The sequence below is a fragment of the Bubalus bubalis genome, chromosome 2, assembly GCF_019923935.1.
Source record: "Bubalus bubalis isolate 160015118507 breed Murrah chromosome 2, NDDB_SH_1, whole genome shotgun sequence".
Classification (NCBI taxonomy): Eukaryota; Metazoa; Chordata; class Mammalia; order Artiodactyla; family Bovidae; genus Bubalus; species Bubalus bubalis.
Window position 1 is genome coordinate 63,647,157 of NC_059158.1, and position 576,716 is coordinate 64,223,872.

The following is a 576,716-nucleotide window of genomic DNA, read 5'->3' on the forward strand; positions in this document are numbered from 1 at the left end:
CATGTTATTGATATTTCTCTCAGCAATCTTCATCCAATTTGTGCTTCATCTTGCCTGGCATTTTGCAAGATGTATTCTGCATATAAGTTAAATAAGCAGTGTGACAACATACAGCCTTGACATACTCTTTTTCCAATTTGAAACCAGTCCAGATTATAACTGTTACTTCTTGATCTGCATACAGGTTTTGCAGGAGGCAGGTAAGGTGGCCTGGTATTATCATCTCGTAAAGGATTTTCCACAGTTTACTGTGATCTACATGGTCAAAGGCGTTAGCATAGTCAATGAAGCAAAAGTAGATGTTTTTCTGGAATTCTCTAGTTTTTTTCTATTTTCCAATGGATGTTGGCTATTTGATCTCTGGTTCCTCTGCCTTTTCTAAATCCGTGGGATTTCCCAGGCAAGAATACTGAAGTGGTTTGCCATTTCCTTCTCCAGGGGATGTTCCTGACCAGGGATTGAACCCAGGTCTCCCACATTGCAGGCAGACTCTTTACCATCTGAGCCACCAGAGAAGCCTGTGTTTTTTGAGGAGAGAACATATATGAAAAGGAAGTGCTGCAATACTATTGAAAAACAAAGTAACTCTACATGTGGTTTTTATGCTTCCAAATATCACAACATTTATGATTATATTTTTTCCACATAGACATGTAATTTGTTGTTATTCCCTGATCATATTATGCACGCTTTATTCCAGGGTACAAGATAGAACATTTAATTGATTTTTGAGTAACAGTAAGTTATGATATGGAGAAGGCAATGGCACCCCACTCCAGTACTCTTGCCTGGAGAATCCCATGGATGGAGGAGCCTGGTGGGCTGCAGTCCATGGGGTCGCTAAGAGTCGGACACGACTGAGCGACTTCACTTTCACTTTTCACTTTCATGCACTGGAGAAGGAAATGGCAACCCACTCCAGTGTTCTTGCCTGGAGAATCCCAGGGACGGGGGATCCTGGTGGGCTGCCGTCTTTGGGGTCGCACAGAGTCAGACATAACTGAAGTGACTTAGCAGCAAGTTATGATAATGACTAGGTTTCTTTTTTTTTTTCCTCTCTTTCTAGTTAAACTCTAAATGACCCAGATATTTTTACTAAGCATGTAATCTCACCAGTCTGCTATGATAGTTTTCCTTTGTGCAAAACATATTATACATGTTTTCACACTTTATAGTCACATAGCCCACGATGGATATTCCGTGTGGGGGTGGAGTACTAAAACAAAGAATTTAAACTGAAACTCTAAAGAAAAAAGATGTATTTTCTCATATGGTAGTGTTAGGTGAAGTTGAGGAATAAAGAAAAATGGTAGAGAACTTCAGAGAAAAGACATACTTCTGCTTGGGTAAATTAAAGATAATTTTTTTCTCATTTGCTTCAATAACTTAGGACATTGTCCTCATAAAGGACAGAGTTGGGGAAATGAACAAGAAAAGCACACCAAATAAAACACAAAACACATTTTACATTGTATATTTCAGAGACAGTGAACTTACTAGTGGAAACCCAGGACATCTAGAACCATAAAGTGAAATTTTGCAACAGAATTATCAATAAGTAGGAGTAAAAAAATAAATGAGAAGAATGGGGGAGTTAGATATCAAGTATATTCCAGTTTCCTTTGCAATTGATACATTTCAATTAGATTTTTTTTAGAGTATGTTTATTCAATTAAGTGGGTTTATAATATTTTATATGAGAGTGAAAGACACAGTGTGGATATTTTCCAGGCATGTGAATTTCAGCTGGCACTAGATTTAGGAGGAACCTCTGTAAGAGAATGGGCTTCCCTGATAGCTCATTTGGTAAAGAATCTGCCTGCAATGCAGGAGACCCAGGTTCGATTTCTGTGGTGGGATGATTCCCTGGAGAATAGAAAGGCTACCCACTCCACTCTTCTGGTCTGGAGAATTCCAAGGACTGTAGAATCAGACACGACTGAATGACTTTCTCTTTTCTGTAAGTGAAAAGAGTGTTTTTTTGTTTTTTTGTTTTTTTTTTAGAATCCTCTTTCTTATCTATCCCATACTAACTGATCACATTGAACATTATAATACCAGACTCTAGACACTTGTTTTTTATAGGTTTACTTTATTATTACAGTAAGAAAAGGCATAAGTGAAAACACCATGTTGTCATTTTCCCTAAGCTCCTATGTTTTTTCCCAGGGCAGGCCATACTCTTGGATGGGTGTTCAACATCATGGTGGAGATGCCTGCTGATGGCTAATAATATGTGACTCCTTTTATATCCTAAACTAATCCTTACTTGTCAGCTCTTTTACTCTTCTTTTCTTCAAAGGGACAAACCAAAATGTTGAGTAGGATGTGACATGCCCCCTTAATAAGCAGGATCTTCAGACCGAGAGAACATATGACAGAAAATCAGCTTAAACACCAACAGAATTAATATGGGAGCCCAGAAAGTTAGCACATTATGTAATCAAGATACAAAATCCATAGTTTCTCCAATTAATCAGAAATTACAAGATACAATGTCTCATGGGTAAATTTTTTTTCAGATATAGCAAAAAAAACCCAAAAACAAAACCACATTAATGAATAAAATTAATATGTGTAAAATCTCTATGAAACTACTGAATGATAATTTTTTTAAGAATACAAAGAAGCTTTAAAATGTGCATAGAAATGCCATGTTGATGAATGGAAAGACTCAAAATTGTAAAAATTTTAATTCTCTATAGTTTGCTAATGGAAGTATATAAGTAACCATAATGTAATAATAATAATAATAATAACTTAGTAGAAAGAATAATAATACAATATCACAAAATAGGCATATATATGGTAACTTAACAGATGAAGTTATTCTAAATCAATGGATAGAGAATAGAGCCCCTATGGACTATAGCTTCCCAGGTTCTTCTGTCCATGGGATTCTCTAGGCAAGAACACTGGAGTCTGTTGCCATACCCTCTTCCAGGGGCTCTTCCTGACCCTGGGGTCAAACCTGAATCTCCTGCATTGCAGATAGATTCTTTACCCACTGAAGACATCTGGGAAGCTCATAAGGGTGATTACTGAGTGGAAGAAGAATTTCAGTAGAATTGCAGTCTACACTATGCTCAACAAACCCTGCCAGCAGGGGTGTTGTATCTAATTGGAATAAGACTTTTTTTCTATTTTCAACAAAGTGCCCAGTGGATTATAGTGACCCTGATGAAGGCAAAGGATATAGATAATTCACAGAAGAAATACACTGTATTTTTATTTTCAAAATCCACTTGTTCATAGTTGGTATACATGGAAATAATTAACTTTGTATGTTAACTTTATATCCTATAACCTTGCTAAAATTACTTATTCCAAGAGATTTTTTGTTGATTCTTTCAAATTTTCTATATAGTTAATCATACCATCTGTAAACAAAGACAGTTTTATTTCTTTCTTCTCATCTATATACCTTTTATTTCATCATCTTGTCTCCTTGCACTAGCAAGAACTTCTAATGCAATGTGATAAAGGAGTGGTGAGAGGATACTTCCTTGCTATGTACCTGATTTCTCAGTGTGAAAGCTTTGTAGATGGTCTTCATCAAGTTGAGAATTTCTTTTCATGGTTTGCTAAACCGAGTTTTATGAAGGAGAAATAAATATATATAATCAAGATAGAAGTTTTATACTTCTATCCAAATATTTGTTTAACTATCCATTGCTATGCTCCTATTGGAGGAGTATACATCCCACCCTACTAATTTTGGCTGGACCATTGTCTATGGAATGTTACTGAAATTGCACACATTTTATCTCCAAGCACAACTTTAAAGGTGCATGATTTGTTAGCTCCTTTTGTTCCTTATGTTATCTATTCCATGAGAATACCATGTTCCAGAAATGGGGGCTGCAGTTTCCGCCTGAGTTGTGGAATGAGAACACGTGGTGAGGAAATCTGCAGCATTACCCAGGACCTGAAGCAAAGTCTTGTCCTGCAAGAAAATCTATTGAGTTTATTATTATTGCTCTTGATCCTCTTGGCAAAGAGTAGCACATTCTAGATTTCTTAAGTTAAGAAAAGGAAAGTGAGTTAAAGAAGACTGAAACTGTTGATGATTCTGATGAACCCTCTATGTAAGAATATATTAGAATTGTTTTCCTTCCTATGCAGCTAATCTGATACTTGACAACATAAAACGTATCTAAGTTGTATACATATACTGTCTAGGGACATAAAAATGTTCCTTTAAACTTAAAAAAAAATAACCTTTTCAGGAACATGAAAAGATAATTAGTTTTATTATGCCTTAGGAAATTTCATAGATCTATTTCTTAAATATGGAAGATTAGAAAACAAATAAAGGACATGAAAATGTTAGCACTTAGATGATTTTCAAAATGCACATATTTTACCAAATTTGATTCATTTTTAAAAGGTCATCTATTCCATTTCTTAAATAAATTTACTTTCTTTCTTTGTTTTCGTCTATTCTAAATAATAAAAGTTACTAGCAATTAATTGGAGTATGTCAGCTGCTATTAGATGGAAAAAGATGTAGATTAATTTTCTTTAGCACAATTGCATAAATGTTATTTGATTGATTTATTGATTTCCTAAAGTTATTATTAAGAGAATATTATGAGATGAGTCTGCTACTGGAAACGTGAGAGAAATCTTTCCAAAACCTAAATATCAGAAAAGCAAAGATCGATAGCAGGAATAAATTCATTTTAAGCATCATATATGCACGAGAGATATAAGCTCTAAAGCAAATTAAATTCCCTAGAGCTGCTCATCAGCCAGCTATGACAGGTTTGAAGGTCATTGTTGCTGGCTATTTGGCAAAATTTCAAGTCAATTTGAGCTCTGATCAGTGATTCAAAACTGACCCACACAGATGGGCAACCATGTGGTGCCCCAGTGAATATTAATCAGAAGATTCCCATACTCCAAAAAGGAGTAGATCCAATGTTTGAAAGGAAACAGTGGGAGAACAAAGTGTGGAACACTGGAGTGATGTGCCAAATAATTCTGAGACACTGTGCATATTGACTCTTGATTCTGTGGTATCTTTTTGCCTCTAGGGAATTGAGACCCTAAGTCATTTTTCTATGTATGAAAGGAGCAATCAAGGAATAAACATTTGGTTCAAAGGATTTACAGAGATTTTAGCTCTATAGAATATAGGACAAGAAGATCCTTGGTGGTCTGGTGGTTAGGATCTGGTGCTTTCACTGCTGGAGCCCAGGTTCAATCCCTGGTCAGGGAACTGATATCCCAAAACCCACACAGCATGGCCAGAAAATAAGACTACAAGACATCCAAACTTGCAATTACTCATTTATTTTGTGCCTGACCCTCTTGATGCTCTAGGGGCTTAGTGAACTGAAAGTGTGACATAATCAAAGCATGAATGAATGTGTGTGACTTTGAGAATGCTGTTTCATTTTAAATCCAAATTTAAATAATGTCTATAATGGCTTAAAATATTTATATCTTTTCCATTATCTAATTATAGATTTCTGAAACTTTTTCCTATTTTCCTCAGTATGCTCTTTAAAGCCAAACACATGATAGATATAAACTAAAAACATAAAGTATAGTAAAAATTATTTGAATATTTTCTATTTTCATATATTCTTTTATTTCCCTTATAGATACACTTATAAGAAAATAAATAACTGGAATAATTTTATGACCAACCAAGAATACCTAATAAAGCAAAAGCAAAAAAAAAAGATTGTTATGTCTTCATATTATGGATAGAAAGTTTAATACAAGAAATACTGACTTTAAAAACTCACTTAACAATCAGTATCTAATCCTCAGATTCTGACAATCTCTTGCATTTAGACAAAAATTCCTTACAAATGCCTTATTTTGATAATTTAATGAGCCTTAGAGAGCAACTTTACTTTTTTTAGTAACCAGATCAACTTTATCAAACTTTTGCCCCTTTTTAATCATTGCTCTGCAAAAACAACAACATCACAGCAGCATTCTTAAATGTAGATATATAAACACTTCAGTAAAACCTAGAATTTCTGACTTGGCACTTTATCTCGTACTTTTTTTTTCTTATTATACCCTTTTGTTGCTATTTAATTTGTATGGCTATGTCTTATTTTTCCACAACATTACAAAATGCCTGTGATTTATGTCCTTCTTGAAAATCACAATTTTCTGTCTCTCTATTTTTATATTTCTCATTTTATAGATTTAGATTTTAAAAATAATATCCTCAAATCAAATGTGAGTAATAAAAATTTGCTTCATCCCTTGAGATCTTTCTCTTTGTGGAACCGTTGAATTGGTGCCCTGAGTTTCTATTCAATGAGGAATCATTCAAACTTTTTTCAGACTCAACCCTGTCTTGCTGCTGCTGCTGCTAAGTGGCTTCAGTAGTGTCTGACTCTGTGCAACCCCGTGGACTGCAGCCCACCAGGCTCCTCGGTCCACGAGATATTCTAGGCAAGAATACTGGAGTGGGTTGCCACTTCCTTCTCTGCAACACTGTCTTGTCTCCAAATACAAACAAGAACAGTTCTGAATTTTCCTGGAATTGTACCATAAACTTTACTTATGTTATCTGTTATATTAATCCTCACAGGGATCTATTGTATCCTACCATGGCACATTTTTTCCACCTCTTTTCCAATATTTATTACACTTGAAAGCATATATTCAGTTTCTACTTTTTCCATTTAATTTGTAAGTTTCAAGTTAAAGACAATCTTGATGTATGTCTGTCTTTTTAATGGGAAAATCCATACTAATATGCCTGTCACATAACATTTGGTCAATAAGCATTTGTTGAACAAATTAATGATTAGAAGAATAAGATATTACTACTGTTACAAGTGCAGAATCTGAGGCTAACCAGGTTTCAATAACTTCTCCACCATCACACAGCTAATCAGTAGCTGAGCTAGGATTCTAAGATTCATATATACCTTTATACAGTCGACTTAGATCTCCCTCAAAAGCTCCTAGACTTACCATAATAGTTTATGCAGATACAAACCATCCTTCTTAGTAATGACTTACCTTTGTCATGACTATCTTGTCATTTACCAAGACTCATTCTTTCTTCTTTAGCATTTTTTCATCTTATTTTCTCTTTTTAAATGTCCATTTATCCAATAACTATTTTATCTCAGTAGTTAGATAACTACTTTTTTTGTGCTTTACTTTTCTCTCTGATAATATAGCTAAACACAAGCACTAGCCTTAACCACTTAAAATACTTTCATCATTGTTTTATAACAGTTTTCAGCATAGTGTGTCATCACACAGAGATTCCAAATTGTACGCCATCTATGCTAACAGTTTTCCTGGAGTGTGGTGAATGGTAGGGCTGCAGGAGGTACACATACAATTCCTTCATCCCATGATTTTAACAGAATAGGTATGCTTTTGTCAGTTTTATATATTGGTTTAACTCTTTTAATTTGAAGAAAGGGTTCTTGTATGGTCATTAACAGCACTAGCAGTCGCAGTAGAGAAGTGGTAGCAGTTGCAGTAGTAATAATAGTGGAAATACTTATATTTTAGTTATCCTGCTACTGATGCTGCTAAGTCGCTTCAGTAGTGTCCAACTCTGTGTGACCCCATAGATGGCAGCCCACCAGGCTCCCTGGTCCCTGGGATTCTGGAGGCAAGAACACTGGACTGGGTTACCATTTCCTTCTCCAACGCATGAAAGCAAAAAGTGAAAGTGAAGTCGTTCAGTCGTGTCCGACTCCTAGCGACCCCATGGACTGCAGCCCACCAGGCCCCTCCGTCCATGGGATTTTCCAGGCAAGAGTACTAGAGTGGGTTGCCATTGCCTTTTCCTCATAACGCAAACTTTGAGCCAAAGGCTATATTTTAACTTCCTTAATTTCAATTATGCTCTTATTTTTAAAAATTTTATTTATTTATTTTTTTAGCCACGCCCCAGGATCTCTATGCTCCACCCAGAGATTGAACCTGGGTCATAGTAGAGAACACCCCAAATCGTAAACATTAGGCCACCAGAGAACTTAAAACATTTTAACTTTGTTTCTGGGTTCCTGTGCTCTAGCTCGCTGTGTAAAACACATTCTTACTGCATTGTAAAGTGCTCTCAGAGATGGATTATTCTTCCCAACTCAGGGATCCTACCCATGTCTCCTCCATCTCCTGCATTAATAGCATGGCCTAATCTAAGTCTTCGCTGTAGCTCAAATGGTAAAGAATCTGCCTGCAGTGCGGGAGACCCGGGTTTGATCCCTGGGTCAGGAAGCTCCTCTGGAGAAGGGATTGGCAATCCACTCCAGTACTCTTAACTGGAGAATCCCATGGACAGAGGAGCCTGGTGGGCTACAGTCTGTGGGATCGCAGAGAGTCAGACACGACTGAGCAATTAACACTACTACTGCTACTAATCTAGCTGGGTTTAGATAATTAATGTACATAGCACATAGAGCGAAATTTCCCCCTCATGGCTCAGCAACACATTATATTTTATAGTTTTCCTCTACCTACATTCATGACCTTTTCCTCTATGTAGAATGTGCACAGGTTTCTCTTTATTATCTACCATCAAATATATCCTTTATTTAAAGTGTTTATATCATTTTCTCTTCAAGACATTTTCTGCAAGAGTAAAGAGGAACTTCTGCTTGTTCTGAACTTCTATAGTCCTTGTCATTACCAATCCTATATATATATATAATATATATATATATTTTTTTCCCCTCTAAATTTGGGCGATAATCGTCTCATCTTGAAATGAAAAATATCTAGATACTATTGTGTTCATTTTGAGAAGAGGTAAATTAAAAGTTGTAATAAACATATTTAATCCTTTAATTTGAGGATTATTTTGATTATAACCTAGGATGAGTTATTAAAAAAAAATCAAACCTTTAACATGGCATATAATAGTTGATCATACCAACATACAGTATGGTAGATACTACAAGTTTCAATTTGTATCTTTAATAAAAGTAAAGCAATTAATAATAATTATATCCCAATTTTCTGTGTGAGATTTTGGAATAAATAAGTTAATTGTATATGCAATAAACTCTGACTGCATAAACTTGGAAAAGAAAGATTAAGAAAAACCCTCATGGGATTTCCCTGGTGGTCCAATGATTAAGACTCTATGCTTTCCTACAGTCATCAAGATAGTATGGTACTGGCACAAAGATAGAAATATAGATCAATGGAACAAAATAGAAAGCCCAGAGATAAATCCATGCACCTATGGACACCTTATCTTTGACAAAGGAAGCAAGAATATACAATGGAGAAAAGACAATCTCTTTAACAAGTGGTGCTGGGAAAACTGGTCCACCATTGTAAAAGAATGAAGCTAGAACACTTTCTAACACTATATACAAAAATAAACTCAAAATAGGTTAAAGATCTAAATGTAGGATCAGAAACTATAAAACTCCTAGAGGAAAACATAGGCAAAACACTGTCTGATATAAATCACAGCAGGATCCTCTATGACCCACCTCCCAGAGTAGTGGAAACAAAAGCAAAAATAAACAAATGGGACCTAATTAAACTTAAGAGCTTTTGCACAACGAAGGAAACTATAAGCACGGTGAAAAGACAGCCTTCAGAATGGGAGAAAATAATAGCAAATGAAGCAACTGACAAAGAATTAATCTCAAAAATATACAAGCAACTCCTGCAGCTCAATTCCAGAAAAATAAAAGACCCAATCAAACAGTGGGCCAAAGAACTAAACAGCCATTTCTCCAAAGAAGACATACAGAGGGGTAACAAACACATGAAAAGATGCTCAACATCACTCATTATCAGAGAAAGGCAAATCAAAACCACAATAAGGTATCATCTCAAGCCAGTCAGAATGGCTGCTATCCAAGTCTACAAGCAATAAATGCTGGAGAGGGTGCAGAGAAAAAGGAAACCCTCTTACACTGTTGGTGGGAATGCAAACTAGTACAGCCGCTATGGAGAACAAGAGTATGGAGATTCCTTAAAAAACTAGAAATAGAACTGCCATACGATCCAGCAATTCCACTGCTGGGCATGCACACTGAGGAAACCATAATTGGAAGAGACATGTGTACCCCAATGTTCATCGCAGCACTGTTTACAACAGCCAGGACATGGAAGCAACCTAGATGTCCATTGGCAGATAAATGGATAATAAAGCTGTGGTACATACACACAATGGAATATTACTCAGCCTTTAAAAAGAATGCATTTGAATCAGTTCTAATGAGGTGGATGAAACTGGAGCCTATTATACAGAGTGAAGTAAGTCAGAAAGAAAAACACCAATTTTTATACTAATGCATATATATGGAATTTAGACAGATGGTAATGATGACTTTATATATATGTGAGACAGCAAAAGAGAAACAGATGTAAACAGACTTTGGGGCTCTGTGGGAGAAAGCAAGGGTGGGATGATTTGAGAGGGTAGCATTGAAGCATGTATATTATCATATGTGAAGCAGATGACTGGTCCAGGTTCGATACATGAGATGGGGTGCTCAGGACTGGTGCATTGGGATGACCCTGGCGGATGGAATGGGGAGGGAGATGGGAGAGGGGTTCAGGATGGGGAACACATGTGCACCCATGGCTGATTCATGTCAAGGTATGGCAAAAACCACCAAAATATTGTAAAGTAATTAGTCTCCAATTAAAATAAATAAATTAATTAAAAAAATATTCAATGCCAGGTCCCTGGTTTGATCCGCAGTCAGGGAACTAGATCCTGTATGCCACAATTAAAAGCCCACATGCCTTAACAAAGCTTCAGTGTTACGAAAACTAAGACCTGGCACAATCAGACAAATAAATAATAAAATAAAATCAGCACATTCCTTGGAAAAGAAAAACTTTCTTCGCTCAGTCAGGTTAGAGTGGATTAGATAAAGAAAATGAAACATAAGTGGAGAAATGCTATTAAAAGACTCCCTCTTGTCACCAGCTGAAAGCTACCATATTTGGACCACAATTAGCATTCTGAATACGCACTAAACCGACAATTGTCACCAAATAACACCCTGCTTTTGATGTATAGGCTGACTAATCACAGCAAATCTGTGCGGGGAAAATTCAAGGCAGGTCTATTGGAGCCTACTGTCACTATTTTTAAATTTTAGTATTTTATAATTGGAACTTCTATTGTAAATTTTTTACTTTGAAATAATTATAAAACTCACAAGAAATTGCAAAGAAATCTACATGGAGGTCTTAAAGATTCTTAACTACACCATCATCACAAGACTTTCTATGCTATCTCTTTATAACCATATCCTCCCCTCCATTCCATCTCTAAACTCTGCAATCATCACTAGTGTGTTCTCCATATTCATAATTATTTTGTTTCACAAACGTTTTATAAGTGGAGTCAGTAATATTTATCCTTTGAGATGGCCTTCAGCATAATATCCTTAAGATTTGTTGAAGTTATGTTCAGTCTTTTTAATAGCTGAGTTTTATTTCATGCTATTTTATTGATAAAACCACATTTTGTTTTTCTTTTTTTACTCATTTACCCACTGAAGAATATTTGGGGACTTTACAGTTTTGGGTTATCACAAATAAAGCTACTCTAAGTGTTCATGTGCAATTTTTATTTGAAAATAGATCATTTTTTTCTGAGATATATGCCCAAGTGTGCAATTTCTGGGTCATTTGGTAAGTCCATTTTTTAGTTTAAGAAGGAATTATCAACCATATTCCAGAAGTCTGTACTTATACAAAGCTTCTAAGAAAATAGAAAATTTGAAGAACTTGAGATTAAGGAAAGATTTAACACCAAAAGAAAGATCAAATAAAATATGTACATTGGACTTCATCACAATTAAATATTTTTATTCTGTGAAAGATCTTGAGAAGAGAATGTAAAGACAAACTACAGAACTGAGAAGAAAATCTTTGCTAATCATATAATTGATCAAGAGCATGAATATAAAATAGATACAAAATTCTTAGAAGTCAGCCTTATTTTCCTAAATCCTTGAATCACATAGGTGCTTTACTTCTAGGAGGAGGGAGAGAAACCTGAGTTTCTCCAGAGAGTACAGGATGTAAAGAGCATACGGTTACACAGGACTGTATCATGAGCTGCTCTCTACTGAATTCCTCAAAAAATTTATCTGTTTTAATTAGGCTATGATCTAAATGAAGGAAAGAATCTAAAGCTTAACAAATAAAGTATAACAGGTGGAAACAGAATAGTTACAGACTGTGTAAACATTATTGGCTCCTTGCTTTTTGCAAGACAGTACAAAGCATCAGTGGGGAGAATTTTTCTGGAGTTCTGCATTCTAAAAAGTGAAGCAGATATTTCAAAAAATATATGATCAATGGTATATTTGTATATAGATATAATGGTATAACTATATATTTATATACATAAACTATGTATGATCAAAATATAATCAATTGTGTAAAAGAGGAATGATCATAGTGTTGCAAGATGACTTGCATGCTCTCTTGTTTCTAATTCTAGTCTTTAGGAAACTTTTTCCTTTCTTCCTCAGGAAACTACTTATATACCACAAACTGGGGCAGAGACTGCTTATGACAATGAAATATCTAAGCAGAAATATTAAATGGGGAATTCAAAAAAGAATCCAGTTTGAGAAATGTATACTTAATTGGCTTCCCAGGTGGCTCAGTGGTAAAGAATCTGCCTGCCAATGCAGCAGACAAGAGAGGTGGGTTTGACTCTGGGCTTAAGAAGATTCCCTGCAGTAGGAAACTGCATGCAATTCAGTGTAGTATTCTAGCCTGGAAAATTCCATGGAGAGGGAAGTTTGGTGGGTTGCAGTCCTGGGGTCAAAAAGAGTTAGACAAAACTGAGCAACTAAGAACACACACACACAGACACACACATACTAAGTTAGTAATAAAAATGATGCAGGAATTCATTGCATAGAAAAGCTGCATAGATCTAAAGGAAGATTAGATCAGGATAGGGAAAGCATTTCAAGAAGTTGAGATATTTTTAATAAAAATTGAGAGGAAAAAGTCAGTCATCAAGATTTAAAAGAATGATATAAAAAGGTTTGAGATAATTCATATTATCTAAATTATCCACTTTAATCATATATTTGTGTGTTGGTAATTTATGCTATTATCAAGTAATTCTTGTGAATCTTTTCATGGATCTTATTTTCAACATTATGCTATAATCAAAGTTCTTTGGCAGATGGTATTCAGAGGAGAGAATTGGCAGAAGGGGGCATATTTTCCATCATGCAATCCATTGTGTACACAGACAGCCAAATAATTTGCCATATAAATCCAGAACTGCAAGGAAATAAGCTATTTTTAAACTGTTAAGTCAAATAATCTTACTAGAATAAAATTACTACAAATCATTAACACGGAGAGTGACACAGCATGACCAAAAGTCTCTTTATAAAACTTTTAAACCATATGGTTTATTCATTTGTGTACATACTCCTATAAATTGGTCTTTCCGAAATGACTTTATTCTTTCAATATTTTTCACCTATATTTCATTAAATTTTATTAGAGTATACTGACTGTGTAGATGAGTTCTATATGTCCCTTTGACTAATTAAAAAAAAAATTGCCATTAAAAACCATGAAATTGCTTGCCATGCTAAAGTTATCCTAAGTAAACATTCCTTAATCAGCTTCGTTTTATGCATTTTATGTGAGTTTGTAGGAGAGTAAAATATATCACAGAGTGGGACAAATATCAGCTTTCTCCCACTCAATGACTTTTTGTGTAGTCATCTATAATTTATTTAAAGAATTTCATTCTGGCATAAAAATGATTCATCTGTTCTCTTAACAGTGGCTGAAGATATTCCACAAAATTGACAGATTGGGATTATTTCCCAAAATTGAACTTTAAAATGTTGTGTAGAAAACTGTATCAGAGATAATACTGTTCATTTGATGGCAATTTATCTTTTATTCTTCATAAATTTACTTATTTTTCAATTATTTCACATTGATATTGAATCACTCTAAATGATTACATCTTTTCAAAATATTACTGAAGGCACTTAAAAGGATAAATCAATGGATAGGTTTAGTGAGTTAAGAATAAGTAAAACACTTCCATTGTCCTCACATTTCTAAAAATAAGCTGCAAACTTTTTAAAGAAATTTGTTAACACATAACTGAAAGGATCATATATCTGACAGAATTATTCAACTTCTACAAATGTATCCTAGAGTTATATTTGTACATATATACAAGACATGCAAATCAATAGATAGGAGATAGAGTTATATAGACATACAAGTATGTATGTTAGAATAAATTTTCCCAACAAAACAAATATATTTAACCAATATATATATATATATATATATATATATATATATATATATATATATATAACATGGTAGTGAGTTATTGTTGAAAAATTAGATTTTTATATTTAATGTTCAGAGCATCTATATCCTTTCTGCATTCCCACCTGCCATACCCATCTCTACAAATTTATTGTTAATTATTATCTTCTTATAATCTTTTCATTCTACTTCCATTCAGATAAAAGTATAGATATAGATATAGATATAGATATATATAGGTATAGGTATATGGAGAAAGTGAAGAGGAACTAAAAAGCCTCTTGATGAAAGTGAAAGAGGAGAGTGAAAAAGTTGGCTTAAAGCTCAACATTCAGAAAACGAATATCATGGCATCTGGTCCCATCACTTCATGGGAAATAGATGGGGAAACAGTGGAAACAGTGTCAGACTTTATTTTTTTGGGCTCCAAAATCACTGCAGATGGTGACTGCAGCCATGAAATTAAAAGATGCTTATTCCTTGGAAGGAAAGTTATGACCAACCTAGATAGCATATTCAAAAGCAGAGACATTACTTTGCCAACAAACGTCCATCTAGTCAAGGCTATGGCTTTTCCAGTGGTCATGTATGGATGTGAGAGTTGGACTGTGAAGAAAGCTGAGGGCTGAAGAATTGATGCTTTTGAACTGTGGTGTTGGAGAAGACTCTTGAGAGTCCCTTGGACTGCAAGGAGATCCAACCAGTCCATTCTGAAGGAGATCAGCCCTGGGATTTCTTTGGAAGGACTGAGGCTAAAGCTGAAACTCCAGTACTTTGGCCACCTCACGCGAAGAGTTGACTCATTGGAAAAGACTCTGATGCTGGGAGGGATTGGGGGCAGGAGGAGAAGGTGATGACAGAGGACGAGATGGCTGGATGGCATCACTGACTCGATGGACATGAGTCTGAGTGAACTCCAGGAGTTGGTGATGGACAGGGAGACCTGGTGTGCTGCGATTCATGGGGTTGCAAAGAGTTGGACATGACTGAGCAACTGAACTGAACTGAACTGATAGGTATTGATCAAATTATAGATCCATCCTTCTCAATTTGACACACAACAGCAGTTTGATCATTACTTTTTATTATGATATATAAAGAACCTCCTTTGAAACCAAGTTTGAAACTTCACATTGCCCATGTATAATTACGTATTTTCTCTTTCAGATTATTTAAAGAAATTCATTCCTTATATGCTTAAATCATGTTTCAATACAGGATTGATGACTTTTTGTACAATAGATGTCTTCATATTCATTTGTTTTTATATAACAATGCTCTAACTTAAAAAGAACCCCAGATTTTAACTTCAGTAGTTAGTGGAGAGGACTTCCAGAATGGTGTAAGAGGCAACTGGTGGACACAGTCCCCAGCAAAACAATTACCAGTGAAACAATTCAACTGATGAAAATGATCAAAACAATTTTATATAGTAGGTAGATATTTCACTAATAGGAAGCAGTAAATGGAGAAATATTTATTCAAGAAGATATGTTATTAGTTCTTGGGTTTCCCAGGTGGTGGAGAGATAAAGAATCTGCCTGTTAATGCAAAAGATGTAAGAGACATGAGTTCAATCCCTGGGTTGGGAAGATCCCCTGGAGTAGGAAATGGCAACTCACTCCAGTATTCTTGCCTAGAAAATTCCATGGTCAGAGTAAACTGGCAGGCTACAGTCCATGGGGTTGCAAAGAGTCAGACATGACCAGGCATGTAGCACACATACTAATTCTCAGTAAAATAAGTGAGAGTATGTGGCGTTTGAGCCACAGCCTACCCCAATTTCCTGTTCTTCCCTTCTTCACAGCCACTCTTCACTGGCCAAATATAACCAAAAGACCTGACTGTCCTTCTCCTTGAACTTCTAGAGCTATAGTTTTAGTCCAGAACTATAGTTTTTATCCCAGGAGGGCCCAGTGCCAATGCTTATCTCCAACTCTACTTTGCAGGCGCTCTATCCCTAGTAAATGTGGCTAAGATGACTGTGGTTCCCTTAACCCACCTTCAAGCACTCATAGGGCCAGTGAAAGTGAAGTCGCTCAGCCGTTTCCGACTCTTTGTGACCCGATGGACTGTAGCCTACCAGGCTCCTCTGTCCATGGGATTTTCCAAGTAAGAATACTGGAGTGGTTTGCCATGCCTTCTCCAAACTCTATCCAAAACACGGTGAGAATACTGGTTCCAGACTGCCCCTTACTACAGGTTGCTCATAAGGTGGAGGTTCCCTATTCAGATGAGCAAGATACGAGGACCAGTTACTCTCATCCGTGGCTAGTTCCCTGTTTAAGCAAAAAGATGCCACTCAGAAAAGAGGCTGTGTGTTCAACCTCAGCCCCAGGGCACTGGTACATAAAAATAGGTTCTGTCCAGGTTATCAAAAAAGACTGCTTTTATTTTTATAATTTTTTTTAATTTTATTTTATTTTTAAACTTTACATAACTGTATTAGATTTGCATTGGAAGCTCATGACTAAAATGGGCTTTAAGTTCATGGCTAAGGTGGGGCTGTTAGTTCTATGATACAAACACTAAGATAACGAAAGACCACGTGGAAGTTTAACATAGGAAAAACTAGGGCTAGAGAAACCTAAAATGAATCCTATGGAATCAGTCTCAAAGAGTAACATCTTTTCCCCTGCGAGAGGGCCCAAATTGAATTGGATAAGACTGTGGAGCAATTTGGGCTCCATGGCGCTGTCAAAAAGAAAAAGCATCAACTAGCTATGAGAGGGGCTTCCCTGGTAGCTCAGATGGTAAAGAATCTGCCTGCAATGCAGGAGATCTGGGTTTGATCCTTGGGTTGGGAAGATCCCTTGGAGGAGGGCATGGCAACTCAGTCCAGTATTCTTACCTGGAAAATCCCATGGACAGAGGAACCTGGTTGGGTACAGTCTGTAGGGCTGCAAAGAGTAGGTAGGACACAACTGAGCAACTAAGCACAGCACAGCACAGCTATGAGGGAAGAGTTAAGTTCACTCTCTCAGTCATGTCTGACTCTTTGCGATGCCATGAACCGCAGCAGGCCAGGCCTCCCTGTCCATCACCAACCCCCGGAGTCTACCCAAACTTATGTCCATTGAGTCAGTGATGCCATCCAACTATCTCATCCTCTGTCGTCCCCTTCCCCTCTCCCCCTCAATCTTTCCCAGCATCAGGGTTTTTCAAATGAGTTAGCCCTTTGCATCAGGTAGCCAAAGTATTGGAGTTTCAGCTTCAACATCAGTCCTTCCAATAAACACCCAGGACTGATTTCCTTTAGGATGGACTGGTTGGATCTCCTTACAGTCCAAGGGACTCTCAAGAGTCTTCTCCAACACCACCGTTGAAAATCATCAATTTTTCTGCATTCAGCCTTTTTTATAGTCCAACTCTCATATCCGTACATGACTACTGGAAAGGCAAGAGTAACTGAGTGCAGTACAATAAAGTCATACCAGCACAATGTTTAAGATTGATCCAGGAGAACTGGGAGATGAGGGAAAGAATTACAGGGAGCCAGATGAAAACCACAAATTTTTCCTTAACGTTTACTATTTAGCTATTACAGTGTTACAAATCACACAAATACTTATACTTTGAAACCACAACAGTTAACTTAGCTGACAATTCTATGGATTGATTGTGCAGGAATTTTTGGTCTCAACTGACTTAAATGATGTCTCCTAGGCTCTCTCATTAATATGAAGGCATAATTTGTATTCTGGTTGGTGCCTGGATACCCTAAGATGCCTTCTCTCATACGTTAGGTATTTGGCTGAATAATTATTTTATGAGGCACCTCAGTTCTCTGACATTTGATGTTTCTTCATGCATCAAGCTAGCTCTGAGTGTTTACCTGGTGATTTCTGATTTCTGAAAGCAGCAAGAAAAATAAAAATTTAATACACAAGCACTTGTCAAGCCTTTGGTAATATCTCATTAATCACAATGCTTTAAAAATTTAAATTTGTTTCCACTTATCTTGATGTTGTTTTGCTACTCAAACTATTGTTTGCAGGCAACAGCAAGGATGACTCTGTGTGCATTAGAATAGCATTATCCCAAATGTCTAGGCTATCCTAGATATAACGTCAGAATCTGTATTTTAATAATATTTTGTGTGGTTGATATCTACATTGGAGATTGAGAAGAATTATTTAAGCTTATTTAACATAAAAGTACTTATCTATTTAAAGCTTTTGGATTTATAGTTAATATAAGAACAGATGCTATAACCATTTATTTTATAAAGAGTACTATAAATGTGTAATACATTGAGTGGGAAAAATGTGAAATTTTAGCATGAAATCTTATACTCGAATATTACAAATTTAAAATTGCAATATATAATATGTTTATTTTTTCAAGAATACTTAATAGGTGCTATTATTAGATTAATTAACCTATTATTCAAAATGTGCAATAAAAAAGACACTCTACAAAGCTGTTTCATTACATTACACATTTTAAAAGCATTGATTGATTTATCATCAAGTTAAGCACAGTAGATTACTAAAGTCTTTCTCTGCTATTTTTTTTGTCACACCACCAATCTCTCCAGACCAATTTTTTTTTTACTACTGCTCACAAAAAAACATTTTAATTCTGTCTGTCTAATTTTTCAGTATCTGGAATCAACTTTGAGATTATAATTCCAGTGCCTTTCTCTGACTCCAAACAGTTTCTGGATGATGACAATGATTTTTACATTTCTCTAAATGCCCACCCCTCCAAAATTTATAAGCCCTAACCAGATTGCTTCCTTGGGCACATTCCAGTGCATTTGGACATTTTAAGTCAAAGTCAAACAATTCATTACCAAGCTCATTTCCTGCAATTAATCTTTCCTAGCAAGTTCCCTGACTGACTCCCTCTTCCTCACTGGAATAAACATATTCCTTCAATGCATATTAATCACAAATACTTCTTTATTACATTATTTTGTGTTATCCTTTTACATTTTAGGAGAGAAGGTGTTTAAATATTCATTAAAGCAATACATATTTTAGTCTATTGTATATATTAAAGGTGCTTGCATTATGTTACTCACCTTATATCTTCGGTATCTGTATATTTAGTTAAAGCTGAATAAAGCGTACATGCACCAATACAATACAAAATTCAAAAACTTCACTGGCTTTAAATTATATACTTTTCCATCTGTTTTTCAGACTTTTCATTGGTTCAAGCCTGTTTTTATTACTTTATATTTTCTATTTATTTTCACTCAATCTAAATAAAGCACTTTACTAGCAGTTTTCTTTTATCTCTTGATTTCTTTTCTTTATGCCTCATCTGTTTTCTTTCTTTAGGATGTGTTCTCTATCTCCCATATCCTGTTCTTTCTTAGGATGTTATTTCCCCTACCAGGGATGGAACCCGTGCCTCCTGAAGTGGAAGCACAGTCTTAACTGTGGACCACAAGTAAAGTCCCTTATTCACTTCTACTCTTAGTAGGAACTGGAAGAGTCCTCTTTTATCTATTTACTTTCTAAGTAGTAGTAGTAGTGTTAGTCGCTCAGTAGTGTCCAATTCTTTGTGCCTCCATGGACTGTAGCCCGCCAAGGCTCCTCTTCTCCAGGAAAGAATATTGGAGTGGGTTGCCATTCCTTTCTCCATGGAATCTTCACAACCCAGAAATTGAACCCGGGTCATCCACATTGCAGGCAGATTCTTTACATCTGAGCCACCAGGGAGAACCTTACATGCTAAATCTACCCATGAGTGACAGTTATAATGTTATGAGACCTTTTTTCCTCTCCATAGAAACAGTGCCACATCATTCTTCCCTGTGTTTCCCTTTGGAACTGTGTTTATTTTCATTGGGCTTATATTGGCAATAAGTTTTTCAAGTTTCTCATATTTTAACATATCTGGAGCTCTTTATTTTTGTTCATATCTAACCTTCTATTTAATATCAATTTTTAATTTAATCTTCCTTATAACACAGATCTGCTGGCAATGAATTCTGTTTTCATATGGCTGAAAATCTTTTCTTCCTTCATTTTCCAAGATATTTTTGCACAGTGTAGAATTCTGAGTTGAGAATTATTTTCCCATTATTTTCAGAATTTTAAAAAGTCATTCCATTTTCTCTTGTTTACTCAGTTTCAAACTATAAGTCTGATCTACTTATCATCTATGCATGAAATGTGTCTTTTTCTTAGTCTGAACACCTTCAATACTTTAAATCTTTAATTTTAGCAGTTTAAATATGAAATATCCAGATGCTATCTGTGTGCAGGTGTCCATGTATGTATGCTGTACATCTTGTTTGGGTTTTGCTGTGATTGTTGGACTTAAAGTTTGATCTCTTTTTCATTATTTTTGGAAAATTCTCAGTCCTTACCACTTTAAATATTTCTTATTTCCCATTTTCTCTCTATTCTTTTCTGGGATTTCAGTTGTGTGTATGTATTTTTTGCTTTTCTTTAATTTATTCTGCAATTTCTGAATGTTCTCTTTTATTTGTTTATTTTTTTAACAACTCTTCTTCTCTGTGAGTTCAATATCAGGTAGTTTCTAATGACCTCTCTTCCTCAACCATGCTGAATCCACTCATGCGCCATTCAAAACAATTCTTCATCTTTGTTTCAGTAGCTTTAATTTCTAGCATTTCTATGTGACTTTTATTATTTCCATTACTTTCTGAAATTTCCCATTAGGTTATGTACATTTTCCATTAGTCCCATCGGAGAACTTAATGTTCATGTTGTACATTATACATCGTATACAATGTAAGAGTAATTTTAAATTCTCTATATTGTTATTCAATCAACTGGGTCCATATCTGAGTCTAGTTTTATTGTTTGCTTTATTTTTTAAAAGTGGACTGACAATTTTTTTTTCTCTTCATATAGTCTTATTAGGGTATTGGACATTGAAGTCTGGATATAGAACAGCAGAGAATGAAGTAAATAGAATTCATGCCTGGAAAAAGGCATATTTCTTTCTGCTTAATGGATATTGTTGGGATATAGTCAATCTAGAGTTAAGATGGACTTGATTTTGTTTAGTTTCGTTTTCCAGTGTTTACCTTTCTTGAGTCAGGGGCATAACATTCCTCTAGAATGTCCTTGTCCAACTAGATATACTAAAATATGATTTAATTAATATTCCATTCCACTCTGAGTGTTCAGTCTTCCATTTACAACTCTGGCCTAAAGTGGGTTTCTGTCTCTGATTCCTTCTGTATTAGAGTGTGATTTCTTGTGACTCTATCCTTGATAATTTATTTATTAGCCATAGCTGGAATTTTGTGCCGTTCACTTTCCTCCTCTGTTTTAATCAGGCCCTGTTCCCCAGTCCAAATGATTACCCAAGGTCAAAATTCAATGCAAAATTTTTCATGAAGATCATTTTTTTCCTTCCTTCAGATGAATTTCTACTTTTTCTTATGTTCCCATAGAACTTAATTTATTCCTTTTATTGATAATGTATATTTTGTGATATACCTGCATACATTTATCTCTTCTATAAAATGTTGAGACTCTAAGTCTTTATGGTGTCTTATAAGTCTTGAAATTCTGAAAATAGGTAGAACACAGTAAATTATCAATAAATATTCAAAGAATAAAATCAATGTGTAATATAATCCATGTGTGATGTATATTTGAAGCATATGCATATACAGCTCCATATCAACAGCTTATAACTTAAAATAACCATTCTAAAATGAACATTTTCATGTATAAAAAGAAAAAAAAATAGATGAGAAGGGGTTTAAAGATAGAATCACAGACTTCCATCCTAAGTTTCAGGCTTCATGTCAGGTTATTTCACTAAATTAAAACTTCTGGGTCATTCAAGGTAGGATGTAGATCTAATTTTTTAAAAGGCATAGTCTCACAAAGTTTTGATGACTCTGCAATGCTGATGTATTTTATTTCTTTGGAACACATGCTATCCAATGGGGAAAAAAAAGGATGATCTAGTGGTGCTATTGGATTGATATTGAAGGGGCATTTTAACTTCCATAATAGTAAGAGTCTAGCACTTTCATTATGGCTTAATGCCAGGATTCTGCATAATATATTAGAAATAATGTCTACTTTCTTAACTCCTTTCCATTAGCATTCACATAATATTACATTATTCATCATATAGGAAATTTAACTTTCAATTGACAGTGAAGGAATTTTGGGATTATTCAAAATTTGCTTTTAATTCTTTAATAGTCAATTTTACAAGTCTGCATTATTTTAGTAGGTAATTCTCTCTGCCTTGAAATGCTATGGTTGTTTGAAAAGTAGACTAAATACACTTTCTTCTTGTGGGAATTGACAGTGAAAATCTCAAATTTTGAATATTTTCAAAATTAAAACATGAGATCATTATAGAATAATATAAGAACCAAAATAAACAGTTAATTTATAAAATATTACTCTGTTTATTTCTTATGTAAAGTAAATGTGTCCCTGGGAAATAAAATAAATGATTTTAATAAAATATTACTATACACAGTAATTGTGATAAATGATGAACTAATTCCTATTTAAGGTACATTAAAGAAAATCTATTGAGTGAATTTCTCAAGACAATTCTTAGAAGAATTATAAAGTAAAATATAAATTATAAATAAATTATATTAATTTATGCAATCTTTTCTGTGACTGAAGTCTTTCGAAGTGTTTACTTCCAAAATGTTATTTATATGAAACCTCAAATATACTATTTCCCTGAAGAAATGCACATACATACACATGCACACATCTTCTTTTCCCTTTCTCACTATTAAAATATTTATTATGATTATTGAATTCCTTTTATTTCTTTTTCTGCTCTGATTGCTGTGGCCAAAACTTCCAAAACTATGTTGAATAGTAATGGTGAAAGTGGGCACCCTTGTCTTGTTCCTGACTTTAGAGGAAATGCTTTCAATTTTTCACCATTGAGGATAATGTTTGCTGTGGGTTTGTCATATAAAGCTTTTATTATGTTGAGGTACGTTCCTTCTGTTCCTGCTTTCTGGAGAGTTTTTATCATAAATGGATGTTGAATTTTGTCAAAGGCTTTCTCTGCATCTATTGAGATAATCATATGGTTTTTATTTTTCAATTTGTTAATGTGGTGTATAACATTGATTGATTTGCAGATATTGAAGAATCCTTGCATCCCTGGGATAAAGCCCACTTGGTCATGGTGTATGATCTTTTTAATGTGTTGTTGGATTGTGGTGGATTCATTTCTATATATGACAGAACCAATACAATATTGTAAAGTTTAAAAATAAAATAAAATTAAAAAAATAAAATATTTATTATTATTATTGAAATTGCCCCTTTGGAGAGATATCATCATTATATAACAAGTATAACTGCAATTTTAAGATTATTGTATGTGGATAAACTTACTTTTAATGTGTCCTGGACTTGTCTATCTGTACGTATGCTTCAAAAATTTCTTTCAAGACTGGTGTGTAAATTATATCAACATCTTGGGTAAGCTGAAATGTCTCTGCTACGCCTTTCTTTAGGGCCCCACTTCAAGGAGATTAGATGGCCTCATTATCTGTGACAATATAGCAGTGAATGTGAGTTTCCTATGGATGCGGCAGCAGTTGGTGAAATATATAATCTGCTCTTTTGTAGTTATTATTCCTTGGCATTTTTGCCCTGATGAAATGGTCCAACTAATCTATGAATAGGCAGTTTGCCACTCAGACAGATGGCTCTGACTGCAGCCCAGAGACCATGTATAGTCCAAAACTGCCGATGCTGACAGGATTTTCAGGCATAAAAAATCAAATGTCTGTCAGTCTCTTCTTAAGATGTGTCATAACTAATCCACTATTTATTGTGCTATGTTCTAATACAAAAATCTTTCACTCCCATAAGAGATATAAAAAGCAATATTTTAATGGGAAATTCAGAATATAACTGCCTGCTCCAAGAAAAATAAAAAGCCACATTTCATCTTCATCTTAAAAGAACAATAAATTCAAACATAAAGTATAATTCCATGGAATATTCAATACCATTCATACTACTCGACTAAATCTGGCCATGCCACCAAAATATTTAAATAGGTTTATTGACTGGAAAATTAAAAATTTCATCATAGCCTGAAATAGTTATTTGTTATGATTTTATCAACATCAGCACCAACAGAGCTAATAAGCTTATTTTCTGGCCAGTCCTCAGTTGAAGCTAAAGCATATCAATCACATACTGTTTGATACTATTATCAAACAGTATTTATAGTAAGTCATATTGGCTTAAATGTCAATATTATGGTACATGTAGACACTGATCTTATCATGTTATCTTGGTATAAAAGGGGATCATTTTGCTAAAATATCTCTGTTGTGATGTTTGACATGGATAACAATGTTGGACACAAAATTTTATTTTGTTGCAGTTTTCTTTAGGAAAAAACCTTTTGTCATGATGTTATAACGAATTCAGAGGAAATAGCTGTTTTATAGTACAGAGAAAAATGACTCCATCTAAATATTGCCCTTTCTAAATCCCAAATTTACTTGAAAAGTTATTTGATTCCATTTTAAACAGCCACTTCTTGGTCATTTTAAAGCTTGATTGAAAACAAAGATTAAATGAAAAAATAGAATTTACTTAATAAATTATGTTTAAAATGATTATTTGCAATTTCACTATTAAAGACAATAATGAGGACTGAATACTGGCAAATTTTGAAGTCACATGGTAAGGTTATCACCTTCATAGACTTGCAGCTTTAAAACAGGCTTCCCTAGTAACTCAGACAGTAAAGAATCTGCTTACAATGAGGGATACCTGAGTTTGATCCCTGGGTTGGGAAAATCCCCTGGAGGAGGGCATGGCAACCTACTCCAGTATTCTTGCCTGGAGAATCCCCATGGACAGAGGAGCCTGGAGGGCTAGAGTTCCTGGGATCGCAAAGTGTCGGATGTGACTCACCATAGCACAGCACAACTTTAGAATAAATATATTAACAGGCAGCAGTTATAGAGACTTCTTTTAGTAATCACAGTTTTAAGCTTTCTCCAAGATGCCAAATTACCAGTATGAGTTGCCTTGGGGCTCTTTAGCAAGAACTGCTAACATAAAGATAGGTGACTGGATGGTTAATGATTTATAGATATTCCCACATCATCATTGTGCAGAACCCTGTGGGAGAGGAAAATTATAAAATATAGGTCTTATTCTTTAGAAGTTCAATACACAGTTTGTGAGACAGGGCACATATCAAAATGAAGATGTAACAGAGTCAAACCCAAGTGAAGAGATATACAGAGTTTGATGAGTTATATCAAAATAACAGATTGATTAGAAGCCAGATATAAGAAGAAAGGAAATTCAAATATCTTATGAAAAGAGGATATTAAAAGATTTTTTTTTTTTTTAGAGTTGGCAGTTTCCAAACCATTGTTTAATGTGAGGTTGATAAAAATCTTATTTGCAAAAGCAAAATTTCTGAAAATATCTTTGATACTACTTTCTCATTCTTCACCATATCGTGTTTCCATTCCTTTCTATTTTTCAAATGGAACTGTCTCAGTCATACATCAGAGTATATTTATGTAACTCAGATGAACATATTAACTAAGATTTCAAAGAGCATGGGAATCCTACCCCAAAATTCAAGATTAACAAGGAACCATACTATGTCATTGATCAGTTGCTAAGTCATATCTGACTCTTTGAGACCCCATGGACTGCAGCATGCCAGGCTTCCCTGTCCTTCATTATCTATCTCCTGGAGTTTGTCCAAACTCATGTCCTTTGAGTCAGTGATGCCTTCTAACCATCTCATCCTCTGCCACCCCCTCCTCCTCTTAACCTCAATCTTTCCTAACATCAGGATCTTTTCCAATGAGTCAGCTCTTCCCATCAGGTGGTCAAAATATTGGGCCTTCAGCATCAGTCTTTCTAATAAATATGCAGGGTTGATTTCCTTTAGGAATGACTGGTTTGATCTTTTTGCAGTCCAAGGGACTCTCAAGTGTCTTCTCCAGTATCAAAGTTTGAAAGCATCAATTCTTCCATGTTCAGCCTTCTTTATGGTCCAAAACTCACATCCATACATGACTACTGGAAAAACCATAGCTTTAACTAGACACACTTTTGTCAGCAAAGTGATGTCTCTGCTTTCTAATACATTGTCTAGATTTGTCATAGCTTTTCTAAGGAGCAAGCATCTTTTAATTTTGTGGCTTCAGTCACTGTACACATTGATTATGGAGCCCAATAAAATGAAATCTTATACTGTTTCCACTTGTTCCCCATCTATTTGCTATGACTTGATAGGACCAGAAGCCATAATCTTTGTTTTTTGAATGTTGAGTTTTAAACCAGCTTTTTCCCTCTCCTCTTTCACCTTTGTCAAGAGGCTCTTTAGTTCCGCTTCACTTTCTGCCATAAGGGTGGTGTCATCTGCATATCTGTCTCCATGGTGGACTGTGACCCACTGGTGGCTGGTCATCTCCAGGGCAGCCAGTGGCAGCGGTGAGGCTGGGGGCCCTCTGTTCCTGGGCATCCTCCAACATTGGCTCAAGACTTCCCTGGACCCCCTTCCCAGCCACTCCAGCAGGGCCTTTGATTTGATACCCAGCCACATGTTGACTAACACACGATAGCCAGTGAAGGTTTACATGCTCAACCAGGACCAGCAGTGGGGCAACCAGGGCACCGGGCATGTCATCCAACTATGTTGAGCAGCTGAAGGGCATGTTCCTGTTAGTTAAGGCCTGACAAAATGTGGTCCACTGGAGAAGAGAATGGAAAACTACTTCAATATTTTTGCCTTGAGAACCCCATGAACAGTATGAAAAACCATGCTACAGAGTAGGAGAAAAAAAATAGCCTCAGAGACCAGTTTTCTTGATGAAAATGCCATGCAATAGTAAATCTCAGAAAACTATTAGCCAGCAAGAAATACACTTACTAAATAAATATGTAGCAATGGCACCCCACTCCAGTACTTTTGCCTGGTAAATCCCATGGATGGCGGAGCCTGGGAGGCTGCAGTCCATGGGGTCACTAAGATTCAGACACGACCGAGCACCTTCATTTTCACTTTTCACTTTCATGCATTGGAGAAGGCAATGGCAACCCACTCCAGTATTCTTACCTAGAGAATCCCAGGGACAGGGGAGCCTGGTGGGCTGCCTTCTATGGGCTTGCACAGAGTTGGACATGACTGAAGCGACTTAGCAGCAGCAGCAGGCGAGGAAACAGATACCTGCCTCGCATCAGCTGATTTGAGGAGTGGAGTGAACAGAGCTATGCCAGTATTCCACAGACTTGATTTGATTCAAAGTATTCCAGGAAACAAAGTTACATAAGAACATAGACAGCCCATACTTGCAGAAAGTAGTAAAAGTTGTGACTTATGATAATTGACTCTTTGCTTTGTAAAAGCCTATTATAATGCCCTGTGATACCACTTCCTCCCAAACTGGGATATTCTACAAAATAACTGATTCAGAAAAACTCAACTAATTCAGTAAAAGGTCATGATAAAAGGAACTAGCATAGCATCTTATAAAGATTTGAGAGAGTCAATTCCTAGGCATGTTGGTAAGAAGCCCAGGGGTCCCCAAGGAGAGAGGGGTCTGGAATTCTCAAGGAGAAGGAAAGGACAAACTTTTTTTTTTTCCTCTCTACATTCCTTAAGATTATATAACAATAATGTATTCTGGAAAAAACCTTCTGGCTAATCCTGTTATCTTAAAATGTAAATTATGGGCGTGGGTCTAGTAAGGTCTTTACAACCTCAAGATGTCCTTTTAATTAATTGTAATAAATAATTAAAAGGAATATAACTCCACTGCTAACACTAGCAAGGGGCCACTCTTTCTGTCCCCGTCTGATGTCTATGTCAGAAGCTTTCTCTATCTCTTTTATACTTTAATAAAATTTTATTACACAAAAACTCTGAGCAATCAAGCCTCATCTCTGGCCCCGGATAGAATTCTTCTCCTCCAGAGGCCAAGAATTCTTGCATCTTTCATGGTTCAGCAACAAGCTTTCAGATTCAATAATAAAACAGTAAGCTAAACAGCATCAAAGACTAATAGTTGAGGAACATTTACCAGAGGAAATACACACATCTAACAAATAAATGTTATGATTAAGCATTTCTCATAAATTCAAAATAATCAATGGAATCATAATCAGTTATGCTTTCATATATGTTAGTAAGTAACAGGTTCACTTTATTACAAAAAGAGCTATAAAAAACTTAATAAATTATTAAAACAAACAAAAAAAATCAAATATTAAACAAACAAAAAAATAAAGGATAATTTAAAAGAAAAGCCCAACCCATGTGACGACATTAGAGAATAACCAAAAAAGTCAGGAGTTGAGAAATGAGATTAATTAACAAGAGAGATTCTCGCTGAAGTGTGCCAGATGTTTTCCCAGCCTTGTTCTCTATTCCTCCAGAGAATATGCCCATTTGTGAGGCATAGAGATGTTGAGATGTGCCCTGCAGGCCTGCAATCCTTGCAGATGCCCAGTCATGAGACCAAAGAAAGAACCTGGAGTCAACGACAGAGACACTAGTGGTTTATTGGACAGAGACTCTTGCAAGTCAGAGGCAAAGATCCTGGAGCAACACCCCACCATGTATGGCCAATGGTGGGTAGGACAGGGCATCAGTCTTCACTGCACAGGGAAGGAAGAGGCTACAGATTACAGGGAGCATGGCCACTGAAAAATTTCTTGGTTTCTAGGGAACTGCTGGAACGCAACCCCCACAGCTCTTTGGATTAGCAAACTTTGCGAAGGCTGTTGATGACTGAACATACCAGAGCCATTCTGGTCTGAGTGCTAGAACAATTGTTTTCTGGAAGTCAAGCCAATCATATAGGTAGATACTGATTAAACTTTTAGCTTAGGAGGGGGAGGTAGTCATGTGTACAAGTACCAGGTCGGGCAGGGGATGTCCAGAGAGCAAGGGAGCAACCATCTTTTGAGTCCTGACCACACACTCCACCCCTGCATACCCTACGTGACCCTCACAATCTATCTGCAACATCCCTGGAGTCAGGTGTGTAGAGGAACACTGTAATTAGGTACCAGAAACACAACATGGACAGCAGCAGCTAGACAGTTTTAGCAATGAGATGCCAACTATATGGAAAAGTTATTCACCAAGAGGTGGAGAAATTTTGTAGCTAGGCACTAATAGGGTCAATTGAGAAAGTTTATGGTGGTGATATGCTGGTCTACAGCTTTCATAGCAGAGGAAATGTTGTGAGAATCATCGAGTGTATATACATAGCATTGGGCTTTGACCAGGGCACAACTATCAGCTTGTTAGCCCATCTGAGACTCTGAAGTTAGTGTGATATCATCAATGTAACAGAAGAGGAAAGCATTGCACAGAGAGTCCCACCTAGCCAGATCCACAGCCACTAGGCCATGAAAAATTTTGGGCTGTGTGATAGCCCCAGGGGAGCACAGCTTTTTTTCCTCCCAAGTGAATGAAATTTGGTCTTGGTGTGCAGGGGCCAAAGGGATGCTAAAGAAAGCATTGGAAAGATCAATAACAAAAATAAGTCCCTAAATGTTCATCACCTGGAGAACAAAGAAGTGATATTAGGCACAGTTGCATGTAAGATCAGAGTTACTTTATTTAATCCCCTGTCATCTACAGTTGTTCTCCAGGAGGCATTTGGTCTCCCTCCTAGCCACCTGTGGCTGTGAAAGCTCCTATGATGCTCCTGTGCTAGTTCTTTCTTGGTGCTAATGATTTCCTCCTTTCTTCCTGGAAGTCTATATTGTTTGTGGTTGGGGTAGCTTGGTCAATGTCCATCTGGCAAGGCCTCTTGTTTTGCCAGGTGTTCTCCTAGGCTGAATTCTCCCACAGTGGTTTATGAGACAAGGCCCACTATCACATCCACTCTTTGAATGTATGTTGGGACTGGAGCTGTGAATGTATCATAGCCCCTGGGGTCACAGTTGTGATGGGCCATAACCACTTTGACTCTCTGACTAATGAGTTATTGCCCCTTTAGCTGCCCTACCTGACAGGCAAAGGTCTGTCATTTCTCTTGATCCCACTGTGTAGTCAATAACATTTCAGTGGTTTCAGTTTGGGCCAACTTGATATTTCTCCTAAGCTTTAGATATTTAAAAATATCAAAACAGCCACAAAACAAAACTAGAAAGAAAAGAGGAGACAATAGGGGAATGAGGGGAAACAAATGAGAGGAAACAAAGTTTAGAAAAAGGGAATAAAAAAATATATAAAAAATTTTTAAAAAACATTATAAAACATTTAATAGATAAGAAAAAGACTTAATAAATCCTGAATATGTATTAATATTACTTTTTGGTAAAATAAAACTAAAACAAATAAGGCATAATTTATAGAATATTTTCTAAAATTAATGGTTTGAATTTGCATATTAAAATGATACTTCAGTGAAAAGACATTCAGATATTAAAAACTGAGAAAAAATACACTTTAATGGATTTCAAAGTTAAATAAAAGAAGCATTTTGAACAAATATATTTTGGATAGCTATACAGATATAAATATAAAATCACTTAAAAATAAATAGTCTGGTGTTTCAGATTTATCCTTAGAATCATTTATCACCAAAAATTACAATATCATGTAATTAGGGTGAAGAGATTAAGGAAATATGGTGTTTACACATAATGGAATACCATTCTGCCCTGAAGAAGAAGGTTATCCAGTCATTTGCAACAACATGGATGAAACTGGACATTATGCTAAATGAGATTTCCGTCATGCTTCAATAAGGTGTTTATTTAAACAAAGAAACTTATGTACTTATAAAAGCAATATCTTTAAGTGGCATTTTAATTGAGAAAAGTTAGTTGAGGACCAGCACATATATTATGTGAATATATGTTAAATATGAATAATTATATATATATATATATATATATATATATATCACTAAAACTTTTCAAAAAGGACCCAGGAGAAAGTAATAATGAGAGTTATGGACAAAGATGGAGAGAATTTTTCGTTACTACTATTTTATAGTAAACTTAAACCATCCAAATATATTCCAAAAACCAAATAAATATTTTGAAAATAAGCTCAAATACCAGCATTAATAATCTCTTAATGATTTGAATTTTTAATTTTGATATTTTTGTTGTTACTCTGTGCTTTTATAATGTGAAATACTTCAGCACACTCCTTTTAAAAGATATAAAGTCAAAATTAGTCAAAGTTGAATTCTTAAAAAACTCTCAAATTTGAAATCTCAGGCTTAGACCAAGGATCTCTCTTCATATATGATATGCATTTTCATGCTGCATTATTCTAAGCCAGAAAAAATGTGCAATATATCCTCATGTGTGAATTGTACACTCCTCTCTCCCCCAATTCCCATATAAGTCCTCTGTGCTTTCTTGAATTATTTCAAGCTGGACACTTTATTTCTTTTTCAATCTCACTTCTATTAAAACCGTCTGCAGGATACAGGATGCTTGGGGCTGGTGCACTGGGATCACCCAGAGGGATGGTACGGGGAGGGAGGTGGGAGGGGAGTTCAGGATTGAGAACATGTGTACACCCGTGGCAGATTCATGTTGATGTATGGCAAAACCAATACAATATTGTAAAGTAATTAGCCTCTAATTAAAATAAATAAATTAAAAAAAAAAAACCTGTCAAGTCCTGTCTTTCTCCCAGGGTTTTGTTCTAGTCTATTTAACCTTTGAAACACTTTGTAACAGTTTTCTCACAATTCAAAATATTTTAAAAAATCAATGAAACCCAGAAATCTGAGGTTGGGGCCCATTTCTGGGTACATGTATCACTGCGCTTCGGATCACTCTGTTTGTACTGGTACTGCTTCCTGCAGTGTCATTTGTATTAGTTCCCAAAAAGAACTCTTAATCATATGTGAGGAAGAGACACAGCAGCTAATTTTCTCTTTGTTTACAGTCATTTAGAAATTCTATTTAATCAGGAAAAGCAAACTTTCTCAATGTGAAGCCCAGTTTTGTACTAAGGAAGTTGGGCAACTTAACTCAAACAGTGGCATACACATGTTGAAGGAAAACCAAGCACATAATAGTTCACTAACTTAAATGTATTGATAGACAGGAAAAGATACTTTTATTCTTAGCACTTAATTTTACTGTAATTAATGCTGACTTCCTTTGTGTTGCTTTTGAATCTTTTAATTCTTCAATTATGCCACTCAAATTCTTGTATTTAAAATTGTGTCAGAAACACAAAAAGATTGATTGCCACCAGTAGATAATCAGCATCTTCCTGTGTGAATGTGAATTTTGAGAACATGATTCAGAATTTATCTGAAATCTCCAGACCAATTCCATATTGTTTGAATAATTAAACTCTCAATAGCTGTGGAATATCAAAAGCCCTGTGCATCTGTGGTTTAGGTTCTAAATATGGTGTTGTTAGCCCTTTCCTCGTATGCACAACAGCAGAGTTTCACTATCACAAAAAGTAAATTTGCCAGCTTGTATCATTGTTCTAATGACTTTGAAAACTCTTCTAACAAAAATATCATTGGATGGTAAAGAGGGCAAGTAACTAAAGCTCCTGTAGCTGTGAACCTAGTTAAGATACATTCCAAGAGCGCAATAGTAAAAAGGATCCCTGAGCTCTTTGTGTGTACTCTTGGATGCTCATCAGTTCGTCATGGCACATTATGCTTTGGTTGGCATTTGTATAAACTTCTGCAGCTCATAAGCACATTTCCTCTGCTTTTGTGGCTATGACCTTATTTATATCTCCAGGAATGCAGAATGGATTCTGATCGAAACCTCTCTCTCATTCTAAGATATCTTTAGCAACAGTTACATATATCTCATATATGTCCCATACTCCTATCACATTATGTGTGTAGAACATTTCTAACATTCTAATGTAAATCATTTCTAATGAGGCATGTATCCTGCGTTGAAAACAGTTGTATAGATATTCTATTGTCTATGTTATTTATCTTTTATTTAAGCCATTCTCATAATTGGTAGGGAGAAGGCATTGGCACCCCACTCCAGTACTCTTGCCTGGAAAATCCCATGGATGGAGGAGCCTGGTAGGCTGCAGTCCATGGGGTCGCTAAGAGTCAGACACGACTGAGCGATTTCACTTTCACTTTCCACTTTCATGCATTGGAGAAGGAAATGGCAACCCACTCCAGTGTTCTTGCCTGGAGAATCCCACGGACGGAGAAGCCTGGTAGGCCGCAGTCCATGGGGTTGCACAGAGTTGGACACGACTGAAGCGACTTAGCAGCAGCAGCAGCATAATTGGTATTCCCTTACTCTTTATTTTTCACAAAGATAAAGATGGTTGGAAACGTATTATCTTGTCTGAGCTATTAAACTTTACAATCCTGTGAAAAGAGGACTTTTGATTTGGGGTCTGAAACAATCATATCTTAACTTTCAATAGAATCATGAAGAGTATATGCTATTTAAACTGACTTTTAATGTAGTTTCACTTTTTTTGAAACACGGAAGTTTAAAGAACACATTTCAAATATTTTTTCAAAAGTAAGCATTTTATCTTGTTTCTTGAATAATATTAATAGTACCATGCTAAATCTAATCTGACTTCATGTTAAAGATAATACTGCTGCTGCTGCTGAGTCACTTCAGTCGTGTCCGACTCTGTGCAACCTCATAGACTGCAGCCCACCAGGCTTTGCCATCCCTGGGACTCTCCGGGGAAGAACACTGGAGTGGGTTGCCATTTCCTTCTCCAATGCATGAAAGTGAAAAGTGAAAGTGAAGTCGCTCAGTCGTGTCAGACCCTCAGCGACCCCCTGGACTGCAGCCTCCCAGGCTCCGTCCATGGGATTCTCCAGGCAAGAGTACTGGAGTCGGGTGCCGTTGCTAATTATGGATATATATTCAGATTGACTTCCTGTCAATATTGATTAATTTTTTAAAATTCTCAAAAGGTTACATAATCTTTTATGAATAAACTATAACTCAAATATTTTTATAAATCTAAAATATATATGATAATACCCAAATGCATAAGGCGAAAGCACCGTCCATGGGATTCTCCAGGCAAGAATACTGGAGTGGGTTGCCATTTCCTTCTCCAGGGGATCTTCCTGACCCAGGGATCGAACCTGGGTCTCCTGCATTGCAGGCAGACGTTTTAACCTCTTAGCCACCAGGGAAGCCCTAAGGTGAAAGCCAAACACTTCAAATTTATCTAGAGATGTTGAGAGAGTTATGAACAATATGAAAACACCAATTTATTGCATTTCAGTAGGTGTTTTAGTCAAAAACTTCAGTACATGTCCAGTATAACATATTTGACGAATATCACGAGGGCTGATGTCATTTTACTGTTATCCTGAAGCATGTGCCACTGTCCATGTACTAGTCTCAAACACAGCTGCTGCTGCTACTGCTGCTGTCGCTTCAGTCGTGTCCGACTCTGTGCGACCCCATAGACAGAGGCCCACCACGCTGCCCCGTCCCTGGGATTCTCCAGGCAAGAACACTGGAGTGGGTTGCCATTTCCTTCTCCAATGCTTTATGAAAGTGAAAAGTGAAAGTGAAGTCGCTCAGTCATATCCGACTCTTCGCGACACCATGGACTGCAGCCCACCAGGCTCCTCTGTCCATGGGATTTTCTAGGCAAACACAGCTAAATGTGTATAAAAACAGAAAATCAACTAAAGCATAACTAATTGTTGAATATGTTTTTAGAGTGATAATTGGGAAATAAAATCCAAGATGACATCAAAATAAAAATAAGTGGAACAAAGGGGGAAATATGTTTCTAAAATTACTGTTAGAGTTGTTGACTAGTGTTTATATGTAGCAAGGAATCACAAAAACACATGTTTAATACATTCATTCATATATTCACATACATCTTGACTAATTCTAGAGATCATTAAAGAAACAAAAGTTAAAATGTATGACAAAGTGTTAAATACAAATAACAAAAAGAGAATAACACACATTACTTTTAACTACTTGAGGAAAACAACAGTAAATAAAAAAATCTAAGTCACTCTAGTGTTAAATATTTTAAGACAAGAGACTGGAAAAATAAAAACATAAGAGTTAGAGCAATATTAAACTGAAATGTATCAGTAATTATGATGAATATGGATAAGTTAAATTTCTCTCTTTAATATAGAGGCTTTGGTTTATATAAAATAGCAAAATCAATATGCTACTTTCAAGAGAAATTCTGAAACCATAAGGAGGGTGATGTAGTAAAGACAGTCATGAAAATGAAATTAAATCAGTTTTAACTTTAATAAATAATTATACTAATTAAAAAGTCAGATATTATTTGATTCTACTTATTCAAATATTTCTAATATCATATGTAATATAGCAACTTTAATATCAGAACAGAATTCAAAGTTAAATCTTCAAAAAACAAAATATAGATATTAAACTTTGATAAATATATGAGCTTAAGTACAGGAGATTATAAAACTGATAAAAAAGAAACTAATCAGAATAGGTAGACTGCATAAGTATATACATACAAATTGAGAACTATTCAAAAATTACACAATCTTTGGTAATAAAAACAACACAATTAGATTGAAGCTTAACGTAGATAAATTTGTTTCTTTATTAAAACCTTTGCAGAATGAATTAGCTAACATGAAAGATTAGTCAATGAACTCTACTACTTCAAATGTCACATAGAGTAATTGTGCCCACTGAATGCAGAATAATCACGGTTCCAGGTTAAACTCTAGAGTACTTCATTAAGTGGTATGCTTATCATTAGTCACCAGATTTTATCTGCACATGCAAATGATGCAGATTGATTAATGATCATATAAGCAATGATCATCAACTGAGATGAGAGATTTGCTTTGGTGAAAACTGAGGTAAACTCTGACTTATTTTGTAAAGATTTTGAACAAGATTTGGTCAAAAGGATTGTGAAATTTTTACAATGAAATTGAAATTATTCCAAAACTAAGATTTCTTTAAGTGTGTATTCAAGTTTTAACTCCAATGGGCAGAAAATTTAACTGGAAATTGTAGGTAATGTATATGATATTTTTATGGAAGGTAGACAAACAAAACTATAATCATGATCAAGTAAGTGCTGAACCAAAATTAAAATATTGGAGAGTAATATAAGTGTCGGGGTCCAGCCCCGGCTGATCCAGGGTATTCAAAGGAGAGACAGCGTAGGCGACCTATTTAGTTATTTATTTATCAAAGATATAAAGAGTAATAGAATGAGGATAGCTCAGTAGGAAAATTCAGTGGAGAAAAGAAGCTGAGTAGCTTGGTTTACGCGGAAAATCAATATAACCTGTGACACCAGGTTAGCTCTGACCACGGAGGCCGCAGGCGCCCTCTCGAATAGCGGAAGGTGCCCCACCTTAGACACCTTCTCGATTGGGTCTTAGAAGGCCAGGCAAATAAATGGTCGCAGAGGATATCCGTGCTCCAGATGGTGACTCAGCTGGACGTTAAGGAGAAAAATGACATGGGGAGACCAAGCGTTGGTGAGCAAGGCCCGTAGCTTTATTTTCAACAGGGGCTTATATACCCTAAGTTACACATAGAGGATAATAGGGGATGCAAAGTCAGCAGTCTTTGATCCTTATCAAAAACCAGGGTTTCTTTCCTGCAAATTTATCGTATACAAATGGTTTAGGTGATTTACATCATCTTCTGGCCAGAAGGCCTATTAACATTTTATGACTCTTGACAAGGACTTAGCAACAAAGACTTATTTTCTCTAAGAGTAATTATTTTAAGGTTTGGCGCCATCTTCCGAAGATAAAATTACATTCCTATAGGGTGGATGTGTAATGGGTTTACAACAAAGGAAAGAATTTCTTACCTTAAGGGTCTAAAGTTACTAGCACCAAGGCCACTACTTTTTTTTTCTACATACCAACTATATTAATTAATACACATTCAAGGATACAATTCAGGGGATGTGGAAACTTGGCAACAAACATTGGCTCATTAATGAAATCTTTTACTAGTTTTATACTGACAGTTTCTAACTCTCTAAGAGGCTCTAAGCTATTTGAATATCTTAAGCTTCCCATGCCTCTCGAGGCTGGGAGACTGTAAACAATTGTATGCATAGCTGTAGGTGTCCGGGTAAACTTGTCAGGCGAGTTAGAGAGCCATCTGAGGGATTTGGATTTAAACACTCCTAATTGCCCAGGAACTTTATTAATTGGAGCTGTAGGTTAACTCTTTGACAGAGAGTGAGATGGTGGTGGGGGACAGCCCCCAGTAAAGTCAGAAGTGAGAGCACAAAGCAATAAAGTAGGCAGACTCTGGTTTTTTGGTGGTAGATGCTCGAGAATATCTGGGGGGACTCCCAAGGCTCGATCCCGCCTTTGCGTATGCCGAGCCTCCTTCCTCATGACTTTTGTCACGAGTGGAATGTCTCTCACCGGCTCCCAGCATATAAGGGTATCAAATTTCTGGAAAAATAGACATTACAAGTTATATAAATAGTACATTTCTATGAATTTTCACTTTAACTACTTTTACATTAACTAACAAACCATACATTTTGAGTGAATTTTCTTATTATAATAATACTCTTTGCTAAAAACAATGTAAGTGGTTCCTTAAAGTTTATATGATTGCTGATGAAAAAAAACACAGGTATAACATATGCATAAATTAGCTTTTAGTAGTATATAACCAGAAACCTTGTGGGTTTGTCTTAATGCTTAGCCTTCTTAAACTGTATTCCTAGGAAAACATTATGAACTTTAGACCAACTATCATGAGCAAAGTAATAAAACATGAAAATTGAAAACAACCTCCATAATTTGGGAAATTACTAGATAAATTTGATATGGTAAAATAAGATGCAGTCAAATTAAACATATTTAGAAAAAAAATTCAGGAAAAAATATATTTACGAATATACACATCATACCATTTAGTAAAGAAAAAGAAAGAATTGAATGTATAGTAGCAGCTGGCAAACATTTTCTGTAGAGAACCAGATAGTAAATATTGTACACTTTGCAGACTGTGAAGTATCTTTTGCAACTACTCAACTCTGCTCTTGTACTACAAAATCAACCAAAAGTAAAACATAAATAAATGGTGCAACACTGTTCTAATAAAACTTCATAAATAGAAAATAAACTCAGTCACTGGATTTAGCTCTAATTCATAGTTTGCCAGCCTCTGATAAAGATTACTATTTGTACTATTAAAAAATTCATAGAACAATACCAATTATCAATTATGATTGTTCAGAGCTGTGAAATTGGTATTGATTATTTAGACATTTATTGACATGTAATATACACTTTGAAATGTGCATTTATAAGTACACGGTTTAATAAATTCCCAAACTAAATATATATGTATAATCAGATAGTAAGGAATCTGCCTGCCTCTGCAGAGATGCAAGAGATGTGAGTTTGATCCCTGGGTTGGTAAGATCCCCTGGAGAAGGGAATGGTTACCCACTTCAGTATTCTTGCCTGAAAAATTCCATGGACAGAGGAGCCTAGAAGGCTACAGTTCATAGGGTCACAAAGAGTTGGACATGACTGAGTGACTAAGTGCAATTCAAGAAACAGAACAGATTCATATTTGTTGTTTATGTATACAGAACTTTCCAAAATTTACATATTGCCCATATATTTTATATGTATGATGCAAAATAAAGTATAAAAAATAAATAATCTTTTAAAATTTCCTTGCTATGTATAAATTATATAATATTTCTATTATTAACATCCCTACACATTTTTTCCTTTTTTTTAAATTGGAAGATATTCTAATGAGAATTAGTAGCAATTTTTTCAGAGGATGTCTTAGTAAATATCCTCAATATCATAAGATAAATTTGGGTGACTTCTCTATTTCCTGGATACCACAAAATTGAATATTTTCTCTCTATGTAAACTCTTTCAAATTTGACTACCAGCTCTACAAACCTGCCTATATTTAAATCCACTCTGCCTTCTCCTGTAATGACAATAAGTTCATATCTATTTCCTGCAATTCTTTTACACGGCTTTAGAGAAACTTTAAATTAACAAATAATCTCTTATTCCTCTTGAATATTCAAAATCTCTCTCAATGGCATCTTTCTCATTAGCTCTTATGCACAACTAATTCTCTCCTGAATTGAATAAAATATTTATCTTCATCCAACCTCTAACCCAATCTACCACATTATTTCTTGTTTTCTATTCAAAACATTTTCCTACAGTTGTCTCAAAGAGGTATAACTTGTTCATCCACTAGTTCAGATTTAGAAAATGAAATATTCTTTATTTTTAGAACTGACTTCTAATTTCTGACTCTGAGCCCCCAGTCTGTCTAATGACAGATAACTTAACTGCTTTCAGTTAAATTTAGTCCAATCCAATGATTAATTAATTTGAAATATATAAATTTGTTACAATCTAGTTAAACTTTTCCATTTTTATTCTCTCCCTCAGGTTCCGGGTTTTATATTCAGAAGTGGGGAAAGTGGATGGGAAGGGAAGTAACACACTCACGGTTGACAGCAGCACAATGTCTGAGTAGTGCTTGGCCCGTTTTATACACGACAATCTATTATCTCCTCTTCCAAAAATTAGAAGAAGCTCTCTAAGACTTCTGTAGAGTATCAAGTAAGAGTCTCATGTCTTCTGGTCAAGGTCATCTCACAGGCTACTCCCTGTCTGTGACAGCTAACCCTATTACATGGTCTTTTAATCAAGAAGAACTCTTGAGCCCATGGAGACTTCTCACTTGCTCCCCTGGCACCAGGGTGTTCTATAACTAAACACCAAGATATGGTTTTTCCACTAGTCATGTACAGATGTGAGAGCTGGACCATAAAGAAGGCTGAGCATTGAAGAATTGATGCTTTTGAATTGTGGTGCTAGAGGAAGACTCTTGAGAGTCCCTTAGACAGTAAGGAGATCAAACCAGTCAGTCCTAAAGAGAATCAATACTGAATATTCATTGGAAGGACCGATGCTGAAGCTGAAGCTCCAATACTTAGGCCACCTGACACAATGAGCCAACTTATTGGAAAAGACCCTGTTGCTGGGAAAGATTGAAGGAAGGAGAAGGGGGCAGCAGAAGATGAAATGGTTAGATAGCATCATCAATTCAACATACATGAGTTTGAGCAAACTCTGGGAGATAGTGGAGGGCAGAGAAGCCTGGCATGCTGCAGTCCATGGGGTTGTGAGGAGTCGGACATCCAGATGAAAAAATCAAGTAGGTAATTGGATTGTTCTTGCCTGCAGACATATTTTTGAAAGCTGTAAGCATATACATGTTATTTAGAGCCAAGAAATTGGGCAAGATCACAAAGAAATTGTGGGGAGAAGGACAAGATGTCTAACGACTTATTCCCAGGGTAGTACAGGAGCTGAAAGACCTAAGATATGAATAATCAGCAAAGAATAACAAGGAGTAAGTAAATAAGAAGAAAAATGAAAAATCACTTGTTCTGGGGGCAAAAAAGGGAAAGAAAAAAATGTCAAAGTGAGAGAGAGAGAAGCTAATCTCCCATGTCAAATGCAAGCACTGTTGTGAATTTTTCTGAGTAGAGTACTGAGAATTGACTATGTGGTTTAGCAATATGGAGATTTACTTTTTAAGACATTAAGAACAATTTCAACAGCTTCATAAGTGTGAATGGCTATTTGGAGTGAGTTCAAGTGAAAATACAAAAGGAATAGAAAAACATGAATACAGAAACTTCTTTGAATAGTTTTTTCTATAAACAGTATTGAGAAATACAGTAGGAGTTACAGAAACTGGTGGGGTTAAGTGGATTTTCATTTTAATTCAGGAGTTTATTGTGTGATAATGTGAAATCTCTAGTGGAGAGGGAAAATTGATTATTCAAAAGAGGAAAGTCATAAAATTTTTGTTCAAGTCCTTCAGTAAATGATAAAGAATAGTTTCTAGTAACCAAATGAACTATACAAAAAGGATCTTCACAACCCAGTTAATCATGATGGTCTGATCACTCACCTAGAGCCAGACATCCTGGAACGTGAAGTCAAGTGGGCCTTAGAAAGCATCACTACGAACAAAGCTAGTGGAGGTGATGGAATTCCAGTTGAGCTATTTCAAATTATAAAAGATGATGCAGTGAAAGTGCTGAACTCAATACATCAGCAAATTTGGAAAACTCAGCAGTGGCCACAGGACTGGAAAAGGTTAGTTTTCATTCCAATCCCAAAGAAAGGCAATGCCAAAGAATGCTCAAAGTACCACACAATTGCACTCATCTCACACGCTAGTAAAGTAATGCTCAGAATTCTCCAAGCCAGGCTTTAGCAATACGTGAATGTGAACTTCCTGATGTTCAAGCTGGTTTTAGAAAAGGCAGAGGAACCAGAGATCAAATTGCCACATCCATTGGATCATGGAAAAAGCAAGAGAGTTCCAGAAAAACATCTATTTCTGCTTTACTGAGTATGCCAAAGCCTTTGACTGTGTGGATGACAATAAACTGGAAAATTCTGAAGGAGATGGGAATACCAGACCACCTGACCTGCCTCTTGAGAAACCTATATGCAGGTCAGGAAGCAACAGTTAGAACTGGACATGAAACAACAGACTAGTTCCAAATAGGAAAAGGAGTACGTCAAGGCTGTGTATTGTCACCCTGCTTATTTAACTTAGGCAGAGTACATCATGAGAAATGCTGGACTAGAAGAAGCACAAGCTAGTATCAAGATTGCTGGGAGAAATATCAGTAACCTCAGATATGCAGATGACACCACCCTTATGGAGAAAGTGAAGAAGAACTAAAGAGTATCTTGATGAAAGTGAAAATGAAGAGTGAAAAAGTTGGCTTAAAGCTCAACACTCAGAAAACTAAGATCATGACATCTGGTCCCAACACTTCATGGCAAATAGATGGTGAAACAGGAAACAGTGTCAAACTTTATATTTTGGGGCTCCAAAATCACTACAGATGGTGATTGCCGTGAAATTAAAAGACGCTTACTCCTTGGAAGTAAAGTTATGACCAACCTAGACAGTTATTAAAAAGCAGATACATTACTTTGTCAACAAAGGTCCATCTAGTCAAGGCTATGTTTTCTTCCAGTGGTCATGTATGAATGTGAGAGTTGGGCTATAAAGAAAGCTGAGTGCCGAAGAATTGATGCTTTTGAACTGTGGTGTTGGAGAAGACTCTTGAGAGTCCCTTGGACTCCAAGGAGATCCAACCAGTCCATCTGAAGAGAAATTGGTCCCGGGTGTTCATCAGAAGGACTGATTCTGAAGCTGAAACTCCAGTATTTTGGCTACCTGATGCAAAGAGCTGACTCATTTGAAAAGACTGATGTTGGGAAAGATTGAGGACAGGAGGAGAAGGGAACAACAGAGGATGAAATGGTTGGATGGCATCAGTGGCACAATGGACATTTGTTTGAGTAAACTCCAGGAGTTGGTGATGGGCAGGGAGGCCTGGAGTGCTGCGGTTCATGGGGTCATGGAGAATCGGACACGACTGAGCGACTGAACTGCACTGAACCAAATGAAAGGGTTGGCATCGGTTTTGAGCATGGGCAGTTCATCTATAGTACAATAATAGAACAGAAAGCAGAACTTATATGCAAGTGGATTGATAGATCTGGTGGAGGAAATGATTTAAAGTTATTTTCTGATTACTTTTATTCTCATAGTGAAATAAGTCAAGAGGTGAACTGATGTTTGAGGAAATTTGGATAACATATGTAGCAGTTATCCATAAGAGTAAGAGTGAAGGGACTAGAACACTAGTCTCTAATTTTTTTGGCACCAGGAAGTTGTTTCATGGAAGACAATATTTCCACAGGCTGGAGCTCAGGGAGGGGTGGTTTCAAGATGATTCAAGAACATTACATTTATAGTGTACTTTATTTCTATTATTATTACATCAGTTCTACCTCAAGTCATTAGGCATTAGATCCCAGAGGTTGCAGACCCCTGGACTAGAGGAATAGAATATGATTGTGAGTCATCATGAAAGATCTATCTGAAACTAGCAATCACAGAATACTTTGTAAGCAGTTAGTATGGTTTTCTCCACCTCAGTCAGTTACATATTTCAAGTGTACATAAAGACAGAGTTGGATAATTACAACTGTGATTTTATCAAGCTAATTTTAAAAACAAGCAATGCATGGATACGAAGAAGTTCAGGGCACCTTCAGTATGTGAGTACAATTGACCCTAAATATTTAACCTAGGAATGCTCCCTGTCCTAGAATAGCTTTCCTTCTTTTTCTACATACTTTCAACAGTAAGTCTCAAGCTTTAGTACAGGCACGGCTTTGATTTCTTTTCTTCCCTTTCTCACAGCTGCCTGTTTATGTATTTTTCCCATCACTTCTCTCTCTTCTCAACTGGGCTGAAGTTATTGGAAAGAGAGGCTCAATTTCAATCACAATGTACATAGCACCTATCATGGTGCCTAATACCTAGGAAGGTATATGTGTGTTTGTGTGTGTGTGTGTCTGTGTGTGTGAAAGACAAAAGATATAATTAAAGAAGGAAGAAGAAAGGATGGAAAAAGGGAGGAAGGGAAGAAGAAAGTAGGGAAGAAATGAAAGAGGAAAGGAAGGAAAATGTAAAAATATTAGTTCAGGGGAAGAAAAGGAAAAATAAGAGAAGGGAATTATGGGCACCTCGTTATAAAAAAGAAATACCTTTCTAAAATCATAATGTGTCAATATGTAGACTAGACTGTTCTGTGAAGGAGTAGTTTGTCACTGACTAAAGTATTTAAAAAGAATGTGTAAGTGACTGTGAGGAATATATAAAAGATGGTGCTGCACTAGGCATTACTGAATGAATTCCAAGGTCCTGGAAGACACTTAATATTTCAGAATTCCTTTTTGAAAGTTACCCATTTTGAATTAGAGGTTATTATGCAAATTAAGAAAGTCTTAGAAAATCTTCTATTGCTCTTTTTTACTTTCCAATTTTCCTACATGTGAAGGTAGTCATATGATGTACATTCTTATTTATGAACAACCAGCTATATGAGTGCTAATTCGTAACATGAAAATTTAAGCCTCACTCTATGGTTTTTCCTGTGGTCATGTATGGATGTGAGAGTTGGACTGTGAAGAAGGCTGAGCGCCGAAGAATTGATGCTTTTGAACTGTGGTGTTGGAGAAGACTCTTGAGAGTCCCTTGGACTGCAAGGAGATCCAACCAGTCCATTCTGAAGGAGATCAGCCCTGGGATTTCTTTGGAAGGAATGATGCTGAAGCTAAAACTCCAGTACTTTGGCCACCTCATGTGAAGAGCTGACTCATTGGAAAAGACTCTGATGCTGGGAGGGATTGGGGGCAGGAGAAGAAGGGGCCGACAGAGGATGAGATGGCTGGATGGCATCACGGACTCGATGGACGTGAGTCTCAGTGAACTCCGGGACTTGGTGATGGACAGGGAGGCCTGGCGTGCTGCGATTCATGGGGTCGCGACTGATCTCTCTCTCTCTCTCCGTATCCCATGGACGGAGGAACCTGGTAGGCTGCAGTCCATGGGGTCGCACAGAGTTGGATACGACTGAAGCGACTTAGCAGCAGCAGCAGCAGTATTCATTTTTGGAGAAGGCGATGGCACCCCACTCCAGTACTCTTGCCTGGAAAATCCCATGGACGGAGGAGCCTGGTAGGCTGCAGTCCATGGGGTCACTAAGAGTAGGACATGACTGAGCGCCTTCACTTTCACTTCTCACCTTCCTGCATTGGAGAAGAAAATGGCAACCCACTCCAGTGTTCTTGCCTGGAGAATCCCAGGGAGGGGGGAGCCTGGTGGGCTGCCGTCAATGAGGTCGCATGGAGTTGGACATGACTGAAGCGACTTAGCAGCAGCAACAGCAGTATACATTTTAATAAGTGACATACAGTAATAGGAAAATAACTGCACATAAGTTTTCTGGGTATAAAATATTAAAATATTTTAATACAACTAAGATAACTTTTCATCATTAGAATTTAGCTAATTTCTGACATTAAGTTTCTTATGACTCATAAATAATTGGTTCTACACAGCTATTGTCAATCAAACACTTAAGTCATTGGAAATTATTGAGTAGAGTGCCAAAAAAAAGGAATTTTTATAAAGGTTGATGATTATACTAATTTTAACATCAAAATGACAGGCATTGGAACATTTGTCCTCGCAAAACAGCTGAAATATCAGAAAAACATATGTGCACAGAGACAACAGAAGGATCAAGCAGGAAGAGCAGCTCTCAATGAAGCCGAGAATTTATAAGGAACAGGGTAATCTCTATTAAAATCTTCCTAGCTTCATAAATTTGAAGCAAAAAAAAATATATATATATATTCTCTTTAGTACAGTGAGAAGTTGGAAAGGGTGCTTACTAAAGACACTCAATTTTAATATGATAGTTCTACATTTGTTGTTAAATTTGATACTACTGACCATTGGAGGGGATGGAATTGTCCAAAACACTCTATTTTCACTTTTTAATTCTTCTTATAATTATTGGAAGAATCTGGAAAAGGCAAAAGTGACGCAAAAAAGAAAATTGAAAGACCAGATAAACCTATTACTGTGGCATTGTCAATGGTGTGTTCTCACTGATATGTGTGTGTATGTGTTTGTGACATCACATAATCACTGCATCTTTAAGATGTACATGTATATATTAAATTAGTAAGTGAAAAATGCTGAGTATTGTCTCAGGGTATCATCATAAAAATACAGGCATTTTTAAACCTTTCAATTTGAGAGCCACTACTGACATCAGAACTTCGTGCACCATCAGCAAGTGATTACAGGGTGAAAAGTACCCTTAGAATGATGATGAATTTGAGGCAAAGCATGGGCCAGAGTATCAGCGAGGGAGATAGTACAAATAAGTCAGATCTTGGAAATCATTTGAAGTTTGGACCATCGGGAGTTGCTGATCAATTGAATGTAATGAGGTAGACAAAGTGAGAAATCAAGAATAAATCCAATATTTAGGTCCTTGTAATGATGACTTTTTAAAAAGTCCTATTCAAAGAGGTTGCCATTATCAAAAATATCAAAGAATCTCAGCCTAAATATGCATTTTAAATGTTGACTTACTACACATTTTCTCAGAAAATATCCTTAAATGAAGTCCAGTGTAATTCTTCTTCTTATTGTTCCATAGGTAAAAGTTTTTGTTTGTTGATTTGTTGTTTCCCTCTATCTTCTTTCCAGATTTTATTTTTGTCCTTGGTATTCTGAAATTTGAATATGATATGCCTAGTGTAGTTTCTTTGTTATTTAATCTTCTTGTTCACTGAGTTTCTGAGATTTGTGGTTTGGTATCTATCATTAATTTTGGAAAATTCCTGGCCTTTAGTACTTCAAAAATTTATTCTTCTTCATTCTCTCTTTCTTGTCTGCTAAGTCACTTCAGTGGTGTCCGACTCTGTGCGACCCCATAGACAGCAGCCCACCAGGCTTCCCGGTCCCTGGGATTCTCTAGCCAAGAACACTGGAGTGGGTTGCCATTTCCCTCTCCAAGGCATGAAAGTGAAAAGTGAAAGTGAAGTCGCTCAGTCGTGTCTGACTCTGTGCGACCCCATGGACTGCCGCCTACCAGGCTCCTCCATCCACAGGATTTTCCAGGCAAGAGTACTGGAGTGGGGTGCCATTGCCTTCTCCCTTTCTTGTCTATTTATTCCAAGTACATATAGGGTATGCCTTTTGATGTTTCCCTTTAGTTTTTTTTCTTTGCATTTCATTTTCCTAAGTACCCATTGATATCTTCAAGTTCACTGATTCATTTCTCATTCATGGCCAGTGTACTGATGAGGCCATTAAAGACATTTCAAATTTAGATACAGTGTGTTTTCTTTTTTATTTCTAGCATTTTCTTTTGATTCTTTCTTCGGGTTTCCACCTCTCTGCTTAAACTGTTTTCTGTGTATTTTTTACTTTTTCAATTAAAGTTTTATCATAACCTTATTTTCAATTCCCTATCTGATAGTCCCAAAATCTGTGTCACATCTGTGTCTGGTTCTGATCCATGTTTTGTCTCTTCAAACTGTGTTTTTTCTTTGCCTTTTAACATGCCTTGTTTTGCTCTGCTTTTGTTTTGGTTCATTTCATTTTTTTAAGCCAAACATGACTATTGGGTATAGGATGCAAAGGGAAGGAAACTGTGGTGTCAAGTTATATGTTCATGTGACTAAGAGTTAGCTGGTTCAAAGGTTTTTGTAACTCTAGGTACCAAAGACTTCAACTTTTCTCCTGTCCTTGGTTTTATCACTCCTACTGTCCTGAGATACCCAGGAAAACTTGTTAATTTTCAGTTTGTCCAGATTTATTCCTGTTCTTAGATTTGGAGGGGTGGCTTTCAAGCTCTTTAATGTAGGGCCTATGTCTGGAAATCTGTTCAAAGTATTTCATCTGGTATTTCCAAATCCAGGAATTTATCTTTAGAATCTTAATGCATATATATACAAGCATTTAAGTGAACAACTTTTATTGTGGTATTATTTGAAATAGAGATAAATAGGAAATAATCTATAGACCAAGAAAGGCATGTGAAGCTATTGCAATACAAATACAACATACTATACATCAGTTAACATCAAAATATGTGTGAAAAGGTTCATTATATTCTGTTAATGCCTGAAAAGGGCACTTATAAAACAATTTTTTAATGTCATATTACTTCCCTTAAAGTGTGTGAGGAGCCAAAACAAAAAAAGAAAGTGCAAATGGACTTATATACACAATAGAGGGTCATTGATGTACAAAACAAACATGATTACCAGGGGATGGAGGGGGTAAGATAAGTGGGAGATTGGGACTGACATATACACACTACAATATATATAAAATAGAAAAATAATAAGAACTTGCTGTATAACATAGGGAATTCTACTCAATACTCTATAATGGCCTACATGGGAGAAGAATCTTTATATATATATGTGTGTGTGTGTGTGTGTGTGTGTGTGTGTGTATGTATAACAGACTCACTTTGCTGTACACCTGAAATTAATGCAACATTGTAAATCAACTATACTCCAATTGAAAAAAAAGACAAGAAGGACATTCAAAAGTAGTTACCACCGAATAGAAGTAGCTTATATTTTGTCATTTATGCTTTTCTATTCTACTAGTTTCTTAAGTATTAAACATGGTTGTTTTTAAAAGATTATGGAGAACAGAGTGATTAAAAACTGAATCAGTGTGAAACTCAGGAAGATTATATTATTTTTAATTTAGATCATATATTAATTCTCCCTTCCAAAATCATATTTCTGTAATAATAATTTAGAACTCCCAATGTAGGTGTCCTTTTATCTTATTCAGTATAAAACAAATTATTGGTAAAAGAATAAGCATGGGATATAATAAAACTATATATTATTTCTAAAGATATAATTAATTGAAATTTTATATATCTATGATAAATAAAATTTCAGTTTTTGAAACAAAGACCATTAAATGTTTTAATAAATCTTTTTTTCATTCATATGCCTCAGAATAATTAAAGGATTTAGAGATTATTTTCACTCTATATATTTTATAATTTTCATAGCTATGAAATTGTACTTGAATACTTCAATGTCTGAGGGAAATCACTCATGGCCTTGATTGTTATTCCTCAAATTATCATTACCCTCATCATAAGCATTCACATTTTATAAATCAAGTCAATTAATACTATAGAATCATTTTCCCAAAATTTGTACATATGTACTAAATTGATCACTCATCTTGATAGCCATTTAATACATTACAGAATATGTTATTTTTAAAACTATCGTGATAAATAAAAAGATTTTTCTTTCTCTTCTTAAGTTGAAATAAGGTATTGAAATCTCAGAATTTTTATTTTTTCTTTTTGCATTATAGATAAAATAAGGTGCTGAAATATTTCAAACACCAAGTTTTACATAAGTTTACTTAAATATTTTTGATTCAGGAGTCAGAAACCCTCTAGTTAAAATTCAGTGTTTATACATTCTATGGGCATAGTTTTGCAAACATATGCAAAGCTCAAGCATTTGAAAATAATTTACTGTTAGTAAATCTTTGGTGAGGCATATTGCAAATCAATATTTTCATTTTTAGGGCATTATGGCTGAATAACTTAACTAAGGAAAATTTTTCTAAGGCCCTGAAGGAGTGAAAGGTTAATGGCAAAATGAAGTCTAACAAAATAAACAGTAAGACTTTTACCATCTTTCTTCAACCAATAAGTGGTAAATTAGCAGGTAACAATGTTTGCGTATGATATGCATTCACATGTCAATAAGCTATATTAAGAAATCACTCGACAGCATGATTAATTGAACTGTATGGTTTCTGTGCAGCTAACCAAGCAAAAAATTCTGGATAGGCAAGAATGAATATACTGTTACACCACTACCTTCTACATAGTTATTTCATGACCCAGGCATGTATTTAACATCATGTGAGGGAAAGCTGGGAATACATGACAAAGTCATGGAAGTAGAGGAAACCTGAGATTAAAAGGAAGCAGAGCTGAGACCAAAAAGGCGTTAGCTCAAGACCTGTGCGGATAAGGCTGCAGCTCCAAACATCAGCTAGTTGGCACTTGGATTTAATATCATGAAAACTCTACAGGATATAGCAAAGACTAGAACCTAAAATGTTAAGGCTTAGCCAGAGAAGCAAAATGTTTTTGCTTTGTATAGATATATAGCAATCTGTAGTCCTTAAAGATATAGGGTCTCAATTAAATCTCTCCAAAGGCTTCAGAGAGGTATATTATTAAAAATTCTTATATGGGTAATTTTTTTTTTTTTAACAAAAGACTGCTCTACCAAGAGTGTTTATATAATTGTATCAATAGTGACTTTTGAAACTGAAGGATACTGAAAGACCAAGAATCAGTGACCTGAAGGGTCATTGTTAAATTCTGTGTTAAATTAGAACATGAGACAAAAATGGATAAAATGAAGAAGATGATGAGATTTGGATGGGATGGCTCAGGCTGCCTTGGTTAATTCCAAGGGCATTAGAAAGGGGCAATGCCATATTTTTGTCTGAAAGATTTGCTATGGGATGTATTGTATGTGGACTTTGGGTCAGCATAGATCAAGCCCAAAGGTAAATCTTAGTATCGATGTACATCGTAAAATTATAAATTTAATACATGGTACAATAATCTATAGGAGAAATTTTTGTTTTGGTTATAATGCTAGCCTACTCTTTTTGAGTGTTTATGTCATAGACTCTTGTGAGATTATTACTAATTAATATTTAATATTTAATGAAAAGATAAAAATAATAAATAATAATAAATCATGAGGAGTTTGAAAGTGTTTAGGAATCTGGAATGCTATGTTTTCTAAGAAAAAAGTTGCAAAAAGTTTGTATGTGAAAAGAGATATTTCCTTTTTTCTAATTTAAATATATTAGATTGCATTTTGTGCAAGGAAAAAAATATATGAATAAACTAAATTATTCTTATTCTCCATTATCCTGTTTCTAATGCACATTCTTGAATATAAATAAAACAGCTAAGAACGAATAAAGAATCTACATGGAACAGGTCTCAACTTCTGATAATATTAAGAGAAAGCAAACATATAGAGGGCTCAGTGGTAAAGAATCCACCTGTCAATGCAGGAGGTGAGAGTTCCATCCTTGGTTGGAATGATCCTATGGAGAGGAAACGGCAACCCACTCCAGTATTCTTGCCTGAGAAATAGCATGAACAGAAGAGCCTGTCAGGCTACAGTCCATGGGGTCACAAATAGTTGAACATGACTTAGTGACTAAACAACAACAAAACATCTTATACAGACTGATCTGTGGTTGCATGATCCCGCTTGTTTAGATGGTGCTTTCAGTCTCAGTTCAACTCCATGGTTTCTTGTATCCTGCATATTCACAGAGAAGCATGACTCAGCTGTACCCTTCTAAAGACAGATTACCTAGGCAGGAGGATATTCCAGCTTAGAATCAAGGAATGTAGATTAGGAGGAGTGCATGGCTGCTGTCTTTACTTTTTCCTTTATGCTATATACTCTCATCTGCTGGATCATGGAAAAAGCAAGAGAGTTCCAGAAAAACATCTATTTCTGCTTTATTGACTATGCCAAAGCCTTTGACTGTGTATATAACAATGAACTGTGGAAAATTCTGAAAGAGATGGGAATACCAGACCACCTGACCTGCCTCTTGAGAAACCTGTATGCAGGTCAGGAAGCAACAGTTAGAACTGGACATGGAACAACAGACTGGTTTCAAAGAGGAAAAGGAGTACGTCAAGGATGTATATTGTCACCCTGCTCATTTAACTTATATGCAGAGTATATCATGAGAAACGCTGGGCTGGAAGAAGCACAAGCTGGAATCAGATTGCCAGGAGAAATATCAATAATATCAGATATGCAGATGACACCACCCTTATGGCAGAAAGTGAAGAGGAACTAAAAAGCCTCTTGATGAAAGTGAAAGAGGAGAGTGAAAAAATTGGCTTAAAGCTCAACGTTCAGAAAACTAAGATCATGGCATCTGGTCCCATCACTTCATGGGAAATAGATGGGGAAACACTGGAAACAGTGTCAGACTTTATTTTGGGGGGCTCCAAAATCCCTATAGATGGTGATTGCAGCCGTGAAATTAAAAAACACCTACTCCTTGGAAGGAAAGTTATGACCAACCTAGACAGCATATTCAAAAGCAGAGACATTACTTTGCCAACAAAAGTCTGTCTAGTCAAGGCTATGATTTTTCCAGTGGTCATGTATGGATGTGAGAGCTGGACTGTGAAGAAAGCTGAGCGCCAAACAATTGATGCTTTTGAACTATGGAGTTGGAGAAGACTCTTGAGAGTCCCTTGGACTGCAAGAAGATCCAACCAGTCCATCCTAAAGGAGATCAGTCCTGGGTGTTCTTTGGAAGGAATGATGCTAAAGCTGAAACTCCAATACTTTGGCCACCTCATGCAAAAATTTGACTCACTGAAAACGACTCTGATGCTGGGAGGGATTGGGGGCAGGAGGAGAAGGGGATGACAGAGGATGAGATGTCTGGATGGCATCACCGACTCAATGGACTGAGTTTGAGTGAACTCTGGGAGTTGGTGATGGACAGGGAGGCCTGGCGTGCTGCGATTGATGGGATCGCAGAGTCGGACCTGACTGAGTGACTGAACTGACTGAACTGATACACTCTCAACATGCTAAACTTTGACTTAACAGCCTACATTTTCTTGTTTTAAAATTTTTTAGTTTATATTGGGTTATAGCTGATTAACAATGTTGTGATAGCTTCAATTGAACACGAAGGGACTGAGCAAGACCTATATATGATTTCATCCATTCTCCCCTAAACTCCCTTCCTATCCAGGCTAAGAATCCTACATTTTCAATAGGGTTTATTTGATGAGCCCATTTGAATGGCCAAGAAAAAGTGAGATAAAATTTTTCCCCCAAATTTATATTTAGGCATCTCTGTCATCACCCACAGAGTCTTATTCATATTTAATCCACTAAGCAGTTCTATAAGGTAAGCACTAGTGTCCTAGGTAAGGACACTGAAGATTAGAAAATTTCAGTAATGTGCCCGTGTTACAGCCAGCTAGTAGTAAACTGGGATTTGAAGTCAGCCTTAACGTTTGGCGTATTGCCCTTTTATTGATTAATTCAGTCACTTATGAAATCCTCTGAAAGCCTGAAAATAAAAATAGCACTCAGGTATTGTTCCAAGACACAAAGCAGACTAGGAATAAACACATTCTAGGAGAAGCATTAAGACTCATTGAGGATAAATGTGGGTTATTATTTATATGAGGATAAATAATGTGGGATGGCAACAAAAAAAGAGAGAGAGAGAAATAGTTTATGGTGTTACAACTGATTTATAACTTTAATGCAAATTAATATTCAGAATCCTAATTAATTAAAATGTTTTCGGTTACTTAAGGTTATTGTTTTTTTTTTAAAGTTATTGTTTTAATCCAGATACATAACCATGTTTGCAAGAAATGTCTAAACAATTTGCAATTCAATAATATTTTATGATATTATACCAAAGATTATAAGTGAGGCTAAGAAAAATTATTTGATAAATGTGTATATTATTGTTTTATATATCTTCTAAATAAATTTTAAATTAATTTAAAAACACAGTAATAATATACATTGATTTTTAGAGCTACATAATTGAAATAAGTCTTCAGAAATGTAAAATGCATTTTGCTATAATCAAATCAAAAGTACCTATTAATTAATATTCTCTCCTTACAACATTTCTGGAAATGAACTATTGCATTGGTATCTATTATTTGTATTTGTAAAATGGAACATATATATAGAAGGGCCTTATAAATCATTGCATTCAGTCTCTGACATAATGTAAGAGTGACTTCTACAATACCCCCAAAGTGTGTCTTTGTAAGTATATGGGAATATAAGGTTTATGAGTTGTTGGTGTTCAGTCACTAAGTCATGTCCAACTCTTGAGACTCCACAGACTGCAGCACACCAGGCTTTCCTGTCCTTTACTCTCCTGGACCTTGCTCAAACTCACGTCCATAGGGTCAATGCTACCATCCGACCATCTCATTCTCTGTTACCCCCTTCTCCTCTTGCCCTCAATCTTTCCCAGCATCTGTCATTCCATCTCTTTCTTAGTATTATAAACTTGAAAACTTCAAATGAAAACCAAACAATATCAGTCATAAAGCTGCAAAAAGTTTTTTTCATAATTAAAGCAAAAAATGTTTCTGTGACACATATAATCATTTGTCGTATTTCCTGCCCTTTGGAGTTTAAAAAAAAAATCTACTCCCTCTTTGCATGATTCTAATAAAAGTATTTATTAAAAAGTGGAAATTTTTTATTTTCTGGAACTGTAAGGGAGAGCCCAGGGGAATTTCTTTCTGCTGTTTGCCTGCATGCAAACATAAACTGCTTTAAAAAGCTGAGCTGAAACATGGTCAGGGATCAACGTAATGAATACTGCCTCTGTAAAAATGACTAGTATACAGGAAACACAAAATAAAGAGCAGGGGAAAGTATCTAGGGAATTCAAAATAAAAGGAATTCTAGTTACAGAAGAAAATTCAAGATTTCTTCAGGGTATTCATACAAAATTTCTCTTATTATTCAGAGACAGAAAACCAGGGAAAGTTTATAAGAAAAATTTATCAAGGTACATTTCTTTTAAATAGCTGAAACAGAATAAATATAAGATATTTATTGAAAAATCTATATAGATATAATTCACCTGGGTTGTAAGTAGTATTTTTAATGTATTTATTTTACAAATTATAAAAAAGTACACAAACCAAAAGACAATAATGAACATATGAAATATCTAGATATAGATAGTATTAACATTTTGTCAAATTTGCCTCATATTAGTTTATATCAAGTGTACAATATAATTAATACCATCTACTCCCCATGGTATTCTCCCAGCATCTTATGGCACTTCCTTCTACCAAAGTGACTAAAAACAAGTACTTTGAAGTTTATTATAATTATTCTGAAGCATTTTCAGTTCAGTTCAGTTCAGTCGCCCAGTCGTGTCCGACTCCTTGCGACCCCATGAACCGCAGCACGCCAGGCCTCCCTGTCCATTACCAACTCCCAGAGTTCACTCAAACTCACGTCCATCAAGTCGGTGATGCCATCCAGCCATCTCATCCTCTGTTATCCCCTTCTTCTCCTGCCCCCAATCCCTCCCAGCATCAGAGTCTTTTCCAATGAGTCAACCAGTCCCTTCTAAAGGAGATCAGTCCTGGGTGTTCTTTGGAAGGAATGATGCTAAAGCTGAAGCATATTACTACACGTTATTTGTATATTTATATATTCATCAAAATGCATATTTTAACATTTGAATTGAGTTGTGGCAGCAAAGGCAATTTCTTTAGTCAACATTCTCTTTGCATATTTATGAATATTAATATGTTTTGCTCAAATTCATTTATTTTCATTATTCCATATAATTATAATAAATAGATTTCTTTATCAATGTATTTTCTGATGAGTGGACAATCATTTCTAAAATATTGTCACTGCAAATAGGGCTGTGATATAATTTTTCTAGGTTATATATATATATATATATATATAAATCAATAAATTTCTTTCTATAGAAATGGTTTTCCAAACATGTCTTACAGTTTTTAACATGAGTTAGGTAACATGCACTATAAAATATATGGTTACACATTTATTTGCACAAAAATGATTGTATTAATATATTTATGAAATATTCTATACAATCTAGAAATTTCTATCTAGGCAAGATTAACTTTCAACAACCCTAATTATCCTGGCTTTCTGGTTTTGACATTATAGTATGGTAGTAACTTTCACATACTTTTTGCATAGAGTCTTCTGCTTCTACATTTTATGCATACTAGAATGTCAGCTTCATTTTATTTTATGTGTTAATCTAGACCATGAGCAGAGAAGTGAATGGATTTTATGTAACTGTGGACAAAGGCAGCAATGATGTGAGAACTGCTCATCCTCAGTTTTGTAGTCTTGAACCTCTGCATCTGGCACAGTCATGAACCAGGCAAATCCACTTAGAATAGCTTGTGGGCTAGGGATTAATAGGTTCCCAGGATCAACATAAATAGCCTGAAGTGAGTTGGAGGGAAAGCAAATCTTGTAGCTGATGAAACAGAGCATAATCTTGGAATATTTTTCATTGTTCAAATTATGGTCCCAGCAATTATTTGTTATATGACGTGGGGTAAATTCTTTAATCTCAAACACTTAGTTTCTTTATATATGAAAGAGGAATAAGAGTTTCAAGTATAGATCATTGATAAATTGTAATGATGTATGACATGCATTGACTGTTCATTTGTTTCAAGCATTGTAGCATATGCTTTTAATACAAATATTCACTTAATGCTCTTATAACTCAATGAAGTAGTTGAATCTAAAGTTCCCCTTTAACATATAAGGAAAGGAAAGTACATACAAATGAAATAAACTGAAGAAAGTTACAAAGCTACTTTATGACAGAGGTGAAATATGACCCAAGTCATTTTGGATCCATGGCCATAACTCTTAACCCATTGAGGAATGTTGTCTCTTAACTTGTACCTTGTATTTCATTTCATTTTCTATATTGAAATACATTGTTTCCAGCTGCTGCCTTCAGAAGTCTCAAAAGTAGAGGTCTACAAAAGTATGCTTAAGTTATTCAAATAACAATAGGAAAATTCATATTTTGGTATTTCTTTTTTTTTTATTTTTTTAAATTTTATTTTATTTAACTTTACGATATTTTATTGGTTTTGTCATATATCAAAATTAATCCGCCACAGGTATACATGTGTTCCCCATCCTGAACCCTCCTCCCTCCTCCCTCCCTATACCATCCCTCTGGGTCGTCCCAGTGCACCAGCCCCAAGCATCCAGTATCATGCATCGAACCTGGACTGGCGACTCATTTCATATATTATATTATACATGTTTCAATGCCATTCTCCCAAATCATCCCACCCTCTCCCTCTTCCAAAGAGTCCAAAAGACTGTTCTATACATCAGTGTCTCTTTTGCTGTCTCGTATACAGGGTTATTGTCACCATCTTTCTAAATTCCGTATATGCTGCTGCTGCTAAGTCGCTTCAGTTGTGTCTGACTCTGTGCAACCCCATAGACGGCAGCCCACCAGGCTTCCCGTCCCTGGGATTCTCCAGGCAAGAACACTGGAGTGGGTTGCCATTTCCTTCTCCAATGCATGAAAGGGAAAAGTGAAAGTGAAGTTGCTTAGTCGTGTCCGACTCTTTGCGACCCCATGGTCGGCAGCCTACCAGGCTCCTTCGTCCATGGGATTTTCCAGGCAAGAATACTGGAGTGGGGTGCCATTGTCTTCTCCAAAATTCCATATATATGCCTTAGTATACTGTATTGGTGTTTTTCTTTCTGGCTTACTTCACTCTGTATAATAGGCTCCAGTTTCATCTACCTCAGTAAAACCGATTCAAATGTATTCTTTTTAATGGCTGAGTAATACTCCATTGTGTTTATGTACTACAGCTTTCTTATCCATTCATCTGCTAATGGACATCTAGGTTGCTTCCATGATCTGGCTATTATAAACAGTGCTGCGATGAACATTGGGGTACACGTGTCTCTTTCAATTCTGGTTTCCTCAGTGTGTATGCCCAGCAGTGGGATTGCTGGATCATAAGGCAATTCTATTTCCAGTTTTTTAAGTAATCTCCACACTGTTCTCCATAGTGGCTGTACTAGTTTGTATTCCCACCAACAGTGTAAGAAGGTTCCACTGATGAAAGAAATCAAAGAGGACAGTAATAGATGGAGAAATATACCATGTTTATGGATTGGAAGAATCAATATAGTGAAAATGAGTATACTACCCAAAGCAATTTATAGATTCAGTGCAATCCCTATCAAGCTACCAACGGCATTCTTCACAGAGCTAGAACAAATAATTTCACAATTTGTATGGAAATACAAAAAACCTCAAATAGCCAAAGCTATCTTGAGAAAGAAGAATGGAACTGGAGGAATCAACCTGCCTGACTTCTGGCTCTACTACAAAGCCACAGTCATCAGGACAGTATGGTACTGGCAAAAAGACAGAAATAAAGATCAATGGAACAAAATAGAAAGCCCAGAGATAAATCCACACACATATGGACACCTTATCTTTGATAAAGGAGGCAAGAATATACAATGGAGAAAAGACAATCTATTTAACAAGTGGTGCTGGGAAAACTGGTCAACCACTTGTAAAAGAATGAAACTAGAGCACTTTCTAACACCATACACAAAAATAAACTCAAAATGGATTAAAGATCTAAACATAAGACCAGAAACTATAAAACTCCTAGAGGTGAACATAGGCAAAACACTCTCCGACATACATCACAGCAGGATCTTCTATGATCCACCTCCCAGAATACTGGAAATAAAAGCAAAAATAAACAAATGGGACCTAATTAAACTTAAAAGCTGTTGCACAACAAAGGAAACTATAAGCAAGGTGAAAAGACAGCCTTCAGAATGGGAGAAAATAATAGCAAATGAAGCAACTGACAAACAACTAATCTCGAGAATATACAAGCAACTCCTACAGCTCAATTCCAGAAAAATAAATGACCCAATCAAAAATGGGCCAAAGAACTAAATAGACATTTCTCCAAAGAAGACTTACAGATGGCTAACAAACACATGAAAAGATGCTCAACATCACTCATTATCAGAGAAATGCAATCAAAACCACTATGAGGTACCATTTCACGCCAGTCAGAATGGCTGTGATCCAAAAGTCTACAAGCAATAAATGCTGGAGAGGGTGTGGAGAAAAGGGAACCCTCTTACACTGTTGGTGGGAATTTTGGTATTTCTAAACCAGATTTTAGCCTCACATGTGCTGTGTGCTAAGTCACTTCAGTCATATCCAACTCTCTATGCTGGAGTGGGTTGCCATGCCCTCCTCTAGAGGATCTTCTGGACCAAGGGATCAAACCTTCATCTCCTCTGTCTCCTGCATTGGCAGGTGTGTTCTTTATCACTAGCTCCACCTTGGTTTAGCCTCAAAGAAGTGAAGTCGCTCAGTCATGTCTGACTCTTTGCAATCCCATGGACTGCAGCCTACCAGGCTCCTCTGTCCATGGAATTCTCCAGGCAATAATACTGGAGTGGGTTGCCATTTCCTCCTCCAAGGGATCTTCCCGACCCAGGGATTGAACCCAGGTCTCCTACATTGCAGGCAGATGCTTTACCATCTGAGCCACCAGGGAAGGGTTGCTCTAATTCACAGAAGGCCTTGAGAAATTCACTTCCCTGGTGGCTCAGACAGTAAAGTGTCTGCCTGCAATATGGGAAACCCAGGTTCGATCCCTGGGTCAGGAAGATTCCCTGGAGAAGGAAATGGCAATCCACTCCAGCACTCTTGCCTGAAAAATCCCATGGACAGAGGAGCCTGATAGGCTACAGTCCATGGGGTCGCAAAGAGTCGGACACGACTGAGCGACTTCACTTTCTTGAGAAATTCTTTTAGCATTTATGGATCTCAGATATTTTCATTTATAAAAAAAAAACATGTTGAAAATTTCCACTTTCAAGCTAGCTTCAGTTCAGTTCACTTCAGTCGCTCAGTCATGTCCGACTCTTTGTGACCCCATGAACTGCAGCACGCCAGGCCCCCCTGTCCATCACCAACTCCCGGAGTCCACCCAAACCCATGTCCATCCAGTTGATGATGCCATGCAACCATCTAATCCTCTGTCCTCCCTTTCTCCTCCTGCCCTCAATCTTTCCCAGCATCAGGGTCTTTTCCAATGAGTCATCTCTTAGCATCAGGTGGCCAAAGTATTTAAAAATGTTCAGTAAAGTCATTGGTGTTTTCATACAAATATGTACTCAATATGTAGTCTTTCCGTTCTTTACAATACTCATAATTTACAAAAATAAGGCAACAAAAATCAATATTATTATATATATTTTGAAATTGTCTTGCAATCATTTGTCTTATGTGAGCAAATTCTATTTATAAAAAGATGTTTATACCAATATGTTAAAAAATGAAAGCTTTTCAAAAAAGATTATGTAGGTATAAAATGTGAGATTAGCTGAATACTTGTCATATTATTCTGTTTATTATGAAGGATATTGTTCATTTCTTTACTACTCCTGATTTGACAAATCCATTGACGCCAAGGTACAGACTTTCCAGAAAGATATCAACCTTGGCATTGTTGGCCTGAAATTCTACTCTCAAACATACATACTGGATGCTCATCTATGGTCTTCTGGATGCCCACACATGAATACCATTTGTTAAGTGATAACATATTAAATAAAAAAAATTTATATTTTGGCAATTTACACAGCACCAGGACTCTATGATGCAGTGTTTCATAATACTGAAGTCATATTTTTTTTTCATTTGATGGTATCTGAAGTTTATGCAGAAAATAGTGGCTTACATGGAAAAAATAGAGAAAGTGATTTGGGAGATTGTTTGGTTTCCCAGAAACAGGTTATGAAAATGCATATAATTATTAAATTTGCATACAATGTCAAATAACAAGGGCATAATGAATCTGACTTGTAAAACATGTAACTTTGGTGAATTCCTAATATTGGGACTTCTAACTATATAATAAAAACAAAATAAATCCAAATGTAAAATAAAATTAAATATAAATAATGAAATATTTAAATAAGAACCATATATATTTTCAAGCAGAGATATTTTGACATTAAAAAAATATTGTAACTTTGGGAGACATCATCAAAATGGCAGACTAGAATACTCCTGACTTTTCCTCCTTGCATGCATGTAACAGATTATAGCTACTCATGAATCTATTCTCTCTTAAATAATCCAGGCATTAGTTGAGTTACTTCTACACTTTGGGCAACTAAGAAAATACATCAAAACAGGTAGGAAGGGGTGAGACACAGTCTTATAAACACCATCTCTAGTACTGTGTCTTACAATAAGGAAGGAACCCTGGACTGCCAGTTTTCCCCTGAGGAGCAAAGGATTTGTACCACACATCGAGCACCTGAATTTTTAAGATGGCCATCCAAAGAACAGGCCCCCAGATCACCTAGATCTTAGAGGCAGCTGAGCTTAGTATTCATGAGTCCCACAAGACCATAAAAGCAAAGAAGTATTTTTTTAAATAGATGTGTGAGCATTTCCCATAGCTTTCCCTTCTAGGCTCATACTTAGCAGTAATTACTTTAAATGTAAATTAACTAAATTCTCTAATCTAAAACACAGAGAGTTTTCATGGATGAAAAAACAAAACAAGACCCAGTGCTGTCTACAAGACACTCACTTCAGATTTAGGAACACACATAGCCTAAAAGTTAAGAAATGTAAAATATATTCCATGCAAATACAAACCAAAAGAAAGTAGAAGGAGCTATATTGATATCAGTAAAAGAGATTTTATGCCAAAAACAATGTAACAAGAGACAAAGAAGGTTATCATATAATGATAAAGTGGTCAATTCCTCAAGAAAATACAACATTTGTAAATATTTGTGCATCCTGCATCTAAATATTTAAAGTAAATATTAGTGTGTATACAGGGAGAAATAAACAGCAATACAATAATGGCAGAAGATTTCATTATTCCACTTTTAACAATAGACTGATCATCCAGATAGAAAATCAGTATGGAAATATTTGACTTTACACATTAAACTAGACCTAACAAACATGTATAGAAAATCCTACCCAACAGTAACAGAATACACCTTCTTCTCAAGCACAGATGAAAATTCTCCAGGGAAAATCAAATATTTGGCCACAAAACAAAGTCTTAACAAATTTAAGGTTGGAATCATATCAAGCATCTTTCTGACCACAAAAGTATTAAATTAGAAATTAACTGAAAGAGAAAAACTAGAAAATTTACAAATATGTGTAAATTAAACATACTCATGAACACCCAAAAAGTCAAAGAATAAACAAAAACGCAAGTTAAAAAAAAAGATTATATACCATAAGCTTATGATATCATAGCTACTATTGATGGGTTTTAGTTTTATTTACATGCATTAAGATAAGCAAAGGTGTAGTGAATGTTATTAACTAATTACTAACAGACTGTAGAAAATTCAGTTTCTTATGATCCAAATATTTGGAAAACTTCATCAGCTGTATATTTCCTTTAGTTTTATATAGTCAGTATTAATTAAACATGCTAATGTATTTCTCCTAGATAACCATTTGGGAATATATAATTGGCTAATAGTCTTTATTAAAGTACTAGTATAATTTTTGCTATGGTAAAATAATAATCAAATAGACACCACCACATTTCCTTTGCAGATGGCCTTATTTTCAGATTCTCTTCAAATATGTCACTTCATAAATTTAATTGCAAAGCCAGTCTGACCAGTATGAAACTGTTTGGTAATATTTTTATAACCAGTGTGAAGCCCTTAATACATGTGTGTGTGTCTGTGAGAAATTACATCAAAAAGGGAATCATAGTCTATCTTTCCAGATGTTTCAGGATATATTAAGAATGAGCACAGGTTTCTGGGATGTATAATTTCAAACTAGATATTTAAAAATTGAATAAGAAATAAAATTTTATCCATATTTGGCAAAACTAATACAATTATGTAAAGTTTAAAAATAAAATAAAATTAAAAAAAAAGAAAGAAATAAATAAAATTTTGCCTCATTCCTTACTGCTTTTTATAAATCAAAGTTAACTTCAACTGTGAGAGTGTTGATAGAATCAATATCATCTGTAAAATTGTTTCCACCATATGCCGGTAATTGTCACAATTGTTTTTTCCAGACCAGCAGCCTCAGCATCCCTTGGAAATGGGCTGGAAAAGCAAATTCGTGGGTCCTAACCTAAATCCTTCTGAACCAGAATGTCTGGAAATAGATTCAGCAATCTATGCTTTAACAAGCACCACATATGTTTTTAAAGTCTGTTCTAGATTAAGAATAACTGCCCTATTCTATTCCCTAACCTCAGAGATAACAGCTTTCAAAAGGGGACTTCCTCAGTGATTTTGATGTACTGAACTATGAAATGGAAATGTTATGCAAATATCTTAGTTTTTCTACTCATTTTCATAAAAAAGGGGATTTTTTTCCTTACTTTATATTTATTAACACATTTAAGGATATATGCATGAAAATTTGAACTTTGTATCTGTTTACTTTCAAATTAGAGTTCTTTCTGAATACAGGTCCTATTAGATAATACTAAAATCATGAATACTGCACTTAAGAAATATGGTAATCTGTAGTCATTCAGGTGACTTTTGAAAACTCTCAGCATTAGATAATTTTTGTTAGGGGTTTGAACAGATATGGCTGAGAACATTTTCTGCATACACCTGCAAATTGAATACTCCAGATCTTGTTCTGTCCTCCTGTCCTCCCAATAACACTTTATGAACTGAAAAAAAAAAAATTTTCCTCCAAAGTATCCTGACCAGTTAATTTCACACATGGCCACACAGAAAATGCAGAAATAATAGAGAAGATCTCTTTAAGCAGTAAGTACAACAACTATAACATACTGGCAATTGGTGTCACATACCTGAGCCCGAAGAAATGGGGCATGACTTTGCAAGGAAAATTTGGTTTAATTGTCATTTATATAACATGGTATCATAACCTGGAGTGTGTAAAATATGAATAAACAGAAACTTCAATTGAACAGAGTCAGTAGATAAGAAGGGGGAACTCTCACAGAGCATGATAGCAGAGCCCACAAGGGCTTAGCCAATCAAAAGCACAAACTCTTTGCTACAGCTCCACAGCTTCTATTTTCCTTCTGTAGAAGAGTCTCCTTCCTCTGCCCTGTGAGGACTTAACAAGTAGCTTGCATGGTGACAGACACTGAATTGCAATTCTCAGCTGATCCCAAATAACCTATCTTTCCTGGAGAAATATCTGACAGTCTACTTTTCTGAGGTTAACAGGTTGTAACAACAATGATGAGGCAATGAACACTGAAGATGAACAGCAAGTATAGTATAGCTAATCATATGTGAAAACATTATTTTTTCCACTAAATCCAAAAGATAGATTAACCCAAATGTGAACATCTACTTCTTATGTCACACACGTTAATGGTCAAGTATATTGATTGAGAATACATGTTCATTATTAAAGTAAATTGAGAATAGTATTTTAAACATTGAGTCTATTCAGGAATACCTAATAATGTTTTAGAAATCATTTGCTTCAGCTCTAGTCCCAATAGTGACTATATCATCTTTTATGTATACACATAAGATAGGAATAGAAATTCAAGAGTCCATAAAATATTAATACTCGCAAGTCATTCACATCTGCGTTGGGATGTAAATGTAGCCCAGAGGAGAACACGCATGAATTAGATCGCCTCTACCTTCCATTCTCATCACTTGCTTGATCAGCCCCTTCATGCTGCCCAGAGTAGCCTGTGGAAACACACTCTTAGTAAGTACTTCATTTCACTGCAAGTGATGTGAATGAAAAGAAAACTTTTAGATGTCACAAAATGACTTAAAACCATAATTCAAAATGCTTGATAGTCTTGCCATGACAGATTTTAGGATGATAAGGAAGTAAGCAAAATATCTTAAAAAGAAATTTTTAAAACTATGCTTCAGTCTTTAAGGATATTTGATTGAGGAACAGAAAGACTACAAAGTGGAGAGAAAAATAAAGAAAGAGAAGCTGGAGTTTCATATAGGATTAACTGTTTCATTGTCCTTGCCACTATCAGTGAGGAAAAACTTTCTCTCTACCCACTTAAGATTCGTGATTGAGTCTCATAAATTAAATTGACAAAAAACATTAGCAGGAGAAAGGACAAAGTTTATTCACGTAGGTTTGTGGAAATTCACAAAGAAAGTGACACATAAAAGTGGCTAGACTTAGAGTTTATATACCCTCTTAATAGGATAAAGGCAAGAGAGAGAAAGGTCAGGTAAATGATGTCAGGAAAGACAGAGCTTTAGTATTTTATATGGGAGGTACAGTTATGTCAGGACCATGCTTGGTTATGAGATTTTTCGATCAAGTGCTGGCTTCTCTCCAGCTTTAGGAGTTAATTTCCCTTGAAGAGAGATTTATGGCAGTTAAAAACTTTTTGGAAGTCTCTGTTTTTTGGCAGATAAGGGAAGAAGTGTTCAGGAAAATTATCATTCTGCATCTGTTGATTCTCAATATTTTTAGCTCAAAATAATTTTTATGCCACAGTACTATATTCCAGATCCCTTCATCATTTTACCTTATCATTAATGGTCTCAACTTTCTCTAGGCTAAGAAAGTATGGAGAAAAAGTGTGCTAATCATACTTCTTGGTGTCATCAACCTGGGGTACTTGGCATTCACATTTCTTGTATTCCAATGCTATGCTATGCTATGCTAAGTCACTTCAGTCGTGTCCGACTCTGTGCCACCCCATAGACGGCAGCCCACCAGGCTCCCCGTCCCTGGGATTCTCCAGGCAAGAACACTGGAGTGGGTTGCCATTTCCTTCTCCAATGCATGACAGTGAAAAGTGAAAGTGAAGTCGCTCAGTTGTGTCCGACTCTTAGCGACCCCATGGACTGCAGCCTTACCAGGCTCCTCCACCCATGGGATTTTCCAGGCAAGAGTACTGGAGTGGGGTGCCATTCCTAAGGTGATATCTAAGCCTACCTGTTAATTAATCATTTTATATTTATTACAATATTTTAACATTGACCTCTTTTGCTTTCCAAATATCTAGTCCGCAAAAATCTAATAAATAATAAAAATAACTTTTTTTTTTTTACTTTACAATATTGTATTGGTTTTGCCATACATCAACATGCATCCACCACAGGTTAAATTTCTTATAACAGTGGATAAATATCTAAACAGTTATGTGAAGAAAAATTTCTAATCAATGGAATAAAGAAGCAACAATGGTATAAACTGACAAAATATACTTGAAAAAAAGATAATATGCTTGACTTTATCAAGAGTTTTGTTAAGGCCTAAGTCACTTGTATTAGTCTCTGAAAAATCACTTACCTCATAGCTCAGTTCAGTTCAGTCACTCAGTCATGTTCAACTCTTTGTGACCCTATGAATCACAGTACGCCAGGCCTCCCTGTCCATCACCAACTCCCTGAGTCCATCCCAACCCATGTCCATCGAGTCAGTGATGCCATCCAATCATCTCATCCTTTGTCATCCCCTTCTCCTACTGCCCTTGATCTTTCCCAGCATCAGGGTCTTTTCAAATGAATCAGCTCTTTGCATGAGGTGGCCAAAGTATTGGAGTTTCAACTTCAACATCAGTCCTTCCAATGAACACCCAGGACTGATCTCCTTTAGGATGGACTGGTTGGATCTCCCTGCAGTCCAAGGGACTCTCAAGAGTCTTCTCCAACACCACAGTTCAAAAGCATCAATTCTTCGGTACTCAGCTTTCTTCACAGTCCAACTCTCATATCCATACATGACCACTGGAAAAAACATAGCCTTGACTAGATGGACTTTGTTGGCAAAGTAATGCCTCTGCTTTTCAATATGCTATCTAGATTGCTCATAACTTTCCTTCCAAGGAGTAAGCGTCTTTTAATTTCATGGCTGCAATCACCATCTGCAGTGATTTTGGAGCCCCCCAAAATAAAGTCAGCCACTGTTTCCACTGTTTCCCCATCTATTTCCCATGAAGTGATGGGACCAGATGCCATGATCTTAGTTTTCTGAATGTTGAGCTTTAAGCCAACCTTTTCACTCTCCTCTTTCACTTTCATCAAGAGGCTCTTTAGTTCTTCACTTTCTGCCATAAGGGTGGTGTTATCTGCATATCTGAGGTTATTGATATTTCTCCTGGCAATCTAGATTCTAGCTTGTGCTTCGTCCAGCCCAGCATTTCTCATGATGTACTCTGCATAGAAGTTAAATAAGCAGGGTGACAGTATACAGCCTTGACTTACTCCTTTTCCTATTTGGAACAAGTCTGTTGTTCTATGTCCAGTTCTAACTGTTGCTTCCTGACCTGCATACAGGTTTCTCAAGAGGCAGGTCAGGTGGTCTGGTATGCCCATATCTTTCAGAATTTTCCACAGTTTATTGTGATCCAAACAGTCAAAGGCTTTGGCATAGTCAATAAAACAGAAACAGATGTTTTTCTGGAACGCTCTTGCTTTTTCGATGATCTAACGGATGTTGGCAATTTGATCTCCAGTTCCTCTGCCTTTTCTAAAACCTGCTTGAACATCTGGAAATTCAATAACCTTATAAAGCATCTGTAATTTTTAGCTACTGAAAAATAGTGTAATGATACAGACAAATCAAAATCACTGAAATGTACTTTTAAAAGGAGAACATTACGTAGTGGATTAACTATTGTATATTCTGCCTTTGGTATGGCAGTCTGCTTGTCAAATCAGAATTAAGACATCAGTATGTTACTCATTTATTCAAAAATGTCTTGACATATAGAAGCAAAGCTCAGGTGAAAATCCATTTCAGTCTCCTGGAGAGAAATTCATGAGCTAGTAGAATAGTCTGTTAATTAAAACTGCTGAAATGCCCATAAAAGTATTTAGTCCCTAAGAGCATAGTTTCTAAATTTGAGTCAACATTATAAACACAATATGGTAAGAAATTCTCCTTATTTTGTGTCTCAGTTGTTTTTGAACACAATCAATTTGACAAGGATCCCAGGAGTTACCGCTCCAGCAGATGCTCTCTATACTGTCTCTATCAGCTGTCCAGAGCTCCAGAAAATTAAGATAAAACAATTTCACACTTGTCCTTAAGAATCTCAGACACAGTGTTCTATTAAAGTATTTTCAAGTGAATTATTTTCATGAAACTGATGTTGTTCTAATAAACATATATAGATATATGAATAATTGCATAGGGTTTCAAAGACTGCATTGGTGTTTTTAGAAAAGTCTTTAAAAATCTCTAAGATTTTTGGCATCTTTCCTCTAACTTTAATATGTACACTTTTCTAAACATAATATCATGAAGAACACTAATCTATTGAGCAAATTAAATTGCTCTAAAAAATAAGCTTCATTTTCTACTCTGAAACAATCCATTAAATAACCCATAATTTACTAAGGTAAATGCAAGAAAATTGCTACATTTTGCTGGAAACACTTAATAATCTTGAACATGCACTATTTTAATATCCTTAACTGTAGTCATGCTAGTTTAGTTTTACTTTAGCAGACACAATAATGAAAGGGGAATTAAGAAGATGTCTTGAATTTTTCTATACTTCTCAGAGCAATATCTTACATTTAGCCAAAACAGTAGATAGGGGGTGAGGATAGTTTTCACGGAAGATAGACTGGATTTCAAGGGGAAGAAAACAAACAAAAATTTTTATAATGTAATCAAATCTTCAGTATTCAGCAAATTTAAAATGCTTTTAGTAAAGGTATACTTGATGTTAAATCTACATTACAGATTAAACTTATGCATTGAAAGAGAAGGAATAGTATGTTATCTGCATGGCTTCTGAAAAAATATCTTACTAATAGAAAATTAACAAATTTTTACTAGCTACCTAAATCAAATTACTTATTTCTTTGTATTTCTCCTCACTCTACTCTCATCCCTAATACAATATTTCAAACAGAAAGACATGTAAATAGATAATATAGGAATTTATAAGTTGAATATAGAACTATGGCATTTACAATAAAAAGTTATCTTGAGCGTTCAACATTATTTTTTCCTATCTTGATAAATATATTTTTCTCTAACTCAGAACATATTCAGAGCATAACAGCTCAGAAAATCAGTGCTATTCAGCATATGGACACCCACATTATTAATTTAATCATGGAAGGAAAAAATAAAATGTGATTATGTTTGCATTAGAAGTTCTTTTACCCTGATTTAAAATATTTTCAAAAATTTCTATTTGATATTTCTATACTGAGGAACTATCTTTTTCATTTAAGAAAGTTACCAATAGTTAAATACAGTTATTGAAAAAATTTAAGCATAATATTTTGTTAATATATTCTTAACATGTATATTCAAGTATGATATAATCTTGCTAGTATAGTATATTACTTAACCTCTTTATTTTCCCTCAGAGTGTATCCAGAGGCAAGGTTTCCAGTGAAAGTTTGGAAAATATTTATTTGGAAACTAATCATGGGAGAAACTAGTAAAAGAGTAGGAAGCATCAGTACCTGTAGGTGTCTAGAACTTAATTCCACTCAAGAATTGAGAGCCAGCCTAGAATGCATACCTTCAGTTTAACTTGCCTAGGCTGTGAGAGAGCTGTGGTACTTTCCACCAACACTCATTTAGCCTTGGTTGAGGATGGTTCATCACTGATTCTGCTAGGCTGGCCCACAAGGGTACAGAGTGTTCTTTTTCCACCAGAGAAAGTCCTCTGTTATGGCCTTTTTGATTTGTCAACTTGACCAAGCTGTTAGTCCCCAGTTATTAAGTAAAACATTTAAGTACAGCTGTTAAGAGATTTTGAGATGTAAAGTCCCTCTAAATTAAATTTAACATCATCTTAGATAATCTGGCTAGTCCTGACTAAATCTGTTGAAAGGCTCTACACGTGGGCCTGAAGCTGCTCTGAGAAATAGATGAAATTCTTCCTGTGTACAAGAACTTTTAACTCCTGCTCATGTGTTTCAGCCTACCTCATTCTTCCCTTCCTGACTGACTGCTTTAAAGATTTCAGACATGCTTAGCCAACTCCTGCAATTATGTAAACTAAGCCAATGCTTTGATGTGTGTGTGCATGTGTGTGTGTGTGATTTGTAAGCGTATTCTGCTTCTGCTTCTCTGGCTGAAACCTGACTGATATGCCCCAAGATGCGGTGGCTGGCAATTGAAAATAGAGCTGATGTGCATGGAAAAGATGTGTCACGTCGATATAGGCAGGGCAGTGATAGAATTCTGTCTGCCCAGACACATTCACAACCCATGTTAAATTCATTCCCTCTTATCACTGATTTCCCAAGGTGACTTCTAATGACATAATCTAAAAAATAAAAAGATTTACATTAGGGAGTTTAGTAGAATGAACTACAGTAGCTGCACCTAATTTGGTCCTGAGGATGCAATTGATAGTTATCATCTCCCTCCTCCACGGTCTATTCCAGATATTCCTCATCTTTAAGTTGATTGTCAATTTCAGTTGTATGCCTCATAGGGTAACCTAAGTGTTTTTTCCTGAGGAGTCTGAGGCCCTGGTTACTGTGCTCTTGTCATGCTGTAGCTGACTTGGTCCTAATCATTACTCTAGAAGTAGTAGAAGTGGGAAATGAGGTCAGATTTTTTTTTTTAAATATAAGATAAAAATTTAGTTCTTTTGACAAAAAATTATTTAGTAACTTTAAAAGCGAAAAAAAAAAAATTAAGGAGATCTTAATGAGGCCATCCACCTCATGTGTTACTTTTTCACGGATTCCAATCAAAGGAATCTTAATATCGTCTAGCAAAAGAAAGAAAATCATTTATAATAACCTAGAGAGTTCATGGAAATTTCAGGGTTCGAGATTTGCAAGTGTATCCACTCAAGTGTCTCTATTTCATCAGTGCCATTAGTTTTGTATAGAAGATGTCTAGTCCCTGTGCATGGAGGTTCTTTTGTTAATTCTGTTGGAAGAAGTCATCAAGAGCACCTGATTTGCCAGTTGACCCATGGGCTGGACTCACAGGCCCCTTATTTCCTCCTCTATTCTTTGAATATTCTGTCCATTATTCCCACAGTAGGAAATGTTTTCAAGAACATGACCTTGAGAGACCAGTGTGGTGTTGAGACCACCTGGACTGAATACATGCGGAACCAAGTTAAGGCTTCTGATATACCTTTAAGATTTCAGTGAGCATGTAAAAAGAACCACTCGTCTCACAACCACCCAAAATAAGTGTCATGTGTGAGTTGCCTTGTTTATTAATCCAGCCTTTTACCCCGTCTAGCATGGTCTGACTCTTTCTTCTGTCTTTCCTTGCTGCTAATGTATCGGGGCTGGTTTATGAGTATGGGTGAGAAGCTCTCAAGTATAAAACCCAGCAAATCCTCACAGTCAAATTTTAAGCCAGTTTTCTGCACAGTTTGCCCTCAGTTGCAGGAGATCAGGGTCTTGCTGCCACAGAAGCCTTGTGACTTTCATACTGTGCTCTGTTTGTAGTTGGCCGACTAAATTCTACTTGGTTATTTGCTTATTTTCTTTCTTTCAGGGAATCAATAGCAGTTAACAACAACAAACTCTATCCCTTTAATAATTTCATTGTTATGAAACAATGGGAAAATAATTGGAAAAAGAATAGATACAAGTACATGTATAACTGTAGGTCTCAAATATTGGAGATTCTAAATAAGACCTCATCCTTTTTTACCTGCATCCAGTTTCATATTGCCATGCCAGAGAAGTTACTACTTACTACCTTACTGTTGATATGTCCTCCTTTCATTTATCTTTTTATTTTTGAACTGCAAAGTGATCAAATTCTAGATTTCAATCCTGAGGTTTTGTTTTTTTCTGCCTGTCAGTGCAGGAGACACGTGTTCGATCCCTGGGAAGATCACATGGAGAAGGAAATGGTAACCCACTCCGGTATTCTTGTCTGGAGAATCCCGTGGACAGAGCAGCCTGGTGGACTATAGTCCATGAGGTTGCAAAGAATAAGACATGACTGAGCAACTGAGTACCTATGGACAATACTGTCTATCTTATATATGGTTTCTGCAGACACAGCCTAAGACAAAAAGATAAGTAGTTATTTAACAAAACAGCATGGAAATATTGATAGCAAATAATATGTGGACTTGAATTATTAGATAGAATTAGGATAGAACAGGGAAAATATCCAGCAAAGAGTATATTACAAAGTTATTTTTGGGAGGTTATATAGAACATATTCCTCAAAATCTTTCTACTAGATATGTAAAGCAGCTCCTGAGATATACACCAACTCTGTCAGTCTTTGATTATGCTGATGACAAGTTTCCTATTTCTCCAGATTTCTGGCTTGTAAATCACACAGGTAGGTGGTATATCCTTCAATTAAAAAAGAAGCTATTATACACAGCAGCATAGGTGTTAACAATTGCAAGGCAGGCAGACGTGCAAAAATCAAAACACAATAAAAGATAATAAATAACTAAGAGATGTGGATGGGCAACAGCAACTTCTATCACATCTACCTTAAGAAATAATGTTTTATGGTGGTGGTGATGGTTTGGTCGTTCGGTTGTATATGACTCTTGAAACCCCATGGACTGGAGCCCACCAGGCTCCACTGTCCATGGAATTTCCCAGGCAAGAATAGTGGAGTGGGTTGTCATTTCCTTCTCCAATAATGTTGTATACTGAACATAATAATTGCCAACCTCCAATTACTTGAAAAGGTAATATGTGCATTTGTACTCATCATTAAGGAAGTATATTTTTAACGTTTTATTTTACTTTGCAGTATAGTTGATTAACAATGTTGTGATAGTTTTAGCTATACAGCAAAGTGATTCTGTTATATATATATATATATATATACACACACACACGTGTATGTATCTGTCCTTCGTAAATTTTTTTCCTATTTAGATCGTTATATAATATTGAACAGAATTCCTTGGAAAGCACAGTAACAACTTTTGAGACAGTAATTGGGAAGCAATATTCATGATTAGTGCTTTTATTTTATTTTTTTTTAATTTTATTTTATTTTTAAACTTTACATAACTCTATTAGTTTTGCCAAATATCAAAATGAATCCGCCACAGGTATATATGTGTTCCCCATCCTGAACCCTCCTCCCTCCTCCCTCCCCATTCCATCCCTCTGGGTCGTCCCAGTGCACCAGCCCCAAGCACCCAGTATCGTGCATCGAACCTGGACTGGCAACTCATTTCATACATGATATTCTACATGTTTCAATGCCATTCTCCCAAATCTTCCCACCCTCTCCCTCTCCCACAGAGTCCATAAGACTGTTCTATACATCAGTGTCTCTTTTGCTGTCTCGTACACAGGGTTATTGTTACCATCTTTCTAAATTCCATATATATGCGTTAGTATACTGTATTGGTGTTTTTCTTTCTGGCTTACTTCACTCTGTATAATAGGCTCCAGTTTCATCCACCTCATTAGAACTGATTCAAATGTATTCTTTTTAATGGCTGAATAATACTCCATTGTGTATATGTACCACAGCTTTCTTATCTTATAAATCATGGGTAATGATGTATTTATATAGCAGCAGGGAAGCCCTCAATGGACATGAGTTTGAGCAAACTCCAGGAGATAGTGAAGGACAGGGAAGCTGGTGTGCTGCAATCCATGGGATTGTAAAGAGTTGGACAGGACTTAGGGACTGAACAAGAACAGCAGTCAAAGTGATCATCATGCAAATGATCCATCAGTAACATTAACATTACTTTTTAAAACATCCTTCTTATCTCAGATTCATAAAGACATTCATTTTTATCTTCAAAAATATAAGTATATAATTTATTTTAAATAGATTTTATAAAGGATGAAAATGTGAAAAATGGAAATTGTTTTTATTCTTAATATGAATATCATTCTTAGCAAAATACAGGGTCAATCCTAGGATATGAAGACCCTGGGTGAGTATTTACAATGATGTTCTCAAAAGTCATTATTGTGCTTTCTTAGTAACAACCACAAATGGACATTTTACCAAGAGTTAGTAAGAAAATGTGAATGAAAATTCCTTTTTTGCTATGTGAAATTTACCATTTTATAGTGTGGTATAAAACAACACATCTTCTAAACATGTTTACTCTTGAATTATTTAGGCCATAATTACTTCTAGAACATGATCTCTTCCAGTGATGACCACATACCAGCCTTCCAGACTCCATCAGAGATGATAGGTTAGTAGCTGTGGACAGAGAAGTGTGAACCCATTAAGGAAGGAATATCATCCCTGTTTTGGCAAGTCTTAAGATTGACTTGCTCATAGCTCAGTCAGTAAAGAATCTGCCTGCAATGCAGGAGACCCAGGTTCAATTCCTGGGTCAGGAAGATCTTCTGGAGAAGGAAATGGCAACTCACTCCAGTATTCTTGCCTGGAGAATCCAATGGACAGAGAAGCCTGGAAGGCTATAGTTTGTGGGGTCACAAGAGTTGGACATGACTTAGTGACTAAAGAGAGAGAGAGAGAAGACTGACTAGGGAGAAAATAATATCACTGCATCTATCATTAGTGCATGCCTGCATAGTTGCATCTGCCTCTCTCAAAACCCCATGGGTTGTAGCCCACCAGGTTCCTCTGTCAAGGGGTTTTCCAGGCAAGGATACTGAAGTAGTTTGCCATTTCCTTCCCCAGGAGATATTCCTGACCCAATGATGGAACCCATGTCTTGCATCTTTTGCATTGGCAGATGGATTCTTTACCACTGCACCACCCATCAAAAGGGCTTCCTAGGTGGTACAGTGGTAAAGAATCTGTTTGCCAGTGTAGGAGATGCAGCTTCGATCCCTGGCTCTGGAAGAGTACCTTGGAGTAGGAAATGGCAACTCATTCTAATATTCTTGCCTGAAAATTCCATGGACAAAGGAGCCTAGTGGGCTATAGTCCATGGGGGTCACAAAGAGCCTGATGTGACTGAACATACAGCACACCCATCAAAGACAAGAGGATATCAATTTAAGGAGTCTTTTGGCTTTGTGGAACTAGAGTCTGGAAAATTCTCAAAATAAATGTTACCATGACAGAAAAAAAAAAAAAAAAAAAAAAAGCCTGAACTGTGGTATGGAGCCTATTGAGTGGGTGGGCTCCAGATATTAGACAAAGAGAGACCAGGTGGCCTTAAAGGGAGACCAGGTCCTGGGTGATTAGGTCTTAATACTCCTATTGATCAGTCCTTATACATGAGGGTCTGGGGAAGTGTGTGAGCCTGATAGAAGTGGTTTTCTTTGACTGAGGCAATCTGTGAAAGAAGATGAAAGTAGAGGCTCTCTTTGAGCACAAAACTCATTAGCTGGGCTATTTAAGGAGTGCTTCATTCATGCAGGGGAATATGGACAGTATATCGCAGCATCCCTCACAGGCATTTTTTCTAAATACATTTTCTAACTATTGCTTGCAGGTTTATGGTAATGAAATTGGCCCTTTCATTTTGATTACACATCCAGTATATTTGCTAAACTTGATTATTAAATTACATAAATGGGAAAATTTCGATCTGAAAACTATGAATTACTTATTTTACATTGAACCAACTTTGAATTCTTTGAAAAATATCTAATAGTCATATACATTTATTTTTATACATTTAAAAATTTATTTTGCTCTATGTTTATGATTAGGCTTCCTTCATAATTCAGTTGGTAAAGAATCTGCCTACAATGCAGGAGACCCCAGTTCGATTCCTGGGTCGGGAAGATCCCCTAGAGAAGGGATAGACTAGCCACTCCAGTATTCTTGGGCTTTGCTTGTGGCTCAACTGGTAAAGAATCCACCTATAATGTGGGAGACCTGGGTTGGGAAGATCCCCTGGAGAAGGGAAAGGCTACCCACTCCAGTATTCTGGCCTGGAGAATTCCATGGACTGTATAGTCCATGGGGCTGCAAAGAGTCAGACATGACTGAGTGACTTTCACTTCACTTCACTCCATGTTTATGATTATTTTCAATAATTTATACAGTATTATAAGCATATTCTTTTAAAACTTTTTAGAATATTTCCTATGTATATTCTCAAAATATAGAATATAGGAGAAGGAAATGGCAACCCACTCCAGTGTTCTTGCCTGGAGAATCCCAGGGATGGGGGAGCCTGGTGGGCTGTCGTCTCTGGGGTCGCACAGAGTTGGACACGACTGAAGTGACTTAGCAGCAGCAGTAGCATTCTCAAAAAGAAATCTGATGTGAAATACTATAATCATCTACCTCTGACTATTTGTGGGAGCTTACAAAACAGCAAGGGTTGATTTTTTGATTCTTTGTTAGAGTAGTAATCTTGAATCAGCGTAAGACTCTCTGCAACACAAACACCATTATGTGAAATAATTGTGTTTTTATGTATTTAACTATAATCCAGTTGTTGTTTAGTTGCTAAGTTGTATCTGACTCTTTGCAAACCCATGGACTGTATCGATTTCTAGGCAAGAATAATGGAGTAGGTTGCCATTTCCTTTGCTAGGAGATCTTCCCAGACTACCTGTTGAAAATGTGTTTTTCTGCATTGGCAGGTGGATTATTTACCACTGAGCCTCCAGCGAAGCCCAATCCAGGTATGAGACATTTACAAATAAATTAGGTATAATTTATTTTAATTGCAATCTAAAAGTGTTTTATTTATTTGAAATGATTTTATTTTGTTACATTTATAAAATTTTTTTAAGTTTTCTCTCACAAATCATCTTTTATTAGAGCTAATTCATGAAACAATTTGAATAAGTCAGCACACTTCTTAATGTTCTCAAGATGTAAAGCAACTGAGATGTTTAGTGAATTAGTTTTTTGAAAAGTGCTATAGCATAAGATAGAATGTTTTAGATTATTCAATTTGATGCTATTACTTAATAGAGCTATGTGAAAAAGATTGTCAAAAGCTGAATCTTCTGAAGCAGTAACACTCAGAAAAAGCTATATAAATCCATTTGATTTACAGCTTGAAAACATATACAAATTTAGTGACATGAATTTTAATCACATTTCTTCCAAACAGCAAATATAAATAATTTGGGGTCAAAAATTAGTGCGTAACTAACAGATGATGCAATATTATTATCCCTAATTATTTTAAAGTAGTATCATTTAATAATAATCTAAGTGAAATCAGAATAGTATAAATCTATAGGAAAATGAGTTTTATGCTGCATAATAAATATAAAAATACTTTTTGTTATTTATAAATGCCAGATTTTTAAAAATTGTAATATTGTGGAAAAATATGAAGACATTTTTAATAGCCACCTAAGAATCAAAAAAAGATGTTTTAAGCAAAATATCCCTAAAAGTGCATTTAAGGTATTCTAAAAAATAAAAACTAGATTATTAAAAGACAAAGAATTAGTAGAACTGATATTAAATATATACACTTTGAGCTGTGCAATGTGCTCCAAGTTCTTACATAGCTGATGGTAGGTAAGTCTCAACCATGACTAGCAAATTTTTAAAAAATATTCTAATGGAATTAAAACAAAGTTTAAACTCATGTAAGTGAACCAAGACCTGGAATTGTCATGCCTATTGTAATTGTACAATACAGTAAGTTATTTGAAGGATGAAATAACTCCAAATTCTATCTGGAAACAAATAAAAATTAACATTGAAATTCCAGAAAAAAATAATAATTGCCTTAATATCTGCAACAAAAATAGGTTGTTGAAATAAAAATAGCTTTTTTTCTGTGGTTTGAGACAATTGAATAAATATATGTTATTAAAATATTAGCTATCCAAATATAATAATTATAAATGAAAACTTGGTCATACATTCACATGTAATAAAAAATACAATAACAAAATCTTTGAATTAAATATTTGTTATTGGCGACTTGGTGACTTTAAAAAAAGAAACTAAATCTAGTTTATCCTGAAGTATAAATAACAGGCTCTAATGACAACTAGTCAACATGTGATTGGATAAATACACAATTAGCTTTTAAGAAGCACTCAAGTCTTCTTTCATCTTCCTCCACTCCTCATTAATTGCCCCCACTCTAATTCACCCCCAGTGAAGATCAAAGGCAAATCCTCTCCATTTTAAAAGAGGAGAAGTGAAGAACTAATTTTGATCAATTTGATTCAAGCACAGGTGGTCAAATCAGTTTTTCAAAAGGTAGAGATCTTGAATTTACAAAGTCAGCATGTATTAATAACATATTTTTTCTTAGCTCTATTATACACATCTATGGTAAAAAGATCTTGATTAAGGGTCAGGCTTGGTTCAGGCTTGGTTTTTTTCTCCTTTGGATTTTGTGTCATTCAAGAATTTACTGGGGTATGCCGGCTGCCTATACTTGGTTGAAGATTGGTACTGACATCTAAGTTACCCATTTGGAAGCATTAAATACTACTACTTGCCCATACCTTCTTTCCTTTCTGATTTCAATGTGTTTTTTTCTGTTTTTGTTTGTTTGTTTGTTTGTTTTCAGGAAAGTGAGTACTTGGTCTCTAAGGAGCATCTGGGAGTAGCTAGGGACTCTTTGGAAAGACAAACAAGGCTTCTTGAGTACGTTGTGCCCTTTTGCTGACCTGCCCCATATACCTAAAGTCCATGGTAGATCCTGAGTCTAGAGAACCTTCACTAAAAGAAAGGAGGGTGCGGGATTCCCAGAGACAGTCTTCCACTCAGACAAGAAAGGCCAGTGCCCAGTGGGTTGGAGCCAGGATTCCCTTGTTAACAGTAGCCATGCCTGTCAACATGAGCTTCAGTTATCTGGCCCTTATGGTGGAGTCCCTGACTGGATAACTCTGTGTCAGAGATGCTGCTGCCATGGGATCTCCTTCCAAGGTGACACTAGGAAACTCCTCTCTGAGTCCATCCAGAGCAGTTGAGATGGAGCCAGGTTAACTGAAGGGCCCTGTTAGCTTCTTCCTCTGCACTTTCAAACAGCTGAGGTCTCTGCATTGGGCTGAAGGAACTGTGGGCTCCTTCTCAGGTCCTGGGAGAGATGGTGCTGAGGAGATGGGCTCTTCTGGCTGATTCAGAAGTTGATTATCAGTTCCCTGTGAGAAGGCACTGCTTGAGGTCTGGGGATCTCCAGCACCCTGATGTTTCTGTCCCACCTGGATCTTTTATCTGGTGACTGCCATATCCAGACTCTGCAGATTTGTGATGAAGCGTCTTCCATCACCAACACTGCATGCCTCTGGTAGTTTCTGCACCATAAATTGTTCCAAGAAGAAAGTCTATTCAAATGGCTCTGTCTTCAACCAGTTACGGTTCAGCGTAGCCCCTCTTTCCTGGTAGTTTGGATCTCTAGATCTATCACATGAAGCATCATTGTTAGGTCACTCACCTGGCACTGCAATGCCAGACTCATGCCCATCAGAGGACGAATCAAACATTAGGAGACCACCAAAGGGCTAGCTAGGATGCAGTGGAAATTCCAATAGAATGGGAGACCAGAAGGCTCACTCTGCCTCCATAATGCCAGTGCCTCTGCCACACAATCACAGGAGAATGCAGCTATGCCAGGGCAAGAAGCATCCTTCAACAATGGGCAAAGCAGATCATCTAAATGTCAAATAAAAGCCTGGGGAGGAGCAGTCAGGTGCTTGTTCAGCTCCTTGGCTCGCTGACTACACCTGTCCTTGCCACACTTGTTAAAGATCTGAAACCAGCAAGGCATAGCCCTGCCTGGTGATATAGGCCTTGGCCAGGAGGGAGTTCTCGGCAAGCTGTAGCCGTGCACATGGCTGCATCAGCAAGCCTTGCTCCAGTTCCTCCATTGTGAGTGGCTGCAAGAGCTCTCACCCTCCCCATGGCAGGCTGGCCTGCCAGATCAAACAAAAAGATCAGTGTGTTTTTATTAATTCAGTTTCAGTTCAGTCACTCAGTCATGTTCGACTCTTTGGGACCCCATGGACTGCAGCATGCCAGGCTTCCCTGTCCATCACTAACTCCCCAAGCTTGCTCAAACTCATGTCCATTGAGTCATACCATCCAACCACCTCAGCCTCCATCATCCCCTTCTCCTCCTACCTTCAATTTTTCCCAGCATCAGGGTCTTTTCTAAGGAGTCAGTTCTTTGCCTCAGGTGGCCAAAGTATTGGAGTTTCAGCTTCAACATCAGTCCTTCCAATGAATATTCAGGACTGATTTCCTTTAGGATTGACTGGTTTGATCTCCTTGCAACCCAAGGGACTCTCAAGAGCCTTCTCCATCACTCTCCTCCAACACTACAGTTCAAAAGTATCAATTCTTGCACATTCAGCTTTCTTGGGTCTAATGCTCACATTTTTATTAATAGGCATATTTGTTTTTTCCACTGAGTAAATTTTGAGTCTCATGTTTGGATTTAGCAAAATCTATAAATTGGGAGAAGGCAATGGCACCCCACTCCAGTACTCTTGTCTGGAAAATCCCATGGACAGAGAAGCCTGGTGGGCTGCAGTCCATGTGGTCGCTAAGAGTCAGACACGACTGAGTGACTTCCCTTTGATTTTTTACTTTCATGCATTGGAGAAGGAAATGGCAACCCACTCCAGTGTTCTTGCCTAGAGAATCCCAGGGACGGGGGAGCCTGGTGGGCTGTCATCTATGGGGTCGCATAGAGTCAGACATGACTGAAGCAACTTAGCAGCAGCAGCATAAATTGGAGAATTGTACTTCTTTTATTTTTAGGACTTGCAAACTGATTAAGTTAGCTAATTAAGGTTTCCTTCAAATGGCCTAGACAAATTGACAGTGCTCGGGAATTGGATTATGAGGCTGAAAGCAAACCAGTAATAAAGTGTTGACTTGTTTTGTTATTGTTCCCATACCTATATTTTCTTTATGTTGTAGAAAGAGGGGGGCATGACTGAAATCATATTGGGCATGTATCCTTAATTCTTATAAATATTTAAGAATAACCATATAAGTGTTTTACTGGAACACAACAAATAATATTCATAGGGAAGAGTGATGTTTATACTAAGATGGTAAAACAGGTTTATAATAAAGATATTGACATAAGGGAGACGGAAACTTGCTAGGCAACATGGGAGACATGTACTATGGGGAATTACCTCTGTCTCCCTTCCCTCTGTTAAGCCAAGAGCTGGAGGAACAAAAAGAAGAAGAAGAAAGATTTCTATAATATTGTATGGTCCAAATGGTACGGTTATAAAAGTGCTGAAAGACAACAGTACTGGTGAGAACAGGAGTAGTTGGTAAAGAAAACTTGGAAATTACAAGTCTTTGGATGGGAAAAAAGGTGGAAAAAAGTTCTGATCATGGAAACATAATGAAAAAACTAATTTGGTGGTAGTTGAAAATCAGGCAAATAAATGAAGGTTAACTGTTGTAGAAATTAGTAGTGACTTTTTAAGTCAGTGAATTGCATGAATAGAGCCCAATATTAAGATTCTTGTGGGACATAGGATGAGTTATAGGAAAGACAGATTCAAAATTTCTTTTCTAAATGTGTTACTCTTGAGGGCAATTCTGGAGTTAATCTGTTTGTTATAATGTTTCTATTTGAAAATGTCAAGTGATAGGTACAATAAAATATTTATCATTACTTATATTTATTTTAAAATGTTCAGAATAGATATTTTTAAAAAGTAAGATCTGTAACACCTCTACTCAAAACTCTCAGCTATTTCCCATTTTATCAACAGTAAAAGCCCTTAAAAATTCCACAAAACCTTACATATATTCTTTCTTTCCCATGCTCTCTGACAACATCTCCTATTTCTTCACTCTGTTCTAAAAATCAGCTTCCTTGTTCTTCAACACACAAAGCATGCTCTTGACTCAGGTCCTTGAGACTATGCACTGGGCCTGGAATAGTCATGTAGTTTTCTTGATTATCTTTTTCTGCAGGTCTCTGATCAAAAAATGTGTTCTTCAATTACATTATTTCAATCCTTACTCTTCTCTCAAACCAACATTCCTATCCTCTCTTGGTTGTTATTCAGTTGCTAAATTGTGTCTGACTCTTTGCAACTTTGTGGACTGTAGCACACCAGGCTCCTCCCTTCTTCACTATTTTTTGGAGTTTGCTCAAATTGATGTCCATTAAGTGGGTGATCAAAGCTAGTGGAGGTGATGGAATTCCAGCAGAGCTATTTCAAATCCTGAAAGATGATGTTGTGAAAGTGCTGCACTCAATATGCCAGCAAATTTGGAAAACTCAGCAGTGGCCACAGGACTGGAAAATGTCCATTTTCATTCCAATTCCAAAGAAAGGCAATGCCAAAGAATGCTCAAACTACTGCACAATTGCACTCATCTCACATGCTAGTAAAGTAATGCTCAAAATTCTCCAAGCCAGGCTTCAGCAATACATGAACCATCAATTTCCAGATGTTCAAGCTGGTTTTAGAAAAGGCAGAGGAACCAGAGATCAAATTGCCAACATCCACTGGATCATGGAAAAAGCAAGAGAGTTCCAGAAAAACATCTAGTTCTGCTTTATTGCCTATGCCAAAGCCTTTGACTGTGTGGATCACAATAAACTGTGGAAAATTCTTCAAGAGATGGGAATACCAGACCACCTGACCTGCCTCTTGAGAAATCTGTATGCAGGTCAGGAGGCAACAGTTAAAACTGGACATGGAACAACAAACTGGTTCCACATAGGAAAAGGAGTATGTCAAGGCTGTATATTGTCACCCTGCTTATTTAACTTCTATGCAGAGTACATCATGAGAAACGCTGGGCTGGAAGAAGCACAAGCTGGAATCAAGATTGCCAGGAGAAATCTCAATAACCTCAGATATGCAGATGACACCACCCTTATATCAGAAAGTGAAGAGGAACTAAAAATCCTCTTGATGAAAGTGAAAGAGGAGAGTGAAAAAGTTGGCTTAAAGCTCAACATTCAGAAAATGAAGATAATGGCATCTGGTCCCATCACTTCATGGGAAACAGATGGGGAAACAGTGGAAACAGTGTCAGACTTTATTTTTGGGGGCTCCAAAATCACTGCAGATGGTGATTGCAGCCATGAAATTAAAAGACGCTTACTCCTTGGAAGGAAAGTTGTGACCAATCTAGATAGCATATTCAAAAGCAGAGACATTACTTTGCCAACAAAGGTCCGTCTAGTCAAGGCTATGTTTTTTTCCTGTGGTCATGTATGGATGTGAGAGTTGGACTGTGAAGAAAGCTGAGCACTGAAGAATTGATGCTTTTGAACTGTGGTGTTGGAGAAGACTCTTGAGAGCCCCTTGGACTGCAAGGAGATCCAACCAGTCCATTCTGAAGGAGATCAGCCCTGGGATTTCTTTGGAAGGAATGATGCTAAAGCTGAAACTCCAGTACTTTGGCCACCTCATGCAAAGAGTTGACTCATTGGAAAAGACTCTGATGCTGGGAGGGATTGGGGGCAGGAGGAAAAGGGGACGATGGAGGATGAGATGGCTGGACTGCATCACTGACTCAATGGACGTGAGTTTCAGTGAACTCTGGGAGATGTTAATGGACAGAGAGGCCTGGTGTGCTGCAATTCATGGGGTCTCAGAGTCGGACACGACTGAGCGACTGAACTGAACTGAAGTGGGTGATGCTATCTATCTAACCATCTCATCTTCCATAGCCCCTTTCTCCTGCTGCCTTCAATCTTTCCCACCATCAGGGGCTTTTCCAATGAATCAGCTGTCTTGGTAACTGGATAGTAAAAATATAACTTGAAAATATGTTTTGAAGTATTTCCAGTAGTTTTCCAATCACCAAGACTGATACTTTGACTGGAGAGCTGTAAACTACTCAAATTCTGTCTTGTTAGTTTTCAGTTTCTATACTCAAGAATAATCATTAAGAATTCCCATCCTTCAACTATACTCCTTTTTCTTTTTTATAGTTAATGAATACTTTGTTTTGAACTTTGTTCGAATCGAACCCTTTTTTAAAAGAGTCTTTTCTTACTCTCAGTTTCTTTAATACATTAAGTCCTCATATGGATTAGCACCAACTTATCTTTGCTGAAGTTCACTAACCACACCTCTGTTAAGTCCACATAAGTTCTGTGTGGTATTGATATACCAACAAATCGCTACTTATTTATCCTGAGATTCCCAATTTTTTATATTTGATTTTTAATCATTACTTTATTATATTTAATGAGTTCTATTCAGGCACTCTTCTTAAGAGACAGTCAAACTATCCCATTATTTAGGTGAATGGACAGCAAATTTAAAGTAATTTTTAATTCTAACTTTGCACTTTTGATACATTGTAAAAATTCCCACTCCCTTTAACATGGGGAGCTGGTAAGATAAATGGTTCCTGAATAACAATGACTTAAAGATATATTTGCTGTATTAGTTAGGGCTCGTCAGAAAAACAGAACCAGCAAGATGTGTTTTCATAGATTTATTTTAAGGAATTGGCCGCTCACATAATCGTGAAGGTCAAGTCTAAAATCTTCAGAGTATATTGACAGTTTTGATTTCCAAGGAAGAATCACAGTCCAAGTCCAGAGGCATTTTGCAGGCAAAATGCAGGAAAAATTCCCTCTTGCTTGGGAGAGGGCAGTCTTTGTTCTGTTAAGGCCTTCATCTGATTGAATGAGCCCCACTCACATAACAGAGGCTAGTCTCCTTTATCCAAAGTACACCTATTTAAACGTTAATCTCACTCAAAAACACTTTTACAACAACATCCAGAAAAATGTTTCCCCAAATAGTTGACATTCCCTGGTGGCTCAGTGGGTAAAGACTCTGCCTGCAATGCAGGAGACCTGAGTTTGAGAAGGGAATGGCTATCAACTCCAGTATTTTTGCTGGAGAATTCCATGGACAGAGTAACCTGCTGGGCTATAGTTCATGGGGTCCCAGAGAGTTGGACATGACAGAGTGACTAAAATTTCACTTCTTCCAATAGTTGGTAATATGGCCCGTGTAAGTTGACACATAAAATTATCCTTAATATTCCTCTGAAACCCTTTACACCTTAAAAATATACTGTGTAGATAATTATGTAAATATGGCAATCATATGTATCTACACACATTAATTATTCAAATAATGTGAATCAAAAGACATAATAGTTCATCTTTTCAATCTTAAAATGGCAAAGGCTGTTTTTTCATAGTCACACGTTGAAAGAGCACAAAGTTGTTTTGCAAGCATTTTTTACCTATGTTAGCAGGCTATACTAGATGACTGAGTAATATGTAAAATCACAGATAGGAGATTATCGAGAATCACACTGCTGCCTTTTCTATCTTTTCCCATGAAAATGACCCAAGCATAAGCATTCAATATTTGAAAACTTAGGAAATGAGTACCATTAGAATCAGCTTGGAAAAAAAAAAAAAACAAAAAACCAGAAAGTGAAAGTGTTAGTCACTCAGTTGTGTCCGACTCTTTGCGACCCCATGACTCCTCTGTCCATGGAATTCTCCAGGTAAGAATACTGGAGTGGGTAGCCATTACCTTCTCCTGAGGATCTTCCCAACTCAGGGACTGAACCTGGATCTCCCCCAGTCCAGGTAGATTCTTTACCATTTGAGCCACTAGAGAAGCCCCAGAATCAGCCTAGATGAGGGTATAAAATGCAATGTGATTTGAGCAATCATCAAGTAGTCTGACATGAGTGAGCAACTAACACACACAGACACCCTCAAAATTATGACTTAGAAGTCATAAAATAAGTCAAGGAAAAAAAAACATATCATTATATAATACTGCTGTCTTGAAATACAGATATATATTTCTCATGCACTGCCATATATGCCTATCATCTAGATGATTGTTTAAATCATCAAGTTTTACTAATATCAGTGGATTTCAGTAATTTTCACTAAGTTGTTTTTTCTTTTCCCTCAGTGAAAAAAAACTGACTGGTTTTATTGTGGTTTTCATTGAGTGTTTTTTCTGAAAAATGCATGCCCTGTGTCCCAGGAAACCACTCACTCTTGGGCAAATGAGGGTTCATCACCATAAGACCGATGACTGATTAAGACAGTGACTCTCAATATGAAAGACATTTATAGGAGTGGGAAGAACACTGAGCAATTGTGCCCAAGCTTCAAGTTTCACAGCTTTAAAAAAAAAAAGATTGAAAAATAGGGCATGGCTTTTCTTTAGAATTTTACCATGAAAATCAAAGTCGCTCAGTCATGTCCAACTCTTTGCGAACCCATGGATTATACAGTCCACAGAATTCTTGAGGCCAGAATGCTGGACTGGGTAGCCGTGCCCTTCTCCAGGGGACCTTCCCAACACAGGGATCGAACCCTGATCTCCCACATTGCAGGCGGATTCTTTACCAGCTGACCCACAAGGGAATTTTACCATATAAGAGTACAAAAATATACAAAAACCCTATACAACTATCTTCGCTATCATTCAATTAAAAGAATCAGAGTTTAAATTTTAAATACAGCAAAATATAATCTCAGATTAAAAGACAATCATTAAAATTGAGAACATTGTATTTTCTCATTTTATCGCAGGATGCTACAAAATTCCCCCACTGACATTGTTGACCTGTATCAGTGAAATCTGCCTTATGAAACTAATAACCACTCTCTCTCTTCCTATCAGATAAGCCTGCTCATTCCCCTCAAGAATATGTCACATCTACTTTTTTTTCTTTGAAAATGAAAATAATTTTTCTCTAATCTGAAAAAATAAGAAATAAGGTGAGTGGTCCTTAATACTTGGAGGAGGATAGGATATATAACAGAATACTTATCTGGGGACATCTTAATACTTCAGGATGTGTATAATTCAAGAGAATCTACTTCTGAAAAAAAATAGATATATGTACACAAAATATTACCTATTATTTCATGGGCTTCAGAGAACCTCTAGAGCCCAGAGACCCTGGGACCAGAAATCTTGTTTAAATGTGGCTGACAAATGTTTAATTATCTTCTAGTCAAATATATTCAACTGGCTTCCTTCTGCCTCACAACAGCAGTGATGAGAAAATGTGTGGGCTTCTCTGAGGTCTCCACTGACACAGATCCTGAGTTCTGCCACGTCAAATACACCAGCCAGGTTAAGCTCATAATACCACAGTGTAAGACAGAGGGAACGAGGCAACCGGCCTGGATAGGTTTTGCAGAGGACATTACAATGAAGAGACTTTAAAATATTTAAATTTCAAACAAATATTAGTCTAAGGCATACAGAGGCTTTACATGTGAGTGAACAGAGCTTTGCTTTCTGTTAGAAAGACTCTGGTAGGTATTTGCTATTTAAATCTTTTCAGGTAATTAGTCCCTATGGTGCCTTCCATTTCAGGCTCCAGCTGTTCATGCTAATGAGATGTCACTTGGTGTCAGGAATTCCCATCCTCCAGCATTAAGCAGTTAACCAATAATGGGGTGCTTGTGAAGCTGCACACATAAAGAGAGGTGATGAACAACTTAAACTTAATTATCTCTGCTTTTATCCACAAAAAAGGGCAAAGGATATTTATAGTATTAGTGTTAGTAGAAAGTCCCCTCTCTGATGAAGAAAATTTCAAAAAGAAGAAAAGGGAAAAGTTTAACATTTCAGACATAATCATAGACAAGTTATTTCTTTAGATATACAACCTGATTTCTGAAAATATCAGAATCTACAGAAAGGATCAAATGTCTATCAAGCATCACCTTTTATCTCTCATGTTTACAGTATTTACATGAAAAGTGCTAGTTGGCCATCATATAGAGCTGTAAAAATAAGTTAGAAGTTCCATAGTATTTTACACTGTACCTCTGCAATATTGTTTTGACTGACTTGGCAGAGGACTGAGTGCATCATAGCTTTATAAATCATTTGTATAAAAATCTTGATTTTGATATTTAATTTATAATTTAAAAATCACACACTGTCACAGAGACACACTTAGTAAGTTCCAAATAAACATGTTTCAAAGATCATTCTGGAGAAGGCATGGCACCCTACTCCAGTACTCCTGCCTGGAAAATCCCAAGCATGGAGGAGCCTGGTAGGCTGCAGTCCATGGGGTCGCTGAGGGTGCGACACGACTTGAGCAACTTCACTTTCACTTTTCACTTTCATGCATTGGAGAAGGAAATGGCAACCCACTCCAGTGTTCTTGCCTGGAGAATCCCAGGGACGGGGGAGCTAGTGGGCTGCAGTCTATGGGGTCACACAGAGTCGAACACGACTTAAATGACTTAGCAAAGACCATTCTGATCAAAATGTAATAAAACAAGAAGCTCAATTTAGAGATATATAAAAAATTGAGCATCATTTTTCTAAAATAATTTCTGCATGAAAGAATAAGTGAACATTAAAAACACATGGTGAAAGTTGGAAATTATCGTGACTTAAATTCAATTTATGGATGTCATGAAAACGGATTTTATTCCTAAAAAATAAATAAATAAATAAATCCATTAAATTTTGAATGAAAGAAACAAAAAGAAAAATTAAAGTTTAAGAAGCTAATGAATATAAAAGAAAAATTAACAAATTACCATATATTAAAAAAAATTGACCAAGAAAGACCTAGATAGAGATCCTCAATGCTGGTTGTAAAAAGATACAGATGTTACAGAATGCAAAAGCCTGTGCTCAAGTGAGGTCACACAAACAAAACTTAGGCATTTGGGACAGAGAAAGGCTTATTGCAGGTGAGAACCTCTAGTGTGCGCCCCCAAAAACTCAAACTCTGTGGTGGTTTTGGGAGAAATTTTTATAGGCAAAATTTGGGGTGAGGGCTGTAGGGTGTGTGACTTTCTTCTGATTCCTTGGTGGTAAGGTAACAGGGTGATGCTCCAGGAATCTTGGACTCAGCCTGAAGTTATCATCCTCCACTTGGGTGGAGGCCTTAGTTCTGGTAGAAGAACCCAAAGATATCGTTATGTATGTTCCTTCAGGAAGAACCAGGATCCTTCTTTAATCTCTGCATTGTAGTTTCTTTTCTCTTGTGGATGGCTTGTTGCCTGTCTCCTATACAATGTCACGAACCTCCATCCATAGTTCATCAGGCACTCTGTCTATCAGATCCAGTCCCTTAAATCTATTTCTCACTTCCACTGTATAATCATAAGGGATATGATTTAGGTCATACCTGAATGGTCTAGTGGCTTTCTCCACTTTCTTCAATTTAAGTCTGAATTTGGCAATAAGGAATTAATCATCTGAGCCACAGGCAGCTCCTGGTCTTCTTTTTGCAGACTGTATATGGCTTCTCCATCTTTGGCTGCAAAGAATATAATCAGTCTGATTTCGGTGTTGACCATCTGGTGATATCAATATGTACAGTCTTCTCTTATGTTGTTGGAAGAGGGTGTTTGCTCTGACCAGTGTGTTCTCTTGGAAAAACTCTATGACCTTTTTCTCTGCTTCATTCTGTACTCCAAGGCCAAATTTGCCTGTTACTCGAGGTGTTTCTTGACTTCCTACTTTTGCATTCCAGTCCCCTATAATGAAAGGACATCTTTTTTGGGTGTTAGTTCTAAAAGGTCTTGTAGGTCTTCATAGAACCATTCAACTTCAGCTTCTCCAGTGTTACTAGTCAGGGCATAGACTTGGATTACTGTGATATTGAATGACTTGACTTGGAAACAAACAGAGATCATTCTGTCATTTTTTTTTTTTTTTTTTGCATCCAAGTACTGCATTTCAGACTCTTATGTTGACTGTGATGGCTAATCCATTTCTTCTAAGGGATTTCTGCATACAGCAGTAGGTATAATGGTCATCTGAGTTAAATTCACCCATTCCAGTCCATCTTAGTAGGCTGATTCCTAGAATGTTGATGTTCACTCTTGCCATCTCCTCTTTGGCCACTTCCAATTTGCCTTGATTCATGGACCTAACATCTCAGGTTCCTATGCAATATTGCTCTTTACAGCATCGGACCTTGCTTCTATCTACAGTCACATCCACAACTGGGTATTGTTTTTGCCTTGGCTCCATCCCTTCATTCTTTCTGGAATTATTTCTCCACTGATCTCCTCTAGCACACTGAGCACCTACTGACCTGGGGAATTCATCTTTCAGTGTCATATCTTTTTGCCTTTTCATACTATTCATGAGTGCCTGATGAACTGTGAATGGGGGTTCAGAAGATTGTACAGGAGACAGGGATAAAGACCATTCCCAAGAAAAACAATGCAAAAAAACAAAATGGCTGTCTGAGGAGGCCTTACAAATAGCTGTGAAAAGAAGAGAAGTGAAAAGCAAAGGAGAAAAGGAAGGGTATACCCATTTGAATGCAGAGTTCCAAAGAATAGCAAGGAGAGACAAGAAAGCCTTCCTCAGTGATCAATGCAAAGAAATAGAGGAAAACAATAGAATGGGGAAGACTAGAGATCTCTTCAAGAGAATTAGAGATACCAAGGGAACATTTCATTCAAAGATGGGCTCAATAAAGGATAAAAGTGGTATGGACCTAACAGAAGCAGAAGATATTAAGAACAGCTGGCAAGAATACACAGAAGAATTGTACAAAAAAGATCTACACAACCCAGATAAACATGACGCTGTGATCACTCACCTAGAGACAGACATCCTGGAAGGTGAAGTCAAGTAGGCCTTAGGATGCATCACTATGAACAAAGCTAGTGGATGTTTTGGAATTCCAGTTGAGCTATTTCAAATCCTAAAAGATGATGCTATGAAAGTGCTGCACTCAATATGTCAGAAAATTTGGAAAAACTGCAGTGGCCACAGGACAAAAAAAGGTCAGTTTTCATTCCAATCGCAAAGAAAGGCAATGTGAAATAATGTTCAACTACCACACAATTGTACTCATCTCACATGCTAGTAAAGTAAAGCTCAACATTCTCCAAGCCAAGCTTCAGCAGTACATGAATCGTGAACTTGCAGATGTTCAAACTCGTTATAAAAAAGACAAAGGAACCAGAGACCAAATTGGTAACATATATTTGATCATCAAAAAAGCAAGAGTCTCAGAAAAACATCTATTTCTGCTTTATTGACTATACCAAAACCTTTGACTGTGTGGATCACAATAAACTGTGGAAAATTCTTAAAGAGATGGAAATACCAGACCATCTGACCTGCCTCTTGAGAAACCTATATGCAGGTCAGGAAGCAACAGGTAGAACTGGACACAGAACAACAAACTGGTTCCAAATAGGAAAAGGAATACGTCAAGGCTGTATATTGTCACCCTGCTTATTTAACTTATATACAGAGTGCATCATGAGAAACGCTGGGCTGGATGAAGCACAAGCTGGAATCAAGGTTGCTGGGAGAAATATCAATAACCTCATATATGAAGATGACACCACCCTTATAGCAGAAAGTGAAGAGGAACTAAAGAGCCTCTTGATGAAAGTGAAAAAGGAGAGTGAAATTGTTGGCTTAAAGCTCAACAGTCAGAAACCTAAGATCATGGTATCTGATCCCATCACTTCATGGCAAATTGAAGGGAAAACAGTGAATCAGTGGCTGACTTCATTTTTGGGGTTCCAAAATCACTGCACATGGTGATTGCAGCCATGAAATTAAAAGATGCTTGCTCCTTGGAAGAAAGTTATGACCAACCTAGACAGCATATTAAAAAGCAGAGACATTACTTTGCCAACAAAGGTCCATCTAGTCAAGGCTATGGTTTTTCCAGTGGTCATGTATGGCTGTGAGAGTTGGACTATGAAGAAAGCTGAGTGCAGAAGAATTGATGCTTTTGAACTGTGGTGTTGGAGAAAACTCTTGAGAACCCCTTGGTCTGAAAGAAGATCCGACCAGTCCATCCTAAAGGAGATCAGTCCTGGGCATTCCTTGGAAGGACTGATGCTGAAGCTGAAACTCCAATACTATGGCCACCTAATGCGAAGAGCCAACTCATTTGAAAAGACCCTGATGCTGGGAAAGATTGAGGACAGGAGGAGAAGGGGACGACAGAGGATGAGATGGTTGGATGACATCACTGACTCAATGGACATGTGTTTGTGTACACTTTGGGAGTTGGTGATGGACAGGGAGGTCTGACGTACTGCAGTTCATGAAGTCGCCGAGTTTCACGCGACTGAGCAACTGAACTGAATAGTTTCTTGGTTGTTCCTCCTTTGTTCTAAATTTCCTATTTCCCTGTTAAGTAGCTGTTTGAATCTGACCTTTGGAATTCAGGGAAGGTACAGTTCAGTACAGTTCAGTACAGTCGCTCAGTCGTGTCCGACTCTTTGCGACCCCATGAATTGCAGCACGCCAGGCCTCCCTGTCCATCACCAACTCCTGGAGTTTACTCAAACTCATGTCCATTGAGTTGGTGATGCTATCCAGCCATCTAATCCTTTGTCACCCCCTTCTCCTCCTGCCCCAATCCCTCCCAGCATCAAAGTCTTTTCCAATGAGTCAACTCTTCACATCAGATGACCAAAGTATTGGAGTTTCAGCTTTAGCATCAGTCCTTCCAAAGAACACTGAGGACTGATCTCCTTTAGAATGGACTGGTTGGATCTCCTTGCAGTCCAAGGGACTCTCAAGAGTCTTCTCCAACACCACAGTTCAAAAGCATCAATTCTTCGGCTCTCAGCTTTCTTCACAGTCCAACTTTCACATCCATACATGACCACTGGAAAAACCATAGCCCTGACTAGATGGACCTTTGTTGGCAAAGTAATGTCTCTGCTTTTCAATATGATATCTAGGTTGGTCACAACTTTCCTTCCAAGGAGTAAGTGTCTTTTAATTTCATGGCTGCACTCACCATCTGCAGTGATTTTGGAGCCCCAAAAAATAAAATCTGACACTGTTTCCACTGTTTCCCATCTATTTCCCATGAAGTGATGGGACCAGATGCTATGATCTTACTTTTCTGAATGTTGAGCTTTAAGCCTACTTTTTCACTTTCCACTTTCACTTTTATCAAGAGGCTTTTTAGTTTCTCTTCACTTTCTGCCATAAGGATGGTGTCCTCTGCATATCTGAGGTTATTGATATTTCCCCCAGCAATCTTGATTCCAGCTTGTGCTTCATCCAGCCTGGTATTTCTCATGATGTACTCTGCATATACATTAAATAAGCAGTGTGACAATAAACAGCCTTGATGTACTCCTTTTCCTATTTGGAACCATTCTGTTGTTCCATGTCCAGTTCTAATTGCTGCTTCCTGACCTACATACAGGTTATTCTAGAGGCAGGTCAGGTGGTCTGGTATTCCCATTTCTTTCAGAATTTTCCACAGTTTATTGTGATCCACACAGATAAAGGCTTTGGCATAGTCAATAAAGCAGAACTAGATGTTTTTCTGGAACTCTCTTGCTTTTTCTATGATCCAGTGGATGTTGGCAATTTGATCTCTGGTTCCTCTGCCTTTTCTAAAACCAGCTTGAATATCTGGAACTTCTGGGTTCACATATTGCTGAATCCTGGCTTGTTTAGATGGCTAAAATCTTTAATCTGCAAATAAGAAATTGGAGACCCAGAAAGGTTTTTGTGCTTAGGAGGGCCTCAGAGATTTCTGCTGAGTTTCCCATAAATTACACTGAAAAAAACATTTTTTCTTAAAAAGAATTACCAATGAGAGAAAAGAGGGTGAGAGAGAGTAAAAGCAAATTACAAGGATAGAGAATGGAATTAAACTACCTATATAGGTAAAAATAAAATATTTCAAAGAAAAGAGATGATAAAATCTTGTCAATAATTTAAAAATCTAAGTTATAATAATTTATCTGCAGTGTGAAAAGATATTTGGTATAAAATTAAATAGGATAAACATTTATAGTCTAGTCTGCTACTGCTGCTGCTGCTGCTAAGTTGCTTCAGTCGCGTCCGACTCTGTGGGACCCCACAGACGGCAGCCCACCAGGCTCCCCCGTCCCTAGGACTCTCCAGGCAACAACACTGGAGTGGGTTGCCATTTCCTTCTCCAATGCATGAAAGTGAAAAGTGAAAGGGAAGTCGGTCAGTCGTGTCCTATCCTCAGCGACCCCATGGACTGCAGCCTACCAGGCTCCTCCGTCCATGGGATTTTCCAGGCAAGAGTACTGGAGTGGGTTGCCATTGCCTTCTCCAATAGTCTAATCTACTATTACTTAAATAATCTACTGTTTTTATGGAGATATATATGTATATGCGTGTCTTGTATATATGCAGAATCAAATATAGATATATAGGCACAAAAGCAACAAAAATTATCTTAAATATTTGACAAGTGGCTAGCTATTTTTAAAATTTTATTTACTTTTAATTTAAGTATTAGTGGTAAGTTTTGACAAGGAGAATAACTGACCATTACATTTTGTTTTCTATATTAAATGGAAAATTTATTTTACTTTTTTAATTCATAAAAAGACACATTAACAACAAAAATAAATCTAAAATGTATAGCTAAATTACTCAGCAGCATTTTAGACACTTAGAGATGTTACTTTTAATAATTATTATTAATATTATTATTTCTTTATGGGTAATATACTGCACATAGAATCACCAGCAAAAACCTCTAAAAAAATTAGAAAAACTTTACAATGGCACAATATAATTTGGGAAAAAATTATGTAGTAAAAGTAAAAACTTTTCATTATTTCTTAAGAATCAGAGGAAACTCCATTTTTGAAAAGTCAATTGTCATTTTCCTAAGTGATAGATCCAAATAATATCGTAGCAAAATCATTGTTTGCTATAGAAATCTGTAGTTCATTTACAAGGTAAATTCTACAAATTAATCTTATTCAAAACTCTTTCAAATGTTAGAAACTCACCTGCTGAATCTGAGGCGAAGAACCAAAAAATTCATGTCTTACAGGAAAACATTCAGATGTTTACTGCTAGGCAATCATCTTATAACTGTTCTTTTATTAAAAAAACAAACAAACAAACAAAAACATATAATAGGAAAATTCTGTCTTTGGGAACTGGAGCTTCATTGTTCTATTCAGCTGTCCTCTTTTGACTGTATTCTAACACAGAGATTCTCAATCCACATTGCATATTAAAATGACATGGGCAAAGTGTAAAAAATGTACTTAGTCAAATCACATGAAGTTTTACTATTTCAGAAAATTCGAGTACTCAGTGTCTACAGTATCCAATCAGTCCTAGAAATTCCCTAAGTCTTTATCAGTTTTTGGATAATTTTGAATATCCAACAATCTTTAATGTACCATCTTCCATGAAAGGGAGTTTTTCAGATGGCACATTGGTAAAATACCCCCTTGATAATGCAGAAGAGACAGAAGAGATGTGGGTATGTTCCCTGGGTCAGGAAGATCCCCTGGAGGACGGCATGGCAACCCACTCCAGTTTTCTTGCCTGGAGAATCCCAAAGATGGAGATCGGCGAGCTACAGTCCATGGGGTTGCAAAGAGTCTGACATGACTGAAGTGACTTAGCATGCACACACACAGGCACGCACCTGAAGAAACTTCCATAAAAATCCCATAAGTATAGGGTTCAGAGAGCTTTGGGGTTGGTGAGCACATCCATGTGCTGCAGGGGTGGTACGTCCCAACTCCATGGGAACAGAAGCTCCTGTGTTCAGGACCTTTCTGAACCTCATGTGTGTATCTCTTCATCTGATTCTTCATTCATATCATTAAATATCCCTTATGGTAGATAGTAATCTAGTAGGTAAACTGTTTTCCTGAATTTTATGAGCCACTGTAGCAAATAATCAGACCAAATTAGAGGGATGTGGGAATCTCTGATTTACAACCAGTCGATCAGAAACACAGATAGGAACCCGGACTTTCAATTGGCATCTGAAGTGGTGGTGGTAGTGGGGCAGTCATAGGGGTCTTTACTAATTCCAGTTAACATCAAAACTGAATTATATTATAAGACACCTGGTGTCTGAGATATGGTCAGTGTGGGAATAAACCCACACATTTGGTGATGAGAGTTAAGGTAGTATTGAGTGTTTGGACGTATTCTGTGTGTAGTGAGTAAATGAGAGGCAGGGAGTTTTTCCTAGACAGTAGTTTTGTGCCATTATACCTTTTGTGCTTTGTTTTTCTGATATAGAGTATTGGCTCTTTCAGAAACAGAGACCTTTTTCTTGCAATATTTGTAAGTATCCTTAGTAAGAGATGTTTGTTTCATATATAATGATCTTTATATATATATATTTTTTATTTGTTTTTGTTGTCCAGAGTTTGATTTTGTTCTTAATGTGTTAGTTTTCTAAGACGTCCAGAAAATATTTGGCTTTATGAGAGATAATGATTGTTCAAGTCAGAATATTTCCGTTCCAATTTATTTTCCTATTAAATACATTTTGCTATTAAATACTTTTTCCTGTGGTTATGTATGGATGTGAGAGTTGGACTGTGAAGAAGGCTGAGCACCGAAGAATTGATGCTTTTGAACTGTGGTGTTGGAGAAGACTCTTGAGAGTCCCTTGGACTGCAAGGAGATCCAACCAGTCCATTCTGAAAGAGATCAACCCTGGGATTTCTTTGAAAGGAATGATGCTAAAGCTGAAACTCCAGTACTTTGGCCACCTCATGCGAAGAGTTGACTCATTGGAAAAGACTCTGATGCTGGGAGGAATTGGGGGCAGGAGGAGAAGGGGACAACAGAGGATGAGATGGCTGGATGGCATCACTGACTCGATGGACGTGAGTTTGGGTGAACTCCAGAGACGGTGATGGACAGGGAGGCCTGGCGTGCTGCGATTCATGGGGTCGCAAAGAGTCGGACACGACTGAGCGACTGATCTGATCTGATCTGATTAAATCCTTTATTTCTGGTCTCTGTGCATTTATGAAAATAGAGGACAGTGATTACTTTTATGTCAGCTCTCAGAGATACTTTAAAATTTTTTGGAAAGTCTTCTGAAGTCAACCACTAAAGTGGGATCATTCTGTAGAAAATCTTGAGTAAAAAGGTAGCTCCCATGTGTATTTAAGAGAGTAGGAAAAGGGCCATAAGCCATATGAATAGGATTAAAGTACGGTATAGAACTTGGAACACAAGAGACATGTTCCCAGTGATTTAAAGGGTAAGGGTTTCTTTTCTTTGGTCCTTACCAGAAAGTCTTTGAGGGAAGATATTCTAGATTGAGAGCTTCATTTTAAAGTCTCAGCATAATAACAAAAAATTAACTTTCTTTTGATACTTGCTCACTTGCTCTCCCTTCTTTTCTAAGGGTTTTGTTAGGTGTCTGATATATGAAATGCCAAAACCTTCCCAGGATGGCCACTGAAATGTTAAATTATTGTTGTGCCATATGTCAAGATAATCACTGAATTCGGATTACAGTGAGAAAGCATCTTGCGGTAGACATTTTGCAGAGGTGGGAGAGAGACAAGTTAGAGGCCAAAAAAATAACTTTCTCACACACCCATGCACATATCATGACAGTGAGTTTCTACTAATACTTTATGAAACAGCATCTTGGATTATTGATTATTTCTGTCAATACTATATGACTAATGACTCAGAAACTTAGTCTACAAGCTATTGAAATAGAGAAGAAAAACCTTCTATATTATCAGAGTGAACTTTCTTGGGCAGGCAAGGCAGAGAATTTCCTCATTAGATTTTGTAAGGGACCCAAGTAATGTTTATAAATCATCATTACACATATGTGTAATGTTTGTAATTCATTGTTACATATGTGAAAACTTCTTGTCATGTAGGAAACCTCTTAATTTTAAAAAACACAGATTTATTTTTTAAAGGTTACTTCTACAACACTCTCCTAGGATCAAGTGCATAGCAAAACGACCCAGTCATTCTTTCTTCAAATCCTGTTCCTTTATAGGTCATCAGAAGATACTGAATATGATTCCCTGCTCTACAGGAAATCCCCACCACCCATCCACCCTATGTACAGTAGTCAACCTGACACTCCCCATCAGTCCCTCTCTCCTTCCCTACCCCACAACCACAAGCCTGCCCTCCATGTCTCCAAGTCCACTCTTGAACAGTACACACGTTCATCTATATCATTCTTAGACTACACACACACACACACACACACACACAGGCAATATGACACTATACTTCCCCTCTTTTTCTGACCTATCCCACCAAGAAAATACTCTTTGGGTCCATTCATGCCCCACAAACAGCAATACCATAGTCCCTCCCATGGCCAAGTAACATTCCCTTTACCCCTACACCACATCATCCCCAGCCAACCAGGTACTGAAGAGTTCTGGGCTACTCCCATCCCCCAGCCCCTGCTAACACTGCCGCAGGAACACCGGGGTACATGAATTCCCTACAGGTAGAGTCCTCTGTTACTTCGGGATATGAACCAAGGATTAGGACTGCTGAACCACATAGCAGCTCCACCTTTAGTCTTCTAAGGAACCTTCACACTGCCCCACAGTGACTACACCAGTTCACACTCACCACCAGCGGTACACGACTCCCCCAACCCTCCCCAGCACCTATCATCTGTGGACCTCTAGTTGACAGCCATCTGAGCTGCATGAGGCGATATCCCACCAAGGCCCCAAAACTAACTTTTCCAAAAATCAGCAACACCAAGCATTCCCCCAAGTACCTGCTGGTCATCCTCGCTTACCTCCTGCTCCCAAAAAATGCCAATCTGGATTCCTCACCCACTGTCCAATTAGGCTCTGCCCCCTTTAACACAGAGCGGCAGGACACCTCTGGACACCAACCCCCTGGCAGTGGCTCTGCCCTCATGTCTCCCTTTCTGCAGACTATCCCCTAGACAGAGGAAGGGTGAAGAACACAATTTTCTTTATTTTAAAATGATCATAAGAGAATATCTGATTACTAGATTGTTAATAAAATAAATGAGATGGCAAAAAAAACTAAGAAACAGATGATTCTTAAACATACAATAGAAATTTGGTATAAATGGAAAAAGAACAATGAAAAATTTAGCAATTTTTCATTGCTTACTCTGTCAGGAATTAAGAAAAAGTAATTTGTGAAACTATTCAACAAAATAGCCCATGACAAAAAATAAAATGTGTGAAAATTGATTAAATGATTCTCAACAGAATTGTCCAGATAGGTATGGATTTTATATGAATATGCAGACTTTCAGGAATTTAGAGATTCAATTATTTCTTCCCATACATACCCTTCATAAATGTTTATGTCTAGCTATGAATAAATATTGATCAGATGCTGCGAACGTGTCCTTCTTTCTTTCTTTATAGTGGATACAACAGAAAGGAACATTGTTAAACATGGCACTCACAGGAGAAAAGGTATTCAAGAAAACATTTGATTTTAGCACTGAAAAAAGAAACATATGGTTAAAGTATATCAATAACAGGAAAACAATATATGAAAGAAATAACATAATATTCTTTTATATATAATCTAATAATTCCACATAATGTTCTGTGCTTAGTCCCTTGGTTGTGTCCGATTCTTTATGATCCCATGAACTGTAGCCCACCAGGATCCTCTGTCCATGAGGATTCTCCAGGCAAGAAGACTGGAGTGGGTTGCCATGCCCTTCTCCAGGGGGTCTTCCCAACCCAGGAATCGAACAGGGTCTCCTGCATTGCAGGTGGATTGTTTACCAGCTGAACTACACAGGAACCCCTTTCATATAATGGTGACTTTTAAATCTGAAATTATGTAAAAATTATATTATAGTTTTCCTGAACTTACACTTTAGGAATTACTTCATCTTCATGATACATTGTATCAATGAGAGCACAACCAGAAGACATAAATCACAAATTCATATGGGGATAGTTTAACAAGAAAAATTATTTAACTGTAACAGGGGTTGACTAAGAACTTTCTCTAGGGGCTCTAATGAATAGCCTAGGAATCCCAGAGAGTACCTCAAAAATGGAACAAACTTGGACTGGAGTCCTAGTTCCAAAGCTGGGATTCAGACCTCATTGGAGAAGTGTGGCTACAACCTACTTCACTAGATGCTTTCTGACTTGTTCCAGATAAGAACTGGTGTGCAGTCATCAACAAGCAAGAAATAGCCTCTAGTGTGCAGATGAGGCAAGGCTTACGTACAGGAAACTGACTGGAAAATAGAAAACAACCTTCAGGCTATAGGTGGATTGTTTCTGGGATGCAAGTGAGATGCCAACTAGAAGAAAACACTTCCAGGCTGAAGTAAGCCAAGGTTGGAGGGCAGATGCAAGAAAGAAATGGAAGTGTCAAGAGCTCATGTGCTGGCTGGGTGACATGTAGTTTGGATGTGCAGTATCAGTTCAGGGATAGCTTCACTGAGGGTGTCACTGAGCTAAGGCCAAAGCTGTAATTTCCCTGAAGGACTACTTTCTCTAGGCTTCCAGCCAGGTGGAATATAACAGAATGTTCCCCAATATGCAACACTGGCAGTAGTGAGAGGAGGCGGAAAAATAAAAATGGAAGTACACTGGAATAGGAAAAGATGCCCTTTCTCTAGTTCTATATCTACATCACCATGTGCTGACAAAAGTAAACATATTGCTCTATGCCAAGGAAAAATGTTCAGAATCTAGCTCCATTATCACAAAATGGGGAGAAAACACTGGATTTGAAGCTGAGATAATAAATTGAAATTTTGCACGCACATGGTCCTTTTGGGATGCCAAATATCATGCTTCATTTCCCATCCTACTAGGATAGCAGAAAGAAATCCCTAACTATGGTGCTTGAGACAAGGACTCCAGTCAAGCCTAATATAAGCTTAGCCTTGGGACTTCCAAGTCAAATGAAGAATATTGACCTTTGGCTATAGCTGAGTTGTCTTTGTGCAACAGAGGATGAGATGGTTGGATGGAATCACAGATTCAGTGGACTTGTGCGTGTGCTTAGTCACTCAGTCATGTCCACCTCTGCAACCCCATGGATTGTAGCCCACCAGGCTCCTCTTCCATGGAATTCTCCAGGCAAGAATACTGGAGGGGCTTGCCATTCCCTTCTTCAGGGAATCTTCCCAATCCAGGGATCAAACCCAGGTATCCTGCATTGCAAGCAGATTGCTTACTATCTGAGCCACCATGGAAGCCCATTTACTCGCATATAATTTCTTCATGAGTTATTGGGCATAGTTTCACCACTGATAAAATTGAGATTAAAACACCCTTTTACAGACTTCTGGCTTGAGCTCCATCAATTTAAAAGTTGGAAATTCTTATGGTTTGATAACAATCTTTAGTGTGTGTGTTTTTTTTTTTAGTTGCTTTTTCTTTTTTTGTGTGTGTATGTATCTTCACTGTCATTCTCACAACAAGATAAAAATTTAGCAGACCCCAAATCACCAACTTTTGTTTAGATCCTCTGGAGAATTGAGGCCATGGGACAAACATCTTCCAGAAATCTAGAGAATCAACCAGATAAAGACAAGAACAGCTACGATCAGGATTAGCTTACCTGGAACTGAAGCAGCTGAGGCCATTAACTGGTGGAACACTTTTACAGTCACTTTGAAGAATTTGTGCAGGCTGAGGATGTACTGACTTGACAGTGTTAGTGTTACATGGTTAGTCATGTCCAACTCTATGCAACCCCATGGACTTGACAGTAACTTGACTAGAACTTCTCGGGGCCAATCTTAGAGGGGTCTCCCTGAGACTTTATAAATTTTACCTCTAGCAACCCCACCAGTAGCTCATTATAAAAACTGGAGAAATATCTCTAATATTTTGGTCAGGAGGAGGAGAAAAGTATCCATTTTGAAATACACCTAGAAAATAAGTAAGCATTTTGAAATATGCCTAGAGCTCTCTCTATAACAAAAGTTTTCCCTGAAGGGGGAACTACTTTACCAGAGCATTATCTGACCTGGAGGAAGGGCAATTAGACAGCTCCCAACTCCTCTGTCCATCAGACCTTCCCCCAAATGTACAGGGGGAAGAAAAATGTTTTGAAATGCTTCTGCATCTTAGCCCAGTAACTCAGGCCAACTAAAACTGAGATTTAACTATAAGACATTTTTATGCTTCTCTTTGCCCATATCTTAACACCACATCAACAGGGCTTCAGAATAATAACAGTGAATTGTTACTGAAAGAGCTGTATGATATGGAAATTCAAAGAAAATAGGGAGATAAAATTACATATGAAGAGACTAAGTCCTCTGGCACCTACATCTATAGAAAATATTAAACACAGTTCAGCACCTTCCCAGATTAACATAAAGTCTCACATTATCTGATAAATCATGTGCAATTCTCAACAATAACAGCAACAGCACAATGTAACACATGATAAAAAGACATGAGACAAAGCATCAGAACCAGAGTGAGATATGAAACTGATTTTAGAATGAATTTAGAGAATTTAAAATCATTATGATTAATATGCTAAAGGTGCTCATGAAAAAAAAAAGTAGGCAACATGCAAACAAACAGGTAATATAAGCAGAGAGCTGGAAACTCAAAGTGAAGATCAGAAGGAAATGCTAAAAAAGTCAAAAAATGTTTAATGGAAATGAAAATACGATGTTCATAATCACAGTAGTAGGCTGGAAATGGCAAAAGAAAGTACCAATGAGCTTGAAAACATGTCAATGGAAAATTTCTAACCTGAAACATGAGATGTAAATAGATAAAGGATGGGGAAAGATGAAGATTAAATCCACTTCTGTGATACACTTATTTAAAACAATGTAGATAGCATCATAATTAAGGTGAGAAACAGGATGCTTTCCCCCCTAAGATCAGGAACAAGTCAAGGATAACCCCCTCTAGGACTTTTAGTCAACATTGTACCACTAGTTCTAGTTAATGTAATAAGGCTAGGAGAGGAAGTTAAGATATGAAGACTGGGAAAGAAGAAATAAAACTTCTTGCTCACAAATGCTGTGATTGTGTATGTAGAAGACACTTTTCCATCACAAAAAATTCCTGGTTCTAATAAATGATTGTACTGAGATTGTAGTATATAAGGTTAGTATATAAAAGTCAATTGCAGAGGGCAGGGAAGGTGAGGGTGGGACAAATGGTAAGAGTAGCATGGAAACATACACACCACTATATGTAAAACATATAGCTAGTGGGAATTTGCTGTATGACTAGGGAACCCACTCCAGTACTCTTGCCTGGAAAATCCCATGGATGGAGGAGCCTGGTAGGCTGTAGTCCATGGGGTTGCTAAGAATCGGACATGACTAAGTGACTTCCCTTTCACTTTTTACTTTCATGCATTGGAGAAGGAAATGGCAACCCACTCCAGTGTTCTTGCCTGGAGAATCCCAGGGACGAGGGAGCCTGGTGGGCTGCCGTCTATGGGGTCGCACAGAGTTGGACACGACTGAAGCGACTTAGCAGCAGCAGCAGCAGGGAACTCAAACCAGGGCTCTATGAAAACCTAAAGAGGTGGGATGGAGTGGAAAGTGGGAAGGAGGTTCAAGAGGAGGAGACATTTATACTTATGGCATATATATGTTGATGTCTGGCAGAAACCAATGCAGTATTGTAAAGCAATTATCCTTCAATTAAAAATCAATAAATTTTTAAAAAATTAATTGCTTTTCTAAATACCAGCAATGAGTAATTGGAATTTGAAGTTAAGAGCAAAACATCATTTATTAGACATCTGGGCCGCCATAATAAAATACTACATGGAAGGGCTTTAACAATATAAATTTATTTTCTCATAGTTTTGGAGGCTGGAAGTCGAAGATCAAGGTGCCAGGAGAGTTGGTTTCTCCTGAGAACTCTCTCCTTGACTGGGAGGCATCTTCTCATGGCCTTTTCTCTTTGTGTACATACTCCTGACATTTATTCCAATTTTTATAAGGCTATCAGTTTAGTTGGAAGAAGACCCAATCCTTACAGCCTCATTTAACCTTAATTATTTCCTTAAAGGTACCATCTCCAGATACAGTCACAGTGTGTGTTAGAGCTTCAACCTATGAATTTTGGAAAGACACGATTCAGTCAATAGCAAATACTTATATTAGCACAATACAAATAGAAATGTCTGTGTATAAATTTGACAAATAAATACAGGATTTATAGATGAGAGTTACAAAGCCCAGTTTAAAGAAATCAAGATGGTCTAAATAAATAGGTGTTTTTATATTCATAGGTAGGAAGACACAATATTATTTAGATGTCAATTTCCCCTCCTTGATCTATAGATTCAGCACCCTGCAATCAAAATACCAGCAAGTTATTTTAGGCATATGGACAATGTTGTTCTACATTTTATATGGAAAGCAAAAGATCCAGAATGGTCAGCACGATCCTGAAGAAGAAAGTTGAAGAAATGACTACTTGACCTTAAAATGAAAGTGAAAGTAGCTCAGTTGTGTCCAACTCTCTATGACCCCATGGTCTATGTAGTCCATGGAATTATCTAGTACAGAATAGAGTGGGTAGCCTTTCCCTTTTTCAAGGAATCTTCCCGACCTAGGGATCAAACCCAGGTCTCCCACATTGTAAGCAGATTCTTTAGCAGTGGACCCACAAGGGAAGACCAAGAATACTGGAGTGCGTAGTCTATCCCTTCTCCAGGGGATCTTCCCGACCCAGGAATTGAACTGGGGTCTCCTGCATTGCAGGTGGATTCTTTACTAACTGAGCTATCAGAGAAGTGCTATGGTAATCTACATAGTGTGGTACTGGCAAAATAATGGACATATAGATCAATAGAACAGAATAGAAAGCCAATGGAGCTGAAAAGATCTGTTTATACAAAAACCTGAATGTGAATGCTTCCAGCAGTATAATCACCCAAAACAAGAAGCAACTAATATGTCCTTAGCTATATAAACAGACCCTGGGTGTCAGGACAGTCCCCTGGAGAAGGAAATGGCAACCCGCTCCAGTATTCTTGCCTGAAGAATTCCATGGACAGAGCAACCTGGCAGGCTACAGTCCACGGGGTCGCAAAGAGTAGGACACAACTGAAGCAACTTAGCACATATAAACAGACTGTGGTATATTCATATAATGGTGTGTAAATCTCCCACATTGCAGGCAGATTCTTTATTGTCTGAGCCACCAGGGAAGCCCTTTCTTGTGTAATCTGCGGTCAAAGAATCCATGACTTCTAGACATTTATTTAAAGTGCACTCCTGAACAAAACAATATATTTATTTTACCTATTTATTTTTCTCCAGTATTACATTGTTACCATACCCATGCCATATCTCATTGTTGTAGGAATAAACTTCATCTCCTTCTACTCAAGTTTCATCATTTGACTTACCACTGAATTAAATTATGTACGTGTAGTAGTAAATGCAATGTGCACGATGTGATTTGAGAACAAATAAATTTGAATCTTGGTAAGAAAATTATCAACCGCAGTGAGGAAAACTACAATGACATCATGTAGAATAGGTTCCCATTATGCCTTGGGCTTCAGTTTCATAGAAAATGAAGAATTTAATCACTCTAAGATGGAAATATGGATCTTTTAAGAGAGAAACTACTACGCAGGTCTAAAGTTCAAAAGAGATATCTACTAAAAAATCTCTACTAAAAAATTATCTAGAAATTTTCACCCTGATGATTTTAATTAAAGTCTTGGAAGGCTTGAGATTAGCCCCAAGGAGAATGTATAAAGAGAGAAATGGATCCTGAAATTAGAATACAGGCAATATTGAGGCTTGGAAAGAGGAAAAAGAAACTATGAGGAAACAGAGAGGATTCCACAGACGTAGAGTGTAAACTAGAGAAACATAGTACCATGGGAAAAATGGCAAAAGACAATTTTAAGTAAAAAATAAAGTACGCTAAGAATTGTCAATATCACTAGGTGCTTACATTAAAGAGAACCATGCATTTTTCATTTAATGGCCTAAGTCATTTTTATCAGTTTGAATATAGCAATTTTACTAGACTGGTGAGTCTAGAAGCCAGATTGCACTAAGTTTAAGAGAAAATTGTGGGCAAGAAAGGGTAAGCAAATGCTTTTGGAATATCTATGAAATGCAAAAAAAAAAATGCAACTATGGTTGTAAAGACTATTAAAAAAAAAAGATAGGCCATTCTGTATATTATTGGAAGACAATCCAATTGCAAATGGTTATTTTTGATTAAATGTATCTTTTTATAGATTCATTGATTTTCATTATATAAACAATAAAGCTATGTAAAAAACTATAAAAATAGTTTTAAATTTTATAGAACAGTAAGTCCTATATTATGATAAATAGTTGAAAATTTGACAGTTTGTCAATTAATTATGTCATATATTAGTCAATTTGGAGCTGGTGATGGACAGGGAAGCCCGCATGCTGCAGTCCATGGGGTTGCAAAGAGTCAGGCACAACTGAGCGACTGAACTGAACTGAACTGTTTGCAATTTACATTCCTCACATGGGCTTCCCAGATGATTCAGTGGTAAAGAAACTGCTTGCCAATGCAGGAGACACAAGAGACATGGGTTTGATCCCTGGGTCAGGAAGATCCCTTGAAGAAGGAAATGACAACCCACTCCAGTATTCTTGCCTGGAAAACCCCATGGACAGAGGAGCCTAGCAGGCTACAGTCCATGGGGTTGCAAAAATTTGGACATGACTGAGCGACTGAGTACACAACATTCCTTACATACTAACTTAAAGATATGAATGCATGTTTGGAGCATCCCTGGGCTCAAAGTCTGAGTTCTTGGACACTTTACAGCAGTTCATCAGAGTAGCCTCTGCTCACAGAGCTACATCTATTGCAGTATACAGGAAAGTTGGGGACCTCGTTAGAAGCTTTCAAATATAGGTTAGGTAATCTAACATTTCCTAAGGATCCATCATTGCACCCCCTACTGAAGTACATCTACACTGGAAATAAGGGAAAAAGAGAAAACACAATGAGAGTATAGAGCAAAAGAACAACATTGGAATACTGAAACTGAATTTACAAATATTTTCAATACATCACTATATTAGGATAAATTAATATCTATTTTAAAGTATTAATTGTTGCTCTCTTTCACCTCCTTTGACTTTCCGTAATTCAGTTCCATAATGCAATTGCAGTTGTCTGAGCTGTATAGAGAACTCATCCCATCAAAACCAGTAGGTTTAAAACCAGTAGATCTGGATTTTATATAAGCTTGACTCAAGAATTCCTACCTCTTGGCGGACCCAAGGATTCTTGCATTTTAAGTCACCATAACATTTGAGGGACACTGATTATAAAGTTGCTCTTAGTTGGGGTATGTGTCTATAGAATAGAGCGACATCAGTAGCATCTAGGAAACATTATCAATGAACAGAGTCACTGCTAAAAATACCTCTGTGGGCATATGCTTGACTGTTAATATTTTAACAAAAAGGTTCATGAAAATATTATTCAGAGCTGCTTTTTTAGTTCAAGAGCAAAATTCAGAAGAATGAAATTTAAACTAGATTTCCTAATCTCCATAGCATTTAGACACACAGTGGATGAAGATGGCTTTGGAACTGGGCTCTACCACCTACAATCAATGGGACTTGGGCAGATTAACCTCTCTGAATCTCTCTTTCTCCTAAGTAAAATGGAGTAATAATACCTACCTCATAGAGTTGTTCTGACAATCAAACCAAGGGCTTACACAGTGTTGGAAAATAATAAGCAGTCAGTAATCAGACACGACTGAAGTGACTTAGCATGCATGTATGCATTGGAGAAGGAAATGGCAACCGACTCCAGTGTTCTTGCCTGGAGAATCCCAGGGACAGGGGAGCCTGGTGGGCTGCCGTCTATGGGGTTGCACAGAGTCGGATGCGACTGAAGCGACTTAGCAGCAGCAGTAGCAGCAGCAGTGGTAGCTAATAACGGACATGAACTTGGGCAAACTCCGGGACATGGTGAGGGACAGGGAAGCCTGGCATGCTGCAGTCCATGGGTCGCAAAGAGTCGAAAGACTTGGTGACTAAACAACAAGCTATCATTCTCTTTAATCTTTCCTCCCTGCTATTGCATAGTTAATAAGAAGTAAAATCTAAAACAAAAATTTTTGTGAAGATGATTTACTAAAAAAAGGGCTCTCAGGAGAACCTAGGCAGGTAATGGGGAAAACATAAAAGGAAGTAGAAGTTAGAAAGAATATTATTTCCAGAAAATCTTATGGAGGGCAAATATAGCTGATCCCTCAGGCAAACTTGGAAGTGTAGGCTTCACTTCAGTGTTTTTCTTGATTAGCAGCATAATGAGCTTTCAATTCAAGCACCAGTCAATCACTGGCTAAGAGCAGCCATCAGGAAATGCAAACTCTCAGCCTCTTTCAACTCTCTGTAAGTGGAGGCAAAGTGGCATCAGTAGCCTAAAGGAAGTTTTCTGAAAAGCATTGCTAGTGCAGACCTTTAGAAATAAAATTACAGAGAAGCCAGGGGAGTGGTACATATAAAGAGGAAAAGAAGAAATCCCAGTGTCTGGAACACTGATTATTTTTACTTTTGTAGCTTACCTCATTAGAATCGTATAGCACTAGTTATTCTTCAAGTGGGATTTCTTTGACTTTCCCACTCTCCGCATCCAAAAGTTTCAAAGAATTGCTCTGTCTTAGAAGGAGATCTTAAGAAAATATTTTTATAAGGTAGAAGGTGTTGAAAAACAATTCTCCAGGTATCTCTCACATTTTTGTATGCCTTATAAGTGAGGTAGAGTGTGCTTTTGTTTCTGAATTCTTTTTTTTAATAATTTTTGAATAGTGAACAAACTTGGAAAAGAACTATAGTTCCTCTCCCTGGAGAAAAGAGTAAGCATGCTTACTGTTGATCATTAAAAGAAAATCTGTTTCTCTAAGCTCAGTGTTCCTCTTCTTCAATGCAACCAACTATGAGCAGATAAATCTGTACACCTATGTTTCACATGAATCTGCCAGAATGGGGAGTGGGAAAGGCTGCAACAAAATGCTGATACTCAGGCTAATGCTATTGCCCTGAATGAGAAGCATTGCCCTTCATATCTAACCTAACAGTCTCCTGTCTTCCACCAGAATCCATGAACCTGTTACAGGCTACCTTGTTATCTTTTAAGTAGGTTAAATCTCAGACCTTTCACAGCCCTTGACTGAAAAGATTTTGTGTAAACTATTTTATTCTTGGTTTACATTATTCTTGTTTATTTTAGTCACTTTCTCTAATCATCTTTGCTCCACTTTCCATGAATAAAGTATAATTAAAATAAAGAAAATATTAACCTAAAATATTTGAGCAAAAATTATTTCTATCTTAGAATAAATACATTGCTTATTCACAACAGGAAGAAACTTACAAAAAATAACTTTATTTAATGTAACTTTTTCTTTAATCACATTTATATGTTTATAAATAACAGGCTGAATAATTCCAAGGTGTCAAGTAATGTTGAAGCCAAGGCAAAATATTTAAAGGTAAATATTTATCTTATTTATAGATAAATAAGACTCTGCTGTCCATTACTATGGGCTTCCCAGGTGCCTCAGTAGTAAAGTATCCACCTGACAATGCAGGAGACATGGGTTTGATCCCTGTGTCAGGAAGATGCCCTGGAGGAGGGAATGGCTATCCACTCCAGTATTCCTGCCTGGACAATCCCATAGACAGAGGAGCCTGGCTGGATATAGTCCCTGGGGTCACAAAGAGTCAGACATGACTGAGTGACTGAGCACACAGCTCACATGTCATCCACTGCTGTGTAGAGGCTGGCAGACGTGTCAGAACAGATTGTGTTCAGATTCTCTTCCTTAATGGTCACTTCTGAAGCCTATTGAAGAGCTCTCACTTTTTAAAAATGCCAATAGATATATGAGAACAGAGATAGAAAGAGGAAATAGCACATAAAAACAATGAAAGAAAAGGCAAAGATAGTTGAGATGTTTGGAAACTTCCTTTACAGACCACTGACCACACATTAATGTATTTTCTTCATTCATTTTTTGGTATGGTAGGCTATATTCTTGTAGGGAAACAAACAAAAAAACTAACTGTGGAGTGGGTCAGGAACATAATGTTTATTTTCTAGCTACTACAATAACTTGTCACATGATATTTAACAAGGAAATCTTCCTGTGATTTAGAGATTTTCCCTATTATAATCAGACAGCTGAATTAAATGATCTTTAAATGAATGACCATATTTTGTAAGGAATTACATTATTTGCTCTAAATTATATCTCTATCCCTCACTGTATGTCCTAATTCTGGAACACTCAATAAGAAATTTTAAATTTAAAATAACTGACTGCAGTGTTTTTTTTTTCTTTTAAAGAGAACATACATCTGGAATAACAGCTAGCACATAATACATATTACATTCTGATACCCTCCAGATTCAAGATATGGGCTACCTTAGATGCTTTGTACAATGATTACTTGTCTACAGTAAATATTAAGTGATTTTTTGTTGCCATTTATAATTTATAAATATAGAATTTAACAGTGATTCAGTTCATCTGAAATATAAATACGTATTCCACAATTCTAACTTACTAACTTTGACCTGAAGCAATTTTGTACCCTGACAGTCTGGGCATAAAATAGATTATGAATGAGTCGCAATAATAGCATTGGTCATAGTCACTTAGAAAAATTATTGTTTATAAGAAAAACAATGTAGCTTTTACTCTTTTTATCTGTATTCTCATGATACTCCTAGAAAAGTAGAATGGATTTAATAATAATTTTTGTCTTTGCCATAAATCCCTGGTACCCCCAACTGAGATCCTGCAGAAATAATATGATTGAAAATCAGGTACACCTGTGTGTCAACAAAAGCACTGTTCTCTCTCTGGCGGCAAAAATAGATGGGGAGATTAAAATAAAGAACATTATAGGTGTTGTGACCCTACAAAGTTATCAAGCAAGGGGCAAAATATATTCATTCTTGAGCCAATTTTAAAACAAATTATAGTGATAAAACCATATTTCACATAATGCCAAAAGGTTGCATGAACAAAAATTATTATAGGATACCTTCTAGATGTCTATTCAATAGCCATTCTTGTATGGTGAATAATTCTTATCTGTGTTAATTCTGCTTTATGAGATAATAAATCTTCCTTATTGTTTGTATCTTATGAAATTGAGTTTTTTATTTTTGGTATGGTAACTTTCAGTTGAATAAATTCTCCATGATAGAGATAAATGGGTGTAATAAGTATATGGACATGTATGGAGTGAATTAATATTAAGTGAAGTTCAGTAATTTTCTTTTATATTACATTGATATATTTAACATTCTTACATTTTAAATTAATCTTCATATGAAATCTGTTTAACAATCCAAGTTTATTGACAAGCAAATTGCAGTTAAGAGAGAGTTGTCCAAGATCACATGCTAAATTAGTTGTAAAGGTGTGTGTGGTGTGCTTGTGTGTGTGTGTACTTAATTAATAGACTTTTTATAAAAGTTAAATAATACAGAAAAATTGAGCAGGTGATACAGAGAGTTCTCATACAGATCCCTTCACTATCACACAATTCCTAATTATTAACAGCATGAATTAGTGTGGTATATTTGTCACAATTAATGAATCAATATTGATATACTATTATTAACTAAAGTCCATAGCTTACAATGGATGCTTCTCTGGTGGCTCAGATGGTAAAGAATCTGCCTGCAACAGGGGAGACCCAGTTCAATCCCTGGGTTGGGAAGATCCCCTGGAGAAGGGAATGGCTACCCACTCTAGTGTTCTTGTTGGAGAATCCTATGGACAGAGGAGCCTGACAGGTTACAGTTCATGGGATCACAAAGAGTTGGACACGACTGAATGACTAACACTTTACTTATACAAGAAAAGATGACTTCATAACTTGAATGGGTAGAAAAAATATTCAGAGAAAGTGCCTTGGGCTTATAATACAATATTGGTGAATTTATTACCCAATTCAGAGAAGGCAATGGCACCCCACTTCAGTATTCATGCCTGGAGAATCCCATGGACAGAGGAGCCTGGTGGGCTGCAGTCCACGGGGTCGCAAAGAGTCGGACACGACTGAGTGACTTCACTTTCACTTTTCACTTTCATGCATTGGAGAAGGAAATGGCAACCCACTCCAGTAGTCTTGCCTGGAGAATCCCAGGGACGGGGGAGCCTGGTTGGCTGCCGTCTATGGGGTCGCACAGAGCTGGACATGACTGAAGTCACTTAGCAGCAAGATAATGGATTAATACATAATGTTTGGACTGTCCCAGTGTGCATCCGTTCCATAATGTGTGCTTTCCAATTCAGTCAAATAACTGACCACAAGCCAGCTCTGATTATTTCAGATATGAGAATTTTTACTACATATTCTTGTATTTGCAAGACAGCTCAATTTGGATATATTCTAGGTGTCTCAAATTTAATGTATCAAAAAGTTGAATATGTTATTTTCCTTTCTGCTAAGCTCTCCAACTTTCGTACACTTTCTTCCACTCTTGTATTATCTTTTTATTCTTGGTAAACGATCACATTGGCCAAATGGATCAGACCTGAGACTCAAATTTTATTTTTAAATCCACTCTTACTCTCTTTGAAAACTTCCCCTATAAAGTGAAAGTGAAAGTGAAGTTGCTCAGTTGTCTCCTACTCTTTGAGACCCCATGGGCTGTAGTCTACGAGGCTCCTCCGTCCATGGGATTTTCCAGGCAAGAGAACTGGAGTGGATTGCCGGTTATCTAACTGCTAGAAAATCCATTCAACATTATTTGCTTGCTGCTGCTTGAAACTTTCCTTGTCTTTCTGACATCCTTAACTATATCCTAATGATCTGTCTTTTGTTTATCTCTCAAGCCTCATCTAGCAAAAAGATCCCTTTTGCTCGTTTGTTTCCTTAATGTGGCATAGTCTCTTTCATAAAATATTGTTTATCATGTTTATTATATATGCAACCTATCATATTAAAATTGCCAATTTATTTATCTACTTCTTCCTTTCAATTCTAAACTCATTATTGAAAGGTTTTTTTTTTTTTTTTCTATCTCTGCCTGTCCAGCACCTAGTAGAGCCCTAGAACATAGTAGACATAAATGATCATAAGAGACACGTCAGCCTAAACAAGTTAAATTGAAGGTGTATCTCAAAATAAGAATACTGAGGTCACAGCCTGGAATTATATTAGGCAAAAATCGATTAGTCAGCCCCCTCATTGCTGATCAATACTGAAGACAAGCAACTTTACTATCTATTTATTCAATAATTTACTAGAATAATTACCATGGCATTTTCCAGGGAAGACCTAAAGAAACATGAGATTTATTGATAATGTGGAAAGGAATGCTTCTTACTGTCCTCCAAGGAGTTAGGAAAATTTTTCTCATCTTCACCTTATGTATCCGAGATTATATCCTTTCTCACCTCCTAATTGTGACTGTGGAGAGACAAGAGGATAGCATCTTGCTTAGGAGCCAACATCCAGGAATTCCAGGCAGCAACCATTAGGCAGTTCTTGAAGGGTGTATGGTATGTGTGCGTGTTCACGTGTGCACACATGTGTATGTGTGTGTGTTCCACAATGTATATCTGGAGACATAATACTCATCCTCAGGCCTGGAGTTTGGAATACCAATGTCTCTAGCTCTGTGTTCTTGTGGAATTAGGAGTGATGACCATCATGACCAGCTGAAACGTCTGCCGGTGCCCTCCCTGAGTGCTAATCCTAACTGAATGATTTGAACTTCAGAAAATGTAGTCCTTGCTGAAGCAGGAATGAGAGTGTTTTTCAAAATAGGATGAAGACTGTTCTATACATCAGTGTCTCTTTTGCTGTCTCGTACACAGGGTTATTGTTACCATCTTGGACTCTGAGAGAGAGGGAGAGGGTGGGAAGATTTGGGAGAATGGCATTGAAACATGTAAAATATCATGTATGAAATGAGTTGCCAGTCCAGGTTCGATGCACGATACTGGATGCTTGGGGCTGGTGCACTGGGATGACCCAGAGGGATGGAATGGGGAGGGAGGAGGGAGGAGGGTTCAGGATGGGGAACACATGTATACCTGTGGCGGATTCATTTTCATATTTGGCAAAACTAATACAATTATGTAAAGTTTAAAAATAAAATTAAAAAAATAAATAAATAAAATAAAATTATTTGACAAATGAAAAAAAAAAATAGGATGAAGATTTGAAGGGAGTTTGAGAGGAATGCAGCATATCTGAGTGCAAAGAGCCTGAATAGGTACTAAAACACTAACCTCTTGTTAATGGCTGAATTTATTTCTAAGGAAAGTCTATTCAGCACTTGATTTTAACATTTACCTTCTCACTTTGTAACCCCTCCACCCCTTTAAAATGTCCCAATATTTCCATTCAGAAAGTTCCATGTGTTCTTCTTGGAAGGCTTGAAAGGAGAGCATGACATAGAATCAGTGTGGCCTGTTCCACTTTCCCTCTTGACTGACTGAAAAGAGAGAGCAGCAATGTCCAAGGGACAATGTCTAAGATTTTCAGGGAGTGACTAGAATGCTGGACAATGCGCCTGGGACCAGAGGGAAGGGAAACACAATCGGTACTATACAGAGCTTCCAAGTTTCCAAGTACCTCGATTAAAAAATAACATGAGATTAAAAACCAAAAATACATTCCCTCACTCTGAGTTCAGAGTGTGTGAGTGAGTGTTAGTCGTTCTGTCATGTCCAACTCTTTGTGACCCCATGAACTGTGGCCTATCGGGCTCCTCTGTCTATGAAATTCTTGAGGTAAGAATACTGGAATGGGTTGCCATTTCCTTCTTCAGGGAATCTTCCCAACTCAGGAATCAAACCTGGGTCTCCTGCATTGCAGGCAGATTCTTTACCATCTGAGCCACCAGGGAAGCCCCAAGCAGTGAAAGCAGAGTTTATAGGTGTATTCAATTTAAATTTGTGTATAGTAACATTGCAGTGTATTACTTTCATGTAGAGAGAGTATTATATTTATACTCCATCTAAAACGCTATGTTCAAAGCCACTTAAGAAGCATCTCTACTCTTAGTAAACTATGATTGCTGTTCATATAGATGGTGACTCTAACAACTTGACAATATAACTATAATGAGCTTTACTGGCTACCCTAGAATAGTAGCTACACTTATCAGTATACAAAAACATTTCTGTAGAATCCTTTCTATGCTGGCACATTTAGGCAAAGATTATCTTTATAAAAGAACACTGTTACATTATCTGAATACTAGAGAAACCATCTGATTTCAATTTTACAAATAAATCTTTGTTTAGCATTTGAAAAAGATAGCGTCAAACTACTATTATCTATTAGAAGAACAGATAAGCAAGTACACTGGCAATTTTGGAAATGCAAAATGCAATTAAAATTGCTAAAGTTTAAAATGTATTTAAAATATTATGTTCCACACTATCTATCAAATGGTATGTCTTCTCAAAGATCATGGTCAGGAGAACTGCATTACAGAGTAAAAAATAGATTTCTCATCTCAGTAGAACATATTAATATTTCTATCAATTTTGTTTCAGTACAACTGTTCTAGAGATAGAAGCCATTTAATAAAATCTATAATCAGTTTTGGGTGTACCATTTTAATATGAAGATTAATGGCTTATAAACTTATATAAGTTAAAGTGATATCCACTTATAAAATCATTTAGATTAAAACTAAGTTAAAAACATCAGAAGATTAGCTGAAATTCAAAGCATTAATTTGAAACTTAGTTGTTTTCAAAAGTATATGGCAAATTTAATATAACCCACAATATTAACCCAACTGAAATGCTGGATTTTAAAAAATTCACTCTCCTTGAATTTACAACTTGGGCAGGCTCAGACCAAGAATATGTTGGAATTTGCAACACAGAAGGGAACACGATATGTAAGTCAATAAGCATTTTGGACTCCCTATAATTTACTCATGTACAGAGGTTAGCTTCAACAAGCACAACTAGAAGGGTCAAGGTACAGTGTCCAGGTAGCAAGTTTAGGGAACAACAAAATGTTGAATTAATTGGGATAACAGAAATAGATAAACACCGGAACATGATGTAGTGCTGATAAGAGTTAGGAACAAACTTAAGATCTAGTTTTGCATGTGCATATATCCCTCTTTTCTTGGATATAGGTACAGCTGATTTATTTTGCTATACAGATGAAACTAACACACCATTGTAAAGCAAGTACTCTCCAATATCTTTTAAAAGAAAATCTAGTTTTATTCTAAAGGAGATCATGGGCTAAGTAGGGAGACCAAGAAGTTTATATGTTGAGGGGATTTTCCTGTTAGAAGCCCAGTTGTTGAACTAAGCCCATAAAGCAAGATGAAATGAGCTGTTTCCAAGAGCATTAATCCTAGTTCTTGTTGGTAAAATGAAAATTCAGTTCTGGCTATAGGTCCTGGTTATAGGAATTATGTACTGAAGAGAATAAGAGAACTTTTCGAAGAGCTTGAAGGGTTAATGTAAGGCATGTCATCAAAGCTCCTTATCAATAAATATACTGAGGAATGAAGCGAAATTAATATTCCATGAGGGAATTAAGATAGTCTTAGAGATAATCAATACAAACTAGATATGGAAGGTAATAATACTAAACCACAAAGTATAACTAATTCCACTGAATGTAATGAGACTTATTTCTTAAAATTAAAATATATTATATAATATTCTAAATAACATGAATATATTAAAAAAATAGAAAATATACATGATAAAAATGTTAGAAAGTAATCTACAAAAAGTTTAAACATAGAAGTTAAAACCAGAATCCTAAAAAGGAAAATATTATGAAATATGTAAGTAATATACTCAAAATATTACCACAAAAAGGGTAAAAAAATGAAAATAGGTTACTTAAAAATAAGATTTAGGAGAATAAAAGAAAAGAAAAGCTTGTTATAGTTTCATACCAGGAGCTTTCAGGCTCATGTATGTTCCATAGCCTATGTTCCCAAGTGTTGAAATCTCTGAGCAGGTGCTAATCTAAAAGATGGCTCTATGAATAAATAAAGAGGCATCCCAGGTGGTGCAGTGGTAAAGAATTCACCTGCCAAGCAGGAGACATAGGTTCAATTCCTAGGTTGGGAAGATCCCCTAGAGAAGGAAATGGCAACCCAATCCATTGTTCTTGCCTAGAAAATCCCATGGACAGAGGAGCCTGGCGGGCTATAGTCCATGGGGTTTTAAAGAGCTGGACATGACTCAGCAACTGAGAAGCCATGCACACATGAATAAATAAAAAGATATTGCCCTAGGCATTTGGCTTAGTGAGCAATGGTGCCTTTGAGTGAAGGAAAAATAGTTGCTTTCTCTGTAGCAATGTAGCCCATGCTGGGTCTGGGGAAGGGGACAGAATCCACAGGGCTGCCAGATGGTGAGCTAGGTTTCAGTCATACGCAACACCTCAGAACAAATTGCACAGCCTTTTACTGAAGCCTCTAAATCAAGACTTGGACCTCAACTAATAACCTAAATAAGCCTTAAACATTTACCATTTTATTTGTAAGAGAAAGTAAACAGCTTATTAGAAAGCATCCCTGGTAGCAACTTTCACTCCCAAGGACCGTGGCTCTTGTAGGCAAATAAACAGAGGGGAAGAAAAGTAAAAACAAGAATAGAAATGGAAAATACAGTACAGTGGGGTGGGGTGGGGGAAGGCATTGGTAAATATAAATCAACATGTTTTGATAGACCAATATTGACAGAGCACACTTTGGGTAGCTCAATATAAGATTTTGCATGTCTGCCTATTTTACTGGATTTGAATGTCTGAGTAGTAGTTATGTTCTGATTTATTTATACCTATATCTAGTTTTGTGTCTGACAAGATATGTTAATGTCTAGTGACAAGTACAAATAGAAAGATGAAAAATAGGTAGAAGGTTGTGCTTTCTTCCAAGGCTAGTAAAAGTGTTCAAATCATGCTTTCATGATTGCTTATTTCTATTTTAAATAATTCAAAATTCCATTAAATATAAGTTCTTCATGCTAACTGGTGCTTTGAAACCCTAATTATTTTGGGAAAATATATTTTAATTTGGACTTATGACTGATTTAGGACCAGTTTGGTGTAGAAATGGGTAACGGTTCTGGAACTTTGCAATACAATCTGCATAGCTTTTAATTACATTCTTCCAACTCATTAAAAAAATTTATTGAGTGTTTACTATGCATCAAATGCACTTGGACTTAAGGAACTATTAATCCAGTAGATTTCAATAACAAGACAATATATTCAGCACTGAGAATACTTCATAACAATCAGATCAGATCAGTCGCTCAGTCATGTCCGACTCTTTGCGACCCCATGAATCACAGCACGCCAGGCCTCCCTGCCAATCACCAACTCCCGGAGTTCACTCAGACTCACGTCCATCGAGTCAGTGATGCCATCCAGCCATCTCATCCTCTGTCGTCCCCTTCTCCTCTTGTCCTCAATCCCTCCCAGCATCAGAGTCTTTTCCAATGAGTCAACTCTTCTCATGAGGTGGCCAAAATACTGGAGTTTCAGCTTTAGCATCATTCCTTCCAAAGAAATCCCAGGGCTGATCTCCTTTAGAATGGTCTGGTTGGATCTCCTTGCAGTCTAAGGGACTCTCAAGAGTCTTCTCCAACACCACAGTTCAAAAGCATCAATTCTTTGGTGCTCAGCCTTCTTCACAGTCCAACTCTCACATCCATACATGACCACAGGAAAAACCATAGCCTTGACTAGACGGACCTTTGTTGGCAAAGTAATGTCTCTGCTTTTGAATATGCTATCTAGGTTGGTCATAACTTTCCTTCCAAGGAGTAAGTATCATTTAATTTCATGGCTGCAGTCACCATCTGCAGTGATTAGGAATCACAGAAAAATAAAGTCTGACACTGTTTCCACTGTTTCCCCATCTATTTACCATGAAGTGATGGGACCTGATGCCATGATCTTACTTTTCTAAATGTTGACCTTTAAGCCAACTTTTTCACTCTCCACTTTCACCTTCATCAAGAGGCTTTTTAGTTCCTCTTCACTTTCTGCCATAAGGGTGATGTCATCTGCCTATCTGAGGTTATTGATATTTCTCCTGGAAATCTTAATTCCAGCTTGTGTTTCTTCCAGTCCAGCGTTTCTCATGATGTACTCTGCATAGAAGTTAAATGAGCAGGGTGACAATATACAGCCTTGACATACTCCTTTTCCTCTTTGAAACCAGTCTGTTGTTTCATGTCCAGTTCTAACTGTTGCTTTCTGACCTGCATACCGATTTCTCAAGAGGCAGATCAGGTGGTCTGGTATTCCCATCTCTTTCAGAATTTTCCATAGTTTATTGTGATCCACACAGTCAAAGGCTTTGGCATAGGCAATAAAGCAGAAATAGATGTTTTTCTGGAACTCTCTTGCTTTTTCCATGATCCAGCGGATGTTGGCAATTTGATCTCTGGTTCCTCTGCCTTTTCTAAAACCAGCTTGAACATCAGGAAGCTCACGGTTCACATATTGCTGAAGCCTGGCTTGGAGAATTTTGAGCATTACTTTACTAGCGTGTGAAGTAAGTGCAATTGTGCGTTAGGTTGAGCATTCTTTGGCATTGTCTTTCTTTGGGATTGGAATGAAAATGGACCTTTTCCAGTCCTGTGGCCACTGCTGAGTTTTCCAGATTTGCTGGCATATTGAGTGCAGCACTTTCACAGCATTATCTTTCAGGATTTGGAATAGCTCAACTGGAATTCTATCACCTACACTAGCTTTGTTCGTAGTGATGCTTTCTAAGGCCCACTTGACTTCACATTCCAGCATGTCTGGGTCTAGGTCAGTGATCACACCATCATAACAATATATGAGCACAAAAATTCTAGGTGAAGATAGAGGACAGGAGGGTAACACGTGGATACTGCCAAAATCTGGGTAAGAATCCCTTAAAAAAAACTGAAACACATTGTTGCTCATTAGTAATTAGCCAAGTGAAGAAAAACAGGCAGGAAGGCATTGCAGGACATAGAACATGCTCACACAAACTTGAAGATGATTGTAAATAGAATAGATGAATTCTGGAATGGATGATGCTAAGTAGGAAAGCTGGCACCTGCTTCCCCATAGATTTTCTGTGACATGCTAAGAACTTTGATGTTTATCTTGAGAATAACTGAGAACTCAGAAAAGCCATCAAAGTAGAGGAGAGTCATAATACGATTTTGCTGTGCTCATGTGCTCAGTTGTGTCCAACTCTGTGTGACCTCGTGGACTGTAGTTCATCAAGCTCTTCTGTCCATGGAATTCCTCAGGCAAGAATACTGGAGTGGGTTGCCCTTTCCTACTCCAGGGGATCTTCCCAACCAGGGATTGAACCCATATCTCCTGTGGCTCCTGCATTGCAGGCAAAGTCTTTACTCACTGAGCCATCAAGGAAGCCCCAAAAATGGAGCCCTGGCAGCAATGGGGGACAGAGTGTATGAATAGGAAATTGGGAAAAGAGACATTAATTTATAAAAGCAATTCAGCAATTCAGCTATGAACTACTAGGACTAGAACTATATAGAATATACTAGTGAGAAGTATCAGAGAAAAACTTAAGGAAACAAAGCATAAGTCTTCATTGATTGACTTTACATGGGCATACTAACACTCTGGCTTCTGACTTGGAACAGTTTTCATTTATTATAATAACATTCACAGAGCTTTGGAACACAGGACAAATAATAGGTTCCAGTGGTACCTGTAATGGAAGATCATGGATTTGAGTTATGGGTTCAAAATACGTAGCAGATACATAGGTTGAGATGTCTTGTGCACATGTTATACAGGGCTTCAACACTTGATATGCAAAATCTGAGAGAGAGGAGGGAGGCAAAAAAAATTGTGCTAGTTGTGGATGAGTTTCCTGATTTCCTTCCTGTTGTGCAATGTGAGTTATTTGTCATTTGGCTACAGTAGTTACTTGTTACTTTCCATGTTAAGGTTTTATTCTCTTCAGTATACCCCAAATCACTCTTCTTTATGATAACAAATGCTGTTAGCAATTCCTATAAATAGCAGACCAGATATAAGAGAGTAAGAGATTGTTCAGTTCAGTTCAGTTCAGTCGCTCAGGTATGTCCAACTCTTTGTGACTCCATGAACTTGCAACATGCCAGGCTTCCCTCTCCATCACCAACACCCAGAGCTTACTCAGACTCATGTCCATTGAGTCAGTGATCCCATCCAACCATCTCATCCTCTGTCGTCCCCTTCACTACCCACCTTCAATCTTTCCCAGCATCAGGGTCTTTTCAGATGAGTCAGTTCTTCACATTAGGTGGCCCAAGAGTTGGAGCTTCAGCTTTAGCATCAGTCCTTCCATTGAATATTCAGGACTGATTTCCTTTAAGATTGACTGGTTGGATCTCCTTGCAGTCCAAGGGACCCTCAAGAGTCTTCTCCAATACCACAGTACAAAAGCATCTATTCTTCAGTGCTCAGTTTTCTCTATAGTTCAACTCTCACATCCATACATGACTACTGGAAAAACCATAGCTTTTACTAGATGGACTTTTGTTGGCAAAGTAATGTCTCTGCTTTTTAATATGCTGTCTGGGTTGGTCATAGCATTTCTTCCAAGGAAAAAGCATCTTTTAATTTCATGGCTACAGTCACCATCTGCAGTGAATTTAGAGCCCCCAAAAATAAAGTCTGTCACTGTTTCCATTGTTTTCCCATCTATTAGCCATGAAGTGATGGGACCAGATGCCATGATCTTAGTTTTCTGACTATTGAGTTTTAATCCAAGTTTTTTACTCTCCTCTTTCACTTGCATCAAGAGTCTCTCTAGCTCTTCTTCGATTTCTGCTATAAGGGTGGTGTCATCTGCATATCTGAGGTTATTGATATTTCTCCCAGCAATCTTGATTCCAGCTTGTGCTTCATCCAGCCTACCATTTTGCATGATGTACTCTGCATATAAGCTAAATAAACAGGGTGACAATATATAGCCTTGATGAACTCCTTTCCCAATTTGGAACTGGTCTGTTGTTCCATGTCTAGTTCTAACTGTTGCTTCTTGACCTGCATACAGATTTCTGAAGAGACAGGTCAGGTGGTTTGGTATTCCCATCACTTTAAGAATTTTCTCTAGTTTGTTGTGATCCACACAGTCAAAGCCTTTGGTGTAGTCAATAAAGGAGAAGTAGATGGTTTTCTGGAACTCTTGTGCTTTTTTGATGATCCAAAGGATGTTGGCAATTTGATCTCTGGTTTCTCTGCCATTTCTAATTCCAGCTTGAATATGTAGAAGTTCATGGTTCATGTACTATTTAAGCTTGGCTTGGAGAGTTTTGAGTATTACTTTGCCAGCGTGTGAGATGAGTGCAATTTTATGGTAGTTTGAACACTCTTTGGCATTGCCTTTCTTTGTGATTGGAATAAAAACTGACCTTTTCCAGCCTTTGGCCCCTGCTGAGTTTTCCAAATTTGCTGGCACATTGAGTGCAGCACTTTCACAGCATCATCCTTTGGGATTTGAAATACCTCAACTGGAATTCCATTACCCTCACTAGCTTTGTTCATAGTGATGCTTCCTAAGGCCCAGTTGCCTTCTCATTCCAGGATGTCTTGCTCTAGGTGAGTGAACACATAATTATGGTTATCTGGGTCATGAATATCTTTTTTTGTATAGTTCTTCTGTGTATTCTTGCCACATCTTCTTAATATCTTCTGCTTCTTTTAGGTCCATACAATTTTTGTCCTTAATTGTACCCATCTTTGCATGAAATGTTCCTTGCGTGAAATGAAAACATTTCATCTTTGGATGAAATGTTTGCATGAAATGAAAAGAGATGCTGTTAGAATAAAATTTCCTAATTAGATAGAATGTAAAGTAATTTATACCTGGATGGGACTGGGATTTTAGCTCCAGGATTTATGGACAAGCCATCAGACAGTGCCCAAAGCTACTCCCAGAATAATGCTGCTATACTGGCCTGACTCCTGCCACCACTAATATGTGCTTGACTGATAATCCTCTCATGGCCTCATTGCTTAATACGTCCACTCTGACAAACCTGTGTAATTGCTCTGCTCATGGCTGATCTTCAGTCAGCTTATAATTACCTTTATTTTGGAGTTGGTGTTATCAGAATAGATGAACAGGTGTGTCATCATAGGTTCGTTTTGAGTCCTGAGAGTATAACAGATGCCCAGACTATATAAGCAATATCTTATCAAAGATATCAAGTATCTAAATGGATTCTTAGCAGTAAGAATGGCTTTAACATACTCAACTAACATTCTTTTGTTGTTCAGTCACTGGTATCCATGAAAACAAATCAGTTTGTCTACCAAGGTGAGTTTCAATTAGTCTTAAGTGAGAACATTCCTCATCAAACTTTCTAGAAATATCTATTGTATAGTAACTGAACAGATATATTCTGCTACAACTAAAGTTAGACTACCTAAATGTGTTATTTAACAAAAATAAATGTAAGTGAGCAACAGAATTGAAGACCAACTAAAAGGGTGATAATGGAGAAAGAAGCAGAGGATACCCACACATGATAAATACAAATGATTTATATAGTGACATAAAGAAGGAAAAGATCAGGGGGAAAAAGAACTAAAGAATAAGAACAAAGGGTAGGAGGTGAATGTGTGGGATGGTTGTCAAAAGATGACAGAAAGAAGGGGGAAATCTGCATATTTTGAAGTGAAACACTTGGTTTGATTTTAAACAGCAGAAGCAACAATTCTGCTCTGTTATTAAAGACAAACTGGGTCAGCATTCCTCAGTAGATGTTCCCATCTCTTAATATATTATCTTCAAATATAGTTTCAAATATTTTGCTTGGGGAAAAAACACCCATTCCAATTTTAATTATCATTTTTAGAACATGTTATCTTAGAGTGTTTGAAATAAAATTTCTTCTCATTATTTTTCATTCTTATTTGTCAATCACACAATCTTACACAAGCATTTTGCAGCAAAACCTTTAAATCAATGATTATTATTGCACATAATAAAGGAAGTAGACAACAGATTTTTTTCTCTCTTATTTCTCCTGTTAAAGTAGAATTCAGTATATTATTCTGCTCTGGGAATATATGCTTGCACTAAATATTTTTAGGGTAACCCACTTCTTACAGCAAATTTATGAAATAGCATTTCTTCAGTGCAGGATCACTTAAAAGTTGCTCTCTCTTTAGATGGACTCGTTTGGCCTCTCTTTTCCTTGGATTCATTGCTAGGCTACCATAATCCTTCATTGTTTGCACTTAGTGAGTTGAATTTTCTCTATCAGGCATGTAGACTTTGTCTTAACAAGTGGCATGCACTGGGGCAGGTACGTGTTAGAAAACTGTCATGGGAAGTGTGATAGTCTCTATTTTTCTATTAAATAATTATATTCTTGAGTACACATAGAAGCAGCATTTGAGTGAATGAAAATGCAGAGGTCATTAAAAATAGAACAGAATCTGGAAGGGTAATGTGAAGACTTTCTAATTGTTCCTTGGTGATTTGGAAATATGATAGAAACATGTCTACTAGAAAGATTTGCAGAAGGAAGAGCTATTTATTTACTCTTTTCCCACTTCAAGATTCTCAGCTAAGAATATGTCCAGGCTGTGTTTATGCCATTCTTCGCAAGGTGTTATATAATGGTTAGTGGTTAATTAAACTTATTCCTTAATCCATGCCAACATTCTTATATATGTGTATTTCCTGCAATAATTAAAAACACAATACATTTGGTAATTTTTGACATACAAAAATGTCATAAGAACTTATATTGGTTACTTGCTATGTCTTATCTACTAGTACTGTTTTATAGTCCCGGGAAGAATACTAAATACTTTGCATATTGTAGTTATTTGCTTCCACTCCACCAAATACTAACATTACTTTAACAAGAATTTCCATGGCTCATTATTTAGATCAAGCGTTCATGAAATATAGTAAACTCTGAGTATATGCAACAGTATGAAAAACAGAAAAGTGAATAGACTTGTTATACTTATTCTGAAAGACAGTATTTTAGTATAAGTACCGATAGAATGGCAAAGATTCTTTGCTGAACCTCTAAGGTTCAGAGATGTCAATAAACAGAGGAAACAATATAAATTCAAAACCTATTGTTACTATACAATCCCCAGTGAAAATCAACTAAAAACAAGGTTTTGATTTACTTAAATATTTAACAAAAATTTATTGCAAGAGATATTTTTCACTGAATTTACAGTTTCAAGGAACATGGTACAAAACATAGTGCCATCAGCTTTGTCTAAACATTAAATAGGTGCAAATACACAAAGATTAAAAAAAATGAAGGGCATACTTTACAACATAAATTACAGTACTATAAATATATTTTATATACATTATACATACTCTTAAGACATCATTTTGATATACAGCATAGATTATATTGATTTTCAAACTATTCAGTGCCTTAATAATATTATATATCAGAAGCTTAAGAATTTATTTGCATCATTACACTTATAGTAAGTGATTTCATATCAATGAAGCCATATTTGAGCTAGTTTATTTCCACCATTTAAATAGGCTATTATCCACTTAATGAGCATTAACACATATGGCAGTAGTTTTCACATGGATATTTTCTTTCCCTCTCATGGTGATGACTAGAATAGGGGCTGCAGTGGGATGACGGTAGGGTGGGGAGAGAGCAGCGAAGGGAAGAGGGCATGGGGCAAAGGTGGGAAAGCCAGATGGCTAGGATGAAGGACGGAAGCTGGGATGATTGGCACCTGAGGAGGAGCAACAAAAGCTGGCTGACTCCCAGGACAAAGCCTCGGTCCTACTGGTCCTACTGAGATCTGAGGTAATGATGTTCTGGTGAGAGCTGGGACGTGGGACAGAAACTGTTGGCGTGGTTGAAGCACTTTAAAGGTTCCTGCAGCTGCCGCTGCCGCTGCCGCTGCAGCCGCTGCCGCATGCTGTTGTAAAACAGTGTGGTGGATAGTAGAGACAGAGGTAGAACACAGGGGCTGCTGCAAAGGCAAAGGCTGCAGAGGTGTGCTGGGGGGTGCGAGGGCGGTTGGAGGAAAAGTGAACTTGACCTTGTTGGCCAGCATGTTTGGCGGTAGGATGTGCTGGTATACTTCACATGGTAGGTTTTTGAACTTGTCATGGTTTTCTATCGGAATCAATAATGCCTGTTCTGGTAAAGCTAATGGAGCCAGGATCTGCTCTGTTGTTACAAAGGTATGGCCACTGACATGTGCTTCTTTGAATGGCAATGGTGGTTGTGCATTAAGGATTCCTGAATTAAAACACAGCCACTCCGTTGATGCCTCATTCATCTTGCCTTGTGGAAGGGCTTCAGCCAGTTCATAATGACAAAGGAACGATTTAGGTTGTGACTGTCTAAAGTTCCTTTCAATATTAGGCACCTTGAAAGGAATTTGCTTTTCATTGACATTTGTATCCTCACTTCTTTCTTTGTGTTCAAGCAAGGTACTGTCTATTCCTCCTTTTGCTGGGGCACTAACTGTATAGGTTGATGTGGTGGGTTCACTGGAAATCTCTGACAGTTCACCAGAAGTGGTCTCCATTACAACCTGCTGAGTTTCATCATTGGCTTCAGAAGGAAGAGGGCTGCTGGTGGGCACAGCCAGTTTGTTTTCTACTTGGTCTAGTTGTTCTGAGTTCCTTTTGACATCTGCAGTTTCCTGTGGTTTTACTTCCTCTTTTCCATCTTCACTTACTATTTTATCCTGGTGATGTAAGGAAGAATTGCCTTTCTTGGGATAATCTGTTTTCTCTTTGAGTTCCAGAGCTTCAAAACCCATGTGGAATCGATTTCTTTTTCTCCTCTGTTTCCTCTTAGGTTTGCAAGGAGCAGAAGCACGACGTGACGTCAAGAATTCTTCTGGTAGATAATTCTGTCGATTTAAACTTTCGTCTGAAGAATAAGAATATGAATGTTGTCTACGCTTTCGATGGCATCTTTCTGATTCATTAATGAGAGAATTATAACCTCTTTTAACAGCCTGGCTCTGACTCATGCATTTCATTTCATTCTGAAGAACTAGGCATCTGTGATCATGACCACAGCTGGACATTTTAGCTTTCCAACTACAGTATGTTCTGGAGTATGTTAAATTATGTTTTGCAGAATGTATCATTGTAGAATTGGATTGTCCATTTAAGACAACTGAGCTGTTTTTGCAGTAGTTTTTAGAACTGATAATAGTATTATTATTGTATTCAGTGTTCCAGGTTTTACACATTTCTTCATTTTCACTTAAGTATATGGATGTAGATTTAGGCCTTTTATCAGGTAATTGCTGTGAGTCCAATAGTTGCTCTGCAGCTGAATACTGTTTTTCTGAAATTGTTTCCAGTAGATTTTTCCTAGTTGTATCAGTGTAACTATTTTCTGTTTCCATTTTGAAGCGTGTTTCTGATTCTTTGGTTTTCTCTCCATAATTATGGTGACATAACTTTCTTTTTTTCTTTCTTCTACTTTTATGGAACCAACGTTCATGAGTATTTTTCAATCTTATTTTGTTGTATTTCCCATCTATAGCATCTGGCTTTATCTGATTTTTAGTAAAAGTATATTTTTTTGTTTTTCTGATCCTACAGGAAATATTTTTATACCTCTGACCCATACTCTCATTTTTTCCAGAATCACAGCTATTGGAGACAGTATCATCAGTCAGATGAGAAGTGACTTGGGTATGTTCATTTCTGCTACCTCCAATTTCATAATCAGTGAGTCCTGCCATAGATGTATCCTTGCAGTCCAAAACTGGGTTCTTGTAAATTTCTTCTCCCTTCTGCTGAGAAGAAAGATCACTTAAGGGCAGCTTATTTTTATCTAGCTTGTTGTTTAATTTAGTGGACTTGAAGTCAAAACAGAGAGGATTACAGCTATAGGAAATTGATGGTTGAGTGGTGGTATATGTCAGCATTTCTGATGGCCACTGAAGAACTGTGGATCCATCTTTGTTAAGTACAGGTATAAATGGCTCACATGGTCTTTTATATAAATCTTTTTGTGTGTGTAAGGTTATATTATCCTCTTCAGAATTTACAGGGGTCAACACGTCCAGACCGTGATTTTTATTTTCAGCTTCAATTGTGGATGTCACATTGTCCTTAACAGTTTCCTTGGTGGTAGTCTGCAAAGACATGTTGTCATTAGCCATATCAAGAACTATGGATTTATTTCCTAGCAATTCAGAAGTGTTACCATTTATAGGTATGTCTTCATTAATAAGAATATCTTCTGGTGAAATCTGATCTGCTGAAGGGACTGAAATTTGACAATTATCTGCATCAGATGATGAAGGGAGCTGAAACTGGCAAAATGGAGGTAATAATAATGGATCTTTTTCACTAGAAACTTCTTTCATCTCTTGAGTTTGAGTAGTTTCTTTGTCAGTGCACATTCCCTCTGGTGGATGAAAAGAGTTTGCTTTCTCCACGGAATTCAAAAGCACATCTGTTGGTGAAGATAGTTGAAGATGACAAGCACCCGGGACAAATCTACTTTTTCTGCTAAATCCTTTTTCCGCAGAGGCATCATCATTGTATTCAGAGAAGGCTGCAGCTGAGGACTCCAGTTTCACGGATGCTTTCTTTGGAAATGCAAAAGAAAAGCCAATTTTGTGTCTGTGAATCCCCTGGGCTTGATCTTCAAGTTGGTTATTTTTGGCCATATAACTCTTTGTGCTTTCTGGATCTGCAGCAAGAGTGGTAACATCTTTAGCCTTCTCTTGGCTATGAATCAAAGTGCATTTAAAATCTTCCTGGTTATTAACTGAATCCACAACAGCTCTTTGGGAAATTTCATTACAATTTTCTCTCACAGTAACAGTCGTTGACTTGAACATAGGACCACTTCCAGGAGCGCTACAGAAAGAAACAAAAATATGTTTTCAGATAAGACACTTTTGAGGAAAAACAAGTATTTACATCTTAGAAATGTCATCATAAGATTTCTTTCAAGTTCTTAAATCTTTGTAAGATAATTACATTCATGTAGTGCAATTGACTTCCATAGTATCGCAATTTAATTTAGTTATTGGATATTGTTTGGGATCACTTGGAGATGACCTCTTCAAGTTACTTTTACTGCTATTAACAACAATGGTCAAAGACTTTCGGCCAGGGTTTCCAGAATAAAAATGTTTCTTTCCCCCCATCAGTGACATTTTGGGATACAGAATTCTCTTAAAAAATACTTTTAATTCACAAATATTTAATATCAGTGATCCTATATGGAGAATATGAAGAAAGTTAAAAGAAAAACTCTGTCATGATGTAAACAGGACTGGGAATTCAGTTCAACAATTCAACCAATGCTCATTAAGTGTCTATCAAGACTCTGTGATATGCTCAATGAGAGCTTTAAGTCTTTTGGAATTGCCATTCTTAATATTGAAAAATTATCCTGAAGTTATCCATTATAACATTATATAGAATAAATATAGGTTGTGGTTTCTATTTATTTGGCATCACAGGATACCATAAATAGTGAGTTTTTATAAAAAAGAACTATACTGTCCAGCACATAAACAAAGAACTAACTAAATATCATCTTTGCCCCAAAAGAATCACGCTGTGCAGAATTTCCCCTGATTTTCTAAAATGTTAGTTTCTGAGAGATAATAAATGGTCTCAAATTTTTTAATAAAATTATTTCTTTAAACTTTAATACAAGGTACTTGTTCACTGTTTTGTATGACAGTAAGAAACACCACTAATTCTTAATTTGCATCTTATTAGAGGCACCAAATTATTGGGAAAAATGGTGTGTGTGTATGTAAGGTGAAATATGTACTGTATGCTAAGAAAAGTAACTTAGATAAGAAGTTTTGCTTCTTCTGTACATGTCTTATTATCAAGTCTATTTCTTTTAAAATATTATACTTTACATTTGCAAAGGATACTTATAGGGCATTAAATTACATAGGTACTATAATAGTCTGAAATGTAAACTTGCACTTGTATAATTTTTCATTTTTTACTGCACAGAATAAAAATACCTGGTTGGTATAATTGAATAGCGGTTTTGTTTGGTTTTAACAGTTCACTATAGGATTCCAGATATATTTACACTTTATTTTGGCTTTTAAAATCTGACATCTCAAACAATGTTTTGATATGTCAGTATTCCCTAACACTATTTCTTTTTCTCCTTCCATATGTATTCTTAAAGATCATTTCAAATAAAAGTTCTCCAAATTTTCAATTAAAAAATAGCTTCCACTTAGAACTCTACTTATAACAAGGGCTATGAGATGGTGCTTACATCTCTTCTTTAATCAAATGTTTTGAATTTCAATAAGAAATAGAATGGCTTTCTATTAACACAACTTGATTAATAATGTAAAATTAATTTTTAGAAACTAAAATTGCAGCAATTTGGTTTTTTGTTGAAATGTGCATTAAAAAGGTGTTTGCCTAAATCTCAAATTCAATTTACTGTTCACAGGCCACAGAAAGTTATGAAAATGTGATTGTCTTATTCTGGGTACAGAAATAAATAGATTTGTGCCCTTTATTCATTTCCTTTTTTTGTCATCATGTTTTAAGAAAACATTTCACTGCACACTCACCATACAGTTTCCTTTCTTAGCTCGGCCAGCTTGTGCAGGCGTTGGAGTGCCTTTTCCTGTTTTCTTTCATCTTTCCTGGATTTAGATGCTACATTTCGAGCAAATTCCCTTTGTTTCAGTTCTTTGAGCCTCTATTAAAAAATATGAAAATGATTAATAGCATTTGAGTCTATAGTAATGTCAAAGTCATTATTATTGTTATTGAAATTTTCTAATGCATCATCTTTGATCTCATCTAAGGAAAGTACAGCATTTGTGACAATCTACTTCTAACAAAATACGTTCTTGCATTTTTGGCTTGTAAAAAGAGTGCCAAAACACATCATTACATGGTATTAAAAGGTATGCCTATGCCTTAATAAACTGGAAATTTTATCTTTGCTTATTGATTGTTGCCTGCCAAGGTTCTCTGCCTAATTCAGATGAAGTGTTGGAGTCTTGTGCGTGTATGTGTGCTAAGTTGTTTCAGTCGTGTCCGACTCTGTGCCACCCTATGGATTGTAGTCCCCCAGGTTCCTCTGTTCACGGTCTTCTCCAAGCAAGAATACTGGAGTGGGTTGCCACGTCTTCCTTCAGGGGATCTTCTCAACTCAGGGACTGAACCTGTATCTCTTACGACTCCTGCATTGGCAGGCAAGTTCTTTACCACTAGCACCATCTGGGAAATTGTTGGAGTCTTAAAAAAATAAACTAATTTTTAAAACAAATCCAATTAGCTTGTGTATTTTAGTTGTGTGTAATAAATTCCATCGTTTTAAAATTTGTCTTAGAGTACAGTTGCTTTACAATATCGTGTCACTTTCTACTGTACAGGAAAATTAATCAGCCATTTGTATACATATATCCCCTCTTTTTTGGATTTCCTTCCTATTTAGGTCACCAAAGAGCAGTAAGTAGTTTCTTGTGCTATACGAAAGGTTCTCTTTAGTAATCATTTTATACATAGCGATGTATATATGTCAATTCCAATCTCCCAATTCATCCCACCCCTCCTTCCTTTCTTGGCATCTTACATTTGTTCTCTATGTCTGTATCTCTATTTCTGCTGATATGCTCTACATTAGAAAGGTATCTGATCTTTTTCATATTTTCTAAGAAGAGTAAATGTCTTACATGGATCTACAAGGCAAATTCCCACTAATAATGTGATTTAAAATAATCCCATCCCTCAAATATCAGGCATATTTCTCAAATAATTCAAGATCTAGGAAGAAAATTAGCAGTATTATTGTGAAAATTCTTGTTACATTGAGCATATGTTTCATCCTTATTAAAGGAGTTGAGGTTTGTGATTGAAGGATAGAAAAATAACATGTCAAGTTGAATAAAACTGATAAATAGCCATGTATGTGGCATGATTTAAGAGATACCAAAGCAGTCCCATGCCCCAAATATTTTCACTATAGTCTTTTCACAGAAACAGTATACAGCCATTAAAAACTTTAAAAAAAAATTTTTTAAGTACTGTATTTTCCTGTGGAATTCTTGTCATGCCGTCATGACATATCAGAGTCTTAAAATAGGAATTTAAGAGAATAAAGCATATACTAATCACATTTCCATGAAGTGATTGAACAAAAACTTTTGAGACAATTTGCATTGACATATTTGTGAAGGAGTTTATTTAAAGCTGAATTTAAATAAAATAAAGACCATGTCATAAATGTCTAACTTGTGCTGCTGCTGCTGCTAAGTTGTTTCAGTCATGTCTGACTCTCTGCGACCCCATAGACGGCAGCCCACCAGGTTCTGCTGTCCCTGGGGTTCTCCAGGCAAGAACACTGGAGTGGGTTGCCATTTCCTTCTCCAATGCATGAAAGTGAAAAGTGAAATTGAAGTCGCTCAGTCATGTTCAACTCCTAGTGACCCCATGGACTGCAACCTACCAGGCTCCTCCGTCCATGGGATTTTCTAGGCAAGAGTACTGGAGTGGGTTGCCATTCATAAAAGTAAAATTTTGATATATTATTGAATTGATATAACAAAAGTAGCTGCAATTTTATAACACATATTCAACCATTTATAGTTTTTGAAAATATGTAGAATTAAAGTATAATAGGGCAAGAAAGTTTTAATTCTAAATTTTAAATGTTCATGGTTTTGGTTATCTCTGTCTCCTAAAATCTTGAGGTCATATCAAAATTCATTCAACAACTTATTGATCACCAGCCGTGGTTACTCTGTTAAATGGCTAGGATATTTTTAAAAAGGTAAAAGATGTGTTTTTACCTTTATCTGGTGTGTGTGTGTGTGTTTGTGACTGTATGTGTGGACAAGTGAGTGTATATTTATATACATTTCACAAAAATAGGGAGAAAAGGCACACAGGAAAAGATAATGGCAATCAGTGGTTGAGGAAATCTTTTTGTGACCTATGAGGACAGTACAGGGGTGCACCCAAAATCCCTAGTTAGGCTCCTGAGAAAAGCCACACTTGATCTAGGTTTTAAAGATGTAAAAACATGAAGAAGAAGGGTTGAATGTTGGAAGTGGGAGGATATTTCAGGGCAAATAAACCAGTTTTGTATAACACAGAAATAAGAGCATGCAGATTCTGAAAAAATGCATGATTTAAAGAAGCATGGCTACAGCAGAGTGTATGTGTGGAAGTAGCAAGACTTAATGAATTATAAGGTCCAACCATTTCCTGGGGGACCCTGTCTAACATATGACTTAATGTGACTGTAGAAAACATTAAGGGGAGTTTAAAAAATTCAATGTCACAATACGATTTTCTTTTTATTTTGTTTTGCCATGATACAATTTTCATTTTATTAAGATTCTTTTGGCATCGTTATGCATGAAATTTTGCCATGGAGTAAAATTAAAGACAAAGTGACCAATAAATAGAATTTTACAATGAACCAGCTAAAAACATTAAAAACCTTTTCTAAAGGAGTCACAGTGGAGAGAAAAAGTAGAATTAGTGATTTATTGGGTGTGCATAATTGAATGACCTAAAGGATATGCATTACCTTTACTGAAAAATAACACCTGCCATTTTAACAAACAGACAGTCAATCAAGAGAGGGTTTGGGTTAGGAGGAGGATGCTAAGAGAGAATTTGAAGATAAATTCTCTAAACATTTTAAAAATCAAAGTGCCACGTGAAATAAAGCAAGAATGCTGCAATATCAATGAAAGAACTAACAACTAACATTCAAAGTTTTTAAGAAGTTCTATTTATATATAGCAATATTTTAGCAATGACATAATTTTTCCTACTAGATCCTTCAATTAAGAAATCCTACAATTAAGAAAAATAGATGACTATTTTTAATAACATTTTTAGAATAAATGTTAATTTCTGATATATTTGTTATATATGTGTGTGTGTATATATATATATATATATATATATATATGCAAGTTAAATGTATAATGCTTCTAACAAAAAGCAAAGCTTTTCTAAAGCAAGTATATGAAATTGCTAGGAATCCACTGTTTACAGTTTCAAATTAACCATTATGATTTTACTTAATCCATTTCTACTGATATAATAGTTAAATATCAAGGAGTCTGTCAATTTTCAAATGCCAAAACAGTTGTGGTATAGCTGTGAAATAACTGAGTGAGTGACATGGCAGAATCAGCTCCTAAATGATGATTTAGAGAAGAATGCAGATGTTGTTTTTGTCTTGCAGAGGTTGTAAGTTCAGTTCAGTTCAGTCACTCAGTCATGTTTGAATCTTTGCAACCCCATGGACTGCAGCATGCCAGTCCTCCCTGTACATCACCAACTCCTGGAACCTACTCAAACTCATGTCCATTGCATCGGTGATGCCATCCAACCATCTCATCCTCTGTCGTCCCCTTCTCCTCCTGACTTCAATCTTTCCCAGCATCAGGTTCTTTTCAAATAAGTCAGTTCTTCACATCAGGTGTCCAAAATATTGGAGTTTCAGCTTCAGCATCAGTCTTTCCAGTGAATATTCAGGACTGATTTCCTTTAGGATGGACTGGTTGGATCCACCAAATTACATTCAAGTAATGTATTGAATCTATTGATCTCAATCTCCCTTTATATACATAAAAGTTTTCTTATCTCGGTGATAGACTTCCTAATATCAAGGTAAATAAACTTGACTAATATTTAGGGACTACTTAGTTGTAGAGGTTATATATGCTGTGTGTGCTCAGTCACGTCCGACTCTTTCTGACCCTATGGACTGTAGCCTGCCAGGTTCCTCTGTCCACAGAATTCTCTGGGAAAGAATACTAGGAGTGGGTTGCCGTTTCCTTCTGCAGGGGAATCTTCATGACCAGAGATCAAATTGGAGTCTCCTTCATCTCCTGCATTGGGAGGCAGATTATTTCACCACTGAGCCACCTAGGAAATTGCAGAGGTTATAGGTCTGGCCAAATACTTTGGTCAGTTTTAGGATAGAATTTATCAGTCTTTATATCCTTTCTTGCATTTTTCTGCAGCAAAATAAAGTCCTACATAATATTTTATAAGTATAAGAGTAATTTTGAAAGGTAAAAAAATAGAAACCAAGTGAATTCTTCTGAGAATGCCAAATGGAAAGAAAACTTAAGTTCCACACAAAGGAATATACAAGATTTTACCAGTGAGGCTTATGGAAATATCAATGTTACTTCAAAAGCTTCCTCAACAATTTATTGAGAATCACTCCTAGAAAATTCTTGGTGATAAATGTCAAGACAGGTATGACAGTCAGCAAGAATTAGAAAATTAAAAGTATGTTAAAAGGAACTTGTGGGTGGATGTGGTCTGTCTACTGCATTGCAAAACAAATTGTAATGTATGCTCACATATAATTCAATATATACTTTAAAAATATGCACTAAAGAAAGAAAAAACAGAAATCAATATTCTTTGGTTATGATACCATCTCAGAGGGTCTATTCTACTTTCCCACTAATTTACTTCTCTTAGTCTATAGAGAAACAGAATATCACAAGGGCAACACAAGGTCATTAATCCTCAGATATGGTCTCAGGAAAACCCATGGAGTTGGATGGTTGGGAAAGTTATAACAATCCTGGCCTCAAGTTAGTGATGGTGTTTAGAGAGTGGCAAAGGTTTAATCAATGTGAGAAATAGAGAAAAAGCAAGAGAAAGGAAAATAGCACTTAAAAGACTCAGCAGTTTCTGTGCAAACATTTAGATAAATTACATTGTTTTACAATTGCAAACCAAACTTTCATGAACATTCTTATATGTATATTATGTACACCTGTCTAATTATACCCAAAGGACAGGTTCCTACAAGAAACACTAAAATAAAGATCAAAATGCACTTTTTGAGATTTTCCAAACTGCTGTACATAGCCTTATACCATCATTGTACTGTTCCCAACAGCATATGAGAATATATACCTTATCCAATACTGGGCAGCATCCCTCTAAATTTGTTTAATTTAGAGGGATGACAGACAATAAGTGATATATTATATATATATTATGATATACTTATTGGCAGCCAATAAGTGATATATTATTTAATGTTTTGCTATGATTCATTTGCTTACTAGGAAGTGGAAATATTTTTACATACATAACAGCCACTTGTATCTCTTCATTTAAAATTAATACTGTTCCTTAAAATTTATTACACAGTATTATATACATTACTTTGAAAATAAGCATGAAAGCAAACAGACCTAGCCTTATTATCCATATTTAGAGATGACAAAGCGAAAGTTAAGCAAATTTTAGACTTGTTCAGAGATGTGTGCAAGTGGTAGAACCAGACTGGAATCAGGATTTCCAGGAACATTTCATGTGATTTATCTCCTGTGTTTACTCTGCAATATGTTATTCAAGATGCCTAACTCTTTAGGTCAGGTTCATTGGGATGTATTGCAAATATTCATTTATCTTTCAGCAAATACTTCTTGAATGCCCATTACCTGTCAGCTGTTATTCTAAGCACTGTTGATATATCTGTAAAGGAGGATAAAAGCTCTGTTCGTTGCATGAATTTTTTGTCACAGTTGAGAGAAACGTACATTAAAACTTATAAATAAGTCAGTTGTATAGTACAGTAGATAGTGAAAAGTGCTATGGATGAAATGAATTTAAGCTGAGGGTGTAGGAAGTAAGGGCTTCCCGGGTGGCTCAGATGGTAAAAAATCAGCCTGCAATGTGGGAGATCTGCATTCGATCCCTGGGTTGAGAAGATCCCCTAGAGGAGGGCATGGCAACCCACTCTAGTGTTCTTGCCTGGAGAATCCCCATGGACAAAAGAGCCTGGCAGGCTACAGTCCATGGGGCCACAATTTCAAATAGAGTGATTAGGGAAGGTTTTTTTATTAGGCTTATTCTTTATTTCTGTTTTAAAAATCACCACAAATTTAACAGCTATAAATAGCATGCATTATTATCTCCATATTTCTGTAGATGAATATGCCTGTTCTGTGCTCAGTGAAGTTGTTGATCAAGATGTTTTCTCATCTGGAGACTTGTGTTGGAAAAAAATCATCTCACAACCTCCCTAAGGTTGTTGGTAGAGTTAATTTGCTTGTGTTTGTGGGACTGAGAACCCCAGCTTCATACTGGCTATGAGCCAGGGCTACTCTGGTTAACACTCTGCCCACTCTGCTGGTAACAGAAATCAACACTGAGTCCCCAAGATGGCATTGTTCCCTGGAGTGATCAGCCATTAGCTGGTGGCAGGTTAATTACACTGGGCAGCAACCTTCCAAAAAAAAAAAAAAAAAAAGATGCAGTAGTTTTGCTCTTCCTGCAATAGACATTTACTCTGGATATGAACTTACCTTCCCTGTAACACTTCTGTCAAAGCTACAGTCTATGTGGACTTCTTTTGTTGTCCAGTGGTTAAGAATATGCCTTATAATGCAGGGATGCAGGTTTAATCCCTGGCTGGGGAACTAAGATCCTACATGCTGCAGAGCAACTAAGCCTGTGCATCACAACTAAAGAGTCTGTGAGCTGCAAGGAAAAGATGCCACATGATGCAATGAAGATCCTGTGTGCCTCAACTAGGACCCAATGCAGTCAAATAAACAAATAAAATTAAAAACAACAGCAACTGCAAACTATGGGCCTACAGAATGCCATTTCCATCATTATGGTACTCCACGTTTATGATCATTGCTCTGATTAAGAAACTGTCTTCACAGCAAAGAAAGAAAAAGTGTGGAAGTGGGCCCATGCTCATAGAATTCACTGGTCTTACCATGTTCCCCACTGTTTTGAAGTAGCTGGTTTGAAAGAAGGGAGGAATGACCTTTAGAAGGCTCAGTTATATCTAGAGTTAAATTGCTAGGTGTTGATACCTAGCAGGGCTGGAGCAATGTTGTCCAAGAGGCTGTATGTCCTCTGAATTAGTGTCCAATATATAGTGTTATTTTTCTCATAACCAGGACTGAAGGATTCAAAATCAAGGGGTAGAAACTGAGGTGGCATCACTCACTACTATCCCTAGTGGTCCACTAGCAAAATCTTTGATTTCTGTACCCACAAACTTATGCTTTTCTGTCCTAGAAGTCTTAGTTCCAAATTGGAGGATAATTCCACCCAGGAGATACATAGATTATTCCACTGAACTGGGAATTAAATTTTTTGCTTTGCTGCTTTGGGCTTTTTATACTGAATCAACCTGCAAAGAAGGGTGGCACTGTGCTGGGTGAAATGACTGATCCTGATCACCAAGGAGACAATGAACTACTAGCCACAATAGTGGTGAGGAAAGTTGTCTGGAATACAGGAGCTCCCTTTTGGTGTCCCAGAGTTATCATGCCCTGTGATTAAAGAAGGTCAATGGAAAACTACAACAACTCAATTCAGACAGTACTAGTAATGGTCCAGTCCCCTCAGGAATGAAGGTTTGAGTCATTCCATCATGGAAAATACCATGATCAGCTAAGATGCTTGTTGAGAGCAAAGGGAATGAGTAGTGGAATAAAGCAGTTAATAATATCAACTATGATCACATGACTAGCTATATTAATTAATATAATTGTCATGGGTATTTCTTCCTCCTTTAGTTATGAAATACATATACATTTTCTTTCTTCATTTATTCTGTTATCATATAAGATATATTGAATTTATATCATAGTATATAACTAACAGGATTGCAAGAAGAGCTAACATTACCGAAGAATTTTAATCCTCTTCTAGGGAGCAAATTAGTGCTTTTTCAGTTGTATACAGGATGCGTTTATTTTAGGAAGCAAAGTACCTATTTTTGTCTTTGTTTAGACATTAAATATAATTTAAGGGGAGAAGGAAATGGCAACCCACTCCAGTACTCTTGCCTGGAAAATCCCATGGATGGAGAAGCGTGGTAGGCTACAGTCCATGGGGTCGCAAAAAGTCCGACACGACTGAGCAAAGTCACTTTCACTTTCACTTTTAAGGGGATATCATGAGTTTGAGCAAGCTCCAGGAGTTGGTGATGGATAGGGAAGCCTGGTCTGCTGCAGTCCATGGGGTAGCAAAGTTGGACATGACAGAGCGAGTGAACTGAACTAAAAGAGATATCTGTGGGTGCCAAATTGATGAGGGAAAGACTTAAGATAGTTAACTGTGCTTGTCAATCTGGCTAGGCCATAGAACCCAGATATTTGGTCAAATACCAGACTAGATGTCAGATACCACTGTGAAGAAACTTTTTAGATGATATTAACATTTAAATCAGTATATTTTAGACATAAATCTAATCTAAGATCATTTTTACATGAGATAAACTTTAAATTAGATAAGTAATAAGATTTATTCCTTAAATCCTAGTAAAGCAGATTACTTTCCATAATGTGGGTGGGCTTCATTCAGCCTGTTGCAGACAGCCTTTAGACTTTAGACTACAACATCAGCTCTTTCTTAGGTTTCCAACCTGGCACATTTTGGACTTGTCAGCTCCCACAATGTGTGAGCCAGTTCTTCAAAAGAAGTGAACAGACCGAGAGAGACTGATAGATAGATATTCTATTAGCTCTATTGGCTTCCCTCATAGCTCAATTGGTAAAGAATCTGCCTGCAATGCAGGAGACCCCGGTTCGATTCCTGGGTCAGGAAGATTCCCTGGAGAAGGAAATGGCAACCCACTCCAGTATTCTTGCCTGGAGAATCCCATGGACAGAGGAGCCTGGCAGGCTACAGTCCATGGGGTCACAAGAGTCAGACGCAACTTAGTGACTAAAGAGAGAGAGAGAGATTAGCTCTGTTTGTCTGGCAAACCCTGATTAATACAGGTTTTCACCAAAAGATGAGTATCTAGATATGATATTTGTGGTGAACAATGCAAATTGCCTTCACATTATATCCTTCATCCTTCTAATTCGTTAGTAGAATTCCAATTTGGGGGGAGGGACAGAAGGATATTCAATTAAAATAATAAAAATTTCAACCTCCTTGAAATGTGTGGGTATGTGACACAAACCTCACTAACAGAATTGTAAGCAGATGCCTCTGAGGAGCATGTACCTAAAAAAACAAGTCTCATTAAAAAAATATATGTTTTTTTAATTATGTTTTTCACTTCCTACCCATGTGCAATTGTGAGTCTTAGATGAGAAACAACCATCTTTTCAGCTGCAAAGCTGTCAGCTTGACAGAGAAGGCCTAGATTCTGAAGATAGCAAAGCAAAAAATAAAAAAGATTCCCCCTCCCCTAATAGCATCATTGAATTATGTATTATACTAGGATGGATTACCTATGTAGCTTGCAAAAAAAAAAAAAAAAGCCAACTTTACCTGATTTTACTTTTATTTGCAGCTGAATGAAATCTTAGCTTTATATATTGACTTACTAGATGTATGACTGGATAATTACTTTCATATTCTTAGAAATTTGTTCCCTCAGATGAAGTTGCTGATGATATCTAAAGTTCATTCTAGTTTTTACATTTCAAGATTGATGTTTTCAATGTCATCTTTTAAGATGGACTTAGTTTTTACCAAATAAAATGTGTATTTAGAACAAAAATAATAATTACTTTGTTAAGTGTTTTCTCCACTACAAGTAAATGCATTACTCCTTTAAACTGGTTCAATACTTCTGTTCCTATTTTCATGTACCTTAGTAAGTCAATATATTGCCCAGTATTACTGTTTCCACAGGCTTAAGATTTCCTTTAAATTTCTGAGAGTTGTTTCTATAATGAACTATTTTTAATGGTTTTTGAAAAATCTAAGTATGCTTTCTATCTTACACAGAGTAATACCTTCAAAGAATTACAACTCAATCACCATCTCTATTTCCTGAATCAATTTATCTCTCTTGGAAGACACTATGCCCTGGGTTCTATTAGAATGTTAGCAAATATATTTCTTCAGGGAGGTTAAGATATTCAAGTGAATGGTATCACACTTCAATGTGTAATTTCCTTCTAGTCATTATCTAATCAATGGTTTTAAGCTGAGTGAACCTGTGGAAGCTTCTTTTTAAAATTTCTTTTCCCATTACTATCATGAATGCATATCTTTTGGACTTTTCTCTTGGCAGCTTTAGAGGCATCTAATCTCTTAATGGCATATCAGATCGGAACAATATCTTTCCCCAAGGCCTCTCATTCTTTGGATTCCATTAACTGAAGTTTCTCATTATGGACAAAAACTCATTCTATTTCTAATATAAAACTCTTTGCAATCTGTATGTGTTATGTCTAAAACTGATTTTTCCAACCATTCAGTTCATTTTCTTAAGTGCTGGAGCAGAAGCGTCTTGCACATTGTAAGTACTCATGAATGCTTGTCAAATTGAATTGGCACAGGATTGCAGTGATTAACTTCTCAGACAATAGGAGGCTTTGAAAATTTGTTAGCAAAAAATCTCAGTAAGATCTTTGGTATACAGACAAAGCAATGGAAACTTGAGTCTAAGAAATATTGACACTTTTATTTTAAAAAATACACAAACAACTTCAGTAGCCAAAAGTATATTCAGAATTATGGTTCAATTTCATAAGGAAATACCATGCAGCTATTAAAGAACCTCTTGATGAAAGTGAAAGAGAAGACTGACAAAGTTGGCTTAAAGCTCAACATTCAGAAAACTAAGATCATGGAATACGGTACCATCACTTCATGGCAAATAGATGGGGAAACAGTAGAAACAGTGTCAGACTTTGCTTTTCTGGGCTTCAAAATCACTACAGATGGTGATTACAGCCATGACATTAAAAGACGCTCACTCCTTGGAAGGCAAGTTATGACCAACCTAGATAGCATATTCAAAAGCAGAGACATTCCTTTGTCAACAAAGGTCCATCTAGTCAAGGCTATGGTTTTTCCAGTGGTCATGTATGGATGTGAGAGTTGGACTGTGAAGAAGGCTGAGCGCTGAAGAATTGATGCTTTTGAGCTGTGGTGTTGGAGAAGACTCTTGAGAGCCCCTTGGACTGCAAGGAGATCTAACCAGTCCATCAGAAGGAAATCAGTCCTGGGTGTTCATTGGTAGGATTGATGTTGAAGCTGAAATCCCAATAGTTTGGCCACTTGATGCGAAGAACTGACTCATTGGAAAAGACCCTGATGCTGGGAAAGATTGAGAGCAGGAGGAGAAGGGGACGACAGAGGATGAGATGGTTGGATGTCATCACCAACTCAATGGACATGGGTTTGGGTGAACCCCAGGAGTTGGTGATGGACAGGGAGGCCTCACGTGCTGTGGTTCATGGGATCACAAAGAGTCAGACATGACTGAGCGACTGAACTGAACCACCAATAATGCTAAGAGTTTAATATATCCGGAATATTGTGTATTATAATGCTAGTTTTTAAAATGACATGCTTATGATTTTACAATATAAAGGTATCTGTAGCTATAGAGGACTTCCTAGGTGGCGCTAGTGGTAAAGAACCCGTCTGCCAATGCAGGAGATGTAAGAGACGCAGGTTTGCTCCCTGGGTCTGGAAGATCCCCTGGAGAAGGATATGGCAACCCACTCCAGTATTCTTGCTTGGAGAATTCCATGTAGAGAAGAATCTGGCAGTCTACAGTCCATGGGGCTGCACAGAGTCAGACACAACTGAAATGACTGAGCACAGCACATCAGTAGCTATAGAAGACTAAAAATGCTAGAAATACATAAATGCTAATGAATTTTTTCTTTGTAAGGTAAAATCAGAAGTATTATACTTTTATTTTCCATTATATGCTATTTTGCCATTTTTTTCCTTGTTAGCCTGTTTTACTATGAGGTTTTTTAAATTTCAATTTGAAATATAAATAATAGATATACTTTAAGGCTGAAACAAAAATTATCATTGTATCTTCCTATCATACATTCATCTTTATGTGCTTAGTCATTTAGTTGCATTCAACTCTTTGTGACCCCATGAAATGTAGCCCGCCTGACTCCTCTGTTCATGGAATTTTCCAGGCAAGAATAATGGAGTTGATTGCCATTTCCTTCTATAGGGTATCTTCCCAACCCAGGGATTGAAGCTGCAGGTGGTTTCTTTACCACTAGTGCTATTTGGGAACCCCACATTCATGTTGATGGCCTAATAAATAGTGGTGCTAGTGGTAAAGAACCCACCTGCCAATGCAGAAGACATAAGAGACACAGGTTTGATCCCTGGGTTGGCACACTCCCCTGGAAGAGGGCATGGCAATCCACTCCAGTAGTCTTGCCTGGAGAATCTCATGACAGATGAGCCTGGCAGGCTATAGTCCGTAGGGTCGCAAAGAGTTAGACACGACTGAAGTGACTTATCACACAAATAATTAGAGTGTTCCAAATACTTCCAAGATCTTTGAACATGCACAGGTAAATCATTATATGCAATACAAAATGATAAAACAAATCTGGTGGAGTTTTACATACATGATCTTTAACATCATGGAATAATTGTGGGTTGGTTAATATTTTAATCATCTTTTTGGCATATGTATGGCGGGAAAATAATATGTAGGAACTGCTGCTGCTGCTAAGTCGCTTCAGTCGTGTCCGATTCTGTGTGACCCCATAGATGGCAGCCCACCAGGCTCCCCTGTCCCTGGGATTCTCCAGGCAAGAACACTGGAGTGGGTTGCCATAGACAGTAGGACTCAAAATATGTGAGAAATACAGTATCACATTATATAGAAATAGATATGTACTTTTTCTATTTCTCTCTGTTAATAATATATATATAATTATGAAAGATTTATCATGTATTTATAATAAAAAATGATCAAAGAGTTGGCAAACATCTTCTCTATAGAGTAATTTAACCTTGGTGTAACTTATAGTTATTTCTTACTGCTAAGTCGCTTCAGTCGTGTCTGATTTTGTGCAACCCCATAGACCGCAGCCCACCAGGCTCCCCCATCCCTGGGATTCTCCAGGCAAGAACACTGGAGTGGGTTGCCATTTCCTTCTCCAATGCATGAAAGTGAAAATTCAAAGTGAAGTCGCTCAGTCGTGTCCGACCCTTAGCGACCCCATGGACTGCAGCCCACCAGGCTCCTCCGTCCATGGGATTTTCCAGGCAAGAGTACTGGAGTGGGGTGCCATCACCTTAGGCATATAATAAAGATGGAATATTGTGTTATTAGGCAATTTTGCTTATAACTGGAAATAACTCCTATTTTGAAAACTGCATTTGAGCTGAGAGGAGTGTGAAGGATTTATTAATACTTGGTGGGAAGCCATAACTGGTGACTTCCTTAAGTGCAAATCAGGTTTGTCCCTTGCCAGGACCATGGAATGCTATGGTACATATACACAATGGAGTATTACTCAGCCATTAAAAAGAATACATTTGAATCAGTTCTAATGAGGTGGATGAAACTGGAGCCTATTATACAGAGTGAAGTAAGCCAGAAAGAGAAACACCAATACAGTATACTAATGCATATATATGGAATTTAGAAAGATGGTAACAATAACCCTGTGTACGAGACAGCAAAAGAGACACTGATGTATAGAACAGTCTTATGGACTCTGTGGGAGAGGGAGAGGGTGGGAAGATTTGGGAGAATGGCATTGAAACATGTAAAATATCATGTATGAAACGAGTTGCCAGTCCAGGTTCAATGCACAATACTGGATGCTTGGGGCTAGTGCACTGGGACGACCCAGAGGGATGGTATGGGGAGGGAGGAGGGAGGAGGGTTCAGGATGGGGAACACATGTATACCTGTGGCGGATTCATTTTGATATTTGGCAAAACTAATACAATTATGTAAAGCCAGTCCAGGTTCGATGCACGATACTGGATGCTTGGGGCTGGTGCACTGGGACAACCCAGAGGGATGGAATGGGGAGGGAGGAGGGAGGAGGGTTCAGGATGGGAAACACATGTATACCTGTGGCGGATTCATTTTGATATTTGGCAAAACTAATACAATTATGTAAAGTTAAAAAATAAAATAAAAAAAATTAAATCCAAAAAAAATAAATAAAATTAAATAAAATTAAAAAAAATAAAAACTGAAAAAAAAAATTTTGGAATATTTTACATTAAAAAAAAAAAGAAACTATACCCACAGAGCCTTTTAGATATAATCGTTCAGATTTGTGAGATATGCAAACTTCTAAGCCACAGTGGGTTTCACATTCACTCCTGTGATGTCTCTTGGCAATAAAATGGTCACTTGAAATTCCAAGGGGAAATGGAAGGACTCATGCTGGAAAGGAAAAAAAAAAAACCTGGTGTGGGATACTGGCTTATAACTTTCTAAGTGAACCTAATGCTGAATAATCATTCAAAACTTCACATGTGGCAGGACAGGCCTGCCCAGGATAAGCTATGTTCTAGGCACTGAGACCAGAGCTGGGCATTGTGATCTTGCTGACCTGTACCCTGGGGGCTGCTTGAATTCTGCTTCACATCTCAAGAGCATGGAGACAGAGGCAGCCAAGAGCCAGAGAACAAGCATGGAAGCAATACTTGAGTATCTGGTATGAAATCAGCTTGAGGAGTCAAGGTGAGGAATCTATGAGACCCTAATAGATGGCAGATCTCATAGAAAAGAGCACTGGCCATAGTTAGATCGCAGGAGAAACATTACAGGAATGCGATGCTGGGATTTTAGAGCTACATGGCTATGTGAAGATTGTTGTTTAGTCACTCAATCCTGTTCAACCTTTTGGAGACTCCATCGACTAACCCACCAGGCTCCTCTGCCCATGGGATTTCACAGGCAAGAATACTGGAATGAATTGCCATTTCCTCCTCCAGAGTATCTACCCAATCCAGGGATCAAACCCACGTCTCCTGTGTCTCCTATATTGGCATGCAGATTCTTTACCATTCAGCCACCTGGGAAGCCCCCTACATGAAGATACAAGTTAAAAATATTTCCAAATGTTTAGAAACTATTATTGTGTGATGTCAGTGAAAATGGCAGAGTAAAAGTTCTGGGAAGCTGACCCTACGCAGAAACAAAAAAATAAGTAAAAATTTTCAGAATCAAAATTGTCAAACTCTTTGTCAAAACTCTGGAAAACCGTCAAGCTTTAATAGCAACCAAGCAACTGGTGAATCAAGAAAAAGATGATTTAAACACAGGAGAGCTTTCTGGCATTTTAATTCACCTTTGTCCTTCCTACCTATCTGCGGAAAAAACAAACTGTTGATCAAAAATACTATATCTGGCAAAATAATATTTCAGAAATAAAGAGTAAAATTAAGATATTACCAAATAATCAAAAACTAAGGGAGTTGCTGCTAATAGACTTGTCTTACAAGATTTTTAAAGCTAAAGGGAGCCCCTCAGGCTGAAGTTAGAACATGAAAGAGTAACCTAAAGTCATATGAAAAAATAAAGTGCGCTGGTAAAGGTAACTCCATAGGTAAATATAAAAGCCAGTATGATGTATTTTGCTTTGTAACTACTCTTTTACTTATATGTGTTTTAAAATACAAATCATAATTCAGTAATTATAAATCTATGTATTTTGTATATAATGTAGGAAAATGTAACTTATAACAATAACTACATGAAGGTTAAGGCACAGAGCTCTATCAGGGCAGAGTTTTGAACACAATCAAAGATACCCAACACACCATTTATAAAAATTAGTTCAACATGGATCAAAAACTGAATATAAAAGCTAAATCTACACAACTCTGAAGGCAATCATAGGGCTAAATCTTCACAACCATAGTTTCGGCAATGGTTCTTGCATATGACACCAAAAGCAAGATCAGCAAAAGAAAAGCATAGATAAATGGGAATAAATTAAGATTAAGCACTTGTGTGCATCAAAAAAAAGTAAGTGAAAAGATAACCTACAGAATGGGAAAAATACTTGCAAATAAAATAACAATTATCCAACTATATATGGAATCTAAAAAGTACAGCAAACTAGTGAACATAACAAAAAAGAAGACTCATAGAGAATAAATTAGTAGTTACCAGTGGGAACAGGGGAGGGGCAGTATATGGTGGGAGGGATGGAAGGCACAAACTTTTGGGTGTAAGTAAAATAGCCTCAAAGATAATGAACACATATAGCGAATGTTTTATAATTTTAAAGTTTCAACAACCAAATATTTAAAAATGGGCAAGATGTTTGAACATTTATCTGAGGAAGCTATGAAAATGGCAACAAGGACAGGGAAGTATGCTTAGCAATGAGATTGCATTTCATAATTATTAGGATGGATACTTTTTTTAAAAGGAAAATAGCATATGTTGGCAAAGATATGGAGAAATTGGAACTCATTTTAATTGCTATTGGTAATGCAAAATGGGCAGTTGCTATTGAGTATTCTCTGGCAGATGCTCAAAAATTAAACATATAATTATCTATAATCTAACAATTCCATTCCTACATATATACATAAAGTGTTTCAAAACAAATTAAAAAAAATGCTTGCACACAAATGAACACATAAGCACTATTTGCAATAGTCAGAGAGGAAAATAATCCAAGTGTCCATCGATAAATGGACAAACTATGGTAATCCATACAGTGGAACATTATTTACCCATGAAAAGGAATATACCATATGGATATACTTCAAAAATGTTGTGCTAAGTTAAGCCAGACATAAAAGGTCACATATTATATGAGTCCATTTATGTGAAATTTTTATAAAGCAAAACCCATAGATATAGAAAGCAGAGTGACTTTGGGTTGGGGTAGGGGAAAATGGGGAGTGACTCTTTAAAGTGTATGGGGTCTCTTTTTAGGGTGATGAAAATGCCAAGCTAGATAGAGATGATAGTTTCACAGAATGGTGAGTGTACTAAATGCCGCTGAATTTATGAGCAATTTGTATAATAAAGTGAATTGCTCACTTTATTATGGTGAATTTTATGCTATGTGAATTTCACCTAAAAAGTAAAACATGCATTGATTTTTCTCATATTATTTATATAATCAATATTTTATCCAAGATTTTCCTTAATTGGTTAAAACAAAATAAGTTAGTTTTAAGACCCTCAAGCAAAATTGCCAGTTGGGAGAAGGTAGAAATAAGAGGATCAGAAGATGTGAAAAAGTAATAATAAATATAAAATAAAAAATTTTGTTTTGGCTTACTCACTCATTTATCTGATCTATTTAAAAATCATCGACATTAAAACTACTACATTGTTTTCTTTTCTTCTTTTTAATAAATAAGCATTTTATACTCCAAAGTACTGCTTTTCACTAGCCTATGGGCAAGTAATTTAAAATGCTTAGGATAATATCTAATCTAAGAACTATAGATATCTCTTAGTGATTTTCAGAAGACTCCTGAGAACTACAGACGGATTTTAGGGACTTCATTTCCTGCCACTTGGTCTTAAGAAAATGTAGGAAATCTCTAGGGGGCTAGATTTTCAGTATTTAATTGAGTACATCACTATCCCCCCCAAAAATGGAATTTAAGCTATTCAGAAAACTTCCCAAATTCTACACTCATGATAATATGTTAACATTACATAGTTTCACTGTAAACATGTCATATTATTCTACAGGAAGGATAAATTACGAGTTTGAGGATACTTCAAGAGATGAAATTTGACTTCACCATTTGCTGTCTGTGTGACCATTGGTGATCCTTCCACCATTTGTAAAATGAAGAAAACAAATATGCAAAGCACATTTATTTCCTTTCACTCAGTAAATATCATTTTTTTTTCCTCTTCCTTATTCTAATCCAAAAGTTAAAGGGTAGAAGTTTATGGATTCTATAGGGATCTCATTTGAGATTGAATTCAATGACTCAAAGACTACTTTATCTTGCAAACCTGCACCAAAAAACTCTTTGTAAAGTTTAAAAAAAATAAAATTAAAAAAAATAAAATAAAAATAAAACAGTGAAACAGTGGAAAAAAATAAAATAAAAAATGCTAATTAATCAAGAGGCATAATTGTATAAAGAAATATCAGAAAGTTTATTTAAGCCAGTTTAATGTATAAATAAAAGTTTTATTAACATATATGATATTTAATTGTGTAACATAAATACTAAATAATTTCTGAAGGTAGATCTTCATTGCATCATGTGGGTCTTTCACTGTGGTGCACAACTCTACTCGTGTTTCATGGGCTCCAGAGCATGCGGGCTTCAGAAGTTATAGTGCAAGCTTAGTGGCTCCATGTCTCGTGGACCTTAGTTCCCTGACCAAGAATCGAACCCTTGTCCCTTGCATTGCAAGGCAGATTCTTAACTACTGGACCACCAGGGAAGTCCGTAAAGTCTGTTAATCTTAATACTAGATAAAACCATTGATACAGCGGCTCTTATAATTCTAACCAAAGGTACCTTTGATGGAAAGAAAACTGGTTCCCTTAAATGTTTCTATCTTAATCCCCAGAATATGCAAATATACTACCTTGCATGGCAAAGGGACTTCACAGTTATACCTAAACTAAGGACTGTAAAAGGGAGAAATATTCCTGGATTAGCCAGGTAAGGCCAGATATGATCACAAGCATCCTTAGAAATGAAAGAGGGGACAGGAGAGTCAGAGTCACATGACATCTGATCATAGAAGCAGAGGTGACGGATAGGAAGAGAGGGAAAGAAAGAGAGAGAGAGAGATGGAGAAATTTGAAGATAGTATCCTCTTGCTGACTTTAAAGATGAGGGAAAGGGTTATGATCCAAAGAATGAAGGCAGCTTCTTAAAACTGGAAAAGGCAAGAACATTGATTCTCTCCCACAGCCTCTAGAAGAAACAAAGCCCTGATGACATGTTGCTTTTAGGACTCTGACAATTTGTGTTAAATTTGTAATAATTTGGTATAACAGCAATAGAAAATTAACACAGTATCTAAGAAATCTTCCCTGGTGGCTCAGACGGTAAAGCGTCTGCCTACAATGCGGGAGACCTGGGTTCAATCCCTGGGTCAGGAAGATCCCCTGGAGAAGGAAATGGCAACCCACTCCAGTATTCTTGCCTGGAAAATCCCATGGACGGAGGAACCTGGTTAGGCTACAGTTCATGGGATTGCAAAGAGTCGGATACGACTGAGCGACTTCACTCACTCACTCACCTAAGAAATAGTTATTTTTTTCTAGCAGAAGCTTACCAAAACAGGTGAATATAAGATATGTGGGGGAAAGATTAGGTTTAAGTTACAAGATAGATTGGATATGATTTATTTGTAGTTATCTCTATGACTTTATGAATCATATTGTTAAAAGTTTATTTCCTCAACTATTAAATATGAACTTTCCAGCTTTTAGAATTTTTACAAAATCAAAATAAAATAATAAATATAATGTCTTTCAAACTACTAAATATTATATCCTTATATGACATAATATTGTTATTTTATTATTTAGATGATGAAATGTCTGACAGTTTCAATTTGAAAACCTAAACCTCTGTCATCATTCATTTATTTGAGAGTCAACAATATGATATTTTCTATTAAAATATTTCATCCATTTAAAGGAGTATTCTTAGTTTGTTAGTGTCAGTACTTGGAGTGTCACAAGTTAATTTAAGAGTATAGTTTTCTCTCAGCAATATAAAATTTGGCAGAATAAAATACATCATATATGAGATACAGAGCCATTTTTTTTTCAGAAGATAAGAGATTTCAAGTTTCCCAAAAAGGATTTATGAAGAAATGTAAAAGCTTTGGATACTTGTCAAAAACAAAATAAAACAACAACAAAAAAAAAAACCCAATATAATGAAATATAATGAAAATCTTTAAGAGATAGAAGAAAGGACATCACAGGTAGTTTTCAAATCAGAAACAAAGACATGGAGCTATAGAATGAATGTTTAGAGTTTAAAATAAGAAATGTAGAACGATGAGAGAATGTGTTAATTTTCTATATCTCTCTGGAAAAAAATCACACAAACTAAGGGATTAAACTGACACACTTTTATTTGTTATGGTTCCTATGGTTACGTGTCAGACACAGTGACTGTGCTCTCTGCTCAGAGTAGACAAAACTGAAATCAAGGTGTCAGTTAGCACTGAGTTTTCATCCAGAAAGAAGTGTGTTAGTCACTAAGTTGTGTCTGACTCTTTGCCATCCCATGCACTGTAGCATGCCAGGCTCCTCTGTCCATAAAATTATTCTCTAGGCAAAGATACTGGAGTGGGTAGTCATTCCCTTCTTCAGTAGATCTTCCCAACCCAAGGATCAAACCCAGGTCTCCTGCATCATGGGCAGATTCTTTATCATCTGAGCCATCAGGGAAAAATGTGTTCCCAAGTTAAATCTTGTTGTTGGCAAAATTCAGTTCTTTGTGGCTATAGGACTATTTCCTTGCTGGCTGTCACTCAGAGACCTATGAACTATTAGTGTTTGCTGCATTTTTTCCATAGAGCCCCGTACAACTTCAAAGCCAGCTGGCTATCACTGTCCTCTATTCTCTCCCAGAGTTTCCTCAAACTCATGTCCATTGAGTTGGTGGTGCCATCCTATCATCTCATCCTCTGTCACCTCCTTGTTGCATTGCCCTCAATCTTTCCCAGAATCAGGATCTTTTCCAATGAGTCAGCTCTTCACATCCAGTGGCCAAAATATTGGAACTTCAGCTATAGCATCAGTCCTTCCAATGAATATTCAGGGTTAATTTCCTTTAGTATTGACTGGTTTGATCTCCTTGTAGTTCAAGGGACTCTTGAGAGTCTTCTCTTTTGCCATTTGAGTGGTATCATCTACATACTGAAGTTGTTGATATTTCTCCCTGCAATCTTGATTCCACCTTGATTCATCCAATCCAGCATGTACTCTACATTTGGGCTTCCAGGGTGGCGCTAGTGCTAAAGAACCTGCCTGCCAATGCAGGAGACCCAGGAGAAGGGGGTTCAATCCCTGGAATGGGAGGAAACCCTGAAGGAGGTCATAGCAACCTACTCCAATATTCTTGCCTGGAGAATCCCCATGGACAGAGGATCCTGGCGAGCTACAGTCCATAGGGCTGCAGAGTTGGACACAACTGAAGCAACTTAGCACATAGGCACTCCCTGTACATATAAGTTAAATAAACAGTGTGACAATATACAGCCTTGACATACTCCTTTCCCAAGTTTGAACTATTTGTTTCCACGTCTGATTCTATTGCTTCTTGACCTGTATACAGGTTTCTCAGGAGACAGGTAAGGTGGTCTGGGACTCCCATCTCTTTAAGAATTTGGCACAGTTTGTTGTGATCCACACAGTCAAATGCTTTAATGTAGTCAAATGAAGCAGAAGTAGATGTTTCTCTGGAATTTCCTTGCTTTCTCTATGATCCAACAAATGTCGGCAATCTGTCCTCTGGTTCCTTTGTCTTTTCTAAATCTAGATTGTATGTCTGGAATTTCTTGGTTCACATACTGCTGAAGTTTATAAGATTAGGTTAAGCCTAATGAGATCATCTTAAAGTCAACTAATTTGGGATCCTAATTGCACATGCAAAATCACTTCACAGTAGAACAGAGATAAAATTGTAATTGAATAATAGGGAGAAGATGTGTATATATAAGGGGCCAGGAATTTTGAGGGTCATTATAGAATCCCACCTGACTAGGAATAAAGCACTGAAGCTATAAAGATGATATTAAAATGGAATGTACTATTCTTAAGGGCAGAAAGTCTTAAATGTTATGTTAATATGCTTAGATTATATTCTACAATTATACAAAATTGGGGCAATGACCCTTCTATATATTATTTTATGAAGTTTTTAAGGAAAACAAAATTTCAAGTAAGTTGAAAAATGTATGATCCAGCAACTATTTTCCTTCCTTGTCTTTCCAGTGACCAAATAGAGATGGCAAAACACAATTAAGAAAAAAGAAAAATAATAAATGTTCCTCAAACCCAGAAAATGAGTCAGAATTGGAACTGAATATTTGAAGAAATCCAGATTACATGGCCAAAGAGATTGGATTGACAGGAAATACATGTAAGGAACACGGCAGCTCAGAACACTGAGATAATTGTGGTGATTCCAAAGGGAAATTATGAGAATATGCACACTGGGTGGGAAAATACAAAAGAGAGGAGTGGGCCCTGATGTAGCTATTAGACTAATTTAAACATTGAATTCTGAATAGCTAGGCCAGTGGGATTCATCCAGCAAAATAAGGACCTCCTACTTCAGCAATGAAAGGGGCACCTACCTTCTCGAGCTAGATTACTCACCACAAAATCACCCCCATGAAAACATGCCTGTAAGCACTCTTTGCCAATAAACACAAAACCCACCAAGAATCTGCACTCAGCTCTCTGTACTGATTTATCTTAGTCCTTCCAGAGGAAAAAAGTAACACATTACCTATGAAAAGTGATACTGAAACTGACATAAACAATAATACTGAATGACAGAAAGTCGAAAAATAAAACCTAAAAACTTACTAATTCAAATTTCTAAGGGACGATTATTTGAACCCAGAATTTTATATACTTAGGCAAATGTAAAGAGAAAAAAAAGTACTTTTAAACATCCCAGAGCAAAAAAAAAAAAAAAGAAAAATTGTCATCTGATTATCATAAATATGATCTTTTGTCAGGATAAGCCACAGTAAAAGAAAAAGAAATACCTAAGAAAGGACAACATGAACCAAACGAATCAGCAGCAATTGAGTATTATCAAAAAGAATCAAAGAAAGCTTACAAGAAGTTAAAAGGAGGGCTTTGAAACTTGAAGGCAGAGATGGTCTCTTTCAAGCAGCAGGATTTAGTAACAAAGGATTATGTTCCCTTTTTTATGTGTTCAGTCAAGACTTGGTTCTGTAAAAAGTACTGACTTAATCATAATACTGTATACATTCATGTGGGGCATAAAGTGATTCAACAGAAAAACAGTGCACTGAAGACTTAATTACAGTTGTAGAAACAGAGTAAATTTTATGGTATTCTTTAATAGTTTTGAATTGATTAACTTGCAAAAACACTGAAGTAAGGAAAAAGTTAAAGTGCAGGCAGACTAAATTCTTTATCTTTTACATCAATGGGGCAATATACAATGCCTAAAGTTGATATGAAGAAATAAATAAGGAAGAAAATATTATTTAAAATTATAAGAAAACTACTAGGTATCATATGGATAATAGTATATTTCATAAAAATTATAGGTGAATGGAGCAAAGTAGGAAATAAAAATACTAATTTTTTTATCTTTCCTAATAGTCTAAATCAACAAAACATATATAATACTTGAATATATACTTTTAATAAGAATGATCTATAAATAATTACATTTGCTTACCTCTTAGATCTGGAAATACAATGAAGAGATAAGGACAGGATTTTTATAAATAATTCTGGATCATTCTATTTGTATATATTCTTCTATTAAAATTTAAAACTTGTTTTACATTTTAAAAAATAACTCACAAATTTAAGGTCAGGAGAAAACATTTAACATATAATTAAAATAAACTGAAATATTTTATAGGAACATAATTTAATTGTCCCTAATAGGAACCAGAGATCAAATTGCCAACATTCGTTGGATCATAGAAAAAGCAAGAAAATTCCAGAAAAACATCTACTTCTGCTTCATTGACTATGCTAAAGCTTTTTACTGTGTGGATCACAATGAACTGTGGAAATTCTTAAAGAGATGGGAATACTAGACCACTTTACCTGCCTCCTGAGAGACCTGTATGAAAGTCAAGAAGCAATAGTTAGAACCGAACATGCTACAACGGACTGGTTCAACATTGAGAAAGGAATACATCAAGGCTGTATATTGCCACCCTACTATTTAACTTATATGGAGAGTATATCATGTGAAATGCCAGGCTGGATGAAGCACAAGCTGGCATCAAGATTGCTGGGAGAAATATCAATAACCTCAGATATACAGATGAGTTATACATGATTATAAAACCTGAACTCTTTCTAAGCTGATAAAGCCTTTCCTCATTGACTGAAAAAGGTACTATCTACACCTCTAAATTATATTTGGGCAATAGTTGACAATATGGGACTAGAATCAGACCTTTGTTAAAGCTCCCCATTCTACCACTTTTTAGCTGTTTTATCAGTTTCCTTATTTATAAAATGGATATAATAATTATAACTACTTGATACAGTTGTGGTAAACATTAAATGAACTAAAGCATCCAAAACATTTAGTATAATTTCTTGCTTAGAATAAGAGCCCTGAATTATTACAAATTTTTAAACTATGTGTCTGCATGTATGCTCAATTGCTCAGTCATGTCCAACTCTTTGTGACAGGATCCTCTGTCCACGGGAATGTCCAGGCAAGAATACTGGAGTGGGTTGCCATTTCCTCCTTCAAGGGGTCTTCCCAACCCAGGGATCAAACTCACATCTCCGGCATTGGCAGGAGGATTCTTTACCACTTTACCACTGTGTCACCTGGGAAGTTTTAATGACCTTTATAATAGCCTTTAATAACCTTCATATGCCATAAACATGGGTATCTAGTTATTTTTATTTAATTAGCATTAAATCAGACATATGAATTGCTGGCATGGTGAAGTAGAGGACAATAAAAATAGAAGGAGCTGGTAAAGCCAGAAGACTGTAGATCTTTAGAGCCAGGAAACTGACCTGCTAGGGCTTTGCAATTTGGCCAAGCTATAGCTAGTGGTAGTTGACAACTCTTTTGAAAATAGTTTCTAATGGAAGGGATTCCTTCTTCATTATAGCTGGATAATATTCTATTGTTTCTCACATTTTTTTTGTCCATTCATCTGTCAATGGACCCTTAGGTTGTTTCTATATATTTTGGCTATTGTGAATAATGCTGCAATGGACAGATATGTCTTTGAAAGACTGATTTCACTTCCTTCATATATATACTCAGGAGTGGACCTGCTGGGACATATGGCAGTTCTATTAGTTTTTGAGGGACCTCATATTGTTTTTCTATTCGCTGCACCAATTTACATTTCCATCAACAGTGTACAAGGGTTCTCTTTACCTCACACCCTCTCCAATACTTGTAATTTCTTGTCCTTTTTATAATAATTGTCCTCACAGTTGTGAGATGATATCTTATCATGCTTTTGATTTGCATTTCCCTGGTGATAGTGTCATTTGCAACAGTATAGATAAACCTGGACATCCAAGACATGATGCTAAGTGAAGTAAGAAAACACAGAAAGTCAAATCCTTGTATGTATGATATCACTTCTATGTAAAATCTAAAAAACATGTTTAACTTATAAAAGCAAAGAGTAGAATATTGGTTGAAGGAAATGGGGAGATGTTGGTCAAGGGGGGCACAAACATTCAGTTATGTAGGATGACTGTGTTCTGAAGACCTAATGTACAGCATGGCGACTATAGATAAATAATATTGAAATAATATACTGTATACTTGAAGCTTCCTAAGAGAGCAGATCTTAAATGTTCTCACCACAAAAAAGTAACTGTGGTTGATAACTATAATTATATTTGATAATGTATATGCTAATTAACTTGATTTGGTAATCATTTTCAATATATACCTACATTAAACCATCATATTATATGCCTTAAAAAACATCATGTTACACAACTTTTTTGTTAATAATACTTTAAGAAACCCAGAAAAATTCCTAGTGAAGTTTCTCTGACGAATTTCTAGAGAACACTGCTCACTACTCAGGGGACACTTAAGACATAAGAACAACACCAAAACAAAACAATACACTTTCAGGTGACCAAATCTGTATGAGTCATATTCTGGTACTGTCTTTAAGTACAATTGAGGGGGAAAGGTAGCCAAATGTGTATATAATTTGTAGGTATGTAATAAATCAGTATATGTATACAAATGGAAAATAAGCTAAAATGTCATGCAATATTGCACAGCCACACACACTTATAGATAAATAAATTACCTCAAATCTCACTTCTAATTTGAAAATATGCCATTATAACATAGCAAGTTCCAAGTCAATGGTTTGTATTGAACAAACCATAAAAATGTAAATAATAATAGGGTAAAGAAAGCTCATTACTTCCATGATTATTTATGCATATGAACAGCTTTATAGACTTTACAATAACATTTAGAGCAAAAATAGTCATGGATGTTTTATTAAATCACAGAATCTTTCATAAAAACCTATTGACACCTTTAGGGACTAGTAACCAGAGTGATAGGCTTCCCAGGTAGTGCCGTGGTAAAGAATCCACCTACCAATGGAGGAGACACAAGAGACGTGGGTTCAATCTCTGGGTTGGGAAGATTGCCCAGAAGAGAAAATGGCAACCCAGTCCAGTATTCTTACCTGGAAAATCCCACAAATAGAGAGGTCTGGCAGGTTATAGTGCATGGGGTCATAAAAGAGTTGGACACAATTTAGTAGCTAATCAACAACTGGATGCCACTACACGCTATTTAGAAATGCTAAAATACTCAAATCTGACAATACCAAATATTGGCAAGGATATAGAATAACAAAATCTCCTTTTCACTGCTGCTGGGAATTTACAATTGTGTAGTCACTTTAGAAGGCAGTTTAGTGGTTTCTTATAACACTAAAGATGCTCAAAATGCAATCCAGCAATTGTGTTCCTAGGCATTTAGCCCCAAAAGTTGGAACTGTTATTCATTGCTGATAGCAATGCAAAATTATACAGTCATTTTGGAATAGAGTTTGCAATTCCTTAGAGAGTTAAACATAATTTACAATTCAGCAATAAAACTCTTAGATATTTAACAAATTCAGTTGCAGTGTATGTTCACTTTAAAATCTACATACAGATATTTGTAAGGAGATTTATTTATAATACCAAAAGTTGGGAGCAACCAAAATATCTTTCTCTGGCTAATGGATGAAAAACTGTTATGTCCATACAACACAGTGTTGAGTGAGTGAGTGATAGTCGCTCAGTTGTGTCCAACTCTTTGTGACCCCCATGGACTGTGGCCTACCAGGCTCCTCTGTCCATGGAATTCTACAGGCAAGAATACTGAAATGGGTTGCCATTTCCTTCTCCATAGTAGAGTGTTATTTAAAAAAAAAAAAAAATGAGCCATCAAGTCACTAAAAATGTAGAGGAAACTTAAATGTATACTGGTAAATGAAAGAAGTCAGTTGGAAAAGATTATATACTGTTTGATTCCAATTATATAAGATGCAAAAGACAAAACTACAGAGGGAGTAAGAAAACATCAATGGTCACCAGGCATTCAAGGGAAGGAGGGACGGGATAAACAGATGGAGCATAGGAGATTTTTAGTGCAACAAACTATTCTGCTTGATACTGTAACAGTGGATACATGACATTATGTATTTTCCAGAACCAATAGAATTTAAAACATAAAGAGCAAATCTTAACATATGCAAATTAAAAAAAGTTTAGGAAGTTAGAGATCTTATAAAAGAATGCAGACTATAATAAGAAAAACTAACTGTTTTATACATACATGAAACAATCTCACTGAAAGGGTGTATGAAAAAATGCTGACCTAAGTAACTTTGATAATTGACAAATTAAAGGTAAAAGAAACTGTTTACGTACTCTATTTTAGATACTACAGATCCCCATGGAGTATGAGTTAGCAATTCTGACACTGCCATACTTGTACTTTGGAACTGAACAAATATGTAAATGGATTACAGATAGTGGAAACCAATTTCTCAATGTGGGATGGGAATATACAGATAAACCAGGAATAGCCTAGAACAATCCACATCTTAATAGATTGTAATTGGAGAGCAGTAAATACAGATGAATATATAAAGAAGTAGAATATGAAAAAAGTATAGGAATTTATACTTAAATAATTAAGCATGCATTACTATATATAAATATATCTCCTTTGTTCTGTAGCTGAAATGGTTAGGAACATTCATGGTCACCTGGCAACGAGTAGAACTAGAGCCCAGATCTCGCTTTCTAAAACTACTCTCCAAAAACAGTAATCCAGTCCCTTGGGGCAATGGTTGATTCTAGGTTTGGGGCAATAAATATAAAAGAAAATATGGACATAAGAAGGTTAAGTAGTACTAAAAACAAAGGGAGAATCATACAGGAAATTTTAAAAAATGATAAGGGAGAATGGGGGTATGTGGGGAGAACACAAGAGCCAATTGAAAAAAAGAGTTCCCAATCTCCAAAGCTGGAATAACTTGAGCAAGAATATAAGATAGTATTAGATTACCACCCAAAGTATAAAGTATCCATACTGATGCAAATAAATGACTGCATTAAATAAATTAATGTGGAAGAAGGCTCAAGTGTCCCAAGCAGTAAAATTTCAAAATAATTTATGTAGATACATTTTCTCAAGGAGGTGGGTCATAATACCTCATTCATTAGATGTAGGCTGCACAGGCCTATTTCATCCAAAGAATTAAGGTTTGAGAAGGGGAAAAAAAGAGTAAATTTACATTGGAAAAATCTGACAAACACTACCTCACCCAGGGATTAAGTTAAAACCAACTCATGATAATTCATGATGATAAAATGCACCACTGGAAAAAATTACACTTTATCTTTGTTATATACTCCCCTCCAAAAAATAACCAAATGTAATCATTAAAAAAAAAAAAAGAATATGACAAATCCCAGTTGTGGGACATTATACAAAATATCTAATCAGTACTCTTCATACCTGTAAAGATCATTATAAACAAGCAAAGTTCAACAAACTGTCACAGCCAACTGATGCCTAAGGAGACGTGATAACTATACGAAATGTGGTATCTTGGAACCAAAAAATAACATTAGGTGAAAACTAAGGAAACTAGAATAAACCAGCATATCTACTGTTCAGATTTTTAGCTAATAGTGGTATCAGTTCAGTTCAGTCGTGTCCGACTCTTTGCGACCCGTGAATCGCAGCACACCAGGCCTCCCTGTCCATTACCAATTCCTGGAGTTCACTCAGACTCATGCCCATCGAGTCAGTGATGCCATCCAGCCATCTCATCCTCTGTCATACCCTTCTCCTCCTGCCCCCAATCCCTCCCAGCATCAGAGTCTTTTCCAATGAGTCAACTCTTCGCATCAGATGACCAAAGTATTGGAGTTTCAGCTTCAGCATCAGTCCTTCCAATGAACACCCAGGACTGATCTCCTTTAGAATGGACTGGTTGGATCTCCTTGCAGTCCAAGGGACTCTCAAGAGTCTTCTCCAACACCACAGTTCAAAAGCATCAATTCTTCAGTTCTCAGCTTTCTTCACAGTCCAACTCTCACATCCATACATGACCACTGGAAAAACCATAGCCTTGACTAGATGGACCTTTGTTGGCAAAATAATGTCTCTGCTTTTGAATATGCTATCTAGGTTGGTCATAACTTTTCTTCCAAGGAGTAAGCATCTTTTAATTTCATGGCTGCAGTCACAATCTGCAGTGATTTGGAGCCAAAAAAATAAAGTCTGACACTGTTTCCACTGATTCCCCATCTATTTCCCATGATGGGACCAGATGCTATGATCTTAATTTTCTGAATGTTGAGTTTTAAGCCAACCTTTTCACTCTCCTCTTTCACCTTCATCAAGAGGCTTTTTTGTTCCTCTTCACTTTCTGCCATAAGGGTGGTGTCATCTGCATATCTGAGGTTATTGATATTTTTCCCAGCAATCTTGATTCCAGCTTGTGCTTCTTTCAGCCCAGCATTTCTCATGATGTACTCTGCATATAAGTTAAATAAGCAGAGTGACAATATGCAGCCTTGACGAACTCCTTTTCCTATTTGGAACCAGTCTGTTGTCCCATGTCCAGTTCTAACTGTTGCTTCCTAACATGCATACAAATTTCTCAAGAGGCAGGTCAGGTGGTCTGTTATTCCCATCTCTTTCAGAATTTTCCACAGTTTATTGTGATCCACACAGTCAAAGGCTTTGGCATAGGCAATAAAGCAGAAATAGATGTTTTTCTGGAATTCTCTTGCTTTTTCAATGATCCAGCAGATGTCAGCAATTTGATCTCTGGTTCCTCTGCCTTTTCTAAAACCAGCTTGAACATCTGGAAGTTCACGGTTCACGTATTGCTGAAGCCTGGCTTGGAGAATTTTGAGCATTACTTTACTAGTGTGTGAGATGAGTGCAATTGTGCAGTAGTTTGAGCATTCTTTGCCATTGCCTTTCTTTGGGATTGGAATGAACACTGACCTTTTCCAGTCCTGTGGCCACTGCTGAGTTTTCCAAATTGCTGGCATATTGAGTGCAGCACTTTCACAGCATCATCTCTCAGGATTTGAAATAGCTCAACTGGAATTCCATCACCTCCACTAGCTTTGTTCGTAGTGATGCTTTCTAAGGCCCACTTGACTTCACATTCCAGGATATCTGGCTCTAGGTGAGTGATCACACCATCATGATTATCTGGGTCATGAAGATCTTTTTTGTACAGTTCTTCTGTGTATTCTTGCCACCTCTTCTTAATATCTTCTGCTTCTGTTAGGTCCATACCATTTCTGTCCTTTATCGAGCCCATCTTTGCATGAAATGTTCCCTTGGTATCTCTCATTTTCTTGAAGACATCTCTAGTCTTTCCCTTTCTGTTGTTTTCCTCTATTTCTTTGCATTGATTGCTGGGGAAGGCTTTCTTATCTCTTCTTGCTATTTTTTGGAACTCTGCATTCAGATGCTTATATCTTTCCTTTTCTCCTTTGCTTTTCACTTCTCTTCTTTTCACAGCTATTTGTAAGGCCTCCTCAGACAGCCATTTTGCTTTTTTGCATTTCTTTTCCATTTCTTTTCTAGATCCCTGTCTCCTGTACAATGTCACAAACCTCCGTCCATAGTTCATCAGGCACTCTATCTATCAGATCTAGGCCCTTAAATCTATTTCTCACTTCCACTGTATAATCATAAGGGATTTGATTTAGGTCATACCTGAATGGTCTAGTGGTTTTCCCTACTTTTTTCAGTTTAAGTCTTAATTTGGCTAAGGAGTTCATGATCTGAGCCACAGTCAGCCTCTGGTCTTGTTTTTGTTGACTGTATAGGGCTTCTCCATCTTTGGCTGCAAAGAACATAATCAATCTGATTTCATTGTTGACCATCTGGTGATGTCCATGTGTAGAGTCTTCTTTTGTGTTGTTGGAAGAGGGTGTTTGCTCTGACCAGTGCATTTTCTTGGCAAAACTCTATTAGTCTTTGCCATGCTTCATTTCGTATTCCAAGGCCAAATGTACCTGTTACTCCAGGTGTTCCTTGTCTTCCTACTTTTGCATTTCAGTCCCCTATAATGAAAAGGACATCTTTTTTGGTGTTAGATCTAAAAGGTCTTGTAGGTCTTCATAGAACCGTTCAACTTCAGCTTCTTCAGCATTACTGGTTGGGGCATAGACTTGGATTACTGTAATATTGAATGGTTGCCTTGGAAATGAACAGAGATCATTCTGTCGTTTTTGAGATAGAATATCAACATTGATTCATTAATTGTAGTGAATATATTGTGCCAATGTAAGATGGTAATAATGGGAGATATTGCAAGAATAATGCATGTATATGGGAATACACTGTACTATCTTGTTAATTTTCTTTGTAAATCTAAAACTGTGTTATGAATAAATATGCATATATAATATAGTAATGATAACAGATGAGGAAAAAAGATAATCAGAAGAAAATATGTTATGTTTAGAAATTGTAAAAAATATAAATATATTATGTTTAAGAATCAATTTTATTAGAAAATATTCAGAGATGAAATGAAAATGTTATATAATAAGCAAAATTTTCAGCATGAAACAAAAGCAGTAAGACAGTTTTTGACAATTGTCCGTGTTAAAAACTGAGAAAGGCTAAAACTCTAAGAAGTTTCTAAAAAAGTGATAAATTAAAAAAATAGAAGAAACGCTATCTCTCCAGTATCCAATCACATATGTTCATGGTAGTAATAACACCATGCATTTTTATATTACCAGAAAGTATTTCTAATTGGTCTGTGCTGCATCCCTAAAGAATAAAGGATTACAGATTTAAAAGAGGGATTTAATGTCCAAATATTGTAAAGAGCATAGTAAAAATAAATGAACTTTGTTAAGAGGACTTTTTTAAGGAATTGAATTGAAAGTGAAATTTAAGATTTGCTTTACCATAATGAGATTACTGAACATTTAAAAATTGGACACAGAAGAAAATGAATGTTTAAGTTCCTTGGTGTTTCTTTGTGAGAGTTGGAAACTTTAAAAACATTTTCTTTCACTAGTTCAGAATCATTTTAATTAAATGACCTGAGAGCATACTGGGAAAGATTAGCTGCAGAATTAAAACTGCTTTTAGACTAGTATTGGATGAGAAAACAGTCAGCAAAATTCTCTTCGAATGAATATATCTTGTTGTTTACATTTGTTTCTGTTTTAATGAACACCTAGCTACATAATTTATTTTTTTTTAGTAATCTCTCTTCTTTTGCTAATGATTCAGCATTCAAAATGAACATCTCACTGGGATATTCAAACTTAAAAATCTCTGCAAATGATTTAGTAGCATTTTCAGCTCATCATTATTGCTATGTGTCAAACAGAGCATCTGGAAAGATTGCTTAATTCCAATTTTAATCATGTTTCTGTTTAGTTTGATGTTATTTTTAAAATTCAAATGAAATAATATTTTATCCACATTAAGACTCTGTAAAAGGAAATGAGGGTCATTACCAGGGTAGAAGAGATTCTGTGTGAATAGGAAATTAGCTAAATCCAATATGTATTTACATTATTTTGAAATTTAGATAAGAGGAGGTACTCTGATAAGAGACAGAAGGAGAAAAAAATGATCTGCATTTTTAGTACCAGATTGTTTTTTTTTTTTTCTCTCACTAAAGGCACCATACTGTACATTAAATCTCAAGGACTCATTTGTTTTATGACTGGAAGAAACTTTTCAGGTATTTAATGGCCCAGTGAATTACTGAAGAAAAAGAAGTAATTAAAAACCACATTATAAAAAATTTTGGAAATAATTTGAAAGAGTTGATTTTAGACGTTTGCAGAAATATTTTGATCAGTTCATAGGATGAAGAAGAATAAACAATGAAAGACTTTAGAAAACAGCAAGTTAATACATATAATTGAACCAACTATTGTGTGTTAAAGGTAAAGTTCTCTATTAGGTTAGATGAGCAGTCAGAAAATCTGGGAAAGATTGAAGGCAGGAGGAGAAGGGGATGACAGAGGATGAGATGGTTGGATGGCATCACCGACTGGATGGACATGAGTTTGAGCAAGCTCCGGGAGTTGGTGATGGAGAAAGAAGCCTGGGAAGCAGCAGTCCATAGGGTCACAAAGAGTCAGACACAACTGAGCGACTGAACTGAACTGAACTAACCAGTCAGAATACTTCTCAGTGTACTAATAGAAAGGCAGGAGCAAGATGGTGTAGTAGGAAGACCCAGAGCTCAGGTTCTCCCACGGACACACAAAAACTACAACATACAGAAGGACTCCTTCTTAAAACAATCTAGAGATTAGCAGAATGGCTCTTCTACAACTAAGGATATAAAGAAAAAACACAGCAAGATGGGTAGGAGGGAAAGAGAAGCAATCTAATGAGGACCCACAACTCCAGCAGGTGACTCACAAAAGGAAGGGAAATCACAAACTCAGATATACTCCACAGAAGTGAGGCATTTGAGCCCCTGGCACATGGCACCCAGCCCTGTGAAGATGAATTCCCTTAACTGGTCTTGAAAACCAGCCGGGCTCAGGACCTGGAGAATGGAGGGCTGCAGGAAACTGAGTCTCTACTCTTAAATGGCACATGTACGAATTTACTTGCTACAAAGTCTTAGCACAAAGCAGACTGAAAAGTCCCTGGTGCTCTAGACAACGGACCCCCGCATGCCCTTAGCCTTTAACAGGCTCCAGCTCCTGGCCCATCTCCCTTGAGTAAGGTGACAGCCCTAGATGCCCCATCCCATCTCTGTCTCTGGCTCCACCCCACCCCACCTTCAAGTCAGCCGCTGCCAAGGTACTGGGAGAAGCTCTGGCCAGTGCTAAGTTCCTGTTACAGCCCCTCTGGCTTAAGCTCCACTACTCCCCAGGAGCCATTATCAACAACCCCCAGTAGAAGTCCCTGGGGGTCAATCTGTGGCTCCAGCCCCTCTGGCTCTATCCCCACCCCCTCCTTGTAGTCACTGGGGACAATGGCACACTCTGCAAAGGCTCTGACCTGTGCTCACTTCATGTGTCACCCACCTAAGAAAATTACTTGACACACAAAACTGAATAGGGACCTTTCTACACAAGGTAACTGATTTGGCTAATTTCATTCAAACAAAATTAGAATATAGAGAATTATTTTTCAAATAAAAGAACAAGATAAAACACCATAAAAATCCAATGAAACAGAGAAAAGTAACTTACCAGATAATTTATAATTTTCTTGAAATGCATTGTAAATAATAGAGGGTTCTTATTTTATAAAATCTTTATTCTATTGGTTCATGCTCAAAATGATGGATGAAATGAGAGAAAAATTACATTAAGGTCATAGTACTTAACAGTAAATGATGCATAATCTTTTTAAATTTTCACTACTCATATTATCATGTAGTAAATGGCTTCTTTATAGATAGGGGGATATAAAATTACTGTATCTTACAACCAAGGTTTTGCTGTAATTTCAACTATGAATCTTTGTAGGTAAAAAAAATCAGTCTGAACTTCAAATATTTTGAATACTTGGCTTTAATACAATTCTACACAGAATAAATTTTCAATATTAAGATTTCCCCAAAGTAGACTAATGAGAATGAATAGATTAACATATTAATTGTAGGAGATGCAAAGAATAAAAAAAGAGCAGACCCCGGAAAGGGCCTCAAAAGAAATTTATAATCATTAATAAACTGGATGCTATAAGGCATGAAACTCTTGGAACAAGTCCTGAGGGAACAGTTCATAATCTTGAAAACAAGATATGATACTGGAGTCAGAAAACCAACCCTAGACTGTTTGTCAACTGGCGTCTCAGAGTCACATGTTTTATGTATCTGGTGGAAAATCTATAGATAAGAATATAAGTCTTAGTTATTGATTTGTTATTGATTACTGTTTCCTAATTACTCAATGGTTAATGATCATTTTGCTCTTTGGCCCAAGGCCACATGAGTTATAGTTTAACTCCCTGTTTATTTTTTCATTCAAGCTGAAAGTATAATAAAGCTGGCTTGGATTCAGTTTCGGCACCTTCACCTTGGAGTGGTGTTGGTCCCCTGATCCTCGCTTTTTTCTGAATTCTTGTATTTCGTTTCTCACTCTCTCCCGTATCCCGCTTTCAGAAATCCTGCTTGTCGAGCTGATCTCCACAAGTGGCGCCCGAACAGGGACCCGAAAGTGAATCCAGCCTCCGAGGCTAGCTCCTAGCGGGAGAGAAAGCACAAAAATCCGGCCAGCTCGGCGGACGAAGAAAAGTACTTGGTAAGTACACCCCTGCGGATTTGTCAATCAGGGTAACAATGGGGCAAAATCCTTTTAAACATAGTGACTATATGCAAGTGTTATGTACAGTTTAAAAAATAAAATTAAATTAAAAAAAAAAACTTTGTTAAAAAGTTCAGGTGTTGAGATTTCTCACTCTTCTTTTAAAAATATGTTTTCTGCCATTGGAAAATATTGCTGCTAGCTAGATCCAGATAAAGAGACTTTGAGGCATGAGGAATGGCAAGAAGTTGAGCATTGGCTGTGCCATGCCTACCAATGCGGCAAAAAGATTCCTTTGTCTGTATGGTCAGTAGGAAATCTTATTAGCACAGCTTTAAGACTGCTGCAATCCAAAACCTCGGATTCAGGAGATTGTATAGAACAAATGGAGGAAATGAATTTATATGACAACATAGGTGATGAGAAAGAGAAACAATAAATAAAAATGAAAAAGAGCCAAAATAATAATAAAAGTCAAGAACAGATCTTTCTCTCTCAACCAACTGCACCTTTGGTGGAGCCCCATCTTTTCAATCCTGAAACCCCTTGGGATGACGGATTTGCTTTTAAACTACAGATAACTGTACCTAATAAAATGACGCCTTTACAAAAGGGAGTTCGTATGACACAATTGCAAGGGGATGAAGACGCTTTAGTTCTCCCTGTGGCTGTAACTCAAATCCCACAAGATCCTCAATTCCCACAAGGAAGAATGCATTATGATTATAATGCCATACCATTTAAAACCACAAAAGAGATGAAACAGATATGTACCCAATATGGAACTAATTCTCCTTATACCATGGGACTAATTCAGGGACTTTCACAAGCTGAATGGTTAATTCCTTATGATTGAGAAATGATAGCCAGAATTTGCCTATCCACCTCAAAATTTTTACAATTTAGGACCTGGTGGCAAGATGAGACAAATCAACAACCTAGCAGAAATGTGACAGCCAACCTGCCAGTTGCTATAACACTTGATCAATTAATAGGTAGTGGGGCACATTTTGACATTCAAGCTCAGTTACAATTTGATGATCAGTTACTCACTCAAGTGAGAATGTATGTTTAAAAGCCTGAGAGAGAATAAACCCACCCGGACAAGCCTTGATTTCATTTACCCAAATTAAACAATTAAATGGGGAACCTTATGTAGATTTTATTGCCAGGCTAAGTCAAAATTTAAATAAAATAGTCTCACAACCAGGTTTGAGAGATATGCTGCTGCAAGTTCTTACTTATGACAATGCTAACTCAAAATGTAAAAAGGTGATTCAGCCTCTCAAAACACAGGGTGCCCCTCTAGAAAAGTATCTTAAAGTTTTCCAGGATATTGGGTCAAAACCATATAAAATATAACTTCTAGCTCAAGCATTGTCTAGGGCTAATAAAAAGACAGATATAAAATGTCACCAATATGAAAACTTAGGACACATTAAAATAGACCGTAAAGAAAAAAGAAGGTAGTCAGTTGATAAATTATACTATTGGCTCTGATGCCACTCTTATTTGTATTGGTTTTGGAAGTATATGTCTTAAAACAGGGTATCAAAAGTGGCTGTCAGTTGTCAAAGAATCAAATGAGGATAAGAATGCCCAATTTCTGTTAGGTGCCCTTACTTTTTTTAAAAAAGAGGAAACTCCAGCATGATAAATCCACCTGATCTTCCTGATTGTGTTGCTGAAATTAGCCATGGTATTGAAAATTGGTTAAGATGAAAATTATGTAAAAGATCAAAAGGTCACTTATTATTAAATGTTGCAGAAGGCTCCATTATCGATTGGGGACCCTGAAGAACCCCTAAACTTATAGAATCTAAAGTGTCTTCCCCATGGATATATAATAAAAAGACAATTAGTACTTATGGTAGTCAACCCCTCATATGGCATGGGGTAGGATTAGCTCCCCCTGTGCCTCTTCTAGATCATTATCCTATTGGTGATGAATTATAGAAAATACCCATGATATTAAAAGAACTAATTGCTTGGAAGAGATGATATACTGAATATATTTTAAATGACCCAAAAGCTACCTTTAATTTTACAAAAAACTCTACCTATACTATTCAGACTTGTGTAAGAATTCTTTTTGTTTTTATGATTAGACCAACAAAATATGATCCTAACTTGGGATTAGTAACATGTATTAACTGTTCATTTTATACATGTGTAAATAATACCATTCCTTTTGATGAAAGTTGGCAGAGTATTTACATTCTTAAAACCAGAACTGACATATGGGTTCCAGTTGATTTACAACAACCTGGACAAGAAAGCCCTACATTATATGTTATTGAAAAATCTAAAAAAAAAAAAAAAAGAAAAAAGAAAAATCTTAAACATGTTAAACATTTTCTGAGATTGCTAATTTGCTGCCATCTTAGACATTATTGCTATTACCACTACGGCAGCCGTAGCTGGAATGGCTCTTCATAAATCTGTACAAAATTCAGTTCATTTTATACAAAAATGGTGTAAAGATGCCGATGTCCTTTGGACCACTCAACAAAAAATTGATAGAAAGCTGGCCTCCCAAGTGGCTGACCATCAACAATCTGTTATTTTATTAGGAGATGAATTAGTCAGTTTACAAAAACAGCTGAGACTAAGATGTGCTTAAAACTATACTTGCTTTTGTGTAACGTCTTTCAAATACAATAAGACACAATTCAATTGGGATAAAGTTAAACAACACCTATTGAACCAAGATAATATTTCTGTAGATATTCAAGATCTACAACAAGATATTCAAAAGCTATTTAACTTATATGCAGAGTACATCATGAGAAATGCTGGGCTGGAAGAAGCACAAGCTGGAATCAAGATTGCCGGGAGAAATATCAATAACCTCAGATATGCAGATGACATCACTCTTATGGCAGAAAGTGAAGAGGAACTAAAAAGCCTCTTGAAATAGAAAGTGGAGAGTGAAAAAGTTGGCTTAAAGCTCAACATTCAGAAAATGAAAATCATGGCATCTGGTCCCATCACTTCATGGGAAATAGATGGGGAAACAGTGGAAACAGTGTCAGACTTTATTTTTTTGGGCTCCAAAATCACTGCAGATGGTGACTGCAGCCATGAAATTAAAAGACGCTTACTCCTTGGAAGAAAAGTTATGACCAACCTAGATAGCATATTCAAAAGCAGAGCCATTACTTTGCCAACAAAGGTCTGTCTAGTCAAGGCTATGGTTTTTCCAGTGGTCATGTATGGATGTGAGAGTTGGACTGTGAAGAAGGCTGAGCACCGAAGAATTGATGCTTTTGAACTGTGGTATTGGAGAAGACTCTTGAGAGTCCCTTGGACTGCAAGGAGATCCAACCAGTCCATTCTGAAGGAGATCAGCCCTGGGATTTCTTTGGAAGGAATGATGCTAAAGCTGAAACTCCAGTACTTTGGCCACCTCATGTGAAGTGTTGACTCATTGGAAAAGACTCTGATGCTGGGCGGGATTGGGGGCAGGAGGAGAAGGGGATGGCAGAGGATGAGATGGCTGGATGGCATCACTGACTTGATGGACATGAGTCTGAGTGAAGTCCGGGAGTTGGTGATGGACAGGGAGGCCTGGCATGCTGCGATTCATGGGGTTGCAAAGAGTCGGATACGACTGGGTGACTGAACTGAACTGAATAAACATCTTGATGTAATTTGTAGATCAGATTTTCTTGATACTGTTGCTGATAATCCTTCTTCTCTTAGTCCCTTAAAACCGGTCAAGACATTTGGATACAAAATTGCTCTGGTTATGAGAGTGCTATTAATTATGTGTTTTTGTTTCTCTATAGTCTGGAGAAAAATGATCAAGAGGCAACGAAGCCAACAACAACAACTAACATTTCTCACCATTTCTCATCACGTACAAAATCAAAAAGGGGGAGATGTAGGAGACAAAAAGAATAGAACAAAAGCAGGCCCTGGCAAGTGCCACAAAAGAAATTTATAATTATTGATAAACTGGATGCTATAAGGCATGAGACTCTTGGAACAAGTCCAGAGGGAACAGTTCATAATCTTGAAAACAAGATTTGATCCTGGGGTTGGAAAACCGACCCCAGACTGTTTCTCAACTGGTGTCTCAGAGTCACAAGTTTTACATATCTGGTGGAAAATCTATAGATAAGAATATTAGTCTTAGTTACTGATTTGTTATTGATTGCTGCTGCTGCTGCTGGTAAGTCACTTCAGTTGTGTCCAACTCTGTGAGACCCCATAGACGGCAGCCCACCACACGCTCGTGTCCCTGGGATTTTCCAGGCAAGAACACTGGAGTGGGTTGCCATTTCCTTCTCCAATGCATGAAAGTGAAAAGTGAAAGTGAAGTCGCTCAGTCGTGTCCAACTCTTAGCGACCCCATGGACTGCAGCCCACCAGGCTCCTCTGTCCATTGGATTTTCCAGGCAAGAGTACTGGAGTGGGGTGCCATTGCCTTCTCCGTGTTATTGATTACTGTTTCCTAATTACTCAATGGTTAATGATCATTTTGTTCTTTGGCCCTGAAGGCCATATGAGCTATAGTTTAACTCCTCGCTTACTCTTTATTTCACGGCTGAAAGTATAACAAAGCTGGCTTTGATTCAGTTTCAGCACCTTTACCTTGGAACAGTGTTGGTCCCCTGATCCTTGCTTTTCTCTGAATTCTTGTGTCTCATTTCTCATTCCCTCCCATATCCCACTTTCGGAAACTCTGCTTGTCGAGCTGGTCTTAACAGTTAATATCACTTGATAAAAGGTAAAGAATAAAATATTCTAGTCTAAGAAGGCTTGAAAATGATAAAGCTTAGATGATGGCTTTATTTGTATTTTAAAATATTTTTAAAATATTATCCCCAAATTTTGACTAACACAAATGGTCTCTGGTCATACATTTTAGCTAATTGTTCAAGCTGTGAATGAAATAATCCAATGATTTTAAAAGATAAAAATGACCAATATCATCAATTATAAATTAGCTTTATAAAGCAAACTCTAAAATTACTTAATTACCACATAATGTAAACAATGAAAGGTTTTCTAAATGTCTACTCTAGATTTGCATTTCATTTACTTGTCTCCTCTAAAGCATTTTTTTTTTTTGGTAATCATGGTAAATACCAAATACTTTTCTCTCTAAATTAATAAAATAATAAATCTAATATCTAAAATATTTTGATTTAAATTATTTTCCAAATTTAATAAATTTACTTTTTATGCTAATTGAAAGTGAAAGTCTTTCAGTCATGTCCTACATTTTGTGACCCCATGGACTACATTCTCCAGGCAAGGACACTAGAATGGGTAACCTTTCCCTTCTCCAGGGTATCTTCCCAACCCAGGGATCAAACCAAGGTCTCCCACATTGCAGGCAGATTCTTTACCAGCTGAGCCATAAGGGGAAGCCCAAGAATACTAGAGTGGATAGACTATCCCATCTCCAGTGGATCTTCCTGACCCAGGAATGGAACTGGGGTCTCCTGCATTGCAGGTGAATTCTTTACCAATTGAGCTATCTGGGAATTAATTTGGAGCTAATTAAATTAACTTTAAATCAGATATTAATTCACAGCTAATTAAGTTCACTTTAAAAAGTTCATTAGAAATGTGTTAATAGCAAAATAATCAATGCTACTGTCTGATAATACTAAACAATAAACATGAAGCAAGAGATACTAAAGGAAGGAAAAAAGAGTGGGGATAAAGGGAAGGAGGGAGAAGAAGAGAAAGGAAGGAAGAAAAGAAGGAAGGTTTTAAAAATAAACATTTGTCTAATGGATGAATTTTATGGACTAGGTATTATGGGCCTTAGTTAACAACTCTGAAACTACTGGTGATTCATAATAAAAAAAAATTTTTTTTCAACCTTCTGGAAACATGAAGGATTATAGAAATAGTCACCATCAGTTAGACATTACTCCATGAAATAAATTTCATTAAAGGTATTTTATAAATGACAAAAAATCATCATACAATATAACAAATAACTGGTACATTCTCATCAAGTGATATTTCAAGATAATATTTATAAAGGCTCATATAATACAGTATCAGAATTAAACACTTTTTCATGGTTTATCCATTGTTATGTAGTTTTAAAATAAAACTATAATGAAGTTACTAGATAGTCAAGAATATCTTAATTCTTGTATCTATTGTTGATAAAACTTGTTCCTTCAGGGTTTTATAAGCCATGTTGGGAAAAGGTTTAGAAAGGCATGAGTTTATAAGTAATTAATGTGCATTTGAAAAATTTAACATGATACATGATACGCTTTTAGACAAGTCTAGGATTTAACACAACTTGGCAATTTATAGACAATAAAAACCATTATATGGTATACTTCTATACAAAAAGAGCATATAATCTTAGTGTTTGAAAGTTTAGGATATAATTAAGAGATGTTAATCTAAATATTTAAACTATAACACTAACAACTGAGTATGTAAAAAAGTAACAAGTAACTTTGAGTACATTATTTTTAATGTCAAAGTATGTTACATTATTGCCAAAGTTTTTCACATTTTCTGGAAAAATCACATATTATTAGATAAATACACTTACTGTTTAACAATATGTAGTATTATGTTGGATTATTTTAAGAAACAATTGTTGATGCTGTACCTTATATATTAAATTGAAAACAAATAAAAAATGAAAATGTATCCTTAACTGCCTATTGGGGCACTTTTAAAGCGTGTTTCTGAACTTTAAACTAGGTTTGAAAAATTATACTTAGTAAAGATACAGTTATCAAAACAGTGTGGTATTGGTGAAAAAATAAGACAAATAGATCAATAGAGCATAAGAGAGAGTCCAGAAACAGGGTCTCCTGTGCTGTGCTGTGCTTAGTTGCTCAGTTGTGTCTGACTCTTTGTGACCCCATGGACTGTAGCCCACCTGGCACCTCTGTCCATGGCATTACTCCAAGCAAGAACACAGAGTGGGTTGCCAAGCCCTTCTCCATGGGATCTTCCCAATCCAGGGATTGAACCCAGGTATCCTGCATTGCACATGGATTCTTTGCCATCTGAGCCACCAGGGAAGCCCCCAAACATAGTCAACTGCTCTTTGACAAAGGAAAGATAGCACTGCAGAACAAATATAATCTATTTAATAAATGATGCTGAAACAACTGGACACCCACATGCAAAAAAGAAAACTCCAGACACAGACATTTTACAAAAATTCATCCAAGATAAAACATAGATCTAACCATAAAACACATAAGAGAAAACTCCTAGAAGATAACATAAAAGAAAACCAAGATGATTTGGGTAATGCCTTTTTAGATACAACATCAACAACACAATTTATGCAATAACTCATTGATAAGCTGAGTTAACTTTAACTTTATTAAAATTAAAAGAGAATTAGAAAGCAAATTGCAGACTAGGAGAAAATATTTGCAAAAGACAACATAGCTAGTAAATGATTGTTATAAAAAATACAAAAAAATTCTTAAAACTCAACAATATGAATACAACCAATCAACCAAAAAGTTTAACAGACATCCCACCAGAGATATATAGATGGCAGATAAGCATATGAAAGATACTGTACATCATGTATCATCATAGCAATGCAAACTGAAACAATGAGAGAGATAGAACCTCATAAGAATTAGAATGGCCAAGACCCATAATATTGACAATACCAAATGGTGGTGAGGATATGGAGCAAAGGGAACTTACATTCATTGCTGGTGTGAATGCAAAATGGCAAAGCCACTTTGGAAACTAGTTTTCTACAAAATTAAGTATATTCTTACCATAAAATCTAGCAATGAAACACTCCCTATTAACTACTCAAAGAAGTTGAAAACGTACTCACAGGCAAATCTGCCTAAACAAATATATAGCCACTTTTTCATAATTGCCAAAATTTGGAAGAAACAAAGATATCTTTCTGTGTGTGAATGGATAAATAAACCATAATACGACCAAACAATGGGATATTATTCAATGCTGAAAAGAAATGAGCTATGAAACCATAGAAAGGTATGGAGGAAACATAAATGCAAAGCTAGTGGAGGTGATGGAATTCCAGGTGAGCTATTTCAAATCCTAAACGATGATGCTGTCATAATGCTGCACTCAATATGCCAGCAAATTTGGAAAACTCAGCATTGGCCACAGGACTGGAAAAGGTCAGTTTTCATTCCAATCCCAAAGAAAGGCAATGCCAAAGAATGCTCAAACTACTGCACAATTGCACTCATCTCACACTAGTAAAGTAATGCTCAAAATTCTCCAAGCCAGGCTTCAACAATATGTGAATCGTGAACTTCCAGATGTTCAAGCTGGATTTAGAAATGGCAGAGGAACCAGAGATCAAATTGCCAACATCTGTTGAATCATGGAAAAAGCAAGAGAGTTCCAGAAAAACATCTATTTCTGCTTTATTGACTATGCCAAAGCCTTTGACCGTGTGGATCACAGCAAACATGGAAAATTCTTAAACAGATTGGAATATCAGACCACATTATCTGCCTCCTGGGAAATCTATATGCAGGTCAGAAAGCAACAGTTAGACCTGGATGTGGAACAACAGACGGGTTCCAAATCAGGAAAGGAGTACATCAAAGCTATATATTGTCACCTTGCTTATTTCACTTATATGCAGAGTACATCATGAGAAATGCTGGGCTGGAGGAAGCACAAGTTGGAACCAAGATTGCCGGGAGAAATATCAATAACTTCAGATATGCAGATGACACCACCCTTAGGGCAGAACGAGATGAAAACTAAAGAGCCTCTTGATGAAAGTTAAAGAGGAGAGTGAACAGTTTGGATTAAAGCTCAACATTCAAAAAACAAAGATCATGGCATCTGATCTCATCACTTCATAGCAAATAGATGGGAGAACAGTGGAAACAGTGACAGACTTTATTTTGGGGTACTCTAAAATCACTGCAGATGGTGCCTGCGGCCATGAAATTAAAAGATGCTTACTCCTTGGAAGAAAAGTTATGACTAACCTAGATAGCATATTAAAAAACAGAGACATTACTTTGCCCACAAAGGTCCATGTAGTCAAAGCAATGGTTTTTTCCAGTAGTCTTCTATGGATGTGAGAGTTGTTGTATAAAGAAAGCTGAACACCAAAGAATTGATGCTTTTGAACTGTGGTGTTGGAGAAGACTCTTGAGACTCCCTTGGACTGCAAGGAGATCCAACCAGCCCATCATAAAGGAGATCAGTCCTGAATATTCATTGGACAGACTGATTCTGAAGCTGAAGCTCTGATACTTTGGCCACCTGATGCAAAGAACTGACTCATTTGAAAAGACCTTGATGATGGGAAAGATTGAAGATGGGAGAAAGGGACAACAGAGGATGAGATGGTTGGATGACATCGCCAACTCAATGGACATGAATTTGAGTAAAGTCCTAGGTTGGTGATGGACAGGGAGGCCTGGCATACTGCAGTCCATGGTGTTGCAAAGAGTCAAACATGACTGAGCGACTGAAGTGAACTGAACTGAAGTGAAAGAAGCTAATCTGAGAAGGCTTCATAATGTGTGATTCCAACTATGTGATATTTTGGAAAAGGCAAAGTTACTGAGGCATTAAAAAGATAAATGGTTGTTAGGAATGGAATGAAAGATGAATATGCAGAGCACAGAGAAATTTTAAGGCAGTGAAAATATTCTATATTATATTATAAGGATGAATATATGTTATTCACTTTTTTCCAAACTCATAGAATGCACAACACCAATAGTAAACCCTAATGTGAATTATGGACTGTGAGTGTTGATGATGTATCAATCCTTGGTAAAAAATGTACCATTCTGATGAGCAACATTAATATAGGGAAGGTGCCATGTGCATGGACAGCAATATATGAGAAATCTTCATACTTTCCTCTCAGTTTTACTGTAAATCTAAAACTAATGAAAATAAAGTCTTATAATTATATTTATTCAATTAAAATGAAAAATAATGTCCTGGTTGTGTTAACTCAATAGGTTCATCTATCGCGTTCCTGTTGGTCATTTTCACTTTATAAGGAAAGAATAAAACCATCATTATCAATTACAACATAGGCAATAGTGAATTAAATATAATGAGAAATAAAACCAGGTGGAATTAAAGTCCCCTTATGGTGGCAGACAAATATTTGAGACAAGAATTCCAGGTTTGTTTGCAAAGAAATATATGAAAAGCAGAAGGTGGAGAAAAAAATATTCTTATGGCGTCTTTCCTTTTGCATCATTTCGCATCTTCTTTCATTCAATCCATACAGCTTTTTGATCAGCAAAGAACTGTGTATTAACCTTGTCTTTCTCTGACTCTAGCTACAGGCACACCATGTGGTTTGGCTTCACTAATTATAATGTGAAGGACATTTGATTGAAAATGCCCTTTCATGTCAAATGCCAATATTCTTTGGAATAGAATCTCAGTAAAAGACAAAATTTGTGTGAAAACCCTGCTTTGATGTCCAAAAACAAATGATTATGAAATAAACTGATGAAAAGAATAAAGAACTTTCTTCAGATAAAGATGACCTGCTGAGAATTCATGAATAATCTGTCAAATATTGTTTGTTTGTTCTCTTTATTTCTGTTCTGCCCAGAATTTCAGCAAATTTTTCATCTGTCAGCAGTTTGAGTTTTCCTAGAGGTATTGATTTCAAGTCATTTTTTATTTTAGGAAAAGCACTGCAGTTTGGCATGTGTTTTGCCAAAGTCATACAATGTATAACTTTGAATTAGTCAGCTTCTAGACAACCAAAAAGGATACTACTCTGCATATCAATGTAATTATTAATCTTAGGTATACCTTTGAAGATTGTTAGGAAAATGTAAAACCTGGACAGAACAAATAAATAAGAAAAAATTTTTTTTCCATCCATTTGATTTCAGTACCTAGATTCTGGGAACAAAGAACATGGGAAACTGCCTTGAAATCAGAGAAATAAAATGGACCCCTTTCCTGAAAACAGAGGTCAAGAAAAAACAAAACAAAACAATAGGAGGTCCCTGTAGAGGATAATGACTTATAGACATCAGGAATTATGTGTCAAATAAATATATGAGATATATGAGAACTCACAAAAAAAGTGACTTATATTACTCTATTGCAAAGCTAGTGAAATCTAACACTGCACTATATCTTATAAAAGCTCTATCTGCTTTCATTCTCTTTCTTTACTGCTAATATATTCTGCAGGCCATTCAGTTCTAAGAAGTATTTGAACAGCAGAAACTGAACTTACTGAACTCCTACTTAAACTTGGTATAGTCAGGCATTTGTCTTCAATCATTCCATGAAACCTCTCTTGTCAAGTTTTCCACATTTCCAAATTGAAAAATCAATCATCTCTCTTTGACTCAACTGTTCATCTCTGCTCTTGACTGCCTTGTTTTCCTTTGGCCTCACTGCCACAGTTGTTCAAGCCCCAAAGTTAGGTCTTCTTTATTTTCTCAACTTGTAAATACATACCAAGGACTCATTCTTACCACATTTCATCCCTCTCTCTATTTATTCCCTACCTATCAGTTTTATAGTTTTAAACTCTAGATTACTATGTCTACCGACATAATCATTATCTCCATTTAGATGCTTAGTAGGGATCTCAAACCTGATATACCCACAATGAAATGCCTGACTCTGACCTTGCACTATTTTTTTGGTTAGGTCCGTGGTGGCTCAGAGGTTAAAGCATCTGCCTGTAATGTGGGAGACCCAGGTTCGATCCCTGGATCAGGAAGATCCCCTGGAGAAGGAAATGGTAACCCATTCCGGTATTCTTGCCTGGAGAATCCCATGGACGGAGGAGCCTTGTAGGCTACAGTCCATGGGGTCGCAAAGAGTCGGACACGACTGAGTGACTTCACTTTCACTTTTCTTCAGCACCATTCACTTAAATGTTCTCATAAGAATCTTGAGGGCTTTCTTGAGCTCCTTTCTTTTACACTCAAAATCTAATGCATCAGCATATCTGTTGGCACTTCCATGACATTTAATATTCAGATTCTGACCACTCCTCACAGTAAATACCACTATTCCCTAACTCAAGCAACTGTCATCTGTATCTTCACTTGTAGCATTAGCCTCCCACTAATTTCCTTTCTGGGTTTCCTAAGTGGCTCAGTATTAAAGAAATCACCTGGCAAGGCAGGAGATGTGGGTTTGATCCCTGGGTCGGGAAGATCCTCTGTAGAAGGAAATAGCAACCCACTCCAGTATTCTCGCCTGGAGAATCCCATGGATAAAGAAGCCTGACAGGCTACATACAGTCCATAGGTCTCAAAGAGTCAGACATGTCTGAGCATGCCAATTTGAGGGTTTCCCTTCTACCACTTTTACTTTTGTTCTCCCAGTTTATTTTACACATAATAACCAGAGGGATTTCTTTTTTAAAAAGCAGATCACATGATCTGACTTTCCAGAAGGAAACTTACCATCCTAGAGCTTTAAAAGTATATCCCATAATCTATACTATGGCCTACCAATTTTTTTTTCTCTTTTAAATTAATTTTTATTAGAATATAGTTTATTTACAATGCTGTGTTAGTTTCTTCTATATAGAAAGTGTTCAGTTGTACATATAGGCTTATGTACCACTCTTTTCAAAATTCTTTTTCCCATAGAGGTCATTAAAGAGTATTAAGTAGAAGTTATTAGTTATCTATTTCATGTATAGTGGTGTGTATATTTCAGTTCCAATCTCTTAATTTATCCCTCCTCCCCCTTTTCCCTTTGGTAACCATAAATTTGTTTTCTACATCTGTGACTCTATTTCTATTTTTTAAATAAGTTGATTTGTATCTTTTTATTTCTTTTTAGATTCCACATGGAAGTAATATCATATATTTGTCTTTCTCTGACTTCATTCAGTGTGACAATCTCTAGATCATCAATGTCACAGCAAATGGCCTACCAAAATTTACCTAATCTGGCCCCAAGCATCTTTTCCAAATTCATCTCCTATAGACTTCCTTAGCTTACACTTTTTGCCAGTCACATAACTTCCATTTTTTATTGAAACAAGCCAAACACAATCATGCCCCAGTTTATTCTGGGAAGTATTCATAAGCATCTCTCTCTCACTTGTTCACTCACTTTAAATTTCTACTTGACTGTCATCTCCTCAGAGAGGTCTTTACTCATTTACTTATCTAAAATAATAGCTATACCTCATTTAACTCCTATATTTTTATTTTTCTTCCAAGATGTAAATATGTAAACTTAAATAGTGAGTTTTGAGTCTGCTTCTTGACTCACCAAAATTAAATTCTATGAAAGAAAAATCTTTTTTTTACTATTGGTATTCACCTAGATTAGTTCCGCATATGTATGTACAGTTAAGATCTGAACCAGTTATGATTTAATCATTGCCTGGTTCCTGTTTTCCCTTGCCAGTTACTTTTATAATTTTGGAAAATACACATAATCAATATAGTTACAATAAATTTATTAGACACATGCATTATATTTACAGCAAATTAAATAAAATCATATATAAATTATATTTCCCCTTCTCTTATCTCCCAGTGACAGTCTTAATATTATTGTTCTCACATGAAAGAAAAAGAAAAGATAATCCCTTAATAGCTATCACAGTGTAAAATTATAAAAGCTCAATCTCAAAATGAAGTTTCCTGAATCATAGCATGGCTTTCATTACAGTGATGCTTCGTGATATATCAGCTACTGATTTGAGAGACATTGCACATACCATAACTAAGGAGCATTGTACAAACCCACAGTAAAGTTTTCTTTCAATTACTTGAAAATCCTATAATGTGGGTGTTACTGTCACTCTTGCATTAAAAGTTATGATTTCCAAAACTTGGAAAGTCAAAAGAGTATACAGTATTTTCAGTTAAATGCTGGTCATTATCTAAGGAACCTTTCAGGAATAATCTGATATCTATATTGGTCATCTTTGTTTCTGTTTCCATTGATAAGGCTATTTTAGAACTTATGAAGTTAGTTGTAGAAAATGGAGAGAAATGTCAATTATTATTGTCCATTTAAATGCAAATATATTTTATCCAATAAAAACACAATTAATTTTTGTCATTTAGAAAAGATAAACCCAATATATTTTATTTTCCTACCAGATATAAACCAGTTTAGATATATTAAAATATTAATATCAGCATTCCTGCCTAATTATGTAGTATTCAACCATATAGAAAAACTATATAGTTGTTCTTTAAATGATTCTTTGAACCAGTCTTAGTTTCTTACTGCTTTTTAAATTAATAAATAAAAGGTTTAAACACATCATTTTATATTTTATGATGGTCACAATTTTACTTTTTGAGGGAAAGAAGGTAGCAGATATCCAGACTTCTATACACATATACATGTATATGTTTTTTATATGCATATATGTATATATATTTATATATGACACTTTCCAAATAAAATTTTTGTAATTTTGCTTGTTGTGTTTCTCTGTCTTATCTCTATAAAAAACATTGGGGCCAACGATAAACTAAATAAAAGCTGTGTGGTGTTTTGTTTAAAATATTTTGTCTTGACACTTTTTGACATCATGCCTTATTTCTTTTTATAGTTCTGCTTATGTGAATCACATTTAGATTGCAACATTGATAATAACATTTATTATAGATTCAAGGGCTAATGAGTTTCTTTAGCCCACAGAAATATTGGGTAAAAACAAAGTTGGGGTTAACATCTAGCATATTCTCTTTTATCAGGCACCACTTAAGCTTTTAACATGGATATTTGTTGATATAAGACAACAGTGACATTTTTATATTAAATAAATACACTGATCTGCTGAGAAAAGCAGTTTTAATATTGTGTAGAGGGTTTTCTTAGCAGATTTTGTGCCATGGATCATGCTTCCGTGGTTTGAAAATATCATGCTGATGATTTGAACTTTACCTTCAGTTGCCCTTGGGGAATATCAATAAGACGTGTCAACTGTTTCCCCATTAATATCCCTGTTTATCCTACAAATACAAGCAGTTGTCTGAGTACATAGGCGGACTCTTCCAAATAGCTGCAAAAACATCAAGATAACTTTTGAACAGGAGTAAAGATGAGGGGGTATTGCACCATATCATATCAAAGTTTCCTAAAGAGTAAAATCTGTATAAAGAAAATGCTTTGGGGATGAATATATTTATTTTGACAGATTTTTTAGTTAAACATATTTTATATGCATTGTAATGCCTATTAGATACAATGCATTTAGTTAGGCATGAAACTGAATATGAAACAACATTAAATAACAGTGACAATGGTTTTCTCATCAACACAAAAAAGCAAAACATATAGACATACATATTTGTGTGTGTATACTTTTAGTATTGTTGTGTTGTTTAGTAACTAAGTCATGTCTGACTCTTTTGCTGCTCCATGGACTGTAGCCCACCAGGTTCCTCTGTACATGGGATTTCCCAGGCAAGAATACTAGAGTGGGTTGCCATTTCCTTCTCCAGGGGATCTTTCCAATCCAGGGATTGAACTTGCATCTCCTGCATTGGCAGGCAGATTCTTTACCACTGAGCCACCAGGGAAACTGCACACCTACAGTGATATCTATCTATCTATATATACTTAAATGGAGAAGGAAATGTGTATATATATACACACATATATGTATATGACATTGATCTCTATTTGTAAAGCAGCTCGTTTTACCTGTAAGAAACTCTGGACCCCAAGATTTTGACACAATGCTATTCCAAGTTTAAAGCAAAACAGCACAGTTTCAGGTTAACCTCTTGAAAATTTGTGTACCTCATTTTGGGTTTAGGTGTTTATGGTCATAATACAGATCAGAAAACACAAAAGCAGAGAATCAACAAACAGAAAAATTGAGCAAAAGATTTGAAAGAGCAACTTGCTGTAGTGGGGCTTAGAGGATAGCAGACTCTATCTTAAAATGGGTTCTGCATATATTCTCCAGTGGACACGCACATATTTCTTATGCATTTGCTATTCAACATCTGGGTAGGAGATGGAGATGAAAGGTAGGATATAGGGTGGAGGCTGGGGGGAATTCACGAATAATTTCACTTTACTTAGAGCAACTTTCAGCATTACTTTTATGTGCTAATTATCATAATGCAATGTTAAATAATGGCATCTGGATATATTCCAAGGTACATTTTATGCAGATCTAGCTTTACATAGCATCAACTATTTTTAAGTTGTCTTTAGACAATTTTTTACATACTCGGAAAATAGATTTTGAATACTCCTGATTGCACTCAGAGAAACGAAGGCAAAGCCATGGTGACACACATAGTACAGAATAAGGAGCTGTTAAAAAAAAGTCCTTCTCTGCAACACTAGGAACAGAGCACCATCATTAGGAAAACGTACTATTTTCCAATAGATTCGATAATATTGAAATTAGAAGGGGGAATATTGGAAAATACAAAGTGTTAAAATTCCCAATGATTAGCCTTGTGTGTTTTAGAAGGAAAGGATCTACTTAAATGCTCAGACTAAAATGGTGGGAAAATGACTAGAAACTTGTTTTATGGAATATGAAAAGAATGACTACTATTTGCAAGTCATGGTCATTTGAAAGTTTCTAGCGTCTATGGGGTTGCAGAGAGTCGGACATGACTGAAGCGACGCAGCAGCAGCAGCAGCATTCTGAGATACAATCATGGACAATCTATATTATTTTAGCCTGTTTCTTGTCTTTCTTGGAATAAACACTTCTATTAGAGTTACTGTAAAGTCTATATAACAATGTTATGATAATCATACATGACATCTCAGAAGTTGTCTGTCCATAGAATGAGCACAGTGACACAATAGAATTTCAGCATATGAAGAACTGAGGATACCAGCTTACATAATAATTTGTCTTGGCCAATAATATGACTTCTCCAAAGTTCATATTTTAAAAGAAAAAGGTGCCATAATTTTGGCAACTTGAAAAAGCAGAGATGATCTATATATGCATTAAAATAAGAGCCATTTGTTTCAAAAGAGGAAATATTTCTTAGAGATAAGGTTGCAAACATCACCATGTTCTGCTATCAGAAGGTATAATCATAATAAAAACCAATCTTACAAAAATTCAGTGAGTTGAAGATTGCCAGAATTCTTCTTTGTCAAAGAGATTTTAATTACTTATAGGTATAAATAACTATAGATATTAATTACTCATACTGTAACCAACCTCAAACAACCAAGATAGCAAATATTTATATTCCTGGATAATGGAAGAATGAAGATGAATTGAATTATATACAACTACCCTGATAGCTCAGTTGGTAAAGAATCCACCTGCAGTGCAGGAGACCCTGGTTCGATTCCTGGGCTGGGAAGATCCACTGGAGAAAGGATAGACTACCCACTCCAGTATTCTTGGGCTTCCTTTGTGGCTCAGCTGGTAAATAATCCGGCTGCAATGCGAGAGACCTGGGTTTGATCCCTGGGTTGGGAAGATACCCTGGAGAAGGGAAAGGCTACCCACTCCAGTATTCTGGCCTAGCGAATTGCATGGACTGGATAGTCCATGGGGTTGCAAAGAGTCAGACACAACAGAGCAACTTTCACTTCTTTCAACTTTCACCATATATATACAAATATATATGTATATAAATATTTTTGTGTCTCGGAGAAGACAATGGCACCCCACTCCAGTACTTTTGCCTGGAAAATCCCATGGATGGAGGAGCCTGGTGGGCTGCAGTCCATGGGGTCGCTGAGGGTCGGACACGACTGAGTGACTTCACTTTCACTTTTCACTTTCCTGCATTGGAGAAGGAAATGGCAACCCACTCCAGTGTTCTTGCCTGGAGAATCCCAGGGACGGGGAAGCCTGGTGGGCTGCTGTCTATGGGGTCACACAGAGTTGGACACGACTGAAGTGACTTAGCAGTAGTATTTCTGTGTCTCTTTAATAGTTCTCTATTTCTGTGCTAAGCCATTTCAGTTGTGTCTGAATCTCTGAAATCATATGGACCATAGCCTATCAGGCTCCTCTGTCCATGGGTTTCTCCAGGCAAGAATACTGGAGTGGGTTGATTTGTGCAATACAGAAATAATTCATTCTTACACAAATTATCGATATATTGAAATTAACTTATGTTCAAGATACTATTTGGTAATTTCTAAATGTAATAGTTCATTTTATCCTTAAATATAGGTATGTATGAAAGTTAATATTTAGGTACATTTTAGTTTTTAAACATGATAGAAATCACTGCTTATAAATGTGTGATTTTTTTTTTTTGGTGCATTTCTCTACTGTATCCTACTTTTTCTTTTACTCTTTTTGGCATAATTATATCTAGGTGACATGGAGCAGAAACCTTTGCTTAAAGTTGTAGTATTTTTCACCTACCCTGAACATTAACTGACTCAATAGACAGCCAGCAACCTAGTAGATGGTGGAAGATGGGAGAGAAAGAGACTGAGCTCCACTAGGGGAAGTGTAGGACAGTGGCATTAGTTCAGATACTAGAAATGAGTATTTTATCCAGTCTGGCACAGACTCAAGAAAGGACAAAACTTTCAGTTTAATTCTATTCAAATCATGGCTTTGAATATGACATGTCAAGATAGTACAGTTCAATGAAGATGAAGACATATGTGTGTCCTTCTCTTGGGGCAGTCATTTTGGGCAGTGAAGATGCTCTGTAGAAGGAACTTTAAAATTTTTCTTTTGTTCTGATACTCCAAATGGTTAAAAATAAGTGCAGTTATATTGAAAACACCCCACAGGAAGAATTCCAGGAAGGATGAGTGAAAGGATTGAATCATGAATTGCTTTACCTGTATCTTATATCTTCTTACTAACCTTTCAATATTATTTTGCAAGCAAAAATTGACACCCAAATATCAAGAAGTGATTTTTTTTTTCTCAAGTGTCACATTACCGAACAGAAGCTTAAATGATTAGTAAACGTTCAGATTTGAGAACAAAGCGGCTCCATTTCTATAGCAGTCTTAAGTCCCTGCAGGACAGTGAATTCCAACAACCCGGCCTGCCAGTGACTTCCTCTGGAGCAGAATGAAACAGCAGGCCATAAAGCACAGAGTCTTGACTTGCTGGGTGAAGGTCACTTCGATGCCTTTTGGGAGATATTTCAACCACACTAAAACCGGTAAAGTAAAAATCAAAATGTTTGAGGGGCAGCAGCAATAGGGCGATCATTCCCTTTTCTATCTTTTCATAGCATCAGCGTGACAAATCTCTTACAGTGAAAATAACTCTGAATTGCCCACAGCTGCCAGGTGAGAAGACAGACAGTGTAGCTTCGGTTTCGGGCAGATGAACAGGTAAAAGGGTTTATAGGAAATCGTTTCTTTTTTACCTGATAGTGAGTTTTACACTTAAAAAAAAAAAAAAAAAAAACTCAATGACTAGAATTCAGAATAACAACTTCAGTGAAAATATTCTAATAATCTTTTTACATGAGAGAATCACTTAGAAAAATGTGGAAGTGAGAAAGAAGTATGTACGGTTATTTATGACAAACACATATGTCTTAACTGTATTGTATTTGATACAGAATCCTCAAAATTTAGATCCAGAAAGGCCAATGAAGTCATCTGGTTTAAACTGTCTGTATATAGAGCAGAAATAGAGGGCTGGGATGATTAAAAAAAGGTAAAAAAAGTTGTCCTTACCAGAAGTTCATGATGGAGCTTGCCTGGCCTCTTGACTCTTAAGTGCACTTGTTACATAATCAAACGTATGTTCATATGATTTCCTCAAGCATAAAATGTACATGCTAAGTATGTGATCTTTTAGACTTTTTAAAAAGTTCTGTTTGACATTTCTGAGTTTGGGTAAATATATAACTAACACGTAGGATCAGGCTTCCTATGGCATTTCCTTTAAACTTTCATCTTTCTAAAATGTAGCCAAAAATGTTACTGCTGTTCAATAAACATATCTATTGTAATCATGTTATTTATTATTTAAATAAGGACTTTATTAAAAATTAAACTAGGATGACAGATATAAAGTGAGACAGTCCTAGGATAGTGGGATGTTAATTGTACTTAACCACTCTATTTTCTGTTATGAAAAACTAATTTCTATGTTTTTAAAATAATAAATTAACTATTATTTTGTTTGTTTATGTAGCTTAAATGCATTTGAACTGTCACATATCTGTATATAATAAGGTTTTATGTATGCTAATAAAATCCTGTGCTTCTCTGGGCTTTTGAGTAAAGCATTCAATAAAAACATAAGTATAATTAAAAATGTGTGCACTTTATACATTTATATTAAGGTGTGATCTGGTCAAATGATAATAAGAAAGAGCAATGGAAATGTATCTCTACCTTATTTATCTTTTCCTGGAAATTCTGATACTGTTTGAAGTTTAAAAACAAGAAGATTCTGATAAATTACTAAAGGAGATCTGTGCTTACTTAAAAAAAATGGTGAAATATTTGAATGGCACCTGGAAAAACTAAAATTAACTTCAATTATAATTCTCTATTTAATATTGGATGATTTCATTGCAATTAAAACAGTTCTGTAAATATGATGGAATAATTTCAGAGACTTTAATAACATAACATTTGTCTGACTATGATATTTCTTTTTTAAATGATGTAGCCTGTAGTATTTCATATGTGCAATTATATGAAACAAAATACTAAGTTGAATAATAATGATCCCATTATTCAGTTTAAGAATTAGAACATGTAAATACTTAATATACTCATGTAATATACTCATGTGTGGATCACAATAAACTGTGGAAAATTCTGAAGGAGATGGGAATAAGAGACCACCTGACCTGCCTCTTGAGAAACCTGTATGCAGGTCAGGAAGCAACAGTTAGAACTGGACATGGAACAACAGACTGGTTCCAAATAGGAAAAGGAATACGTCAAGGCTGTATATTGTCACTCTGCTTATTTAACTTAAAGGCAGAGTACATCATGAGAAATGCTGAGCTGGAAGAAGCGCAAGCTGGAATCAAGATTGCCAGGAGAAATATCAATAACCTCAGATATGCAGATGACACCACCCTTATGGCAGAAAGGTAAAGAAGAACTAAAGAGCCTCTTGATGAAAGTGAAAGAGGAGAGTGAAAAAGTTGGCTTAATGCCCATATTCAGAAAAATAAGACCATGGCATCCAGTCCCATTACTTCAATGCAAATAGATGGGGAAACAGTGGAAACAGTGTCAGACTTTTATTTTTGGGAGCTCCAAAATCACTACAGATGATGATTGCAGCCATGAAATTAAAAGATGCTTACTCCTTGGAAGGAAAGTTATGACCAACCTAGACAGCATATTAAAAAGCAGAGACCTTACTTTGTTAATAAAGGTCCATCTAGTCAAAGCTATGGTTTTTCCTGTAGTCATGTATAGATGTGAGAGTTGGACTATAAAGAAAGCTAAGGACTGAAGAATTGATGCTTTTGAACTTTGTTGTTGGAGAAGACTCTTGAGAGTCCCTTGGACTGCAAGGAGATCCAACCAGTCCATCTTAAAGGAGATCAGTCCTGGGTGTTCATTGGAAGGACTGATGCTGAAGCTAAAACTCCAGTACTTTGGTCATCTGATGCGAAGAGCTGACTCATTGGAAAGGACCCTGATGCTGGGAAAGATTGAGGGCAGGAGGAGAAGGGGATGACAGAGGATAAGACGGTTGGATGGCATCACCGACTCAATGGACATGGGTTTGGGTGGACTCTGGGAGTCGGTGATGGACAGGGAGGCCTGGTGTGCTGTGGTTCATGGAGTCTCAAAGAGTCAGACACGACTGAGCAACTGAACTGAACTGAATCCTTTGGAATCCTTATACTCTTTAAAGGAACCACCATCCTGAGTTTCATAGTCACCATTTCCCATTTCCCAAAGAGGAATAAGTCACATTTATAATCTTAAAAATAATGACATCAAGTTTTGCTTTTTCTCTGAATAAAATAAAAAGTGTGTAGTCTTTCACACTGTTTTGTTCAACCAATATTACATTTTTAAGTTTGTTTCTTGTTTTATTTACTATAGTTAGTTTATTTGTGCTGCAGAATAATTTTGCATTGCATGAATATATCACAATTTATTTACAAATTTTGTAGTCCACTTATATTATTATTATTATTAATAAAGGCTTTTTTGTTTCACTATGTTAATACAAATTTGAAAGATTGTTTTCCTGAGCAGCCAAGTCAATTCACACTTTCACAAATGATGTATAAGATTTTCCATTGATATACATCATTATTACTTGATATCATCAAACTTACTTTATCAAATTTGGTGTGTGCAAAATTATTCCTCATGTTGAACAACTTGTAATATATTTGTGGCCTTAAGCTTTTCTTTTTTTGCAAATTCCCCCCTTATTTTGGTCCAGTTTTCTCTGGGTTGTTTTCATTTTTCTTATGCATTCATATTTTTAATAAGATTTGAATGCCAAGTTTTTATTAGTATATGTATTACAAATATATTTTCCCAATTTCTTTACTGAAAATTTCTTATAATAAAAGATTTCAGTGTAGTTAAACTTATCAATCTTTTCTATAAATTTTGTGCTTTCAATGTCTTATTTAATACATAATTGTATACTGCTCTGAAATCATAAAAATATTTTCAACACTTCTAAATTTTAAGTTTTTAATTTGTATTTTAACTCTTTAATTCACTGACGTTGATTTTGCTTGTTATGTGAAGAAGGAATCAATCTCTTTTTTAAGGAAATATAATGAATCATCACATACTATTTTTTGAAAAGTACATATTTTTAACCACCAGTTCTTCCTGCCTTTGTTATTTAACAAATTTGCAAACATAAATGGATTTTTGTATCACAGCTTTAGATTCTGTTCCATTAATCAATCTTTCCATCACTGTACCAATAGAGATGTATATAATCTTGGTATCCAAGACAAATCTTCCCTCTTTTAGCTGATTTTTTAGGATTGTATTCATTCTTACATATAAATTGTACAATCAGTTTGTAAAGTTCAGTATTAAAAAATTGAGGTTTTGATTAGAGTTTCTGATGTTTGATTATGATCCCTGATTTTATAATCACATTCAGTGGACAGTCTATTTTAAATTTGATTTTTTTCAAGGGTTTTATATGTTTCAATCAAGAACTATGGGAAGTATTCATTTTCATTCAGAAGTCTTAGTCAAAGTTTACCAACTGCTGTCCGTGGTTCATTTCCAGAGTGCAAAGCTCATAGTGGGAGTTTCTCTTCATTGAGTTTCACATTTTGTAGGTTATTATTACTATATGCCCAGGTTTCAGCCAGTAGCTTCCCCTTCAGCAATCCCCCACCCTGTGGTGGTGGAATAACTCTTTAGAGGTACCACCTTTCCTAGAAACTTAGCAATTCAAAAAAAAATTTTATATTGTAGAGGATCTATTTGTTTCATGCACAAGAGCACAAGAGTCCATTGGAGCATTTTGTGTTATCCTATTGAAAGTGAAACCTCTGAGGTAGTTCTAAAAGTATTACTTGCTTTTGATAATTTTCTCACTTAAAAAAATACAATAAAAATCCAAAATACATTGATAGTAAAAAAGCTTTAAATATAGGAAAACTTTAGAGAATATACACAATATATGCTATTTAATCTGTTGCTATATTATAATCAGCAACATTACTTTTATAAAGGAAAAATACTCATAAATGAGGAAGAGTTCAAAATACTCATCCAATTTACAAGTCACTTAGTCCTCCTATATAACATACTCCTTACAATTAGTTTCATCTAAGTATAAATCTATAAATAAGTAATTTTATTCTTTTGAAACTCTTACCTACCTCAAAGCTGTGGTTTAGTACAAAACCTCAAAAGGAATTTGAGTTGAGCCTTTTTTACATTTATTTATATGGGAAGCATTGATTCAGTGTGTAAACTGTACCAAATGCTGCAATAGATGCTGTCAAGAATAAATATATAAGGGAAACAATCCTTGCCATTAAAGGGTAACAATCCAAAGGCTTTCAAGTTTTAAGGTAAAGAAAAATATTTCAAAAATGAACTCTAATTCATGAGCTACTGTGATCATCTCCATACACCCGTGCCTCTTCCTCTTTTTAACTCCATGTTAGTGAGTCTTAGTGGTAAGAGCACAAGGATAACCCTGAAAGTTATCCAAAGAGTATGTGGATGAGACAAACAGATTTTTCTATGAAGCTTAGAATTCTAATGCAAAACATCCTGCCATAACATTAATTTGCAAATCCATATACGGGAGGCAGGCAAAACAGCTCTGAGGTCAAGATTATCTGCCTATGTTTCAGACTCTATTAACCTTTATGAAGTAAAAATAGATCCTTGGGGAAGCCTATATAAAGAAAAGTCTCAAAGGCGAACTATCAGTGTCTCAAACATTTTCAGTTCAATTCAGTTCAGTCCCTCAGTCGTGTCCGACTCTTTGCGACCCCATGAATCGCAGCACGCCAGGCCTCCCTGTCCATCACCATCTCCCGGAGTTCACTCAAACTCACGTCCATCGAGTCGGTGATGCCATCCGGCCATCTCATCCTCTGTCGTCCCCTCTTCCTCCTGCCCCCAATCCCTCCCAGCATCAGAGTCTTTTCCAATGAGTCAACTCTTCGCATCAGGTGGCCAAAGTACTGAAGTTTCAGCTTTAGCATCATTCCTGCCAAAGAACACCCAGGGCTGATCTGCTTTAGAATGGATTGGTTGGATCTCCTTGCAGTCCAAGGGACTCTCAAGAGTCGTCTCCAACAAACATTTTAGGGGAAATGAAATTTTGGTAAGTCGTATAATAAAAACTAATTTAATGTTTACTATTCTTTTACATTTTGAAAAGTGTGTTCATGTGATTCTCTCATTTATTCTTCCTAAGAATGATCAAGTTAACTGAGGCTTTGTTTATTTTACCCAAAGCAGTGAGTGGCAGGGCTAAGGCTCATTCTACCTTTCACCCTGCATCAGGTGGCCCTGCAGAAACATCTCTGGAGGAAGAGAATGTATCACATGTGAGGTCTCTTTGCCTGTTTCTAATTCCATTGAAGAAGTGTCCTAGTAATGTGTAGGTTTTCTTACCTGAAAGTTAAGTTACATGGACCTTGAGTATAAATATTTCTTATGTGGGTGTTTTCTACAGCAGGACATCAAAAATGTTGCTTTTTCCACCGAGACAGGTAAATATTTTACTTAGAGCTTTTTTTTTTTTTTTTTTTTTTTGCTTTTTAGGTCACAATAGTAAGTATTAAACTTGGGTTTGGTTTAGGGGTTTCCTTTTAAGTTCATTTATTAATAGCAAGCTGAAGTATCTCTCTGAATCCAAGGAAAGGATCTGCATATAAGTTACTGTAAAGACTGTTTTGTTTTGTTTTTTTCTGAATGCCTTTCAAATTCAAAACTTCTATTTCCATACTAAGTTTCCTTCCATTGTCACATGGCCACACAGATCTCATTTTCCGTGTGCTTGTTTTGTTCTTTCTTTAAGCAAACCAGTTTTCTCAACTTTTCAATGCATTTAGCCATAGCACAGGATTACGCTTTTCAAGTGTGAGGTCCAGTCATAATCAAAGAATAGAAAGATTTTTTGTTTTGTTTTATCTTGATTTCAGTTTTCAAGAGAAAAAAAGAATCTGAATTGCTCATCCCTAAATGTTGTTCCCCTCTACTCAATTTGAAGTGGCCAAGGTTTGGGAATCTTGTGGTAAAAACAGAGCTAGCTGTGATGGGATGAGGTCTCTGTTCAGAAAAGAGAGTGCATTGTCCAGGAAGATTGTCTCAAACATGTACCACTATCGTATGGGGAAGGGATACGATCATCACATAGATTTTAAGTATTTTCTGCTACTGTTACATAACCTAAAGTTAAATCAATCAGTTAAGTTTCCGCTATCTGCCAGAATTCATGGTCATTTAGATAATCTGTCTCTAGAGCCTTATGTCCCTGAGAAGTATCAAGTGACTGGACCTTCAAAAGAACAAACCAGGTTTATCCTGAATTCCCTTATCTGTGTACAGTGTATAGTATCTTAACTTCATTAAGAATATGGAGATAGAAAGGTCCTCATGATAATCTAAGTGAATTTGATTTTCCAGACAACCTGTGGCTGAATGAAGTATTCTTTGGTAAAGGATTTAATACATAGTCGGTAAGATATTCTTAAAATACATGTATACACAAACACATACATTCTGAAATACCTAGTTTATACCATGAAACATACACAGGTTTGCTCTTAATTGCTAACATCAGATGTTAATTCATGAATGAAGCCAAAAAGAATTTGTAAACACATTTCAATACCCTGCTAATAATATAACATTCTAACTTTGTACTCTTGTAAGGAATACAGGAAGATATTGGAAAAATCAGAGGAATAACTGCCTTCAATTTACCACATCAGGAACCATGTTCCAGAACCTTTTTATAAAACAAATGCAAGTTACAGTAGAATGAAATCCATGCTATTTGCTGATGGATTTTAATGTTCAAATCAAGCAGTGATATACTTATATATATGCATTTTTATATAAGAGGACTGGTATTTGCATCAAAACCTTTTCCTTAACTAGCGTGCCAGTGGATCTACTACCAGGGAAAGAAAGACAGGGGCAGATCATTAAGTTTAGTCTGCATTAATTAGTGACATATGTAAATAGAGGCTAATGTTCTCCCTGCAATAGTTTCCCCAAGCACAGATTTGTTGGTATGAGAAATGAAAGAATTGACAATAGAAAATACATGTCATTGGTCCATAAGCACTTAATGTGATCATTTCTCCCTACCCTTTTCACATTTACAGTAAATGTTAATGGAAAGTTAGTGCAAATTCAAGGGTCAAAATGTACTTTTTATTAATACCAAAATGACATTTGGATGATATTTGTGAGTGATAGCTAAAAAGGAAAGTATTTTTAAGTTGATAACTAAGCCCATTGTATCATATCAAGTAAGCTAAACAGCGTATGCTATTGCATTGATAGAGGTAAAGCATATGAGGAAAACAGAATCTATATTATGAATGTCATTTCTGATGTCACTATCTATTTTAAACTGAACTTTATACATAGAGTGTTGAAAAAATAACAACAACAAAAAATAACCTTTGATTTTCTATCAATAGGGAAATGATTAAAACACCCTTGCATGGAGAACCTGAATCTGATTTTACAGGAGACTCAGAGCCATTTCTGGAAACAGAATGCCCAAGGGCAGAGCCGACTCTGCAGCCACCAACCCTGATGCACGCTATCAACGTGCTCCCCCAGTCAAAATTGACTTCCCTCACCCTGTTGTTGTTTTTATTCAGTTTTGGTAATATTGTTTCATTTCACATTGTTAATGGTATTCTGTACTTTGTTTTTTAAACTTAAGTCATAAAATTTATGTTCTTTCCATTAAAAAATAGAGAAATGGAATAGTATTAAAATAAACTAAATCATATACTTATTATGTATTTATTTAACTAGTAACCCTAGATTATTTTTAACCATAGCGAAACTTCTTTCATCATTTGTTAATGGTAGCTTAAAAGAGAAATGCCTTCTCTAAATAATTATAAATAAATTCATTTATATTTGATAAATGTCTTTAGTTGATTGACATATTTAGAAATTAATACATTTTAAATTATTTAAAGGATCACCACCTGAAGAATACAATTTTCAAACTGCTGTCAATCACTAAAAGGCGACTGAATAGCATTTCTTGATATTGGTTATTTATTTCAGACTTGACTTTTGGTGGTTTTTTTTTTTTTAATGTCTTTTATATAAGTCATTAAATTATCACCCCAGACTGGCATCTTTAAAAGTTTCATAGCAAGATAAATATATTATATTCATGCAGTCTACATAATTCAAATTATTACAAAAGTTCAGAAATATTAGAGGTTTTTTGACACCTCTTTCTTACCTGCTTGTGAGCGTGGTCATATGAATTAATATGATTATCAAATTCCTGATGCTTGTAGTACTGCTTGTCACAGAGTTCACAGTAAAAATTGGCCTTCAGATCTTCCAGCGCTTTGGCTATGGTGTTCTCCTTCTCAGCATAATCCTGAAAAACAGAATTTTGAAGAAGGAAGCAATTAGTTTTCCTCTAAGGTTCCTTCCTTCTGACAGTTGACAGCTTAGTATAGTCATTAGAATTAAAAATAATATCACAGACAAAGAGATATATAAAGCAAATACCAGCAAAGCAAATTAGAAGAAATTATCAGTTAAAGAAAATTAAAGATTAACAGAAGAGATCAAAATAAATAATGGAAAGAATATAAATATGGAGAAGAAAAAAAAATCACAGAAGAAATAGAAGTCCTTGCCTGAACAAGTTCCTATGCTATGTTAGCACAGAAGAAATATGAAACTCATACAACTGTTAATTCAACTGTCAATTTCTAGCTACACTGTCTATGTTTAGTTAACATAAAACTTCTAAATTATGAACATCTAAAATATGTCCTCCATATTGGTGTGCAAATATTCAAGCTTGGTATTTTTCTTTGCTTCCCCAAAATATCTGTACAGCAATTTATTCATCCCAAGTAGATTTCATTTGACTAATGTTTTCATCTTGACCCACATCTGTTTAGGTTGCACTTTTAAAATTCACTAGTCTTTGGAAAATGAAATTCATTCCTGCAAGCTATTTACCTAAACTGAAAAGAATTAAACTGTATAAACAGATTGCTTTCATCATGCTGATAGTAAATAAATATCACTATACAATCAAACTCCTGAAAATATGAAAAATGCAGTGAGTTATCATTAGCTTTCATTTACAAAGCATAAAACAGGAAAATGTGTGTAGCACTTAGGTTTTCTTAAATCTAAATTTAATTGCTATTTCATGCTTGCTTAAATGTTAATGATGTCAGACATGAATAAACACTGAATGCTGAAACACTGTCCAAGTCTTTCACTGAAGTACTGATATAAAGACCTACATTTCAATCCCTACCATAGAATATATTTGTTTCTAATTTACAGATTGTCTCATGTTCAATTTATTTAAATTCAAAACAACTATACATTCAAGCCTCTTATGTGCTACACTCCCTCAGGCACTAGAATGTGGAGATGAAACGACCCAATCTTTTCTATGTCAATGGCAGTAATCCTCTCACTAAATATACAGGCTAGAAAAACTCATAGTTTGAATATTTAAATTCTAAAAAATTTGAAAGTGATTTACTAACTGTAATTTCATGAGTGATTAATATGTTTGTTACCTTATTTTGCTATATATTTGTATATGCATCATTTCATAGTGTTCACCATCATTCTTGGTAAAACTTGTAGTATGTCTTGTAGCAATGCATAATACATCTGCATAATCTGTATGTACATAGTCGTCTTTCTTACTTTAAAGACAGTGGTTTGTCATTATGTTTGATTAATTTTATCAATTTCACAGAAAGAGGTAATAAATTGCAGAAATCACTCAAATTGTTCATATATGAGTTGTCAATTTGAATAATTTACCATTTTGCAGCAGATTTCAGAAATATTCCCCATTATTCTTTTTGCTTGCATCCAATATGTTTTTTTTTTAAGTTAGTTTAAAATGATGAAAATGACTCATACAGATCTAAACTGCTTACTGAATTTTTACAAAATCTTCAAAATAATACTTTGTAGATCATCCAATTTAAATGAAGCAAAAATTAAGTACCATGATTTCATGGCAAAAGTGTGCAAAGCAGAGATAAAATTCTAATCAATATGAGTTGCGTTAATATTATAATGGCAATAGTCTGGTTCAAAGCATAATTAACTTTCAAAACAATATTTTTGAACAGCAATTTCTTTGCAAACTAGTTGATTTTCCTTATTAATTATAATTACAGTTAAGTGACTTCCTCTCTCTAAATTTTTGGTTATCTCTTATTATGGTATTGTTTTTTCCTTCCTAAGACTGATCTTTTTCCAGAGAAGCAATAATTTTTCCTAATTTTTCTTTCCTCAAAAGTGGGAAATTTTTGAGTAAAGCAAACCGAGATTCTTAGGCTAAATTGCATTCTTCAAAAGTATAAGCCTTAGCCTAGATTTGAAAGAGGAAAACAAATCTAAAAATAATAGTCAAGATTTAATCAGTACTTTTTTAGGATCAGTTGCTGATTAAGGTTTGTATATATTAACTCATTCAATCATGGTCAAAATGATAAAAATGTGCATTCTAGACATTTCCTCATTTTACACGTGAGAGTACTAAAGCAAAGGAAAGTTAAATATCTAGGCTAATGATATATAAAAAATAAATGTGCAGCTAATATTTGAGCACAAATAATTTGATCCATAACACTTCATTATGTTTAAACTTTTAAGCAGAAAATAAAGTAGAGAGAACAATACAAGAGCTCCCACATACCCATCACTTGGCTTCAACAATTATCTTTAACTTAGGGCCAACCTTGTTTCATTTTATCCACTCCTACCTCATATCCTTTCCCCTGCCTCAGATAATTTTTAAAGACAGTCCTAAATTCATATTATGTTATCTGTTAATCTTTCAGTGTGTATTTCTAAAATAGAAGATTAAAAAAAAAATCAGAAAACCAATATCAGACCTAAAAAAACAAAAAAACTACATTCAATTCTTACTATCATCAAATAGCCAGTCAGTTTGTTCACATAACTGCAATTGTCTAATATTTTAAAATAGTTGTTCAAAGCAAGATTCAAATAAGGCCCATACATTACCTTCATCTGATATGATTCTCAGTCTCTTTCATGCTATAGGCTGCCACTCTTTGTTTTATTCTTCATGGTATTTTAGTTTTCAGGTTTTTTTTTTGATTATACCTTACATTTTGTAAAACATTCAGAACTATAGAAACATTACAAGAAGATGACAAAAAATTTTATAAGGCCTTCTCTTTAATAAAATAATTGTTAATATTTTGGCATGTGTTTGTTCTCTTGCTTTCTCTCTATATCTTCCTCTAAGATGTTAAAAGCAGCATGGCATAGCTGCAGTTAAGGTTGCAAACAGTTTCACAGTAATAAATATTTTTAGGCTAGAACTTTCAACTTGATATAAACTGCTGGAAGAAGTCAGGGCTGTGTCTTACAAAACATCAGTAGAATAGAACGACTGGTTATTGAATGTGTCATAAGGGAAAAGAGTCATATGTACTTTCATTGATTATACATTTTTAAAAATGTGTGTAAACTGATGGATCCTGGAAGATGAGGAAAGGGTAGCTGCTGTGTGTGCAAACAGGGAGAAGCAGCATGGAAAACAAGGCTTCTAGTATCTAGAAAAAAAATTTAAGTATGTATGTAGACAAAATCAGCCCTCATTAGGTTGACATGCCCAGTGCCCATGACCCTTCTCCTTCTCCAGTGCAGATGGTATTGAAAGAGGCCTTGACTGGTATCATAAAGTATAGTATACAGACATTCAACACAGCTACCTCCTTGCATAAGTTAAGAAAAGCATTGAATAAAATGGAAGAGTAACACAGCTGCTCATATTTCCTTCTCAAACTCAAACTCTCCCCTCTATCTGGCAAACACATTCTGTTCAATAATGTACACATTTACCAATGCCCCACTAAGTATGATGGTAGAAAGTGAAGAAAGGATGAATTCTTGTAGCTATTAAATCCTCCAAACTCTTCACAGTTTGCTGCTGCTGCTAAGTCACCTCAGTCGTGTCCGACTCTGTGCGACCCCATAGACGGCAGCCCACCAGGCTCCCCTGTCCCTGGGATTCTCCAGGCAAGAACACTGGAGTGGGTTGCCATTTCCTTCTCCAATGCATGAAAGTGAAAAGTGAAAGTGAAGTCGCTCAGTCGTGTCCGACCCTCAGCGACCCCATGGACTGCAGCCCACCAGGCTCCTCCATCCATGGGACTCTCCAGGCAAGAGTACTGGAGTGGGGTGCCATGGCCTTCTCCAAACACAGTTTACATATACCTAAAGACAGTAAAAGTTGAATCCTTATTTTCAGGGATCAGATCAGATCAGATCAGTCACTCAGTCGTGTCCGACTCTTTGCGACCCCATGAATCACAGCATGCCAGGGCTCCCTGTCCATCACCAACTCCCCGAGTTCACTCAGACTCACGTCCATCGAGTCAGTGATGCCATCCAGCCATCTCATCCTCTGTCATCCCCTTCTCCTCCTGCCCCCAATCCCCCCAGCATCAGAGTCTTTTCCAATGAGTCAACTCTTCACATGAGGTGGCCATAGTACTGGAGTTTCAGCTTCAGCATCATTCCTTCCAAAGAAATCCCAGGGCTGATCTCCTTCAGAATGGACTGGTTGGGTCTCCTTGCAGTCCAAAGGACTCTCGAGAGTCTTCTCCAACACCACAGTTCAAAAGCATCATTTCTTCAGCGCTCAGCCTTATCCCCAAGTTACAAAGTCAATAATCTTTTCACATGCAACCATAGCAATTCTGCAGGGCAAGAGTTTTTGCAGAACAGCAAATTGAAACAAGGTAACAGTTTATCTAGAGTCGCAGGGTCATTCCACCTATCCCCTGCTGCTGCTGCTGCTGCTAAGTCGCTTCAGTCGTGTTTGACTCTGTGCGACCCCACAGATGGCAGCCCACCAGGCTCCACCATCCCTGGGATTCTCCAGGCAAGAACACTGGAGTGGGTTCCCATTTCCTTCTCCAATGCATGAAAGTGAAAAGTGAAAGTGAAGTCGGTCAGTCCTGTCCGACTCTTAGCGACCCCATGGGCTGCAGCCTACCAGGCTCCTCTGTCCATGGGATTTTCCAGGCAAGAGTACTGGAGTGGGGTGCCACTACCTTCTCCTATAGTACCCAGTAGGACTTTGAAGGGAAAACCTCTCTTTTCCAAAATGATGCAACTTATGTTGGCTTCAGCATAACACACGGTGTCAAATGCTATTCAGCCCCTCTTAAGAGTCATCCGTTGGAGAAGGCAATGGCAACCCACTCCGGTACTCTTGCCTGGAAAATCCCATAGATGGAGGAGCCTGGTGGGCTGAAGTCCATGGGGTTGCTAGGAGTTGGATACAACTGAGCGAACTTCACTTTGACTTTTCACTTTCATGCATTGGAGAAGGAAATGGCTACCCACTCCAGTATTCTTGCCTGGCAAATCCCAGGGATGGGGGAGCCTGGTGGGCTGCCGTCTATAGGGTCGCACAGAGTGGGACATGACTGAAGCGACTTAGCAGCAGCAGCAGCAGCAAGAGTCAACCGTAACTCAATGCCATCAGTAACCTTCCCTGAGGAACATGAGCTCCAGGAGAGCAGGGATTCACTCCTGCTTTGTTGACTGTGATATCTCTGAGCTTATAACAGAGCCCAGCACTAGCAGACACTTGACAAATAATAATAAGGAATACCAGCACTGTCCTTTTAAATTAACATGTATATAAAAAACAAATATGACAAAAACGAGCAGCACTAAGAGATACACTGTTATTAAAGTAGCCATGTTCACGTTTGGGCTTTCAGTACCCAGTCATTTGGGGGACATCTTTAGAGCTAACAGCAAATAATATATAAATTATCATTGCTAAATAATAGTTGTGATCATATATTACATCCAAGATTTCTGCCAGGAATGCTCTATTTAAAGTAGCTAAAGTTGTGAAGGTATAAATAGATCAGGCACTGTCAGTATATAATTATTTTCAGAACTAAAAAATATTTGTATGTAATTAACACTTAAATACTTTGGAAAAATCTCTCTTCTCTGTCTCTATCTCTCTCATTGCTCCTGTCAAGAATAAAAGTATCCTTGTGATTTATATCCATAAATTTCACTATAGGTTCTCTAAAGAGAGAAAAAGTCTGCTAAAATTTGATTGTAATGAAACTATTAACCAAGGAAGAGTTCACAAAACTGTTCTAGTTTAAGAGGATATTTGATAGAAGGCATTTCATCAGAAAATCCATAGTCTACACATTCTGTAAAATACTGCACATCTTCTGGGCCATATCTCTTGTCCCAGTTAGTATCAAAGTGACAAGTTCTGACACAGTCTCCATCAGCCTTCTGTAGTACCACTTGGCTGCAGTTGTCCCCAGGCTGCGTTGAGGCATCACATCCCATCCAGTGGCTTCTCTGACTCATGATATAGGAGCTTGCAGATTCCCTCTTAGCACTAACAAATATACAACCCAGGAATGTTGAGCAGTTAACACCATACAGGTCCACCCTTGACCTTCGTGGACAGTAAGAACTCAAGGATAAGCTATTTCCCCTTTTACCTACCAGACAGATAATTTTGAGACACATTTCTAAGATTCCACAGAGATTCCCAGTGGGAAGGAGCACCAGTTACTTGTACTAGTGACAAACAGTAAGTATATCCTTATATTAGCTTTTCTTACCTTTTCCACTTCTGTGGAACTTCATTTCTGCTTCCTGGGCTCATGTCCCAAGTAAATAAGTACTTGTCTCAGGGGAGAAGGATAGGGGGAAAGGGGACTTAAGAAGTTGGAGATCGACATGTATATACTGCTATATTCGAAATGGATAACCAACAAGAACTTACTGTATACCACAGGGAACTCTGCTCAATGTTACATGATAGCCTGGATGGGGGGAGGGTTTAGGGGAGAATCAGTTCAGTTCAGTTTAGTTCAGTCACTCAGTCATGTCTGACTCTTTGTGACCCCATGGACTGCAGCATGCCAGGCCTCCCTGTCCGTCACCAACTCCCGGAGTTTACCCAAACTCATGTCCATTGAGTTGGTGATGCCATCCAACTATCTCATCCTTTGTCATAGCCCCTTCTCCTCCTGCCCTCAATCTTTCCCAGCATCAGGGGCCTTTCAAAGGAGTCAGTTCTTCACATCAGCTGGCCAAAGTATTGGAGTTTCAGCCTCAGCATCAGTCCTTCCAATGAATAATCAGGACTGATTTCCTTTAGGAGGGACTGGTTGGATATCTTTGCAGTCCAAGGGACTCTCAAGAGTCTTCTCCAACACGACAGTTCAAAGCATCAATTCTTCAGTGCTCAGCTGTCTTTATAGTCCAACTCTCAGGAGAATACATACATATGTGTGAGTCCCTTTGCTCTTCACTGAAACTATCAGAACATAGCTAATTGGCTATACTCCAATATAAAATGAAAAGTTAAAATAAAAAATAAATAACTAGTTGCATAGAAGCCTTTGTCTTGGGTTTGATTTTAAGATGAACTGGGAGAAGACTATCAGTTTTCTGGTATTTTCTATGAATGTCTTTCTGACAAGACACATTTTCTAGAATAAAATAAGATGATACCATATTTCAGCTCAAAATTCCCTAATAGCCCATCATAATTATTAGAATAAATGCTTTTATAATGACCCACATGTGCTCTTCCACCTGTTACTTGCACTACGTCTTTGTCATCAATTTCTATCATTCTCTCTCTTCTACTTTGCTTTCAGTTCACTTCAGTTCAGTCATTCAGTTGTGTCCAACTCTTTGTGACCCCATGGACTGCAGCACACCAGGCTTCCCTGTCAATCACCAAGTCCTGCAGCTTGCTTATACTTATGTCCATCGAGTCAGAGATGTCATCCAACCATCTCATCCTTTGTCATCCCCTTCTCCTTCCACCTTCAATCTTTCCCAGCATCAGGGTCTTTTCAAATGAGTCAGTTCTTCACATCGGGTGGCCAAAGTATTAGAGTGTCAGCTTCATCATCAGTTCTTCCAATGAATATTCAGGACTGATTTCCTTTAAGATTGACTGGTTGGATCTCCTTGCAGTCCAAGGGACTCTCAAGAGTCTTCTCCAACATTACAGTTCAAAAGCATCAATTCTTTGGCGCTCAGCTTTCTTTATAGTCCAACTCTCACATCCATACATGACTACTGGGAAAACCATAGCTTTGACTAGATAGACCTCTGTTGGCAAAGTAATGTCTCTGCTTTATCATATGCTGTCTAGTTTGGTCATAGCTTTTCTTCCAGGCAACAAGCATCTTTTAATTTTATGGATGTAGGTACTTTGCTTTACCTACCCTTATTTCCTTAAGATTTTTGAAACTTTAATTATACAATCACTTTGACACTTGGACTTATCATTTATTTTCCCTTGAATGTTCTCATACCAGGTGCTTGCATGAAATACTCATTCACTTCTTGCTGATCTCTGCTAAAATGTTCTTTCCTCAAAGATGACTTCCCTTATCAACCTTCTATAAGAGGAACACTTTATTCAGTTCTTTCCTTCTTTTATCTTTAGCTTTAAATTTAGGATGAGAAAGTTTATTCAGAAAGAGAACAGTTATAGAACACCATTTGGCATTGGAGACTGAAGGCTATATTAACAGCATGGGAGAGACAGGGTACATGCAAGAGTAAACAGGTTATGTAAACAAATAAATGGAAATTCCAAGAAGGAATTTTTAAAAAATGCAAGAATTAAAAAAAAAACATTCTAATTGAAATGAAGAATACTTTCAGGGGACTCATCAATAGACATGGTACAGCTGAGGAAAATGAAATTGAAGATGTGCCAACAAAATCTTAAACAAACTAAAATTTAAGGAGGAAAGAAAGAAAGAAGAAGCCAGAACACAGGAATGTATAAGAAATATGGGATAATATCACAAGGTATAATTAATTTTTTTTAAATACCAGAAAGAGAAAAGAGAATGCAGTGGAAGAAGTATTTGAAGACAATTGGCTGAAAAGTTTCCTTATTAATAGAGATGCCAAATAACAGACCTAGGAAGCTCAGAGAACATTAAAAGGATATAAATAGTACAACGACAAACACCTTAATCTTAAACAAACTAAAATTTAAGGAGGAAGGAAAGAAAGAAGAAGCCAGAACACAGGAATGTATAAGAAATATGGGATAATATCACAAGGTATAATTAATTTTTTTTAAATACCAGAAAGAGAAAAGAGAATGCAGTGGAAGAAGTATTTGAAGACAATTGGCTGAAAAGTTTCCTTATTAATAGAGATGCCAAATAACAGACCTAGGAAGCTCAGAGAACATTAAAAGGATATAAATAGTACAACGACAAACACCTAGACATATCATATTTATACAACAGAAACAAAGAGAAAATCTTCAGATTCAGCCTCTATCAGATATACTAACCAAATCATCATCAATGGATCTTGCCTGTAAGTAATTCTTTTCTTCAATATAGGAAAAGTTGGAGAAGGAACAAATTAATGTAAAATAGATATATCCAAACATCTAAAAAGTTAACTTTGTTTAAAACAACAATATCATCAATGAATTGGGTTGTTACAACATATAAGTAAGCAAAATGAGTCACAGCAATGTCAGAAAGGAAAATGTGTGCTCAGTTGCTCAGTCAGGTCTGACTCTTTGCAACCCTTTGGACTGTAGCCCACCAGGCTCCTCTGTCCATAGGATTTTTCAGGCAAGAATACTGGAGTGGGTTGCCATTTTCTCCTCTAGGGGATCTTCCAGATCTGGGGATCAAATCCTGCATTTCAGAGTCATTGGGGAAGCCTACTGTATAGAACAAGGCACTCAGTGATCTGTGGTGACCAAAGTGGAAGGAAATCCAAAAAAGAGGGGATATATGTATACATATAGCTGACTCATTTTTCTGTACAATAGATACTAACACAACATTGCAAAGCAGCTATATTTCAATAAACCTTAATAAAAAAAAAAAAAAAAAAGAAGGCACTGGGGTAAAGGAATAGTCTCCTAAAGGGCACCTGCACTGCCTGTGAAATGGTAGAGTGCTATGTGACACTGGACTTAGATTAGTAAGAATGCATGTTAGAAACTGCAGACAGACCACTAAAAAGGTATTAAACTAAGGGAAGAGATAAAATTGAATAATATACATTGTTTAATTGCTTAATTAAAGCTTGAGAAGGCAGAAAAAAAGGCCAAAAGAGAGAGAAACAAAGAATAAATTTAACAAATAGAAAACAAAGACAAACAAGGTAGTTATTACATCAATTGTATAAAAAAGTCATTTTAATTACATCAATTAAAAGAAAAAACTGCATAAAAAACAGACTAACTATCATGTACAAGAAATCTGCTCTAAAGACCCAGGATAAAAGTAAAGACTGTTATGAAGGAAGTTGCTACAAGGGCAAATGAAGCTTGTTCATGTTGGAAACCCTGGACCCTGCTGCTGCTGCTGCTGCTAAGTCACTTCAGTCGTGTCCGACTCTGTGCGACCCCATAGACGGCGGCCCACCAGGCTCCCCTGTCCCTGGGATTCTCCAGGCAAGAACACTGGAGTGGGTTGCCATTTCTTTCTCCAGTGCACCCTGGACCCTAGTGGAGAGCAAAAACCTGGGAGTTTTGTATTTATAGGGTCAGGGACCAAAGCTATTTATCCAACAAATTCCCTTAAGTATTGGCCCATGGCAGTTTTCAGAGGGCATTTACACCTGACACTATATACAGAAAACACTGTACCTATATTATAAACACATGTTACCCTGACTCGATGGACGTGAGTCTCAGTGAACTCCGGGAGTTGGTGATGGACAGGGAGGCCTGGCGTGCTGCAATTCATGGAGTCGCAAAGAGTTGGACACGACTGAGCAACTGATCTGATCTGATGCAAATAGAAACACACACACACACACACACACACACACATATATGTATATACTCACTACTTATAATTACATGAAATATCTGTTGTAATTTCTCACTATTATACGTTCTCTGAAAGCAAGGCACTTATAGTCTGTTTATTGCTATATCCCCAATGCCTAAAGAATGACTAGAACAAATAGATATTAAAAACGGTTGTTTAATAAATAAGTGAATAAACTAACTATATTTTTGGAGGTTGTACATATCATTTATTGTTTATAGACTTGAATCATGATTTTGGTGGTGTGTACTATTTGAGGGGATGGAAAAAATATGTTTGAAATACCCAAAATACACATATTATTTTTCTAATAAAATTAATACTTATAACTCATGCTATCTAAGTACCTGTGCAAAATTCAATGCTTCTTATACTATAAATTTCTGAAGGATAATTTGTAAGATTGCAATCTAGATTCCCTAAAGCTAGATATTGCTGCTAAGTCATTTCAGTCGTGTCTGACTCTTAGCGACCCCATGGACTGCAGCCTACCACGCTCCTCCATCCATGGGGTTTTCCAGGCAAGAGTACTGGAGTAGGGTACCATTGCCTTCTTAGTTATTTAATATTTTCTGTTACTTATACATAATTTCATCCAATTATGTTTTCTTATATATCAGTTTATTCTATTTTCATTGTTAGCTACTTTAAACATAGCATTATACAATAGATCAAAAAGGTCAGAACTATGATTTATTACACCATAATAAAATTAAAAGGAAATAATAAACATTTTAAAATTCCAAGTGCTCTGAAGCTTATAATACCAATACAGATATCCAGTTTCCCTCTAATAACTTGAACTGGAAGGGTTCACGACAACATTCAACAAGGCTATTTAGAGGCCAAGATTAATTCTTTTGGATTAGATGAGAAATTTGTGTATTTTCTCATACTGCATTTTGAGAATAGAAGATCTAAGAAGTTTTGCATATTTGTTAACATATGTATTACTTTAAAAGATGGCCACATGGAAAAGAGGAGATAAAAGCACCTAAGAGTGTATGTGTATATTGCATACAGATACGTATAAACTGCAGATTTTTGGAAGGAAAAGGTGAATTGTTAATTAATTTTAGACTAGTTCTACTTCTTCCTAAAGTCAAACAGTTTTCTCTCCTTTTCCCCCTTTTCTTTTCATTTCCTGGCTACAAATGAAATTGTCTTGCTGAGAAGAAAATAAGGTAAAATAATAGTCCTCGAAACTTTGAGCCTTATGCATTTTTAGAAAATATTTTCCCCAAAAGCAAGCATGCCACTGTACGTGTCGCATCGGAGGAGTTCCCCAGATGCCTTGCGAAGATCGTAATGCAACCATAGCTTCCATAATAAGAGGAATAATACATGGAGACCTGCTGTCCCTCCCATTAGTGCCTGCAGGCTCTGCCCCTGTGGTTAATTCTGCTTTGTCTTGAACTCCAAACGGGAGTGATATTCTGTGTGTTTGATATATTGTTAGCACAGCAGGGAAAGCCCATTTGAAAATAATCATATGTTTCAGGTATCCAAAAGAAAAGGGACATTTTGCAAAGAACAGCATTTTAACTTGAAAAACTTAGAACTAAAATTTGGGTGGAGAAGACACAGTGAAGAAGGTAAGAACATTAACACATATTGACTACCTCAAATGAGCACTACACGTAAATTATCTCAGGCCTGACAATATTAATCCTCAGGTGAAAACTATTAGCCCCATTTTACATATGATGAAAACAAAACTAGAAGGGAAGAATAATTGGCCCACAATCCTATACAATGTGATGTGGAGTCTGATATTTTGTTTACTCTTGCTGAGCTACCCATGAACTTTCTTTCCATGCCTGACATTGTTTTCTTTTAGGAGAAATCAATAGCGGCCTAAAAGAATTAACCCAGCAAAAAAGATACATGAGAAATACAGATTTTTAAAGACATTAAAATTTTAAGAAGAAAGTATATTTTGTTAAAATATAAATTTAGTTAAAATTTAAACATATGATGATGTAAAACATTTAATACTACTAGGATTACTTAGTGAACATATATACTTAAAACTATGAGAATGCTAGTTTGAATAATAAAATGAGCAAGATATGATTCTTCAGTGATTGAGGCTCTGAACAATGTAAGGAATGGGGAAGGAAGTGACCATGTAACCTACATGAAACCATAACCAGGTGACTTGATCACATCATTGGATAAAATTTATACTCTAGTTTTCTAATATAAGGGAAATACTATGCAAACAAAGTTTTTGATCTATTCAGTTTCTAGAAAATATAATACAAGTGCATTTTAAGAATAAATAGTGAACTCGCTAGTTAATATTGAAATTTTTCTACCATTGAGATGATATCCCTGCTTTTTATTTTAAAAATCCTAGGCTGCTATTTATGGCTGTAATTTGATAAAGATATCTATAGGGTTCATACTCATGCTATGACAAAAGATTTGAGTAAGGCAAAGAGAAAGAATATCAAAATGTTCTAAATTATATTTGATGAGGAAATGAACCTATATATTCTGGAACTGGAAGAAAAATTCTATTACCAAAAAAAGAAGAAACTTTCTGGAGATATCTTCAGAATACATAATGACAATGCTAATAACTGAATATTTCTACAGTATGTACTGCATGCCAGCCTCATTTCAGGATACTTCATGTATTTCACATCATGTAATTCTCACAACTTAATGTGGTGGGTCCTCTTATTATTGTCAACTCACAGATAAAGGCACAGGGACACAGAGAATTTAAGAACCTGCCCAAGATCAGATAGTTTGGGTGGCAAAATCAGTACATAGGAAATCTGTACGTAGGAAGCTTGGCTTCACTTTTGGTTATAATGATAGAAACTGATGACAATGAGCTATAAAAACAAAAACACAGCACAATTCATGATTGTCCAAATGACTGTGCTTTAGAGCTAAAATTGGGATCATAAGGACAATAATAAAAAAGCATTTTTGTTTTAAACTCCTACCTGCTGTTTCAGTAGCCTGACTCCCTGCAAATACTCCCCAGAGAGAAACTCCTGTGTGCCCAGGCATGCTTTTTTTCTCCTTTACGAAGTCCTGCCTCCAGAAACGTCTGCTGCCAGGGCTCCTCTGCCCACTGAGCCGTGTGACCAGCCTTTTCCTGCTGTTCTTCCCCAGGCAGGTTCCCAAAGGCCCCAGTGATCATACTAAGGGTAATAACTCCTGTCATGATCAAAGCCACTGTGGAGGCCTCCACTGCTGTGGGTTAGAGCAGAGTCTGATGTTCCAAGCACGTAGTAAGTGTAGAAATGTTTTCATACCTTGTAAAATATGATCTGAGCTTTCATCTACAGCTTTTTTTTTTTTTAACACAGAGATGACATTTAAGTACAATTAAGTATTTACAAATAAATTCAGCATGAAAAGTACATAATATTTTTCTTCAGACTATTTTTGTCTTTTTTTTTTTTTTCTAATTTACAGCATTTAAATCTTTCTGTAGTGAATTGCTAACAACTTTGCTCTGTCTGTCTGTCTCTGTCTTTAGGAACAAATCACTAGGAAGATTGTATCTTTTATTATATCAGTATGTGCCACAAACAATTTTTTTTAATTTTATTTTATTTTTAAACTTTACATAATTGTATTAGTTTTGCCAAATATCAAAATGAATCCTCCACAGGTATACATGTGTTCCCCACCCTGAACCCTCCTCCCTCCTCCCTCCGCATACCATCCCTCTGGGTCGTCCCAGTGCACCAGCCCCAAGCATCCAAATATCAAGACTATCAGACTGGAAAACCATAAAAGTCTGAAAAAAATATGAGAATGGTAGTAAATATGAAATGTGAAAACTATATCTAAAAGAAAATAAACTATCATTTCTGATTTAACCATAAAAAGTATTAAAATAAGTCAAACTAAGGCTGGAAATGGAAGCACTGCTGGCTCAGTGGTAAAGAATCTGCCTGCAATGCAGGAGACACAGGAGACATGGGTTCGCTCCCTGAGTCAAGAAGACCCCTTGGAGGAGGAAATGGTAACTCACTCCAGTATTCTTGCCTCGATAATTCCATAGACAGAGGAGCCTTGCGAGCTACAGTCCAAAGGGTTACAAAGTTTTAGACACTACTGAGTAACTGAGCACGCGAGGCTGGAAAATATGTTATAATTTGGAGACTAAATTAGGTGTGTTACCTCAGAAGCTATATACTATTTGTGACACAGAAGTACCCAGTTCTGTGTGTGACCTATTGTTGACCAAGCAGTATGCTAGATGGATTCTGTGCTTATGAAGAAGGATAAACAGGGTTCCTGGAGTAGAGGAATACAAGAGCTAGTGAGCTAGAAGGCCACATAAAGAGACGGTGTCAACTTAGTAACATTAAGTGCTATGGTAAAGATTTCACAGGACACTTTGGAGTACTTTAGGGTCAAGTGAGGCTTCTGGGGAAGGTGACAAGTGAACTGAGCTGTAAAGAAGCAGTAGCAATTATCCAAGAAAAGAAATGTCTGAATAGGTTCCCAGAAAATGAGATACAATGTACATAGTCACAGAGGTTTGAACAAACTTGATGAGGTCAGGGAACAAAAGCAGGGTATTAATAACAGGGTTTAAAGCAGTAGGCAGAGCGCTTAAAAGAAAAAGCATGGAGAGTAAGTAAAAGTGTGACCACAAAGTCTGTGGCACAGGAAGGACCAGGCAGCTGTTTGGGTTACTTATGATAATTAAGAAGAGAAATTGGGAATAGGGAAGCTTGGTAACACACTTTTACAATTGCTCAAGCAAGAGATGGTGAGAGCCTGTGTTACAAAAACCTATAGGTAAAAAACTGTTCGATTCTAAGATCAAAAGTCACATTGATTTTAATAATACAATTCTATCATATATTTATACCTAAACAATTTATAAACAATGAGTTTATCAAATCTTACTTTGAGGACTCCATCTAATAGTTCTATAGATTTAGTGTACATAGTCACTGGTTTTAATCATGAAGTCCCACTATCAATCAACTCTACATTACTTTTCTCTCTAAAGTACTGACTCTGCATCCTGCTGGCCATGAGTCACTCCCAGTGTCTGTGACTGTACGTGTGCACAAGCAACTCTCCGAGCTTTGTGAATATGGGTGGACTTCAGGCCTGGGTGGCTACTTTTGGTTAAGAAGCTCCTTGTGTTCAGTAATAGGCATCCCAGGAAGTGCGGCTCTGCCACACTGTCAATCATTGTCTAGCCTTGTTCTCTTTTCCTTAGGAGATATTTCACTGTTACTAAACAATCCCATTGTAAAGAACAGCTACAGGGTGCTAAGAGCCATGCTAGGCATTTCTGAATTATTCTTTATGAAAATTCTACAAGATTGATATTCTTAATCTTAATTTATAGATAAGGGGAAGGAGGCCCAGAGATTAAGCAGCTCTTCCAAATTTCAGAGGTACTGGGTCGCAGCATTAACATTTAAAACCACACCTGGTTATCTCAGCTTTGAAGCCCTGATCATTAATATGTAAGCCTGAGGTATGCAATTCAATTTAATACCAAAAAAATCCTTGGGTACCTGCAATGTGTGAGACCAAAAGAAGGTGTGGAATGGAAACATAAAACCAAATTGTTCCCTCCTCAGCAAACTAGTAGGGTAGGAGACAGTCCCAAGAGATGGCTATAATGCTGTGGCATAACTGCTATTAGACCACAAGTGAGAGAGAAATCACTTACTTAACTCAACAAGGAAAGAAAATAAGAGAAGGATGAAGAGGAGATGGCTTTAAACAGAATTCTAAAGAATGAAGAAGAGACTCCAACTCAGAAAGAGAACATTTGTCAGAAGGAACAGTAGGGATTATGACATGGAGTTGAAAATACTGGAGTGTGTTGGAAACAGCAAGTTGTTCAGAGTTGCCAGAGAGTTTGTGAAGATATATTCAGAAAACAAAATTGGGGACAACCATGCTCTAAGGTTCGGAAATGGGAAAACTTCAGAAGTTTTAAACCGGCAAAAAGAAAGGATTACAACTACCTGGGCGGGTAATATAACTCTCAACACTTCTTTTTTCAAGGTAATTTTTAAAATGCATATGTATCCTTAAGATAATTATATTTATATATATATATATATATATATATATATACACACACACATACATACATATTATATAAAATAATTTTTTCATGATGGTTTCAGGTTTAATTTGATTCTGTTGTCAATTGATAGAAAATGTTTCATAATAATTATAGATCAAAGGAAGGGAAAGTAACAGAGAGGAGCTAACTGCTTCCTCAGCTTTGGATTCAGTTGCACTCAGCCTTTTCTGCAGAGTGAATGGATAGCTCATATGCTTAAGTTCTATCTTCCTTTTATATCAATGTATCATTTTAAAATATTCTTCATGTGTTGTCCTCAGTACAGTTTTTACAGTTTTATATTTTTAAATTAGAAGGGAAAATCACTGAAAGCAATTTTTGACAGCAAATCATTGTGATATTACTATTACATGACCCAATCTATTTATTTTAAAGAGAAAAACATAAATCTATACATGTAAAAGGATTTTGCAAAGGTTATTATTTGTTTCTTGTTACAGAGTTCTAAATGGTTCTCAGTTTTTTATTCATTAAACAAGTATTTACTAAATGCCTATACTATGAGGTCTCCTCAACAGCACCCTTCAATATTCCAAAAACCACAAGTAATAACTTTTCCTCTTAGAGTGAAGCAGAGAGAACCAATAAACTTTGCCTCTTGTCAACTTACAAGAAAAGTAAACAAGAAAATGATGATTTTTTTATCCAGGCAATAAAACTACATAATAAAGAAGTTTTAAAAAAGAGAAAATAGTTATAAAGCAGAAATAAGGCATGAAATGCCTGAAAATTTCTTGATAAAGTACTTTTTTTTAATTTTGTTTTTTTAAAAGAAATTCTGCTAGCTTATTGCTAGGTCTCCATCTTAGAAAAACAGGACACTTACCCAAAAACGTCCCCAGTGAGTTAAGAGAGATATGACTGTGTTATCAAAGACACAGTTTTTGACCTGTGTAATGGAAGACTCTGAACTTTTCCCCATTTTGACTGTGAGAGCTGAACTGCAAGGCATAGGTAACTCATTCTTTTTGCCAGCTTTTATTTGCCAAGTAGAAATGAGATCTTGAGGCCACAAACCATTAGACAAACAGATTAATTAACAAATACTGCCTAGTATTACAATTGTCATAAGAAAAGGGTGATGAAATCTTTTAGGCCAGTCTGTTCCTTAGTATTCTGAATTTCCCCCTCACTGAAATGATGAAAAAAAATAGAGAAAAAATTACACATGGTCCTTGTCTTTATGGAGCTTACATTCTAATGGGGCTGAAAGAATGAAAATGAAGAAAATAAGCTCAAGATTGCAAGAAGAAAATAATTACAAACTGTTATGTTTTCTAAAACAATAGTTTGTAAGGAAAAAAAGTGTTAAACCAGACAGATATAAGGAAACAGCAAAGATTAATGCAGAATTAAGTGAATAGAAAATAGATAAATCATAAACAAAATCCCCCAAAAGTGGTTCTTTGGGAAAAAAAAAAGAAATTGGCCAATGTTTTGCTAGATTTACCAAGAAAATGGAGAGGAATGAAAGAGAAGATATCACTACCGAGTTTATAGAAACATCAAAACTTATAAATTTGTACAACAAACAAAACTGCCAGTATATTAGGTAACATTGTTGAAATGAAAAAAATCTTGTGATGACACAGACTGCTGCACCTTATTCAAGAATAAATAGAAAATTTGAATATATGTAAAACATAAAGAGATTAATTAGTAATTTTCAAACAATAAGCAAAGCAAAACTCAGACCCAGATGGTTCCACTGGTGAAGGCTATCAGACATTGATGTAATTACACTACTTCACAAATTCTTCCAGAAAATAGAAATGAAAACTTCCCAACTAATTTCATGAGGCCAGTATTACTCTGACCCCATGGCAGAGAAAGACTTCAAAGAAAAATACATCCTAACCTAGACAGCATATTAAAAAGCAGAGACATTACTTGGCCAACAAAGGTCCGCCTAGTCAAGGCTGTGATTTTTCCAGTGGTCATGTATGGATATGAGAGTTGGACTATAAAGAAAGCTGAGTGCAGAAGAATTGATGCTTTTGAACTGTGGTGTTGGAGAAGACTCTTGAGAGGCCCTTGGACTGCAAGGAGATCTAACCAGTCCATCTTAAAGGAGATCAGTCCTGGGTGTTCATTGGAAGGACTGATGTTGATCTGAAACTCCAATACTTTGGCCACATGATGCAAAGAACTGACTCATTTGAAAAGACCCTGATGCTGGGAAAGACTGAAGGCAGGAAGAGAAGGGGATGACAGAGGATAAGATGGTTGGATGGCATCACCGACTCTAAGGACATGGGTGGACTATAATGGACATTATGGACATTATGGGTTTGGGTGGACTTCGGGAGATGGTGATGGACAGGGAGGCCTGGCGTGTTGCGGTTCATGGGGTCACAAAGAGTCAGACACGACTGACTGACTGAACTGAACTGAAGTTAACTCAATGTTTTTTAGGAATAGAGATGTAAAATTCCCCAACAAACTATGTAGAAATAAACAGAATCAAATATATAAAATGCATGGGACACTATGACCAAGTAGGCTTTATCTCAGGAATGTAAGATTGGTTTAACATCATAAAACCAATCAATGTAATGCATCAGTTTTAATAGAATGAATGACAAAAATCACAAGATCATCTCAATAAATGTGGAACAAAGGTTTGACAAAATTTCATACTTCATCATAAGTACATTCCTCATCTTGATTTTCTACAAGAGTGTAGAAACAATTCATTGGAGAAAAAAAAGGTTTTTCAAGAAATGGAACCACCAGACATTCATGTGCAAATCAGTGAAGCAGTACTGCCATGTTATATCATACACAATAATAAACTAGAAATAGATCATAGACAATAATGTAAGATTTAAAACTATCATTTCAGTTCAGTTCAGTTGCTCAGTCATGTCCAACTCTTTGCGACCCCATAGTTTATAACATATTAGTAAAAAAATAGCAGGTACTAGATCTCTATGACCATGATTAAAACTTTTTTAGTTACAACAGTAAAAACTCAAGTAACAAGAAAAAAATAGGTAAGCTGGATATGAGCAGAATTTTTAAAAATTCCTTTTTTATTGCAAAAATTAAACCATAAAGCATAAATGTGAAAAGATAGCCTACAGAATAGAAGAAAATATTTACTAAATGAAATGTCTACAAAAATAACATATTATATAATTCCATTTATATGAAAAGTCTAGAACAGACAAATTTACAGAGAAAAAAATTGTGTTGTTATTGCCGAGGACTGGGTAACTGGTGGGAGGGGATACCTGCTGTATAATTTCTTTTTTGGAGGTGAATTAAAAGTTCTAAAATTTGATTATAGTGATGGTTGTACAACACCATGAATATACTAAAAACCACTCAATATAAACTATAAATGTATAAATGTATGGATTGATTGTATACAATCCATACTTTGTATGGTATACAAAGCATATATAATACCAAACTTTGCACAGTATACAAAGTATTACTCAATGAAACTATTTATATGACAATATAGTTTTAGCTATGGTTTTTCCAGTCTGTCATGTACAAATATGAGAGTTGAACCATAAAGAGTTGGTTGAGTGCCACAGATCTGATGCATTTGAACTGTGGTGCTAGAGAAGACTCTTGAGAGTCCCTTGGACAGCAGGGAAATCAAACCAGTTAATGCTAAAGAAAATCAATCCTAAATATTCATTGGAAGGATAGATGCTGAAGCTCCAATAATTTGGCTACCTGATGTGAAGATCAGCTCACTGGAAAAGACCCTGATTCTGGGAAAGATGGATGGCAAAAGGAGAAGGGGGCTACAGAGTAGGAGATGGTTGGATGGCCTCACTGACTCAATGGACATGAGTTTGAGCAAACTGCAGTAGTTGCTTATGGACGGAAGCCTGGAGTGCTGCAGTCCATGGGGCCGCAAACGGTCAGACACAACTAAGTGACTGAGCAACAACAACAACAAACTTTAAAGTATCACTTTGGTTCTGCTGATAAAAACTTTATTGTATAAGATGAAAATTAAGTACAGCCAAATATTGTCTTGGATTGTGTAAGAATCCAGTTTCATCCAGAGGTAATTTTTTAATCATGTAAATAAAATAGGTTTATGTAAATAGAATTTCTTTCAAGAAAAGTTCATATAGGAGAATTAAGATCAAATCTTTTATTTCTATGAGTAAGATTATCAAATTATTAGGGCTAATGCTTCCAATGGAAATGAATTAAAAAGTTGAATAAAATAACAAAATCTCCTTTCAAAAGAATTGCAAAACTGATAGGATGATAAGAAATCTCCAGAAAAATAACTTAAGAACCAAGAGAGGAAGTAAATGCAAAAAGGTACTTTTGCTGTGAGTAATTTCTGGATATTTCATGAACTTGGATTTAGTCTCTGAGCCCTCAGCAAGGTATGTAGGTAGAAATCACCACTCTGGGTCTGCCTAGTTTAAAGTCTCATAGGTTACCTACTACCCACAAAGACTGGATTCAAACAAGTTTTATCATCAGTATCAGAGTAAATCAGAGGTTATCTTAGTCTTGACACCAATAAAGAAAAGAAAAATCATTAACATAAAGCAGGACTGAACTCTAAAGAATAGGGACTAAGACACGACTGAGCCCTCTCTTGTAGGATATTGGACTAGAGTTCAATATATCTGTATGAACTGAAGAGAGATAGAGACATTAGAAAGAAAGAGAAAGAAATAGAGATAGAAAGCATGCATTTTCTAGCTCTGTTCACTGAGAACGCTTAGAAGCAATGACATTCCAGTAGAAAACAATACACTTAGATCCCAGATATTTGTGCCTTTATTGATCACCAGAGTATCTTGAGTAAATGAACGATTCTAGGATTGAGAGAAGAAAAGGCAAGATAAGACTGGAAAATGATGTGGAGATGGCCAGAGAGGAACTGCCTGAAGAATGATGGGACACATCAGAATAAACAGAGCCAAAATGAACTGTCACCCACTAGCTAAATATTGAACATATTTAGCATTAAAAAAGTAATGAAATTTAATAGTAAGCAGTATATAAAATAGGAATCCATAACTATATATTAATATAAATAGGTATATGATTATAAAATGTTGGAGAAGAAAAAAGTGTTTTTAGATAGTGTGATGCTGACTGCTAGATGAGGAAATGTTTTTGGAATCAGGAAAATCACCATTTCACAAACATCACAGTGATAATTGGTTTAGGCAAGAATCATTTACAGATGTTAAAATAAGACAATGAAACATTAATGAAAATGTGATTAGAACTAGGATACACAATAATGGGACCAACTGGGCTCATGTGTCTCCTGATATGATGCAATGAGAAGAACATTCCATCACTTCCATGACACTCCTGTGAAAGATTCCATGATTATCAAAATAAGGGATTTCTACTTAAAAGAGAATGATTTAAAATTAATAGATGGTAAACTAGAAACCTTTCTTCTTTCCCATCTCTCAGCTTTCATAGAATTGAAGACTGTTAAGGTCTTGCCCTGGATTAGACTATGGCTGAAGGGAATGTTGTGGGGGGTTTCATCTTCTATCCAGACCACTGAAACTTTCTCCATAGCAACAGTTAAGCTTCCTTCTCTGTCTGATATTTCATGTGTTTACTGGAGTAGCACTTTTAATTTCCTTCAAAATCTTCCCTTTGCCTTTACAACTTAGTTAACTGGTGCAAAAGGTCTAACCTTCAGCCTATCTCACTTTCTGACATGCCTTCACTAAGCTTAGTCATTTCTAGGTTTTGATTCAAAGTGAGAGACACTTTTTTATTTGAACATTTAGATGCAACTTTAGGGTTATTAACTGGCCTAATATCAACATTGTTGTGTCTCAGGGAAGAGGAAGGTCTAAGAAGAGGTAAAGAAATGATTGGTCACTGAAACAGTCAGAACACTTGCATTTACCAATCAATTTTGCCATCTAATATGGGCATGGTTTGTGAAACCTCAAAACAATTACAATAGTATCATCAAAATCACTGATCATAAGCAAGTGTAACAATATGACAATGGAAAAGTTTGAAATACTGTAAGAATTTCAAAATGTGATGCAGAGACATAAAGTGAGCATATGCTCTTGGAAAAATGGTGCTGTTAGACCTGCTTGCTTCAGGGTTGCCATAAACCTTCAATTTGTAAAAAACTCAATGTCTGAAAAGTGCAGCAAAATAAGTTATGAAAATGTACCTGTATTGTGCACACATGCACATTTAAGAATATTAATTAAAGGAGTTAGAATTAGATGCCTTTTGGAATTAGGATCAAAGATAAAAACAATAGAACAAAACAGTGAACTCTTAAATGAATTAAGGATAAAAATGTGCTATGAATCAGGAGTATGATTAACTCATTTATTGACATCTAGTCTCAAAATTAAAAAAAAGAAAATAACTAGATTCAATATTTAGGCCAAAATCTCTGTAAAGATTAAACAACCTACATGCTATCTGTATTAACTGATTTTATTAGAGTCTGTGGTCACAATAAAAAGAAAAAGTATTTATTTTGCTGACAGAAATATGCAGTAAAAATGAGCATTTAAGTAAGACAGTATAACTTCTGGAAAGAACTTGACATTTCTCTAAATTAAGTTCTATTTTTCCTACTGATCTTTTGTACTGTACAGACTTAAAATAGGGTTGAATCCTAAAGGAACCATATAAGTCTACTTGTTTTTAAGCACACAGTAAAGTCCTGCTGTGTCAATAATTACCAAAATAGGAGCTCTTTGGCTAGTAGGACCCCCCACTAGCCAAAGTACCAGTTTGTGATAGACTCTCAATAATTTCTTATGGACTGAAGGAATGGATGTAATGATTATGATGTGGATAACAGACAGGGACAAACTGCATAATTAATTGGCATAGCCCAGTATACTTTGATTAATTGATAGGTCATTGAAATAACAGAGGCTGCTTAAAAGCCTTAAGAGTATAATGAATTCTTGACTGACATTGTATCCCTGAAACTGGTTATTTTTCTATATGTAAGATTAAAGAACTGAGGTTTCTCTCCAGTCAAGTGTAGCCCTCAGTGTCAAAAGTTTAGAAAGAGTTACTGACTTCTACAGTGAGATATCAAGATTCCACTTTTGTTCATGGCATTATTCAGGAATCTGAAACAGATAGGGTATTATCATTGGGAAGTAAAATGTTTCCAAAATGGATTCTTCCCATCCCCCTCACTGTCTTTTTGCTGGCATGGTGGTTGTTTAGTGTTTTGGTAACGGCAACTTCACATATGAAGATATCCCTTTTCTTCAGATAACAGTTATTAAGCTAACTGCTGAGGCTGCTGCTGCTGCTGCTAAGTTGCTTCAGTCGTGTACGACTTTCTGCGACCCCATAGATGGCAGCCCACCAGGCTCCCCCGTCCCTGGGATTCTCCAGGCAAGAACACTGGAGTGGGTTGCCATTTCCTTCTCCAATGCATGAAAGTGAAAAGTGAAAGTGAAGTCGCTCAGTCGTGTCCGACTCTTAGCAACCCCATGGACTGCAGTCTACCAGGCTCCTCCATCCATGGGATTTTCCAGAGAGGCTACCAAATATGTGTACTTCAAATCTCAATAATATGCATTTGAAACACCTATCAAAGTCCAGACTTTGATTCAATAGGTTTAGTTGAGGCTTGGGATTCAGAATTGTTAAGACATTCTCAAGCAACACTAATGTGACTGTAAAGCAATTTGAGTGGAAATTTAAATTACTCAAAAATTAATGCTTCAAATATAACATCAATATCTCCCTTAGCTGAAACCCATGCATAGCCAATAGTCAGTTCCATTCAGAGAAAGAGCAATTAATTGAATAATCAGATGTTTTTCTAAATTTTAAAAGTATAACACAGTAAAATATTTTTAAATTAATATTAGCCCCAAAATTTAAACAAAAGGGGTTATTAGCATAATACTAACCATTAAGATGAATACAAGTTTACTTATCAATAATTTGCATACACGAATATGCAGGTATATAAATAGGTGGTGCTCTACCTTTAAAGGAAAATCTGGTTTTTCACCTCTCAACGTTTAAAACCAAATACACTCTACAGTCCTTTTTCATTTTGAAAGTAGCTTTCAAAAATGTATGAAATACACCACTTTTTCCTGTAGAAGTACTCTTAAGATTGTAAAACATACTTTGTAGCAGAGTTTTATTCTAGCAGAATAGCTACATATTTGCTTCTTTACCTCCTAACTTACTCCTACAAATTGAGGCTACCACTAAAGATAATTTATATTTTATTGTGTCATGTAAGTTTTTCAGGAGCATCTAGTAAAATTTATAGCCATTTGTCCACCCAAACTGGATTCCATTCCATCTAGTAAAAAGGTTCATTCCAATGGAAATCTTTTCAGTGCCTCAGAGACTCAATTTAGTTCTTTAGGAGAGGACGGAGGATAGAAAGTGACTGTCCATACAAGACTCATATTAAAGTGACTAGATGCTGCAAGGTGCTCTCAATGGTATACTAACAGTTTTCTTTTTAAATTCAGTTCACTACTCATGAATTGCCAGATGGATCAAAGTTACTTGACTGCTAACTAAAACAGAAGGCCCATCTTAGTAGTTCATGGCATCACTGATGCACATAAATTTCTCACCTTAATCACCTCACAAAGACATAAGTCTGTCTCAAATGATAAAATACTCAAGTTAACATTAATGAAATAACCTCTCTCTTTAATCATGTGTCTGTGTGTTAGTCAAATAGTCACGTCTGATTCTTTGTGACACCATAGACTGTAGCCCAATGGCTCCTCTGTCCATGGAATTTGCCAGGCAAGAATTATTGGAGTGGGTAGCCAAAAACTAACAGTTACACTTGGAACCAACACTTTGTGAAAAGAATCTGCAGGCTTTATGCTTGGAAAAAATTTTTTATTATTAAACTTTAGACTTGTGAGTTAAGCAAACATATGATATAATTCTCCAGGTATACAACTGGTTTATAAATATTTTAAAGCTTGTTTCAATATAGAATTCTCACAATAAAAAAACAGGTAGATTGCAAAAATTATCTATTAAATTGATAAAAATCATAAACTGACACATTTTACCAGCAAGTAAATTCTGAAAATATATATTAGCTCCACAGACTTACAGTTATATTCTACATAATTAATATTTGCAAAATATAAAATTTTGTCAAGTGGATTAAAAATGTTTTTCTTATTTTGTAAAGTTAAAAATGAGAAAATTTCTAATTAGTTGGCTTCCAGAGATTAAAAGATTATCTATAAATTGCCTAATTAAACTTCACTAAAATAATTTGTCCCTTAAAACTTGTTTTTTGTCTATGTCAGATATAAATCTAGATTTTTTTTTAATTGCAATTCGAATGGTAGCCAACTGAAATTCTTTTGGAAGCAAACTAAAAATAAGTATTATCTTAGAAGAGAGAGTAGATATTTTGTATGGCACTGTCCCAACTATCTCAGGAAATGCCTTCTGATAGATGGAATATGTTCCTTGAAAAATCCAACTGACAGTTCTTATACTTTTATCTTAAAAATACAGTGACAAGATCAGTACAAAATTCAAAAGGTGATTTAAAGTCTCTATGTTTATTAATATGAGAGTTTTGTGATACTTAAATCTTTTAAAATGCTTTATTTTAAAATATATTTCACATTATTGAAAATATTATATAAAGGATTTTAATTTTATTGTAGCTACTTAATTAGATCATGTCATGGACAAACAATCCAAAGTGAAATAAAATATGTTAGAAATGTGGAATTTATATAGCTTCTCCATTTATTATATACAGTATTATAGCTTATAATATAATTTTGTTTACAGCTTACTTAGAGCTAATGAACTTAAGTTTTATTATCATTATTTTTGTATTCAAATATTTCTTAATAAAAAATTACCATCAGTAAATTTTGTTTTATAGACAGTATGTATAGAAAGTATTCTGTGATAATTAAGCACACATGTTATACAATTGACTCATTGGAAAAGACTCTGATGTTGGGAGGGATTGGGGGCAGGAGGAGAAGGGGACGACAGAGGATGAGGTGGCTGGATGGCATCACTGACTCGATGGACATGAGTCTAGGTGAACTCCGGGAGTTGGTGATGGACAGGGAGGCCTGGCGTGCTGCAATTCATAGGGTTCCAAGGAGTCGGACACGACTGAGCGACTGAACTGAAGAAAAGCAAATTCGTTTGAATCTAATGTTTACATTAATATTCCTTTAAGAAACATAGTTTTAGTGACTTAAGATGGTATTTTCTTTTTTTACAGGGCCACTACCTTTTTCAGTAATAAATATTTTCATAATGCTGCTAAAAAGAACTAAGTTGTGTCAGACTCTCTGTGACTCCATGGACTTTAGGCCAAATTCCAAATCCTTGGGATTTCCCAGGCAATAATATTGGAGTTGGTTGCCATTTCCTTCTCCAATTTTTCATAACAATAAACTTTGTTTGTTGATAAAAATATCTTTTAGATTCAAATTAGAAGTAATGAGAAAAAGATGTTACTATAATCCCACAACAGAATATAAATATAGTAAAGTCTAAACATGTAAGTCGCTTGCTCCTTGGAAGAAAAGCTATGACAAAACTAGATAGCATATTAAAAAGCAGACACATTATTTTGCCAAAAAAGATCAGTATAGTAAAATTATATCTTTCCAGTAATCGAGTATAGATGTGAGAGTTGAACCATAAATAAAGCTGAGCAATGAAAAATTGATGCATTCCAACTGTGGTGCTGGAGAAGACTCTTGAGAGTCCCTTGGACAGCAAGGAGATCAAACCAGTCAATCCTAAAGGAAATCAACTCTGAATATTCTTTGGAAGGACTAATGCTGAAGCTGAAGCTCTAATATTTTATCCACTTGATGTGAAGAGCCAACTCATTGAAAAAGACTCCAGGAGATAGTAAAGGACAAGGAAGCCTGGCATGCTGCAGTCCATGAGGTTGCAAGGAGTCGGACATGACTTTGCAATTGAACAAGAACGAAAACAGATAAGCATAGACCTGATGAAGCTGATAAACTCTAATTTCACCATTAATTACTGTTTATGTAACTTTTACTTTATTTTTGCTTGACTATTAAATGAAATAGATAATAAGAGAATATGGTAATAATGTTGGATTTTCTGAATACAAATTGTTTTACTGTGATTATGCACTCTGCAGGGAAGAAACAAAAATAGTATAAGATATTGGGGATAACAGGCAGGTGTAGTTTAGAAGCATAAGAAATCTAGTTAATTAAATTTAAAGGAAATAAAATTGGTCTAAATAAAATCACATCATTGCAATAGAATATATGTTGATCAGCATTATTTTGAAGTTTGTTTTCTTTCAGGAAAAGGAATTTTTCACACAATCTCACTAACTGGGACAAAAAGAAAAATCAGAACATTTACATATTCACTTATGAGATGATGTGTCCAAAGTGTGTGTGCATGTGTATGCAACATGTGCATACACATATTATCATATACCATTAAAAGTGAATGAAAGAAAGTGGAAGTGAAACTGAAGTCATGTCCCACTCTTTTCGAACTATGGACTGTAGCATGCCAGGCTCCTCTGTTCATGGGATTGGCCAGGCAAGAAAATCCAGTGAATAGATACTAGATTAGATAGATAGTGAACAGTGAATAGACACATTTATTTTGGTATTTTCACATAGTGGACTATCACTCGATCATAAAAAGGAACAAACTACGGATTCACTCAACAAAGAGAATGAATTTCACATGTATTGAGTACAAGACAGTGAACACAAACTAGTAAATATTATTTGATTAAAGTCTTCCCTGGTGGCTCAGATGGTAAAGAATCTGCCTGCAATGCAGGAGACTGGGGTTCAATTCCTGGGTCAGGAAGATCCCCTGGAGAAGAGAATGCCAACCCACCACAGTATTCTTGTGTACAGAATTCCATGGAAAGAGGAGCCTGGGAGGCTACCATCTATGGGGTCAGAAAGAGTTTGACATGACCAGGTGACAAACACACACACACACACACACACACACACACACACACATTGTATGAACATCTAGAGCATGCAAACTAATTATTCATCACCTGGAGTGAATGGTCAAGGGATAGTGGGAAGACTGCAAAACATCTGAGTAAACTTTCAGGACAGAGATTAATATTATATATTACAACTGGAGTGGCATCTACACAAAAGTATGCATTTCACGAAAGTCATGAAAAATTAAAATATGCTAGTATTGAGGTATGTAAATTGTGCCTACGTGTTGATTTAAAAAGGAGCTATATATGTGGGGGATACTGATTTCTATGTAAAAATATACAAGACTTTTCACAATTAACATTATATAAAATTATCTAGCCCCAAGAAGCAATATTCAGTTCAGTTCAGTTGCTCAGTCGTGTCTGACTCTTTTCAACCCCATGAATCGTAGCACGCCAGGCCTCCCTGTCCATCACCAATTCCTGCAGTTCACTTAGATTCATGTCCATCAAGTCAGTGATGCCATCCAGCCATCTCATCCTCTGTCATCCCCTTTTCCTCCTGCCTCCAATCCCTGCCAGCATCAGAGTCTTTTCCAATGAGTCAACTCTTCGCGTGAGGTGGCCAAAGTACTGGAGTTTCAGCTTTAGCATCATTCCTTCCAAGGAAATCCCAAGGCTGATCTCCTTTAGAATGGACTGGTTGGATCTCCTTACAGTCCAAGGGACTCTCAGGAGTCGTCTCCAACATCACAGTTAAAAAGCATCAATTCTTCAGTGCTCAGCTTTCTTCACAGTCCAAGTCTCACATCCATACCTGACCACAGGAAAAACAATAGCCTTGACTAGACAGACCTTTGTTGGCAAAGTAGTGTCTCTGCTTTTCAATATGCTATCTAGGTTGGTCGTAACTTTTCTTCCAAGCAGTAGGTGTCTTTTAATTTCATGGCTGCAGTCACCATCTGCAGTGATTTTGGAGACCCCGAAAATAAAGTCTGACACTGTTTAACCATCTATTTCCCATGAAGTGATGGGACTGGATACCATGATCTTCGTTTTCTGAATGTTGAGCTTTAAGCCAACTTTTTCACTCTCCTCTTTCACTTTCGTCAAGAGGCTTTTTAGTTCCTCTTCACTTTCTGCTATAAGGGTGGTGTTATCTGCATATCTGAGGTTATTGATACTTCTCTCGGCAATCTTGATTCCAGCTTGTGCTTCTTCCAGCCCAGCGTTTCTCATGATGTACTCTGCATATAAGTTAAATAAGCAGGGTGACAATATACAGCCTTGATGTACTCCTTTTCCTATTTGGAACCAGTCTGTTATTCCATGTCCAGTTCTAACAGTTTCTTCCTGATCTGCATACAAATTTCTCAAGAGGCAGGTCAGGTGGTCTGGTATTCCCCTCTCTTTCAGAATTTTCCACAGTTTATTGTGATTCACACAGTCAAAGGCTTTGGCATAGTCAATAAAGCAGAAATAGATGTTTTTCTGGAACTCTCTTGCTTTTTCCATGATCCAATGGATGTTGGCAATTTGATCTCTGGTTCCTCTGCCTTTTCTAAAACCAGCCGGAACATTTGGAAGTTCATGGTTCACGTATTGTTGAAGCCTGGCTTGGAGAATTTTGATCATTACGTTACTAGCATATGAGATGAGTGCAATTGGGCGCTGGTTTGAGCATTCTTTGGCATTGCCTTTCTTTGGGATTGGAATGAAAACTGACCTTTTCCAGTCCTGTGGCCACTGCTGAGTTTTCCAAATTTGCTGGCATATTGAGTGCAGCACTTTCACAGCATCATCTTTCAGGATTTGAAAGAGCTCAACTGGAATTCCATCACTAGTGATGCTTTCTAAGGCCCACTTGACTTCACGTTCCAGGATGTCTGGCTCTAGGTGAGTGATCACACCATCGTAATTATCTTGTTCTTGAAGATATTTTTTGTACAGTTCTTCTGTGCATTCCTGCCACCTCTTCTTCATATCTTCTGCTTCTGTTAGGTCCATACCATTTCTGTCCTTTATTGTGCCCATCTTTGCATGAAATGTTCCCTTGGTATCTCTCATTTTCTTGAAGAGATCTCTAGTCTTTCCCATTCTGTTGTTTTCCTCTATTTCTTTGCATTAATCACTGAGGAAGGCTTTCTTATCTCTTCTTGCTGTTCTTTGGAACTCTGCATTCAGATGCTTATATCTTTCCTTTTATCCTTTGCTTTTTGCTTCATTTCTTTTCACAGCTATTTGTAAGGCCTCCTCAGACAGCCATTTCTTTTTGCATTTTTTTCCATGGGGATGGTCTTGATCCTTATCTCCTGTACAATGTCACGAACCTCTGTCCATAGTTCATCAGGCACTCTATCTATAAGATCTAGTCCCTTAAATCTATTTCTCACTTCCACTGTATAATCATAAGGATTTGATTTAGGTCATACCTGAATGGTCTAGTGCTTTTCCCTACTTTCTTCAATTTAAGTCTGAATTTGGCAATAAGGAGTTCATGATCTGAGCCACAGTCAGCTCCTGGTCTTGTTTTTGTTGACTGTATAGAGCTTCTCTATCTTTGGCTGCAAAGAATATAATCAATCTGATTTCGGTGTTGACCATCTGGTGATGTCCATGTGCGGAGTCATCTCTTGTGTTGTTGGAAGAAGTGTTTGCTATGACCAGTGCATTTTCTTGGCAAAACTCTATTAGTGTTTGCCCTGCTTCATTCTGTATTCCAAAGCCAAATTTGATACTCCATATCAAATTGATACAAATACTCCAGGTGTTTCTTGACTTCCTGCTTTTGCATTCCAGTCCCCTATAATGAAAAGGACATCTTTTTTGGGTGTTAGTTCTAAAAGGTCTTGTAGGTGTTCATAGATCTGTTCAACTTCAGCTTGTTCAGCATTGCTGGTTAGGGCATAGACTTGGATTACTGTGATATTGAATGGTTTGCCTTGGAAACAAATAGAGATCATTCTTTCATTTTTGAGGTTGCATCCAAGTACTGCATTTTGGAATCTTTTGTTGACCATGATGGCTACTCCATTTCTTCTGAGGGATTCCTGCCCACAGTAGTAGATATAATGGTCATCGGAATTAAATTCACCCATTCCAGTCCATTTTAGTTCGCTGATTCCTAGAATATTGACATTCACTCTTGCCATCTCCTGTTTGACCACTTCCAATTTGCCTTGATTCATGGACCTGACATTCCAGGTTCCTATGCAATATTGCTCTTTACAGCATTGGACCTTGCTTCTATCACCAGTCACATCCCCAGCTGGGTATTGTTTTTGCTCTGGCTCCATCCCTTCATTCTTTCTGGAGTTATTTCTCCACTGATCTCCAGTAGCATATTGGGCACCTACTGACCTGGGAGTTCCTCTTTCAGTATCCTATCATTTTGGCTTTTCATACTGTTCATGGGGTTCTCAAGGCAAGAATACTGAAGTGGTTTGCCATTCCCTTCTCCAGTGGACCACATTCTGTCCGACCTCTCCACCATGACCCACCCATCTTGGGTGGCCCCATGGGCATGGCTTAGTTTAACTGAGTTAGACAAGGCTGTGGTCCTAGTGTGATTAGATTGACTAGTTTTCTGTGATTTTGGTTTCAGTGTGTCTGCCCTCTGATGCCTTCTTGCAACACCTACCCTCTTACTTGGGTTTCTCTTACCTTGGACATGGGGTATCTCTTAACAGCTGCTCCAGAAAATTATATTATAGTTATAATAAAATTATATTATAGTTATAAACAATAAAATATGCAATATTATAGTCTTATATATCTCACTTTTAATAACTAGATCATTTACTTTTCTATAGTTTAATAAAACTAATTCTATACTCCGTCAAACACATTGACCACTTTCAAATTGAATACTTAAGACATTTGCTGTAGAAATTGCCTTAATATTTAATAGTTTAAAGATATTCAGACAGATTAACAGTATACTTTCTTAGGTGAATTGATTGAATCTTGGTAAGTAGGACAAATTTTATGAACAAGGTTTCATGTATACTTGCTAAGATTAAGTAAAAAGAATATAGAGTTTAAAAAGTCTGAAAGTTTGATAGTTGGGACTTAATTGTTTCCTAGGTAGTTCCATTTATTGTTCTTCAACAGATTAGTTTTAATGTTGTTTCCAAGTGAAAACATGAATTTGGTGTGAAAGCATACAAGGATAAACAATCACAGCAGGTTTTGATGATATAATACCTTTTATAGGTTTTTCTGAAACTCTTCAGTTCATAAGTTTCAAACTGGGACTCCAGTGCCTATTAATAAAGTTTCAAGAACCTATTAAAAATAAAAATAAAACTCTCATTTTAGAGAAAGTCAATTAATAATAAGCAATCTCACAATTACCCTATTTGCTTCTTTGCTTGCAGTTTTAAGAATCAATTAAGAAGGAAGCCATGGAGATGCAATAATTTTGATTTTATTTAACGACTGCCCACACATACACACACACAATATGACAGAATGAACTCTGTTCATTTAGGCAAACCATGCAATATCACAGTAATCCAAGTCTGTGCGACAATCACTAATGCCAAAGAAGCTAAAGTTGAACAGTCCTATGATGATCTACTAATACCAAAACAAGAAGTCCTTTTCATCATAGGGGACTGGAATGCAAAAGTAGGAAGTCAAGAAATACCTGGAGTTACAGGCAAGTTTGGCCTTGAAGTACAAAATGAAGCAGTGCAAAGACTAACAAGTTCTGGCAAGAAAATGCACGTCATAGGAAACACTCTCTTTCAACAACACAAGAAATGATTCTGTACATAGATATCACCGGATGGTCAACACAGAAATCAGATTGCTTATATCTTTGCAGCTGAAATGGATAAGCTCTTTACAGTCAGCAAAAGCAAGACTGGGAGCAGACTGTGGCTCAGACCATGAATTTCTTACTGCAAAATTCAGATTTAAAATGAAGAAAGTGGGGAAAACCACTAGACTATTTAGGAATTACCTAAATCAAAGCCCTTATGATTATACAATGGAAGTAACAAATAAATTAAAGGTATTAGATCTGATAGACAGAGTGCCTAAAGAACTATGGACGGAGGTTTGTGACATTCTACAGGAGGCAGTGATCAAGACAATCCCCAAGAAAAAGAAATGCAAAAAGGCAAAATGGTTGTTTGAGGAGGACTTACAAATAGCTGAGGAAAGAAGAGAAGCTAAAAGCAAAGGAAAAAAAGGAAATATAAACCCATCTGAATGCAGAGTTCCAAAGAGTAGCAAGTAGAGATAAGAAAGATTTTCTCAGTGATCAAGGGACAGAAATAGAGGAAAACAATAGAATGGGAAAGACTAGAGATCTCTTCAAAAAAATGAGAGAATCCAAGGGAACATTTCATGCAAATATGGGCACAATAAAGAACAGAGATTTTATGGACCTAAAAGAAGTAGAATATATTAAGAAAAGGTGGCAAAAACACACAGAAGAACTATATAAAAAGGGTCTTCCTGACATAGATAACCACGATCGTGTGATCACTCCCCTAGAGCCAGACATCCTGGAGTCTGAAGTCAAGTGGGCCTCATGAAGCATCACTACAAACAAAGCTAGTGGAGATGATGGAATTCCAGCTGAGCTATTGCATATCCTAAAAGATGATGTTGTGAAAGTGCTGCAACTCAATATGCCAGCAAATTTGGAAAACTCATCAGTGGCCACAGGATTGGAAAAGATCAATTTTCATTCTAACGCCAAAGAAAAGTGATGTTAAAGAATGTTCAAACTACTGCACAATTGCACTCATCTTCTTGCTAGTAATGTAATGTTTAAAATTCTCCACTCCAGTGTTCTGGCCTGGAGAGTCCCAGGGACGGTGGAGCCTGGTGGGCTGCCGTCTATGGGGTCGCACAGAGTCGGACACGACTGAAGCGACTTAACATAACCTAACATAACATAACATAAACTCAGTTTAAATAGGAGAACAGAACACCCGAGTCCTGTGTTCCCCTTCCAATCTCTCCTTCGGGTGGTCTGTACTGGGTCTCATTGATAGAGCGGTTTTTCAAAGCTCTTCCGGCAGCGACGCTCGAGAGCGCGGGTTCTCGCGAGATCGCCGCCGGAAGTGGGTGGCTGCGGAGGCTCAGAGACTTCTCTCCCCGGAAGCCGCTCGTTTCTTCGGAGCTGCTGCAGCCGTCCGCCCCTTGGCGCTCTCCCCAGGGAAAGAGCTCACCGGACGCGGCCCTTCCCAGCGCCGAGCTCGCCCCTTTGGCTTCACCAGCTGTACAGAGGCGCGGCCCAGCCGGCTGAGCCCCCGAAATCCCCGGCTCCTCCCTCCCTTCGTCTGCTGCAGTTAGGCCGCGCCCAGAGGCCCAGTCCGCGGCAGCTCCTGCGGGTGATGCCAAATACAGCCATGAAGAAAAAGGTGCTGTTAATGGGGAAGAGCGGGTCGGGGAAGACCAGCATGAGGTCGATTATCTTTGCCAATTACATCGCTTGCGACACCTGGCGCCTGGGTGCCACCATTTCTGTGGAGCACTCCCACATCCGATTCCTGGGCAACTTGGTGCTGAATCTGTGGGACTGTGGCGGTCAGGACACCTTCATGGAAAATTACTTCACCAGCCAGCGAGACAACATCTTCCGTAATGTCGAGGTTCTGATTTACGTGTTCGACGTGGAGAGCTGCGAACTGGAAAAGGACATGCATTATTACCAGTCGTGTCTGGAGGCCATCCTCCAGAATGCTCCTGATGCCAAAATCTTCTGCTTGGTGCACAAGATGGATCTGGTTGAGGAAGATCAGCGTGACCTGATTTTTAAAGAGCGAGAGGAAGACCTGAGGCGTTTGTCTCGCCCTCTGGAGTGTGCTTGTTTTCGAACGTCCATCTGGGATGAAACGCTCTACAAAGCCTGGTCCAGTATTGTCTATCATCTGATTCCAAATGTCCAGCAGCTGGAGATGAATCTCAGGAATTTTGCCCAGATTATTGAGGCCGATGAAGTTCTGCTGTTTGAAAGAGCCACGTTCTTGGTCATCTCCCATTACCAGTGCAAAGAGCAGCATGATGTCCACCGATTCGAGAAGATCAGCAACATAATTCAGCAGTTCAAGCTGAGCTGCAGTAAATTGGCCGCTTCTTTCCAGAGCATGGAAGTTAGGAATTCTAACTTCGCTGCTTTCATCGACATCTTCACATCAAACACGTACGTGATGGTGGTTATGTCGGATCCGTCAATCCCGTCTGCGGCTACTCTGATCAACATTCGCAATGCCAGGAAACACTTTGAGAAGCTGGAGAAAGTGGATGGTCCCAAGCACAGCCTCCATATGCATTGAATATTGCCAAAATACGCTCTCTGAAAATGCTTAATTGCCTCACCCCCCCCCTTTTTTTTTCAATATTCATAATGTTGTGTGCTTATAAGTGGGCTTTGAAATGTGTGCTGCTTATCATTTTCATCTCTTTCTTCCCTTCTCCCCAGTCTTTTGGACTCTATTTACTCAGTTATCCAGTAGAGCTTTAAAGATGGCCTTTCTGAAAAGTTGGTATGGGGTAACACTAAAGTGGGTGGTGATGTATGTGTGTATATGTGTTCTGATTACCTGGTTATAGTAGATATACACAAAGCCTTTACAATATCTTCTGTATTTCCTTACAAGGTTGCAAAGATGGAATGTTATTTTATCAGCAAGGTATTAAAATGCGTTTATAAATTCTTCCTGGCTTCAATCATGAATAAACATTTGCTGTTAGCAGTTTAAAAAATAAATAAATAAAATCTCCAAGCAAAGCTTCAATAGTACATGAAATAAGAATTTCCAGATGTTTAAGTTGGATTTAGAAAAGGAAGAGGAACCAGAGGTGAAATTGCCTACATCTGCTGCATCATAGGAAAAGCAAGATGATTCCATAAAAACACTTACTTCTACTTTATTAACTATGCCAAAGCCTTTGACTGTGTAGATCATATCAAACTGTGGAAAATTCTTAAATAGATTAGAATATCAGACCACCTTATCTGTCTCCTGAGAAATCTGTGCAGGTCAAGAAGCAACAGACAGAACTGGACATGGAACAACTGAAGAGCTCCAAATCAAGAAAGGGTTACATCAAGTCTGTATATTGTCACCCTGCTTATTTAACTTATATGCAGGGTATATCATGTGAAATGCAGGATGAAGTACAAACTGGAATCAAGATTGCTGGGAGAAGTATCAATAACCTCAGATACGCAGATGACAATAACCCTTATGGCAGAAAACAAAGAACTAAAGAACCTTTTGATTAAAGTGAAAGAGGAGAGTGAAAAAGTTGGCTAAAACTCAACCTTCAGAAAACTAAGATCATGGCATCCGGTCCCATTGCTTCATGGTAAATAGATGAGGAAACAATGGAAACAGTGACAGACTTTATTTTGGGGGGCTTCAAAATCACTGCTGATGGTGACTGTAGCCATACTTTAAAAGCTATACTTTTAAATTAAGCCATGAAATTAAAAGATGCTTGCTCCTTGGAAGAAAAGCTATGACAAGCCTAGACAGCGTACTAAAGAGCAGAGACAATACTTTGCCAACAAAGGTCTGTCTAATAAAAGCTATGGTTTTTCTAGTAGTCATGTATGGATGTCAGAGTTGGGCTATAAAGCTGAGCACTGAAGAATTGATGCTTTTGAACTGTGATGGTAGAGAAGACTCTTGAGAGAGTCCCTTGGACTGCAAAGAGATCAAATCAGTCAATCCTAAAGGAAATAAGCCCTGAATATTCTTTGGAAGGGCTGGTGCTGAAGCTGAAACTCCAATACTTTGGCCACCTGATGGAAAGAACTGACTTATTGGAAAAGACTGATGCTGGGAAAGACTGAAGGCAGGAGGAGAAGGGGATGACAGAGGATGAGATGGTTGAGGATTTTGTATACCCAATCTATGCAACATTTTCCCACTCAACTTCCTCCTTTCAGTCCCTACTTGTGATGGCCATTTTTCTACTTCTCTCATGGATTAACTGATATATAATCTCTCTTTTGTTCTTCCTAACACAGTATTAGCAATGTTGACAGTGCATTTTGTTAACTGCAAATCTTAATTATTCACTGAGCTAATGTTTTTAATTACCCAACATATTTAGAATACATTTCAAGATTTAGAATACATTTTCAAGGTCGTTGTTTATTTCTGTTAGTCTCTCAATTGTATCTGACTCTTTGTGACCCCATGGACTATAGTCTGCCAGGCTACTTTGTCCATAGAATTCTCCAGGCGAGAGTACTGGAGAGGGTTGCCATTCCCTTCTCTAGGACCCAGGGATAGAACCCAGGTCTCCTGCATTGCAGGTAGATTCTTTACCATCTGAGCCGCCAAGGAAGCCCAAGATCATTAGTTTATCACAAAAATAGTCTATAATCTCACCTCTCCTGGTCTGAACACCCCCTCTAAACACTATGCTCTACTCAAAATGATCTATGAATCCATAATATCCTCATCCAAGTAGAAGAGTGAGGAAGAGATTTTAAAAATGAAACAAAACAACAAGAATAAAACAAGACACAGCAGTGGGAGACAATATATTCAAAATTTTCATAAAACTTTGGTAAAATAGTAACACTGGAACTCTAAGGAGAGCTTGATTGGTAAATGAGACAAATCTGAATACATTGAATCTGGGCATAAATTAATCAATTTAAAAATCAAATTCTAGAGAAATCATGAAGAATGTAAGAAAGAACATGTTTGCCAATGCACAACTATGTTATGTGACTGTTTTGTGCATTTAAGACTGAATAATTGAAAAATAAATAGAAAAAGCAGAAATTTCTTAATTTATGAAAGAACAATAAATTATTATGCTTTCACAATCTTACAAGTACCTAAAAAGAAACAGAATTCACTTCTCTTAAGTTCTGAAATCCCCTGCAGAAAATGCCACTATACTATAGCTGCTGCTCTCCCAAGGGTAGAACTGTAAGACAGGACTGATAGCCCATTTCCCTGTGTACAAGGCAATTTTATCTTAAAAGAGACATCAAACAATCACTTGGGGGAATTAGGTATCATTGTTGCCTAGTGCCTTGGTGAATCCATCTGGGGACAATTTCCATGTTCTTTGTTTAAGCTAATAAAGTTGCGACCTAAAGTTGTATTCCATTAAGGAATCTCTGGAGTCTTTTATTGCCTAAGGGGACCTAGAATCAGCAGTGAGGAAAATGGGATGGTGAAAGATGTTATGTTCCTGGCTCTGTGTTCACAATGCATTTATCAAATGACAGCTTGTGTACTGTACTTGTATATTTTAAAATGACATTTTAGAGATTTAAGGCATTTGGTGTTCATATGTATCAAAACAAGAAAAATTGACAAGGGGCCATAAACTAACATGCTATAGTGACACAACAACAAAAATCAAAGCAAATATGTGGCTTTCTTTTACATGCACCCAGATCTCATTTCTTCATCTTGGTAAAGTCAGGGTGACAGCGCTTCATTCACTGTAAGGTGTTGGCTATCTGTATTACATGGTATAATTATTTTAAGATTAGATTACTCTATACAGCAGACACTGTTGTGGTTTCTATTCCTGAGACTCATCCCTGTATCCTGACATTTTGGACACAAGCAAATTTAAAATAAATGAGCAAATAAATGACTGCTTTAAAATGAACAAGTTAATAACTGCTTTTACATTAGATATTAGAAAATAAGCTACCATATACTTTGATTTTATAACATCCCTATTTTATAAATATTTTTGAAATATGAATTGTCAAAATAATATCAAGTAGCAATACAGGCATACCTCATTTTACTTTGTTATTTTGCACTTTGTAGATGTTGTGCTTCTTACAGATTGAAGATTTGGGGCATCCTTGCATCAAACAAGTTTATTGGTTCAGTTTTTCTAACAGCTCATGTTCACTTCCTATCTGTGTGTCGCACTTAGTAATTCTTGCAATTTTCAAACCCTGTGCCAGCAAAAAGATTATGACTTACTGAAGGATCAGACTAATGGCTAGAAATTTTAAGCAATAAAGTATTTTTAGTGAAGATATATACATTGCTTTTTTGGACAGAATGTTATCACGTACTTAACAGACTACAATACAGCGTAAACATAATTTTTATATGCATTGGGAAACCAAAGTAATTTGTAAATTGCTTTATTGCAATATTCGCTTTATTGAAGTACTCTGTAACAAATCCACAAAATCTCAGAGGTATGCCTATATATTATATTGCTCTTATTTTGATAACACTTTACTGCCATATATCTTAATCTGTAATTCTATCTTACTCTGATATATAATAACATGTATATAATTATGACCATAGCAAAATATCCTCATTATTTATTAACTTTTCTCATGAATGCAATACTCTAAAATAAAGTAAGGACTATCTAGGAATAACAAACATTTTGTGTACTCCAAATGAGGGTTTTACTCTTAGCATATACTATTTGAGAAAATATTAGATGACAAGATCTATTATAGATTTAATAATAATTATGTATTTTACCATTTTAAAACAGCATCTATACATATCTAAAAAATATGAACATAGATAATTGTTTTGTGTGGGTTATATGGGTTTCCCAGGTAGTGCAGTGGTAAAGAATCTGCCTTCCAATGCAGGAGATGCAAGAGACAGACACGGGTTCGATCCATGGGTCAGGGAGATCCCTTGGAGTAGGAATGGCAACCTACTCCAGTACTTGTGACTGGAAAATTCTGTGAACAAAGGAGCCTGGGGATACAGTCCATTGGGTTGCAAAGAGTTGGAAATGACTGCATGACTGAGCACACACGCATGTTGTGGATTATATGCATCTCTTGACTTCTCACAATACTGAATTGTGTCCGTGATTTTTATTTTTATTTTTAATGTTTTATTTTGTATTGGGATATAGCTGATTAACATTGATGTGACAGTTTCAGGGGAACAGTGATGGGACTCAGCCATACATATAAATGTATCCATTCGCCCCAAAACTCCCCTCCCATCCAGGCTGCCGCCTAACACTGAGCAGAGTTCCATGTGCTGTATGCTGCTGCTACGGCTAAGCTGCTTCAGTTGTGTCCGACTCCGTGCGAACCCCATAGACGGCAGCCCACCAGGCTCCCCCGTCCCTGGGATTCTCCAGGCAAGAACACTGGAGTGGGTTGCCATTTCCTTCTCCAATGCATGAAAGTGAAAAGTGAAAGTGAAGTCACTCAGTCGTGTCTGACTCTGAGCGACCCCATGGACTGCAGCCTACCAGGCTCCTCCGTCCATGGGATTTTCCAGGCAAGAGTACTGGAGTGGGGTGCCATTGTCTTCTCCCATGTGCTATATAGTTGGTCCTTGTTGGTTATTCATTTTAAATATATGTTAGTGACTTTTGAATTCTACAAATTAGTAACTGCTTTTCAGACCACTGATGTGAAGAGCCAATGCATTGCAAAAGACCCTAATGCTGGGAAAGATTGAAGGCAAGGGAGAAGGGGGCTGCAGAGGATGAAATAGATGGTTAGATAGCACCACTGACTCAATTGACAGGAATTTGACAAAATTCCAGGAGATAGTGAAGGATAGGGAAGACTGGTGTGCTGCAGTCCATGGGGTCACAAAGAGTTGGCTGTTACTTGGCGACTGAACAACAACAATCTGACCACTAACATTTATGCTAAAACACTTTAAAATGTTACATTGTTTGGGTTGGAAAATTTCTTCAAGCATAATTTTAATTTTCTGTAAAGAAGTTCCTATATACCCCAATAGAGAAGGCCATGGCATCCCACTCCAGTACTCTTGCCTGGAAAATCCCATGGATGGAGGAGCCTGGTGGGCTGCAGTCCATGGGGTCGCTAAGAGTTGGACACTGAGCGACTTCACTGTCACTTTTCACTTTCATGCATTGGAGAAGGAAATGGCAACCCACTCCAGTGTTCTTGCCTGGAGAATCCCAGGGACGGGGGAGCCTGGTGGGCTGCAGTCTATGGAGTTGCACAGAGTTGGACACGACTGAAGCAACTTAGCAGCAGCAGCAGCATACACCCCAAAGTGGAACTCAGAGCTGAGACTAATAAATATCTGTCCTTTATAGTAATGATCTAGTGTAGACAGGACTTTAAAATGTTAGGTCCTTGATAGAAGAGATTATCCTTTATATTCAGCATTCTACCTAAACAAAAGAAATGCTCAAAGCCATGCCTATTAAACCAACAGTTATGCAAGAGCAACTACCCAGGTGAAGGAGATCTCATTTACATATGTCAAATTAAATCCCCATGTTCCAAAAAAGATGCCAGAAATTTAAGTGAGTTTTAAATAGGTCAGGAAAATCTACTCAAGTTTAGAAGGGCCTCTCAGCTACTAGACAAGTGATTATATCCCAGGCAGCACTTGAAAGCCAGAAACTGCCATGCTGTGCTGAATAAATTCTCCCCAATGACCTTTCCATGACAGTTTTCTCATTTCCTATAATGTGGAGACAATTAGGTGTTAAATTACGTGTTTGTGGAGCAAAGAAGCAACCTTTGAAGCAAAGGTTTTGCTAAGGAATGTATGGGGTGAACGTGTAACAATAGCTCCTAACAAGTAACGTAGTTGTACAATGTCCAGTTCCTTAATTTAACAAATGAGAAAAACTGATGTCCAAATTACTTCACTGACTTGATGAGTGTAACTCAGCAATTTTGAGTCAGAATAATACTAGAACTGACAGTTAAACTCTCAGTCTAGTGATCTTTCCATCAAAATGTTAGTTTTGTACTTTCAAGTGATTCAAGTTAGCTCTTTGTCTTTCTAATCATTCATTCACCTAACAGCAATTTACTGATGTTTGTGAGGCAAATCCCAAACCTGAACCTGCATGGCAGTTTCTAGCTTTTCAGAGATTAAAAATACTCCTTCAAAGATATCATGTTCATCAATCAAGACATATAGAATTTTGAGAAATTTCTGTGTTTAAGTACCATTTCAGGTGTTGGGCATAGAGCAGTGCAGAAGACAAAAAAATCTGCCTTTTTTATTGAGCATAGCCAATAATTACAAGGGTGCAAAAGATCCTATATTTAAAGTGTACATTAAGTGTTTTAAGCATATAGAGGTAAAGAACCCCCATATATTTTAGCATCTGAGAAAGGAAAGGGTCAGAGAAAAGTTTCATCTTGGTTGGACTAATAGAGGCTAAAAGAAGAAAATAACCTAAATAAAAGCAAAGCTAGGAAGAAACAAAAGCAAAGCCAGGAAGAAAAAAGTATGTTTTGGGACTTTTGGGAGGTTAGCATGGGAGAAAGTGGAGGATTCTGGGTATAGACCTGTAGAGTTAGGCAGATGTCACATACCATTAAAATTGCTTTAAAAAGTTCTTCAGTTCAGTTCAGTTCAGTCGCTCAGTCGTGTCCAACTCTTTGCGACCCCATGGAATGCAGCACACCACAGATGGTTAAATAAAATGATAAATGAGAAAGTAAACTATGTAGTTTCATTCACTTCATAAACTTACATTCATTGAGAATAAAAATTATCTTTGCTCAGCCCCTTTAATTTTCCCCTAGTAGTTTTTACTACATTACTAAATTAACACCCTCTCAAATCTAATACTAGGCAAAATCTAGTATAAGGTTGCCAACAAAAATTTGTCGTTTCTTTTTCCAGAAACATTCTACCTTCTGTTAATTTAAATTCTACCAAATTTTCAACAGCCAACTCACACCCAGTTTTCCCAGAATTTCTGATTTCACCATTCAGAAACTAGCATTTGTCAGTTTTGTTATAGGTCTTTTCATATTGGTTATCTTTACTTCCCCAAATAAATTATAAGCACAAGGAAATTGAAAACTAATCTTATACATTAATTTGTGCATTCTCATAGGAGCTACCAGAGTGTCCTATAATGATTAAAAAATATTTGGCAAAACCAATACAATATTGTAAAGTTTAAAAATAAAATAAAATTAAAAAAAATAAATAAAAAGTTTGAACCAAAAAAAAAATAAAACACAAGTAATTCCTCTCTATGAATAATTTACTGGCCAAAATGCACATGGAAACAAATTGGGTTGGGCCAAAAGTTCCTTTAGTTTTTTTAAGTAAAACTAAAAGACATATTTTCCATTTTCACCAAGAACTTTATTGAACTACATATTCACTGTTTTGTTCCGTTACCTCCTACCATTTTTCAAGCAGCTTCATAATTCTAACTTTCCAAAGCTTTTTTTTTTTTTTCTTTAATCTTTTTGAGCAGAGAACTATTCCAGGTGCATTTTATAGTTTTCCAGAAAATTAAAATTTTTTTCTATTAAGAGAATTTTGTAAACACAAAAAGAAATGAACATCCAAAGATTCAATGTCTGGTGAATATGGTGGATGAACCAGAACTTACCAGCCAAGTTGGAACAGTTTTTGCCTGGTCATCAAAGAAACATGCAGTCTTACAGTATCCTGATGGAAGTTTATGTGTTTCTTGTCAGCTAATTTCAGACACTTTTCATTGAGTGCTGTTTTCAATGGTCTAAGTGGGAGCAGTACTTGTTGGAATTAATCATTTGGTTTTCTAGAAGGAGCTAATAATATGGGACTTCCTCCCAATCCCACCATATGCAACACATCACAGTTTTTGGATGAAGACTGGCCTTTGGTATGGTTGTTGGTGGCTCATTTTGCCTGCTGCACAATCTCTTCCGCTCCATAGTATTATACAGTATCCAATTTTAGTCACCCTTCTCAATTTGTTTTAAAAACAGAACATTTTCCTTATGTTTCAATTCAGAATCACATGCAGAAATATAGTCAAAGAGCTTTTCTTCACTTAACTTTTGTGGAACCCAAACAACAAAGTGATTAACATAACCAAGCTGGTGCAAATGATTTTCAGTGCTTGATGTGGATAATTTGAGTATGTCAGCTATCTCCCACATGGTATAACATTGATTGTTCTCAATGTCCTGATTTGATCACTATTGATTTCAATGGATCTACCCCTCCATGGAATGTCATCCAGTAAGAAATCTCCATCATGAAACTTTGCAAAACATTTTTGACACCTTCTCCGTAAACAGAACAAATCTTTTTTTTTTTTTTTTGCATTTCAGTTTGCATTTTTTTCTTAAAATAATGCTGAATTTCTTAATATGCTGAAAATGTTGCTTTTTTCCCTTCTGTCTTCAGTATTAAAATGCTTACACAAAAATTTACCAATTTTGATCATTTTTTAAAAATGTATGCTGATATGAAGCTGTCATTATACATTCCAACAAAATTGTTTTGAATGAAGTTAAAGACAACTATTGTTTTCCTCATGGAAAACAAACCTTGGTAAATTCTTTGAGAGATGGGAATACCAGACGACCTGACCTGCCTCCTGAGAAATCTATATGCAGGTCAAGAAGCAACAGTTAAGAACTGGACATGGAACAATAGACTGGTTCCAAATTGGAAAAGGAGTAAGTCAAGGCTGTATATTGTCACCCTGCTTATTTAACTTATAGGCAGAGTATATCATGTGAAATGCCAGGCTGGATGAAGCACAAGCTGGAATCAAGATTGCTGGGAGAAATATCAATAACCTCAGATATGCAGATGACACCATCCTTATGGCAAAAAGTGAAGAAGAACTAAACAGCCTCTTGATGAAAGTGAAAGAGGAGAGTGAAAAAGTTGGCTGAAAGCTCAACATTCAGAAAACGAAGATCATAGCATTCGGTCCCATCACTTCATGGCAAATAGATGGGGAAGCAGTGGAAACAGTAGCAGACTTTATTTTGGGGGGTTCTAAAATCACTGCAGATGGTGCCTGCAGCCATGAAATTAAAAGACACTTGCTCCTTGGAAGAAAAGCTATGACCAACCTAGACACCATATTGAAAAGCAGAGATATTACTTTGGCAGCAAAGGTCCGTCTAGTCAAAGCTATGGTTTTTCCAGTAGTCATGTATGGATATGAGAGCTGGACTATAAAGAAAGCTGAACACCAAAGAATTGATGCTTTTGAACTGTGGTGTTGGAGAAGATCTTGAGAGTCCCTTGAACTGCAAGGAAATCAAACCAGTCCATCCTAAAAGAAATCAGTCCTGAATATACATTGGGAGGATTGGTGTTGAAGCTGAAGCTCCAATACTCTGGCCACCTGATGTGAAGAACTGACTTATTGGAAACGATCCTGACGCTGGGAAAGATTGAAGGCAGGAAGAGAAGGGGATGACAGAGAATGAGATGGTTGAATGGCATCACTGACTTGGTGGACATGAGTTTGAGCAAACTCCAGGAGTTGGTGATGGACAGGGTAGCCTGGTGTGCTGCAGTCCATGGGTCACAAATAGTTGGACACGACTGAGTGACTGAAGTGAACTGAACTGAAAGACAACTAAGCACTACTAGCGCCAGCATACAGAATGAACTAAATGAAACGTTTGGCTCACTCGGTGGTAAAACCCAACCATAATGTGATTTCCCTGTCAGTTGACTCTCAGACTTATGGGTCTTTCATCCCACTTCACTGATGTTGTTTACCTCACAATAAGAGAAACATGCAGTTTATATGACTAAATATTTATATTAGTCCTCACATACACTATTGGCAAGATGAGTTGCTTGGCATAAACACTAGTGTTTCATTTTAAACATGTTACTATTTCTATTACTTATTTGTTTTTATTTATTAATCCACCAATGATACTAAGTATAAAAAGATCAATGCTGCTTGCATTTTCTGGAAAGCAGAAACAAAACAGCCTCCAATCTAGTCAGAGTAACAGCCTGTTAATCAACAATATTTTTCTTAGTTTTTGCATATTAATATAGTCTTATCTCTTTTTCCTAGAAAAAAATTACTTTAGAATATCAAGGACAGACTCACTTCCAGAAAGTGGAACCATGTCTTGTCTTGATTTTGGATGATGCTGCTAGAAATTGTATTCCCTTTGTTCCTTGCAACTGAAAGCTTTACTCGCTGTTGCCTACAACGTTTCCTAAAGAGTATTGTTCTAGACTTTCCCTCTTGATATCCCAAGGTCAAGTCTGACAGAGAGCTGTCAGAAAAGAGAAGGAAAAAAAAATTCATACCATTGGTTTTTTTTTGAGAGGTTCAAAATTTATTTTTTAATATAAATTTATTTATTTTATTTTATGTATTTATTTATTTTTTTGGCTAGCCTTAGTTCCATAACCAGGGATGGAACCTGCATTTCTGGCAGTGCAAGTGCGAGGTCTTAACCACTGGACTGCCAAGGAAGTGCCTCCACTGTGCTTTTTCCTTCGTCTGAGCTAGAACTATTAAGAGGGAAGGGATTATTTTGTTCTTTTTATGTCTGAGTAATATTCCATTGGCTATATGTACCACACCTTCTATATCCATTCTTCTGTTGATGGGCGTTTCGGTTGCCTTCATGCGTGGCTATTGTAAATAGCGCTGTAATGAACACTGGGCTGCATAAGCCCTTTTGAGTTATGGTTTTCTTTGGATATATGCCCAGGAGTGAGATTGCTGGATCATAAAGTACCTCTATTTTTAGTTTTTTATGGAATCTCCTTACCATTCTCCATAGTGGTTGTGCCAATTTACATTCCCAGCAACAGTGTAAGAGGGCTTCTCATCTCTTCTAAAAGAATAGCAATCTATTTGTAATGCTTTTTTGTAATTCTCTGCTGAATTACTCTGCAAAGCTAGAATACAAATTCCTAAGATGATTATTTTGACTGCTATGTTATAATTTTTTAAATTGGAGCATAGTTGATTTTCAATATAGTTTCAGGGGTACAATGTAGTGATTCAATATTTTTTTATATTATACTCCATTTAAAGTTATTAGAAAATATTAGCTATACTTCTTGTACTGTATAACATATATCCTCATAGCTTATTTAGCTTGTACATAGTAATTTGTACTTCTTAATTTTCTATCCCTGTCTCGGTCAGCCTCCCTTCTCTCTCCCAACTGGTAACCACTAGTTTGTTCTTTATATGTGTGAATCTCTCTCAGTTGGGCTGACCAAAAAGTTCATTCAGGTTTTTCCATAAAATGTTATGGGAAAATTTAATGAGCTTTTTGACCAACCCAATATTAAGCTATATACATTCATTTGTATCATTTTTTAGATTCCACATATGTAACATCACATAGTATTTGTTTTTTTTCTGTCTGACTTCATTAAGGATAATATTGTGTCGGTCCATCCACATTGCTACAAATGACAGAATTTCATTTTTTTATATCGAAATAATGTTTCATTGCATATGCATGTCACATATTCTTTATTCACTCATCTTTTGGTAGACACTGGGTTTCTTCAATATTTTGACTATTATAAATAGTGCTGCTAGAACACTGGGATGCATGTATCTTTCTGAAGGAGTGTTTTTATTTTCTTTGGATGTATACTCAGGAGGGGAATTGCTAAAACATATAATAGATAGTTCTACTTTTAGCTTTTTGAGGAACATCCATACTGTTTTCCACAGTGGCTGTGCCAGTTTACATTCCTACCAACTAGGGTTCATTTTTCTCTATACCCTTGCCATATTTTGCAAATTTTTCTTATTAAATATTAATTAACTTAGAGGCTGACATTCCATACAGATTTAGATATATTAAATTTGGCTATTTTATTTCTAATATAATCATGATACTACAATGCATATAATATTGTGCTCTATAAATCACAATAAAATTTTTAAAAAGATATTGATAGTAGATTACATATCTAGAAAATCATGATACTCATATACCCAGCAAAATATGCATGTGTGTGTGTCTATGTATATATACCAGGGCTTCCCTGGTGGCTCAGATGGTAAAGAATCACCTGCAATGCAGGAGACACAGAAAACCCAGGTTCAATCCCTGGGTTGGGAAGATCCCCTAGAGAAGGGAATGACAGCCAGCTCCAGTACTCTTGCTTGGAGATTCCCATAGACAGAGGAGCCTGGCAAGCTACAGTTCATGGGGTCGCAGAGTTGGACACGACTGAGTGAGTAACACATGCACACACACGACAGGTTTATAAAAAATGAAAACAAATGATTACCATTTGTCCTTGAGTCAATTTACTAATAAACTGAACAATAAATGATTTTATACTTGAACAATATAGAAAGTAAATTACAACAGGAGGTTATTGACAATATAAAGGAATGAAGAGTGTGATATTAGTATGCAGTAAGCAGATGATAATGTGTCTTTCCCTCGTCAATGATTTTGATTTTATGTACGTGATGGGCTTGGCTGAATCCAAAACATTTAACATTTAATTGTAATCATAATTTGCCAGGTCTATAGTATGCCATCCTTAAAATAGAACATCCAACAAATGCAAAAGCAGATTTTTTACTGGAAATTTGTAACACCTCAATGCCTATCATTGGGAAATTTATTTGCAAATCCAATATCTTATTATTTCTTAATTTAAAAGCACTTAGGAAAAAATAACCCTAAGAAAGAAAAGAATTATATTGTAAAGAAAGTACTGGTAACATTTGACACTTAATGACAGTTTCCTTTGCATATGAAGGCACATTTCAGAGATTTTTTGCAGTAAACACTATTTCTACATTTCTTATTCTTTTAGAAATTTACCTAGTACAATGATCTTCAGTATATTCAATCAATTTTATGGGGAAAGAATATCTCCAGTTTTAGGGAGAACTAGTGATAATGATTAGTTTTCCAGTAGTCATGTATGGATGTGAGAGACGGACTATAAAGAAAGCTGAGCACTGAAGAATTGATGCTTTTGAACTGCGGTATTGGAGAAGACTCTTGAGAGTCCCTTGGACAGCAAGGAGGTCCAACCAGTCCATCCTAAAGGAAATCAGTCCTGAATATTCATTCATTGGAAGGACTGATGCTGAAGCTGAAACTCCAATACTTTGGCCACCTGATACAAAGAACTGACTCATTGGAAAAGACCCTGATGCCCAAAAAGATTGAAGGTGGGAGGAGAAGGGGACAGCAGAAGATGAGCTGGTTGGATGGCATCACCAACTCAATGGACATGAGTTTGAGTAAGTTCTGGGAGTTGGTGATGGATAGCAAGGCCTGGCATGCTGCAGTCCATGGGGTTGCAAAGAGTCGGACACAACTGAGTGACTGAACTGAACTGAAGTGATAATGCTTATTATTATAATGAAATAGTTATATGTCTGCACAATTTGAGTGTTAAGGAAAAAAAATTAGAGAGCACGTTTGTGTTCTTGTGACTGTGTGACTATGTCTATGAATGTGTATACTGAGTATAAGAAACAGCTGTGAACATATATAATTGGCTTACTAATAACCTAAAAAGCAGACAAATCTTACAACCCTGTATGATAATCATCTATAGCAGAGGCTGGCAAGCTCTGTAAAATTAGTAAGCATTTAGACTTTATGGACCATATGGTATTTGTCGCAACTCCTCAACTCTGTTATTGTCGTGGGAAGAGTACTCATAGGCAATACAGAAACAAACCGGTATGGCTGTGCTTTAATAAGATTTTATTTACCCAAACAGTTGGCAGGTTGGTCTTGACTCATGAGCCAAAGTTTGCCCATTCTTGATCTATGAACAGAAAAGCTAATACGTGTTTGACTTAACAAATGATTTAAGCTGAATAATTATAAGAACTGATCATTTTAATCCATTTTACTACCTTATTTCACTGGGGAATTTAATGAGGGATTTGTTGAAAATCAATAGATAGCTAGTAGGAAGATGCTATATAACACAGGGAGTCCAGCCCGCACTTTGTGACCACCCAGAGTGGTGGGATGGTGGGGAAAGGAGGCTCAACAGGAAGGAGCCTGTTGTATGGCAGTTGTATGGCAGAAGCTGACACTTCATTGTAGAGCAAATACTTTCCAATTAAAAATAAAAATAAACCGGCTTATATTTTGCAAAAGGAATTGGGATTTTAAGCACTTATATTGTATTTCTGACATATAAAGTAAAAATACAAAAGATACCTGAAGAATCAAAGTATTGATGTTATTTTAATAGCTTATATAATGTATATTTAAATAAATTTATGCAAATCAATACACATGTATATATGCACAGTGATAATTTTATCAGCATATTTTTAACCGTCACCTTAAAAACTATACACTCAATTGACTATATTACTATGAATATATATATACTTATATATTAAATATATATATTTAAAAATCCTCAGCATAATATTTATAAGTACAGTATTGATATGTAGAAGAAAATTAAATGGTTATATCTTGATATTTAGAATACTTTAAGTGTGTCTTCTAAGTTACTAAATGGCATCTAAAGCAACATACATTTGTTTTATAATCCCCCCAAAATATTCAAACTTCAGGAATTCTGAGTACTATTTTTTTCCAGAGAAAGACACATGTCTAGAGCAGATCGTCTTAAGGAACATTCTTATAAACATATATGCCAGAGGTGGAAGATAAAAATTAATTATTATAAATAATGTTTTAAACTTTAAAAATCACTGTGCTGCATTTTGTAAAGGATTTTGTTAAATTTTAGTTCTTATTTCTGAATTCTAAAATAGGTCTTTACAAAATATTTAGGGTCTTTTCTGATGGCTCAGTAGTAAAGTATCTGCCTGCCAATGCAGGAGACTTGGATTAATCTCTGGGTTGGGAAGATACCCTAGAGAAAGATATGACAACCCACTCCAGCATTCTTGTCTGGGAAATCCCATGGACAGAGAAGCCTGGCAGGCTACAGTTCATGGGGGTCCTGAAAGAGTTAGACTTAGGCTCTACGACATGACCTAAAGACTAAACAACAACAAATATGTAGGCTTCACATTTCTACTTAACTTTTCAAGTGGTATTTAATGCCCCTTTAAACATAAAAGTTTATTAATGCACAAAATGTTATAGTTTTAAACTATAATTTAAAACACTTGAAATAACTTGTGACACATGCAATATATGTTTTAGCACTAAGCTAAAACAAGCTACAATTCAAAATTTCATACCTGCATTATGCTTTACCTGGATATTAAGTTAAACTTTATACCTTGCTTTAACTATATGGGCTTCACACTTTTCCCTGAAAGTCACTTAGCTTTTCATATTTGAATTATTTAGCATCACTTCTGTCAAAAAAAAAAAAAAAGTGCACAAATCAATTCAATATTCCAATGAATAAAAATTAGACAAAAAATAAAATGTAGTTTTTAGAAAGTAAAAATTTAAGCTGTCAGTGAGTAGAGGAAACATATACTTAAACTATTCTAAAGCATACTGTGAGATTAAAAAATAATCTATATTATAAAATATTGTAGAAAATATGAGATTACATATAATTATATAATATATGATAACAATTAATAATTATTTATTACAATTATTATTGTTATTTATTAATAATAATTATGTAATATTTACATAAATAACTATGAAAAGATGCTTAACATCATTGATTATTAGAAAAATGCAAATCAAAACTACAATGAGATATCACCACACACCAGTCAGAAAGACAATCATCACAAAATCAACAAACAATAAATGCTGGAAACAGCATGGAGAAAAGTAAACCTTTTTGCACTGTTAATGGGAATGTGAATTGTTACAGCCACTAAGGAAAACAATATGGAATTTCCTTAAAAAAAACTAAAAATAGACCTACCATATGACATAGTGACTCCACTAGCGGGCATATACCCATAACAAATCACAATTCAAAAATGTATACTTATGCTGATTCATGCTAATGTTTGGCAGAAACCAGCACAGTACTGTAAAGCAATTATCCTTCAATTAAAATTAAATAAATTTAATAATTAAAAAGATATATGCAACCCTAATGTTCACTGTAGCACTATTTACAATAGCCAGGACATGGAAGCAACCTAAAGGCCCATCAACAGAAGAACAGAAGATTGACTAAAGAAGATGTAGTGTGTATATATATATATAAAGGAATATAACTCAGCCATAAAAAGGAAATAAATTGAGTCATTTGTAGAGATACGGATGGACCTAGAGACTGTTATACAGAGTGAAGTAAGCCAGAAAGAGAAAACTAAATGTCATATATTAACGCATATATGTGGAATCAGAAAACAATTGGTACAGATGATACTACTTTCAAAGCAAAAGCAGAGACACAGATGAGAATAAATGGTATGTGTTAGGTAGTTAAAAATAGGAAAAAGGAGTCCAGAATGGCGATGGCTAACATTCTGACAAAATAGAACAAAGGAAGGTCCAAGGACTTGAGTGAGGACCTCAGGTAAAGCAAACAGCATCCGTGGCTAGCCCAGTTTACATAGGGTAGGCCCAGCGGGGGAATAAAAACATATAAAAAGAGGAGCCAAAGGGCCGGGGGGTCTCTCTCTTCTCTTGGCGTATTTGGATCGCATGCCCTCATGCCTCAAAGACGTATTTTCCTTTATTTTCTAAATAAAATGGAGCTGTAACACGGAGCTGTAACAGTGTTCTGTCTGAAGGCTGTAACAGTGGTTTGTCCAAGGGCTGTAACACTGGTCCATCACTTCAAATTTTTGTTGTGATGAGACAGGACTGAGGAAATTACACACTCCCTGGACATATGGATACGAAAGCGGAAAGAGGGGGTGGTGAATTGGGAGATGAATTGGGAGACTGGGATTGACATATAGACACTATTGATAGTGACGTCACTCAGTTGTGTCCGACTCTTTGCGACCCCATGGACTGTAGCCTACCAGGCTCCTCCCTCCATGGGATTCTCCAGGCAAGAGTACGGGAGTGGGTTGCCATTTCCTTCTCCAGGGGAACTTCCTGACCCAGGGGTCGAACCCAGGTCTCCTGCATTCCAGGCAGATGCTTTAACCTCTGAGCCACCAGGGAAGTCCGTGTATAAAATGGATAACTAATGAGGACCTACTGTATAGCATGGGGAACTCTATTCAGCTCTGTGGTGACCTAAATGGGAAGGCAATTCAAGAAAAAGAAGAGTGTATATGCATATGTATACCAGATTCACTTTTCTGTACAGGAAAAACTAACATAACATTGTAAAGCAACTATACACCAATAAAAATGTGAGAAATAAAATAGATGAACTGGCTACCTGATAGCTTCATATTACCTGCAAACATTAATATTGATTTAAACTTTTCCCATGAAATTAAGGTATGTGACCTTTCAATTGGTAATTCTGCAATTTTTATAAATTAATTTTTACATATATATAATTATAAAGTACCAATTTTCACTTTAAAATGAAAATATATATGAATAAAAAATAATTCCAATACTTATATTCTAAATCTAATATTGAATTCAAATTTATTTCTTTTCCTTCTCATTAAGTAACATTGATTTCTGCACAAATATTCAAGGCCAAAAGGGGCAGCTGGAAAATTGAATGATTTTAATAAGTGTTTTTCCTAGGTCGCACTGCTATATTGGACACTTAATTACAAGCAGCACAAGTTATATTCTATAGGGACAATCCTACTCATCAATCATGGAAATAGACTACAAAAAAAAAAAAAAAAACTATGGTTTTTTTTTTTCGGTTTAATTTTAAAAGTAGAAACATTGTACAATATCAAGGCAGCTGTTTTACACTTTTTATTTAGCATTTTCTGAGCTTTCCTTCAAGCTGTGTAGGTAATTAGGTACTTTTATTTTTTTGCCCCATATGTGAAGACAATAAGAAAGCTAAGTTCAACAAACAAGATTTCATATGTTCAATATTTATGCTGAAAAATATTTTTTCATCTAATTTTGATAGAAGGAGGACTTTACAAGTATCTTTCAAACATGCAGCTTTATCCACTCTCATCTCCCCCTCCTTTTCTTTCACTCAAAATAAAATTGTGAGCAATTAAATCAAGTTTCTATATTTGGTGCATCCAAACTTCAGGAGTTGATAGCTTAATGATTTTAATAACTACTTTAAGTGTAACATGGTGACAAGTTGACACCTGAGGTTTGTGTCCTGCAATTTTATTTTCTAGCATTCTATTGTTACACTACAGGAATAGTAATATGATTAGAGTAAGGATTACGATGTTTTATTTGCATCTCATTTAGATATGATATACAAATGTGGCATATATTTTTTTCAAGACATTCAAGGTAAAACATGTATTAAATTGGAAATGGACTATCTGTAAAGAATACAGGTAATATTTTGTTATAAGACTACTCAAAGTATTGTTTCCTCATTACTGAAAGCAAAACATATAAACATGATTCCTTCATGATTTTCATAATTCATTAGAATTTCATTTGAACATAGCAATGTAATTTTGTTCTATTTAAATAAAGGTTTTAATATAATTGACCTTTAATTTTCTTTTTAGTCACTGATAATCCTATGGGAAATTTTTATTTTTCATTCAGAAAAAAATTTTTTTAACCATTTTAGTGAAATAGAGCAGGTCCCTAGTGCACTTGCCCCCAAGTCCTTCACCTGCCTTTTGTCTATAGAAAAACTTAGGTCAAAGAATAAGTTTAATCAGGGAAGTGAGAAAATGCAGAAATAAAGGAAAACAGTCAAAGGGACAAAATAGTAATAGTTTAGTCATTAAGTGAAGTCAGGGGCCTTCAGCTTCTTCTCAGATAATATTCTGAGCTATATCTTGTGAGCTAGTTTATAGATACTGAAACCCCCACCTGGTGGAGAAGTTAACTACATGATGACCAGACTGTAGCGATGATATAAGCTACCACAATTCCAAGAAATGGCCTCAAGAAGTGGAAACAAATCAACCCTGGAACTGAATATTAGCTGTACGTAAGAAATCAAGATGACGCTGGTCAGACTACTGATGACCAACTTCCTGACACAGCTGACTGTACTGTTTCCGCATATAGTCCCCTCCCTCAGCCCATAAAAGCTCTTGTCCACTGATTATTAAGGGTCTTTGGACAGGTGTCTGCCCTTTGCATCCCCCCTCCCCAAACCTCCCCCTTTGCTGATGTCCAGAATGAAACAAACGTTCCTTTCCACCAACCTTACCTCTTTACTGGCTTTGGAGTGGCAAGCAGCCAGACTCCACTTTTGGTTACATTAGAACCCAGGCTAGTACAATAAGCTTGCTTTTTTCTAAACTTATTTAAAAAATAGAAATAACAATTTTGCCTAAATGTACATCAACTATAAAGATGGTGTATCATATACACATATATTTTATATTATATATACAGCATACGTTAAAGAACATAGCTGCTCTTATTACATATATGTCATGGCAATCTGTCCTATTTTTAAAATCTTGTTTGTAATCCTTGCTCATCATCCTGATCATAATCATCAACTAGTAGTACTTATCAAAATATCACAAAAATTATTTCTATGTGAAATGTGATTTTTAAAAATCACTAAAATGTTGGTAAAGTCCATCCAAATTAAATATACACATGTTTATTTATTTCACTAAAATTCAGTGTATTATAATGGATAACAATATTAAATTTAAATATTTCTATTAATAATCCCCCACTGGAGAAAATAAAGTCAGGGAAAAAAGGGACTTAGGAATGGATAAAAGAATGGAGCTACTCTGCTAGCAGTAGTGGCCTCACAAGTGTTTCTTCTTTGTACTGGTTTGGAGAACTCACTCTATTCTGAATTGCTCAGAAATTGCTCACTTGCTTATTCAATGCCATTTATTAAGTGCCTTCTACCTGCTAGTGATGGATACACAAAATAATCACTAGTTGTACTATAAATATTCCAGGGAACCAAATGGACATTTTCTAATTTCTTTTTATATGAATATTTCTTCTATGTCTGTTTGGTTCAGAAATGATTAAAAATTTCAAATCCTTTGTTCAGCTTCTTGAGCCTCTAGAGAATTGTAGATGATATATGCAAATACTAAAAATCCTCTTTATTGATATACTTCCATATATCAGCTGGAAACATGATTTCTTATAAGAGATATTTACTTCCTGGATATTTCAGAGAAAGTAAATTTCTTGGCTTGAAAATTCACTGACTACTTTTTGAATTCTTGACCATAAATAAAGGTCAAAACTTCAAATTCAACAAATATTTCCACATCTCTCCATAGTTCAATTTCTAATGGCTTCTTATCCTGAAGTCTGAAATACCCTTACTGAAATAAAGGCTAAAACATTTTAGAAAAACAGAAGGTCTTATTGACTTCAAAATAATTAAAATATTTTGACCAAAATAATGAAGTGCCTACATTTCCCCTGTTGAGATCTCTTCAACTTTCTATTAGGGACATCTTTGAAGGAGATTTTGAAATATTTAGAAAAAATCTTGAAATATATCTCTGAAGGCTTGAATTATCTGCCATGGCCAACTAAGCTATGGTAGGTGATTTAAAATTATATTCAGCACCATTCATTAACAGCCACATTCCAAGGCTAGGTCCCCATTTATAAGTATCTGAAAATACTATTTAAGTGCTTACCAAGACATCATGACAGTTCTTACAAGGAAAGACAGAAAACACTGTTGAACAATAATATTAACAATTTTGATTGCTCAAGAAAGTCCTACATTTATCAGCCCAGATCTTCCACATCTAAACATTGCTTTCATTTCTACAACCATCAATTTTTCTTATAAGTAGGAAAATATTTATATGTCATATTTCGTTTAAAAGAAATATGAAAAGAAGGAGGTACTTGCGGAATTTTGGAAACTCAAGAAACTTAGGTGTTTTTCCTTTATGAGCATGTTTATCTAGATGCTTTAAGTAAATCTCAGCAGAACTTTTTTAGTGTGGTCCCTGCACACATCTTGACCTGGGACCATGTTAGTACTAAAACTTATGGGGCCTGCTCCACACCTACTAAATCAGAAACTCTGAGAGTGCCCATCAAAATATCTCATTTACCAAGATCTTCAGGTGATTCTGAGGCACTTCAGATCTGAATGCAGTTTAAGAAGATGCAGCTGACCCCAGCAAAGTTCACTGCTTTATTTATAGGATAGGTTTCTTGTTCTTGTATAGCTCACTTGATCAAGTTTTCCTTCCTCTATAGATTGCCCGAGTTCTGTGCTCTGAATTCATTAAACTATTCACCTTCCTTTGCTTTTCAATTTATGTAAATTGCCTGCCACTTATTTTCATAAGACTTGTAACACTTACCTTCTTTTTGTTTCCAATTTATATAGACACCTAATTTCTCTGTTTATCTAGATTCTGTTCCACTCTTTTCTACATTCAAGAAATCATGATTTCTTGAGCTTGAATGTGCATATTAACAAGTAAAGATTTTGTTAAGATACAGATTGGACTCAATTACATGAGTGTGGGACCCGAGATTCGGCATTTCTAAAATGTTCCTGGAGAATGTTCATGCTACTGACACAGAGATCAGACTTTGAATAGCAGAGAAATTATTTCTAATACATCTAGATACAATTCAACAAGTGTTTAAACAGTGAAACCAAATGATACTATCTAGAGTGGATTGAATGGTTGTTCTCCAAAAAGATATGGGGAAAAAGATCTTTAATTAAATCTGCAGACTCTTTTTCCTAGTAAGGTCATATCTTGTAATTAAGATTTCTATTACCACACATTAAAGTTCACTCTGTGCTATACCATCATATGAGTTTAGCAAATGCATATTGCTATATATCCACAGTTACACTATCACACAAATTAATTCTACTGCTCTAAAAATTCCTCTGTGTTCATCTACAGAACCTCTTCCTTTTACCCAGAATCACTGAAGTAATTTTGGAGCCCAAGAAAATAAAGTCTGTCAGTTTCCATTGTTTCCCCAACTATTTGCCATGAGGTGATGGGACCGGAGGCCATAATCTTCATTTTATGAATGTTGAGTTTTAAGCCAGGATTTTCACTCTTCACTTTCATCAAGAGGCTCTTTAGTTCCTCTTCACTTTCTGCCATAAGGGTGGTGTTATCTGCATATCTGAGGTTGTTGATATTTCTCCTGGCAATCTTCAATCTGGCTTGTGCTTCAACCAGCCCAGCATTTTGCATGACTTCACATATACTTTACATATAAGTTAAATAAACAGGGTGACAATATACAGCCTTACCATACTCCTTTTTCAATTTGGAACCAGTCCATTGCATATCCGGTTCTAACTGTTATTTCTTGACCTGCATACAGGTTCTACAGGAGGCTGGTAAGGTGATCAGGTATTCCCAAATCTTAAAGAATTTTACACCATTTGTTGTGATCCACACAGTCAAAGGCCTTAGCATAGTTAATGAAGCAGAAGTAGATGTTTTTCTGGAATTATCTTATTTTTCTATAATCCAATGGATGTTGGCAATTTGATCTCTGGTTCCCCTGCCTTTTCTATAACCAGTTTGAACACTTGGAAGTTCACTGTTCAGATACTCTTGCAGCCTAGCTTAGAGAACTTTGAGCATTACTTTGCCAGTGTGTGAAATGAGTGCAATTGTGTGGTAGTTTGAATATTCTTTGACATAGCCTTTCTTTGGGATTGGAATGAAAATGACCTTTTCCAGTCCTGTGGCCACTGATGAGTTTTCCAAATTTGCTGGCACACTGAGTGCAGGACTTTCAAGCATCATCTTTTAGGATTTGAAAAGGCTCAGCTGAAACTCCATCACTTCCACTAGCTTTATTTGTAGTGATGCTTCCCAAGGCCCACTTGACTTCACATTCCAGGATGTCTCACTCTAGGTGAGTGATCATAACATCGTGATTATCTTGGTCGTGAAGATCTTTTTTGTATGGTTCTTCTGTGCATTCTTGCTACCTCTTCTTAATATCTTCTGCTTCTGTTAGGTGCATACCATTTCTGTCCTTTATTGCACCCATCTTTGCATGAAATGTTCCCTTGGTATCTCTAACTTTCATGAAGAGATCTCTAGTCTTTCACATTCTATTGTTTTCCTCTACTTTTTTGCATTGATCACCAAGGAAGGCTTTCTTATCTCTCCTTGCTATTCTTTGGATTCTGCATTCAAATGGGTATAACTGTTCTTTTCTCCTTTGCCTTTCACTTGTCTTTTTTTATTTATTTGTAAGGCTTCCTCAAACAACCATTTTGCCTTTTTGCATATCTTTTTCTTAGGGATGTTCTTGATCACTGCCTTCTGTACAATGTTCTTCAGGCACTCAGTCTATCAGATCTAATCCCTTAAATCTATTTCTCACTTTCACTGAATAATCGTAAGAGATTTGATTTAGGTCATACCTGAATGCTCTAGTGGTTTTCCCTACTTTCAGTTTAAGTCTGAATTTGTCAATAAGGAGTCCGTGATCTGAGCCACAGTCATCCTCCAGTCTTGCTTTTGCTGACTGTATAGAGCTTCTCCATCTTTGGCTGCAAAGAATATAATCAGTCTGATTTCGGTATTGACCAGCTGATGATGTCCATGTGTAGAGTCTTCTCTTGTGATGTTGGAAAAGGGTGTTTGCTACGACCAGTGTGTTCTCTTGGCAAAAATCTATTAGGCTTTGCCTTGCTTAATTCTGTACTCCAAAGCCAAATTTGCCCATTACTCCAGGTATTTCTTGACTTCCTACTTTTGCATTCCAGTCCCCTATAATGAAAAGGACATCATTTTGGGGTGTTAGTTCTAGAAGCTCTTGTAGGTCTTCATAGTATGGTTCAACTTCAGCTTCTTAAGTATTACTGGTCTGGGCATAGACTTGGATTACTGTGATAGTGAATGGTTTGCCTTGGAAACGAACAGAGATCATTTTTGAGATTGCATCCAGGTACTGCATTTCAGACTTTTTTGTTGACTATGAGGGCTGCTCCATTTCTTCTAAGGGATTCTTCCCCACAGTAGTTGATATAATGGTCATCTGAGTTAAATTCACCCATTCCAGTCCATTTTAGTTCACCGATTTCTAAAATGTCAATGCTCACTCTTGCCATCTCTTGTTTGACAACTTCCAGTTTACCTTTATTTATGGACCTGACATTCCAGGTTCCTATGCAATATTGTCCTTTATAGTTTTGAACTTTACTTCCATCACCAGTCATATCCACAACTGAGTGTTGTTTCCACCTTGGCTCAGACTCTTCATTCTTTCTGATGCTATTTCTCCACTCTTTTCCCTTAGCATATTTAGCACTTATTGACCTGGGGAGTTCATCTTTCGGTGTCACATCTTTTTATCTCTTCATACTGTTCATGGAGTTATTAAGGCAAGAATGCTGAAGTGGCTTTTTCATCATTCAGCAATTCCATTCACCACTGAAGTGAATTCCCTTCTCCAATGGACCATGTTTTGTCAGAACTCTCCACCATGACCCGTCCGTCTTGGGTGGCCCTTCATGGCCTGGCTAATAGTTTCATTGAGTTAGACAAAGTTGTGATCCATGTCATCAGTTTGGTTAGTTTTCTGTGATTGTGTTTTTCATTCTGCCTGCCCACTGATGAATGAGTATCAGAGGCTTGTGGAAGCTTACTTGTGGGAGGGACTAGCTATGGGTAAAGCTGGGTCTTTGTCTGGTGTGAGGGCCATGCTCAGTAAATCTTTAATTTTCTGGTGATGGGTAGGGCTGTGTTCTCTCCCTGTAGTTTTGCCTGAGGCCACTATGGTAGGGGTTATGGGGGTAATGGTGTCCTCTTTCAAAAGGACTTATGCCAGAACACTGTGGCTCCCAAGACTGTTGTAGTCAGCGCCCCTGATCCTATGACAGGCCACTGTTGACCCACACCTCCGCTGGAGACTCCGAGGTACTGACAGGCAAGTCTAGCTCAGTCTCTTGTGGGGCACTGCTCCTTTCTCCTGTTACTGGTGTGCACATGGTTTTGTTGTGTCCTCCAAGAGTCTGTTTCCCTGGGTGTTCTCAGTCCTTTTGCCAGATCCCTAGGTTGGGAAATCTGTTGTGGGCCCTAGAATTTTTCCAACAATTGAGAACTTCTTTGGTATAATTGTTCTGCAGATTGTGGGTCATCTGCTCGGTGACTCCATTGTTGGGCTAATGGCAACCTCCTCCAAGATTACTTATGCCACACGCCTTGCCTCCCAGGTCTGCTGCAGCCAGAGCTCCTGTCCCCATGGCAGGTCACTGCTGAGCCATGCCTCTGCAGGAGACACTCAAACACTGAGACAAGTAAAGGAGTGAATAGAAGATAAGCAGGCTCTAGGGTCAGTTGTAGATATTTGAGAATATATGTACTGAATGGTGGTATCCCTGCCAAGATTTATATACTGAAGCCCTAACACCTCAATGTGATATTTGGAGGTGGGGACTTTGGGAGTAATTATGGTTAGATTAGGTCATGAAAGTGGGACACTTATGGTGGTATCAGTGCTTTTATAAAAAGAGGAGACACTTGACTACCCTCTGTGCAGGCAGAGTGATTTGATGACTATCTACAAACCAAGAGGAGTGTCCTCACCAGAACCTGACCATGCAGACATTTTTTTCTAGAAATGTGAGAAATCAATTTCTAATGTCAAAGCCATATAGTCTATCGTGTTCTGTTGTGGCAGCCTGAACTGAGATGGAGTTTTGTTTATGGGGACAGAAACTCTAAGACTGCAACTTTGTAGGGATACTATCCAATGATTCCCAGATTTTTATGAACAATTCAAATCTTTATTTGACAGCAACTTTTACATATGTAACATTTGTTGCCGGGAGCCAGCGTGAGGAACTCCTCCCATGGCAAAAGTCGTGAGGAAGGAGGCTCGGCATACGCAAAAGCGGGATCGAGCCTCAGGAGTCCCCCTGGAAATCCTCGAGCATCTATCCCCAAAACCAGAGTCTGCCTACTTTACTGCTTTATGCTCTCACCTACACCTCTGACTTTACGGGGGGCTGTCCCCACCACCTCTTTCGGAGAAGGAGTTAACTTAAAGCTCCAGTTAATAAAAATTCCTGGGCATGACAAGAGTGTTTCAACCTACAAACTCCTCTGAAGGTTCTCTAGCCTGCCTGACAGGCTTGTCCGGCCACATGTGATTGTTCACAGCCTCCCAACCATGAGAGGCACAAGATGCTCTAAACTTTCTAAAAACAGATTCTTTTGAGAAGTTAGAAAATTATTAGTGTAGTATAGTGGGCTGATTAGAAATTGTATTGGTGAAGGGTTTTTCATTTGTGAGCCAGTGTTTACTGTTAAGTCTCCACATCCCCTGCCCTTATACACATTGATGAATATATAGAAGAAATAAGTATTAACCTTTGATATTAATCACGTTAGACCTTAGGCTAAGCAAATTCTTTCCTTAATTAAAACCCACTGCACCCTCACCCTATAAGAATGTAACCTTATCTGGCGCCTTTGGAAGGTGGCGTCTGTTTTAAGAATAATCACCCCTGGAGAAATAAGTGTTCTGGCTGACTGACCGCTGTCACACGGAGAGGGTCATAAATTGTTAGTAGGCGCCCTGACCAGATAATGTAACACCCCTAAGACCTTTGTATACATTTGTATGAAGCACCTGATTTTGATAAAAGTCAGGACTGCTGACTTTTGTATTACATCTCTGTGTATAAAAGCAGACCCTGAAAAATAAAGAATGGGATCAGTTCCTCGAAAGACTGATCTCCTCATGTCATTCTTTCTCTCATTTTCTGGCTGAATTCCCATCTGGAGCGTGGTGGCCCATCAAGCCTACTAATTTTGCCTGGGCTTCTAAGATCCGACCGGGGAGGCCATAGTGTCTCCTCTCCTTCCGGAGAACAGAAGGATGCCTGCAGCCTACGTAGGTGATGCAAATTTCTTGCCTTGAAATTTTATTGGTTTTACACATAAACCAAGTTATTCAGCCTCTTTTCTCCACTGAATTTCCCTGCTGAGCTATCCTCACTTAACCACTCTATAAGCCTCTAGTTAATATTTAATCTAGCAGTTGTTTCCTGATGGAAGCTGATGCCATTCCCCCTTCGAGTTTCCCTGGATCCACTGGGGCTGGATCCCGGCAATATGTAGAATAAAAGTAGCAAAGGTGAGGAGGTGGGTAAGGTCAGGGCAATGAACAGATAATGAAACCCACATCTCCAGCAACTTGATATGGGAAGCACCAGGAAAGCTTCTACCTAACACCCAACTCCAAGTTTATCCACCACTGATGGAGGTGTTGGATTCTACTCTTAGAACTTCTGATACTGTTGCTTTTCAAATACAAATATTCCTGATAAGGGTTATATTTAGCAGAAATTTGTTAAAAGTGGTAAGTTAAGAAACTGGAAAAAAATTCCAATCATTTCAGAGAGAAAAATCTGACAACATGTGTCTCAGGAGGGCAAAGTTTAGAGGAAAATATCAGAAGTTCCCAAAAGTGGAAGACTGGGGTACCAAGAAACTTTCTCTTATTCTACATTTTTGCCTGATTCCAACTTAGAATCACAAGGGCATGCTACTTTGTTAGGACAATGGTTTTTCATACAAGCTGTTAAAACACATAATTTCAGTTGCTGAGAATCAAACCTATTCCCCACAGCCTTAGATATTTAAAAGAGAAAAGAATTTTCAGAGATCACACTGAAGAATGAAATAAAGAACTGGGTAGTAAGTATAAAGTAGAACTTCAAGAATATCCCACATTTTCATTATAAGTGAAATACACAATATAATATGTATTCCTAAAAAAGGATAGAGATATGAATATCTATTTATTTAAGATTTTGGAGCTTCCCCCAGAGACTCGGTGGTAAAGAATCTGCCTGCAATGCAGAAGACACAGGAGACATGGTTTTAATCCCTGGATTGGGAAGACCCCCAGGAGGAAGGCATGGCAACCCACTCCAGTATTCTTGCCTGGACAATCCCAAGGACAGAGGAGCCTGTTGGGTTACAGTCCATAGGGCTGCAAAGAGTTGGACACAACTGAAGCAACAGAACATGTATGCATTTAAGATTTCATGTAGCAAAAATATTTTGCTGCTAAAAAGAAGTTTGAAATCAAATACATTTTTAGTATCATTAAGAATTATCATCTTAAGTCATTCAGGTTAAGACTATCTTCAATGCTTAAAAGTCAATACAGAACACATTTCCAAAACTATATTGAGCCACTTAGAAGACATGAAGTATTTCTGAGCACCTTATTTGTGTTTCTTTGTGAATCAGTATTATACTAGCTTTCTTATAACCAAACTAGACATTTTCATAATGAGAATTTCACTCATAAACACTATTTTGAAAGAAAACTAGAACAATGACATCCTAGATCTGGCAGTCATGTGAAAAAACACTTAATACTTTATTCCATCTTAATGAAATAGTTATTTTAACATTATTTCTTAAGGCAATGTACCACTGCTGAAGAGGAAGCCTGCTATTTTAGAAACTGACAAATCTCTTGTAATTTCAACAGGTACAGACAGCTTCTTGCCTAATGGGAGGAGGAGCAATAGCGATGTCGTCTCTTAAGGATCCACTTGTGGAAAATAAATGAGAGACTCTGACTCCAGAGCTGAGGCATGTCATGCTGAGGACACTGTGGCACTGACAGAATGACAAAGATTCTCAAGTTCTAAGGCAGGATTTTATTGACTTACAGAGGAAAACAGAGAAGTTGACTCATGTGAAGGTTTCCTAGTTTGAGATATCAGAAAATCATAGCAGAAGATGGAAAAGAGAAAAGAAATGGAAAGGGAGACAGACTGGTTATCAAATTTAAGTGCATTTATTATGTAATAAGAACCTTTAGCTCTGTAGACCTATCCTCTTACAGAGTAAAAGGGAGGGAGATAAAAATAACAAAACTTACAATTTATTTTATAGTGATTGTTTAGTGTATGATAAAATTTCTATTGCTTTTCAAGAAAAAATTCCTAGAAATGTATTATCTTTAATTGTTGCAGTTATATTTTAAAGGATACTTAAAATTTAACATATAGGATAAAAACATGTTTATTTAACATGAAAAGGTTGGAATGTTGTGATAACCATTTGCCTCATTAATTTTTATATGGATTTCTTGAACTTTTGGGCTCTGGTATTTTTCTGACTCATCTTGTCCACAGCTGTGGCAGTTCACCTACATAAAGTGTAGGGTTGCGAGCATGCATGCACGTGTGCTCAGTGCTTCAGTTGTGGACGACCCTGTGACCCCACGGACTGTAGCCCACCAGGGTCCTTTGTCCATGGCATTTTCCTACCAAGAATACTGGAGTGGGTTGCCATGGCCTCCTCCAGGGGATCTTCCTGACCCAGGCATCAAATCTGGGTCTCATGTGTCTCCTGTATAGCAGGTAGATTCTTTAGTCGTGCGTCCCCAAGGGAAGCCCTGTGGGGTAGAATCATTCATCTTTAAAAATGGATTACCTTAAAAAAATCAATTTACTTACAGAAAGCTTTGCGAAAGCATGGAATAAGTCATTATATATATATTTCAAAAATTAAGACTTTGTGCACAAATATCACAGTTTGGGAAAAAAACAGTAATACTGTAAAAACAAATTTGAACAAAATATAGAATGAGGTAGTTGGGGAATGTGCTAGATTGTCTACATGGTAATCAATGCAATTCTAATTTGTGTGCTTATTCTACAGTTGACACCAAGACTAGAAAGAAGGAGAATAGTCCAGGAAAAAAAATCTCTTTGGCTATAAAACTAAATGGTAAAAGTTTTTTGTAAAATTCTGTTATAAGCTAACTTGTGCAACCTCCCTAACCCATATGTTGAAGTTTTAACCTCTTTATCTCAAAATGTGACTGTGTTGAAGACAGAGCCTTTAAGGAGTTTATTAAAATTAAGTACACTCATAGGGATGGGCCATAATCTAACAGTACTGATGTACTTTTAACAAGAGGAGATTAGAATATGGACATGCACAAAGTGAAGCTGCTGTGAAGACACAGGAGAAGATGGCTATCTACACACAAGGAAAGAGGCCTCAGAAAAAATCAATCCTACGGATAACCTGATCTCAGACCTGAAACTTCTAGAACTGAGTAAATACACTTCTACTGTTTAAGCTATCTAGTGTCTATTACTTTGTTATGGCAGCCCTAGAAAGCTAACACAAATGCTTTCATGTTTCTTCCCTCTCTGTTCTGATTATGAAAAGGGAACATTTCAGAAAGATGTTTCTCTTGTACTATGATGATGCAAGGAAGAATTTAGAGTAAGCTAAAGTCTTTCTTAAAAGTATTATGGTGTAGTCACTGATGAGCTTAGTTTAACAGGGAAAATAGAGTCAGTAATAGAAAACCTCTCAACTCTCAACTCCAGGCAGCCAAAGTGTAGCGTGGTACCCCTAGGAACTCATATAACACAGATATCCAAAAAAGATTTTAAAAGTTTTCCTTAAAACAGAATGGTACTTAAACCAGTGTGGTATTATCAGAGATCATTAATAGTTGAAATTTACTGAAGTGGTAGTTTATCTTTTTTTTAAGGTGCAATTTTGTAGGAAAATATAAATGAAGTATGTATTAAATATTATTTAACAGTTATTTTCTCCTAAGGAAAAGCATAGCCAGTTGTCCCTTATTGCCCCAAATTGGCATTGGATGGCAAGAGGCATTGTGTCCAAGAGAAAATAAAGCAGCATTTACTTGGACCATTACAGAATCAAAATATAATAGAAATTGCCCATTAAGTTATTAAGATAAATTAGTGCACGATCACATGCATGAGTTCATTTCCTGTAATGACATCTCTGTTTTCTCAAAATCCTTGGCATTCTGGAGGGATGAAAATGTGTATATTGACTGGTAAGATCTAAGTCTTAGGGAGGAGGAGGAGCCACTCATCCTCAAGGATGAGTGGCTGTATATTTCCTAGATTTTCAGGACGAGAAGACAAAGGACATGGAAAATACCTACTCAATCAAACTTCACAGAAGTTATGTTTTTCCCCTGCAAGCTTTATCTGAAAAGAACATAGGCAACTGGAATTTCCGGATTTCAGAAGACCAGTCCTCTCCTAGGGAGGAATTTGAGATGCAGGGAATGAAAAACATTGATAGTTTGTGTTTGAGAGAAGGCTAGAGCTATAATTAAAATCTCTACCTTTTAGTTCTCGTTTCATTATATTACCTTTGCACTTAATCCACCCTTGAAGAGAATTTTAAAAGCATAACAGACCTTTTGGACCTGGATTCCTGGTTTCATGATGACTGGGGAAAGGCACAGTTTCTCCACCACAAGTATTCTTAGTTCTACTTCAGTCATTACAGAAGCTCTGGAGTTAAAACCTTGCTCAGAGTTTGTCTTGGATCCTATTAATGTTTCACCTCTGAATTTTGAGTTATTTTTTCACTTTTCTTTGATTCCATTACTCCAATCTACGATTAAGCTTTGATTTTTCTCTGAAAAGCAATAAGCAAAAATGGAAAATAAATACAGGAAGCACTCTTCTGAGTTGCTCCTCAATGTTTTCACATTTAAAGCAGAGATAATAATGGACAACCTCATCATCATCTAAGTCTATTTTAGCTAAATAAGAAAACTTTAAAATTCAGTATATAAACTATTATCTGCTAATTCTGCTAAGAATTAAATCTTTTTGGTGATGACTTAGCCTTAGCTTTGTCAGCAACTTTGGTTAATACAGCGTTTGGCAGTATCAGCATGACTTTTGGCATGAAATTTTTTCTCGGATATGACATAATATCACCAGTTCTTCTAAAACTTGGCACACTATGTGGGAATCCTTTACTGGACTTGTTCTTAATCAGGATTAAACTCGATTTTGTAATATAATGGATATGCCACAGTCTAAACTATACACACACTGTGAACACATCCACATTTGGGGATGTCTAGAATGGTAATGACGGAGAAGGCAATGGCAGCCCACTCCAGTACTCTTGCCTGGAAAATCCATGGACGGAGGAGCCTGGCAGGCTGCAGTCCATGGGGGCGTGAAGAGTCAGATATGACTGAGCAACTTCACTTTCACTTTTCACTTTCATGCATTGGAGAAGGAAATGGCAACCCACTCCAGTGTTCTTGCCTGGAGAATCCCAGGGACAGGGGAGCCTGGTGGGCTGCCGTCTATGGGGTCACACAGAGTCAGACACGACTGAAGCAACTTAGCAGCAGCAGCAGAATGGTAATGAATGAACCTATGGAGGCTTACTTACTTGATGAACCACTGTATCTAATGGGAAAAATTATTGCAAAATTTATTTATACTGGAGGCAGTTTCCCCGAATTAAGACCCTTGAATCAGTCCACAGGATAGGAAGGAGAAGGTGGGATGAATTGAAAGAGTAGCATTGACATATACATATTACTATGTGTAAAATACCTAGTGAGAAGCTATCTGGCACAGGGAGCTCAGCTTGGTGTTTTGTGATGATCTAGAGGGGTAGGACATGTGCAGGGAGGCTCAAGAGGGAGGGGTTACACGTATACATGTGACTGATTCACATTGTTGTATAGCAGAAACCAACACAACATTGTAAAGCTATTATGAGAACTAAAGCAATAGTCACTCAGTTATATCCTACTCTTGGGACCCATGAACTGTAGCCTGCCAAGGCTCCTCCATCCATGGAATTCTCTAGGCAAGAATACTGGAGTCGGTTGTGATTCCCTTCTCCAGGGGATCTTCCTGACCTAGGGATCGAACCCAGGTCTCCAGCACTGCAGGCAGATTCTTTACCTTCTGAGCCACCAGGGAACTATATTTCAATTAAAAAACAAACAAATAAACAGAAAACCTTTGGTAATGCATTGATTTCCTTGCCTTTGCTATAACTAATTACCATAAATTCAGTAGCTTGAGGCAACAAAATGTATTATTTTACAGGTCTAGAGGTCTGAAGTCCAAAATGGGTCTCATCAGGTTAAAATAAAGGTGTCTGCAGAGCTGTGTTCCTTTATTTAAGCTCTAACTGAGACTTCAGTTCTCTATCTTTTTCAGTTTCTAGAGGTTCCCTGCATTCCTCGGCTATGGCTGCATTCCTTCAAAAGTAGCAAAGGCCTTTTGAGTATTTCTCACTTGACACCACTCTGACTCTTCTTCTTCCCCTTCCACATTTAAGGACCCTTTTGATTACAATTAACTCAACTGGATAATACAAGCTAATCTCCCTATCTAAATGTCAGCTAATTAGCAACCTAATTCCATTTGCTATCCTCATTTCCCTTTGCCATTTTCATTTCCCTTTGCCAAGTAGCCTAATATATACACAAGTGCATGTGTGTATGCTAAGTCATTTCAGTCATGTCAGACTCTTCCCGACCCTCTAGACTGCAGCCTGGAGTTTCCCAGGTGGTGCTACTCGTAAAGAACCTACCTGACAATGCAAGAGATGTAAGAGACATGGGTTTGATCTCTGGGTTGGAAAGATCCTCTGGATGAGGGTATGGCAACCCCTTCTAGTATTCTTGCCTGAAAGAGCCTGGCAAGCTACAATCCATAGGGTCACGAAGAGTTGGACACTACTGAAGTGGCTTAGCACGCGCACACACACACATGGACTGTAGTCCAGCAGGCTCCTCTGTCCATGGGATTCTCCAGGCAAGAATACTGAAGTGGGTTGTCATGCCCTCATCCAAGGGATCTTCCAGACCCCAAGACTGAACCTGTGTCTCCTATGGCTTCTGCACTGCAGGTGGATTCTTTACCTCTGAGCCCTGGGGAAGTCCATATTCACAGATACTTGCAGTAAAGATGTAGGCATCATGGGGAGTCATTCTTCCTTACTCTTGCAGAAGAATCTTAGGAAATTGAGAACAAATGCAACAAATAAATATATCAGTTGCTATGAAACTAAACTTCTTGCTTGAAAAAGAAAACAGAGTGGCAACAGAAGAGGTCTGTGGCTCAGAAACCATAGATGAAAGGCCAATCTGAGTTCAGAGTCATACAGGTTGTCAGGTCACATACGAAAAGCCTGTCTATAAAACTTCCATTTTCAGCTTCAGAATATTGTGTTCTAGTGACCTGAAAACTGTGAGGATACTTTTGGAAGAGCAAGAGAAAGGAGAATGTTGTCTTATGGTAGCCTTAAGAACTACAAGTGAGAAACACTGGTGAAATTGTGTTGGTAGATGCTGAAACAGTAATTTACAACTTCATTCCTCTCCCAGTTATTCATTCTCAACTCTGACTCCACACTAAAATAATCTACAGGGACTTTGAAAATGTTTAATAAAAGTATTAACTTCTTTCCCAAAGATTATTCAGTAGACTTGGGATCCTAAGATGCACATGTCAGGTTTGTCCAACTGTTCAGTTCCTAACTTAAGTTTAAGGTTTATATTGTTTTTCTCTGTGCTTCTAGCATTGATCACAGTGCCCAGCACATTCCACATACCAAGCAATGTTTGTACAATGAGTATACGTAGAAGCACATTATTCAAATCTCATGTGGCCTGAGAAGCAGGTTATACTTTGAAAGCTAAACTCTTGCCATAGTGTTTCTTATTAATTAGCAGGAATCCTAGCTATTAGGTGGATATTTGCCAGCTAGACTCTTGCTGATTTCGAGTTTTTTTTTTAATGGTATTAGAATTATGAAGGTGATACAAACAGCACGTTTTCCCTGACACCCTATCTAGAGGAACACCCATAATCTAGTCCATCTCATTCCCATTTTCTGTTCTATTTTGTCTTATAAACAGCTGACACATATGAGTTAGATGGTTGACAGACTTTCATCTCTCCATTAAGTCCAATAGCAAGTGGGGTATTATTAGGCTTTTGTGCTGTAATTTCCCTAGCATCTAGAACAGTGCCTCCTGGAAATTATGCACCCAATAATATTTATCAAATGAAAAAATTATATAATGTGAAAGTAATAAATCACTATAACAAAAAGGATCTACCAGTAATTTGCTCAAGTCAAAAGCTTTTTATCTGTAGACAAAGCAAGAAAATATTCAGGAGTCATGGGAGCTTTAACATAGTTTCTTGGCAGCTTAATGCTAGAATTAGTTGGAAGCAAAGGGTGCATATTTTTATTCAAATGTAGATTCCTCTAAACTGTAGGGTAAAGTCACACTAGAGAATCTAACATAATCCTGTAAAACACTGTACTTTGATTATAATTTTGTAAATGAATTATTAATCACATACATCACAATATGCTATTCATCTATTGTATTTTGATGCTCACTGAATATACTCAAAGGTTTTCAGTTCAGTTCAGTCGCACGTCTGACTCTCTGTGACCTCATGAACCGCAGCACTCTAGGCCTCCTTGTCCATCACCAACTCCCAGAGTTTACCCAAACTCATGTCCATTGAGTCAGTGATGCCATCCAGCCATCTCATCCTCTGTCATCCCCTTCTCCTCCAGCCCTCAATCTTTGCCAGCATCAGGGTCTTTTAAAAAGAGTTAGCTCTTCGCATCGGGTGGCCAAAGTATTGGAGTTTCAGCTTTTTTAGCTACTATTTTAAACAACTCATCAACATCATTTTTAGGGAAATGACTGGCTGAGATTTTGGAAATATTTCTTTTTCAAAGGGAAAGTTTAAACAGAAATGGGTATCAGTTTTCCCTAAAATTAGATACTCTCCTCCATCAAATTAGAGAAAACTAATTTTAGGTTTATGTATTTCATTTTGTGAAGCTTTAACAAAGGTTTTTTTAATATAAATTTATGTTTTAATTGGAGGTTAATTACTTTACAATATTGTATTTGTTTTGCCATACATCAACATGAATCTGCCACAGGTATACACGTGTTCCCCATCCTGAATGCCCCTCCCTCCACCCTCACCGTACCATCCCTCTGGGTCGTCCCAGTGCACCAGCCCCAAGCATCCAATATCATACATCGAACCTGGACTGGCGATTCATTTCATATATGATATTATACATGTTTCAATGCCATTCTCCCAAATCATCCCACCCTCTCCCTCTCCCACAGACTCCAAAAGACTGTTCTATACATCTGTGTCTCTTTTGCTGTCTCACTTACAGGGTTATAGTTACCATCTTTCTAAATTCCATATATATGCGTTAGTATACTGTATTGGTGTTTTTCTTTCTGGCTTACTTCACTCTGTATAATAGGCTCCAGTTTCATCCACCTCATTAGAACTGACTCAAATATATTCTTTTTAATGGCTGAGTAATACTCCATTGTGTATTTAACAAAGTTTTGCAGCTAATGTTGAGTGTTTAAGTTCTATGAGTTTAAGATCTGCAGTTCTGAGTTGAATGAGTTATCAGCATGAATGCACCCTGAAATTTTCAAAAGGAAATCAAATAATACATATTTGCTAACTCTATCCACTTAAAGACCTAGAAACAATTTAAAAAATGCAAGTAGCAATCAGCACCACTGAAGTCACAGACTGTGGTCTTTAAACATTATTTCCATTAATAATAACCTAAGAATGAGTCTATAAGTATATCAGAATAGAGGAAAGCAGCAAAGTTATAAAGCATTACCAAGGTCATCTCAAAAAAAACCTCAACAGCCATTTTAAAGAATCTCCACTGGCCAAAGATCTTCTAAATGGGCATGAAAGCTTTGATGGATTTAAGCATATCATATATGTATAAATTCATGAGTTCATAATGGTTACATTCATGTACACACATACATAGCCCCATTATCCCTTTTGAAGGATTCAAGGAACCAAATGATAATTCTCAAACTGGTAAATAAAGGGGAAAATATTGCATTTATTCCACCTTTTCCATTTGAACTGCCTTTAGGTGGCAAAAGAGCTGGTGAAGGCAGTTTCCTTTTAGAAAGTATTCCAAATAATAAATGAAGAGGAGCACTGGTATTGCGTAGTCACTCAGTCATGTCCAACTCTATACAACCTCATGGGCTGTTGTTCACAAGGCTCCATTGTCCTTGAAATTTCCCAGGCAAAAATACTGGAGTGGACTGCCATTTCCTACTCCAGGAAATCTTTCTTACCCAGGAATTGAACCTGCATCTCTTACATCTATTTCATGGTGTTGATAAGCATGATCCCCTGTTCACTGTGTTGCAAGTTGGATGTGAAGGCATGTGGTTCAAGAATACTTCATTGAGGTGTTTCATTGATGGAAGCATCAGGAGGCACCTGGATGGTGTCTGTCTTTCTGTGTAGTTGTACCATGATGATGACTTTCAAAATATACCAATTAACTAGGGGCTTCAAAATGGCAATATCCTAGTTTTATAATAAATGAAGAAGTAATGATAAAACCAGAATATTACTATTGCAAAACACAATCCATGTGCCTCCTGATGGAACACACATGAGTTAAGTAACCTGAACCATAAATCTTCACACCCAACTTATAACACAGTGAAAAGGGGACCGTATTAAACAATACTATGATATATCAGAAGTCATTCAAAAAGAAAGGAAAAAGAAGATGATGGAAAACTCTGTAGGATAAACAACTCAAAGATAAAATACATGTTATTAAATTATTCAACAAATAAACTGCCATAAAGAAGAGGGAAGGATGGAGAATGAAACTATAGATTAAAACAGACATGCTAGTAAAGTAATGCTCAAAATTCTCCAAGTCAGGCTTCAGCAATATGTGAACTGTGAACTTCCAGATGTTCAAGCTGGTTTTAGAAAAGGCAGAGGAACCAGAGATCAAATTGGCAATGTCCGCTGGATCATAGAAAAAGCAAGAGAGTTCCAGAAAAACATCTATTTCTGCTTTATTGACTATGCCAAAGCCTTTGACTGTGTGGATCACAATACACTGTGGAAAATTCTGAAAGAGATGGAAATACCAGACCACCTGACCTGCCTCTTGAGAAACCTATATGCAGGTCAGGAAGTAACAGTTAGAACTGGACATGGAACAACTGACTGGTTCCAAATAGGAAAAGGAGTACGTCAAGGCTGTATATTGTCTGCTTATTTAACTTATATGCAGAGTACATCATGAGAAACGCTGGGCTGGAAGAAGCACAAGCTGGAATCAAGATTGCCGGGAAAAATATCAATAACCTCAGATATGCAGATGACACCACCCTTATGGCAGAAAGTGAAGAAGAACTAAAAAGCCTCTTGATGAAAGTGAAAGAGGAGAGTGAAAAAGTTGGCTTAATGCTCAACATTCAGAAAACGAAGATCATGGCATGTGGTCCCACCACTTCATGGGAAACAGATGGGGAAACAGTGGAAACAGTGTCAGACTTTATTTTGGGGGGGGCTCCAAAATGATTACAGATGGTGAGTGTAGCCATGAAATTAAAAGACGCTTACTCCTTGGAAGGAAAGTTATGACCAACCTAGATAGCATATTCAAAAGCAGAGACATTACTTTGCCAACAAATGTCCATCTAGTCAAGGCTATGGTTTTTCCAGTGGTCATGTATGGATGTGAGAGTTGTATTGTGAAGAAAGCTGAGTCCTGGAGAATTGATGCTTTTGAACTGTGGTGTTGGAGAAGACTCTTGAGAGTCCCTTGGACTGCAAGGAGATCCAACCAGTCCATCCTAAAGGAGATCAGTCCTTGGGTTTTCTTTGGAAGGACTGATGCTAAAGCTGAAACTCCAATACTTTGGCATCTCATGCAAACAGTTGACTCATTGGAAAAGACCCTGATGCTGGGAGGGATTGGGGGTAGGAGGAGAAGGGGATGACAGAGGATGAGATGGCTGGATGGCATCACTCACCTGATGGACGTGAGTTTGAGTGAACTCTGGGTGTTGGTGATGGACAGGGAGGCCTGGTGTTCTGAGATTCATGGGGTCACAAATAGTCAGACACAACTGAATGACTGAACTGAACTCAACTGAATAGAAATTTATAAACAAATGCATGGCTCATGTGGATTCTCATCTAATCAAATAAGTTGTAGGATGTGTTTTTTAATTGCTTTGTTTTTAAATTAGGGATTAGCTTCCTTTAAATAGCACTAAAGAAAGTGAATACAGTCATCATTATGGACTAGGATCTTGTCCGCTGGTATGAAGAAAAGCTACTAGTACAAGAAAGGAAATTAAGATGATTGTGAGAAAGCAGTTCAGACACATCATCGTCATTTCAACAATGTAGAGATAGAAAACACGTCAGAAAGGCTAAAAGAGAGTCAATAATCTGGTCGGAAAATATTAAGGTGTTGAAGTCTTTCTGAGATTCAGGAGCAAGTACAGTGGCACTATAAACTGAGGCTATGAAGGATAAGAATTATCAGAAGAAGAATCAGAAATTAGGATGAATGACTTTAAGATTTACGAGTTAGTACATCATTGGGACTAGTTGATTATTATGTGAATGGGTGACTGAGGATGTAGAAGTAGACTTTATTGCAGTTTAGGGGATGAAAGAATTAGGAAGTAATGAGAATGCCCCATGAAAGCAGTCAGCAAAAGGAATGAAATGAAGACAAAACCAAATATCAACATTTTTTTTACAAATATACTGGAATAATTCTTAGATCAGAGAGTTCTCTGTTTTGTCTTACATTCAGATAAACAAGAAAGGAGAGAGCTATGGATGCCATTGACCGTAGTAATCAAGATTTAGCTGTGTCTCACATAATAAAATATGTTTAAAAAATTAAAACATGACTCCAGCTCCAATAAAAATAAAGAAGCATTACATAATTTTTATACTCATTAATTAATCAGGAAAACATGTTATAACCAGTTCAAATAGCATTTACAAAGCTAGGCAATGTTAGGATAACGGGGTAATGTTCAATAGAGCCATAAATTCTAATCTCTGGTGTTGTTAGTTCCATCTGGAGAAATATGCAAATTAGTATACAACTTCACAAAGTCTAGATCCTTTAATCAATAGCAATAATGAGTAAACTAATTACATTTCCTAGATAATCCTCAGGTGACTTTTGCTTCTTTTATGACATTGGGAGGTGTCTCCCAAATATGTCTTATTTCAAGAGGTATGAATAACTTTTTGACAATTAGAGAAAACATTCATTCTGAAGAATTAGCTTTTATATAGCAGTTTAAAAAAGATAATGAAGTTTATATAAAACAGCCAACAAAACTTGAACCTCACAAGTGTCATCTATTCACCCTGAATGACAAGAGCTTGTTGATAGAATGAAGTTAACAAAATTTTTAGATTATCTCTATTTCTGCTTCTACAATCCACTATTAACTCATTCTCTATTGGTTCTTCTCATTTCAAAATTTGTTCAAGACCTAATTTCTTATTCTTCCTTCAAATAAACCTCCTTTGAACTATTATGTATCCACTAGGCACTTTCTGTCACAAAACCCTGTTTCATTTTATTTATTGCACATATTACCATATATTTTCCCATTTGTGTGTATATCTCTTTATTTATTGTTTAACTGTTCTCCTCACTCCCCTAAAAGTAAACCACTCTGGAGCATAAAAATTTTCTCTCTTATTTTCCCACTGTATTTCCAGTGTTGTCTAAAATAATACCTGACACAGAGAAAAAGGTTAATAAATATCTGTGAAAAAGAAACAATTCTAGTTGTACCACCTCTGTAAACACCATTCCCTGGTTGCTCAGCTGGTAAAGAATCCACCTGCAACACGGGAGACCTGGGTTTCATCGATGGGTTGGGAAGATACCCTGGAGAAGGGAAAGCCTACCCACTCCAGTATTGTGGCCTGGAGAACTCCATGGACTATAGTCCATGGGGTTGCAAAGAGTTGGACATGACTGAGCGACTTTCACTTTAAACACAGTTAATGATTACAATGAAATGTAATAATATTTCAAAAAAATATTCTGGAGAGTCATTAGTTTTACAATTTTTGCATTTGATGACTCATCCATGAAATACTAAAGTAATTCTAAGTAAAGATTTGCTCTCATACCCAAACATCTACTGCTCCACACCATTTACCCATCTTCATTTTTGGTAATGAGAATTAGTACCATTTTATCTTGCTTCATGACTAAGAAATGCTTTAGCAGTACAAATCTTTCACCATGTCACTATAGATAAACAAACATTAAAGCTTCTGTGGAGAATTAAATTACAGAGAATAGCCTGAGGGAAGCAATCTGAGAATATGGAAAGAAAAACAATTTGTTTTTTACTAATATCCCTAACTCCAAAAGTAGAGAAGTTTGTTGTACAGTAAACATTTACAAAACCAATTCAGCAGTTTGTGATAGTGTAACATTCAAATAGGGTAACTCTGCTTTCTCTCAAGTAGGAGTTTAGGACCCAAGAGTGTCAGCCTCCACTGTGCAGACTCATAGCAGGCAACTAAGACTGATGTGGAGAATAACATGGCTTCACTATTTAAACTGTGACATTGCTTCCAAAGACCGTCTCTACACTTGGCTCTGTTTTATTAAAATTAAGATTCTCTGCTTTCTTATTGATTATCATGTTTTCATATCATGGCTTACCAAATTAGATAAATAATCTTTCTTAAGACAATCATAACCAACTTGATTTTCAAAAGAACCTATGTTTAGTGAGCTATTTATCCATTTGAATATTTTAGATTTTGCCTAAGTACATGCTTAGAGTTCATAAAGACTGAAAAATGATTTTAGAGACTGTTGAGGAAACTGTACACATTAAATAAGCTCAGAATTACACATTTATGTATGTTTTACAATAGACAAGAAGGAAATATTAGGAAATGCAGGTTAAACTATCTCAAAATTAATATTTCCCAGATAGTAAGGTAATTCTGTTGTAAAATAAATCAATAGATTTTTATTTTGCTTTCATGTAGAATGTTAAAAAATCTGGTATTAAGGATAAAAAGAGAGAATAATCAATCCCTTACCTCATAGTGTTTAGTCACTTTCTTTTTGACTATACATCATGTTTAAGGATCACTAATAATATTATTGACATCCAGCAGGCATGTGCTGCAGTGCTTTAACTTTCTTACTCTTTGATTTCCTCCACATACCTTTATACTCACTGACCCTTTCCTCTTTCATTAACACCACCTCAAATCAGGCAAAAATGTATTGCTGAGATCAGATGTAAGATCTGTCTCTAGAGCAAGCATTTTGAATAAAGGAATTAAAAATAGAACTTATTCTTCTTCAAAAACTTTATGAATGAGGAAATGATTTTGTTGCTGTTGTTCCGTTGCTAAGTCACGTCTGACTCTTTGCGACCCAGTGGACAGCATCACACCAGGCTTCCCTGTCCTTCACTGTCTCCCAGAGTTTGCTCAAATTCCTGTGATAAAATGATATGTGCTGTTTATTCATCTTAATATGCAAACTGCCTTTATGAACTGCAAGAATGAACCTGGAGAGATGTATTAATATAGTTCATTTTGCCACAGATGGGGAAAAGAAGACTAGAGATGCTCAAGTTCAAGCATGTATTAAGCAGGAAAGATTCCCCTTTCACAATCTCTGACCAAATCAATAAAAAAAAATAAACTTTAAAAGTTCTACTTCTCCACTTTTTTCTGGCAAGATTTTTTTTTTCTTACCCTTGAGAACCATCCACAAAGAAAGAAATAACATTTTCAAAACACAATCCTATATACGCCCAGTAAAAAAAGCATACTGTTAACATTATATGTTCTCACTTTTTGTCCACAAGAGCAAGATATATTTGCATACACGATTTTCATTTGTCACCCCTGACATTAGTTGCCACTGCATTATATAGTTTACCAATTACCTTGGGGTAGATGTTACTTGTTTAAGATTCACTGGCAAAAAGAAAAAAAAAAAAATGTTTAGCTATCACCAGCAAAGCCACATAATTAAATTTCATGTACTTTTCATAGCATTTACTTTATGAAAACGTAGGACTACCTTCCTAACATTTACCCAATACTCAGATTACATTAAAGAAGCAGGATTTCAGAGAATTTGATTGCACAGAGAGCTCTGAATAAATATCTATGGAGTACCACAGACCATGTAAGCATTTTTTTCACTTTGATATAGCTTTCTATACAGATTCAATATGCATATATGAACTGCATGATCAATAATTCCCTAAAGTCTTCCAATTTTCCTCCTGAATTTGTGTTAATATTTAATAGTAAACTCAGATAAAGTATTTTCCCACTTGCTTCCAGACTACATAGTTACAGCTATAAGTCTTGATCAGTTACTTGGTTTACCCTCCCTAAGCACTACTAAGTGATAGGTAGTAATGCAGGTACCAGTTCTCTCTCTGTCTCTCTCTCCTCTTGCTCTCTCTCTTTCATACATACACAAACACATACACATACACACACACATATGCACATGCGTACTCTGTCTCTATCTCTCTGTTCTGGTAGAGCATCAGTTGGAAAAGAGACCAGGTACAATGATTCACCAAGATTTCCATTTGAAGTAGTGCATTCACATTGCACAGATGAGATAAGGCTATTGGTTGCTGAATATCATACAACCAATCTGCACATCATAGTGCAGTCTCACTGATGCTGTTTTTTAAAATAACATGATGAATAATAGCATACAGAAGAGTAGTTGAATCACAATGAATTTTCACCTTGTAAATATCCATATTTAAAACAATTATCGTTCATCAGGGTAATATAAATTAGAACCACAATGAGAGTCACTTCATACCCTCTAAAATAATTATAACCAAAAAGACAGATAATAACACAGATTATCATGGATATGGAGAAATTGCAATCCCTGCATATTGCTAGTGGGGATGCAAAATGACGCAGCCTTTTTGGAAATAGTATGACAGTTCCTCAGAAGTTTAACATAGCTTTATCATATGACTCAGAAATTTTCCTTCTAATATTATAGTCAAGAAAAATGACAACATAAGTCCACACACACACATACATAAAAAAAAAAAAAACTTGTACATGGATGTGACTTTAATTTGGTTATATTTTATGATTAAAGTGATGGGGTATTATTCCACTGATTATACTGTTACTCTATTTTGCTAAAGTTTTCTCATTTTCTATAGGCTCTGTAGGAGCTGAGGAGATCAGTCCTCCACCATACAGTACTGAATGCTGCCAATTTGAGTGAGCTTGAGTAGACTCCTCCCTAACTGATCCTACAAATGAAGTCAGTTCAGTTGACACCTTGATTGTAGCCAAGTTACTTTCTTAAGTAGAGAATGCAGCTAAACCTTGTCACACTTGTTACTCCCAGAAACTGAGACATTTTTTTTTTTTTTTTTTTCTTAACCCACTTAAGTTTATGGTGATTTGTTATATAGCAGAGGGAAAGTACTAACACTGTTATCTGAGAAGATTCCTTTTTCCCCTTCTAGGCACTACAGCCCAATTCTCAAAAGTAGCTGGTGCCTTCATTTATAACATGTTGAAACGATCAGTTCAGTCGCTCAGTCATATCCAACTCTTTGTGATCCCATGAATCACAGCACGTCAGGCCTCCCTGTCCATCACCAACTCCTGAAGTTCACCCAAACTCATGTCCATCAAGTTGGTGATGCCATCCAGCCATCTCATCCTCTGTCATCCACTTTTCCTCCTGCCCCCAATCCCTCCCAACATCAGAGTCTTTTCAAATGAGTTGACTCTTCGTATGAGGTGGCCAAACTATTGGAGTTTCAGCTTTAGCATCAGTCCTTCCAAAGAACACCCAGGACTGAACTCCTTTAGGATGGACTGGTTGGACCTCCTTGCAGTCCAAGGGACTCTCAAGAGTCTTCTCCAACACCACAGTTCAAAAGCATCAATTCTTTGGCACCCAGCTTTCATCACAGTCCAACTCTCACATCCATACATGACCACCGGAAACAAACATACCCTTGACTAGATGGAACTTTGTTGGCAAAGTAATGTCTCTGCTTTTCAATATACTGTCTAGGTTGGTCATAACTTTCCTTCCAAGGAGTAAGCGTCTTTTAATTTCATGGCTACACTCACCGTCTGCAGTGATTTTGGAGCTCCCCCCAAAATAAAGTCTGACACTGTTTCCACTGTTTCCCCATCTATTTCCCATGAAGTGATGGGACCACATGCCATGATCTTCGTTTTCTGAATGTTGAGCTTTAAGCCAACTTTTTCACTCTCCTCTTTCACTTTCATCAAGAGGCTTTTGAGTTCCTTTTCATTTTCTGCTGTAAAAGTGGTGTCATTTGCATATCTGAGGTTATTGATATTTCTCCCGGCAATCTTGATTACAGCTTGTGTTTCTTCCAGTCCAGAGTTTCTCATAATGTACTCTGCATATAAGTTAAATAAGCAGGGTGACAATATACAGCCTTGACATATTCCTTTTCCTATTTGGAACCAGTCTGTTGTTCCATGTCCAGTTCTAACTGTTGCTTCCTGACCTGAATATAGGTTTCTCAAGAGGCAGGTCAGGTGGTCTGGTATTCCCATCTCTTTCAGAATTTTCCACAGTTGGTTGTGATCCACAAAGTCAAAGGCTTTGGCATAGTCATTAAACAGAAATAGTGTTTTGTTTTTTTTTTTTTTTTTTTCTGGAACTCTCTTGCTTTTTTGATGATCCAGCGGATGTTTGCAATTTGATCTCTGGTTTCTCTGCCTTTTCTAAAACCAGCCTGAACATCTGAACGTTCATGGTTCACATGTTGCTGAAGCCTGGCTTGGAGAATTTTAAGCATTACTTTATTAGCGTATGAGATGAGTGCAGTTGGGCAGTAGTTTGAGCATTCTTTGGCATTGCCTTTCTTTGGGATTGGAATGAAAACTGACCTTTTCCAGTCCTGTGGCCACTGCTGAGTTTTCCAAATTTGCTGGCATATTGAGTGCAGCACTTTCACAACATCATCTTTCAGGATTTGAACTAGCTCAACTGGAGTTCCATCACCTCCACTAGCTTTGTTTGTAGTGATGCTTTCTAAGGCCCACTTGACTTCACATTCTAGGATGTCTGGCTCTAGGTGAGTGATGACCATTGTGATTATCTTGGTCATGAAGATCTTTTTTGTACAGTTCTCCTGTGTATTCTTGCCACCTCTTCTTAATATCTTCTGCTTCTGTTAGGTCCATACCATTTCTGTCCTTTATCGAGTCCATCTCTGCATGAAATGTTCCCTTGGGATCTCTAATTTTCTTAAAGAGATCTCTAGTCTTTCCCATTCTGTTCTTTTCCTCTATTTCTTTGCATTGATCTCTGAGGAAGGCTTTCTTATCTCTCCCTTCTATTCTTTGGAACTCTGCATTCAGATGCTTATATCTCTCCTTTTCTCCTTTGCTTTTCACTTCTCTTCTTTTCACAGCTATTCGTAAGGCCTCCCCAGACAGCCATTTTGCTTTTTTGCATTTCTTTTCCATGGGGATGGTCTTGATCCCTGTCTCCTGTACAATGTCACGAACCCCCGTCCATAGTTCATCAGGCACTCTATCTATCAGTACTGCCTATTTTAAATTCATATGTTTGGAATCAGAGTATAAATAACCTTCTGCCTGATTTTCCATGCTCAACCTCTTGATAGTGTGGCCTTTTCCTGTGTGTCGTATTACCTTGTTCATCTTCATTACTGTACAGCGTTCCACTGTGTGAATGTACCATACTTTATCTAGCTTATTTATTATTTAAAGAAGATCTGCTTTCAGTATTCAAGTTATGCTGCTCTGAGCATTCTTTTCCACACACCATCACCTTCTGACTGTGTCCTCACATGGTCTTTCTCTGCATACACACATTTTTGGTGTCTCTTCCTCTTTTTATAAGACACAAGGCCTATTGGTTTAGGGTTCCATTCTATAAGCTCATTTAATCTTAATTATCTCCTTAAATGCCCTGTCTCTAAATACAGTCACAGTAGGGGTTAAGGTTTTAGCCAATGAATTTTGGTTTAACATATATCAGTCCATTATCAAATACTTTCATTACTTGGTTATTGTGGATAATATTGCTATTGATCCCTGAGTCAGGAAGAGCCCCTGGAGAAGAAATGGTAACCCACTCCAATATTCTTGCCTGGAGAATTCCATGGACAATGGAGCCTGGCAAACTGCAGTACATGGGGTTGCAAAGAGTTGGACATAACTGAGCAATAACACATACACACAAACGTGAGCATGCAAATATTGCTCAAGTTATTTTAAATTCTTTTAAAGTTATTATTTAATTCTTTGAGGTACATAACCAGTAGTGGAACTGCTGAATCATATAATAACTCTCTTTTCAAATTTTTGAGGAATCTACAGTGTTTTCCATAGAGACTTCAGTCTTTTACATTCCCACCAACAGTGCACAAGAGCTCCAAGATTCTACATCTAAACAACACTTGTTGCTTTCTGCTTTAGTTTTTATTTCTTGATATTAGTCAACCTAATAGATGTGAGGTGATATTTTATTATGGTTTTACTTTGCATTTCCCTAAAATAGTACCCACTTGAAAAACAATTTTACTGAACTTTAATGAAGTGAAAGAGTGATTATTGCCACTGTCAAATGAAGATAATTGCACTGAATTAAAATTCAGTATTTTATGCAGCTCACTGTGAATTGATTTCATCAGCAGTGAAAGTAGTAAATTCAGTATAAACTTTGTTGTGAGCATGACACATCTAGAAGAATGCCTTCAGGAAACTTCAATTTCTAACCTACACTGAATCCATGCCATTAGCATCATTTCTTATAGCTAAATTACCAAGAAGTTTTACTAGCCTCTGGATTTTTTTCTTAATCTGTATTGAAATTGAAGCAAAACTCTTGAGTTACTTCAAAATGGGCTTTATATTCTGCTTCTCATTTTAAATAGATATTGATTTCTGTAGCACTTTAGAATTTTGAGTTGCAATTAAGCATAATGAGTCTGTTAACATAACAGACCATGTCTCATCTATCAGCTCTATTTGTAAATGAAAGATAACTTTCCAATTTGATAATTAGAATCCATAGACTATTTTATAATCTATGTGAAAATATTGTCGTTAATGAAATGCTGCTTACATAGAAATTTTAATTGCAATATAGTTTAAACTATGTAGATCTAATCAGCATCTATGCTGTTTAAGCATGCTACAAAGTTTCTTATATTTGAATTAACTTTCCCCCAAAAGTGATATGTAAATATAATATCCAATTGAGAAAAGAAATAATGGACTGACTTACAGAAAGAGGTCAGAGATATAATTTTTCATTTAGTCAATAAAGAAAATTCAGATGAAATTAATAAAGAAAATTAAAGGAGTAGTAGAAGGCAATGGCACCCCACTCCAGTACTCTTGCCTGGAAAATCCCATGGATGGAGGAGCCTGATAGGCTGCAGTCCATGGGGTCGCTGAGAGTCGGACACGACTGAGCGACTTCACTTTCACTTTTCACTTTCATGCACTGGAGAAGGAAATGGCAACCCACTCCAGTGTTCTTGCCTGGAGAATCCCAGGGACAGGGGAGCCTGGTGGGCTGCCAGATGTCTATGGGGTCGTACAGAGTCGGACACGACTGAAGCGACTTAGCAGCTGCAGCAGCAGCAGCATCAAATAACGGAGAAGGCAATGGCACCCCACTCCAGTACTGCCTGGAAAATCCCATGGACGGAGGAGCCTGGTAGGCTGCAGTCCATGGGGTCGGACACGACTGAGCGACTTCACTTTCACTTTTCACTTTCATGCACTGGAGAAGGAAATGGCAACCCACTCCAGTGTTCTTGTCTGGAGAATCCCAGGGACGGAGGAGCCTGGTGGGCTGCCATCTATGGGGTTGTACAGAGTCGGACACGACTGAAGTGACTTAGCAGCAGCAGCATCAAATAATGATTAATTTTATATTTTTTTCATTTTCAGTTACCATAGTACCCAATTATGTATCTTTCAACTTTGTGTGTGTGTGTGTGTGTGTGTGTATGTGTATGTATGTGGTATGTGAGGACTGAGACGCTAGGTACAATTGATGTTTTTATCACCTAAAGAACATTTAACATAGGATATGCATAGCAGTTTTAGTCAAAACCTATTTAGTCTTTGTTTAGGACCCTGTGTCTAATTACATTTTGTTACTCATGCTTTTGAGCATAAATAATATTCTTCAAAGGATTCTGCTTCATTTTATAAATTCTTCAGTTTCTAAACAGCTGTCATTGCATGTGTTAGATTAAGGGTTTTTATTTTATTTTTTCATCAGTTATTCAAAAGTGCTCTAATATTAATCACAGAAATATCAGCAAGGCATACATTGAGATAGAGTATGTTTTTGTGAATAAAATTAAATGTCCATAGCAATTAAGTCGATGTTGCTCAAGTATTACTTTATAGTCACTATATGATGCATTTAGTTGGGTAAACTTACTAGTTCCCAAATACTCCAAGATAAGATTAAATACTCATTTTGAAAATGAAGCTTTGATTAGCCTCTTCATCAATATTTATATATTTCCTAATCAAAAATCATATCAGAAAAAAATAATCTTAAAAACCTTTTGAGTCTATTTACAGCTTTTGAACTGTGTTTAGTCCTAGAATCAAGGAACTATTATCTAAGTGATGATGATTCTAAACAATGGCTTCAGGATATTAACTACATTAGCTACTAAGATTCAAAACCTCTGAATGGCTATCTTATAACAAAAAGTTGATTTGATATTAAACCAGAAAAATAATTTTGATTTGCCAATGTAGGAATTCTAATAAATCAAACTTAACAAGAAGTTAATAAGCAAGTTTATATGTATAAATCCTTTTTAAGTGATATATTGCATATTATCATGTATTTTTTGAGGAAAAATAATGGCCCACTTTCCTCTAAATTAGAAACATGCCCTTTCATTTCTACAAGAAGAATTTTGTTCTGCTGTTCTGGACAAATAACATACAGGCAAGTGCTATATTGATTTTTCTAAGTAATGTTTCAGTATACAACAGATACATAACTCTGCTTGAAATTGTTAAATACACAGAGACTTATGGGTGCTATTATTGGTGGGAAATATTTTGGGTCCCTTGGAATTATAAGAAAATGATGGAAGTGGAAGAATTGACTTCTCATTCAGGAACAGTCTCCGTGGCAATGTTGTTTAGCAGCATATTCCAATTTAACCCTGTTTCCTTGTTCCACTAAGTCAGTTATTCACAAGCTAAAATTCACAAGGTAAAATTGGATTATTCACACCTGTTTAATGACTCTCTACAAAAAAATTTTCAGAAGCAATGACATTAGCATAATTATAATGTTATAAATATGTTGAAAACACACAATTCTAACCCTGGCTTAAAATCACTTACTTGTACACTTGTATTTTCAAAATCAAATTCAACTTTCAGACATTTTCTTAAAGCAAGAACAATTTTGACAGTTTTGTTTTTCCTAGATTAAAATGTCACCTATTTACTCTAGTAGCTTCATAAGTTCTTTGAAACAGTTATATTTTAAAATGGCTAACATAAATTATATGAATTATAAAATTCAGACATTTGAAACAGCATAAATTAAATATATCTTTTTAAGATAAATTATTACATTGATTTAATTTCAACTCATTTATAATCGACAAATGTTCAAGGAATGACTTGGTGCTATGAAAACTGTCTTATTGTCATAAGCTTTTATACTGTATATAGTCTATTTATAGATGTGATGTTTCTGACTGGCAGTGTAGATGCACCTATATAAATTAGGGTTGTGGCTCTTTCCTAAAAGGAAGTGAAAAATCATGCATATGGATTATATGACAAATAGCTAATAAAGCACTGCTTTCAATTCATGGAAGATGCAAAGCCCAGTTGCTGGCCAGTTTTTATGTCCAGCTTAAAACCTGAAAATCAAGTCACAGTTTTCTCCAAGACTGTGTTTGATGGTTAAGGGCTCAAGAAAATAAAGGTGGCATGTTCATAATGAGAAAATAAGAAACATGACACAGAATACCAAAATTCCTTGAGTTGATTTTATGAGTCTTTTAATTCAGATAATCAATTTAGACAAAACTTTGGCTATAATTAATGAGCCAACTGATTAAATGTTGTCTCACATAACCCTAACCAAAGATAGTTTAATGATTATTTTAACGAGGATCCCTTCAGCATGTAGACCAGAAAAAATGAAAAAAAAATTACATGGCTTTTATGTTTTTATTTATTCAAAAGGTGTTTTGATTTTAATAACAGTCCTGTATTTAATTGGGTTTTATACCACAGATTCACTGAACCATTCAAAAAATAATTGAGCATTGACTATAAGTTTAAGGGATAGAGATTCAAAGTAGTGAAAAAAAAAGACCCAGTTTTGTGGGAGGAGATAAATATGAGTTAAAGAAACATACAAGAAAAGGCAAAAGCTTTTTGAAGAAAAAGTGATAGTTGTGGTGAGGTATCTTATATTAAATATTCAGGAAAGGTAATTAATGAATTTAATAAGGGGTGGGTTTACCTAGGAAAAGCTTGATTTTAGATGGCTTGGAGAGAATGAGAGAGAAGAAAGGCCTAAGACTGATGTTTAGAGAAAATGTATTTCACAGGAGAGAATTGAAATATAATAATTAAGGAGATACACTGAGTAAGGGTGTAAGCCTTGATTTTTCATATTTTCCCTCACTAATAGCATTTATAAGAATGCAGGTACTATGTATAAAATAGATAACTAATGAGAACCTCTTCTATACCTCAGGGACTCTACTCAGTGTTCTATGGTGACCCAAATGTGAAGAAAATTCAAAAAAAGAGGGCTATGTGTACACATATAACTGATTCATTTTGCTGTACAGCAAAAACTAACACAATTTTTTAAAGTAACTATATACTCCAATAGAAATTAATAAAATAAAATGAATTATAATCACTAGGAAAACAACTGCAAGTTTAAACATTAACTACATAATAGTCATTTAATTTAAAAATTGCCATTTCTTTTTCTTGAAAATTCTATTTGAAAGTTCCTTAACTTAGCTATACATAATTCTATAATTTACTTATTCTATATGTTATAAACTTCTACTTTGGCGAAAAAGAGTATGCTTACATTTATAATTTAAATTGCTATTCAGTGTCATGTAATTTGCAATAGTTAACAACTATGAAAGTGAAAGTCACTCACTCTGTGTCCAACTCTTTGAAACCCCATGGACTATAGAGTCCTTGGAATTCTCCATGCCGGAATACTCGAGTGGGAAGCCTTTCCCTTCTCCAGAGGATTTCCCCAACGGAGGGATTGAACTCAGGTCTCCTGCACTGCAGGCAGATTCTTTACCAGCTGAGCCACAAGGGAAGCCTCAGAATACTGGAGTGGGTAACCTATCCCTTCTCCAGTGGATCTTCCCCACCTAGGAATCAAATAGGGTTCTCCTTCATTGCAGGTGGATTCTTTACCAACTGAGCTATGAGGAAGCATGTACAACTATAGCATTTTTTAAAAATACCAGAACTATAAAAAGAAACATTATGCTTTCAATTAATTATTAATTTATTACCTTATCTACTTTATCATGATATTAATTTATGAGACATAATTTAACTATATATCTCCAAGTAATTTTACTTTGATTACCAAAAATTTTAGTAGCTGTTTTCCTCTGGATTGAAACCTTATATCCTATACATCTTGGTAAATACCCAGACTATATCCTGACTTCTTGGTAAATTGGAAATCCTGCTTCTTATTTTAAATATATATATTGCTAATTACTATAGACTTTGAGAAAATTTCAAGGATTTTCAAAAATTTTATAGGAGTCTTTGTTCCTATTTTTAAACTCAATTCAATCTTGCTATTGATAATTCTTACATGACATCTTAATTGAAAGCAGATTTTATAAAATTATAGCTTTATGAGCAATCATTTTTGATTCTTGTTTCTCTACCTATATTGGGCAACTCAGCATATACTGTGAATTATAAACTGTTTCCTAAAAAGATATGAAAGGTCATATGCTATATACACCATTTAATAACTTTATATTATCATCACACTTTCCCAAACTGAAAACAAAATACAAAAAATAAATTTTAGTATTAAATATTATTACCTTATGTTTAGTGATCTGCTTGCAATATTGCAAATTCAACATATCTCTTAAATGGCCACAATTTGAATACTTGGTCAAAAAATCCAGCTATTCTAGACACAAAACTCTTGTACCAGTGTATGAGAATTTATTAATTTCAAAATGCATTTCCTTTCTGGGAGTCATTGACTAAACATATTAGATTTTAAAGAGAGCTATTTTTATGTTATGTGTATATCTATAATATATATCATATATATATATTATGTTGCATTTTATACTTTAAGTAAAATAAATGGTTAATAAAAAAAAAACAAGCTTATGATAATGTGATTGTTGTTTGTTTCAGTTCAGTTCAGTTCAGTCATTCAGTTGTATCTGACTATTTGTGACCCCATGGATTGCAGCATGCCAGGCTTCTGTATCCATCACTAACTTTCAGAGCTTGCTTAACTTATGTCCATGATTCAGTGATGCCATCCAACCATCTTATCCTCTGTTGTCCTGTTCTCCTCCTACCTTCAATCTGTCCTAGTATCAGGGTATTTTCTAATGAGTTGGCTCTTCGCATCAGGTTGCCAAAGGACTGGAGATTCAGCTTCAGCATCAGTCCTTCCAATGAATATTCAGGGCTGATTTCTTTTAGGATGGACTGTTTGGATCTCGTTGAAGTCTAAGGGACTCTCAAGAGTCTTCTCCAATACCACAGTTCAAAAGCATCAATTCTTTGGCACTCAGCTTTCCTTATAGTCCAACTCTCACAACCATATATGACTACTGGAAAAACCATAGCTTTGACTAGATGGGCTTTTGTTGGCAAAGTAATGTTTCTGCTTTTTAATATGCTATCTAAATTGGTGCCAGTCCAGGTTCGATGCACGATACTGGATGCTTGGGGCTGGTGCACTGGGACGACCCAGAGGGATGGAATGGGGAGGGAGGAGGGTTCAGGATGGGGAACACATGTATACCTGTGGCGGATTCATTTTGATATTTGGCAAAACTAATACAGTTATGTAAAGTTTAAAAATAAAATAAAATTAAAAAAAATAAATTGGTCATAGCTTTTCTTGCGAGGAGCAAGCATCTTTTAATTCCATAGCTACAGTCACCATCAGCATTGATTTTGGTGTTCAAAAAAATAAAGTTTCTCACTGTTTCCATTACTTCCTCAGCTATTTGCCTTGAAGTGATGGGACCAGATGCCATGATTTTAGTTTTCTGAATGTTGAGCTTTAAGCCAACTTTTTCACTCTCCTCTCACTTTCATCAAAAGGTTCTTTGGTGCTTCTTTGCTTTCTGCCGTAAGGGTGGTGTCATCTGCATATCTGAGGTTATTGATGTTTTTCCTGGCAATCTTGCCAGCTTGTGCCTCATCCAGCCCAGTGTTTCGCATGATGTGCTCTGCATATAATTTAAATAAACAAGGTGACAGTATACAACCTTGACACACTCCTTTCCTGATTTGGAACCATTCTTTTGTTCCATGTCCAGTTCTAACTATTGCTTCTTAACCTGCATACAGATTTCTCAAGAGGCAGGTCAGGTGGTCTGGTATTCCCATCACTTTCAGAATTTTCCACAGTTTGTTGTGATCCACACAGTCAAAGTCTTTGGCATAGACAATAAAGCAGAAGTAAATGTTAGGAATCTACCAACTCAAAATCAATAAGGGAGAAATATAGATTAATAAAAATTTGCAATAAAATGTGATAAATATATTTTGCAGATTCCTAATTGGAATTCAGAAGAAAGTTAACCTAATTCAGTCTAGGAGAGCAAAAGAGCTTGCACACATGGTGAATTCTGCATTACACAATACTGCATGACAATATTTCTTTGGCAATCTTTGTGAGTGCTGCTCCTAAGGATAAGCACAACACAGTCTTACAATAGGACCTGGCAGTCATGTATTGTATAATCCAAGTTGTTTCTGTTGTTGTTGTTCGGTTGCTAAGTTGTGTCTGACTCTTGTGACCATATGGAAAATAGTCTGCCAGTCTTCTCTTTCCATGGGACTTCCCAGACAAGAATACTGGAGTGGGTTGCCATTTCTTCTCCAATAATCTAAGTTAGAAATAATGAAACCCAACCTCTTTCTTCTCCTGCACAGAAAGCTTTCAAATATTTAATATAATTATTTAGTCTCCTTTTAGTTTTCTCTTCTTTCTTAGCATTTTCAGACACCCTCAGTCATTCCCTTTCCCAGCTCCTCACAATTTGAAAATTCAGTGATCTGTTGGTATTCTTAAAATGTGATATTACAAAAATCTCAAATTGTCTTTTTCCCTGCCAACAGAAAAAAAAATTCATTCTTTTTTTTAATTTTTTTTAATTTAATTTAATTTTATTTTTTAACTTTACAATATTGTATTGGTTTTGCCATATATCAAAATGAATCTGCCACAGGTATACATGTGTTCCCCATCCTGAACCCTCCTCCCTCCTCCCTTCCCATACCATCCCTCTCTGTCATCCCAGAGCACCAGCCCCAAGCATCCAGTATCATGCAAGTCTAGATTTATGTACCAATTTATTTACTTCAAAACAGAATGGCATTGAAACATGTAAAATATCATGTATGAAATGAGTTGTCAGTCCAGGTTCGATGCACGATACTGGTTGCTTGGGGCTAGTGCACTGGGATGACCCAGAGGGATGGTATGGGGAGGGAGGAGGGAGGAGGCTTCAGGGTGGGGAACACATGTATACCTGTGGCGGATTCATTTTGATATTTGGCAAAACTAATACAGTTATGTAAAGTTTAAAAATAAAATAAAATTAAAAAAACAAAACAACAACAACAACAACAAAAAAAAACAAAAAAACACCTCAAGTCAAAATAACTTCCTTCCTTTGCATCTTTTTGCATGCATGCTCATTTAAATTCAAACTGATTTACTTATACTGTAAAAATACTTGTTTCATAAGTTTCTCTTTTCCAGCAGATGACAAAATTATTTGGTAAGAATCATATCTCACTTTTTCTGTCACTCAGTCCCAGTGTTTCATGAAGGGATAATCTCTAAAAGATCTGTGATAAACACAATGTTTCAGATATAATATGAAAATTAAGCAATTTACCAGTCAAATAAATGAACATAGCTTTAGCTATGATTAGGGTCTTTCACATGAAGTGGCATTTTTTCTTTACTAAAACTACACATATCTTTTGCATTCCTTACTTTCTGTGTATCAGTTAGACCCTATCTTCCTATCTTCCAGTTATTTTTAAGTCTTTCTTTCCTCTAATTATGTAACTGCCCTGGACATTACCTCCATCTTGGCTAATATAGTTTTAAAGGTGTGACTCTTTCATTAAACTATTGCCATACATGTGAAGTATTAATATTTTTAGTCCGTTTCTATGGGGCTCCCAAAACAATTCATAAAAAAGAAACTGAGGCACCCAACATGAAAGTTTAGTCCTGTCTTTGAGTTGTTTTGCCCTTAAATAGTCACATCTAATACAAAAGATAATTAATAAGCAGACAAATGAATGATTGAATAAATTAACTTCTCTTGCAAATAACACACTTTAAACTTGAAGTATATGATGTCTTGTAAAATAAAGAGAATATCAGTGAGAAAAGAAAATCAAACTCTGTTCCTTGATTTTTTTCTTTGTAACTTGTATTACCTTATGAGATGTATTCTTTTAAACCCAAATATATATATATATATATATATATATATATATATATATATATATAATGTTTTGTATGCTACTGTATTACTAGTACTGAGAACAGTGCTCAGAAAATAATAGATGCTCAATAAAAATTTGTTGAATGAATGAAGACTATGAACAAAGAATAACAACATTGTTATACAAAAGAGGGAGAGAGGAGGAAAGGAGAGAGAGAAAAAGAAACAGAATACTGAAGGAGACAATGTGATAAAAGGAAGAGACATCATGGAATATAATAGAAATATTTCTTCTCAGCATCTAATCCTCATATTGGCAGTTTGAGGAGTAACACCTTCAGAATAGGCTTCTGTTGGGTTGCAAGGATTGAGGATACAGTCCTCATGACAAAGTCATATCAAAAGCTTAGTCTCATAATCCCAGTCTCAGAATCTCACTGGGGCTCAGGATAACTAGCAGCCAAGAACACTGTCAGATCCACATAAGATACCTGAAGTTCATCCCGTGTTCTGGTTAACAGATAAGACCTTGACATCCTAAGCAACTTCAGATAATTCTCTTGTATATGTCTTGTCCATAAACACACTTTCATTGCGCCCTGTAAAAATATTACCCTAAGTTTACTTGCCCAACTTGGGTGACATTTGGAGAGTGGATAACTTGTTTTCATTTGTTCTAATTATATGTTGCTATTCCCTGTTTGCCTTCCAAGCCTCCGACAGAGTGACTAGCATCTAAAGAACTCAATAAACAATTGCTGGATTGATTTTCCCATTATGTTTAAAAATATGTACCTGAATAGACCATTATTAGTAGTAAATTGTATTTCCAATCTTGCCTTGAAAACTCATAATGCTTTTTTAATCACTTTCTGTACATCAAACTAACCTATGAAAGTGCCTAAAAACCATTATTAAAACTTTAAGATTCAGCATTATCTGGCTGAGCACAATTTGATTTACAAATGTATCCTGACATTCAAAGAAAGAGATAACAAAACTGAGGAAAAACAAGTTTTTTTTTTTTTTTTTTCATACAGCCTTACTACATTTACAAAAATGCAAACTTGACAGACTGAAAATATCCCAACTGTGCTTGCCTGTGTGCATAATGGTTTTATGGCCCTTTTATGTTTGGCAAAATTTCTATAGAAATCACAAACCAGCTTTATCTCTTGACTTTCAAACATACCTCTAGCAAAATGTGCTGAAGTATTAAACTTAATTTCTGTGAAAAGTATTTCCAGTAAGAACTCAAAAAGGAAAACATTATTTGGCTCACTAAAGCTTACCAACTGCTCTGATATTCACAAAAATAAAAATGGTTTAATTTATATGACAAAGAGAAAAGCAAATTAAATGGAAGTTAATTTATAAAAATAGAAACCTTGGTCAAATTTGCCATGTGTTAGGCAGTGAGGTAAGCCCTTTACAGGAGACAACATTGAAGCTGGGAGAGTAAAAGGTCCCACATATTTGATGAGACTATGGGGTTTGACCACTCCAGTACTCTTGCCTGGAAAATCCCATGGATGGAGGAGCCTGGTGGGCTGCAGTCCATGGAGTCGCTGAGGGTCGGACACGACTGAGTGACTTCACTTTCACTTTTCACTTTCATGCATTGGAGAAGGAAATGGCAACCCACTCCAGTGTTCTTGCCTGGAGAATCCCAGGGACAGGGGAGCCTGGTGGGCTGTTATCTATGGGGTCGCACAGAGTCGGACACGACTGAAGTGACTTAGCAGTAGCAGCAGTAGCATGGGGTTTGAAGCCAAGACAATCAACAAGTTACAGAGAGAAAAAACAGAATCAAAAAGGAAAAAAAAAAAAAAAAAAGGGAAACAAAAAAACTAAATGCAGCAAAAACCCCTGCTATTATAGCATCTGTTTAGCCTCAGTCATCTCTGCGTCTTCCAAGCTGTTGCTAAATGCAGCCACCCTGTAATAAAATGTGCCTTTCAGTTTCTTGAGGCAAGAGATGGAGATGAGGGTTTGTACACATGAGATAATGCATGGACATTTTAGCCTTGTTTTTCATTTTAAGCAGTCTTTTATGGATTGCTGCTGCTGTCTCACTGCTAAATTGTGTCTGACTCTTTGCAAACCCATGGACTGTAGTCCACCAGGCTCCTCTGTCCATGGGGTTTCGCAGGCAAGAATACTGGAGTGGGTTGCCATTTCCTTCCCTAGGGGATCTTCTGGACCCAGAGGTGGAACATGTGTCTTCTGCTTGGCAGGTGGATTTCTTACCACTGAGCTACCTGGGAAGCCCCTTTTTTGAATATTAGATATTTAATACCATATTCTGTCTCCAAAAATAACAACAAAAGTAGCACTTCTCTGCAAACCTGGGAAATTTATACATAAAATGAAAAAGAAAATCTTAAGGGTTAAGGCACATACTCAAGTATTCTGCAGGTATATCAATCTAAGTGAAAGTTCAATATATCATAACCACAAATAGTCATTATATCAAATTTACCAAAATATTTTATTATATAATGAATATACAGCTTTAACCAAGAGGTAAAACATATAGCATGAAAATCTGTTGAATTATAAGTCTGGAGTATGAAATTGATACTCATAAACTCTGAGAACAATATTTGCCTTGGCCTTCTAGTAAAAATGTGCTTATGTTTACTCAGTTTGTTTTTTGTAAAAGTTAAATACGGTGGAACAAATTAATCTCTCCTTAGACAATAAATAAATTATTATATGATATGAAGAAAATAAGAATTTTAATAGTTATATGACAAAATTTAAATAAATGACATGATGTTTCCAATATAATCTCTCCTCTGAAAGTGAAAATCATGTCCAGCTCTTTGCAACGCCAGGGCTATACAGTCCATGGAATTCTCCAGGCCAGAATACTAGAATGGGTAGCCATGCCCTCCTCCAGGGGATCTTCCCAAACCAGGGATCAAAACCCAGGTCTCCCGCATTGCAGATGGATTCTTTACCAGTTGAGCCACCACTAGGGAAACCCACGAATACTGGAGTGGGTAGCCTATCCCTTCTGCAGCAGATCTTCCAGACCTAGGAATGGACTGGGGTCTCCTGCATTGCAGGTTGATTCTTTACCAGATGAACTACTGGGGAAGCCTCTCTCCTTTACTAAGGGCAAATTTTAAAAAATTATGTTAAAGCATTGTAGGCCATTATAGAGCAAAGCCACTAATTAGGAATGCATCTGAAGTGAATAAAGTCAGAGGGAGTACACAATTCTTTTTCAAATGCATCCAGAACTGGTTATTTTATATTAATACCAGGTTTTAAAATATTCAGTGCTAAGAATCAGGTGTGTTCAGATTTTTATCTACAAATCTGTAGCTACCAACCAATAAATCTTTAAATCACAGCACTTATATCTCTCAATATAATTTTAAGAACACTACAACCCATTTTTATTGCCTTCTAAAATTTAGCATTTAAATTCAAGTAAAGAAAAAGAAAAGAAAAACAATATAGGAAGCATAAGGGTTCATCCCACAGCCTCATAAATATGTGGAGAACACAGTACAAAAATAACAAGTGGGCAATGAAATATAAAATATGAACATGACTGCCTTGGGGACATAGTTAGGTGAATTGCTGGAGTTACATGAGGCTCCTGTGAACTATGGAGGAAAACAGACAAGAGACAACACCCAATTCAAAGAAAGGCTTCCCATTATAGAAAGTTCACCAAAATTGACTCTATATTCTTAGGAGAAGCCTTATTTTCCAATAGGTCACTAATACTTTACAGAATTAAACATCTCTGGAACATGCTCACACAACATAGATCTATGGTTCACAACTCATATTTCCCAGAAAGAAGGGCCATTTTATGTGATGAGTACAGCAATCTCAAAGACTAGGTTTGGCTTATCTTTCAATTTTTTCCTAACATAAACTGAGGGTCCTCTTTAACACTAAGATAATTCAGCTATTAATTATTTCTATTGACATTTCCACAACTTTGGCATTATTTATATGTTATTATACTATGAGAAAATTAGTCTTAAAAGGCAAATAAATAGTAGAAATAGAGAATGTTTTTGAAATTTATTTATTCTAAATATCCATGAATAAGTGACCATGAATGACAGATATCTGAAGCAACAATGTGCATGAGGAAGGCACTAGACAGTTAAAGGAGAAAAAATGATGAAAGGGTTAGATAAAGGTAATGTAAGTGCGTTCAGATATAAATATAATTTTTTCAAATCATTAACTCCTTTACAGATTGATATTTTTAATCCCACATATTTCACAGATTGGCTCAGTGTAAAGAATCCTCCTGCCAGAAATGCAAGAGATGTGGGTTTGATCCCTAGATCAGGAAGATCCCCTGGAATAGGAAATGGAACCCCACTCTAGTATTCTTGACTGGAAAATTCCATGAACAGAGGAACCTGAAGTTCATGGGATTGCACAGAGTTGGACATGATTGAGTGACTAAGCACAAAGCACACACATATCACAGTTCACAGATTGGTATTGGCCTATAAGTGAATGAAATTATGGCTAGGCAAAAATGTGCTAAGTTGGAACGTTATAACTGAGCTGTTGGATACCTACCCAGGCTATTTTTCCAGTGTTCCACAGGGAGCACTTTGCTTATGTAAGACATGGACACAAACTGGGTACAGGACATAAGGTAAAGGATACTGAGAATAGTCTTAACCCATGCAAGTTTATGTCTCAAGTAAGGCTGTAAGAATTAATTTAATTCTAAATTAATTTAGAATACTATATTAAATTTCATTCAGAAATGTATCTACATATTGTATCTACATCTACAAATGTATCTACACATATACCTATATCAACATCTACCAACATTAATATAGATATTGATGTAGTGTGTGTGGTGTGCTCCATGCAACATTTGGGATTGTTGTTGTTTAGTTGCTGTCTTGCCCGATTCTTTTGCAACCCCATGGACAGTAGCCTGCCAGGCTCCTCTGTGAATGGGATTTCCCAGCAAGTATACTGGAGTGTGTTGCCATTTCCTCCTCCAGCAGATCTTTCTGACTCAGGAATCAGACTCATCATGTCTCTTTCTTGGCAGGCCGTTGCTTTACCACTGAGCCACTAGGGAAGCCCTATAATTGAGATATACTAAAATGTGTTTATCTACAAGTCAAATCCAACTGGGTATCCTGTATTTTAATGTGATACATGGCAACTCTAGTCCCAGAATACTTGGTAAGGAAAAAAATAAAATTTTATCCTTCCTCCATATGTTAACTTAAGACTTACTTCCTTCATGAAGACTTAGTATAATATTTCTCTAAGCATCTTCCCCTTTTCAAAAATTTCTATCAAAATAAGTCTGGAGATTATTAAAGTGGATTTAGGACAATATTCAAAGAGAAGTTGCTAACATTGCTGATTTATCACATGAACAATCCATGACAGGTATCCATTCCCACAGGTAAAACTGAACTATCAGGACACCTATCTGCCATATGGTAGATTTCAACCAGAGATAACAGAGTGGTAATGGTAGAGTATTGCATGCTATCCAAGAAAGGCAAGTTTAGCCCCAGAAGATAATATGCAGCTGCTTTAATCACATTTTTAAAAATGATGGACAGAACTACATTTTGTAACTTAAAGAGGATTGATATTGCAAAGACTAAGAGACTTGTGGGAGATGCATACTCATACCATTCAAGGTTGTTTTCCAGATTATATTTATGGCTATGTTTAAATTCTGCTTTCATTTTAGGACACCAAGGAAAGAGGAACTCTCCAATGTGTTGCCTTCAGAAGCAAACCTCATGAAGTTTCATGCCCCAAATTTATAATTAGTATCAAATTTTAAAATACTTTTCTTGATACAAGAAAACATGATATTAAACAAGTCTACACCTGTAAGAACAAATATCAGAACCCTAATTAAATAATTTCATCAGTTAATCTTCCATCCCAGATTTCAGAATCATGGACTCATTACTTCTACCTAATGAACACAACGTGGACTCTTCCTTTTGTGATGCTCTCCATCTATATTTTAACCCCAGTTTAGGCCATCATCACTTCATACCATAATTTATATTACTGCCTATGTGAATTAATCTTCCTGATTATGTCTCTAATAGCAATGGATCACAGATAAAACCCAATTAGTTTTTCAAAATTAAACATAAGGTAGTGATTTTCATAGTACAGGACATTACTGGACAAATATTTTTTTCACTATAAGACTTTCATTGCTAATTCAGTGACAGCAAAAGTGAGCCTAGCCACACAACTATGCCATACTCAACTGTGAATAAGATCATATTCTTTGTCATCATCATCTATCCACATTAGCTTACAGAATGAAAGAAATTCATAAGACTAGGTTATCACTAATCTAGGAATTCCAAAAATAACACTTAAAAAATACAAACAGGTATAAAACAAAAACTTAATAAAAAGAAAGAACAACCCATTCTATATAGTATGCAACTTTGGTAACCACCAATTTTGAAGTTAACCATCATGTATTAAAAATAATTTCAGGACTAAGAAATTATATGAAGAATAATTACTTTTGTAAAATTTCTAATAAAACTCTGTCAACCATGAGAATTAACACCTTCTTTATATTTTTATGAGATCTTATATCTTTTGTAAGAGTCACTTAATATTAATCAATTAGTGAGAAACTCAAGTGAAAACTAAATATATGAAAAATCAGTATTTTATTTGAATACCATATTACTTAACTTCTGTGGAAACTATAAAAGAAATGAAATACAAGAAATGTCATATGCTCAAAAAATTATTGGTCTCTTTCAAAGGTCAATAAATAATTAGAATTGTGAACTATACTTATATATTAGCTTCTTAAAGTATAAGAGAACAATTATTTCAATATAAGTATTAATAACAATGGCTGTATGCTGCTGTAGATAAGTACCTAAGTACATGAGTAGCATTCACTATTTGATATGAAAATATTTTGTGCTTAAAATAAATAAGAATGTATATATTAAACTTAAACCTATTTTTAAGCATTATTCCTCTTTTCCATTTCTAGTAACATTAGATAAAAGATCGTTAAGTTGTTCACAAAACATGTAATGTATGATCAATATATTCCATACTTGAAAAGTTATTTTAAATATAAAAATTGAATACATATTATAAACTTTTTTTTATGTTTCAAAAGGTGAAAGACGAGTACTATTCTGTTTTCAAAGTATTTACATATATATGCAAATTTCTAATTAGTTTCCTATATATTTCATAATTCATCCACACAAGCAAAAAAGATTGCAGTGCAGGTTGTTCACTCTTTAAAAAGTCTAATTAAATTTTACTTACATTATTGCTGAGGCAGTTTTTTTTTTTTTAATTTAATTTAATTTTATTTTTAAACTTTACATAATTGTATTAGTTTTGCCAAATATCCAAATGAATCCGCCACATGTGCTGAGGCAGTTTTAAAAAATTGCTAACAAAGGAAAGTTACTGAAAATACATTAAAGGCTATAAAAAACAGATTCTTGTATGATTCTGGTAGGGGAATTTGGGTTTATTCAGACAAGCTTTCAGGAGCCAGGTAATCCTTTGTGTGCTTGCCTGGAATGAAATAAAAACAAATCTTTTCAGGCTGATTCGTCATAAATACAGTTTTTTGGATTTAAGATCTTTTTTGGAAAAAAACCTCATTCTAAAAAGCATGAGAACAAATCTTAATTTAATATTGTCAGAGTTTCTTATATTTGTGACAGAAAAACTATTTACATATACTTTGAATAATGCATATACCATTTGATATCTTATATGATACAAACTGATTTTACTCATTGTTATAATTTGTTTATTCAATATTCCAGTATCTACTCTGTCATAGATATTATGCCTGGTGACAAAGAACATAATATGATTAAGTCATAGTCTTGCCCATGAGAAGTAGAAATCCAAGTAAACTATTTGTTTCTGATACTGGCTCCATATTATGCTAAGTAAATGAAACATTCTATTAATAACAATGGGATATTTGCTAATGCCTAGAGAAAAGAAGAAAAGCTAAATATTCATGAATTTATGTTCTGTTTGTAAGACATTTGGTTGGAGGACATTTTTTTCATATGAATAACACTTTAGTCTTTTGTTCTTGATGTCTCAACACAAATAAGTTACTTTAAATATGATTCCTTAGGGATGGTGATAATTGCTTTCTTGAAAAAAAATGTCAGTAGAACTTTGAATTAAATAATATTAAAACAAATTAATTATTGTTCTTGAAAAAAATATTGAATCTTCAAATTTTTTCTATCCTGAGAACTTTACCTTGTATACAGGGTAAGTAATATAGCCAAACTTATATTTATAGAATATTCATCCATATCATTGCCCTAGTGTCATCATTTGTATCAAAATTACTTCTCCTTTTAGCACAAAGCATAATGTCAGACTGAATACATTTATATTGTATAATAATATGATAACAATATCTATTATTTTACAGCAAATACTATGCATCTTACATGCTATTCTTAATTTATACTAAAGTGGTATAAAAACAGCTATAATATACTAGGCATACTTCTTACAGCAATATGAAATGTTACATAAAAATTCATATAACCTTCAAAATAAAAAAGCAAAACAATGTTTAGATCTCCACTGAACATATTTGAAATAACTTGCTGGAATCAAGATTGCTGGGAGAAATATCAATAACCTCAGATACACAGAATGACACCAACCTTATGGCAGAAAGCAAAGAAGAAGTAAAGAGCCTCTTGATGAAAGTGAAAGAGGAGAGTGAAAAAGCTGGCTTAAAACTCAACATTTAAAAAATGAAGATCATGGCATCTGGTCCCGTCACGTCATGGCAAATAGATGGGGAAACAATGGAAACAGTGACAGACTTTATTTTGGGGGGCTCCAAAATCATTGCAGATGGTGACTGCAACCATGATATTAAAAGACTCTTACTCCTTGGAAGAAATGCTATGACCAACCTAGACAGCATATTAAAATGAAGAGACATTACTTTGCTGACAAAGATCCACTAGACAAAGCTATGGTTTTTCCAATAGTTATGTATGAATGTGAGAGTCAGATGACAAAGGAAGCTGAGCATTGAAAGACTGATGCTTTTAAACTGTGGTGTTGGAAAAGACTCTTGAGAGCCCCTTGGACTGCAAGGAAATCCAACCAGTCCATCCTAAAGGAAATCAGTCCTGAATATTCTTTGGAAGGGCTGATGCTGAAGCTGACACTCCAACACTTTGGCCATCTGATGGGAAGAACTGACTCACTGGAAAAGACCCTAATTCTGGGAAAGATTGAAGGCAGGAGGAGAAGAGGATAACATAAGAAGAGATGGTTGGGTGGTATCACCGACTCAATGGACATCAGTTTGAGCAAACTCAGGGAGTTGGTGATGGACAGGGAAGCCTGATGTTCTGCAGTCCATAGGTCACAAAGAGTCGGACATGACTGAGCGACTGAACTGAACTGAACTGACTACAGTCAAAAACCACTTATATAGTAGACATAAAATTATATTTATAATACAGGGGTTTCTTAGTGTATTGACTGAACTATTAACGATTTTACTTTCCTTCCTCACAGATGATTATTTAAGCATAGGGTTGGTTCGGTTCAGTTCAGTCACTCAGTCGTGTCCCTCTCTTTGCAACCCCATGGACTGCAGCATGACAGGCTTCCCTGTCCATCACCAACACCAAGAGCTTGCTTAAACCCATATCCATCTAGTTGCTGGTTCCATTCAACCATATCATTATCTGTTGTCCCATTCTCCTGCTTTCAATCTTTCCCAGCATCAGGGCCTTTTTAAATGAGTCAGTTGTTGTTGTTGTTTAAATTTTATTATTTAAAAAAATTAAATTATTATTATTTACTTTACAATATTCTATTGGTTTTGCCATACATCAACATGCATCCGCCACGGGTGTACACCCATGTATCCTGAACCCCCCTCCCACATCCCTCCCCATACCATCCCTTTGGGTCATCCCAGTGCACCATCCCCAAGCTTCCTGTATCCTGCATCGAACCTGGACTGGCAATTCATTTCTTATATGATATTATACAAGTTTTAATGCCATTCTCCCAAATCATCTCCCCCCCCCCCCAACAAAGTCCAAAAGACTGTTCTATACATCTGTGTCTCTTTTGCTGTCAGTTCTTCACATCAGGTGGCCAAAGTATTGGAGCTTCAGCTTTACCATCAGTCCTTCCAATGAATATTCAGGACTGATTTCCTTTAGAATTGAGTGGTTTGAACTCTTTGCTGTCCAAGAGACTCTCAAGACTCTTCTCTAACACCACAGTTCAAAAGCATCAATTCTTTGGTGGTCAGTTTTCTTTATGGTCCAACTCTCACATCCATACATAACTACTGGAGAAACCATACCTTTAACTATATGGATCTTTGTTGGCAAAGTGATGTCTCTGCTTTTTAATAAGCTGTCTAGTTTTAGCAGAGCTTTCCTTTCAAGGAGTAAGCATTATTTTTTAATTTCATGTCTTTTGTAGGGCAAATTTACTTGAAAAAAATATAGGAGTTGTTTTTTAAAAAATAACTATGCATAATTATACAAACATTTGTTTGGTGGATAGGTAATGCTGGAAATAAGATGTTAGTTTCATATTTACAGTCACTTAATTCAATTTTACAGATTCTTGTAAATTAATACTTACCTGCACTCAGAGGAAGCCATTATACCATATTTGAAAATTTTCTACAATAATACCTTACATTTGCAATTACATTGCTTTGCACTTAAAAACGTTAATTGTAATGTGTTGTATTTGGTCTTCACAATAATGTGTGAATTGATACGAGAAATTCATAGAGAAAGAAAAAGAAGGCTGGAGAGAAAAAGACATTTGTCTCAGCTCACATGACTAGGAAGTGGTAAAGCGCAAATAGAAAAGTTGTCTACTTCTTGTTATTTTTGCCCATTAACAAGTGAATAGTCCATATAGTCAAAGCTATGCTTTTTTCCAGTAGTCATGTATGGATATGAGATTTGGACCATAAAGAAGGCTGAGTGCTGAAGAACTGATGCTTTCTAATTGTAGTGCTGGAGAAGACTCTTAAGAGTCTCTTGGACAGCAAGGAGATCAAACCAGTCAATCCTAAAGGAAATCAACCCTAAATATTCATCGGAAGGACTGATGCTGAAGCTACAATATTTTGGTCACCTGATGGGAACAGGTAACTCACTGGAAAAGACTCTGATGTTGGGAAAGACAGAGGGCAGGAGAAGGGGACGACAGAGGATGAGATGGTTGGATGGCATTCCCTACTCAATGGACATGAGTTTGAGGAAATCCTGGGAGACAGTGAAGGACAGGAAGTCTGTTGTGCTGCAGTTCACAGAGTCACAAAGAGGACACAGATTAACTACTGAACAACATCACAACAACAGGTGAATGCTTCAAGCAAAATTAAATTCACTATGATGTATATTAATAACTATATATTACTATACACTTGACATTACTATGGGCAGCTCAGTTCCATGGTTCGGTTTCACTCTGGTTGTTTACATTCTTGGCACATTCTGGAACTAGGATACAGATACCAAAATAATGATGAGCACACATTCGATTCCTGGTTTGGGAAGATCCCCTGGAGAAGGAAATGACAATCCACTCCAGCACTCTTGCCTGGAAAAATCCCATGGATGGAGGAACCTGATAGACTACAGTCCACAGGGTTGCAACGAGTCAGACACGACTGAGCGACTTCACTTTTCACACATTACTTCTAGGATTCCTCAGGCAGCTAGTTATCCTGCTAAATTCTCTTCACCTTTATATTAACAATCCTAGCCTGTGTTGATTTTTACTGCTCTTGTTTCTCAAAATATTATCTATTTGCAGCATTTCATGGTGATACAGTGGTAAAGAATCTGCCTGCCAAAGCAGAAGACACAAGACATGCAGTTTCAATCCCTGTGTGGGGAAGATCCTGTGGAGTAGAAAATGGCAACTCACTCTGGTGTTCTTGCCTGGGAAATCCCATGGACAGAGGAGTCTGATGGACTACAGTCCATAGGGTGGCAAAGAGTCAGACACAACTGAGCACAAGAACGCGTTTTTGTTCCTCAAAATATCATCAGTCTGCAGCATTTCCTATTTTATCCTACTAAAAATTAGAAGTGGTTTCATTAATAATATATTAAGAAAAAATATATACATAATATGTCACCCTTAAATATTAAATTCTGCCATTCTACTCAATACTCAGTTCAGAAAAGCCAGCGTCCTCCTCAGTGGTCAGGACTGGTAAGGCATGCATTTGAAGAACCCACACTGTGGGCAAGACGAAAATGCTAAACAGGTGAATAAGGCAGTATGATTTTGGAGTGGAATTCCTTCTCTTGGATATAAATCTGTTTATTTATTTATTTTCTCCAGTACTCTTTGGACAATGTTCACTTGAATCAGCCTTTCTAAATCTGTCAAATACTAATATGCTTCTAGGAAAACCTCCACACCTGGTAACATCTCACTACAGTAGCAGATCTGAAAATATAAGGGATTTTTAGTCCATTGTCTGGGTTTCTGGGTATCCAGTATTGATGCAGGTATTCATTTGTATCCAAATGTTTGGAGGATTTTAAGAGAATGAAAATGGAAGAGAATGTGAACTAGTTTTGGTCACTTTTTTAAACTTCCTCATAAGTTTAGTTCAGTTCACTTCAGTCACTCAGTCATGTGTAACTCTTTGCAACCCCATGGACTGCGCACACCAGGCCTCCCTGTCCATCACCAACTCTCGGAGTTTACTCAAACTCATGTCCATTGAGTCAGTGATGCCATTAAACATCTCATCCTCTGTCATCCCCTTCTCCTCCCACCTTCAATCTTTTCCAGCATCAGGGTCTTTTCCAGTGAGTCAGTTCTTCCCATCAGGTGGCCAAAGTATTGGAGTTTCAGCTTCAACATGAACACTAAGGACTGATCTCCTTTAGGATGGACTGGTTGGATCTCCTTGCAGTCCAGGGGACTTGCAAGAGTCTTCTCCAACACCACAGTTCAAAAACATCAATTCTTTAGTGCTCAGATTTCTTTATAGTCCAACTCTCACATCCATACATGACACTGGAAAAACCATAGCCTTGAATAGATGACCTTTGTCAGTAAGCAATGTCTCTGTTTTTTAATATGCTGTCTGCTGCTGCTGCTAAGTTGCTTCAGTCGTGTCCAACTCTGTGCGACCCCATAGACGGCAGCCCACCAGGCTCCCGCATCCCTGGGATTCTCCAGGCAAGAGCACTGGAGTGTGTTCCAATTTTCTTCTCCAATGCATCAAAGTGAAAAGTGAAAAGTGAAAGTGAAGTCACTCAATCGTGTCTGACTCTGTGCGACACCATGAACTGTAGCCTACCAGGCTCCTCCACCCATGGGATTCTCCAGGCAACAATACTGGAGTTGCCATTTTCTGCTCCAATACGCTATCTAGGTTGGTCATAAATTTCTTTTCAAAGAGTAAGTGTCTCTTAATTCCATGGCTGCAGTCACCATTTGCAGTGATTTTGGAGCCTCCCAAAATAAAATCTGCCACTGTTTCTACTGTTTCCTCATATATTTGCCATGAAGTGATGGTACCGGATGCCATGTTCTTCATTTTCTGAATGTTGAGTTTTAAGCCAACTTTTTCAAGCTCCTCTTTCACTTTCATCAAGAGGCTCTTTAGTTCTTCTTCACTTTCTGCCATAAGGGTGGAGTCATCTGCATATCTGAGGTTATTGATATTTCTCTCAGCAATCTTGATTCCAGCTTGTGCTTCATCCAGCCCAGCATTTCTCATGATGTACTACGCATATAAATAAAATAAGGAGGTTAACGATATACAGCTTTGACGTACTCCTTTCCTAATTTGGAACCAGTCTGTTGTTCCATGTCCAGGTCTACCTGTTGCTTCCTGACCTGCATACAGATTTCTCAAGAGGAACATCAGGTGGTCTGGTATTCCCATCTCTTTCAGAATTTTCCACACTTTATTGTAATCCACACAGTCAAAGCCTTTGGCATAGTCAATAAAGCAGAAGTTGATGTTTTTCTGGAACTCTCTTGCTTTTTTGATGATCCAGCGTATGTTGGCAATTTGATCTATGGTTCCTCTTCCTTTTCTAAATCCAGCTTGAACCTCTGGAAGTTCATGGTTCACATATTTTTGAAGCTTGGCTTGAAGAATTTTGAGCATTACTTTACTAGCATGTGAGATGAGTGCAATTGTGTGGTAGTTTGAGCATTCTTTGGCATTGCCTTTCTTAGGGATTGGAATGAAAACTGACATTTTCCAGTCATTAAAAGATAATTAAATTCTGGGGATTTGAAGCTTATTTCTCTTATTTTAACATTTTATTTAATATATATTATATGTATGTATATAATATATGCTTATATAGAGATTTAACAATTTAGTATAATGTACAGAAATTCAAAGCTTTGACATATATTTTAATGTGATATTTATTAAGGCTATTAAATATGGTGCCATATGTTGCATTCCAATGTTCCAATTTAATTTTTTATTTTAAAATATTTTCTTTACTTTTATCTTAACTTTCTCCATCTTCATCTATTTCAAATATTACTGCATCAAGAAAAAAACATTAATAGTAGTGTCACCTAGAAAGCCCCTAAGAAAGAATTTAGGTTATAATTGTTTCCAGTTATCAAAATTAATGCCTAAGCAACCATAGCTCAATGAGACACTGACAATGAAAAATATAAAGAAGTAAGCCAGGAACACTATTCCTGTTAGAGATAAATAAAAACTAACAGATACATTTAGGAAAACTTGCTGATTTACTGGATATGTTGAATAATGGAAAGAGAAGAATTAAGGATAATATAGATTTATTAGACTTAGAACAAATGGATCATTAATGGTGCAACTTACTGAGCTAAGGAAGCCTGGAAACATTCAAATTTGGTGGTATGGAGAGGAGAAAGAGAGCCAGTCATGTTAAGGTCTGATAATTACTAGTAAATCAGACAAAAAGATGGCTGCATCTGCAAGCCATAGATCATAGATCCAAACTAGATAGCAAAGATATGTACAGGAGATTGATGGTGCCTCAGAGAGAAAAGCTTTCAAACATAAAGACTCAGTATTAGACAGACTGGCAGAGAGTAACATCTATGAATCTGAAACTGGGAGCTAAATAATAGTTTCTATGTGCATGCAACTTGGCTCACTCTCATCAGGTTATCTGAAATCCAACTTCCTAGAAGTCAGAAACTGTATCTATAGTCTCCACCATTAGATTCCAAGGACCTAGTAGATTCTGATCAATAAATATTCAGAAATGTATATTGACCAAGCAGTTACCAAGCATGTTCAGAGGTAGTTAAATTCAATGAGGGGAAAAAAATGCTAAAAAAATAAAGTAGTTTTACTAAAAACTTAGGCTATTTTTATAAAAGTACCATGTAACATGCAAAAATATCTTATTCTTTCTTAACATATGATAGGTTGTCAGAATCAACTTTGTTCTAGCCTTTTTTCAGTCCTACCCTACACTTGACTCTTTTCAAATACCTACAAAACATATTCAAAAGCAGCTGTCAGATATTTTAGACTGAATACAAAAAATAAAATTGAATACAAGAGACTATATTACCTTAAAATTTTAAGCCATAAAATTTTTCAGAATTATGGTAATTGAAACACTTGCACAGGTTTAACAATGCAGCATAAGATATACAACAGCTTTTATCTCTTTAAGCTTATTATCATAATGATTGAAATGAATGCACAAAAATACTTGTTGTATAGTTACACAGCATATCTGAGACTAACTGATTAAAAAGAAAGGTTATGTCTTTCAGAATGATATGCAAATTTGTACTTTGCATTTGCACTTTATGCCAACAGTGCTACTTTTTTTTTAAAGCACAGTTTGAATCTTATTGGCAGAAATCAGTACCTAAAATTCAATATAGACAGACTAAAAAATAAAAACTAGACAACATAAGTACAAAATGGTAACTATATGGCTCATCTATACTTTGAAAAATGTCACTTATTATCCAGAAAGGAAATGAAAATCTGGTTAGTTGTAAGCCAAAACAAAAACTATTTTCATGAAGTTAACATTTTTTTCTAAAAATATTACCAGTTTACTTCAAGGCAAAATATATGATAAACACTATTAACTATTTAATAGAATCAGTTCAGTTCAGTCACTCAGTCATGTCTGACTCTTTGCGACCTCATGAATCGCAGCACACCAGGCCTCCCTGTCCATCACCATCTCCCAGAGTTCACTCAAACTCACGTCCATCGAGTCGGTGATGCCATCCAGCCACCTCATCCACTGTCGTCCCCTTTTCTTCCTGCCCCCAATCCCTCCCAGCATATGAGTCTTTTCCAGTAAGTCAACTCTTTGAATGAGGTGGCCAAAGTACTGGAGTTTCAGCTTTAGCATCATTCCTTCCAAAGAACACCCAGGGCTGATCTCCTTTAGAATGGACTGGTTGGATCTCCTTGCAGTTCAAGGGACTCTCAAGAGTCTTTTCTAACACCTCAGTTCAAAAGCATCAATTCTTCAGTGCTCAGCTTTCTTCACAGCCCCTTAACATGACTGCTTTTTAATATGCTGTCTAGGTTTGTCATACCTTTGTTTTCCAAAGAGCAATCATATTTACATTAAAGGATCTGGACATCAAGGCTCCAGCAAGCTATCCTGGTTGGTGACATTTTGAGTGTTGTCAACCATGACTGCCATAAAAGTTAGTGTTGTCCATGACTTCATGGGGAGAGGATAACTGGAAGCTCTACTTGTATATATGTTACTTCTTGGACTTGGCCTCAGACATCCCTTCTCTTGGGCTAATTTTAATCTGTATCCTTTCACTGAAATAAACTGTTAAGTGCGAGTTCTACAGCTTTCAGTCAGTTCAGTGAGTTTTCTTACAAATTATTGAAAATGAGGGTGGTTCTGAGAACCCCTAAAGTTTCATTTTATATCAGAAGTGGTGGTCTTGAGGATTCCTGAATTTGCAGTGGGTATCACAGGTGAGGATAGTATTATAGATTGTTTCTAAATTTTGCAAATATTAAAAGTACTTTAATTCTCATATTTATAATCCTATAACTAATGTTTATTAACTATATCAATCAATTATTTAATTCTTGTAATATACTGCTGAATTAAGTGTTATTATTGAGCCCATCTTACAGATGAAGCAACTGAAGTGGCCAAGTAATTTATACTGGTTTTGTGGCTGAAACCCCCCATACCAACTTAATGATGATATTAATTCACATAATAGAAATTCTTATTTCAGAACAAGTAAAATATAAGATATAGAATGGCTCCCCTAGTGGCTTAGTGGTAAAGAATCTGCCTGCCAAGCAGGAGATGTGGGTTCGATCCCTGGGTTAGAAAGATTCCCTGGAGAAGGAAATGGCCACCACTTGAGTATTCTTGCCTGGAAAATCCCATAGACACAGAAGCCCCAGGATTTACAGTCCAAAGGGTCACAAAAGAGTCAAACATGACTTAGCAACAAAAGATATAGAATATTACTAAATTTTTTAATTTACAAACAAAAAATAAAAGATTTTAATATAGAAACTCCTCTCTTTTGTCCTAATAAAGAAATGAACATGTGATTTAACTGTGCTTTAAAAAGATATCATCCTTATAGTAAGTTTTCTGAGACTTAATCATAAGGGAAAAAAAATTTTTGAGAAAAAAAAATAGAACCTTGGTGTTATGCTTGGGAATCAAAAGATTTGGCTTCTAAAATATTCGGTGTATTGAGATCTGTCTCAAAAGTCATCAGAAAGTCAGAGTACAGCCTTTGGATAATGCTCAGTAAATATACAACATAAGGACCATCTAGATGCTTTTTAACATTCTCGTAACTCCCATATCTCCCTTCCTTATAGTGATCTTGTGAATCAATTGGTATTTCTAAAAAACATTTACCTGGTGTTAATCACATTTCATATCTCTAGCAGAATGCACATGAGACCTATTCTGAAAGGAGGTAACCAGAGGAGTCCTAATATATATATATATATAGTGCTATGCTTAGTCACTCAGTGTTGTCTGACTCTTTGCAGCCCCACGGACTACAGTCAGCCAAGCTCCTCTGTCCACGGAACTCCCCAGGCAAGAATACTGGAGTGTGTAGCCACTCTCTTCTCCAGGGGAACTTCCTAAACCAAGGATTGAACCCTGGTCTTCTGCATTGCAGGTGGATTCCATACTGACTGAGCCACAAGGGAAGCACTATGTATGAAATTTCATCTAAGATTTGACTGAGAATTACTACTCATGGTACTATAGCATCAACAGTTTGAGACAATGAGCCCCTCAAAAAATTGACATGAAAAGAAGTATTAAATGAATGGCAGAATTCATTTTCCCAGATATGAATAAAATTCTAACAGATTATTGACTAAAATAAAGAAAAAATAACAGTGATATATCTTAGGAAATAATTGTCTTGCATCTCCTGGCATTGAAACATGTAAAATATCATGTATGTAATGAGTTGCCAGTCCAGGTTTGATGCACAATACTGGATGCTTGGGGCTAGTGCACTGGGACGACCCAGAGGGATGGTATGGGGAGGGAGGAGGGAGGAGGGTTCAGGGTGGGGCACACATGTATACCTGTGGCGGATTCATTTTGATATTTGGCAAAACTAATACAATTATGTAAAGTTTAAAAATAAAATTTATAAAGTAAAAAAAATAATAAAAAAAGAAAAAAAAAGGGTAGATGAAAAAAAAATTCAACAACTCAGTTAATGTTCTAAAGGAAAATTATATTTGGATATGGCAATGGATGCTGGATGACGTCTTCACTGGCTATAATAATATTCTGATTTCAGTTGTTTGATTATGCTTTGCTTAGGAAAGGCTGACACATTCAGGGAGAACAAAAAGGCTAAAACATACAAAGTTTGTGGTGGAGATTGACTATTGTATTAACATTTCCATACTTAATACTTTGATGCAAAGAATAGTTAAGTATTACATCTTATTGGTAATCAAAAAACATATGAATACAGCACAGAGTAAATTGTTATCTTATTTGGTGAATGAATAAATGGCTATAGTTTTGGGTGTTTTTTTTTGCTGAGCTTGCAATTAATTATATGACTGTACATATTAAAGGACTGATACTTCACCTGCTGAGCTGCTTTTAACATTCTATTCAAAATAAAATACAATGTATATTAAAAAAAATTGATACAAAACTTTCGATATTTTAATACAAATATTTTTCCTGTTAATCATGTTAGCTAAAATAAGATTTCAAACTTTGAATACAGAAGGACAATGAAAAGTTTACTTTATCACTTCTTATTATTTAGACTATAATCAAATTGCAGAATCATGTGTAAAATTTTAGACACATATTTCTGAATTTTTATTAACGATCCTCCAAATTAGAGGAAATAAATAAATTGAGTGTTTTGATAACACATGTTAACTGAATTTCAATTAGCAATTATTTTCTTTGTTTCTTTCCTGTATAAATTTGTCTCTGTATGTTCCATCTGCAAAACATACATAAAATTAAAACTGACTCAGATCCCTCTTTTTCCAGCCCATAGTGTTTTTTTTTTTTTTAAGTGTTGCTTCAGTTTTTATTACTTATTTATTTCTTTGGCCACTATTCTCCAAATAGTGTTTCCGAATTTTGCATGGACAAATCATTTCAAATTTACTTTGGAGTCCTAGATTGAATCTCTTCCTGAACTTCACTTGTTATCTTGATAAATCTTCAGTGTACTTACAAAGGTGGGATTCTTGGAATCACCAATCCTTCAGATGCATAGAGGAAAGTGAATGCTGCAAATGAAGCATAAAAGGACTAAAAGAATACATTAAAGCTAAGCTGGTCAAGGGGTGCATAATGAAATACGTTCTGATTTACTACAATGCCACAAACCTGTGCATAATAACCTTATCATTATTCTTTTTTTCAGTTGTGTCTGACTCTTTGTGATGCCACAAGCTGTAGCCCACCTGGCTCCTCTGTCCATGGAATTCTCCAGGCAAGAATCCTGGATTGGGTAGTCATTTCCTTCTCCAAGGGATTTTTCCAACCCAGGACTTGAACCTGCATTTGTCTGAGCCACCAGGGAATCCTTCATCATGCTTAGGTAATCTAATTTGCCTATAGAAGGACATCAGAGACAATTTTCTGTCAACATAGTCCATGAATTTTCAGTCTCTATAGTTCCCAAAAGGGACTTCCCTGTGGCTCATCAGTAAAGAATCCACCTTCAATGCAAGAGACATTTTCAATGCAAGATTCTTGGGTAGGGAACATCCTGGAGGAGGAAATGGCAACTCACTCCAGTATTCTTGCTGGTACAATCCCATGCAGAGAGGTGCCTGACAGGTGACAGCCCATGGAGTTGCAAGGAGTCGGACATGACTGAGTGACTGAGTGACTAAGCTGCATACATGCATACCATAGTTCATCAAAGCTATCACAGCCACTCCTGAATTTGGGCAACTTAGCCAATATAGAGTTTTCATCTCAATATTCCTCATTCATCAATTTCTCAAAATTTATTTTACCCTTGTTTCAACTTTCCTTGCTATGGATCTCTATTGCTTATTTTCCTATTATAACTTACACTTTATTATCTTTCATTCTTCTTTGGATCTAATTTCCTTGGTTTTAAAAACATATATTCTTCTCAAAAGCAATTCCAGACACTTACCCAGTCAAAACTTATTCAGGTCAAGAAATTCATTGTATCTAGGCTAAACAAATGAATTTAATCACTCTGGATGCCCAAGATTTGTGAGTGAATGCTTATTCCACCTTAGTCATTACATATGGCATGGACCATTAAAATTTGAAGTAAATATTAGGAAGAACAAGGGACCCACTATTAATTAAAATCAAGTCTATACTTGAGTAATCAAAGCATATACATACTCAATTTAGTTTGAAGAGTTATTAATGATGATCATATAAAAATGTGGCTAAAATCAGAGAGGTTTGTATTGTCAATGCTACTATCATCATGTATGGATGTGAGAGTTGGACCATAAAGAAGCCTGAGTCCTGAAGAATTGATACTTTCGAATTGTGGTGCTGGAGAAGGCGGTTGAGCATCCCTTGGACAGCAAGGAGATCAAACCAGTAAATCCTAAATCCTAAAGGAAGTTGCAATTTATTGCCCTGATAAATTAAGGAAGAAAAAAAGGACAATTTATCTTTATCAGTTAGTACAGAAAACTCAAATGACAAAGTTTAATACTATTTAATGATTTTTTAAATAGGACACTGAAAGATGAACTCCCCAGGTCAGTAGGTGCCCAATATGCTAATGGAGATCAGTGGAGAAATAACTCCAGAAAGAATAAAGAGACTGAGCCCAAACAAAAACAACACCCAATTGTGGATGTGACTAGTGATGGAAGTAAAGTCTGAAGCTATAAAGTGCAATATTGCATAGCAACCTGGAATGTTACGTCCATGCATCAAGGCAAATTGGAAGTGGTCAAACAGGATATGGCAAGAGTGAACATCAACATTTTAAGAATCAGTGAACTAAAATGGATTGGAATGGGTGAACTTAACTCAGATGACCATTATATCTACTACTGTCAGCAAGAATACCTTAGAAGAAATGGAGTAGCCATAATGGTCAATAAGACTCTGAAATGCAGTACTTGGAAGCAATCTCAAAAAAGAAAGAAAGATCTGTTCGTTTCCAAGGCAAACCATTCAATATCACAGTAATCCAAGTCTATGCTCTGACCAACAATGCTTAAGAAGCTGATGTTGAATGGTTCTATGAAGACCTACAAGACCTTCTAGAACTAACACCCAAAAAAGATGTCCTGTTCATTATAGGGGACTGGAATGCAAAAGTAGGAAGTCAAAAAATACTGGAGTAACAGGCAAATTTGGCCTAGGAGTACAGAATGAAGCAGGGCAAAGGCTAATAGAGTTTTGCCAAGAGAATGCACTGGTCATAGCAAATACCCTCTCCCAACAACACGAGACAACTCTACACATGGACATCACCAGATTGTCAACACTAAAATCAGGCTGATTATACTCTTTGCTGCCAAAGATGGAGAAGCTCTATACAGTCAGCAAATACAAGACAGGGAGCTGACTGTGGCTCAGATCATGAACTCCTTATTGCCAAATATAGACCTAAACTGAAGAAAGTAGGGAAAAAAACTAGATTATTCAGGTATGATCTAAATCAAATCTCTTACAATAATTGAATTGAATCTACAAATAGATTTAAGGGATTACATCTGATAGACAGATTGTCTGAAGAACTGTGGATGGAGGTTTGTGACACTGTACAGGAGGCAGTGATCAAGACCATCCCTGAAAAAAAAAGATGCAAAAAGGAAAAAAGGTTGTTTGAAGAGGCCTTACAAATAGCTGAGGAAAGAAGAGAAGCAAAAGGCAAGGGAGAAAAGGAAAGACATACCCATTTGAATGCAGAGTTCCAAAGAATAGCAAGGAGAGACAAGAAAGCCTTCCACAGTGATCAATGCAAAGAAATAGAGGAAAACAATAGCATGGGAAAGACTAGAAATATCTTCAAGAAAATTAGAGATACCAAGGGAACATTTCATGGAAAGATGGACACAATAAAGGACAGAAACGGTATGGCTAACAGAAGGAAAAGATATTAAGAAGAGGTGGCAAGAATACACAGAAGAACTATACAAAGAAAGATCTTCAGGATCCAGAGAGCCATGATGGTGTGATCACTCACCTGGAGTCAGACATCCTGGAATGTGAAGGCAAGTGGGCTTAGGAAGCATCATTACAACAAAGGCAGTGGAGGTGATGGAATTCCAGCTGAGCTATTTCAAATCCTGAAAGATGATGCTGTGAAAGTGCTGCTCTCAATCTGCCAGCAAATTTGGAAAACTCAGCAGTGGTCACAGGACTGGAAAAGGTCACTTTTAATTCCAGTCCCAAATAAAGGCAATGGCAAAGAATGCTCAAACTACCGCACAATTGCATTCATCTCTCAGGCTAACAAAGTAATGCTCAAAATTCTCCAAGCCTGGCTTCAACAGTATGTGAACCATGAACTTCCAGATGTTCAAGCTGGATTTAGAAAAGTCAGAGGAACCAGAGGTCAAATTGCCAACATATGTTGGGTCATCAAAAAAGCAAGAGAGTTCCAGAATTACCTCTACTACTGCATTACTGACTATGCCAAAGCCTTTGTCTGTGTGGATCACAACAGACTGTGGAAAATTCTGGAAGAGATGGGAATACCAGACCACTTGACCTGCCTCCTGAGAAATCTACATGCAGGTGAAGAAGCAATAGTTAGAACTGGACATGGAACAATAATGGGTTCCAAATTGAGAAAGGAGTACATCAAGGCTGTATATTGTCACCCTGCTCATTTAACTTATATGCAGAGTACATTGTAAGAAATGCTGGACTGGATGAAGCATAAGTTTGAATCAAGATTCCTGGGTGAAACAGATATACAGATGACACCACCCTTATGGCAGAAAGTGAAGAAGTACTAAAGAGCCTCTTGATGAAAGTGAAAGAGGACAGTCAAAAAGTTGGCTTAAAACTCAACATTCAGAAGTCTAAGATCATGGCATCTGGTCCCATCACTTTATGGCAAATAGATGGAGAAACAAAGAAAACAGTGACAAACTTTATCTTTTTGGGCTCCAAAATCACTGCCGACGATGACTGCAGCCATGAAATTAAAAGACCCTTGCTCCTTGGAAGAAAAGTTATGACCAGCCTAGACAGCTTATTGGAAAGCAGAGATATTAGTTTGCCAACAAAAGTCCATCTAGTCAAAGCCATGGTTTTTCCAGTAGTCATGTATGGATGTGAGAGTTGGGCTATAAAGCAACCTGTGTACTGAAGAATTGATGCTTTTTGACTGTAGTGTTGGAGAGGACTCTTGAGAGCCCCTTGGACAGCAAGGACATCCAACAGTCCATCCTAAAAGAAGTCAGTCCTGAATATTCATTGGGAGGACTCATGCTGAACTGAAACCCCAATACTTTGGCCACCTGATGTGAAGAACAGACTCCTTGGAAAAGATCCTGATGCTGGAAAAGATTGAAGGCCTTAGGAGAAGGCGACGACAGAGGATGAGATGGTTGGATGGCATCACTGACTCAATGGAAATGAGTTTGGGTAAACTCTGGGAGCCAGTGATGGACAGGGAAGCCTGGTGTGCTGCAGTCCATGGAGTCACAAAGAGTTGGACACCACTGAATGACTGAAGTGAACTGAATAATTTCTTTTTTTAATTTTATAATTTTTTGACATATCTCATTTTTTATATTTTTTATTTATTTATTTTTAAATTTAAATTTATTTATTTTAATTGGAGGCTAATTACTTTACAATATTGTATTGGTTCTGCCACACATCAACATGAATCCGCCATGGGCTAACCTAGTGGTAAATGGGACTTTTCACAATTTGATATAAGTAATATCAATACCTAATCTTATGCTTAATGAATAAATGTTTAATACATTTCTGTAACTGAAGACAAAGATATTCATTAATGCCAAAACTGTTTAATATGATATAAGGGTCTTAGTCATCACTGTATAGAAAAATAAAAAGAAATAATGGATTGAAATATTAGACGGTAAGAGAGATGTCTTATGATTTTTAAATGATGAAAATGTCTTTCTAGAAAATTAATGAATATTGAATTAAAAATACAGACACTATAATACTAAGTATTATTACTTATTAGTATCACTATTCGGAGGAGGAGATGGCACCCCACTCCAGTACTCTTGCCTGGAAACTCCCTTGGACAGAGGAGCCTGGTAGGCTGCAGTCCATGGGGTCGCGAAGAGTTGGACACGATTGAGTGACTTCACTTTCACTTTCCACTTTCATGCATTGGAGAATGAAATGAAAACCCACTCCAGTGTTCTTGCCTGGAGAATCCCAGGGACGGGGGAGTCTGGTGGGCTGCGGTCTATGGGGTCACACAGAGTCGGACACGACTGAAGAGACTTAGCAGCAGCAGCAGCAGCAGTATCACTATATTAGTTACACTGTATTAGGATAAAAATTATATTGTAGTACCAGAATATTAAGTATTATTTTATGAAAATATAGAATAAATAGCTAATAAGCATATAAAATTTTGTCATTTTAATTTCAAAACTAGAAAGGATAAAATATCAAACAAAATATCACCAAGAAAGGGCAGCTGGCAAGACTGTCTCTCCCTCACTCTACCATGAAATTTGTAAGGTCAGATTACATCTGAATCACCTCTGTTGCCCTGGGCTGTGTTTTTCATCTTGTAAGCAATCAATAAAAAGCTGAAGTGTAGCCTAGACATCAAGGGGCAAATGTATGTGTTGGAATCAATCACAGGAGATGAGCATCAGAGCTGCAAGACATGAAAAGTCTACGTAATCAGTCAGTCAAGCTTTTTCACTCAGAATCTGGTATATTTCCCAACTTACAGGCTATTTATATCTCACAAGAATGCAGTGAACTACAATGACATAAAAAGGAGTAAGAGAGTTTATTCAAACCACTTTCTGTCCCTGTGCTGAGGCTAAAAGCATACAAAGAAATTTTAAGATCTTTTGCTTCTCTGTTTCTCACAAATTTCTTCAATGTTCTAGATTCTTCCAGTAATACTATGCATGCATATTCCCATTACTTTCCTTATTTTAGTTTATTTCCTTAGGGAAAAAAAAATACGAATCAGCACTAATCTGAAAACTGAGCACTTTCTTTCTCCAGTCAGTCTTCAAATATCATTATTTTTTACCTTCAACTCTGAAACTAAAATTTACTTAGTATTATGTGCATAAGTCATAAAGTTTATTTTTGTGGATAATATAAATATTCCTTTTAATGATCAGGCTGTAATTGTATTTAAATCATGATTTCGGGAGTATAGAATAAAGAACGAATAATTTTTTTAAATGCACTTAAAAGTAACCAAGTTAATGAAAACTACTGTTTGTAGTCAATTTGCTAGAAAACAGTTTAAGCTTCTGAAACTATAAACTTCTTAAAATGAGCAGCTTAAATAATTCCTGAAGTTTAACTGAATTTTATGTCAAGATTTTTAGGAATTTGGACAAGTAAAGGTAACCATTTTGATAGTTACCATAATAGAATAAGTTACTGTTTATATGCCAGGCCCAATACTAGTAATTCCCATGAAAATATCTTAATGACATTAGTATTTAAGACAAACAGGTGAAGAGAAAGTTACACCATCAAAATCTAATAATAATTTCTAATGCCTGATCATGCAGGGTGATTTATTTTTGTGTTTGCTTTTCAACAACTCAGTATGCCATATGGTATTCCTATAAGTTTGGCCAAAGAATATAGTGTTTTATATTGGCATGACACATTTGTCGCAATGTCTAGACACTATAGTAATAAGTGGTATATAAATACATAAAGTTGAGGAAAAAATGTGTCAATGACGAAATTATTTCTATATTCTACATTCAACATTCAATTAAGTATATCATTTCCGACAGACAAATAAATCTGTCTTCTTGCAGTTTTGCATTCAATACTTTGCACAGCAACATGATTTTTTGATTACTTGAGCTTTAAAAATTGGCTTACAGAGAAGAACATTGAGGAAATTAAAATACTTTAAAAATAATTTTGAAAACAAGAAGCTGAGGGATGAATTGAGCCAACTGAGTGATTTGAAATCATGGATCCATTTCAAATGTACTATTTTTTAAAGATGGTTTCATAATTGACATTTACTAATATGTATTGTACAAGAGATCAAGTGCTGTGTCCTAGGTTGAAATCTTCTCATTCCATAAAGTAACATCTTATCAAAGGGACAAAGGAGATAAACGCAGGGTGATTATTTTCTATTTTTCTTAAACAAACTAATGAAGATCTTTAAGCCTTTTTTGTTTGTTTGTTTGTTTGTTTTAATTTTATTTTATTTTTAAACTTAACATAACTGTATTAGATTTGCCAAATATCAAAATGAATCCGCCACAGGTATAAGCCTCTTTTTAAGAATCAGATCAGATCAGACGCTCAGTCATGTCCGACTCTTTGCGACCCCATGAATCGCAGCATGCCAGGCCTCCCTGTCCATCACCAACTCCCGGACTTCACTCAGACTCACGTCCATCGAGTCAGTGATGCCATCCAGCCATCTCATCCTCTGTCATCCCCTTCTCCTCCTGCCCCTAATCCCTCCCAGCATCAGAGTCTTTTCCAATGAGTCAACTCTTTGCATGAGGTGGCCAAAGTACTGGAGTTTCAGCTTTAACATCATTCCTTCCAAAGAAATCCCAGGGCTGACCTCCTTCAGAATGGACTGGTTGGATCTCCTTGCAGTCCAAGGGACTCTCAAGAGTCTTCTCCAACACCACAGTTCAAAAGCATCAATTCTTCGGCGCTCAGCCTTCTTCACAGTCCAACTCTCACATCCATACATGACCACAGGAAAAACCATAGCCTTGACTAGACGAACCTTTGTTGGCAAAGTAATGTCTCTGCTTTTGAATATGCTATCTAGGTTGGTCATAACTTTCCTTCCAAGGAGTAAGCGTCTTTTAATTTCATGGCTGAAGTCACCATCTGCAGTGATTTTGCAGCCCAGAAAAATAAAGTCTGATGCTGTTTCCACTGTTTCCCCATCTATTTCCCATGAAGTGATGGGACCGGATGCCATGATCTTCGTTTTCTGAATGTTGAGCTTTAAGCCAACTTTTTCACTCTCCACTTTCACTTTCATCAAAAGGCTTTTGAGTTCCTCTTCACTTTCTGCCATAAGGGTGGTGTCATCTGCATATCTGAGGTTATTGATATTTCTCCCGGCAATCTTGATTCCAGCTTGTGATTCTTCCAGTCCAGCGTTTCTCATGATGTACTCTGCATATAAGTTAAATGAACAGGGTGACAATATACAGCCTTGACGAACTCCTTTTCCTATTTGGAACCAGAGGTACAAAGAAGGCAACAGCCACTTAATTTACTCAATTACTTTCTGCAAATTATGCTGGTTTGTTCTTCACGTAACTATATAGAAAGAAACTTTTCTTTCCATGTGACAAAAGAAATAAGAAAGTTATGATAGTTATCTACATGGCTCAGACTTATGCACTGAAGAATCAGATCACTACCCATCTATGGAAAGTAGTTTGTCAGATGGAAGAAATCTCCAGGGACAAAGCCATTGCACTTTTTTCCTAGTTGGGTTGAGATATAGTTGATAAACAGTATTGCATTAGGTTAAGGTGTACAACATAATGATTGGATAGCATTGACTCCTGCTCAAGTAGGAAGCCTAATTGGAAATCTGGGAACCACAGAGCCCATCCTAGAACTGTGCTTGGACAGTCAACCAGCAGTCCTTGAACTTTTTCATTGCCCACTCTCAAATAACAGGTGCAAAACTGGAAGCAGAATGCATACTTCCTATTACTAGGAACTAGTCTGATTGTCCATAGAAGCAGTGATACAGACTGACTGATCTCGATCACTTAGTGATTTGGGTTTTCCCATTTATTGCAATTAAAAATATCCAACTATGGCATAGCTTCAAGTGGTAAATCAGCTTTAAACTTTCTGTATCCCTACGTAACACTTTATTGATATTGGCATCACATTGATAGATGTCTATTCATATTGGTATTGAGAAAAATTGTTGAATTATTTCTATTTCTGGTGGTTTCATGTATCATGTGTTTCCTGTCCATAAGAGCAGTGTATTTAAATACACTCCTAAATTCATCTCTTTTATAAAATGACTATTTTATTTGAGGGCTTTATTCAAAAGCTTTAATCAAAGCAGCATACTTCTAGGTATGGGAATTCTCACTGGTATATCTTGGTTATTTCCTGTCATAGTATTTGATGAGTATCCAAGGTTATTTTTAATATGTTCTCAATTCACAGACTGTGTTTGTTACTGACTAGGTGTATGTATGTTCTTGGGTAACTTGTTCTCTGAGTTTAATTTTCAAATGCTAATAATATAAATATGAAAAGATATTCTGAATATAAACTATCCAGCATGAGGTATGACACATTGTACATGTTCATAAACGGAATATTCTTGTCATTGTATTTTATTACAAGCAAAACTCTTTAGTGTAATTACAAACAGCATCTGGCATTCAAATTTATACTATAACATCTTAAAGCATTGCATGCAGTAATTATTTTCTGAAAATTATTAATATCATATATAAAATCACTTCTATTTATGCTTAAAATATTTCCTCTGGTATAGTATTATACTAGATCTTTAAAGCAATACTGAAATAAAGTGAGTTAGAAATGATTTATCAACTATAGACACAATAGAAGAGTAATATAAAATTCACAATATCTTATGCACAAGTATTGGAATAAATTTAGTATCATGAGTTAGTACAAAAATGATGAGACATAATAATAGTTCAGATGAGTACTTGAAGTAGGAGTCTATTTCATTTCTGAAGGAAAAGTCCAACAATATTTGATTACTCTAATATGTCTAGCTATATATTAACACCTTTGACTTTAATTGCTATGATTAAATTTTAGTACTAAGACAATTCTTTTATACTGCTTCTACTATTTACTTAATGAATAATACATTCTCCTGGAAAAATATATCTTCTCTGTCATATCAAGCTCTGTTAGAAAGGTTAATGTGGTATTTTATAATGCTCAAGATGTGTGAGGTAGTGAAATTCTATTCAGACAAGCAGAAATGCCAGGGCATTTTTAATAAGACCCTAAATTAAATGCTAACATATGTTCCAAAAAATTTCCTTTAAAGAAATGGAAAGGAAATGTTATGTGGGTTTTTTTGTACTATTTTAGTTACAGATAGGATTTACTTTCGTTAAATTACCAAGGAAACTATTTTCCAGTGCCATGTAATTTCTCAATGTTAGTAATACTAGAGAATCTAAATTATGAGTTTAGGTTATATTAACACATTCTATAATAAAAAACAATTGTTCTTTAAAAATTTTGTTAATATGGACAATTTTTCAAGAATTTGTTACAATATTACTTCTGTGTGATGTTTTGATTTCTTGACCTCCAGGCATGTGGGATCTTAGCTCACACCTCCTGCGTTGGAAGGTAGAGTCTTAACCACTGAACCACCAGGGAAATCTCTTAAGTAACTGTTCTTTTAATATGTTTTGCACATAGACTTTTTTTAAATTAGGGAATATGAAATTGATCCTTAGAATTCTTAACTGTTACTAGGCATATAATACTTAAGACAGTCATATACAAGAAATACAACTGTATTTTTGAACAACAACTTTTTAAGGTGTACAACATGATGGGTTGATATACATATATAGTGAAATGATTACTAAAGCCAAGCTAATTAACACACCCATCTTTTCACATAGTCACAGCTTTTTGTGTGTGGTGGGAGCACTTGAAATCTAAACTCTTAGCAAATTTCCAATATCCTCAATAGTAGTAGTATTATTAACTAAAATAATCATTTTATAGACTTATTGATCTAAAATAATTGCAAATTTGCACTCTTTGACCAGCATCTCCCCATTTACTCCACCTTCTCACTCGTGGCAATCACCATCTACTACATTTGCTTCTATGTTTGACATTTTCTAGATTCCACACATAATGAGATAAGTTCATCACTTTTTTCCCTTTAGTGAATGCTTTTCTTGAAGATAATTGATAAAATTATGTATTTTCTCGTGGGAATGTGAAATATTATGTCACTCTAATCCCAAAGTCTGGTTTGAGTCTCAACCAGCTTGAGATATCAATAGATCTTTATTTTCTCTTGTGTTTCTTCAGTTCCGTGATAACTTATAGCAAATTCACTCATTTTTCCCAAATGTCAATTCTATACTTTAAAGAGACAAAGAATTTATTACATATCTGGAAATATGTTTCTATTAAAATGAATATTTTCTTTTGATAGAAAACAGATTAAGACCATAATGAGGTATCAAAAAACATACAGTAAAACATTTAAAATAAAAAAAAATGGTGACAATATTAAATGTTGGTTAGAATATGAAAAAAACTGCCATATATTGCTGGTGCGAATTTATGTGCTTAAAATCGTATGAGCACTCTAAAAATAACTTGGAAAAGTCTTAAAACTCTACAAATATACATTTTATATAATCTTGTAATTGTACTTCTAGGCATGTACAGAACATATGCCCAATGAAATACATAAATGATTGTTAACTACAGTTTCATTTGTGATAGGCGCCAAAGTGGAAACAATCAAAATGTCCTAGTTAAGCAAAATGTTGTAAAACCATACAGTGGAATACTACTCAGTAAAGAAGGCTATGTACTACCAATAAAAACCGACAACTTTAGTAAATCTCAGAGACATACTGAATGAAAAAAGTAACATAAAATATTATTTAATTTACATAACGTTCTTGAAATAAGTGAGAGAGAAGGAAAAGAACAAAATGGGATTGTTTGCCGGGATTTAGGAATAGTGGGTGAGGGAAAGGGTTAACATGACAACAAAGGAGCAGCATCAGGGCGATCTTAAGGTGACTAAATGATACTACATATTGATTGAAGTGGTGGTTACACGCATTTACCCACATGTGGCAAAATGACACAGAATTATGCAGTCTATCTTTGTCATCAGTTCAGTTCATTTCAGTCGATCAGTTGTGTGCGACTACATGTGACCCCATGCAGCACGCCAGCTTCCCTGTCCATCACCAACTCCAGTACTGTGCTCAAACTCATGCCCATCGAGTCGGTGATGCCATCCAACCATCTCATCCTCTGTTTTCCCCTTCTCCTCCTGCCTTTTATCCTTCCCAGGATCAGGGTCTTTTTCAATGAGTCAGTACTTTGCATCAGGTGACCAAAGTATTGGAGTTTCAGCTTTAGCATCAGTCCTTCCAATGAACAACCAGGACTGATCTCCTTTAGGATGGACTGGTTGGATCTCCTTGCAGTCCAAGGGACTCTCAAGAGTCTTCTCCAACACCACAGTTCAAAAGCATCAACTCTTAGGCTCTGATTTTCTTTATAGTCTGAATATCACATCCCTACATGACTACTAGAAAAACCATAGCTTTGACCAGACGGACTATTGTTGGCAAAGTAATGTCTCTGCTTTTTAATATGCTGTCCAGGTTGCTCATGGCTTTCTTTCCAAAGAGCAAGCGTCTTTTAATTTAATGGCTGCAGTCGTCATCGGCATTGATTTTGGAGCCCAAAAAGATAAAGTCTGCCACTTTTTTCATTATTTCCCCATTTATCTGCCATGGAATGATGGGACCAGATGCTACAATCTTAGTTTTCTGAATGTTGAGTTTTAAGCCAACTTTTTCACTCTCCTCTTTCACTTTCATCAAGAGGTTCTTTAGTTCCTCTTTGCTTTCTGCCACAAAGGTGGTGTCATCTTCATATCTGAAGTTATTGATATTTCTCCCAGCAATCTTGATTCCAGTTTGTGCTTCATCCAGTCCAGCATTTCGAATGATGTACTCCTATATAAGTTAAATGAGCAGGGTGACAATATACAGCCTTGATGTATTCCTTTTCCAATTTGGAACCAGTCTGTTGTTCGATGTTCAGGTCTAACTGTTGCTTTTTAACTTGTATATAGATTTCTCAGGAGGCAGGTCAGGTGGTCTGGTATTCCCATCACTTGAAGTATTTTCCACAGTCTGCTGTGATCCACACAGTCAAAGGCTTTGGCATAGTCAATAAAGCAGAAGTTGGTAGTTTTTCTGAAACTCTCTTGCTTTTTCGATGGTGCAACAGATGTTGGCAATTAGATCTCTGGTTCCTCTGCCTTTTCTAAATCCAGCTTGTACATGTGGAAGTTCACAGTTCACATACTGTTGATGCCTGGCTTGGAGAATTTTGAGCATTACTTTGCTCATGTGTGAGATGAGTGCAATTGTGCAGTAGTTTGAGCATTTTTTGGCATTGCCTTTCTTTGGGATTGGAATGAAAAGTGACCTTTTCCAGCCCTGTGGCCACTGCTGAGCTTTCAAAATTTGCTGGCATATTGAGAGCAGCACTTTCACAGCATCATCTTTGAGGATTGGAACTAGCTCAACTGGAATTCCATCACCTCCACTAACTTTGTTCATAGTGATGCTTTCTAAGGCATAATTGCCTTTGCATTGCAGGATGTCTGGTTCTCTGGTGGGTGATCACAGAAGCGTGGTTATTTGTGTCATGAAGATTTTTTTGTACAGTTCTTCTGTGTATTCTTGCCACCTCTTAATATCTTCTGCTGCTGCTAGGTCCATCCCATTTCTGTTCTTTATTGTGCCTATCTTTGCACGAAATGTTCCCGTGGTATCTCTAATTTTCTTGAAGAGATCTCTAGTCTTTCCCATTCTATTGTTTCCCTCTATTTCTTTGCATTGATCACTGAGGAAGGCTTTCTTGTCTCTCTTTGCTATTTTTGGAACTCTGCATTCAAATGGGTATGTCTTTCCTTTTCTCCTTTGCCTTTTGCTTCTCTTCTTTCCTCAGGTATTTATAAGGCCTTCTCAGACAACTATTTTGCTTTTGTCATATTCTGGTTTTAATATCATACTATGGCTATAGAAGATGCTACTATAAGGGCAAATGGGTGTAAAGTACACAGAGAATCTCTGTACTGGTTTTGCAATTTCCCGTGATTATAAATATTTAAACATAAACATTTCCAACATTTCTCATTGGAAAATGGTGGGCAGCAGAAAATTATCCCACTAGGCAGGCAAATTTACTCAAATTGATGTCAGTGTCATTATATTTAAACTCATTTTACTTCAGTATGTAATAAATATCTTGTCATGCATGATTATAATCTCAGGATATTTAAATTTTACTAAAAAACAGAGAAGATAATACTGATGCTTGCAGATCCAGAATTATGTTTTCAACATTTTCCTGATAATAATAATAAATAGCTAATTAATATTATATCTTAACATGTATCAGTTCTTGCATGTTTTTTGAACAGTTGTGGTTCAGTTCTTGAAGATTTTATTTATGGGTAAGCCAATTAAATTATTTTATGGGTAAGTAAGCCAATTAAGGAGAAGGGAATGGCAACCCAGTCCAATACTCTTGCCTGGAAAATCCAATGGATGGAGGAGCCTGGTAGGCTGCAGTCCATGGGGTCATGATGAGTTGGACACGACTGAGTGATTCACTTTCACTTTTCACTTTCATGCATTGGAGAAGGAAATGGAAACCCACTCCTGAATTCTTGCCTGGAGAATCCCAGGGACGGGGGAGCCTGGTGGGCTGCCATCTATGGGGTAGTACGAGTCGGACACGACTGAAGCGACTTACCAGCAGCAGCAGCAGCAAGCCAATTAAGCTACTATGGGCAGGAATCCCTGAGAAGAAATGGAGTAGCCATCATAGTCAACAAAAGAGTCCAAAATGCAGTACTTGGATGCAATCTCAAAATTGACAGAATGATCTCTGTTCATTTCCAAGGCAAACCATTCAATATCATGGTAATCCAAGCATATGCCCCAACCAGTAATGCTGAAGAAGGTTCTATGAAGACCTGCAAGACCTTTTAGAACTGACACCCAAAAAAGATGTCCTTTTCATTATAGGGGATGGGAATGCACAAGTAGTAAGTCAAGAAACACCTGGAGTAACAGGCGAATTCGGCCTTGGAGTACGGAATGAAGCAGGGCAAAGGCTAATAGAGTTTTGCCAAGAGAACGCACTGGTCATAGCAAACACGTTCTTCCAACAACACAAGAGAAGACTCTACATATGGACATCACCAGATGGTCAACACTGACATCAGATTGATTATATTCTTTGCAGCCAAAGATGGAGAAGCTTTATACAGTCAGCAAAAACAAGACAGGGAGCTAACTGTGGCTCAGATCATGAACTCCTTATTGCCAAATCCAGACTTAAATTGAAGAGAGTAGGGAAAATGACTAGACCATTCAGGTATGACCTAAATCAAATCCCATACGATTACACAGTGGAAGTGAGAAATAGATTTAAGGGACTAGATCTGATAGACAGAGTCTCTGATGAACTATGGATGGAGGTTCGTGACATTGTAGAGGAGACAGGGATCAAGACCATCCCCATGGAAAAGAAATGCAAAAAAGCAAAATGGCTGTCTGGGGAGGCCTTACAAATAGCTGTGAAAAGAAGAGAAGTGAAAAGCAAAGGAGAAAAGTAAAGATATAAGCAACTGAATGCAGAGTTCCAAAGAATATCAAGGAGAGATAAGAAAGCCTTCCTCAGCGATCAGTGCAAAGAAATAGAGGAAAACAACAGAATGGGAAAGACTAGAGATCTCTCCAAGAAAATTGGAGATACCAAGGGAACATTTCATGCAAAGATGGGCTCGATAAAGGACAGAAATGGTATGGATCTAACAGAAGCAGAAGATACTAAGAAGAGGTGGCAAGAATAAACAGGAGAACTGTACAAAAAAGATCTTCACGACCCAGATAATCACGATGGTGTGATCACTGACCTAGAGCCAGACATCCTGGAATGTGAAGTCAAGTGGACCTTAGAAAGCATCACTATGAACAAAGCTAGTGGAGGTGATGCAATTCCAGTTGAGCTCTTTCAAATCCTGAAAAATGATGCTGTGAAAGTGCTGCACTCAATATGCCAGCAAATTTGGAAAACTCAGCAGTGGCCACAGGACTGGAAAAGATCACTTTTCATTCCAATCCCAAAGAAAGACAATGCCAAAGAATGCTCAAACTACCACACGATTGCACTCATCTCACATGCTAGTAAAGTAATGATCAAAATTCTCCAAGCCAGGCTTCAGCAATACATGAACCATGAACTTCCAGATGTTCAAGCTGGCTTTAGAAAAGGCAGAGGAACCAGAGATCAAATTGCTAACATCTACTGGATCATCGAGAAAGCAAGAGAGTTCAAGAAAAACATCTATTTCTGCTTTATTGACTATACCAAATCCTTTGACTGTGTGGATCACAATAAACTGTGGAAAACTGTGAAAGATTGGGAATACCAGACCACCTGACCTGCCTTTTGAGAAACTTGTATGCAGGTCAGGAAGCAACAGTTAGAACTGGACATGGAACAACACTGGTTCCAAATAGGAAAAGGAGTATGTCAAGGATGTATATTGTCATATTTAATATTACAATATATTATTTATTGTCCTGCTTATTTATCTTATATGCTGAGGACATCATGAGAAACGCTGGGCTGGAAGAAGCACAAGCTGGAATCAAGATTCCTGGGAAAAATATCAATAACCTCAGATATGCAGATGATTCCACCCTTATGGCAGAAAGTGAAAAGGAACTAAAAAGACTCTTGATGAAAGAAAGTAAGAGAGGAGAGTGAAAAATTTGGCTTAAAGCTAAACATTCACAAAACTAAGATCATGGCATCTGGTCTCATCACTTCATGGCAAATAGATGGGGAAACAGTGGAAACAGTGTCAAACTTTATTTTGGGGGGCTCCAAAATCACTGCAGATGGTGATTGCAACCATGATATTAAAAGACGTTTACCTCTTGGAAGGAAAGTTATGACCAACCTAGACAGCATATTAAAACATAGAGATTACTTTGCCAACAAAGGTCTGTCTAGTCAAGGCTATGGTTTTTCCAGTGGTCATGTATGGATGTGACAGTTGGACTGTGAAGAAATCTGAGTGCCGAAGTACTGATGCTTTTGAACTGTGGTGTTGCAGAAGACTCTTGAGAGTCCCTTGGACTGCAAGGAGATCCAACCAGTCCATTCTAAAGGAGATCAGTCCTGGCTGTTCTTTGGAAGGACTGATGCTAAAGCTGAATCTCCAGTACTTTGGCCACCTCATGTGAAGAGTTGACTCATTTGAAAAGACTCTGATGCTGGCAGGGATTGGGGGCAGGAGGAGAAGGGGATGGCACAGGATGAGATGGCTGGATGGCATCACTGACTTGATGGACATGAGTCTGAGTGAACTCTGGGAGTTGGTGATGGACAAGGAGGCCTGGTGTCCTGCAATTCATGGGGTCGCAAAGAGTCGGACACGACTGAGTGACTGAACTGAAATGAACTGAAGCCAATTAATGGGTAAGTACTGTTGTTCCCATTTTATAGAAGATGAAAGTTAATTTTTTAAAATCTAAGAAATTTCCAAAAGTCATTTTATTTCTAACAGGCAGCCCTAGATCCAAAATCAACATTGTTTGTTTCCATAATTCTAGTGGTTAACCATCGTGTGGTATTTCTATGGTAATGAGCATTTTAATTCTTAAAAAATTATAAATGTCCCTAGGGAAAATTCCATATATTTGATGTTTAAAAAATTATCTGTATAAAGAGAAATGTGTACTGTTTTACTTTATTCTTATCATATAATTTAAGCTTTGCATTAGTGCCCTAAAACCACCACTTTTTACATTTCTCTAACCAGAATTTTTTTTTAAATGCTCTTATTCTTTATTGTAGAACTATTTTCCTATCTTTCTGAAAAACTCTTATATATCCTCCATCCCTTCTTTATCTGTTATCCCTTTATAAAGTATACGTTTCTAATATTCCTCAAAATGTAATTCATTTATTTACATGTCCTTTATGAAGAGATAAGAGCTCCCTTAAGAGTAGAATTACTTCCTATTCATATTTGTAGAATCTGTACTACGTACATATTTAGCAAGAGTCTGGTGAATAACATGGTGCTGCTGCTGCTAAGTCACTTCAATCATGTCCGACTCTGTGCGACCCCATGGTGACTGTGACTCAATAGACCAGGATAACTAACCTTCCCAAAATGTGCCCCTTTGGCATGTGATTATTCTGAACTAAAGCAATTGAGACCGCTGGGCTCCAAAGAAACTTCTATCCCTCCCTTAATTATTTAGAAAACTTTAAATTGGAAGTCTTTCCCAGAATGAGAATTATTTCTAGAGATAAATTTGACCTGAGTGGCCCATCTGTTTGTCAGGAAAAACATCAGTTACCAAACGTCTGCTCTTATTCTTACTGTCCTGCAAATTGCCCTTCTCCTCTTTGAAGCCCCAGGATCCTTTCCATTCAGGTGGCATATATACATATTCACACACACATACACACATACACACACACACACATACACACACACACATTTACTTCATTGTACCTTTCTGTCTTCAAATCCATCATGTATGTGGGTTCCTGTATGTACAAAATTAAATGTGAATTTCTCCTGTCAATCTATTTCATATTAATGTCATCAGACCAGCCAAAAAAACAAAGGGTAAAGGAAAATTTTTTTTCTCCAACACCAATATCAGTATCATGTTTAACTTGCGTTGTTTCTGAGGCAATTTTATTTAACACACATCATCTTATGTTTTCTCCTCTTTCTGTACAGGACTTTATTCGGAGATTCTCTGATTTTTGCCTGATTTTCAATATTCTGTAATTCCATCAAATCTGTAATTCCCTCGCCTGCTTTCTAGATTTACCATGATTTCAAACTCATACATATTATTTTAAAATGTAGTGACTATAATTTCCTCTTCATTTAAATAATGAGCATAAAGTATTACATGCATATATTCTATATACTTCATTTACTTATATAAGGTAATGAATGTAAATTCTAAGTAATTTCTTGTTCCATCTTTAAGAATTTATGAACATCATTTTATTAGTATGTTTCTTTTACTACAAGCTGCTTGAGCCAAGATTATAATGGCCTTTTCCTGGTACAGAGCTTAGGCCATTAAGCTTAAATTTATTTATTTATTTATTTATTTTATTTTTAAACCTGAAACACTGTATTAGTTTTGCCAAACATCAAAATGAATCCGCCACAGTTATATAAAAGTGTTGAGAATTTTGAGAAGGGGAAGTAAAATTAAAACAAGAAGAATAAACATATATGTATGAGGGATACAAAACAACTACTAAAAGTATGTTGAACCTCACAAGTTAAACATTAGAGATTCTGTCAGTTTGTAATACCACATAGTGATTTATATTCATTTTCAAGACATGTGCCAATTAAATGATTTTTCAGAATAAAAGAATTTTTTAAAAATCCATCCATTCATCTAGTCTATCATTTATAAATACTTGAACAAAAAGCAAAACAATTAATTGCTTGAATATAGAGATCCTCAAACTTGCAGATGATTACAAGCCAAAATATTGGAAAACACTAAAAGTCTTAATGCTGATCACTGCAGTTTTTCCGTGTGCTGTATAACATTGACACTTACTGTATGGAAAGCAGCTGCTGTGTTCATGTGATCAAAATGTGCATTTAATAGAGTAATAGTGAGCTGAAAGCAATAAGGTAGATGTGTTTGAAATAAACAGCTTACTTTAAAAAATATCTTCATAAAAGTATATGACAGTTTTCACAATTTCAAATCAAAATACTAAGGTGTACCCTAAGAGGTTAAGATGTGTATAAAATAATGAGACTTATGCAAGATTATAGTCCCTATATCTGTAGTTATATTATGTCTAAAATAACGTTCATAATCTATATAAAATAAAATAAGCTTTTAATCCAAATATACCTGTTTTAATTTTTTCTCTGCAAATAGGTTTTATCTTTAAAGTTTTTGCAAATCATTTTATGATAATATCGTTGCTGTCGTTTAGTTGCTAAGTCGTGTCTGACTCTGCAACCCTAGGACTGTAGTGCACCAGGTTCCTCTGTTCATAGAATTTTTTCAGGCAAGAATACTGAAGCAAGTTGCCATTTCATATCGAACCATAAAATGACTATTTTCTATAGGGGAGAAAAAATAAATTTCCCTCTACACTTCTAGGTTGTTGGCTGAGAATAGAAGACAGATTAACGAGAGAAAAACGGAAGTTTTACAACATGTATACCTCCTGTGCACATGGGAGATACCTAGGAAAACTGAGTACAGGCATACCTCAGCGATAATGTGGCTTGAGTTCCAGACCACTGCCGTAAAGTGAATAACAAAATAGTCACACATATTTGTTTGGTTTCCCAGTGCAAACAAAAGTTACATTTACACGATACTGTAGTGTATTAATGTGCGACAGCATTATGTCTAAAAAACAATGCACATACCTTCATTAAATATATTTCATTACTAAAAAATGCTAACCTTCATCTCAGTCTTCACTGAGTCATGGTATTAACAAATGGCCCTAGCCTTCACCTTAAATACCATTACCTCCTAAAGATAGATCAGAAGACATTGTGGAGCAGGGGGCGGGCGGGAGAGGGGAGTCAGTTGTGGGAGATTATAGGAAAAACACAGTAAACAAGGATAGGGTTGTGAAGCAGATTTAAATCAGCTGCCCTCTCCATTGATGAGAGTTTCTAGAGATCTAGTATTCCTCCTTTCCATGGTACGGAGAGGGAGACAACTTATAAATGGAGATTTTCCTTGTAAAAGTAAATTTATCATACAAAAGGGTAACTTCTGACTTTTTCAGAGCTTCCCCTGCATCTTCTGTTTCTTCAAAAATAAGCAACTCAAGGTAATCCTTAAGAAGTATATTTTGGGCTGGTATTCCTGCTCCTATTCACTTCCCTTTGGAGAATATCCTCATCTGCCAATTATAGTGAAATATGCAGATATAATACTGAGCATGTGACATGTGTCAGACAATACAGTTTTTAAAAATTCCTATCATGTAGACCATTTTCCACTTAAGTGTATGATTTCTGTAAACATAGTTTTAGAATGAGTTTTTATTTAAAAGAAAGATTCTTTAATGTGCTTATGTGCCTACTTAGCCTCCTGGGCTTGTAATAAGCTTTAATACTATACAGGGCTATTTACCAGATAATCCATGTTATTTTATACAGCCTTTAAAAATCCATAGTAAAACAAATCCTGCCCTCCAGATCCTGTACTATGCTAGATGATGTCTTTACAGTAATATGCTCTTAAATTGGATGATTACTTTAATAGCACAGCAAAGTTATGCTGTTTAAAATGGCTGCACACTGTAAATGAAGCCAAAACTTTCATGTAGGGTAAATACTATTAACATGAAGCAGTTTTACAATTATTTTATGATGTCTCTCAATGCCAAAGTTCTGCACTTTCATGAAACTTTTTTGGGGAATAATTATTTCTGTAAATTAATTATCACATCTAGGAAAGACAAAGCACAAATTCACCTTAATTATCTGTATAGAGCTATACAAACAAAAAACAACTTCTTATTGTTGAAGTATTTCAGTGACATTATTTGACTTTCAGAATATATATTTAACCATTTCATGTTCAGATCAGATCAGATCAGTCTCTCAGTCGTGTCCGACTCTTTGCGACCCCATGAATCGCAGCACGCCAGGCCTCCCTGTCCATCACCAACTCCCGGAGTTCACTCAGACTCATGTCCATCGAGTCAGTGATGCCATCCAGCCATCTCATCCTCTGTCGCCCCTTCTCCTCCTGCCCCCAATCCCTCCCAGCATCAAAGTCTTTTCCAATGAGTCAACTCTTCGCATGAGGTGGCCAAAGTACTGGAGTTTAAGCTTTAGCATCATTCCTTCCAAAGAAATCCCAGGGCTGATCTCCTTCAGAATGGACTGGTTAGATCTTGCAGTCCAAGGGACTCTCAAGAGTCTTCTCCAACACCACAGTTCAAAAGCATCAATTCTTCGGCGCTCAGCTTTCTTCACAGTCCAACTCTCACATTCATACATGACCACAGGAAAAATCATAGCCTTGACTAGATGGACCTTTGTTGGCAAAGTAATGTCTCTGCTTTTGAATATGCTGTCTAGGTTGGTCATAACTTTCCTTCCAAGGAGTAAGCGTCTTTTAATTTCATGGCTGCAGTCACCATCTGCAGTGATTTCATGTTCAATAGTGAGTAAAACATTCTCACTCTAAATTCTCCTGAAGTTAACTGTGGGCAATTCTGAAATAATTATAAATATAATTGGTAAATTAAATTTAGTCTGGTTTAATAATAGATGTAAAAATTTCAGAAACTAACCAGTTTTGGGGAAGACATTCCCAGTAGCTTCTATTATATGTTCACATTTTCTAAGTAATTAGTTTTAACACAAAATTCCTAAAATCTAAACTTTCAAGATGGAAAATATTTGTGTGCACCATTTATTTTCCAGTCACTTTAAACAAAGCACACATACAGAAGAAAAAAAACTTCTCTGAGGGCTCACTTACATTGCCCTAAGTATTAATTACAACACGTGTGTTTAGTCACTCAGTTGTGTCCGACTTTATTGCGACTCCATGGACTGTATAGCCCAAAAGGCTCCTCGGTCCATGTGATTTTCCAGGCAAGAATATTGGCGCAGGTTTCCATTTTATCCAGAGGATCTTCCCCACTCAGGGATCCAACCTGGGTCACCTGCATCTCCTCCACTGGCAGGTGGATTCTTTACCACTGAGTCAAGAGGGAAGCCATTAAAAACAATTCCGTGTTTAAATTGGTTTCTGCAGATATGGACCTACAAATAGATTACAGTTGACCCTCCTTATACATGAATTTTGCATCCCCCATTTCAACCAATGCAGATTGAAAGTATTTGAAAAATTCCATAAAACTCTAAAAACCAAAATTTCAATTTGCTACACCAATAATGCTGGCAACTATCTAGATAGCATTTACATTGTATCTAGAGGTGATTCAAGTTAAACAGGATGGGGGTAGGCTATATGTAAATTCCACACTATTTCATATTAAGAGACTTAATCATGCATGGACTCTGGTATCTGTGGAGGGGGGTGGGTGCTGGAATTAATCCCTTCGGATACAAAGAAGTGATTGTATTTAGCATAGGAAGACCAGGTCAGCAGTGGTGAGACTGGACTTATTTTCACGCAGCACTCTGTGGGCAAATTGACTTTGGAACAACTCTTTCCTCTGAAACTTAAAATTAACTGCTGTAGACCAAAGAAACCATATTTTACTATCTAGAAAAATCATCTTTACTTTTGCTGCCAATATTTCTCTAGTTTCTCAATTTATTTAAAAATACATGTAATTATGAGCATTCTAAGGAAAACGAGGATAGGTTTCTTTGACGACTTGTATGTAAGGTGATAGTTCCTTTCATCAGTTCCTGGAATGTAGGGCAGCAGAATAGAATCTTACTTGCATGAATTCAAAATTTCTTTCTTCTCTCCCATATCATTCTCTTAGGGTCTGGACATTTACTATGAAGAATCTAACAATTAGATGAGGTGAAACTCTGAGATATCTATAGTTATCAATACTGTATTTTATACTTAGAAAATTGCTTAAAGGTATATTTTATGTTAAGTGATTCTATTAAAAAAAAAAGAAGTGAAGAGAGAAGGAAGAAAAACTAGTTATCAGAGGAAATTTGGCAACGAGAAAGTAAATAAAAAGATTCCGTGGCTGCTGAAAGACAAGAAAGATCTTGAGGGAGACACATATAAAAACTCATTTTAAGAAGCTTTAGGGAACTTCCCTGGTGGCCCAGGGGTAAAGAATCCACCCTCCAATGTAGGGGATACCAATTTGATCCTGTCAGGGAACTAAGATGCCACATGCCACAAAGCAACTAAGCCTGTGCACCACAGCTAGAGAAGCCTGTATGCAGCAATGAAGACCCAGCAGAGCCAAAAAAAAAAAAGCAGCTTTGTACTATTATATGAATAGATTTGGGGGGGGGTAACTTTTTCAGCAGGTTACCATAAACAGTTATTCACATTATTTCATAATGTCTAATTGCTTTGTCCTTAAGTTTGACACTCTGACAGGGTGAGATGCCTGAAGTGTTCAGGTTTATGTGTTACAATTTTAGAGGAGTTATGATAGCCTTTCTGCATAGGTTCCTCCAGAGTGTCCTATACTGTGGCCATAAGAGGACAGTTGTTGGGGTAGAAATCTTATTAGTGTATATAAAACACAAATGATCACACGACATTTAAATTCACTTAATTATTCCCCTTTATCCATTTATACTAGTTGCACCCCTCAATATTTTTGCATGCATCTGCAGACATGCACATACCAACCACAGATTTCTTAAATCCACTTCTGGGTGAGCTCTTGTCTAGTAATAGAATATGGACAACTGAAGGTGAGTGATTCCAGTATCCACACACCTAAATATCCAGTAACTATTTGCTTTAAAACTATATGATATCTTTACTGCACGACTAAGATCTTTATGTCATTCACCTTTTTACACTATGAATCTTTCTTTTTATTGATCGTAATTTTTAATGATTTGACTAAACCATCAATTATGAGAAATTATACAACTATTACATCAATTATTCAGGTATTATAGCATTATTTTAAAAAGTAACATGATTAAAATGCTTGTATTAAATGTTAGCTGGACAAAGCAGAATACAAAACAAAACTATCACAGCAATCTAATAGTACCACCTAGGGGAAATGCATGAGGAAATTTGTCAAATATTAATAATCATGAACAACAGTAAGGTATATGAAAATATGGTTATATTCCTCAGTTAAAAGCCTAGTGATTCCAGAACCTAATTATTTCTTTGGCTTTTGAAATAATTATTTTCCCATTTACTAAGGTTGGGACTTCCCTGGTGTCTCAGATGTAAAGAATCTGACTGCAATGTGGGAGACCAGGATTCAATCCCTGGGTTGGAAGATTCCCTGGTGAAGGAAAGGGAAAACCACTACAGTATTCTTGCCTGGAGAATTCCATGGGCAGAGCTTCCTGGCAGGCTACAGTCCATGGGATTGCAGAGTCGGACACAACTGAGCAACTGACAGTTTCTGTACTTAAATTAACAACTAAATAATATGACCTGATAATTATGTCAAAGAGAAGTGATTTAAACACACAATTAACTACTCATAAGTTACAAAGTTTAAAAGTATCATGCAATTCTAATGGATTTGTTCACAAAAATGTTACCCTCAGATAGCCTTAGTCCTGTTAGCATAAAACAGTATTTGAACATCTGCTTGAAATCTGTATTCTTTCAATGAATGCCTATTTTAGGCCAATATCTATGCAAGGCAAAACAGATTCAGTGAATTACCAATGTAAAAATCTTCTATTAGTCTAAACACAATATAAACACAGTTTTTCTTTTATATATAAAATTATTTACAAAAATGACTAAAATATTGATGAACTTACAAAAATATTTCAGAGAATTACATACCAATTACCTTTTTAAAAGTATTGTGATTATGTCATTTATTACTCTTTAAGGTAAGTGTAAAGAACTACAAAGCTCAGTTCCAAATTGGGGCACATTTTCATAGAGATGAACACTTTATACTTTCAACAGCTTGAGTGCTCACCCACATTGCTGGTGTCACACAGTTCCATAGCCCAATAATAATATGTTCTCCAGTTTTCTCTCTTAATACAGAACATTAAGTATAGCAGAACTAGTAGCATTTGATGCCTCAAACTTTTTTGAAGATTGTGGGCTAGAAAAACCTTTCCTCTGTAGACTTTTGCAATATTGCTTTAAAAATGTACAGTTTTCCTTAGCCCATTGCCTCCAATGGACAGATTGTTGCTTAGTAGCTCAGTCATGTCAGACTCTTTGCAACCCCATGGACTCAGCACACCAGACTTCCCTGTCCTTCACCAACTCCCAGAGCTTGCTACTACTCATGCCCATTGAGTCAGTGATGCCATCCGACCATCTCATCCTCTGTCATCCCCTTCTCCTACTGCCTATTCCCAGCAGCAGAGTTTTTTCCAATGAGTCATCTCTTCACATCAGGTGGCCAATTTATTGGAGCTTCAGCTTCAGCATTATTCCTTGCAATGAATATTTTGGGTGTATTTCCTTTAGGATTAACTAGTTTGATCTCCTTGCAGTCCAAGGGACTCTCAAGAGTCTTCTTCAACACCACAGTTCAAAGGCATCAATTTTGGGGGGCTCTGCCTTCTTTATAGTCCAACTCTCACATCCATACATGACTACTAGAAAAACCATACCTTTGACAATACAAACCTTTGTCAGCAAGATAATGTCTCTGCTTCTTAATATTCTGTCTAAATTTGCCACAGATTTGCCACTTGTTTCTTATAAAGGAACAAGTGTCTTTTAATTTCATGGCTACAGTCACCATCTGCAGTGATTTTGGAGCCCAAGAAAATAAAGGCTATCACGTTGTCCACTGTTTCCCCATCTATTTGCCATGAAGTGATGTGACCAGATGCCATGATCTTAGCTTTTTGAATGTTGAATTTTAAGCCAGATTTTTCACTCTCCTATTTCAACTTCATCAAGAGGATCTTTAGTTCCTCTTTGCTTTCTGCCATATGGGTGGTTTCATCTGCATATCTGAGGCTGTCGATATTTCTCCCAGCACTCTTCATTCCAGCTTTTGCTTCATGCAGCCCAGCATTTCACATGATGTACTCTGCATATAAGTTAAATAAACAGGGTGACACTATACAGCCTTGATGGACTCCTTTCCCGAATATGAACCAGTCTGTTGTTCCATGTATGGTTCTAACTATTGCTTCTTGACCTGCAAAAGGTTTCTCAGGAGGCAGATAAGTTGGTCTGGCATTCCCATCTCTTGAAATTTCCAGTTTGTTGTGATCCACACAGTCAAAGGCTTTAGTGTGGTCAATGAAGCAAAAGTAAATGCTCTTTTGGAATTCTCTATGATCCAACAGATTTTGGAAATATGATCTCTGGTTCCTCTCCCTTTTTTAAGTCCAGCTTGAACATCTGGAAGTTTTCCATTTATGTACTGTTGAAGCCTAGCTTGGAGGATTTTGAGCATGACTTTGCTAGCACGAGAAATGAGTGCATTTCAATTGTAGTTTGAACATTCTTTGGCATTGCCCTTCTTTGGGACTAAAATGAAAACTTACCTTTTCCAGTCCTATGGCCACTGCTGAGTTTTCCAAGTTTACTGACATATTGAGTGCAGCACTTTAACAACATTTTTTAAGGATTTGAAATAACTCAGCTGGAATTCCATCATCTCCACTAGATTTTTTCGTAGTGACACTTCCTATGGCCCACTTGACTTCTCACTCCAGGAGGTCTGGCTCTAGGTGAGTGATCACACCTTCATTGTTATCTGGGTCACTCTCTTTTTTGTATAGTTCTTCTGTGTATTTTTGCCACCTCCTCTTAATAACTTCTGCTTTTGTTAGGTTCATACCATTTCTGTCATTAATGTGCCCATCTCTACATCAAATGTTCCTTTGGTTTCTCTAATTTGCTTGAAGAGATTTCTTATCTTTCCCATTCTATTGTTTTCCTCTATTTTTTTGCATTGTTCACTTAGGAAGGGTTTCTTATCTCCTTGCAGTCCAAGGGACTCTCAAGAGTCTTCTCCAACACCACAGTTCAAAAGCATCAATTCTTTGGTGCTCAGCTTTCTTCACAGTCAACTCTCACATCCATACATGACCACTGGAAAAACCATAGCCTTGACTAGATGGACCTTTGTTGGCAAAATAATGTCTCTGCTTTTCAATATGCTATCTAGGTTGGTCATAACTTTTCTTCCAAGGAGTAAGTGTCTTTTAAATTCATGGCTAAGAGAGCAAATAAAGCTCCTTTGTTTCTTTATAAAATGTACCCAGACTTGGTTTATCCTTCATATAAAGAAATATTTACCTGCATTTTCTTATTATAAAAGCTGATAAGGCTTTATTATTTGTTTCAGTGCTCATCCTAAGCATCACAGCCCTAAACCCACTCTTCACATTCACTCTTTTTTGCCAGGGTTGCACAAATGTTTATCTTGTAGTGCTTTCATCCCTGGGGCTTCCAGGCAATTCTAGTGCCAATGCTGGAAACATAAGAGACACATGTTCGATCCCTGGGTCAGAAAGATTTGCTGGAGGAGGGCATGGCAACCCAGGCCAGTCTTCATCTATAAAGTAAAACTCTAGAAGGCAAGAATCATTAAGATCTTTTTAAAGATTCAAAAATTTGAGGTTAATACAAAGCAGTAATCTATTTATCACCTTTATCTCAGAGCTTCCCAGGGCTTCCCTGGCAATTGGTAAAGAATCTGTCTGCCAGTACAAGAGACACAGGAGAAATGAGTTTCATCCCAGGATCAGGAAGATCTCTTGGAGAAGGAAATGGCAACCTGCCCCAGTATTTCACCTCCGGAATCCCACAGACAGAGGAGCTTGGTGGACTACAGTCCATGGGACTCCAGAGAGTTGGACAGGACTGAGCAGCTGAGCACACACACACACCTCAGAGTAAGCTGTTCTTTCCCAATAATGCCATGGGGGGGGGGGGGGCGGGGCGGGAATCAAATTCAGACAGAATATGGACTTCTCATTTTCCTCATACACAAAAATGAGGGTTATGCTCTTGTGGCCCGGCTTTGATGATTTTAATAGCTTACCAGATAGAATCTGAGATTTCTGTTTGTGTTTAAAAATATGATGGAGGCTCAAGATGAAGGGAATATATGTATAATTATGGTTGTTTCCCATTGTTGTATAGCAGAAACCAACACAATGTTGTAAAGCAACTTTTCTCCAATTAAAAAAGAATAAATATAATGACATGGAGCACATTACTTGTCTATGAACAGCTTTGCTATCAATTTTGGTGTGTGTGTGGGGTCTTTGTTGAATGTACTCTCTAAACGTTTTGGAACAGCTCACAAGTTCTAGAAGTCATCTTTGAAAATGTGCTGCATTAGATTTTTTTTTTTTTTTTTTTTTTTACCAAACTTGAATGTATTTAGATGGTAAAGAATTTTCCTGCAATGTGGGAGACCTGGGTTCAATCCCTGGATCAGGAAGATCCCCTGCAGAAGGAAATGGCAACAACATTCCAGTATTCTTGCCTGGAGAATTCCATGGACAGAGGAGCCTGATGGGCTACATTCCATGAGATCACGAAGAGTTGAACATGACTGAGCAGCTAACACACAAATATGTCTTAACATACAAAATAAAAAAAAAAAATGATACCATTCATAAAACTTAGATATGCAGCTTCTAGACACAAATGGTAATGCATATTTAATAATTTGCAGTGATTAAAATAAAATAGAGAAATTTAAATGTTGGCAGCAAAGGAATAGTTTATACATGTGCCTATAACTTTGTTTCTGCTGATTTGAAACTGTCAGAGAGAATGAGATAAACCATAAATGATGACGGAAGAAGACATCTGAATTTCTCTGGATGGCTTTTATATTTTAAGTTCAACAAGGCAACCACTTAGAACAGATAACCCATCTTACAATAGGATTTAAAAATTAAAAAAAAAATGATACAGTAACAAGTAATTCTAGTTAATCAGAGGATTTTAGAGTAAAAACATTAAAATGCAATGGAATGATTCATTATAATTTTAAAGATGTAATCCATTAAATTGCTACACCAGTGTTTCCTAAAAAACCTTAGTGTTTAACCTATTTTTTAGTAAGAGTCTGCACATCACTAAAATGACTCAAAATAACCTCATTTAATTCCTCATGTGTATTAACTTAAATATGCAATTACCCAAATAAAAATTTAATTTCCATCTCAAAAGGCACATCATTTCCTCTTCTGCATTAAGGACAATTTTTTATTACCTTGGACTGACTGTGAATTTATTTATATATATATATATATGTATGTATGTATGTAAAAAGAATAATATTAGTATAAAAGCAATATTTAATAATTATGATTAATACTTTCTATAATAAAATATCTAAGAAAAATGTATCATTAGCATTTTCATTGCCTAGGATTTTAGCAATACTCTTGTAATCTAATTACACTTCCATTTCCTCTCAAGTGAAGTGAAAGTTGTTCAGTCATGTCCAACTCTCTGCAGCTCCATGGACTATAAAGTCCATGGAATTCTCCAGGCAGGAGTGGCTAGCCTTTTCCTTCTCCAGGGGATCTTCCCAAACCAGAGACTGAACTCAGGTCTCCCACTTTGCAAGCGAATTCTTTACCAGCTGAGCCACAAGGGAAGCCCAAGAATACTGGAGTGGTTAGCCTATCCCTGCTCCAGTGGATCTTCCCAACCCAGGAATCGAACCAGGGTCTCCTGCATTGCAGGCAGATATTTACCAACTGAGCTATCAGGGAGAAACAGATGCTGTAAGACATAAAGACATATATAGCACATATATACTGTTTTGAGGAGCTTATGATATAGAGGGAAATATGAAATACAAAGATGGGACTTGAAGGATGAGTTGAATACTTCTATCAGGTGAGGTAAGTTTCAGAGAACTAAATCCAACTCAGCTTATTAAAAAAATGAGCCCTCTAATAGAGGGAACTAGGTGCATATATAGTCAATGGAGCATATGGAAAATGGGTTTGCCCTGAAGTGGCTCTTAGAACAGCATACGGAGTTGGTACATGAAGGAACTGCAGTCTCTGTCACAAACAAAAAGCTGCGAAATCAAGAAGTAGTACCCTAACTACAGGCAAAAACATACCAGTTCAGCACCTAACATGACTACTTTGAAGGTATTAAAATAGAGATTCTTCCACTGTGTTAAGAAAAGAATATGGAATGACAGATACAAATTAGATACTGATGTCTCATTCCCTCTAATAAATGCTATTGGAATTTCTAGTATGGAGCTCATAAAGCCCATAAATAATGTTACACATACATAAAAAATTATATGTACATAAAAGAAACAAAATAATTCCTATAATTTATGCTCTTATATGTTTAATGTTGCACAGGCTCTTATAGTGAAAATACATCTGGATGGCATTAAAATGTGTAATACCACAAGAAAAAAACTAGAGAAACTCTAAAGCTATATACTATAAAGCTTAGATTTAGAGTAGAGAATTAAGAAACAAGTTCATTTCAACACAAGTAAACTTTTATATCTGGAAACCACCTGTAAGTGTGTGTTAGTCACTTAGTCAGTCATATCCTACTCTTTGCAACCCCATGGACCATAGCCTGCCAGGATCCTCTGTTCATGGAATTTCCCAGGCAAGAATATTGGAGTGGGCAGCCATTCCTTTATCCAGGGGATCTTCTCAGCTCAGAGATCCAATCCAGGTCTCCTGCACTGAAGGCAGATTCTTTACTGTCTGAGACATCAGGGAAGTCCAGAAACCACCTGTAGGGATCACCTACTATAATATCTAATTCATTAAAATAAATATTTTTAATTTAATAATTTGATGGCAGAAGACCATCAGTTGTCTTTTTAAAATCCTTAGACACAGTGAACTTTACACTCATCACTCACATCAACTGTATCATTTTACATTATTTTAAATATACAAAAGAACTTATATTCAACTGTCAGTGATATTTGAGTCCCACATACATGCTTACTTATGGATCACTTCAGCAAAGGAGGATTTTAGTAATGAAGTGAAGAGGATGACTCATTCTGTTAACACCAGTCTGCTTCTTTTCCCAGCCATCCCTGTCATTGTCTGTTAGGCTTATGAACAGAGTGGCCATGTTGGCAGGAATGGAGGTTATATCAGTTATCATTTTGTTGTTCAGTTAGCATCCATGCAATAATAGCCATTATTTTCTGTTTTTAAGCCCTGAACCATATTTTCTTCCACCTCAAGCTATGAAATATTCACATGTAAAAATTCATAGCTACTGTATTTGGGGGTGGGGTGGAGATTTATTTTTGCATTAAAAAATTATAGAAACTCTCCAAAATGAACTTTTGATCACAGAGCATAATATTACATTTCTTTCTGTAAAAAAGAAATAATAGATATCATGATTCTTTTGGAGAAAAAGCCATCCCCTGACCCCTTGGGGTACATAAAAATGATTAAGGTTATTAATTGTAGTTGTGTTCTGAGATAGGAAGCATAAAATAGATTTACTAAATGTGGAAATCAGAATATTACATTATCTATTTAGCAACATTTTCTATATGCATGGTTAGACAATCTTTACCAGTTAAATCAATGCATTTTGAATTCTACATCTAAGCATATTTACCATTAAAATCTGCTCCAGAAAAAAAAAGTGAACAAAAAAAATTACTTCTTATGAAAATAGTGTTACCATTAAAATTAGGCTAAGAAATGTGATATCATTTTTGTTGCCTTCTATCATCCCGTATCTGGTCACCTGTTAGTCCTTGATATATTTTTCCCTGGTGGCTCAGATGGTAAGGAATTTGCCTTCAGTGTGGGAGACCTGGGTTCAATCCCTGTTTTGGGAAGATCACCTAGAGAAGGGAATGGCAACCCACTCTAGTATTCTTGGGAAGATCCCGTGGAGAAGGGAAAGGCAACCCACTCCAGTATTTTGGCCTAGAGAATTCCATGGACTATAGTCTATAGGTTTGCAAAGAGTTGGACACAACTTAGTGATTTTCACTTCACTTCACTTCAGTCTTCTAATAGTCATTCTTTTAATCCCACTGCAAATATTACTCTGCTAAAGAAAATCTTCATATGTTTACCTAAACTATTTAAATATTTTTTCTAATTGTGCATCCTGTATGTAGTATATTTTTCTCAATTATGTTGCCATGCAGTTTTCCTAAAACATCATCATATCAGAAATCTCCTAAACATTTCTTTGCACCATTTGCTTCTAGTTCCAACTCTGCTATGCTCTAATCAACCTCAAATAGGTACAATCTCACATTGCTTCATTTTTTTTTTTTTGCCTAATTTACAGACCAAAAAAAGTAGGGTTATTAACAATTCATGGGGTGAATATTTAGTCAATGTATCTTGAGAAGAAATGGTTAAATTATTCTTACTTTCTCCTTTCTCTCTATGGGAAATAGTCCTGACATGGTTTATAGGGTTTCTTGGGTTACCCTATCAAGCACCAAGCATCAGTCACATTTATAAGTGACCAACTTAGTTCCTGCTCTTTCTCCTCCCCCTGCTTCAATCTCTTGTCCCTTATTTTTTGTTCTTTGAAATGTATTCCCTAAGAAAAGAGGAGCATATAAGCTTGTAATCCAGGCTTAAGAACCCTGGCAAAGACATTAGATTTGGACTTGTACTCTCTTAAAAAAAAAAAAAAACAAAAAAAAACAAAAAACTTTACTAACGAAAGTCCTAAATAAGTCTTTAATTCAAAGGATTTCACAAGTTGAAGACTTTCTACCTTGCTGATTTACTTTCCTACATGAACTTACTTAAACTAAACTATTACTATGAGCATCTTTCTAACACATTCTATATTAACGTCTCTCAATGTCTTTACTTTCTCTTTCTTCTTTGGAAATCTTACCTATCACTCCAGACTCATTTGAAAGTCTTTCACAATGCCTTTCTGTTTTTTTTTTAATTTATGTATTTTTAATATAAATTTATTTATTTTAATTGGAGGTAATTACTTTATAATATTGTATTGGTTTTGCCATACATCAACATAAATGCACCACGGGTGTACACATGTTCCCCATCCTGAAGCCCCCTCCCACCTCCCTCCCCATACCATCCCTCTGGGTCATCCCAGTGCATCAGCCCCAAGCATCCTATACAATGCATCGAACCGGGACTGCTGATTCATTTCATATATGATATTATACATGTTTCAATGCCATTCTCCCAAATCATCCCACCCTCTCCCTCTCCCACAGAATCCAAAAGACTGTTCTATACATCTGTGTCTCTTTTGCTGTCTCGCATACAGGGTTATCATTACCATCTTTCTAAATTCCATATATATGCATTAATACTATACTGGCGTTTTTCTTTCTGACCTACTTCATTCTGTATAACAGGCTCCAGTTTCATCCACCCCAGAACTGATTCAAATGTATTCTTTTTAATGGTTAAGTAATACTCTATAGTGTATATGTACCACTCATCTGCTGATGGACATCTAGGTTGCTTCCATGTCCTGGCTATTATAAACAGTGCTGCGATGAACATTGGGGTACACGTGTCTCTTTCAATTCTGGTTTCCTCAGTGTGTATGCCCAGCAGTGGGATTGCTGGGTCATAAGGCAGTTCTATTTCCAGTTTTTTAAGGAGTCTCCACACTGTTCTCCATAGTGGCTGTACTAGTTTGCATTCCCACCAACAGTGTAAGAGGGTTCCCTTTTCTCCACACCCTGTCCAGCATTTATTGCTTGTAGACTTTTGGATTGCAGCCATTCTGACTGGCGTGAAATGGTACCTCATAGTGGTTTTGATTTGCATTTCTCTGATAATGAGTGATGTTGAGCATCTTTTCATGTGTTTGTTAGTCATCTGTATGTCTTCTTTGGAGAAATGTCTATTTAGTTCTTTGGCCCATTTTTTTGATTGGGTCATTTATTTTTCTGGAATTGAGCTGTAGGAGTTGCTAAAATATTTTTGAGATTAGTTCTTTGTCAGTTGCTTCATTTGCTATTATTTTCTCCCGTTCTGAAGGCTGTCTTTTCACCTTGCTTAGAGTTTCCTTTGTTGTGCAGAAGCTTTTAAGTTTAATTAGGTCCCATTTGTTTATTTTTGCTTTTATTTCCAATATTCTGGGAGATGGGTCATAGAGGATCCTGCTGTGATTTATGTCAGAAATCTTACCTGTCACTCCAGACTCATTTGAAAGTCTTTCATGAAGCCTTTCTGAAACTCAGTCTATAAGTGCTCTCTCTCTCCTTTATATTCCAATAAGTATAGTAAGTTCACTTATCAACTAGGATCTTATCTTGAATGTATGAACCTTGGGGGATATGTTACCACTATATCTCTCATTAAAGTCATTAATGTAATGAATCATATGTCATATTTTTCATATTTTTGAGGTAAAAAAGTAATTTATACTGAAAATACTCTGATTTTGAAATAAGCATGAGCTTCTGAACTTTATCATGATGATTATCTGGTTTTACTTGGAATCAACAAATTTTTCTTCAAAAAGAACTATTCTAGATTTTATTAAACATTATTTTAAATTTGGCATTTCCCTCCATAAGATAAATGCACACCTGGTCTCTCTACATTGTACCATTTATTCAAAATATACAGCTCCTGTCTGGAAGCAATTCTTCTACTAATGCATTTGTATTTGGCGATATGTTGTTTATGGCTGTGTTTATTTTAATTGAGACATTATGGTTCTCATTCATACCAGCTGAGTTCTCCACACTAAATAAGACAATACATAAGCTGTTTTCTACCTACAGTGATTATTGCTCTGAAAAATATATATGACACTTGGAATTTTAACAGTAAATAGTAGAATTTTCCCATTAAAAGTATTTACGTAGTAAATTCTTCATGAACGTGCAAGAAAAAAGAAGCTATCATGGCAAGCTCTAATGTTTATGCAGCAGCATAATTGCTCATAATCAAATGGGAACAACTGTGAAAACAAAAAGAGCCAGACAGAATACTCTCTATGCATATTATGACCTAAGCATAGCAATCAAAACCCCCAGAGATTCAAATAATGTTTACCAAGATGTTACAATATCAATGTTTATAAAATTGACTGTCAAAATGGGAAGGGGCAAAATTTCCATTACTTAATAAATTTCTTTTAAAAATATATCTGTATCCATATAAATATACTTACAGGTAAAGCAAGTAATTAATGGATATAAATATGAATCTATAGAGAAATCAAATAACTGTGCCTCAAATATTAACCATGTCAAATATTAACTGTGTAAATTGTTACATCCAGCCATCTCATCCTCTGTCATCTCCTTTGCCTCCTGCCTTCAATCTTTGCTAGCATCAGGGTCTTTTCTAATGAATCAGCTCTTTGCATTAGGTGGCCAAAGTATTGCAGCTTCAGCTTCTGCACAAACATATTTGTCACAATGATGACAATGATAGTAAATACGTATCTATTAGAAACTTTTTGCTGAATTTTCTAATTACCATCAGATTGCAAATTTACACTAGAATGAGAGCCTATGCCTTTTAGAATCAACCCAGATTTCTTAAGTATGAACACACAACGCAGTGTTTTCCAAACCCTAAATTCAGTGTGATACTATGTGGAGTTCATAAATTAATCTAGTTACAAATAATCTTTTACCTTAGCCCCCAAAAGTTCTGGTGGTTTAGCTACTCAGCCTCTTTCTTTTTTCTTGAAATAGGCTCTAGTAGCATTTAGCAGGAATCAAAAACAGAACAAAACAGAAAATCATCAGTCCAGATTAGATCTTTGAAGTGAAAGTAACATGGTTCATTTTCTTCTATGAAAAAAAGTGAAATTATAATACAGAGATACATGACACTATGAAATATTTAAATACAGATGTCTTTTTTCCCCAGTCTCTTATCATTTAGGACTCCTTAAAAACTCTAGTGTCTCTCCACACTCCGTTTTGTACCCTGTTTCTAAAGCAACCTTTCTAAAATACATGCGCCATTCCACAGCTTAAAGAACACGACAGCTTTTTCATCAGGCACAAGATAAAGGCCAACAACTTTAGCACTCCATACTGGGACTCTGATGATAAAGACCTTTCCACTTTCCCAACTTTAGCTCCCATTTGTCTCATCCATATATCTTATTATGTGGCCAAGAAGCACTATTAAAACACAATTTAAGTGTCATCACTCTCAAAGGCATTTCTTATTCCAGCCAAACAAGGTGAAGTGCTTCTTCTCTACTTATGACCCTGATTCTTTCACAGTCAAGGCCATACTACACTGGATCATCATATCTTCATATCCTCCAATAGGTTATAAACTAAGGGCAGGGAGTGCTGTATACATGTGTGTGTGTGTGTGTGTGCACATGAGTGTATATATATTTTTTCTAATTGGAAAAAGCCATTATTATCAGATAGATTATACTCTGTAAGTAAACTCAATTTATGATAGTCTATGTCATAAGATTAATTTATTGAAGCAAAATACTAGATGTTATATTCATTTTTGTTAAATTTACCATATTATTTGAGGGTTTGTCTGTCTTTAGAGATACTCTAATTCTTTCATCTGTTGTACAATTCTTCCTGAAAAGCTTGGTAAAAATTGATTCTAGGTCTTTATCCAAGTATATTAATTAAGAACTTCAAATTTTATAAGGATAGTTCTAAAGATTTAGATTTGAGAAGCTACCAAGTACTATAAGTAAAGTGCTAGTCACCTGGTAATGGTTTAGTCACTAAGTTGTGTCTAACTCTTGCAATGCCATGGAGTGTAGCCTGCCAGGGTTCCCTGTCCATGGGCTTCTCAAGGCAAGAATACTGGAGTGGGTTGTCATTCTCTTCTCCATGGGATCTTCCCAAACCTGGGATCTCCTACATTGCAGGCAGATTTTTTTTTTTTTTTTTAACCATCTGAGCCACTAGGGAAATCTGGTGGGAAGAAAAGTTATTTTTAAAACAATAAATTTTAAAGAAAGTCTTGAAATAAATTTTAAAGTGTTTCAAAGCATTGTTATTTAACTAAGATTTTTGTAATTCTGCATTTAGTTCAGCATTTAGTTTCACTGTTGAAGGTTTAGCTAAAATGCATTATACATTATTTTTATCAATCTCTTTAGAGAACTATAGGTGGACAGACAGGAAAAGAGAGAGAGAAATAAAAAGAGAGCACTGTATGGCCTTTAGAGAGTTCTCACGCCCCCTTTATTCTCATTGTAGCCTAGAAATTCCTGATTTCTGTAGTACTTCTGATTCATTCCTGGTTACTTATTTTTCTTACCCATAAATTCATATTTCTATATTATGCAGCTTTATTTCAATTATTTCATCAAATCAAACTTGACAGACTCCTGAAGGAGATTAATATGGATTAAGGGTCTATACAATCCTTAATTATAATTAAATATATACTGATATCTATGGATTTCTGCAGACATATCAGAGTGAAAAATTCAAGATTCTTTTTAAAAAGCACAGTTTTAATTTTACAGATAGCTTAGAGTGATTTTCCTTACAGCTCTTATTTAAAGTTAGAAGTGTAGTTGAATACCCCAGAGGACCTATAATTGCTCTGAATTTATAAGAGTCTAAACTCCAAAGAACTCCTTCTGACATCAAATCACCTTATCCAATGAATAATCATTAAATATCTTCCTTTATTCACTCAGAGAATCTTAAGATTAATGTAAGGAACATGAAGTCTGGGTTCAAACAATTTTAGCGAGGTAGAGCTGCCTTACAATACCACTCAGGTATCTCTAATTGCAGTAATTTGTTCATGGTTAGCAATTCTGCACTAATAGTATTTTCCCAGGGAGACTGTTCTATGAATTTACAACATTTCATTTGCCTTTAGATTTTTATGATATTAAGTTGCAGGAAAAAAATGAACCTGATTTCTAAGAAAATCAAGCTGCTAATGCCACTTGATTATTCTAGAATTCCAGTGGCACTAAATCATTTTTTTTCCTCTTTAGATAAAATGTTTCTAAGGTATAATAAAATGACTGAAAGCGTTGGCAAGCGAAGTAGCAAACCTTATTTGAATCAAATTAGATGTTAATTTGCCCTCTTACCACTGATTTCAAGCAACGGTATAAATTAACTGAAATACAATTTGAAGGGAAAAAAAATGTATACATTCAAATTATTTTGGAAAAGTTTTGTAACTGAGAGAAATAGAACATTTATTTTAGCAGAACGAAAGAGCTGTGTTGCTTTTCTATATTGTCTTATAAGGTATGTTTCTATTTATTCTCTAAAATTTTACCCTAGAAATGCTGCATGTCTTTGGCTATATTCTGCTGTAATTATCATTTCCATACCTGGTGGTGGCGGTTTAGTTGCTAAGTCATATCCAACCCTTTTGCGACCCCATGGACTGCAGCCTGCCAAGCTCCTCTGTCCATGGGATTTCCCAGGCAAGCATTCTTTACCACTGAGTGACCTGGGAAGCCTGATGGTATTTTATTCACTATAAAACTATTAATTTTAGAAAGGCTTAATCATTGTTTTATATGTCAATATAAAAGTGCAAACACTGAGAAAACATTTCCTTCATTAACTCTTTTAGGTTAACAGTGATCAAGGGTCATTTTTCAGTGTGCATACATATCACCTACTATTTAGGATATTTAGTTGTTATTGTTGTTGTTTTCTGTTGATGCAGTTCTAACTTGGTACAAATAGTGCCCCATGTCAAGTGATAACTCACCTCTTTCCACTCAGCACATTTCCAAACAAAGTTCAATCCTTTTGTTGATTACATTTTTCAAAATCGCTGTCGTCAGTTTGCCTTTTTGTCATTTAAGGCTGTCTTTGATGGGATTTACAGGCAGACCTCAAAGATACTGCTGGTTCAATTCCAGATTACCGCAATAAGGCAAATATCACAATAAAGCGAATCATAATATTTTTTTATTTCCCAGTGCATGCAAAAGTTATGTGTGGAAGAGCACTGTCTCAAAAAGTACATATCTTAATTAAAATATACTTTATTTTTAAAAAGTGTTAACCATCAACCAAGCCTTCAGAATCCTAGTAGTAACATCAAAGATAACTGATCACAGATCACTATAGCAAATAAAAGAATAATGAAAAACTTGAAATTGCTTTTAGCAGAAATTGCTGAAATGTGACATCGAGACAGAAAGTGAGTAAATGTTTTTAGAAAAATAGCACAATAGACTTGCTCATACAGGCTTGCCACAAATCTTCAATGTAGTATCTAAAAAATGCAATAAAGGGATGCACAATATAATGAGGTATGTGTGAAATTTGTGGGTACCCTGATGTCATTTCTTAAGTCTTTCTTTTATGATTTAAGCCTGCATTAAATATATACATATATATGGCTTGCCAGGTGGTGCTAGTAGTAAATAATTTGACTGCCGATGCAGGAGGTGAAAGAGACACAGCTTGGATCCCTGGGCTGGGAAGATCCACTGGAGTAGGAAGTGGCAACCACTCCAGTATTCTTGCCTGGAAAATTCCATGGACAGAGGGACAGAGGGACAGAGGAGCCAGGTGGGCTACAGTTCAGTGGCTGCAAAGAGTCGTACACAACTGAGCACAGAGCAAATATATGTTGTTTATTATTTTACTGTCAACCACTTTAACTTTTATCACCTTAAAATGGACTTTATATGATTCTTAATATTTAGTTTTTGTTACAGTTGGCTTTCTGTTTTCAGAGATTCTGCATCTACAGATTCAACCAATTATAGATGAAAAAATAGTTTTAAAAATCCAGAAAATTCCAAAAAGCAACACTTGAAACTGCCATACATTTACATAGCATTTTCATTGTACTTACAACTGCTTACCTAGCATTTTCATTAGACTTACAGCTATTTACATAGCATTTACTTGTACTAGGTATTACATATAATCTAGAGATGATTTAAAGTATACAGCAGGATATACTTTGGTTACATACAAATAATACACCAGTTTTAATATGCCATATTATGTGTGACTTGAGCATCCTCAGATTTTGGTACCAACAGGTTTCTATATAGGCTGTTGAGAGCTTTGGTCTTATATGCATATGGTCTTATATAAGTTCCCAGTATCCTGAAAAATAGTTTTTGTAGGAAAAATAGTTTTCAGTAATACAAGGAAAATGTAGGACTGACAGAAGTATTTCTATCAATCTCTTAAGTGAAATGTATTTACTTATTCATTTGCATTTAAGAAGACCTTTTTATTCATTAGGAACACTGTACATCTATTAAAAACATTGGACATAATTTTTAGGAGAAAAAAATTGAGCCAAATTGAAAATAAGTTTATAAATTTGATTTTGGAATTCTGGTGCTATTCTTATGAAATTACACAAAATGCATTTCCAGATTCTCCAAGTACTATGTAGTCTGGAAATGAATGGAAGCAACATAGCTTTAAAAGATTTCATTCAGTGATATAAATAAGCACATACTATACTATGAACAGAAAATTAACTCACTATTTAAATGATATACTAAAATAACTTATATACATTCATTTTTGCAGCATCTAGAATATTAAAAAAAATTAAAATTTGCCAAATAATTTCATAAGTAAGTCCATAAATGCCTTTCTCATTTCATCAGTAAAGCCAGGTCTTCATTTGAAGTTATATATTTCTCCTTTATGTCTCTATTCGAAAAGATGCTATGGTACTAGCAGAATAGCATAATATAGTATGTGGGCTCTGATACCATGTTACTTAGGTGGTATTACCCACTTTGCTACTTACTAATCACATGACTTTCTCATCCTTTCTGTGACTCACTGGTTTTTCTCATTGATAAAATGAGGATGATAACAGTAATAACAGCCATTTCCTTCTCCAAATAATAACAGCACCTGCCTTCTATATTTGTTGCAGAACTTCAATTATATTTGATCACTTAAAGTGTTGCCTATAAGGCTTCAGTAAATATTGTCTATCAGTGCTCATAATCTATTTTATATCTTCATTGTTTTCATCCAATCTGCTCATTTAAATTATTTTGTATGATAATCATGGCAACATTAGCTTCATTTTCAAGAATACATATTGGTTTCTTGACATACCACTCAATGTCATACAGGGTTCCATGCTAACAGTACTTAAATAATGGCAATATAAGAGTAGTTGTGGATGTGACTGGTTATAGAAGCAAGGTCCAATGCTGTAAAGACCAGTATTGCATAGGAAGATGCATTGTTAGGTCCATGAATCCAGGTAAATTGGAAGTGGTCAAAAGGAGATGACAAGAGTGAACGTTGACATTCTAGGAATCAGCAAACTCAAATGGACTGGAATGGGTGAATTTAACTCAGATGACCATTATATCTACTACTGTGGGCAGGAATCCCTCAGAAGAAATGGAATAGCCATCATAGTCAACAACAGAGTCCAAAATGCAGTACTTGGATGCAGTCTCAAAAATGACAGAATGATCTCTGTTCATTTCCAAGGCAAACCATTCAATATCACAGTAATCCAAGTCTATGCCCTGACCAGTAATGCTGAAGAAGCTAAAGATGAACACATCTATAAAGACCTATAAGACCTTCTAGAACTAACACCCCAAAAAGATGTCCCTTTCATTATAGGGGACTGCAATGCAAAGTAGGAAGTAAAGAAGTACCTGGAGTAACAGGCAAATTTTGCCTTGCAGTACAGAATGAAGCAGGGCAAAGGCTAACAGAATTTTGTGAAGAGAATGCACTGGTCATATCAAACACCCTCTTCCAACAACACAAGAGAAGACACTACACATGGACATCACCAGATGGTTGATACTGAAATCAGATTGATTATATTCTTTGCAGCTAAAGATGGTGAAGCTCTATACAGTCAGCAAAAAGAAGACAGGGAGCTGACTGTGGCTCAGATAATGAACTCCTTATTTCCAAATTGAGACTTAAATTGAAGAAAGTAGGGAAAACCACTAGATTATTCAGGTATAACCTAAATCAAATCCCATACGATTACACAGTGGAAGTGATAAATAGATTTAAGGGACTAGATCTGATAGACAGAGTGCCTGATGAACTATGGACGGAGGTTCATGACATTGTACAAGAGACATAACCCAAGAAAAAGAAATGCAAAAAGGCAAAATGGCTCTCTGAAGAGGTCTTACAAATAGCTGTGAGAAGAGAAGCAAAAAGCAAAGGAGAAAAGGAAAGATATACCCATTTGAATGCAGAGTTCCAAAGAACAGCAAGGAGAGATAAGAAAGCCTTCCTCAGTGAACAAGGCAAAGAAATAGAGGAAAAAAATAGAATGGGAAAGTCTAGAGATCTCTTCAAGAAAATTAGAGATACAAGAGGAATATTTCATGCAAATGTGGGCACAATAAAGGACAGAAATGATACAGACCTAACAGAAGCAGAAGGTATTAGAAAAGGTGGCAAGAATACAAAGAAGAGTTGTACAAAAAAGATCTTCACGACCCAGATAATCACGATGGTGTGATCACTCATCTAGAGCCAGACATCCTGGAATGTGAAGTCAAGTGGGCCTTAGGAAGCATCACTAGGAACAAAGCTAGTGGAGGTGATAGAATTCCAGTTGAACTATTTCAGATCCTAAAAGAGGATGCTGTGAATGTGCTGTACTCAATATGCGAGCAAATCTGGAAAATTCAGTAGTGGCCACAGGACTGGAAAAGATCACTTTTCATTCCAATCCCAGAGAAAGGCAATGCCAAAGAATGCTCAAAGTACACCACAATTGCACTCATCTCACACACTAGTAAAGTAATGCTCAAAATTCTCCAAGCCAGGCTTCAGCAATATGTGAACCGTGAACTTTCAGATGTTCAATCTGGTTTTAGAAAAGGCAGAGGAACCAGAGATCAAATTGCCAACATCCGCTGGATCATGGAAAAAGCAAGAGAGTTCCAGAAAAACATCTATTTCTGCTTTATTGACTATGCCAAAGCCTTTGACTGTGTGGATCACAGTAAACTGTGGAAAATTCTGAAAGAGATGGGAGTACCAGACCACCTGACCTGCCTCTTGAGAAATCTGTATGCAGGTCAGGAAGCAACAATTAGAACTGGACATGGAACAATAGACTGGTTTCAAATTAGGAGAGGAGTACATCAAGGCTGTATACTGTCACCCTGCTTATTTAATTTATATGCAGAGTACATCATGAGAAATGCTGGGCTGGATGAAGTACAAGCTGGAATCAAGTTTGCTGGGAGAAATATCAATAACCTCAGATATGCAGATGACACCACCCTTATGGCAGAAAGTGAAGAAAAACTAAAGAGCCTCTTGGTGAAAGTGAAAAATGAGAATGAAAAAGTTGGCTTAAAGCTCAGCATTCAGGAAACTAAGACCATGGCATCTGGTCCCATCACTTCAATGGAAATAGATAGGGAAACAGTGGAAACAGTGGCTGACTTTATTTTTGGGAGCTCCAAAATCACTTCAGGTGGTGAATGCAGCCATGAAATTAAAAGACCCTTACTCCTTGGAAGAAAAGTTATAACCAACCTAGACAGCATATTAAAAAGCAGAGACATTACTTTGCCAACCTAGGTCCATCTATTGAAGGTTATGGTTTTGCCATTAGTCATGTATGGATGTGAGAGTTGGGCTATAAAGAAACCTGAGCATGGAAGAATTTATGCTTTTGAACTGTGGTGTTGGAGAAGACTCTTGAGAGTCCCTTGAACTGCAAGGAGATCTAACCAGTCCATCCTAAAGGAAATCAGTCCTGAGTGCTCATTGGAAGGACTGGTGTTGAAGCTGAAACTCCAATACTTTGGCCACCTGATGGGAAGAGGTGACTCATTTGAAAAGACCCTGATGCTGGGAAAGATTGAGGGCAGAAAGAAAAGGGGATGACAGAGGATGAGGTGGTTGGATGGTATCACCGACTCAATGGACATGAGTTTGAGTAAACTCCAGGAGTTGGTGATGGACAGGGAGGCCTGGTGTGCTGCAGTCCATGGGGTCACAGAAAGACAGACACGACTGAGCGATTGACCTGAACTCAACTGAATATAAGAGTTGCCAGTCCAGGTTCGATGCACGATACTGGATGCTTGGGGCTGGTGCACTGGGACGACCCAGAGGGATGGAATGGGGAGGGAGGAGGGAGGAGGGTTCAGGATGGGGAACACATGTATACCTGTGGCAGATTCATTTTGATATTTGGCAAAACTAATACAATTATGTAAAGTTTAAAAATAAAAAAAAAAAAAAAAAGAGCTGGCTAAAACCTCCAAGTGGTCAAGGACAGGGAAGGTCTGCAGTTTGGCAAAGGCTTTAGTCATTATCTGTGCCAAATTCCTGAGGTCATTTGGTTACTTGGTTTCAGCTTTTAATTTTCTCTCTAATCAATGTATCATTAAGCATCATGATGCCTAAATATTTAACTCATTGAAAGTATTCAGATTAGTATTACCAATGCAAATCTGTTTCTCTATTTTCAGCTGATTTCTAACAAAGGTTTAAATGGTTAGAGAAGGCTTGGGTAGGAATGCCTAGAGTGACATTTGAGAATTCTATTCAAATTCAGATTAGTTTTGCATTGTCTGATATCATTACCATTCATAATCGCTGATTATAAACATAGCCATATGCTGTGGGCATTGTGAAGTGGACACGGATATTTGCCTAATCATCACCCATTCCTGCTCTCTCTTTAGTCATAGATTCTAGATTTTATCCAGGTGGCTACTCCCATGCACCATGCACACAGCTATGCATTTCATGGTGAAATGAACCTATATGCAGTCCCCATAGAAGGCAAAGTTAGTTCAGTTCATCTTCCTTGCATTGACTGGTAAAAGTATAGTCATGTGAGTGAACTCTAATCCATAAGACATGATGGTAAGTCAGCAGGATTTCTTCTACAAAAGCACTGATATCTTCTATAAGAAAGACTAGGAAGTTACCTTTATTCCCACTATCTATGGACATCCCTGGGTCTGGATATAACACTCAGAACTTCTTTAGACATCTTGAATGTCTAAAAAAATGTCATCAACCCTGAGAGCACTAGACTAAAATAGAGAGATCTTGGGTCATACAAAACATAATTGAACTGCTGAACTAACAAACCTCAATATCTACAATATCTCTGCAATTTCTATATATGTGATAATAAATTTCCTCATTGATTAAGTTAGTTTAAATGAGCATTTCTTGCAATTTACAAGATATAGTATCATTAACAACACAAGATAGAAAGAATTATGTTATATTAGTTAATTCTTGGCTCACAAGACAGATAAAGGTACAAAGATTCTGGAAAGGTAGGTTAACTCAGTCAAAAGCTTTTTTAATTTCAGGCTGCTGAATGATTTTGTATATTTTAAATGGTAGTAGTGATGTATTGGAGAAGACTCTTGAAAGTCCCTTGGACTGCAAGGAGATCCAACCAGTCCTTCCTAAAGGAGATCAGTCCTGGATGTTCATTGGAAGGAATGATGCTGAAGCTGAAACTTCAATACTTTGGCCACCTCATGCAAAGAGTTGGCTCATTGGAAAAGACCCGGATGCTGGGAGGGATTGGGGGCAGGAGGAGAAGGGGACGACAGAGGATGAGATGGCTGGATGGCATCACTGACTTGATGGACAGGGGTTTGAGTGAACTCTGGGAGTTGGTGATGGACAGGGAGGCCTGGCATGCTGTGGTTCATAGAGTCACAGAGTTGGACACGACTGAGTGACTGAACTGAACTGAACTGAACTGAAGTGATGTATTTATTTTTCAATAATAAGCTTGAAACATTTTTCTAGACTTCAAGCAGAAGTTATCAAAGTTACAATGTTCCCAACCATAGAAATGAATTTTAGGGATTAAAATTTGTCATAAAAATTTAAGAATATCATCTGTTTATAATGATTGAACTGTTCATGATCTCCATATCCCAAACTACTCTGTATATTTCATACACATAATTATGATGCAGTGAGCAGAATGCTCTCCTAGCATTTTTAGAAGACAGATCTTCAAGTGCGCACAGTGAAGAACTGTGGAGGAAAGAACTTAGCACTTTTGGAAGATTCAGTGTTGGTTTTGAATTAACCAGTATGTGAACTTGACTGCAATAACCATTAATTTCTCACATATAATATAAAATATGCTCAAATGAAATCTGAAAATTTCACCTCCTTATTAAATCATCTAAAACTTTTTTTTTCCCCACATAAAATTCCAGGCAAAAGTCCAGTATACACGGACTACAAAGTAGATGGGCTTTGGTTCCAATGGGAGCAGAGGAACTAGAACACTCAGTAGATATCAGCATCATACCCTGATGTCTCCTTGGTGAAATCTGTAAGCTCTGCTAAGGATAGTTGAAAAGCCTCTGAACTAGATAGATGATCTCTAAGCCCTTTTCTAGCTTTTACATTATGAGTCTATAAATCAAATGGAAAATTAGTTCTTAAAATATTAGAATACATGTTGATGATTTTTATGTGTGTCTGAGTTATTTTTCTGGTTATAACTTAGCAAATTATTTAACTTCAGAAGAACTAGACACTCAATTTTGATAAGTAGTAATTCTTTGAATTACTGTTTCTTGACTAGCGTTTTTTCCTTAAGATCATCTCCTATGGATGATATTCTGTGTCTCTGACACTGAGCTTACATTTACATATGCGTAAATTTTATAGAGTTTGGGGATTCTATATACTGTTATAGAATTAGCAATATATTCTGATGTTCCAACATTATAAATGGCTGTTGTTACTTTATCATCTGGGATATCAAATTCAGGAATTCATTTGGATTTTTTGCTTCATACAGAACCCATGAACAAAAACAAAGGTGTGACATAGAGAGGGAGACTCTACTCTTCATGTTACAGACAATGGTTTTCCTGAGCTTCATCAGTTCAGTTCAGTTTAGTCGATCAGTCGTGTCTGACTCTTTGCGACCCCATGAATCACAGCACGCCAGGCCTCCCTGTCCATCACCAACTCCCGGAGTTCACTCAGACTCACGTCCATTGAGTCAGTGATGCTATCCAGCCATCTCATCCTCTGTCATCCCCTTCTCCTCCTGCCCCAATCCCTCCCAGTCTCAGAGTTTTTTCCAATGAGTCAACTCTTTGCATGAGGTGGCCAAAGTACTGGAGTTTCAGCTTTAGCATCATTCCTTCCAAAGAAATCCCAGGGCTAATCCCCTTCAGAATGGACTGGTTGGATCTCCTTGCAGTCTAAGTGACTCTCAAGAGTCCTCTCCAACATCACAGTTCAAAAGCATCAATTCTTCAGCGCTCAGCCTTCTTCACAGTCCAACTCTCACAACCATACATGACCACAGGAAAATCCATAGCCTTGACTAGATGGACCTTTGGTGGCAAAGTAATGTCTCTGCTTTTCAATGAGCTTCAATACCCTTCACAAATCTCATAGGTTCTCTTGATTTGTTGACGACCTTTTAATGCAATATTACATGCTGTTTAGTTCTCTATCTTGTAAAAATAATAGCTAGGTTTTTAAAAATAGAACTTGCTGTAATAGAATTTAAAATAGCTCATCCTTTCACACACCAAGAGATCATCATATTTTTTCATTGTGAAAATAAAATTTATTTTTAATTATTATATTCACTATTTTTAAAGTCTTCAGTAATAAGAAACAACTTGAAATACTGAATTAGCAGCAATTTTTATTTTAGGTTCTGAGTTACATTTCTTCATTACATTTGTTTCTATGTTTTCTAATTATTACTTGCAATAAGCAAATATTTATTTATAATCAGGAAGAACAGAAACTTTAATCAGCATATTTAATGTTATATACACCAATTGATGAAAATTATGTAAAAATAATACACACAGCAAGAAGTCAGGAAGAGAGTAAAAAAGGGTTAATAGTTGTTGCCTTGGAATGATTAACTAAGGACAAATTTCTTCCTGCGCATTTTCATAATTTAAATTCTTATGAAGAAATGTATTTTAATATTATAATATATAATATTGTCAAACTATTTAACAAGATAAGTTACTTGATTTATTTAAATAATACAAAATGTTATTTAGATGGGAAGTTTGATGAATGATATTGCATTTCCTGAAATACTAAACATTTTAAAACAATTTCTCTGTGAGTGAGGCAGCCCTTTAATTTCTGGTCCTTTAGAGCAAGCTTCAGAAATTCAACTCAGGTAGTCCCAGTCACACGTAAACTTCCCCAAAATGACCCTTCATAATGTATCTCATAATTCCTCTCTAACTTGCCTCACCTCTGTACTTTGTTCCCACTAGAGCCTATACCTGACTCCATGCACCTGAGGCTTCAATCTGAGCTTGAACTTGTTGTTTCCTGTTTCCATCACTTGAAATCAGTCATTTTCTATTGAAATTCATTTGGCCTTCTCCTTTTTCTTATCTCAATTTTGCCTTTGTTGTATTATTTTGACCTGTTTTCAGCTGCTTAGATGCCAACTCTTTTGTCCTTTGACCAGGCAAATGTCACTTAGCATAGAGACCAATGTGTTGTGCTGTGCTGTGCTAAGTTGCTTCAGTTTTGCCCATCTCTTTGGGACCCTTTGGACTGTAGCCCACCAGGTTTCTCTGCCCATGGGATTTACCAGGCAAGAAAACTAGAGTGGGTTGCCATTTCCTCCTCCAGGGGATCTTCCCAACCCAATGACTGAACCCATGTTTCATGTCTCCTGCATTGGCAGGCAGATCTAGCACCACTTGGAAAGACAATAGAGATGCACATACATAGCATATTTTGCTAAGACCTAAATATCTTTGAAATTAACATTAAAAAGTACAGAAATGAAAAATTTACATCAGTAGAAATAAACAACCAAAAAGATATTACAATATAATTGGTCACTCCAGTTAAAACTCTTATATAGTGTTTACACAAATTAAAACTGATTTAGAGAGTATAACTCTTAGGAACAGATAATAACCTAGTTATCTCACTCTGTTCAACAAATCATGCAATCAAAGTTCTGTAACAATAATAAGCAAAGGATGCAATTGTCTTAAACATTTAATTATGAGATGTCTTAAATGCCTGCTACAATAAGGCATTCCTTATGACTTCTTGGTAACCAGAGTCTGTATGATAGGACGAAATTAGGTATTTTATATTTGGCAGGGAAGATGAGGTACTTTGGTAGGTTTATATGCCTAAACGCATAAATATGTCTGTATTTAATGTGATTGCTACCCACTAAACCAGAGAAGGCGATGGCACCCCACTCCAGTACTCTTGCCTGGAAAATCCCATGGACGGAGGAGCCTGGTGGGCTGCAGTCCATGGGGTCGCACAGAGTCTGACATGACTGAGCGACTTCACCTTCACTTTTCACTTTCATGCATTGGAGAAGGAAATGGCAACCCACTCCAGTATTCTTGCCTGGAGAATCCCAGGGATGGCGGAGCCTCGTGGGCTGCCGTCTATGGGGTCGCACAGAGTCGGACATGACTGAAGCGACTTAGCAGCAGCAACCCACTAAATACTCAAAGCTACCACCTTCTCTAGAGACTTGCCCTTGTCGAAATGGGAGTAATCAATCCAGGAGGTTAGAAGGGCAATTCCAAAGAATGTTCAAATTACTGTACAGTTGGGTTCATTTCACATGTTAGCAAGGTAATGTTCAAAATCCTTCAAGCTAGGCTTTAATAGTATGTGAACCGATGTACAAGCTGGATTTAGAAAAGTCCGGGGAACCAGAGATGAAATTGCCAACATATATTGGATCATAGAAAAAGGAAGCGAATTCCAAAAAAACATCAACTTCTGCTTCATTGACTATGATAAAACCTTTGACTGTGTGGATCACAACAAACTGTGGAAAATTCTTAAAGAGATGGGAATTCTTTACTACCTTACCTGTCTCCTAAGAAACCTGTAGGCAGGTGGAGAAACACCAGATATGGAAAAATGGACTGGTTCAAAACTAGAAAAGCAGTACATCAAGGCGGTATATTGTCACCCCGCTTATTTAACTTCTGTGCAGAGGACATCATGCAAAATCCTGGGCTGGATAAATCACAAGCTGGAATCAAGTTGCCAAGAAAAATATCAACAATGTTACATAAGCAGACGATACCACCTTAATAGCAGAAAGTGAAGAGGAACTAAAGAGCCTCTTGATGAAGGTGCAAGACAAGAGTGAGAAAGCTGGCTTAAAACTCAACATTCAAAAAACCAGATCATGGCACCTGGTCTCATCACTTCATGGTAAATAGATGGGGAAAAAAAAGAAAACAGTGGCAGATATTATTTTCTTGGTCTCCAAAATCATTACAGATGGTGACCATGGCCATGAAATTAGAAGACCCTTACTTGCTCCTTGGAAGAAAAGTTATGACCATCTTAGACTATTACGAAGCAGAGATATCACTTTGCTGACAAAAGTCCATATAGTCAAAGCTATAGTTTTTCCAATAGTCATGTATGAATGTGAGAGTTGGATCATAAAAAAGGCTGAGTGCTGTGGAATTGATGCTTTGGAACTGTGATGCTGGAGAAGACTCTTGAGAGTCCCTTGGACAGTAAGGAGATCAAACCAGTCAATCCTAAAGGAAATCAATCCTGGATATTCACTGGAAGGACTGATACTGAAGCTCCAACACTCTGGCCACCTGATGTGAAGAAGCAACTCACTGGAGACCACCCTGATGCTGGGAAAGACTAAGGGCAGGAGGAGAATGGGGCAACAGAGGCTGAGATGGTTGAATGGTATCGCCAACTCAAAGGAAATGAGTTTGAGCAAACTCTGGGAGATAGTGACAGGGAAGTGTGTGGTGTGTTGCAGTCTGAGGGGTCACAAAGAGTCAGACCCAACTTAGTGACTGAACAACAACAATCCCACCTCTCCCCTACAGTCTGCAGCTACTCACTGAGCCATGCTAGTACAAAAGCTCAGACTCAGTGCGGGACCAGCTTCATGGGGGTAATTCAGACCGCCCATACAATCAGCACTGCCAAAGGTTCAGTGAAGCCTGGATCCAGGCTGCGCACTAATACTGTACTTTTGCTCAGTTCTTTCCCTTCCCCGATCTGTCTTTACTACCTCTCTCTTAACTAGGGTCATCAGATCAAAAAGAAGGACTCTGAGGTAAATTTTAATTTAAAAAAAATGAATATTATTTTAGTAGAAGTATGTCCTGCATATTTCATGTAAATATCTGTTTATCTGAAATTCAGATTTCACTAGGCATGCCATGTTTTTATTTGCTAAATCTCATATTCCTATTCCTGGGAGCTCTTCTTCAATAAATTATGCGTACTTGAAATTTTGCCTCAGAATCTGCTTCCAGGAAATCCAACCATAGATAATACCAATTATATACTGATAGGTTATTAAACATGTATTTCAAAACTATGTATCTCTCTAAATGCACATATATATATATATATATATATATATATATACACACACACTGTTCAATATATATAAAAACATGTGGGAGTTGTATAAAAATAGTAATGAATATACAAAAAAGTATTCCTGGAATCATGAATCGTATGCTTCTAAAAGTTACCCATGAAAAAAGACAAATTAGTGAAAGAACTATTTGTGGAAATCTTCATTTTACACTGAAATTCTCATATTATCTGAAGTTTACAACAGAATGTTATAATTCCAGTATATAACAATAAAGATAGAGTTAGCTGTTTCATTGATTTTGTTCCCACAGCAGTTAAACACTCATGAGATATTTTTTTTCTTATTTTGTTTCCTAGTTTTTCACATTGATATCCACTGACTCCAAACTGACATCATGTGTAGCAAAGTGAGAAGGGGTTGAAAAAGATTTAAAAGGTATAGGGAAATAATTTATCAATAGGAAAACAACACTAGCTATATGCACATTTCAAAAAGAAAGCAAAATGAAAACAGAGAAAGCAATCTTAGACATAGATGGAAGCTATTGTTTTGTAAGTAGGCTTAAAATTAAATATATGTCAAAGTTAAGACATAAGCTTACTGGAAGTCAATATTAAGGCAAAGTTGCATCCTTCCTCCTAGGAATATAGGAAGTAACAGGAACCAACTTCAACGTATCCTGTATGTATGAATATTTATTATGACATTCAGTTGTAGAGAAAATGGCATATGAGTGCAATGTAACAAGTGATACAATATGAGTGTGGGGTTATAAAATACAAGTAGAAATAACCTTGGACTAAGAGGCAAAAAGGTATGACATTTAACTCTCATATTATTAATATTAGGTTACCTTGAACAAGCCATTATGGGTATTGTTTTTTCCTTCTTTCTTTTTTTTTAATAAAATGAAGTGTATGTAATGTATGGTTTTTAAAAGCTCTTCAGTTCATAAATTCTATGATCATTCAAAAAATATAGTTGAGACTATCTTATTCTAATAAATTATTTTAATCTCATATTTTTCTCTAGCAATACAAGGAATGTAGTAATACAAAGAAATAAAAACCCTACATTTTAGTAAACATGTTTGGATGATAAACAGAAATAATATGTATTCTGACTCTGCAGTGAATTACTATTGTACTGCCTCCTTTGTCTTACCTGATCAGACTTTAAGATGTGTAACGTCAATCCAAAGATTTCTAATTTGAAAATAATATTTTCATTTATTATTTGAATGTCAAAAGGCATACAATTTTATAATACTTTAATATTAAACTACTAAGTCTTTGTAAGGTGATAACTATGTATATATTTACTGTTTTTCTGAAAGCATGCTTACTTTAGATCTTTATATGCACTATAGGATTCAGAATCACAGTACTGAGTACTTGTTGGTTAAGTGCCATGGAGCATTCTATTATTAGAATGATATGGTAAATCTTTAATGTAAACTTAATTGGTTAAAAATAGATGAGATTGTTTAATGGACCCTTCACTGAATAATTAAATATATTTATGGGAAAATAAATAGCATAGATCTATCGTACCAGCATCCTACAGCCTTCTTTCAAACTGTAAAAACTCAAGTTCTACTGTGAGACATTGAAAAGACATGATATTACACATAAATCCTGGGGGCTGCCACAAAACCAGAGTCAGCCGTCAGAATCTATAAACCTCCAGCATCACTGACTAGGACTAATGCTTATTATTTTTAATACACTGCTATGAATTATTTCCACGGGATAATTCCTTGTCTTTGTGCTCACAAGGAAGGCCAAACAAACAGTTATGGGTGGCTAGCAATAAATCTACATCTGTGAATAAACTCTCCTGGGATCCTATGAAAGACTGTAATGAATTCAACACATGGTGCTGGTCCTAGAGGCAGACACATTCACACTGTGAGGGAAGGCAGTTAGGGTTTTTTTAATAAAAATTAAATGCTGAATCAGTGTGTGTGAAGCATTGCTGCTACTAACTGTGCGCTCTGGATTTAAACACACACACCAGTTAAAGTGTATGAAGACACGCGTTGATGAACAACTGCTAACTTGTTTGCTTTTGTCTCCAAAAATATATTTCTATGCCCAGTTATTTTTTCCAGGCAAAACATACATAATTGAATATTAACTTTTAGGAGGCTATGTAGTTCAATTGCCCTTTTAAAGCAAGTAATATCTAAAATATACCTTTAGTAACTATTTTTCACTTATATTAATAAATCATTTTGCCCATAGGTTATCTAATCAAAAAATTGTAAAAGAGTCCTCACTTTTTTTCTCATCATAAAGTATGGATCATTTCTCTGAGCTCTCTTCTGTTCTATTTCCTCCAACTGTTATTTGCAAGAGTGTAGGGGTAACTATGCCCTCACTTACGGCTCCTGAAGAGCCACAGTTACCCCTTGGTATTCGCGGGGAGTTGGTTCTGGGAGACCCCTCAAATCTGCCCGATGCTCAATTTCCTTACACAAAATGTGGTAGTAAAATATTTTAAAAAGTGTACTGAAAAGAAAAACCTAATAAAGTAGAAATATGCAGTACTTAATTATGCTTTATTTTAGCCTATACAAAGAGACAAAAATAAATGCTGTTTCAAGATAACATAGTCAGATTAAAAGGACTATACAAAGATGTCATTAAGTAAATATCTGTTGATTTAATGAATGGCTTACCAAAGTAGTACTAACAATTTTTCTATGGAATGATCTGGGTAACATTTCACACTGCAGCCGGCAATATCATTAGACTTTTCCATCAAGAGAATTTCTCTTGTGAATTAAAATATTTTACTAAAAGTCAATTGCAAATATTATATCCTAACAGGTTATTGCCAGCTCACCTAAACTCATTAAAGAGTAGTTTATCAAATTATTCATAAGTCACAATACAAGGATTATAACTGAATAAATAAAATACAAGGCATTTGATGGATAACTAGAACAGTAATTTCAATCATGTTGTATAATCAAGCTTTCCTTCTGTCTTTTCATATTCTTAATTAGAAAATCTACACATTTCCTTATATCTAGTGATTCTTAAATGATGTTTTATAAGTAAATGGGTACAAATTGTTCTTTTAGGAAAACTTTTGTGTTAAAACCTGAGATATATTCCACATCTTTGCCATCTAAAAATCATGCCAATCATTAGATGGCATGATTTTTCCAAGAAGAAAAATCATGCCATCTAATGGCTAACTGCCCAATTCTTTTATTACTATGTTACAAGTTATTTTGTGTACGATCAAGGGTTTTATACCATAGAGTGTACTCTAAGGCTATACAGAATATGAGAGAAGAAAAAGAATCTGGGAAAATTGTAAGGAACCACCTGCACATACTCATGTTTTGTTATGGAAGTCGTGTGGAAGGGCAAGATTTTATGTCTTAAACAGGATGTATGAAGAGCTGAAGATTTTATGTTTATAAACATATCATTAAATATAGCTAACTATATCACATATTCCAATGTAGTAAAGATTAAATTGGTGATGCTTCCCAGATGGCTCAGCGGTAAAGAATCTGCTTGCCAAGCAGGAGACAAAGGTTCAGTCCCTGGGTTGAAAAGATCCCCTGACAACCTACTCCTTTCTTGCCAGGGAAATCCCAAGGACAGAGGAGCCTGATGGTCTACAATCCATGGAGTTGCCAACAGTCAGACATGACTTAGTGCCTTAACACCAGCAACAGCAAAGATTACATCACTTATCTAGAATTAACTGATATCTTTTCCTTAATAGTCACCCTAATATTATGACAAAACTTTAAAAATTACTTTATATGATTGCTTACCAAGAGCTTCCGAATGAATTTTCTTTTAAATTCTTTTAGAAACTTTCAGCAACTCTAGCTATTATGAACATATTTATCTAATAGATGTAATAACTGTAGAGACCAAATGCATGTCCAATGACCATATAATTATGAAAGGGGAACACTAAAATTTGAACACCAAAATGTTACTTAGCACGATACTGGATGCTTGGGGCTGGTGCACTGGGACGACCCAGAGGGATGGAATGGGGAGGGAGGAGGGAGGGGGGTTCGGGATGGGGAACACATGTATACCTGTGGCGGATTCATTTTGATATTTGGCAAAACTAATACAGTTATGTAAAGTTTAAAAATAAAATAAAATTAAAAAAAAGTTTGTATTTATTTTATTGTGAGAAAATTTAGGTAAATGTCATTTGAAAATGAATCCTTTGAAGATGAAACAATTGTACAAGAAATTTCATATATGGAATATTGCTCAATATATGAATATTTTGAAGTGAGAGATGCTTTGACTTTGAGAATTAACATTATCAATTCAGTACTTGAGAGAATGACTTATTACCTGATAGATGTCTTATATCAGTTAGTGTATACAAATGTGTATTTGAGTTTAGTAATTATTTATACTAATCTGTTAGTTTATACTCATAGATTCATAGTCATGTATCCAGTTCTGTAAGTTTTATAAATTTATAGGTTTTTAGGGACAAAAGGTCTAGATCTTCTCTCCAAAATAATTATTATTGCAATGGCATCAGATTAACACTGCTGTTTATAAATCACTTGTTTTCATTTGCATTTTCTTAGAATAGGCAGATATGTAGCATACCTCAAAGGGAGACTTTTGAAAATAGATTTAAGAGTATCATTAAGTGTGCTTTACTTGTTAATTTTAAAATTGTTCCTTTTAGCACAAAGATGCATGATTTAGTTTAATTATTCATGATGCTTTACACATTAAAATGGATATGAGATACCAAAAATTATTTTATATCCCTAGGGAAGTAAATATTAAAAACAGTATTAAAGCATTATGTACTGAGGAAAATTTAAAGCACAAAATTATTGATAACAGTTAAAATACTGAAGTAAGCAAGAATGGCAAGGTAATTCTAACCTTCAGCTTGAGTTGAAATGAAGGGTTAGGTAAAATCTTCCTGAAGAAAAGAAAGAGATTTAGTAACCTGAAAGTCATTTTCTAAATAATTTTTCAGCTTATTATCAAAGGTAAGATGGATTATATATATACAGGTATTAAAACATATTGCTAATTTACTTTGAACAGAGAGATAGAGAGGAGACACACATACACACAAAGAGTGAGAGAGAGAGTGCTCCATTTGTACATACCTTTTGCCTACAACCGCTGTCTAAAATCCTCAACAAAGAACAGGGGGGAAATGTACCTGATTCATCCTACTATTATACGAAAAATGCTTATTTTATATTGGGTTTGCACTATGACTTAGAAGGGGTTCAGTTCAGTTCAGTCCCTCAGTCGTGTCCGACTCTTTACGACCCCATGAATCCCAGCACGCCAGGCCTCCCTGTCCATTACCAACTCCCGGAGTCCACCCAAACCCATGTCCATCGAGTCGTTGATGCCATCCAACCATCTCATCCTCTGTCATCTCCTTCTCCTCCTGCCATCAATCTTTCCCAGCATCAGTGTCTTTTCAAATGAGTCAACTCTTCGCATCAGGTGGCCAAAGTATTAGAGTTTCAGCTTCAATATCAGTCCTTCCAATGAACATCCAGGACTGATCTGCTTTAGGATGGACTGGTTGGATCTTCTTGCAGTCCAAGGGAATCTCAAGAGTCTTCTCCAACACCACAGTTCAAAAGCATCAATTCTTCGGTGCTCGGATTTCTTTATAGTCCAACTTTCACATCCATACATGACCACTGTTAAACCATAGCATTGACTAAATAGACCTATGTTGACAAAGTAATGTCTCTGCTTTTTAATATGCTGTCTAGGTTGGTTATAACTTTTCTTATAAGGAGTAAGCGTCTTTTAATTTCACGGCTGCAATCACCATCTGCAGTGATTTTGGAGCCCAGAAAGATAAAGTCAGCCATGGTTTCCACTGTTTCCCCATCTATTTCCATGAAGTGATGGGACCGGAAGCCATGATCTTAGTTTTCTGAATGTTGAGCTTTAAGTCAACTTTTTCACTCTCTTTTTTCACTTTCATCAAGAAGCTCTTTAGTTCTTCTTCACTCTCTGCCATAAGAGTGGTGTCATCTGCATATCTGAGGTTATTGATATTTCTCCCAGCAATCTTGATTCCAGCTTGTGCTTCTTCCAGCCCAGCGTTTCTCATGATGCAGTCTGCATATAAGTTAAATAAGTAGAGTGACAATATATAGCCTTGATGTACTCCTTTTCCTATTTGGAACCAGTCTGTTGTTCCATGTCCAGTTCTAACTGTTGCTTCCTGACCTGCATACAGATTTCTCAAGAGGCAGGTCAGGTGGTCTGGTATTCCCATCTCTTTCAGAAGTTTCCACAGTTTATTGTGATCCACAGAGTCAAAGGCTTTGGCATAGTCAATAAAGCAGATATAGATGTTTTTTCTGGAATTTTCATTCTTTTTCGATGATCCAGAGGATGTTGGCAACTTGATCTCTGGTTCCTCTGCCTTTTCTAAAACCAGCTTGAACATCTGGAGGTTCACGGTTCACATATTGCTGAAGCCTGGCTTGGAGAATTTTGATCATTAATTTACTAGCATGTGAGATGAGTGCAATTGTGTGGTAGTTTGAACATTCTTTGCATTGCCTTTCTTTGGAATTGGAATGAAAACTGCCCTTTTCCAGTCCTGTGGCCACTGCTGAGTTTTCCAAATTTGCTGGCATATTGAGTGCAGCACTTTCACAGCATCATCGTTCAGGATTTGAAATAGCTCAACTGGAATTCCATCACCTCCACTAGCTTTGTTCATAGTGATGCTTTCTAAGGCCCACTTGACTTCACATTCCAGGATGTCTGGCTCTAGGTGAGTGATCACACCATCGTGATTATCTGGGTAGTGAAGATCTTTTTTGTACTGTTCGTCTGTGTATTCTCGCCACCTCTTCTTAATATATTCTGCTTCTGTTAGGTCCCTACCATTTCTGTCCTTTATCGAGCCCATCTTTGCATGAAATGTTCCCTTGTTATCTCTAATTTTCTTGTTGAGATCTAGTCTTTCCCATTCTATTGTTTTCCTCTATTTCTGTGCATTGATCACTGAGGAAAGCTTTCTTATCTCTCCTTGCTGTTCTTTGGAACTCTGAATTCAAATGAGTATATCTTTCCTTTTCTCCTTTGCTTTTTGCTTCCCCTTTTTCACAGCTATTGTAGAGCCTCCTCAGATAGCCTTTTTGGTTTTTTGCATTTCTTTTTTGGGGATGGTCTTGATCCCTGTCTCCTGTACAATGTCACGAACTCCCGTCCATAGTTCACCAGGCACCCAGTCTATCAGATCTAGTCCCTTAAATCTATTTCTCACTTCCTCTGTATGTCATAATGGATTTGATTTAGGTCATACCTGAATGATCTAGTGGTTTTCTCCACTTTATTCAATTTCAGTCTGAATTTGGCAATATGGAGTTCATGGTCTGAGCCACAATCAGCTCCCCGTCTTGTTTTTGCTGACTGTATAGAGCTTCTCCATCTTTGGCTGCAAAGAAATAATCAATCTGATTTCAGTATCAACCATCTGGTGATGTCCAATCATAGAGTCTTCTCTTATGGTGTTGGAAGAGGGTGTTTGCTATAACCAGTGTGTTGTCTTGGCAGAACTCTATTAGCCTTTGACCTGCTTCATTCCATATTTCAAGGCCAAATTTGCCTGTTACCACAGGTGTTTCTTGACTTCCTACTTTGCATTGCAGTCCCCTATAATGAAAAGGACATCTGTTTTGGGTGTTAGTCTAGAAGGTCTTGTAGGTCTTCATAGATGAGTTCATCTTCAACTTCTTCAGCATTACTGGTTGGGGCATAGACTTGGATTACCGTGATATTGAATGGTTTGCCTTGGAAATGAATAGAGATCATTCTGTCATTTTTGAGATTGCATCCAAATACTGCATTTCGGTCTCTTTTGTTGACTATGATGGCTACTCCATTTCTTCTAGGTGTTTTTTGAGTATATATTCATAAATGTCTTCACATTTGTTATGCTTTCCTGAAAATTTTAACGTGTTAAAGTTTGCATAAACATAAAAATTTACCTTTATAATTAAGTACAAAATTCAGTGACATTAATTACATTCACAACATTGTACAGTCATCAATATTGTATATTTTCAAAACTTTTTCATTACTACAAACAGTAACTTGTAACCATTTAGTAATGATTCCTATTTTGCACTCCTCCAAGTCCATAGTATAATAGGTTGCATTTTAAAATTTCACTTTTAAAACAAGGCAGTGAATTTTAATCCTTGTATTAAATTCTTTAAACAAGTATGAATTACAATTCCTCAAAGATTTCAACATACTGTCATTATTGCCTCAAGTGTTGGCTTGACTTAATCTTCAATAAATCTTTTAAAATAACAACAGATGCTGAGTAAATCAAATATAAGTAGGTATTGACCTTTGACAACTTCTAGCAAGATATGGACTATCATTCTTCATATGTAAATACACAATGGTCGTGGTCTAGTCTCTAAGTAATGTCTGACTTACTGCAGATGGTGACTGCAGCCATGAAATTAAAAGATGCTTACTCCTTGGAAGGAAAGTTGTGACCAACCTAGATAGCATATTGAAAAGCAGAGACATTACTTTGCCAACAAAGGTCCATCTAATCAAGGCTATGGTTTTTCCAGTAGTCATGTATGGATGTGAGAGTTGGACTGTGAAGAAAGCTAAGCGCTGAAGAATTGATGCTTTTGAACTGTAATATTGGAGAAGACTCTTGAGAGTCCCTTGGACTGCAAGGAGATCCAACCAGTCTATTCTAAAGGAGATCAGTCCTGGGTGTTCTTTGGAAGGAATGATGCTAAAGCTGAAACTCCAGTACTTTGGCCACCTCATTTGAAGAGTTGACTCATTGGAAAAGACTCTGATGCTGGGAGGGATTGGGGGCAGGAGGAGAAGGGGATGACAGAGGATGAGATGGCTGGATGGCATCACTGACTCCATGGACTTGAGTTTGAGTGAACTCCAGGAGTTGGTGATGGATAGGGAAGCCTGGAGTGCTGCGATTCATGGGGTCGCAAAGAGTCGGACATGACTGAGAGACTGAACTGAACTGAACTGAATATCTGACTCTTATGACCCAATGGACTGTAGCCTGCCAGGCTCCTATGTCCATGGGATTTTCCAGGCAAGAATACTGGAGTGAGTTTCCATTTCCTTCTCCATAAACATACAATATTTACTAAAAAAAGAAAATACAGACTTTATAAATATAATGGACTTCAGAGTTTATAGAATATATAAAGGTCCCCACCCAATAAAATCAAATGGAGTTCCATTAACCCTATATAAATTTAGTTTCAGGATTTCAAATTTCTCAATCTGTACTAATTGGATAGTTATTAACAGTGATATTTTATTGTTTTAAATTAATTCAATTTTCCACTCAAATATATTACTTATGTACCCCTGCTGGCAGGAAATGCAATATTCACACAGAAATGCAGGTTCTTTATTTTTTAATATCAGTGTTTATATTCAAGTTTTTCTATCATCATGAGACTGAAAAGCATCCTATACAAGTTGACAAATCATAGATTATGCCTTGGGCCAAGATAGTTATAGAGCCACATCTTCAAAAGAAGCTACTTCCTTATCAGAAAAGAATCATTCCAGAGCCATCTGCCTGCTTATCGTTACATCTGGCCAGACTTATGTTTTAAAGGAATAGCTAACTAAATAAGGAAGAGAAGATCAAGCTAATAGACGTTTCTGGCAGTCAACGAAAGGTTACAGAGGAAAAATAACCACACATGCCACAAAAGAAGCTGAGTAGTACAGGATGTTATCTAGAGCAAAGGACAATGATGAGGCCCCAGTTAGATGTTATTGAAGACATTAAATGGCAAATAGGATGAATACTGACAATTTTACAAGTGAAGTAAAGTTCCTGCTATATTAACAAGAAAATTATATATTTTACCTAATATAATTATTTTAAAAATAACTATATTCATGTATCTCTGGGTATACTACCAAGCTCCTAAATTCAGCATTCTATAATTTTGTTTTATTTTTTCATCCCCTCCTTACTTTGCATCAATTTGTATACATTTTTCCATTTAGCAACTCTGGGTTAGAACCTGTTCTAGCCATTGAAGCTGAAGGAGAAAAAGTGATGCAGTGCAAATTTTGAAAAAAAGAATTGGGGGCAGTGATTTAGGGAAATAAATATGTGCAATAAATTGCGGAAAGGAATTACTATGGAAGTAAGTCCAAAATGGCCATGTTTGGGCTTATCATTTGTTTTGCTGGCAACATTCAGTATATATGACATAGGTGGGGGGAAAAAGTACTGAAATGCCAAGTATGAAATTCTAGTTAAAACATTAGCTATCAGTTTATCTAGCTCATTGAAATCTAGAGAAACAATTTTCAACATCCCTTGGACAACTAAATTATTTTCAAGAGTAATAGCAAAGTGAAACAAACAAAAAAATGTGAACCAAATGTTTACTTTTTGTAAACTGTGTTAGAGAGATACTCCTTCAACAAAACCATTTTGGACTTTTCAACTGGTAAAGTTTTTTTATACTCAGTGTTTTTTTTTTCATTTTACCTAATTCCCTAAATCTTTTGCATGTAGATGATTGTGTATATTTCTCATGATAGTCCCATTTCTATCGTCAGGAATTGGTTTACCCATCCAAATCTGACCAACGAATTGTGAAGGTGACTCTGATGATAAGAGAAAAAAATGATTCCTTGTCATCTTTTAGATACTAAAATGCTGTTTGAAATTATTACAATCAACACAATGAATGGCAGATGAGAAAACCAGAAGAAAATTATGTTTCTGGTGATACCTCAATAAAGTACATCTGAAATCTCAATAAGCTCTAAAATTTCTGTTATATGACATGATACACAATGTATACTTTAAGCCAAATTGATTTTGCATTTCTATTGGTTGTAGACCAAATTATCAGATTGAATATACCCAGTAATGATAAGAGAAAGTTCTCTTTTTATTTTCTGTTACTACATTGATAGAATTAATGTTTATAGGTAGAGGCCATCCATTTTTACCACCTTATATTTATGCATCTAGTAATTGTACCCATAAACATATAAGATTTCATTTCAATTATAAAAAGCCAATGAGTGTTTAATAGCAAGTATTATAGATTTATCCCATCCTTAATACTGTCAATCAATTGAATAAGTTTAAGTATTAACAAATATGTATTTGTTAATAAAATCAGCTAAACTTGTATTTATCATTAAAGGTTTTTAAATGTTTTTAAATATATTTTCAATGTTTGACCTTTAAGGTTTGAAAAAAGGGAAACAAAATAAATTTATTCATATAATTTACACTGCATAATATTTAACAAAACAGTAAACTTGATATATTTTTCTCAGCATTTTTTCATTAAAAATAAACTTTTAAATATTCTCAGGGGATGAAATTATATTAACTTTAACAAATAAATTATTTATGAAGAATCATTATAATGTCTATGAAAATGTTAGCCACTCAGTCCTGTCTGAATCTTTGCGATCCCATGGACTGCAGCCCACCAGGCTCTTCTGTCCATGAGATTTTCCAAGCAAGAATACTGGAGTGGTTTGCCATTTCCTTCTCCAAGGGATCTTCCAGACCCAGGAACTAAACTAGGGTCTCCTGCATCACAGGCAGATTCCTTACCAACTGAGTCAGCAGGGAAGCCCATAACTGCCACCATTTATTTGCTTTTATGTCATTATGACAGTAATTGTATAGTGGTATGAAATTTAAAAACAGTAGAAGTGTTAGCATCTCAGTCTTGTCTAACTCTTAGCGACCCCATGGACTGTTACCCACCAGGTTCCTATGTCCATGGAATTCTTCAGGCAAGAATATTTAAGTGGGTAACTATTCCCTTCTCCAGGGGATCTTCTTGACCCAGAGATGGAACCAGGGTCTCTCTAATTCAGATTCTTTATTGTCTCAGCCACCAGGGAATATAAGCTATAAATGTATATACTGTCACTCTTTCCAGTATTGTCACATTACTGAAACAGTAAACAACTGTTTCTATTTAATAAATGTTCTTAAAGTTTTGATGACTAAGACATAAAATATGAACAATTAATAATACTATATGTACTAAAATGTATATACATTTACTTTTCTAGGTAATATATTTTTATCCTTTTTCAGCTCCATTTAGTGAGGAAAGACTTATCCAATGATAAGAAAAATGATAGGAAAAATAGAGGCAGAAAACAGATATTAAAAATAAGGTACTAGGTTATAATTATCATTTTTTTTACTTAGTAGCTAAAAAACCATCAGAATATTAAACTTCTTTGTACTTACTTTCTTATTCCATAAGATAAAGATCAAAATAGTAACTGTTAAATGGACTGACTTAGTATAGGTAAAAATTTACTCCAGCAGTATCTGACATAAAACTAAGGTTCAAAATTTTTTTAATTTTATAAATTCAATACACTAAAAACAATGTAGGTGTCAAAATTTTTGCCCTATATTAGTAGTTTATTTTTATTATCTTTAAAAAGTTATCCCCATATACGTGTAACAAAATACATAATTTTAATATTTAATAATGTTGGTTTTTATACATGTGAGTTCTTCCTTAAAATTTTGTATTTGTGTGTATGTGCAAACATAAACAAATCATATTTAATGCTAAAGCAAGGATAAAGTGAACAAAGAACTAGTAAAAAAAATCATGTTTATATTTCTGTAACATTTTTTGGTAATATGTAAGTCTTTTTTCTACAATTTTACCTAAGTGATTTTCTAATAACTCATAATTATTTTTGAGGAAAACGGTATCTTGTATGTGTGTTGAAGTTCTCTTAAGATTTCAGTTTATTAATTTCAGACATTCTCTTAATCCTTTAATAAAAAATTGCTTGAGTGAGAGCTCTAGGTTATGGAAACGGGACACAAGAATAGGAAGAGTAGTAGCAACAGTAACAACATTGGGAATTACATTAGGAAATCCATATTCAATGCTTCCTATATGCTAAATATCTTACCTATGTTATTATATTTAGTTGTCACAATAATTATATCAAGTAAATATGATTATTATTCCTTATTAGAGATGAGGATTTTGAAGCAATAAAAACCGAATAACTTGCCAAGTTCACACAACTAGCAAGAGGTGGTGACAAGATTTCAATTAAAGTATTGTGATTGTAGTCAGTCAGTTAATCTAAACCTCTATTAGTATAATTTCCAGAAACTAATATAATATACTTAGTTGCAACTTCACACAGCTAAAAATATAAATAGCATTTGGATTTCAATTAAACTTGTAGTTTGTTAAATTAAAATAATGATGATGATTTATGGGCTTCCCTGTCAGATAGTAAACAATCTGCCTGCAATGTGTGAGACCTGGGTTCAATCCCTGTGTTGGGAAGATCCCATGGAAGAGGGTATGGCAACCAAATCCAGTATTCTTACCTACAGAATCCCCATGGACAGGGAGTCTGACAGGCTATAATCCATGGGGCTGCAAAGAGTCAGACATGACTGAGCAACTAAGCACACACAATGATGATATTTTATAACAATATAATTATAGATTTTTAATAAATGCAGTATTTATATTTCATTATATATGAATGTGCATGCATCCTATATATATGTGCATATAAACATATACTTACATTCTCTGTAAACATAAACAAGCACATGCATATGTATAAATATACACACAAGCAAAAATACATGTATCTATCTTCTATCTAATTACCTACCTATCTATCTATACATATATATATGTACTTATACCCACATGTACCCATAAACACCTATACGTGGCTAAGAGTCCTTGATTGCTTTTATTAAGTGGGTGGATGGGTATGGACCACTGACACTATTTTACTATGTTCAAGACTGACACCCGTGGTGGATTCATGTTGATGTATGGCAAAACCAAACAATATTGTAAAGTAATTAGCCTCTAATTAAAATAAATAAATTTTAAAAAAGAACAAGACTGATTCAAGAAACATTAGATAAAATGTATGTTTTTTTATTTAAGCAATACATACACAGTTAGTGACGTGAAATTTTATCTTTCTTAACAATGTGCACATTCTATCTTCTTACTTAGATCTTAGTAAGGATTTTTTTAGATTCAGAATATTGTGTACAATTTTACTTAAATTTATGTGTATTCCTGTCCTTCTGGCCTCTAAATCAGAAAACACATAAGTTTTAGGTTGGATCAGCATTCTCTTTCCTCCACACCTATCTTTTAATTTTCTAGCTGTATCCATTCTACAGACCATGTTATCTTCCTTGTCTTTCCCTCAGTCTTCATGTTATACTTGTATATAGTTAAATTATCCCATTACTTCGTCACATCCTAAAATTAATTTCCCACAATCTCAATTTTCATTATGATTTCCAATCTGATTTTAATTTTCTCTTTGAAATTTAGCCTCTTGCTTCCTTTACATTACATTGCTTTGGAAAAAATTATGCATTTCCTTTTCTCTTGGTCCTTATGGTTTTCTGTTTCTGTTTCTTCATTTTCATGACTTCATGCATCATAGAGATGTACTTTCTTCCAGTTCTTGCAAGCTAATTTGAAATATATGGTTTGTCTCATATACCTCATAATTATTGTGCCTCTATCATATTTTGAGAAAAATGAAGCCAGCCAATATAAAAAGAGCAGAAGTAATAACGCATAAAAATCTAAAATTTTGACAATGTAACATTTAACTACGTATTTAAACTGTTGCTCTGAGATGCAGCAATATGAAGAAATTAAAGGAACACACACAAAACAATAAGGACATATTTTAAATTTGCACATTTATAAGAAAAAATATAAGCGGACAGGTTAGGATGGTGAGAGTTAAACTCTAAAAGTGTCATTTTCAAAATATCTGATTGGTCATGAATAAATTAATAAAACTACATTACGGTCAACAGCAGGTAAAATAAATTGTGTTAGTTATAATATAAAATATAAAAGTAAAACTAATGATTTTAAAATAGAATTCAAGTCACTCTTTTACCTATTTTTCTAGAAGATATTTTAATACAATTCTTTTAAGTTATTTTATTTACAGTCTTGGAGGTAGTGGCAAAAATTCAGTTTTATCTAATAAAATCATTCTATCATATTTACATTCTAATTGTGGTTTTCCCTTTACTTTTTTTCTTTGATAACCTCTTTTAAAGGTAGCAAAACATAAAGCAGTAAAATAAATAAATAAATAAAATCAATAATGAAAGAAGAGACATACAAAATAATACTTAATGGATTGTCAGCTCATGAAGGTAATTTACCATCTGTAGCAAAATGATTTCTGTGCACAAAAGAAATCAATACTTATCCTAGCATCATTCCCGCTGCACTGCAATTTATCAGTAAACTGGATACTGTCACTTCTCATAGGCCTTAGACAAGTAGTTGCTCTCACAGGCAATATCTATTCTGCCTAAGTTTCAGCACAGCTGAATCTGACTTAAGCAAAGCAAAGCTCTCCCGACAACTGAACAATCGGATATGGTAATACTCAGTATGATTTGTGATAAAGTTACCTGAATTAAAAACAAAAACCATGTGGAGCTGTGGAGATTCTAAACATTGGGAAGGGACAAAAAGAGGTTAATTACAAAGCATAAAAATGGGCTCCCAAGTGCATTTGAATACTAAACACAAGCAATGTCTTTTTTATTTGGTAAGAGTGTCAAACATGAGAATTAAGTTGACTGAATTTTCTCCTTTCTTCTCTTCCCTTCCTTCCTTCATCCATGTCCATCCTTTTCTTTCTTTCTTCATTTGTAATTATAGGAAAAATATTTCTTATATTTAGTAAAAAATATTTCTTATATTTAGAAAAAATATTTCTAAATATAGGAAAAAATATAGTTTTCCTATATTTTTCTTCCTTTTACTATGGTGAGATTTCCAAACATCTGTAGAACTTAAGTTTACCCCTTTGCCCATCTGGCAAATCTCCATACTTGCTTTCTTTTCATTAAAAAAAAAAAAAAAAAAAACTTTATTCTTAAAAAAAGAACTGTGCAACTGAAAATTAAAGAAGTGGATTTAATAAACTTCAATGCTAAAATTTCCAGTTATCATCTAGAATCCAGGGTTTTTTTTAATAATAATATGTTATATCATTATCATAAAACAAATTATTTAAATAAATCCCCACTGATGTTTTCAGAGCATGTATGTACATTGGGGCAGGTTTGTAACTTAAATGATCAACTGTTAGGAACTTTAGGGTATGGAGTAATCACAGCAAGCAAGGATATTATAGAAACAGCCCAAGAGTTGCTGATGGATGAGCCATGTCTCTACAGGAGCTCTCTGTTCTCTCTCTGCCTGATCCTAGAGCCATGCTCCAATTCATCTCCAGTTTCTCACACACTTACTGAGTTTCTGTTCTGAATCTGTCAGGACCCTAGGGCATGAAATCATGCAACAAGAAAGGAAATGGCAAAAGTAGCCTATTTATCTTTATAATTGTACTCCTCCCACACCATTTTAGGAGTTTCAGTGTTATCACTAAATGGACCTTTAAAAACACTTGTTCAACTTTCATTCCCATAAAAAGTTCCTTAGATAATTTGAAGTTATTTTTCCCCACCTATCACATGTGCAATATCTTAAGTTTTTCCTGCTTCAAAAACATTAATATTGCATATATGTGAAAAAAAGTAAAAGTGTTAGTTGCTCACTCAGTTGTATCCGACTTTTTGCAACCTCATGGATTGTAGCCCACCAGGCTCCTCTGTCCATGGGATTCTCCAGGCAAGAACACTGGCTTGCGTAGCCATTTCTTTCTCCAGGGTATCTTCCCAATCTAGAGATCGAACCCAGGTCTCCCAAACTGCAGGCAGATTCTTTACCATCTGAGCCACCAGGGAAGCCCATTGCATACAGAGAGGGAGTCAAAATGTCAGTCACTATAATATTTTAATTTCATTTTCTGAACAACTAACTTGCTCCAGGCTCTGCTAATAGCACATAGCAATGAGAAAGAATAATAGCATACTATAATAAATCTTATAAAGTGAATTGAAGCAGATAGGTATAGAATAGAAAAATAAAGAGATAAGTGGATCTGAATGTGCAATGAAACCATTGCTTCAGAATCAACCAAGGGATACTAGCGAATTCCTGCAAAGAGATATTCCATCAATCAATCAGCAGGAAAGAAGTGGCACACTGATATTAAGATAATTCAGGAAAGTCTAACAAAGGGACTGATTGTCAAGCAATGTAGCAAAAATAATTTACCATAAGGGAAAACTGTTATCTATCTAGACACCAAGTTATGAAAGGGAAGAGTGTTATACAACATGGAGCATAGGTTCATACAATTAAAAGTAGTTTAATTCATTTGAGATAAAGAGCCAATCCCTCTGCAGAACTTCTCCAAGTTTCTTCTGCCAACTCAGGAAAGTACCCAAAGTAATAATACCTCATCCATTCTCTCTTTCTTCCCGTCCATCTCTGGCTGTGTCTTCCCATGGCTGAACCCAGTCAATAGTTAGAGGACATGGAAGACAACTGATAGGCTCCACCAGGATAGCATCCTTGAATAAGATCATAATTGATCTTACAATAGTGAATAGGGGGCAACAGAAGATCTAAATAGGGAAATGAAAGTATGACAGTGTCCAGGTTTACTGACTCAAAACAAACCTGAGGTGAAAACGGATGAGAAGCCTGGACTGATCACTGTTTAGGTTCTGAGTTATTATATGAACCTGATCACTTTATAAAGACTGGTAACCAGTTCTAAGTCCATAAATAAGACCTGAACACTTGTTTATCAATTAGATAGTTGGCAAGTTTTACTATTTGACTGAAATGACCAAGATTGTACAAGAGCAAACAAAGATCAAATTCCTTTCCTGATTGAAATTTCCTATTATTTAAAACAGCTAGAGAGAATGATGTATCTGCAAACAAAAAGAGAATGTATTATGTCAACAGAAATGGTAAATCTGTTTTTGAATTTAATTCATTAGCACTGTAACTACTATTGCCCTCAAACTGATGAGCCTAGAGTTAGACTTTGGAATTTGTTAAGCTCTAGTGGAGTTTTTTATATCTCATTCTGGGTTGTAGTCTCTATTTTAGTTCTCTAATTCCCTACTTGAGTGTGACTGTTTCAGATATTATAGTGCCTACTGAATTATTTAGATGACTACATATATTTTTACATACTGCAATTTTAATATTTCCACTTAATATTTTCATATTTCCACTTATTCATCTGTATCTATTGAATAGAATTCAGTATTTTCTTATGTGTACGGATGCTAAACTTTTTCAGGATTCTAAATTTACTTATTTTACAGCACTCAAATATTTGCTAGAATAAGCATATCTTCTATTGCTTATTTGTTGGTCATTTTTTGTATTGGATTTGAGTATGCTAGTTGTAAATTCACCTTTAATTTTTCTGTGTATGTGTTTGTGTATGTTTGTGTGTATGTGTTGTGTGTGTGTGTGTGTGTGTGTCCCACCTTCACTTTCAGCTCCCTTTTTCTTGTCTGGTAGATTTTCAGTTGACTTCTTCTCACCCCTGTGGTTCTCAATCAAACCAAGTTATAGTTTCTATCTGGAATCCATTCCTGTGGTAATATTAGATACATTACAGATTTGCTATCTCTCTAGTGGAGAGATATCAACTAGTCCTTGAAACAACTATTTTCCCTTTTTTCAAGGATGCAAAATAGGATATTTCATGATTCTTTAAACCTTCTGAGTGGCTCCTATTGCTTCTAGTAACTAAATTTCCTGCCAAGCTTTTATTGTGAAAAAGAAACAGTAAACTATAGGTTTTGTTTTAAAAATTGGTGGGTGGAAGAAGAAATAATGTTACTTCAATTATATAATCAACTAAACTTTGATATTGTTTAAATGCGATTGTAAGAAAAAAAATAAACAAAATGCCATTTATCATTTACTATAAACACGTAGAAATTAATAAGTCTTTGAATTGTTATGGAAGCTCACAAATGAGCTTTTAAGTAATCTTCCTTAGTTTACATCTGAAATAACTGGAACTCAATTTTTCTAAAACTGAGTCTTTTAACTTTTGTTAATCTTTTTTGAAGAGATAACACTAAAAAATAGTTCACAGTTCAAGAGATCACATTGCCTCAAAGTAATGAGTACTGACTATAAGAAAGCTTAATCTTTTGACATTTTTAAAGATTCTTTTTGATAATTTGAAGATATATTGAAAAGAATATAAGTTTTTCATTTTGGCTGGTTAAGTTATACTACAGTTTTTTAGAAATTTTAAAGGATTTTCACATGAAAAAATATTTCATTTAATCTTCACAGGGACTCCCTGATATGTGAATTAACATGTGTGTGGCCATACTACATATAAAAACATGGAGATTTATAGAGATTTGGTAACTGTGTTGTTACAGTTAAAAACCTAAGAAAGAAGCAATGTAACTCAAACAAATTGTTGATTTTAACTCTTCAAAAGCTTTTCCTCTTCTAATATGTACATGAAAGTTTGAGGGCCTTTTTGTAAATGTCACACCTCTAGAAGGATATGCTCTTATGCGCTGCACTACTGCTTCCTTATTGCTCTCAGAATAGTGTCCTGAACATAGGAGATCTTCAACCATAATTTCAGATAACATAAATCATTATACATCAGTATGTGTGTGATAGATTTTACCAAAGTTAAAAATCTAATTTGGCTAACTGGTCAAAGAAAGAACAGTGATATAAAAAACCATCAATTACTCAACTGTGTATCACAAATGCTGAACATCCACTAAATCAAAGAAATAATGCTAATGAAAATACTGTAAACTTGAATTTTGAAGTGTCAAGGAAAATTAGGATTTTTTTAAATAACTAAAGATGATACTAATTAATGAATAATATAAGATAAATCAATAGGATAGACTTTAAAGGCTACCAATGGAAAATTCAGTATGCAGCACTAAAATACAAATTAGAGTCAAATTCTTAGATTTCCTACCTCATACCATGCATTTTAAGGAAAGTGTATTTCTTAAAATAATTCAAATTATCTGCTACTTTGGATTATTTGCCTTCCTGGACCCTCAATGTTATAAACATTAGAAAGGTAAATGTATCATTATTACAATCAAAATCAAAATTTATATGTGGCTAACCAGAAGCTGTGAAACTACTTCCTAGATAGACAGTTTTCTGTAATTCAATTTGTGTTGCAATGTATTCTGTGAACAAATATTTTCTGGTTAAGACACTCAAGGAAGTAATTTCTGACACTGATGTAAAGGGAATAACTAATAAATTTCACGTGCACATGAACACTATGATAGACTACTGTAAATTCAAAATTAATGTGTCAATTTCCCTCCTTCGCCTCTGGATAATTGGCACAAATTAAATTTTATGCTAATCTGCCTGAGATGACAGCATACAATTTGGAAATTTAGAATTTTCACTGATCATGAGAAAACATATTCATACATCTGTTGCAATACAAAATGACCATAAAAATCTTTTAAACACAGTGTTTAACTGTATTATAACATATAATTAAAATTGGGAGTGTGTGGATTTAATTTCTCATCTCAGATATTGATCAATTATTAATTTTGTTATTTGTACATTTTTTTCCTTGAATTGAACTAGTTGAAAATTTAGAGTACCTATATTTTGAATCTGGTGTAAAAGATTATAATATTATACTTGTAGATGTAACATACTTCTTAGTTATTTCTGTGTTTGCTTTGGAATGAATATGTCTCCTTAGCTTCTGATGAAAGAGTATATTTGTGATGCTAATATAAAAGACCATCTATCTGATTTTTTTAAGTCTAGTTTATAATATACAATATTAACATCTACAATAAATAAAACATACATTTGCATTCAGTTATTTTTCCTTACATGGAAATTGCTCTGTACATGTTTATTGTTGAGTACAGGAAATATTTCAAAATAAATAAACATTTTGTATTAAATGTACAAGTCTTCTTTGAAAAGCAACTGTGATAAGCAGAATTTTGGCTTCCATCATCACCACCTCTTGGTGTAATTCCCGTTATTATATATTATGTTACATTGCAAAATGAACTTTGCAGATATAACAAAGTATACTAACTAGCTGATCTTAAAATAGGGAGATTATTCTGTATTATCTAGGTGAGTAATTACATGAGCCATTAATAGTAGAAGAGGATAGCAGAAAAGGACGCCAGAAAGAGATGTGACCAAGGGGATAGTCATTAAATTCAAAGCATGAGGACTCATCATGTACCTTTTCTGAATTGAATTATAACACTAAGGGTCTAAGAAGGCAAGTGATCTTGCCATATGAGAGAAACATGCAGGCAGCTCAAGGAGCAGTCCCTGACTGACAATCAGTGAAGGAACAGGGACCTGAGTCCAACAAACTCGGAACTGAATTGAGCCAACAGCCCTAGTGAGTTTGGAAGTGGATTAATTCCCTAGATCCTTCAGATAAAAGCCCAGCCCTTCTGACACCTTGACTTAGAGTCCATGAGAACCTGCAGAGAATCCAGCCATGTCATGCAAGACTTCTGACAAACAGATAATAAATGTGCATTGTTTTAAATTGCTAAATGTGTAGTAATTTGTTACAGAGTGAGAGAAAATGAATATAGTAACTCAAGTCCATATCTTCAAATTAAAATTCCCATCTTTATGAGTTCTTTCCACAGGGGAGCAAGATGCCCAGGTGAAGAGAATGGATTATTTTTTTATTGTAAGATCCTTGAGATAGCAGCATGGAAATAGCATACTTCATAAAAACAGGCTCCCTTTGCATTCTAGAATTCCCATAGACAGCTTCATGATCATAATAAAGTATGTCATAAAAGCAGCAATTTTAAGTCTCCAAAACTGAACTCTAGCTCTTGGGTTCTACGTGCTTATAATCTATTACTCACTAATTACCTTTCTAAAACTTTGAATTATCTTTAAGTAATCTGAAAATGTTTTGCCTTTAGTATTTAAGTAATAAAAAAAGAGTTTGTATGTGTGTAGATATTTACGTTGCTCTCTGAAATATTTATGATGTAGTTTCAAATTTTGATTGCTATTTTAAAAAGTGAAATTAATTGAATATTAGGTTATTCTTTCAGAGAAGGCAATGGCAACCCACTCCAGTACTCTTGCCTGGAAAATCCCATGGACAGAGGAGCCTGGTAGGCTGCAGTCCATGGGGTCCTGAAGAGTCGGACACGACTGAGTGACTTCACTTTCACTTTTCACTTTCATGCATTGGAGAAGGAAATGGCAACCCACTCCAGTGTTCTTGCCTGGAGAATCCCAGGGACGGGGAGTCTGGTGGGCTGCTGTCTATGGGGTCGCACAGAGTCGGACACGACTAAAGTGACTTAGCAGCAGCAGCAGGTTATTCTTTAAAAATTATTATAATAAAGGTTTAGAAATATTTCAGGATTCTGGTATACCCTGCTTATTTTAAGTTCCAAAGTTCCATATTTACATTTAGAAACATTTACATCAATATTTCAATTATTTAATTAATAGAAAAATGAACATAATTATAGTCTATAAAATATAGAGAACATGGCCACAAAAGTTGTATTAAGGAAAATATTGTTGTATTGCAAAGCAACCACTGCTAGAACAATACTTCCTCTTGCTCAAAAACTTTCTGAAGTAGAAGAATGTAGACGGGATAGTATATTGAAATTAATTAAAGTGCCTGTGTCAAATTATTTTTCTTTACATGATATAACCAAAGAAGATGAACATAAACTGAGAGATCAGTATTATTGCTGTAAAACAATAAAAAGTTAAGTATCCAATTAAGATAGGAGATTATTAGATAAAAAGTTTGAACATGGAATTAGGAATTAGTTTACCAATCCTTCACATAGTTTAAGATGAGAATTATTAACAGGAAAATATCCATTCTTCATACTGAAGAATATATTTATAAATATATCATTAGGTAGATTTAATTTTGTGGATTTATAAACAACTGTTAAATTAATGCTGTTTAATTTATCATTTACACTGCATAGTATATATAGTGAATGAATATCTAATTCAGTGATTTGTATTTGCATATAAATTTCTTTTAGATGTGTAGTTTGGTCCCATTGTTTATTTGCATTACTTTATTTATACTTTATGAAATATAAACACTTCTAAAAATAAAATGTTTGCATTGCTACAGATACTGTCATTTATCTCTGGTTTACCTCACTGCGTTCTTTGAAAGGCAAATGAATGTCTTCACAAACTAGGCAGGTAACAGAAATAAAACACATGGGAAACATATGTTCTACACAAAGATGTTTAAATAATTTGTTGCTAAGTCACTTCAGTCATGTCCAACTCTGTGTGACCCCAGAGACGGCAGCCCACCAGGCTCCCCTGTCCCTGGGATTCTCCAGGCAAGAACACTGGAGTGGGTTGCCATTTCCTTCTCCAAATAATTTGTTAACACTAGTCAAAAAGACAAAATATTCAATATGTCCTCATGATAAATTCATCATTCAATTTACAACTTTGTGACATATATAACTATTCGTGATTGCCTTCTATATTCTAATTTTTTCAATGTCTTCTGCATACATCTTTTCATTAAACGATCATCACTCCACTTAAAAAAATTGTTCAATTAAGCTATATCTTCCGAAGGATGTTAAAATTAATACTAGGCTCCCAAAAAGAACACTCTTCCCTCTCAGTGCTATTGATCTACTTGCAATATTGCAGGGGAGAAAATGAGGGAGTGGCAGCATGCATGTGGTTGCCGTTCCAGTCCTAATTCATACAGGCAGCCACTTACTCTTAAGATTTATTTTCCAATTATTCATCTTTATTCACGTTTATCATGTTTTCCAATTTCTAAATCAGATTTTTGTATAGGCAAATGAGCATCTGTTATTAAGTTTAGATAGATACGTTTTCTTCTACTAAAATCTAACAAAGAGTTTATAGAAAAAAATGTAGTTTGGAAATTCTTTAAAAATCAAAATCAAGCAGAATAATTAGTAATTCTACTTTATCCAGTGACTCTGAGTTTCATTATTTATTTTCAAAAACAATATTATAGTGCTTTTTTTGCTTAAACATGGCACAATAAGAATAGATATTATTTTATATTTTCTAACTCCTGCATGATAGAAGTTATCATAACAAGATATAAAAGCACATAATGCAGATTTTACCTCATACTGGAAATGGTGACTTTATTCTCCTTGACAAAGTACATTCATTCTGGAAAGCTCCTCTCTTCTTCCTCCCCATTGCCCCTAACAGTATACAATGATCACAGTAAAATAAGAACAAATTTATATTGAATCGAAAAGATGTTGCAAACAGTCTGTTAGAAACAAAATGAAAATTTTGATTCCTATGAGAAAATATCTGAGAGGTTACACTACAGAGAGAAAAAGAAGAAATATTGGTTAATCTGAGGAAATAGATGGACATTAAAGACAGACTGATTAAGACGGGGTCTCTCCCTAGAGACTCATTGTTCATGTAATTCTCTCTGGCAACTTGATTTAACACTTAGTTTAATAAACATCAAATAAATATTCTAATATTTCAATATATTACAGTATTATCATCTTAAGAGAAGCCTACTTCAAGTCCGTTTTGAGATTCTTAGGATATAAACACTACCAAGGGTTTGGCATTGAAAGAAGGTAAGAAATACACTAAATAGGAAAACATACAGAGTGTTATTAAAGATCTGAAAAATGCTTTAAAATTATACCACATGACAACTAATGTGTGATGTGCAGCTGGAATCTGCATCAAAGTAAAGTGACACAACACACAAAAATGCACATTCAAAGCAAATTAGGGCTCACTAGATGGAGGGTATATAATAGCTAATACAATATTAAGGATAAATATCTTGAGTGTAAGCCCTCCTCAGACAACCATTTTGCCTTTTTGCATTTCTTTTCCTTGGGGATGGTTTTGATCACTGTCTCCTGTACAATGTTACAAACTTCTTATGTGAAAGTTAAGTGAACAATGAAAAGAAATAGAGGAAAGCAATAGAGTGGGAAACACTAGAGATCTCTTCAAGAAAATTAGAGATACCAAGGGAGCATTTACATGCAAAGATGGGCACAATTAAGGACACAAATGAAATAGACCTAACAGAGGCAGAAGATAGTAAGAAGTGACAGGAATAAACAGAAGAACTATACAAAAAGGTCTTAATGACCTGGACAACCATGATAGCATGATCACTCACCTAGAGCCAGACATCCTGAAGTATGAAGTCAAGTGGGCCTTAGAAAGCATTACTATGAACAAAGCTAGTGGAGGTGATAGAATTCCAGATAAGCGATTTCAAATTCTATCAGTTTTGCTGTTAAAGTGTTGCACTCAATATACCAGAAAATTTGGAAAACTCAGTGATGGCCAGAGGACAGGAAAAGGCCAGTTTTCATCCCAGTTAGAAGAAAGGCAATGCCAAAGAATATTGAAACTACCCCCACAATAGCACTCATTTCACATGCTAGCAAAATGATGCTCAAAATTCTCCAAACTAGTCTTCAGCAGTATGTGAACTGAGAAATTACAGATGTTCAAGCTATATTTAGAAAAGGAAGAGGAATCAGAGATCAAATTGCAAACATTTGTTGGATCATAGAAAAAGCAAGAGAATTCCATAAAAACATATACTTCTGGTTCACTGACTGTGCTAAAAGCCTATGTGGATCACATAGTCAAAGCTATGGTTTTGCCAGCAGTCACGTATGGATTTGAGAGATGGACGATAAAGAAAGCTGAGCACCAAAGAATTGATGCTTTTGAACTATGGTGTTGGAGAAGACTCTTGAGAGTCCCTTGGACTGCAAGGATATCAAACCATCAATCCTAAAGAAAATTAGTGCTGAATATTCATTGGAAGGACTGATGTGAAGCTGAAGCTCCAACATTTTGGCCACCTGATGTGAAGAACTGACTCATTGGAAAAGACCCTGATGCTGGGAAAGATTGAAGGCGGGAGGAGAAATGGACAACAAAGGATGAGATGATTGGATGGCATTACTGACTCAAAGGACATGAGTTTGAGCAAGCTCAGGTGTTGGTGATGGACAAGGAAGCCTGACATGCTACAGTCATCGGGCCGCAAAGAGTCAGACATGACTGAGAGATTGAACCGAACAGAATGTGGATCAAAACAAACTGCAGAAAATTCTTAAAGAGATGGGAATAGCAGACTACCGTAACTGCCTCCTAAGAACATGTATGCAGGTCAAAAGCAACAGTTAGAACCAGACATGGAACAACAGACTGGTTCCAAACTGGGAAAGGAGTATGACAAGGCTGTATATTGTCATCCTGCTTAGTACACTTTTATGCAGTGTACCCCATGCAACATGACTAGCTAGATGAAGCTCAAGCTAGAAGCAAGATTGCTGGGAGAAATATCAATAACCATATGGCACCCCACTCCAGTACTCTTGCCTGGAAACTCCCATGGATGGAGGAGCCTGGAGGGCTGCAGTACGTGGGGTCGCTAAGAGTCGGATACGACTGAGAGACTTCACTTTCACTTTTCACTTTCATGCATTGGAGAAGGAAAGGGCAACCCACTCCAGTATTCTTGCCTGGAGAATCCCGGGGATGACGGAGCCTGGTGGCCTGCCGTCTATGGGGTTGCACGGAGTCGGACACGACTGAAGCGACTTAGCAGTAGCATGCAGACAACATCACTCTAATGGCAGAAAGCAAAAAGGAGCTAAAGAGCTTCTTGATGAAGATGAAGGAGGAGAGTGGAAAAGCTGGCAAAAAATGCAACATTCAATAAACGAAGATCATGGCATCTGGTCCCATGAATTCTTGCCAAAGATTGTGAAACAATGAGAACAGTGAGTGACTTTATTTTCTTGGGCTCCAAAATTACTGTGGATGATGACTACAGCCAAGAAATTAAAACACTTTCTCCTTGGAAGAAAAGTTATGACAAACCTAAACAGTTCATTAAAAAGTAGAACCTTTGTCAACAAAGGTCCGTATAGTCAAAGCTATGGTTTTTCCAGTAATCATGTATGGATGTGAGAGTTGGACCATAAAGAAGGCAGAGAACTGAATAATTGATGCTTTCAAAATGTGGTGCCTGAGAAGACTCTTGAGAATCCCTTGGAATGCAAGGAGATCAAACCAGTCAGTCCTAAGGGAAATCAATCCTGAATACTCATTGAAAGGACTCATGCTGAAGCTGAAACTCCAATACTTTGGCCACCTGATGCAAAGAGCTGACTTACTGGAAAATACCTTGATGCTGGGATAGACTGAAGGCAGCAGGAGAAGCGGGTAAGAGAGGATGAGATGGTTGGACAGCAACACAGATTCAATGGACCTGAGTTTGAGCAAGCTCCAGGAGTTGATGATGGACAGGGAAGCCTGGCATGCTGCAGTCCATGGGGTCACAAAGAGTCGAACACGACTGAGCGACTGAACAACAACATCATGAGTGTGATAATTTTTGGTTATTTAGGAGAATGTATTTGTTCCTTGAGATAGCTGCTGAAAAATTTAAAGGTGAAACATGATGTCTCAAATATTTCTTAAATGATTCTGCCTGCACACACATATGAAATGTATACAAATACAAAGAGAAGTAAAGCAAATGTGCTAAAATGTTATGGATTAGAGAATCTCTGTTTAAAGTGTTCACTGGAATACTCAAGTATTCAAATATTTTCAAAATTTGTTATAGAAAATTAATAAATGAGTATTACATCTATTTTATATAAATAGCAGTCTAAATATTTCTCTTGAAGTTTTCAAATACTATATTATTAAAAATATATTGAAATGAAAAAGTAATGCTTTATTCAAAAAGACTTAGTGGATTGAATTAAGAATTGCCCCATGGCTAAATAGCATGACATATCTAATACCACTTTCTACCTTTATCAAGTCCTTACTCAATTTTTTCTGAGATTGTATGTGCTGTGGTCCTGAATTATGATGCAAGTTTAAAATGATTTTATATAACTACATTTATGATTTACTACTCTGTATTTTCATATAACTATTCAAATTATTTTGATATGAGCTTCAGATAAGATGATAAATCTCTGTGCAGATAATAATGACAGAATCTTCTAATGAATATTTTATTTAATTAAAGGTACAGTAAATGAAACATTAAGTATCCTAATTGTAATGAATTATCATCCATATATCATGCAAATATTTAACAATACTATTCAGTGGATGATATGTTTTTAAATAACCATAATATGGGGACTCTATAAGCTTCACTTCAATAATTTTATGTAAGCAAATAACAAAATTGTTTAATAATTATATAATACATTCTCAGTTGAATAATTCAGTTATTTTAACGTGTAAATATTTGTGGAAAAATAAATATTTTCAGAAATATTCATATTTTAATTCCATTTTTCTTCCCTCTTTCATTCTTTATGTTTCAGCTGTAAATTGGTCTTATTCCTGATTTTACTTTTTTGTGCCTTTGCAACCTGAAGTTTCAATACACCTTATCTGATGAAGTTTCTTACCCCAAATTTGCACCAAGAAATTTAGCTTAAAAAACTGGAAATAGAACTGCCTTATGATCCAGCAATCCCACTGCTGGGCATACACACTGAGGAAACCAGAAGGGAAAGAGACACGTGTACCCCAATGTTCATCGCAGCACTGTTTATAATAGCCAGGACATGGAAGCAATCTAGATGTCCATCAGCAGATGAATGGATAAGAAAGCAGTGGTACATATACACAATGGAGTATTACTCAGCCATTAAAAAGAATACATTTGAATCAGTTCTAATGAGGTGGATGAAACTGGAGCCTATTATACAGAGTGAAGTAAGCCAGAAAGAAAACCACCAATACAGTATACTAACGCATATATATGGAATTTAGAAAGATGGTAACAATAACCCTGTGTACGAGACAGCAAAAGAGACACTGATGTATAGAACAGTCTTATGGACTGTGAGAGAGAGGGAGAGGGTGGGAAGATTTGGGAGAATGGCATTGAAACATGTAAAATATCATGTATGAAATGAGTTGCTAGTCCAGGTTCGATGCACAATACTGGATGCTTGGGGCTGGTGCACTGGGATGACCCAGAGGGATGGAATGGGGAGGGGGGAGGGAGGAGGGTTCAGGATGGGGAACACATGTATACCTGTGGCGGATTCATTTTGATATTTGGCAAAACTAATACAATTATGTAAAGTTTAAAAATAAAATAAAATTAAAAAAAATTAAACATACTACTCAAAAAAAATCAAAAAACATACACACAAATGCATTTAAACAATATATTTTCTCATTTGTTGAGTTTGAGCTGAGAAAGAAGATTTACAGCCCCTAACATCTTGGAACTAGGGTGGCATTCACAGGTAAGCCTTCTTGTTCTCCTGCTGAAGATAAAACATTTTTCAAATCATCAATACCAAGTAAGGCCATTCTATCACCATTATGAGTCAAAACAAACATAAGTGCTATCTATAATCATATCTGAACACAGACAGAATCATGAATATTGTCCAAAACACAAAAATGATCAGCATCTTCCAGTAATATGAATCACGGCTACTTCCTTACTAATTACAGATTTATTCTTGCTCTGATTTTCCCTTCCTCTTGACAAGATTTAAAATAGCCAACCATAAAAACACTTCAGCTTCTTAATTCAAACAAAGACCACTTCCTTAAGTCTTTCCCTAAATCATGGAACACAAGTCCAAACCCTATAAAAAGTCATTCTAATATTCTATTACCAATATTTCCTCATAATTCCCCATGGTCAGGTACTCCAGTGAGCTGCATGAGCAATAACGACTGCTTGTTCTAGCTCAGATTTGTTCCTGATAACATTTGGCAGAAGGGCAAGGACAGATGAATTGGAAGTTCAGAGAGTATATTACTAAGAGTATTATTTCAATGAAGCTTTGTTTTATAACAGCCAGAGTCTCCCTAGAATTTTATATTCTAACAACAAAAAAAGGGCTCCACAGAAAAGCATAATATATTAAAGGATAATGAATCAAAACAATTGGAAGCGACAACAAATGTAAATAATCGAAAGTGTAGCTTATGTTAGGTTTGATTCAATAGTGACAGTACCACTAAAACTGTGTCTATTAAGTAGCAAAATTCCATTTCTATCTTAATGAGGTGATTTTGATTGATTGGATAAGAATCATATTAAGAAATTTTCATAGAACTTCTTTATTCTCCTTTTTCTTTTGTTTACCCATCTGTGGATTTTCTTGTGAAAATTAATTTAAGGAAAAGCATCAGTTAAAGACAACATGAAAATGCCATTTAAACTCTATATGAAAATGGCAATGAAAGAAAAAAAATCTAACAATGGCATTATTAAAGCTGAACAGCAAACTTAACGTAACTTTACATTCAACAATGGAAATTGTTTGAGGTTTCAACTTACTGTAATTTTATAGTTATAAATTATAATTTATACACTTTATACTTTATGAAATTTTAACTTATTATTGCTAAAAATGTTGAACTTCTCTTTCTAGGTTAATGCACAGTAATTATTGAGGTAAATTTTGTCAAAAATAATTAAATATCAGAAAAAGAACAATGTTTTGTCTTCAGTTGCATCTCCAAGGTGATAAACCACCAGAAAAAATACAATAAAAGTAATAATGTCATATGATTAAATTGGCTTTCAATTCAGTAAAATGAACAGTCCTGCATTAGGCAAGACTTGTGCTTTGTTCAAAGGAAGTATGTAAGTTTTGTGTGTATGTGAAAATAAAGGCATCATATAAAGGAAATCTATACCACCTGTAGTACTTCAATATGATTTCATTTCATGTGCTGCTTAAGTGTTGTAAAATTTAATATTTATTTTTATATATATTTTAACAACTAGGGAAAGATCTTATTACCATGGAAAGTATTGTTTCTTTTAGCATCATCACCCAAAATCACTTTTCTCAGCAGAAAATATTTATCAATTTATAACTTTAATTTCAAGTTGTGAAATCTAATGCTTATTTGGAAGACTATTTTATTAACTAAGATGGAAATATTATATTGAAAATGACAACTGCTTCTTTTAGCAGTATCACCTACCATTAGCTTTTATTACCAGAAAACATGTATCTTCTTAGTAAGCTCAATTTTGCACTACATCTAGAAAATGTGTTCTCCTGGCTTACAAATATTGAGGTAACTTTTACTGATAGTCCATTTTTTACTCTGGAAGTTACTCAAGATAGGAGTGATTAGGTATAATGTTGCACATGTTCCACATTATAGTGCTTTTCAGTGTTAAAATGGAGACATTTTACTACTTCCTAAAATTCTTGATATCCCGTTAAAAAAAAAAAAAAAAAAAAAAAACCTTTCTCTGAAACTTCCCTTATGTGAATCTGAGAATATAAATTGTTTATTAAAAACACACACACACACACACTCTCTAATGATTGATCATTTAAAATATTTTTCTCCATGTTCTTCAATAATTTGGATGTATTGGTAAATAAAATAAAACAAAGATTTGGGCAAATTTTAAGAAGTTATAGTATCTAAGTCTTATTTTAACGAAAAATACTAGCTAAGTCTTTTATTACGGAAGGATGGGCAAATATGAGACTCTAATATATATGTATATACTCTAAAATATATATATAAAAAGATGAAAGTAAGTTTAGCTTAGAGAAAATACATGTCCCATGACAGTGTTCAACATAGAATAGGTTCTTTTTATAAAACTTTTTAAATCCCTTGATAAAAAGAAAAAAGTCATGGCCTCATTGAAATAAAAGACAAAAGACTTAGATGAAAGAAAAAAAAAAGACAAAATAAATGGGACTCAGATATATTATTTAAAATATAATTTAGGACTCCCTGGTGGCACAGTAGTTCAGAACCCACCTGCCAATGCAGGGGACACGAGTTTGATCCCTGCTCCAGGAAGATCCCACATGCCACAGAACAACTATCACCTGTGTGCCACAACTACTAAGCCCATACTCTGGAGCCCACAAACTGTAACTACTGTACCCCCATGTGCAACTATCGAAGCCCATGTGGCCTAAAGCTTGTGCTCCACAACACAAGAAGCTGCTGCAGTGAGAAGACCACACACTGCAGCAAAGACTAGCCCCTGCTGACCGCAGATAGAGAAAGCCCACACACAGCAAAAGACCAACCACAGCCGAAACACACACACACACACACACACACACACAGAATTTGGGAAAAATGGAGCTAGATACACAATAACTGTGGAAATGCTGACATATATATATGTATATACATGTATATATACACATACACACTCACACACACACATATATAATATGCACACACATACAGAATTTGGGAAAAATGGAGCTAGATACACAAGAACTGTGGAAATGCTGACATATATATATATATATATATATATATATACACACACATACACACACATGCACACACATATAGAATATGCACACACATACAGAATTTGGGAAAAATGGAGCTAGATACACAAGAACTGTGGAAATGCTGACAAATATGTATGTATATACATACACACACACACACACACACACACACACACGTATGAACAAACCACACCAGTTAGAGTAGAAATAAAGTAAAAAATCATAATTGAACTTAATTTTATTCTTATTTAACTCATTTATTTGGCCATGCTATGCAGCTTGTGGGATTTTAGTTCACCAACAAGAAATAGCACTTGGACCACTAGCAGCAAGAGCTCAGAGTCTAAATTGGATTCCACGAAGTATTTTCTGATCATATTTTTCTGATCAAAAGTTTCCATGAATATAATTTTCTGATCATAAATGAAACTTGAAATGGCAAATGATAAAGGCGTACTGTGTTCCCAGTAAAATAGTTTAAAAAAAAAAGAGAGAAACTTCCAGTAAGTATTTGGAAAGTTAAATAACTCGAACATTAAACACACTAGGTAATTTAGAAACAGTTTGATCCTCCAAACCCAGATTATATTGATTCATGGGTAGAAGAGAAAAAAACCTTGAAGATGGAATGAAAACCCAATAAATAAATGATTTAGTTTATGTGTCCCAATGATTTAAGTTACTAAAAATGGTATCTTCAGTTGTCTCCCTGTATAAAGTGGTGGGAGACAACTGAAGATACCATTTTTAGTAATTTAAATCATTGGGACATATAAACTAAATCATAACCTTTGTAAACTTGCAAAGCAATTAATATCAGGAACATTTTAAAGATTTTTACTTTCAAAAATATTGAATAAATTAAAACAATCAGATAAGAAAGCTTATACAGCAAGTGAAAGACTAAAAAAAGAATCATATACAAATAAACTACTATTAATAGGATAATAACATGATCAGCAAAATAAGATCAAAAATAAGTTTTGCAAGTTTATAAAAATAAGTGAAACTCAGAAACAAAAATAAAGAGATGTTTACATTGAGTTTCTAAAAGAAAGTTAAATTAAGCCTTTCTCTGTTGCATCATTTGCAAATATTTTCTCCCATTCTGTATGTTGTCTTTTGGTTTTTTTATGGTTTCCTTTGTGCAAAATGGGCTTCCCTCATAGTTCAGTTGGTAAAGAATCCACCTGCAATGCAGGAGACTCTGGTTCGATTCTTGGGTCAGGAAGATCCACTGGAGAAGGGATAGGCTACCCACTGCAGTATTCTTGGGTTTCCCTTGTGCTCAGCTGATAAAAAATCTGCCTGCAATGCTGGAGACCTGGGTTCGATCTCTGGGTTGGGACGATCCCTTGGAGAAGGGAAAGGCTACCCACTCCAGTATTCTGGCCTAGGGAATTCCATGGACTGTATAATTCATGGGATCACAAAAAGTCAGACATGACTGAGTGACTTTCACTTTCACTTTTGTGAAAAATGTAAGTTTGATTGTGTCCCTTTTATTTATTTTTGTTTTCATTTCTATAGCTTTGAGAGGCTGAGCTAAGAAAATACTGGTATAATTATATCAGAAAAATGTTTTCCTATGGTCTTTTCTAGGTGTTTTATGGCATCATGTCTTATGGTTATGTCTTTAGCCATTTTTAGTTTATTTTTGTGCATGGTGTGAGGGTATGTTCAAACCTCATTGATATGCATGCAGCCGTCCAACTTTCCTAGTAGTACTGCTTGTTGAAGAGACTGTCTTTTTCCCATTTTATAATCTTGCCTCCTTTGTAATAGATTAATTGACTATATGTATCGGGGTTTACTTCTGGGCTCTATATTCTATTCCATTGATCCCTTTATCTGTTTTCGTACCAATGCCACACTATTCTGATTACTGTAGCTTTATAATATTGTCTAAAGTTTGGGAGAGTTATGCTTCCTGCTTCCCCCAACGCCTCAGGATTGCTATGGCAATTCTGGGTCTTTTATGGTTTCATATAAATTTTTGGATTGCTTGTTCTAGTTCTATAAAAAAATGTCATGGGTATTTTGACAGGGATCACATTAAATCTGTAGATTATTTTGGGTAGTACTAATATTTTAACAATATTAATTCTTCCAATCAAGAACATGGGATATCATTCCATTTCTTTGAGTTCTTTTTAACCTCATTTATTAATGTTTTATAGTTCTTGGTGTATAAGTCTTTCACCACCTTGGTCAGGATTATTCTTAGGTTTTTCTTTTTTTTTTTGCTATTTTAAAAGTTGTTTTTTTTTTTTTACATTCCCATTCTGATGTTTCATTGTTAATATAAAGAAATGTAATCAATTTTTGAATACTAATCTTAATCTCCAAAATATACAAACAGCTCATGCAACTCAACAACAACAAACAACCCGACTGAAAATTAGGCAGAAGACCTATTTTGTGTGTGTGTGTGTGTAGTAGTTTTAATTTCTCCAAACAAGATACATGGATGGCCAGTAGGCACATGAAAATATGCTCAACATCACTAATTATTAGAGAAATGCAAATCAAAACTACAATGAGCTATCACTTCACACTGGTCAGAGTAGCCATATTTTAAAAGTCTATGAATAACAAATGCTGGAGAGAGTCTAGAGAAAAGAGAACCCTCCTGCACTTTGGTGGGATTAAGTAAACTGGTGCAGCCACTAAGGCAAACAATATGGATGGGGGTTCCTCAGCAAACTAAAAATAGAATTACCCTACGATCCAGCAATCCCATGCCTGGGCATATATCCAGACAAAACTATAATCTAAAAAGATTCATAAATTCTCACACTCATAGCAGTAGTATTCACAACAGGCAAAACATGGAAACAACCTAAATGTCCATTAATAGATGAATGGATAAAGAAGACGTGGTACATATATACACTGGGATACTAATCATCCATAAAAAAATGAAATAATACCATTTGAAGCAACATGGATGCAACTAGAGATTATCATAGTAAGTGGAGTAAGTCACAAAGAGAAAGACAAATACCATATGATGTCATTTATATGTGGAGCCCAAAATATAGCACAAAAGAGCCTATCTACAAAACAGAAACAGACTTACCAAAAAAGAGAACAGACCTGTGGTGGTCAAAGGATGTGGGGTGGGAGAAGGAAGGAACAGGAGTTCAGGATTAGTAGGTATAAACTATTATATATAGAACGGATAAACAACAAGGTTGTACTGTATAGCACAGGGAACTATATTCAGTACCTTGTGGATAAACTCTATTCAGTAACTGTGATAAACAAGAAAAGGATATTAAAAAGAACACCTATATGTGTATAACTGAATCATTCTGTTGTACAGCAGAGATTGGAACAAGAGTAAAAATCAACCATACTTCAAGAAAAAAAAATTTTTACAAAAGAGAGTTAAATTAAGCACAAAAAAATAGGTTTACTTTATCAGTCAAAACAGAGTTTTAACAAAAATGTTTGACAAGTATGGATGAATTCAGTTAAACTAATCTATAAAAATTTTATTAAATAATAAATAGAATGCATAAAACCTTATAGAATTACAGTGATACTACTGTAATGTATGGCTTACTGATATCAACTATGTTATAAAATCAGTGTAACAAATGTTTATAGAAAACATTTATATTAAGCACTTAATAGGTTATTAGAAGACTGAATAGAGATAATGAGTAACAGAACAAGTATTATGAGTATGTGTGTGTGTGTGCATGAGTAGTTTTAATTCTCAAAAGAATTATACCTTCCTTTTAAGTAGCTATGGAATAAAATTAACCAAATACTTTTCCACCTCCCAAAATATAGTAAAATTTGCCAAACCAGAAATTGTAAAAGGTGCAATACAAATGAACCAGACTTAATAATCAAAATGTAGCAAAAACAGCTCCCACTGCCCCCAACTGAAAATTATTAAAATAATTATCACAATATTAATTAAAGAAAGGGAAAGTGCCTTAAATTACAACTGTGTGGGAATGAGGGATATGATACATTTATGCTGGGATTTGAAACCACTAAAAATCTATTTCTATCACTAGAGATACTGATGATGCTATATTATTTGAATATGCAATTTTATATGTAACATGATTTCAACCTTAGAAAAATGTATATGCATACTGCATAGCAAAAGCATTAAAGTAATATTTTACTATTTGTTGTTATTTGAGTAGTCTTCATTTATATCCAAAATGGCTTTGCATTACAGAGGTAAAATATATACATTTAGGTGTTCAGGAAACTTGCTTATATAAACATTTAATTTTTACTTTATTATATAGACCATTAAATGAGAACACTTAACTGCTGTTTGACTGCAATCAAGCAAAATGACTTTAACTGCCATTATATCAATTGACCCTATAATGAGGAAACATAAAAGAACAAAGTAGAAAGAGTAAGAGAAGATTGAAAGGTAAATCTACCCTTAACAAAGCAGGAGGAAATGTTCTTAAAAAGATACTGGAGAGGTATGCTATTTAATAAAGGAATGCAAGAGGCCCTTTTTCAAAAGTAATTTAACTGCCTAGAAATCAAACAATCAAGGATTTCATCAGAATTTCACAGTCTCAAATTCCAATGAATGAAACAATTAAAAGGTTTAAATATAGTTAATTAAGTGATGTTAGGGTCTTACTGTCACAGTTTTAATGCTCCCTATCTGTTACCCACTCCCTTTAATGTCATAAGCATTTTGTTTTAAACTCAGTGTAAAGCCTTTTCCCCAACTATTTCACCAATTAAACATTTAAACACACACACAGATAAATGTACAAAGAAATCATGGTACATATATACAATGGAATAGTACTCAGCCATGAAAAGGAACACTTTTGACTCAGTTTTAATAAGGGGGATGAACATAGAGCCTATTATACAGAGTAAAGTAAGTCAGAAAGAGAAAGACAAATATCATATTAACGCATATATATGGAATCTAGAAAGATGGTACTGATAAACCCATCTATAGGGTAGCAGTGAAGATGAAGACACAGAGAACAAACTTGTGGACACAGCAGGGGAAGGAGAGGGTAGGACAAATTGAGGGGGTAGCACTGAAACGTATACATTATTCTATGTAAAAGTGGGCATCCAGTAGAAATTTACTGTATGATGCAGGGAGCACAAGTCCAGTGCTCTGTGACAACCTAGATGGGGGGATGGGGTGGGAGATGGCAGGGAGGTTCAAGAGGGAGAGGACATACATATACCTATGGCTGATTCATGTTGATATATGACAGAAATCAACTCAATATTGTAAAGCAACTATCCTCCAATTAAAAAATAGCTATACCTAATAAATTAATGGGCTTCCCTGGTAGCTCAGGTGGTGAAGAATCCACCTGCAATGCAGGAGACCCCAGTTTGATTCCTGGGTCAGGAAGATTCCCCGAAGAAGGGATAAGCTCCCCAATCCAGTATTCTTGGGCTTCCCTGGTGGCTCAAATGGTAAAGAATCTGCTTGCAATGCAGGACACCTGGGCTCAATCCCTGGGTTGGGAAGACTCCTTGGAGAACAGCATGGCAACCCACTCCAATATTCTTGCCTGGAGAATCCCCATAGACAGAGGACTGTAGCCTGGTGGGCTACAGTCCATGGGGTCACAAAGAGCTGGACGTGACAGAGTGAATAAACACAGCACAGCAAGAAATTAATATTTTAAAATGAATAGTCTTCTATGAAGAATTAAGTCACTTTAATTATCTTGCTAATAAACATTTGAAAGCAAAAGAATATTATATATATATATATATATATATATATATATATATAGGAGATATGGATTGTTTTACCAGAAATGAAAATGCAGAAGTCATGCATAATTTAGTAAATATGAAAGTACTACAGTAATCACAGTGATGCCTTTCATCATCAATTTTAAAACAAATATGCAAGAGGTATCTTATATTAATGTGTTTTTATTATTTACAGGATTTTAGATGATCTGGTGTACAAAATTCTTTGCTGAATCAGGGGTGTCTCTGTATTAGCTTCTCACAATTAAACTACAAACAGGAAATAGTTTTGAAACCAAATATATGAAGAAAAAAGTATAAACTTCTCATTATTATTTTAAATAAAAGCCAAACACAAGGTACTTGTGGTAGACTTTTAAGAAAAGTGATCTTGCCATCTGCTACCCCAGTGTGGTGCAATATTAAACACATCAGAGACTTGAACAGAATAAGAAGAAAAATACCTGCCCAACACATTTCCCTAACACAGTCATTTCAATAGTTTAGAAATGAAAAGCAAGTTGAGAAGTTTCGTAAATTTTTGAGAAATCAGCATCATGTAAATCTTTTCAGAGTACTGAAACACTTTCATATAATGAGAAAGAGTATTTACATGACAGATTAAAAAGGAACATTTCCTATATCAAATAGTTAAATATTAGTGTAGTATTTAATGATTATTACATAACATAAAATGTACTTAGAGGTTTGTTTTTTTCTGAAAACATAAAATTTGATGTTTGTCAGACATATTGTAGATGTTATTATTTATAAAGCAAGATGTATTTATATGCTATTTAATTTTATTTCACTTTGCAATCAGTTCTTCTACACTTAATAATAAGAGACTGGTTAACAAAATACTTGCTAAAACACAAAAAGGTAAATTTATATACACACAAATATTTTTGTTTATGCATTAGTTCAGATTAAAAATGACATTTAAATGATCTAGTTAATTTTTCCCTTCAAAATGCAAGAGATCATGTGATGTGTTTACTATAAACTTTTTAGTTGTTTTGCAATTTTCATATCTCTCCTTGGTTCTTGCCTTTCTGCCAATGATTATTATGATACCTCTAACCCTGACAGCTAAATTTCTGTTATTAGGTTGGTGCAATCATAATTGCAGCTTTGGTCCATGAATTTTAAATCATTGTAACTAGGCTCAAACATATCTTTATTAATCAAAATAGGAACCATTACAATCAACACATTTTTGCCAACGAAAAATAAGTTGGCTTATAAAAATTCAGTGTTTCAGGATTTGATGAATTCTTTAAAAACATATGTTCTTCGTGTTTGTTCGGGAAGCATTTTCCTTGAGAAAAATTGTTGAGACTCTTGAAGAAGTGGTAGTTCGGTGGTGAGAATGAGAGGTCAGGTGAATATGACAGATGAGGCAAAAATTTGTAGTCCAATTTATTCAACTTTGGACTTTTGGGATTCCCTGATAGCTCAATTGGTAAAGAATACACCTGCAATGCAAGAGACCCAGGTTTGATTCCTGAGTTGGGAAAATCCTCTTGAGAAGGAAAAGGCTACCCATTCCAGTATTCTTGGGCTTCCCCTATGGCTCAGCTGGTAAAGAAACTGCCTGCATTTATGCAGCAGACCTGGGTTCGATCTCTGGGTTGAGAAGATTCCTTGGAGAAGGGAAAGGCTACCACTCCAGTTTTCTGGCCTGGAGAATTCCACGGACTATATAGTCCATGGGGTCACAAACAGTTGAACATGACTGAGTGACTTTCACTTCATTTTGAAGCATTGCTTGTGCAAACTGTGGTCAGCATTGTTGTGGAGAAGAATTGAGTCCTTTCTGTTGATCAGTGCCTACTGCAGGAATTGCAGTTTTTGATGCATCTTATCAATCTGCTGAGCACACCTCTCAGATGTAATGGTTTCATTGGGATTCAGAGAGGTGTAGTGGATCAGACCACCAAAGAGCATCAAACCATCAAACAGTGACCATGACCATCTTTTGGTGCAATTTTGGGTTTGGGAAGTGCTATGGAGCTTCTTATTGGCTTCCCTGGTTGCTCAGATGATAAAGAATCTGCCTGTAATGCAGGAGATGCAAGTTAGATTTTTTGGGTCAGAAAGATTCCCTGGAGAAGGTAATGGCCACCCACTCCAATATTCTTGCCTGGAGAATCCCATGGACAGACCATGGTGTCACAAAGAGTCAGACAAGACTGAGTGACTAATACTTTCACTTTCACGGAGCTTCTGCATTCAGCCACTGAGCTGGCTGTCACCAGTTGTATAAAGTCCACTTTTCATCATAAGTCACAATCCTATTGAGAAATGGTTCATTGTTGCTGCACAGAATAAGAGAAGATGACACTTCAAAATGATGATTTTTTTGATTTGCAATCAGCTCATTTATTGAGCTTTTTTCACATTTCCTATTTGCCTCAAATGCCAAACAACCATAAGATGATCAACACTGAGTTCTTGGGCAACTTCTTGTGTACTTGTAAGAGGATCAGCTTCAGTGATCCTCTCAACTGTCGTTGTCAACTTCCAATGGCCAGCCACTATGCTCCTCATTGTCAAGGCTCTCATCTCCTTTGCAAAACTTCTTGAACCACCACCTCACTGTATGTTCATTAGCAGATCTTGGGTCAAATGTGTAGTTGATGTTACAAGCTGTCTGCATTGCTTTACAAACCATTTTGAACTCAAATAAGAAAATTGCTGGGACGACCCAGAGGGATGGAATGGGGAGGGAGGAGGGAGGAGGGTTCAGGATGGGGAACATATGTATACAGATTCATTTTGATATTTGGCAAAACTAATACAATTATGTAAAGTTTAAAAATAAAATAAAATTAAAAAAAAAGAAAATTGCTTAAACTTGCTTTTTGTCTAAAATCATTTCCATAGTCAAAAATAAAATATATGGCAAGTAGTAAGTCATTAGCAAAAAAGCAAATAAATCGAGAAATGTGCATTAAACTGATGTATAACATAACCACATTTAGGAAAGTATTCCAATATCAAATGGCAAAGCTCAGCAATGCAAAACTGTAAATGCTTTTGAACCAACCTAATACTTAACTTCACTATTTCTTTTTTGTAAAGTAGGACAAGGGGTTCCTAATGCCATATACTATACTCTATTCTCTCCACTAAAAGCAAGTAAGTGGATTAACATGATTAAAGTGCCTTTAGGGTACTTTGAGAATTTTATGATAAAATTTTAGAATCCTGCTAATAATGGAAGCTATTTTGTATGGGCTATTCCTGACTCCAGGGAACTCATATTGTTTTAACAGAGAACAAACCTGAATCCCTATTGGATCTATTCTTTTAGCTGGCTCTGCTTCTTTGTTTTCCTCAATAAGTAAAAGAATGTTGCTTATCACCTGAAATATACATCACAGTCCTTTCTCAAGGACTGTCTTCCAGGCTTAAAGGTTTAAGGCCATAACACTTTTTAATTCACATAGAGATAAAAAGTTGCAGAACAGAAAATACCAATTTCCTTGTTGGAGGTTTATAGGCATGTTCTCACCAGACCTATGTGGACAGGTGAAAGAACAAAGAATTATCACACCTACTATGGGCAGGGTCTGGCCAACACTAAGAAGTCTGCAACAACCAGACACAACCCTTTCCCTTTCAGTATAAAAGAAGTTGGAATTCTAACTTGGGTAAAATGATTCTTTGGGAAAGTAGTCCACCATCGTCTCAGTCTGCTGGCTTTATGAATAAAGTTGCTATGATATTCCTTGCCCCAAAGCCTCATCTCTTTCATCTCTTTAACGGCCTATCATGCTAAGAGTAGTATAAGCATGACCTTGGTAACATTGTTAGTTATACTGTACTCAGTTTCCCAGTGCTTATTTTTGCATGTGTTGTTCTACATTTTATTTCAACATATATATACGTATACTTGCCTTCTATAAGATTAGTCCCTTTCTCAATAAGCAATATTAAAATTAGAAGAATAGGAAATAAAATGATTTTTATTGGTGCTATGCTCTTCACTATGGGAAGAAAATTTATAAATACAGTTTTATTTGCAGTTTTAAACATGCTTATAACACCAGTAGTTTATCACAAATATATTGTAAGATTAAGATAAAATCATAAAAATGGTACTTAAAATGTGTACATCCACTAGTTAGTCAAAGCAAATTTATAGAGTATATTTTATGTTCTACATAAATTCACTGTAAGGAAAAGACTGCTAGTAAGTATTTAATTTTTATCTACAAAAGAAAGTTCAAAATATTTAGATGACCAAATCATGACTAATAAGTAACAAACCATAACTAACTCCCAGGTTTATTCTTTTTACTTCAATATTCCCTATATACCAACATACTGCACTTCATCATAAAAAGAAAATAAATAAAAAAGAAAAGTAGTGAGGATGTATTCAATGCTTAAAGGAAAATAAACAATAGGGCCTTAAGTGACATTTTTCAATCAGGATATCATGCTATATGCTATGCCAAAAAATGGGTACCTATGTTTTTCTCATGTGAAGTTCTATAATTTTTCACCTGGTATTACCATTCTAGATACATATGACACTCATTATCAAAGTAGTAAACCAATAAAATAGAACTATACTCATTTTTATACTTATGTTAATATTAGATAATGTAATGAGAAATCCTGGGATGGATGAAGCACAAGCTGAAATCAAGATTGCTAGAACTATCAATAACATCAGATATGCAGATGACACCACCTTTATGGCAGAAAGTGAAGAAGAACTAAAGAGCCTCTTGATGAAAGTGAAAGAAGAGAGTGAAAAAGTTGGCTCAAAACTCATCATTCAGAAAACTAAGATTATGGCATCCGGTCCCATTATTCACTGCAAATAGATGGGGAGACAGTGAAAACAGTGGCTGACTTTATTTTTGGGGGGCTCCAAAATCACTGCAGGTGGTGATTGCACCCATGAAATTAAAAGACGCTTGTTCCTTGGCAGGAAAGTTATGACCAGCCTAGACAGCATATTAAAAAAGCAGAGACATTATTTTCCCAACAAAGTTCCATCTATTCAAGACTATGGTTTTTCCAGCCATCATGTATGGATGTGAGAGTTGGACTATAAAAAAGCTGAGTGCCAAAGAATTGATGCTTTTGAACTGTGGTGTTGGAGAAGACTCTTGAGAGTCCCTTGGAATGGATGAGATCCAACCAGTCCATCCTAAAGGAGATCAGTCCTGAATATTCATTGGAAGGACTGATATTGAAGTTGAAACTCCAACAGTTTGGCCACCTAATGTGAAGAACTGACTTATTTGAAAAGACCCCGATGCTAGGAAAGATTAAAGTTGAGAGGAGAAGGGGACGACAGAGGATGAGATGGTTAGACGGCATCACCAACTCAGTGGACATTAGTTTGGGTGGACTTGGGGAGTTGGTGATGGACAGGGAAGCTTGGCATGCTGCAGTCCATGGGGTCGCAGAGTTGGACACGACTGAGAGACTGAACTGAACTGAGATAATGTAATGCTCTTAAATACAGCATGCTAAGTCACTTCAGTCGTGTCCAACTCTGTGCGCCCCCATAGAAGTCAGCCCACCAGGTTCCCCTGCCCCTGGGACTCTCCAGGCAAGAATACTGGAGTGGGTTGCCATTTCCTTCTCCGATGCATGAAAGTGAAAAGTGAAAGTGAAGTCGCTCAGTCATGTCCGACTCAGCGACCCCATGGACTGCAGCCTCCCAGGCTCCTCCATCTGTGGGATTTTCCAGGCAAGAGTACTGGAGTGGGATGCCATTGCCTTCTCCAAAATACAGCAAACCATCATCAACTATTACATCAAGAAAATGTGAAGGCTATCATTCTAAAAGATCTTGATTTTAATATTGAAAGAATCCAGCTTTAAAAGTTATAGGAACAAGAACTGAGAATGTGCTCTCAAATATGAGCTCTGCAGACTTCTTCCATCTTTGGCACACACGAGCTTCTGTAATTGTCATGTCTAAGTTGTGTGCATAGGGCTTGGGTAGGAGAAAGAATTAGCTGGGGATGTTGCCAGAGTCACTAATGAAACTTGGCTGTCTGAGCAACTGGTTGCCATATGCCTACATGAGATAAAGTAGAGAGAGAGAAAAAAAAAATGAAAACAGAAAAGAGGGGCAAAGAAGTGAATATATTATCTGACTTCTACAGTTCTTTTACCTGTTATATTCTAAGTGATGTGTTTTGAAAACTATTAGCTTAAGTAAACATTGGCCTACAGAACCAAGCAATCCTTAACTTTAAAAGGGATATTTAAAAGCAGATATGAAGCATCATCCTGTTATAGAGAACAGTAGTAAACCTTTAGCTAGTATGTTTTAGATTAAATGAGTAAGAAAATATTATTTGAAGGGGGAGTAAAAAATAATGGAAGAGAGACGCTTTTGGTGTACAGCAAGAGTGTTAGATGGGCACTTAAGGACAGATTAAGTATAAACTAAAAAATAAAGGAAACACTGTTTTTCCTAAATACCAAAGTTAGAGAATCAATTAAAACAGTTTAATACTATTAAAAAATCAGAAAGAAAACTAAAAGTACGGGATAACATAATTAAACTCAGTTACAAGAAAAAGCAACTATGTCTTCAAACAGTACAATGTGTACATTGCCTGAGGCCTTTCTGCACTGGAAGAGAAACCCTAGCCATGTGAATGAGAAGCATATCAAGAGTGTGTGTGTGTGTGTGTGTGTGTGTGGTATTTGTATATGTGTGTATGTACTGAAATGACAGACATTCAGAGCTAAATGAAGGCATTAAGAGGAGATGTCTCAGATTATAAAGTCAATCAGAGAGAAGTGTGACTTTGATTTATTCTTTCAATATTCTGTTTTACCCCAACAAGTTTGTTGGAGTGAAAGATCTAACTTTCATTAATACAGAATATTTGATTTCTTTTTTTTTATTTTTAACTTTACAATATTGTATTGGTTTTGCCATATATCAACATGAATCCACCATAGGTATACATGTGTTCCCCATCCTGAACCCTCCTCCCTCCTCCCTCCCCATACCATCCCTCTGGGTCATCCCAGTGCACCAGCCCCAAGCATCCAGTATTGTGCATTGAACCTGGACTGGCGACTCGTTTCATATATGATATTATACACATTTCAATGCCATTCTCCCAAATCATCCCACCCTCTCCCTCTCCCACAGAATCCAAAAGACTGTTCTATACATCAGTGTCTCTTTTGCTGTCTCGTACACAGGGTTATTGTTACCATCTTTCTAAATTCCATATATATGTGTTAGTATACTGTATTGGTGTTTTTCTTTCTGGCTTACTTCACTCTGTATAATAGGCTCCAGTTTCATCCACCTCATTAGAACTGATTCAAATGTATTCTTTTTAATGGCTGAGTAATACTCCATTGTGTAAATGTACCACTGCTTTCTTATCCATTTGTCTGCTGATGGACTTCTAGGTTGATTCCATGTCCTGGCTATTATAAACAGTACTGCAATGAACATTGGGGTACACGTGTCTCTTTCCCTTCTGGTTTCCCTGGTGTGTATGCCCAGCAGTGGGGTTGCTGGATCATAAGGCAGTTCTATTTCCAGTTTTTTAAGGAGTCTCCACACTGTTCTCCATAGTGGCTGTACTAGTTTGCATTCCCACCAACAGTGTAAGAGGGTTCCCTTTTCTCCACACCCTGTCCAGCATTTATTGCTTGTAGACTTTTGGATCACAGCCATTCTGACTGGTGTGAAATGGTACCTCATAGTGGTTTTGATTTGCATTTCTCTGATAATGAGTGATGTTGAGCATCTTTTCATGTGTTTGTTAGCCATCTGTATGTCTTCTTGGAGAAATGTCTATTTAGTTCTTTGGCCTATTTTTTGATTGGGTCATTTATTTCTCTGGAATTGAGCTGTAGGAGTTGCTTGTATATTTTTGAGATTAGTTCTTTGTCAGTTGCTTCATTTGCTATTATTTTCTCCCATTCTGAAGGCTGTCTTTCCACCTTGCTTAGAGTTTCCTTTGTTATGCAGAAGCTTTTAAATTTAATTAGGTCCTATTTGTTTATTTTTGCTTTTATTTCCAATATTCTGGGAGGTGGGTCATACAGGATTCTGCTATGATGTATGTCGGAGAGTGTTTTGCCTATGTTCTCCTCTAGGAGTTTTATAGTTTCTGGTCTTACGTTTAGATCTTTAATCCTTTTGAGTTTATTTTTGTGTATGGTGTTAGAAAGTGTTCTAGTTTCATTCTTTTACAAGTGGTTGACCAGTTTTCCCAGCACCACTTGTTAAAGAGATTGTCTTTAATCCATTGTATATTCTTGCCTCCTTTGTCAAAGATAAGGTGTCCGATTTTGTTCCATTTCTAATGCTAGGCAATCAATAAAGGCAGAAAACAAAATGTAAAGAACTTCTTTATAATGAAGGAAAATATTCTCATTGCATATGTTGCAATTAAAAGTCTAGAAATGTAATATGAAATACTATAAAGATAATACATATGCTGGAATCTTTCATGGCAGAATTACAAATCCCTACTATTTAAGAAATAATTGGTTATGCTCTTTCAGAAATAATTTGCTATTAAATACAATGATTTATATTTTCTATACCATAATAAGGGGCTTCCCAGATGGTGCAGTGTAAAGAATCCACCTGCCAAAGCAGGAGACACAAGAGACCCAGGTTCAATCCCTGGGTTAGGAAGAGCCTTTGGAAAAGGGTCCTTGGGTCAGGAAGATTCCCTGGAGTAGAAAAAGTCAATACACTCCAGCATTCTTGCCTAGAAAATTCCATGGACAGAGGAGCCTGGCAGGCTACAATCCATGGGGTAGCAAAGAGTCAGATGCAACTGAGCATGCGCACATACCTAATAAAACAATGCACTTTCTGTTTAAAAATCAACATTTTGAAGTACAACTTAACATATGATAAAGTGCACTCAGTGTAAGCATACGTGTTTATGAATTTGACAAATGTATATATCAACTTGATGGTGACTACATCAAAATACAAAACCCTTCCGTAACTCTAAAAAGGTCCTTTGTTTAAGTCCCTAGTCAGTTCTATCCCTAGCCTCAGGCAAAAACCGATCTGCTTTCTGTCACTATAGATTATACTTCTTTGTCTAGATGCTTTTCTCAGCATAGTATTTTGAGATGTATGCCTCCTGTTTCTTGTATCTATTGTTTATAATTTATGTTACCAAGTAGTACAACATTGAATCAAAGTCAGTGGACATTCTTGTCTTATTCTCAAACTTAGAAGGAAACAGTCAGACTTTCATCTGTATTGATGGCTTAATTGTGACTTGTTTACAGATGCCCTTTTCAGCACAGGGAACTTCATTTTAATTTGTTTAGAGCCATTATCACACATAAATATTAACCTTGTCCAAACCTTTTTTCTACATCTAAAATAATGATAATTTCCTCCCTTTTTCTAATAAATTATTATATTTAATAATTACAAGTACACAAGAATTTGCCCAAATATTTTTATTAAATTCTAGCAAATTAAATAATTTTTAAATCAACCCCACATTCCCAAGATAAACTCCATTTAGTCACCGGTTATGATGTACTATCCTTTTTATTTACTGGTTTATTAAAGAACAAATTTTTCTTAAAAATATTTATAACCTTCTTTAAGAGAAAGATTGGTCTGCAGTTATCTTGTATTATTTTTGCTTACTTTTGGTACCAAGAAATGGTGCAACATTCAGAAAACTAAGATCATGGCATCTAGTCCCATCAATTCATGGCAAATGTTGGGGAGACAGTGGAAACAGACAGACTTTATTTGGGGGGGGGCTCCAAAATCAGTGCGGAAGGTGACTGCAGGCATGAAAGTAAAAGATGCTTCTTCCTTGGAAGAAAAGTTATGACCAACCTAGACAGCATATTAAAAGGCAAAGACATTACTTTGCCAACAAAGGTCCGTCTAGTCAAAGCTATGGTTTTTCCAATAGTCATGTATGGATGTGACAGTTGGACTATAAAGAAAGTTGACTGCCAAATAATTGATGATTTTGAACTGTGGTGTTGGAGAGGACTCTTGAGGGTCCCTTGGACTGTAAGGAGATCCAACCAGTCCATCCTAAAGGAAATCAGTCCTGAATATTCATTGGAAGGTCTGATGCTAAAACTCCAATACTTGATGAGAAGAACTGACTCCTTGGAAGAGACCCTGATGCTGGGAAAGATTTAAGCCAGGAGAAGGGGATGCAGAGGATGAGATGGCTGGATGGCATCACCAACTCGATAAACATGAGTTTGAGTAAACTCTGGGAGTTGGTGAAGGACAGGGAAGCCTGGCTTGAGGCAGTCCATGGGGTCAGGAAGAGTTGGACATGACTGAGTGACTGAAATGAACTGAACTGAATTGAACTGGTACCAAGAACACACTGGCTACCTAAAATAAAATAAATTGAGAAGTATTTACTTCTCTCAGTTCAGTTCAGTTCAGTCATTCCAATGAATATTCAGGACTGATTTCCTTTAGGATGGACTGGTTTTATTTCCTTGCTGTCCAAGGGACAAGAGTCTTCTCCAACACCACAATTCAAAACCATCAATTTTTTGGTGCTCAGATTTCTTATGGTCCCACTCTCACATCCATACATGACTACTGGAAAAACCATAGCCTTGACTAGATGGACCTTTGTTGGCAAAGTAACAAAGGTCTGCTTTTTAATATGCTGTCTAGGTTGGTCAAAACTTTTCTTCCAAGGAGCAAGCACTTTTTAATTTCATGGTTGCAGTCACCATCTGCAGTGATTTTGGAGCCCAAGAAAATACATCCTTTCACTGTTTCCATTGCTTCTCCATCTATTTGCCATGAAGTGATGAGACCAGATACATGATCTTAGTTTTTTGAATGCTGAGTTTTAAGCCAGTTTTTTTCACTCTCCCTTCACTTTTATCAAGAGGCTCTTCAGTTCCTCTTCACTTTCTGCCATAAGGGCGATGTCATCTGCATATCTGAAGTTATTGATATTTCTCCCGGTAGTCTTGATTCCAGCTTATGCTTCATCCAGCCTGGCATTTCGCATCATGTACTCTGCATATCAAGACTTCCCTGATAGCTTGGTTGGTAAAGAATCTGCCTGCAATACAGGAGACTCTGTTTCGATTCCTGAGTAGGGAAGATCTGGAGAAGGGAAAGACCACCTACTCCAGTATTCTGGCCTGGAGAATTCCATGGACTCTATAGTCCATAGGATTGCAAAGAGTTGGACGACTGAGAGACTTTCACTTCACTTCACTTCACTTCACTCTGCATATAAGTTAAATAAGCAGGGTGGCAATATACAGCCTTGATATACTCCTTTCCCAATTCTGAACCAGTCTGTTATTCCATGTCCTATTCTACTTGTTGCTTCTTGACCTGCATACAGATTTCTCAGGAGGCAAGTAAGGTGGTCTGATATTCCCGTCTCTTTAAGAATTCTCCACAGATTGTCATGATCCACATAGCCAAAAGCTTTAGTGCGGTAACTTAAACAGAAGTAGATGTTTTTCTGAAATTCTCTTCCTTTTTCTATGATCCAACAGATGTTGGCAGTTTGATCTCTGGCTTCTCCGCCTTTTCTAAATCCTGCTTGATCATCTGGATGTTCTCAGTTCATGTACAAATGTAAATTATAAATTTATACAAAAATAACTATTGTTCTGTAAAGATGAAATATGAAGCTAAAGAAAGGTAAGAAGTGTGTTGCAAGAAATCAGTAGTTTCTAAATCACTGGAGACCACATTACAGAACCTGGGCTTAGTTCTCCTAAGTGACTGTGAAAAATGGAAGGCATACCTGAGTTTCAGATTAAAGAATCTTTCAGCTGGGAAAGGCTGGAAGGAGGGGTGCTATTTAGACCAACCTCTCTCTAAAAAATGACAAGCACTACAACATTCCCGTACAGAAATCAATACTGTGAACATATCATGTTTTAGTGTTTGGAGAAGTGAGTGAAGTCACTCAGTCATATCTGACTCTTTCCAAACCCATGGACTGTAGCCTACTAAGTTCCTCCATCCACGGGGTTTTCCAGGCAAGAATACTGGAGTGGGTTGCCATTTCCTTCTCCAGGAGATCTTCCTGACGCAGGGATTGAACCCAGGTCTTCCACATTGTAGGCAGACGCTTTACCATCTGAGCCACCAGGGAAATCCATAGAAGATGAGTTGCAATTCTGTGAAATTTATTTCACTTAAAGCATTTCATCTTCTAATGATGTTAACCATAATAAGATCAGATCAGATCAGATCAGTCGCTCAGTCGTGTCCAACTCTTTGCGACCCCATGAATCGCAGCACACCAGGCCTCCTTGTCCATCACCAACTCCCGGAGTTCACTTAGACTCATGTCCATTGAGTCAGTGATACCATCCAGGCATCTCATCCTCTGTTGTCCCCTTCTCCTCTTGCCCCCAATCCCTCCCAGCATCAGAAGCTTTTTCAATGAGTCAACTCTTCACATGAGGTGGCCAAAGTACCGGAGTTTCAGCTTTAGCATCATTCCTTCCAAAGAAATCCCAGGGCTGATCTCCTTTAGAATGGACTGGTTGGATCTCCTTGCAGTCCAAGGGACTCTCAAGAGTCTTCTCCAACACCACAGTTCAAAAGCATCAATTCTTCGGCGCTCAGCCTTCTTCACAGTCCAACTCTAATATCCATACATGACCATTGGAAAAACCATAGCCTTGACTAGATGGATCTTTGTTGGCAAAGTAATGTCTCTGCTTTTGAATATGCTATCTAGGTCGGTCATAACTTTCCTTTCAAAGAGTAAGCGTCTCTTAATTTCATGGCTACAGTCACCATCTGCAGTGATTTTGGAGCCCAGAAAAATAAAGTCTGACACTGTTTCCACTGTTTCCCCATCTATTTCCCATGAAGTGGTGGGACCGGATGCCATGATCTTCATTTTCTGAATGTTGAGCTTTAAGCCAACTTTTTCACTCTCCACTTTCACTTTCATTAAGAGGCTTTTTAGTTCCTCTTCACTTTCTGCCATAAGGGTGGTGTCATCTGCATATCTGAGGTTATTGATATTTCTCCCGGCAATCTTGATTCCAGCTTGTGTTTCTTCCAGTCCAGCGTTTCTCATGATGTTCTCTGCATATAAGTTAAATAAACAGGGTGACAATATACAGCCTTGATGAACTCCTTTTCCTATTTGGAACCAGTCTGTTGTTCCATGTCCAGTTCTAAATGTTGCTTCCTGACCTGCATACAAATTTCTCAAGAGGCAAATGGGTGGTCTGGTGTTCCCATCTCTTTCAGAATTTTCCACAATTTATTGTGATCCACATAGTCAAAGGCTTTGGCATAGTCAATAAAGCAGAAATAGATGTTTTTCTGGAACTCTCTTGCTTTTTCCATGATCCAGTGGATGTTGGCAATTTGATCTCTGGTTCTTCTGCCTCTTCTAAAACCAGCTTGAATATCAGGAAGTTCACGGTTCACTTATTGCTGAAGCCTGGCTTGGAGAATTTTGAGCATTACTTTACTAGCGTGTGAGATGTGTGCAATTGTGCAGTAGTTTGAGCATTCTTTGGCATTGCCTTTCTTTGGGATTGGAATGAAAACTGACCTTTTCCAGTCCTGTGGCCACTGCTGAGTTTTCCAAATTTGCTGGCATATTGAGTGCAGCACTTTCACAGCATCATCTTTCAGGATTTGGAATAGCTCAACTGGAATTCCATCACCTCCACTAGCTTTGTTCATAGTGATGCTTTCTAAGGCCCACTTGACTTCACATTCCAGAATATCTGGCTCTAGGTCAGTGATCACACCATCGTGATTATCTGGGTCGTGAAGATCTTTTTTGTACAGTTCTTCTGTGTATTCTTGCCATATCTTCTTAATATCCTCTGCTTCTGTTAGGTCCCTACCATTTCTGTCCTTTATCGAGCCCATCTTTGCATGAAATGTTCCCTTGGTATCTCTAATTTTCTTGAAGAGATCTCTAGTCTTTCCCATTCTGTTGTTTTCCTCTATTTCTTTGCATTGATCACTGAGGAAGGCTTTCTTATCTCTTCTTGCTCTTCTTTGGAACTCTGCATTCAGATGTTTATATCTTTCCTTTTCTCCTTTGCTTTTCACTTCTCTTCTTTTCACAGCTATTTGTAAGGCCTCCCCAGACAGCCATTTTACTTTTTTGCATTTCTTTTCCATGGGAATGGTCTTGATTCCTGTCTCCTGTACAATGTCACAAACCTCATTCCATAGTTCATCAGGCACTCTATCTATCAGATCTAGGCCCTTAAATCTATTTCTCACTTCCACTGTATAATATAAGGGATTTGATTTAGGTCATACCTGAATGGTCTAGTGGTTTTCCCTACTTTCTTCAATTTAAGTCTGAATTTGGCAATAAGGAGTTCATGGTCTGAGCCACAGTCAGCTCCTGGTCTTATTTTTGCTTACTGTATAGAGCTTCTCCATCTTTGGCTGCAAAGAATATAATCATAACCATAATAAAGGGCACATTAAAAGTGCAGTCTTCCAAGTTAGGTAATGCAGGAGATATTATTATTTAACATCCCCAAATTTTTTAAGGCTTTTTATATAACATCGTATTTTGAAACATTACCGTGAAAGATTTCCTTTGGTACACTGGTACTTGTTAATGTAAATATTAAATTGTGATGAAGAAATAAATATCTGATCAAAAAATGTAATATATTAGGGAGAAACACAGGTTTGAAATATAAAAATGAAATAATGTTCTAGCATCAGTGGATAGTAAGTAGTAATGATTAGATGAAGAAAGAAATATCCATTATTTCTACAGCTTTGTAGCATTAATTCTTATTTCTTCTCACAAAATACACAGAAAGATTATCCTATTATCTTTATCAAAATGTCCAGAATAAAAGTTTGCAGGAGTTTTCTTTTTGGGAATTATAATGCCATTTCATCTTCATGCTCTTAATTTGTTTGCTTATATGCTAGTTTTTAAACAAAATACCATCTAAAATGGAATATTTAAGGTCACAGATTTAGTAGCATACACTTATTGAAATAGTTGGTAGATAAAAATATGTGAAGGGAATACTGACAAAAAATTTCCAATTATGTGCCTAATTCCCAATAAGAAAACTCCTGCACACTTATATTCTGGGCATTTATATAAAGATAATAGGATATATAGAACAATTTTAATTCAGTTCAAATATTCTGCAATTAAGAATAAGATACTGAATTATTAATTAATCACTATCCATTGAGCTCAATTTATTAAGCTGAATTACTAACTAATTCAGGTTTAGTAAAGTATAAAGGGTTAGACTGTAGAGATTATATTTCATTTGCTCTCTTTAATAAAACTTTTGCCATATACAATGTATTATTACTATCTCCCATACTTGACTGTGAAAGGTGATTATATACTTCAAACAGGGGTAATTAGTTATTTTGTGTAAGGCTTACTAACTTCTAAATAAAAACAAGTAGACAGGTTTATAATGTTATTGCCAAGCTACTCCTTATTTTTGAAGTGGAGCATCTAGTTTGACTTAATTGCTAAACTTACACAGGAAATCATTTCCGGTGTTAGATAAACAATATGTGATTATTTTAGATGAGAAAGTGGTTGTGTTGTCAAAGAAAAGAAACTGTCTTGTTGAATGTGTATATATTATCCTCCCAGCAGATACCCAAAATTAAAGAAGAAAATTAATTGCAAAAGCTCTATACATCTCTGCTAAATGCTTCCTAAAGGATAAAAATCTATTTGACAAACAGAACAGTAGATTTAATTATTTCAGAAGAAGAAAAAGATGCAGCAAAATTTAACAACTCTTCTGTGAAAAGGAAGATCCACTTTCTGTAGGTCTCATGTTTATACAGGCTTCTCTGATAGCTCAGTTGGTAAAGAATCTCCCTGCAATGTGGGAGACCTGGGTTTGATCCCTGAGTTGGGAAGATCCCTGGAGCAGGGAAAGGCTACCAACTTCAGTATCTTGGCCTGGAAAATTCCACGGACTGTATAGTCCCTGGGTTCCCAAAGAGTCGGACATGACTGAGTGACTTTTACTTTCATGTTTACACAGCATTTTATTTTAAAAGAAAAAGAATATAAAATTATTAATAAAATTCAAAAAAAGAGATATTAATCTTCAGAAAAATATAAATAAATGAAATTTAATGCTAACAACTACCACAAATATTTTCTTTCAATTTTTATTAGTTTCCTGTTGCTGCTGCAATAAATTACCATAAACTTGGGATCATATTGAGCTCACCCAGATAGTCCAGGACAATATCCCCAGCTGAAGACCATTAATTTAATCACAAATGTAAAGTCACTTTTCTAATACAAGGTGATATATTCACAGGTTTCAGGGATTAATACGTGGACATCTTTGGGGGCTATGATTACTCCTAGAACACAGATCAAGTGTTCTCTTTCTTGTCCACCAGATTAAGGCTGTTCTACTGTAACTGAATTTGGGTGTGATTGATAATTGTTTAAAATATATAAAATTTATCAGAAGTGAATGAGTTATTTGGGCTTCCCTGGTGACTCAGATGGTGAAGAATTCACCTGCAATGTGGGAGACCTGGGTTTGATCCCTGGGTTGGGAAGATCCCCTGGAGAAAGGCATAGATACCCACTCTAGTATTCGGGCCTGGAGAATTTCATGGACTGTATAGCCCATGGGGTAGCAAAGAGTCCAACACGACTGAACAATTTTCAGTTCATTTCATTTCACTTTTGGGCTTCTCTGGTGGCTCAGATTGTAAAGAATCTGCCCACAATGCAGAAGACATGGAGTCGATCCCTGAGTCAGGAAGATCCCCTGCAGAAGGGAATGGCAACTCACTGCAGTACTCTTGCCTGCAGAATACCATGGACAGAGGAGCCTGGCAGGCTTCCGTCCATGGGATCACAGAGTCGGACACAACTGCGAGACTATCACTTTGACGTTCAAGGAGTTATTTAAATGAGTTAAAGAGTAATTAAAATGAATACAACAGAGCAATTAAATTTTTAAATGACTGCTACATTATGTTGAGCTACATAATTCTGAAAACAATTTATTCTTCCCAACTGACTTATTGAATAATTTGAAATTTGGGGAATGTCAGTTTTATAATTTCATGAAATTAAAAGATGCTTACTCCTTGGAAGGAAAGTTATGACCAACCTAGATAGCATATTGAAAAGCAGAGACATTACTTTGCCAACAAAGGTCCATCTAGTCAAGGCTATGGTTTTTCCAGTAGTCATTAATGGATGTGAGAGTTGGACGGTGAAGAAAGCTGAGTGCCAAAGAATTGATGCTTTTGAACTGTGGTGTTGGAGAAGATTCTTGAGAGTCCCTTGGACTGCAAAGAAATCCAACCAGTCCATTTCATTCTAAAGGATATCAGTCCTGGGTGTTCTTTGGAAGGAGTGATGCTAAAGCTGAAACTCTAGTACTTTGGCCACCTCATGCGAACAGTTGACTCCTTGGAAAAGACTCTGATGCTGGGTGGCATTGGGGGCAGAAGGAGAAGGGGACGACGGAGGATGAGATGGCTGGATGGCATCACCGACTCGATGGACATGAGTCTGAGTGAACTCCAGGAGTTGGTGATGGACAGAGAGGCCTGGAGTGCTGCAATTCATGGGGTCACAGAGTCGGACACGACTGAGCGACTGAACTGAACTGAACTTTACCCTCAGTCCATTTCACTATTATTGATGATTGACTGATGTTGCTTTTTCTGGAACCATTAGATTTTACACAGCACAAGAAATGTTTGATATATCAAGGTACTACCTATATCTTGGGGAAGTTGAAAAGGAAAAATAGTCTTAAACAATTTCAATTAAAGTGAAGTCGCTCAGTAGTGTCCAACTCTTTGTGACCCCATGGACTGTAGCCTGCCAGGCTCCTCCATCGGTCTGATTTTCCAGGCAAGAATACTGGAGTGAGATGCTATTTCCTTCTCCAGGGGATCTTCCTGACCCAGGAATTGAACCTGGGTCCCCTGCACTGCAGGCAGACTTTTTACTGTCTGAGTCACCAGGGAAGCCCCAATTTCAGTTAAAATAGCTCACTATTGCAAATTTTACAAACATATGGCTGTAGAAACACATTACAAGGATCTGTCCTAGAGCTTGAATGGGACATGTTCAAATGGGGATGATGGGTAATTCCAAAGCTTGGAGTAAAGTTAACTTCAACTCATTCCCTCATATTAAACATTCAGGTTATTTTTACTTTATTTTACTTGTTTTTTATGAAAAATGTTAAAATGTATAGATTTGTATCAATATCTTTGTGTACGTGTGTGATTATATTCTTAGGTTAGGTTGCAAGATGCAAGAGTATTATCAGGATGAGTGGGATATTTAGTCCTCAAAACAAGAAACATATCAACCTCATAATCTGAAGAACAACCAACATGTAGGCCTACATATAGCCACTCAAGGTCACTACTTGAATAAGTTTATTTTATTACTCAAACTTACACTTACCCCTTTCCACTGATCTAGTTTGGGCTTCCCAGGTGGCACTAATGGTAAAGAATCCACCTGCCAATACAGGAGACACCAAGAGATGCAGGTTCAATTCCTGGATCAGGAAGACTCCCTGGAGGAGGAAATGGCAAGCTACTCCAATATTCTTGCTGGGAAAATCCCACAGACAGAGCAGCCTGATGGACTACAATCCATGGGGTCGCAGAATCGGACATGACTGAGGACTGAGCACGCATAGCATATACAGAATTCATCCAGTTTATCTAAATGAGGAAGGGAGGAAATGCTGTGCTCTCCTGTGTCTGCTGGGAAATACTGAAAACCTAATGAGATGAACTCCAACCAGCTCTTCTGCAGCACCTCATATTAAGGAAAATCCCAAAAGAATCACTTACAGAGATCGGGGATGTTTGCTAGAGGGAAGAACTGACACTCTATTCCCAGGTGAGAATTCTGCTTAAGCAGTAGACCCATTTATTTGCCCCTGGTTACAAAAAGCAGAGTTAAGAAAGCAGGATAGAAAGAGGCAGAACTTATAAGATTACTGTTGGAGACAGCAATGTAGGACACATATCCTGTTAGTCAAGTAGACACCACAGAAGGATATGGGACCTGAACCATCTTTCTGAACCTTTACCCAAGAAGCCTGTCTATAGAAAAATGTTTCAGGAAGAGTTCCAGGTAAGCAAAATTGAGATCAGGTTACAAAGGTTAGGCTTCCTTTAGATGTCCTCCATTAGGGGATCATGAAGTAAAACAACCAGACATCACCTTTAAAGAGTTCAGATCCAACAGCCCCGTGTATCTGCTCCACAGAAACACATTATAGGCAGTCAGTGTTACACTCAAAAGAGTCATACATGACTAACAGGCTGCAACTTGGACCAGACAAGGGAAGGGATACTTATTTATTCTGTTTTCCTTTTCCCTTCTCCTACCCCAACTGAACTGGATCCACTGAAGTTTAGTAAGATGAAATAAGGCAGTCTGGAGATTTCACTTGAATATCAGATTGACAATAAAAGCTAAATGGTATTTACTGTAATAAGTAAAAATTATCACATGTAGTAGGATCTGCCAACTTAATCATTAAAGCAAAGTGAAGACCAATATAGCATAATATAGTTGAATTCACTGATTAAAATATGAAGCAATATATTTATACTTTGCTAGAGAATACTTCGGAGAAGGCAATGGCAACCCACTCCAGTACTCTTGCATGGAAAATCCCATGGACGGAGGAGCCTGGTGGGCTGCAGTCCATGGGGTCACTAAGAGTCAGACACGACTGAGCGACTTCACTTTCACTTTTCACTTTCATGCATTGGAGAAGGAAATGGCAACCCACTCCAGTGTTCTTGCCTGGAGAATCCCAGGGACGGGGGAGCCTGGTGGGCGGCCGTTTCTGGGGTTGCACAGAGTCGGACATGACTGAAGTGACTTAGCAGCAGCAGCAGCAGCAGAGAATACTTCTCAGAAATTGTTACAAATATAATTACTGTAGTAAAATGTATGAAAATTTAACATTTCTGATAGATACCTCTTCACTTACAAAAATAATGTTTCATTATATAACCCTACTAACCACTTGCTAAAGTGTTCAGTTTCTAGCACCAGTGTGGATATCAAGTCTTGGCAAGCCCAATATTCTAATATTATTTAGTGATGTTTCTAAGGCAAACAGTGAGCTTTTGTATCTTTATATTTTACCTGACTTTATATGTCTGCTTCTATATGCTAGCGCAGTATCTATTTCACCCCTTTTCATGGGAATCTATTTCCTTGATCTAAATAACTTCATATTCTCCAAATCCAAGTATCCTGCCTCAGAGGTTTATAAAGTTTTTACTAGCTTGATATACTATTTGCTTTATTTCAATACAGAAAACTGTTTTTTTTTTTGTTTTGTTTGACTTTTTGCATCATAAATTAAACATTCATTTTTGGATGGGAAAAAGATTAAAATTCAATTTAATTTAACAATGTGATTGATGTTTCCCAAATTTCATTTAATTTACCTGAAAATGTGGATAAATCTCTACCTTCAGCTTGATATTAATTATATACCAAGCATAGGTTTTAATGCTGACTATATCTATTTTATTTCATCAGTGCCAGTGTTATTATATTGAAAATACATATTGAAAAATCTCCAAAATTTGCCATTAAATAAGTCTCATTACTTCTGGTGGCTCAGAGGTTAAAGCGTCTGCCTGGAATGCAGGAGAGCTGGGTTTGATCCCTGGGTCGGGAAGATCCCCTGGAGAAAGAAATGGCAACCCATTCCAGTATTCTTGCCTGAAGAATCCCATGGATGGAGAAGCCTGGTGGGCTACAGTCCACGGGGTTGCAAAGAGTTGGACACGACTGAGCGACTTCACTTTCACTTTCAAGTCTCATTAAATAATGCAGAATTTATTACAGTTAAAGATGATACTTCATTCGGTTAGTATTATTACCTAGAATAATATACTAATGGAACAGGCATAATATTTTGCACTTTAATATATTTACAGTACTGAAAACTAGTGCAATAATAGGTAACTTCAAAGCCCCTATATTTAGTTTGGAAATATTTCTGATGTTTGTTTTCCAATACTGCTTGGCTTTCCCTTGGGGACAGGGTAGTAGAAGGAGCTGACTCCTTTCACCCTTTGTGTAGACAATTGTTAAAGTTTGTTTTCATTGCCTAGAGACACAATAATTCAAAGAAATCCAGTCACGTACAAGGCTTACAGTTTGGATTTAGATACTTGAATGGTCGCTAATATTTTAAAAATATATTTACAATATGTGTGTGTTCAGTTGCTAAGTCGTGTCTGATTCTTTGTGATCCCACTGCAGCATGGGATCTTCACTATCTCCTGAAATTTGCCCAACTCCATGTCCAATGAGTCAGTAATGCTATCTAGCCATCTCATCCTCTGCCACCCCTTTCTCCTTTTACCTTCAATCTTTCCCAGCATCAGGGTCTTATATGCATATTAAAAAATAATCCAGTGCAATTAAAAAAACATCTAAGGTTATATCAAATTTCAATATGCTTTAAGTCAATAGTGATATAGTCATTAGAATGATTTCACAGGCTAAAAATATAATTTAATTTGTACCCTGCATTTCTTACATCTAATTTTTAAAATACTTCTCTTTCATGTTTTGATCAATTTTAATAATCAAACATTTAAAAAATTATTTTTAAATGGCTTGTTTCATTTATGCATTATGTGTTCTAAAATGTATTTACAAATTCTTCAACAAGCTCTTGAAAATTTTAAAGACTTTATTTTTTGCAGTTTCCAACCTTAAAGTACTTTATTTTTAATACAATGGCCTCATTCCAGTACCCTGGATCTCAAGGCATTTAGAAGCTTAATATACTAGAAGTAGATTTTCAAAATGATGAATGGATCATTAGTTGCACTGCTTCCATTATAAGTGATAGATGAGTAGAATAAACCTTGTATTTTTATATCTTTACAACTTTCTTTTAATATTACTTTTGTGTAGGATTGCATTTTAAAGCAATTATTTTGTAAGTGAAAGAATGCTGAATCACTTTTTATTTAATCTAGAACCACAAAACGCATAAAGCGTTATATTACACCTTCCTATATTTCTGTACATTATTCCTTTGAGGAATGGAGAAGTTAAAGAAAGTGTTTGGCATCAAGAGGTTCTTGTAATAATCAGGGGAGGTGTTAGCTTAAATTTCTTATCCATATTAAAATGGAGAATTGAGAGGTCCTCATTCTATGATTTAATAGCTAATGACCTTGGATAGGGCACACCCTCTCTGGACCTCAATTATTCAAATTTCTGAACAGAAGTTGAATAAATTATCCAAAGATCTTGCCTAGTTATTAAAAATCTATAAATCTAGAAGTAGAAAAGTCACTTAGGAATGTCATATACAATTCTTAATCAGTCACTTAGATTTTATCTTGAGCTCATTGGCACTTGCTGCAGAGCAGAGCACCTGTTAGTTAAAAATGCGTGAATGAAAGAACCACTAAGCAATAAAGAAGTGACTCAAAAAAGAATAATGGAGTCTTGAAAGACCAACACTGCTTTTCAGTCATTACTTCAGCCAGAGATTGCTTTAAACATTTTTAATATATTGTTTTTAGATCAAATATTATTCCCATTTTGTGACTGCTTTCTATGTGTAAACTCTTAAGAGACCTTATCCTCATATCTACAGCAACCGGCATAATGCCAAGGACATCATAAAAGTTCAGCAAAATTGAAACTATCAAGTAATCTCTCATATTCTTTCCTTCTGTGCCTAAAAGAACACACATATTCTGTAAAGTCATTTGATATTTAGTCCAAGAAGCAACTTCAGATATTTAATGCAACTGTTATCAACAAATATATTAGAGATTAATGCCCTGAATTTAACACTGATACTTTATATAATATTATAATCATTTATAGCAATCATGATTAACTAACATTGATATGTTTTCCATTTTAATGGTATATAAAACTGAAATTGTACTTTGAAGTAAGAGTTGTATTATTTTTATTCAACTGTTTTCTCTGCTTTACTTATCTAACAACTCCCAATATACTCAATTCATTTATTTCAGTCATCTATTTAATTTATTTTAAAATTTTTATCTATAGTTTTGAAAATGCAGAACATTTTCCCTAGACTTTTCATTTTGGAAACTTGGTTTCATGAGTTGGCTTGAAGATCATATATTCTAGAAATGGTAGCTGGTCCATGTGGAAAATTATGGCACATTATTATATACATTTGTAAGCTATTTTAATAAAACAGTAAATCTTGATTGTTTCTGTTGATTTAGACACAACATGTTAAGGTTGTCTTAATAATAAGAATAAAATAAAAATATATGAAGCATGTTTTAAAAACATACACAATTTTGCCATGCCAACATAAATATTTGCAATCCTTTTTGTTTTCTTCTTGTCAGTCCATATGCAAGCATATCTTAAATTTTAAATGCTTCCTTCTCTCATAAATATTTTATTACTAATATTATATAATTGTACAGGTGGCTACATATTCATTTTGCATATAATTTTAATGGCTAAATTAACATTTTAAATTTGATGCATTAAGGGATACTTAATGATATCCCTAGCATACAGATTCTTTTTCAGGTATGTGAAATTGCTGTCATCTCTGACTTTTTGCAACCCCATGGACTGTAGCCTACCACACTCTGTTCCATAGGATTTTCCAGGCAAGGGTACTGGAGTAGGTTGCCATTTCCTTCTCCAGAGGATCTTCCTGACCCAGGGATTGAACCCAGGTCTCCCGCACTGTAGGCAGACGCTTTACCATCTGAGTCACCAGGGAAATCCTTTTTCAGGTATGCTATATAGTTAATACTATACCTATGTTTATGCATAAAATTTAATGTTTTGAATTCTTTGTTACTGAAAAGTTCTTACAAGTGAGATCCTTATATTAACAAACAATAAAATTATTAAATTAAGTGATATGCATTAGAAATTAAGGTTTTAAAAATAATTATCTTCCAATTTTTTTCCCCAAACCTAGACATACAGTTCAATCAGAAAAATATTTAGTGAAAATTACATAATTTAGCATGAGACTAATTGTTTTGAAGTTGCTATTTCTTTTATTCCTCACAATGTATTTTCTGGGCAAGTTAAACAGTTATTCTCTTGAGGAACACCTATTGTGGGTGGCTTCAGTAACCTAGGCATTTAAATTTTCTAAGAATCTCGTTGCCATAGTGATCACGTAATGTAAGTTAGTACAGTAAAAATAACAAAATATAAGACCACATTTTTAAAAGCCAATACTTAAATTATTTCTCTAAGTTCACATGTTTCTTCGGACCTGGGGAATAAACTTTTAGAATCACTCTATAATTTGCAAAGAGAAAATAAATTTTACCAAAACAATGGATTAAATTTGAAATTCTATTTTCTATGACAATGTCTGAACCACATATTTTAAAGTGTTTATTTGTAGGTTTGATACATGCAATAAGTACAAGCATACAATTGAAACAGGAAAATTTTAGCATAAAAATTTTAGATGATAGAATTTATAATGTTATGTTTTAAGAAAATACATATTTGAGATTAATGTTAATTACTGAGTTAACTAAAAATCTGGATAATTACTTTTTGTAATTTAAAACAACTTTAAATTCATTGATGAGTTACCATGAACATAAGAACATTAAAGAGATCAAAAAACTGGAAACCAGGTACATAGGGAAGTGGGTGTCAATGTCAGCAGTTTCACTGAATGCTTCTACAAAATCTGAGGTTTTGAGCCATAGCTTTACCACCATACAGATTACAGAAAACAGGACCATAACAGGAGGCACCCAAGGTGTGGAAACTAACAAGAAATTTTCAGTTGAGCTGGAACATATGGGCTGAAACAAACAAACAAGGACAAGAAATACAGTATTCGTTTCCCAAGCCTTCTCAAACTACCTCTTCTAAATGTTGACAGACAGGAATATTGCCAATATCTGTCTTGACACTGCACAAATGGAAAAAGAAAAACTACAAGTATCATTTGAAACTTTAATATAATCTCTGAAAGAGTCAATATTCGCTTTACAGGGCATGTTCAAAAACTAAGTTATTTGAAAGAATTTGATGTAAAATTGTCCCAAGTTGGTAGACGGAAGTAAACACCATATGAACTCAACCTCAACTCAGGATATAAAGAATGCCAATAAATGAAGTTCAAAAGAAAATCAGTACCTCATTATAATAGGAAATAAATAAACAGAGAAGCAAAAACACCTTCACACACACAGACACACACACAGAGAAGATGCCATGCATAAAAGTTAATATAAACAACAGCAAAAACAGACATTTTCAAAGATTTTAGCTACTGTAATTATTAGAAACAAATTTAAGAAAAATTGTTTTTTCTAAAGAAATAGAAGAGAAATTTGAAAACAAATACAACTCCTATGTCTTTAAATTATAACTCGATTTTTTAATGGATAAAGTAGTTGTTTATATAGAACTGATGAAAGAGAGAACTGGAAAAATGACCCAATTAAATTGTTTATATTTCCGCCTAGACATATAAAAGTGGTCTATATTACATTGAAGAAATAATGAGAAGGCTTGACAAACATCTAAACAGAGCTCTGGAAGGCAATAACAAGGCAATATTCAAAGAGATAAGCTGAGTGCTTTCCAGAAATTTTGAAAAATGTTATAATCAGGTCTGGGAGTCATTCATTCCCAATGAGGATAATTAATGAGAAATGCACATCTAGACATACCATAGTGGAATGGCAAAAAAAACAGAGGCAAAGGAATGTCAAGAAAAACGAATAAGAAAATATAAAGCAGCTTCAAAGAGAAGGTAATTAAACTGGCCAGTGATTTGTCACTGGAAACAACAGAAGGCAGATGATACTGAAGAAATATCCTTAAAGAGAGGAGATAATTGCCAGTCAATAATCTCTATATAGCAAAATTACCTTTATGAATGATTTAAATATAAAGATATATTCAGAAAAAAATGGAAAATAGAATTCAACTACACAAATATGTTCACCAAAGCAAATTTTAAGAAATATTTTTCAGGAAGATAAAATTGGCCCAAAGTTAAGCTATTAAATGCAAAAACAAATTTTGAGTTAGATAAGAAAATGTGTCTGTAAATAATTTAAGCAGTCATTTATTTTATGAGGCAATATGTATATCTAATTTGGAGAGGCAAGTTAGAACTTAAATCCTAGATAGTAATAGTCAAAGTAGATCAGGGACATGATGAGGGATAAAAGACAAAGTTTCAGACCTTTTTATTATCTGAGATGAAGAAAAGCCACTAGTTACATTTGAATATGTTAAGGAAATGATTTCCCTTGTGGCTCAGATGGTAAAGAGTCTGCCTGCAATGTGGGAGACTCGGGTTCAATCCATGGGTTGGTAAGATCTGGGTTCAGTCCTTGGGCTGGGAAGATCTCCTGGAGAAGAAAATAGCAACCCATTCCAGTATTCTTGCCTGCAAAATCCCATGGACAGAGGAGCCTGGCAGGCTACAGTATACGAGGTCGCAAAGAGTTGGACATGACTGAGGAACTAACACACAAGTAAATCATGGTATAATGAGACTAGGAAAACTAACAATATAATAAAAGAAATATCTGAATCCTAAATAATTAGATAAATAATATAAAAATAAAATTTTAAAACTCCTCCAATTCAAAACAAATCAAGAGTAAGTAGGAGGAGAACCAGAAAAAGTTTTAAAAAAGAAATGGCACATCATAAAATTATAGAAATAAGTTCAAATATAACACTAATCACCCTAAATATAAGTGGATAAACACAATGTTCAAAAATGCTGTTTTAGGTCCTAGTAATAGACTGGGAAGGAAAATTTTCAACCCAATAATGGTCTTTAAACACACACACACACAACTACTAAAAATATATTTCAAGTAAAGTCTTTTATATTCATTCTCTGAAGGTCCTAAGGAGTGAGCTACACAGTTTCAAAGAAGTTCCAATCACATAACTGTGAGGGCAAAAAGTGAATAAATACAACAAAAGAAAATGAAATTTTTAGAAGATAGAATAAAATGTCTCTGCTCAATAGAATTTTTTGTGGTTATGAAAATATTCTAATTTACTCTGTTCAATATGGTAACCAGAAATCATGGACTAGTAGGCACTTGAAATCAGGCTCAGTCAGTTTAGTTCAGTTGCTCAGTCATGTCTGACTCTTTGTGACCCCATGTACTGCAGCATGCCAGGCCTACCTGTCCATCGCCAACTCCTGCAGCTTGCTCAAAATCATGTCCATGGAGTTGGTGATTCCATCCAACCATGTCATCCTCTGTCATCCCCTTCTCTTCTTGCCTTCAATCTTTCCCAGAATCAGGGTCTTTTCCAATGAGTCAGTTTTTCACATCAGGTGGCCAAAGTATTGGAGTTTCAGCTTCAGCACTAGTCCTTCCGATGAATATTCAGGACTGATTTCCTTTAGGACTGACTGGTTGGATCTCCTTGCAGTCCAAGGGACTCTCAAGAGTCTTCTTCAACACCACAGTTCAAAAGCATCAATTCTTTGGTGCTCAGTATTCTTCATGGTCCAACTCTCACACCCATACATGACCACTGGAAAAACCACAGCTTTGACTAGACAGACCTTTGTCAGCAAATATGCTATTGATTACCATATTAGACAATGAAGATATGGAAGACTCTATTACTTCTGGTTAGAGAATAATTTTTCAAGCACTTTACGGAAAACAAGGAATACAAGAAAAATATGGGTAAATACAAGTACAATAAAACAAATAATAATGTAGAAATTAGTGAATGTATTTTCAACACATAAAATCAACACAGGATTATACAATGAGCCTTAAACTAAAACCAAGATGGGATTCCAGCCTATATATATCAAATAAGGAAAAATTCAAATATGCACAAATGTTAGTAGATATATAGTACCACAGAGACTCCAACCACATAGTACCACAGAGATTCCAACCTACTGTGGTTTAGACAGTAACTAGTACAACCTCTTTGGAAAATGTTGCTTGATAAACTTAAATGTTTACATATGCTGCATTGAGCCATTACATTTCTAGGTATATACCAAAAAGAAACTCATGTTTCTTTTGATCTAGGTACTTTTATTCCACATCCTTATAGCAGCAAAAATAGCTTTCTTCTTTGAAACTTGAAAATGATGTACATGGAAACATGGGATAAAATCAAGAATTTTTCAATTTTTTTTCTGGATCCTTCTATATAATCTATCACTTTTGCCACCTTCAAACAGTATGAAAAAACAAAACAAATAAAACTAGTATTTACAGACAAATCAAAGTCTTTATAACATAGTAAACTCAGATAAGTCCTGTTTCATTGTTGACTCTCTCAGGTTACAGGTACTACTATCCATAGGAAATAATGGAAATTATCCTTGACATCATTCCTGCCTTTACTTTCTATTTCTAGTTATTCCCGCGATCAAGCTGACCAACACTATCCCCAAATTCATCGTCTTCTTTCCACCTTGAATATCCCAACTCAAGTTCAAACTTCTCTCATTACAGGTCTGAATTACTGCAATAGTTTTTTATATAGCCAACTCATATACACTTAATATTTTCTATTCTTTATTCCATAGTGAGAAAGAACTTTTAAAAACACAAATAGAGCAGTTACATAAGCATGCCTAAAGATTCAGAATTGGTTTATTTAAATACATTGCTTTCAGGGAAAAGTAAAGTTCTGTATAGTCTTATATGAATAGTTTTGCATATCTGGTTGTCAATTTACTTGGGGATTTCATATTAAACAAGCCTCTCTAATTCAGGTATATGTATGTCTTTTTCAGGATTCTCAAATCCAAAATCATTACAGACAGTGACTGCAGCCACAAAATTAAAAGATGCTTACTCCTTGGAAGAAAAGCTATGACAAACCTACACAGCATATTAAAAAGCAGAGACATCACTTTGCCAATAACAATCTGTATAGTCAAAGCCATGATTTTTCCAGTAGCCATGTATGGATGTGAGAGCTGGACAATAAAAAAAGGCTGAGCACTGAAGAATTGATGCTTTTGAATGCAATGCTGAAGAAGACTCTAGAGAGTCCTTTGGACAGCAAGAAATAAAACCAGACAATCTTAAAGGAAACCAACCCTGAACATTCATTGGAAGGACTGATGCTGAAGCTGAAGCTCCAATACTTTGGTGATCTGATGCAAAGAGCTGACTCACTGGAGAAGACCCTGATGCTGGAGAAGACTGAAGGCAGGAGGAGAAGGGGACGACAGAGGATCAGATGGTTGGATGGCATCACTGACTCAATGGACATGAGTTTGAGCAAACTCTGGGAGATGGTGAAGGACAGGGAAGCTTGACATGCTGTAGTCCAGGGGGTCACAAAGAGTTGGACATGACCTTGTGACTGAACAACAGATAAACCATGCTCTCTTTTTGATATGGGATATTCAGTGACTCTTCACCCCAGCCCCAATCCTTCAACCCACTTGAAGTTAACTCCTACTTATCCTTTTGCTAGTATCCACAGGGTATCTTGAACAGAATTTCATGTTTGTGCTCTAGTAAATCCTATTATAGCTTCTCACAGCACAAAGCTCTTCTCTTATAAAGCTCTTAAAACAATAGCAATGCTAGATTTGCTTTTGTAACTGTGTGGGTTAGTGCCTGTCTAATGGTGAAGGACAGGAAAGCCTGGCATTCTGCAGTGGTGGGGTCACAGAGTCAGATACAACCAAGTGACTAAACGACAACTGTCTAACTCAGCAGATGCAAGTTCCATGAAGTTAAAACAAGGGATATTTGTGTTCATTTTTCCCCGAGTCTGTGACAGATATATGTGAGAAACTATGTTAAATAAATATTTAATGAACCAATTTTCCTTTCTCTGTTTAAACTCCTCCTAAACTCTCCAGGGAAGTTGAAGGTCACTTCACTACCATTATGATTAAATGAATTCAGAATTCCAAGACTGGCAGTTCTCAATAATTGGGATTTTGACCCAGCTGAAATAATAACTTGAACAGCTTCCTAGAATGAATCCATCCCTAGTGTCCCTTAGTTGTCTAGGAAAATTAAATGATGCTTAACTTACACATGTAAGATTCACATCATATATTTACTCATGGGTGCGTGTGCGTGCTAAGGCACTTCAGTCACGTCTGACTCTTTGTGACACTATGCACTGCAGCTCGCCAGGCTTCTCAGTCCCTGGGATTCTCCAGACAAGAAAACTGGAGTGGGTTGCCATGCCCTCCTCCAGGGGATCTTCCTGACTCAGGGATTGAACTTGCATCTCTTACGCCTTTTTCATTGGCAGGTGGGTTCTTTGCCACTAGCGCCACCTGGGAAGCCCATATTTACACATACATTCAATATCTAACAAATGTGAAGCTCACACTAATTATTAGACAGGTTCAGTGTGGGGATGTTTTAGATGCAATTCATTTCGAGGGAAGAGCTCTTGAAAAATGATACAATTTTTTTTAGGTTAAAAATGGATCACTGATGTGAAAGTTTTCAGTAAAAATGCAAAGTATTTAAGTAACAAAATATTTCTGTATAATAAAACACCTTTCAAAAGCACAATAAAGAGATACAAAATTTAAATGAAATATAAATTCATCTTCCTACTAGATAGCACTAAGACAACATATATTTTTTCTAGAAAAAGTACAACTATGAAATTTTAATAAACTGATTAAATTCAATTGTATTATGATTCACTTTCATGTACTAACTAGTCAAGATAAACCATCTTAATGATCAGAATTCATGTTAAATAGAGCATAAGTAATAAATTTCCTATTTAGCCTTCTCTACCATTGGCATTATATCAGACTAGATTGCTAGCACTCAGTTCAGTTCAGTTCAGTCACTCAGTCGACTGTTTGTGGCCCCATGAACCGCAACACATCAGGCCTCCCTGTCCATTACCAACTCCCGGAGTCCACCCAAACTCATGTCCATTGAGTCGGTGATGCCATCCAGCCACCTTATCCTAGTTGTCCCCTTCTCCTCCTGCCCTCAATCTTTCCCAACATCAGGGTCTTTTCAAATGAGTCAGCTCTTCACATCAGGTGGCCAAAATATTGGAGTTTCAGCTTCAACATAAGTCCTTCTAATGAACACCCAGGACTGATCTCCTTTAGGATGGACTGGTTGGATCTCCTTGCAGTCCAAAGGAATCTCAAGAGTCTTCTCCAAATCCACAGTTCAAAAGCATCAATTCTTCAGTGCTCAGCTTTCTTTATAGTCCAACTCTAACATCCATACATGACTACTAGAAAAACCATAACCTTAACTAGACAGACCTTTGTTGGAAAAGTAATGTCTCTGGTTTTTAATATGCTGTCTAGCTTGGTCATAACTTTCCTTCCAAGGAGCAAGAGTCTTTTAATTTCATGCTGCAATCACCATCTGTAGTGATTTTGGAGCCCCCTAAAAAATAAAGCCTGACACTGTTTGCACAATTTCCCCATCTATTTCCCATGAAGTGATGGGACAGATGCCATGATCTTCGTTTTTTGAATGTTGAGCTTTAAGCCAACTTTTTCACTCTCCTCTTTCACTTTCATCAAGAGACTTTTTAGTTCCTCTTCACTTTCTGCCATAAGAGTGGTGTCATATGCATATCTGAGGTTATTGCTATTTCTCCCAGCAATCTTGATTCCAGCTTGTGTTTCTTCCAGCCCAGCGTTTCTCATGATGTACTCTGCATATAAGTTAAATAAGCAGGGTGAAAATATACAGCCTTGATGTACTCCTTTTCCTATTTGGAGTCAGTCTGTTGTTCCATGTCCAGTTCTGTTGCTTCCTGACCTGCATATAGGTTTCTCAAGAGGCAGGTCAGATGGTCTGGTATTCCCTTCTCCTTCAGACTTTTCCACAGTGTATTTGATCCACACAGTCAAAGGCTTTGGCATAGTCAATAAAGCAGAAATGGATGTTTTTCTGGAACTCTCTTGCTTTTTCCATGATCCAGTGGATGTTGACAATTTGATCTCTGGTTCCTCTGTCTTTTCTAAAACCAGATTGAACATCTGGAAGTTTACAGTTCACATATTGTTGAAGCCTGGCATGGATAATTTTGAGTATTACTTTACTGGCCTGTGAGATGAGTGCAACTGTGCGGTAGTTTGAGCATTCTTTGGCATTGTCTTTCTTTAGGATTGGAATGAAAGCGGATCTTTTCCCATCCTGTGGCCACTGCTGAGTTTTCCAAATTTGCTGGCATATTGAGTGCAGCACTTTCACAGCATCATCTTTTAGGATTTGAAATAGCTCAACTGGAATTCCATCACCTTCATTAGCTTTGTTCATAGTGATACTTCCTAAGGCCCACTTGACTTCACATTCCAGGATGTCTGGCTCTAGGTGAGTGATCACACCATTGTGATTATCTGAGTTGTGAAGATCTTTTTTGTACAGTTCTTCTTTGTATTGATGCCACCTCTTTTCCATATCTTCTACTTCTGTCAGGTCCATATCATTTATGTCCTTTATTAAGCCTATCTTTTCATAAAATGTTCCCTTGGTATCTCTAATTTTCTTGAAGAGATCTCTAGTCTTTCCCATTAGATTTTTTCCCTCTATTTCTTTTCACTGATCACTGAGGAAGGCTTTGTAATTTCTGCTTGCTATTCTTTGGCACTCTGCATTCAAATGAATATATCTTGCCTTTTCTCCTTTGCTTTTCGCTTCTCTTTTCACAACTATTTTTAAGGCTTACTCAGACAACCATTTTGCTTTTTTGAATTTCTCTTTTCTTGGAGGTGGTCTTGATCCCTGTCTCCTGTACAATGTCACGAACCTCCGTCCATAGTTCATCAGGCGCTCTGTCTATCAGATCTAGTCCCTTAAACCTATTTCTCACTTCCACTGTATAATCCACCTTAAATTATGTTTTTGTTTAACTGAATGTTTATTCATTGTAATTGGGGCTAAAATAGACCCTGGGATAGATTTTATATAGAGATATATCCTAGGTACTATCATTTATCTACTGATTAAGAAATATGCATTTACTGTTGCTGCTGCTGCTACTAAGTGGCTTCAGTCGTGTCCGACTCTGTGCAACCCCATAGATGGCAGCCCACCAGGCTCCGCCATCCCTAGGATTCTCCAGGCAAGAACACTGGAGTGGGTTGCCATTTCCTTCTCCAGTGCATGAAAGTGAAAAGTGAAAGTGAATTCGTTTAGTCATGTCTGACCCTTCAGGACTCCATGGACTGCAGCCTACCAGGCTCCTCCGTCCATGAGATTTTCCAGGCAAGAGTACTGGAGTGGGGTGCCATTGCCTTCTCCGATGCATTTACTGTTAATGGGTCTTAATTCTTATTTCCTGATGTTACATAATATATATTATGATTGTATTGATATTTAAATGTCTTGTTATCTCCTGATATTTATCTTCATTTTACAACATTAAATTGTTTATTTGTATAAATGACCATTTGAAGAAAAGTAAAATAACTCCTATTAGTATAACTTTTGTCTATAAAAATATTGTTAAGTTACACTATTTGCTTAACTCTACATTGTGGATCTGTTTTTAAAATGACCTGTTAATCTGATGCCATGGTTAGAGTCTATGTCTTCTTTTTCAGTCATAAAGACACCATTTCTAGGTTTGTGACACTACAAGAAACTGTAAAAAGAACAGCATTAATAGATAAACATAACCACTTCTTAACTGTTGAGCACATATTCTGAACATTGAAGATATTCTATTTGTATGTCATTCAGATTCAGAAATAATTGTTGATAGTAAAATGTACATATCTTTTCACAAGGCTAAGGAAACAACTTAAACTTCCCAAGCTTAAGTTTAGGATGAAAATGTGAATTTTAGGTTACATCAGGTATTAAGAATCCAAAAGACTTTTAAGGGATTCCCTGGTAGTCCAGTGGTTAAGATTCTGACTTGCAATATAAGAGACGCCGGTTCGATCATGGTCCAGGAGGATCCCACATTCCTCAGAGCAACTAATTTCATGTGCCACAGCTACTGAACACAGGCTCTAGAGCCTGCAAGCCACAACTACTGAGTTCACGTGCTGCAACGACTGAAGCCCCTGTGCCTAGAGCCTGTGCTCCACAACAAGAGAAGCCACTGCAATGAGAAACCTGAGCACTGCAACAATGGGCAGCCCCCATTCACGATGACTGGAGAAAGCCCGCATGCAGCAACGTAGACCCACCACAACCAGGAAGTAATAATAAATAAATACTTTTTAAAAATAGATTTAAAAGTTCTAGAAGCACAGATTCTCTCAAATGTTTTCATGAAGTCTTTAATAGAGTTTAAAACTGAAGAATGGCATGTATAGTATCTGTCAAATTTACATTTTTACTCCATCTACAATGCTGGCCATACACTACTGAAGATGAACTCAAAATACAACTTAACCATAGCAGAGACTAGAGGATTATAAGCAAAAAGACTGTAAAATTATTCTGCCCTCCAAGTATTGTATATTAAGAAATCCTCATTATTAGGGCATCTGCTATAGTTTAGTTGTTAAAAATTCAAACAAAATTTGTTTAACTTTTAATTTAAATTAATCTCTAGGAATAATATTAACTGTAAATACTAGCAACATTGCTTCAAATAAACTGATGCAAGAATATCAGTTCAGTTCAGTCGCTCAGTCATGTCCAACTCCTTGCAACCCCATGAATCGCAGCACACCAGGCCTCCCTGTCCATCACCAGCTCCCGGAGTTCATGCAAACTCATGTCCATTGAGTCAGTGATGCTATCCAGCCATCTCATCCTCTGTCATCCCCTTCTCCTCCTGCCACCAATCCCTCCAAGCATCAGAGTCTTTTCCAATGAGTCAGCTCTTTGCATCAGGTGGCCAAAGTATTGGAGTTTCAGCTTTAGCATCATTCCTTCCAAAGAAATCCCAGGGCTGATCTCCTTTAAAATGGACTGGTTGGATCTCCTTGCAGTCCAAGGGACTCTCAAGAGTCTTCTCCAACACCACAGTTCAAAAGCATCAATTCTTTGGCACTCAGCTTTCTTCACAGTCCAACTCTCGCATCCATACATGACCACTGGAAAAACCATAGCCTTGACTAGATAGACCTTTGTTGGCAAAGTAATGTCTCTGCTTTTCAATATGCTATCTAGGTTGGTCATAACTTTTCTTCCAAGGAGTGTCTTTTAATTTCATGGCTGCAATCACCATCTGCCATGATTTTGGAGCCCAAAAAGATAAAGTCTGACACCTTTTCCACTGTTTCCCCATCTATTTCCCATGAAGTGATGGGACCGGATGCCATGATCTTAGTTTTCTGAATGTTGAGCTTTAAGCCAACTTTTTCACTCTCCTCTTTCACCTTCATCAAGAGGCTTTCTAGTTCCTCTTCACTTTCTGCCATAAGGGTGGTGTAATCTGCATATCTGAGGTTACTGATATTTCTCCCAGCAATCTTGATTCCAGCTTGTGCAAGAATATAGATATTACTGATTTATAAAGTAATGTCATATACATCAACTTATTCCACTCAACCTTATAAAAGCTAAATAGCTTGAAACAAGTTTTGCGAAAATATGTTCACTTTAAAATTGTGTTTTTATCTAGCTATTTATCTACCTCTCCATCTATTTTTCATTTTAAATGACAACTTATTTATGTTGTATTCATCTTTATGTAACATAAATAATAAGTCACTTTATAGGTTATCTTGACAATACAGATCCAATTGATAACTGTTTTTATCAATCTGAATGTAAAACATTACACTGTATAATAATTTTTAACCTCAAGTTTACCTTACTTTTCTAATGAATTTTAATACAAAGAATTCTTACTGGAAAAAAGAAAGAAAGGCAATATTGTGCTTAATGATTTTTTATAATCTGATAACTATTTTTGTAAAATGTAAATTTAAAAATTATATCCCTTACACTGTATTATTAGAATTGACACACATTTATTATTATGTCTGTCCTCCCACCCTTATCAGCTTGATTCCTAACATTTTCAACTGGATAGTCTTGAATTTAAAATTCAGACATCTGAAGATTGAATTGCTCTGCTAATACCATAAGTGTTTTGGGGTATAATAAACGTATCCTGCTTAATTTAAGGATTAGAAGCAATAGGAGAACATTCCCAACACAGATAGAACAATCACTTAGTGCTAAATGTAATAAAATACTGAAATCCAATATGCAGAAGCAGTTTGCATGCCATTTACCCACCCCTGTTCACTAAAGTGGTAGACTTTTTCAAACTTTATAATGCAGTATTATTTATCATTAATTAAATCAGCTGCTATTCTTCCTTGTTATAAATGTCAGAAATTATTTCTGAATGATACCAAGTTTTCATGAAGGCTGTTGGATAAACAAAACAAATGGAAAACAGTCGTTTAGGAAGAAAAAGTATAGCAGTTCCTCATAGAAGAAAAGAAATATACCCTAGTAGTCTACAAGTTAGAACAATACAGATGGAGTCCCATTTTTTAGTTACAACCTGGGAGCTACATTACAAATAATTCAAAAACATATGAAAGTATGTGTTTTATCCAGAATGTAAGTAATCCAAGATGGCACATGAACTCATTCTTTCATAATCACTGCTGCTGCTCTTAGAAAATATGACACTGACTTACTAGATCCCTCACATGCATGTATATTTTCACAGAAATTTAGATACTTAAGATTATATATGCACGAAAGTGAAATTAGAAACTTTCACAAAAAGCTAGAAACACTGTATTTACAGATAGACTTTATATTTATAGTACTTTCAGACTTATTTTTTATTGTGGTAAAAGGTATATGAACCTACCAGTTTAATATTTCTGAAGTTTACAACTCACAGGTATTAAGTGCATTAACACTGTTGCACATTTTTATAGTTGAATAAAATGGGAATCCAAACTGCTTTAATCTACAATTATCGAATCTGATAAATACAAATGGTCAATGGGCCAGCATTATTTTCACTACTCTTGCCAATCAATTATAGGGAATTCTGACACAATTGTTAAGACTTCTGGAACAACCAGACATATCTAAGACTCTTCAGACCATTTGGCGGATTGTCCAAATACACATATTGATTTCTTGATACTATTCTGTCTTCTAATTATGTTTTCCCCTTAAAATTATATCCTTTACTTAGCTTTGAGTGGGGGGGGGGGGTAGTGGAATGTTACAAGCTAAGTAATGATTTGCATTTAACTATCCCCCATTGATAATTTAACATCACAATCTTGCTATTGATATTTGCCACATAGTACATACAAGGTGTGTGTGTCTGTGTAGTCTGTGTACACGCATTTCTTTTCTTTCTTTAAAATGATGAACACCGTAATGACAATCATACTTTCAATTGTGATGGCCTTCCATTTGTGCTAAGCGATGGGTTCGGACATACATAATCTTTTATAAACGTGTATTATTGTGATGTTCAGCAGGCTAATTTATAAAAGCTTGGCATTTTTTTTTTTTGATAACCATTAATCTGATCCTAAGAAATAACACAAAAGTCAATAACACAAATGTTTCTTGGAACAACTAACATAACAAATACAAATAATGTGACATGTCCTTGTTTAAAATTTACATATATTTAGTAGAACAACACAAATACTTAAAATCTTGAATAATCTCTGAAAAGTTTCCAAATCTTGTTAACCACTGCTCTGAATACAGCAGTTTTATCCAAAGTAAAAGGTATACAGTTAGGGAATATTTCTCTCTTATTTTATATTCGAGAGCCTTTTTTTTCCTGCTCTGCAAATAAATTTGTCAGTATTATTCTTTTTATGCGGGCATTAAAACATAATTTTTAATTTAATGTCAGGTTTTCACTTTAAATTGGAGAAGGAAATGGCAACCCACTCCAGTACTCTTGCCTGGAGAATCCCAGGGATGGGGGAGCCTAGTAGGCTGCAGTCCATGGGGTTGCGAAGAGTCGGACACGACTGAGCAACTTCACTTTCACTTTTCACTTTCATGCATTGGAGAAGGAAATGGCAACCCACTCCAGTGTTCTTGCCGGGAGAATCCCAGGGACGGGGGAGCCTGGTGGGCTGCCGTCTATAGCGTCGCACAGAGTCAGATATGACTGAAGCGGCTTAGCAGCAGTAGCAGTTTCACTTTAAACATTTATTTATATCGTAACTCTCACAATCTTTTATTCTCTTATTTTATAAATATTAAGCTCTCCTTTAGTTCTGAATTTTAAGGGTGAAAGCTTAGATACACAATAGTATATGGATTCTGATTAAGGAAGAGCTAAAAACGTTCAGACATTTTGGTTACCTTTTCCATGGCTAGAATAAAGAACAGTACATGACAATGTACTGCTGCTACATACCCACTATTCACTTTTCCAGCAAATAATGACTTTTTGCCTGCCGAGTAGCATATGCCTTTTAGTTTGTGTAGCACTGCTGCTGATGGGGGAACAGATTGTTCCAATTCCTGGTTTCTCAATGCAGTATCATGTATTTGTCATGTGGGTATCTCTCCTTCAAATGCCATTTTCTAGTGTGCTTTATAGGCAATAATTGAATGGCATTCCATTTACTAAAATTTTTCTTTAGAATTTGTTTCCCAGCTCTAGATCATTTTCCTTCCTTAGTTTTCTTTTATGTTTATTTAAATTAGTCTTTAAAGACTAATTTAAAGTAACTCATTCTTAGTTGATTCTAAAAATACACATACACACCCTCTACTAGATCTTTCATTTCTAAGTGTCTTTGTATTGTTTACAAATACTATCACACACCTGAAAAGCATCCTACAAAAGTTTGTTTTGGAAGGTCATTGGTAATCTCTACAGATACAGCATAAACAAATGTCCATGGATAGATATCAAATTGCCTAGTTTAGAACTGAATACAAAAATGAATAAAAATGCAATGAATTTAAGAAGTGTCAACTTACAGCTCAAAATAGAAAAGATAGCATAATTTTTTCTATTGAAAATGTATAATGATGATGGAATTTACTTCACTGAAGAAGTAAAGGTCTAGCTTTGTGTCCAGAGATTATTCAATAGTGCATATTGTAAGTCCTTTCTAAATCCCAGCCCGGGTCCTCAGGTAGAGATAGGTAAGCACAAAAGACTGAAATGATGAAAAAATGACCAGTTAATACCAGCATATCTGTCCTCACCCTGACCTTATCTGTGATATCTAAATCCATATGTCTAACTGCATGTCTGAAATATCTGTGAAAAGCACTTCTTGTTCAACATGTCTAAAAACACACTTAAAATATTTATATCACTACCCCTTATGCTAGTGAATGGTACTCACACTTGTACATGCTACAAGGCAGTACTTTAGGAACATCTCAGCATATCGTTTGATTTGATTTCTCACATACCATTTGTTATATATCCTGCTGATTTCATTTAGTGTGTGTGTGTGTGTGTGTGTGTGTATATATATAAAATCTATACACATCTTGCAGAATATATATATTCTTTAAATCTAAGCTATTTTAGCTTAGACTTCTGCAATTGCCCCTTAGGTGGTACGTCAGCATCCATTACTGTATCCAACCCATGCTGTCTTTCCCAACACTGAGCTGAATCGGCTTTTAAAAAAGGAATCAGATCATTTCTTCAGTTCATCTGATAAGAATACCCAAATTTTACATTTTCTCGATTTATGCACAGCTAGTTTCTCACGTGGGTTGCCCTGGTAGCTCAGTGTAAAGAATCCTTCTGCCAGTGAGAGAGACACAGACCCAATCCCTGGGTCAGGAAGATTCCTGGAGAAGGAAATGGCAATCTACTATAGTATTCTTGCCTGGGAAATCCCATGGACAGAGGAGCCTGGCTAGCTAAAACACAGTTCAGTTCAGTTCAGTTGTTCAGTCGTGTCTGACTCTTTGCAACCCCATGAATCGCAGCACGCTAGGCGTCCCTGTCCATCACCAACTCCCGGAGTTCACTCAAACTCACGTCCATCGAGGCAGTGATGCCATCTAGCCATCTCATCCTCTGTCATCCCCTCCTCCTCCTGCCCCCAATCCCTCCCAGCATCAGAGTCTTTTCCAATGAGTCAACTCTTAGCATGAGGTGGCCAAAGTACTGGAGTTTCAGCTTTAGCATCATTCCTTCCAAAGAAAGGCCAAGGCTGATATCCTTCAGAATGGACTGGTTGGATCTCCTTGCAGTCCAAAGGACTCTCAAGAGTCTTCTCCAACACCACAGTTCAAAACCATCAGTTCTTCAGTGCTCAGCCTTCTTCACAGTCCAACTCTCACATCCATACATGACCACAGGAAAAACCATAGCCTTGACTAAACGGACCTTTGTTGGCAAAGTAATGTCTCTGTTTTTCAATATGCTATCTAGGTTGGTCATAACTTTTCTTCCAAGGAGTAAGCGTCTTTTAATTTCATGGCTGCAGTCACCATCTGCAGTGATTTTGGAGCCCCCAAAAATAAAGTCCGATGCTGTTTCCACTGTTTCCCCATCTATTTCCCATGAAGTGATGGGACTGGATGCCATGATCTTCGTTTCTGAATGTTGAGCTTTAAGCCAACTTTTTCACTCTCCTTTTTCACTTGTCAAGAGGCTTTTTAGTTCCTCTTCACTTTCTGCCATAAGGGTGGTGTCATCTGCATATCTGAGGTTATTGATATTTCTTCCGGCAATCTTGATTCCAGCTTGTGCTTCCTCCAGCCCAGTGTTTCTCATGATGTACTCTGCATAGAAATAAGCAGGGTGACAATATACAGCCTTGACGTACTCCTTTTCCTATTTGGAACCAGTCTGTTGTTCCATGTCCAGTTCTAACTGTTGCTTCCTGACCTGCACACAAATTTCTCAAGAGGCAGGTCAGGTGGTCTGGTATTCCCATGTCTTTCAGAATTTTCCACAGTTTACTGTGATCCACACAGTCAAAGGCTTTGGCATAGTCAATAAAGCAGAAATAGATGTTTTTCTGGAACTCTCTTGCTTTTTCCATGATCCAGCGGATGTTGGCAATTTGATCTCTGGTTCCTCTGCCTTTTCTAAAACCAGATTGAACATCTGAAAGTTCACGGTTCACATATTGCTGAAGCCTGGCTTGGAGAATTTTGAGCATTACTTTACTAGTGTGTGAGATGAGTGCAATTGTGGTGTACTTTGAGCATTCTTTGGCATTGCCTTTCTCTGGGATTGGAATGAAAACTGACCTTTTCCAGTCCTGTGGCCACTGCTGAGTTTTCCAAATTTGCTGGCATATTGAGTGCAGCACTTTCACAGCATCATCTTTCAGGATTTGAACTAGCTCAAATGGAATTCCATCACCTCCACTAGCTTTGTTCATAGTGATGCTTTCTAAGGCCCACTTGACTTCACATTCCAGGATGTCTGGCTCTAGGTCAATGATCACACCATAGTGATTATCTGGGTCGTGAAGATATTTTTTGTACAGTTCTTCTGTGTATTCTTGCCATCTCTTCTTAATATATCCTGCTTCTGTTAGGTCCATACCATTTCTGTCCTTTATCGAGCCCATCTTTGCATGAAGTGTTCCCTTCGGATATCTAATTTTCTTGAAGAGATCTCTAGTCTTTCCCATTCTGTTGTTTTCCTCTATTTCTTTGCATTGATCGCTGAGGAAGGCTTTCTTATATCTCTTGTTGCTATTCTTTGGAACTCTGCATTCAGATGCTTATATTTTTCCTTTTCTCCTTTGCTTTTCGCTTCTCTTCTTTTCACAGCTATTTGTAAGGCCTCCTCAGACAGCCATTTTGCTTTTTTGCATTTCTTTTCCACGGGGATGGTCTTGATCCCTGTCTCCTGTACAATGTCACAACCTCCGTCCAGAGTTCATCAGGCACTCTATCAGAGCTAGTCCCTTAAATTTATTTGTCACTTCCACTGTAAAACCATAAGGGATTTGATTTAGGTCATACCTTAATGGTCAGTGTTTTTCCCCACTTTCTTCAATTTAAGTGTGAATTTGGCAATAAGGAGTGGAGGTATCATGTGAATATGAATATTATGTGACGATGAAGGTAAATACTTAAGTCCTGCTACCACAAACTACAGAATACCTGAAGCTACCAGGAGCTAGAAGAGGGAAGGAAGAGTTCCCTCCTAGAGTTCAAAAGAGTACAGCCCTACCAATATCTTGATTTCTGACTTCTGGCCTCAAACCGTGAGAATAAACTTCTGTTGTTATAATCCACGTAGTGTGTGGTTCTGTGTTATAGCATTTGAAGCAACCTAAAATAACACACTTAGTGATCAACACCCACCGTCCCTGCTAGACTGTAAGTTTCATGAATCAGGGAACTTGTGTACTTTTGCTCACTATTACATTTCTAGCACCTAACCCACAATAGGTACTTATTACTTCACCCACATAAAACACTTATTTATATTTGGTTTTAACACAAAATATATAAAATGATCAGTGTGTTCTGAAAGCAACTTAAACTCTAATTTAATGATAGGTATATACTATTGAAATTGACAAAAAAACAAAATAAGTTTGATATAGCCCAAAGTATGTGTGTGTGTGTGTATATATATATATGTATATATTATATATACATATATATATATATATATATATATAATATAACATGGGGCTTCCCTGGTGGCTTATACAGTAAAGTGTTGGCCTGTAATGAGGGAGACCTGGGTTCAATCCCTGGGTTGGTATGGCACGCTGGACAAGGAAATGGCAACCCTCTCCGGCACTCTTAACTGGAAAATTCTGTGGACGGGGAGCCTAGTAGGCTACTATCCATGGGGTCACAAAGAATCGGACACAACTGAGCGACTGTACTTTCACTTTCACAATATAACATAGTATAATATAATATAATAGTGGAGAAGGAAAAAGCAACCCACTCCAGTATTCTTGTCTGGAAAATCTCATGGATAGAGGATCCTGGAGGGCTACTGTCCACAGGGTTGCAAAGGAGTCAGACATGACTTAGTGACTAGAAATATATAATATAAATCAGTTTTAATAAATAAGGTGAAATTTTATTGAAGGAGAAAGGCAGGTTTTTCATTCAGCATTTTATATATAATTTTAAATACTGTATTGTATTAATATTCAGTGCCAAGTGAGGTTCCTATGGTGTAGAGAATTTATCTCAATAGGCTCCATTTGTCCAGGTCCTGATGTGGTGCTCAGCACATTGTAAGGTTCCAATTTGACTCAATGTCTGATGACTATTCAAACAGCATTTTAAAAAAGTAGAGTCAGAAAGCTATACATTGTTCTGTGGGGAAAGATGTACGTCATAAGAAGAAAGACTGCCTATCTCATGACATAATATAAATATGAAAATAATGAAAAATAGATTTAAACTACTAACAGTATACTTATTTCCAGATCTGCTATTATTACTGCACTCTATCAATGAATTTCACATGTGAGAGACAGGCTACCACAGTGAATATGAGCTCTTGCTCTTGAGACAGATTACTTGAATTTCAGTGATACTTTTAAGTTAGATAAAAATAAAAATACCTTCCAAATAAGGTTGCTGTGAAGATTAAATATGTTAATTCAAACAAATTGCTTGGAAATGTGTCTAGAACATACCATGTACAAATTGATGCTCAATTGTAAAGCTGCAGGGGGCATCAAAAGTGTTGTATTTCATAATGGCCAAGGCAAACAACATTACAGTTTTTCTTTAAAAATGATACAGTCTTTGGCTATAATAAAATGTTTTATCTCATTCAACTCTTTTTCCTTATAGTAATCCAGTCTCTGAATTTGCTTGATAGCACAATCCTATTAACAAAAGACTTTCAAGCTAATATATCAATATAAACATGCACTTCTACACAGAATAAAACAGTATAAAAACATTTTAACTGAGACAATCACAAATATAAAAATTACTTTTCATATTTCCACTTGCTCCCTATAAAGTATAATATATTGCACACTTTCTAGGGTGCATGCCCCCCACTCTAGAGACCACTGCATTACACAGTTTTAGAAGCAAAGAACCAAGTCTTTATTGCCTTTCATTGTATTAATAGTGAGTGCAGAATCTGATACACAGAGGTAATCAATTGTATTGCAGAAAGATAGAAATAAATGAATATATATATATATATATCCCAGAGAAGATAAATTCTTTTTTAAGCATCTTACATAATTATCCAGAAACTAAGTCTTATTTGACCAGACAGGAACTCAGTCTTCAACTTCTAAATCCAGTTTTCTTTGAGTTATGCCAACTTAACCATATAACTATATAGATGAAAGATATACAATCTATGCAAATATATGGACAATATAATTAGCATTTAATGCAGATGAATGGAAAATAATTTGTTACTGAGACTAATACACAAGTTTATAATGTATTTTACTAGAAAATTGTCAGGGTTCTAAATTTTGACCCTAAGTATCCAAGTATTTTAAACAATTATCTGATAGCATTGTTAAAAATAGAAAGAAAATATTTAACCTGGAAAGTAGGTTTTCTAAATGATTCTAAGTTAGATATAGGAAACATGGGAAAATATAACAAAATCTCCAAGAGTATTTTACATGTGTATGTATGATATTTAATTTCTAATTTTCTAAAGTTTCAAAACTAACATAAATTAATGGCAATGTATATTTGTCTGTGTCTATTAATTAACTACCTACTTATGTGCCAATAATCTATTCATTGTTCTTGATAACAAGAAGTTAAATTTATAGAAAAATAAATCCACTAAAATCCAAATATTCAATTGTGAAATCAATGACATCTACTTATTTTTAAATATATACTATAATTGAAAATAATAATCTACCTTTTTCCTTGGATTCTGAAATTATAAAAATATCTGTAGGGTGTTAATGCTTGTAGCTATGAAATGGATCAAGTAATTATGACACAACAATAATTACAACTCTTCTCTGCAGATTGTTTATTATATCTCATTTTAATTACTATTTTTCATCTTTTATTTGAAATCTGTTTTCCTGTCTCTCCACTTATCTTGTGACACTCTCCTTAAGGATGACTTTCATCAGGCTCAAGCAAGGAGAAGAGGTGTGATTCCACACCCTGATGACTAAGCAACTACTAGAGGAGAAAAGGAAAATCATCAGATCATGTTACCACTCCGTTTAATTCATATTTGATGAATAAACACATGAGTATATTTGCCAATTTTTAATAAGACAATTTCTAAAATAAAAATCAAATCACTTAGCTCCCTATTGGCAAAATGCAATCTTATTTTCACAGACAGTCTTCCTTTTATTGAAAATCATAGCTATCCCTTCCTCTTTTTTGTGAATCAATGTGCAAAAATAGCAATTTTTATCTTTATGAGCCAATTTATTTAATAGAAAATAAAGCAGTGTATTTTACTTTATATTTGTAGAAATCTCTGTCACACAATTTGTCCCTCTGAATTTATATTAAAGTTAATGAATTCTAATTTCATTGTTTGACATATTTGGCACACAAAATAGATATGAGGGATTTACAGATAGTAACTTATGATTAAATGCAATTATTCTGTTCTTCAAATGCTCTGTACAAACTGTCTTTAATAGTTTGTATTTTTAATTTATTCAAATAGTATTCACTATTGATCTGTCAAACCTATAAAATTATGTGATATAAAATTAAAATTTATAAGAGCTACAATATTTATTTGCCCAGGAATATTTACCTTTGGAAATGTATATTTAATTTCTAATTTGAGATATTTTTGTTATTAAGAATAGATTTAATCATAAACAGTTTAAAGGGTAGAATGAAGAACATGCATTTTTCTAGTAATTTCCAAAATTGGCATTGTATACTTAACTCTAAGTTATAGTATTCTTTGTAAAATGGAAAGGCTTATAGCATTACTGTTATAAAACATATAAATAGATACCACTTATTGTAATTGTAACTCTAACACAACTTAGGACAAAATTAGACTGAAGCACTCCTAAGCTTTCATAATCTCTGTAAAGATCTATGGATTCTCTTCAATTCTTCATAAGTATCACAAAATGGCAGAAATCATGGTACCTGCCTGATTAAAAATCATATGCTTTCTATATTATAAATACATATTTACATAAAATACAACCTTACATATTTACATAAAATATGACCTTACATATTTACACAAAATATGAGTGCTGAAGAATTGATGTTTTTGCACTGTGGTGTTGGAGAAGACTCTTGAGGGTCCCTTGGACTTCAAGTGAATCCTACCAGTCAATCCTAAAGGAAATCAGTCCTTTAGGACTGATATTCAGTGAAAGGACTGATGCTGCAGCTGAAACTCCAATACTTTGACGACTCATGAGAACTGACTCCTTGGAAAAGACCCTGAGGCCGGGAAAGATTGAAGGCAGGAGGAGAAGGGAATAGATAACAGGGGATGAAATGGTTGGATGGCATCATCGACTCAATGAATATAGTTTGAGCAGGCTCCAGGAGTTTGTGATGGACAGGGAAGCCTGGCATGCTGCAGTCCATGGGGTCGCAAAGAATCAGACATGACTGAGCAACTGAACTGAATAGAACTTATGACCTTACAAGAAATGTGATGCAGGGATTTTATTTTTAGCCATACAGTTTTTGTTTCTAGCTTCTGTTTTGTAATGAATTAGATTGACTTCCTTTATTCTCTAGAGCCAAAAGTTCCTATAATATTTTCTCAGCATAAAGACCACCTTAATCCTTAAAAATATTCCTCTTCTCTTCAGATCCCAGATATTCCAGAATAGCTTGTATCTACATTTAAAGATTTTATCTCGAATACACACACATACACACACACACACACGCACACAGAGTTTAGTTAGTCTTGGGTCAAACTGGTGAGGATAGAGTAGAAAGTTCTTTACAAATCATACCAAAGGGCTGCTCAAAGGCTCCTTTCTGTTCACGCATCACAAGGTGCTTTTCTCATTCCCCTCCCATTCCCTGTTCCTCTCCTCTGCAGCACAGCCAGCAATTAAGGGAAAATAAACTTAGAAGCACCAGCATTTTACCAAAAAATATATTAAAAGGCTTCAGATCTTTTCATTTTCTTGTACTCTCCCTGAAAATAATCTTCTGAGAAAGATGAGAGGATAGCCTACACATTATGAACTGTCTAAAGCTGAAAGTCAACCCTCTACAAATGTGTGCTGCAAAGCCCAGTGATTAGAACATGTACAGCTTCTCTTATTTCTATAAAGGAAAAACCCAATAACGTATGCTGGAATATGATGGTGCTCTCTCAGCTATAAATAACTTGCAAATAATTTATCATCTGCTTTACTTTGAGAACTTTTATTATTCTTAATAGTTAGTAAATAGAAGATTGCAAACACTAAAAATAAACAAAGCTGGGGGAAGAAATTTCAAAGTGAATTGAAAATATAAAAAAATATCCTAAGCCCTGAATTTTTCTAAAATAATATTTTTAGTAAAAAGTATCTTTTTTCCTGTCTTGGTGCACTATGTAATGTATATAGAAACACACCATTTGACACAAATTATTTAGTCTAATTAACTAGTTCTGTTCTGTTACCTATAAGAAGAAAAAGGTACATTAAATTGTCTTCATTGAACACTGCTGCTAAGTTGCTTCAGTCGTGTCCGACTCTGTGTGACCCAGAGACAGCAGCCCACCAGGCTCCTCTGTCCCTGGGATTCTCCAGGCAAGAATACTGGAGTGGGTTGCCATTTCCTTCTCCAATGCATGAAAGTGAAAAGTGAAAGTGAAGGCTCTCAGTTGTGCCGACTCTTAGTGACCCAATGGACTATAGCCTACCAGGCACCTCAGTCCGTGGGATTTTCCAGGCAAGAGTACTGGAGTGAGTTGCCATTGCCTTCTCCTCATTGAACACTAGTGATAAGCAAATGTGCAGTAATGCAAATTTTAATTAAAGGTCCAGACATTGATAATAAAAATAGGAAAACAGAGAGATGAAAGAATAAACATACTTTTTTTTTAATTTTATTTTATTTTTAAACTTTACAAAATTGTATTAGTTTTGCCAAATATCAAAATGAATCCTCCACAGGTATACATGTGTTCCCCATCCCGAACCCTCCTCCCTCCTCCCTCCCCATACCATCCCTCTGGGTCGTCCCAGTGCACTAGCCCCAAGCATCCAGTATCGTGCATTGAACATGCTTTTTTAAAATAAAGCATGGGGCTAGTGCACTGGGATGACCCAGAGGGATGGTATGGGGAGGGAGGAGGGAGGAGGGTGCAGGATGGGGAACACATGTATACCTGTGGCGGATTCATTTTGATATTTGGCAAAACTAATACAATTTTGTAAAGTTTAAAAATAAAATAAATTTTAAAAAAAAGGAAAAAAGTTAAAAACAATAAATAAAAATAAAATAAAGCCATGATATTTGGGAAAAATAGTTATGGATTTATATATACATTTCCTAATTCTGAATCTCTATAACTGGCATAGCCATGAATTCTAGAATATAAAAATGAGGTATTCATTATTTCTGTGCTAAACTAAACAAAATGGAATAGACATGGACATATGTATGTTAAATCTTAGTGTTCATATCCATTTTCCACAGTGTTCACAAGACAGCTATGAATTTAAAACAACTCAGAGGACCTTGATAAGTTCTAAAAACTAAATCTTCTCATTTATAAGTCACAATTGTAACAATACCAAGTTAAAGAGTTGCTGAAATAATTAAATGAAATATTTTAATAAGTGCTCAAAAACTGAAAACTTTCATTAAATGATTTGATATCTTCTTAGGATTTGAAAATACAATTTGAAAACATGACTTAGATAAGGTTAATCAAAGACACTTAGATGATTTATCAAACTATATTAAATAACTGACAATTACCTAGTTGCTATTGCAGAAATTGATTCTGCTGGTATTATAATCACATTACAAACGAAATTCTAAACAGTGATAAATGGTAATCCCATATATATATAAATAATAATAATACCAAAGTTTATAAATAAAATATGTAATAGAATTTGAATCTCAGAAGTCATTGAGGTATATCATCTGATGATAAGGATGTAATTAGGATATATGATTTTACTTTCCTGGTGGCTCAGACGGAAAAAGCATCTGCCTACCATGCAGGAGACCCAGGTTCAATCCCTGGGTTGGGAAGATCCCCTGGAGAAGGAAATGACAACCCACTCCAGTACTCCTGCCTTGAAAATCCCATGGACGGGGAAGCCTGGTGGGCTACAGTCCATGGGGTTGCAAAAAGTCGGACATGACTGAGCGACTTCACTTTCACTTTCTTTCCAGGCTATCAGTGTTAAACCTTTGATATACTTCTCATAAAAGTGCATAGTAACACCCTGTATTTCATGTAACTATTTACCTTTACATCTTTTTATTTTGTAAATTACCTCATGTTTATACGTTTCTAGCTCAACCACTTGCTTTGCTACTCAAAACAATAATTTTAAAAAAGCATGAAATGCATTACTACCCTTAATTTCTACATGAAATAATACATTGAAAGCATAGTTGAAAAGGAAATTGACCAAGTTAACTAAATTGTCTCATGAGGCAGAACCTAAAACTAGACATTTTTTCTGCTTACAACATAAGAGTCTTACATTTTCATCCCTTCTGTAGATGTACTCTACTAAATTTTAAGATTATATCCTTTAGTTATTTTGTACCTAAACTTTTTTACTAATGTCATTTTTGTTTACAATGAAACAAATGCATTTTTACTAGCTTTCCAAAGGATGACTTGAAGGCAGGGGTAGGATGAAGAGGCGTGTTGGGCAGAGAAACTAAGAAAGGACAGAGGAGAACAGGGCCTTGTCTCTCATACTAAGTATGAATGTGTGACATCCAAGCATCCTTCTGGAACAAGACCATTGATACCAAACCAGATGTGGTTTATTCTAGGACGGTGAAAGTCATCTGTGGCCCTTAGGAAAGCTAGATTCCTGGACCTCACCATTGATACTAGTAGTTTTGAAGAAATTGATTCAATAGTTATGAAGTGAAGTCCAGGATGTTATTTTCCAAATCTTCAGGTGATAATTATGATCACCTAGTTTGGTATCTGTATACTACAAGTCTTCAGTTTTCCTGCAAAGGATAAAATAGGCAATTCACTCATAGGCCATATATATAAATGCTGAATTTTATAATCAATTATCTGGCCTATCTTTTATTGGACTCCCTAAAGCACCTATACTCTCTTTTATTTGGCATCTCTCATGTTCTGTCTGAAAAGCAGAAGTCCATGTATTGGCTTTGGAAAGGAGGAAAAACATGTCTTCTTTAAGTAACAATAATGGTAAAAATGAGAACTTTGATTATGTGGCAGTCACTGAAGCAGAGAATTCCCTTATATTATTTTACCCTTAAAACAGTCCTGTTCACATGTACCCATTTTAAAGCATTTCATCAGAAATTATATATAATTTATGCAATATGGTTAAAATAGTGAAGTCACTCAGTCATGTCCAACTTTTGGCAACCCCATGGACTGTAGACTGCAAGGCTCCTCTGTTCATGGGATTTTCCAGTCAAGTGGGTTGCCATTTCCTTCTCCAGAGGATCTTCCCAACCCAGGGACTGAACCCAGGTCTCCTGCATTGCAGGCAGACTCTTTACCATCTTAGCCACCAGGGAAACCCATGGTTAAAATAACACTTGCTATACATCAGGAGCTAGATGAATTACAACTTTTGTTATTTTTAGATATAGATTTAGTTATAGAAACAGAGGTTAAATAACTGGCCCAGGTTACCCAACCAGAATTTAAACAAAGGTCTCACTATTTCGTGGGGTTATCCCAGGCAAACCTGAATAACAAGTAAACATTCCATAATAATTATTTTTTTAAAAAAAAAGGAAGGAGAATGATCAGAAGCAGAGGAGAGAGTGAAACACTGTCAAAATGCTCTAGATGTAAAACCCAGCAAAATGTTTCACATCCTCAGAAAAAAAAAACACACACAAACCTGCAGTTCTACATTTGTCCTAATTCTAGTCAGGTTTCTCAGCTAAAAATAACCAAAATTAACTCATTAAATGAAGCATAAGATACATTTATTGGAAGACTATTAGGTAGCTGACAGATTCAAAGGTGACCCTGTTAGAGGAGGCTTGTTGAGGAACCAAAACTGGCAATGTTTGGGCAAAATTCTGCCACTAAAATAGCTTGGAACACTGCAGCCCCAGGAACTTTTCACAGACAAGGCTTGGCTGGTATGTGGCCACTGGAAACACACTCTGGCTCCCTTCTCCTCTTCATCTACTGCAGCTACCCCAAGCGATCTCCCCTGGACTCTGTGCCTCTGCATCATCCTGCCTCTGAACAGCCCTTCTTCCATGATGCAGCTAAACTCAAACTGCCAAAAGATGGAGAGAAAGAATAACTACATTCCTTTTATCACTGCAACTTATTGTTGATCCCATATCACTGTTGTTGAAAAATAGCAAAGCAGAACATTAAACACATCTGTAGGTAACATTCTCATAAGAACCAACAGATCCTAAAGGAAAGTGGGTGTCAAGCCAGGGTGGAGAATGAAGAAACAATCCAGGCAGATTCCTGTCACTCTAAATGTTTCTCTGTTTAGCAGGATAACCATACAGATTATCATCCAAGTCAGAATAATTCTAAGAGTTAAAGGCAGTGCCATACCAGGACAACAATCTGAACTGGGATAATCCCAGGCAAATCTGAATGTACCATCATCTAATTGTTTAAACTGATATACATTCACCTATTAGCTTATATTCTTCTTTATTGCCTAAGAAGAACTAATGATCTTTCTTTCCCTTCTTTCCTTACTTTTTCCTTTCTTTCTCCCTCCTTTCTATTTCTTTCTCCCTCCTTTCTCTCTGTTTCTCTGTCTCTCCTTCTCTCTTTGTGTCTGCGTATGTGTGTATTCAGTGGTGTCAATTCACGACCCCATGGGCTGTAGCCCACCAGTCAGGCTCCTCTGTCCATGGAATTTTCCAGGCAAGTATACTAGAGCAGGTTGCCATTTCCTTCTCCAGAGGATCTTCCTAACCCAGGGATCAAACCTGTGTCTTCTGCATCTCTTGCATTGGCAAGTGGATTCTTTACCACTGCACCACCTGGGAAGCCATCTCTCTCTATTTACTCTTAATTCCTAGGATTGTGGCCATTCAGTGGAATGTGGGCCATTAAGTTGCTTCAGATTTCTCAAAATCTTTCCAGCATTATTTTCAGATCTCTGATATTATATCTGGTGGCTGAGGTGGGGGGAAGGGGAGTTCTCAATTGCTTTTCAAGTAAATCATCATTTTGCTGTCTGGATCTGGCCAGAACTGCTAGTAGAATTCTATGTGCTGCCTGAGAAACAAACATGCAAACAGCCTGAAACTGGAAAAATAATATGCTCTCTGTTCATCTAGAATACAATGAAAGTGTAGCAAGAGAGGAATTAGAGAGAAAGAGAGAAGGAAGGAGGCAGGGGAGCAGTTAGAGGGGTAAAGAGAGAGAGAGCAGGTGTGTGCTTGATTTTACTGTGTGTGAACATGTCCATTTTGCCTGTGTCCAAGAATAGATATTGTACTTATTTTTTGCAAGGTACTGAGAGAAAAGAGAGTAATTTCTCACAAGACCTATAGTATCTATAGCTGACATAATTGTATTGGCACTTTATTAATAAGTCAAAATAGTTGGCATGTTTAATACCTATAAGGTGAATAATTACTCATAGTATAGCATATGTAAACTGAATTATTGATACAGTATTTTAATTAAAATACATTAACATTATAATTAATAATCTCTGTAGGTTTTTTCCTTACATCATCAAATCATGCTTACAGCTATGTTAGGCACTGAACAAAGAGGATCAATTTGTTTTGATTCATTATTATCATTACTATGACTATTATTTAGGTCACAAACACTTTCTGTGGAATAATAGGCTAATAGATTGTCTTAAATGTGGCTGTCCAGGACAGCAATATGTAACATGCAACATCTGAAATTTTATTAATATTATTCCACCAAAAAAAAAAAAAAAAAAACCTTGGGAGCTTTTGAGTAGCAGCATATATCATAGTATCAACTCCTCTAAATCTTGATCCATAAAAAATGCATCTTTCATGTTGTATCAATAATTTCACAATGATTAGTAACACAAACAGAACAGTTTGTCTTATTTCATGCACTGTGTACATTTTCCCTAGGAAACCTAATCCCAATTTCTATGGAGAAAACTCCATTAAATTTTAGTAAAACTGGGAAACTTGAGTCTCAGATATTTTTTAGCTATTTCTCTAATATCATGTGTCAATCATGAAATTAATGGTTAGATTTCACAATTTGACATTTTTTTTTATTTTGTGCTATAGCTATTTTTGTTTTAACAAGTAATGGTCATCATAGTCCACTTTCCTTTTGCTTAATAATGCAGTCCCTGAAAATATCAATCAAATTTAATTACAAATTAACTATAACAACTAACTGTAAGATAACTATGACATAAATGGGATATTAAGAATCATAAATCTAGTAGGTTGGAGGTACTTAGAAGAAACCAAAAATATCAAATTCAAGAATGAAAACTGACACTTTCACAGCCAAGAATGATGATATAATAGGCTATGGTTAGACATCAAGGCTATGCTAGCTCCATATTACTACATGTATCTCATGTGACTGAAGTAGAGAATGGCCAAGAATAATTATCTGAGGAAGTACACAAATAAACTATATAGCAAATACATCACACCTGTTTTGCATTTCCGTACTGACTTGTCAGTCGGTAAAATTTTAAAGTGAGTTTTGGTTAATAAACTGTGGTAACCCTATAGCTGACAAATTTATTAATGTATGATTATTTACTATATGAGCAAGAGGAAATGTTATGTCGCCCCCTAGTGTAAATATTAACTTTGTAACACCAGAACTGCAGTGATCCAAGACATTGCAAAGGAGTCACAGCTACAGAAATTATTGAAGAGAGTTAAAAGAAATTCCAACATTTGCTAAAGAACCAGCATCCTAGGAGTACAAAATATAAGTTTCATGTACTTTATGAGCCAAAGGAATCTTTTATATCTAAGGTGTTCATAAGATTTTCATTTCTTTATCTACTGGAATATTTAGAGACAAATCCATTTTTAAGGGAGATTTTATGACTCTTGGGGTGAAGATAAATAGGTAAGAAGTGTCATGGATAAACAGGAAAAAAACAGAAATTTTGATACTATTCAATACTAAAACTGTCCAAATTATGTAAGAGGGGCTTCCCTATGATAGCTCAGTTGACAAAGAATCCCCCTGCAATGCAGGAGACCCCAGTTCAATTCCTAGGTCTGGAAGATCCCCTGGAGAAGGGATACACTACCCACTCCAGTATTCTTGGGCTTCCCTTGTGGCTCAGCTGGTAAAGAAACTGCCTGCAATGTGGGAGACCTGGGTTCTATCTCTGGGTTGGGAAGAACCTCTGGAGAAGGGAAAGGCTACCCACTCCAGTATTCTGGCCTTAGAAAAGTCCTTGGGGTCACAAAGAGTTGGACACAATTGAGTGATTTTCACTTCACTTCACTTCATACATACTGAATTGAATAGATGAGATTCTAGATATGAATGTTCCAGCATGAAATACTGTCAACAGCTACCCTTATTTATTGGGAGTTTATTAGTGTCAAACCTTGAGTGAATTACTGTACTTGTTTCATCTCATTTGATACGTAAATCTGTTTCCCAGGTAGGCATTGATATTAATATCATCTCTATTTAAGGATAATATAACTGATAGAGAGGTGAACTTTACCAAGATTATAAAGCTAGTGACAGGTGTGGGAGATTTATCTTTTGTGATCAGTTACCTCTTTCTTTATTATTATTAACATAACACTTATTTTCTTGAGCTTCTCAAAGTGCCTGGCTTAATTAATAATGTTTCCATTCTTTCCTGTACTTGAGTGGTCCTATAACACAACTTCAGCCAAAGAGATATAAGCAAACACTGTTGAGCAGGACTTCTTTAAAAAAAAAAAGAATATTCAACTTTTCATCTGTCCTCTTTACTCATTTTTTCTAACTTAGAATGAAGATGGCTGGAGCACTAAACACCTTACAAATGAAGGGAAAAATACAAATAAAATCAGAGTCTTTAGTTTTGACATTCTTGAGCCACTTTATATCAAAATATACATAATTTTATATTTTAAGTGTATTAAAATTATATTTAAGTGTGTTAAAAATGTATATATATTAAAAATACAATATAGGTACAGAGTTGATATTTGGGATTCTGCTAAAAGTCTTACTCTCTATTAATTGATACAGGGGTCTATTTACGATCTGAGCTTAAGTCCATCTGGTTATAAAGTATGCTTTCAACCACCATATTTCCCCTGATATGCTTGGAGGCCACTAGATCATGTCACTTGAGACGCTTTCATTAAACAAGGAGAGAATTCCATATTATATCCCATCTTCCTGTCTTTGACCACTTGTAAGTAAAATCAGGTTTAAATCTCTCATCATTAAATCCCTTCTTTCTCTGTTATTGGTCTCACTTCCTCCTCCATTACTTATTGTCCAAATCTCTTGCTTTTCTGTAATTCAATGAGTTTGGCAACTTTTGAAATTCCCTCCAAACAAAATTTGCTTGTTTCACATCAAATTCTTTAGGTGTTTCTTATCTGAAAGACAAAAACAAGGCAATTTGGCTGGGGTAACCTTGAATCACTGTTAATACACTGACCTTCCCCATGCCCCTACTGCCAGGGGCTGAATATCGGAGGAAATTTGTGCACTAGAACTAACAATGCCCCTCTGACATAATTCAACAAGGGTCAGGAGAAAGATCTGAGGCTCAGAATAGGGCTGTGTATAATTCAGACAGTAAAGAATCTGCCTGTAATGTGGGAGAGAGCCAGGATGCGATCCCTGGGCTGGGAAGATCCCCTGGAAGGGGGGCATGGCAATCCACTCCAGTATTCTTGCCTAGAGAAATCTCCATGGACAGAGGAGCCCAGCAGGCTACAGTCCATGAGGGTTCGCAAAGAGTCAGACACTTTCTGAGTGATAAGCATGCACATGCTGCTGCTGCTGCAAAGTCGCTTCAGTCGTGTCTGACTCTGTGCGACCCCATAGACAGCAGCCCACCAGGCTTTGCTGTCCCTGGCATTCTCCAAGCAAGAACATTGAAGTGGGTTGCCATTTCCTTCTCCAATGCATGAAAATGAAAGGTGAAAGTGAAGTCGCTCAGTCGTGTCTGACTCCTAGCGACTCCATGGACTGCACATAATTCAGTCTTAAAGGAGGCATCCCAGTTGCCCAAGAACTCTTGAGTACCTCCCAAAGGATTTCTCCTCTGTCCTGGTTCACCATTCCACTGCTAATCACTACCCGCACTGGGATTATCAGAACCAATTTTAAACTACCCTGTATTTCTAATAATATCAGTTGCCACAAGAACCCTAGAATTCCCAAATTTTTCTTCATTTCCTGGATTTCAACCTCCATTGGATTATGTTACATCCTCTTTTATGACAAAATTCTCTATATCACTACATGTCTTAAAACACTTGGATTGTGTCTTGAATTCAGAAGGGTACCTTATCAATGAAATCTCTATAGCTTCAGAGTTTTCACTGAAGTTTCACTTCACCATTTTGCTCCCGCTGAAGTTTGTCTCTTTTGAATATCCTTTCTTCTGTATCTCTCTCAAGAGACAGGTGACTGTTTATCTCCCAGAGTCCTCCTAAGGAAGTGCCAGCACAGGACAATATCGTCCACACTCCAGCTTGATAATCTTCAATCATTCTCCTCCCTTCCGTCATCCCTAAAACTCCCAGCTCTGGAATTCATTTCCGTGAAATGCTCCTCTGATGGTCTTGCCTTGCAACCATCCATGTCATATTTGAGAAAGGAAAGAGAAGCCCCTGGGAACTGTCAGGCACACATGTCTAGTCCCAAAAGTAAGGTGTGGTTCTGTGATCAAACATACACAGACTCAGTCCACTAATACCAGACAAGGTCCCTGATGCATACAAAGTAGGAAAAAACAAGACCACTTTGCAATCGTGTTTGGGGACAGACAAAAACAAACATGCTGTTTTTTGTTATGAAACATCCCCATCTGTCAGCCAAAACAAGCAAAAGCTGCTTCCTTACCCTAACTCTGTTCCTCTTGCCTCTTAGAGAAAAAGCATTAAGACAACCAATCACAGAACTGGTCTTCATTTTCACAGAACAATCCAGAATAAAACAGTATTTTAATAAACTTCAGAAAAGCACCTTACACTATCCTCAAACCTATAAAATTATTCCCTCATCATGAGATGTATCAAGGGTCCCCTTGGAGTGCAGTTCATCTTGTTCCAACAAGGACCAGTATGTCCCGCTTGGGTATGTTCAATTAGTGCCGTGTTACTGGTAGTTTCTAGCTGGTAGTATATTTTTCACGAAGACTCGGGGTCTCAAAGAGCTGGACATGCCTGAGCAACTTTTACTTTCACTTTTCACTTTTTGAGAAGGCAGGGATATGGACTGAGGGATACAAAGCAATCCAGGAAAATATTTAAAATAAGGTTATTAAATGTTCCTCTAGAAAATAACAAAACGTTCCACCTTAAGGTCTATCCATTTCAAGCCCCCAAAGTTTAACAATGTCAATTTCACCTATTTCCAATTAAATCCAATTGAAATTGGATATGATTTATATTTGAAATATTGAGTTCTTATTGTAAGAGACAACATAAAAGATATAATAACTGATCCTCAGTGTACCATTTTGGGTTCTCCATACAAACAGAACCAACAGGAAAGATGGAGAGAGAACTATTACAGGGGTGTGGGGGGCTGGTGAGGAAAAATTACATGGAGATAAAGGAGAGGAGGCAGAGGGAGGAAAAGAGAGAGAATTTTATTTTAAGTAATTGGGGATTGATTCTGATTGTGTTGTTGAGCTTGTATAGGACAGGTCAGTAGGCTAGAAACTCAAGGCAGGCTTTGATTCTACAGTCTTGAGGCAGAACGTCTTCTTCACCAGGAAAACTCAGGTTTTTCTCTTATAGTCTTTCAATGCATAACGTCCATCCACATTATAGATAGTAATCTCCTTTATTTGATATCAACTAAATATAGACTTCGTTAACTATATCTATAAAATACCTTCAGAGCAACAAGATTAGTCTTTGATTAAATAACTGACTACTACTCAGGGCTTCCCTGGTGGCTCAGATGGTAAAGAATCTGCCTGCAATGCAGGAGACCTGGGTTCAATCTCTGGTTTGGGAAGATCTCCTGGAGAAGGAAATGGCAACCCACTCCAGTATTACTGCCTGGAGAATCCCATGGACAGAGGAGCTGGTGGGCTACAGTCTATGGGCTCACAAAGGGTCGGACAAACCTGAGCAGTTAATTCTTTCACTTCATTCACTCTGGTTGACACCTAAAGCCAGTCATCACACTCAGCATAGCTCATTTTTCTAAAGCTATGTAAGTAAGAGTGTCTTCTTACTATTTGAAAATACCACTGTCATCATAAACATTTAATACATTAAATGTACTTACACTTAGGAAAGTATATAACTTTCTTCTAATGGTGCCAAACCATTATGAAGGAGTCCAGAGTACTACATCAGGTAATGGACTCTGCTATTTGGACAACTAGGATGGAGTTTTAAATATTTATTATCCCATTTTATCTTATACTGTGCTAGGAAGTTGTAGTGTAATACACTTATAAAATTAATGAAACTTTGCCAGTTGAAAACACAATCACAATATTGTATACATGCTAAGAATTTTCTCAGAAGCCAAGGATAATTTAGATGAGATAAAACAGATCAAATGGTTTCAGGCTAAGATTTTTAGAGAACAGAATTAATAAAATTATTAACATTGTGGTCTTAGCCACCAGGGAAACCCCAAGAATACTCGAGGGGTAGATTCAAGTCTCCCGCATTGCAGGCAGATTATTTACTGTCTGAGCCACCAGGGAAGCCCAATATTGTTATTAGCAGCATAAAAAAGTGACAGATTGCTATGAATTGTGGCTTCAGCATACTACAGGTTAAAAAGACTATTTTTTCTTTCTTTCTGGAAGGATTACTCAAACTCTTTATATACAACAACTGCCTTCAATAATAATATCTCAGGTAAATAAGATCACTGGAGAAAATTATTTCAACCCTGTATTATGATTACATTTATTTAAAAGTATGATTTCCCCTTTATATACCTTCAAAAACTATTTTCTAAGTATACTATATGAGTTAAACATGTTTATCAAAAGTATAAGTTAAAGAATAAATTTACATTCAAAATTAATTTTTTAAAAGACCAAAAACAACACAAATTACCAAAAACACCAGTGGTCTACGTGAAAGTTTGCCTAGATATATGATCCGGAAAATACTGTAAACCAGTCCATCCAATATATAGTAAACAGTATAGAAAGATGAATATGTGGAAAACTTTTCAGAAGACTCCTGTCTACCTAAAAGTTGGTACCATGAAGGGTAGAATGACGAAAATGTTTCTGTCTACCCTTATGTAAAATTTGGTTCTCAGACAAAACAAGGGATGGAAAATTCAAGTGCCTTCATTGATCAGGACTGTATAATTAGATAAACTTATATAACAGTAAAAACAAAAATAGTATAAACAGTAGCAAACTGTGAAGTGTATTCCTCTTTGAATGGTATTTAAGCTCAAATATTTTAAAACATAGTGCATACTCAACAAACTATTTCTGCCACCTGAATTTAGTCCTGCATACAACTATCTGAAACCTCTGGATTAGTGCTCTCCAAAACTCTTGCTGTATTTTCAGCAAAAAAGTAGTAACAGTCATCAATAAACTAGAAAATACCGGTGCATAACAGAGAAGTTATGTCACAAGATAGCGTGTCACTATTTGAATTTCAACTATCAAAAATAACTTACACAATATTTGATAAACCAAAAAGGATATGTTGGAATCATGGCTATTACTTGACAACATCTGTCTTAAAATACTGCTTACATTTTTGAATAGGTTATAATATCAATATTTCAATCTTATTTTCCTCACTCCAATAATGTGTTCTGAAAATGCACATGCTGTAAAGCTCTACTGGAATACAAAACAAGTATGACAAAGAATATATGACACCTTAAGTTCAGAAAAGTGAGACACAAGAGGGTCTTTGACTCTGAATGCGTAACAGTGGAAAAGAAACTTGGAACAAATATATAACTGATTATATGACTAAGTCTATAGCGTGGGGAAGTTTAGCCATATATTATTCACCCTAATCCACTTTCATTCTTGACCATTCTTGAGAATATTAATCTAACAATGATAACATCTCAGTAGCACAAATTTAACAACTTGTTTCTTTAGTCTTAGGCACAATCCTAAATGTGCCACATAAATGAGTTTTAGTGATGGAGAAACCTTTTAAATTATAAACTGTAGGAGATACAGAAATGTGTAAGGGAATGACATAATATTATTATAATGGTAATGAGAACAAGTTCATAGAGTATATTTCAAAGACCTATCTAATTTTAGTGAGTTCCTGTATACACAAAGGAAAAATCCAAGAAATTTTTCATACTTTCAAAATGAATATATATAAAAAATATCTTGAGTGACAAGAAACATATAAACTTGTCAAAATTTGTGAATATTTTTTCAACACATTCAAAATGAACAGGCACATACATGAATACATCTTAATGCAATATTTAGTGCATAATGCTTAGCACAGATCCTGTAGTGCCTAGACTAGTGCTTTGCAATTAAAGCATCTCAGTAAATCTGAATGAACTAAATAACAATATGTTTAGAAATGATTAATAAGTCAATACATCTTAACAAACCTGGTACTAAATATTTTGGAAATGGAGGACAGCCTTCAGAAGCAAGGTTTAGGCAAGACAAAATTATCCATGTTCACATACTGGAAGACAAGAAATAAAATAAACTTGAATTCAAACTATTCTGTGAGTCTGGTACTATTTATTCACACCTAAAGACAAGTGGAAAAGTAGAATGTCCTCAAACAATAGACGACATCTACACCTCTTGATCAGTATGGAGATTATGGTACCAATTGCTATAGATGATCTAATTTAGCATAAAAAATATGAAGAAAATTTGTCTAGAGTCAGGAAATCTGCATTATAATAGTGACTCACTTTTTGACCTCAAATCAGCACTTCTTTTTTCTGAATTTCATAGTCTTTGCACCGACACAAAACTCTTGTGAAATACAAAAATGCTGGCAAACTGACAATGCAACAAACGAATCAGTAATGATTTCCAAAGCTCCACAAACTCCAAATTCCATAATAAAAGTGATTACATATATATGTAAATTCTTTTTTAAAATATTTTTTAATATTTTGTATTACAATTTTTAAATAATTAGGGCAAAAACTTTTGTGGATCATTTGCAAAATATAAATATAAATGAATGTCTTTATCCAATAAACAAATGCATACACAATGGTGGTTTGAGATCATCTAAGTAAAAACAATGAGAATACATGGATGGTAAACTTTATTCACTGCTATTAAACCACATAACGCATTTAGACATATTCTGGAGCACTAATAAAATATTAGCTAATTTTTTATTCCATGGAATTAAAGCTATATCACAGATATGATACTGTTTACAACAGAAATCATCACAGGTAGAGTGACCTTTGTCTTTGGAGGTAAGACCGTGCAAAACTGAGATTTGTGTATTTTCAGTTAAAATTGTGAAGAGAAGTATATTTAAAGGCTCAGGAATAGGGTCAAGGTTAACAATAGGCTTAGTCATTAAGTATCCTTAAAAATTTACTGTGTGAGGGACATAATATGACCTTTGGAAAGGTCTGTACATTTTTAGAATCTCCTCAGTATGAATAGGAATTCTGGATTTAGGACTAAAGCAATTAATCAATGTCATTAAACATTGAGTTTTATTCTGTAACTTTATAGATAACTTCTAATTCATGAAAGAACACTGTATCAACAATTACAGCCTATCTTAAATCAGTTCAATAATTTTAAAGACTATAAAATAATGTTTTAAAAATATGAATTTAAAAAATATTGGGAATATCCATTTGCTTTCCAGTGGCTGAAAATAATTGGAATTTCTTTGAAAAAAAAATCCCTAAATGGATTTTACATTTTAAGTAAAATGTTTTTTTCCTGAAATAGGGAAAAAAAAACGAGATATTATTAAAATTCTTTAAACTTAACAAATTTCAAAATACAAAAAATGTGATGATGTTTTTAAAGGCAAAGTTCACAATATGTTAAAATCAAATAGGCAAGAAAGTAAAAAAGATCTCATCACTTCACTCTATGACATGACAATATAAACCCTTACATGAAATTGTGGAACATATATATTTGTAAGATAATATTTGTGTTTCTTATTAAGGTTGATATTTCTGATAAGTCTCAGGTTCAGTTTTCTGTTTTTAGCTTGTAGTAAGTTTTAGTTTATAATAAGCTCTCATAGCATCCTACTTGCTGTAAAGAATATAGTTTTTGGTAAGTATAGAAAAGTATTTCCTTAAAAAATTCATTTATGAATATATTTAGAATCTCTTCTATTATAAAAACAGGTATGAGTCTCATTCTCTTCGGTAACAAATCATCAAAAGACACAAAAAGTAAACACATGACATATATTACTTTTTAAATTAATATTTTCAATTATGGAGGAACCATATATGAAAATCCACATGATTTCAGTCAGTATAAATATCTTGCACAGGAAACACAAACTTGGGCAGTTTGTAAGCACAATGTTGAAGGATTAGCTATGAAGTTCATATAATTTTTTTTTTACTATAAATAAGAGAAATATGATAGGCCTATTTCTAAGCCTTTTTAACTGAATTTGTTGCTTCTGACATTTGCATATATTTAGATTTATTCATCTAATTTAGATAGCTTCATTTAAACATCTATCTTAATTTGAAGATAAAATAGGCAGGTCTACACTTTAACCTATCTTTTGTCAACATGAGTGATAAAGAACTAATCAACTTTAAAGATACAAAAAATATCAGCCTTATCAAGTTCAATCATTGTTGGAAGCCCAAAGTTGACTTAAGAATCAAGATTATGGAATTTTAACAAGTTGAGTTTTGGCAAATAATTTTTTTTCCCCTATGAACTTTATTTCATGGTTTTATTACCTACACCATTATTATAATTATGGAGATGAGATCTTGTTCAATAAGTCTGTCTTTTCTCATAAGTGAAACATGACTTAAAAAACAAACCAGTGCATACTTTCTTCAAAACAGTGTTTTCCCCTAAAAAAAATTACCTTTACATATTGTTGAGTTCTCTGAGTCTAGCCAGAATATTTTCCATCATTCCCTCAGCCTGTGCCTATTGCTCTGAATGGTACTCTACTGGAAGACCACAGGAGAGTATTTTCTTTGATCAACAACAGTAAACAATCTTATCCAGACAAGAATAAAAGCAATAAACTAAGTCTGTTTCTTTATGTCTTAAATGAGCTGAGAGGAAGGTGTCCAAGAGATTTCAAGGGAGAAAAGAAAATAAATAAATCACATCAATGTCAGAATTCACTTAAAACTTCAGAAGAGAACTTTTCATTCTTGGAAAACACATGCACAGCACATTTTTTAAAAAATTATGTAGAATATTTTAAGATTATATAAAGAAATGCAAGTTAAGAATACTCTACTTTTGGACTAATTGAGTCTGTCCTTACACTTCTCGACTTATTCAGGGTTAAGCAATCATCACTTTGTATAGTGGGGGTGGGGGGTGTTGCTTGCTAAAGGAGCCAGACTTTAGTGATGCATATATTTGCATATCATCATCTCACTCTGGCTCTACTCTGCCTTCCTAAGCCTAATAAGTCTTCCCTCCTAATAAGCCTTCCCTATACTTCCTTTTTTTTTTCTTTATTGAAGTGTGTACTTCTCAGGAGATACGAGGACTTGCGAATCAGTTCTGCAAGGAGGTTTTGTAGCTAAGAGGGAATGGGAAAGGAAAAAGTAAGAGCTGTGGCCCTGTACTATCTTAATGCTCAGCACATTTCTCACCAATCAGGAGTCCTTTTCATACTAGAATGCTGAAAAAAGCAGCTCTGTGGTCCAGTGAGAACCTTCCAGGACTGCACGGGCTCTGTCTGGCACGTTTTTCCTTTTTGGCTCTGATTGTGTCAGAATGCTCACCGCACACACTCATCTACAACCTCTTTTGAGTCAATAGCTTAAAGTTGATGGCCTGGGGTTCTGTAGTCACTCTGTTAAGCTCTGAACTGACAACTTCTCACTAGAGAAGTTTCTGCCAGTCCTTCCAGAGACAGCCTGAACACAAACTCCTGAGACCATCACTCAATCCCGCCACTTGCCCCGGGCCACCGGTCACATGGCTCTCTGCCTCCATAAAGACATCCACATCCTTATTCACCTTCAGCTTCCTAAGCCGACAGAGGTTATAGGGTCACTTGGGGTTAGGGTTATTTCCGTTTCTTTCTTAAAAGAGGTCCTGTTAACACAATTTGCATCAAATAAGGAGAAACTGTGGTAATTATCACCGGTGCAAATGAGGTGGAGAGTCCGGAGCGTTGGGGGAATTGTCAACCGAAGCCTTGGATCACAGCTTCCCTGAGTCCTGCCTTTTTCTACACCAAATTCTCACCCCACGCCCACAAGATAAAGAAACGAATATACTGTAAACCAGACTGAACAGCGACACCTCAAAGCCTCACAGTAACCTCAATCCTCTAAATGCCCTCTTAAACAGGAGAGAGAGGAGAGAAGCGATTACCAGAGTTTTGTTGCCGTTCTTGCTGAGAGGGCCCCGGAAAACTCCCTTGATGTTGCGAAAGTGTCCGTTGCTGAGATGCGTGGAGCTGATGACAATGTAGTAACACTCCATGGGGCAGCCGCCGCCTCCTCCGCCGCAGCCGCCGCTTCCATGCACCCCGCGCCCGCCGCCGCAGCGCGCCGGGGCTGAGGAGGGTGGGTGAGGGACCCGCCGGGAGGGCGAACCGCCGCCTCTCTCGCACGCCCTCCGGAGACAGGCTCACTACGCGCTTCTGCCCTGCGCGCCGAGGCTCCTCCGCCTCTGCATGTTCGCTGCGCTCTCCCTAGCAGGCTCTGTTGCTCCTGTAATTTCGCATAAGGGCGATGCACCCCGCAGGAGGATCCCGGGCTGGGAGGGGCCGGACTGGCGGAGAGGAGCCCAGCGCGAGTCAGTGCCTGCCGCGCGGCCGAGCGAAGCCGGGCAGCGGGAGCCGCCCGAGCGGCAGCGGCGGCGGCGACAGCAGCATCCCCCGCGCTCGGCGCCCGCACTCGGAGTTGCTGCTTCTGGCAGGCATGAGTGTTATTATATTGAGCGGCGTTGCCGGTCCATTGCACTGAGCCAATGGCAGGGAGCCACTGGGCTGATACTGAGAGCTGTCAGAGGAGTACATCTGTCACCCGCGGCCTCCCCCCGCACTCCCCCGCCGCCGCCGCCGCCGGGACCCACGGCCACGCCGGGCCGGGCGCGAGTGGGAGCGCGCGGCGAGCGGGCCGCCCCCCGCGCGGCGCCGCGGCGGCAGAGGGCCAGGGACGCGATGGGCACCGCGGGCGGGCGGCAGAGCGGCCCGCGACCGAGAAGTGGGAGACTCCTCTAAGGTGGGGGCGGAGGGGAGAATGTGGAAACACGGAGATTTCTTGCCTAGCAGTCAGGGAAGGCGGGAGGAGACGATAAGGGGGATAAATAATAATTCAGGATGAAAAGCTAACCGCTTCCAACTGCCGCGTTTCCAGGCAGGTGCCAGCAGCTGCTTCTCTCTTGAGATAGTTGCTACCCATTTGGGTTTGGCTTATTTGATTTTATTTGGTTTTTAATTTGGTTTTTAGGATGGAGGCTGAATCCTTTTGAGAGTCTTAAGAGAAAGAAAATGTCCCTCCACCCACCACCACCACCCTTTTGTAGAGATCATAGGGATTTGTGTTGATAGTTTGGGGGGTGGGGATGGATGTTGTGGGGATACGAGTGAAGTGGATAAAAGGAAAAAGATTCTTGGCTTCTGTGCTCCTCGACCCGGAGTTCCCCTCACCCACGTCCCCTGAGAACCTGGGTTCTTCCTAAATTGCCAAAGCAGAACGGAAAGCGATGCTTTGCCGCAAAGAAGCTGCTGCTACGAGCTTGCTTTGCATTTCTGTACTGTTCTTTTCCCGCTACAGAGAGTGGTAGCAAACAAAAGCCTTTGCCCTAGAAGCGACCTGAAAGGAAAATCTCTCTCAAAGGAACTAATGGGTTCGTTAGGCAAGTAGGGATGGGTTCTGCCGCGTTCCCTGAAGAGAAACCACCGCGCAGGTTTTTCAGGGGCCAAGGTAGTCGCCGGTCTGAATGTGCCCTCCTACCCTGCCTCTCACCTAGTCGATTCTCTCTTTGTGTAAGTTTAACTCCTCGTAGGTGGTAGGGTGAGCGCATCCCATCAGGTATATATACGACTCATTAGTCCGCACTTAAAAAGATCGATAGTGTGAGGCTGGGAGATGGTGCCTTCAATGGATTTACTGAAGGCTTTATTTTCCTTTTGCCTTGAATGGCTTAATTGGTTAAAGCAGATTCCAGCCATTCTGATGCTCCTGTGTCAGAGCATACTGCACTTTGATCTAAATTGTGTTGATCTTGTTTATTTGAAGGTCAGGAATTCAAAACAGTCCATTTTGAGTGTCCCCTATATATGATTTTATATAGCAGTGACTCTGCAAACCACAATATGGTCCTTAAATGAATCTGCCAGTTTGAGTTCACTCTTTGAAAGAGGAAGAGCAGAGAGAGAAAAAGAGTATTTTTAAGAGAGGCAATAGTCATGTGAGTAATTTATAACTTCCAGGGATGTCAGAGGGGAGTGCTAGATTCATCCAAGGGAAAATCTCCATGTGTCATGATTCAATTCAAACAAAGAAAAAAGTTGGTATGAATTGATCAAAGCTCATTATGAAGTGTCACAGTTATTTAAAGGGACTTGGCTAAATTGCTCAGATATCCACTTGGGGGAGTATGGAAGTCCTGGGAGAAAGAGAAAGCAAGAATTTACAAAACTTCTATACTCTGTGGAACAGATCCCTAAATAATTTGTTAAAATTCAGTATGAATGCAGTCTTATAAAAAATATTTAAGTGATCTCCTCACCAGCTACTGTGTGCAAATCAAATCCGTTTTGGCTCCTTCGATTACAATTATTTTTATTTTTACTTTATGTTTTGAGGAGGCAGGCATTCTCTGTACATATCACGTTTGGAACAGTTCATGACCTACATTATTTTCATTATGTCTTTTTAAGTTTTGGAAACTTAGAGATGTTAGACGGGAGACCGAATCTTCGTTTTTACTGACTCAAACTAAAGAATCCCCTAAAGAAATGAAAGAGACCCCATAGTGAAAGAATCAAATAGTGTAGTTTTCCTGTGTGTGAAAAGTGAAAGTAACTCAGTCGCATGTGACTGTTTGGGACCCCATGGACTATACAGGCCTTGGAATTCTCCAGGCCATAATACTGGAGTGGGTTGCCTTTCCCTTCTCCAGGGGAACTTCCCAACCCAGGGATTAAACCTTGGTCTCCTGAATTGCAGGAGCTGAATTTCCTGGCTGAGCCACAAGGGAAGCCCAAGAATATTGGAGTGGATAGCTTATACAAGTCATATAATCTAAGCTAGATTTTTTGTAATATTTTTCTCTCAAAATACTTCTGACAAAATGTTCAGATCTGTATTTACATCAAGAAGCTCAATTTCCATTTCAGGAACCACAATTACACGAATGCCCCATGTAGCAGAATATCGTCTATATAGAATGCCGTATTGTGTTTCTATGGCAAAGTTAATGTATAATATATACCATACATATGACATATATACATGTATATGATGATGTATATATCCTAAAAATAAACTTTAGTAAAATAATCTCAGAAAAGATTCACTTTACTGTCATAATAGTCTACCTTTGCCACTTACAAGCTTGAGGATGTGATGGGGTAGCTTTTGACTGCAAAATCTAAACCTGTATATAATTGGTGATAAACATAACATAGATTTGTTGCTAATACATGGAGGATGCTGAGAACTAAAAGGAATGCAGTTTTTTTTACATAAAATGTATCCTTATTTTTTCTCTACACATGAGGTAATTTATCTCAGCATTACTTGATGCTAAGTATAATCAGCAAGATTCTGTACCTACACCTTGAGCTTGCACATACATATATCAGAAGAGAGTGCAAATTCAATTCCTTTTATTTACACTCATTTCAATTGAGTAGCCATATCCATAATGGTCATTCAAATAAAACTACTAATCACACTATGTGGTATTCATTATGCCATTACCAATGAGCTTTGTTGCTGTTGAACTCATCACTACATCAATCTTAAAATTCAAGAGAAAAGTAAGCCCCCACCATGTGTATTCTGGCTTCTAATAACAATAAACAATTCCTAAGCATAATGGAATTCTATTGAAATGTGAAATTTTTTTTCTTTGAATTTTGCTAAAAATGAACAGAGAAGTCAAGAAGGAAATCAGGACTTCCCCACCATTTTAGAGAGAAAGCATTCCTTTATGTGGCAATAAATTAAAATTAGTAAATGATGATAAGGGCTTTGCTGGTAGGTCAGATGTTAAAGAATCTGCCTATAATACAGGAAACCTGGGTTCCATCCCTGGGTCAGGAAGATCCCCAGAAGTAGGGCATGTCAACCCACTCCAGTATTCTTGCCTGGAGAATTCAATGGACAGACCATGTGGTCACAGAGTCAGACATGACTGAGCAACTAACACAACAATGATAAATTATTGTGAACCTCCATTTTGCTCTTTCCATTTCTTTCCTTTTACCATGGTCCAAAGGAAGTAAGTACATAAGTATCTTTAAATGTCCTACTGTGCTGCAATCTCTTTGATATACATGGTCTGTTCCCATTATTTCAAACAATTTCTGACATGGGTTATTTCTATGAAACAATACCACTCAATTCAAAAAATAAAGATTTCACTTTCAAAGACTTAGAAAATTTATATTAGGTCAGCCATCTAACTGCTATTGTAAATGTGCAGAATCAATATTTTTAATCATAAAATTTAAAAATATATTTTATGGGATAATTATAGATCACTTGGGTTTGATTACCAACTAACCAGCTGAAAAAAATTACAATTAATAAATTAAACATTTAAGTAGTTGACATTATTCTTAAAAAAAAAAAAAACACCCTGCAGTTCATATTTTGCCACACTACACTTAATGGCTCAGTGGTAAAGAATTCACCTACCATTTCAGAAGACACAGGTTCGATCCCTGGGTCAGGAAGATCCATCCCCTAGAGAAGGAAATGGCAGCCCACTCCAGTATTATTGCATAGGAAATCCTATGGACAGAGGAGCCTGTTGGCTAAAGTCCATGGAGTCGCAAGGAGTAATAACTGGGAGACTAAACAACACTTTAACTTGCCCTTTCTACAGGTGTGGTTTCCTCTTTCTATCACTGTGATTCACATCAAGATCCTTTTGCTCTGTGCTTATAATAATTTACCTCACTCTTGTTCCTTATTTCCTTTTGCTTAATCCAAATGCACAGCAACTGAGCATTGTTCCTCATCTGTTCCTGTCTCACACAAAATTTCAAAACAATGTTACTGCCGTGAAATGTAAAACCAAAGTTCTGCCTTCTGTCCCAGACCAGTGGCTGGGCCCTTGCATCCTGAATCCCTGTTGTGATTCTTTCTGTCCAGTTTTTCCAGAGGAAGTAAAACTTCCCTCAGTTTGCCTACTGCTGTTTGAGACCATATGCTGCTACCTTCGCATACTTGGATTTCCTACTTTCTGTCATTATAATCACAGAATGCTTTTACTCCATCTGGATAACTTCCCATTGCTAACATAAAAGATCCACAAATTAGATCAGCCTCTGGGTTCCAACAACTCAGCCTTACCTTACCTTACGTGAGCTTCTGTGAACCTAGTTTCTGTTCTTATGTCATCATTAAAAAAAAAAAAGCATATTTCAGTGCTATTCAAAAGTGTCTCTGATGTAACCTTAGTGATTACAGAACATATAATTGGAATTTAGAACTTTCCTGTTTATTACTATAGTAATCTAACAGTATCTGTAATTAAATTCTGTCATTATATATCTCTTTTGTTTGCATTCATGTTTGTGATCACATTGGTGTCAGGTATTACTGCTTTTATTGTTTTGGACTAATGAGGAAATATCTAGGAACTTAGCATTTAAGTGTTTTGTTTATTCTAGGATGAGATCAAATGATGTCATGGCATGCTATATGGCATAAAATGGAGAAAAATGGTGAGAGAACTGTATCACATACAGTATTCATATTCACTCTACTCATCAGACATACTTAGATCAGTATTGACACTAATTCTCATAAACATATCCATGTTTTGAGATAGGATTTGGTTTAAAGAAAAGTAACATCATCTGTTGTATTAAATTAAGATTGATACATTGGATATTTTTTCAGTTGTATTTTTATTTGATTTCTATTTCTGTTTTGTATTTACATAAGAACTGTAAGCATATGGGTTTTTATAATTAGTTTGATATTAACATATTTCAGTAAAATTATGTTACTAGTGAACTTAATCTATGCTAGATAATCTTTAAGAAATATCTATATGCTATTTAAGTATGAGAAAATTTTATATTCTAATCATGGGATAAGTTTTGAATAACTATTACTGACTTTATCTGAAGCTGACAGTATTATGGTATGATTTGAAAGAAGATAGTGACTTTTTAAAGTAATTATCAGTTAATTATTAGTTACAAGTAGTCCTAGCTCCCTTTTCCTGTTTCTGTATCTCAAATCTGCTGGATTTAAATGTAAGATCTATTAAAAATAAATACAGATTTTAACAAATCTTATACCCCATCAATTGTAAGATGTATTATTTTTCTCTCCACTATAAATAAGGCATAATACCAATTAACTGTAAGAAGCCACTGATTTTAAGATATCTGAGTTACAGAGATGTTGGGAAAAAAAGCCACATAATAATCAATGATATATTGAACATAAATTTGGGTAGACACTTTCACAGTTAATACTTAAACAGAAATCACTTTAAGATATGTCCAACTAAAACAACTATGGAATATGGTCAAGTAATGATTCAATTTTCTTAACTTCAGTTATTTTACCTCTAAAAGAAAGGGGAAAAGCCAAATATGATCCTATGTATTGTCAAGATTTAATTTTTCTGATACTTGGTAACTTCTCTAGAGCTGATATTGGTCAGGCCTGGCAGAACAGAGCACCATTTTAATTTCATACTTCAGGATGTGTATCTTAAATATGTGGTGGGCATCCAGAAATTGTGGAAATGTGTCAACTGATGCAAATGTAAATAGGTAAATCTTATAATTGTGTTTAGTTGTAAGCCTGTGCTGTGCTGTGTGCTTAGTCGCTCAGTCATGTCTGACTCTTTTCAACCCTATGGACCGGGTTCTTCTGTCCATGGGATTCACTTGGCAAGAATACTGAAGTGGGTCACCATGCCCTCCTCCAGGAGATCTTCCCAACTAAGGGATCGAACCCAGGTCTCCTGCATTGCAGGAGAATTCTTTACTGTTTGAGCCACCAGGGAAGCCCGGGTTTAACTCTAGGAAGTATATTAAGCAATTTATATTATGTCTGAAAATAATGGTAGATCACCTATTGGCCAATATATTTATCCAATACTGATAATTGATTTTAACTTTTTATTCATTTACTTTTCAATTCTAATAAGTAACATTGGGATAGATGCCAGAAAATGCTAATTTAAGAGTCAAAGCCACATATCTAATATGTTGCCAAAGAAATTAATATAATTGGATGCTATATAACTAATTTACCAAAAGGAATAACATTAGGATATATTACTGTAAGTCAGGGAAAAGATGATCAATTATTACATTCCCATGCTTTACAGCAGAGAAGGCAATGGCATCCCATTCCAGTACTCTTGCCTGGAAAATCCCATGGACGGAGGAGCCTGGTAGGCTACAGTCCATGGGGTCACTGAGGGTTGGACATGACTGAGCGACTTCACTTTCACTTTTCACTTTCATGCATTGGAGAAGGAAATGGCAACCCACTCCAGTGTTCTTGCCTGGAGAATCCCAGGGACGAGGGAGCCTTGGTGGGCTGCTGTCTATGGGGTCGCACAGAGTCGGACACGACTGAAGTGACTTAGCAGTATGCTTTACAGTCTTTTTGGAAAGCAATTTGGCAACATAACTTTTGACCTAGACATTGCATTCCTAGGACTCTCTACACTGAATAAAAGGATACTCAAGAATACTTCACACAACATTGCTTAATTGTTCATAGTTATAAAAAATGGAAACAGAGGAAATATCAGTAAGGGTAGATTTTGCATTTATTGAAATAAACTGTATCTGTACCCATTGATTTGGTATTATTATCTAGTTGTTTTATTACATAAGAAATGTGGTGCACAGATGAAAGAACAGTATTAAATAGGATCTGGTTTTGTATTAAAAAAAAAAACAAGATCATGTATATATTTGTAAAATAAGCAGACATGAATATAGGTAAGGGTATTATATGTAGGTTGTTAACATTCTTTAATGTCAGGTATGCGGGATAATAAGGGATTAGAAGAGAAGGAAAAAGCTAGGGAAGGAGAAGAAAAAAGATAAAACTGAGATGCATTCACATATAGACACTTATCTGGGTAAGAAAACAGAAAAAAGAAAGGGATAAAAAAAGAGAGAAGAAGATAGAAATATCACCATAGTTAGTATGTGAAGAATTATAGGCGATAGATGAAAGCAGGGGGAATATTGGGAAGATACTAACATGAAACCAGTGGTAGATAGTGATGAGGATGAGGGAATGAATTTGTGAATTGCTTTACAACTACAGTTGACATGATTTACTGATAGATTGGATATGGAGTGATGAAAAGACTAACACAGAAAAACTGAAAATTTTATCTGAGCAAATGAAGGTTACTGGTGCATCTTATTGAGATGAGGAAGCCTAGGGAGAAATATTATTAGGTTAGTGTTAGTCGCTCAGTCATGTCTGACTCTTTGCGACCCCATAGACTGTAGCCTGCCAGGCTCCTCTGTCCGTGGAATCCTCTATGCAAGAAAACTGGAGTGGGTTGCCATTCCCTTCTCCAGAGGATGTTCTCAAACCAGGGATCGAACCTGGGCCTCCTGCATCACAGGCAGATTCTTTACCATCTTAGCCACCAAGGAAGTCTACTATTATTAGGTTAGGGGAAATGCTAAATTTTAGATTTTTAACAAGATTGAGATGAATTTCAGATGAACTAGTAGAGAGAATAGAAGTGGCCAGGTACAGATTAAGGAGTCAGGGTCAGATATTCATTTAAGACGACTGGCATATTGGTGCAATTTACAGACATAAGACTGTATAAGATCACATGAGAAACGTGTAGATAGACAGAAAACTCCAGGACAGATAACAGTTGACTCTGTGAAAAGCAGTTTTAACAGGAGACAGGGAATAAGCTGCCAGTGGGGCTCAAAACAAAGTGAACATGATACACTGGAAGCTCTCCCTTCCAGGAAAAAAAAAAGGTAGAATTTAAGGACAGATTGATCAACTATGAGGTGTGCTGTTAATAGCTCAAGTAAGATGAAATCAGAGAGGTGATTGCCAATTGTACACATTGAAAGTCATGCGTGACCTTGAAAAAGCAGTTTCTGGAATATACCAGAAAGACTGTGAAGAATTTACAAGAAAACAGTTAATTCTGAAACCAAGCTAAGAAATCAGGCATGTGTCCTATTTGTATGAGAGAAATTTTGTAGAAATATTGCTATATATAGACAGATGTGATGAGATTTAAGAATATAATAGAAGATCAAGACTCAATATTGTCTTTTAACACAACCTATATATACTTGATGGAGAAGAAAATGGCAACCCACTCCAGTGTTCTTGCCTGGAGAATCCCAGGGACGGGGTTAGAAAGGGCTGGCCGGCTGGCTCAGTGGTAAGGAATCTGCCTGCAATGCAAGAAAAGCAGGAGATCCCTAAATTGGGAAGATCATCTGAAGAAGGAAATAGCAACACACTCCAGTTTTCTTGCCTGAAAAATCCCATGGACAGAGGAGCCTGGAAGACTATAGTCCATGGGGTCACAAAAGAGTCAGACATGACTTAGTAACTAAACAGGGCAGATATACTTGAACTCCCCTCTTCTCCAGTAAACCTTTTGCTAATAAGTGCAAGAGGATGTGGACACTTTCACTGAGGTTTTCAGTTTACATATGGTCATATTGATTTAGAATCAAATAAATAAATTTAAACTGTATGTATTTTTATTAATTTATTAAATTGATTTATAAATTATTTCACAGGAATCATGAGCCAATGGTAAAATGGAGATTTCGTATAATTCAGATGGGAATATTAGTAGTATAATATTTATGAAAATAAATTTGAAAATATGTATCATAAACCTCACTACCATTCATAAATTTGTTTTTCAAATGATCTAGTTCCCTACTAAAGTTGATTGTTCCATGGTGGGCTCCTGAACCAAGCAAGTCTGAGAATATCTTACTAAGTTTCATAACGGGCCAATATTATCTTGTGTGCCAGGACGCTAAAAAGCCTAGAAAGATTCATGTCAATGTATGACAAAAACCATCACAAGTTTGCAAAGTAATTAACCTCCATTGAAAATAATTAATTAAAAAAACAAAGCCTAGAAAGAAGTGATTGACATTATTTTCACAATGTATCCTTTTTCTATATAAAGAATGGTGAATGTACAGACATACTATAATACCTACTTGGTTTCACATGTTTCTATGTGATAGATAACTTAGAACCTATATGATAGAATTAGTTGTTAGTATGAACTGGATTTTTTATAGCTAACTGAATCTACAGCATTCAGGTTTAAAACATGCTCATGAGGATTCTGCATTCTAGTTAGGAATCTTAAGGTTAAGAAATCAAATATTTATTTTTCAGGCATGCACATGATAGACAAATGGGCTTCCCAAGTGGCTCAGTCAGAAAAAAAAAAATTGCCTTCCAATGCAGGAGACATGGGTTTGATCCTGGGTTCAAGAAGACCCCTGAGTTGGAAACTGCAACCCAATCCAGTATTCTTGTTTGGAAAATCCCATGGACAGAGGAGCCTGGTGGGCTAAGGCCCACCAGGTTGAAAAAGTCAGATATGACTGAGCAACTGAGTATGCATGACACACAAATACTATAAACAATAAAAATGCAAATAATGGAAAATGGTTAAATAATACATGTAATCCAAAATATATATTATTGCAAACAATATTATAATATTTTAATGTCATAAAAACTGATGATGAAGAAAATGTTATAAAAATGACAGACATAAAATTGAATCTATATATACAAAAGAACAGCCCTATGCACATAAAAATATATACAAAAATGTGACTTTACCATATTACAACAATTCATTAATAGAAAAATCTCTCAATGGTAAAACTATGATTATTTTTATTTAAACATTTTTGCAGGTGTTCATATTTTAAGTGGGTAGTTTTCCCTTCAGTTCAGTTCAGTCTCTCAGTTGTGTCTGACTCTTTGTGACTCCATGAGTCTCAGCATGCCAGGCCTCCCTGTCCATCACCAACTCCCGGAGTCCACCCAAACTCATGTCTATCGAGTCGGTGATGCCATCGAGCCATCTCATCCTCTGTCATCCCCTTCTCCTCCTGCCCCCAATCCCTCCCAGCATCAGGGTCTTTTCCAATGAGTCAACACTTCACATGAGGTGGCCAAAGTATTGGAGTTTCAGCTTCAGCATCAATCCTTCCAATGAACACCCAGGACTGATCTCCTTTAGGATGGACTGGTTGGATCTCCTTGCAGTCCAAGGGACTCTCAAGCGTCTTCTCCAACACCACAGTTCAAAAGCATCAATTCTTCGGCGCTCAGCTTTCTTCACAGTCTAACTCCCACATCCATACATGACCACAGGAAAAACCATAGCCTTGACTAGACCAACCTTTGTTAGCAAATTAATGTCTCTGCTTTTTAATATGCTGTCTAGGTTGGTCATAACTTTCCTTCCAAGGAGTAAGCATCGTTTAGTTTCATGGCTGCAATCACCATCTGCAGTGATTTTGGAGCCCTCCCAAAAAAATTCTGACACTGTTTCCTCATCTATTTTCCATGAGTGATGGGACCAGATGCCATAATCTTAGTTTTCTGAATGTTGTACTTTAAGTAAACATTTTCACTCTCCTCTCTCACTTCCATCAAGAGGCTCTTTAGTTCTTCACTTTCCGCCATAAGGGTGGTGTCATCTGCGTATCTGAGGTTATTGATATTTCTCCCAGCAATCTTGATTCCAGGTTGTGCATCATCCAGCCCAGCATTTCTCATGATGTACTCTGCATAGAAGTTAAATAAGCAGGGTGACAATATACAGCCTTGACGTACTCCTTTTCCTATTTGGAACCAGTCTGTTGTTCCATGTCCAGTTCTAACTGTTGCTTCCTGACCTGCATATAGGTTTCTCAAGAGGCAGATCAGGTGATCTGGTATTCCCATCTCTTTCAGAATTTTCCACAGTTTATTGTGATCCACACAGTCAAAGGTAAAAATATCTATTTTTACTAAGTATTAAGTTCTAGAAAAATATATTAAGTTCTTTCAATTTAGAAAAAGTAAAGATAAGAAAATGAGCAACTATAGAAATATAAATAGAAAACGTTAGCTATCTGAGAAACATGTTTTTCTATAAACATGAATGTTAATAATTTAAATTTATCCTAAGCAAGGTAAAGATTTTCAGATTATAAACTAACAAGCAACATTTCTAAATATACAGTCATAGAGAATTTGAAAGTAAACAGATGGGTGAAGATAAAAATAAAATTGGAACAGAAAGAAATACTACTATCCTATGAAATAGTATTTAAGGACAAAAACACTGAAAAGTACAGTTGATTAAGAAAATATTATAGTTACAAACATCTATGTACCAAATGACATAAGAGCAAAATTTATAAAGCAAAAGGTTTTGTAGAAATAAGCAAAACATAAAAAGGAATAATTCATAAAAGAAATATGAATAAACATAAGATATTATTGATTCACTTTTTCTATCAGATTAGCCAAAATAAAAATTGATAGCATATACTAGTCTTTTGGGGCTTCCCTGGTGGCTCAGTGATAAAGAATCCACCTGCCAATCCAGGAGACATGGATTTGATCCCTGGATTGGGAAGACCCCCTGGAGAAGGAAATGGCAACCCACTCCAATATTTCTGCCTGGGAAATTTCATGGATAGAAGGCTACAGTCCATGAGGTCACAAAAGAATCGGACACGACTTAGTGACTAAAAACAACAACTAGCCTTTAAGGATAGTTGTAATATAAATTGATACAATTGTTTGAAGTTCAAGTTGGTTTTGTTCATAAAACTGTGAAATGTACATAATACATGACTCAGCCATTCTATTTCTTGCAGAGTATTATATATAAGTAATATCACGAAGAAATAAAACAATAGGCACAAAGTCCTCACTGCAGAATACCTGTTATACTTAAAATTTAAAAATAATATATTCATGCTGCTGCTGCTGCTACTAAGTCACTTCAGTGGTGTCTGACTCTGTTCTACCCCATAGATGGCAGCCCACCAGGCTCCCCTGTCCCTGGGATTCTCCAGGCAAGAACACTGGAGTGGGTTGCCATTTCCTTCTCCAATGCATGAAAGTGAAAAATGAAAGTGAAGTCACTCAGTCGTGTCTGACTCTTAGCGACCCCGTGGACTGTGGCCCACCAGGCTCCTCCATCCATGGGATTTTCCAGGCAAGAGTGCTGGAGTGCGGTGCCATTGCCTTCTCCAATATATTCATAAAGGAGAATAAATGGCATAAATTAATAAAAATGCATAAAATGGTATATTAGATGTTGTTACTGAGAGATCAGTTCTTAAAAATAGTTATGTCTCTATTTGTTATGTAGGTTTTTCATCCAAGTATATCAAAACTAATAATTGCTACAGTGTCATTTCATTTTGCTATAAATAATTTAGCATATGCACTTTTACAAACAGTTGACTGTTGATTAGCATAGGGGAAAGACAAAAAGACTGGATTTGCAGCAGAAATTAGTGCTGATTATCACCTGTCACTATTAAATTGAATGGTTTTGGGGCAAGAGGAAGACTGGGTGAAGGCAGCCTTCATTTCTCAAAAGATAATGTTTTAATGGTTATAAGTGTACATGTAAATTTTTTTTTTTTAGGATTTTCAAAGAAATTAAGAAACCTTTTTGCCTGTTTAAATTAACCTCATGCAATTAAGTTATTAATCTGTTTAGAGTCCCCCAACAATATGAAGTCACCTGAAGAGCATCAGTTTTTCCTAGTTTGCTCACCATTGTCTCTCCAGGACACTGAAGAGTACCTTGAGGTTAGAAGTGCTCAGTAACTATTGCTGACTGACTGAGTTACAAGACTGGAGGAATTCAGACGAGTGTTTGGAAAAAACAAGTACTTCTCCCTATGGCAAATCTCTTTATTTTAATTTTATATCAACAAATGTGCCTTTCTATTTATGAACATTAGAACATGAAGTCAATTAGGCTTCCCTGGTGTATTAATGAGAATAAACATAAAATCTCTAAAAAGACCCCAAAACAACAAAAAATTAAGCAAAAAATTTATTCCTCTCATTCATGATAGTTATTGTATGAGTTTTCCAAGACAAATAATTTCAGTGACCCAGGATCTTCTGCTTTTGGTGTTCTGCCATGCTAAACATGCAGCTCCCGTCTCATAATACAGGGTAGCTGCTCTTGCCTCCATCATTGCATACCTGTTTCAGCAAATTCAAAGGTGAGAAGGGCAAATGGAGAGCATTGCCCTTCCCTTTAAGAGAATGGCTTTTAACATATGACACTTTTATTCTCGTGTCTAATAGGCTGTAATTTTCTTATAGTCACACAAAGCTGCAATTGCAGGTTTGAGAATGTAGTGCTTGACCACATACCTAACTAAAATTTGAGTTGTACTATTAAAAAAAGAAAAGAGAATTGAAATTGGTACTGCAACATCAAATTCCTAAAATTTTATGGGGCAGTTTAATTTAGAGATATGTAACTGTGAGGAACTGATTTTTTTAAATTCTTCTGTGACTTATGCTAATGTATGGGTTTCATGATTGACTAATAAAAAAACAATTTATCCATTCATCTTCCTTCTTTCATAAAGGTAATGTATTTAAGCCTTGAAAACATATATCCTAATATCAACTGATTTGAGTTTAAGATTTTAACTTTTTTGGTATATGTTTTGTGGCAGAGAGATTTATTGGATCCAGCTGTCTTTGACTGCAAGTCCTCTTGGGAAGATTTCTCATTACTATTGCCCAACCTTAATCATAAGTCATTCAAAATAAGAGTATCTGAAGTATACTAGATGGAAAAAGCAAGAGAGTTCCAGAAAAAACATCTATTTCCACTTTATTGACTATGCCAAAGCCTTTGACTGTGTGGATCACAATAAACTATGGAAAATTCTGAAAGAGATGGGAATACCAGACCACCTGACATGCCTCTTGAGAAATTTGTATGCAGGTCAGGAAGCAACAGTTAGAACTGGACATGGAACAACAGACTGGTTCCAAATAGGAAAAGGAGTACGTCAAGGCTGTATGTTGTCACCCTGCTTATTTAACTTATATGCAGAGTACATCATGAGAAACCCTGGACTGGAAGAAGCACAAGCTGGAATCAAGATTTCCAGGAGAAATATCAATAACCTCAGATATGCAGATGACACCACCTTTATGGCAGAAAGTGAAGAGGAACTAAAAAGCCTCTTGAAGAAAGTGAAAGCGGAGAGTGAAAAAGTTGGCTTAAAGCTCAACATTCAGAAAACGAAGATCATGGCATCCGGTCCCATCACTTCATGGGAAATAGATGGGGAGACAGTGGAAACAGCGTCAGACTTTATTTTTCTGGTCTCCAAAATCACTGCAGATGGTGACTGCAGCCATGAAATTAAAAGACACTTACTCCTTGGAAGGAAAATTATGTCCAACCTAGATAGCATATTCAAAAGCAGAGACATTACTTTGCCAACAAAGGTCCGTCTAGTCAAGGCTATGGTTTTTCCTGCGGTCATGTATGGATGTGAGAGTTGGACTGTGAAGAAGGCTGAGCGCCAAAGAATTGATGCTTTTGACGTGTGCTGTTGGAGAAGACTCTTCAGAGTCCCTTGCATTGCAAGGAAATCCAACCAGTCCATTCTGAAGGAGATCAGCCCTGGGTGTTCTTTGGAAGGAATGATGCTAAAGCTGAAACTCCGGTACTTTGGCCACCTCATGCGAAGAGTTGACTCATTGGAAAAGACTCTGATGCTGGGAGGGATTGGGGGCAATAGGAGAAGGGGATGACAGAGGATGAGATGGCTGGATGGCATCACTGACTCGATGGACATGAGTCTGAGTGAACTCCGGGAGTTGGTGATAGACAGGGAGGCCTGGCATGCTGCGATTCATGGGGTTGCAAAGAGTCGCACATGACTGAGTGACTGATCTGATCTGATCTGATCCCTGGTGGCTCAGACGGTAATACATCTGTCTACAATGTGCGAGACCAGGGTTCAATCCCTGGGTTGGGAAGATCCCCTGGAGAAGGAAATGGCAATCCACTCCAGTACTATTGCCAACCTTTTTCTTAATTTTTATAATTAGTATTTTAGCATTAACTAAGGGCCACTATTCTTTGAAATATTCTGTTTTACTCGTTGATTCATAGCTTCAGAGTGGGGCTTCCCAGGTGTCACAATGGTAAAGAATCCACCTGTCAATTCAGGAGAGGCAGGAAACGTGGTTCGATCCCTGAGTTGGAAATATCCCCTGGAGTAGGAAATAGCAACTCACTCCAATATTCTTGCCTGGGAAATCCTATGGACAGTGGAGCCTGGTGGGCTATAGTACATGGGTTTGCAAAGAGTCAGACACGACTGAGCAATTGAACACACACAGCCTCAGAGATGAGACTAAAAGCTATACCTAGAGCTGTAGTTTAGTGGTTTTCAAACTTTAACCTGCAGCACTATCACCTGAAGTACTTGTGAAAACACAGACTTCTGGATCCAACAACAAAGTTTCTGATGCAGTAGGTAGGTCTTAGGTAATGTTTAATGATTTGCATTTCTAGAAGTTTTCCAGATGATACTGAGGCAGCTGATTCCTAGTCTGGGGACCGCGTTTTGAGAACTTTGCATCTTTATAGCCACAGTTCTGACTGTGGCAAACTCTTTCTCTGAACAGAGCTTTTGTTTCTAAGAACTCTGAAGTCAAAACCATAGTCTTTTCAAGATCTGAGCAAAGAGATTTTGATTGTTGTCACGACTTCATTGTACACACATAACATATTATTGCTTGATCATTTAATCTTACATTTTCACCTTTCAATCAAATGATTGTTAGACAACTTAAGCTATTTCAAATTTTATCCTAAATTATACAAAATCAGTCTACAAATTACAGTATCTTAAGTAATAATAATAATGAGAAGACTCATTATAAGGATACTGATAAACAGTATGGTGTCAAATCAAAATACTGTAATATAAATGCTGCTCTAAAATTCAATATCAAAATATCTGATACATGTATAACTACACCAAGACTTCATTTAAATTTATAAAAATGATCACAGTAATAATACAGAAGAATTAGGTAGGTATAAAAATAAGCATTAAGGCCAAGTTCAGAATTTTTGGAAGAATGGGTTTATACAGTCAAATAAACAAGTTTTGAAAAGATAAATAATAAAGACCAATAATAAATGAAGAAAATAGATTGAAAAGCTTGAAAGAAACCATGGTATTTTAGATTCTCATTTTATTTTACTGAGTATTTTCACTGTGTTATTACTGGAAAGAAGTGAGTGTAACAGGCAGGAAGGCCAGGGGTCTCCAAATGGAGGAAATAGGCTGCAAGTATCACGTTTTTTATCTCTCTCTTAAGAATCCCAGGGACGGGGGAGCTTGGTGGGCTGCCGTCTATGGGGTCGCACAGAGTCGGACACGACTGAAGTGACTTAGCAGTAGCAGTAGCAGTAAGCTGCAGGAGGAAACAAACTAGTGTTATATATTTTCCCCTTCTCTATACAAATTTAAAAAGAGGTTTCTCTTAAAATTCTGTGTTGCCATGATACCTGGTTCCACCTTAACTTAACTTTCCTCAAACCTTGAGCTAACCAATGCATTTTTCTTATGGAAATGTTTGTCTTAAGCTATGTTTATGTACTATGTATTTAGACTCTGTCTTCAAGTCTGTTCTGCCTAAATGCTCAAACCTGAGTTGACAAACCAGTATGTTATACTCATACATTGTTCTCCTAATCAATGTTAATGAAACTATATATTTGTATGGAAATCTGCCTTTCTTCAAGATTCTTGTCAATCATTTTATGGCCCTGGGTGACTCACCTGGTGCCATTCTCTGAGTTTTGAGACATTTCTTTTCTCTAATTAGCAGACTGCTAGTAGCTTTATAACATCTGGCTAAAGACTAGAAAGGGGGTACTCTTTCTGCCCTCTTCTGATGTGTATGTCAGAAGCTTTCTCTATCTCTTTTATACTTTAATAAAATGTTATTACACAAAAGCTCTGAGCGATCAACCCTCGTCTCTGGCCCTGGATTGAATTCTTCTCCTCTGGAGGCCAAGAATCCCGGCATCTTTCATGGTTCAGCAACAACCTTTCAGAAGTATAGCTACAAATTTCATTAAGCCATTCTTTGTAGCATTCATTTTCTCTGGCCAGTTGTGAGGGAAAAAAAGAGAAGCTATTAAATTTCCAGATGATTAAGAAATTGTTTCATATATTTTGCTTTTAATTTAAGGAATTTTTCTGTTTTATATTAACTTTTACATGCAAATCTAAAACAGTTTATAAGTTAAATTGGGGGTAGCAAGCTACATGATAATGATAGGACTATAGTATGGCAAACACATTAAGTAAGAATTTGAAACTAATCCCATGTTTATTTTTTTTAATTTTATTTTATTTTTAAACTTTACATAATTGTATTAGTTTTGCCAAATATCAAAATGAATCCGCCACAGGTATACATGTGTTCCCCATCCTGAACCCTCCTCCCTCCTCCCTCCCCATTCCATCCCTCTGGGTCGTCCCAGTGCATCAGCCCCAAGCATCCAGTATCGTGCATCGAACCATGTTTATTTTATTTTCATTCATATATTTTATTTTTTTAGTGTAGTTTTAAGGTTACAGAAAAAGTGAGCAAAAACTAGAGAGTTTTCATCAAACCTTCCCCACCCCTTGTCCCCACCCAGAATTTCCCCATAAGAATACTTTTCATTAGTGTAGTACGTTTATTGCAAATGATGAGACAGTATTGATACATTATGATCAAATAACTCTCCATTTATTTTAAGGTCCACTCTATATCCATGATTATAGTATCATCAGAATATTTTCACTCCAAAAATATTTCTGGTGCTTCACATATTTATTTATCCCTTCCTTTTTATCTTCAATCACTGGAGACCACAGTTTTTTTTTTTTTTTTTTTTTTTTAATGCCTTTATAATTTTTTTACTTTTCCAGAATATCACATAGTTGAAATTATATAGAATGTAGCTTTTCAGACAGCATCTTTCACTTAGCAATATGCATTTAGGGGGTCCTCCATGTCCCTCTCTCTTTTTTTTTATGGCTTGGGTGGGTTATTTCTTTTTTTATTACTGAATAATATTCCACTGTACTGATATATTACAGCTTATTTACTCATTCAACTATTGAAGGTCATCTTGATTGCTTTCAAGCTTTGGTAATTTTGAATAAAGCTGTTATAAACTTTTCTGTGCAAGTTTTTGTGTGGACATTAATTTTGAATTCTTTTGGGTAAATGCCTAGGAGCATGATTGTTGCATCATATTTAGCTTTTTGTAAGAAACTGCCAAACTGTCTTTTTAAGTGGTTGTAGGATTTTGCATTCCCAGGAGCAATGAATGAGATTTCCTGTTGCTCTAAAACTTTGCCAGCATTTATTGTTGTTATATTTGGATTTCAGCCATTTTGACAGGTGTATAGGGGTATCTCATTTTTAAATAATCAATTCCCAAATTACAGATGATGTGAAGTATCTGTTCATGTCTTTGCATAAGGGGCTTGTATAACTAAATGAAGCTTGAGCCATGCCTTGAAGAGCCACCCAAGGCATATGGGTCATAGTGAAGAGTTAAAACAAAATGTTGTCCACTGGAGGAGGGGATGGTATACCTCTCCAGTAGTCTTGCTGTGAGAACCCATGAACAGTATGAAAAGGCAAAAACATATGACACCAGGAGATTATGCCCCTAGATCAGAAGGTATCCAACATCCAACTGGGGAAGAGTAGAGGGCAATTACTAATAGCTCCAGAAAGAATAAAGCAGCTGGGCCAAAGCAGAAATGATGTTCAGATATGGATGTGTCTGGCAGTGAAAGTAAAGTCCAATACTGTAAAGAACAATAAGAATAAGAATGTACAATGTTAGGTCTTTGAATCAAAGCAAATTGGAAGTGGTCAAGGAGATGAAACTATGAACCATGAAAATATGAGCCATGCTGTGTAGGGCCACCCAAGATAGACGGGTCATGGTGGAGAGTTCTGACAAAACGTGGTCCACAGGAGAAGGGAATGGCAAACCACTTCAGTATCCTTGCCTTGAGAACCCCATGAACAGTATGAAAAGGCAAAAAAATAAAAAATAAAAAAATGACACTGAAGTATGAACTCCCCAGTTCAGTAAGTGCTTTATATGCTACTGGAGAAGAGTATAGCAATAACTCCAGAAAGAATGAAGAGACAGAGCCAAAGCAAAAATAACACCCAGTTGTGGACATCACTGGCAATGGAAGTAAAGTCTGATGTTGTCAAGAGCAATATTGCTTAAGACCCTGGAATGTTAGGTCCATGAATCAAGGTAAATTAGAAGTGGTCAAACAGGAGATGGCAAGATTGAACATCGACATTTTAAGAAACACTGAATTAAAATGTACTGGAATGAGTGAATTTAATTCAGATAAACATATCTACTACTGTCAGCAAGAATCCCTTATAAGAAATGGAATAGCCCTCATAGTCAACAAAAGAGTCCAAAATGCAGTACGTGGATGCAATCCAAAAACAAGAGAGTGATCTCTGTTCATTCCCAAGGCAAACCATTCAGTATAACAGTAATCCAAGTCTATGCACCCAACCAGTAATGCTGAAGAAGCTGAACTGTTCTATGAAGACCTACAAGACCTTCTAGAACTAACACGCAAAGAAAGATGTCCTTTTCATCATAGTGGACTGGAATGCAAAAACAAGAAGTCAAGAGATACCTGGAGTAACAGGCAAGTTTGGCCTTGGAGTACAAAATGAAGCAGGACAAAGGCTAACAGAGTTTTGTCAAGAGAACGCACTAGTCATAGTAAACACCCTCCTCCAACAACAAAAGAGAAGATGATGTCTACAAATGAACATCATCAGCTGGTCAATACCAAAATCAAACTGATTATATTCTTTGCAGCCAAAGATGGAGAAGCTCTATACAGTCAGCAAAAACAAGACAGGGAGCTGACTGTGACTTAGATCATGAATCCTTATTGCCAAATTCAGACTTAAATTGAAGAAAGTGGAGAAAAACCACTAGACATACAGGTATGACTTAAATCAAATCCCTTATGATTATACAGTGAAAGTGATGAATAGATTCAAAGGATTAGATATGATAGAGTGCCTGAAGAACTATTGACAGAGGTTTGTGACATTGTACAGGAGGCAGTGATCAAAACCATACCAAAGAAAAAGAAATGCAAAAAGGCAAAATGGTTGTCTGAGGAGGCATTACAAATAAATGAGGAAAGAAGAGAAGCAAAAGGAAAAGGAGAAAAAGAAAGTTATACACATTTGAATGCAGAGTTCCAAAGAATAGCAAGGAGAGATAAGAAACCTTCTTCAGTGATCAATGCAGAGAAATAGACAAAAACAATAGAATTGGAAAGACTACAGATTTCTTCAAGAAAATTAGTGATACCAAGGAAACATTACATGCAAAGATGGGCACAATAAAGGACAGAAATAGTATGGACCTAAGAGAGGCAGAAGATATTAAGAAGAGGTGGCAAGAATACACAGAATTATACAAAAAAGATATTTAATATCCAGATAACTACAATGGTGTGATCTCTCACCTAGAGCCAGACATCCTGGAATGCAAAGTCAAGTGGGCCTTAGGAAACATTACTATGAACAAAGCTAGTGGAGGTGATGGAATTCCAGTTGAACTATTTCAAATCCTAAAAGATGATGCTGTGAAAGTGCTGCACCCAATAAGCTAGCAAATTTGGAAAAGGTCAATTTTCATTCCAATCCCAAAGAAGGGAAATGCCAAAGAATGTTCAAACTACTGCATAATTGCACTCATCTCACACTTGAGCAAAGTAATGCTCAAAATTATCCAAGCCAGGCTTTGTCAGTATGTGAACTATCGACTTCAGGATGTTCAAGCTGATTTTAGAAAAGGCAGAGGAACCTGAGATCAAATTGCCAACATCCATTGGATCGAAGAAAAATCAAGAGAGTTTCAGAAAAAGTTCTACTTCTGCTTTATTGATTACACCAAAGCCTTTGACTGTGTGGATCACAACAAACTGTGGAAAATTTTTCAAGGGATGGGAATACCAGACCACCTTACCTGCCTCCTGAGAAATGTTATGCAGGTCAAGAAGCAGCAGTTAGAACCTGGCATGGAACAACAGACTGATTCCAAATTGGGAAATGAGTTCGTCAAGGCTATATATTGTCACCCTGCTAATTTAACTTATATACAGAGTACATCATGAGAAACGCTGGGCTGGATGAAGCACAAGCTGGAATCAAGATTGCCTGGAGAAATATCAATAACCTCAGATATGCAGATGACACCACCCTTATGGCAGAAAGTGAAGAGGAACTCAAAAGCCTCTTGATGAAAGTGAAAGAGGAGAGTAAAAAAGTTGGCTTAAAGCTCAACATTCAGAAAATGAAGATCATGGCATCTGGTCCCATCACTTCATGGCAATAGCTGGGGAAAGAATGGAAACAGTGAGACACTTTATTTTGGGGGGCTTAAAAATCACTGCAGATGGTGATTGCAGCCATGAAATTAAAAGACGCTTACTCCCTGGAAGGAAAGTTATGACCAACCTAGATAGCATATTAAAAAGCAGAGACATTACTTTGCTAACAAACGTCTGTCTAGTCAAAGCTATGGATTTTCCAGTAGCCATGCACGGATGTGAGAGTTGGACCATCAAGAAAGCTGAATGCCAAAAAATTGATGCTTTTGAACTGTGGTTGGGAGAAGACTCTTGAAAGTCCCCTGGACTACAAGGAGATCCAACCAGTCAATCCTAAAGGAAATCAGTCCTGAATATTCATTGGAAGGACTGATGCTGAAGCTGAAGCTCTGATACTCTGGCCATCTGATGCAAAGAACTGACTCTTCAGAAATGTCCTGATGCTGGATATTGAAGGCAGGAGGAGAAGTGGATGATGGAGGATGAGATGGTTGGATGGTATCACTGACTCAATGGACATGAGTTTGAGCAAGTTTCAGGAGTTGGTGATGGACAGGGAAGCCTGATGTGCTGCAGTCCATGGGGTTGCAAAGTGTCAGACATGACTGAGCGACTGAAATGACTGACTGATTGAAGCTGGAGATAGCAAGGGTGAACCCTGACATCTTAGGAATTAATAAACTAAAATGGACAGGAATGGGCAAATTGATTTTAAATGATCATTATATCTACTACAACAGGAAAAGTCCCTTAGAAGAAAGGGAGTAGCCCTTATAGTCAACAAAAGATTCGAAATGTGTTACTTGGGTGCAATCTCAGTAACTACAGAATGATCTTGGTATGTTTCCAAGGCAAACCATTCAACATCACAGTAATCCAAGTCTATGCCCTAACCACTACTTCTGAATAAGCTGAAATTTACTGATTCTATAAAGACCTACAAGACTGTCAAGAGGTAACTTCAAAAAAAATATGTCCTTTTCATAATAGGGGATTGGACAGCAAAAGTAAAAAATCAAGAGATACCTGAAGTAATAGGCAAGGTTGTCCTTGAAGTACAAAATGAAGCAGGGCAAAAACTAATGATTTTGTCAAGAGAATACACCAGCTATAGCAAACACTCTTTTCCAACAACACAAGAGATGACTCTACACATGGACATCACCAGATGGTCAATAAATAAATCAGACTGATTATATTCTTTGCAGTAAGAAATGGAAAAGCTCTATACAGTCAGCTGATTGTGGCTCAGATCATCAGCTTGTTATTGTCAAATTCAGACTTAAATTGAAGAAAATTGAGAAAATCACAAGGCCATTCAGGTATGACCAAGTCAAATTCCTTGTGATAATGCAGTCGAGGTGTCGAATAGATTAAAAAGATTAGATATGGTAGACAGAGCACCTGGAGAACTGTGGATGGAGGTTCATAACATTGTACAGGAGGCAGTAACAAAAATGATCTCAAAGAAAAAGAAATCCAAGATGAAAGAGGTTGTCTGAGGAGGCTTTACAAATAGCTGAGGGAAGAAGAGGAGTAAAAGGCAAAGGAGAAAGGGAAAGATATACCCAACTGAATGGAGAGTTCCAGAGAATAACAAGGAGAGAAAAGAAAGACTTCTTAAATGAACAATGCAAAGTAGTAAAGGAAAAAAAATAGAATAGGAAAGACTAGAGACCTCTTCAAGATAACTGGAGATATCAAGGAAATATATCATGCAAGGATGGGCATGATAAAAAACAGAAATGTTAAGGACCTAACAGAAGCAGAAGCTATTAAGAAGAGGTGGCAAGAATACACAGATGTGTTAGTCGCTCAGTCATGTCCGACTCTCTGTGATCCCCTGTGCTATAGCCCACTAGTCTCCTCTGTCCATGGAATTCTCCAGACAAGAACATTGGAGTGGGTTGCCATTTCCTCCTCCAAGAATAAACAAAAGAACTATACAAAAAAGTTCTTAATGACCCGATAACCATGATGGTGTGATCACTCAGAGCCGGACATTCTTGAATGTGAAGTCAAGTGGGCCTTAGGAAGCATCACTACAAACAAAACTAGTGAAAGTGATGGAATTCCAGTTGAACTATTTCAAATCCTAAAAGATGATGCTGTTATAGTGCTGCACTCAATATGCAAGCAAATTTGGAAAACTCAGCAATGGCCCCAGGACTGGAAAATGTCAGTTTTCAGTCCAATTACAAAGAAAGGCAGTGACAAAGAATGCTCAAACTACCGTACTCATTGTGCTCATTTCTCATGCTAGTAGGTTTATGCTCAACTTCTTCAAGCTCGGCCCCAGCACTATGTACACCAAGAACATCCAAATGTTCAAGCTGGGTTTAGAAAAGGCAAAGGAACCAGGGATCCCATTGCCAACATTCACTGAATCATGGAGAAAGAAAGGGAATTCCAGAAAAATATCTACTTCTGCTTCACTGACTATGTTAAAGCCTCTGACTGTGTGGGTCACGACAGTGATCTGTTGGAAATCTGTGGAAAATCCTTAAGGAAATGGAAATACCAGACCACCTTACCTGTCTCCTGAGAAACCTGTATGTAGGTCAAGAAGTACAAGTTAGACCTTTACATGGAACAACTGACTGGTTTAAAATAGGGAACGGAATTTGTCAAGGTGCTATATTGTAACTCTGCTAATTTAATTTCTATGCAGAGTTCAGTTCAGTAGCTCAGTCCAACTCTTTGTGACCTTATGGACTGCAGCACGCCAGGCCTCCCTGTCCATCACCAGCTCCTGGAGTTTACCCAAACTCATATCCATTGAGTCAGTGATGCCATCCAACCATCTCATCCTCTGTCGCCCCCTTCTCTTCTCACTTTCAATCTTTTGCAGCATCAGGGTCTTTTCAAACGAGTCAGTTCTTCACATCAGGTAGCCAAAGTATTGGCGTTTCAGATTCATCATCAGTCCTTCCAATGTACCTCATGGGAAAAGCTGGGTTGGATGTATCACAAGCTGAACCAAGATTGCGAGGAGAGATATCAACAACTTCGGATATGCAGATGATACCACTGTAATGGAAGAAAGTGAAGAGGAATTAAAGAGCCTCTTGATGAAGTTGAAAGAGAGTGAAAAAGCTGGCTAAAAATTCTACTGTCAAATATTATCCAGTTCCATCACTTCATGGCAAATAGATGGTGAAAAAGTGGAAGTAGTGATAGGTTTTATTTTATTGGCTTCAAAAATCACTGTAGATGGTAACTGCAGCCATTAAAATATGCTTGCTCCTTGGAATAAAAGCTGTGAACAGCCTAGACAGCATATTAAAAAGCAAAGATATCACTTTGCTGACAAAGGTCCATATAGTCAAATCTATGGTGTTTCCAGTAGTCATGTACAGATGTAAGAGTTGGACCATAAAGAAGGCTGAGTGCCAAAGAGCTGATATTTTTGTGTTGTGGTGCTGAAGAAGACTCTTGAGAGTCCCTTGGACAGCAAAGAGATCAAATCAGTCAATCCTAAAGGAAATTAACTTTGAATATTCATTGGCAGGACTGATTCTGAAGCTGAAGCTCCAACACTTTGGCCACCTCATATGAATGACCAACTCGTTGGAAAACACCCTGATACTGGAAATGATTGAAGGCAAAAGGAAAAGAGGACTACAGAGGATAAGATGATTAGATAGCATCACTGTCTCAATGGACATGAGTTTGGGCAATCTCCTGGTAATAGTGAAGGGCAAGGAAGCTTGGTATTCTGCAGCCCATAAGGTCACAAACAGTCAGACAGGACTTAACAACCGAACAATGGCAACAATAAGAGATTAAGTTCCCATAGCAAAATCTCCCTCATGTTCTAATCAATTTTTTATCTATAGAATTATATATATATTCCATTTGTGTGGATAAATGTAATGTATTTATATAAACTGCCTTGGATATTTGTATAACTGTATAGAAAATATTTAAATAATTAATCTCTCTCATATGGGAAATTTGTCATCTCTCAATGGAAATATTTATTTAATGAAATTATATAATTTTAACTGATGCATCTATATGGTGTTATTGCATTTGTTTTGCCAATAAAATTATATTTTATTCATTCCAGAAAGTGATGGGAAGGCAACTGTAACTATTTTGGGGGGACAGTTGAGAATTTTGTCCATATAGAACACTCTGTGTTTTACACGCAAGTAAGCAGCTGATCATAATGCACTTTCCAAGTCTTAGCTAATAATTTATCCCTATGTAATATTTGAAGACAGTGAAGTCATAGAAATCTCATCAATTACTGATCCTCTATCAGGAAAAATTTGTTAGGTAATTAACTGGGAAGTGGCATATTTTTCCAGTATTGTGAAATAATATTCCTCCCTCAATGACTCCAATGCTGCATAATAAACTTGACTATCATTCTTTATTTGTATTCATACATATATATTTGCATGGTTGCTGTCCAGCTCTCTTGTAAAGAAAAGGCTGGAAGATTGTCACTATCTCCTATCCCATGTTAAATTTAAAATATAAGAAAACATATAAACTTTCAAATAGTAATAAAGCTTGGCTCTCAATGAAACTCACTTTCAAGAAGTCTAGATCAGAAACTCACTTAATATCAACACCAAACACAGTGAAGGTAGTGCTAGAACTCAATTTGGTATTATAACACCATAGATGTACTCTAAGTAAACAGGTACTTGAATGTGAATGCAAAGACTTTTATGACTATGAACCTGGGAAACTCTTCCATGATTCCAAGGCTTATCTTTCATGAAATGTAGCACTGTGAGGCATGATGGTCAACAGGCAGAAGATACATTCATACAAGCAGCAGCAGACAAGAGACAAGAATGATAGTTAGGCAGGGAATGAGGTCAGGAAGGACAGGGGGATTCTTCAAGACCACTTCTTCCCTCAGGTTTTAGTATTGTTAAAGCATTTGGCTTTTTCATCTCTAACTGGCAGCTGCTGGAATATCAGCAGCAACTGAGGTAAATAGGCAATAGGGCAGCAATTGAGATAAAAGGGAAATGCTGTCCATAGATCAGTACTTGTAGTTTAGTCTTTAAGAGTGAATTTGAATGACTCATGCTACTCTCAGCAGCGGCAGTTGAACTAAAAAGGAATTATTATTCATAAAAGTATATTAACCAACCTGGGGATTCATAGAAATAGGTAGACTTGTGACAGCTTCAAAATACTAGAATGCTCATTAACAAGTGGGAGATTGCTCGTATTACCACTTGGACTGTAATGTAAACATTCAGCTTCCCATGTTGCACATTGGTAAAGAACACACCTGCCAATGCAGGAGACCCCAGAGATGTGGGTTCGATCCCCGAGTTGGGAAGATCCCCTTGAGGGGGGCATGGCATCCCAATACAGTATTCTTGCCTGGGAAAGCCCATGGACAGAGGAGCCTGACAGGCTGCAGTCCATGGCGTTACAAGAGTCAGACGCTACTGAGCAACTGGGAACGCATGCACCTAAATGTGATATACTTTTGCCAATAAACTAGTGAAGCATAGGGAAATATAAATGAATCATATATCATGGAAACCCAAGTATTTTATCAAATTGCACCTCCTCTCTCTCTATGGTTTATATGTATATTTCATTGAGAAGTGACTGCCCTCTTTGCAATTCTATCAAAGAGCAGAGAGAAATAACAGTAAAAATAATGGTACTAATTATGCTACATTTGAAGGCTTACCAAGTAATGTACACTGTACCTAAAAATCCATATGCGTTATCTTATTAACTTTCACAATAACACCAAAATTAACATTTCTATTTGTATTTTATAGGTAGAAAAATTGATATTCAAATAATTGGTATAGTTAAGATTGATAGCCTGGAGTTAAAACACTCAAGTACTACTACAATCATATCTCAGAAATGATGTTTAATATCACAAAATATTAATATGCTTGATAATTTTAGCTTGGCAATAATTAATGTTATTACTCTTCATGTCAATAACATACTTTTTCCAATACATGTAACTATGCTTGTTTATAGTGGATTATCATTATAGAACATTGTATAAATATTTTATTCAAAACTAGCACATATATACATACATATTGGTTTAATTTAATCCATTAATACAAAATCATACTTGAGAAAATGTACATGAATGCACAGTATTTTATTATAACAATCAAATGGTTAGCTCATTTTAATTGATTCTTACAGTTGCTTTTATAATCACATAAAAAGTGAGAAACCCATATGATTTTGCAGTCACTCTATTAATTCAAAATAATATGGACAATTTTTATGTTAAAAATTGAACAGAACTGAATTAAAATGAAAGAGCCACATTAAGTATTAGTCAGCTAAAAGTACCATATTTGATGCAAAATAAATTTAATATCGTTATTTTACAACCTACAGCAAAATTAACAAACAAAATTAACCTACAGCAAAATTAGTTATATTTATGATAGCATATTTTATACTTTGAAAATCTGAAATGCCACTAAAATACAGAATGACACACAAAAAGAGCAACTGATATTGGCTAAACAGATTGTTTCAATTGAAACCAAAAACTTTACACTATAAGTATTAATTTGGGTATTTCCGGTATGATAAGATTTTTAAATGGCTAGAAAATAAAAGATGAGTTTACTGCATTGTCTCAGTTTCAAATTTTCTAGGTTACCAATTCTATCCAGCTGCCTGTATTGAATAAAAGAAAATATCTTGCTGACTGTTTTATTGGAAACAGGGTGCTTAATTGTGGTATAAGAGTATGAATAGAGAATTGCATGTTCACAGTAAGTCATAAGTAATGACTGGATTAGACAAGTCAGAGGATGTGAAGACTGGGAAACTTTAGACAAGAGGAATCCAGTGGGGTATCACAAATATAAGTAGTCAGCAAATTCGAAGTCAAAGTTCTATCCACGAACTGCAGGCAATTTGATTAGCCATAAGAAGAATTAGGAAGACATGGTAAATGGGGGTTTGAATCCAAGGACTAGAAATCCATCAATATAGAATAGATAGGTCTGGAATGTATAGTTAGGTGGATGCAGATAGATGAACATTAGAATGATTATGGAATAGGAGGGAAAGAAGGATGAGGGGAGGGGAAAAATGCCTCAATTTCAAGGAGTCTAGACAAGGAATTTTTTTTTTTCTGCTGAGTAGAACTGGGTTCATTCTTTATAGTTATAACAGTGTTATTAAAAATGCAAAGGCAGTAAAAACCTCACAGATTTATAACCAAGGATTATATAAAGGTGCTGGATCCTTGCCAGCTAGTATAAATTTTCAGGCTCTCTAGTAAAATAGGGTGAACTACATGACATATGACTTCCTCATTTGATGTAGAAACAACTTGTGTTTTCACTGTAATGAAATAAATGTGGAGCAGAGGGTGATGGGTGTTATTTATCTTCCCATTTGTGATTATGTCCCCATGAAACAGAGACATTATTTACAAGTAAACTTTGTTACGATTGATAGGTTAAATGACTGACCTGTCATATTTCCAATAAATACTTGAGAAATTTTTCTAAGTATCTGGTTTACACTGTCTGTTTGCCAATTTGAGGATCATAGGAAAGGCTTTTTTTAGCTGCAAAACACTTGGTTCAAATGAAGCCTTATGCTGTTATAAGCTAACCCAGTTGAAGTTTGGAGTTAGGATCCAGAGCTCGTCAAAGTACAGGAACAGCATTCTACAAAGCCCATTTTGAAGTCCACTGGTCTAAGAAATAGAGAAAGGTCTGAATATTACTGAATATTGATACTTTAATCAAAATAAATTTATTTCTTCACCATAAGTAATAAAGCAAATTACCGGTGACAACACATCTATGATTGTGGCTTAGATTGATTCCATTATAGAGTATAGAGCTTCTGATATTTGTGAGAAAGAATGTTAGAATAGCACATATCAGAGTTATACTCTTTACTGAAAAGATAAAATATATGGAAGTACTCTAATACAAAATTAAATAAAAATTAAAGATAATTAAAATTACGTTGGTCAGATCTCACAAATACATAGAATACAAAGCAGATACAGATAAAGAATAAAGAACAGGAGGAAAGTTCAAGCTAGGACAGGATAGACAGCTGAAATCCAAACAGCATTTTCCATGCAAATGTAATAGATGCAAATGTTGTGGAGAAAAGTCATGCATTCACCAGAAGATCTATGCCAGGTTTGGTGGCAAGATCCAGAGATAGGGCTTTGAAGAGTAAGCCAGTTTCCTACTAAATCCTGTTTTAGAGTGACAAAGAAAGTAGTAGATCAATGTGGATATTCCAGGCAGTATAAAATTAACACTCAATGACCTATTAGCAGTGCTTGAATATTCCTCTCCAACTTCTCATTAAAACACAAAATAAAAACAGTGAAGAGCAAATTGATCCAAACTAGCAATGGCACAAAATATTGAATCACAAAGCTGACCAGGAAGGTATGAAAGTGTTCATTTTACACCATTGATTCATGTTTAAAATGTACAGTTAGATTGCCTGTGATACAGGCTAAATTAATAAAGCAACCTGAAATTAAACAATGGAGAATGACATTTCAAAATTTGGGGGATTAAAAAAAAGGAAGTATTACAATATCTTCCAGTGAATATCACTCTACAAAGAAGGAAAAAGTTTTTCCTCAAGTTTTCCTCTGCAATGCTGCATAAACCCTTTGGAAGTTAGTGTTTTCTTAAAAGAGAAAATTTTTGACATAATATTTTTATACTGAGATAAAATATTCATGTAAAATATCAATAGAAAGCCATTTAATTTATGCAAGACCGTGTCTATTTATAAATAGAAATAAAAGACAGTTTAATATTAGGAGTCAAACTATATATTGTATCAAAAGGTCAAATGAGAATACCCTTTTTATATAGTGCAGCTTCATCCTCAGGAGATTTGCTTATGGAAATATCATTTATATATAATCTAATTGCTATTATGGAATTCAGGGCATATCATTTGCCATATAGTTAAGAAATAATTTACCTGCCATCATTAGAGATGTAAGTATTCTTGTTAATTTTCAATACCCTTAAAATTTTAGAAACTCATTAATTTAAAATATATTACATACTTCACTGACTTAATAAACAGAGTATAATATAATTTGCTATGTTAATGCATTTAGAGTTGTCATTATGAATACTATTACTATGCCCTATTATAATGACAATTTTGTGTTATTTGCTCAAGACCGAAAGATAAGATACTCTGTACAATATACACAGTTCAGCAGAAGAATGAAAAATGATTATTTGATGCTGAACCTCAGTATCCTTTCTCTTTATGTTGCTCTTTTTAATTCACTGTTAATTCAAAATTGTATGTTTATTTTGCTTCCTCTGTTTACCCCAAATTTGTTGATCTCTAGTTTTAAAAGAAAGAGAAAAATAACTAATGGCTTTCACAGGCAACCACAAACCTGTTACATTTTTAAATAAACTTTCTAGTTTTATTTTTTATTTTTTCCCCTGAATTTTATTTTATTTTTTATTAAATTTTATTTTATTTTTAAACTTTACATAATTGTATTAGTTTTGCCAAATATCAAAATGAATCCGCCACAGGTATACATGTGTTCCCCATCCTGAACCCTCCTCCCTCCTCCCTCCCCATTCCATCCCTCTGGATCGTCCCAGTGCACCAGCCCCAAGCATCCAGTATCGTGCATCGAACCTGACCTGGCAACTCGTTTCATACATGATATTTTACATGTTTCAATGCCATTCTCCCAAATCTTCCCACCCTCTCCCTCTCCCACAGAGTCCATAAGACTGTTCTATACATCAGTGTCTCTTTTGCTGTCTCGTACACAGGGTTATTGTCACCATCTTTCTAAATTCCATATATATGCGTTAGTATACTGTATTGGTGTTTTTCTTTCTGGCTTACTTCACTCTGTATAATAGGCTCCAGTTTCATCCACCTCATTAGAACTGATTCAAATGTATTCTTTTTAATGGCTGAGTAATACTCCATTGTGTATATGTACCAGTGCTTTCTTATCCATTCATCTGCTGATGGACATCTAGGTTGCTTCCATGTCCTGGCTATTATAAACAGTGCTGCGATGAACATTGGGGTACACGTGTCTCTTTCAATTCTGGTTTCCTCGGTGTGTATGCTCAGTAGTGGGATTGCTGGGTCATAAGGCAGTTCTATTTCCAGTTTTTTAAGGAATCTCCACACTGTTCTCCATAGTGGCTGTACTAGTTTGCATTCCCACCAACAGTGGAAGAGGGTTCCCTTTTCTCCACACCCTCTCCAGCATTTATTGCTTGTAGACTTTTGGATCGCAGCCATTCTGACTGGTGTGAAATGGTACCTCATAGTGGTTTTGATTTGCATTTCTCTGATAATGAGTGATGTTGAGCATCTTTTCATGTGTTTGTTAGCCATCTGTATGTCTTCTTTGGAGAAATGTCTATTTAGTTCTTTGGCCCATTTTTTGATTGGGTCTTTTATTTTTCTGGAGTTGAGCTGTAGGAGTTGCTTGTATATTCTCAGGATTAGTTGTTTGTCAGTTGCTTCATTTGCTATTATCTTCTCCCATTCTGAAGGCTGTCTTTTCACCTTGCTAATAGTTTCCTTTGATGTGCAGAAGCTTTTAAGGTTAATTAGGTCCCATTTGTTTATTTTTGCTTTTATTTCCAATATTCTGGGAGGTGGGTCATAGAGGATGCTGCTGTGATGCATGTCAGAGAGTGTTTTGCCTATGTTCTCCTCTAGGAGTTTTATAGTTTCTGGTCTTACGTTTAGATCTTTAATCCATTTTGAGTGTTCTAGTTTCATTCTTTTACAAGTGGTTGACCAGATTTCCCAGCACCACTTGTTCAAGAGATTGTCTTTAATCCATTGTATATTCTTGCTTCCTTTGTCAAAGATAAGGTGTCCATATGTGCGTGGATTTATCTCTGGGCTTTCTATTTTGTTCCATTGATCTATATTTCTGTCTTTGTGCCAGTACCATACTGTCTTGAGAACTGTGGCTTTGTAGTAGAGCCTGAAGTCAGGTAGGTTGATTCCCTCAATTCCATTCTTCTTTCTCAAGATCGCTTTGGCTATTCGAGGTTTTTTGTTTTTCCATACAAATTGTGAAATTATTTGTTCTAGCTCTGTGAAGAATGCTGTTGGTAGCTTGATAGGGATTGCATTGATTGCTTTGGGTAGTATACTCATTTTCACTATATTGATTCTTCCAATCCATGAACATGGTATATTTCTCCATCTGTTAGTGTCCTCTTTGATTTCTTTCACCAGTGTTTTATTATTTTTTTTATTTTTTTATGAATAACCATGAATTAAATTCACCAGTGTTTTATAATTTTCTATATATAGGTCTTTAGTTTCTTTAGGTAGATATATTCCTAAGTATTTATTCTTTCCGTTGCAATGGTGAATGGAATTGTTTCCTTAATTTCTCTTTCTGTTTTCTCATTATTAGTGTATAGGAATGCAAGGGATTTCTGTGTGTTGATTTTATATCCTGCAACTTTACTATAGTCATTGATTGGTTCTAGTAATTTTCTGGTGGAGTCTTTAGGGTTTTCTATGTAGAGGATCATGTCATCTGCAAACAGTGAGAGCTTTACTTCTTCTTTTCCAATTTGGATTCTTTTTATTTCTTTTTCTGCTCTGATTGCTGTGGCCAAAACTTCCAAAACTATGTTGAATAGTAATGGTGAAAATGGGTACCCTTGTCTTGTTCCTGACTTTAGAGGAAATGCTTTCAATTTTTCACCATTGAGGATAATGTTTGCTGTGGGTTTGTCATATATAGCTTTGATTATGTTGAGGTATGTTCCTTCTATTCCTGCTTTCTGGAGAGTTTTTATCATAAATGGATGTTGAATTTTGTCAAAGGCTTTCTCTGCATCTATTGAGATAATCATATGGTTTTTATTTTTCAATTTGTTAATGTGGTGTATTACATTGATTGATTTGCGGATATTGAAGAATCCTTGCATTCCTGGGATAAAGCCCACTTGGTCATGGTGTATGATCTTTTTAATGTGTTGTTGGATTCTGATTGCTAGAATTTTGTTAAGGATTTTTGCATCTATGTTCATCAGTGATATTGGCCTGTAGTTTTCTTTTTTTGTGGGATCTTTGTCAGGTTTTGGTATTAGGGTGATGGTGGCCTCATAGAATGAGTTTGGAAGTTTACCATCCTCTGCAATTTTCTGGAAGAGTTTGAGCAGGATAGGTGTTAGCTCTTCTCTAAATTTTTGGTAGAATTCAGCTGTGAAGCCGTCTGGATCTGGGCTTTTGTTTGCTGGAAGATTTTTGATTACAGTTTCAATTTCCGTGCTTGTGATGGGTCTGTTAAGATTTTCTATTTCTTCCTGATCGAGTTTTGGAAAGTTGTACGTTTCTAAGAATTTGTCCATTTCTTCCACGTTGTCCATTTTATTGGCATATAATTGTTGATAGTACTCTCTTATGATCCTTTGTATTTCTGTGTTGTCTGTTGTGATCTCTCCATTTTCATTTCTAATTTTATGGATTTGATTTTTCTCCCTTTGTTTCTTGATGAGTCTGGCTAATGGTTTGTCAATTTTATTTATCCTTTCAAAAAACCAGCTTTTGGTTTTGTTGATTTTTGCTATGATCTCTTTTGTTTCTTTTGCATTTATTTCTGCTCTAAGTTTTGATATTTCTTTCCTTCTACTAACCCTGGGGTTCTTCATTTCTTCCTTTTCTAGTTGGTTTAGGTGTAGGGTTAGGTTATTTATTTGACTTGTTTCTTGTTTCTTGAGGTGTGCCTGTATTGCTATGAACTTTCCCCTTAGGACTGCTTTTACCGTGTCCCACAGGTTTTGGGTTGTTGTGTTTTCATTTTCATTCGTTTCTATGCAAATTTTGATTTCTTTTTTTATTTCTTCTGTGATTTTTTGGTTATTCAGCAGCGTGTTGTTCAGCCTCCATATGTTGGAATTTTTAATAGTTTTTCTCCTGTAATTGAGATCTAATCTTACTGCATTGTGATCAGAAAAGATGCTTGGAATGATTTCTATTTTTTTGAATTTACCAAGGCTAGCTTTATGGCCCAGGATGTGATCTATCCTGGAGAAGGTTCCATGTGCGCTTGAGAAAAAGGTGAAATTCATTGTTTTGGGATGAAATGTCCTATAGATATCAATTAGGTCTAACTGGTCTATTGTATCATTTAAAGTTTGTGTTTCCTTGTTAATTTTCTGTTTAGTTGACCTATCCATAGGTGTGAGTGGGGTATTAAAGTCTCCCACTATTATTGTGGTATTGTTAATTTCTCCTTTCATACTTGTCAGCATTTGTCTTACATACTGCGGTGCTCCCGTGTGGGGTGCATATATATTTATAATTGTTACATCTTCTTCTTGGATTGATCCTTTGATCATTATGTAGTGACCATCTTTGTCTCTTTTCACAGTCTTTGTTTTAAAGTCTATTTTATCTGATATGAGTATTGCTACTCCTGCTTTCTTTTAGTCCCTATTTGCATGGAAAATCTTTTTCTAGCCCTTCACTTTCAGTCTGTATGTGTCCCCTGTTTTGAGGTAGGTCTCTTGTAGACAGCATATGTAAGAGTCTTTTTTTTTTTTTTAATTTTATTTTATTTTTAAACTTTACATAACTGTATTAGATTTGCCAAATATCAAAATGAATCCGCCACAGGTATACATGCATTCCCCATCCTGAACTCTCCTCCCTCCTCCCTCCCCATTCCATCCCTCTGGGTCGTCCCAGTGCACCAGCCCCAAGCATCCAGTATCGTGCATCGAACCTGGACTGGTAACTCATTTCATACATGATATTTTACATGTTTCAATGCCATTCTCCCAAATCTTCCCACCCTCTCCCTCTCCCACAGAGTCCATAAGACTGTTCTATACATCAGTGTCTCTTTTGCTGTCTCGTACACAGGGTTATTGTTACTGTCTTGTTTTTGTATCCATTCAGCCAGTCTTTGTCTTTTGGTTGGGGCATTCAACCCATTTATGTTTAAGGTAATTATTGATAAGTATGATCTTGTTGCCATTTACTTTATTGTTTTGGGTTCAAATTTATACACCATTTTTGTGTTTCCTGTCTAGAGAATATCCTTTAGTATTTGTTGGAGAGCTGGTTTGGTGGTGCAGAATTCTCTCAGCTTTTGCTTGTCTGAAAAGCTTTTGATTTCTCCTTCATACTTGAATGAGATCCTTGCTGGGTACAATAATCTGGGCTGTAGGTTATTTTCTTTCATCATTTTAAGTATGTCTTGCCATTCCCTCCTGGCTTGAAGAGTTTCTATTGAAAGATCAGCTGTTATCCTCATGGGTATTCCCTTGTGTGTTATTTGTTGTTTTTCCCTTTTAAAATGGATCATCATTTAGAGAAAAATTGTGAAAATACTCTAAATTCCCATATATCACACGTCTAGCTTCTTTTACTATTAAAGCCTTACATTATCTAGTCTTTGAGTCACACTTAACAAATAGTGATACATTATTATTAAATAAAATTATACATAATGGTTCCACCATCCTAGAAAAAAAAAAAAAATCCCCTGTGCTTTATGTAGTCAACTCTACTCCCACCAAACCACTGGAAACCATTAATCTGTTAATGGTCCCTTGTAGCTTTACTTTCTCCAGAAATGTCAGGTAAATTGAACAATAGACCACATAGCCTTTTGAGTCTAGTTTCTTTTGCTTACCAATATGTATTTAAGATTCACTCATAAAAAATAAAAGATTCATCCAGGTCCTTGTATGGCTTGACAGTTCATTGTCTGTTTGTACATAATAATCTATTTTTCTCCAGGCACCCATTGAAAGACATTTTGGTTGTTTCCAGCCTTTGGCAATTATAAATAAAGTTGTTATAAGTATTCTCAGGCAAGGTTTAATGTGGACATACATTTTCAAATCAACTGGACAAATAGCTAGGATTATTCCATAGATGTCAATTCTTTCAAGTTGATTGATATTGCTTTCCAAACTTCTGTATCTTTACTGATTTTCTGTCAGCTTGACCTATCAATAATAGAAAGGGGTTTCGAAGTCTCCAACTGTAAGCATGGCTTGTTTAATTTTTGCTTTAATCATATCAGTTTGGCTCATGTATTAATACTTAGACATTGATACTAGTTGCATATGTGTCTAGGGTTTCTTCTATTTTTGGATGATATATTCCTTTATCATTATGTAGTGCCCTTTTAAAATTCCTGATAATTTTCTTGTTCTGAAGACAATTTTGTATAAAGTTAATACAGCTACACAGATATATTTTGATTTGCATTATCATGTATTAACTCTGGTAGCCCTACAAGACTTCCCTTGTAGCCCAGTTGGTAAGGAATCTGCCTGCAGTACACAAGACCCGGTTTAGATCCCTGGGGTCAGGAAGATCCCCTGGAGAAGCAAATGGCAACCCACTCCAGTATCCTTGCCTGGAAAATCTCATGGACACAGGAGCCTGGTGAGCTGCAGTTCATGGGGTCGCAAAGAGTCAGGCACGACTAAGCCACTAACACTTACTTATCATGTTAACTCTATCTCTTTACTTTCAACCTATCAGACTATATACTTCAACATACGTTTATTCTAGTCAACATATAGTGTATTTTTTTTTAACACACTGACAGTTTTTTCTTTTTTAAAATTGAAGTATAGTTGCTATACAGTATTAGATAAGTTACAGGTAGGTATACAATATAGTCATTCTCAATTTTTAATGGTTATACTCCATTTATAGTTATTATAAAATATTGGCTATATTCCCTATGTTGTACAACATATTCTTGTAGCTCATTTTATATCTGATGGATTGTGCCTCTTCCACCCCTACCCCTATATTTCACCTCATCCCTGTCCTCTCCCCACAGGTAATCTCTAGTTTATTCTATATATCTATGAGTCTGCTTCTTTTTTGGTATATTCACTAGCTTATGTATATTTTAGATTCCACATATAAGTTATATCATGCAGCATTTGTCTTTCTTTGTCTTACTTTATTTAGTGTAATGCCCTCCAAGTATGCACTGTTTGTTTTTCATTTTGCATATTTAGGTCATTAAATTTAAAGTTATGTTTCATATACTTGGATTAATATGTAACATAATGGTTAATGTTTTCCTCTGTCCCATTTATTTCTTATTTATTTTTCTTACTCTTTTTCTTGCTTCTCTGATCTTAACTAACATTTTATATGATTAGAGCTTCCCTGATAGCTCTGTTGGTCAAGAATCCACCTGCAATGCAGGAGACCCTAGTTCAATTCCTGGGTTGGGAAAATCAGCTGGAGAAGGGATAGGCTACCCATTCCAGTATTCTTGGGCTTCACTTGTGCCTCAGCTGGTAAAGAATCCACCTGAAATGTGGGAGATCTGGGTTCGATCCCTGGGTTGGGAAGACCCCCTGGACAAGGGCAAGGCTACCCACTCCAGTATTCTGGCCTAGAGAATTCCGTGGACTTTCTTTCATTATAGAAAGTGTATCTCCTTCTAAATTTTTTTCCAGTTATTATAACACCAGTGGTAAAACTCTTCTTTTATATAGATCCGTGTTTCTGGCATATGCCTTATTTTTCTGTCTGAAAACCTCTTTTTTACCATTCCTTACAGGAAGATATGCTGGCAATGAAGTCCCATGTTTTCTATGTCTCAGAAAGTTATTATTATTTTACTTTGAAGAATAAGTTTACTATGTATAGAATTCTATATTAGTGGTCTTCTTTCACTAAATTTTCTTTTTGTTTACCTAATTTTCATGAGAATTTTCTGTAATTCTTACCCTTGTACCACTATAAATAAGCTCCACACCTTGACTTCTTTCAAAAAAATTTTTGGTAGTGGCTTGAGTTTGCATATACTGTTCCTGATTTTTTTTTTTTTAATTGGTATTTATCCTGACTTTGCTATGTTCTCTGAGATTAAGGCATCTGATTTATATCTGCCATTAATTTTATCAGTCAGTTCAGTTGCTCAGTCATGTCTGACTCTTTGCGACCCTATGGAATGCAGGACCCCAGGCTTCCATGTCCATCACCAACTCCTGGAGCTTACTCAAACTCATATCCGTTGAGTCAGTGATGGCATCCAACCATCTCATCCTCTGTTGTTCCCTTTATATGTTGCCTTAATCTTTCCCAGTATCAGGGTCTTTTCGAATGAGTCAGCTCTTCAATCAGGTGGCCAAAGTATTGGAGTTTCAGCTTCAACATCAGTCCTTCCAATGAATATTCAGGACTGATTTCCTTTAGGATGGACTGGTTGGCTCTCCTTGCAGTCCAATGGACTCTCAAGAGTCTTCGCCAAAACCACAGTTCAAAAGCATCAATTCTTTGGTGTTCAGCTTTCTTTATTGTCCAACTCTCACATCTATACATGAACACTAGAAAAACCATAGCTTTGACTAGATGGACCTTTGTTGGCAAAGTCTCTGCTTTTTAATATGCTGTCTAGGTTGGTTATAGCTTTTCTTTCAAGAGGCAAGTGTCTTTTAATTTCATGGTTACAGTCACCATGTGCAGTGATTTTGGAGCTCCCAAAAATAAAATCTCTCACTGTTTTCATTTTTTCCCCATCTATTTGCCATGAAGTGATGGGACTGGATGCCATGATCTTAGTTTTTTAAATGTTGAGTTTTAAGCCAACTTTTTCACTCTCCTCTTTCACCTTCATCAAGAGGTTCTTTGGATCTCTCAGTTGGTCAGTCGTGTCCAACTCTTTGCAACCCCATGAATTGCAGCACGCCAGGTCTCCCTGTCCATCACCAACTCCCAGAGTTCACTCAAACTCACATCCATCAAGTCGGTGATGCCATCCAGCCATCTCATCCTCTGTTGTCCCCTTTTCCTCCTGCCCCCAATCCTTCCCAGCATCAGAGTCTTTTCCAATGAGTAGACTCTTCGTATGAGGTAGCCAGGGTACTGAAGTTTCAGCTTTAGCATCATTCCTTCCAAAGAACACCCAGGGCTGATCTCCTTTAGAATGGACTAGTTGGATCTCCTTGCAGTCCAAGGGACTCTCAAGAGTCTTCTCCAACACCACAGTTCAAAAGCATCAATTCTTCAGCACTCAGCTTTCTTCACAGTCCAAATCTCGCATCCATACATGACCACTGGAAAAACCATAGCCTTGACTAAACGGACCTTTGTTGGCAAAGTAATGTCTCTGCTTTTCAATATACTAACTAGGTTGGTCATAATTTTTCTTCCAAGGATTAAGCGTCTTTTAACTTCATGGCTGCAGTCACCATCTGCAGTGATTTTGGAGCCCAAAAAGATAAACTCTGACACTGTTTCCACTATTTCCTCATCTATTTCCCATGAAGTGATGGGACCAGATGCCATGATCTTCGTTTTCTGAATGTTGAGCTTTAAGCCATCTTTTTCACTCTCCTCTTTCACTTTCATCAAGAGGCTTTTTAGTTCCTCTTCACTTTCTGCCATAAGGGTGGTGTCATCTGCATATCTGAGGTTATTGATATTTCTCCCAGCAATCTTGATTCCAGCCTGTGCTTCTTCCAGCCCAGCGTTTCTCATGATGTACTCTGCATATACGTTAAATAAGCAGGGTGACAATATACAGCCTTGATGGACTCCTTTTCTTATTTGGAACCAGTCTGTTGTTCCATGTCCAGTTCTAACTGTTGCTCCCTGACCTGCATATAGGTCTCTCAAGAGGAAAGTCAGGTGTAAGGTGTTCCAATCTCTTTCAGAATTTTCCACAGTTTATTGTGATCCACACAGTCAAAGGCTTTGGCATAGTCAATAAAGCAGAAATAGATGTTTTTCTGGAACTCTCTTTCTTTTTAAATGATCCAGAGGATGTTTGCAATTTGATCTCTGGTTCCTCTGCCTTTTCTAAAACCAGCTTGAACATCTGGAAGCTCATGGTTCACATATTGTTGAAGCCTTGCTTGGAGAATTTTGAGCATTATTTTACTAGCGTGTGAGATGAGTGCAATTGTGCGGTAGTTTGAGCATTCTTTGGCATTGCCTTTTTTTGGGATTGGAATGAAAACTGTTCTTTTCCAGTCCCATGGCCACTGCTGAGTTTTCCAAATTTGCTGGCATATTGAGTGCAGCACTTTCACAGCATCATCTTTCAGGATTTGAAATAGCTCAACTGGAATTCCATTACCTCCACTAGCTTTGTTCGTAGTGATGCTTTCTAAGGCCCACTTGACTTCACATTCCAGAATGTCTGGCTCTAGGAGGGTGATCATAACATCATGATTATCTTGGTTGTGAAGATCTGTTTTGTACAGTTCTTCTGTGTATTCTTGCCACCTCTTCTTAATATCTTCTGCTTCTCTTAGGTCCATACCATTTCTGCGCATTTATCGAGCCCATCTTTGCATGAAATGTTCCCTTGGTAACTATAATTTTCTTGAAGAGATCTCTAGTCTTTCCCATTCTGTTGTTTTCCTCTATTTCTTTGCATTGATCACTGAGGAAGGATTTCTTATCTGTTCTTGCTATTCTTTGAAACTGTATTCAGATGCTTATATCTTTCCTTTTCTCCTTTGCGTTTCACTTCTCTTCTTTTCACAGCTATTTGTAAGGCCTCCCCAGACAGCCATTTTGCATTTCTTTTCCTAGAGGGTGATCTTGATCCCTGTCTCCTGTACAATGTCGCAAACCTCAGTCCATAGTTCATCAGGCACTCTGTCTATCAGATCTAGTTCCTTAAATCTATTTCTCACTTCCACTGTATAAGGGATTTGATTTAGGTCATACCTGAATGGTTTAGTGGTTTTCCCTACTTTCTTCAATTTCAGTCTGCATTTGGCAATAAGGAGTTCATGATCTGAGCCACAGTCAGCTCCTGGTCGTGTTTTTGCTAACTGTATAGAGCTTCTCCATCTTTGGCTCCAAAGAATATAATCAATCTGATTTCAGTGTTGACCATCTGGTGATGTCCATGTGTAGAGTCTTCTCTTGTGTTGTTGGAAGAGGGCGTTTGCTATGACCAGTGCATTCTCTTGGCAAAACTCTATTAGTCTTTGCCCTGTTTCATTCCGTATTCCAAGGCCAAATTTGCCTGTTACTCCAGGTGTTTCTTGACTTCCTACTTTTGCACTTCAGTCCCATATAATGAAAAGGACATCTTTTTTGGATGTTAGTTCTACAAGGTCTTGTAGTTCTTCATAGAACCATTCAACTTAAGCTTCTTCAGCATTACTGGTTGGGGCATAAACTTGGATTACTGTGATATTGAATGGTTTGCCTTGGAAATGAACAGAGATCATTTTGTCATTTTTGAGATTGCATCCAAGCACTGCATTTCAGAATCTTTTGTTGACCATGATGGCTACTCCATTTCTTCTAAGGGATTCCTGCCCGCAGTAGTAGATATAATGGTCATCTGAGTTAAATTCACCCATTCCAGTCCATTTTAGTTTGCTGATTCCTAGAATGTCAACATTCACTCTTGCCATCTCCTGTTTGGCCACTTCTAATTTGCCTTGATTCATGGACCTGACATTCCAGGTTCCTATGCAATATTGCTCTTTACAGCATCGGACCTTGCTTCTGTCACCAGTCACATCCACAACTGGGTATTGTTTTTGCATTGGCTCCATCCTTTCATTCTTTCTGGAGTTATTTCTCCTCTGATCTCCAGTAGCATATTGGGCACCTACTGACCTGGGGAGTTCCTCTTTCAGTATCATTATCATTTTGCCTTTTCATACTGTTCATGGGGTTCTCAAGGCAAGAATACTGAAGTGGTTTGCCATTCCCTTCTCCAGTGGATTACATTCTGTCAAACCTCTCCACCATGACCCGCCCATCTTGGGTTGCCCACGGGCATGGCTTAGTTTCATTGAGTTAGACAAGGCTGTGGTCCTAGTGTGATTAGATTGACTAGTTTTCTGTGAGTGTGGTTTCATTGTGTCTGCCCTCTGATGCCCTCTTGCAATACCTACTGTCTTACTTGGGTTTCCCTTACCTTGGACGTGTGGTATCTCTTCACGGCTGCTCTAGCAAAGCACAGCCACTGCTCCTTACTTTGGATGAGGGCTATCTCCTAACCGCTGCCCCTCCTGACCATGAACGTGGAGTAGCTCTTCTAGGCCCTCCAGCGCCCGCACAGCCACCGCTCTTGAACGTGGGGTTGCTCCTCCAGGCTGCCGCCCCTGGCCTTGGGCAGGGGGTAGCTCCTCTCAGCTGCCCCTGAGCTGTCGCAGCCTGGCACTCTAGTCCAGCACCCCTGACCTCGGACGTGGGGTAGCTCCTTTCGGCCGTGCTTGTGCACCCTCGCAGCCGCCTGCGCTGGTTCTGTAGTTTTCATTAATTATTACTTCATATATTTCTTAAGTTCTGTTCTCTCATTGCTCTCTTTTGGTGTTCCAATTACATGTGGGTTTTATCTTTGATCTATCCTACAGTTCTTGGACATTTTATATTTTATTTATTCTCTTTTTATTTTTGCATTTTAGTTTGGTGTGGTGATAGTTATTTTAAATCCCCTGTCATTAATTTCAACATCTGTGTCACATTTAATATATTTCCAATGAAGCCTTTGTTTCTTCAGAATGTTTTTTTTTTTTCCCTTGCCTTTTTGGCATGCCTTTTGATTTTGTTGTTGTTGAAATCTAGGCATATTATAATGCCCAGTAATAGGTATCTGTCAGGTAAGTGGGTTTGAGGTAAAGAAGCCTTTAGCAAGAGCGTCAATCAATCCTAAAGGAAATCAACCCTGAACACTCATGGGGAGGATTTGCCTGAAGCTAAAACTCTGATACTTTGGCCACTTGATGCGAACAAGTGGTGATGCGAATGAGGTGATGCGTTCGAAAAGACCCTGATGCTGGGAAAGATTGAAGGCAAAGGGAGAAGATAGAAGCAGAGGATAAGATGGTTAAGATAGCATCACCCACTCAATAGACATGAACTTTGGAAAACTCCAGGGGATAGTGAGGGACAAGGAGGACTGATGTGCTGCAGTCCACGGGGTCACAAGAATTGAACACAGCAATTGAATGACCACAATGAGCATTTATATTTATTATGCTGAGTTAGACTGTGTTTAACGCTTGCTGTAACTTCTCTCTCCCCCTCTCTCTTATTAGACAACATTTTCCCCAATCTATTTTCTTAAAACTCTAACCCTTGTTGACCATTCCCTGTGTCTTATGTGATATTAGAAGGGTAGAGGAATGTGGAGGAAGTAACATGCTCTTCTCTGGCTGGCATAATGCTCTAATAAATTATTTTCCCTTAGAGAGTGGGCTTTTGTATAGAGAAGTCTGGGTGGATCACACAATTATTACTCTTTTTCTCCCCATGCACATTCTACAAGGAACTCGTTCTCAGATCTAAATCATGAGAAACTAGTGGGGTTATTGGAGATCAGGCCCACAAATGTAAGAGGACCCACTAAAACTACATGCCCTCAGGAGTTTCTCATTCTTTAGGCTACAGTGAGAAACTACTCTGTTACAATTCAGTGATTTATGACAATTAGCATTTATATGTGGAGAAGGCAATGGCACCCCACTCCTGTACTCTTGCCTGGAAAAATCCCATGGATGAAGGAGCCTGGTGGGCTGCAGTCCATGGGGTTGCAAAGAGTCAGACACGACTGAGCGACTTCACTTTCGCTTTTCACTTTCCTGCATTGGAGAAGGAAATGGCAACCCACTCCAGTGTTCTTGCCTGGAGAATCCCAGGGACGGCGGAGCCTTGTGGGCTGCCGTCTATGGGATCGCACAGAGTCGGACACGACTGAAGTGATGCAGCGGCAGCATTTATATGTTCCTCTCAGTTCATAGCTCCAGTGGTTTTTTTCTCCAAGTAAGCAGATCTCAGTTATGACTCTCTGAATGAATCTCTTTCTCCAGTTTTCAGGGTGATGATTTGCACTGAAACATGATTTCTCTAATGGGTCCAAGAAAAATCAGATTTGCTTTTTTTTTTTGCTTTTTTTTGTTTTCTTAGGTTAACCTTGTTGTAGAGATGGATGTATCAAATCCACACTGTTTACATCTTGGAAATGAAGCAATAAATCTGTTACTTTTAAAGATTCAATGCCATTTTACTTGAATGGCTAAAGTACGTGCATTGTGTGGGGGAGAATGAGTTGGGGCATGGCAGCACTATTTGGAGGAACAGGAACAGGTGTTACACTACTTCTTTTTGTTGACTTTTAAGAATTTTTTTACTTCATTTTTAGATAATAGCCATTCTGGAACAATGAGGATTTCTGAAGTCTATCAAAAGCATATAATTATACATAAAAATTTTACCTGCAAAAAAGAAAAAAATTAAAACCTCACAAATGTTTTTTGTTTGGTTGGCTTTTCACTTTCCTAATTAGGCCATGAATACCTCCAGGGGTATGAAAAACTACCGGATGAAAGTGGCATATTTTTCTTGAAGGTTTGGTATAATCTCCTTAGTAAAACATGGTAAATATTATATACCAAATGAATACAAAAATTAGTGCAAGCATTGATAATAAGACATGAGCCTGGGGAAACTGTGTGCTTTGAGCTGTGCTCCCCAGATCTTCCATGTGTACTTTACTCTCATTTGTTACTAAGGATACTTTGATGAAAATTTTGCAGATTCTTCATTTACAATATTAAAATAGAAGTTTTTAAGAGGTGATTATTCTTCAGACTAAGTTTCCTAAAAGTTTCTAACTACTTTCTCTCTTCCTTTCCAAAAACCTGCATTATTGGTTTTACTCTAGAAGTAAAAGTGGGATATATATAATTATTTTAAAATCATGCTTTTAAAAAGTAAAAATATGCTTCATAACCCTTTGTCAGTTATTTCTCTTGAAAGCTTTTTGATCAAATATTTTCTTCAGTGGTTCAACTCATAACAGAATCTTAAATGGGTAAAACAGTATTTTTAAAAATTTTTATTTTTTTCCCCAATACATCGGAGGCATAAGATACTATTTCCAATGACACCCCAGTTGAGATCCTCTTCATCTGCCTTATTATGAAAATGCATTCCCATCTGTTTGAAATTGCTTAGTAGAGGTCTTAAGCTTTTTTGCTTTCTATAAATGTAGTAAAACCTTCTTGAATTTTATCTACTAAGGAATAAACTTAAATAGCTTAATGACCAGAACAAGACACTCTTTCCCAGTATTTTGGTGCTTTTCAAAAAAACCCAATTTTGAAACTTTTTCTACTTAATAAAAAGAGATAGTGACTTATTTGTATTACTCATTTCTTGTTCTTTATTACTGATAAAATATAGGAAAGGCACATCCTATGAATATCCTCATATCTAAGCCTTCAAATAAATTAGAACTTGTTTGGCTTTTATAAACCTATATGTGTTTATAGTTCATTTAATTTTCTTTTTTTTTTTTACTTAATCTATATGTTAACCTTTAAAAAGTATAATTAAACAAATTTTAGATCTAAAGAAGAGTCTCTTTAACCATTCTGGAATACTTTAAACATGATACTAAAAATTTATAGTACTTTAAGTACATAATATACATTTCTCCTGCAAAATGATTACTTTTCTTTATTACTTTAGATATATTTAACAGAAGTTGTATGTTGTCTTTCACAAATTACTTGGTCTGGCAGTCCTAGGAGTGGATAAGCTTCTCTTAAGTGAAGGTCTAGAAGAAGAAATTTTTCTCTAGTATAAACCTTTGGTAAATAAAGATTGAAGCTCTTTTATGTTTGTTTAGAAGTCATAAGTCCTGGTGTGTTTCATAATAAAAAACATTTAACCCTTGAATTTTACATTTGAGTTTCAAGGATACTAATAAACAATTGCTAAATTCTGTTTCTCTGCATTTTATTGAAACTAGGGACATTCTTAAAGGCTATAATTGATATGACGCTAGAAGAATCTTTAACAAATTAGGCCAGTGTTTAGTAGAAAGTTAGTTAGTTTATATAAAGCATCATTATTTTCATTTAATTGTTTTTGGGAGATATCTAGCAATAACATATGAAGTAAGTATGACTGCCACTAATCTGAATCTCAACATATGATGGATTAGAACTGCAAAAAAATAATACAACTCTGGAATTATTCCCTAAAATTAAAATTGCAGTAAAAAAACTGAAAAAAATTTCCCCTTAATACAGTTTTTTTTTTTTTTTTCCCTGAATACAGAAGAATTGATGCTTTTGAAGCTGTGATGTTGAAGACTCTTGAGAGTCCCTTGGACTGCAAGGAGATCCAACCAGTCCATCCTAAAGGAGATCAGTCCTGGGTGTTCATTGGAAGGACTGATGTTCAAGCTGAAACTCCAATACTTTGGCCACCTGATGTGAAGAGGTGATTCATTTGAAAAGACCCTGATGCTGGGAAAGATTGAGGGCAGGAGGAGAAGGGGACGACAGAGGATGAGATGGTTGGATGGCATCACTGACTTAATGGACATCAGTTTGAGTAAACTCCAGGAGTTGGTGATGGACAGGGGGGCCTGGCGTGCTGCAGTCCATGGGGTCACAAAGAGTCAGATGCGACTGAGTGAGTGAACTGAACTGACAGAGTTTTTATTGTAGTCATTACATTGATTTCAAAGGAGTGTTAAACCTGTGATAGTCTTTGTTTTGTTTTTTTTTCTTTTTCTTATTATTATTGTTATTAATTTTTTTACTTTACAATATTGTATTGGTTTTGCCATACATCAGCATGCATCCAAAACGGGTGTACACGTGTTCCCAATCCTGAATCCCCCTCCCACCTCCCTCCCCATACCATCCCTCTGGGTCATCCCAGTGCACTAGCACCAAGCTTCCTGTATCCTGCATCGAACCTGGACTGGCAATTTGTTTCTTATATGATATTATACATGTTTTAATGCCATTCTCCCAAATCATCCCCCCTCTCCCTCTCCCACAGAGTCCAAAAGACTCTACTATACATCTGTGTCTCTTTTGCTGTCTCGCATACAGGGTTGTCATTACCATCTTTATAAATTCCATATATATGCGATAGTCTTTGGATATTTCAACTTGGCTAATCTATAGTTCTCAATTATCCAAAAGCAAATCTAGGTGTTGATATGAAGATATTTTGTCAATGTGATTAGAGTCCATACTTAGTTGATGCTAAGTAAGGGAGATTAATTTAGGTTATCTGGTGGGCCTGATTCTTCCAGCAGAAAAGCCCTAAGAGTTGAGGTTTCCCTAATGAAGAGTAAATTCTGCCCATGGACAGCAACTTCAGTTTATGACTGGGAGTATTAGCCAGCCATTGCTGACAACCTGGTCTCTGGATTATGAACTTACAAAGTCAGCTCCACAATTGTTTAAGTCAATTCTATGCAGTAAATTGCTTAATACATAGCCCCTCCTGGGTTTCTTCTGAACCCTGATATACTATAAAAACAAAAAAACATAAATTGAAAACACTTAGTAAATATCAATTGAATTAATTCATTTATTTTAGGCTTTTTATGTGGACCATTCCTAAAGTCCTTATTGAATTTGTTACAATATCACCTCTGTTTTGTGCTTTGGGTTTTTTTTGGCCATGAAGTATGTGGAATCTTAGCTCCCTTGTCTTGGAAGGCAGTCTTAACCACTGGAACACCAGGGAAGTACCTCTGTTTAATTTAAATTTTGTAGTTAATGGTCAACGGAATTCTTGAATAAACTTTTTATCATGAACTCTAAGATAAACATTTTAAAACAACAAAGATATTTTCTTTGTTTTAAATGTCTCTACTTTGCCAACAAAGGTCCGTCTAGTCAAGGCTATGGTTTTTCCAGTGGTCATGTATAGATGTGAGAGTTGGACTGTGAAGAAAGCTGAGGGCCAAAGAATTGATGCTTTTGAACTGTGGTATTGGAGAAGACTCTTGAGAGTCCCTTGGACTGCAAGGAGATCCAACCAGTCCATTCTGAAGGAGATCAGCCCTGGGTGTTCTTTGGAAGGAATGATGCTAAAGCTGAAACTCCAGTACTTCGGCCACCTCATGCGAAGAGTTGACTCACTGGAAAAGACTCTGATGCTGGGAGGGATTGGGGGCAGGAGGAGAAGGGGACGACATAGGATGAGATGGCTGGATGGCATCACTGACTCGATGGACATGAGTCTGAGTGAACTCCGGGAGTTGGTGATGGACAGGGAGGCCTGGCGTGCTGCGATTCATGGGGTGGCAAATAGTCGGATACGACTGAGTGACTGAACTGAACTGAAGAGTTATGATGCTCATGGAGTAAATTTACTCTTTTTTGTTTGTACCATTCTACATTTGAGGAATAAATCAAATAATGTATGGAGAATCTGTATGGTGAATCACATTGTCAGAGATTGTCTTTTCCATAAGCAAAGTACAGAGGCATTCCATTCAAAACAATTCTGCTATGGGCTTCAAATTACCATGTGTGAGCCAAAGAGAAGAAAATACTTTTTAGGATCAATTATTTCTTATCTAGTAATTTTCATCCTGCTGATAAATGTAGTTTGCCAATAGTTTCACACATATACTTTTCAAGCTACACCTCAAGGGGAGAATTTTAGATAGGAACAAAGGAAACTCCATCACTTACATTTAATATATCTAGGAGGGAATATGCAAATCACCTAATAGACTTTACTAAAATATATTAATTTCATTAAAAGTTTGCTGGTGCAAAGTTTTAAATTAATTATGCATATTGTAATTTCTGGTTATGTGTGTGTTAGTCACTGAGTCGTGTCCAACTCTTTGTGACCCATGAACTACAGCCCACCAGGCTCCTCTGTCCATGGAATTTTCAAGGCAAGAATACTGGAGTGGGTTGCCATTCCCTTCTCCAGGGATCTCCCCAAGCCAGGTCTCCTGCATTGCAGGCAGATTCTTTACCATCTGAGCCACTAGAGAAGCCCAAATTCTGGATATAATAAATGTAAAATTGAAAGCTATTATGTTTAATCTATATTTTAAAAATAACTCAAATGCGTATAGATAATTAGGATGTATTTCCAGATTTCCAGGCAGAAATTTATAGTGTTCCTCAGATAATAATTGGGTTTTTAATTAAAATCCTCGAGGTTTTAATTATGATTTTCTCCCCAACTTTTTTCATCTCTTTGTGTTTAACTGTCCATTTAAAAATATTTGTTTATAACTTGAAAACTGTCTTCACTTGAAAGTTATATTTATTAAAACAAAAATAAAATGGCATCTGACAAAAACATTTGAGCCATAACATTAATTTGTTCTTTTCATACATATCTAATATCCTATGCATTATTCTGTGTTAAGCACTGAAAATAAAAAGAATGAACAATATCATGTGTTTCTTGAAGAAACTCATGTGTGAGTGACAGAAAGTATCCTTATCTAAGAATCTGTCTAATTTTTCTCTATTCAAAGATACTCAGCACCATAACAGTTAAATTTGTAGTTCTATGTCCCTTATGGACAATTTAGTGTATTTATCAGGAAAGTATAGGGTTCAGAGGACGCGTACTTGCAAAAGATATAGTCCTTTCTCATTTCCGTGAAAACAAATCCTCTTCCGTGAAATGATAAGGTGATGGTTCATCCCACTCTCCAAAGACAGTTACTCAAAAGGAAAAACTAATCTTTCTTTTCTTGTATTTCACCTTCATACACCTTATTGTTCTTGGCTTTTAACTAGGTTTGGGTTTCAGCATGACTTAGATAGACATGGGAGCAAGATATTTCCTCAATTTCTGAATGTATAGTTAAAATAGTTATCATAAGAAATTGAATCTTTACCTTGACACATGGAGAGAAAGCTATCTAGGTAAGAACAGCAAAGTGGAAGAAAATTAAGTTTCTCCTCTTTGCCAAATAATATACCAATAAACAGTGCAATATCCCTCAGGGAATAACAGAGAATAGCAGTATATTTAAAATTTTGAAAGGCACAGAAGTGACAATACATTCTAAATTTCTTTTTTATTCCCTCATTTGTTGGCAAGTGCATATGCGCAGAGTTGCTCAGTCCTGTCTGACTCTTTGCAACTATATGGATTGTAGCCTGCCAGACTCCTCTGTCCATGGAATTTTCCAAGCAAGAATATTGAAGTGGGTTTCCATTTCCTACTCCAGGGAATCTTCCCGACCCAGGAGTTGAACTTGCATCTCTTGCATTGGCAGGCAGATTCTTTACCACCCAGCCACCTGGAAGCCTAAAAATTTGTTCTATGATAAATAGTTCAATAATTGTCTTTAAAGGACAACTTACTGCTTAATAGTTTTAAATAGATGAAGCAATAGTCATTGAGGAATACAATGTGGAATTTAAAAATGTTAAAATAAAAAAACAGGTTTCTGTTTTAACCCATTTGATTTTTATAAGACAAAAAGGGATGTTAAGTTCCCCCAAACAATGATTTAAATCACAAATTTCTAAATGCCTGAAGATTTTAATCAATATTTTTTAACAATTGTAGATCTTCTTTAGTTGTTAAAGTATAAATCTGGAGAATTGAATTTTAATAAGAGTACTAGAAGAAGCTATGACAAACTGAGATAGCATGCTGAAAAGCAGAGACGTTACTCCTCCAACAAAGGTCCGTATAGTCAAGGCTGTGGCCTTACCAGTGGTCACGTAGGGTTGTGAGAGCTGGACCATAAAGAAGGCAGAGCATCGAAGAATTGATGCCTTCAAACTATAGTGCCGGAGAAGACTCCCGAGAGTCCCTCGGAAGCAAGAACAAACCCGTCAATCTTAAGGGAAATCATCCTTGAATACTCATTGGAAGAACTGATATTGAAGTTGAAACTTCAGTATTTTGGATGTCTGATGCAAAGAGTTGACTCATTTGAAAAGTCCTTGATGCTGGGAAAGTTTGAGGGCAGAAGGAGAAGAAAGCACGAGAGGATGAGATGGCTGGAAGCCATCAATGATGCAATGGACATGAACTTGGGCAAACTTTGGGAGATGGTGAGGGTCAGAGAAGCCTGGCTTGCTGCAGTCCATGGGATCGCAGAGTCAGACATAACTGGTGACTGAACAACAACAACTAGAACAAGATTGATTTATAAGTTTAAATGGTTTATAACATTTTGCTGTTAGTTTTATACACTTGTTTTCAGTTAATGAAATTCTTGCTTTTTTCCTTCTCTTATATGAATGAAAATTATCCTAATGAGAAAAATATGAAACATGTTTATAAAAATACTACTCCCTTGCCTTTACTTTTAAACTACATATAAAAGTATCAGTTAGTGCTCAAGGGCTTTTGAATAGAAAAATTATCATGTAAATTGCACCAAGTGGCTCATGTATGTGTGGTAAACAGTTTTACTCATTTAATGGATGCAAGAGGGAAAGGAAATTCTGAATTTATTTTTAGCATGTTTTAACCGTCAATGAGTTATGTGAAATTGTGAATCATGCTTTATATCCCACTTGTTTGGTGCCAAATCTGTTCAGATATTAAAGCTAGCTCTCAGAGGCATCCTGAAAATGTTTACCCTATAGCTTAGACTGTGTCCATATGTTAGCAAAGTACTGTTTAAATTGGTAGAGAACATAACCTTTCCATCTACAACAAAAATATGCACTAAAAAATAAAAAATCCTTCATGCAATGCTAAAAAATTGATAGCTTTTATTGGACTTTCTGTTCCCTCTTCATCCCAAAATTTTGTGTTACTATATTTTACTACCATGAGACTTTATGTCCTTGAAATCCAAATGCTCTAGTTAACACTATAAACCAAGATCCAGAGATTATTGAGTAAGTTCCTGATGTTAAAATATCAGATCATTTGGTTCAAACAACTGTCATTATTATAATGTTTTTTAGAAAAATATGCTTTTGAGATCATGCTTACAGAACATACTCATGATTTCAATCCCACACAATATTTTAATTCCATAAGGTGAGGGGGTGGCTATTTCAAATTGACATAGTTTTGTGTTATTTTTTACATGCAAAATTATTATCAGATGGAGGGGAAATTAGATATTCCGAATCTGATGAAAAAAAAAAAATCCCTCAGTGTTCTTGACTTATATCACCAACTGCTAGCTACTGCTAAAATGTATCCATTTTTGGAAAATGAACAACCTTGACAGCATTGGTAGTCTTAATAAAAAATAAAAATAGAACTTTCTCAAAATATCTGAACAAAATTCTTCTAATAAGTGGCTGGATGTATGAGAAAAATTTATAACTGACCCATGATACTTACTGACAAATATTTTCTAAAATGTAATCATAGGTATTAATATAAATGAATATTTTTAGATTGATCTTATGAAATAAATTGATATACATTTTAGTAACAATAAAAATAACACTTTACAGAACACTTTATCCCTAGTTTTCAGTCATTGGATATTTCAATTGATAGGAAATTAAGCATCTTTGATCAAGTAAGGACATATCAATATGCTTACCAATGATGTAATATATCACAATGTAGAATAAATTCAATAACCTTAACAATCTGTTTTACAAGGCAACTGAAATATGTTAGTTATTTTGTCAAGTTATCAAGGATATATACACAAAGTTTTGAACATTAGTGGATTTATAAAATAATGAGGTTTATAAACTAACATTTTAAGCACTTTAATGAGAATTTGAATGATATCATAGGCAGAAATGCTAACTCCATATTCACTGTACTCCTCCATGTTAGAGCTTTTTGATCTTTTTTCCTAATCTGATATGGGAACATATAGCATATTGTTAGTGCTTTATTTTTCATTTTCCCTGAATTCTAGTGAAGGAAATGGATTCCTTGGTATCTAGTATTTTGTTTGTTTGTAAAACTTATTTTTCCCTGGTAGCTCAGATGGTAAAGTATCTGTCTACAATGTGGGAGACCTGGGTTCGATCCCTGGGTCAGGAAGATTCCCTGGAGAAGGATATGGCAACCCACTCCAGTACTCTTGCCTAGAAAATCCCACAGACAGAGAAGCCTGGTGTCCATGGGGTTGGAAAGAATCAGACAGGACTGGCAACTTCACTTCACTTCTACAAATATTCTTTTTTATATCTCTAATGTGATTTTCCATTAAGTTGTTTTATCACTGCATTGTATTCTTGCTATATTACTGATTTTAACTCCTTGCCTGTCAACATTATCTAGCTTTAGAACAATTATTTTTCAGTCTGTTACAGTGATAAACAGCAAGCAAAACAGAGCAGTTAACTCTCTCTGCATGGAGAACTCTTTACTAGTTAGTTAAATCACTCTGTTCATCTAGTTTAGGATGATTTCTGGGCAGCAGTGCCCCAGAGATCCTAGCTCCAAGGACCCCTGAAGATATGAGAATCCCCTATATCCTCAGGTTATCTTATCTTCTCAATCCCTCTCCATCAAAACAATTGATATCTGTAGCTACATATTCAAGAAGGAGGAAGGTATGGCCCAAATTTCTCATCTCCAAAGTTCTACAAGATGACCATCCATCTTTGATTTAGTGGCTAAATTTCTCCAGTTGAAAGTTGATAGATCTCAGTATGATGGATTTAAGTCAACATCTTTATCGAAACCCCTATCATCTTTATTATTTAAAAAAGAAACTTAAATTGCTGCTGTACAAAATAAGACAAAAGATTACATCCTTTCACTCCACAATTATTGAATATATGTGTCTCATATTACATTATTAAACATAAATTAGCTTTCAAGCCTGAAGCATACACTCTCCCACCCTCTGGGAATATCAGTTGCTTGCACCTCTCAGCGAAGTCCTTTTCTTTTAATTAACCTTTGTTGTAGAAATTTGTTTTGTCTATGCTTATATCTAATCTTGGGTCAGTTTGCCTTCAATGGCTTGCAGATGTGGGGAGCAATTTCGGGACAACACTGAACCATCAAAGCCTCAAGACCCACCCATGGGATTTGGCTGAGGACTTTGTTGTGATTACTTCATATTCCAACTTCTCTCTTTGCCCAATCCTATTTCTAACTCCTCCTCATGTGTATTGATATTGAGATCATACCCAAGTGAATCTCTGAACTCAAATTTCTACCTCAGTTTATTTTTTTGAAACACAGTTGCACATTGCTCATTATCAATCTTAAAATACACTAACATGTTTTTACAAATTTTAATATTACTCTTCACCCAAATAAATTAATTTTTTGAAGCAGAAAAAGTAAACACAGGGAATACTGAATTAGTCAACTATCCTCATGAAACAAACAAAAAATAGAAATCACTATGAAGAATAGAAAGGACCATAATCAAACTTTATAACCTACTTGATAGTCAAGTAGCTAATTAGCATTGTTGTGAATCCAGAGATAGAAGGAGCATTCAAGGCTACATTTTAAGCAATAATTTATCCAAATACCACAGGGAATAAAACTCTTATCATCTGGCAGATGATTCTTTTTATGGCTCCTCAAACTATAATAAAATTGAAATTAGGCATAAGCAATATTTAGTATTTTAGTAATTTTAGCATTTAGGGCTTCCCTGGTGGCTCAGTGGTAAAGAATCTGTCTGCCAATGCAGGACATGTGGATTTGATCCCTGGGTCAGGAAGATTCCCTGGAGAGAGAAATGGCAACCTACTCCAGTATTCTTGCCTTTCAAATCTCATGGATAAAGGCGCTTGGCAGGCTATAATCTGTGGAGTTGTAAAAGAGTTGGACACTATTTAGCGACTAAACAACAACGTTTAGTAATGCTAACAAAGGATCATTAGGACAAACACTGAGGGTGGTATAATATGACCCATCTGGTCTAAAAGAACTTATAATTTTAGAAGGAGATAAAGAGTTTCTGTGTAATAAAAATTACTTGAAAGTCATGGGGGATTAAAAAGTCTCTGACTTAGCAAGTATGACTTTGAAAAATTAAAGTCTCAGTCAAATTACAAATATTAAAAAATTAATAAATAAAACTAAATCTCCTAAGGGAAGCTATAAGGTCCAAGATCTTGATCAAAATTCATGGATTTCATAACTCATGTTCTTTAAAGCTGACTGTTCTGAGGTGGTTATCTTTTCCTTGTTGCTTTTATAGGATCACAGCAAAGCAAAGAAGGTATCATGACAAATACTTTTATAAACATTCAAAATAATCAGTCATATATTAAATTGCATTATAAATGACTTAAGATGAGCTGTGTTTAATGAAAGTTCATATTTATAAAAATTAATTTTGAACTTTAGCATATTGATACATGTACATTTAATAAATTCTACATAAGAATGCATTAAGCACAGAAATGTAGGTGATTTTTTCCAAATACATAACTTCTTATTTACTAAAGAAAAGAACAAAAGCTCTTAAATCTTTTTATACATTTTAATTATAATTCAAACTTTTAGCAGTATTTGCAGTGATTATTATAATAGTAATATCATAAAAGGAATCTTTTTTCCAAAGCCCACTTTTAAATGTTGCACCAAAACTTCATATGCTGAGGTAATGCTGATTTAATATATTCCTCACCTGAATTGGAGGCACTCATTCATTACTCTGATCACATACTCTGACATCTCTTGTCTAAGAATTGCATCTTTTGACATGATAATAAGAGTTAACCAAACATTTTGCCATTTAGCTTTTGCCAAAACTCACCCCTGTCTCATTTTTATATTTGCTGTAGAAATGAAAGGATGACCAATTTGCTAATAAATGAGTGCTTTCCCATCAGGCACATTACAATGTACAACTATATTGGGATCATTTTTTAAAAAGAAAAAGACTTTTTTTTTCCCCCATAGGACAATGCAGTCACAGTTTATGAGCTAAAAATAAGTTCTAATTCAGACAGAGCTTTATAAGCCTTTATCTGTTCTTTATTATATTCTGTTAACATCATGCTCATTCCTGTCTCTCTAACATAGATAACTATATTTTATCCAAATTCTCTATCACTAGAATTTAATGAATCATGGTATCTATATTTTGTCAAAGAGGCTGTCTTTTTTTGGAGAAACATAAGATCATAGTTTATAGTTAAACTGATGCTTTAATTAAAGTAAAATTCTGATATTTTAAGCATTGAAATGCAAACTAAACTATTTTAATCTCAATTAACCTTGATTGCTGAATTCTATTCCTCTTAGAGTCAATCTCCTCTGCATTGCCCTGATCAGATACACATGTTGCCAGCCACCTCCCCCGACTCATGGGCAATTCTGCCCATTAAAATTATGAGTGAATTTGATTTTAAAGGCATGTGACTTCAAAAACCTTTAAAGAAAAGGCAATATCTTTTAAGAAACACAACACAGATAATGTGTTTGGAGCCAGAAGGTATTAATTTCAATTCTGGATTTCACCTCTATTACTTTTTGTGTGCTAAGCCAATTCAGTTGTGTCTGACTCTTTGCGATCCCATTCATTGTAGCCCACCAGGCTCCTCTGTCCATGGGATTCTCCAGGCAAGAATACTGGAGTAGGTTGCCATTTCCTCCTCCAGGGGATCTTTCCAACCCAGAGATCAAACCCATGTCTCTTGTGACTCCTGCATTGACAGAAAAGTCCTTTAGACAAATAAATACACATCTCTTATATAGCCTTAAGATACTTCCTTGGAATGGAAAATATAATAATAATAATAGCTAACATATATTGAGCACTTATGGCACCTACTATCTTTTAGGAACTAAGCAGTTTACTGGGTCATGTCATTTAAACTCACAACAACCGTATAAGGTTTGGCATTATTAAATCCCGTTTCCAGATACATAAATTGGAGATAACAATACTTGTCCTTCTTATTCTTTAGCATTAATATGAATGAGAAGATAAATTTGGTTAATATAAATGAGACTGTCTCCCAAAAAACTCACTGTTCTTTCTCCTCCTACCCTCTTCTCTGTTCTAGACCACCTGACCTCTTCACAAATTTATTGATATATATATTTACCTGCTTAACCAATGAAACAACTTCAGTCTTCAGAGAGAGGCCCAGGACCAAGATATCTTAGCAGCACAATACAAAACAATCTAGGAACTTGAGAAAAAGTGAAAGAAGTGGAGGAAGGAGTAGTTTGAGCACTTCAGAAAAAGGAAGTTCAGAAGAAGGAAGTTCTTCAGGTTGTGGAAGTGAAGAGAGCAGAGATATGTACCAGTGCCACTCTTCTCATAGAAACCCCGTCCCTCATAGTGATGGTAGACAGACTGTTTGGGGTGAGACTTTAATATGTGATATTTTGATTTATTTTATATATATGTATATGCATATATTAGGGTTTCCCTCATAGTTCAGTTGGTAAAGAATCTGCTGCAATGCAGGAGACCCAGGTTCAATTCCTGGGTAGGGAAGATTCTCTGGAGAAGGAAATGGCAACCGACTCCAGTATTCTCACCTAGAGAATCCCATGGACAGAGGAGCCTGGCAGGCTACAGTCCATGGGATCATAAGAGTCGGACACGGTGGACACGACTTAGAGACTAAACCACCACCACCATATGCATATATTATTCTGATGACTAAATTATATTTCTCATATATATTTGGTCTTCATCCATGGTGTCTGAACTCACAGGCCTCAAATCTATTGGAACTTCCTAAGTGTTGTGAGGTCATTAAACGTTTTTTGTGATGTTAATGAGGCAACTTTTGGAAAACACCTGAGCCTCGGTGCTAGTTGCCAATGGAGTCAAACTTGTAATAGTTTAGTCACTAAGTTGTGACTGACTCTTTGTGATCCTGTGGACTGCAGCATGCCAGGCTTTCCTATTCTCCACCGTCTTCTGGTTTTGCTCAAAAGTGGGAGGGTGGGTGGGGGGAGCGACAGAGGATGAGATGGTTGGATGGTATCACTAACTCAAAGGACATGAATTTGACCAAATCTTGTAATTAGAGAGTAGGAACTATCAGGCCCATCCCTGACCTCAGTTCAGTTCAGTTCAATTGCCCAGTTGTGTCCGACTCTTTGAGACCCCATGGACTACAGCACACTAGGCCTCCCTGTTCCTCACCAACTCCCGGAGTTTACTCAAACTCATGCCTGTTGAGTCGGTGATACCATCCAACCATCTCATCCTCTATTGTTCCCTTCTCTTCCCACCTTCAATCTTTTCCAGCATCAGGGTCTTTTCCAATGAGTCAGCTCTTCACAACAGGTAGCCAAAGTATTGGAGTTTCAGCTTCAACATCAGTCCTTCCAATGAATACTCAGGACTGATCTCCTTTAGGATGGACTGGTTGGATCTCCTTGCAGTCCAAGGGACTCTCAAGAGTCTTCTCCAACACCACAGTTCAAAAGCATCAATTCTTTGGTGCTCAGCTTTCTCTATAGTTCAACTCACACATCCATACATGACTACTGGAAAAACCAAAGTTTTGACTAGACGGACTTTTACCGGTCAAGCAATGTCTCTACTTTTTAATATGCTCTCTAGGTTGGTAATAACTTTCCTTCCAAGGAGTAAGCCTCTTTTAATTTCATGGCTGCAATCACCATCTGCAGTGATTTTGGAGCCCCCAAAAATAAAGTCTGACACTGTTTCCACTGTTTCCTCATCTATTTCCCATGAAGTGATGGGACCAGATGTCATGATCTTCGTTTTCTGAATGTTGAGCTTTAAGCCAACTTTTTCACTCTCCTCTTTCACTTTCATCAAGAGGCTCTTTAGTTCCTCTTCACTTTCTGCCATAAAAGTGGTGTCATCTCATATCTGAGGTTATTGATATTTCTCCCGGCAATCTTGATTCCAGCTTGTGCTTCTTCCAGCCCAGCATTTCTTATGATGTACTCTGCATAGAAGTTAAATAAGCAGGGTGACAATATACAGCCTTGACGTACTCCTTTTCCCATTTGGAAACAGTCTGTTGTTCCATGTCCAGTTCTAACTGTTGCTCCCTGACCTGCATACAGATTTCTCAAGAGGCAGGTCAGGTGGTCTGGTATTCCCATGTCTTGAAGAATTTTCCACAGTTTATTGTGATTCATACAAAGGCTTTGGCATAGTTAATAAAGCAGAAATAGATGTTTTTCTGGAACTCTCTTGCTTTTTCAATGATCCAGTGGATGTTTGCAATTTGATCTCTGGTTCATCTGCCTTTTCTAAAACCAGCTTGAACATCTGGAAGTTCACGGTCACGTACTGTTGAAGCCTGGCTTGGAGAATTTTGAGCATTACTTTACTAGCGTGTGAGATGAGTGCAATTGTGTAGTAGTTTGAGCATTCTTTGGCATTGCCTTTCTTTGGGATTGGAATGAAAACTGACCTTTTCCAGTCCTGTGGCCACTGCTGAGTTTTCCAAATTTGCTGGCATATTGAGTGCAGCACTTTCACAGCATCATCTTTCAGGATTTGAAAGAGCTCAACTGGAATTCCATTACCTGCACTAGCTTTGTTCGTAGTGATGCTTTCTAAGGCCCACTTGACTTCACATTCCAGGATGTCTGGCTCTAGGTGAGTGATCACACCATCGTGATTATCTTGGTCATGAAGATCTTTTTTGTATAATTCTTCTGTGTATCCTGCCACCTCTTCTTAATATCTTCTGCTTCTCTTAGGTCCCTACCATTTCTGTCCCTTATTGAATCCATCTTTGCATGAAATGTTCCCTTGGTATGTCTAATTTTCCCAGGGCTGATCTCCTTCAGAATGGACCGGTTGGATCTCCTTGCAGTCCAAGGGACTCTCAGGAGTCTTCTCCAACACCACAGTTCAAAAGCATCAATTCTTCGGCACTCAGCCTTCTTCACAGTCCAACTCTCACATCCATACATGACCACAGGAAAAGCCATAGCCTTGACTAGACGAACCTTTGTTGGCAAAGTAATGTCTCTGCTTTTGAATATGCTATCTAGGTTGGTCATAACTTTCCTTCCAAGGAGTAAGCGTCTTTTAATTTCATGGCTGCAGTCACCATCTGTAGTGATTTTGGAGCCCAGAAAAATAAAGTCTGACACTGTCTCCACTGTTTCCCTATCTATTTCCCATGAAGTGGTGGGACCAGATGCCATGATCTTCGTTTTCTGAATGTTGAGCTTTAAGCCAGAACCATTCAAATTCAGCTTCTTCAGCATTACTTGTTGGGGCATAGACTTGGATTACTGTAATATTGAATGATTTGCCTTGGAAACGAACAGAGATCATTCTGTAGTTTTTGAGATTGAATTCAAGTACTGCATTTCAGATTCTTTTGTGGATTATGAGGGCTTTCCACTTCTTATAAAGGATTCTTGCCCACAATAGTAGATATAATGGTCATCTGAGTTAAATTCTCCCTGTCCAGTCCATTTTAGTTTTCTGATTCCTAACATGTTAATGTTCCCTCTTCCCATCTCCTGTTTGACCACTTCCAATTTGCCTTGATTCATGGACCTAACATTCCAGGTTCCTGGATGCATTATTGCTCTTTATAGCATCAGACTTTATTTCCATCAGCTGTCAAATCCACAACTGGGTGTTGTTTTTGCTTTGGCTACATCCCTTCATTCTTTTTGGAGTTCCTTCTCCACTGATCTCCAGTAACATATTGGGCACCTATCGACCTGAGGAATTCATCTTTCAGTATCCTATCTTTTTGCCTTTTCATACTGTTCATGAGGTTCTCAAGGCAAGAATACTGAAGTGGTTTGCCATTCCCTTCTCCAGTTTGTTTTGTCAGAACTCTCCTCCATGACCCATCTGTCTTTGGTGGCCCTACACAACATGGCTCACAGTTTCATTGAGGTAGACAAAGCTGTGGTCCATGTGGTCAGATTGGTTATTTTTCTGTGAAAGTGGTTTTCAGTCTGTCTGCCTTCTGATGGAGAAGGATAAGAGGCTTATGAAGCTTCTGGATGGGAGAGACTGACTGAGGGGGAAACTGGGTCTTGTTCTGATGGGCGGGGCCATGCTCAGTAAATCTTTAATCCAATTTTCTGTTGATGGGCGGGCTGTGTTCCCTCCCTGTTATTCACCTGGGTCCAAACTATGGTGGAGGTAATAAAGATAATGGTGACCTCCTTCAAAGTGTCCCATGCACACACTGCTACACTCAATGCCCCCAACCCTGGAGCAGGCCATTGCTGACCCATGCCTCCACCAGAGACTCCTAGACACTCATGGGCAAGTCTGGGTCAGTCTCTTGTGGAGTCACTGCTCCTTTCTCCTGGGTCCTGGTGCACACACAGCTTTGTTTGTGCCCTCCAAGAGTCTATGTGCCCAGCCCTGTGTAAGTTCTGATGGCTCTATGGTGGTGTTAATGGTGACCTCCTCCAAGAGGGCTTATGCCGTACTCAGGTCTCCTGCACCCAGAGTCCCTCCCCCTGCAGCAGTCCACTGCTGACCCATACCTCCTCAGGAGACACTCAAACACAGTTCTGTCTCAGTCTCTGGGTCCTGGTGTGGACAAGGTGTGTTTCAGCTCTATGAGCATCTCTGGTGGGTATGGGGTTTGATTCTTAAGGAGATTTTGCCCCTCCTATCATCTTGCTAGCGCTTTTCCTTTGCCCTTGAATGTGGGGTGTCTCCTCACAGTTTCAAGGCACAGTCGAAAGACTGAGGAATAGGTAGTTCCCCAATTGTTGGAATGATCCTCCCACTCGTTAGCATATGAAATCACCCAGCTCATAAAAAACTAAACACACCACATTCCATGGGTTCCCCACTCACCCTCTGTGAGGCTCCACACCCTGTGGAGTGTGCTTCTCTAAATCCGAATAAATCTACCTCTTACCTATCACTGTATCTCTCACTGAACTTTTTCAATGAGACATCAAGAACCTGAGCTTCAATAGGTCCTGAAGCCAGGCACTAGGTATTTTGGCAGACTCAAGTCCCAGTTGGATATGACTGAGTGAGAAAACATAGCACAGAGTCCCTGCCACATGGGTTTGAATCTCGATCTTAAGTAAACAGTTTCAAGCACAACTTTTAGAAATAGAAAGATGATGACCTGCCCAATATTTTGTAAGCAGTGGCATAGATGGAGAGAGGAGCTTAAGAATGGGAAGAAAAAGCAGTGGGAAAAAAACGTGCCAAGGAATCCACTTCATAACCTGCCAGAAAATCTGCTAAAAACCTGACCTGTGCTCACAGTTTTCAATGGCCTGATCCTTGGCACAAAGAAGATTCAGGACAGAAGAACTCCCATACGCTTGGGCAACAGTTACTAAGGAACAGCAGACAGTAGAGCCTTTAGGACATCCTGGAGTACCCACAGACCTTTGCCTGTTCATGGGAGGTTTGAGGAAATAAGAAATGAAAAACTGTGAAGGAATTAAGATTTTGTTAGCCATATGTCCTTCCAGCCACAGGAGTGAGGACCTCCTGCCTTAACTGGAGATCTTCTGGAATCTGAGACTGAGCCATGTGAGCTTTCTGCTGAGTTTGTTTTCGCTGTCCTAGTTTCTAGTACTCCGGGCTTCTTGTCACTGCCCCTGTGCTGGGTTTTCTTCATGTTCAGCTTCCACCATTGGAGCTTTTGCTGATTTGGGCTTCTTTTGTGCTTGTCTTCCACCTCACGGGGGCTGAGTTGAGGTTTTTTTTAGCCAGGTTAAATCTGAGTCATGGCACCATAGACGTAAGGGGAGCGTGTCATTTCCTCTGTTCTGTATCACTGCAGCAAAAATTTGAAACGACAGACGAACCAGTGTTACAGCTCAGTTTTATCTGGCAAGCAAAGAAAAATACATCCTCGAGGCATGAGGGTGGCCGAACAGAAATAAGCAAAATGAAGAGAAGCTCCAGCTCAATTTTTGCTCCTCTTTTTATATGTTTTTTTTTTTTTTTTTTTTTTCCTCCTCCCGCTGAGCCTGCCGTATGTAAATTGGACTAGCCAGGAGAGTGTTTGCTTCACCTGAGGTCCTCACTCTGGTCCTCCGACCTTCCTTTGTTCTATTTTCGTGGGCTTTCCCCTTCTTCGTCTTTTAGCCACCGCCATTTTGGACTCCTTTTTCCTATTCTATCTACCTAACAATGCCAACGTGACTTCAATTCCCCAATAACTGCTAATCTCCCACTCTTCCCTGGGAGTGAAGGCTGATGCCATGTCCTGCTCACTATCTGCCACACAGAGTGCAGTGTTGCTGCAGAACCTTGCTTCAGACAGGTAGGCTTCCCCTAAATATTAAATTGTTAATGCCTATGACTAACTCCAGATACTTGCTTTGGTAAGGAAGCTAGGGCAATACAGGGTTTGTGGGCTTTCATTGTGCAACCAAACCATTGTGGGAGCAGCAAGGAGACTGAGAACACTCCCATGATGGCCAGGATGCCTGGAAATAAGGATGGGAATAAAAAGTTGTGGGGAGCCATCTACTAACATTTAGGGCCTGTAAGTTACAACATGGGTGTAATCCTGGGGTGGCCATCCATTAATGTGGAGCCTGAAAGTTGCAGGGGTAATCTCAAAAGCTGTTGGGAAAATCTCAATAGTTGTGGCAAAATCTCCACTCATATCTCAGACCTCTGGTAGCTGTGCTTGATGAATGGAGGTCTTCAAGAGGGTACAGAGAACCCTGAGACACCCCCAAGGCTGTTGCAGAGATATTGGCAACTGTAACAATGGGGAGATAGAAGTTAGACTGATAAGTCAGTGGCCACAGCTATGGACTGGTTGTTGCTTTTTGTATTGACGAGAGGACACAGAGTCTTGAGTCAACAGCTGAGGCAAAGGTGAACTTGAATGGTGATTCTTATTCCTCTGTAACTGAGGCATGCAAATGTGAGTGAATTGTATGTATTATTGTCTACCGTTGTTATTTATTTAAGCTGAATTTGCTATTTGGAAAATAAAAAAAAAAGAAGAAGCATTGAAAATGGCCAAAATGGGAATGTCTTGACATTCTAAAACTGGTTTTGCAAATACCTTTAGAAGAAGTTAGCTTTCTAGAAGGAATTGGTATTTCTTTTCTTGTCTTTGAGATGTAAATAATCTACCCGGGCCCCTAACCCTGAGAGTGAAGGAGAAAACTTCTTAAACTTTAAGTAGGAAAACTGTGAGATTGTGAGATCTCTGTGTCTATATAGATATATGTATGTCTATGTGTTAATTTATAAGGTGTCTTAGCTTCCAAATGGCATTGCCAAGATTGGTTTATGGATAAACTCTGTTTAGTTGGCTTGAAATAAAATATACACTTATATAAATTCTCACAATTATAAAAGAATGAATTTCAGCTTCATGTGATTTGGGAAATATTTAGTACTGAATTGATATCTGGTATTGTAGCTACTTAAGCTTCTTGGTTTGATTGATATAGATATGCTTTTAGAGTCATCAATATTATAAGACTTCTGTTGTACCTAGATTTCAGTTCAGTTCAGTTCAGTTGCTCAGTCGTGTCCGACTCTTTGTGACCCCATGAATCGCAGCACGCCAGGCCTCTCTGTCCATCACCAACTCCCAGAGTTCACTCAAACTCACGTCCATTGAGTCCGTGATGCCATCCAGCCATCTCATCCTCTGTCGTCCCCTTCTCCTCCTGCCCCCAATCCCTCCCAGCATCAGAGTCTTTTCCAATAAGTCAACACTTTGCATGAGGTGGCCGAAGTACTGGAGCTTCAGCTTTAGCATCAGTCCTTCCAAAGAACACCCAGGGCTGATCTCCTTCAGAATGGACTGGTTGGATCTCCTTGCAGTCCAAGGGACTCTCAAGAGTCTTCTCCAACACCACAGTTCAAAAACATCAATTCTTCAGCACTTAGCTTTCTTCACAGTCCAACTCTCACATCCATACATGACCACTGGAAAATCATAGCCTTGACTAGATGAACCTTTGTTCGCAAAGTAATGTCTCTGCTTTTCAATATGCAATCTAGGTTGGTCATAAATTTTCTTCCAAGGAGTAAGTGTCTTTTTCATGGCTGCAGTCACCATCTGTAGTGATTTTGGAGCCCCGAAATAATAAAGTCTGCCACTGTTTCCACTGTTTCCCCATCTATTTCCCATGATGTGATGGGGCCAGATGCCATGATCTTCATTTTCTGAATGTTGAGCTTTAAGCCAACTTTTTCACTCTCCACTTTCACTTTCATCAAGAGGCTCTTTAGTTTTTTTTTTCACTTTCTGCCATTAGGGTGGTGTCATCTGCATATCTGGGCTTACTGATATTTCTCCCTACAATCTTGATTCCAGTTTGTGCTTCTTCCAGCCCAGCGTTTCTCATGATGTACTCTGCATATAAGTTAAATAAGCAGGGTGACAATATACAGCCTTGACGTACTCCTTTTCCTATTTGGAACCAGTCTGTTGTTCCATGTCCAGTTCTAACTGTTGCTTCCTGACCTGCATATAGGTTCCATCTCTTTCAGAATTTTCCACAGTTTATTGTGATCCACACAGTCAAAGGCTTTGGCATAGTCAATAAAGCAGAAATAGATGTTTGTCTGGAACTCTCTTGTTTTTTTGATGATCCAGCAGATGTTGGCAATTTGATCTCTGGTTCCTCTACCTTTCCTAAAACCAGCTTGAACATCTGGAAGTTCACGGTTCACGTATTGCTGAAGCCTGGCTTGGAGAATTTTGAGCATTACTTTACTAGCCTGTGACATGAGTGCAATTTACTAGAGGTCAAATAAGATGTTCTTATATCTTTTGGAAATTTGTGAGCAGGGAAAATAACTTGATATGATGAAACTAAGTAAATATAAGTGAGAAGACATTTTAGGTAAATTCTATGGGAATAATTATGTTTGGGGAAAGTCTAAAATGGTCTCTCCAGATTTTGGTAATTTAAAGCTAAGTGAAATAAGAGAATTCATTAATTATCTGGGTCATTTCAAATAAGATAAAATATTGAAACATTGATTGTTAGATGAGTCTAAATTTACCTACCATTGTCTACTTAGGAGAGGAATACTACAGCATAATAATTCCAATCAAAAAATGCTAATATGATAAGCAGTTCATAATTATTTGTTTATTGGTTTTTGTTAGAGATTAAGGTTTTTGAGTGTTATTATAATCAATCATGGAGAAGGCAATGGCAACCCACTCCAGTGTTCTTGCCTGGAGAATCCCAGGGACGGGGGAGCCTGGTGGGCTGCCGTCTATGGGGTCGCACAGAGTCGGACACGGCTGAAGCGACCTAGTAGCAGCAGCAGCAGCATAATCAATCATAATTCCGGTTACTGTAATCAAGTTTGTTTGTCAATTACATTGTCATTAGGTGTTTAGCCATACTTAAGTTTTGTGTGATGGACAGGGAGACCTGGCATGTTGCGGTTCATGGGGTCGCAAAGAGTTGGACACAACTGAAAGCCTGAATTGAACTGAAGTTTTGTGTTATCTACAGACAGTTATTGTTGTACTCTGATTTTTTAAAAGTGTTTCATCTTCAACAAGATTCAGAAGAGGGACCTTTGGACAAGTACAGGTCTCTGATAAATTTTAGATCATATACTAACCATTCAGGATGAAGACAGTTGTATGATTTTGTAAATGTTCTTTATAAAGTTGAAGAAATTTCCCTGTATTCCTACTTTGTTGAGAGCTTTTCCCATAGAGATGCTGGATTTTTTAAAATAATTTTCTGCATCATTTGAGATAATATATATATTTTAATTTATCATGTTGATGTGACATACATTGACTTTCAAATGTTGAACCCCAACCCTAATTAATTGACCTTGGTTGTCATGTAGAGTTGTTTTATATATTGAATTCAGTTTGATATTATTATGAGGGGTATATATCATTGATGATAATAAGATATATATAGGTTTGTAGTTTTCCTCTTCTGTAATGTTGGATTCAATTTGCTATTATTTTGGGGAGTATTTCATTGATGGTAATAATATATATATGTATGTGTGTGTGTGTGTGTGTGTCTGTAGCTTTCCTCTCTTATAATGTGTTAAGATATTTCTGAAGTTATTGAATGATTTAGAAAATGTTCTCTCTGCTTCTGTTTTCTAGAAGAGATTCAATACAATTATCCTCCTTTTTTTCTTAACTATTTGGAAATATGACCATTAAAACCATTAGACTATGCATTATGTTTTTGGAATTTTGTTAATTATTGATAGAATGTTCCAACAGATATAGCCATTGAGATTATCTATTACTCCTTTGTGAGTCTTGGTAGTTTGTGTCTTTCAAGTTATTAATCCATTTCATCTAAGTGATTAAATTTGTGGGCATATAGCTTTCATAGCATTTCTTTATTATCTTTCCCTTCTAATGTTCATGTGATCATGAGTAGTGATGTCCCTCTTTCATTTCAGAAAGAGAAAATATTTGTAATATGTGTTTTCTCTCTTCATTTCTTGGTTAGCCTTGCAGAGATCAATCATTTTAATATTATTTTATTAAATATTAATATTTCTTAAGTAAAATTTACTGAATCAACCAATTTTGGGCTTCATTAATAGTCACCACTGTAAAGTAATTAGCCTCTAATTAAAATAAATAAATTTAAATTAAAAAAAATAGTCACCATTGTTTTCTCAATCCTTATTGATTTCTGCCAAAATTATTTCTTTTCTTCAGCTTTCTTTTGGCTTAAATGTTTCTTCTTTCTCTAGTTTCCTAGGATGGAAGTGGAGGGCACTTAGTTAATATTCCCTTCTATATTCTAAGGTATGCTTTATAAACCTCCCTCTAAGCGTTGCTTTTACTGCATCTACTTTTTATGAACTATATTTCTAAATATATTTAGCTCAAAATATTTTTAAATTTCTCTGGAGACTTTTGCTTTGGTTCATATGCTATTTACAAGTGTTTTCTCTGCAAAAATTGAGATTTTCTACATCTCTTTCTGGTTTTGATTTCAGTTTAATACCCATACAGTCTGAGAACATAGGTAGTTTTACTTCTACTATTTTAAATTTATTAAAGTATGTTTCAGCCCCAAAATGTGGTATATATTGCTAACTATTCCATATTAGCTTGAGAAGACTGCATTCTCTTGTTGGATGAAGTATTTCATAAATGCCAATTAGATCAAGTAGAATGCTATTCATGTCAACTATATCCTTATTGATTTTCTGCTTTCTAGATAATTTATGACAGAGGGGTCCTGAGAGTCTTCACTTATAATAGTGGATTTATTTCTCCATTAAGCTTTATTAGTTTTGCTTCATGTATTTTGACTCTCCATTGTTAGGTACATATATATACATTTGTAAGGTGCATATATATGTATATTATGTTTCTTAGATAATTGATCCCTTTGTCACTATGTAATGCTCTTTTTAACTTAATAAAAACTACTGTGTTAGCTGTATTGAATATTTTCTGACTAAAGATTGATCATCCTTTTTCAGTATTATTAGCATTTTATATTTTATTAATGTAAGCAAACTAGCCTAATTATATTACTCATTATTTCAACATCATTTTTTTCTCCAAAGAATTTTATGACTCAATATTAGAGTTATCTCACTCCCATCTTTACTTAAATTGCAGATGTAGACATCTTCAAAAAAAAAAAAAAATACTGGGTACATCTGACTTTCCATGCCTTGCCAAAATGTTTTTATAGAAATAAGACTGCTAAATAAGCAGCTTTCTAACAATGCATATCTTAAAAGAACATACCCTTGGAAGTGGTCTAATGTTCCAGTATATGTTAATCTATTCCCCCAATTAGGGATATTTGTATTTTTATTCTTTCTTTTATTCATTGGTCCTGAGTAGATTAATGGAAATAAGAGAAATGTACCTTAATATCTCAACAGTTAGTATGAAAAAGGAAGACAGTGGATACACAACAGGACACATTACTTGTATGTTAATACTGATGTGTGATGTCTCCAGTTTTCTTATTCTTTAACAAGATTACTTTGATAAGACAGTGTTGTTGTTGTTTTTAATTATTATTCCACATGAATTTTAGGAGTTTTTTCTATTTCTATGAAATGCAACTTTGGAATTTTGATAGATGACTTTGGATCATTAACAATATTACAACAACAAGAATTAACAATATTAGTTCTTCCATTGTATAAATACAGAATATCCTTCCATGTCTTCTCTTTTTCATCAATGTTGTATAGTTTTCAATGTATAGACTTTTCACCTCTTTGGTTAAATTTACTCCTAAGTATTTTACTCTTTTTAATGCTATTGCAAGAGAGATTGTTCTTTTAAATTTGGAAGGGAGTATATGAAAATGCAGCAGATTTTTCTATGTTGATTTTGATTCTGCAACTTAATTGCATTTTTTAGCTTTAACAGTGTTTCAGAGTCTTTAGGATTTTCTATGAGTATTAAATATTGTCATCTTACAAACAGATAATTTTTACTTTTATATTTGGATGACTTTTATTTCTATTTCTTGTGTAATTGCTCTGGCTCAGACTTCCAGTACTGTACTTGGTTTTTATTTCAAACCATTGTTATTCATATAGTTTAATTATATTTCCTTTCTGCCCTTTCATATCCACTCTGCACTTAGCTTAACTTTGCTCTGACTAATGAGCAAACTCTATGGCCTGAATTATTCAACTTTCTATTCCTTTCTGCTTTCAATTTTGTTGGCTTTTTCAGTAATTTTGTTAAAAGTATTTTGTCCTTTGACATTCTATATATTTGAAAATGATGTTAGGTAAATATTTGTTTCAGCATTGAAGGGGTTCCTGAATTATGCTTTAGATAAAAATAATTTATGCAATTGGCAATTTGGCAGGTTACTTTGTATCATATTGCAGATGTGAGTTTGACATCTCACTATTTATTCATTAAAATATTATTGACTATATACTGTATGCCAGGTGAGGTTCTAGTCAAGAATATAAAAGTCACACTCAAATATAATTGCATGAGGTTCTTTTATTATGAAACACCAAAAAACATTAATATTTCAGAAGCAAAGCCTCAAATCAATGGCTATAGCATAACTGCCATTCACAGACCTATTTAAACAAACAATAAACAGTAGTGGGAAACTTTCCCAGAGATAAGCTGAATATTCATTCTACTAGTGATATCTAATGGAGAAGGCAATGGCAACCCACTCCAGTTCTCTTGCCTAGAAAATCCCATTGATGGAGGAGCCTGGTAGGCTGCAGTCCATGGGGTTGCTAAGACTTTGACACGACTGAGGGAGTTCACTTTCACTTTTCCTTTTATGCATTGGAGAAGGAAACGGCAACCCACTCCAGCATTCTTGCCTGGAGAATTCCAGGTATGGGGGAGCCTGGTCGGCTGCCATCTATGGGGTCGCACAGAGCCGGACACGACTGACGCGACTTAGCAGCAGCGGTGATATCTAAATTTCACTGAGAAATCAATTTGCTGCTGCTGCTGCTAAGTCGGTTAAGCATTTAGCTTAAGCATTAAAATTTAAGCATTCTAGATTAAGGAAAAGAGTAAAAGTTAAGTAAAGTACAAATTGCTATGTGTTTAAAGTCTCCAATTTTTACTCTAAAGAGGCAAAAATGTTTGAAATATTTATAGACTTTTTGATATTAAGTTAACAATATAAATAGGAATGATTGATATCTGCCTTTTCTACCAAAGAGCTGTGAACGTAAAATATGACATTGCATCTGTTATTGGAAATTTCCAAGGAATTCAGATTCAAGAGAATCTGAAGATCAAATATTTCATAAATGTACTGAAGTAGGTTCCGTACTGCCACTAAACCAATGAGAACATTCAAGAACACAAGACTTTATGCTCATATAATTTTAAAACTGAAATAGATCTTATAAATCACAGTTGAATTATATTGTACATGCCATTTTTCACATCCACTGTCCATTCTTCCCTCTATAAAGAACAATCTAACCTCACACAACCCTTTTATGAAACCATACTAAATTTTTTGGATGTAAATTGAAGAATATTGCTCTTTACAGCATCAGACCTTGCTTTTATCACCAGGCACATCCACAATTGGGTATTCTTTTTGCTTTGGCTCCATCCCTTCATTCTTTCTGGAGTTATTTCTCCACTGATCTCCAGTAGCATATTGGGCACCTACTGACCTGGGGAGTTCCTCTTTCAGTATCCTATCGTTTCACCTTTTCATACTGTTCATGGGGTTCTCAAGGCAAGAATACTGAAGTGGTTTGCCATTCCCTTCTCCAGTGGACCACATTCTGTCAGATCTCTCCAACATGACCTGCCTGTCTTGGGTGGCCCAACAGGGGATGGCTTAGTTTCATTGAGTTAGACAAGGCTGTGGTCCTAGTGTGATTAGAGGGACTAGTTTTCTGTGATTATGGTTTCGGTGTGTCTGCCCTCTGATGCCCTTTTGCAATACCTACCGTCTTACTTGGGTTTCTCTTACCTTGGACATGGGGTATCTCTTCACGGCTGCTCCAGCAGTACATGAACCGTGAACTTCCAGATGTTCAAGCTGGTTTTAGAAAAGGCAGAGGAAACAGAGATCAAATTGCCAACATCCTCTGGATCATCGAAAAAGCAAGAGAGTTCCAGAAAAACATCTATTTCTGCTTTATTGACTATGCCAAAGCCTTTGACTGTGCGGATCACAGTAAACTGTGGAAAATTCTGAAAGAGATGGGAATACCAGACCACTTGATCTGCCTCTTGAGAAATCTGTATGCAGGTCAGGAAGCGACAGTTAGAACTGGACATGGAACAACAGACTGGTTCCAAATAGGAAAAGGAGTACGTCAAGGCTGTATATTGTCACCCTGCTTATTTAACTTATACGCAGAGTACATCATGAGAAACACTGGGCTGGAAGAAGCACAAGCTGGAATCAAGATTCCTGGGAGAAATATCAGTAACCTCAGATATGCAGATGACACCACCCTTATGGCAGAAAGTGAAGAGGAACTCAAAAGCCTCTTGATGAAAGTGAAAGAGGAGAGTGAAAAAGTTGGCTTAAAGCTCAACATTCAGAAAACGAAGATCATGTCATCTGGCCCCATCACTTCATGGGAAATAGATGGGGAAACAGTAGAAACAGTGTCAGACTTTATTTTGGGGGGCTCCAAAATCACTGCAGATGGTGACTGCAGCCATGAAATTAAAAGACGCTTACTCCCTGGAAGGAAAGTTATGACCAACCTAGATAGCATATTGAAAAGCAGAGACATTACTTTGCCAACAAAGGTCCGTCTAGTCAAGGTGAGAGTCCCTTGGACTGCAAGGAGATCCAACCAGTCCATTCTAAAGGAGATAAGCCCTGGGTGTTCTTTGAAAGGAATGATGCTAAAGCTGAAACTCCAGTACTTTGGCCACCTCATGCGAAGAGCTTACTCATTGGAAAAGACTCTGATGCTGGGAGGGATTGGGGGCAGGAGGAGAAGGGGATGACAGAGGATGAGATGGCTGGATGGCATCACTGACTCGATGGACGTGAGTCTGAGTGAACTCCGGGAGTTGGTGATGGACAGGAGGCCTGGTGTGCTGTGATTCATGGGGTCGCAACGAGTCGGGTACGACTTAGCGACTGAACTGAACTGACTGAAATTGAAGAATATGGCCACCACATCTCCTTTGCCTTCTTCAGGGGAAGGCTTATGAATAAGATCTGGTTAATCAATACTGTGACTACCCCTTGGCCAATTGGAATATATATATTCCACATTATATATTATATATATATATATTCCATATTATATAACTATGAAATATATTATAATATATAGAGACATTTCTCTTTATTTTATGAACATAAGTATATATACATTCTAATATGATTTATAAAATTGGAATGTGTGTAAATGTATATACATGTATGTTTGCATATATATGCTTTACATGTTATATAATCTAGGGATAGAGAAGTCCTTTGGTATATACAGGTTAGTGATAAGTTCCTGGTATTGTAAAATCTTGCAAATATTTGTAGCCATGTTTTTCTTTCCTATAATATAGAGAAAGTATATCTGCAATATGAGATAATAAGGTTGATGTAAAATGAATCAAATTATTAGATAAACAGACCAACCTGATGATAATATCTAAATCTTTGGATCCATTTGTTTCACATTGTGTCTTTTTAGTTATAAGAACAAGATGTTTGGTTTGCCCAAGCCAATTTGACTTCAAGTTCACTAACTTTTGGTTAAATAAATTTTTTTTCTGATTATTTTATACAATAGAGCTCCTACCCTTTTTATTTTTTAATGATATGTTACCCAGAACATACTCATTTATTTCACCTTTCATTTATTTTATTCTTACAGGACCACAATCATTCAGGTAACTTGGCAAAGTCTCATCAAAGTTTGGATATTGGGCATTTAAACATTTGTTCATTTGAAAATAAAATGATATCTAAGCTAATTTTCATTAGCTGGGAAATGGGGAAGAATTTTCTGATTAGAGGGCACAATGAGAGTTTAATATTCTGAAGTAGAATGTTTGACTAACAGTTGAGTGGCCAATGAAGCTTTAGTGGAGAAAGGAAAGAGAGGATGGTAAAAGTTGAGGTCAGTTTTGAGAGCCTTGAATCTCATTCCATATGTGAGCTGGGACTCCAACCCAGGCTTTTGATCAGAGTCCTAATGTATTCTGGCTTATATGTTGAAAGGACCACCACAATAGTTTCAGCAAATATAAAGTGTGGAAAATAATACTATTAATAACTAAAACATGTGCTTATCATATGTCAGGTGCTGTCTAAGTGCTTTTTATTTGATAGTTCACATAATCCTTATAATGTGACTATCAAGTAGATGGACTTCCATTTTCCCATTTTACAGATGAAGAAACTAAGGCACAGAGAGGTTAATAACTTCCCTAGAGTTGCAGAGCTAATAGTTGTTAGGCTGCCATATCATGTCTTACCAACTATAATACATGGTTTAACATATAATATTTACAGAAAAATCTGTATGATTTTTCGGAGAATGCCTGAGATAACCCATATGCAAGACTAGAAGAAAGTTTTGGCACACAGAGTTCAAGAGAAGGTAACTATTAAAACTTTTAGCACACAAAGCTTAAGAGAAGTTAACAATTATCACCTCCTTTGTTCCATCTCTCATCATTCTCACTTTTTCTTCTATATGTAAACCATATAGCACTTACTGAAGCTGCTTTAGTATTTATGCTTTCCCTTATTCTTGGGTCTTTGAAAACAATATTCCATATTTAACTTCCTTTTTACCTAGATAAATTTTAGTAGTCCCTAGTAAATGTTCTGTGATTGTGGTTTCCATTCTGTCTGCCCTCTGTTGGATAAGGATAATAGACTTGTGGAAGCTTCCTGATGAGAGACACTGGCTGCAGGGGAATCTGGGTCTTTCTCTGATGGGTGTGGCCAAGCTCAGTAAATCTTTAATTCAATTTTCTGTTGATGGGTGGGGCTATGTTTCCTCCCTGTAGTTTGGCCTGAGGCCTAACTATGGTAGCAGTATGGTAGGGGTAATGGTGGTAATGGTGATCTCCTTCAAAAGGACTTATGCCAGGACACCCCATGGTTCCCAGAACTCTTGTATTCAGTGCCTCTGACTCTGTGGCAGGCCATTGTTAACCCATACCTCCACCAGAGACTCCTGAACACTCACAAGCAAGTCTGGTTCAATATCTTATGGGGTCACTGCTCCTTTGTCCTGGGTCCTGGTGTGCACAATGTTTTGTTTGTGCCCTCCAAAAATCTGTTTTCCCAGTCTGTGGAAGTTCTGTATTCAAATCCCACTGACGTTCAAAGTCAAATTCCCTAGGGGTTCTCAGTCTCATTGCCAGATCTCCAAGACAGGGAATCTCTTGTGGGACCTAGAACATTTGCAACAGTGTAAGAACATCCCAAAGAAATGCAATGCCAAAGAATGTTCAAATTACTCAACAATTGCACTCATCTCACATGCTAGTTGGAGAAGGCGATGGCACCCCACTCCAGTACTCTTGCCTGGAAAACCCCATGGACAGAGGAGCCAGGTAGGCTGCAGTCCATGAGGTCGCTAAGAGTCGGACACGACTGAGTGACTTCACTTTCCCTTTTCACTTTCATGCATTGGAGAAGGAAATGGCAACCCACTCCAGTGTTCTTGACTGGAGAATCCCAGAGACAAAGGAGCCTGGTAGGAGGCCGTCTATGGGGTCACACAGAGTCAGACACGACTGAAGCGACTTAGCAGCAGCAGCACATGCTAGTAAAGTAATGCTTAAAATTCTCCAAGCTAGCCTTCAACAATACGTGAACCATGACATTCCAGATGTTCAAGCTGATTTTTGAAAAGGCAGAGGAACCAGAGATCAAATTGACAACATCCACTGGATCATCAAAAAAGCAAGAAAGTACCAGAAAAAAAAAACATCGATTTCTGCTTTATTGACTATGCCAAAGCCTTTGACTGCATGGATCACAACAAACTGTGGAAAATTCTGAAAGAGATGGGAATACCAGACCACCTGACCTGCCTCTTGAGAAACCTGTATACAGGTCAGGAAGCAACAGTTAGAACTGGACATGGAACAACAAACTGGTTCCAAATTGGGAAAGGAGTATGCCAAGGCTGTATATTTTCACCCTGCTTACTTAACTTATATGCAGAGTACATCATGAGAAATGCTGGGCTGGAGGAAGCACAAGCTGGAATCAAGATTTCTGGGAAAAATATCAATAACCTCAGATATTCAGGTTAGCAAAGAAGAACTAAAGAGCCTCTTGATGAAAGTGAAAGAGGAGAGTGAAAAAGCTGGCTTAAAACTTCACATTCAAAAAACAAAGATCATGGCGTCTGGTCCCATCACTTCATGGCAAATAGATGGGAGAAGCAATGGAAACAGTGAGAGACTTTATTTTCTTGGGGTCCAGAATCACTGTATATGGTGACTGCAGCCATATAATTAAAAGATGCTTGCTCCTTGGAAGAAAAGCAATGACAAAACTAGACAGTATATTAAGAAACAGAGACATTACTTTGCCAACAAATGTCTGTCTAGTCAAATCTATGGTTTTTCCAGTAGTCATGTATGAATGTAAGAGCTGGACCATAAAGAAAGCTGAGCGCTGAAGAATTAATGCTTCACACTGTGGTGCTGGAGAAGAAGTGCAAGGAGATTTAGGCAATCAACCCTAAAAAAAATCAATTCTGAATATTCATTGGAAGGACTGATGCTGAAGCACAAATACTTTGGTCACATGATGTGAAGAACTGACTCCTTAGAGAATACCCATCGCTGGGAAAGACTGAAGGCAGAAAGCGAAAGGGACGACAGAGAATGAGATGGTTGGATGGCATCACTGACTCAGTGGACATAAGTTTGAGCAAGTTCTGGAAGTTGGTGATGGACAGGGAAGCCTGACTTGCTGCAATTCATGGATTCTCAAAGAGTCGGACACAACTGAGGGACTGAACAGAATGGAGTTAATGTTCTAAGATATGAAACTCCTAAACCTTCTCAAAGCACATGAGATAATTCTGTATATATGCCCATACACTTTATCATAATATTTATCACAGTTCATTGAAATATCTTTTAAAATTGTGTGAATCCTCACTAGTGGTATGATTCCCTCTGAAATAAAAGCAGTGCCTATTAAGTCATTTTGAGTATTTTACACACCTAATGAGAATGGACTTTGATCAGTTCTTCTTGATATAACAAATCAGTTTGTGATGAAGATATATACCTTTTAAGAAATAAGTATTAGGAACTTCTCTCACAGTCCAGGGGTTAGGATTCTGCACCTCCATTGCAAGGGACCTGGGTTCGATCTCTCATGGGGGAACTAAGATCCCGTAAGCCACATGGTGCAGCTGAAAAACCACAAAAGTATTAGTGTTAAGTAAATCTGAACTTATCTATACATTTATTTATTTACATATGTGATTTCCATAAAAATTTAATCAAAATGAGAAATTGTGCAAAAATATTACAGAAAGTATGAGACAATGTATTTTTAAACAAAATAAAATTTCCTGTCAATTTCCAAAAAAGAATAAATTAGGCTAAGAAAGTCAACGTGATGCAACCAATAAAACTGAATTTTAAAAAATCAATCATTTGAAATTTAAATTATAATCCTACCACTTATCTTCAGAAGTCACTTAACTATCTTATGCTGAGATTTTATTCAACTGAACTTACTTCTTTTGAACATGACCTATGTCAGCTACCTCCTAATATTTGCACAGATCAAATAGTGTAATGTGGTTTAAAGTGCTTTGAGCATTTAAGCCAATGTAAATTCTCATATAAACTAAAGAGCTTATGCATATTTGCATAGTTCACCATTGAATTATTGTGGTTATTATAACCAAAGAGACAAACACAAAAAATACACAAATAGAAAAAAACATGAAATATGTCACATTTATGTGCAAAAATTTTTTTTATTTTCTCTACAATGATAATTTATGAAAGCAGGGATTATCACTAGCATTAACTTACTTTAAGTTAGGTCTCCTTATTTACATTTTCATTTTATAACTTTTGCCCCCTTTAACACTCATCACAGTTAATAAATGTCTTCCTAGTTACATTATCAGTTCAGTTCAGTTGCTTAGTTGTGTCTGACTCTTTGAAACCTCATAGAATGGAGCACGTCAGGCCTCCCTGTCCATCACCAACTCCCGCAGCTTGCTCAAACTCATGCCTGTGAGTCAATGATGCTATCCAACCATCTCATTCTCTGTTGTCACCTTCTCCACCTGAGTTTAATCTTTCCCAGCATCAAGGTCTTTTCTAATGAGTCAGTTATTTGCATCAGGTGGCCAAAGGATTGGCGTTTCAGCTTCAGCATCAGTCCTTCCAATATTCAGGACTGATTTCCTTTAGGATGGACTGGTTGGATCTCCTTGCAATCCAAAGGACCCTCAAGAGGCTTCTCCAACACCACAGTTCAAAAGCATCAATTCTTCAGCACTCTGCTTCCTTTATAGTCCAACTCTCACATTGATACATGACTACTGGAAAAACCATAGCTTTAAATAGATGGACCTTTGTCGGCAAAGTAATGTCTCTACTTTTTAATATCTGTCCAGGTTGGTCATAGCTTTTCTTCCAAGGAGCAAGAGTGTTTTAATTTCATGGCTGCAGTCATCATCTGCAGTGATTTTTGGAACTGAAAAAAAAAAAAAAGCCTCCTACTGTTTCCATTGCTTCTCCCATCTATTTGCCATGAAGTGATGGGACTAGATGCCATGATCTTAGATTTTTGAATGTTGAGTTTTAAACTAATTTTTTAACTCTCCTCTTTCACTTTCATCAAGAAGCTCTTTAGTTCTTCTTTGCTTTCTGCCCTAAGGATGGTGTCATCTGTGTATCTGAGATTATTGATATTTTCCCCAGCAATCTTGTTTCCAGCCTGTGCTTCATCCAGCCATTATAATGTAATGGCTATATTATAAGTTCCATTTAATCAGTGCCTGGCTCATAGCAGATCCTTAATAGATGTGATGATTAAGTGAGTGTACAAATGAAAACAACACCACTGTTGTGAAGTGAAGTGTGTGCCCCCCTCAAAGTCATGTTTTGCAGCCCTAGCCCTTATTATGACTGTATTTTGGAGATAAGAACTTTATGTATAATAAGACCTTTTCATCTTATATAATTAAGAGTGAAAAAGATCATAAGAATGGGGCAAATCTAGTGAAGCAGATATAGTATACCTGCCTCTGTCTTTCTTCTTCTCAGTGAACACACAGAGAAAAGTTTGTATGCCAACATGGTGAGAAGGTGGCAGTCTACAGGTCAGAAGAGAGGTCTCAACAGAAAACAACTCTGATCTTGATCTTGAACTTTTAGCCTCCAGAACTATGAGAAAATAGATATATAAATGTCAATTGTGCAAGTCACCCAGTCTGTGATATTTTGATTTGTAGAAGAATAATACAGCAATCATCAACAAATTATACATATCTTTTTCCTTAGGAATCATATTATTGTTAGTGTATAAGGTTAAGGCTATCATAATTTTTAAATTATATATATATACATATATATATATATACACACATATATTTGTTAGGTATGTTCACATTTCCCTAGAATTTATAAACAAATTGTTATAAAGACAATATAAATGACAGTAAGACTTCCACAAATACTTTGAATACTCATTAAACTGTTCTCAAACTTCCTCAAAATTCCTGGGTATTACCATTTCATAAGAACTTTAGCTACTTGAATATAGTGTAATAGACAATGACCCGCAAGAAAAAAAGCAAAAACAAAAGTTAATCTTTTTATTTTGTGTTGCTTCTAACCTCTAGTTTTACTGTTTCTCTGAATAGCAATGGGCAATAAACTAAAAGGGAGTAATATTTTCTAAAGATAGACTCCAGTGTTTAAAATCCCAAGAAACCTAAAGATAAAAGTAATGATTTTTACATAATAAAATGGAATTTATATGAAACAATGAGAAATTATGAGCTGATCATAAAGCTCTTGTATTTTTTAAGTGTATTTCATATTTGAATAATAAAGTCTTAATAATCATCACAGTTAAAAAGCAAAATGTTGCCATTGAACAATGAAGTAATTTTCAGAAGGAGTGTAGGCCAAGAGGATGTGAATAAAGTTTACTGCTCTAGGGATACAAAAAGACTATTATTTTATTCTACTTTAATAGAAAGATCATTTTCTATTGAAATATTTGCCATGGCTGTTAGAGCTATAATATCTTAGTTACTTATATTTGTTCCTAAAAAAAAAAAAAGTCAACAAAATCAATGGCCCATTTTATGTTTCCTAAGTAGACCACCAAAAATCAACCTTAAATTTTTATAGCCTGTGGATGTAAGGGTGTATATCATCTGAATGAATTTTCACTCTAGGGCCTCTAAGCCTGATGCCCTTTAAAATGAAATTATATTTAGAATGTGTGTGTGCCTCTGTGTTTATGTTCAAGAGCCTTTCTATTCAATAAAGAAACCTTTTCATTGTTGTTGTTCAGTCACTCAGTCATGTCCAACCCCATAGACTGCAGAATGTTAGGCTTCCATGTACTTCACCATCTCCCAGAGCTTGCTCAAACTCATGCCAATTGAGTTGATGATGCTATCCAACCATCTTGATCTCTGTCCCTTTTCCTCCTACCTTCAATTTTTTACAGCATTAGAGTCTTTTCTAATGAATCAGCTTGTTGCATCCAATGGCCAAAGTATTGGAGCTTCAGCTTCAGCATCAGTCCTTCCAATGAATATTCAGGACTGATTTCCTTTAGGATTGACTGGTTGGTTCTCCTTGCAGTCCAAGGGACTCTCAAGAGTCTTCTCCAACACCACAGTTCAAAAGCATCAATTCTTTGGTGCTCAGCTTTCTTTATGGTCCAATTCTTACATCCATACATGATTATTGGAAAAAAACCATAGCTTTGACTATATGGATCTTTGTTGGCAAAGTAATGTCTCTGCTTTTTAATATGCTGTCTGGGTTTGTCATTGCTTTTCTTCCAAGGAGCAAGTGCCTTAATTTCAAGACTGCAGTCACCATCTGCAGTGATTTTGGAGCCCAAGAAACTAAATCTGTCACTGTTTCCAATGTTTCCCCATCTATTTGCCATGAAGAGATGGGACTGGATTCCATGATCCTCATTTTTTGAATGTTGAGTTTCAAGTCAGCTTTTTCACTGTCCTCTTTCACCTTCAACAAGAGACTCTTTAGGTCCTGCTTGCTTTCTGCCATAAGGGTGGTGTCATTATGCATGTCTGAGATTCCTGATATTTCTCCTGGTAATCTTGATTCCAGCTTGTGCTTCATCCAGCCCAGCATTTCACGTGATGTACTCTGCATATAAACTAAATAAGTGGGATGACAATATTCAGCCTTGACATACTCCTTTCCCAAATTTGAACCAGTCCATTGTTCCACCTCTGGTTCTAACTGTTGCTCTTGACATGCATACAGATTTTTCAGGAGGCAGGTAAGGTGGTCTGGTATTCCCATCTCTTTAAGAATTTTCCACAGTTTGTTGTGTACCACACAGTCAAAAGCTTTGGCATAGTCGATGAAGCAGAAGTATATGTTTTTCTGAAATTGTCTTGCTTTTTCTATGATACAGTAGAATTTGACAATTTGATCTCTGGTTCCTTTGTCTTTTCTAAATCCAGCTTGAACACCTGGAATTTCTTGGTTCATGTACTGTTGAAGCCTAACTTGGATAATTTTGAGCATTACTTTGAAAGCATGTGAAATGAGTGCAACTGTGCAGTAGTTTGAACAGTTTTTGGCACTGCCCATCTTTAAGATTGGAATGAAACCTGATCTTTTCCAGTCCTGTGGCCACTGCTATGTTTTCCAAATTTCCTAGCATATCGAGTGCAACACTTTCAGAGCATCATCTTTTAGGATTTGAAATAGCTCATCTGCAATTCCATCATCTCCTCTAGCTTTGTTCATTGTGATGATCCTTCCAAAGGCCCACTTGACTTTGCGCTGCAAGATGTCTGGATCTAGGTCAATGATCACACCATTGTGGTTATCTGATTTATTAAGATCCTTTTCTAAATAGCTCTTCTATGTATTCTTGCCACCTCTTCTTAATATCTTCTTCTTCTGTTAGGTCCATACCATTTCTGTCATTAATTCGCCCATCTTTGTATGAAATACTCCCTTGGTATTTGTAATTTTTTTGAAGAGATCTCTAGTCTTTTCCATTCTATTGTTTTCCTCTATTTCTTTGCATTGTTCACTTAGGAAGGCTTTTTTATCTCTCCTTGCTATTCTTTGGAACTCTGAATATGATGCATTCATCTTTCTTTTTCTCCTTTCAATTTCGCTTCTCTTCTTTTCTCAGCTTTGTAAGACCTAAGAATTCCCTGGTGGCTCAGACAGTAAAGAGTCTGCCTGCAATGTGGGAGAACCAGGTTTGGTCCCTGGGTTGGGAAGATCCCCTGGAGAAAGATATATAGCAATCCACTCCAGTATTCTTGCCTGGAAAATCCCATGGACGGAGAACTCTGGCAAGATACAGTCCATGGGGTCACAAAGAGTCAGACATGACTGAGCAAATTCACTTTCTTTTCTCAGACAACCATTTTGCCTTTTTGCATTTCTTTTTTTAGGGGATGGTTTTGATCACCCTCCTGTAGAATATTACGAACTTCCATCTACAGTTCTTCAGACACTTTCTATCAGTTCTAATCCATTGAATTTATTTCTTACTTCTACCGGGTAATTGTAAGGGATTTGATTAAGGACCTACCTGAATTGCCTAGTGGTTTTCTCTACTTTCTTCAATTTAAGTCTGAATTTGGCAATAAGGAATTCATGATCTGAGCCACAGTAGGCTCCAAGTCTTGTTTTTTACTGACTGTATAGAGAGTCTCCATCCTCGGCTGCAATGAATATAATCAATCTGTTTTGATGTTGACCATCTGGATATATCCATGTGTAGAGTTGTCTCTTGTGTTGTTGGAACAGGGAGTTTCTATGAACAGTGCATTCTTCTGTCAAGATCTCTTAGCCTTTTCCCTGTTTTGTACTCTGAGGCTAAACTTGCTTGTTACTCCAGATATCTCTTGACTTCCTATTTTGCACTCCAGTCCCTTATGGTGAAAAGTACATCTTTTTTTGGGTGTTAGTTCTAGGTCTTTTTCATAGAATCATTCAATTTCAGTTTCTTTGGCATTAGTGGTTGAAGCATAGACTTGGATTACTGTGATATTGAATAGTTTGCCTTGGAAAAGAAGATCATTCTGACGTTTTTGAGATTGTACCCAATTATTGCATTTTGGACTCTTTGGTGACTATGAGGGCTACTCCATATCTTCTAAGGGATTCCTGCCCACTGTAAGATATACAGTAAATATAATGGTCATCTGAATTAAATTAAATAATATTCAATTTTGAGTGAGCCACATTTAACCAATAATTTATCTTTCTTTTTACATATTATAATTCTTCTCTGTACCATATACCATCTGGGCCAGTTTACACATATCTCAAATCTCTACCAAAAATGTACCAGGTAGGAATTATCCTCATTTCACATGTATGGCCACTCTGAAACCTGGAAACCTGTTTAGCTGTTGAACTGATATTAGACCTATGTATATACTATATCATAAGTGATTATCACAAGATGGTAAACATTAATATGCTACATCTCATATCAGTAATTTATCATCATGATCAGAATAGTAAAACCTTCTGTAGCTTGTTCATAATTAAATAACTTATTTTATATATTTTAAAATTAAGCACAGATCAGATCACATCAGATCAGTCGCTCAGTCATGTCCGACTCTTTGAGACCCCATGAATCGCAGCACACCAAGCCTCCCTGTCCATCGCCAACTCCCGGAGTTCAGTGAGACTCACATCCATCGAGTCAGCGATGCCATCCAGCCATCTCATCCTCTGTCATCCCCTTCTCCTCCTGCTCCCAATCCCTCCCAGCATCAGAGTCTTTTCCAATGAGTCAACTCTTCGCATGAGGTGGCCAAAGTACTGGAGTTTCAGCTTTAGCATCATTCCTTCCAAAGAAATCCCAGGGCTGATCTCCTTCAGAATGGACTGGTTGGATCTCCTTGCAGTCCAAGGGACTCTCAAGAGTCTTCTCCAACACCACAGTTCAAAAGCATCAATTCTTCGGCGCTCAGACTTCTTCACAGTCCCAACTTTCACATCCATACATGGCCACAGGAAAAACCATAGCCTTGACTAGACGGACCTTTGTTGGCAAAGCAATGTCTCTGCTTTTCAATATGCTATCTAGGTTGGTCATAACTTTCCTTCTAAGGAGTAAGCATCTTTTAATTTCATGGCTGCAGTCACCATCTGCAGTGATTTTGGAGCCCAGAAAAAATAAAGTCTGACACTCTTTCCACTGTTTCCCCTTCTATTTGCCATGAAGTGATGGGACCAGATGCCACGATCTTCGTTTTCTGAATGTTGAGCTTTAAACCAACTTTTTCACTCTCCACTTTCACTTTCATCTCATTAATTTCTATTCAACATGAACACTTAATTTTTTTTTTCCTCTTTTGGATTTCCTTCTTTTTATGATCTGGCAAATAAAAGGGTAAGTGCTCTACCTCTGTTTAATTTTTATATGTATTCTTTATTATTTTACTACATATATCTATGCATATTTGTGTGCATTTGTGATTTATAACTGAGTACAAATTCAGTAAAGAAATTTTTTCAAATTTAATTATAGGACAATAGTTTAAAAAAAAAAATGAGTTGTGTAAAATTCAATAGGCCAGATGTATTATCAAGCAGAACTAAGATTCTTCTTTCACTTGAACTATTTGCCCTGACTGCTTTGACATTATTAAACACTACTTAGATCCTGGAAAGATGTGAGGTATTTAAATATTATAACAGATGAGAACACATTTTGGGAACTTAATTTGTATTAAAATTTTCTTCCATTTAAAAATACCTAGATTATTTTGTTCCTCTGGTTTTTTCCTCTCAATAGATTGTCTTTAATTTAGACAAGACCTTGCTTTGGCAATGTTGCTTCAAAATGAAAAACTTCATTGTTAATAGTGCAATCACATCATGTGGGCATGTCTTTTTGCCACTGTCATTTCCTGTCTATAGGGTAACCTCTTTGAATATGGGCATTTTGAAGGATTTATTTTATGTCACTAGGTTAAAAACAAAGCATACTTTAAAAATCTAGTTGTAAATGTAATTGCATTGACCCATAGTTTTCTATGTCTGACTTATAAATTATAACATCCTTGTAAAGGCATTATAAACCTAACATCCCCAGATATTTTTATCAATATAAGATATTTTAGTATAGAGGTATTATAGCAGTAAAAATCATAGTTATCTGAAGTAGCTATTTCCTTCCTTCCTTTTTTTTTTTTTTTTTTCAAATAACAGAATGTACCAAAAGCCGAACTGGTTTCTAATGCCATAGAGTCTTAGGGATCTTAGATATCTTTTCCTTTGATGACCACCTGTGACATCCAGTAAATCATTTTGAAGTTTTTAATTTGGAACTTAAATAAGGATTTTTTTTCCTCGTCTTTATGGCCATGTATTTGCTGGACATCATCCAGGAGACGCTACAAAACATTAATCTCTAAGCTTCTTTGTCATTTGGCATAGAACAAATTTCACCCAGTTTTTTAATAGATGTTTTTCTATCTATAACTTTCAGAAAATGAAAGACCTTAATAATATTGAAACCTCATTCTATAGAAAAAACATTTTATTAAATAAATATTCATTGATACATACTCTATCACAAAGCCTGGGCTGTAGAGATTAAATAATGAAAAAATTATTTATGAACCTTGATTCCATGAGTTTATGATATACCAAGAAAAATAAGCATTACTCAATCAGCAAAAAATGCGTCAATAAATTAACTGCTCTGAGAAGATTTAATTATTTCTGCAAACCTTTGCATAAAAGGAGAAATTAAGAACAAATAAGTAATAGCAAACTACAAATTAATTAAATGATGAAAATATTTCTTCTAAAAATATATATTTTCTTGTTTTAAAGAAAACTCATCTGATTTTATTAAGTTCACATCTTCTGGAAATTCTGTATCTATATAATATACAGTCAAATATTTTCTTTCGTAAAATCATCTTAGCTTTGCCATGGACAGGTGCTTTTGTATATGTGTGCACACTTGTGCTTTCTTCAGTTCAATCACTTAGTTGTGTCCAACTCTTTGTGATGCCAAGGGCTGCAGCATGCCAGGCCTCCGTGTCCATCATCAACTCCTGGAGCTTGCTCAAACTCATGTCCATCAAGTCAGTGATGACATCCAACCATCTCATCCTCTGTCGTCCCCTTCTCCCCTTGCCTTCAATCTTTTCCAGGATCCAGGTCTTTTCCAATGAGTCAGTTCTTCGCATCAGGTGACCAAAGTATTGGAGTTTCAGCTTCAACATCAGTCCTTCCAATGAATATTCAGGACTGATTTCCTTTAGGATGAACTGGTTGGATCTCCTTGCAATCCAAGGCACTCTCAAGATCTTCTCCAAAACCATAGTTCAAAAGCATCAATTCTTTGGTGTTCAGCTTTCTTTATAGTCCAACTCTCACATCCATACATGACCACTGGAAAAACCATAGCTTTGACGAGACAAACTTTTATCAGAATATAATGTCTCGGCTTTTTAATATGCTATCTAGGTTGGGCATAGCTTTTCTTCCAAGGAGCAAGTATCTTTTAATTTCATGGCTGCGATCACCATCTGCAGTGATTCTTAGATGCATTCTGATGTGCATTCTTAAATACTATAATTTTGTGAAGACAGTATTTTGCATTACCTTAATCTTATGATTTCATCCAACTTGTTAAAAGTCCCTAGTTTGTTAGGAACAGTATTCATAAGAACTATGTCTAAAAAAATTGCCTAATGAAATTACAGAGAAATTGGTTTCTTTGTTCAATTTTTGAATGGTTAGCAATGTGCATAAACAATAAGGTGCTTCATATTGGTTAGAAAGAGAATTGTCAAGGAAGAAATCATCTTAAGTAAATGTCTTAGAAAAGGCATAAAGCAATTGTTTCACCTCTCTTCTCATTTGGTCATTTTATCAAAGTGAACGCACTTATAATAGTAAAAGACATCTGTTTGCACTGTTCTACAACTGTGGTTGCTAAATTCATATCATTGTCAACAACAGTTTTATACAGAAATGTGTTCATTTTGTTATGGTGCTAATAATACAAACTAATATAGGTTGTACCAGTTTTCTATGACTGCTGAAACTAAAGACCACAAATGTAGTGACTTAGAACAACACAAATTTATTACAGTTCAGGAGTTCAGAAATCTGAAACAGGTCTCATTGGGCTAAAATCAAGATGCTGTCAGGGCTGCATTCCTTTTGTGGGTTCTAACAGATTCCACTCCCTGGCCTCTTTCAGCTTGTAGAGTCCACTCATCTTCCCTGACTGATGGAAGCCTTCCTCAATCCAATCAATCCAAGCTTCCTCCAACCAAATTGCACTTAGAATTAATCATTCTGACTATAACTCTTCCACCTATCTCCCTCTTCCACTTTTAAGGACTCTTGTGATTACACTGGGTCCACCTCAGTAATTCAGGATACTTTCACTATTTTAAGCTTTGCTGATAAACAACCTTAATTCCATCTGCTGTAATTCCCCTTTGCCATGTAACCTAACATAGTTATCAGGTTCTGGTGATTAAGAGGTGGACATCTTTGAGGATATTTATTGTTCCTATCAAGTAGAGTAACTGTTAAATCCTAAATGAATTGATGCTTCAGATGGTAAAGAATCTGCCTGCAATGCAGAAGACCCAAGTTCAATCTCTGGGTCAGGAAGATTCCCTGGAGAAAGGATGGACTAACCACTCCTGTATTCTTGCCTGGAGAATACCACGGACAGAGAAACCTGGCAGGCAACAGTCCATAGGGTTGCAAAGAGTTGGACATGACTGAGCGACTAACACTTTCACTTTTCATTGTTCCTTCCAAGTAGTTGTGCTAAATTGAGTAACTGTTAAATCCTGAATGAATTATTCATATTAATTATGTTGATAATTAACTATTTATTATTGGTCTAATTATGTGTCTAGTTATACGGTAGATACTAAAGTAAATTGTGTTTAATAACCTACCTATTTATGTATATTCCACATGGTAGAAAAAAAAAAAATTGAGAGTTCTAATATTGTAGAATTTGTAGCCCAAATAAACAAAGCTGTTTTAAAAAGCACACATAAAATAAAATCCATAACACATTTGTAAAGGACTTTTCAATAATTTTCAAGTTATTTCAGCATTCTTGATTTAGTTCTTTAAAAAAAATGTAAAATAGACTAGCAAGATAAAGTATCACAATCTCATATAATAGATAAGGAAAAGAAACTCAGTTTAAAGAACTGACAGCATTATAAAGAAGTAAGATTTAATCTTCCAGACCTTCCACAAAACTCATTCTATTAAAAGCTGGGTTTGGTAAATACTTGGAGGGCCTACAGTCAACTTAATCTCTTAGAAGCCAGAGAGAATGATGAGAGGAATTGCTACTCTGTACTTAATTCCAGCCAATAAGAAGTAACTGACTGGCACAGAAGTTGAAATGACAGAAAATCTGGAAGAGATTCAATCTGAACACTTAGAATTTATTATTGTCAAAGTTGGTTATTTGAGTCTAGGCAAATACACACCCTTCAAAAGGCAAATATATATATATATATATATATATATATATATATATATATATATACACACACACACACATACATATATTTTAATTCTCAGAGATTAACAACAACAACAACAAAAAACCAATTGAAGTTTCAGCATTTGTAAGGTAGTATAGGGTTCATTAGCTTTCCTGATACCTCAGTTGGTAAAAGAATCCACCTGCAATGCAGGAGACCCAAGTTCAGTTCCTGGGTGGGGAAGAACCACTGGCAAAGGGATAGACTACGCACTCTAGTATTCTGGTGCTTCCCTTGTGCTCAGCTGGTAAAGAATCCACCTGCAATTTGGGAGACCTGGGTTGGGAAGATTCCCTGGAGAAGGGAAAGGCTACCCACCCCAGCATTCTGACCTGTAGAATTCCATGGACTGTATAGTCCATGGGGTCGCAAAGAATTGGACATGACTGGATGACTTTCACTTTTCATAGGATTCATTAACAGGAAACAGAATAATAATGGATTGCTTTCAGAAATAAATTCTGAAGATATAGTCACAAATCCTGAGAGGAGAAATTAGTAAGTGTATCTGAAGAGTTCAGTTATTGAAATTAAATATAAAAAACAATAGCAAGATATTCGAAGTAATTATAGCAAATTGACATGAACTTATAAAGATTTTTTAAGCAAAATTTGTACAAAATGCTTTGTGTGAAATAAACGAAATGATATTAGGTGATCATAAAATTATTTCTTAAATTATATTTATAATGAAATAATACTGAAAACAAAGCCCAGCTTAGTTTAAGATAATGGCTTATTGCTAATGTATTAAATATGAGTAAAAGCTTACACCAGGTTTCAGCTTTTTCTGGCCAGATGGATGGCCACCCAGACAATAAAAGGCAGACTCTACATTGGTAAAAAGTGATATGAAGCCTAATAGAGATGGTTTTTAAAAAGGATATTTTTGCAGATCACTTATTTGCTCTCTAAAAATGCAAATCTCTTGGCCTGGATGACATCCATTCAAAGATGCTGAGAAAGAAATTGAAGATGAAATCTCTGAATAGCTGTCAGTTTCCTTGGAAATATTAAGAAGATAAAGAGAAGGGCTGGGAGACAGGATAAAATGATGTCACAACTTTCAAACAGAAACAATGTGAATTTTTCTAAATTACAGAATGTGATGTCAGTTAGTGTAACATACTAAAATATTAACTATTTAAATTTGATTTTTTTATCATTTAGAAAACCACATTCTTTGAAAGACAAATTTAAATTAGTAAAAGAAAATAAAGATTAACTACATGGTCTTTATAAGTGATCCACTCAAAATAAAGTAATGCTAAAGGGTGGGGAAAGAAATGGTAATAAATATACCATGAAAAAAGTAGCACAACAAATATGCATTGGTATAACAACAAGGCTATTGGGTAAAGCAATATATATCAGAATGGATTCTATGGGGAAAGGTGGTATTAAAAGCACTATTCAAATACATCAGTATTTAGTTTTCCATTCTATGTAGCTCTAGTTGAATTTTGACATATACCATTTACTCATATTTAGTTATTTAAAAGAAAAAGGCAGATAGTGTCTTACATTAAAATATTTAATAAAAATAAAATGATTAATTCTGTATGATACTGGCACTGGAAAAGGCAAACAAATAATTACAAATTGCAAGCAATAAAATGTCCTGTATTAACATAAGAATGTCGTTTAAAATCAGTGGTGATACTGTGATTATTCAAAAATAGTAGTTGAAATACTGGTTATATATTTAGAAATAAAGTACTTGGCTACTTCTCAAATACTATACCAAAATCATATTCTAGATTTGTTAAGATGCCAATGTACTTTAAATAAATACTATTTGTGAAATAGAATACACATGAATATTTTTATAAAATTGAATATGGGAAATTTTCTAAAATGACAGTAAAGGTAGAAGCAGCATTTGTATCTATGGAAATTGTCTTCAATAAATATTTATTGGGGACTTAATATGTTTCAGGCAATAGTTCCTGCAGATGTAATAATAAGCAAAATAGATATAATCCCTGACTCATTACCTACAATGGGTTTCCTGGAGCTGAGGACATGGGGTGTTCAGAAAGCAGAAATAGTAATAGAATAACGTTTTCATACTTGCTGTGACTAACATGACCAACCCCATAATACTGAAATCTTTTATTTGTATTTAGATAATTTTATTTTCAAACCTGTCAGAAAACATTATTTATAACTGTGTGGGTCTACATATACTTATAATACAGGTTTTTTTTTTTAATGTAAAAAGAAAGTAAAAATTATATGAGAAGTTTAAAAAGTTGAGTGTCTAGGAATCAGCATATATGCAAAAATTCAGAAAAAGAAGAAAACTAACCATTTTATAATATTCTAAACATTGTTAATTTATATTAAAAAATACACTGATTATTGATTAATAAAATGCAGCTGTCCAGAGATAAGAATGGCTAATATTATAAGTCCAGTCTTACGTAGGACATATGTATGTCCTAGCTAGATACTTACTTTATTTTTTAATTTTTTTAATTTTTAATTTAAATTTATTTAATTGGAGGCTAATTACTTTACAATATTGTATTGGTTCTGCCACACATCAATTTTTTATTAATTTTTAAAAATTAAAGTACAGTGGATTTACAATTATTGTGTTAGTTTCAATGGTACAGCAGTTTATACATATACACATATTTTTCAGACTCTTTTGTCTTATAGGTTATAAAATATTGAGTATAATCCCCTGTGTTGCACAGTATATACTGTTGATTATCTGTTTTCCATATAGAGATAGGTATATCTTAAACCCAAACTTCTCATTTATCCCTCCCCCTGACCTTTTCCCTATGGTAACCATAATCTTGTTTTCTACATCTGTGGGTCAATTTCTGTTTTGTATACAAGTTTATTTGTAATTTTTGAGGTTGCATATGTAAGAGATATCATATATTTTTCTTTCTGTCTGGCTTACTTTACATAGAATGATCTCTAGGTCCTTCCATGTTGCTGCAAAGGGCATTATTTTATTATTTTTCATGGTTGAGTAGTGTACCACTATATATGTACTACCTCTTCTTTATCCACTCCTCTGTCAGTAGACACTTAGTTTGCTTCCACATCTTGACTATTGTTCAGTTCAGTTCAGTCGCTCAGTCGTGTCCGACTCTTTGTGACCCCATGAATTGCAGCACGCCAGGCCTCCCTGTCCATCACCAACTCCCGGAGTTCACTCAGACTCACGTCCATCGAGTCAGTGATGCCATCCAGCCATCTTATCCTCTGTCGTCCCCTTCTCCTCCTGCCACCAATCCCTCCCAGCATCAGAGTCTTTTCCAATGAGTCAACTCTTCGCATGAGGTGGCCAAAGTACTGGAGTTTCAGCTTCAGCATCATTCCTTCCAAAGAAATCCCAGGGCTGATCTCCTTCAGAATGGACTGGTTGGATCTCCTTGCAGTCCAAGGGACTCTCAAGAGTCTTCTCCAACACCACAGTTCAAAAGCATCAATTCTTCGGTGCTCAGCTTTCTTCACAGTCCAACTCTCACATCCATACATGACCACAGGAAAAACCATAGCCTTGACTAGACGGAACTTTGTTGGCAAAGGAATGTCTCTGCTTTTGAATATGCTATCTAGGTTGGTCATAACTTTCCTTCCAAATAGTAAGCATCTTTTAATTTCATGGCTGCAGTCACCATCTGCATAGTGCTAAAATGAACATTGCTTGCTGATTGCTAAGTCGTTTCAGTCATGTCTGAATCTTTGCCAAATTGGGACTTGTTCCAAATTGGGAAAGAATATGTCAAGGCTGTATATTGTAATCCTGCCTATTTAACTTATATGCAGAGTACACCATACAAAATGCTGGGCTGGATAAAGCACAAGCTGGAATCAAGATTGCCAGAAAATACATCAATAACCTGATATGCAGATGACACCTCCCTTATGGCAGAAAGTGAAGAAGAACTCAAGAGCTTCTTGAAGAAAGTAAAAGAGGAGAGTGAAAAAGTTGGCTTAAAGTTCAACATTCAAAAATCTATGATCATGGCATCCAGTCCCATCACTTTGTGGCAAATAGATGGGGAAACAATGAAAACAGTGATGGACTTTATTTTGAAAAACTACAAAATCAATGCAGATGGTGACGGTAGCCATGAAATTAAAAGACGCTTACTCCTTGGAAGAAAAGTTATGACCAACCTAGACAGCATATTAAAAAGCAGAGCCTTTGCAAACATAGGTTCATCTAGTAAAGTCTATGGTTTTTCCAGTAGTCATGTATGGATGTGAGAGGTGGACCATAAAGAAGGCTGGGCACCAAAGAATTGATGCTTTTCAACTGTGGTGTTGGAGAAGGCTCTTGAGAATCCCTTGGCCTGCAAGGAGATAAAACCAGTCAATCCTAAAGGAAATAAATCCTGAATATTCATTGGAAGAACTGATGCTGAAGCTGAAATTCCAATACTTTGGCCATCTGATGTGAAGAACTGACTCCTTGGAAAAGACTCTGATGCTGGGAAAGATTGAAGGCAGGAGGAGAAGGGGACAACGGAGGATGAGATGGTTGGATGGATCACCAATTCGATGGTTGTGAGTTTGAGCAAGCTCCAGGAGTTGGTGATAGACAGGGAAGCCTGGCATGCTGCAGTCCACGGGGTCACAAAGAGTCGGACACAACTGAGTGACTGAACTATACTGACTGGACTGTAGCCCACCAGGCTCCTCTGTCCATGGGATTCTCCAGGCAAGAAAACTGGAGTGGATTGCCATGTCCTCCTCCAGGGGATCTTCTTGACCCAGGGATTAAACCAAAGTTTCTTATGTCTCTTGCATCGGCAGGTATATTCTTTACCACTAGCGCCAACTGGGAAGCCCTAAAATGAACATGACTCATCTAACTTTTCGAATTATGGTTTCTCCAGGTATAATAAATCCCTTACCATACAAATGAGTTCTGTTCTGTGAGCAAATTTTAAGTCCAAAAAAATTAACCTAGGTACCCAACTAACATGATTGACTATGTAATATGTACTCTAATAGATTTGATACTTTTCACACAAGTAATGCATTTAAAAAAATACAGAAATTAAACAAGTCTTAATCTTACAGTATAGTACCTCGAAAAGTACAGTAGTACAGTACAACAGCTGGCACACAGGTGTTGGCATTGAGTGACCAGGCAAGAAGAGTTACTGATTGGAGGAGGGAGACGGGGTGGGAGATGGTACAGCTGAAGGATCATCAGCAATAGGACACAGAGGGCAAGCTGCAATTTCACTCACTCCTGACATTGATGACACAGGTTTTGCTTCCTTGCTAGATTCAATTCCATCTACCCTCTTGAGAAAATGGTCCAGTCATATCTGAGCAGTAGCTCTTTTTCTCTCATCATAGATGATATGCTCACACTGCATTGCATTCTGAACAGTTGCTGCAGCCTCTGTGTACTGTTTTATGTTTGGGCCCTGTGCCTCAAAATCCAGTAGTACCTCCTCAAATAAAGAAAATCCCATTGCTCTTTACTTCATCATGAATCTCTCCAGTTCTTTGGTTATTTCCCCTTGTCTCTTTTCATCCTTTCTCTGGACCCCCAATTCCATCAGATCTTCATTATTAAATTCTTCATGTTGCATAGTAAGGAGTTCAGTGAAGTCATCCTCTTGCAGTTTTAGCTCCAGCATCTTACTGAGGGTCACTAAGTTGCTGAAGACCTTTTTGGACTCCTCATCCACCTTCTCAAATCCATGAAAATCTTGAACAGACTGTGACCAAGGTTCTTCCAAACCCCATTCATGGTGATGGCCATAATACCAGGCAAAGCAATGGTTTTTTATGGCCTTGTAGATGTTATAGTCCTTCCAAATTTGTCACAAGGTTGTTTCTGATTCATCACTCACTTCTACTGCCTGAAGAAAAGTGTGATATAAATAATATTTCTTGCAAGTCTCTAACTTCTTGGTTCATATGTTTGATGAACAATGTAGTATTTGGTGTCAGATGTGCTACTTTGATGTTGGGATGAAAATCATCCATCAATGAGGGGGTGGCCTGGAGCATTGTTGAGCAGCAAAGAATGTTCTTCTCTAAGCAATATTTCTCTACTTACAGGATAAATTGATGGAAAAATCAGTCCTAGAAAATGGTCTGTGTAACCCAGGTTTTGGGGTTACTTTTCCAAACAGCAGAAAGAGAGCCTTGGTTATGTTTTTAAGGGCTTTTGGGTTCCCTGAATGATAAATTAAAAGAGGTTTCAGCTTTATATTGCTGGAAGCATTGCCACCAAACAACAAAGTTAACCTATCCTTTGTTGCTTTATAGCCTGACATCAACTTTTCCTCCTTATTGATATAGCTTCAGTCTGGCATCCTCTTCGAATACAATACAGTCCTGTCTCATTCATGTTAAAAACCTGCTGCTTGGGTAAATAAGCAAATTCATCAATACTTTCTCAAAGTGTTTCAGGAAATTCTGGGCAGCTACCATATCTGCACTCTCTGCCTTGCCACTTACTTTTATGTTGTGAAGGATGGCTCTAGCCTAGAACCAATGAAACTATCCATGGCTGACATTAAAAGATATGCCCTCTGATTCTTCATGTTTCTTTTTCAAGTTTTCATAAAGGCTTTTAGCTTTCTCTTGAATCAACATTAACCTGATGCTCATCCTGCATCCTCATTCTGAGAGGTTTCTCCATCCATCTCTCGTCCACATTTCTTCAGTATTTTTGCTGACATCATCAGTATAGCAAACTTAACATGTTTCATGATTAGGTCCTTGTTCTTTAGAATCATGCTGATGGTTAAACAACTCATGTTATAAGAATGACCAGCGCCTACCATCTTTTGTACTTGCTCCACTATCTCAATTATTTTCTTTTTTTTTTCCATTGTTACCTCTTGGTACTTCTTAGGATAATCAGCTACAGCACTGTTGCTTTTATGTTTGCTTTGGACATCCTGAGCTTGAGATAAAGATACTGTACTCTATATAATACTGTAAAGTACCCAGAAGAATAACTTGTAAGGGATGCATGTACATGACAACGTACACCAGACACATGAACTAACTTATATGATTGGACATGTGAATGCACATTCACATCTTTAAAAGTTTTGCAATTTGAATATTTGTATGTAGGGGACTTACTATGTATACCCAAGAGTAGGAATTCAAGGTCAAGTGGTAGGTCTACTTTAAGTTCTTTAAGGAATGTCTATACTGTTCTCCATAGTGGCTACATCAGGTTACAAACCCACAAATAATGTAGAAAATTTTCCTTTTCTCCACACCTTCCCCAGCATCTAGTATTTGTTGATATTTTGATGGTGTGATGTGATATCTCATTGGAGTTTTGATTTGCCTTTCTCTAAAAATTAATGTATTGCTATAAACTTCTCTCTTTGAACTGATTTTGCTACATTCCATGGGCTTTGGATTGTCATATTTTCACTTGTCTCTAGGTAATTTTTGAATTCCTTTTTGACTTCTTTTGAATTTCTCTTTGACTTTCTTTTTGATTCCTTCGTTTAGAGTATAGGGTTTAGCTCTATGTGTTTTTATGTATTTTACAGGGTTTTGTTCTTATAGTTGACTTCTAATCTCATAGTGTTGTGGTCAGAAAAGATTCTTCATAGCCTGACATGGGGCTCAGAACTCTCACTCCTATGGGAGAACATCTGTTATGTGGTTATTCTCCAGTTGTGGGTCACACATCCTGGGCTGTTGGATTTGATTATATCAGGAGTGTGCCACTGTTACTCTCTGGTTATGTCTTTGGATGTAGAATTTTTTTTTTTTGGTAGGTTCCAGTCTTTTTTAAAAATCAATGGTTATTCAGCAGTTTGTTTGATTTTGGTGTTCTTCTGAAAGGAGGTGAGCTTCTACTCTACCACCTTGTCTCCCATCCATATATTTACTTTAAATATTACTTTAAAACACTACATTTTTAATCTAATTTTTCATTTAATGTTTCCATCATATTTTATTTTTTAATATGTTTACTTTTAATATTAACAAGACACAATGTTATATACATATATATATATATATATAATTGAAAAATAAAAATAACAACAAAGCTTAAAATTGCAGGTAGCTATTTTTTGTCTTTCCTAACACTGACCCAAAATCCCTCTTCCCAGGTATAAGCAGTCTTTTATCCTCAACTATTATTGGTAGTAGTTAATTCCATTTATCTAGTAGTATCATTATATATTCCTTAATTACATATAAGTTTTATATATTGTTCAACTTCCCATATTTTACATAAGGCTGTGTTACTTATATACCTCCCCTATACATGCATTATCTTTCTCTCTCTGTTTACACTACTTCACTTTATTCCCAATTATGATAATATAAACAGTTTATGCAGATGAACCAGAAATTAAACTCTGCCTTCATTTAAAACTCAATGTTAAAACTTTCATTGAGACAATTTAGGTCACATGCAGCTATCAGAAGCAGTACAAAGAAACCTCATATAAACTTTGCCCAGTTTTTCCAAATGTTAATCTTTTGTAAAACTATAGTATATTACCACAAACTATAAATTGACCTAGGTATAATCCACCCATCTTAATCAGATTTCCCCAATATATAATTCTTAGTGTATAGTTCTTGATCCAGTCAGCTCACTTCTTGTTCACTCTGGATCCTATGATCAGATAAGTCAGTTAGTACTTGTTCATATGCTTTTTAACTTGATATGTTATAAAAGACCTTGTTTGTGTATTTAGTCTGATGAATTAACACCATTCTTAATCCTTTACAGCAATTAACATAGGATGTTACAAGGAGTAGAGAGAAATATGTACACTCAGTTTTATGTAGCCAGAGGTTATCTCCTACTTTTGTAGAATCCACATTCCACATTGAGAATTATAAATCATCTTTTGTTATAAAATATAGACTTTGAAAGGTTGTTGCTGACCCATGAAAAGACGCCGGGATTCTTAGCCTCTGGAAGAGAAGAATTCAATCCGGGGCCAGAGACGAGGCTTGATCGCTCAGAGCTTTTGTGCAATAGAATTTTATTAAAGCATAAAAAGGATACAGAAAGCTTCTGACAGAGACATCAGAAGGGGGCAGAAAGAGTACCCCCTTGCTAGTGTTAGCAATGGAGTTATATACATTTTAATTAGTTATTACAATGAATCAAAAAAATGTCTCAAGTTTGTGAAAATTTTACCAGACCTATTCCAACAATTTACATTTTAGGATAACAAGATTAGAATTTAACAATAGAAAGATCCTCCAGACCCACTCCCATAATATGCATTCTAAAATATCAGGATTAGTCAGAAGGTTTTCAGGAAGGAGAAACTCTCCTCCAGCCAGATACATTGTTGTTGTATAATCCCTAGTACAGAGTTTAAATTGAGTTGTATGATTGACTGAGACTAAGGAATGCAGAGATATTACTTTGCCAACAAAGGTCCATCTAGTCAAGGTTATCGTTTTTCCAGTGGTCATGTATGGATGTGAGAGTTGGACTGTGAAGAAAGTTGAGCACCAAAGAATCAATGCTTTTGAAATGTCGTGCTGGAGAAGACTCTTGAGAGTCCCTTGGACTGCAAGGAGATCCAACCAGTTCATCCTAAAGGAGACCAGTCCTGGGTGTTCATTGGAAGGACTGATGCTGAGGTTGAAACTCCAATACTTTGGCCACCTCATGCGAAGTGTTGCCTCATTGGAAAAGAGCCTGATGCTGGGAGGGATTGGGGGCAGGAGGAAAAGGGGACGACAGAGGATGAGATGGCTGGATGGCATCACCAACTCGATACACATGAGTTTGGGTGAACTCCAGGAGTTGGTGATGGACAGAGAGGCCTGGCGTGCTACGGTTCATGGGGTTGCAGAGTCGGACACGACTGAGCGACTGAACTGAACTAAACTGAAGGAATGCAGAGGAAAAAAAATTTGTCCTTTTCTCCTCCTTGAGAATTCCAGACCCCCAATTACCACTTTGAGAGCCGCAGACCCCTTTCTCCTCTGTGGGGACCCTGAACTTCTTATCAATCTGCCTAGGAATTGACTCTCTCACTTTCAGAGCCTATTTCACGTATCTTGATCTCAGTTACTGCATGGTGCTGCTACCTGCTAGCTAACATTTAAGTTTCAATCTTAATATCAGAATTCCAGAGATATTTCCAGTAATTGAAGTTAAGTATATCTGGTTTGTTTTTTGTTTAATTTACTTATTTTTTTAAGTCATCTGAGAAAATGAGGAGCAACCAGTATGGTTTTCCACAATTGCTAGCAAGTCACAGTTTAGATAGACAGATTTAAGGAAAAGCATCTATTTGAAAAATGTGTGGACAAGGAAAAACTATAGAGACACTAAAAGGAACAATGGTTTCCAGGGGTTGGGATGGGATGGGAGAAATAAAAAGGCAGATCATAGATGATTTTTAGATCAGTGAAAATTCTCTGTATTAAATTATAATGATGGATACATTTTTCCAAACCCATAGAATGTATAACACCAAGAATGAACCCTAGGTAAACCATGGGTTTTGGATGATTATGATGCCAAAGCCTTTGACTGTGTGGATCACAATAAACTGTGGAAAATTCTTCAAGAGATGGAAATACCAGACAACCTGACCTGCCTCTTGAGAAACCTATATGCAGGTCAGGAAGCAACAGTTAGAACTGGACATGGAACAACAGACTGGTTCCAAATAGGAAAAGGAGTACATCAAGGCTGTATATTGTCACCCTGCTTATTTAACTTATATGCAGAGTACATCATGAGAAACGCTGGACTGAAAGAAGCACAAGCTGGAATCAAGATTGCTGGGAGAAATATCAATAACCTCAGATATGCAGATGACACCACCCTTATGGCAGAAAGTGAAGCAGAACTAAAAAGCCTCTTGATGAAAGTGAAAGTGGAGAGTGAAAAGTTGGCTTAAAGCTCAACTTTCAGAAAACAATGATCATGGCATCTGGTCCCATCACTTCATAGGAAATAGTTGGGGAAACAGTGGAAACAGTGTCAGACTTTATTTTTTTTCGGCTCCAAAATCACTGCAGATGGTGATTGCAGCCATGAAATTAAAAGACACTTACTCCTTGGAAGGAAAGTTATGACCAACCTAGATAGCATATTCAAAAGCAGAGACATTACTTTGCCAACAAAGGTCCGTCTAGTTAAGGCTATGGTTTTTCCAGTGGTCATGTATGGATGTGAGAGTTGACTGTGAAGAGAGAGGGCTGAGCACCAAAGAATTGATGCTTTTGAACTGTGGTGTTGGAGAAGACTCTTGAGAGTCCCTTGGACTGCAAGGAGATCCAACCAGTCCATCCTAAAGGAAATCTGTCCTAGGTGTTCTTTGGAAGGACTGATGCTGAGGCTGAAACTCCAGTACTTTGGCCACCTCCTGTGAAGAATTGACTCATTGGAAAAGAGCCTGATTCTGGGAGGGATTGGGTGCAGGAGGAGAAGGGGACTATAGAGGATGAGAAAGGCTGGATGGCATCACTGACTCGATGGATGTGAGTCTGAGTGAACTCCGGGAGTTGGTGATGGACAGGGAGGCCTGGCTTGCTGCAATTCATGGGGTGGCAAAGAGTCAGACATGACTGAGCGACTGAACTGAACTGAACTGATGATGTATCAATGTAACTTCATCAGTTGTAACAAACGTATGTCCCTGGGGACCACTGATAGTGGGAGAGACTGGGCATGTGGTGGGGGGTAAGTTGTAAAAGGAAAGTTTCTCTAACTTCCTCTTAATCTTCCTGTGAACATAAAACTATTCTAAAATATACTTTTTAAAATTAAATGTATGGATAATGAACCAAAAAAGCAAATTAATATATCTTTAATTTTCTTCTGGTTTAAACCTCTGAAAATAAAAGAAACGATATGGAATTAAAGATTACATCTGTAACAGTATTAGAAATCAAGAAGAGATGATAGCAGAAGACCAGACATTTGGAAATTTCCTGAAATATGAAAAAATGTTAAATTGAGGAGTAGAGGAAGCCAGAGACCAAACCTAGCCCAGAAGAGAACTTCCAATGAGTTAGAGCACAGGGAGCCAATTATGGGAGTTCTGAAAGCCTGAAGTTAATGATCCAAAGGAGATTGACAGGTCAACCTCTCCCTTTGCTGTACTGAGCAGCCAAATCATAAGAAATCCTCACTGGCTTAGAGAACACCAAAAGTGATAAAAATCCTGCCTCCTCTGAACTTTAGGAGACAAATTGCCAAGAACACCTGCTTGACAACACATCCCATTTCTCTGCTGTGGGAGAGACACTCCATGATATGAATTGCGTTCCAAAAACAAGCTGACCAAATACAATTCAGAACAACCAACATACCAATGCAAAGATTTGGCGTCTTGAATGTTTAAGTAACTTTTATGAACCTTTTAGAAAACTAAAAGGAAGAAGAAAAGTTAAACATAAGCAAAAGTCTAGAAAAAGTTTTCCAAAAAGAGAAAGCCAGAATGACCATAAATATATGATGTTTAGCATTATTAGTTATCAGGGAAATATTTTATAAAGTGAAAAAAGCAAAACAAAACAAAACCTATCATTTGTAAGGTGAAGAAAATTTAAAAAGTGAACAGTCCTAAGAATGGGTTTGCAGAAAAAAGACATTTTGTATACAAATGCTGAGAAAGTAAATTGTTACAATCACTCTTGAGAGCTTGCAAAATAGTAAACCAGTAGATACAGGTACTGTGCCATTCAGCAATTCCATTAAAGACATGCCTTAGAGGAACTCTTATACCTGTGAGCACCAGGATATCCTCAGTAGGGTTGTTTTTTAATAGCAAACCTATGGAGAAAAATGTTTAGTTACTAATTACATGTAGTAATGCTTAACATACAAATATTGAGACATAGTAATGGGTTGAAAAAGCAAGTTACACTTGGCTCTGTGGAATAACTTAAAAAAAGCACAAAAATATACAATATTATCAATGCTCAAGTATACGAAAAAGTGTAAACCCTTCAGCAAGAATAATGGTAATCTCTAGGAAAAGAAGGACAATGATATCAGAGTAGGATAAAAATAGTATTTCAATCATTTTTAAAACTTTTATTTAAAACTCTTTTTCTGAAAAAAGATGTGACAAATACTCACATTTATTAAATATGCATGGTGGCTATATAGGTGTTTAAAATTGTTTTCTGTTCTCTATGTTTGATGTATTTGCTAGTAAAATTACATTAGAAATTTAATAGGTATCTACACAGAATCCTTCACAAGGACATTTATAAGCAACTTTATGCATATTTCCCAGAACTTGGAAGTGACCAAGATGTCCTTCAGTAGGTGAACACCCAGACAATGGAAATTTTTTGATGTTAAAAAAAAAATGTGCTACTATAGCATGGAAAGATAGGAGGGAAAGTTAAATGCTTATCACGGTGTGAAAGATGCCAATCTAGAAATTCTACATACTGTATGACATTCTAGAAAAGACAGAATTATAAAGACAGTAGAAAGATCAGTGGTTATAAGAGGTTGGCTTGGGGACAGAAGGAAGAATAAGCTGAGTACAGAAAATTTTTAGGACAGTGAAAATACTGTATATTATAATTATGGATATAGATCACGATATATTGTCCAAACTCATACGATGTACAACATCGAGAGAGAAACTTTGCTGATACTGTTCAGTCACTAAGTCATGTCTGACTCTTTGTGACCCAATGAGCATGCCAGACTTCCCTGTCCTTCACTATCTCCCAGAGTTTGCTCAAACTTATGTCCATTGAGTCAGTGATGCCACCCAACCAAGTCAGCCTCTGTCACCCTCTTCTCCTCTTGCCTTCAAACTTTCCCAGTGTCAGGGTCTTTTCTAACCATTCGCCTCTTTCTGTCAGGTGTCCACAGTGTTGGAGTTAGCATCAGTCCTTCTAATGAATATTCAGGGTTGGTTTCTTTTAGGATTGATTGGTTTGATCTCCTTGCTGTCCTAGAAATTGCAAAAGTCTTCTCCAGCACCATAGTTTGAAAGCATTAATTCTTTGGTGCTCAGCCTTCTTTATGGCCCAACTCTCACATCCATACCTGACTACTGGAAAAACCATAGCTTTGACTATATAGACCTTTGTTGGCAAACGATACATACCACTATATACTTGTCTGAACTCATAGAATGTACAACATCGAGAGTGAACATTAAGGTTAAACAATAGGTTTCCAAAGTGATCATGTATGTCAGTGTTACTTCATCAGTTGCAGCAAATGCACAGCTCTAGTGGGAAATGTTAATAATGGGGGAGGCTACGTATGCATGGCAGTAGGGAGCCACATATACATAGCTTCCCCCACCACCTTTTTTTTTTTTCTGTGAATCTAAAACTGATCTAAAAAAATTAAACCTTTTTAAAAACACCCCCATCACATTAAAAATACTGCATCATTAAATTCAAAACTTTCAAAACTGCTCTTAAAAAAGAGCAAAGAAGAAAGTAATAAATGAGGACACTGGGAGCAACCTGCCAAATCATGTTGGATGTAGCCAAAGAGATGTTCAGAAGAAAATATATTGCCTTAAAAGCACTCTGTAAAATGAGAAATTGTATTTGTAATTGAAATAAACATTTGGCTCTAAAAGTTAGAGTTAGGCATGAAAATGGAAATCCAAACTTAATACAAAGGAAACAGCCTAGCATTATGGTTAAGATTGGCTTCCTGAGTCAGGTTACCTTGATTTTGAGTTCAGGCTGTACCACCTACCAGCTGTAAAACATTGGGAAATTTATTTAACTAGCTTTCCCTCAGTTTCTCCATCTTTTTAAATGGAATTATAATAGTATCTTCTTCATAAAACTAATAACAATTTAATGTGTTTATATCGTGAGAGCACTTAAAACATTGGCTCATAGAGTCAGAGAACTTAATAGAGAAGATAATAGAAGTTAACTAAGTGAAATAAAAATGCATACTGAGTTGGATGAATAAATAAAACCAAATGCTGAAATTTGATAAGATAATAAATGTTTGGCAAGTTCAATTGAAAATAAAAAATAAAAAAAGATATCAAAGAAAGATAAAATTAGGAACAAGGAGGCTGATACAGCATTTTAATATTGAAGGAATAAGACAAGGAATCGCTGTACATACATGTGTAGCTCACTGAACATTTGGTGGATTCTCTTATCTTTTTTTGAAACAAAACAAAGGCAGAACTAATTAGAGTACTATCAAGCAGTACACTGTTTGTCTTGTAAAACTTTAGTGATGATTGTGTTAAATGCATTTAAACTATTTCTATGAAACTCAAGGAAAATTAATATCAGCAGAAAAAACATAACAGAAAGATATTTTATTTAATATAATTTTAAGGGTCTTATTTCCTCATCACTGAACGAGACACCTAACTTGTTCAGGGCTGTGATCCCAGTTGAATATGTAATGTAGCAAGTTTCTTTTTACCAAAGTTATGGCCTTGAACACAAATGGAACAAAGATAGGATCTCTCCCAAAATGAATAATTGTTTCTATTCACATGATGAAGCATAGAAGTGGTATAGTTTTGATGCATATGAGAGTCAGTTTCAGTGTATGCACTGAGCAGGCAAATTGGGTTTTAGAGATAATCCCATCTGAAAAAATAATAAAATCAATTCCTGTGGTACATTCCATATGGCCCAGCAGAGAAAGAGCCATTTGCTAATGGTCACATGCAATGAGCATAAGTAGTATTTGGGATATTGACTTTCAGAATTCATTTATTATAAATACACACTAATTTGAAATGTTATTAGACTACTAAAATGAAAACCATTGGTTTATGGCTAATAATAGAAAATGATGAGAGTAGGCATGAAATTACACAAGGGAAAACAAAGGACTAAAACAAGAGGATCAAGAACAGAAACTTGGAATCAACCAGGTTTAAACAGAAGATATAGGAGACCAAGTGAAATTATGAGTCCTGGCAAAGAGGGAGGGAAGATTGGCATTTTGAAAGATAGGTGGGGTGAAGAGATGCATATAATTGAATAACTGCTATGTTGCAGACACTGAGATAAGAAACAGAAAATCAAGATGGGAATTACCAGTAATGTTAGAGGTCACAGAGAAGTCTAATAGAAGGAGAAATGAAAGGGCCCATTTTGTTTTTGAATTTAAGAAGTGGTGGTTATTTGTAATGAGAACAATACCATCCACCAACATGCTACACGTTGTTTTATACACTGTCATCTTGCCCTGCAGAGACTCATTCTTACTGGGAGATTGGGTCTATAAATAGAAATGAGTTTGGTGATAAGTAAATTTAATAATAGGCTTCCCAGGTGGTGTAGTAGTAAAGAATCTGCCTGCCAATGCAAGAGACACAGGATACGGAAGTTCAATCCCTGGGTCAGGAAGATCTCTAGAGTAGGAAATGGTAACTGACTTCAGTATTCTTGCCTGGGAATTCCATGGACAGAGCCTGGTGGGCCACAGGCTATCACACAGTCAGACATGACTGAGCAACTGAGCAAAACACGTTTAATAATACAGACTAAGAACTGTGGAATCTTGGACACAGAAAATCAGAAGCCTATTTCTCACAGTTCAGAAAGATTTGTAAAATGTGTTTGATTCATCTTACTATGTTCCTCATCCATAATGATAACCATTTATGTCCATTTTGGTCATGTAAGTATATTTGATATTTGTTCTTTCATTTCCACCCTGAATCTGTCATCACTTCTTACCACATTACTGTAGTGGCTTCTAAACCGGCATGTCTGCTTCAGTTTTACCTCATTGTCATCTAATGTCCAAGAACTTCCAGAATGATCTTTCCATAAATCTGAGTGTAAAATACCTTTAATTAACACTATAGACTTCAGATTAATTACCATCATACAAAAAAAGCCTTCAATTACCTGGTCTTGGTCTATAAAATCATGGAAATCTGAGCGATTCTCTGTCATCATAACCCTTGTTGCACTGTTTTGTCTTTCCTGTCTTCTTTAGTTAGTTAGATGTTATTCTTTTCTAGCTCCTCATTTTAAAGCAATGCCTGGGATATATTACCATGAATTATTTTATTCCTCACTCTGTAAATCCCTCTCATTTATTTTGTAACTGGAAGTTTGTACTTAATAGTTTTTGATGGGTTGAATATATAAGTACATAAAAACTTGTGGGAATGTTTACTTTTGTCCACCTGTCCATATACTATTTAAATAAAATTATAAAATGAGCGAACACTGAAAAAGTTAAATGACTTATAAACTTCCTATTGTACATCATTTTTCATAGCCTCTATCCCTTGGACTGAAAGGAGATCCAATCAGTCCATCCTAAAGGATATCAGTCCTGAGTTTTCATTGAAAGGACTGATGTTGAAGCTGAAACTCCAATACTTTGGCCACCTGATGTGAAGAGCTGACTCATTTGAAAAGACCCTGATTCTGGGAAAGATTGAACGCAGGAAGAGAAGGGGATGACAGAGGATGAGATGGTTGGATGGAATCATTGACTGAATGGATGTGAATTTGGGTAAACTCTGGGATTTGGTGATGGACAGGACTGCCGTGCTGCGGTCCATGGGGTCACAAAGAGTCAGACGCGACTGAGTGACTGAACTGAACTGATCCCTCCATATGATTTTCAATAGCTTTACACATTACTTATTCTTAATATTTATAGCAGAAAAATAAGTGGAAGGCAATATCCCTTTTAATCCATATTCCTTCTTGGGCTTTAGACACACACATTCTTTTCCAGATTTTAGTCAGCAGATTAATTTAGCTGAAGCTTCCCAGAGGACTCTGGTATGCAAGTTTGTCCCTGGAGAGAATTTTAGAAACACAATAGCAACTCCAAGTAAAAAGAACATACTTTGTCAGATTTTTCTATTGACAATACCAAAACTTCCAAATAATTAAGGAAAAGAAAAACTTTGAATCACTTATCCTAGAATGTACAGGCCCTGCTCTCTCTCCATTAGTGACTGAGCCATGAGTTATAAAGAAATAAAACCACAATACATCTATAAGTACAATAAATGAAATATAATTTTGAAGCAGATAATGTATATACTATGTAAAAAATGTTTGATAGTTCATCCAAAAAAAAAAAAATTAGAATTTCCACATACCTAACAATCTTAACCTCCCTGGTAGCTCAAATGGTAGAGTCCATCTGCAATGCAGGAGACACTGGTTCAATCCCTGGATTGGGAAATTCCCCTGGATAAGGAATTGGCTACCCACTCCAGTACTCTTGCCTGGAGAATTTCATGGAAAGAGGAGCCTGGTAGGCTATAGTTTTTGGGGTTGCAGAGTCAGACATGACTGAGTGACTAACAACAATCACTTCTAGGTATATATCCAAAATAATTGAAAGCAGGATCTAGAAGAGATGGGGTCGCAAAGAGTCGGACACGACTGAGCAACTGATCTTATTCATAGTAGATTTATTTACAATAGCCAGAGGGTAGAAGCAAGCCAAATGTCCATGATCGGGTAAACAGGAAGAAAAAAAAATGTTGTATACACATAAATGGAATATTATTCACCCTTTAAAAAGGAAGGCAATTGCATCACATTCTGCAACATGGGTGAACATTGAGGATATTATGCTAAGTTATATAAACCAATCATAGATAAATGCTGCATGATTTGACTTATATAAGGTATCTTAAATAGTGAAATTCATGGGAATAGAAAGTAAAATATTGGTTCCCAGTGGCTTAAGGTAAGGAGAAGTTGGGGAGATGTTATTTAATTGGTATAGAGTTCAGTTTTGCAAGATGTGAAAATTCTGGAGACTGGTTACACAAAAATGTGAATATACTTATTACTGAATTGCACACTTAAAAAATGATTAAGAAGGTAAATTTTATGTTACCTACTTTTTACTATTGGACAAGGCAATGGCACCCCACTCCAGTACTCTTGCCTGGAAAATCCCATGGGCAGAGGAGCCTGGTAGGCTGAAGTCCATGGGGTCGCTAAGTTGAGTCAGACACAACTGAGCGACTTCACTTTCGCTTTTCACTTTCATGCATTGGAGAAGGAAATGGCAACCCACTCCAGTGTTCTTGCCTGGAGAATCCCAGGGATGGGGGAGCCTGGTGGGCTGCCATCTAGGGGGTCTCACAGATGGGCTTCTCAGGTGGTGCAGTGGTAAAAATACAAGCCTGCTAATGTGAGACACGTGGATTTGATCCCTGGGTTTGAAAGATCCTCCTTGGTAGGAAATGGCAACCCTCTTCAGTGGAAAAAACCCTCTTGCCTGGAAAATTCTGTGGACAGAGGAGCCTGGTGGCTACAGTCCATGGGGTCACAGAGAGTTGGATGTGACTGAGCACACATTGACTTTTTACAATTAACAATTTAAAAATATTATATATATGTGAATGATCAGTGCACTCTTTTGGTAAAAATCTATTAGCCTTTGCCCTGCTTCATTCTGTACTCCAAGGCCAAATTTGCCTGTTACTCCAGGTGTTTCTTGACTCCTACTTTTGCATTCTAGTCCCCAATAATGAAAAGGACATCTTTTTTGGGTGTTAGTTCTAGAAGGTCTTGTAGATCTTCATAGAACTGTTCAACTTCAGCTTCTTCAGCATTACTGGTCGGGGCATAGACTTGGATTACCGTGATATTCAATGGTTTGCCTTGGAATCCAACAGAGATGATTCTGTCATTTTTGAGATGCATCCAAGAACTTAATTTCAGACTCTTTTGCTGACTATGATGGCTACTCCATTTCTTCTAAGGAATTCTTGCCCGCAGTAGATATAATGGCCATTTGAGTTAAATTCACCCGCTTTAGTCAATTTTAGTTCACCAATTCCTAACATGTCGATGTTTAATCTTGCCATCTCCTGTTTGACCACTTCCAATTTGCCTTGATTCATGGACCTAACATTCCAGTTTCCTATGTAATATTGCTCTTTACAGCATCAGATTTTGCTTCTATTACCAGTCACACCCAAAACTGGGTAGCTTTTTTTTGCTTTGGCTCCATCTCTTCATTCTTTCTGGAGTTATTTCTGCACTGATTTCCAGTAGCATACGGGGCACCCACCAACCCAGGGAGTTCATCTTTCAGTGTCCTATCTTTCTTACCTTTTCATACTGTTCATGGGGTTCTCAAGGCAAGAATACTGAAGTGGTTTGCCATTCTATTCTCCAGTGGACCACATTTTGTCAGAATTCTCCACCATGTCCAGTCAGTATTGGGTGGCCCTACACGACATGGTTCATAGTTTCATTGAGTTAGACAAGGCTGTGGTCCATGTGATCAGATTGGTCAGTTTTCTGTGATTGTGTTTTTCAGTCTGTCTGCTCTCTAATGGAGAAGGATAAGAGGTTTATGGAAACTTCCTGAAGGGAGAGACTGACTGAAGGGGAAATTGATTCTTGTTCTGATGGGCAGGGCCATGCTTAGTAAACCTTTAATCCAATTTTCTGTTGATGGGTGGAGGTGTGTTCCCTGCCTGCTGTTTACCTGGAGCCAAACTATGGTGGAGGTAATGAAGATAATGGCGACCTCCTTAGAAATAGCCCATGAATGTACTGCTATACTCACTGCCCCAACCCTGCAGCAGGCCACCACTGACCCACGCCTCCACTGGAGTCTCCTAGACACTCCAGGGCAAGTCTGGATCAGTCTCTTGTGGGGTTACTGCTCCTTTCTCCTGGGTCCTGGTGCACACAGGCTCTGTTTGTGCCCTCCAAGAGTCTATTTCCCAGTCCTGCATAAGTTCTGGCAGCTCTATTGTGGGGTTAATGTTGACATCCTCCAAGAGGGCTTATACGATACCTAGTCTGCTGCACCCAGAGCCCCTGTCCCTGTGGCAGTCCACTGCTGACCCATACCTCCACAGGAGACACTCAAACACAGTTCTGTCTCAGTCTCTGTGAGGTCCCTGGGTCCTGGTTCACACAAGGTTTGTTTGAGCCCTCTGAGCATCTCTGGGGGAAATGGGGTTTGATTATAAATGTGAATTAACCTCTCCTGCCATCTTGATGGGCTTCTCCTTTGCCCTTGGATGTGGGTTAATTCCTCACAACTGCTCCAGGGCATACCACCTTGCTGGGGATTCTCTGACCTTGGACGTGGGGTATCTCCTCAGGGCTGCTCCAGAGAAGCACAGTCACCACTCCTGACCTTTGTCGAGGGGTATATCATAGAGGGTCATAGCAAATACCTTCTTCCAACAACACAAGGGAACACCTACACATGGACATCACCAGGTGGTCAATACCAAAATCAGATTGATTATAACCTTTACATCCAAAGATGGAGAAGCTCTACACTGCTCTATACAGTGTCTATACAGAAGCTTCTATACAGAAGCTCTACAGAGTCAGCAAAAACAAGACTGGGAGCTGACTGTGGCTCAGATCATGAATTCCTTATTGGCAAATTCAGACTTATACTGAAGAAAGTAGGGAAACCCACTAGAACATTCAGGGATGATCTAAATCAAATCCCCTACAATCGTACAGTGCAAGTGAGAAATAGATTCAGGGATTAGACCTGATAGAGTTGAACTGTGGATGGAAATTTGTGACATTGTACAGGAGACAGGGATCAAGACCATCCCCAAGAAAAAGAAAAGCAAAAGCAAAATGGCTATATGAGGAGGCCTTACAAATAGCTGTGAAAAGAAGAGAAGCAAAAAGCAAAGGAGAAAAGGAAAGATACACCCATTTTAATGCAGATTTCCAAAGAATAGCAAGGAGAGAAAAGAAAGCCTTCCTCAGTGATCAATGCAAAGAAATAGAGAAAAAATAAAAAAATAGAATGGGAAAGACTAGAGATCTCCTCAAGAAAATTAGAGATACCAAGGGAACATTTCATGCAAAGATGGGTTCAATAAGGGACAGAAATGGTATGGACATAACAGTAGCAGAAGATATTAAGAAGAGGTGGCAAGAATACACAGAAGAACTGTACAAAAAAGATGTTCACGATCTAGATAATTACAATGGTGTGATCACTCACCTAGAGCCAGACATCCTGGAATCTGAAGTCAAGTGGGCCTTAAGAAGCATTACTATGAACAAAGCTAGTGGAGGTGATGAAATTCCAAGTGAGTTATTACAAATCCTAAAAGATGAAGCTGTTAAAGTGCTGCAATCAATATGCCAGCAAATTTGGAAAACTCAGCAGTGGCCACAGGACTGGAAAAGAACAGTTTTTATTCCAATCACTAAGAAAGGCAATGTCAAAGAATGCTCAAACTAATGCACAATTGCACTCATCTCACACACTAGTAAATTAATGCACAAAATTCTCCAAGCCAAGCTTCAACAGTATGTGAACTGTAAACTTACAGATGTTGAAGCTGGTTTTCGAAAAGGCAGAGGAACCAGAAATCAAATTGCCAACATCCGATGGATCATCAAAAAAGTAAGAGTTCCAGAAAAACATCTATTTCTGCATAATTGACTATGCTAAAGCCTTTGACTGTGTGGATCACAACAAACTGTGGAAAATTCTTCAAGAGATGGGAATACCAGACCACCTGACCTGCCCCTTGAGAAATCTATATGCAGCTCAGGAAGCAACAGTTAGAACTGGACATGGAACAAAAGACTAGTTCCAAATAAGAAAGGGAGTACGTCAAGGCTGTATATTGTCACCCCACTTATTTAACTTAAATGCATAGTACATCATGAGAAATGCTGGGCAGGAAGAAGCACAAGCTGGAATCAAGATTTCCGGGAGAAATATCAGTAACTTCATATATGGAGATGACACCACCCTTATGGTGGATGTTGAAGAAGAGCTAAAGAGACTCTTGATGAAAGTGAAAGAGGAGAGTGAAAAAGTTGCCTTAAAGCTCAACATTCAGAAAACTAAGATCATGGCATCTGGTCCCATCAGTTCAGTTCAGTTCAGTTGCTCAGTTGTGTCCGACTCTTTGCAACCCCATGAATCGCAGCATGCCAGGCCTCCCTGTCCATCACCAACTACCGGAGTTCACTCAGACTCACGTACATCGAGTCAGTGATGCCATCCAGCCATCTCATCCTCTGTCTTCCCCTTCTCCTCTTGCCCCCAATCCCTCCTAGCATCAGAGTCTTTTCCAATGAGTCATCTCTTCGCATGAGGTGGCCAAAGTACTGGAGTTTCAGCCTTAGCATCATTCCTTCCAAAGAAATTGCAGGGCTGATCTCCTTCAGGATGGACTGGTTGGATCTCCTTGCAGTCCAAGGGACTCTCAAGAGTCTTCTCCAACACCACGGTTCAAAAGCGTCAATCTTCACTGCTCAGCTTTCTTCACAGTCCAACTCTCACATCCATATATGACTACTGGAAAAACCATAGCCTTGACTAGACGGACCTTTGTTGGCAAAGTAATGTCTCTGCATTTGAATATGCTATCTAGGTTGGTCATAACTTTCCTTCCAAGGAGTAAGTGTCTTTTAATTTCGTGGCTGCAATCACCATCTGCAGTGATTTTGGAGCCCCCAAAAATAAAGTCTGACACTGTTTCCACTGTTTCCCCATCTATTTCCCATGAAGTGATGGGACCAGATGCCATGATCTTTGTTTTCTGAATGTTGAGCTTTAAGGCAACTTTTTCACTCTCCACTTTCACTTTCATCAAGAGGCTTTTTAGTTCCTCTTCAATTTCTGCCATAAGGGTGGTGTCATCTGCTATCTGAGGTTATTGATATTTCTCCTGGCAATCTTGATTCCAGCTTGTGCTTCTTCCAGCCCAGCGTTTCTCATGATGTACTCTGCATAGAAGTTAAAGAAGCGGGGTGACAATATATAGCCTTGACGTACTCCTTTTCCTATTTGGAACCAGTCTGTTGTTCTATGTCCAGTTCTAACTGTTGCTTCCTGACCTGCATATAGGTTTCTCAAGAGGCAGGTCAGGTGGTCTGGTATTCCCATCTCTTTCAGAATTTTCCATAGTTTATTGTGATCCACACAGTCAAAGGCTTTGGCATAGTCAATAAAGCAGAAATAGATGTTCTTCTGGAACTCTCTTGCTTTTCAATGATCCAGCGAATGTTGGCAATTTGATCTCTGGTTCCTCTGCCTTTTCTAAAACCAGCTTGAACATCTGGAAGTTCACGGTTCACGTATTGCTGAAGCCTGGCTTGGAGAATTTTGAGCATACTTTACTAGCGTGTGAGATGAGTCCAACTGTGCAGTAGTTTGAGCATTCTGGTCCCATAACTTCATGGAAAATAGATGGGGAGACAGTATAAACAACAACAGACTTTATTTTGGTGGGCTCAAAAATCACTGCAGATGGTGATTCTAACCATGAAATTAAGATGCTTGCTCCTATCCTCTATGACCCATCTCCCAGAATATTGGAAATAAAAGCAAAAATAAACAAATGGGACCTAATTAACCTTAAAAGCTTCTGTACATCAAAGGAAACTATTAGCAAGGTGAAAAGACAGCCTTCAGAATGGGAGAAGATAATAGCAAATGAAGCAACTGACAAACAACTAATCTCGAGAATATACAAGCAACTCCTACAGCTCAACTCCAGAAAAATAAATGACCCAATCAAAAAATGGGCCAAAGAACTACATAGACATTTCTCCAAAGAAGACATACAGATGGCTAACAAACACATGAAAAGATGCTCAACATCACTCATTATCAGAGAAATGCAAATCAAAACCACTATGAGGTACCATTTCACACCAGTCAGAATGGCTACGATCCAAAAGTCTACAAGTAATAAATGCTGGAGAGGGTGTGGAGAAAAGGGAACCCTCTTACACTGTTGGTGGGAATGCAAACTAGTACAGCCACTATGGAGAACAGTGTGGAGATTCCTTAAAAAACTGGAAATAGACCTGCCTTATGATCCAGCAATCCCACTGCTGGGCATACACACTGAGGAAACCAGAAGGGAAAGAGACACGAGTACCCCAATGTTCATCGCAGCACTGTTTATAATAGCCAGGACATGGAAGCAACCTAGATGTCCATCAGCAGATGAATGGATAAGCAAGCTGTGGTACATATACACAATGGAGTATTACTCAGCCATTAAAAAGAATACATTTGAATCAGTTCTAATGAGGTGGATGAAACTGGAGCCTATTATACAGAGTGAAGTAAGCCAGAAAGAAAAACACCAATACAGTATACTAACGCATATATATGGAATTTAGAAAGATGGTAACAATAACCCTGTGTACGAGACAGCAAAAGAGACACTGATGTATAGAACAGTCTTATGGACTCTGTGGGAGAGGGAGAGGGTGGGAAGATTTGGGAGAATGGCATTGAAACGTAAAATATCATGTATGAAATGAGTTGCCAGTCCAGGTTCGATGCACGATACTGGATGCTTGGGGCTGGTGCACTGGGACGACCCAGAGGGATGGAATGGGGAGGGAGGAGGGAGGAGGGTTCAGGATGGGGAACACATGTATACCTGTGGCGGATTCATTTTGATATTTGGCAAATCTAATACAGTTATGTTAAGTTTAAAAATAAAATAAAATTTAAAAAAAAAAAAAAAAAAAACAAAGGGGTGGAAAAAAAAAAAAAAAAAGATGCTTGCTCCTTGGAAGGAAAGTCATGACCAACCTAGACAGCATATTAAATAGCAGAGACATTACTTTGCCAACAAAGGTCCATCTAGTTACAGCTATGGTTTTTCCTGTAGTCATGTATGGATGTGAGAGGTGGACTGTAAATAAAGTTGAGCACTGAATAACTGATGCTTCTGAACTGTGTTATTGGAGAAGACTCTTGAGAGCCCCTTGGACTGCAAGGAAATCCAACCAGGCATCCTAAAGGAAATCAGTCCAGATATTCTTTGGAAGGACTGATGTTGAACCTGAACCTCCAATACTTTGGGCAACTGATGCAAAAAACTGACTCATTGGAAAGACCGTGATGCTAGGAACTATGACGGCAGGAGGAGGAGAAGGGGATGAATGAGCATGACATGGTTGGATGGTATCACCGACTCAATGGACATGAGTTTGTTTAAACTCTGGGAGTTGGTCATGGACACGGGGGCTTGGCGTGTTGTGGTTCATGGGGTCACAAAGAGTCAGACATGACTGAACAGCTAATCTGAACTGATATATATGTAAATATATCAAATATACAAATATTTCCATAAATTATAAACTTTTAGACTTGAATAGGACTTCAAGTATCATCTAATTCAATATGTGTCACATGACAAAATTAACACAGAGAAAAGAATGTGTTTTGGAGAATAACACCTAGCTCTTTAGTGGAAAAATAAAATCCTTTGTGTCTCATTAAAATTGAAGTTCCTTCTTTTAGGTTTTTTTTTTTTCTTTATATTTATACCAAACAAGCATATGTAGCTTTCTATTTTAAATAGTGTTTTCCTCTCATATTAAGTATATTTTATTTAATTCTTTGTTTCTCAAGTAAAAATATTTGTAAAATGGCTCTATTCATTTTTCTTTTCTTTCTGTGTAATGTGAAGAGTGGTTATCTTGCCATAGCAATTTTGCAGAAGTCATTGCTTTTTTAGGCATATGTTTGTTCTAAGTTAATTATTTCTATTCCTTTGGAATAATTCATAAGAAAACGAGTTTCATCATGTCAGGTGTTTACTTAGTGAAGCTCATTTCCCTTGCTCCTCCCTTTCTGCAGCAGAGATAATTTAACACTAAGAATTTTAAATTTGCCCTGCGGGGAAAAGAAAAAGGAAAAAATCTCCTTCTTATGAAAGAAGCCAGGACTATGAATTACAAAATAAGCATCCTATAGAACTTGCTTGGGTTTGGATTTACAACAGCTGCTGCCATTAATAATAACAAGTCCTCGCATGCACTCTCAGTTGCTCAGTTGTGTATGACTCTTTGAGACCCCATGGACTATAGCCCACCAGGCTCTCCATCCATGGAATTCTCTAAGCAAGAATACTGTAATGGGTTGCCAATTCCTTCTCCATGGGATCTTCCTGATCCAGGGGTCAAACATGCAGCTCCTGCATTGCCAGGTGGAGTCTTCAACACTGAGCCACCTGGGAAGGCCCAACAAGTCCTTTACCCAAGGCTAACAGGAGATTAAGTAAAATAAACCCCTAGGATTTTATAATGTATTTATAAGACTTAGTAAATTTAACTTTAGGATTACAAACAACTATTATTCATATTACACAATCTCTCTTTTAGACTACTCACTTGATATCCTCTTCTACTTAATTAGTTGTTCACATCATAAACAGGAAGCACTGTAGACTCCAGGAAGTAGGGAATGTATGGATAAGTTAATGGAAAAGTTTAAAAGATTGTATTTCATTTTCTTCTTTCCAAATTTCAAAAACCTTTTAAAATACATTTCTCTCAATTTATAGGATTAAGGCATTTTCCCTCAACAAGAATTTTCTCTTTGTACCTTTTTCTTTCATTGTCTCATATCAGAATAAGAAAAAAATGTGTAGAAATATGACGACAGATATGTAGAAGATTTTTTTATATCTGAGAAAACTGCACATATTACTAAATATCCCGAGATAGAATTAATGCCAGACTCAGGTGGAGACAGTGCTTTTGCATTTGGACTACTTTGAAGGAACCAAAGGGAGTAGGAATCTTTGTTAGTATTAAACATCATCTTTAACAAAGTTAGTACTTATTAAAAGCAGCATAGCCCTATGGAAACACTTCCCACATTGCAAGCAGATTCTTTAACGTCTGAGCCACCAGGGAAGCACCTAAAATTTTGTAATTGAATATAATTGAAATTTAGTTTTGATTTTACGTAAAAATATCTATAGAATTATGGTTGAACATTTTAATAAGAAACGTGATATCTATTTTAATGAAAATGAGACATTCCACAAAAGTTATCATTTTTTAAAATAGATTCAGGCAGAAGTTGGAAAGGTAGGGATAATAGAGTGTGAATCTACATAATAATTACTTTAGAACTTCATGCTGCCCTCAATTGTGACATGATTGAACCTATTAATTAACACATATTTAAGTATGTATAGTAGGGTTATTCCCCAAGTTCAGGATTTGTCAAAGGTTAGCAAATAGACCATCACTTTATATTTACAAAACTAAAATGGTTATACATGTGGCCTCTGTTGTCAGAGGAAATTTAAGCTTCCATTACAGAGTATTTATTGTTCTTGTTTAGTGGCTAAATTGTGTCTGACTCTTTC

At 36.4% G+C, this 576,716-nt stretch overlaps 2 protein-coding genes, 1 non-coding gene and 1 pseudogene across 3 annotated transcripts; 2 read left to right on the plus strand and 2 right to left on the minus strand.

The window, feature by feature from the left end:
- Positions 1 to 78,070: 78,070 nt before the first annotated feature.
- Positions 78,071 to 78,955, minus strand: LOC102393536 (annotated as a pseudogene).
- A 44,982-nt stretch (positions 78,956 to 123,937) lies between these two features.
- Positions 123,938 to 460,145, minus strand: ZNF804A (zinc finger protein 804A). The gene is made up of 4 exons (XM_006067674.4): positions 459,626 to 460,145; positions 192,721 to 192,864; positions 129,315 to 129,445; positions 123,938 to 127,605 (listed from the first exon to the last, which is right to left on the minus strand). Exons 1-4 carry the CDS (start codon positions 459,734 to 459,736, stop codon positions 124,365 to 124,367), a joined length of 3,627 nt encoding a protein of 1,208 aa, XP_006067736.4. The 5' UTR covers positions 459,737 to 460,145; the 3' UTR covers positions 123,938 to 124,364.
- LOC102393861 (ras-related GTP-binding protein A-like) lies at positions 227,455 to 229,128 on the plus strand. Its single transcript, XM_006067675.4, has one exon. The coding sequence runs from the start codon at positions 227,742 to 227,744 to the stop codon at positions 228,681 to 228,683; it is 942 nt and encodes a 313-aa protein (XP_006067737.2). The 5' UTR covers positions 227,455 to 227,741; the 3' UTR covers positions 228,684 to 229,128.
- On the plus strand, positions 443,924 to 443,997 carry TRNAG-ACC. Its single transcript has one exon. It is a non-coding gene; the product is annotated as a tRNA-Gly (tRNA).
- Positions 460,146 to 576,716: the final 116,571 nt, after the last annotated feature.

Coding starts and splice junctions, on each gene's coding strand:
- LOC102393861 (XM_006067675.4), top strand. CDS start 227,742: ATGCCAAATACAGCCATGAAGAAAAAGGTGCTGTTAATGGGGAAGAGC.
- ZNF804A (XM_006067674.4), bottom strand. CDS start 459,736: ATGGAGTGTTACTACATTGTCATCAGCTCCACGCATCTCAGCAACGGA. Junction 129,446..192,720: donor ATGACCACGCTCACAAGCAG/GTAAGAAAGAGG, acceptor ATTTTTTAATAG/AGGCTCAAAGAACTGAAACA. Junction 127,606..129,314: donor CTAAGAAAGGAAACTGTATG/GTGAGTGTGCAG, acceptor TTCTTTCTGTAG/CGCTCCTGGAAGTGGTCCTA.